Here is a 487,587-nt window from a genome sequence, read left to right as displayed (position 1 = left end):
TTACAGGTGTGTGCCACTGCATCTGACTGTTTTTTAAATTCTTTAGTCTGTTTTAGTGACCAATTTGTCTATGTTTATTCCCTTATCAAATTTAAATTATTATAATTTTATAATATCTCCTAACATCTGATTGATATCTTTATTCTTTTTTTAATAGGTATTGCCATTTTTTTCCAAGTGAGTTTTAATATATCTTTTTTAAAAAATCCTGTTTCGATTTTGGAACTACAGTGATTGATAGATTAATATATAAAGTTTTTGCAGGCATCACTTCTGCTGAGACATCTTTGTCCTTTAGTTCACAACCATTTTCCTCATTTATGCTGATAATTTCACCTTCACTCAGTCTTTCAGGTTGTACATCTAGAGGATCCTAAAAACAGCAGTGTCAGCCTTCCCATGGCTAGTTCCTCTAGCTGAACATAATTCCATTTATGTTCAATTTGAATTTCACTCCCATTGTCTGTTTTCATTTCTCTGAACACTTTCATCTTTATTAGCCAATTTCCATATTCAGTTTTTTAAAATGCCACATGGTTTCATGCCTGGGAGATAGGAGTCAGCACAACGGTGTGCTTTGCTGTCCGGGAATAAACTGAACAGATGTGCACTGCCAGATCACTGACTCAGAAAGAAGGGATGCGATTGTCAATTTCTCATGATGTATACATTACTTTCCAATTGCTACTAAAATGAATCACCGCAAACTTACTGGCTCAAAACAACACAAATTATTGTCTTAAGTTCTAAAGTTCAGAAATCTAAAATGGCCCTAACTGGCTTAATGTCAAGGTGTTAGCAGGGACACCTCCCTTCTGGAAGTTCTGGGGAGAATCCATTTCCTTGTCTTTTCCAGCTTTTAGAGGCCTCTTGCATTCCAATGGCTTATAGCCCATTCTTCCATCTCTAAAGTCAGAAGTACAGTATCTTCAAATCTCTCTCTGACCCACATTGTCCTTCTCTGACTCTGACCATCTGCTTCCCACTTATACGGACTCTTGTGCTTACATTGGAATCACCCAGATAATCCAGAATAGTCTCCTCATCTCGAGATCAACTTCATATCAGCAAGCCCCTTCTCCCAGGTTTCAGAGATTAGACTGGATGTTTGGGGGAAGGGTGAGCATTATTCTGCCTAAAGTAGATTATTTACATAATTTGTGGGCTGAAAAGCCACTGCAAAGTTTGAACATTATGGAATTACAGTTAATATATTCTAATAACTGGAATTTGAATTATGTTATAGAGAGATTCACCTCACTTCAGTAATCTATAGTAACTGGAATATGTTTATATCTGAATCATGTAAAGCCGGGACTGCCTGTTTTAAGTTTAGTTAATAGGTCAAAAAGGACAAGAAAATGCATGTGCTACACATGCAGGGCCAGTGCTGCAAAAAAAAATAAGGTACGATTTTCCCTCCTATCTGAGGAACATTCATGGATAAACAGATTGTTTTCTTTTGCACTGTATCTTAAGCTCACCAGGATATTAACAAAGCTAATAGATTTTCTCTTTCAAAAATGTGGCACAGAGAATATGAATAAAAAAATCCTCAAGAAATAACGATATGTCTTCCCTGATACCTCCACCATCTCTTGCCCACTCCCCTTGCTTGAAAAAAAAAAACCCTGTCTGATCATGTATTATACTTTGCCTATGAAGCAACTGTCTTTTTTCTTTACACCGATTAATAAACATAAAAGAACTCTTCTGACAACTGATTTAGAATATAATAAACACTTCATATATGCTCACTGTTGAACAAGATACAGAAAGAGTAAATAAGGGACATAGGTTTCTGATACTCCTAAACCAAACACCATTTTTAACACACTGAACCACTGAGGTGAATTTTCTCATAAATTCATTTTATGTCAATAGAAAACAAAAAGGATTAGTTCTGTACTTTTGATTGGGATTACAAAGTTCAGTCTTTTCCACAGAAGCATCCTCCTCATGTGACAAACACAGGCAGAGGGACTGGTGAAGGGATGTTTGCCCTACCTGGCCATGTTACATTCAACTGTAATAAATCTAATATTACAGAATAGGACACACCTTTAAAGAGGTATAGCTCATTTTATAATATAGATATAAGCATTCAAAATATTTTCCTTCTATCAACAAGAGAAGAAAAGAGTAAACATTTCATGAAAATTCATTCCTAGACTCCATCTATTCCAAGTCTTACTACTTCATAGAATCCATCATTTATTAGCCAATGCTATTTTAAAATATTATTTCAGAAGTCTTTTAAATTAATATTGGAGGAAAAGCATCACACACAATGCTGAACCCTGGTGGTGTACATGGAACCCAATCCTCATCTGCCTGGTCGTCTGCTGGGTCCATGTCAGGGAGCCTGATTCTAGGACCCATGAAAATGCCTCTAAGGCTGTGGCCCAGTCTTCATATTCAACCAGACAGATAAGGAGCTAAGTGCTAAGTGCATATTTCAAGCTTATGGTCTGAACCTGTTTAAAGCCACAATAAATGAAAGGCTAATTCATAGATATTCTTTCAGGTGAATATAACCATTGAACTTGGTGTTTTACCCCCCTCCCTACCCACAGCATCCTTTTTACTGGTATAGAGAAAAGACCCGGCTATACATTTTGAAACTCTCACTACAGATTATCCTAAATCTATCAAGACCGGAGACTCTGTCTTCATGAAGTAGGTGAAAGGGCACTCTCTGTTCTTTCCAGGTGACAATATCTGCACCAGGCTTCCCTGGGACTCAGTCAACTGCATGATTATATATCAAAGTCCTTCAGCTCTCCCCAGCTGGCACCTATTTTCACTTTCACTTTCAGTTTCACAGAAAGTTTGATGGCACTCTCCATTTCATTCTTGACGATCTGAGCTACCTACAAAAGAAAAGAATTTTATGAGGTTAACAAACTCTGTCCAATCAAAGGCTGTTTCCTAACCCACTGACACGGTGATAAACCAGACTGGAGCTCTTCATCCAGAGGTGCTGAAAACATAATCAGAAAAGGGCCAGAAATTTCAAAAGGCCCTTCACTGATGAGCAGGAGGCCTGACAGCTTTAGCTAGAATAATCAGAGCTTGGAAACACCCAGGGCAAGACTCCAAGTTCTTATCTAGCTTCTCCTAGACAAAATCATCCCAGCATCAGGGATTTCCTTACTTTTAAGATTAAGTATGAAAATGAACACTCTTAGCTCCTTCTCTAGCTGTGAGGACTTACCAAGTACCTAGCCACCCTGCAGCCAGTGAAGGGCTCCCAAAACCTCATGCACAGGAAAAAGCAATTGGCCTGACCCACAGAGGCTTAGCTTCCTAAATACCTGAACGACATCCTCTTCTGCCACTTCATATAAAAGTTCATCGTGGAGTTGAAGGATGAAGAAGGCTCCTCTGTTCGGGCAGAACATCCCTTGCAGTTTTCTCTTTGGTAACAATCCTACCTCATGAAAAAGCCGGAAAAATGAGTAGTGTGTCTGTGCCACTGGAAAATTTTTTTTAGGGATTTTGAGAAACTCCAGGGAGTTTTAATCAAGAGAGACTCACAACTATCAGGAAGAGAACTACTGGTTGGCTGCTACCCCCTCCCTATGGTAAACTCAAACTGGCAATGACTTCCTCTCAGAAAGGGTCTAAAGCAGAAGGCAGCAGTTAAGGTATGAGAGCTCTGCTCCATACCCCACTCCACCTCATTCCTCGTAAACAACCACCATTCTCTTTTCCATGGAGTCTCCTACACTTCGTGAGCAGTAGGCAGCAGGGTGGCATGGGGCCGGGAACGAGAGCTTGTACTGTTGGGCAGTGTTTCAGGAGGGGGCATTCCCTGATGTCTTACTGCTAGAAGTGTCCCAGTGGGTGCTTCCCAAACTTACTGTACACTCCAGACAACTTATTCAAAGCACAGAGTCCACACACAAACCTCAGAGCATTTGCGAATCCTGGAAGCCGTATGTACGGCTCTGTACATTTTTCTGTGGTGATGATCTGTACCTTTCAGTGGATACTGAAAAGAATCTACAGTTCCCAAATGTAAAGAACCACTGTGCTGAACTTATCATCATTTCCTAACTAACTGGGCCTGGCAGTACAGACTATGCCCCTCTGATCACTAAGATGAGGCTCAACATGAGAACTTCAGAGTAACAGCCTCTACTTGGCCCACAGGGTACAGAAGCCCTTGCTTTCTGTCATTCGGATTTCTTACTTAGCCCTCAGGCCCAGCACAAGGATCATCTCCTCCGATGTCTGCTGTTCCCCCTGAGAGACCTTCAACTGTCAGTCTGCAGCCCAAGCTTGCTCAGAGGTGGCTCTCACCACGTCTAAGACAGTGAAGGCATTTGAGGCTGGCAAGTGGCTTCCACAGCAGTACAATAGCTGTGTGTCTTTTTGCCGGTTAGGCTGAGATCTGTTCCTTTGGACCCACTTGTTGCATGCCATTGACTGTCTGGATCCTCTGGCTTTTCTCCTTTCGTAGCGTCATAACTCTGTCCTCTCGATTTCTCCTGACTACTTGACTTCTGACTCAGAATGCTGGGATCCTTTCGTTTGCCCTGCTCTGCTGACTGGGTTAATCTCCTTTTGATGGTCCCAACATGTGGCTACCTTTAACCCAGTATGACACAGTAAGTCATCCTTAATGACACATCCACATTGCCTGCTACTTTAGACCATTATGTTAAGCAAAATAAGCCAAACTCTGAGGAAAAAGGAAGAGAGGCAGGGATGGGGTGGGATCTCATGAAAGGCAAAGGGAGATCCTTGGAGGAAAGGGACCAAGGGGTGGGAGAAGGGGAGGGAGGAGCAAAGAGTTGGGAGTGATGTTGGCTAAATTATACTGTTATATGGTATGCATGTATAAATATGTAATGACAAATCCCATCTTATGTACAGCTATAATGCATCAATAAAAAATGTGGAAAGAGAAAAATAAATTCCCCGCTTTTATTTTTAACACGGTAAACAGTACATATAACCCACATAAACAAAAATTCTTTGGGATCCTTAATAATTTCAAAGAATATAAAGACACTGAGAACTAATGAGAAATAAAATATAAAATACTTCCCTTTTTCTGATACTACTGTTTTCACCATGTTATAGCAGGGCCTTCATCAAGGGACAAACATATTCTACTGATTTGGCACTTACCCTCCCGATGGCCATGGGATTTGAAGGTTGAGTGGAAGGTCTCTAGTTGCTTCTGAATGTTAACTGTGGCTATTTTGACTATATCAGCCGCTGATCCTTGGACTGTAGTGTTGATGGCCTGACGCTCAGCCTATGAAATACAATATCAGAAGCACAAACATGGTTCTCTGCTTGACCTGAATGTCCACAGATCAGTATTCATATTTGCTGCCAGAATGGAAATTAGGACTGAGACATGACCCAGAACATCAACTATTAGGTTGCTTCCTAAGAATAATAACCACAGTGATCCACGACTCTGGATTCTGGACTGTCCACAAAGGAGGTTAGACTAAGTGCAAAAAGTCAGATTGCTTTATTTTAGAAATCTTCAGTACTCAACTAGGACCTCAAATTTGCATAGTATTTAGAATGTATTCAGTAATTCAAAATCATTTCATCTTAGAAAACCACACCATCAGAGTTCTAGCTGTTTTAAGCTCCTCTCTAAAAGATTTATTGCTCAAAATTTATTCCTTTCTTTCTTAAACAGTTCTGAGGATTGAACCGAGTGGCAATCCAGTGAGCTACATTCTAGACCTTTATTTTTTATTTTGGGGTAGGTGTAGCAGGGATTGAACTCAGGGGCACTCGACCACTGAGCCACATCCCCAGCCCTATTTTGTATTTTATTTAGAGACAGGGTCACACCAAGTTGCTTAACACCTTGCTTTTGCTGAGGCCGGCTTTGAACTTGCAATCCTCCTGCCTCAGCCTCTCAAGGTACAGCATTGCACCCAGTTATTCCTCAAAATACTCTTAATCCTAAATAGATGTAAGCAGAACACCATTCTTTGTGCTGCGGGATGGAAGCACAAAGGCCATATCAATGGCCTGTTGGTCCTTAGTTGAGGACTTAGTTAGGCTTAGTTTGGCTCCAGCTTATATGAAATAGAGCTTTTTATGGGCTGGGGCTGCATGGCTACATTAGCTACTAGAGAAAGTGCAGACCTTGGATCCCTGGGTGACACATTAAAACTTTCATAAAATGATTGCTTCCAGGAGCTTCTTGGCTGGCAACTATGGTTACTAAAAATAATTATCCCAGAACAATAGAGGAGGGGACCTGAGTTAATATCCAGGTATAACCTCTCCAAGAATATCACTCCTGGTGCCCCAAAATGTCTCACCAATGGTGTCTACACAATATAACTCAGAGTTCCTCTCAAATTCCCTGCCACCTGGCCTACACCCAACTTCTAGAAGAGTAAATAACTGTTTAGAGGTATACCTTAAAAAAAAAAAAAAGTAACTGTTGCTTGTCAAATGCTAATGAATCCACTGTAAACTCAGTTGTCACTATTTAAAGAATGAAAGAATTTCACTTATACTGACTCCTCCTCCTTGAAACTGGATACTTCCTGTCACTATTCCTTGCTGCCTTTCTATCACATTACAATGCCCCACCCATGCCCATGAAATTTCAGTTGAGAAATTTCAACTATGTCCTATGAAAGGACAGACTATACTAGTTTTGGACAATGAAACATGAGATTGACATACAGCACTACCGCACACAAACAAAGGGGCATATCCCAGGTAGAGACTTCATTCCAGAATGAAGAAAACATGGAGCAAAGCCATGGTCAACATGGAGCCAAACTAACATGAATGCACGATTAACCTTCTTGTTAGAAGCCACTGAAATGTGGGGACTGATTTCACTAAGGAAGCACAAAAAAAACTGATACATACTTTATGACATTGTACTTCTCATTCTCTTCCAAATGAGGGAAACTTGGTAGTTTTGGCTTGTGTCCCACAAAGCTCGGTTCTTTCATTACCAGGATTTTTTAAAAATATTTTTATTTGTAGATGGACACAATACCTTTATTGTGTTTATTTAGTTTTTTTTTAATGTGGTGCTGGGGATCAAACCCAGTGCCTCATGTACGGTAGGCAAGTGCTGTACCACTGAGCCACACCCCCAGCCCCAGGATTTTTTTTATCTATATAAAAAATGTGGTCTTCTGGAAATGAAAGATTTGGCCATTAAGACCAATCCTCTCACTGAAAGTATCTCAACTGAAAAAGGTAGTCAGAAAAAGCCTCTTTGACTGACTCAGGTAAAAAGGAAAAAAAAAAAAAATCTAGAAAATAGAGATTTAAGAGAGAAAGGAAACCAAAGGGAGAGATCCTGGCATTGGAGGCTATCTATCATTTCTCCCAGCAGAACAAAAAGATTGTAGAAACAGCAGCCGAGAAGCAAAAAAGCTGAGCAGATCTGTTACTCTTCAGGGTTTTAGGAAATAAATACTTGAGTTCAGGATCTGACAAGTTTAAAAGGATCTGGTAAATCATCAGGTTGTAACCCAAAACCAAACTTCAAGGAAAAAAGATAAATAGAAATAGTGTGACCCTAAAATTTTGCTTCAAATCATCTCTGTCTCTATGGTAATCCTATATTGTTGCTCTCTCTGGTCCTCCTGCAAGAAGCAAAGGTACATTCTCTCTGAATGAAATAAAAATCATCATACAAGACAAAATTACATCCTCAATCTTCTATATACAATGTTTGACACTCAGTAAAGACTAACCAGGACAAGGAATTAAGACAATTGAACTTTTTATGGAAAACTAAGAAAAACTAAAGGTAAAAGGAACTACATACAGGGATATGAGATTCACCAGATGATCAACTATTATCAAACTTAGCAAACTATAAAATCACATTTAATATATTCAAGGACATAAAAGAAAAAAATGAACTTTTCATCAGAGGGTGTTATACCATAAAATGAACACGAAACAAATTCTAGAACTAAAAAAATTAAAATAACAAACACTCAAGAGGTATTTGAAACAGCACATTGATGGACCAACGAGTAAAGTGAAAAATAAGCTAGAAAGTATTCAGAATAAAGTATGATAAAATGTAAATGTGGAAAATACAGAACAAAGAATATGAAACATAAGGGATTACAAAAATAAGCTTACAATTTATAATAGGAATTCTAGAAAAAAGCGAAAAGATGATGATGAAAAACAATAGTTGAAGTAATATCTAAAAATTTTCCAAAGTCAGCAAAAGATCTCAAGCCACAAATTTAGGAAGTCCTAATACACTCAAGAAGGCTCAATTAACTCACCCCTCAACACACACACACAATTAAAAACCACACACTCTTAGGCACAGGACAGAAAATATGGTAGAAACCAGGCAGAAAGAAAAATATACTGAAAACAACCAGAGGGGAAAAGGCAGATTATAACCTATAACCAGTGAAGCAACAATTTGAAAAATGTCAGCAAACTATTCTGCAGACCAAATCTGGATCACCTCCTATTTCTGCAAGTAAACTTTTCTTGGAACACAGCCTCACTCACTCATTAATGTCTTATCTGTGAACTCTTTTGTGCTACACCAGAGGATTGAAGAGTTGTGACAGATAATCTACAGCTTATTCACATTTCCTTTATCTCATACAGGCACATTAAAAATCTCCATGAAAGTTCTACTTATCAGTAAAACACACTTTTCCCTCTGAGTATGAAAGGAGGCAAAGACGCTTCTTTGTAACACTATCCTACTTCTATTTTACACTGTTCTAGCGAGTAAGTCAAGCAAAGCAATAAAAAGAATAAGGTTTGAAAAGTTCTATAGTTTGGACCTTAATGTCCTTCCAACATCCATATATTGAAAGCATGGTCCCCAGCTTGGCCTTATTGGCAGCTTGCAGAACCTTTAAGAGGTGGGGCCTTGCAGGAGGTCTTAAGGTCACAAGGTATACCTTGGGAGGGACTGTGAGACCCTGGCATCTTCCTCTTCCTACCTTTGACTTCCTCTTCCTCCACCACACACTCCCTGCCATGATATGCTGCCTCTCTACAGGCCCAAAAGCAACAAGGCCAACTGCTCATGGAAGGAAACCTCCAAAACTACGAGAGAAAACAAATCTTATTTATTTATAAGTTGATTATCTCAGATTTGTTAAATAATGCAAAACTGACTATCACAGAAAAGCAATGATAAAACTGTACTTTCTTGCAGATAACTATGTAGATAGAATACGTAAAAGCATCAATAAGTTATTTAATTAGTAAAATAATATTTGCAAGGTTCCTAGACAAACGAACATTAAGGATAAAAACTATATTCCATGGAATAGTAACAAATGATTAGAAAAATATAAAAGAGAAAAAAAAGTGGGGCTGGGGTTGTGGCTCAGTGGTAGAGCACTTGTCTGGCACGTGTGAGGCCCTGGGTTCCATCCTCAGCACCACAAAATAAATAAATAAAATAAAGGTATTAAAAAAAGGTCTTAAAAAAATTAAAAAAGTGGAAGATACCATTTACAATGCTGTTAAAACTTTTCAAATACCTAACTACAAATCTATAAAAGTGATGTATAAGATAGTTTCCCCAAAACCATACAAGGTTATTAAGAAACTTAAGATGACCTACAGACTTAAATAAATGGACAAATACATCATGTTCATGGATTGGAAAACTCACATTTGTAAATATGTCTATTAATCCCATCTTGATTTGTGTATTGAATCCCATCAAGGCAATCTCAACAAAAAGCCCCAAAAGTATTTTGTTTGTGTGGAAACTGATCATGTGATTCTAAAACTGATAAGGAAATGCAAAGAACAAAGCATAGGCAAATGTTTTTGAAAGGAAAAAGCACAAGGTAGAACAGTTCACTCTTCCACGTGCACGGCTTCTTACAATTCTGCCTAACTAAATCAGGGTGGCACCTGCACTGATCTCAACTTGAATGTAAAAAGAGACCCAAGAGTTCTGTGAGGTATGACTGAATATGAATAAAATTCAAGTTCACATAAAAACTAACCTCTAGTTTCATGTGTGTGCAGAGGGACAGAGCTGATTTGGTGGGGGCATAGAGAAACCTAGGAGCTGAAAAAGTTGTACATTATGATCTTGAGGGTATGGTTTAAGCCTCTCTAAAACTTCAAGCTTCCCACTTCAGATCTGTGCCCTTTACAACAGGTATGTTATTTCTTAATAAAAATTTTGAGAATAAACAAAATTAATACTCTCTTCTTATCTAAAATTACTAATAAGAGAAAGAAAAGGCCAAATATAATTTGGGAAAGAATGTTTTCCATACATGCAACCAGTGTCAAGAAAATGGCAGACAACAACAACAACAACAACAACAACAACAACAACGAAGAAAATCTGAGCAGGCATTTTCCCAGGAAAAAAAATGGATGGGTGGTACACAGCCCTACTAGTATTCAAGGAAGTACAAATGAAAAATACAAAATACTACTTTACACCCACCAGAATAGCTAAAATTATATTAGCTTAAAGGCAAGTGTAGACAAGGAAGCAGTGCAAGGAGGAGTCCAGCACCCTCCTGAGAGGAGGACACATCGCTACAACCACCACAGAAACCAACTGTCTCTATCTCTGAAGTTCAAAACATGCATCAGTTTTACAGCTAGGTCTTTACCAAACAGAAATGTAAACACATGTGCACCAAAAACCCTGGACAAGAATGTTCAAAACAGCAAGATCCCAAACAACATCAACCTGGAAACCCAAATGCCCAGTAAGAGAAAAATGAATAAACTGTGGTGTATTCATTTCTAAGAGTATAGCACAGCGGCACTGACATGAAGAAACATGAACAACTTGCCTATTTGAGTCAAAGGAATGAGACACAAAAGAATACACAAACAGGTTGTATAGAAAGCTCAAAAATATGCAAAACAAAACCAGTGTTAGAAGCAGTGAGAGTGGAGGTTCCCGGGAAAGCAGTGGGGAGTGGTGAAGAGACAGGAGGAAGGCTCCTGGGTGCTAAATTTCTTGACCTGGCTGGTAGTCACACAGATGGGACTCTGTGATAATTCAGTGACATTTGTTTTCTGTGCTTTCTCAATGTATGTCTCTCTAGTCCAAAAAAAAAAATAAAAATAAAAAAAGGAAACCAAACCAAAAAATAAATAATCTTATGCTTACTCTATTCTTTATTCAGAGGGCTGGACTATTTTTTTCTCAGAAACAATGTAATGAATGTGTTAGAACTTGGATCCCTAAATAGTTAGCATTCAAACAAACAAAAAACCTTATTCTCATAGCTTTAGGCACAAAAGTGTTAGTTTTCACAAACATATGATTTATTTACAGTAATAACTCCATTTTTCATCATGTAAATCCCAAGAAACAACATTCCTGTTAGATCAAGTCCCAAACTCCTCAACCTGCCATTAAAAGCCTTCTGGCTCTTGAAAAGGGCTTTGGTGCTTTCTAGCTGGCTTCTAACTGGTAGAAAATGACCTACTCCTTACTACAACTCAGATTCTCCATTCTTATCAGCTTGGCTGCTGGTTAGTCCTCACTTAGTCACCCACCTGTCTTTTTCACTCCCAATAATCTAAACTGTAAGGGCCTTCAAGAATCTATTCAAGTCCTACCTCCTCCCTGAAGTCAAATTAAATGAGCACGTAGAATATCGTCATATGTTTTTTGTTTTCTCTCATGGATGATTAAGACTTGTCTCTCCTAGTGCAGTAACTACAGTACCTTGTTTACTTAGAGGCATGTGGTAAAAGTGTGATAGATATCTGAAGTCTGTGTGTGGATACGTGGGAGGCTAGACGGTGAAGAAGGAGAAGCCAACTATTGCTCAGGTGCCTAACAGCATTGGTGCTCTGAAGGCTGAGTGCCATCCAGAAATTCAGCAGTTAGGGGGTGAGGCACTTTCATTATGCACAATGACATTCGAAATTATGAAGGAAGGGCAAAATACAATTGTTTAAAACAGGAAGATGAGAACTAGCAGAGAATTCAATACTAATCCTTACATAAATCCCACTGATTTCAGAAAAAGATTTTAATAATTCAAGCAGATATCATCAATAAATCTTTAAAGTGATGTTTTCAATATTCTTGTTCACTATTTGGGTGTTCTAATAACCTCTAATAAAATAGCACTTTTAAAATAAATAATTAGAATTAGAAAATAACACAATTTAAGGTCTGGCTAATCTCTGAGGAATGTTAGCAATCTCATGATAAGACAAATCAGTATATGGTATCAGAAATGAAGAAAAACCAAAATATCAAAGAAAGTTTACTTAAAGTTAATAAGTTATTAACCAAAGTTAATAAGTAGTTGACTTGCTGAAACAAAATGTCTTTAATTGAAGTATTAAGTGGAACCAAGTTTACATTAGACTCCCAAAGACTTGCCATCACTGCAGAAGTCATTAATAAAATCAGTGATCACCTTTGTTTATACAAAATATTTTAATATGCTAGTATTCCTAAAATGGGACATTAGTAGTGGTTAGCCTTTGCTGAAAAAGCACATGTCATTGAAATATGAAGTTAAAAATCAAAGAAACTTCAACATACATGAGCTTTATGATAAGGGTTGTTGTCTTTGATTCCTGGCAAGTATCTTCGCCTTCCCAAAATGGTCTGAACAAACCCATCTCTTTTACAATTCTTCACTGTCTCTCTCATGAAATGATTAATCCCTACAAAGAAAATATAGAAATAATTAACAACCAAAGTTCATCCTTTATTTAATTCATTGGTTTCAATAGACAGTGAAATATACCAAAATCACACCATGGTTCTTAACACTACTATCACATCATTGAAAGTACACATAAAAACTTTCATTCACTTTTGTAGACTCAGAAAATTAGAAACAAAAGGAAACTTAAAAATGACCTCATCCATCTCTTTGTTTTTCAATCAATAATAACAACAAAAACATGTGAGACTAAATTCTAGAACAGGGCAGGTACCTGGGGTCTTACTCTAGGATGCTGAGACCATTCCACACTACTTTTCAGTACTCTGTTTTATAATCCTGTTGATTTTTCACTCTATAATCTTACCATTTTGAGACTTAAAATATTCTACTAGCTCCTTGTTATTATGGACATTATGATCTCAAGTAGAATCCTGCAGAAATTAATGTATGAGTTGTGCTATTTGTTACTAAGAACATATGACCCTCTTCTTAAAATTTAAAAAGATACTGAAAAACTAAAATAAAATTAAAAAAGACCACATACAGTGTGGTATTCAAATGTATTCACAGTCCAAGACAGCTGTCATCCTTTGCATCCAGGACTGTTATCTTATAAGGATATCAGGGTAAATGCTTTGCTGCAGGTGGGTCAGTTTCATCCCTGCTCATTTCTGTCTCTGAGCTCAAGAGGATCTTCTCTCCTGAAAAACTCTATTTATAATGCCATCAGGTAACAAAAATCAAGCTGCGACCTTGGCTGTCTCCCAGTTCTGCTCATCCTAAGATCATGAGTGTCTCCCAATGGGAAGCCCTCAGTGGAGGCTTTCTGTTGTGTGGCTGGCACAGGAAAGACATTTGGGAAATGAGAAGACGGGTGAGAGGAAGAGGAGAATACCCTGTCAAATGAGGCTGTTGATGAGATCTGACCAATACTAGAGTAATTTCAGAACACAGATCAGGAGCTGTGGCTCATGCCCATCAGCAACTCAAAAGACCAAGGAAAGAGGATCGTGAGTTTGAGGCCAGCCTCGGAAACTTTGCAAGACACTGTCTCAATATAAAAAATGAAAAAGACCGAGAATATAACTAAGTGGTGAAGCACCCCACAGTTCAAACTCCAGAACCAAACAAAAAAAAAACAAACAAACAAACAAAAAATTGATTTTAGAAAGCAATCAGGGTCTCACCTATTTTTTTCTTTTTTTCTTCTTCTTTCCCTGCTAAGGTTGGAACCCAGGGCCTCATGTATGCTGGGCAAGCCCTCTACCACAGAGCTACATCCCCAACCCATCATCCTTTTCCCTTTAAGAATTATTTTGATATTATTGTTTGTTGAAGAACAATGAAAAGGATGAGATTTAAGAGGCTGCACCTCTAAAATTTATATCACCTCATTCCTATAGGAGGACTTCAAAATTCAAATGGTCAGAACTATTTAAAAAAAATTGTGAGGTATAATTTATGTAATATAAAAGGCACTTCAAGTGTAAATTTCACACACTTTTTAAAAAGAAGCATAGGTAGTGGTTTATTTAGGAAAGCAGAGGCACATTCAAGGTAAATGTGGGCTATGGGTAATGAGAAGTAGCCCAGTTTAACACATTTTAATAAATGCATCTACCCTGTAGCTACCACTATGAGACACAAAGCATTTTCATCTCCCTCTGTAGTCAGCCCCCATTATCAGCTTCAGACACTCACTGATCTGCTTAACACTATATCATAGTTTTTCATGTTCTTGAATTTCACTTATTGGATTATACTGTATGTTCTCATTTATGTCTGTCTTTTTTTGCTAAGAGAAACATTTTCAGGAATCATCAGTATTGAAGTGAGGATCAATATTTAATTCCTTTTCCTTGACTGGAAGTATTCTATTGTAGAGACATACTGAAATGTGTTTATCCATTCAGTTGTTAATATACATCTAACCAGTCCTCAATATTTGGCTGTTATGAATAAAATTCTATAACATTCATGTAGAAGTCTTTTCGTGAACATATTTTCATTTTTACTGATAGTAGAATTTCAGTTTCAAATGGTTAAGCATATGTTGAACTTTATATGAAAGCGTCATACTTGATTTTACAATCCTACCAGAAAAGTAAAAGACATACTGTTTTTAATTTTAGACATTCTAGTCTTTTTATGTAATGTTATCTCTTTGCAGTTTTAATGTGCTTCTCCCTGACGACTAATGATGACAACATTTAATGTGGCTATTCATATAATCATATATTTGATAAACTGTTCAATCTTTTTGACCTTAATATTTTGGACTATTTGCCACCTGAACCTAAATAGTAAGAGTTCTTAATGTATTCTGGATATAAGTCCTGTGTTGGACGATAAGTACTGCAAATATTTTTCTCCCAGGGTATAGCTTACTTTTACATTTTCTTAATGGTGACTTTCATCAGTGTTTTTCTAATACAGTTAATAGGACAAAAGATATCTGCTTATCTCAACATCGCAAAGATGATTTTATTATTTTCTTCTAGAATATTTATAACTTAGTTATTAAGTTTCATTCCAAACCAAATTCATTTTTTATACAGTGTGAAAAGTTGAGGTTCATTCTCCCCATACCAGTGTCTGCTATTCCAGCACCAATTGCTGAAAAGTCTATCCTCCACCCATTAAACTGCCATGGGCAACTTTGTTGAACAATCAATTAACTACACAGGTATAAGGCCCATGTCTGGGCTCTCTATTGTGTCTAACTGTTGTGTCTAATTGTTCTCCGTCTACCTTAGGCCTTTCTTGATTATTATGGTTTTATAATAAGTTTTGAAATCAGGGAGTACAAATCCTCAGCATTGTACTTTTCTTCTAAACATAACTGTGGTAATCCTAGGCCCTTTGGCTATTCATATAAATTTACAATTTAGCTCATCAAATTCTACACAAAAGTCTAATGGAATTTTTATTGGAATTGCAAAGAATCTATAACTACTCAGAGAAAACTGTCATCATAACAATATTGTGCCTTCCAACAAATTAACATGGTACTCCCCACATTTATTTAACTACTTTTACTTTTTCTCCAGACTACTTTGGAGTTCTCAATATACAAGTCCTGCATGTGCTCTGTGAAATTCATGCCAAGTATTTCATGATTTTTTTATGGTAACATAAACTATGTGCACGTATTAGACTCCATTCACTAATTGTTCCTTGCTAGTATATGGAAATACAACTGATTTCATAGATTGAACTTACATGGTAGGTCCTTGCAAAATTTAGTTATGTTCTAATAGTAATTTTTATAAAATCCATGCCCATGATTCTAAGTACAAGATCATATCACATATGAATAAAAACAGTTTTCTTTTTCCCTTCAAATCTTTATACTTGTTTCTTGTAGTATCAGCTACTTCAGTACCAATGAGAGTAAGGTCAGAGCTGACTTGAAAAGAGGATCGAAGAAACTTCTTGGGTAAGAGTGATGGTTCGATATCTCGGTTATGAGGTACTTTATATGGCCACAAACATTTTTCAAATTCATAGAACTATACACCAGGAAAGGGTGACTTTTATTGTCTATAAATTATATTTCAATAAACTGTCAAAAGAAGAGATAATTTAAGATAATGATACTCAAACTGCTCTATAACAGTACTTTTCTCTCAGAGTTCCTAGTACATTTAATCCATAGCTTATTGTTTCAAACTAATGTTATCTAAGCCCCCCGTTCAAGTCCCAGAACAATGACACAGTAGCATATACAACAACTGTATTTTGCTATTCTGTATCTGTCCCTTTTATGAAAAAAAAAGCATATCTTAGTAAAAAACCATAAGGTTAATGTTATTTGTCCCTAACAATGTCTGATGAAGATTTCTGATTAAGAAGAGATTTTAATAGAAAAGTCTGCAACTTGAGTCTCTCTTTTTAAGCTAATCTAACAGGCAAGCTGGGTAGCAGAGAATGGCATCAGCATTCAAGCTTCTCACCTGTGTATCTGGACTTGAAGGAGTCTATATAGCAAGCCGCATCTTCTTCTTTAATGCCCATCTGCTCTCCTAAAGATTTCGCTCCCATCCCATAAATAATTCCATAGCAAATCTGAAAGGAAGTCATCACACTTAGAAAGTAAATTTCAGGTCCTAACTACATAAGTGCAAATACAGAGTTCATTAGGATTGAAATTTTGGTAAATTTTTTATTTCATGGTGTATCAAAGTAACGATTAGATCTGTTTCTATGGTTTAAATTAACAGAGGCTAATATTCAATGAATATCTGCGCTGCCTTTTGGCATCACTTTTTGAAGGACTCTGGGGGGTAAAGGAAGAAAGTAAGTGAATTCGAATGTGTGTGTATGTCAACAAAAAAGGAAAGATTTATTTCCATTTGTCATTTATCTGTCAATCTTACAGCAGCTTTTCACTCCTCAGAGTACCTCTAACTTCTGCTCAAAGAATTGCCTAGAAGTCTGGAAAGAAAGTACTACAAACATTCCTCTCTTTAGCTATGGATAAGACTAAAAGAGCAAATGGTTGGACAAAAGAGGAAGAATTCCCTGGAAATAAATACCTACTTCAACTCACAGCCTCCTGAAATCCCACATGCAGAATTCATCTGGGTTAAACACAAACAAAAACTCCTGAGGAAATTTTGGGAGCAGTACAGGAAAATGGTCCAGCTGAGGCCACTTAAAGAAACTGATTGAATAATAACTACTGCCTGGGTTCACACCTACTTCCACCATTCACAAGACATAAATCTTACACTAGCCACCTAACCTCTTCGTATCTTATTTCTTCATCCACAAAATGAAGATAGTGATGTCAGGGGTGTTTTAAGCATTTTGGCAGCAAGTAACTGGAGGTGCAAATGTAAAAAGAACGTAGCAGGCCTTAGAGTTGGGTGGTGGGCCTCTTCTCACCCAGTGAGCCTGCTCTCTGGAGAATGGGTTAAATTCCCCACAGGGCACTTGGTAAGAACCATCAATGTTAATACCGGCTGGGAACGTGTAAATGTGAATAGAAATTCACATGGATCCACTTCAAAGGTATAAGACAGCATGAAGGTTCACAGGCCTCAAAAAGCTAAAAAGTAATCAGTTTTAATTGTAATTCACAGCTCAGCAATATTTTTCTCAACAAATATTTGAGAGCACCTTCTGTACAATATATTTTAGCTCCTTGCCTTGGGAAAGTAAAAACAAAATATGGAACTTTATGTCAGGACATTTACTGACTAGAAAGAGATTTAAAATACATATACAACCATAAACAGCAACCAACACCAACACAATGAAATACATCACTTTTAAATAAGCTTGTACTAAGTCTGAGGTGCTGACTAGCCAGCCATAATATGGTCTTAAATACACATGCCATTCCTAACACTAAGTGGTCTCAGACCCTAGACCATCCAGTTCTTTCTATTGCTTCTACAAAGGAAAGTGTAATGAATACCATGAGATTGGGTCTAATGAATAAGGTTTGAAAGATGAAAAAACAGAAGAATGGTTCTTAAACTGAAAATAATTCAAATAATTTAAAACCTTTCCAACCATTAAATCCTTCTCATTTATATTAAACATGTCCACTAAGATCACCTGCTTTGCTTGCTGCCTCAGATCATCCCCAACAGACTGTAGTTCAATCATCTTCCACTCTGCTGCGATGCTCCTGAAAACATCAGCTCCAGTGTTTAACACTTGAATGAGACGATGATCTTGAGATAAATGAGCCAAGATCCTCAGTTCAAGCTGAGAATAATCAGCAGCCAATATTAAACCACCTGAAATAGAAATGTTCTCAGAAAAACTAGTACAATGTTCTACATGATAAAATCCGACTTCTATATAATTGAGTAGAAAAGATAGAAATTTAGTTCTCATTTAGAACTTTGAGTTCATGTATTCAAAAGTTAAAACTGTTTTCAATATAATGCAGTTCAGTCCTGTATATAAATTAGATCATTTTCTCTGTTTAGTTTTCATATGTGTAATATGTGTGAAGCTCCCCTGACGTCTGTCCCCTCGCCACCAAGCAATGCTTTCCTCAATGCTCCCTCAGCACCTGATATGCACAATGTCTAATATAAAAATGTTTGTGAAAAAAAAAAAAAGACACACAACAGTGTGAATGGAATGCTAATTTTTGCAACAGGGGGAAGAAAGATTACATATTCGTATTTGTTTATATTTACCTAAATAAATATTGGCAAGGTACACAGGGTTCTCTTAGGTGTAGTTATTTACATGAAATAATTGTTCTGAGAGGTTAAACAACAGGCAATGCAAAAGTATTAGCATACAAAGCTCTCAGGTTTCTGAATGGAGACGTTTCCCTAAGGTACTGCAGGGCGTGGGAGCTGAAACAAAGCACAGTTCCTCACTGCTCACGAGGCAGCTATAATTGATGAGAATTTGTAGAGAAAGGAGCTATGCATAAAAAGACCACCAAACCTGCGCATAAGAACTCCTTTGTATATTTTTGGCCAAATATTAAACTGTGCTGGGAACCACGCAAGAAGAAATAATTACTCCTGAAGAATAAGCCATAGCATCACTGCTGGCAAGACTTGCTTGAATAATACACACATTCTGGAATGCTAAGAAATCCAAGCTCTGACCACACTAGATGGAGAGATTTTTTGAACAATTTGAACACCAAGAAGAGGTCCCAGAAAGGTCCTGTCTCATGAACAAGGCTAACGTAAACCTGGAGTCTTTGAAAGACCTTTGAGACTTTGAAAGTCTCAAAATGTTCAAGATTGAAAGTAAATTGCTTGCCAGAACAAAACTTCCTATCCTACTAGTGAAGATACAAAATCCAAAGAGTCAACAAAGTAGAAATTGTAATGCCCAGACACAACTTGAAAAAAAAAATCAGTAGACATACAGAGAACCAGGAAAAAGTAACTGATAAGCAGGGAAGTCAATCAATAGAAAAATGATTCAGAATTTAGAGATGATGGAATTTTTAAGAGCTATTAGGGATTTATTCAGGAATTTAAAGAGCATAATGATGAAATAGTGACTTGCAATAAAGCAATGAAACCTACAAAAGGAATGAAATAAAAATTCTAAAGGTGAAGATACAATATCTGAAATGTAAAATTGACCAGAAAGCAGTGAAAGTGATTAGATACTGTAGAAGAGAAGATCAGAGAACATCATAAAAGTCCAAAGAAGTTATCCCACTGAATCACAGAGAAAAAAATATGGTGGATGGATCAAAATGAAAAGAAAAAAGGCTCATTTCAAATGCTGGAATTAGGGAAATCTTTACAAAGTGGTTACTAAACTTCAAATTCTGAATATGCCTCACGCTGTATTCCTATCATGTAACGACACTTTGAAATCCAGCCACATTTCTTTCCTTGTACTAAAAGACAACAGTCAGGGCTGCATATCTCTATAAAAATTACCAGTCAGCTCAAAGAAAGAGCTCCAAAGACTCCATTGGATAGGTCTGAACTTTGTATGCTGATAGTTCATACTTGAAAAGTAAAACTGAAATTTGTCAAGCAGGTTATGTTATCATAGACCTTGGGTTCACCTTTGGAACATAAGTTTCTAACAGAATTTAAGATAAATTCAGATGGTTCATCACGCTCACGTGGACTTGCCACCTTGCAAAATATCAGGAGTAAACATGCATACTAAGAGCAGGGAGGACTCAGGGGTTCAATCATGACTTCCAAGTGTTTTGATGACAAATAGGTCGGTAGCTAGAGACTGAGGAGAGATCAGGCAGAATAAAGATAGCCTGGGGGGGTCACCCCATGCAACAGGAAGCAGCAGTGGGCAGAAAGGGAGAAGAAACACAGGAGCAATCGAGTGAGAGAAAGAGACCAAAACAATAAAATCTGCGCTCTTAGAAGTCAAAGGAGGACAGAAAGTAAGGAAGGAGAGAGTTGAGGAACAGGGACAAATGCTGTAGGGAAGTGTGAGAGGATGAGGATTGACAAAACCCACTGGATTGTGCAAAGAGTTTTCAGTGGCCTTAGAAACCATGATTTCGGCAGACAGCTGCCCCTGAGCTACACCAAAGAAGTTGCATGGAGGGCAAATCATGAAGACAATGATGAATGACAGCCATAAACCTGGCAAAACAAGGGGAAGATGAGCTCCACTGCAGAGAGGAAGACAAGGGGCGGAGGCATGCCCTGAGGCCCAGACGGCCGCAGTGCTTTGAGAACATTCCCATCGCAACAAGAAGCTCAAAATCCTTTACCTGGAAAAGGGATGAAGGCATGTCTCATGCTCACCGAAAACGGCATCCCTCTGTCTGCAGCTTTCTCGCCCATCTGTGCCTGGTGTCCAGGGTTTGGGACACGACTCTTATTTTGTCCTCTGTGGTGCAAACAACATCATCAACTGAACATGAAGCATCTCAAAAACATGAAACATGATTTTTCAGTAAAGTCAATATTTCTGTTTAAGAAACTTCAAAACAACCAACCTGAACTCACTTTGAGACTTAATAGGTTTTGGCAAACATTCAATTAACATTAACTGTGACATGTCTACAACAGTCCTTTCCACAGACTAATTCTGACTCTACATTAACTCAACAAATCTCTGACCACATCTCATAAATTATCAGTGCTGTTTCTTCCTATCATGTGCATTCAGGAGGGCGGGGCAGGTGCTGCTGGCGTTGCTAACCTCTTCCCTTCAGAATCTGGCTTAAAGTTGGATCAACTGCTGGTTGATTCAGTTAGTGGCCCAGATTTTCAGCCTCCCAACCATCAAGTAGCTTTTCTACAGACTCAGGATTTGAGATGTAGTACCTAGAACAGAATGGGTATGTCTATAACACAAAATTAAACTAATTTCATTATTTTGTATAAGAGGCTATTTTTGCTATTCATATTCACAACAGGGTATTAATATCAAAACAGAGAAACAGACTCTACCTGCCCAAGAGAAGCAGGCCTTTGCCTGGGGCTTGGGAAGGAGGGCTTTCCCCTACTAGTGTTGGCATTTTTATCTCAAAATCTCTTGGTACATTTTGGATATTTGGTTCCGTAAAGGTTATTCGTCCTAAAATCAAGAAGAATAAAGACATAAAATTAGAAAAAAAAATCACCATTTTAACAGCATTGAATTTCTGAATTATCTTTAAAATGCATGTTCTATCAATGATAAACTAAATTTATGTTTAAATGAATTTTTTCATCATTTTCATGCATCTAACAATATAAAATAAGTATAAGACCATTCCAAAATAAATGCCTATATGAATGAGCTATAATACTGTGTTCTATCTATAGTCACTTAGCTCCCTGGAAAGTGATCCCATGCTAAGAGGCAAACCGATACACTGAACTATTCCGGTGCTAAAATGAGTGCCTGATGTCCCACTGCAACAGGTTAGCAGGAATGAGTCCAGGCGACTCAAATGGACCTTGGCAGAAATGAACGTCAGCTCTGTCAAGCCAGGGTGCACAAGCCAGAGAGGAGTGTGGACAGCAGAAGAGCAGCTGAACACGAGAATAACACCACCAGGCAGGGCATTATGCGCACGAGTAGCAGTAAGGGTGACAGGACCTCATTCAGACATCTTCTGTCTGGTTTTTTCTTCAGCACTATCATTCAAGAGAACAATAGATTTGACATGGCTGGAGACTAGAATCAGGTGGTTAGTGAATTTTCTAGTTTCTAATTATTTTTAAGTGCTTATACAGCCTTTATTTCCCCCAAAGTTTTTAATAGTTTATTCGTTGAACTTATTTAAAACATATAAAAAAGTATTTGGGTAATTAATTTTGTTCTTGTGATTTATATGCACATATAGTGACACTAAAATTCTGTTTTATGATTAACTCTTCATTGTAACAGGCTCTCCTAGTAGCTGCTACATATGATTTCATCTTCTTCTGATGGATTGGACATTTTAAGTGCCTTACACATTCTTTTTCTGTATAAAAGCCTGATTTTATATTCTTTTTATTTAGCTTTTAGCACAAAATAAGTGTTCAACTAATGGTGGCTTTAAATATAATTGCTACTATTGAATGTCCCATTCTGTGTTACAAAGCTAGCAAATAGTCAAGGCTCTTTCTACCTTGGCACACTGTCTTCTTTTCTATAATAGTTAATATTTAGCACACTGCCTTGGCCTATTAGTTGAATTAATGAGGTAACACTGGCAGACAAAGAAACTTATAAAAATAAATTACACAGCATGCAAATAGCTTAGTGAAAGTGAATTCTAACCATGAAATGGTTTTGCTGTGCTTAGGTAAGCTTGCATTTCTAAAATATTACTATAAAATTATAAAAAAATTATTAAAATATATTATTTCTAAAATCAATAATAAAAATAGAGTTGAATACCCTTGTACATGCCTTTGAAAACTGTAGGGTGCTTTTGTTTTATCGCCAAGTATTTTAACTGAATTTATATAGCATTAGCAAGTGTTTCAAAGTGAAACTTAAATACCAAAAGGGAAAGAAATTGCTAGAAAGCACCAAGATTTAGCTAAAGGGACATAAAGGAAGAGAGAAAGTTGTTTAGAACAAGGAATAAGGCCAGCGAGGGAAAGCAGCTCCTCTTGGTGCCTCCACATTAAATAGATTAGCAACTGGAAGAGATCCTGTTGAGTGAAATAAGCCAGACACCAAAGACAAGTACCACATCTTCTCCCACATATGCAAGTTTGAAAAGAAGTCAACCTGAATGTAGCATAAATTAGAGACTGGGAAGGGGAAAGGGTAGATAAGGCATCATCACGGTGTACATGTAGTTAAATACCATACTGAACCCATTAATATGTATAATACATGCTAATCAAAAATAAAATAACAAAAAGATTTACAAGTATTAATGATAGAATTAGAGACAGTTTTTACTTTGTTGTATATAAGGTTATGCATTTTAAAACATATTCTATAATTGGACCAAATAATGTGAAAAAAAAAATACCAGAGTAACAGATACCAAGCACTTTCCAGGAGCATGTAGAAGTCTAAGCACTCAGCATGAATTAACCTGTGTAATCCTCAGAATGACGAGTGAGGTAGGACTGCTCTTTCTTTTATACAGGAAAAAACTTAGGCATTGAGGCATTAAGCATCTGTCTAAATATTAACAACACCAGGATTCAAACTGATTTCTGATTCAGAGCCCACATTCCATATCACCAATCTAAACTGCCACCTCTATAAATGAGTGATTTTAAAAATATATATTAGACATTGCTGCAAGTATGATATATATAATAATTAAAAACATTCATGAGCTTGTATGAAAATAATGGGTCACAAAACTAATTTCAAACTTGTTTTCCTTGAAAATATGGTAGGTTAATTTACTTTAAGAATCACATTTTAAAATATTATCAGGCTCATTATTTAAATACCTTTTAAAATAAACATTGTTTTTATTTTTTAATAAACATATTGTTTTATTTTTTAATAAGACATATTATGTCTTGTATTAAGACTAACTGAAGGGCTCTTAAAACTCAGTAATAGAAAACAAAATCCAACTGAGAAAAAAAAAGGCAAAGGATTTGATTAGAAGAGATCACAGGCTTTGTTTCCTGATTCTAAGTCTTGCTAGGCTGGGTGGGGCAGCACTGAGTCTAGAGCTGATCATGGAAGCTAAGATGGAGGTATTCATGAGATTTACCAGTTTTCTGGCTCTAGGCAAACCCAGAAATTAGTTTGTCTGATTCTTTTGGGTGGTTCTCTCCCTGGTTTCTGGCAGATTCCTCACAGGTCTGTCCTGATCCTTGCTCAGCTAAAGACCCAAGGGACCCTATGCAAATCTTCAGAGCTGGCTGCCTGTACAGCTCTGTCTTCTCTAGTACTTTGTCCTGTGAAATCTAGATACCTGGGCCTCCTCCATCAGCTCAATTCCAGGAAACTGGTGAACTCTGTCTGGTGTTGCCCCACCTGCACTGCAACCCATAGTCTCTCATCAGACAGAAAAATGGGGGCAATCTGTGAACGAGTTATAACTGTCCTTTCTTCCATTGCACATCACATTTGGCAAGTAATGTGTTGTATTGCCTAGACAAAGAATACTTTCTTTATCAGCTTATGCTCATACCTACTCCAGGAAGGCCATGAGACACCCACAGGTCTCTACAACTTTCCTTCTTGCTTCAGAAAATAAGACTTATTATACAGATTCCCCAGAGGACTACTGAGCTTCAATGTTTTCCGTCTGTTTTATTAGAGCATCATGGTTATACATGGTCCTTGGATTCATCCTGACAAAATCATACGTGCATGGAATTCAGTTTCAGTTCATGATCTCCCCCTTTTCCCTCCTATCCTCCATGTCCCTATCCCCATTCTCTTTTCTCCTTCCTCAACTATATGACTTCCTTTCATTAATCTATTTATTTATTTTGGATTGGTTCTTTTTACTTTCACATAAAGGTGAATTTCCCTGTGGTATATATTTATGTATCAACATAACATTATTTTTTAAGAATTCATTCTGCATTTCCTCCCCTTTCCCATTCCCTCCACTAGACTTCTTGATCTCTTTCTGCGCTACTGATCTTCCCTATATCCTTTCCTTCCTCCTTCTTTCCTTTATTTTAAAATAGCTTCCACATATGAGAGAAAACATTCATCCCTTGAATTTCTGGGTCTGGCTTATTTCACTTAGCATGATGTTCTCCATTTCCATCCACTTAATAATAAATGCCGTAATTTCATTCTTCTTTATGGCTGACTAGAACTTCATTGTGTACATATACCACATTTTCTGAATCCATTCATCTATTGATAGGTATCTGGGTTGACTCCATAATTTGGCTGTTGTGCATTGTGCTGCTATAAACATTGAGGTGGCTATATCGCTATAGTATGTGTATTTTAGTTCTTTTGGATTGGTATCAAGGAGTGGGATAGCTGCATCATATGGTATTTCCATTCCAAGTTTTCTGAGGAATCTCCATGATGCCTTAAAAAAGAATCTTAAGAGGTTCAGGAAAGGGTTGGCACTAAGGTTAGATAAGATCACTGATGCAAGTATTAGATCCCTGTGTAAAATCTCAGGCAAACCACTGTATCAGACACCAGTTAATCTATATATATATACTTGAAAGTAGGAAGTGTATCTTACTAAAACTCATCTTTATATCTAGGTGGTATCCAGCTATGCTTTGGACAAAGTATAAATTTTATAAATGTTGTGGAACTTCACTGAATCCAATGATCAACACTTAAATTCCTAGACCATCACAAGCAAATGTTACATATGAATTTTTTTATTTCAAAGTTGGACATTATTTATATTTAACATTTCTCATCACCTGTAGCTGTGTGTGATTGTGATACAGGATAGATTCTTTCCATTCCAAGAAAAGGATTCAGACGCTTTTCCCGCTGCAGGGGAAAGACCACTTTGGTAATAGCATTAGTGATTCTTCTCCACTCTAATATCAAGCCTGGTAAAGGATGTAATGCCTTTAATTTATTTAAAACATCCTGCCAAAGAAATATAACAAGGTAAGAGTGAATTCTTATCCAAATTCCATAGCAAAGAAGTTTCTCTTTTAGGTAAGTAACACAGCATCAAAATTTGGTAAGTCCTGTATCTACAACTCAAAATCACTGCTAGGGTTGTTTTAGAAATCACAATAGTGGACTGGGCACTATGTTGTATGCCTGTACTCCCTGAACTTGGGAGCTGAGCAGGAGGATCACAAGTTCATGACCAGCCTGGACAACTTTGCAAGAAACTGCCTCAAAATAAAAAATAAAAAAATAAAGAGGACTAGGGATGTAGCTCAATTGTAGAGCACCCCTGGGTACAATTCCCAGTACTGCCCAAATAAAAAGATGGAAAAAATCATCATAGAGATAAAACTATGGTAAGTACACTATATGAAATGCAAATATAGTAATGCTGAGCACTATCAATTCAGAGGCAGATTAAAAAAATAAAATATCAGTTTACCAATGTAAACTGCTACCCCACACCCGACCAAGAAGTCACATCATCTCTTTTCTTTGCAAATTTGTTTCTCCATTCTTTACATGACTGGAAGTATCCTAGCTTTCTTCCTTCTTATCCTGATACTTACATGGTTTCCAAATCAAGGAAATCAGGAGACATTTATTTTTAAAACTTTGACATTTCCATGCAATATGGACTTTCGATGAACCATTAAGGAATAGAAATTTGTGAGGTGAAAGGGCCAGTGAGACTAATAAAAAGTCATGTAGAGAACAGAGTTGTAGACACCTCCCAAAGGAAGACAAGTCACAGTCAGTGATATAAGGGTCAAAATTCTACAGAATGGCAACATGGACATCTCTCCACAGCTGCTGTGGCTGCATTTTCTATCCTTATTTTTCCATTGAAACTTCAGTAAAAAATAAAATTAAGCCCTCTCTTTCTTCTCTCCCACTAATGCATATAGCTTCCACGGATTATCATTAGCAAATTTCCTTTGAAAACAGCATATTTGATTGTCAAAACAAATTCATAGAAAACTTATTTTGCCATGAAACTGAAAAATTAGTTTTACTTCTTTTATACCATTCTCTATATTCATATGACTATACAAGTTATATTACACTGAAAGTCCCAGAGCAGTAGATGATAACAATTAAATTATGTCTGTAGATCTGAGTGCATAAACCTTCACTCTGCTTTAATGATAGGAGAGATACAATTATAACTCACATTAAGGTCCCAATTTTTTATGTCTCTATTGATTTTGTGGGCTATTAAATCACAAACTTATTTATTTATTTGTATCTGGATAAGTTAAAGTGCTGGTTTACATTTGATCTTAATTTCATCACATTTTTTCGAGACATCAAAAAGCTAAAAGTAGTTCAGATTCTGCCCTGTGACTGCCCCAAAGAGCACCTTACTAGTGCTGAATCTTCTCCCCAGCCTCAACTTGCGTCCATTGTCATGCCCCCTTCTGGTAGAACCCAAAGTTTTCTTGCTGCCTTGGGTTTTCATCTCTCCATTTGGTGGCAACTTCAATTCCAAAAATAAAACCTGAAAGAAATTAATGCTTCTTTAATCAAGAATCTAATTTCAAGTACTGTCATTCAGAAAATTATTTTTTAAGTTATTTAAAAAAACAATCTCTATAGTTTAATATGGGTAAGGAGAACATTTCTTTGGACAATGTGGAATTATCACTTTTAATAAACAATGGCAATGAAAATTTACATATCAGGTAAGCTGTCCATACCCTAATTTGGGCACTTTCAGAAAATACTAACACAAGGTTTTTAAACAGGCACAAGCATATGCTGTGCTGAGCAAATTAGCAAGATCCTGTCACAAAATTAAACAGAGAAGACTAAGGATGCAGCTCAAGAGTAGAGCAAATAAGCTACTGACATTGAGACTTGAGGTTACTGTGGGGACTGTGAACTCTCCTAAATATCTTGTGCAGTGATAACCAGTGTGGTTGCTCAGTCAACATGGGATCTTACATTGCCAATGTGTGATCAAAAAGCAGAGGATGGGCTGGGGTTGTGGCTCAGCAGTAGAGTGATCGCCTAGTGTGTGTGAGGCACTGGGTTCAATCCTCAGTACCACATAAGAATAAATAAAATAAAGATATTTTGTCTAACTACAACTAAAGTATTTTTTTAAAAAATTAGAGGACACTATGGGAAAGTGTCTGAAAGCTATGTAGTCCCGTCACTACAATGCTGGGCCCTAGAAGTCCCTAGGCACATAAAAGTAGAAGACAGTCAATACAATGTAGCAATAATGAAGGGTAGTAAGCCCCCACTGAAGAAACTGGGCCTACACAGAACAGGGATCCAGGCTCTGGGGCAGAGGGAAGATCCCACATAAACCTAACCCTCACTAAGTCAAATTAGAGGGGTTAAGATCCAGGCAATTCAGAGCATTATTTAATATATCTACTCTCACTTATATACCTTGAATGGGTTTAATGAACCTTGGAGAGTTTTCTCAGCAATAATTCTAAAAATTGAAACCATCTGCCTAAGTACAAGAATTTTTTCATACAAGCTGGCACAAGAATGGAAGGAGAGATATGCCTGTGTTTCCCTAGGACAGGAATGCTGATAGAAACGAAGAGTTGGTTCCAGTTCACAGGAGAGGCAATAACTGGGGTCTTAGGAGTGAATGGCACTAAGGTTTACTATGAATGTTGGTAGTCAAAGATCTGCTAGATATGACTAAAAGCATGCATAGGAATTAAGTTTGCAATATTGAACAAATAAAATTACAAGCTGCTAGTTCAATTTTAATTACATGGGCCACAGTTTTATTAAGTATTTTCTTTGTATGTGAATTTCATATTTTAAACTTGGCAGCCTATATTTTATCAAGAAATCCTAGTGCATATATCAAAGGGTAGATGAATGACTGGAGAGGAGAAAAAGATCAAATAATGTGAAGAGGAAAAAAATATGGAGCACTACTCAAGTAACAATAAAGTGATATTCCCAGTAAGACTTATTGTGATTATGACATCAGAAATATTGCACATTATACATCTAGAAGTTCTTTATCTTAAGTGTTTTTCTTTGGTGAAACCTTCAAATTAACTGTGAAATCACCTTTCCAGGTAATTTCCATTTTAACATGAAGATCTAAGGGCCTCCTGCTCTAGCCTGGAATATGGTCTAGGCCTATGAGTCACATGCCTTATACCCCCGAACCCTGCTTATGTCAAAACTCAGAGATTTCATATTTTCAATAAGTTCCCTATGTAATTTATGCATGGTTAACTAAGTATTCACTTGAAGATTTCTAAGTTAAAGAATTCAAAAGAAAACATACACACACACACAAAAGCAAAAAAGGCATCACTGAATTCAATACAGATATACTTAACTTTGTTAAGAGAAACAAAGTTCCTTATTTTCTTTAAAATATGTAACACTGTGGCTGAAAAACAGGCATTTTATAAGGATTATAACTTTTACTAAGCACTTTCTATGTGATGGTCATTCTTCCAAGTATTTTACATTTGTCATTCATACCTCACAACCACCTCCATTTTACTGATGAAGAAAAAACTGAGATGTAAAGAACTGATGTAAATGGAGGAGGCAAGACTCAAACCTGGCTCAAAGTCTGGCTTATAAGCTGTGATCTCCCCCAACATGCTACAACACTGAATTACATCTAGAAGATCCAGCAAGGTTCGTGCTATCAGTTGTGTTTGAGACCCCTCTAAAACAACCCAACCAGCCTTAACCGGGAAGGAGTGTATGGTAAGAGGAGAGAACAAAACACCAAACTATGACAATAAAACAAGTAACTTTTGTCAAAATTCATGTAAGTTGATAAAGATTCTAAACTAAATTCAAAAATGAAAAGTCACAAAAATCCCTATTTTTATTTGCATCTCACAAAAATATCCAATTTTCTACTCTGCAGAAAGATGTGGGCAAGAGTTTTTGAAAGGACTAACTTCATAGAGCAACAGCTATACTTTTACAGGACCCACTACTGATCATTTATTCAGCCTCTGATCCAGGCAAATCTTGTCCTGGATCATGCCTTCTAGAAGTCTCTACCACTTTCCTGTCTCATAAATACAATGTTAATTTGGTGTTGGAATACTTGATTGCTAGTGCATTCTGGTTAGTTGTTTCATTTTACTGATCTTTAGTGTTTAGGTAACCAAATTTAGTAAATACACACACACATACACACACCTCATTTTAACTATAAAAATTATTTTCTAACTTCCCTGTTCCCATGATACCACCTCAGCAATGTCATCAGCACTGGTGAAGGAAAAGCTGTGGCCAACTAGTTGATAAGCCTGAGTCTCAATTGCATCCAGCTTGGCTTGCATGATGTGTTTCTGGCTTTCACATTCTGCAGTACTAAAGCCAATTCCATTTAGTTCCAACAAAGCCAAGCAGTACTGAGAGGGCATTTCTACTTTATGGAAAATATCTGAAAGAAAAAAGATAAAAATTAAATGTTAATTCATCCTTCATGAATATAGCACTGTCTAAACTACATAGAATTGGTCTAGGACAATCCAGAGATGTTACTCAAACATCAAGATGTTACTGTCCTTCACGTTGCAGTCTCCTCAGCAGGTTCTCAAACCAACTATTATCCTTTCCTATCAAAATACAAGAACTGGAATAGTCTGGATTGTAGGAGACTATATTTCTCCTAATACAATATCTCTGCTTCTACTCTTTGCAGGAGTAAGGCAGTCAACCTTCTTTGCTCAACTGACTACAAAGGATTAATTACCTAAAATTATTTCCAATATTTCTGGTCCCAACAGAATACATGCTTACTCAAAGAACTAAATATAAATGTTTTATATTTTCCAGTGCTCTTGCCAAATAGTAAAGAAATAAGTTTCTGAACTAAAAATCAGCATCTTTCTATATGCAGATATTTCTCAACAGAGTAGACATTTTAAATCAGTTTTTCCAGTATGTTTCTTATAATATTAATCACAAAGATGCTCTACAAAAAGGTGGAACAATACTATATATTGTGAGTTTCTGCATCTATATACTGCTCTTAGATATTCATGATGACTACTAATACCTTTAAGGGCTCTGAGAAGACTTGAAGAAAATGAATTTTAACTTGAAGTTACTTAACCATAAAATCCTTTATTTCACATAATGCTTATTAATAGCCTAAAAAGTAAGCATCCATTGAATGCACTGTGGGAAATGCTGTTCTACCTCATTAAGAAAAATCCATTCCAAAGATTTCAGCTTCCATTACTATGGACTTCTAAAATTCGGAGTAACCCCAGGCCACCCTGCCCAGTTCCACATATTCACTTCTTTGAACTTTTGCTGTTCTCAGTCAGCAGGAAAGGATCTCCAGAGACATCTATAATCACCATCAAAATAAGCAAGCAAATGAGAGTTATGGCCTCTAAGAGTCAGGAGCAAGTACTGGGTGGACAGAGCCTGGCTTTTGAGACCTGGCACTAGAACAGAAATGCATGAGGTAGGATCAGTGAAATAAAGAACTTGGGGCAGAATAGGATACCACCCTGGATCCACAAGCAGTTAGAACAGGCCTGTCATGGAGATGGAATACTACAACAAAAAAAGGTAAGGGGCTATAGATCCTTGAAATAGCAACAGGAGGAGGAACTGAGTCTGGGACTCCTACGCTGAAACAAAACTCTCAGGAAAGGCTAATATAGTTTTTGGATGTGATATAATTTGGCAGGAGCAAAACCTTTCTATAGGAAGGCTTCCCCCCAAATTAGTCCTGCAGGGTTCCACTGATAAAATCCTATATGAACTCACAAAGAATATGAAATATACAAGTTAGCAGAGAAGTTAAGAATGGGACTGTTTGGGTTTAGATATGAGGTGTCCCACAAAAAAAGTTTATGTCAGACAATACTGGAATATTCAAAGGTGAAACGATTAGATAATGAGAACTGTAACCTAATCGGTGGAATCCATTGATGGTTTAATAACAGAATGGATTGCTGGGTGGTGACTATAGGCAGGTGTATGGCTTAAGGAAACAGGACACTGGGGCGTGCCCTTCAGAATTATATCTTATCCCCAGGCTGCTCACTTCCTCTCTGCTTCTCAACTACCATGAGCAGAGCAACTTTTCTCTGCCACCCTCGTCTGCCATACCAATGGAGTTGGCTGCCCATGGAATGAACCTCTGAAACCATGAGTCAGAATAAACTTTTCCTTCTCTAAGTTGTTCTTGTCACTATTTTGGTCACAACAACAACAACAATAACAATGACTAATACAGGGAGATTTAGATCCCTAAGAATTACAGATATATACTCCTAAGAATAGAGCACAACTATTAGTGAATCGTTTGCAAATAAAAACTGAACAGAAACAATGTAGAACAGTAGAAAAATAGAGTGCAAATGCATCAATAATCACAAGGAATAGAAATACATCAAAAACGCATTTCTTAACATTTTTAAATGTAAAAATTAGAATTTTTTCACAAAAAGTGGAGATGCAAAAGAGAATTGGTAATAGCTATATGCTAATAAATTTGAAAATCTAGAAGAAACAGATAAACTCTATGGCTTAACAAAATGTAATAAAAAATAATTTAATAGTCTTCCAGTTAAAGAAATTAAAATTACAGCTAAATATCTTCACATAGAGAAATAGTTATAAGGTAAATTTCATCAAACTTTCAAGGAACGCATCATTCCAATAATACATAAACTCCTACAGAATAAAAATAGATTATATTCACAACTCAGTTCATGAAACTAAAATAAATTTGTTATAAAAACTAAAAGATAGCAAAAGAAAGGTTACCATCATTTTATAACCAATTAAATGGCAAAGTTTAGACAATATGAATGAGATTGCCATTACATGTTGCTATTTAGAGAGTGAACTTATACAACCATTCTGGAATATAGTTTAGTAGAATCTTGAAATGTTGATTACTTCTATTCCCATGACAGAGCAATCCCACACCTAAGAGAAATTCTTGCCCATATACACCAGGAAAATGTATGCATAAGAATATTCATATAAAATACTTACTATAACAATATGAAACTAGAAATAATCTAAATGTTCATCATTAGGAAAATGGAGAAATTTGGGTACATTCATACCATGACATAGTACACAGCAGTGAAAATGAATAAAGTATAGAAATGTACAAGAATATGCATGAATCATATCAACACGATGCTAAGTGAGAAAAGTAACCCCCAGTGTGAGATAAATTCAAAAATAAGCAACAATAAACAATATATAATACAGCAATAATTGCAGACATATCTAAAACAAATATGATAAGTTGTTTCCAATTTTGAAATTTAAAACATTTAATAAAAAAAAAGTGAAGGATATACAAATCTTAGGGTGTACAAGAAATGAGGAGCACATATGCAGTACTATTTATTGATGTATTCATATATATTTTCATTAAAATTCATATTTTTATTAAAATAATAATGAATAATAAGAGGACCACACATGGACCAATGATGATTGCACATGTAAAAGAACGTGATTAATACAAATTTGTGTAACAACAGTCCTTTAAAAAGAAGAAAAACCAATTTATTACTTTCTTAGAAAATCATACCATATGTGTTCAAACCCTGTAGAAAGAACCTAAGCAAGCCATACAAGAGAACAGTGATATTTTGCCCTGGATCATATTAAGCAAAGACATATTCTTTAATATTTATTCATACCCATACAAAAAGCAGTTCTCTACTGAGAGAAAGTCAACTGTCAGAATATACTTACCCAAGAGGCAAGAGGATGAGAAGAGAAAAAGATCTGGAGGTCCATTTAAATAAACAAGCAAATCTTGAAATAATTATTTCTAAATAAAATTTAAGGGCTTCCACATTTCTCCAAAAACTTCCCTTTTCTCAATGCACTCAATTCTACAGTTTCTCTAAGAACACCTTTAGATTGAATAAAAGTGTACTTAATACCTCCTCGTCACCCATTTTTTTAAAGTCTGCAGAAATGTGGTATTTTCAAGGCTCATTAAAAAGATGAAATTTTAAAAAAAGAAAACTTAGAGGTTTCTTACACTTTTCTGGAAAGGAAAACTATAGTTTCCTCTTTTCATAGGTTAAAAAAAGTCTTTAAGTCTGGAACAGTCCTCTCAAACAGACTGAACGTTTATGATTCTGATAAGGGTAACAAACATCTAAAAATAAGTTCCAGACCAATTCCTATGAACATCTTCTAAAGTCACTGTCTTTGGGAAAAGCACAGCTAGACTGTCCAGGACACCTACCTAGGGGCTGCCCGGGCACACTGAGGGGAACTGAACTGTGATCCAGCATTATTGAACACAAATGTAGAAGCGGTCCTGCAACATAGAGGCCACATCCCCCCTCCTTAGTCTGCCTTCAAGGGCTAAGAGAAGCTGAGGTTAGAATACAGTGGTGCCTACAGAAGAGCTGCCAGTTAACATCACTTAAGCAGGAACACCTCCCCTGAACACACTGGTAGGTCTGGTCTTTGTTATCCAACCCCACACTGGCAGGAAGGGTTTGTGCTGGAGGTTAAAAACAATCATAATAATCAACTAATATAATGGTAAGCACTTACTTCCCTCATTTAATCCTTAGAACATCTTTATAAAAACCAGACTTGGAGAGATTCAGTAGCTTGCCCAGTAACCCTTAGCTAATAGGTAAGACAGCCCAGATCCAAAACCTGGTCTGTGTAAACTCATTGGTCTGCTGTTTCAAGTATCTACTGCCCAATCAATAAATTCATGGTAAAATCTCCTTAAAATAAAACCAACTTTGTTCCCCTTCACCATGTTTACCATAGCATCTGTTATGTCCTCTGAAGTCAAAGAATCAAAGTCAGCCAGCAGTCTTCTCAGCAAATTTGTGTTATTTATCAAAAGCAGGAAAGAGAAGACATGAATAACCCTTGGTAAAGAAACAACTGTTGAACATGAAGAGAGAGACTATGGAAAGGGAGAAAATCTTTGCTACCTGCACTTCAGATAGAGCATTAACTTCCAGGATATACAAAGAACTCAAAAAACTTAACACCCCCCCCAAAAAAAAACCCCACAAATAACTCAATCAATAAATGGGCAAAGGAACTAAATAGACAAGTCTCAAAAGAAGAAATACAGTCAAAAAATAAATGAAAAAATGTTCAACATCTCTAGCAAGTAAAGAAATGCAAATTAAAACACTGAGATTTTTTCTCAGTCCAGTCAGAATGGCAATTATCAAGAATACAAGTAACAATAAGTGTTGGTAAGGATGTGGGGAAAAGGGTATTCTCATACATTGTTGGTAGGCCTGAAAATTAGTACAACCACTCTGGGAAGCAGTATGGAGAATCATCAGAAAACTAGGAACCACCATATAACCCAGCTATACACTCCTTGATATACATCCAAAGGAGTCAAAATCAGCATTCTACAGTGACACAGCCACATCAATATTTAGAGCAACACAATTGACCATAGCTAACCTAAGATATGGAGTCAACACAGGTGCCCTTCGACAGATGAATGGATAAAGAAAATGTAGTATATTTACATGATGGAGTATTACTCATCCACAAATAAGAATGACTTTATGTCATTTGCCAGTAAGTGGATGGATCTGGAGACTATCATGCTAAGTGAAATGAGTCAATCCCAAGAAACCAAATGTTGAATGTTTTCTCCAGTATGTGGAAGCTAACCTACAATAAGGCAAGGGCTGAGAGGGGGAAGAACAGAAGTTCAGTGGATTAGACAAAGGAGAATAAAGGGAAGGGAGGGGAGAGAAAAAAGAACTTTCCTATGTATGTATGTGAATACACCACAGTGAATCCCACCATCATGTACATCCACAAGACTAGGGTCCTAATTAGAATAAGATATATTCCATGCTTATACAATTATATCGAAATGGACCCTACCGTTACATACAACTAAAAAGAACCAATAAAACAAAAAGAAGAAATAACTGTTAAGAGCTCTAAAAAGAAAACAGATCACTTTAAAAAAAACAAAAACATGAAAAATGTCTTAGGAGCGTGAATAAAAATCCCTTGATAAAATTCAAATATATTCACACACACGTACATACACACTCAGGCCCCAGGCTGTAACAAAAAATCCAGGAACAATTTTACCTTGAAGGTTTTCCTTCTGCAACAAAGAGTTGAGTTGATTCATGGCACTGAAAGTGAGAATGGACTCTACAGAAGCTCTGTACCGCCCAGAATGCTCAGTGCAGACGTTCAGCCCCAGGCTCTGAATTCCTTGACCGGTCTCTAATCCTTCTAGGAGCGGGAGCTCATGAGGAAGAAAACTGGTAACTATGCTATGAAGAGTTGGTTCCTTAGAGTCAGGATCTAGTAGCCAGCATGCCACCTAAATGGGACAGGAATCAGAATGTTTTCCTGATTTTTTCAAAGACATTTTTTGATCCTTTCTATTTCAGAAAGTTCATTTACAATTTCCCTCAATTTCACTTACCACTTATTCCGTGTTCTTCTCAGGAAAGGAGACAGAAAGCATAAACTGTAATAGGACTCATTTTTGGTACCAATAACACCAGTGGCCTTCACAAGCACAGAAAGGAAAAGTTACAACTTTCCCATCACTGTGACACTCTGGGGTGGCTCATTCTGAAGGTTTGAAAATCAAGTGCCTCTCAGCCAACTGAAGCAATGTGTCTGAGAATGAAAATAGAGGCTTCTCCACCAAGGCTGAAGTGAGCTAATGTACTATAATAAACATGGGTTTGTATGGTTTTGGGTTTACTTAGTTCAATATCAGAGTGAGGCATATATATTTTACCCCAGAATTTTAGAACGCCTTTACATTTTCCCTTCAACATGGGAGTCTGTCACCAGGCACATCCAACTGGTCATTTAATTATTTTTAACTTCCCCATGAGATTAGGAAAATTGTCATTTCTAATACTAGACCTAGGAGATCCAGAACTGGATATAGAATAAGGAAATCTAGACACTGTCAATACTTCTGAAAATTATTATATGACTCACTCACTTCTTTTGTAGATTAAGAATAAAGTTTTATAGAGGAATATTGAATGAGAGAATCTTATGTAAAATTGGCTAATGTTTCTTATAAAAATGAGATTTTGTAAATTAATAGTTTATCTGCTTTCATCAAAAATGTCATTAACCCCGGAGTTTTACTCAGCCATAAGGAAGAACAAAATAATGGCACTTGCTGGTATACGGATGGAATTGGAGAAAATCATTCTAAGTGAAATAAGCCAGACTTAGAAAATCAAGGGTCAAATGTTTTCTCTCACATGTAGAAACTAGAGCAAAATAAGGGAAAGAAAGCAGTTCAGGAGGGGACTGGATATCATAAAGATACAAAGAAGATCAGTGGAATAGAAGGAGGAGGAGGAGAATAAAGGAGGGAGGAAGAAAAGGAAATGATAATTAAATGAGTTTAACAGAATCATATTATATTCATATAAGTGTACCAAAGGAAAGTTCACCTTTATGTATATGTAGGAGAATATAATAGAGGAGTGGGAATAGGGAGAAGGAGGAGGGGAGAAGAGAGGAGGCAATAGGGATTGAAATCAAATTCCTTGCATGCATGATTTTGCAAAATGAACCAAATTAGTATGCATAATTACGATTCTCTAATAAATGGCCAATAAAACAACTTATGAAATATTTCAAGTAGTTTATAAAGAAGGTGCTATATAAATCTAGGAGGCTACCATAGTTTTAAAGAGAGGCTCACATAACCCATATTCTTGTTTTGTATTGCTGAACATCAAAATCAAGTGACAATCTTTAATATCTAGTAGAGATCAATTTAAAATCTGCAAAAAAAAAAAAAAGAAAAGAAAAAAGGAAAGAAACCTAAAAAACCGGGGCTGGGGACATAACTTAGTGGCAGAGCAATCAGAGTATATGCAAGGCCCTAGGTTCCCAGTATCATGTGGGGAAAAAAAAAAAAAAAAAAACTAATAAACTAAAACTTATTCTATTATTATTGACTATGTTAGTAGTAACTGTCAAATAGTATAATTTCTCAACTCTAACATTCTGCATGCCTCAGATATCTGTTATCAACAGGTTAGGGGGAAAGGATGTATCTTTAAAGATATTATAGATGATGTCTTCTGAACAAGCACTTTACTGCTCAGTTTAGATCACAATGACATAAGCAACCCCTGATAACTCAGGGTCATCATTATGAAGAATGTGTCACACTCTGCTACCACAAAGGAACATACTCAGAGACAATGTGACCTACCCCGATGGCCCCAATTATACTCTCTTTTGGCATCTTTTATTCATGTACTTTTCCTATTTTCTGCCTCTGCCCTCATGAACATTTGAAAAATCATGTTATCATATACTTAAATCTAACAATTCTCTTTTCACTTAACAAAACTTACAACTTATGACCAAAATTAATTAAAAAAAAAATCTCTAAGCAGTCATGAACTTTAGGGTTTAGGATTTGTGACATCTCTATTTTTATCTACACAGAGACATTTGTATAATGATATTATATTATGTGTGGATGAGATTAGTGGACAGAAAAATGACTTCTCTAAAAGATTTACATTGCATTAATGAAGCTAAATAAACACCACATCACTTAAGAATAATTAACTCTAAACACTAACAATGTTTAAGTATATAAAAATAAAATATAACATAGAACCTTAGGGTCTTCATAACTTTGTTCCAGAGAGATCCCACAGGACAGAAGAAGAATCTTATAGATCTGGATGAAATCATAGATGATGACAGAATGTTCCTTATCAGATTCCTTCTGCAAGCATGACTGAAGATGCCACATCCTTTCTTTCACAGTCAGGCTTGGATCCAGAGAAGGTGGGACCAAACTGGCACTAATTTCTTGAGGAGAAAAAGAAAGTATTAATGCAAAAATTGCATAAATTCATTTGAAGCCATAGTCTCTAGTGGAAAGATTGAAAAAGACTCAGAAGCCTAAGGATGTGATTCCAAGTGATCACAAATACAGTACCTTATGCAGGTCATTTCAACTATGTAGATGAAATGCTTTATAATCTAAAAGTTATGGTTTGGGTTAGAAGATTTATAATGCTCTATTTTACTACATGAGACAAAATTCTAAATATCAAGACTTCTAAAAATAGCTGGACATGGTGGCAGTGCTCTTGAGGTCTGCTCTAATCTCAGCTATTCAAGAGGCTGAGGCAAGAGAATGACAAATTCAAGGTTAGCCTGGGCAACATAGCAAAACTCTAAAGATAAAAAAATAGAAAGGACTAGGGATGTAGCTCAGTGCTACAGAGCACTCCTGGGTTCATTCCCTAGTACAAAATGAAACAAACAAACAAACAAAAACACTTCTAAAAATAAAGCTAACATTTTTCAGAATGAGTTAAACATAGTTATTTTGAAATGAATTTAAATGGAGGTATATAATGTAATGTCATGTCAAAAACAAAAGAAGTTCAAGTAACTACTCAGCCCAACGTATTTTCCTGAAAAACAACTGCAAATATTCCATGATTACTGAAGAAAAGATGCTATCTGACATCCTTATTAATTTTGTTTCTGGTCAAAACCAGCCAAACAGCTGAATATCCAACAACCATAATCAGATCACAAAGATCTATTCTTTCCATTTCAAAGTCTCTCCTAAGGGCTGTGTGATTCAACACTATTAACTATCTCTGTCTAGCTCAACATTGCCTTTGGACATGCTCCAGGCCCAGACAATGTGAGGAGAAACACTAAAAAACTGCTATGGTCCAGGCTTACCAGCCTCAGGTGACAGACAGGGGGCCACCAGGGCAATGCTTCATAGACATTTATTTGGTCTTGGGGTGTTAGTCAGTGATAGAGCACTTGCCTATCAGGTACGAGTCCTGGGTTTGAGCCCCAGCACTGCAGGGGGAAAAATCATTCTAATTAATAAATGCAATTCTGTACACGCAAGCTATTCTCCAAATAAAAATATTTTTTAATTCTAAAAGTAAATCCTAGGTAATGTCAGGAAATTATTCTCAACAAAAGAATACCACACTAACAAATGCTTCATTAATTATACGGTGAGTGAGTCAAATACTGATTACTTACCAGAATGCTTTTGTTCCTTCTGTAATGAAACATAATAGGCATCCCTTCCACCCCAGCATACTGCCAGTCCAATCACTAGGATGTCATCAGAGCCCTGAAGGGGAAATCCGTCATCTCTAATAAGGGGGTCCTGAAGTGAGCTAACTAAGTAAATCAAAAGTGAAATAGTCAAAAAAACTAATATTAAAGACAAGAAGTAAATTGTTAAAACAATGACAATAAGAACTATATTTAATAGGCAAAATCTATGGCTCCTAAAATTCACATTATGTAGTCATTTTTAGGAGTTATGTAAGATCTTTCTAGGTTTCCCATCAGTTAAGATGCTTGTCACCATATTAAATATCCTAAATGTTTCTTAAAATAGGCTATAATTATAAGTAAAGAAGTTTCAACTAAATGAAAAATAAGCTACATTTCAAATTTCTACAGCTTAAACAGATTACTTGCACATGACAAAAACTTTATAGCAAATTCACCAATTCTTAACAACTAAGAAACTTTAGTAAGAGACTTACTCCTTAGTGAAGAATGAAGTATGATTGCTTTTTTAAATCTAGAGTCATCATCATTTTCTAAAAGAGTATATTCTCCATTTTACAAAGGGCAGAAACCAACCCATTTTATTTACAACTACATCCCCAGTAGCTAGAAAAATAACTAACTAAATAACTACAAAACTGGCACATAAGAATTCAATACATATTTATTACATTTAAGTAAACATTTTTAATTCCTCTAGCATACAGTCTGATGCAGAAAATGTGTTCAATTTTGTGCTTAATAGATGAAAAATGAAAAATGCTGTTCAACACTAAAAGTACATCAAACTTGTCATTAACACATGTGTTCCATGAACTGAAGATCAGACAAATACTCAAAACTTTATGAACAAATTCATTCATAAATACAGATTCAAGAAATCTAATCAAACCTGATTTTCCACAACAGGTTGACAAGCTGACTATAGCTAATTACTAAATTTTGAATAGACTGTATCTAACATTCAATACAGAAAAATCTAAAATTCACCTCAGTCCACTAACTAATTAATAGGTAAGAGTGAAAAAAACAAAAACTTTAAAAAATTCTTACCTTGCTTAAATCTGCCACCAATAGTAGCAGTTTTAGAAGATGTCAAACTTCTAATCTTTTCACAAGCCAGTGAGATGGAAAATCGTTTTTTGCACTGCCACTCCTTAATGAATGTTTGAAAGAGAGTTTGGTCACTTGCTACATCTATTATGGCCAGACTTTCTGAGCTGCATGAGGCTGGAGTTAACTGTAACCCATCCTGTGACAACAGCAGTGAAAAACTTGTTTCTGTAACAGGATTGTCCTCCTGGAAACCGCTTCTACGCTCTGAACTTAAATCATGTTTTTTAATACCTAAAGATGAGCCACATGTGTATCCTGCACCATGCTGTAAAGCAGTACTTGTTTTCTGAACTTTTACAGGTACTCCAAGGACTTCCGGAAATGCCAGCTTAGAAGCAGATGCTGGAGTGGGTGTAGGAGGAATGAGACCATTATCATCAGCTATCAAGTTCTCTTTACAAGGCAAGAGGGATGAGATTTCACCATGGTTGGCATCGCTCTCTAATGCCTCAATCTTGCTTTTTACTTCCTTATTAGGGAAAAATGAAATTGCCTGCACTTGATTTGTTTCCAAATTTAAAGTCACTTCTTTCTTCTCATGTAACTCTGTACCTTTGCCTTTTAAACTAGACAAGTTTATAGTCGTTAATTTTGGCTTTTCATTTTCAAAAGGACTAGATACTTTATCTAAAATCCTTTGTAGTCCTGGACTTAGGTCAATTGATGTCCCTGACCAGATGAATGAATTATTTTGCCTTGTCCCTGTTAATTTGGACGTTGGAGCCCTTTCATCTTGATCTCCTCCAATTACTTCTCCATGCAGATGGCCATTACTTAAAATCACTGAATCACTTAGATCTAATGCTTTAAGAGATACCGCAGAATTACTTTTCTCTTGGACAGGAAATATATCTACATTGTCCAAAGCTTCAACCATCTGAACGGAATCCACTTCTGAAAACATAATAGATTCATCATTGAAACAGGTCAATTGCTGCCAAATGCCTTGATGTTCATTCACATTCGATATTTTCATTGGGTCCTCTTGTTGTAGACAAAGAGAATCATTGAAATGGTTTGATGTTATTTCAGAAGGAAGGGGTTCTTTCACTTGTATATCAGGTGGTTGTTCTTTTACCAGGAAGTCTTCACTAAAACTGTCAAACAGTAAACTATCACTCATATTCAAACTTGTCTCAGGACCAGGCTGACATTCTCCTTCCATATCAGTGGGAGTTCTCTTCTGAGGAATTAGAGGTGTGACTGGTTTCACCATCTCTTGGGTTTGATAACCTTGAAGAAAACTATTTAATTGTGAGTCAGTAACAGAAAGTTCATTGCCTTTAAAGCCAGGGCTATTTTCCCCCAACAGTATTGGAGAATGAAAAACCAGGCTTTCTGGAGTTGGTCTATCAATCCCCTGTTCAGTGCTCTGTTTCACAGTTTCAAAGGTCTTAAGGTCCAGACTCTCTTTGTTAGTGATCCCTGGGGAATGCTTTTCACCAAAAACATGAAACTCATTGTGGAAAGGGTTCATATCCTGTTTGTCTATGCTCTTCTGCATTGTCCCTGCTGCCAGGATGGTGGCCTTTACTCCTGGTTTGGCATTTTCAGTTGCCATCTGTTGAATTATTTTCTCTGACTGAGTATCCAGGTAGAAACTATCTTCAAAATCACAGACTAAACCTAAGTCAGAAACATGATTATTTTCAGTTTTCTTTGTTACATAAGCATCTGTTTTTTCTTTTATGCTAGAAGAATTTAGAAAATTCTCATGCTGGCCTCCTGATTTACCAAATGTTCCCGTTGACGGAAATATTCTACTGGTTACCCTAGTTCTGTTTATATTATCTCCTAATGCCTGAAAATGATTTGATTTATTTTCCTCACTATTAAACGTTATACTTTCACATTTGATAGCGGTAACAATTGAGTCTTTGTGCATGTCACTACTGACTACCTCACAGGGCATTTGTCTGTGTATTATTTTTTTCAGTTTGGTGTAAGTGTTTGTCAGCTTATCACATCGCTTTTCCAGGCACTGATTAACTGGATGAGTATCATTTTGTTTCACAGAAACATTCTGATTTTTTGAATCATTTTGTATCAGTACTTCATTTATTTTTTCTGTCTCAACAACAGCTAATTCTCCCCCATTTTTAATAACCACACTGGTGGCTGGACAAGTCACAGTTTTGCTTTGGGATCCTATGACAGAACATTCCTCTAGAACATCATTAGTTATTGTTCTCTTCCTTAAACAATTTTGCTCTGTTTGTAACAGCAATGATGTTTTCTTGTATTTTCCCTTAGCATAAACACATATATTTTTGGCAAATGACTGTCGACTTCTAAATTCCATATTCTTCTCATTCAAGGTAAATCGTTCTTCACAAAGATCAGGACTAAATATAATCTGTCCTTCCAAATCAGTTCCACACTGCTCAGAGTCTTTTACAGGGCTACCGTCCCTGGATTGTTTTTGATCCTTTCTGTGATTCCAAGGATGAAAGCCTGTGTTCATCTCTTCTGAACTGAAATTCAAAGCTGCTTTTTTTGTGTCCTTTAGCGAGAAACTCTGAACAAATTTCCTAGTGCTTGATTTTCCTTTGTTCAGAGAGGTTCTGGGCTTCCTTTTATGTATGCCCAAGGAAGCCCGCTTTCTTGCTCTGGAAATTGAAAGTCTCTGATGTTCCTGATTCCCATCCTGGGAGTTGTAATCAAAGAAACTTGTATGCTCTCTAGTTTTATCTAAATCTTGCACTATATCTGGTGAATGCTTAACATAAGAATCACTAAATCTTGTATTTTTTTTGTTCTCTGATCTTAATCTTTTATGAGAACTTGAAGTTTGGGTTATAAACCTGTGTTCCTTTACTTCGGACTCACTTCTGGACGATGAATTTGTGCCAGAACTTAAAGGGGAGTGAGGATCCCACTGCACTCCCATTTCAACTAAGTCCTGCTGCAGAATCATTCTGGCTTCTTCCACTATAAGGGTTGCTGCTTCCCTTTCAGTTAGACCCTTTCTGCCAGCCACCCAAATAGTGCGCATATTCCGACGTTCTTCAACTGCTTCCTCTTCCTCATCCACTGCTTTTCGGGCACTATGCAAGGAGATTTTTTCAAAAAGAAGGAAATCAATGCACTGATTAATTCATTCATACAACAAATGTTTATTAAACATTCGATATGAGTTGTTCTAGAACTAAAGAAATAACTGTGAAGAGAGAAAGAAAGATCTACTCTTGTGGTACTTTCATTCTAGCTGGGGAAATCAGAAAAAAAAAAAAAAAACCCTAATGTTTAAACTCATATCTATGTTAGCTGGGGCTAAGAGCTGTATACAAAAATAAAGCACCAGAAAGGGCTGGGTGGTTCTGCAATTTTAAAACAGCATAATAAGGAAAAGTTTAATTAAACTTCTTTAAACAAAAGTCAAATAATAAAAACAAAAAAGCAAGGATCATAATGCTTTCATTGAAAACAAATCATCCTACATACTACAAACTCCAGACAAAATATTTGAAGGTATTGGAAAGTGACCAAAAGAAAGTAGAAACTGGATGGGGGTTGAGTGTCGGAAGAAATAAATGGGAGTGGGTGAATTTCTATACATTTCACCAGAAAGCAGGTTCTTGTCAGTACCATGCAGACCCACTAAGTGCTTGGATTAAAACCCGGAGATCACTAACTGAATTCAGAGCAGAGTGAGCTACTGCCCACTACAGAAAGACAAAGTTTACAAATCGAGTTCAGCCTAACTGACTGATAAAATGTCAGTGCTCTTCTGGACAACATAATAGAGTACAGATCCTAAAATGTCAAACATATATATGTAATTGAAATATCAAGAGGAGGAGGAAGACAGGATGGCAGGCAGAGTAGGGGTAAGGATTATGAAATAAATAAATAATGGCTGAGCAACTTCTGCTTCCAGATCTGATTGGGTAATAGGATCCAATTCAGCTGCTCAGGTAAAACAACTAAAACACTAAGGATAAGTTATAAAATCATTATAGCTTCCATTTTGCTCTCTCTTGGATTACTGATTCTGGGAAGGCCAACCATCATCAGAAGTTTTATCTGGATCACGCCTGAAGCATCAAACACCAACTCGCTAGCATGGACATGAGTCCTGCCAAGTCAAGCCTTAAGATGATTACAGTCAGAGCCACCAACTCAGCTGCAACCTCATGAAAGCCCCCAGACCAGATCTACTAGCACCCAAATTCACTGCTTGCAGAAACTTTGAGATAACATATACTTAAACTACTATTCTTAATCCACTGTTTTTAAGCATTTTGATACATAAAATAGATAACTTACATACCTAGTAAAACTATTAAGCTTCAAATATACAGGAAAAGATCCCAAGGTTTACACACGAAAAGATCAAATAACCTACCAGGCAAAAGAATCTTACTACCATAAGACATATCGAAACAACATACAAGACAAAGCAAAAAGGAATGAGTACTTTTTTAAATCTCAATAAAAGAAAGTACAGGCCAAGGATTTTATGTCAAGTTAAGCTGTCCTTCAAACATTTAAGGTTAGAGAAAAAAAGTTTTAAACATATAAGAAACTTCCCAGTGGCTTGGGAGGCTGAGACAGGAGGATCATGAGTTCAAAGTCAGCCTCAGCAAAAGTAAGGCACTAAGCAATTCAGTGAGACCCTGACTCTAAATAAAATACAAAACAGGGCTGGGGATGTGGCTCAGTGTTTGAGTGCCCCTGAGTTCAATGCCCAGTACCACCAAAAAACCCAAACAAACAAACAAAAAAACCCATATAGAAACTTGAAGAATTCTGTGCTCTAAGCCCTTCTCAAGGAAATCTCTACTAGAGGACAAGTTTTAGTCAGTTAATATATGACCTGGACCAGACATGGTACGGGCACTGCTGTAATGCCAGTGACTCAGGAGGCTGAGGCAGAAGGAACATAATTTTGAGGCCAGTTTGAGCAATTTAATGAAACCCTGTCTCAAAATAAAAAATAAAAAGTACTGGGAGTGTAGCTTGGTGTTAGAATGCTCCAGGTTCAAACTCTAGTACTACAAAAAAGAAAAAAAAAACATAAAAATTCAACATAAAAATACACAGATTGCATTATTCTTCCCTCTTCACCCTCCACAAAGGTGGGAACAAGGGTGAACAAATTATTATACAAATGTTGTATTTTGAGACAAAACAGAAAAAAATGTACTTTAAAATAGGAGAGGAAAAAAAGGTAAGATCAATGACTGTCATTCAGAAAACAGGAAGAAGTCATAGAACACCATTAAAATCTTGATGAACCAGATAACAAACATACAAAGATGACTTCTAAAACAAAAATAAATACTTTTCAAAGTTCAAAAGTAAAACAGCAAAGCATACACAATAGGTAGAGGAAGAAACAGAAATATCATAAAATTATACATCATTATAAGATAAAGTGGGATAATGAAGACCAAAAGCATCAGTCTTATCAACAAATGTGAATACTGTTAGGAGACAGACAGATGCAAATGCTGGGAACATGAGGTTAAGAGAACAATTCTATAAAATGGGCCCACTGTGCTGAACCCACATGCTTTCTTTTCCAAGAAGCAAATTTACCTGTTGTCCTGTCTGGCCTAAGTGGACAGGCTATGTCACACCCTTTAGGAAACTACCTGTTATCTGCAAGAGAAATGCAGGCCAGAGATAATGTTCATAAGAGGAGCTCAAGTTACCCTGAAGGGGGAGAATTGTGTGACCCTTTCCATAGACCAGATCCCCAAACTCAGGGAGATAAGGATAATTCATCTTAACCATAAGAACTTATGATTAAGAATTCAATTAGAACCTATCAGCATGGGCTAAGGTGACCTAGAGTTGCCATGACAGTGGGGATTTGAAAGTCTGACGTCATTCTGCTGTCAGTAAAAAGTCAAGAGGTAGACCTGGGGCAGGGCTCTTTGGAAACTTACCTGGAATCCCCAATAAAACTGGAATGTAGGAGAGGTGCACTTATCCCTCTCCTCTCTGAGAGCACCCACTCTCTTGCTTCAATGCCCTTTCTCCATTTTCCTATCCCTTCAATAAACTCATTCCTGTTACTCTGGTGACATGTCTGAAATCTTTCTGACTTGATCACAAGAATCAGAGTTTGGGAGAGACAAGATGGTGCATAATTGGGAAGTGACTTTTCTCACAGCTCTGTGGAAAATTAATACACAAGGTTGGAAAAGATCAAAAAGTGCTGGGAAAATTGTGGTATGGGGAATCCAAGGATCAGAGGGGCAGCCCACCCTGGGCCAACCCAGAGGCTATTTGGACCAATAAACTGGTGCAGGAAAGTCAGGGTCTGCCAATCACGTACAGGGAGCCCAAGCTCCAAACACGTTAATACCGCCATGATAACTGCAGCACAAACTCAGACCCAGAACTTATACCTGTGAGTTCAGGACTGAGAACAACCCATGAATCCTGCAGATGCCAATGGTGAGATCTAAAGTGAGCCTAGCAAATCAGGAGAATCTTTGGCACAGAGAATTTCTCTCTCCTTCCTATCTCCCACTGAACCCGGCAGTGTGCAAGACCACAGCAAAGTACCTAAGCTCAGTGCTCTGAAAGAGTCTTTGAGAAGCCAAAAAGGAGAAGTATCCCCAAACAACCAAACTGTGAAGGACCAACTACCCCTTCCCATGAGTGGTGCCCTGGGGAGAGTAGTGGGGTACAATCCTAGAAGTGAATTGATACATTAACACTGGAAAACTCCCCGCACAATAAAATGCCTGGGGCAATACCAGGCCAAATCCCCACCCCGGGCAGAAACTCATCTCACAGAAACCAGCGGCAACTATACCCTGGAAGTGAAGCCAAAAGCATCTTCCACAACTCCACACATCATGGTGCTGAGAAGGAAGCCGAGAAACACAAAGGCAATTTGGCTCAGACAATGGGCAAGTAGTCTCATGGGCAAGTAACAGACCAATCTGTTACTTTGTTTTCGTTTTTGTTCTGTTTTGTTTTTAAATGTGTACTGATGGATACAGGATGGACCTTTAGACACTAGCACACATACATATTTCTTTATGCTTTTTCAGTTTAAGCCATTCTTAAAGGTAGCTTAAAGGTATTTATTCATGCTGTTTTTTTTTAAATTTATTTTTATTGTAAACAAATGGGATACATTCTGTTTCTGTTTGTACATGGAGTAACAGCATACCATTTGCAAAGTCATACATTTACATATGGTAATGATGTTTGATTCATTCTGTTATTTTTCCTCCCCCCCCCACCCCTCACACCCCTATTTTCCCTCTATACAGTCCCTTCTGCCTCCATTCTTGCCCCACTACCTCCCATTATGTGTCATCACCCGCTTATCAGCGAGATCATTCGACCTATGGTTTTTTGAGATTGGCTTATCTCACGTAGCATGATATTCTCCAATTTCATCCATTTGCCTGCAAATGCCATAATTTTATTATTCTTTATAGCAGAGTAATATTCCATTGTATATATATATACCACAGTTTCTTTATCCATTCATCAATTGAAGGACATCTAGGTTGGTTCCACAATCTGGCTATTGTGAATTGAGCAGCTATGAATATTGATATGGCTGTATCTCTGTAGTATGCTGATTTTAAGTCCTTTGGGTATAGGCCAAGGAGTGGGATAGCTGGGTCAAATGGTGGGTCCATTCCAAGTCTTCTAAGGAATCTCCACACTGCTTTCCAGAGCGGCTGCACTAATTTGCAGCCCCAACAGCAATGTACGAGTGTACCTTTTTCCCCACATCCTCTCCCAACACCTAATTATAGCTTGTATTCTTGATAACCGCCATTCTGATTGGGGTGAGATGGAATATTAGGGTAGTTTTGATTTGCACTTCTCTTATTACTAAAGATGGTGAACATTTTTTCATGTGTTTGTTGATTGCTTGTAGATCTTCTGTGAAGAGTCTGTTCATGTCCTTAGCTCATTTGTTGATTGGGTTATTTGCATTCTTTGTGTAGTTTTTTGAGTTCTTTATATATTCTGGAAATTAGTGCTCTATCTGAAGTACGAGTGGCAAAGATTTTCTCCCACTCTGTAGGCTCTCTCTTCACATTGCTGATAGTTTCCTTTGCTGAGAGAAAGCTATTTAGTTTGAATCTATCCCAGTTATTGATTCTTGCTTTTATTTCTTGTGCTATGGGAGTCCTGTTAAGGAAGTCTGATCCTAAGCCAACAAGTTGAAGTTTGGACCTACTTTTTATTCTATAAGATGCAGGGTCTCTGGTCTGATTTCAAGGTCCTTGATTCATTGTGCATTGATTTTTGTGCAGGGTCAGAGATAGGGGTTTACTTTGATTCTGTCACATATGGATTTCCAGTTTTCACAGCACCATTTGTTGAACAGGCTATCTTTTCTCCATTGCATGTTTTTGGCACCTTTGTCTAGGATGAGAAAATTGTATTTATTTGGGTTTGTGTCCTTGTCCTCTATTCTGTACCATTGATCTACCTGTCTATTTTGGTGCCAATACCATGCTGTTTTTGTTACTTTTGTTTTCTAGTATAGTTGAAGATCTGGTATTGTGATACCCCCTGTTTCATTCTTCCTGCTAAGGATTGCTTTAGCTATTCTGGGTTTTCTTATTCTTCCAGAAGAATTTCATGAGAGCTTGCTCTATTTCTGTAAGGTACGTCATTGGGATTTTAATTGGAATTGCATTGAATCTGTATAGCACTTTTGGTAGTAGGCCATTTTGGCAATATTAATTCTGCCTATCCAAGAACATGGGAGATCTTTCCATCTTCTAACGTCTTCCTCAATTTCTTTCTTCAATGTTTTGTAGTTTTCATTGTAGAGATCTTTTACCTCTTTGGTTAGATTGATTCCCAAGTATTTTATTTTATTTTATTTTATTTGAGGCTATTGCAAATGGAGTTGTTTTCCTCAATTCCCTTTCAGATGTTTCATCACTTGCATATAAAAATGCTTTAGATTTATCCGTGTTGATTTTATAGCCTGCTATTTTGCTGAATTCATTGATGAGGTCTAGAAGTTTTCTTGAGGAGTTTTTTGGATCCTCTAAATATAGAATCATGTCATCCGCAAATAGTGACAGCTTAAGTTCCTCTTTTCCTATTCGTATCCCTTTAATTTCTTTAGTCTGCCTAATTGCTCTGGCTAAAGTTCGAGGACAATGTTGAATAGAAGTGGTGAAAGAGGACATCCCTGTCTTGTTCCCGTTTTTAAAGGGAATGGTTTCAGTTTTTCTCCATTAAGAATGATGTTGGCCATGGGCTTAGCATAAATAGCCTTTACAATGTTCAGGTATGTTCCTACTATCCCTATTTTTTCTAGTGTTTTGAGCATGAAGGGGTGTTATATTTTGTCGAATGCTTTTTCTGCGTCAATTGAAATAACCATATGATTCTTATCCTTAAGACTACTGACACCATGGATTACATTTATTGATTTACAGATGTTAAGCCATCCTGCCATTCCAGGGATGAACCCCACTTGATCGTGGTGCATGATTTTCTGAATATGTTTTTGATACGGTTTGCCAATATTTTGTTAAGGATCTTTGCATCTATATTCATCAAGGATATTGGTCTAAAATTTTCTTTCCTTGATGTGTCTTTGCCTGGTTTGGGTATGAGGGTGATATTAGCTTCATAGAATGAGTTTGGTAGGGTACCCTCCTTTTCTATTTCCTGGAATACTTTGAGAAGTATTGGAATGAGTTCTTCTTTGAAGGTCTTGTAGAACTCAGCTGAGAATTCGTCTGGTCCTGGGCTTTTCTAGGATGGTAGGTTTTTAAAGGCTTCTTCTATTTCATTCCTTGATATTGATGTGTTTAAATTGTGTATGTCCTCCTGGATCAGTTTGGGAGGAGCATATGTCTCTAGAAATTTGTCAAATGTCTTCGGTAGATTCTATTTTGTTGGAATACAGATTTTCGAAGTAGCTTCTCATTATGTTATGTATCTCAGGGGTGTTTGTCGTGATATTTCCTTTTTCATCATGAATTTTAGTAATTTGAGTTTTCTCTCTCCTCTTTGTTAGTGTGGCTAAGGGTTTGTCTATTTTTTTTACTTTTTCAAAGAACCAACTTTTTGTTTTGTGAATTTTTTGAATTGTTTCTTTTGTTTCAATTTCATTGATTTCAGCTCTGATTTTAATTATTTCCTGTCTTCTACTACTTTTACTGTTATTCTGTTCTTCTTTTTCTAGGGCTTTGAGCTGTAATGTTAGGTCATTTAGTTGTTGACTTTTCATTCTTTTCTGGAATGCACTCCATGCAATAAATTTTCCTCTTAGTACCGCTTTCATAGTGTCCCAGAGATTTTGATATGTTGTATCATCGTTCTCATTGACCTCTAAGAATTTTTTTATCTCCTCCCTGATGTCTTCTGTTATCCATGTTCCATTCAATAGCATATTATTTAGTCTCCAGGTGTTGGAGTAATTTCTGTTTTTTATTTTGCCATTGATTTCCACTCTCAGTTCATTATGATCTGACAGAACACAAGGCAGTATCTCTATTTATGTGCATTCCCTAAGGGCTGCTTTGTGCCATAACATATGGTCTATTTTCAAGAAAGTTTCATATGCTGCTGAGAAGAAAGTGAATCTGCTCGTTGATGGATGGAATATTTTATATATGTCTATTAAGTCTAGGTTATTGATTGTGTTATTGAGTTCTATGGTTTCTTTGGTTGAATTTTGTTTGGAAGATCTATCTAGTGGTGATAGTGGTGCGTTAAAGTCACCCAGAATTATTGTGTTGTGGTCTATGTGATTCCTCAAATTGAGAAGGATTTGTTTGATATACAGGGATGCACCATTGTTTGGGGCATAAATATTTACTATCGTTATGTCTTCCTGATTTGTGGTTCCCTTAAGCAGTATGAAATGTCCTTTATCCCCTCTGACTAACTTTGGCTTGAAGTTCACTTTATCTGATATAAGGATGGAAACCCCTGCTTTTTTACTGAGTCCATGTGCGTGGTAGGTTTTTTCCCATCCTTTCAACTTTAGTCTGTGGATGTCTTTTTCTATGAGATGAGTCTCTAGCAGGCAGCATATTGTTGGGTCCTTCTTTTTAATCCACTTTGCCAGTCTATGTCTTTTGATCGATGAGTTTAGGCTATTAACATTCAGGGTTATTATTGAGATATGATTTGTATTTCCAGTCATTTGGGCTTATTTTTGGTTTTTAAGTTGGCTTGGTTTCTCCTTTGAGTGGTTTTTCTCTAAGGTCGTTTCTCCCTTTGCTGACCTACATTGTTGTTTTTCATTTCCTTGTCATGGAATATTTTGTTGAGAACATTCTGTGGCGCAGGCTTTCTATTTGTAAATACTTTTAACTTTTGTTTATCATGGAATGATTTTATTTCATCTTCAAATCTGAAGGTTAGTTTTGCTGGGTATAGGATTCTTGGTTGGCAAACATGTTCTTTCAGAGCTTGAAATATGTTGTTCCAGGTCCTTCTAGCTTTTAGAGTCTGGGTTGAGAAGTCAGCTTGCTATCCGTATTGGTCTCCCCCTATATGTAATCTGATGCTTTTCTCTCGCGGCCCTCAAAATTCTATCTTTATTTTGAATATTAGGCATTTTCATTATAATGTGCCTTGGTGTGGATCTGTTGTGATTTTGTGCATTTGGTGTTCTGTAAGCCTCTTGTATTTGATTTTCCATTTCATTCTTGAGGTTTGGGAAATTTTCTGATATTATTTCATTGAATAGGTTGTTCATTCCTTTGGTTTGTATCTCTGTGCCTTCCTCAATCCCAATAATTCTTAAATTTGTTCTTTTCATGATGTCCCATAGTTCTTGAGATTCTGTTCATGATTTCTCACCATCTTCTCTGTTTTTATTTGGTTTATTGTTCATTCAATTCAAGGATTTCCGTTTGGTTGTTTTTGAGAATCTCTATCTTTGTTGAAATGATCTTTTGCTTCCTGCAGTTGCTCTTTCAACTGATTGGTATTATCATCCATTGCCTGCATTTGCTCTCTTATCTCATCCTTTGCTTCGCGAATCATCTTAATCATGTATAATCTGAAGTCCTTTTCTGGCATTTCTTCTAACATACTGTCATTGGATTCTATTAATATAGAATCTAGATTTGTTTGGATCATTTTCTTCCCTTGTTTTTTCATGTTGTTCATGTATCTTCCCCTATAGCAGTGCAGATCTGGGGTATTACAGATTTCTCCCTATAGGCTTATAGTGGCCCTATAGGATTCCAAAAGCTTTTCTTTAAGGGGAGATCAATATTAGCAGTGCCCAATTCAGACACTATGCAATCCTAGACCAAATAGCCCCTATGAGGACAATAACAAAATTGTCATGATAAACAGAATGAGTTCAAATATTATCTTCAGTAAAACAAACAGATTTGCAATAAGGTCTACAGTTTCTGATAGAGCACAAAGAGGATGCAAAGGGATGCAGAATGTAGCTGTTAATGGGATAAGAAAAGAATATACAGAAGTTCTACATAATAGGGTGAGAGTGTAATCAAAAGAAATTGGATATTAGCATGCAAAAAAGGGAGAGAGAAACTCTGAAGGAACAGGTAAACAAAAGGAAAAGGGAGCAAGAAAAGTAAAGAAATAAAAACTTAAAATTTTTCAATAAGGTGAAAAAGAATATCTACAGTATAATAGTCATATAGTAATGAAACCTTCCAGTCTTCAGTAGCCTGATGCATGAGAGGTACCTGACATTGAGCTTCAAGTCTCCACCAGGTGTCTCAGGATGGGATTTGCCCCACCTAAAGATCGGAACTATGTCTTCCAGGATTATCCATGATGGCCACTCTGGCTTCCAAATGTGTTGGCAAATAGTGAGCTGCAGCTCAGGGTATGGACATGGTCAACTGGAGGTCCTGGAGACAGGGTGTGGTTGGTCAGGTGGGGTCCTGGAGTTCGGGTGTGTTTGGTGTGGTTGGGGGATCCTGGAGGCTGGGTGCAGTTGGTCTGGGGTCCTGGTGATAGGGCGCAGTCAGTTTGTCTGGGGGTCCTGGTGGCAGTGAGCAGTCAGTCGATGTGAGGGTCCCAGAGGCAGGGAGTGATCGGTCGGGCTGAGGGATCCTGGAGACGGGGCTCGGTCAGACCGGCCAGGGGTTCCATGGGGCCTGGCTATTGTCTCAAAATGTCGGCAGCCATGTGTAATCAAACCTGCAGGTACTGTGACAGTGAACTTCCAGGCAACAGCAGGCAGCTGGTGCTCCACTGGCAGTCGGGGATCAGTTTGCTGACTGTTGTCAGACGATTGGGAGGTGAACCTTGTGAGTTGGGTGATGGATAGGTGTAAGGCAGATGATGGACAGGCGAGAGGCAGGCAAATGGCAGATGATAGGTGGATGATAATGAGCAATCTGCACTCAAAAAAGGCGTCGATATGCTGGCAGACTGCACGTGGTCACAGCAGACAAATGGGGTAAACAGTAGGGGATCAGTAAGCAGCAAAAACTGCCTCACCAAGAAAGAGATATCCTCTGCTTGAAACTGGAGTTACGGAGCGACAAGGAATGCAGACTCCCTCTAGTCCGCCATCTTGGATCTCCCCTCATGCTGTTTTTTGAGGGTTAGAGTTTTTGGTGTGTATATTTTGGATTAAGTTTCTATTGTCTCTTTCACAATTCTGTTTTCCTTTGCTAATATCTCTCTCATTTTTCTTGCTACAGCCAAACTCTATTTCTCTCTTTCTCCCTTTAATTCTTTCACCACATTTTGTTGTACTCCCCACTTACAAACACATCCTACATCGTCTCTGCATTTGACCTGTACACCTCTTGAATCTACAAATCCTGTTGTACCATGCCATCATTTCTTCTGTCCTCTTAAAGAATTCTTATCTTTAACTAGATACTTATACATATTCATATATCCTTAGTTTTTCTCATTTCTACCATTTTATTTGAAGGCAGTTATTTTTCATAGATCAATATTTTGAGGACTAAGGTGTTTGATATTTAGTATATATCAATTACATTCTTACAATCTTTTATTACATTTTTGTATTTTATTACATTTTATAGTTTTTATTTATTTTATATTGTTTAATTTTAATTATAATTTTTACTTTTCTACACAGAGCCAGCCACAAGTGCCCGAGCCAATGGAGAGCTTCGACCCGCAAGCAGCCTCTGGGATCAGGGCAGAACAGCCAGAGACTTCTCCAGGTGGCCCTGCCCCCTCCGACTGCAGGCTCTTTCCACGGGGCAATCCAAGATGGTGGACTAGAGGGTGACTGCATCTCCAGTCACTCCAGAACCTGGGATTCAAGAAGGGGAGGCATTGAGAGATTCAGACTAAAATAGAGCCACGGGTGAGTATTGCCCACCATGTAAAGCTCGGCCTGGGCAGCAGGCCTGGATAGAGGTGGCTTATCGGAGCAGGGCAGGGCAGCTAGAGTCTTCCCCAGGCAGCCCTGCGTACTCCAGCAGTGGGCCCCTCCCACATGGCCAGGTTCTCCAGCTTCTCGGAGCAGGCCCCCCAGTGAGAACCTTTCTGATCAGAACCAGCTCCAAGTCCCGGAGCCAGCACGGCGAGCTCCAGCCCGCAAGCAGTTTCAGGGACCAGGACAGGGCAGCCAGGGACTTCCCCAAGCAGCCCGGCCCCCTCCGGCGGGAGGCGCCTTTCAAGGCTAGCTTCTCGGAGCAGACCACCCAGTGAGAGCCTTTCTACACAGAGCCAGCCACAAGTCCCCGAGCCAATGGAGAGCTTTGACCCGCAAGCAGCCTCTGGGATCAGGGCAGGGCAGCCAGAGAATTCTCCAGGCGGCCCTGCCCCCTCCGGCCGCAGGCTATTTCCACAGGGTGATCCAAGATGGCAGACTAGAGGGTGACTGCATCTCCAGTTGCTCCAGAACCCAGGACTCAAGAAGGGGAGGCATTGAGAGACTCGGACTAAAACAGAGCCACGGGGTGAGTCTCCCCCACCGGGTTAAGCTCGGCCTGGGTGGCAGGCACGGATAGGGGCAGCTTATCAGAGCAGGGCAGGGCAGCTAGAGTTTTCCACAGCTAGCCATGCACACTCCGGCGGTGGGCTAATCCCACACGGGCAGCTGCACAGTGCAGGCCCCCCAGTGAAAGCCTTTCCGCACAGAGCCAGCTCCAAGCCCTGGAACCAGTAGTGGACTAGGGGCAGCTTTCTTCGGAAGCAATGCATTATCAAATTCCTCCAAGACTTCAGGCTCCTGAAGGCTGGGAGGTGATACATTGGAAATCTACCGGGACACTATAAGCCAGTAGAGGAAATCTGCAATATCTCAGGGTCCCACTGACAACTCACCAATATGAGAAAACAAGGGAAGAAAGTGTCACAAACAAACCTAGATACTATATCAATAAAACCCAATGAGAGCACAGCAGAAGAAATGTCAGAAAGGGAGTTCAGAATGTACATAATTAAAACAATCAGGGAAGCAAATGAGGAGATGAAAGAGCAAATGCAGGCATTGAAGAAGGAGATGAAAGAGCAAATGCAGGCATTAAATGATTGCACCAATCAACAGTTAAAAGATCAAATACGGGAAGCAAGAAATCATTTCAATAAAGAGTTAGAGATACTGAAAAAAAAAAAAAACAAACAGAAATCCTTGAAATGAAGGAAACAATAAACCAAGTTAAAAACTCCATAGAAAGCATAACCAATAGGATAGAACACCTGGAAGACAGAATCTCAGACATTGAACACAAAATATTTAATCTTGAAAACAAAGTTGGCCAAACAGAGAAGATGGTAAGAAATCATGAACAGAATCTACAAGAATTATGGGATATCAATAAAAGGCCAAATTTAAGAATTATTGGGATTGAGGAAGGCTTAGAGAAACAAACCAAAGGAATGAACAATCTATTCAATGAAATAATATCAGAAAATTTCCCAAATCTGAAGAACGAAATGGAAAACCAAGTACAAGAGGCTTATAGAACTCCAAACATATAAAATTACAACAAACACACACCAAGGCACATTATTATGAAAATATCTAACATACAAAATAAAGACAGAATTTTAAAGGACGCAAGAGAAAAGAATCAAATTACATTCAGAGGGAAACCAATAAGAATATCAGCAGATTTTTCAGTCCAGACCCTAAAAGCTAGAAGGGCCTGGAACAACATTTACCAAGCCCTGAAAGAAAATGGATGCCAACCAAGAATCTTATACCCAGCAAATTTACTTTCAGATTTGACGACGAAATAAGATCCTTCTATGATAAACAAAAGCTAAAGGACTTTATAAAAAGAAAGCCGGCATTACATAACATTCCCAGCAAAATATTCCATGAGGAAGAGATGAAAAACAACGATGCAAATCAGCAACGGGAGGAACTAGCCTAAAGGAATAGCCAAATAAAGGAGAAACCAAATCATGTCAAAAAACAAAAATGAGTCAAATGACTAGGAATACAAATCATATCAAAATAATAACCCTGAATGCTAATGGCCTGAACTCATCAATCAAAAGACATTGACTGGCAGATTGGATTAAAAAGAAAAATCCAACAATATGCTGCCTGCAAGAGACTCATCTCATAGAAAGAGGTACCCATAGACTAAAGGTGAAAGGACGGGAAAAAACATACCATGCACATGGACACAGCAAAAAAGCTGGAGTATCCATCCTCATTTCAGATAATGTGGACTTCAAGCCAAAACTAGTCAGAAGGGATAAAGAAGGACATTGCATGCTACTTAAGGGAAGCATAAATCAGCAAGACATAACAATCATAAATATCTATGCCCCGAACAGTGGCTCATTCACGTACGTCAAACAAATCCTTCTCAATTCCAGAAATCAAATAGACCACAACACAATAATACTAGGCGATTTTAACACACCTCTCTCACCACTGGATAGATCTTCCAAACAAAAATTGAATAAAGAAACCATAGATCTCAAGAGTACAATCAACAATTTAGACTTAACAGACATATATAGAATATACCATCCAACAAAGAATGAATACACTTTCTTCTCAGCAGCACATGGATCCTTCTCTAAAATAGGCCATATTTTATGCCACAAAGCTACTGTTAGCAAATACAAGAAGATAGAGATACTACCTTGTACTCTATCAGATCATAATGGATTGAAATTAGAAATAAATGACAGAATAAAAAACAGAAACTTCTCCAATACCTGGAGACTAAATAATACACTATTATATGATGAATGGATAACAGAAGACATCAGGAGGGAAATAAAAAAATTCTTAGAAGTAAATGAGAACAAAGACACATCATATCAAAATCTCTGGGACACTATGAAAGCAGTACTCAGAGGAAGATTTATTTCATGGGGTATATTCAACAAAAGAAGTAGAAATCAACAAATAAATGACTTAACACTACAGTTCAAAGCCCTAGAAAAAAGAAGAACAGACCAACACCAAAAGTAGTAGAAGACAGGAAAAAGTTAAAATCAGAGCCGAAATCAAGGAAATTGAAACAAAAGAAACAATCGGAAAAATTAACAAAATAAATAGTTGGTTCTTTGAAAAAATAAACAAAATTGATAAACCCTTAGCCACACTAACAAAGAGAAAGAGGGAGAAAACTCAAATTACTAAAATTCGGAATAAACAGGAAATATCACAACAGACACGAGTGAAGTACAAAACATAATTAGAAGCTATTTTGAAAATCTATACTCCAACAAAACAGAAAACCTCGAAGACATCAACAAATTTCTAGAGACATATGAATTACCTAAATTGAACGAGGAGGACATACACAACTTAAATAAATCAATTTCAAGCAATGAAATAGAAGAGGTCATCAAAAGCCTACCAACAAAGAAAAGTCCAGGACCTGATGGGTTCTCAGCTGAGTTCTACAAAACCTTTAAAGAAGAGCTCATTCCAATACTCCTCAAAGTATTCCATGAAATAGAAGAGGAGGGAACCCTCCCAAACTCGTTCTATGAAGCCAATATCACCCTGATTCCTAAACCAGACAGAGACACATCGAGGAAAGAAAATTTCAGACCAATATCCTTAATGAACATCGACGCAAAAATTCTCAACAAAATTTTAGCAAATCGCATACAAAAATATATTAAAAAGATAGTGCACCACGATCAAGTGGGTTTTATCCCAGGGATGCAAGGTTGGTTCAACATCAGGAAATCAATAAATGTCATTCACCATATCAACAGACTTAAAGTTAAGAATCACATGATTATTTCAATAGATGCAGAAAAAGCATTCCATAAAATACAGCATCCCTTCATGCTCAAAACACTAGAAAAAATTGGGGTAGTGGGAACATTCCTTAACATTATAAAGGCCATCTACACTAAGCCCATGGCCAATATCATTCTAAATGGTGAAAAACTGAAAGCATTCCCCCTAAAAACTGGAACAAGGCAGGGATGCCCTCTTTCACCACTTCTATTCAATATCATCCTTGAGATTCTAGCCGGAGCAATTAGACAGACCAAAGAAATTAAAGGGATACGAATTGGAAAAGAAGAACTCAAACTATCCCTGTTCGCTGATGACATGATTATATATTTAGAGGAACCTGGAAATTCCACCAGGAAACTTTTAGAACTCATAAGTGAATTCAGTAAAGTAGCAGGTTACAAGATCAATGCTCACAAATCCAATGCATTTTTATACATAAGTGATGAATCTTCAGAACGAGAAATTAGAAAAATACCCCATTCACGATAGCATCAAATAAAAAAATAAAATACTTGGGAATCAATCTCACAAAAGAGGTGAAAGACCTCTGCAATGAGAACTATAGAACACTAAAGAAAGAAATTAAAGAAAACCTTAGAAGATGGAAAGATCTCCCATGTTCTTGAATAGGCAGAATTAATATTGCCAAAATGGCCATACTACCAAAAGTGCTATATAGATTCAATGCAATTCCAATTAAAATCCCAATGATGTACCTTGCAGAAGTAGAGCAAGCAATTATGAAATTCATCTGGAAGAATTAAAAACCCAGAATATCTAAAGCAATCCTCAGTAGAAAGAGCAAAGCAGGGGGTATCGCAATACCAGATCTTCAACTCTACTACAAAGCAATAGTAACAAAACGGCATGGTATTGGTACCAAAATAGACAGGTAGATTAATGGTACAGAATAGAGGACATGGACACAAACCCAAATAAATACAATTTTCTCATACTGGACAAAGGGGCCAAAAATATGCAATGGAGAAAAGATAGCCTCTTCAACAAATGGTGCTGGGAAAACTGGAAATCCATATGCAACAGAGTGAAAGTAAACCCCTATCTCTGACCCTGCACAAAAATCAACTCACAATGGATCAAGGACCTTGTAATCAGACCAGAGAACCTGCATCTTATAGAATAAAAAGTAGGTCCAAATTTCAACTTGTTGGCTTAGGATCAGACTTCCTTAACAGGACTCCCATAGCACAAGAAATAAAAGCAAGAATCAACAACTGGAATAGATTCAAACTAAATAGCTTTCTCTCAGCAAAGGAAACTCTCAGTAATGTGAAGAGAGAGCCTACAGAGTGGGAGAATATCTTTGCCACTCATACTTCAGATAGAGCGCGAATTTCCAGAATCTATAAAGAACTCAAAGAACTCTACACCAAGAATACAAATAATCCAATCAACAAATGGGCTAAGGAAATGAACAGACACTTCACAGAAGATGTACAAGCAATCAACAGATATATGAAAAAATGTTCAACATCTCTAGTAATAAGAGAAATGCAAATCAAAACTACCCTAAGATTTCATCTCACCCCAATTAGAATGGCGATTATCAAGAACACAAGCAACAATAGGTGTTGGCGAGGATGTGGGGAGAAAGATACACTCGTACATTGCTGGTGGGGTTGCAAATTAGTGCAGCCACTCTGGAAAGCAGTATGGATATTCCTCAGAAAGCTTGGAATGGAACCACCATTTGATCCAGCTATCCCACTCCTTGGCCTATACCCAAAGGACTTAAAATCAGCATACTACAGAGATACAGCCACATCAATGTTCATTGCTGCTCAATTCACCATAGTCAGATTGTGGAACCAACCTAGATGTCCTTCAATTGATGAATGGATAAAGAAACTGTGGTATATATATACAATGGAATATTACTCAGCTATAAAGAATAATAAAATTATGGCATTTGCAGGCAAATGGATGAAATTGGAGACTATCATGTTAAGTGAGATAAGCCAATCCCAAAAAACTAAAGGACGAATGATCTCGCTGATAAGCGGATGAGGAAATATAATGGGGGGTGGGAGGGGCTAGCGTTAGGGTTAGGGTTAGGGATAAAGAAGGTGGTAAGAATGGAGGAAAGAAGGACTGTATAGAGGGAAAAGAGGGGTGGGAGGGGTGGGGGGGTAGGGAAAAATAATGAATCAAACATCATTGCCCTATGTAAATTTATGATTACACAAATGGTATGCCTTGACTCCATGTACAAATAGAGAAACAACATGTATCCCATTTGTATACAATAAAAAATATTTTTATTTTATACATTTTTCCTCTCACTTATCAGTTTCCCTCAACCCTTTTTCTCTCTTTTCCTCTGCTAACAGCCAATCTCTATTGATCTCTCTTTCACTCTTTAATTTTTTTACTTCTATATTCTCTCCTCCTCTCTCATAATCATCACATCCTACATCATTGTTGTTCTATCCCTGGTCACCACTTGAATTTGTAAACGCTTTTGTAAACTTACTTTTATTACATTGGGCAATAACTGATCATATCATTTCTGGTTATTGTGACAATAAACATTATAGATTTCACAGCAAGAGCTATTTGGTCTAATGCTGCAAATTGTTTACATCAGTTGTTGTGGTTATCTGACTCCCCATAAACTGTGAGATACTGGAAACCTTCAGGGATGCTGTAAGTCCACAAGGTAGAAACTCTACTGCCTCAAAACCAACTGTTAGATCAACAGATACGCAAACAACATGAAAAACCCAGGGAACAAGTCACCCAAACAAACAAAAATATTTCACAAAACAGAATCCATGACACCACAGTGGAAGAAATGGCAGAGAATGTTCCTAGTTAAACTGACCTGAGAGGGAAATGATATACGGTAGAAAATACAAGAATCAAAAGATCACTTCAATAAAGAAACAGAGATTCTGGGTGAGAAAAGAAAACATAAGCAGATATCTTTAAAATGAAGGAATGTATAAACAAAATCGAAAATTCACTGGAAAGTATTACCAACAGACCAGACCACTTAGAAGATACAGTTTCAAGCAATGAATACAAAACATATAATCTTGAAAATAAAGTTGACCATGGAGAAAAGATGTTAGAAGAACATGAATTGAACTTCCAAGAAATATGGGAAAACATGAAAAGACCAAACTTAGGATTTATTGGGATAGAAGGTTCAGAGATACAAACAAAAGGAATACATAATCTTTTCAGTGAAATAATACCAGAAAATTTCCTAAACCTTAAGAATGAAATGGAAAATCAAATACAGAAAGCATACAGAACCTCTAATATATAAAATTACAACAGACCTACACCAAGGCACATTATTATGAAAACAACAAAGATACAGAATAAAGATAGAATTCTAAACACTTCCAAAGAAAAACGACAAGTCATAGTTAGAGGGAAACCAATTCTAATCTCAGCTGATTTCACAACCCAGACCATCAAAGCTAGGAGGACTTGGAATAATATAGGCCCTGAGAGAAAATGGATGTCAAGCAAGACTACAATATGCTGCAAAATTAAGAAAATAAAAACCTTCCATGATAAACAAAAATTTTTAAAACTCACAACTAGAATGCCTGCACTACAAAACATTTTTGATAAAATATTTCATGAAGAGGAAATGAAAAACAAAACTGAAAAGGAGCAAAGGGAGGAACTACACTAGAAGACTAGTTAATCAAAGGATAAACTAATTCAAATTAAAAATCAAAAATAATTCAGTTAGCCAAAAAATAATTCAATTAGCCATGAAAAATCAAAAGCAGAAGAATTGGTAAGAAAGAAGCAAAAGATCTCTCTTTACAGAAGAAATGTTAATATATCTGAAAAAAAAAAAAAAACAGAATCAGTGATAAAAAGTAACCCAAACAGTAAAGGAATTCAGAAAGTAGCAGGACAAGAAATTCACAAAAATCAATAACCTTCATATCTCAACTGATAATCATGTATATGATATAGGAGAAACACCAACTAAAATATCAATAAATATTAAATAGGAATAAATTTAACAAGAAATGCACAAAATCTACAAGGGAAACTTAAAAAAAAATCCTGAAAAACATAAAGACTAAATCAAATGCAAAGATATAACCAATCTTTGGATACGTTGACTCAACATTATAGAGATATTAGTTCTCCATAAGTTTGTTGGGACTAATAACATGTTAACTAACTCAGGCTGACTCCTTACTCCCTGGCGAGTGAGCAAGATCAAGGCTCAAAGGCGGTTTCAAAGGTTCATGACGATAAATAAACCGGACCACTGTCAGGGATTGGTTAACGACAGTTCCGCGAACGTGATCAGCTTGTGCTTGCCATATAGTTCAATGGGACTCTTGCCTGTGTGAACCCTCCTGCCTTGCTGACCTTTAAGCTGATTGGTTCCCGCCTAGACCCCACCCTACATAAAAGCTGTGGGATTTCCTCAATAAACGAGTTCCTGCTGTGACGGGTCTCCCTGATGCGTCTGATTGTCCTCCGCCTGGATGGCTGGGAGCGGGCGATCAGTCGGCCCTACCTATCCTGATCTGACCTTGTTGGGGAGTGTCCCCTTCCCTTGTCGCTGGTCAAGAAGGGCAAGGGGGCTTAAGACCCCCATAAAAGTTAAATTTTAATTGATCTCAAACAATCATACCACTAAAGCAATATACAGAGTGAATGCAATCCCCATTAAAATACTAATAACATTCTTCACAGAACTAGAAAAAACAGTTCTTAAATTCATTTGGAAGAGTAAGACACCCAGAGCAGCCAAGGCAATACTGTGCAAGAAGAGCAATGCAGCAGGAATCACAGTATCTGATCTCAAATTATAAGAGAGGGATAATAACAAAAACAGCATGGTACTGGCATTAAAACAGGCAGAAGACCAATGGAACAAAATAGAAGACACAGAGAAAACCCACACACTTACAGTCATCTAATACTTGGCAATGGTGCCAAAAATATTTGTTGGAAAAAAGAAAGCATTTTTAAAAATGATTCTGGGAGAACTGGATAGCCACATATAGAAGAATGAAATAGATCTCTATATTTCAACCTGCACACACACACAAAAAATAGGGTCAACACTCTATCTTACTGGTAGAGAAAGAGAGCCCAGGAATCCCTGTCATTCCCTTCCACAGAGAAAGCCACACAAAATGCACAAAAGGAATTCCTCTGCTATTTGGCCTTCCTTCCTCCAGGATTTCTGAACATCTGCTGTGACTGCCACCCTACAAGCCTAAAGTTGACCAGCTACCTCTGAGCTTCCTCCTTGGGTACACTCTTCCATGACCCTCATTACACCTCTCCACTTCCCAGAATCTCCTGCACATTGCTAGCTTTCAGGCAGCAAGTAGACAGTCTTGTCCCTAGGACCAGGTTGGATAAAAAAATCTTCCATTTCCTGGCTGCAAACAGAGGGCCCCTGCGTCAATCTGGGAAGTGACTTTACTATAGAGGAATTTACCACCCCCAACTTTTTGTTTAGAAAATATTCAAAGATTTTTTTTCTTTTTAAAAAAACTTCTACACTTTTCCTCAACTGGGACCTTCATGAAAATGTGGAACAATCAATATGACAAATGTCACATAATTTTTTTAAAGTTATATATGTCTAAACACTAAGGGAAAGAATATGTCAGATCAGCTCTGGGAGTCCCAGCCCTATGGACATGCCAGAGTTGGAAGATGCCAAAAGCTTCCCATTCTGACTGATGACCTGAGGGTTTCTTACTCTCTAATATGCATGTACTTTGCTTGGCAAAATTCAGTCTGAATAGAATCCAAAAGTAAAAGCAATTTCACATGGGTGTACTTTGCATCCATAAGGCATTTGACATCTGCACTCCAAAATCCCATGTGCTCTCTCTGCTTGACATCAGCAGCAACCAAAAGTAGATATGGAGTAGACAGGCTGTACCGCATGCGGTGAAGCACACAACCACAGCTGCAGGCAGACCCAACCTTGACCTTTGGCCCACCTCTCACTTCCCTACACGTAAAGTTACGGAAATAAAATCATACAACACTTTGATGTTTCCAAGACCTTTCTAGATGTGTCCTTGCCAACAGCTGCCACCCTCTCCACAATCCTCAGGGAGGGGCCTGAAGACTGGAAAAGGGATTCTTTCTGGCCAAAGCAATGAGCTCACCCAGACCCAAGTCTATAGAAACTCAAAGGGAGAATCTCCATCAACACTAGGTCAAAGGAAGCAAGTCCCCGGCAATGAGTCCCCATCTATACTGGTTTAAGGCGCTCAAGTATCTACACTGAACTGGAGAAGGGGGCACAATAGTCCAGGTCTTGGACGAGATGGCTGCTGGGTTCTTGCCTTTGCCTGTCTTCTTCTTTGTTTTCTTTTTGTTTGTTTGCTTGTTTGTTTTCTATTCTATCTTTTCTATCTTGGGAGTATCAATTTTTTATGCAATTTTTGAACAACAGAAATTTATTAAGAACTATCTGTGCTCTCCCAGAAGCACGAGATGAAGGGCAGAGAGGAGAAGAGAGTAGGGCAGGGGGAAGTGTCCCAGGGAAAAGAGTCTCTGATGTCTGTGGCAGGTCAGGACAGAGGAGAGTCCTGGTAGATCCAGACTCACTCTTGGCTGGAATCCACATGGTGAAGCCCAAGCTAGTTGGCACACCTCATTGCGGAAGCTGTTTGAGTCCACTCCTGATTGATGCCTGCTCTATGACGTTGGGATGCTCAGAGCTTGGAGTCTTCTGGCTGTCCATTGGTCTACCTGTCTCATGTGTGCACATTCACTGGAGACACTATTTAGGAACTGAGGGTATCTGTGACCTCCTTCCATTAGAGCAGCCACTCTCCTTCTGAAGGAGGGCCCACGGAAGTCCAGCAGGCAGCAGCACAGTTGTTGAATGCAGGTGGCGATCCTCCTAGTGACCCACTTCCAGCCCCTGCTGCTGTCAAGGGACTTTCCTGAGGAGGTACTCTGGGAGGATGAGCTGTGGCCTTCTGCAACCCACCTACTGAGGATCATCAGGCCTGTGGGCACAGGGTCAGGCTGGGAGACCAGGCTGGGCAGGGGTGTGTCCACATGGAAACAGCAGAGAGGAATGGCAGGAACACTGACACTTGTATCACCCTTTTGCACCAATTGCTTGACCTCCTGAGGCTGCTGCTGCTCATAGGCCAAGGGAAGGACAGGCTTACTGGCACACATGTTGGTGTGGATAATGGAAGGATCCCTGGGACCTGGGCAAGACCCAACCACCCGACTTTGCACAGGCTTCACATGGAGCACGCAGCTGGCACCCTGGGTTCTCTGGTGCCAGAGGATGAGGTAAGTGGCCAGTCTCATCAAATTTCCTAATTTTCAGGGACACCCAGGCATTGTAGGGGTCATAAGCCATGTCAAACATGAAGGTCATGATGGCGGGGTCAAGGTGCTTGGGGAATGGCTTGCTGGAATGACTGGGTGAAGAGTCCTCCCCCTGGCTCAGTCACGGGTGCCCCATTACCTGCTCTAGGGTCGGCCTCTGCATGGGGTCTATCGTCAACATTTGCTGGATAAGGATCTGTGCATCCTCAGGGAGGTGCGAGGGAATGTCAGAGCTTGCCTGTCTGATCAGCTTCTGCATTGCATGGCAGTGCTTGCCTTAAATGGGTGTCTCCCTGTGAGCATAAAATAGAGAGTGACACCTAGGCTCCAGACCTCCATCAGGGGACCATCATATTCTTGCAACTGGATGATTTCAGGGGCATGGTACAGGAGAGTACCCCACACCTGCTCAGCTTCAGGAGTGAACCTGGCACTCAGGCCAAAGTCAATGAGTTTGACGTTGATGCCCCTGGCATCCACCACTACATGCTCGGGCTTCAGGTCAAGGCACACAATGTCCTTGTCATGGCAGTGCCGCAGGCATGCACAATCTGCCAGAACACTCTGTGGGCCTTCTTCTCCTTCAGGCCATCAGCTGCTAGAATACAACAACCATCTGCATGCTCCATGACCATGTAGATATTCTGGATGGTCTTGATGACCTGGAAGAACTGGATAATGTTTTGGTGTTCCAGGGCCATCAACCTATCTCGTTCAGATAGGACAGGCACGTTCCCCTCCGTCTTTGGCACAACTTTCACTGCCCCCTCTGCCCTGGTGAGGAGATGATGGGATAGTACCACCTGGCAGAAGCCCCCCTGCCCAATGTCCTCAGGACCTTATAATGGTCCATCAGGGCTATCTCATAGCAGGAGGTAGGCCCCTGCAGAACTACACTATTCTGTCTACTCTGGCTGTGCATCCTAAGCCAGAACACCAGCTAAGGATGCCTGCTAAAAAATAAAATAACAAACCCAAACAAAAGACCAAAATCTACAACCAAAAAGCAAAAGACAAAACAAACAAAAAACCAAGAGCAAACTACCACAATCACCAACCACCAAACACACTATCTGGGAGTCTGACAGGTAACCACCAGAAGCTTCCTGTACTTATGGACAAAAACCCAGCCACAGCCACCCTCTCTTATAGCATGTATTTAAGCCCCATCACAGTGGCTCTTTTTGAGGTTAGAGCAAGAAATGACAGTCACACCTAGGCATAAGCCCCAGTGTTCATTTCACTTTGAGGCCTGCAGGATCTTTTTGACTTTCATAGTAAGAATAAGAAAGAACCCTGGAGGCTTTCTGTTTCAGTGGGTTATAGAGACTGATATTTACATGTTTAGAGATCAAAACTTGTAGGATACTTCAGTGGTCTTTTCATTTTGACCCTGAAAATCTTCAATAACTTTTGGTTTTCATACCTACACTCAAAACTATTCAGTTCCTATTTCTTCCAAATAGGATGACTAGTGTCAAAGGGATGGTCACGACACCTTGAGCTTTGTATTAACTCCTACTCAGTTGAGAGGAAAGGAGGGTTCATCAGTTCACATAAGGGCCTTGTAAGTTTTCTCACTAAAAAATCTGGAATGCAAAGAACTGTACATTAATATATTCAAAATGATAAATGACAAAATATATAAGTCAAAAATTCAGAAAACTGAAAAAAGTGTCCTTCTCATATAAGGGAAGAATTAGAGATGTTTCCAGATGCCTCAGTTTCTTCATGTAACTGCCAGAAAATACCTTAGACTAGCTAATTTTTTTCTTTCTTATTTCCCCCATCCCCTCTGGATTTATTTATACAAACAGCATAGGAGAATACCAGTCCCCACAAACAGAGGGGCTCCGGGGTCACACCAGTCCTTCTGTCCTCACATTCACAGAGGTTTTCACTATGGAACCTTTGCAGGGACCTGGGCACCCTTGGGAGCAGGAGCAGGGCCGATGCTGATACTGGAGCTGGAGTTGCAGCCTGGGTCTTGGCTTGGGCTTTGGCCTTTGGCCAGGAGAGCCTGTGCTCCCTGGCCATGTGGGCTGGAACACACTTCCCGTGCTTGAGATGGGCAAGGAAGGCAAGGCAATCAAGCTTGCAGCTGGCACCCTTTGGTATCTTGGACTTAATCTCCTTAGGCTTTACCAGGGCCTTGGCAGCCTCAGCATGTGCACTCATGGCCTTGGCATTGTTTGCCTGCATCTTTTTCGGGCCCTTCTTGTGCTTCTTGGCAAAATGCATATTTCTCAGGAACTTGGGGTCCATCCCCTTAAGAGATTCATCTTTGTAATCGGGGTTCCTTGATGCCATTTCTGTGCCATTTTCGGGATTGGTTGTGCATGGCATGGTTCTTGGATTTGGCCATGTCTGCACTGAAAGTCACTCACTGCTCCCAGAGTGGTTAAGACTGGAAGAGCTGGCTAATTTCTTAACAACAGAAATCAACTTGCCACAATCCTGGAGACTGGAAAGTCCAAGGTCAAAGCACCTTGTTGCTGTATTCTCCATGACAAAAGGTGCAAAAGAGTTGAACTCATTCCCTTAAATTCTTTCTTTTATTTTTTTTCTTTTTCTTTCTTTCTTTTTTTTTTTTTCCTTTTGACCCACTTATAACTGAACATAGGTTCTCAGGCATGTAAGCCTATTACTCTACCACTGAGGTACCATCCCCAGTCCTTTTTATTTTGAGACAGGGTCTCACTAAGTTACTCAGGCTGAGCTTAAACATTGATCCTCTAGCCTCAGTTTCCAGAGTAGAGAGGATTAAATCCTGTTATGGTTTGAATACCTGGTGTCCTCCCCAAAAGCCCTTGTGTTAATACAAGACTATTCAGAAATAAAATGATTGGATCGGGAGAACTTTAACTTACTCAGTTCATCTTAGGTTGAATGTGATGATTGTCTGGTAACTATAGGCAAGTGGGGCATTCCTGGAGGAGGTGGGTTACTAGAGTCATCCCTTTGAAGGGTACTTTGTCCCTCTGACTCTTTCTCTGCTTTTCTATGTCTCTCCCTTGTTGCCCTGAGGTGAGCAGCTTTCCAACAATGGGCCCTTCACCTTGAAGGCCGCCTATGAATGGCCGCCTCACCTTGATCTCAGAGCAATAGTGTCAGCCAACTATGAACTGAGACCTTAGAAACTGTGTTCTCCAGATAAAATTTTCTTCCCCTTAAGTTCTTCTTGTCCCATGTCTTGGCCACAGCAATGAAAAAGCTAATTAAAACACAGCCATATGCCATTGAGCCTAGCTTGACAAAGGTACTTTTGCATGTGTGCTGGGATGAAAGTTGAGCTGGCTCCAGGTCCTGGAGCGTTCCATCCACAGGATTGGAGCCTCATGGCCTAACCACCTGCTCAACACCCACCTCTCAATACTGTTACACTGAAGCTGCAATGTCAACAGGAATTTTGGAGAGACACACACTTTCTAAACCACAGCACCTGATAAACACTAGATGTGCTTTCCCCTAGATGTGCCCTGTATCAGTGGAATCCTTCAGATTGAATGAACATTAGACAGGAACTCAGATCTTGATATGGACATAAAGACCTCTGGTAAAGAAAATTCATAAAAATATTAAAAGTAAGTGCTACCTTTGTTTTCTACAAGATAGAGGAGAACCACATAGCAGAAAACCCAATCTGTGACATCATTAACTGAAGGGGTGGGGTTGGAGAGGTAAGGCAGCTGCATTCTGTACAATCCTAGTGGAGAATCACATCAGAGCGGTATACTCTTCTCATGTTAAATGCAATTCCCAGTGGGAACCACAAAGAAATATCTATAGAACATACCCAAATGATAGGTAGGGGAATTTCAATGTTTCACTATAAACATACTAAATAGGAGAGAAGGTAATCACATAATGACAAAAGTCACACTGAATCAAAGCTTGCCCTGCTCTCCCTATAATAATGCAAACCACACAGAACCATGGACTCTCCCCATCCCTTCTCACCCCAGTTTTGACAAGTACATCATCATAATGCCACATCTGGGAGAGTAGGAAATAGGCCTTATTCCTAGTTGCAGAGTCAGAAGCTAAACATATCTGTTGGGGGAAATAATTTAATCTATACACCCTCTAATTCTATTTCTCTGAGTGTTTATCAAAAGGTGTTGAATTTTGTCATATGATTTTTCTTTATCAATCCATACATTCATATGATCATATGATTTCCTTGACTTGTCAATAAAGAACTTCAGGACTTAAAGAGACATTTTAGGCCTTGAAGAGAGAGCATATGAACTTGGATACTCACGGTGTAATAAAGGCAAAAAAAAAGAAAAATAAAAGACCACAATCAGAATATATAGAATCTCTGGGACAGCATCAAGAGAACAAACCAGAGAATCAGTATTACAGAAAAAAATGTGGAGATATAGACTAAAGGCATTAAGAACATATTCAATGAGGTATAATAAGTTTCCCCATATCTAAAATGATACATACAGGAGGTACATAGGATCCTAAAGCAGAAAAGATTAGAAAAAACCTCTCCAAGACATATCATAATTCAAAATGCCTATCACTGAAAATAATGTAAGAATACTCAAAGCTGCCAGAAAAAAAATGTCAAGTCACATTTAGAGACAAGCCAATAAGGCTCATTTCTTACTTCTCAATTCAAACACAAAATCAAAGAGGGCTTGGATTGAGATATTCCCAACTCTATAAGAAAACAATGGCCAGCCAAGACTCCTAAATCAGCAAAGCTCTCTTTCAATATTGATCAGGAAATAAATATTCCCCATAACAAGGATAAATTAAAGAATTCATAGCCACCAGCCTGTACAACAAAATATACTCAATGTTAAACTACACACAGAGGTACCCAAAAATAAATCTCAAAGCTCCCAAATTGATGAGGATCATGAAATCAGCATCCAATTAAATGAAAATTAAGATAATTTAATATAGTAAACAAATAAAACTAGCAGGCAACCACAAACATATCCATAACAACACTGAATGTAAATGGCCTCAACACCCCAATTAAAAGATATAGATAGCAGAATGGATTTGAAAACAAGATCCCATTGTATGCTATTTGCAACAGACTCATCTTCTTGGCAAAGACATTTATACTCCATGTAAGTGTTATCTCAAAACAAGATAAAAAAGCTATTCTATTAATCTCACAAAGCAGGTTTCAAGCAAAAATTAATTCAAAGAGACAAAGAAGGACACTACATCTTTCTAAAGGAACTACTCCAACAAGAAGATATAATGATAGCAAACATATGTGCCCTAAATGTCAGTGTACCTGATTACATTTAAAAATAGTCCTTCATATTAAATCCCCAATAGACCCCATATGATAATACTGGGTGATTTTAACTCGCTCTTATCACTAATAGGTCATCAAAGCATGGAATCAATAAGTATGGACCAAACCTAAATAATACTATAAATCAAATGGATCTCATAGACAAATACAGAATAACTCATTGCAAAACAACTGAATTTACCTTCTCAGTATCTCATGAAACCTTTTCCAAGATAGACCTTATTCTATGTCAGAATTAAAGTCTTATCAAATACTAAAAAACACATATAATCTGGTACATCCAATTAGATCATAATGGAAGGAGACTAGAAATTAACAGAAAAAATTAATAGAACCCACGTAAACATATGCAGACTGACCAATACCCTTTTAAATGAAGAATGGATCCAAGCAGAAATGGGACATGAAATCAAGATAAAAACAAATATAAACAGAGATTCAACATATCAAAATCTCTGAGACAGTATGAAAGCAATTCTAAGAGGAAAATTTATAGCACTGAGTGCCTACACTAAAAAAAAAAAAAAAAAAAAAATTCCAACAAAATAAACTTATGATTTACCTTAAGACAGTAAAAAGGAAGAACTAATTCTGAAAACCATATGAGACAGGAAGTTATAAAGATCAGAGTCACAATTAATGAAATTGAAAATTTGAAAAGATACTCAGGGTCAGTGCAACAAAGACTTGGTTCCTCAAAAAAGTAAATAAGATTGACAAACTCTTAGCCAAATTAATCAAAAAGAAAGAGAGAAAAGACCCAAACTAACAAAATTAGAGATGAAAAAGGAGCTATCACCACAGATACTTTGAAATTCAGAAGATCATTGGAGATTATTTTGAGAACTTATACTCCAACATGGAAAATCTAGAAGACATTGACAAGATTTTAGACACATATGACCTGAGAAAATTGAACCTGGAAGATAAATAAAACCCAGACAGACCATATCAAGTTATGAAATTGAAACAGTAATTAAACCCTTCCAACAAAAAAGTGTCCACGACCAGATGGATTTTCAGTTAAGTTCTACCAGACCATTTGAAAGGGCTAACACCACTCATTCTCAAATTATTCCATAAAAGTAAAAGGGAGGGAACACTCTCAAATACATTCCATGAAGTGAGTATAACCCAAGTACCAAAACCAGGCAAAGATATATCAAGAAAAGTAAATTTCAGGCCAATATCCCCACTGAACAAATATACATAAATACTTAATAAATACTTTCAAAAACACATTAATAGTACAACATGATCAAATGGGTTTCATGTTAGTGATACAAGGTTGGTTCAACATATGTAAAACAAAACATGTAATTCATCACATTAATAGAATTAAGGTCAAGAATCATATGATCATCTAAATAGATGTAGAAATGGCCTTTGATATAATACAGCACCCATTTACAATAACAACCTGGAGAAACTAGGGATGGAAAAAAATTTACCTCAAAATTATAAAGGCTATCAATGAAAAACCCAAAGTCAACATGATACTAAATAGAGAATAACTGAAATTATCTCCTCTAAAATCAGGAAAAAACGCAAGAATATCCATTGCCACCACTTCTAGTCAACGTTGTTCTTGAAACTGTAGCCAGAGCAATGAGGCAAGAGAAGGAAATTAAAGGGATATGAATAGAAAAAACTCAAATTAACTGTTTACTGATCTTTGATCCTATACCTAGAAGACTTAAAAAAAAAAAAAAAAACAACTCTACTGGGATATTAGAACTGATAAACATATATAGCAAAGTACCAGAATAACTGACTAATTTGTAAGTCAATAGCTTTCCTATACTCCAACAGTGATTCTGTTGAGAAGGAAATCAAAAACCTGTCCCATTCATAACACCCTAAAATGTACTTGAAAATAAATCTAATCAAGGATGTGAAAGATCTCTACCATGAAAATTAGAGAACCCCAAAGAAAAAAATTGAAGAAGACATTAGAAGATGAAAAGCCCTCCCATGTGCTTGATAGAAAAATTTACCATTATAAACAGTTGTATTACCAAAAGCAATATACAGATTCAGAGCAATGCCCATCAAAATACTAAGGACATTTTTCATATGATAAGAAAAAAAAAACTGTACTAAAATTCACGAAGCATTAGAGACCCATAATAGCAAAAGGAATCCTAAGCAAAAGGAGCAATGCTAGAGGAATCATAATATCTGATCTCAAATTATACTACACAGCATAAGTAACAAAAACGGCAATGTATTGGTATCAAAAAAGGCATGAATACCAAGGGAATACAAGTCATAGAGACAAAGACAAATACTTATAGTCATCTGAAATTTGACAAAGGTGCCAAAAATGTATGTTGGAGACAAGGTCTTTTTAATGAATGGTGCTGGAAAAACTGGATGTCCATACAGAGAAGAATAAAATTAGACCCCTCTCACCCATCCTGCACAAAAGTCAAATCAAAGTAGATCAAAGACTTACCAATTAGACCAGAAATATTTCAACTGCTAGAAGAAAACATAAGTCAACATTTTATCATGTTGGTGCTGGTGCTTACTTCCTTAATAATACCTCTCTAAAACTCAAGAATAAAACCAAGAATCAGTAAGTGGGAATCCATCAAATTATAAAGCTTCTTCACAGCAAAAGAAATGATTAAGAGCATGAAGAGAGAGCCTACAAAATGGGAGAAAACCTTTGCCTGCTACTTCTCTGACAGGGGATTAATAACCAGAATATATAAAGAACTCACAAAACTTAACACCAAAAAAACCTAAATAACCAAATCAATAAATGGGAAAAGAACTAAGCAGATATTTCTCAAAAGAAGAAACACAAACGCACAACAAATATATGAAAAAATGTTCAACATGTCTAGCTACCAGAGAAATGTAAATCACAACTACACTAAGATTTCATCTCACTTCAGTTAGAATGGCAGCTCTCAAGACCACAAGCCAAGAATAAATGCCCTCAAGGATGTTGGGGAAAACGTTCCACTTGTACATTCCTGATGGAACTGCTGCCTAGTACAACCAGTCTGGAAAGGAGTATGGAGATTCCTCAAAAAACTAGGAATGGAAACACCATAGGACTCAGCTATCCCACTCCTTGGTATTTATCTTAAACAACTAAAACCATCATCCTATGTGATACAGCCACCTCTATGTTTACAGCAACACAATTCACAAGAGCTAAATTATGGAATCAACTCAGATGCCTGTCAACAGATGAATGGATTAAGAAATTGTGGCATATATACACAATGGAACAAAGTAAAACAAGTGAAATCATGGCCTTTGCTGGTAAATGGATAAAAATGGAGAATATCATGCTAAGTAAATAAGTCAGTCTCAGAAAATCAAGGGTTGAAGGTTTTCTCTCACAAGTTGAAACTACAGTAAAATAAAGAAAAGGAGAGGGAAGGATTGAATATCATAAAGATATGGGGAAGATTAGAAGAAGGAGACTGAGAGGCAGAGTAGAGGTGTGACAAAGGGGAGAAAATGCAGAATGAATTTTTTAAAATAATGTTATGTACATATCTAAATGTACCACAAGGAATTTCACCTTTATATATAAGCAGAAAGAACCAATCAAAACTAAATCAATAAAAGAAAGGAAGACCAGTAGAGTAAAGGAAGGAGAATGGGCAAGGGAAGAGGGAAGGAAAAGCAAGGGGACATGAACCAAAATCAAATTTCATGAATACAAATTTGTTCAGATGAACCTGACCACTATGTATAATTATAATGCTCAAAAAATTAATAAAAATCTATAATTCTAAAATTTTAATTGATCTCAATAAAAATAACATCAAGGCATTCTAAACTTCATGCCAACAAACACATAAGAATTGCCAGAAAAATGTTGAAAAACTTTAAAGGGGAATTTGCCCTATCAAACACTAAAACATAGTGTATACAAAGTCTTTCCAATTAAGAGCATGATACTAGCTCATGGATTGACAAAAAGAACAGGGAATTCAGAAACAGACCTAAGTACATATGAATATTTTGTTGTTAGGAAGGCAGTACTTCCAATCACTGGGACAAAGATAAACTTTTTAATAAGTGGGAAAAAGATAAAAATATCTAGACTTCACACAAAACATCTAGACCATACACAAAATTAAATTCTAAATGCATCTAAAATCTAAATGGAAACTTCAAAAAAAAAGTCATTTTCTCTTGAATTTCAGCATACAGATGTAGGGAAAGGCTTTCAAACTATAGCTCAATTCAGAGACAAAAATTGGAAGACTGATAAAAATAAATTGATAAAATATTTAAATTCTGCCTGTCAAAAACACAATAAAAGTCAAAACACAATAAAAGTCAAAAATAATTGATACATTGTGGGAAAACATTTCAAATGCACATATCAAATAAAGGGCTAAAAATATTGATCACTTTGAAAAAAATTCTTTAAGAGGGAGAAGGAAAAACTCAAATCCAGTGGATATATATGGAAAGATCTAATCAGATAATTTGCAAAGATAGTAAAAGGGTCATGAAACATGTGAAAGGATATTTGCCATTACTCACAATCAGATAAATCCAAATTATAATCACATTGAGATACAATTTCTCACCTGGAGACTGGTGGAAATTAACAACTCTAACAAAACATTGATTTAGTTGTTGAGGCTTTGGGTAATTGGCATTCCAGCGGAACACTGCTGGGGAAAATGCCACTTGGTCCTGACCCTTTTGCAGAGCAATTCTGAATATCTAATAAAGCTACCTGCACACTTACCTTTTGGACTTCCATGTCTAATTATCTATTCTGATGAAGAATTTCCAATGATGTGAAAAATATATATGCGCAAGGTAAATTCATTGCAAATTATTGGTGATGATGAAAATATTGGAGATGATTTGAACACCAGTAGGTTTTGTAGATTTTAATGCACTAAGCACTAAAAGAAAAAGGGGGCCATACCACCAGATACATCCATTTCTACTCAGAAAAGTAACATTAATACAATACTATAAGTATCAGACACTTCATTCAATTTCACCAATTGCTCCACTTACGTTCTTTTTCTAGCCCAATCTAGAATCAGGTGGTACATTTAGTTGCCCTATCTCTTTAGTCCATTTTAATTAGAAAGAGCTCCTGAGTCTGTCTTTCATGATCTTGATATTTTAAAAAGGACTTGTGAATTATTTTGGAGAATGCACCCCAATTTGTTTCTTTATGATTAAATTCATTTTCAACATTTTGGGTAAGAATATTCCAGGAGTATTGTAAAATACTGTATTGCATTCTTTAAAAATCACTGAGAGTAGATTTAAGAGTTCTCACCACAGAAAATGTATGTTTAGCCACTCCAAGATATATATGTATTTAAAAACTTCATGTTGTACATAAGTATATACAACTTTATTTGTTGATTAAAAATAAAGTCATTTATTAAAACAATTAAAAAGCAATGCTATGTCTTCATGGTATTACATGAGGCACATAATGTTGGTTTGTCCTGCTAAACAGTATCACTAATTTTGATCAATACAGGTGCTAGCCTTTCAGAAGAGACATAACCTTTGCAGCAACAACCTTACTATAAAATAGAAGCAATGTGCTTACAAATAACACTGTTTTTCAGTGAACTTTTTAAAATGGGTTCTGCCTTTAGATGCCTCCCTAAAAGATTTGGATCATTTGTGGTATGTTGTTACATGTAAAGATTCTTCCATACCTGATTTTCTTTACCTCAGGAACCATCAGTACATATTTCCAAAGGTTCTATGAAAATCAGACCCAGAGGTAACTAGCACTTTTAGAAGTTGGTTTTAAATCACACTCTAGATAGACTTCCAGCTGAAGTCTATCTAATTCTAAACCAGAGACCTCATCCTCAAATAGCTTGGGGTGAACTCTGACAAAAAAAGCTGGAGACCTTTAATCTTCAGCGTTTGTGTCCTAGCGACAGAACTGCGGAAGACTGCTGAAAATAACAGCAATGAGAAATACCAGTTAATCAGCTGGTAGCCTGACACTCAGGAAAATGACAGAAAAACAAAGTTACAAATCACAGAGCACAGCAGCAATGCATGACAGATTGAAAGTCTACACATTTTAATAGCTCTAAAATATACCACTAATGTACAATAAACTAATTACTATTAGAAGAATGACAAAGGACCTAGCTAATTTGACAAAGTTATTAAGAAAAGGTTAAATACATTATTTTAAAAGTAGAAAGCATTGTAATCCCAGCAGCTTGGGAGGCTGAGGCAGGAGGATTGCGAGTTCAAAGCTACCTCAACAAAAGCGAGGCACTAAGCAACTCATCGAGACCCTGTATCTAAATAAAATACAAAATAGGGCAGGGAGTGTGGCTCAGTGGTCAAATGTCCCTGAGTTCAATCCCTGGTACCCCGCCCCCAAAGAAAACATGGAAAAGCATATTCCAAAAATGTTTTCTTTAAATTTGTTAAACTTTTTAAATTACTAAATTATCTGAAATAAGCACAAATGTGTAGTACCCTAATGAAATAAAAATAAGACCAAAAATTTCTACTATGACACCATATGTACCCCTTAAAAACCTCAGGCACTACGAAAATCACACACCAAAACCATATGGGTTTAGGAGAAAAAAAATTGAAACAGACCACTAAAATATAATGAGCTTTACAACCAGAGAACAGATAAAAATAGTAACATGAAAAACGCTATCACAGTTAAAGTTTACAAGTGTTTGCAATTATCACTGACTCTGAGGGGCCTTCTTACTTTTAGATAGACACAGGCCCTTCTGGTAGAAAACACTTTCAAAAAGAGCCGGTGTTTATCAAACTCATAATCCTGACTTTCCTGACACCATTGCATGGACCTCCTTATAACACTCCTCCTTGGATACAGACAGCTTGCAACTTCTTCAGCATTAGGGTTCTCATCAGTGAGGGTGTAGTGAAAAGTCACATCCCAAAACACCACAAAGATATCCCAGGAGAGAAAGAGCCATAATTTGGACACAAGTCAGCATCCAGTCTAACAGAGATACCGAAACAGGTATCTCCATCGAAGATTTTCTGCCTCTTGACCTCGCCTCCTTTCTTCCCACCAAAGAGATTACCAAAGAGAACCAAAGAGATTACCAAAGATTACCAAAGAGAAACAGTACATGGAGGAGGAGATATGTAAGCTCCAAGAGGACAGCAAAAGACTAAGCCCCCATCCCTTCCAACACGTTGCAAGTTTCCACACCCTGGTTAGGACAGAAATGAGTGGGAAGAAAGAAACATTGAACTGGAGAAGAGATTGATGCTTTGATTTATTAAAAAAACATAGGTACCTGAAAATAAAACTATTAGTATCAGAAAGTAACTAAATAGCTATGAATCTGCTTGATTTTCATATTGGAATGAGTTCATATTAGAGCAAGTTCCAACAGTGGCAGTTAAAGTAATTCAGTTATTTCTTGATTATATGCTGAGTCCAGACCATACAATAAATTGGTTAAACCCTACATTCACACAAAAATGTGTCAAGGAATCCTCTTCTCAAAAACTGTTTGGAAGAACTAGTTTTCTGAAGAACATCTGCAAAGAATGCATTTTAAAATGCTCTTGACTGAAGAAAGTGTAAGATGAGCCCTGGATATGTAATGAAAATCAAAAGTCATCAAAGCAGAAAGCATTGGTATCATATTTTCATTCAATCTTTTCAGAATAGAATTATAATCCTTTTAGAAGTGACTTTTCAATCAGGCAATATTTGTAAAATACACAAAATGAAAAGTAACCTTCAAGGAGGAAAAAGTAGCCACATTTTCTTCCATTTATACCAAGTATGTCATGAGATTCAGAGGAAAATACTTTACATCATTATCATTATTTAATTTCATTATCTGTTATGAAGTGACATGACATTTCATAACCTTGTCATTTTACAACCCTATAAGTAAAGGGGCTTTCCTCACCTTTTGAAAGGCACAGCATTTTTCAGAGCCACCTCCACCTCAGCAACATCTGCTCTAGCAAGATCTGCCACAGTAAGGAAGCCAGCAGCATAGAGGAATCTGGCCCGCTGCGCATTGAGTAAGGATACTCGAACCAGGTCACACAGCTCCCTCTGAATGCCGAATGTGAGCCGTTTCTGAAACTGGGAAAGTAGTAGTTCCATGTTGTGCCAGCCCAGACGGTTGGAAAATACTGTTATCATCCCTAGATGATAGAAAAAGTGTTGAATTGATAATGCACTAATAAAAACACCATAATAAAAAAATTCCTTATACACAAATTCTCCATTTCTTTACATATACTTCTTTCATATTGTTTATGCTATTTCCTGCAGAATTGTAAGATTTAACAAGGCCCAAGGGATAAGTTAATGGAGAACAGGACCTAGCAAAATGGACAATAAATGTGCTAAACCAAATAAATGTCTCTCATTAATTCTTAAACCTAAATTTAACATTTGAAAATTAAGGCAGAGCACATAAACACAAAGAAAACAAAAAGTCCTCACACTAATCCATTCCTCTCTGCCTTAATTTTCTCTCTTCTTTCTTGGCAGTACTGGAACTAGAGCCCACTGCACTACATCCTCAGCCCTTTGTTGAGCCAGTCTTTAAGTTGCTAAGGCTGGCCTCAAACTTGTAATCCTGCCTCAGTCTTCCAAATAGCTGATATACAGGCATGCACCATTATGACCAGCTTCTTCCTCAGTTTCTTAAGAAAGAACTCTAAAAAACAGGTGAGGATCTCTTTCCACCTAGAGGAAGAAAGTTGATTTAAATATTCAAATGCTGAGAGAACTACAAAGAGTAAATTCTCTGTTACTCTCTTCAAAGAAGGCTGCCAGTTAAACAGCTATACCCTATGGAAAATAAAGCATCAGAGCAGCCAGGTGCCATGTCATTGAGTCACTTGCCTACGAGAACGTTAATCCTAAAGGCAGTCTTAGGTCTTTGATGCCAGTGAGTTGGAGAGTTCATCCCTCTTACCACCTTCTGCCCCCATCTTCCCCTCAGCATTCCTTTATATACACACACCTTCAATCACAATGAAAACTCCTGCTCATAAAAATATACGCATCTTCTAGTAGCCCAGTGTTTTTTTCCTAAGGGCTTGAAGGCCCCTTGATAAAATCAGACCCAGAATTCCTTGTTTGCCTAGCTTATAGAACATGGGTTTCATATATTGACATACCAGTGCTTCCTAAGCGAAGAGAAAATACTGCAGAAGAAAAAGGGCAATGCTAGGGAATGATATTTATCAAATTATATTACTATATTGTGTGCATGAATGAATATTTAACAACAAATTCCACCATTAAGTATAACCATAATGCACCAATAAAAAATATAGAAAGAAACAAAAAGAGAAGAGATAAATATTTATGACAGGAGTCCAGAAATTGCATTCCGTCTGACATTCTCCTTCTCAACAATATGTGTTGATTCCGTACTTTGAGTAAAGGGAGACCATTGAGAAGTTCACTTCTATTTCTTCTTTCAACAGGAAAAAGGAAGGAAGGAAGGAAGGAAGGAGGAAGGAAGGAAGGAAGGAAGGAAGGAAGGAAGGAAGGAGGAAGGGAGGGAGGGAGGGAGGGGAGGAAGGGAAATAAAAACAAACCAACCAACCAGAAAGCAGAACAATAGTCAGCAGTTTCCTAATGAACAGAGGGGGAATTAGGCCACTGGTCTAGTTAGCAGGATTACTGAGCCCAGAGGAACCATAGTTTTAGATCTCCTGATGATGACAGGGACTACATAAAATTATACCAATAGAGAGAGGCTTATAATAAAATGGAATTTGAAGTAATCTTAGCAACCTCACTCCACATCTTGAATCAATGTAAAGCCTTTAACTGACCTGCATAAACAGCAGCTGACTGTTGCAAAGATTGAATTTGTCCACGATTGCATCCATATTTCTGATTTATTTCCTTTAAAGGAATTTCACTTATTAAGTCTAATAGCACAAGACTGGTGAAAAACCTAAAAATAAATCACCAAAAGTATGGTAAGAGATCACTTATGTCTACTACAAAAGCACAATAGTGGTTGCAAAACAACTAAGAACCAAAAAAAAACATCAGAGGGTTTACACACGTCCAGGAAGATTCCTAATAGGAAATAGGCTAGTGGACAAAGACAGAAATCACTGTTTACAAAGTAAGTGTTGACATGTAGCAGTAATAAAGCAAGGAACTAATGTCAGTATACAAACTCTTTCATGTTTCAATACTGCTAACTAATTTGAAATAAGACTCGGTTCAAGAAATGCAATGGCACAGAAAATTAAAAGAAGATGATACATGGATATATCATCTAATCACATTTCAAATAAAATGAATCTGATTATAACATCTGGTTTTGATTTGAAAGGTACCAATGACACAAGTAATTCAAGTATATAAATCCTTATAAAAATTACACTTGAATGTGTTATAGATTATATTAAAAATAATTTTATTACATTTCGAAGAAGCTAAAAGACTACAAGTTTCCCCATCTGAATCTTTAGTTATCTCTTCCTAGTGGTAATGAATTACTTCAAAGGGTGCTACAAAGCATAATTCCAAGTGAATCCACAGTAATTTGACAGTTCTGATTCATATCTTCCTAAGAAAGGCAAATTGACATTCTAAAAGATCTTCATTCGTAGTGGTTGCTAAACTATAAGGTGCAAGAAGAAACTAAAATATTTATAAATTCAGTAAACACAAGAAACTGAAAATTTACTGTAGTCAGCAAAAGTCTTATTTGTTGACAATAAAATTTATCACAACAAACTGACACCTTCTGTTAGCCAGACACTGTGTTAGGTACACTGAGTCCAGGCTCCTAGATGTTTACCTTTTGTGGATGGCCATTTTGCCGGTGGCTGTCGCTCAGTTCTGGCCTCAATTTTGCCTTTCACACAGCGAGCCAAGAACCCTTCTTCAACTCCTACTAGCTCTGCCACCCTTTTCATAGAAGTTGGCAACTTTTCCCATAAACAAAAAAAATCGATACAATCAATAGTGGTCCAGTCTTCAAACATAGGTGTCACCTGAAGGGAAAAAACATCAGGCATTAGCTAAAAACTAGTGCATTACAGAGGGCTGGGGATGTGCCTCAGTGGCAGAGCACTTGACTCCCATGTGCAAGGTCCTGGGTCCAATCGCCAACACTAGGGGAAGAAACACTACTGCACTACAAAGAAACAAATTATAAATCTACAAGTACGAATTTCATAATAAAGACAAAGGTCTCGGGATTTATAAAATTTTTGATGATACCTTAAATTAAGTGGAAACAACATTTATTCACAACAACTCACCACTGATACAAAAGAAAGACACCACCAAGGATACAAACTGGATTTCATAGGTCCCAGGTCTTTAATCTTATACACATCTAATCTCAATATCACACTCTAGGTACAATCTTAAGTATTCTGCATAATTGCCAAGAAAGAATCAGTGAAAAAGAAAGAAGAGATGAGGGAAGGAGAAAATCAGTATTCAGAGTTGAATATTATCTAAAATGTCCAGGATTCAACAAAAAACTATAACACATGACAGAAAGAGAAAAATGTATTCCAAACACAGGGGGGAAATCAAAGCAAAAGAAATACCAGTGAGAGAGTCCAGATTTTAGGATAAACAAAGACTTCAAAGCAGATGTGGTAAGTATGGTAGAAGAACAGAAGAAAGCCATGCTTACACAAATAAGAGACTGCATGATGGTAATAGATCATCAAGTAGAAAGCATGCGTAAAGAGAACATTATTAAAATAAGGGTCAAATGAAAATTTACAGTTGAAAAAAACAATAACTAAAATGAACAGAGAGCGTCAACATATACCCAAGATGACACAGGAATCAGCAAACACGAAATTAGATTGGTAGAGATGATTCCAAAGAGGAAAGGAAGAATGAACAAAATCTCAGAGAAAAATGGTAAACTTTAAGTTTGCCAACATATGCACAATGAATCCAGGAGACAAAAAGGAATGGAAAAAATACCTGTAGAAATTATGGCTAAAAACATACTAAATTTGATGAAAAACATTAATATACATATCTAACAATTCAGTGAACTCCGAATAGGATAAATGCAGAGATCCATACCAAGATGCATCATAGCCAAAATGTTAAATAACTAAAAGATAAAATATTGAAAGCAGCAAGGGAAAAAAAGCAAGTCATCATATACAGTGGGAACCTAGTAAGATTAAAAGCTAACTTCTGAACAATGAGAAGACACAGTTACACTGCTGAAAGAAAACAAACCCTGTCAACCATGAATTTTACAGAAGGAAAATTGTCTTTCAAAACTGAAGACATAATAGATATTCTTAGATAAACAAAAACACAAAATTTTACTAGCATGCTTGTCTTATATACAAAAGAAAGCTCTTCAGGTTGAAGGAAGATAGCTCCAAACAGTATTTCAATTCCACACTAAAAGCAAAGAGAGTCAATAAAAGTAACTGTGTGCATACATAAAAAAAAATTATCATTGCATAATTCCTTTTTCTTCTATTGATTGATTTTTAAAAGCAACTATATCATCTCAAGAAGTGGAGAAAAGAGATGTTACCAGAACCTAGAAAAAGGCAGTGGGGGAAGGATAAAAATGATGGACCATAATAGGTGCTGGGGTACAATATATTTGACAATAACAGCCTAAAGGAGGCAGGAGGGAGCAAAGCTGCATTGGACTAAAGAAATAATAAGAGATGATAACTGAAATTCATATAAATAAATCAAAAGAAACAGTAAATAGGATGTTAATGTAACAAACTCTATATATTTCTGTCAGCTTCTTTAAAGATGTATAATGATATAAATTACAAATGATGCACTGCTAGGCTTGTAACACTTAGATTTGTAACAAGTTTAACAATAACAACAAAAGAAAAAAGGAATAGGAATAAGAGCTATCACTGATCTTACAGAAATAAACAGAATTATAAGAGAGCACTATGAACAATTCACAGTCAACAAATTGGATAACACAGATAACATGGAAAATTTTCTGGAAATAAACTACCAAAACTGGCTCAAGAAAAAATAAATCTCTATAGACCTTTAACAAGTAAAGATGCTGAATTGATCATCAAAAATTTATTCCAAAGAAAAGCTCAAGCCCAGATGTCTTGACTGGTGGCACTTTAGATAAGAATGCAATCCTTGGTGATTTCTTCTCAAAAATATCAGAAGAGGGGAAAAACATCCTAACTCATTCTGAAAACTAGTATTATCCCCAAGTCACCCAAGACATCAAGAGAAAGAGAACTTGGACCAGCATATCCTATGAATACAGATGTAACATTCTCAACAAAATAGTGCCAAACCAAACCTAGCAACATATAAAAAGGATTATGCAACATGACCAAGTTGGACTTCCCCAGAAAAATTAATTATTAGAGTATCGAGTAATCAAACACCATGTGATGTCAATAATCCAGAAAAAAACTTGACAAAATCTAACACTTCCTTAATTTGATAAAGCCAAACCGCAAAAAAAAACGCCATAGCCACATACTTAATGGTGAAAGACTTTCCCTTTAAGATGAGAACAGACAAGATGCCTGTTCTCATCATCGCTATTCCACATTTTATTGGAGGTACTAGCCAGGTCAAGTAAGCAAGCAAAAGAAATAAAGCACATCTAGATTAAATAGGAAGAAGATTAAATGGAAAAATTTCTGGAAATAAAACTACCAAAACTGGCTTAAGAAAAATAAATATCTACATAAAAATATCTATATTTGCACCTGACATGATCCTGTATACAGAATATTGAAAAATCCCAAGAACCCAACAAAATATTAGAAATAATATTTCAAATTCAATGTGTTATAGGACATAATAGCAATATACAAAAGGAAACATTTTTCTGTAACTTTAATAAATAATACAAAAAAAGAAATTAAGAAAACAATTCCATTTATAATAGATGCAACAAAAAGAAGCCTCAAAACTGTAAAATACCTAGGAACAAATTTAACAAAAGATTATAAAACTTTAAAGAAATTAAAGATTTAAATAAATGGAAAGACAACCCATGCATATGAATACGAAAACTTAATATTGTTAAGATGATAATATTTCCCAAATTGATCTAAAGATCCAAGACAATCTCTATCAAAAGTCAGCTAGCTTCGTTGAAGAAATTAACAAGTTGATCCTAAAATTCATAAGAAATGCAAGAAATCTAGAATATTTTACCATTCTAGGTTGTTAGAAAAAAATCTTGAAAAGGAAAAACAAAGTTGAAGGACAAATACTCCCTTATTTCAAAATTTTCTACCAAGGTACAATAACCAAAACAGGATAGCATAAATATAAGAATAGATACATAGATCAATCAATTAAAACTGAAAGTCCAGAATAAATCCTCATTCAGGTGGCAGGGGTGCTCTAGGGATGAAACTCAGGCCTGCACATGCTAAGCACACACTCTACCATGGAGCTGCCCCACTACACCCCAGCTCAAGCCCTCACTCTTTAGTCAATTGATTTCAACTAGGATAACAAGACAAGTCAATAGAGAAAGAATAGTGTTTTCTTTTTTTTTTTTTTTTTTTTTTTTAGTGTTTTCAACTATGGTGCTGGGATACCAGATATTCCCTACATTGTAAGGAATAAAGTTAGACACCTTCTTTACTCCAATCATAAAAACTAATCAAATGAATCATACAACTAAATGTAAAAGCTGAAACTATCACAACCCTTCAAAGGTACAAATAGGAACAAATCTTTTGACATTGGATTACTCATGAATTCTTAGCTGTCATCAAAAGTGCAAGCAACAATAGAAGACAGTTGATAAAAACTGGACATCATCAAAATTTAAAAAAAAAAAACTTTATGCTTCTAAAGACATAATCAAAAGCAAAAAGAGCTGAGCACAGTGGCACACACTTGTAATTCCAGTGGCTCAGAAGTGTGAGGTAGGAGGATCACAAGTTCAAAGCCAGTCTTAGCAAATTAGCAAGGCCCTAAGCAACCTAGTGAAACCCTGTCTCAAATTTAAAAAAAAATAAATAAAAAGATGTGGCTTAGTGGTTAAGAGCCTCTGGGTTTAAATCTGTCATAATCAAAAAAAAAAAACAAAAAAATTAAGACACTGTGAGCTTTTTAACACTGTAACAAATACCTGGGAAAAAACAACTTGAAGGAGGAAAGATTTATTTTGGTTCAGAGGTTCCAGTCCCTGGATAGCTGGATCCATTGCTTTGGGCCTCAAGTGAAGCAGAACATCATGGCAGAAGGACATGGCAAAGGGAAGCCAAAAGAGAGAGAGAAAGGAAGGAAGGGCTAGTGACGCTGTCCAGCGGAGTCAATTTGGCACGGGGGACAAAAGAGTAGCAAGGCTTGTGAATTCGGAATGGTTTATTGTAGATTCAGGAAACCCGGGGACTGGAACCTCGAACTGGAACCTCCAAGCTCAAACCTGGGGCCTCAAACTTCGAACCCCAGCGATGGAGGAGAGCCGGCTTATATCCCCTCCAGGAGGTGAAGGGTAGGGCTGACGCCAATTATGCAAAGATTAGGCGAGGAGCTAGCTGCCCAATCATGGTAAAGGTCAAAATGAGCAGGCACGATCAGGAACACTCGGGAACACCTGTGCACGCGTTGTGTGAGTGGACTTAACTGGATACTGCCAATGACAAATCACCTGGGTGTGCTCCTCACCACCTGATGTGATCAAAGCAACCTCTGGCTAGCTGCCAGGCACCATCCCTGCGCCGTCCGCATGGCATAGCCCCCAACAGGCTAGGATATAAGATATAGTCCTCCAGGGCATGCCCCCAAGGACCCAATCATTTCTACTAGGTCCTACCTCCTATAGTTCCCAACGTCTCCCAATAGTCCAAATTATTAATTCATCAAATGGATTAATCTGTTAAGATTGGAGCCCTCATGATCCAATCATTTCCTAAAAGCTCCACCTCTGTACACTGGAGACCAAGACTTGCTGGTGAGAATGTAAAATTCTACAGTCATTTAAAAAAAAAAAAAAAAAAAAAAAAACAACCAGTTGGAAGTTTCTCAAAATATTAAAAATAGAATTACCATCTGATTTAGCAATTTTGTTCCTAGGGTTATCCTCAAGAAACATACATCTACCATAAAGATGTTGTATATGAACTGTATCATAATGCAGTTGTTTAAAAAATAAATAAATGTTCAAAATCTGAGAAAATCTTCAAAATATCCTTGTGAGCCCAAAAGACTTAAACAAGTTAGAGGAACATTCATTTCCCCTGAGTAAGGCAACTCGACATGAAAAGGGAAATCCCCTCATGTTCACACACCAATTATTAATACTAACTTCAATTAGTATAATTATAATTTATTACATTATTATATTATTATTATTTATTACTAGTATAATTACTAGTGATAAAAATTTAATGATACCAATAAAAATAAACAACTCTAAATATTATGTTAAAAGGTAAACAAGCATACCTATAAACACTGAAAAAAGAAAGCAAGGAAGGGAAAACAGTTGTACCTCATAAACATATGATAAAAGCTTTTAGTTGAAACAGAGGTACTACCACACAAATCAGTCAAATTGGTTTGTTACCAGACCCCCCTCAAAAAAAAAATATATATATATATACATATATATATATAATTGCAGGTAGAAATTAGCAATACACCCAAATACAAAGGGAAATTAGTATATATAAGATAAAAGTTGTCATCTTGAATCATTGTGAATAAATGAACCTTTTAATAAATGATCCTAGAACTGCAGATAACCATTATGGAAAAAAAGAAAAAAATGAAAGAATCATATTTCAGAATAAACTCCAAATGAAGCACAGTTCAAAATAAAAGGACTACATTTGAAGAAAATATGGGAGAATTCCTTAAGGATTTCAGAGCAAGAAGACTTTCTTTTTAATTCAAAAGCTCTCAGGTTTAGCTATACTTTTTTAGAATAGTTGATACAACACAATGAGCAAAGGCAAAAAAGTGACTAAACAGGAGGAAAATACTTTCCATTTATACCACAAAGCAATCATCTCCCTACTATAAAAAAGTCCAAAAAATGCAATAGAAAAATGAGCAAAATACATAAACAATTCATTGGGAGGAGGAAGCAAACTGCCCTTAAGCATATGAAAAATGTTCAAATTTACTCATAATGTAAATGTATTATGTACATTTTAAATTAAATATAAATTAAAACTACATTCAGAAATTCTATATCTTCACAATATAATCTATTTTTATAAGGCTGTGCAAAAAACAAATACTGTCATATTTCACTGGTAAAATTGGAAAATGATACAGATTCTATGGTGGGCAATCGTGCAAAGCCAAAATCACTTGTCCTTTACTTTAGCCAGCAATCTCATACTTCTGAGAGTTTGTGCCAGAGATAAACCTTTGTAAATAACAAACACTGTGTGATGGCAGCATCGTTTGACCTAACAAAATATTGGATATAATCCAAATGTCCATCAATAGAGAACTGATTGAATAAACAACATACATGCACCCATTCAACAGTAATATAACTAAAACATAAAAAGAAAAAACCTCCATAAATTGATATGGAGTGATTTCCAAGATATATTGTTAAGGAAAACCAAAAAGAGGGTATAGAACAACGTATGTATGATGTCGTCATCTACAAAAGAAAGAAAGTGAAGAATATATATTACTGCTTGTTAATCTTTAAAATATTCAGAAAATAAAACAGAATATGCAAAGTATAAATATTTTTAACCTAAAACATAAATTTTATTTATTTACTAATAGTTTGAGCTAGAGTCAAGACCTTCCTATAAGGTCTACTAGAATTTATCATTGTTTTCTTAGTTAAGCCACACTCACAATTCACTGTCTAAGAAATCTAGTTTCTGCTTTGTAAAGAGAATTTAGAAATTAAAGATAACTGCAAAATAATCTATAAGCAGTATCCTTCTGTTTTTTCCCATGTGAAGCTTTGTAAGTTTTTCTCAGAGCTTTTATAGTTGCCTTACATATTTCATCAGCAATTTTTCTTTTTAGTAACATGCATTCAGCCTAATTTTCACAGACATAAACCCACATGAGCAAGTTTGGGAACAAATGAAACTAACTCTTGAAGGGCATATAACTCAAGCAGCAAGAGAAGTGCACACTGCTCGCCATAAGCATTCAGCATTCCAATGCCTGCCATCAGTCTTTATTTCACAGAGGGAATAGGAGTAATTAGGTGATCTAGCAAATGACTTACATAATTTTTATGGGAGAATTTACTAGGAAAAAAGTAGATAAAATGTATTTAATATTTACTAAGATGTCAAACATTCATCAAAGACTGTCAGCCCTAAGATGGGTATTATTACTATCTCCATTTTATAAATAAGGAAACAGCATCTTGAGAGAGGTTAAGAATCGATTCAAGGTATATGGTTAAGTGATTAGGTCAAAAGTCAAATTATGGCAGTCTGACCCTAAAACTCACAAATTTGGCCACTGTATGATAAATTAGACTTATTTTCAAGACCATGGTAGATTATTGGTAAGATCTTCTAAGAGAATCTTCCCAGTCACATTTTAGAGCACAGAACTTTCAGTCCATTAATTGTCCATAGGCCATTACTGTCCATGTATTACATATGTTTGTGAGAAAGACACTATCTAGACATTTCCCCTCTGCTCACTATATAGTTTTTTATTAAAGTATACTCCCTGATAAGCCTTCTTCATTCTAATGAAAATTTCCATTTTACCTCTCTTGAATTGCTTACCAAAGTGAATGTCTCTGCTCTTAATTGATAAAATTACTATTACTATCAACTCAAGTTCTTGCTAGAAAACATGACCTCAAATACTACTTTACCTAATTCTTATCAAAATTTTATCAAAATGATGTAATATAAACCAACTTTTTAAATTCCTTTTTGCATTTATTATAGAGATTTATCAAGACTATAAATCCCCAACTGTCATTTTAGGAAATAAAATGTCATTTTAGGAAAATGTCATTTTAGGAAATGTCATTTTAGGAAATGTCTCTTAGGAAATAAACATAATGCTTTGTACCTTTTAATATGGTGACTAATAAAGTTTTTCTCTCTCCTTTAGTTGTTGGAAAATTCAGAACCAAAGTTGATAAGAGTAACTGTATATGATGTAACAGCATGCCTCTTTAACTGTTCATGAGCTTTATATTATGATCTTAATCTTTAATTTTCTGATATCCCTTGTCCTTTGCTTTTCTTTTACATATTATAAAATGAGCATTTTTTATAAACGATCTCAATCCCTTTTTAAAAGGTTGGAGAAAATAGACTCAAAGGCCACTGAACATTTAGCTCATTTTAAACAATTCTCTCCTTGCCTTTGCTATTCCCATCACTAATAACCAGGTCAGGGAAAACAGACAAGATGTTCCCTAAGTATGGTTTGAAGCTCCAAGAGTCTATATATGTTTTCTTCCATTTTTCAAAAAAATAAAAGTTAAAAAGGCAGAACTTAGGGCTGGGGAGGTAGCTCAGTTGGTAAAGGCTTGCCTTACAAGCACAGGGCCCTGGGTTCGATCCCCAGCACCGAAAAAAAAAAAAAAAAAAAAAAAAAGGCAGAACTTACCAGATAGACAATATGAAGATCATTTTCTAAAACAAAACCCTTCATTGCTCTCTGGAGGTCAGCAAAAATATCTAAGGTATCAATTGGAGAAAGTGAAGAAGAAAGAGTAGCAGAACCAAGATGTGTTGGATGATACACCTTTCCTGGTTTGGGAGTGGAAAAATATAGGAGCAAAATGTTAAAAATAATATAAAATAAAACAAAACATTGTCTCTCTGTATTCCATATTAACCTTCTCAGTTCTGATAAATTTTACAAACAGAATCTTATGTAACATTGTAGACTTTTATGAACAAGATTTAAGAAAAGTGAGTACAAGAGGAAAAAGTGAGTAAATTTCAACAGAGAACTACTCATATATACCTTCTGTTCCATCACTGGCTTCTGTAATCTGGATGAATTCATTTTCTAGTAGCCACATCACACAGGCCTCGATTGCTCCAAGTTGGACAGAATCTTTATTTCTCTGAAATTCCTGCTTCCCTTCTTTCATACTTGCAGCCAAAAACGTGCAAGAAGCGTAAGTCTGCATATCTTGTGATGTGCTTGCTACACCACCAACTATTACCTGATAGAAAATGTTTAAAAACTTCTGTAAATTTTTTATAAGACATACAGGACTTCATAATATAAGAGAGTTTATTCTCTTTAAATAGTTTCAGAATCTTAGAGACTGTTTATTAACTCTTCCATCACTACACACTGCAAATATAGCTCGTACCTGCTGACAACATGAAAAGTTTTCCTTAAAGGCAGGTAGATATAATATTTGCTTAGAAACAAAAATAAATGAATCATTATCCATCTGAAATTCAGAACTAACAATACACATGAAGGAGGTAGTGATAGTTCAAGGCCATGAACCAAATCAAATGTTTTCATCTTTCCTCTAAAACATGTGGGCATATAGGAGGAATGCTACTATGAATACTTCCCACACAGAAAGGTGGGAATAAGTGCAAGAAGATATAAAGTCACTTGTGCTTTGCAGGTATTCTTTTACCTTATTATACATATGAATTTGTCTCTTGCCTTCTTTTACTTAATGTATCTTGGACACATATCATCACAGAGCTTTTTAAAGACCACACAGCATCTTTTGTCATTAGTATTAATGGTATCCTTGTTTTCCCCAATTTTTTGTTATTAACGAATGGTGCTATTAAAAATATTTTTGTACATTTAATTTAATGTAATTTCACAAATTATTCCTGGATAAAATTCCTAGATGTGAAACTGCTAGACAAATGGGTAAATGTAGTTTCAAAATTTTAGCACATAGGGCCAAGTTGCTCTCCAAAAGTTTCAGCAATGTATCAAAGTGTCTACTTTTGACATCCTTCCTGACCCTTTGTTAGCAAGCATTTTCTTTTTTTTTCCCAAACTGGTAAGGGGAAAAAAGAAAAGAATATAGGCAGAGGTACCAATATCAATAGTTCTAGTGCTGAAACCAATATAAAGGTATGCTGATATAAGCACAAAAAACATTTCTGAATCAAACTTGAAAAGCTAAACAAAGAAAGATTTTATTTTTCTGTATTATTGTACAGAATTTGCTATACAATTGTTAAATATTGTTGAGATTTTTCTGTATCGTTGTAAACTTCTAATCGGGTAGTTGTAACATGATTTTATTTTAATGTAAAAGGTATTATCTGGATGGAGGAACTGAGTACATTTCTGTCACCTTTAAGTTCAAAAAGCAATGAAGAATATCTAAAAAGTGAAAAAGAACCATCTTGCATTTGGTTTTTAATCATTGTCTTGAAGTGAACTGAGAGAGCACAGCTGAAACACCTACAGGTTCAGATTTGGAAAGGCTAAAAATATAATATGATTTAAAAAAAGAGAAAATTTTTCACATATTAGCCTGGAACAGGGGCACATGCCTATAATCGCAGCTATTCAAGAGGCTGAGGCAGGAGGATCACAAGTTCAAGGCCAGCCTCAGCAACTTAGACCCTGTCTTAGAATTTAAAAATTTTTAAAAAGGGTTGAAGATGTAGCTCATTGGTAGAGCATCCCTGAGTTCAGTTCCTCGTACAACAACAACAACACAACAACAAAAGATTTTCACATACTAAAGTCCTACCATGTTAACATAGGTGTAAAAGAGTCAACTGATAATTTATTGAACCCTCTCTTACCTCCAGAATAGCTCGTATCATACTGGCAGTTACTTCTTCGCCTTCTCGTCTTTGCAGACAGCTGCAAACAGGTTTTAGAGATCCCTGAAGTAGAGCTATGCCCTTTGATTTCTCAGAGTTCTTACAAACTAAGATGCTCTCACCTATAATCAAAAACCATATGTTGTCAAAACCCTGACACATTTCCATAAGACACCTGATAAAGAGAACTTAATTGGTCTTAGTTGTTTAAAAGGAGATAAGAGATGATAGTGGTTGTTATGGTCATAGCATTATGTCTAATGCTTTCACTTCTTACACTTTGGATAGAAGGAAACCAGAATATGCAACCCCAAAATTTGGTACTTGGGCATAAAGATTATTTTGAGCTAAAGGCAATCAGAAAACAACAAACAGAGAGAATGCTTTGTCCTCTCCCTGTCTGCCTAAAAGCAAGACATAAATTTTCCTTTGTAAAGATGCTTCTCTCCTCTCCCATACCAAAAGAACAACCCTTATCACAGGAGACAGAATTCCTCACTGAGACATAGGTCTGGACAAACAAATCTTATTTATACAAACTTCTTTCATTAGTTTCCAATATATATAATTTCCTCCTGATTTACTACCCCAAGAGTACCAAATACCTTTTCCTTTGTCTTGTCACTTCTCCACAATTTATGGAGAAATATCATGTAAACTATAAGACCCTAGGTCTAACAGTTTTTAGGGTCTTCATTTCCATGAAAGCCCCTGTGCACATAAAATTTAATTATCAAGTTTCATGCCTTTTCTCCAGGTAATCTATTTGTTATCAATTATTTAGCAGGTCCCAGTTGCAGAACCTAAAGAAAGTACAGGAAAGGCTCTTTTCCTTCCCCTGAAGGACTAACCATTATTGTTAAATGATTAGATAACTAATAGAGATAACTTTGAAAACTATAAAGTAAAATGCAAATACAAATTACTAGTCACAGTGATGACAAAATAAAGTCAAAAATACTTATAAATACCTTAAAAAGTCACATTATAACTTTTGATCTAAATGCTTTGGGTTATTGTGATAATTGAGTAAATAATTATTTTCAAAATAGAATCCAATCATATGGGAAAAGCAGCAGTTAAGTAAAATGTTCAATAAGCAAAATGAAAGACGTGTGTGTGTGGTTTTCTAAAATTTTATAAAACTAAAACTGGCATTGTGATGGTGTATCCTAACTATCCCAGGCAGAAAAAGCACAGATGTACAGATGATGCTTTCCTATCACTGACCGCCAAGTTGAGGATGACGAATAAAATGAAAGGACTATAAATTGGATAATCACTGACTACATATCTGAGATATAATTACAAAAAGACAGGTGCCATTATGAAAAAAGACACAAGATGCTTGCAAGAGGTGGAATAGGAGCTCCCAGGTTTCTTGACCTCCCCCCACTCCCACCAGACAAGGATCCTTTGTGAAGACCTCCAAACTTGAAAATAAACCTGAGGCATCTGCATGGACAACAGAATCCTGCCTCGCCCTCCACCCCTCCCTCCACCCAGCAAACACACACACACACACACACAAGGAACTAAGATAAATGACCTCATTTTGACTACACCAAAGCATTGTCTCCAAAGGTCAACACAGTGCCAAAAGAGAGACAACCCTAGGACTCGTGGCTTCTATAGTAGAAAAAGAGAAGCAGAAGCAGACATGTAGCTTCCCTAGCATTCCAAGACATATCCCAAGAAACCCACCTAGATCATCTAGGGTCAGGAAGAAGCAAAACAGGAGGTGAGCTCACAGTGACCAGCCTGCAAGTCTTGGTGGAAGCTCTGTGTGCCTGCCAGCAGTGATACCTGCCTAGAATACCAGTCGACACCACTACTGTGCTTGACAGCAATGCTACGCTATGAACTGGTCACTCTCAGAAGTGATGGGAAGTTCTGTCTGGCTTGGATCCCTAGATAGCCAGCCTCCAGGCCTAGCCCCATAGCCAGACCCAAAATGTCCAGGCAGAGAAACGACCACACAGCACATGTCAGCAAAGAGCAAGGACTAGTTCTACCATATCTAGAAGTTTTTAACAGTGCTTTGCTCAACCTCAACACACAACTCAAAGTCCTATCTAGGGAGGGAGGCAAACCTTGATTATGCATTTCTACTTAGCATAGCAGCTGGTCCCATCCAGCCTGAGCAGCAGCTCTGCTTAACACCAAGATCCACCCTGCAAGACTGGCCAACTGAAGATCTCAAATGTTGGTATCATCTGGCTAGGAAACATACCCTGGGGCCCATCCCAATCACAGGTGATTGCAATGCCCAGACAGCAACTCTCCCTAATTGCAGAGTTCAGACAGGTTTGACTTAATAGCAGAGAGTTAGTCACTTGAAATCAAAGCAAAGGCAGAAACCCAAAAGTAGGCCCTGACACCCTGGGGTCATTAGCAGCTGGCTCATGCAGAATCACAGGCTACACTGATTAGTGAGGGTCTATCCCCGCTGAAGAACACCTGTAAAGTCCGGAAGAAGGGTCTGTCTCCACATAGGTTTTGAAATCCTAGAGTTGCAGAGCAGCATCTGGGAGGGCTGGAGCACTGGTCCAGGCCACACGGAGCCTGCCACACCCTCTGGGGCCTGAACCAAGGCAAGCCAGGGGTGCTGTCCAACCTGTCACACCTAGCCTGGGCCCACTGCAGATGCCTTCTCCACACGACACCACAGCCAGAACCCCCAAGTATCCACAACCTCAACAATCAGACAACCTCAACCTCCTGCTTGCCAACAAGCTGTAGGAAAACAGAACTTTGGATAGAAGGAAACCAGAATATGTTACCCCAAAATTTCCTACTTTGGCATAAAGATTATTTTGAGCTAAAGACAATCAGAAAACAACAAACACAGAAGTGGAGCAGACTTGAATGGAAGTTCAGGCTCAAGGGTTAATCAATTGTGTTAGTACTTTTCCAAACCCTGATCACCCTAAGTTTGAACCAATAGTATTGGTATTTTCCCAAACCCTGATCAGCACAAGTTTGAATCAATAGTGTGGACCCAAGTGCTACATAAACCCTTAGATTAGCAGGATTAGCCCTCAGGCAGTAACCCCCATGGGGTTTCCCTCTTGCCCCTGCAGGAGTTCTATGTCTATTCACACTTGAATAAATCCTACTCCTTTCACTCTGATCTTCCATTGTCCTGTGAATGTCATTCTTCAGATTTGTAAGATAAGAACCAAGAAAGAAGTTGCCCTTGAGCTTCTAGAGCCTCCCCGCAGCACAGGGGGCATAGCACTCATTTAGAGCTGCAATAACTGAGAGCAGCAACACACCACTAAATGATAGTGGAGTTCCCAACTGCAACACTCAAAGCTAATGCCAATAGGCATTCCCTGTTGTGATTAGCTGCTAAAACTAAAACTGGCTTTCCTGGTTGCAGAGGCCTGAAGCTTACACAGACCCTACCTACCAAAAGAAGTGGAGAATTGAGTTTTATCTCAAATCAGGTATCAGTATGGACACCAAGACAAGAACACAGAATTACAAAGACTCAGAAAACCACACCTCCATAAGAAACTAGTAAAGCTCCAACAATGGACCCTGAAGAAATAGAGAGATATGAAATAATAGACAATAGACAAGGAATTCAAAATATTTTTTAAAATTAAAAATAAAAATTATTGAAATTAAATGAAATTTGGAAAACAGTACATGAACAAAATAAGAAGTTTGACAAAGAAATAGAAAAAAATAGAAATAGAAATTCTAGAGATTAAAACTACAATGACTGAATTGCAGAATACAATAGAAAGCATAGCCCATACACAGACCATATGATTTAGCAATCCCATTCCTAGGTATATATCCAAAAAATTTGAAATCAGTATATCAGAGAGATGCCTGCATCCCTGTGTTTTCTGCAGCACTATTTACAGTAACCAAGTTATTGAATGACCGTAAGTATCCATCAATAGATGAAAAGATAAAGAAAATATAGCATATATACACAATATAATATTATTCAGCCTTAAAAAAGTAGAAAATTATGTCATTTGTGACAACATAGATGAAGCTGAAGGATATTATGCTAGTGAACTAGTCAGGCACAGAAATAAATACCATGTTTTCACTTATATGTGGAATCTAAAATTTGAAAAAATTGAACACATAGGAGGAGAGACCTGAATGGTTGTTACTAGAGGTTGGAAGTGGGAAAAATGAGGAAATGTTGATCAAAGGGTATAATATTTATTTATACAGAAAGTATCAATATTTGAGGTGACAGATATGCTAATTAGTTTGATTCAATCATTCCCCACTATATACATATATCATAGTATCACTTTGTACCCTATAGAGATATATAATTATGCTACATGTGGTGGAACACACCTAAAATCCCAGCAGGAGAATCATAAATTCAAGGTCAGCCTCAACAACATAGGATGCAGTCTCAAACTACAAAATAGAAAGGACTTTGGATGTAGGATGTAACTTAGTGTTAAAGCAACCCTGAGTTCAATTCCCAATACCAAAAAAATAAATAAATAAATAAACATATATTTATTTGATAGATTTTGACAAATTTTAATATACATATATATATAATTTTTTAAAACATGATTAAAATGTCACCTGACTCTTTGAATGCCTACAAAACAACCCAACTGAAGGAAGAAGCACTAGAAAATGGGTTAACTGGTATTAGCAGCAAAATAATAAGTTACTCCGAGTTGATTAAAGATCTATCAGGTTTTGATTCTTCAAAGACATGGACTATCCTTTTGGAGGATGGGCAACATTTTATGAAACTGACCAAATAAATGCTAGTATATATATACAGGTTCCTGTTCTCACTTGTCTGGTTTCATTTATACCACAAGAGCGAACTCGATGTCATTTAGTCATTTAAACATTACTGACCGTTGACCTTGAAAATCATTATTTTGACACAAAGCACCATCATTCCACACCGGAAGGTTCCACATAAACTACACATGATCTAAATAAAACATATATCATCTAAATAAAATGCCATGTACTATCCAGAAAATATTAATAACATCATCTATGAAATACACAGAAGTTACAAAGATGCCACACAGTATGAAAAGCAAAACCAAGCACTTAAATCTTCATGGTGAATATTAAACACTATATTCACACATTCCCTACATGCTTCTGGGCAAGCTATAAGCCATCCTGATAGGAATGCAAGATCAAAAGCTCAAAAGACTTCAAGAATTAAGCAATAAAGTTATTATGGCATTTTAGCTCTGATTTAATGTCATATGACTTAAGGCTTCATCATTAATCCAGGGCACCAATCTTGTGATTTTCTTCCCATGATGAACACAAGCTAAGGTAAATAAGAACTCCTTATCTTCTCTGTTAACTGAAAGGCCCTCTGGACCTAAAGGAAAAATATCTACATAAAACGGACTCACATTCCATTCTCTAGAGTTGTGTATCTACTGAGAAACCAGTTTGGAGAAGAGTAGGATGAGGCAAATAGGAATAGGAGTATCTTACTCTCTTCCCTTTACCCTTTTAAAACATACAATCTGCATATTTTGTAGTAAAATAAAAGAAAAACAGGATGGTATAGCCATTTTCACAATATTAATTCTGCCTATCTAGGAGCCTGGGAGTTCTTTCCATCTTCTAAGGTCTTCTTCAATTTCTTTCTTTAGTCTCCTATAGTTTTCATTGTAGAGTCTTTCACCTCTTTTGTTAGATTGATTCCCCATGTATTTTTTTTTTTTTGAGGCTGCTATGAATAGGGTATTTTTTAAAATTTCTCTTTCAGTAGATTCATTACTGATGTATAGGAATGCGTTTGATTTATGGGTGTGACATTATATCCTACTACTTTGCTGAATTCATTTATTCTAGAAATTTTTGGTGGAATTTTTTGGATCTTCTAAATATAGAATCATGTCATTGGCGAATAGGGATAGTTTGAGTTCTTTACCTATTTGTATGCCTTTAATTTCTTTCTTCTGTCTAATTGCTCTGGCTAGAGCTTCAAGGACAATGTTGAATAAAAGTGCTAAAAGAGGGCATCTTTGTCTTATTCCAGTTTTTAGAGGGAATGCTTAATGTTTTCAATTATTCTCCATTTAGAATTATGTTGGTCTTGGGTTTAGCATATATGGCTTTTAAGATGTTGAGGTATGGTTCAGCTATTCCTGGTTTTTATAGTGTTTTGAATATGAAGGGATTCTGCATTTTATCAAATGCTTCTTCTGCATCTATTGAGATGATCATATGATTCTTGTTTTTAAGTCTATTCATACGATGAATTATGTTTATTAATTTCCATATGTTGAACCAATCCTGCATCCCTGGAATGAACCCCACTTGATCATGGTACACTATCTTTTTAATATGTTCTTGTATGCAATTTATCAGAATTTTTTTGAGGATTTTTGCATCTTAGTTCATCAGGGATTTTGGTCTGAAATTTTCTTTCCTTAATATGTCTTTGTCTGGTTTTGGTATCAAGGTGATATTTGGAAACAATTCCCTCTTTTCTATTTTATGGAATAATTTGAGGATTGGTGTTAATTCTTCCTTGAAGGTCTTGTAGAACTCGGCTGAGAATTCACCCAGGCTTTACTTAATTGGCAGATTTTGATGGCATTTTCTATTTCATTACTTGAATTTGTTCTGTTTAAATCGTGTATGCCCTCCTGATTCAGTTTGGGTAGGTCCTCTGTCTCTAGAAATTCGTCAACGTCTTCAATATTTTCTATTTTATTGGAGTATAAATTTTTAAAAATTTTGAATTATCTTCTTTATTTCAGTTGTGTCCATTGTGATATTTCGTTTACCACCACATATTTTAATAATTTGGGTTTTCTCTTTTTATCTTTGTTAGTGTGGCTAGGGGTTTATCAATTTTATTTATTTTTTCAAAGAATCATGTTTTTGTTTTGTCAATTTTTAAATTTTTTTCTTTTGTTACAATTTCATCGATCTCAGCTCTGATTTTAATTATTTCCTGTCTTCTGTTTTTGGTATTGATTTGTTCTTCTTTTTATAGGACTTTGCAATGTAATATTAGTTCATTTATTTGTTGACTTTTTATTCCTTTAATAAATGAGCTCAGTGCAATCCATTTTCCTCTTACTACTGCCTTCATAGTGTCCCAAAGATTCTGGTATGTTGTATTGGTATTTGCGTTATCTCTAAGTAATTTTTTTTATTTCATCCTTGATTTCTTCTACTATCCATGTGTCATTCAATAGTGTATTATTTATTCTCCATGTATTAGAGTAGCTTTTATTTTTTATCACTGATTTCTAATTTCAGTCCATTATGATCTGATAGAATGCAAAGTATTATCTCCATTTTTTGTATTTACTAAGAGTTGCTTTGTGGTGTAAGATACGGTTTATTTTAGAGAAGGATCCATGTACCGCTGAGAAAAAAGTGTATTTCTTTGATGATGGATGAAATATTCTATATATGTCAGTTAAGTCTAAATTACTGATTGTATTATTTAGTTCTATACTTTCTTTCTTTTTATTTTTTTTATTGTACACAAATGGGATACATGTTGTTTCTCTGTTTGTTCATGGAGTAAAGGCGTACCATTTGTGTAATCATAAATTTACATAGGGTAATGTTGTTTGATTCATTCTGTTATTTTTTCCCTTCCCCCCACCCATCTTTTCCCTCTATACAGTCCTTACTTCCTCCATTCTTGCCCCCCTCCCTAACCCTATCTCTAACCCTAACACTAACCCCTCCCACCCCCCATTATGTGTCATCATCCACTTCTCAGCGAGATCATTGGTCCTTTGGTTTTTTGAGAATGGCTTATCTCACTTAACATGATATTCTCCAATTTCATCCACTTGCCTGCAAATGCCATAATTTTATCATTCTTCATGGCGTAGTAATATTCCATTGTATATATATATACCACAGTTTCTTTATCCATTCATCAATTGAAGGACATCTAGGTTGGTTCCACAATCTGGCTATTGTGAATTGAGCAGTAATGAACATTGATGTGGCTGTATCTCTGCAGTATGCTGATTTTAAGTCCTTTGGGTATAGGCTCAGGAGTGGGATAGCTGGGTCAAATGGTGGTTCCACTCCAAGTTTTCTAAAGAATTTCCACACTGCTTTCCAGAGTGGCTGCACTAATTTGCAGCCCCACCAGCAATGTATGAGTGTACCTTTCTCCCCACATCCTCACCAATACCTGTTGTTGCTTGTATTCTTGATAATCGCCATTCTAATTGGGGTGAGATGGAATCTGAGGGTGGTTTTGATTTGCATTTCTCTTATTACTAGAGATGTTGAACATTTTTTCATATGTTTGTTGATTGCTTGTAGCTCTTCTTCTGTGAAGTGTCTGTTCATTTCCTTAACCCATTTGTCCATTGGGTTATTTGCATTCTTGGTGTAGAGTTTTTTTGAGTTCTTTATAAATTCTGGAGATTAGTGCTATCTGAAGTATGAGTGGTAAAGATTTTCTCCCACTCTGTTGGCTCCTTCTTCGCATTGCTGATAGTTTCCTTTGCTGAGAGAAAGCTTTTTAGTTTGAGTCTATCCCAGTTATTGATGCTTGCTTTTATTTCTTGTGCTATGGGAGTCGTGTTGAGGAATCTGGTCCTAAGCCGACATGTTGAAGATCTGGACCTACTTTTTCTTCTATAATCTGCAGGGTCTCTGGTCTGATTCCGAGGTCCTTAATCCATTTTGAGTTTAGTTTCGTCGCATGGTGAGAGATATGGGTTTAGTTTTTTCTGTTGCATATGGATTTCCAATTCTCCCAGCACCATTTGTTGAAGAGGTTATCTTTTCTCCATTGCATATTTTTGGACCCTTTGTGTAGTATGAGAAAATTGTATTTATTTGGGTTTGTGTCCATGTCCTCTATTCTGTACCATTGATCTACCTGTCTATTTTGGTACCAATACCATGCCGTTTTTGTTACTATTGCTTTGTAGTAGAGTTGAAGATCTGGTATTGCGATGCCCCCTGCTTTGCTCTTTCTCCTAAGGATTGCTTTAGCTATTCTGGGTTTTTTATTCTTCCAGATGAATTTCATAATTGCTTGCTCTATTTCTGTAAGGTACATCATTGGGATTTTAATTGGAATTGCATTGAATCTGTATAGCACTTTTGGTAGTATGGCCATTTTGACAATATTAATTCTGCCTATCCAAGAACATGGGAGATCTTTTCATCTTCTAAGGTTTTCTTTAATTTCTTTCTTTAGTGTTCTGTAGTTCTCATTGTAGAGGTCTTTCACCTCTTTTGTGAGATTGATTCCCAAGTATTTTATTTTTCTCGAGGCTATTGTGAATGAGGTAGTTTTCCTAATTATTCTTTCCAAAGATTCATCACTAATGTATAAAACTGCATTAGATTTATGTGCATTGATCTTATATTCCGCCACTTTACTGAATTCACTTATGAGTTCTAAAAGCTTTCTGGTGGAATTTCCTGGTTCCTCTAAGTATATAAACATATCATCAGCAAATAGGGATAGTTTGAGTTCTTCTTTTCCTATTCGTATCCCTTTAATTTCTTTGGTCTGTCTAATTGCTCTGGTTAGAGTTTCAAGGACAATATTGAATAGAAGTGGTGAAAGAGGGCATTCCTGCCTTGTTCCAGTTTTTAGGGGGAATGCTTTCAGTTTTTCACCATTTAGAATGATATTAGCCACAAGCTTAGCATAGATGGCCTTTACAATGTTAAGGAATGTTCCCACTATCCCTATTTTTTCTAGTGTTTTGAGCATGAAGGGATGCTGTATTTTATCAAATGCTTTTTCTGCATCTATTGAAGTAATCATGTGATTCTTGACTTTAAGTCTATTGATATGGTGAATTACATTTATTGATTTCCTGATGTTGAACCAACCTTGCATCCCTGGGATAAAACCCACTTGATCATGGTGCACTATCTTTTTAATATGTTTTTGGATGCGATTTGCTAAAATTTTGTTGAGAATATTTGCGTCGATGTTCATTAAGGATATTGGTCTGAAATTTTCTTTCCTTGATGTGTCTCTGTCTGGTTTAGGTATCAGGGTAATATTGGCTTCATAGACTGAGTTTGGGAGGGTTCCCTCTTCTTCTATTTCATGGAATACTTTGAGGAGTATTGGAATGAGCTCTTCTTTAAAGGTTTTGTAGAACTCGGCTGAGAACCCATCTGGTCCTGGACTTTTCTTTGTTGGAAGGCTTTTGATGACTTCTTCTATTTCATTACTTGAAATTGGTCTATTTAAATTGTGTATGTCCTCCTCGTTCAGTTTAGGCAATTCATAGGTCTCTAGAAACCTGTTGATGTCTTCGAAGTTTTCTATTTTGTTGGAGTATAGATTTTCAAAATAGCTTCTAATTATGTTTTGTACTTCAACCGTATCTGTTGTGATATTTCCTTGTTCATTCCGAATTTTAGTGATTTGGGTTTGTTCTCGTCTTCTCTTTGTTAGTGTGGCTAAAGGGTTATCAATTTTGTTTATTTTTTCAAAGAACCAACTATTTATTTTGTCAATTTTTTGTATTGTTTCTTTCGTTTCAATTTCGTTGATTTCAGCTCTGAGTTTAACTATTTCCTGTCTTCTACTACTTTTGTTGTTGGTCTGTTCTTCTTTTTCTAGGGCTTTGAGCTATAGTGTTAGGTCATTTATTTGTTGAGTTTTACTTCTTTTATTGAATGCGCTCCATGAAATAAATTTTCCTCTAAGTACTGCTTTCATAGTATCCCAGACATTTTGATATGATGTTTTTTTGTTCTCATTTACCTCTAAGAATTTTTTAATTTCCTTCCTAATATCTTCTGTTATCCATTCATCATATAATAGCATATTGTTTAATCTCCAGGTGTTGGAGTAGTTTCTGTTTTTTACTCTTTCATATATTTCTAACTTCAGTCCATTATGATCTGATAGAATACAAGGTAGTGTCTCTATCTTCTTGTATTTGTTAACATTAGCTTTGGGGCATAATATAAGGTCTATTTTAGAAAAGGATCCATGTGCTGCTGAGAAGAAAGTGTATTCACTCTTGGTTGGATGGTATATTCTATAAATGTCTATTAAGTCTAAATTATTGATTGTGTTATTGAGATCTATGGTTTCTTTGTTCAATTTTTCTTTGGAAGATCTGTCCAGTGGTGAGAGAGGCGTGTTAAAATCACCTAGTATTATTGTGTTATGGTCTATTTGGTTTCTAAAATTGAGAAGGATTTGTTTGACATACATGGATGAGCCACTGTTTGGGGCATAGATGTTAATGATTGTTATATCTTGCTGATTTATGCTTCCCTTAAGCAGTATGAAATGTCTTTCTTTATCCCTTCTGACTAACTTTGGCTTGAAGTCCACATTATCTGAAATGAGGATGAATACCCCAGCTTTTTTGCTGAGTTCATGTGCATGGTATGTTTTTCCCCATCCTTTCAACTTTAGTCTATGGGTATCTCTTTCTATGAGGTGAGTCTCTTGCAGGCAACATATTGTTGGATCTTTCTTTTTAATTCAATCTGCCAATCTATGTCTTTTGATTGATGAGTTCAGGCCATTACCATTCAGGGTTATTATTGAGATATGATTTGTATTCCCGGTCATTTGGTTCATTTATTTTATTTTATTTATTTATATATTTTTGACACAACTTGGTTCCTCCTTTATTTGACAATTCCTTTAGGATAATTCCTCCCTTTGCTGATTTGCTTCTTTGTTTTTCATCTCTTCCTCATGAAATATTTTGCTGAGAATGTTCTGTAATGCTGACTTTCTTTTTGTAAATTCTTTTAGCTTTTGTTTATCATGGAAGGATTTTATTTCATCGTCAAATTTGAAGGTAAGTTTTGTTGAGTATAAGATTCTTGGTTGGCATCCATTTTCTTTCAGAGCTTGAAAAATGTTGTTCCAGGTCCTTCTAGCTTTTAGGGTCTGGATTGAAAAATCTGCTGATATCCATATTGGTTTCCCCATGAATGTAATTTGGTTCTTTTCTCTCACAGCCTTTAAAATTCTGTCTTTATTTTGTATGTTAGGTATTTTCATTATAATGTACCTCGGTGTGGGTCTGTTGTAATTTTGTGTATTTGGAGCCCTATAAGCCTCTTGAACTTGATTTTCCATTTCATTCTTCAGATTTGGGAAATTTTCTGATATTATTTCATTGAATAGATTGTTTATTCCTTTGGTTTGTTTCTCTAAGCCTTCCTCAATCCCAATAATTCTCAAATTTGGCCTTTTCATGATATCCCGTTCATGATTTCTTACCATCTTCTCTGTTTGGTCAACTTTGTTTTCAAGGTTAAATATTTTGTCTTCAATATCTGAGGTTCTGTCTTCCAGGTGTTCTATCCTATTGGTTGTGCTTTCTATGGAGTTCTTAATTTGGTTTATGGTTTCCTTCATTTCAAGGATTTCTGTTTGTTTTTTTTTTTTCAATATCTCTAATTCTTTATTGAAATGATCTCTTGCTTCCCATATTTGGTCTTTTAACTGTCAATTGGTGCTATCATTCAATGCCTGCATTTGCTCTTTCATCTCATCATTCAATGCCTGCATTTGCTCTTTCATCTCATCGTTTGCTTCCCTGATCATTTTAATTATGTACATTCTGAACTCCCTTTCTGTCATTTCTTCTGCCATGCTGTCATTGGATTTTATTGATGTAACATCTAGATTTGTTTGGGGCATTTTCTTCCCTTGTTTTCTCATATTGTTCAGGTATCAGTGGATCATTAAGATATTGCAGATTTCCTCTATTGACTTATAATGTCTCTGAAGATTTCTAGTATATCCACTCTTATCCTTCAGTAGCCTGAAGTCTTGGAGGAAGTTGATAATGCGGTGCTCCACAAGGAAGCTGCCTCTCTAGGGGTGGTGGCCTTCAGGTGGGGTATATTCCCTGCTAGTGGGCAGAGGTGCCTCCACTTGTTGACCAATGGTCATTCAAAGGGGAACTAGGCTGCGGGCTGAGGCAAGGCCTGTTTGTGCCTGTGTCTCTGGTTTTACCGTCCTTGTGGGAAAACCTCACCCGGTGGGGAAGACTCACCCGGTAGGGAGTCTCGCTGGTCAGTTCTCCTCCTAGAGGCTCCCCTTAATCCACAACTACCACCTGGGCTGGGCAGCCTTCCTCTGCAACGTTCCCAGAGGCCCGTACCTACCTCCTGTGCCTGGGAGCTTCACCCTTTGCAGACGAGTCTCCTTAGGCTGCCCCTCCTCAGAGAAGCTGCCCGCAGTCCTGGAACCTTTGCTCTGTCCCTCAGTTTGTCTCTGTGCAGCTCTTCCACCAAGAAGCCACGTAGGTCCCAGGACCGTGCTCTGCACCTTATCGCCTGGCTATGCGGCCCCTCCTCTGAGCAGCCACCTGGAGCCCCATACAGTCGTTCCGAATCCCAGCGACCCATCGCACGCCTCTTCCGCCGGGCAGCCACCCGGTGTTCCAGTACGGTCGCTAGGAGTCCAAGCAACTCACTGAGCACCTCCTCCTCCCGACAGCCACCCGTAGCCCTGGTGCAGTCACTCCGAGTCCAAGTGACCCGCTGCGCTCCTCCTCCTCCTCCGGGCAGCCCCCCGTTGTTCAGGAGCAGTCGCTCTGAATCCAAACAACTCACCGCACGCCTCTTCCTTGGGCAGCTGCCCGTAGCCCTGATGCAGTCACTCCAAGTCCAAGCAACCCGCCGCGCTCCTCCTCCTCCTCCAGGCAGCCCCTGGTGTTCAGGAGCGGTTGCTCTGAGTCCAAACAGCTCGCTGCGCAGCTCCTCCTCTGGGCAGCCGCCCCGAGCCAGGGTGGTTGCTCCGAGTCCAAGCGCTGTGCTGAGTGGCCTTCTCTCCAATGCTCCCAGTTGTCCGAGTTCACTGCTCCAGTGGGGGGAGGGGCGTCTTGCCAGCAGTTCTATTTCACAAAGTTCCCTGCGTTCCAGGACTACCGCCCCCTCCGCGACGCCTCCCCAACAGGAGAGACTCACCCAGAGGCTTTGAGTAAGTCCCAAGTCTCTCAATATCTCCTCTTCTTGAATCCTGAGTCCTGGAGCAACATGGAATGCAGCCACTCTCTAGTCCACCATCTTGAAAACCCCTCTATAGTTTCTTTATTTTGTTTTGTTTGGAAGATCTATCTAATACTGAGAGAGGTGTGTTAAAGTGACCCAGTGTTACTGTGTTGTGGTCTATTTGATTCTTGAAATTGGGATGTGTTTGTTTGATGTACATAGATGCTCCATTGTTTGGGGCATAAATATATACAATTGTTATGTCTTGCTGATATGTAATTCCCTTCAGTAGAATGAAATATCCTTCTTTGTGTCTTCTGATTAACTTTGGCTTAAAGTCCACTTTATCTGATATGTGGAAGGAAACCCCTGCTTCTTTACGCAAACCATATGAGTGATATGTTTTTACCCATCCTTACACCTTCAGTCTGTGGATGTCTTTGCCTATGAGATAAGTTTCTTGGAGACAGCATATTGTTGAGTCTTGTTTTTTAATCCAGTCTGCCAGTCTACATCTTTTGATTGATGAGTTTAGGCCAAGAATATTCAAGGTTATTATTGAGATATGATTTGTATTCCCAGTCATTTTGGTTTATTTCTGGTGTTTAATTCAATTGTTTCTCCTTTTTTTTTTTTTTTTTTGCAGTGCTGGGGATTGAACCCAGGGCCTTGTGCTTGCAAGGTAAGCACTCAACCAACTAAGCTATATCCCCAGACCCTAAGTTTGTTCTTTGATTGACTATTCCTTTAATGTAGTTCACTTTTATTTTTTTTTTCCACTTCATCCACATGGAATATTTTGTTGAGAATGTTTTGTAATGCAGGCTTTCTAGTTGTGAATTCTTTCAACTTTTGTTTATTGTGGAAGATTTCTATTTCATCTTCAAATCTGAAACTTAATCTTGTGGGATATAAAATTCTTGGTTGGCATCCATTTTATTTCAGAGCTTGAAACATGACCTCCTAGTTTTGAGGGTCTGGGTTGAGAAATCAGTTGAGATCCGAATTGATTTCTCCTTATATGTAATTTGATTTTTTTCCTCTCATGGAGTTTTAGATTTGATCCTTATTCTGTATTTTATTCATTCTCATTATAAGATATCTTGGTGTGGGTCTGCTGTAATTTGGCATATTTGGGGTCCTGTAAGCTTTTTGTATTTGATTTTCCATTTCATTCCTTAGGTTTGGGAAATTTTCTGATATTATGTCATTGAAAAGATTGTGCATTCCTTTAGTTTGTATCTCTTATCCTTCATCTATCCTAATAACTCTTAAATCTGGTCTTTTTATGTTATCCCATAATTCTTGGAAGTTCTGTTCATGGATTCTTACCATCTTCTCTGCATGGTCAACTTTATTTTCAAGAGTATATATTTTGTCTTCATTGTCTGAGGTTCTGTCTTCCAAATGTCTGTCTTCCTAATCTGTTTGTGATGCTTTTCATTGAATTTATAATTTGGTTTATTGATTCTTTCATTTGGAGGATTTCTGCTTGATTTTTTTTTCCCACAATCTCTAACTCTTTGTTGAAGTGATCTTTCACTTCCTGTATTTTCTCTTTGATTTCACTCTTTATACCATCCTTTACCTCACAGAGCAGTTTAACTATGTACATTCTAAACTCCTTCTTGGAACTATTCCTGGATAGGCAGAATTAATATTGTCTAAATGGTCATACCACCAAAAGTGCTATACAAATTTAATGCAATTCCTATTAAAATCCCAATGACATTCCTCATAGAACTAGAAAGGCAATCATGAAATTCATTTGGAAAATAAGAGACCCAGAATAGCCAAGGCAATCCTTAGCAAGAAATGTGAAGCAGGAGGCATCATAATACCAGACTTCAAACTATACTACAGAGCTATAGTAATAAAAACAGCATGGTACTGGCACCAAAATGGACACACAGAACAATGGTACAGAATAAGAGACACAGAGACAAACCCACATAAATACAGTTATACTAGACAAGGGCACCAAAAGCATTCACTGGAGAATAGATAGCCTATTCAACAAATGGTGCTGGGAAAAATGGAAAGCCACATGTAACAAAATGAAATTAAACCTTTATCTCTCACCCTGCACAAAACTCAACTTAGAGTGGATCAAAGACTTAGGCAGTAGAACAGAGACCCTATACTTACTAGAAGAAAAAGTAGACCCAAATCTTTGCCATGTCAACCTAGGATCTGACTCCCTTAACAAGACTCCTAAAGTACAAGAAGTTAAACAATAATCAATAAATGGGATGGATTCAAACTAAAAACCCTCTTCTCAGCAAAAGAAACAACCAATAATGTGAAGCAAGAGCCTACAGATTGGGAGAAAATCTTTACCACATATACCTCAGATAAAGCATTAATCTTCAGGATATATAAAGAACTCAAAAAATTTAACACCATAAAAACAAATAACCCAATCAATAAATGGGCTAAGGAACTGAACAGACACTTCATGGAAGAAGATATACAATCGATCAACAATTATATGAAAAAATGTTCAACATCTCTAGTAGTTAGAGAAATGCAAATCAAAACTAGTCTAAGATTTCATCTCACTTTAATCAGAATGGCAATTATCAAGAAAACAAGCAACAATAAATGTTGGTGAAGATGTGGGGAAAAAAAAGGTACACTCATACATTGCTGTTGGGAATGCAAAACGGTACAGCTATTTTGGAAAACAGTATGGAGATTCCTCAGAAAACTTGGAATGGAACCACCATTTGACCCAGCTATCCCACTCCTCAGTTTAGTCTCAAAGGACTTTAAAATCAGCATACTACAGTGACACAGCCACATCAATGCTTATAGCAGCTCAACTCACAATAGCTAAACTATGAAACCAACCTAGGTGTCCTTCAACAGATGCATGGATAAAGAAAATATGGTATGTGTATATGTATACATGATGGAATATTACTCAGCTCTAAAGAAGAATGAAATTATGGCATTTGCTGGTAAACAAATGAAACTGGAGAATATCATGCTAAGCAAAATAAGCCAAACCCCAAAAATCCTAAGGCCAAATGTTTTCTCTGATTTGTGAATTCTAATTCACAATAAGTAGGTGAAGCACTAGGCAAGAATAGAGTTACTTCAGATTAGGTAAAGGGGGGTGAAGGAAGGGTAAGGGCTATGAGGGTAGGAATGATAGTAGAGTGAAATAGACATTATTACCTCATGTGCATATATGACTACATGACTGATGTGATCCTACAACATGTACAATCAGAAAAACAAGAAATTATACTCCATTTATGTATGATTTATCAAAATGCATAAATGCATTCTACTATCATGTATAACTAATTAGAACAAATTAAAAATTAAAATATAAAAAAAACAGGATAAACATCTCCGTTACCTATCATAAGGGAATCTAACAAGTTGGAAGCTTTTTTTAACTGTTGGAAAATTTAGGGCTTAAAAAAGCAGCAAATAAATGATTCTTCAGAGATTAAAATGAGTTATTTGTTGCTGGGGCTGAGAATGACAGTTGTATTCAAATAGTCTTTTTCTCATTCTCCTTTAATAAAACCCTTAAGTTTAGACCGGCACACAGCCACTCAGTTGAAGATTACATTCCCCAGTCTCCTTACAGTTGGGGAATATGACCATGTGAGTAAGTTCTGGTCAACTGTATTGCTGGAAGACAAAATGAAAGACTAGGTGCCTAATACACCGCACCACTATATCAACCGTAGGTGGCAAACAATTATGCTGTTATATGAGAAAAAAATTTTTTCAGGAGGCTGAGACAGGAGGATCCAAAATTTGAGACCAGTCTCAGAAAATTAGCAAGATTCTCAGCAATTTAATGAGACCCTGTCTCAAAATTAAAACATAGAAAAAGGACTGGAAATATGGTTCGATGATAAAGTTGCCCTGGGTTCAAACCCCAGTACCAAAAGAGAAAGAAAAGAAAGAAGGAAGAAAGGGAGGGAGGAAGAAGTTAATTCTATCATGTTTAAATATGTTGACTTTTATTACAACAGTAAATTTATATTCTAACTGATCCAGTCACCAATAAATCATAGTCAGTTCTTGTTATCTGTGGCAGTTACGTTCTATTGAGTCACCAACAATAGTGAATGCAGAATACTAGTGAACACTGCATCACTGCACAGGGGGAGAACAGAGGAATTTCCTGTGAGGCTCTAGTTACAACATTTTCATCAGTGAAGACAAAACCTTGTTTCATATGTTTCTGCTTAAAGACATTTTATTTAAAATATATTATTGGTTTATTAACTGTGCTTACAGTCAACAGTCCTATAGCTCATACCCAAACAAAGCTCATTTGAAATGTTTTTCCAGAAGGCACATCTAGACTTAATGCGGAAAGGAATTACTAGCTAGTAGTTTAGCACTATATCTGGGAGTCATTTAAAACAAAAATCACCATCAAAATACATAAAAATGTGATGTGGCACTAAATAGACCATAAAAGGATGTTTGTTTATAGTAGAAGAGCTGAAGTGTATTTGCAAAAACCCCAGATTTCTGAACAAATTATAATAAATTGACAAACTCACAAATATGGAACCTGTGAATAATGAGGATCAACTATATTTGGGGAGTTTATGTGACAAGTTAGGTGGTCTAAAAGTCACTTCCTCAGTATCCTACTCAACTTTTAGTTACCCAGATTAGCCTACCTCCTTTTCCATTAACACTTTTTGTTTCTCTGCTGGATTTCCTAATTTCTCTTTAGCAGTTGCAGAGCATTTTTTTTAAGCATGTTTACATAACATTCCTAGTAAAGAAAGATGAAGTAACAGAGAATATTCTTCCTAAGTTTCTGTAAAGGCACAAGGTTCATAAAAATTTAGTCAAATACCAAATGATCTCAATGATACAGCAGATTCAAATTAATGTTTTTTCTCTCCTGATATTTAATTGAAACCAGTTACTTCATTGCTTAAGTCAAAACTTTCTTATGAATTGCTGGTAATATCATTACTTGCTAGTACAAGGTAATGATAGCGAAAGGGTACTTTCAGAGCCAGCATTAATTTAGGGGAAAAGAGGCATATAAAATGCCATTCACAAAGTGTGAGGGTACAGCTCAGCTCTTAGAATCCCAGTCTGACTTCTGAGACCAGTCGCCTAAGCAGAATTAATATCCACGAAAATTAATTAGAATTAAAGAGTAGACTATATTTAGAAACTAAAAATCATCTCCCAGCTAATGTAATAAGAAATCATCTTGATTTATGCAACACTGAATCATTTCACTGTATATGATACAAAAGAAAATCTTAATTCTACATTGGTAGAAAATCAATGGTTGACAATACACGAAAACTATAACTGATATTCATCATAAATATTAGGTGAATCCAAAAGGATAACATGTCTAAGTACACTGGATAATGAAGAAACATAGTACAGTGAGAAATGGTAATAGGCAAATTTCAAGTGGATTGACAATGACCTTTTGCAATGGTACTACAATTAAATTCAAACTCACCCATCGTGTCAACTCCTTTCCTGCCAGCACGACCAACCATCTGCTTGTAAGTAAGAATATCTAGAGGTCGACCACTGAAAATAGGAGTCCGAATAATCACACGACGGGCAGGTAAATTCACCCCAGAAGAAAGAGTAGAAGTTGCCGCCAAGACCCGAATGAGACCTTGACGAAAGGCTCCTTCGATGATATCCCTCTCCTCAAAAGTAAGCCCTAAAAAGAAAGGGCGTTCCAAAAAACATATTTATTAGCATATGATGAAAATGTACTTGATAACTTACAAATGGATCTGAGGGTTTGTTACAAGCCTCTAAAGATTTTCTTAATCTATTGTTATGACAACAAAGAAATCATCAGTCTATATATTTAAGTGTATAATCTGCCACCCCTACCATATCTTCTAGATCTAGGGTCAAAAACTTTTCCTATATTTTAGATTTTGCAAAATAGATGATCTCAGTTGTAACTATTCTGCCCTGCCACCATCACATAAAAACAGACATGGAACAAGAAGGCATAATAGTGTTATGATGAAAACTTTTTTAAAGAAACAGATGGCGAGCTAAATTTGGCCAGCATACTATAACTTCCCAATCCCTATTCTTTTGGGTGCTCTTTTAATTTTAAATTTTTAAATTTAAATTTAAATATTGTATCATATATATACACGGGTATATGTATACATATATATCAGGATTAAAAATCACATAATAGCTATCATTTTATATATATAATGATAAATATTTAAAAGAAGTTTAAAAAGTTAAATTCTCAATCATAGAAACTACATATTCTTTATCACATCCTTAGCACACATGATCATGGGTAGAACACTTCCTGAAAAAAAAGTTCTTTAATTCAGTGACTGTCATAATCTATGATTTTTAAACATTCTCCAAATGCACTTTGACAATTTCTAATATAAATTGGATTTTGATATATCGGTGAGAATATTTCAATACTTTTGAGATAAAAAGATACATTCAGAATGGCATAAAAGTAACAAGTACACTCTAACCTAAATTATAAGAAAACAGTACAGAAACATAATAATTTTAGACGGGTTCAAGATGGCGGACTAGAGGGCGACTGCATTCCATGTTGCTCCAGGACTCAAGATTCAAAAGAGGAGATAGTGACTTGGGACCAACTCAAAGCCGCCGGGTGAGTTTCTCCCATAGGGGAGGCGTCCCCGATGGGGCAGTAGCCCCGGAACGCAGAGAACTTTGTGAAGTAGAGTGACTCGGCGGGTCGCCCCTCCCCTGCCAGAGCGGTAAAAACGGACAGCGAAGCGGAGCGAAAAATGGCGGATTGAAGTTTCCAGGACCGCAGGTAGATTCTCTAACCTAAGGAGACTCGTCTGCGAAGGGTGAGGTTCCCAAGCCCAGGAGGGAGGTCCGGGCCCCTGGGAACGTTGCCTGTGAAGGCTGCCCTGCCCAGGCGGCAAGACACACCTCCCCCGCTGGAGCAGTGAACTCAGAAAGCCGGGAACTTTGCAAAGGAGGTTGTGCGACACACCGCTTGGTTTTGAAGCGATCTGCCAGGGCTCCAGCGGCTGCCAGAGAAAGAGTGGGGCGGCGAGTTGTTTGGATCCAGCAACCACCTGAGCAACGGGGAGGGGACGGCCCAGAGGAGGTGGAGGTACGCAGTGAGTGGCTTGGTCTCCAAGCACCCACACAGAGCACCGGGTGACTGCCTGGAGGAAGAGACGAACGACGGGTCACTGGGACTCGGAACATATATACGAGGCTCCAAGTGACTGGTCAGAGGGCGAGTCGCATAGCCAGGCGATTAGGTGCATAGCAAGGTCCGGTCCAGGGACCTAGGCACCTTTTCTTGAATGAACTACACAGAGACAAGCTGAGGGGCGAAGTGAAGGTTCCAGGACTTCGGGCAGCTTCTCTAAGAAGGGACAACCTAAGGAGACTCGTCTACGAAGGGTGAGGCTCCCAGGCCTAGGAGAGCTACACAGAGACCAGCTGAGGGGTGGAGCGAAGGTTCCAGGACTTCGGGCAGCTTCTCTGAGGAGGGGCCACCTAAGGAGACTCGTCTGCAAAGGGCAGGGCTCCCAAGCCCAGGAGGTAGGTCCAGGCCCCTGGAAACGTTGCTTGGGAAGGCTGCCCTGCCCAGGCGGTAGTTGTGGACTGAGGGGAACCTCTAGGAGGGGAACGGACTAGCGAGACCTCCCCACCGGGTGGGTCTTCCCCGCCGAGTGAGGTTTTCCCACAAAGACGGTAAACCAGAGACACAGGCCCAAACAGGTATTGCCTCAGCCCGCAGTCTAGTTCCCCTTTGGATGACCATTGGTCAACAAGCAGAGGCACCTCTGCCCTCTAGCAGGGAATATACCCCACCTGAAGACCACCACCCCTAGAGAGGCAGCTACCTAGGGGAACACCGAAGTATCAACTTCCTCTAAGACTTCAGGCTACTGAAGGATAAGAGGGGATACACTAGCAATCTTCAGGGACATTATAAGTCAATAGAGGAAATCTGCAACATCTCTGCAGTCCACTGATACCTGAACGACATGAGAAAACAAGGGAAGAAAATGCCTCAAACAAATCTGGATGTTATATCAATAAAATCCAATGACAGCATGGCAGAAGAAATGTCAGAAAGGGAGTTCAGAATGTACATAATCAACATGATAAGGGAAGCAAACGATGAAATGAAGGAGCAAATGCAGGCATTGAATAAACGCACCAATAGACAGTTAAAAGAGCAAATACAGGAAGCAAAAGACCATTTCAATAAAGAGTTAGAGATATTGAAAAAAAACCAAACAGAAATCCTTGAAATGAAGGAAACAATAAACCAAATTAAGAACTCCATAGAAAGCACAACCAATAGGATAGAACAGCTGGAAGACAGAACCTCAGATATTGAAGACAAAATATTTAACCTCGAAAACAAAGTCGAACAAACAGAGAAGATGGTAAGAAATCATGAACAGAATCTCCAAGAACTATGGGATATCATGAAAAGGCCAAATTTGAGAATTATTGGGATTGAGGAAGGCTTAGAGAAACAAACCAAAGGAATGAACAACCTATTCAATGAGATAATTTCAGAAAATTTCCCAAACCTGAAGAACGAAATGGAAAATCAAGTTCAAGAGGCTTATAGGACTCCAAATACACAAAATTACAACAGACCCACACCAAGGCACATTATAATGAAAATACCTAACATACAAAATAAAGACAGAATCTTAAAGGCTGTGAGAGAAAAGAACCAAATTACATTCAGGGGGAAGCCAATACGGATATCAGCAGATTTTTCAATCCAGACCCTAAAAGCTAGAAGGGCCTGGAATAACATTTTTCAAGCCCTAAAAGAAAATGGATGCCAACCAAGAATCTTATACCCAGCAAAACTTACCTTCAGATTTGATGACGAAATAAAATCCTTCCATGATAAACAAAAGCTAAAAGAATATACAAAAAGAAAGCCAGCATTACAGAACATTCTCAGCAAAATATTCCATGAAGAAGATATGAAAAACAAAGAAGCAAATCAGCAAAGGGAGGAGATATCCTAAAGGAACTCTCAAATAAAGAGGAACCAAGTTGTGTCAAAAATAAGCAAATAAATGAATAAAATGAGTCAAACGACCGGGAATACAAATCATATCTCAATAATAACCCTGAATATTAACGGCCTGAATTCATCAATCAAAAGACATAGACTGGCAGATTGGATAAAAAAGAAAGATCCAACAATATGTTGCCTGCAAGAGACTCATCTCTTAGAAAGAGATACCCATAGACTAAAGGTGAAAGGATGGGAAAAAACTTACCATGCACATGGACCCAGCAAAAAAGCTGGGGTATCCATCCTCATCTCAGATAAAGTGGACTTCAAGCCAAAGTTAATCAGAAGGGATAAAGAAGGACATTTCATAATGCTTAAGGGAACCATAAATCAGCAAGACATAACAATCATAAATATCTATGCCCCAAACAGTGGCTCACCCATGTATGTCAAACAAATCCTTCTCAATCTCAGAAACCAAATAGACCATAACACAATAATACTAGGTGATTTTAACACGCCTCTCTCACCACTGGACAGATCTTCCAAACAAAAATTGAACAAAGAAACCATAGATCTCAATAACACAATCAATAATTTAGACTTAACAGACATTTATAGAATATACCATCCAACGAAGAGCGAATACACTTTCTTCTCAGCAGCACATGGATCCTTCTCTAAAATAGACCATATATTATGCCACAAAGCTAATGTTAGCAAATACAAGAAGATAGAGACACTTCCTTGTATTTTATCAGACCATAATGGACTGAAACTAGAAATAAATGAAAGAGCAAAAAACAGAAATTACTCCAACACCTGGAGATTAAACAATATGCTATTATATGAGGAATGGATAACAGAAGATATTAGGAAGGAAATTAAAAAATTCTTAGAGGTAAACGAGAACAAAGAAACATCGTATCAAAATCTCTGGGACACTATGAAAGCGGTACTTAGAGGAAGATTTATTTCATGGAGCGCATTTAATAAAAGAAGTAAAACTCAAAAAATAAATGACCTAACACTACAGCTCAAATCCCTAGAAAAAGAAGAACAGACCAACACCAAAAGTAGTAGAAGACAGGAAATAGTTAAACTCAGAGCTGAAATCAACGAAATTGAAACGAAAGAAACAATACAAAAAATTGACAAAATAAATAGTTGGTTCTTCGAAAAAATAAACAAAATTGATAAACCTTTAGCCACACTAACAAAGAGAAGACGAGAGAAAACCCAAATCACCAAAATTCGGAATGAACAAGGAAATATCACAACAGACATGACTGAAATACAAAACATAATTAGAAGCTATTTTGAAAATCTATATTCCAACAAAATAGAAAATTTCGAAGATATCAACAAGTTTCTAGAGACCTATGAATTGCCTAAACTAAACGAGGAGGACATACACAATTTAAATAGACCAATTTCAAGTAATGAAATAGAAGAAGTCATCAAAAGCCTACCAACAAAGAAAAGTCCAGGACCTGATGGTTTTTCAGCCGAGTTCTACAAAACCTTTAAAGAAGAGCTCATTCCAATACTTTTCAAAGTATTCCATGAAATAGAAGAGGAGGGAACCCTCCCAAACTCATTCTACGAAGCCAATATCACCCTGATACCTAAACCAGACAGAGACACATCAAGGAAAGAAAATTTCAGACCAATATCCTTAATGAACATCGACGCAAAAATTCTCAACAAAATTTTAGCAAATCGCATACAAAAATGTATTAAAAAGATAGTGCATCATGATCAAGTGGGTTTCATCCCAGGGATGCAAGGTTGGTTCAACATCAGGAAATCAATAAATGTAATTCACCATATCAACAGACTTAAAGTCAAGAATCACATGATTATTTCAATAGATGCAGAAAAAGCATTTGATAAAATACAGCACCCCTTCATGCTCAAAACACTAGAAAAAATAGGGATAGTGGGAACGTTCCTTAACATTGTAAAGGCCATCTATGCTAAGCCCATGGCTAATATTCTTCTTAATGGTGAAAAACTGAAAGCATTCCCCCTAAAATCTGGAACAAGGCAGGGATGCCCTCTCTCACCACTCCTATTCAATATCGTCCTTGAAACTCTAGCCAGAGCAATTAGACAGACCAAAGAAATTAAAGGGATACGAATTGGAAAAGAAGAACTCAAACTATCCCTATTTGCTGATGATATGATTATATACTTAGAGGAACCAGGAAATTCCACCAGAAAACTCTTAGAACTCATAAGTGAATTCAGTAAAGTAGCAGGATACAAGATCAATGCTCATAAATCCAATGCATTTTTATACATAAGTGATGAATCTTCAGAAAGAGAAGTTAGGAAAGCTACTCCATTCACAATAGCCTCGAAAAAAATAAAATACTTGGGAATCAATCTCACAAAAGAGGTGAAAGACCTCTACAATGAGAACTACAGAACACTAAAGAAAGAAATTAAGGAACACCTTAGAAGATGGAAAGATCTCCCATGTTCCTGGATAGGCAGAATTAATATTGTCAAAATGGCCATACTACCAAAAGTGCTATACAGATTCAATGCAATTCCAATTAAAATCCCAACGATGTACCTTACAGAAGTAGAACAAGCAATCATGAAATTCATCTGGAAGAATAAGAAACCCAGAATTGCTAAAGCAATCCTTCGCAGGAAAAATGAAGCAGGGGGTATTGCAATACCTGAACTTCAACTGTACTACAAAGCAATAGTAACAAAAACGGCATGGTATTGGTACCAAAATAGACAGGTAGATCAATGGTACAGAATAGAGGACACGGACACAAACCCAAACAAATATAATTTCCTCATACTAGACAAAGGGGCCAAAAATATGCAATGGAGAAAAGATAGCCTCTTCAATAAATGGTGCTGGGAAAATTGGAAATCCATATGCAACAAAATGAAAATAAACCCATATCTCTCGCCGTGCACAAAACTAAACTCAAAATGGATTAAGGACCTCGGAATCAGACCAGAGACCCTGCAGATTATAGAAGAAAAAGTAGGTCCAGATCTTCAACATGTTGGCTTAGGACCAGACTTTCTCAACAGGATTCCCATAGCACAAGAAATAAAAGCAAGAATCAACAACTGGGATAGAGTCAAACTAAAAAGCTTTCTCTCAGCAAAGGAAACTATCAGCAATGTGAAGAAAGAGCCTACAGAGTGGGAGAAAATCTTTGCCAATCATACTTCAGATAGAGCACTAATCTCCAGAATCTATAAAGAACTCAAAAAACTCAACACCAAGACTACAAATAATCCAATCGACAAATGGTCTAAGGAAATGAACAGATACTTCACAGAAGAAGACATACAAACAATCAACAAACATACGGAAAAATGTTCAACATCTCTAGTAATAAAAGAAATGCAAATCAAAACCACCCTAAGATTCCATCTCACCCCAATCAGAATGGCGATTATCAAGAATACAAGCAACAACAGGTGTTGGCGAGGATGTGAGGAAAAAGGTACACTCATACATTGCTGGTGGGGTTGCAAATTAGTGCAACCACTCTGGAAGGCAGTATGGAGATTCCTTAAAAAACTTGGAATGGAACTACCATTTGACCCAGCTATCTCACTCCTTGGCCTATACCCAAAGGACTTAAAATCAGCATACTACAGAGATACAGCCACATCAATGTTCATTGCTGCTCAATTCACTATAGCCAGATTGTGGAACCAACCTAGATGCCCTTCAGTTGATGAATGGATAAAGAAACTGTGGCATATATATACAATGGAATATTACTCAGCCATAAAGAATGATAAAATTATGGCATTTGCAAGCAAATGGACGAAATTGGAGAATATCATGCTAAGTGAGATAAGCCAATCTCAAAAAACCAAAGGAAGAATGATCTCGCTGATAAGTGGATGATGATACATAATGGGGCGTGGGAGGGGTTAGTTTTAGGGTTAGAGTGAGGGTTAGGGAGGGGGGCAAGAATGGGGGAAGGAAGGACTGTATAGAGGGAAAAGAGGGATGGGAGGGGTGGGGGGAAGGGGAAAAAATAACAGAATGAATCAACCAACATCACCCTATGTAAACGTATGATTACACAAATGGTATGCCTTTACTCTATGTACAAACAGAGAAAGAACATGTATTCCATTTGTTCACAATAAAAAAAAAAAAAGAAACATAATAATTTTAGAATTTACTTCCCCAATGATTCAAAAAAGACTACATAGTATTTATACACTGCATAGATAAGTAAACTTGAACACATTTGTTTTACTCTTATTTAACTTAATCATGCAATTTCTTAAAATGAAACCTAAGAATATTGAAATTAACAAAATATTTCTTGTTAGTAATAATGAGATAATAAGATATTTCTTGTTAATAAATGAACACAAATATAAAAATGAAGAAATTGAGAATTTTTAGAGAGGGCTTCTTGATAGCAGATTATAAATATGAAATAATACCTGCGTGATGAAATGCTACTCCCCATGGTACAGTGTTTTGTAACACAACGTCCAGTCCTGAAGGTGAACGTTTTAACTGGTCCATTACTTCCAGGAGGCCTTTTTGTTCCAGAATCACTGGTGGAAATTCGGATGGTTTCACCAAACCTGACACATACACAAAAAAACACCTCAACACTGTTACCTCTTAAAGTGTTATTAGTCTACATCATGACAGAGATAAATACGAGGGAATGGTTCAAAAACTGCTGCGTACTGTAAAGACCTAAGGATTTTTAAAACTACTGATACTTGAACACTGTGATGTGATTGGTGTAGGGTGTAACCTGCACATAAGGAATCTTTAATTCTTTCCAGGTTATTTTAAATGGGCACCAAAGTTTAGAAACTCTGCATTAGGATGATACCAAACCCACTGGTGGGGGATCAAAGGTACCTGCTAAAGGAAGGAAAGGATTACAGATACTAATTACCATTCAAAGCCTAAAACCCTTGCTGAAGGTGCGTGTCCAACCAACCAGCAGTACCAGTACCATCTTGTTCTCTATGAAAAGTATTCCAGCCTAATCTGGAATAACCATTCACACAATACCTTCTGGCTGTGTTTCTCTCTGTAACCTTATACCTGAGTAAGACTTTAAATATCTTAAATGCAGAAACTATGGTTTCTTTTTTTTTTTCCCACATTTTTTACTGGTGTATTATAGTAAATATTGGTGGGATTTGTTGTTACATATTCATATGTGCACATAATATGAATATGATTTAGCCAATATCACTCCCCAGTACTCCCCGGTTATGACCCACCCCTTGGTCCTTTTCCTCTACTTATCATCCTTTGATTTTTATGAAATCCACCCCCCACCTTTACTTTCCTTTATCCTCTCATTTTGTTTTGTGTTTTTGTGGTGCTGAGGATTGAATCCAGGGCCTTGTGCTTGCAAGGCAAGCACTCTACCAACTGAGCTATCTCCCCAGCCCTTCCTTTATCCTCTCTAGCTTCTGCATATGAGAGAAAATATATGACCCTTAACCTTCTGAGTTTGACTAATTTTGCTTAACATGATGGTATCTAGTTCTATCCATTTTCTTGCAAATGACATAATTTCATTTTTCTTTATCTGAGTAAAACTCCATTGTTTATATGTACATTTTCTTTAGCCATTCATCTGTTTTGATAAACACCTAGGCTGGTTTCATAGTTTGGATATTGTGAATAGTGCTGCTATAAACATGGGTATGGATGTATCACTGTAGTAAGATGACTTTAATTTTTCAGGATAAATACTAAGAAATGGTTAAAGCTAGGTCACGTGGTGGTTCCATGTCTAGTCTTTTGAAGACTTTCCACACTGATTCCCACAGTGACTGTACTAATATGTAGTCCAACCAACAGTGTAAAAGTGTACATTTCTCTCCACATCCTCTCCAGCATTTATTATTTGTATTCTTGATGACTGCCATTCTGACTGGTATGAGATAAAATCTCAGTATAGTTTTGATTTACATTTCACAAATTGCTAAAGATTTAAACATTTTTTCATGTATTTGTTGATCAATTGTATTTCTTCTTTTGAGAAGTGTCTGTTTAATTCATTTGCCCATTTATTAACTGGGTTATTTGATTTTTTTCAGTGTATTTTTAGTTCATATATATTCTAGATATTAATCCTCTACCAGAAGAGTAGCTAGCAAAGATAATCTCCTATTCTGTGGGTTCTCTCTTCACATTCCTAATTGTTTCCTTTGTTGTGCAGAAGTTTTTAATTTGGTGCTGTCCCATTTATTATCTCTTGGCATTATTTCCTGATCTGTAGGGGTCCTATTGAGAAAGCCATTGCCTGTACCTCAAAGCTGGAGTGTTAACCCTACATTTTCTCCTAGGAATTGTGCATGGTTTCTGGTCTAATTCTGAGGTCTTTGATTCACTTTGAGTTGACTTTTGTGGAAGGTGAGAGATGAGGGTGTAGTTTTGTTCTTCTGCATGTATATAATCAGGTATCCCAACACCATTTGTTTAAAAAGTTGTCTTTTCTCCAATGTATATTTTTGGAACCTTTGTCAAGGATCAGATGACCATGTCCGCGTGAATTTGTCTTTGTGCCTTATATTCTGTACCATTGGCCAATGTATCTGTTTTTATGCCAGTGCCATGCAGTTTTTGTTATTTCAGTTCTGTAGTGTAATTTGAAGTCAGATATTGTGATGCTTCCAGCATTGTTTTTTTGGCTTCGAATTGCTTTGGCTATTCTGGCTCTTTTATTCTTCCAAATAAATTTTAGGACTGTTTTTTCTAGTTCTGTGTAAAATATCACTGGCATTTTGATGAGGGGGTTGTGTCAAATTTGTATATTGCTTTTGATAGTATGACCATTTTAATAATATTAATTCTGCCTATCTGTGAACATGGGAGTCTTTCAATCTGAGATCTTCAATTTCATTGTTCAATGTTCTATAATTTTCATGGTAGAGGTCTTTTACTTCCTTGCTTAGATTTATTCCTAGGAATTTTTTTTTTTTTTTTTTTTTTTTTTTTTAGGCTATCGTGAAGGGAACTGTTTTCCTGATTTCTTCCTCAGGAGATTCATTGTTGGTATATAGGAAAGCTATTGTTTTTTATGTGTTGATTTTATAACTGCTACTTTGTCAAATTTTTTTATTAGCTCTAGCAGTCTTTTGGTGGATTTTTTTTTTTTTTGTATCTTCTAAGTATAGGACCACGTCATCTGCAAACTGTGATAATTTGACTTCGTCCTTTTCTATTTGTATGTCTTTTATTTAATTCTCTTGCCTAATTGCTCTGGCTAGAATTTATAGAACTGTATTAAATAGAAGTGGTGAGAGTGGATATCCTTGTCTTGTCCTAGATTTTAAAGGAGATGCTTTCAGTTTTTCCCCATTTACTTAAGGTTGGCTTTGGGTTTTTAATACATAGCTTTATGATGTTGAGACAGGTTCCTTCTTTCCCTAGTTTCTTCAGTGATTTTATCATGAATGGGTGCAGAATATGTTGAAGGCTTTCTCTGCATCTATTGAGATTACTATATCATTTTTGTCCTTAATTCTGTTAATGTGATGAATTACATTTATTGATTTCCATATCTTAAGCCATCCTTGCATCTCTGAAATAAAACTGACTTGGTTGTGGTGTACAATCTTCTTAATGTGTTGTTAAACACAATTAGATAATATTTTATTAAGTGTTTTTACATCTAAATTCATCAGTGATAATGGTCTATAGTTTTCTTCCCTTGAAGTGTCCTAATCTAATCTGGTTTTGGTATGAGTGTGTAAAATGGCTTCATAAAATGAATTTGAAAGTGTTCCATCACTTTCTATTTCATGGAATAATTTGAGGAGGGTTAGTTCTTCTTTAAAGATATGGTAGAATTCAGCTGAGAATCCATCCAGTCCTGAACTCTTTTGTTGGAAGTCTTTTTATTACTGCTTGTATCTCATTAAAAGTTATTAGCCTCTTTAGATTTTCTATGTCCTCTTGATTAAATTTTGGCAGACAGTTTTTGTCTAGAAATGTATCCATTTCTTCTAGGTTTTCCAATTTATTGGAGTATAAGTTTTCAAAATAGTCCCTAATGATCTGCTGGATTTCTGAGATATCTATGGTGATTTCTGCTTTTTCATCTCATCTCTAATTTTATTAATTTGGTTTTTCTCCCTTTTTCTTTTGTTTAGTTTGGTTAAGGGCTAATTAATCTTGTTTACTTTTTCAAAGAACCACTGTGTTTCATGAATTCTTTGCATTTTCTTTATATTCTCAATTTTACCGATTTTAACTCTGATCTTAAATTATGTCCTTCCTTCTACTGGTTTTGGAATAAGTTTGTTTTTCTTTTTCAAGGGCCTTAAGGTGCATAATTAGGTTGTTTATTTGAGATCTTTCTGATTTTCTTATATATACACTCATAGGTATAAGTGTTCCTCTTAGAACTGCCTTCATAGTGTTCCAGAGGTTGAGGTTCTGGTATCACTATTCTTATTTGAATCTAAGAATTTTTAAATTTCTCCCTTGATTTCTTCTATTACCCATTCATCATTCAAAAGATTACTCTTTAATCTCCATGTGTTTATATAGTTTCTGTAGGGTTTGGTTGTATTAATTTCTAATTTCATTCCATTATAATCTGATCAGGTGCAAGGAATTATACCATATTTTTGTATGTACTAAGAGTTGCATTGTGTCCTAAAATATGGTCTATTTTGGAGAAGGTTCTATGAGCTGCTGAGAACAAAGTGTATTCAGCTGTTGATGGGTGAAAATTTTCATAGCTGTTTTTACAGGTCCATTTGATTTATAGTATTTTACAGGTCCAAAGTCTTTAATGACTTTGTGTCTTAATGATCTATCTAATGGTGACAGAGGTGTTGAAATCACACAGTATTATTGTACCAGGGTCTATCTAGAACTTCAATTTGAGTAGTGTCTCTTTTATGAATTTAGTTGCAACCACATTTGGGGCATAAATATTTATTATTGTTATGTCTTCTTATCAAATTGTTCTCTTTACCAATATAAAGTGACCTTTTATCTCTTCTAATTTTGATGTGAAATCTGCATTGTCAGGCATGACAGTAGCTAATCCTGCTTGTTTTAAAGTTCCATTCACATAGTATTTCAATTTCCATCTTTTCACATTCAGCCTACAGTTGTCTGCCTGTAAACATCTCTTTCAAACTACATGTAGTTGGGTCTTGTTTTTTAATCCAATCTTCCAACTTGTGTGTTTTAATTGGAGAGTGGAGACTATTTACAATCAATGTTATTATACAGAGATGTTAATTAATTCCTGTGATTTTATTTTATTTGTTGTATTTAATATGGTCCTCTTTCTCATTTGCTTAGTTACTCTTCAAATGAGATTTTTTTCTTTTGTGAGCTCTGAAGGGTTATTTTTTTTAAATTTCTTCTGTGTGCAGTATTTCTTTGAGTTCTGTTGTGCCATTTTTGTAGTCATGAATTCTTTTAGTTTCTGCTTATCTTGGAAGTTTTTATTTTATCTTCAATACTGAATGATAGTTTGCTGGATATAGCAGTTTGGTTGACAGTTATTTTCTTTCAGGACTTGGAACATATCTCTCTCTTGCAGAGTTTGTGCTGAGAAAACAGAAGTGATCCTGATTGGCTTGCCTCTAAATTTAATGTGATGCTTTTCTCTTGAGGCTTTTAAAAATCTATCATTGTTCTCTGAGTTCAGCAGTTTAATTATAATGTGTCGTAGAGAGGTTATTTTTTGATCTGTCTACTTGGGGTTCTGAATGCCTCCTGTATCTGGTTGTCCATCTCATTCTGAAGGTTTGGAATGGCAAAATGCTTCCATGCTTTAAAATGTCACTTTGAGACAGATCAGGCTTTCCTTATTAACTTCCAAAAATATATTTAAATTCCTATTCCAGTGCAAAGAGTAGCATAACATTGTATATATAACTTATTGACAACATGTTACTTTATCCAGCTATGAAATGTCAAGTGACATGAGTAAATATCAATCAAATTTGTTATTTATATAGAAATCTGAGACTATTGAAATAATTTTAGTTTGAAGAACACCAACTTGGTAAAGTGTTCTTCCCTAAGCTTTACATTTAACTAAGTTTAACTTTTTTTCTTTTGTACCAGGGACTGAACTCTGGGGCACTTGAGCACTGAACCACATCCCTATCCCTATTTTGCACTTTATTTAGAGACAGGGTCTCACTAAGTTGTTTAGTGCCTCACCATTGATGAGGCTGGCTTTGAACTTGTCATCCTCCTATCTCAGCCTCCTGAGTCTTTGGGATTACAGGCATGCACCACCACACCCATTAAGTTTAATTTCTGTTTGCTTTGACTAAGTCTATTTCTGATCCTTAACACTGTTTTCTAAATGTATAAGAGATTTAAGGCTATCCTTTCATTTTTGCTGCTACTAACCCATGCAGACCTGTGATTACTGTTACCATTTAAAAGTTAAACTCTAAGATTACAATTTAGAACCCCTACTGTATGGTAACAATAATCACAGATCTTCATGGGTTATCAGTACTAGCAAAAATCAAAGGATAGCCTTAAATCTCTTATAAATTTAGGAAACAGTGTTAATGATCGGAAATAAATTTAGTCAACACAAACAGATGTAAGACAGGTCTTCAAATGACAGTGTGGCCCTTCTATGTATACAGTGTATAAAAGAGAGAACTTACTGGTTACCTCCCCAGTAAACCTTGATAAACTTATTATTCTATAAACTGTAACATAACACTTAGACAAGGCTCAGATTGATATAGTTCTCAGATGTATACTTACATCTAGTCACGTATATTTAGGGAGACAACTATATTGTTTTAACCTAAAATAGCTGTTTATCTAACCAGTTACAAAGTGATCACTTACAAACCCTAATTTCCTTTAAGACTGGAGCCTGGCCATTAGTTTGGATTTTTGACTTTTCTATTCTTTGTATTAAAGTATAGCTAAAGATTAACTGTCATTAATTTATGTGTGAAGCAATGTACACTGTCTTTTTGGTGAGTTTAGTTCAGCAGCAGAGTTTCTACCCTGTTAATTTGTAGTGTTGCTGTAGGTTCCCAGCACCTCACAGAACAGGGGGAAACAAACAACAGCAACAACCAATGCAAACAATACACAGCATTAAATTAAATACTTGGTTCTTACTATGATATCTATAGTGTTAACTACCACAAAAAAAAAAAAAAAGCAGAAATGATAGGGTCAGCAATTGCCAACAGCAAAAACAGTAAGTAACCATGAACTTTATCTGGTATTAAAGCAAACAACAGGTGTCAACTGTGTCATCCACAGCAGTAATAATTGCAACAGCATTAATGGTGGGGGTAGGAGTTATATAAGCCAATTAGTACTAAAAAATGGTAAGAATACAATCAACTAAGAGAAAAAATGTGATAGGAAGGCAGAAAAGAGTTCATAATTTAAAAATGTGAACAAAGAACCAGGCATGGTGGTGAATGCCTGTAATCCCAGTGGATCAGTGGTGAGGCTGAGGATGTGGCTCAGTGGTTAAGCATCCCTGAATTTAATTTCCAGCACACACACACAAAAAAAAAAAGTGAACTGAGAATGTAGAAGAGATGTAGCACATGATGGTTATAAGGAAGGAGGAGAAAAAGTAGAAATAACAAAGTAAAGGAGAGTGAAACAGAGAACAATAGAATTTGGCTGTTAGGAGAAGAGAAAAAAACAAACAGACAAATGAAAAACAATATAAAACAAAACAAAAATATACCAATCAAAAACCCTAACTCTCAAAGGACAAGGCAAGGGAAAATAACAACCTTTAAAAAAAATGCTAAAGGGCTGGGGAGATAGCTCAGCTGGTAGAGTGCTTGCCTCACAAGCACAAGGCCCTGATTTCAATCCCCAGTACCAAAAAAAAAAAAAAAAAATGCTAAAAATGAGAAAACAAGAAACAAATATGTATATTTATATTTGCCCAGGACCCAATCAGCACAGCAAAAACACACAAACAGAGAAGAAAGAAAAAAAAAAAAAAGATTCCTAATGAAAAATTAAGGAATACGTTCTACTGAGGTGGTCAAAGCAGTCAACAAGAATAGATGGACACTAGGAGGAAGCAAGATGGCAGGCTAGAGGAAGGCTGTATTTGTTGCTCCATGACCTGGAATCCAAGCAGCAGGAATACTTCTCTGTGAGTAGGTAAAAGAGGGATTTCTCTAAAACTTAATATTGGATAGTCAGAGTGCCTTAGAGACTTAGAAATTTGGGTACATTAAAGAAAAAAGACAACATTGAAGCCAAGCTGACAGTAGTCCCAGCAGTAATACCAATAGCAGCTTGGCCAGCCACAGCACAGAGGGAGGGAAAAACGCTGAGAAATACAATGGACAGACTTAGGGCAGAAAATCCTCAGATCGGTGGGTAGCTTGCCCTGGGCTGATCCAGAAGTTATTCTACCCAGTACACTGGTGCATGAAGGGCACCCCATGTTTCCGACTGTGTGTGGAGAGCCAAAGCAACAGCCATCTTGAGGTGATGGTGCTGGGGCACTAGCTAAGTGAACCAAGAGGTCTGAGGTGGGTCCAATACAGGGTCCTGGCACTCACCACATAACCTAGACTGTGTCTAACAAGTGAGAGCAAAAGCAGGCACAGACAGAACTTTACCCAGGGGAATACAAGACAGAGAGGAGAGCCCAGCTCCCTTCCCACTTTGAGTATGGCAGCTTGCAAGACTGGTTGAAGTGGGTCAGGAATTTGAATGGGTGGGTGTGATTACTCTTCTGGACAAAGCCCAGCAAGCCTGGAAAGGTGTGGTCTGTGGATAGATGAAGGGGTGAAAGACTGGCTCCCCCTTCCCACGAAAGGAAACCTGAGTAGACTCCAGGGATATAGTCTCCAGCAGAGATCAGTAACTGTTGGGTCCTGGAGGTACATTGATCTAATCTCTTCAGAGCAGTCACTACTGGGCAAAGCCCCCATGGCCTGGCTAGACCTAAGCCCTAACTTCAGGAACTCCAATCCCAGAAATCTGCAGCAGACCCACACTGGGAGTGCATCAAACTGGTGGTGCAGACGAACCTCCAGCCAACAATACTTCCCATAGCACCCTACCTCATGATGCCAAGAAGGGAAACTAAGAATTTTTGAAATCCAACTGGCAACTTGGTGAGCAACATGAAAAGAGGAAGGGTTTAACAGTCCATGGTCCTACTCTTGTGTCAGTATATACCTTAGAAGAGATAGAAAGTTTGACATAGATGATGAACATATATTCTGATTGACTATTTTGATCACCTCAATGGAAATGATTACCTAATTTTTCATCAGGAATCAGCAATTTTTTTCTAATATTTTTATGTACATGCTGAATGGTTAAAGGACATTTATACACATAAATATTTGTTTCTTTTTTTTCTAATTTATAGCACCTTTTTGAATGTACTTACTTTTCCTTGCCTTGTCTTTTGAAGGTTAGGATCTTTCATTAGTTTTTGATTAGTATTTTTTGGGTTTGTTTTATATTGTTCTTCATTTGTCTATTTCTTTTGTTTCTCTTTCTATCTATTCTTTTGCTAACAGCCACATTCTATTTTTCTTTCTCTTTCACTCTTCCTATAATTTTTACTTCTATTTTATTTCCTCCCTCATAAACATCACATCCTGTATCTCTTCTACATTATCTCTGTTCACGTTTTGAAATTGTGAACTCTTTTCTACCCACCCATCTCATTTTCTTTCCTCTTAATAAGCTTCTTACTATCTTTTAGCATGAATTAGTTTATATAATGCCTGCTCCCAGCATTAATACTATTACAAGTATTACTGTGGTGGATATCACAGATGACACCTGTTGTTTGATTTAATGCCAGATATAATGAATGATTACTTACTGTTTTTACTGAGGGCAATTGCTGACCCCACCATTTCTGTTTATTGTGCCAATTAACATTGTAGATGTCATAGTAGGAAGTATTTAATGCTATATGTTGCATTTGTTGTTGCTATTATTTCTCTCTCCCTAAATTGTGAGGTACTGGAAATCTAAGGGACACTATAAGTACAAAGAGTACAAACTCTGCTGCTTCTGAAACATATTGATAGATGGGTAGACATACAATCAATATAAAAAAGAATGGGAACAAACCATCCAAAACAACCCCAAATGCCTCAACAACAGACTCCACTGTCACCGCAGTGGAGGAAATGTCAGAGAAGGAATTTAGAAAGTCTACAGTTAAAATACTGTATTTAGTAAAGATGATATAAGGACTGAAATCTGAGAAAATACAAGAAGTGAAAGATCACTTCAATAAGGACATAAAGATTCTGAAAAAGGATCAATTAGAAATCCTCAAAATGAAGGGATCAATAAACCAAATTAAATATTCAGTGGAAAGCATCATCAATAGACCACCTGAAAGACAGATTTTTAAGTATCCAACACAAAATATATAAACTTGAAAATAAAGTTGACCCTAGAGAAATGATACTAAGAGACCATGGACAGAATATTCACAAAATATGGGATAACATGAAAAGGCCAAATTTAAAATTCACTGAAACAGATGAAGGTTCTGAAAAACAAACTAATGGAATGGACAATCTTTTCAATGAAATAATGTCCCCCCAAAATTCAAACCTTAAGAATGAAATGGAAATTCAAATACAGGAGGCATACAGGATTCCAAATAAACAAAATTACAAAATAGCCACACCAAGACATACTATTACAAAAATGCCTAGCATACAGACTATAGATAGAATTTTTAAAGATGCTAGAGAAAAACAACAAATGACATTTAGAAGTAAACCAAACTGCATCTCAACAATTTTTCAACCCAGACCCTAAAAGCTAGGAGGTCTTAGAAGAATTCAAAGCTCTGAAAGAACATGAATGCCAACCAAGAATACTATACTACCAAGAACATTAGGCTTCAGAATTGAACATGAAATAAAAACCATCCACAAGCCAGGTGTGGTGGAGCACGCCTATAATCCAAATGGCTTGGGAGGCTGAGACAGGAAGATCATGAGTTCAAAGCCAGCCTCAGTAACATAGCAAGGCCCTAAGCAACTTAGGGAGAGCATGTCTCTCTAAAGGACATGGACACAAACCCAAATAAATACAATTTTCTCATACTAGACAAAGGGGCCAAAAATATGCAATGGAGAAAAGATAGCCTCTTCAACAAATGGTGCTGGGAGAATTGGAAATCCATATGCAACAGAATGAAACTAAACCCATATCTCTCACCATGAACGAAACTAAACTCAAAATGGATTAAGGATCTCAGAATCAGACCAGAGACCTTGCATCTTATAGAAGAAAAAGTAGGTCCAGAGCTTCAACATGTCGGCTTAGGACCAGACTTCCTCAACAGGACTCCCATAGCACAAGAAATAAAAGCAAGAATTAATAACTGGGATAGATTCAAACTAAAAAGCTTTCTCTCAGCAAAGGAAACTATCAGCAATGCGAAGAAAGAGCCTACAGAGTGGGAGAAAATCTTTGCCAATCATACTTCAGATAGAGCACTAATCTCCAGAATCTATAAAGAACTCAAAAAACTCTACACCAAGAATGCAAATAATCCAATCGACAAATGGGCTAAGGAAATGAACAGATACTTCACAGAAGAAGATCTACAAGCAATCAACAAACATATGGAAAAATGTTCAACATCTCTAGTAATAAGAGAAATGCAAATCAAAACCACCCTAAGATTCCATCTCACCCCAATTAGAATGGCGATTATCAAGAATACAAGCAACAACAAGTGTTGGCGAGGATGTGGGGAGAAAGGTACACTCATACATTGCTGGTGAGGCTGCAAATTAGTGCAGCCACTCTGGAAAGCAGTGTGGAGACTCCTTAGAAAACTTGGAATGGAACCACCATTTGACCCAGCTATCCCACTCCTCAGCCTATACCCAAAGGACTTAAAATCAGCATATTACAGAGATACAGTCACATCAATGTTCATAGCTGCTCAGTTCACAATAGCCAGATTGTGGAACCAACCTAGATGTCCTTCAATTGATGAATGGATAAAGAAAATGTGGTATATACATACAATGGAATATTACTCAGCCATAAAGAATGATAAAATTATGGCATTTGCAGGCAAATGGATGAAACTGGAGAATATCATGCTAAGTGAGATAAGCCAATCTCAAAAAACCAATGGACGAATGATATCGCTAATAAGTGGATGATGACACATAATGGGGGGTGCGAGGGGTTAGTGTTAGGGTTAGAGTTAGGGTTAGGGAGGGAGGCAAGAATGGAGGAAGGAAGGACTATATAGAGGGAAAAGAGGGGTGGGAGGGGTGGGGGGGGAAGGGAAAAAATAACAGAATGAATCAAACAACATTACCCTATGTAAATTTATGATTACACAAATGGTATGCCTTTACGCTATGTACAGAGAAACAACATGTATCCCATTTGTTTACAAAAAAAAAAAAAAAAAAAAGGGACTGGAGATGTGGTTCAGTGGTTAAGTACCCCTGGGTTCAATCACCAGAATCAAAAAACAAAAACAAAAACAAAACCTTCCACAATAAACAAAAGCTAAAAGAATTTATAACTGGAAAGCCTCTACTATAAAATATACTCAATAAAATATTTCAAAACAAAGATAGAAAAATAAAAATGAAAACCAGCATAGGGAGGAAATTCTAGAAGAATAGTCAATCAAAGGAGACTCATTACACTTTAAAAAAGGATTAAATCAAAATAATAGGGAATAAAAATCATCTCTCACTAATAACGTTCAATATAAATGGTCTAGAAGAATGAATCAAAAGACAGGCTGGCAGATTGGATTACAAAACAAGACCAAACAATACGCTGTCTCCAAGAGACTCACCTCTTAAACAAAGACATAAACAACAAATTGGAGAACCTGGGAGAAGTGAATAAATCCTATAAATAAAATCATACCAAGACAAAATCACTAAGAAACAAAATCTAGACACACAAAAAGTGATTGCAAAAGTAATCAAATCCTTTCAAAAAAGTAAAGTCCAGGAACACAAGGTATCACTGCTGAATTCTATATCATGCAGGGGGGAAAAATACTGATAACGAGCCTTCTCAAATCCTGCAAAAACTTGAAAAAGAAACACATTCAGATATATTTTACAAGGTCAGCACTACTCTATAACAAAGCTAGATAAGAATGCCAGGAGAAAATAAAATTAAAGGCCAATATCCCTGATGAATATGGATTCAAAATTCCTCAACAAAATAACTTAGCTAGTAAACTAAATTCATCAGTATATTCAATAATTATAGACCATGATGAATTGGGATTTATCTGTGGGGTCCAGAACTGTTCAACATTTACAAGTCAATAAAGGTAGTCCACCATATCAATAGAATGATGGACAACAATCATTATCATTTCAACACATGCTGAAAGAGCATTTGACATAATTCATCATCCTTTTATGATAAAAACTCACAACGAATTAGGTTTATAAGGAATATATCTCAATATCATAAAAGCCATCTATCACAGATAAGTCCATAGCTAAATTATATTCAAAAGTGAAAAGGTGAAAACTGTACCCAAAGACAAGGATGCCTACTCTCACCACTCAGATTCAACATAATATTTGAAAGTCTTACAGAACTTATGAAAGAAAAAGAAATAAAAGACAAATTGGAAAGAAAGAAATTAAAATGTCTGTCAAGATGGCATGATCTCATTTACACAAAATCCTAAAAGCTATTAGAAAATGTTAGAATAAAAGAATTTAGTAAAGTTTCTGGGTACAAAATCAACATACAAAAATAAGTAGCAGACAGATGTTGGAAGATGGCAGATTGGAGGAACTGAGCACATGTCCTGCTTCTCCACAAGACAAAGCCAAAACAACAGGAGTATAGCTGCTTGTTGAGTTGGGTGGCCTTAGCAGAGCAATGGAAGAGAACAGTAGAGAGAAAGACCTGGAGAAGCCCATAGATTTTGAAAAATAGAAGAGTGGGAGAAAAAGTGCCACACCACTTAACACACGGTATCAAGGCAGAGGGAGGGGAAATAACTCTGGAAGAGGGAGGGTCCCAGAGAACTCCACTAGTGCAGAACTGGGCACCTTGCAGACAAGGTGCAAACAAGTTAAGAGACCTGGGGATTGCATAGCAACCTGGCTCTGGAGAGGTTCTCTAAACTTCCCAGAATATTCTCATGGAACTATCATCAGGAGCTAACTTGAGAAGAGTCCTATTGTCTGAGTTGACGCCTCTGGGGATTAGAGACCCAAGAATTTCCTTATCTCTGGGACTCTGAACTCTATGACAATTTCACTGCACTAACATAGTAATGGCTGCCTCTTGAGACAGTATGGACCAAAGGAGAGACACTGACACAACCCACTGAAAATTCTATGACACAGGAAAACAGACGGTAACACGGAGGAGAGCAGGAGATGCTTACCTTTGAAACTGGTGGTTCAGGAAACCTGCTAACAGTCTTGGGGAGTGAAGAGTCCCAAGTGAATTTTTGTGAGAATCAAGTATGAGGGGACTGATAATGTTGGCAGTGGACAGTATGTATGAAACCTGGTAACCTGCCTCCCAGAAGAGCCATAGCCTCTCACCACCTACGGTGGTGTCCAGGGATGTGCTGCCATTTTCCCTGTCCTTAGAACATGTAGGTCAAAAAGTTACAGACAAAATTTTTACTTAGTGAGCTCAGCATTCTGACTTAGCTTGTCAATGTGCCACAATGACAATATTTGCCCTGCACTATGGAGAGAATCTCTGCATTCCATGCTAGCACATTCTAGTGTCCAAAGCAGATGAGAGGAATTCCAGCTAACTTTGGCAACTGATTCAATCCTATTAATCACCTGAGGAGCAGGACAACAGAAAGAACTAGGGGGTGAATGACAAAAGACTTCACTCTGTCTGCAGGGTACAAAGCTTAAGAAAATCCAAAGAGAGAATTTGATCAGCATAGATTGCAATCATTCACTCTCCCCACCTCATTGAGGTGCCATGATGGGATAACATTGCTATTTAAAAATTTTAGAGTTTTCTTTCTTGTTTTCCCCCTTTTACTTTTATCCTCTTTTCTTGTCTTCAGACAGCCAGGAAACACTTGTCCTGAGGATCTCAGATTCTACTTTTGGCAAAGGAGGCGTATCTGCCTCAGACATTGGCAACATGATAATCTCCAGGCTGACCAGCTTTACCCTACACTGACATTCCCACCCAAACATTCCTCAGGCCATGCAAACAGGCCAAAAACAGAAACAGAAGACATCCCAGCAAACAGGATGGGCAGGAAAGAACACACGTGGGCTCCACAAGTGTGGCAATGGGAACTGCACCCACACAGGCAACACCTCCTCTACAAGATCAGAAAGCAGTGGCTTCCATGTGGGCAGCAGGGACCTTAGGAACCTGGCAGGGGCATTGATGGGCTTCTCACTCTCACCCCTATATAGCATCCTCTGTGCTGACACAACACTATGCCTTGTGCCCTACATACTGTGCTATAATGCACATTACGTTTCAGTTAATAACATTAAAAAAATGCTGAAAGGTCATGAGGGGAGACATAGAGATGCTTAGCACTCGCATCCTGAGTCATGAGGGTGGGGCGGACACTAGGATTCCTTCACGTCCTATGCACAGTAGCACTTGGGCAACACAGGAGTCTCACGCTCACTGTGCCAAGGTCTCACACTCACTGTGTAACTGCTTCTGTTCAGGGTTGTGAAAATGGTTGTCATGTCTGGGTTGCGGGACTCCTGCCCATAAACTCCTGTGCATTTTGAAATTGCACTGACCTAAACATTCATCTTCCCCACCCTACCCCCAGACTGTGCTTGTGACCAGTAGGCAAGAAGAGGTCACAGGAAATTGTGGACCACAGGAGAACGTGGGAAGAACAGGCATTGGGACCAAGAGTAGAAAAGGGATGGTGGCTGTAGGAATGGAGTGCATGGTTTCAGGGCTTCTTGATGGAGGGGCCTCAGCAAGAAGGGGTTCTGCCTTCACCTGCCTGAATAATGTAGCAAAAGAACTCTTTTTAACCTGGAGAGGAATAGTCACCTTGCACACTAGCAGAAAGGTCAGTTATTTCTAGGAACAACAGGGGGCACACCAACCTGACAAGTCCCAATCCTGCTCACTGGCAGGAAGGGGGGAAAAGAGCCCAGGAAGTCCTGTCATTCCACTCCATAGACAAAAATCACACAAAATGCACAAAAGGAATTCCTTGGAGATCCAAGATGGCAGACTAGAGGGAGTTTGCATTCCTTGTTGCTCCATAACTTGGGATTCAAGCAGAGGAAATACTGTTTCTCTACAAGGTCGTTGTTGCTACCCACCAATCCCCGGCTGTTTACCCCATTTATCCACAGTGATCATTCACCATCTGCCAGCATATCGCCTGCCTTTTGAGTGTAGATTGCTCACTAAGTGCCACCTGTTACCCATCATTTGCCCATTTGCCTGCTTCTTGCCTGCTCATCACCCGCCTTTCATCTAGTCATCACCCACTGTTGGACATCCACTAGCGGATTGTCCCCCATTAGCTTGCAGTCCAGCCGCAGATGGCCAGCAGATTGCCTGCTGCCCACTGTTGCCTGGAAGTCCATTGTCACAGTACCCACAGGTTTGGTTTCATGTGGTTGTCGCCATTTTAGGACAACAGCCAGGGCCTGCAGGTTTGCCGCCACCACCTCCACCATCTGAGGGTGCGGCTACCTCATCTGGGGACTCAGGCCAGGTCCTGGAGATACATGGGGTATCTGCAGGGCATGTTGCACCTAAGGTCTTTCTGCTCAGTGTGGTAATGATTGCTATCTGGCTACCTCTTTGCTCCTTGGTGTGAGTGCATCCCTGATGGTCTCTGCAAGTTGAAAGGGCACTGAGATCTTAGGACTGTAGCAAGACAGGCCCTGGGGAAGCTGAAGCCCAGGTCCATCAGATTGCAGCTGGGTTTGCGTGGGCCAATCTGGGTCTACCAAGTCTGTGGAAAGCAGGAGAATAGGGGCAGTTTCCTGGGGGAGCACAGGTTGAAGAAACTGGAGAAAACTGAGCTCTTTCCAGCTCTGTGAGTCCTGATACGTGTAGGGACGGAAGAAGCCAGCTACAGCAGGTGGGAGGACTAACTGTAAGAGGGTATGAAGACATCTTGCCATCAGCTCACCCACCCAACTGGTCTTGCACCCACTGTATTGGAGTTAACTTCAAATTTCAGACAACCCCACCTATCAGTGAAGAATGGCGCTGAGAAAATTTTTGAAAGCCAACAGAAGCAATCATTCAATTTTCCATTGAATCTTTCCATCTTTTTTTTTCTTTTTTCACCCTCTCTCTCACACCTCTACCATCCTTGAGTTCAAATATTTTTCATGCATCTATTTATTGAGGAATGGACTGTCTGAATAGCATATGATAGTTTTGTTGTATATTCTTATATTATTAAGAAAAGCCCAGGACCAGACAAATTCTCAGCCAAGTTCTACAAGACCTTCAAAGAAGAATTAACAACACTCCTCAAATTATTCAATTAAATAGAAAAGGAAGGAACACTTATAAACTCATTCTATGAGGCTAGTATCACCCTGATACCAAAACCGGACAAAGACACATCAAGGAAAGAAAATGTGAAACTAACATCCCTGATGAACATAGATGTAAAAAAAAAAACTCAATAAAATTCTGGCAAATCACATACAAAAACATATAAAAAGATGGTGCACCATGATCAAGTGAGGTTCATCCCTGGAATGCAAGGTTGGTTCAACATATGGAAATCAATAAATGTAATTCATCACATCAATAGGCTTAAAGTTAAGAATCATATAATCATTTCAATAGATGCAGAAAAAGCATTTGATAAAATACAGCACCCCTTCATGTTCAAAACACTAGAAAAAACAGGGATAGTAGGAACTTACCTCAGCATTGTAAAGGCTATCCATGCTAAACCCAAGGCCAGCATCATTCTAAATGGAGAAAAACTGAAAGTATTCCCTCTAAAAAATGGAACAAGACAGGGATGCCCTCTTTCAGCACTTTTATTCAATATTGTCCTGGAAACTCTAACCAGAGCAATTAGAACAAAGAAATTAAAGGGATATAAATAGGAAAAGAAGAACTCAAATTATCACTATTTGCTGATGACATGATTCTACATGTAGAGAATCCAAAAAATTCCACCAGAAAACTAGAACTAATAAATGAATTCAGCAAAGTAGCAGGATACAAAATCAACATACATAAATCTAATGCATTTCTATTCATAAGTGATGAATCCTCTGAAAGAGAAAACTACCCCATTCACAATAACCTCAAAAAAAAATATATATATATATATATACATGGGAATCAATATAACAAAAAAGGTGAAAGACCCCTACAATGAAAACTACAGAACACTAAAGAAAGAAATTAAAGAAAATCTTAGAAGATGGAAAGATCCCATGTTCTTGGGTAAGCAGAATTAATATTGTCAAAAGTGCTATACAGATTCAATGCAATTCCAATTAAATTCCCAATGGCATACCTCATAGAAATAGAGAAAGCAATCATGAAATTCATTTGGAAGAATAAGAGACACACAATAGCCAAAGCAATCCTAAGCAAAAACAATGACGCTGGAAGAATCATAATACCTGATCTCAAATTATTCTACAGAGATAAGTGACAAAAACAGCATTGTATTGGCATCAAAATAGGCATGAAGACCAGTGGAATAGAAAAGAAATCACAGGGACAAAGACACAAAGTCATCTGATATTTGACAAAGGTGCCAAAAATATATGTTGGAGACAAGGACTTTTTAATGAATGGTGTCAGAAAAACTGACTGTCCATACACAAAATAATCAAATTAGATCCCTCTCACCCTATACAAAGGTCTAATCAAAGTGGATCAAAGACTTAGCAATTAGACCAGAAATCTTTCAACTGCTAGAAGAAAACATAAGTCAACATTCTATCATGTTAGTGCTGGCACTGACTTCCTTAATAAGACCTCTCTAAAATTCAAGGAATAAAACCAAGAATAGATAAGTGGGATGCCATCAAATTATAAAGCCTCTGCACAGCAAAGGAAATGATTAGGAATATGAAGAGAGACCCAAGTGAATGGGAGAAAATCTTTGCCAGCTACTCCTCTGACAGGGGATTAATATCCAGAAATATAAAGAATTCAAACAGGTTAACAGCAAAAATAAAATAAAAATAATTCAATCAATAAATGGACAAAATATATTTCTCAAGAAAAAAAAAACACAAATGGCCAAGAAATATATTTTAAAAAGTCAACATCTCTAGCAATCAGAGAAATGCAAATGCAAACTACACTAAACTTTCATCTTACTCCAGTCAGAATGACAATTGCTATAGTAGATCAAAATATATTGCATGCTTTCATAATTATGTCAAAGTGGACTCTACTGTCACATGTAACTAAAAAGAACCAATAGAAAAAGAATACAAATAGTAAATGCTGGCAAGGATGTGGGAGCATAGGTACACTCATATATTGTTGATGGGATTGAAAATTAGTACAACCACACTGGAAGGTGGTATGGATATTCCTCATAAAACTAGGAATAGAATCACCATATGATCCAGCTATCCCACTCCTTGATATTCATCCAAAAGAACTAAAATCATCATTCTATTGTGATACAGCTACATCAATGTTTATAGAGGCACAATTTACAATAGCCAAATTATGGAACCAGTCCAAATTCTCATCAATAGATGAATGGAATAAAAAAAAGTGATAAATATACACAATGGAGTTTTACTCAATCATAAAGAATAAAATTACTGCATTTGCAGGCAAATGAATGGAAATGGAGAGCATTATGCTAAGTGAAATAAGCCAGACTCAGAAAAATCAATTCAATGTTTTCTCTCACATTCAGAAGCTAGAACAAAGTAAGGGGAAGGAAAGTTGGAGGTCAGATATTATAAGTACAGAGGCAAGATCCATGGAATATATGAAGGAGAATGAGGGGGGAGGGTCAGGAAAATAGAGGAAACGTGGAATGAATTCAACAAAATTATGCTTTATGCACGCATACTGAGTCAATGCAATACCCATCAAAATCCAATGATGTTCTTGATAGAAAAAGAAAAAGCAGTTGTGAAATTCATTTGGAAAAATAAGAGACCCAGAATAGCCAAAGCAATCCTTAACAAGAAAAGTGAAGCAGGAGGCATCACAATACCAGAACTCAAAGTATACTACAGAGCTATAGTAACAAAAACATCATGGTAATGGCACCAAGACCAATGGAATAGAAGACACAGAGACAAACCCACATAAACATGGTTATTGCATACTACACAGAGGTGCCAAAAACGTATGTATGTTGGAGAAAAGATAGACTTTTCAACAAATGGTGCAGGGAAAATGGAAATCCATATGCAGTATAATGAAACTTAATCCCTATCTCTCACTCTGCACAAAACTCAACTCAAAATGGATCAAAGACCTAGAAATTAGACCAGAAACCCTGTACACACTAGAAGAAAACATAGGCCCAACACTCCAACATATAAGCTCAGCTACTGACTTCTTTAACAAGACTCCTAAAGTGCAAGAATTAAAACCAATAATCAATAAATGGGATGACATCAAACTAAAAACCTTCTTCAAAGCAATAAAAATGATCAAGAGTGTAAAGAGAAAGCCTATGAAATGAGAGAGAATTTTTGCAACCTGAACTTCAGAGAGGCTATTAATTTCCAGGATATACAAAGAACTTAAAAAGCTTAACACCAAAAACACAAATAACCCAATCAATAAATGGTCAAAGGAACTAAACAGACACTTCTCAAAAAAAGAAATATGAACAGTCATCAAATATATGAAAAGATGTTCTACATCTTTAGCAATTAAAGGAAATTAAAACTACACTGAGATGCCATAACACTCCAGTCAGGATGGCAATTATCAAGAATACAATAAAGGTTTGCAAGGATGCGGGAAAAGGGTATGCTCAAACATTGTTGATGGGACTGTAAACTGGCACAACCACTCTGGAAAGCAGTATGGAGATTCCTCAGAAAAACTAGGAATGGAACCACCACTGACGTGGTCATCTTACTCCTTAGTATATATCCAAAGGAATTTTCAGCATACTACAGAGACTCAGTTTATAGCAGTGCAATTCACAATAGATAAGCTAAGGAGCCAACCTAGGTACCCTTCAACAGATGAATGCATAAAGAAAATGTGGTGTATATACACAATGGAGTATTACTCAGTCATAAAGAAAAATGACTTTATGATATTTGCCTGTAAAAAGATGATCTGGAGACTATCATGCTAAGTGAAATAGGCCAGTTGCAAAAAAAAAAAAAAAAACAAATGTCAAATGTTTTTTGATATGTGGAATCTAACCTACAATGAGGGGTGGAGTGGGGAATAGAACTTTAGTGGATTAGACAAAGGGTAATGAAGGGAAGGGAGGGAGGATAAGAAAAGATAGTGGAATAAATCTGACATAACTCTCCTATGTACGTATATAAATACAACACAGTGAATCTCACCATCATGTACATCCACAGAAATTAATTTAAAAAATAATAACAACTATGGGTAAATGGCAGAAAGATCAATACAGGGAACAGAGCAGGGGTGGGAAAAAGAAGGGGAAGGAGAGGCATTGGGGTCAGAATTATAGTAAGATATATTCCATGCTTGTATAATTATATCAAAATGCATTCTACTGTCATGTATAACTAAAAAGAACTAATTAAAAAAAAGAATGGATAGACAGTGTCTATGCCTGTCTTTCTTTCCATTTCTTCTTATGGAATGTACTGAGAGCAAGAGCAAGGACTGGAGGTCGTTGACCCCTTCCTCTTTTGGTGTTGTTCACCAAGCTGCCAGTTGGAGTGGCCTAGGACTAAAGCTGGTTCAATAATGGCTTCTCTTCTTCCCACAACAATAGGTGTTGGCGAGGATGTGGGGGAAAAGGTACACTCATACATTGCTGGTGGGGTCGCAGCCACTCTGGAAAGCAGTATGGAGCACTCCTTAGAAAACTTGGAATGGAACCACCATTTGACCCAGCTATCCCACTCCTTGGCCTATACCCAAAGGACTTAAAATCAGCATACTACAGAGATACAGCCACATCAATGTTCATTGCTGCTCAATTCACAATAGCCAGATTGTGGAACCAACCTAGATGCCCTTCAACTGATGAATGGATAAAGAAACTGTGGCATATATATATACAATGGAATATTACTCTGCCGTGAAGAATGATAAAATTATGGCATTTGCAAGCAAATGGATGAAATTGGAGAATATCATGCTAAGTGAGATAAGCCAATCTCAAAAAATTAAAGGACGAATGATCTTGCTGATAAGCGGATGAGGACATATAATGGGGGATGGGTTAGCATTAGGGTTAAGGTTAGGTTTAGGGTTAGGGTTAAGGAGGGTGGTAAGAATGGAAGAAGGAAGGACTGTATAGAGGGAAAAGAGGGGTGGGAGGGGTGGGGGGAAAGGGAAAAAAATAACAGAATGAATCAAACAACATTACCCTATGTAAATTTATGATTGCACAAATGGTATGCCTTGGCTCCATGTACAAACAGAGAAACAACATGTATCCCATTTGTTTACAATTTTTAAAAAAGGCAAAAAAAAAAAGTATGATAGGATAGGAAGTATTATCAGCTGAGGCTTTGTCTGCACAGACCAAATTAATACACTCCCCCAGGGTTGGGCAGTTGGAGAGTTTTATGAGTGACATTCCATCGGGTGGGGCTTAGATCTAATCAGGCCTCAGGGGCTTTGCTGGGTAGTTTCTGCTCTGGAGAGATTAGATCAACATACCACTAGTGCCTGGAAGTTGCCAAACTCTGTTGGGAGTCTGGTTCTCAGGAGCCTCCTTAGGACTCTACTTGAAATGGTTTAGATATGAGATGTCCCCCAAAAGCTCCCATGTGAAACAATGCAAGAAAGCTTAGAGGTGAATGATTGCGTTATGAAAACCTTAATCCAATCTGTGAATTAATCCCCTGATAGGGATTAACTGGATGGTAACTGTAGCCAGGTAAAGGGTGGTTAGAGGAGGTGGGTCATATAGGACCTGACTTTGGGGTATATATTTTATATGTGAATGGAGACTCTCTCTGCTTCCTGGTGTGATGTCTTAAGCCACTTCCCTCCACCACACTCTTCTGCCATGATGTTCTGCCTCACCTCAAGCCCTGAGGAATGGAGTTGGCTATCTATGGACTGAGAACTCTGAAAACCTGAGCTCCTAAATAAACTTCTCCTCTTCTAAAACTGTCCTTATCAGATCTTTTAGTCAGAAAAAAAAAAAAAATGACTAAAACACTACTTATGGAGTCAGGGAGTCAATCCTTCACCACCTCTGCTGCCCATGAACATAGCCTTTCCATGTTTCCCAGGCTTAGTTCCTGTATGTATTCCCACCCACCTGTTCAGATTCCAGACATTCTTCAGACTCAAAAGTGGGCTCTCCTTCAGTTTTCCCACTTGAATCCCCCTGGGCAAAATATTCTCTGTGCCTGCTTCTCTCCTGTTCTGCTAGGTACACCCTAATCTACATGGAATGCACTTGCCAGGACATTGTAGCTTTGTTTGCTCTGATCTTCCAGCTCCCACAGCAGGTGCAGCGTGTCTGCTTCGAGATGGCTCCACCTCAGCTCTCAGCCAGTGTGGTGAGTGGAGAAACACCTGGGCACTTTTCAAGCACCAGTGCGCAGTGCAGCTTCAGGATCAGCTAAGGGCAGGCTCCTTTTCTGAGCTCACGTTTTACCATACTAAATCTGTCCCATTGTGTTTCTCTCTGTGTTCCTCCTCCCTCTGTATTAAACCAGTGCCACTACCATAGCTGCCACAACAGGCTTGGCTCCAAGGTAGCCTTTCTTCTTCAATTTACCCAAATTTCTGAGTCTCTAAGATACTCTGACTGTCCAATATACAGTTTTAGTGAAATCTCTCTTTCACCCACCTCACAGAGAAAATATTCCTGCTGCTTGAATCCTGAGCCATGGAGCTACTATGAATGCAGTCTTCTTCTAGCCCACCATCTTGAATTCTTCAAAAACTATGGTTTCTTAAAGAATTTTTCAGACTTTTAGATTTCTGGACTTATAAAACTTTTCATAAACATTTGTATTTTAATATATTTTGTATATTTCATAGAGATAATTTCAAAATTTAAACTTCAGCTTTATGAAAATGTGCTGCTTTATTTTTCTGGTGGAAATTTCATTATAGATCAGATTCTAGTCCAAACACTAGCATTTGGGAACCACTGCTACAGATTAAAAGAATAAAACCTCAAGAAAAGAAAATAACCATGATTCTGGTCATTAAAGAATATAAATTTTCATGGCACAATGTAAGGAATACGAGTTAGCATGGTACAGAAAGCATCAATTAAGAGGTAACTGGCAGAGAATACAATATGTTGGATCAGAGCCTAGACAATATTACCTTTAGGCAAAGTTTACTTGTTGAAGCTAGGCTTGAGATTATCTATTACCTGCCCTCATAATGCCACTGGCTAAGTGAAGTAAGAAAATATACTAATATCCTATGACTAGAACTAGTCTCTGTTCTCCCTACATTTATCTGGGAGCCCAAGGACCATAGGCTAGTAAAAATGTTGAGGCAGCAGTTTTCATCCAAGAATCTGTAAAAATAAATACTAATGTTTATGGCAATGCTCTACATTATCATTCAGCAATTATAATGGAACAAACTGATAAATCAACAACCTGAATGTACCTCAAAAACATTACACTGAGTGAAAGAAGCCATATAAAAAAGACATATACATGCTATATGACTTCATTTATATGAAATTCTTAGAAAAGGCACAAGTAATCTAAAATGGCAGAAAGCACATCAGTGGTTGCCTGGGGCTGGGGACAAAGGGAAGAGATTGACAACAAAAAAGCAGAAGAGAACATTTTTAAATCAAGGAAATGTTTAATGCATTGATTACAGTGGTGGTTAAACAGATGCATATATTTGTTAAAATTCATCAGATTACAAACTTAAAATGGATAAACTATACTTCAATAACGTTGATATTAAAATACATGTGTACAAAGATGTGTATATGTGTACATGTGTTTTATGTATATGTACAAACACACATACATACACACATTTATACATTACACATATGATTCTTTTTAGAGTCACACCTTTGGAAATTCAAAGAAATATACAACCACTCTTCCTAAAAAATATGTTATATGTGTAGTTTTGCATACAACTCAGGGACACCAAAGATCAACCTCTCAAAGCCCATGGATGCCATGAAGAACTTTAGTATATACCTATATAAACCCAGAACTTTAGAAATATGAAGATGATTAGCCTGAGTATGTGTTCACATTTCCTATAATAATGTCAGAAGAGCAGAATCACAAAAGTGCAGTTTTGTAAAGGGTGTCTAGCAAGGAGGCAGTAGCAATGCTGGAGGAGAGTCATAATTTCTTAATATAATCACTAACATTTCATTCAAGCAAATGCTCTAAGTATGTAGGCTTTCATTTCCATTAGTAACTCACCCTCAGCTTGATGGTGTAACTTATAAAACTCTCGGGCAATGATATCTGCCAGTTTCTCACACCATTTCTTTGATGGACAAAAAAGTAATACTGAATGGTTATCACGAACGGTCTCATAACACAAACTAACAACATGGTCTTCATCTCCCTAAAAAAGAAAGGGAAATATCCACTTCAGTGGTACTTTTAAAACATTTTCACCCTAGGTGAGGTGGTACACACCTGCAATCTCAGTGACTAAGGAGATTGAGACAGGAGGATCACAAGTTGGAAGCCAGTCTCAGCATCTTAGCAAAACCTTGCCTCAAAGTAAAAAATAAAAAGGGTCCAGGGATGGAGCTCAGTGGTAGAGCACTCCTCAGTCCAATTCTCAGTACCACAAAAAAAATTTTCCTCACATCAGTTTAAAATCACTCATTTTGCTTCATGGGGAATATTTCACTACTCAAAGACATAATAAAAAATCAGCTACAAAGTCTATAAATGGAAAAAAAAAAAAACAGGCATAGTGGCACATGCCTATAATCATAGCTCCTCAGGAGGCTGAGGCAAGAAGATTAAGTTTGAGGCCAACCTGGGTCACATATAAATGAAGATAGTAGGTTCAGAGAAGTTTTGTGATTCAATTCCTATCTCAGCCTTATCAAGTATCACTATTAAATATCAGAGGTATATCTAACTCCCAGAATGATATTCTTTTCATTTTGCATACTATACGTTACACCTACCATTTAATATAAGGTTAATATTCCACATTAGTGTTTAGATTAAACTAAACCATAAGAAAATCTTTTCCTAGTTATACAGAAAAACCCACAAAACTAAGTATTTTCCTAAAAATGCTCATGTCATATATCAGGAACAATGATCAAGGCACAACCACATTTCCTCCCTCGTCATCACCATCAGTTCTTTAAGGTGAAACTGACTTGCTTAGTTTTAATTCTAGTGGATACATAACATACATTCGACTGTTTTGCAACCTGTCATTATGCTTCAAAAATTGTTAACAACTTGCTGAAAAATGATATTAAACACAAAGATAACAAGAGCTGTGATGTACAAATAATGACCTACCTTCACTTGTAGCATGGGTTGAAATTCCCTCACAAGCTTCATTGAAGAGTCATATATGGAATTTCCAATTTTTACTGACTCCAAAAGTGGTACAGGACGAAAGTCAGTATGATAGAGTTCAGCATTCAACCAGGAAGCCACAAGTTCCAAATTAGGAAGAGTAGCACTCATTCCAACAATCTGAACAGCATTATACAGAGGACTGGCTAGATCTGCCTGGCTGTGAAAAACAAATAAACTCACATTAAAAGATAGTAAATTAACAAGTGGTACTGCTAATAATATTCTTGGTCATGTCCTTTGGTACACATCTGCATGCAATTTTTTAGAGACTAGACCTAGGAATAAAATTAGTGTACAATTGATTACTGGATCACAGACTTTCAATTTTAAGAGATAATGCCAAGCTGTTTTGCAGAGAGACTGAGCCAAAGTAACACTCACCCCAGTGTGTGTATTCTATTAGTTCCACAATCTTGTCATCACTTGGTATTGTTAATCTTTTTAATGTTAGCCATTATGGAGAGTGAGTTGTAAATGTGAAAAAGTAATTTCTGTTTTTCTGATTCCTAATAAGATTGAGCACCATTTCATGTATACAGACCATTTGGATATTATCTTTCAAGTGCCTGTTCAAGTTCTTTACTGATATATTGGGTTATTTATGTCTTTCTTATTAATCTGTAGAACTTTTAAATTTTCTGTATAGTGACTTTCCTTTTTCATTTATTTTTGCCTTTAATTTTATCACCTATTTCCTTTTACTTTCTGTGGCATTATTTTATTATTCTTTTTCAAAGTTTCTTGAAATGGACAATTAAATAACATTTTCGGTCTTCTTCAATAAGATAAACATTTCATACTATCAATTTCCCTTTAAAAACAACTTTTGCTGCATTTCATAAATTTTGTTGAGATGTTTTTCCAGTTCAAAACTATTTTCTGGGAGAACCAAGATGGCGGACTAGAGGGAGGCTGTGCCCCTTGTCACTCCGTAACTCCGGTTTCAAGCAGAGGATATCTGTTTCTTGGTGAGGCAGTTTTTGCTGCTTGTCCATCCTGCTGTTTACCCCATTTGTCTGCTGTGATCACCTGCGGTGTGCCAGCTTATAAATGCCTTTTTTGAGTGCAGATTTCTCACTGTCAGGCGCCTATCATCCACCATTTGCCTGCCTCTCGCCTGTCCATCGCCCCTGCCTTACACCTATCCATCACCCAACGCTCGAGGTTCAACTCCCGATCGTCTGACAACAGTCAGCAAACTGATCACGGACCGCCAGTGGACCACCAGCTGCCTGCTGTTGCCTGGAAGTTCACTGTTACAGTACCTGCAGGTTTGATTACATGTGGCTGCCGCCATTTTGAGACAACAGCCAGGCCCCATAGGACCCCTGGCCAGACTGACTGAGACCTGTCTCCAGGATCCCTCAGCCCGACTGATCACTCCCTGCCTCTGGGGCCCTCACATCGACTGACTGCTCACTGCTGCCAGGAACCCCAGACCAACTGACTGTGCCCTATCACTGGGACCCCAGACCGACTGATTGTACCCGGCCTCCAGGATAACACAACCACACCAAACACACCCGAACTCCAGGACCCCTGCCTGACCAACCACACCCCACCTCCAGGACCTCCAGCTGACCACGTACATTCCCTGAGCTGCAGCTCCCCATTTGCCAACACATTTGGAAGCCAGAGTGGCCATCTTGGATAATACTGGAAGCCGTAGCTCCGATCTTTAGGAGGGGCAAATCCCATCCTGAGACGCCTGCTGGAGACTTGAAGTTCATTGTCAGGTACCTCTCATGCATCAGGCTACTGAAGACTGAAAGGTTTCATTACTATATGACTGTTATACTGTAGATTTTCTTTTTTCTCCATATTGAAAATTTTTAAGTTTTTATTTCTTTACTTTTCTTGCTCTCTTTTCCTTTTGTTTACCTGTTCCCTAAGAGTCTCTTTCTCCCTTTTTTTGCATGCTAACATCCAATTTCTTTTGATTACACTCTCACCCTTTCTATTATCTAGAACTTCTGTATATTCTTTTCTTATCCCATTAACAGCCACATTCTACATGCCTCTGCATCCTCTTTGTCCTCCATCAGAAACTGCAGACCTTATTGCAAATCTGTTTGTTTTACTGAAGATAATATTTGAACTCATTCTGTATATTATGACAATTTTGTTATTGTCCTCATAGGGGCTATTTGGTCTAGGATTGCATAGTGTCTGAATTGGGCACTGCTAATATTGATCTCCCCTTAAAGAAAAGGTTTTGGAAACCTATAGGGCCACTATAAGCCTATAGGGGGAAATCTGCAATACCCCAGATCTGCACTGCTAGAGGGGAAGATACATGAACAACATGAAAAAACAAGGGAAGAAAATGATCCAAACAAATCTAGATTCTACATTAATAGAATCCAATGACAGTATGTTAGAAGAAATGTCAGAAAAGGACTTCAGATTATATATGATTAAGATGATTCACGAAGCAAAGGATGAGATAAGAGAGCAAATGCAGGCAATGAATGATAATACCAATAAGCTGAAAGAGCAACTGCAGGAAGCAAAAGATCTTTCAGCAAAGAGATAGAGATTCTCAAAAAAAAACCAAATGGAAATCCTTGAAATGAAGGAAACAATAAACCAATTAAAAAATTCAATGGAAAGCATCACCAAAAGACTAGACCACTTGGAAGACAGAACCTCAGACAATGAAGACAAAATATTTAATTTTGAAAATAAAGCTGCCCAAACAGAGAAGATGGTGAGAAATCATGAACAGAATCTCAAGAACTATGGGACATCATGAAAAGAACAAATTTAAGAATTATTGGGATTAAGTAAGGCACAGAGATACAAACCAAAGGAATGAATGACCTATTCAATGAAATAATATCAGAAAATTTCCCAAACCTCAAGATTGAAATGGAAAATCAAATACAAGAGGCTTACAGAACACCAAATGCACAAAATCACAACAGATCCACACCAAGGCACATTATAATGAAAATGCCTAACATCAAAATAAAGATAGGATTTTGAAGGCCGCGAGAGAAAAGCATCAGATTACATATAGGGGGAGACCAATACGGATATCAGCCGACTTCTCAACCCAGACTCTAAAAGCTAGAAGGGCCTGGAACAACATATTTCAAGCTCTGAAAGAACATGGTTGCCGACCAAGAATCCTATACCCAGCAAAACTAACCTTCAGATTTGAAGATGAAATAAAATCCTTCCCTGATGAACAAAAGTTAAAAGAATTTACAAATAGAAAGTCTGCACCACAGAATGTTCTCAACAAAATATTCCATGACAAGGAAATGAAAAACAACAATGTAGGTCAGCAAAGGGAGGAAGTACCTTAGAGAAAAACCATGCAAAGGAGAAACCAAGCCAACTTAAAAATCAAAAATAAGCCCAAATGACTGGAAATACAAATCATATCTCAATAATAACCCTGAACATTAATGGTCTAAACACATCAATCAAAAGACATAGACTGGCAGAATGGATTAAAAAGAAGGACCCAACAATATGCTGCCTGCTAGAGACTCATCTCATAGAAAAAGACATCCACAGACTAAAGTTGAAAGGATGGGAAAAAATCTACCATGCTCATGGACTCAGTAAAAAAGCAGGGGCTTCCATCCTTATATCAGATAAAGTGGACATCAAGCCAAAGTTAGTCAGAAGGGATAAGGAAGGACATTTGATACTGCTTAAGGGAACCATAAATCAGGAAGACATAACAATGGTAAATATTTATGCCCCAAACAATGGTGCATCCCTGTACATCAAACAAATCCTTCTCAATTTCAGGAATCACATAGACCACAACACAATAATTCTGGGTGACTTTAATGCAGCGCTGTCACCACTAGATAGATCTTCCAAACAAAAACCAACCAAAGAAACCATAGAACTCAATAACACAATCAATAACCTAGACTTAATAGACATATATAGAACATTCCATTCATCAACGAGCCAATTCACTTTCTTCTCAGCAGCACATGGAAACTTCTCAAAAATAGACCATATGTTATGGCACAAAGCAGCCCTTAAGAAATGCACAAAAATAGAGATACTGCCTTGTGTTCTATCAGATCATAATGGACTGAGAGTGGAAACCAACGACAAAATAAAAAACAGAAATTACTCCAACACCTGGAGACTAAATAATATGCTATTGAATGAAACATGGGTAACATAAAACATCAGGGAGGAGATAAAAAAATTCTTAGAGGTCAATGAGAACGATGATACAACATATCAAAATCTATGAAAGAGGTACTAGGAGGAAAATTCATTGCATGGAGTGCATTCCAGAAAAGAATGAAAACTCAACAACTAAATGACCTAACATTACAGCTCAAAGCCCTAGAAAAAGAAGAAAGCATAACAGCAAAAGTAGTAGAAGACAGGAAATCATTAAAATCAGAGCTGAAATCAATGAAATTAAAACAAAGAAACAATTCAAAAAGTTGACAAAACAAAAAGTTGGTTCTTTGAAAAAGTAAACAAAATAGACAAATCCTTAGCCACACTAACAAAGAGAAGGAGAGAGAAAACTCAAATTACTAAAATTCATGATGAAAAAGGAAATATCACGACAAACACCCCTGAGATACATAACATAATGAGAAGCTACTTCAAAAATCTGTATTCCAACAAAATAGAAACTACTGAAGACATTGACAAATTTCTAGAGACATATGCTCCTCCCAAACTGAACCAGGAGGTCATACACAATTTAAACAGATCAATATCAAGCAATGAAATAGAAAAAGCCATTAAAAACCTACCATACAAGAAAAGCCCAGGACCAGACGGATTCTCAGCCGAGTTCTACAAGACCTTCAAAGAAGAACTCATTTTAATACTTCTCAAAGTATTCCAGGAAATAGAAAAGGAGGGTACCCTACCAAACTCATTCTATGAAGCTAATATCACCCTCATACCCAAACCAGGCAAAGACACATCAAGGAAAGAAAATTTTAGACCAATATCCTTGATGAATATAGATGCAAAGATCCTTAACAAAATATTGGCAAACCGTATCCAAAAACATATTCAGAAAATTGTGCACCACGATCAAGTGGGGTTCATCCCTGGAATGCAAGGATGGTTTAACATCCGTAAATCAATAAACGTAATCCATCATGTCAATAGACTTAAGGATAAGAATCATATGGTTATTTCAATTGACTCAAAAAAAGCATTCAACAAAATACAACACCCCTTCATGCTCAAAATACTAGAAAAAATAGGGATAGTAGGAACATATGTGAACATTGTAAAGGTTATTTATGCTAAGCCCATGGCCAACATCATTCTGAATGGAGAAAAACTGAAACCATTCCCTTTAAAAATGGGAACAAGACAGGGATGTCCTCTTTCACCACTTCTTTTCAACATTGTCCTTGAAACTCTAGCCAGAGCAATTAGGCAGACTAAAGAAATTAAAGGGATATGAATAGGAAAAGAGGAACTTAAGCTGTCACTATTCGCTGATGACATGATTCCATATTTAGAGGATCCAAAAAACTCCTCAAGAAAACTTCTAGACCTCATCAATGAATTCAGCAAAATAGCAGGCAATAAAATCAACACGCATAAATCTAAAGCATTTTTATATGCAAGCAACGAAACATCTGAAAGGGAAATGTGGAAAACAACTCCATTTCCAATAGCCTCAAAAAGAAAACAATATAATTGGGAATCAATCTAACCAAAGAGGTAAAAGATCTCTACAATGAAAACTACGAAACACTGAAGAAAGAAATTGAGGAAGACCTTAGAAGATGGAAAGATCTCCCATGTTTTTGGATAGGCAGAATTAATATTGCCAAAATGGTCATACTACCAAAAGTGCTATACAGATTCAATGCAATTCCAATTAAAATCCCAATGACATTCCTCATAGAAATAGAGCAAGCAATCATGAACTTCATCTGGAAGAATAAAAAACTCAGAATAGCTAAAGCAATCCTTAGCAGGAAGAATGAAACAGGGGGTATCGCAATACCAGAACTTCAACTATACTACAAAGCAATAGTAACAAAAATGGCATGGTATTGGCACCAAAATAGATAGGTAGATCAATGGTACAGAATAGAGGACAAAGACACAAACCCAAATAAATATAATTTTCTCATACTAGACAAAGGTGCCAAAAATATGCAATGGAGAAAACATAGCCTCTTCAACAATGGTGCTGGGAAATCTGGAAATCCATATGCGACAGAACGAAAGTAAACCCCTATCTCTCACCCTGCACAAAAATCAACTCACAATGGATCAAGGACCTCGGAATCAGACCAGAGACCCTGCATCTTATAGAAGAAAAAGTAGGTCCAAATCTTCAACATGTCAGCTTAGGATCAGACTTCCTTAACAGGACTCCCATAGCACAAGAAATAAAAGCAAGAATCAATAACTGGGATAGATTCAAACTAAATAGCTTTCTCTCAGCAGAGGAAACTATCAGCAATGAGAAGAGAGAGCCTACAGAGTGGGAGAATATCTTTGCCACTTATACTTCAGATAGAGCACTAATTTCCAGAATATATAAAGAACTCAAAAAACTCTACATGAAGAATACAAATAACCCAATCAACAAATGGGATAAGGATATAAACAGTCACTTCACAGAAGATCTACAAGCAATCAACAAACATATGAAAAAATGTTCACCATCTTTAGTAATAAGAGAAATGCAAACCAAAACTACACTAAGATTCTATCTCACCCCAATTAGAATGGTGATTATCAAGAATACACAAGCAACAATAGGTGTTGGAGAGGATGTGGGGAGAAAGGTACACTCATACATTGCTGGTGGGGTTGCAAATTAGTGCAGCCACTCTGGAAAGCAGTGTGGAGATTCCTTAGAAAACTTGGAATGGACCCACCATTTGACCCAGCTATCCCACTCCTCAGCCTATACCCAAAGGACTTAAAATCAGCATACTACAGAGATACAGCCACATCAATGTTCATAGCTGCTCAATTCACATTAGCCAGATTGTGGAACCAACCTAGATGTCCTTCAATTGATGAATGGATAAAGAAACTGTGGTATATATATATACAATGGAATATTACTACGCCATGAAGAATAATAAAATTATGGCATTTGCAGGCAAATGGATGAAATTGGAGACTATCATGCTAAGTGAGATAAGCCAATCTCAAAAAACCAAAGGATGAATGATCTCACTGATAAGTGGATGATACATAATGGCGGGTGGGAGGGGGGCAAGAATGGAGGAAGGAGGGACTGTATAGAGGGAAAAGAGGGGTGGGAGGGGTGGGGGGAAGGAAAAAATAACAGAATGAATCAAACATCATTACCCTATGTAAATGTATGATTACGCAAATGGTATGCTGTTACTCCATGTACAAACAGAAACAACATGTATCCCATTTGTTTACAATAAAAATAAATTAAAATTTAAAAAAAACTATTTTCTAATTTCTATTGTTATTACTTTTTTGACCCAAAATGAGTCTAAAATGTATTACTTAATTTCCAAACATGTAGGCATTTTCAACTTTGCTTATCCTTATTTCTAACTTCATTCTCCTGTTGTCAGAGAATATATTTTAAGTGATTTCAGTCCTTTGAAATATATTAAGACTTGCTTTATGACCTAGCATGTGATAAATCTTTTTATAAATGTTTCATGTGAAACTGAAAAGAACATGTACTCTGATTTTTTTTTTTTTTTTTTTGCTAGTTGTTCTGTATGTATCCATTAGGTCAAAATTGTTAATTTCATTAGTTGTACCACTAGATTCCTAAAGATTTGGGATATAAACGGTTATCTGCTTGTTTAATCACATACTGAGAAAGAAGAATGTGCTTAAATCTCCCTAAAATGGAAAGAACCCATTAGTGTCCAGGAAGACACATTGGTATGGAATTTCAAAACATGGGGAAAGAGAGGAGCTCCTAAAACCTCCATGCAGAATTTTTAAAAATTATACAAAGAATGGAGGATCAGCATGGCACTGGATTTCTCAATAAAATGAGAAAGTAAAGCCATGACAATTCTGAAGGAAAAAATATTTCCAGTCTTGACTTTTATGTCTGAACAATTTATGAAAATAATTGCAATACATTTTCAAACATACAAGTTCTCAAAAAAAAAAGATAGCCATAATATGTGTTCACAGAAATAAAGTAGTACCTCCTAGATGACACCTCCACCAAAAAAAGGAAATAAATCAAGGGAAAGATATGTAATCCAAAAAGGGGGCTCTGTCTGAAGCAAAAAAGGAATAGAAATGAGTGATTATGGTGAAGGAGATCCCAAGACGACTGCAGCACAGCACAAGTACTGACTAACCACCTTTCCAAATGGAACAACTCAGAAGGCTTTAGGAGAAAGCCTTCAAGAAGACAACTTTGGTAGAATATCAGATGTGCTGGAATATAATGGAGATTTACACAACTGAGCAAGAGGCTAAGGATCAATTAGCAAACAAACACCTAAGGAAACGAAGTCACTAATAAATAAAAACATTTATTAACTTCAGAGAAAAATAGAAAAGTAAAAGTAATCACAGTTTACAAGAGCTTAGTGGATAATGGCATTCAGTCAGTCTTATTACTATGACAACGAATAATGATCTAAGCAAAATTATGATACTTACATCTGAAGAGTACAAAGAAGATGAAAGGAGAAAGAGAAACTGCAGGAGATAGGGGAGAAGATTGGGTATTGTTGAGCAGAGAAAATAAGAGAACCCAATCTTCATGTTCCATAGTAAGAAGTCAATATAAAAAAAAAACAAAAACCTCAAGTAGCACCATTTAGAGATACTATTGTAATACAAAAGCAAAAACCTAGAAGAGTTGAAAGTAATTGCCACCAAGAAGTAGTTGTAGAAACTCTATTTGACAAAATAAGCCTTGCCTACTTAAATTATATGTATATAAAATTGACAAACAGAAAAACTAGATTTTCAAAAACCTATTGTAAAAATGTGTACACTGAAATAAAGTGGTCAAATCTTAGAAAGTAGTTGTAGAAACTCTATTTGACAAAATAAGCCTTGCCTACTTAAATTATATGTATATAAAATTGACAAACAGAAAAATTAGATTTTCAAAAACCTATTGTAAAAATGTGTACACTGAAATAAAGTGGTCAAATCTTAGAATGTTTACAAAGTAATCTAAAATCAGTTTCTCTAAAGAACTCATTGCAGAACAAAAACAACTACTATACACGAGTTTGTTCTTAAGTACCAAACTCTTTTAGTTTAACACCTACTTTTGCAGACACTTTTTCAACACTGTTTGAAATTTCAGGAATTCATTTATTTCAGCTACTCACCTAGATGCTGATTTCTGAGTAATGTAGCAAATCTTGGTCAGCAAAAGTTCCAGCAGATACCCTCGGTGAGAGTCTCCCAACATATGTAACTCATCCACAACCACCATTCCTAAAAAGATTTTCCAGACATCATGTTTTACAGAATTTCATGATTCTAAGAAAAATTTTAAGAGATTCAATATCTTATATCATATAGTAAGCATTAACCATTATTTATTACAAGTGATGCAGATTTTAAACCATAAATCAAAAAAAAAACCCCAGATTCCACATAATGGGCAATTCTTTTCATGGATGTATTCTGAAGTTGAAATCAATGATTAGCTTACTAAGGCCTAATCAAACCCAAGGAAAACTGCCTGTTACACACTTCTAAATTGGTAACCTTACAGAAATACATGTGCAATGATACACCAAAGACATCTATATCAGTCTGTGTGTCAACTTTATTTTTTTATTTTTTATTTTTTTGGTAGGGAGGTACTGGAGATTGAATTCAGGGCACTCACCCACTGAGCCACATCCTCAGGTCTATTTTGTACTTTACTTAGGGACAGGGCCTCACTGAGTTGCCTAGCGCCTCCCTTTGGCTGAGTCTGGCTTTCAACTCACAATCCTCCTGCCTCATACTCCCCAGCTGCTAGGATTACAGGCGTGCACCACCACGCCCAGCACGCAGTCCACTTGTTTTAGGAGGAAACAACCATATTACATTAGAAAGCTACATAGAAAAAACAGAATCAGATCGAAAAGAAAGAGATGATTTAAGGAACATTTTGAATTGAACCAGTCTATATACTGAAATAATGCTCAAGAATTACTGAAAATTTAGTGTCAACCAATGCCTTCTTCCCTTAAACATTTTTGTAACGTCAATGCTTCACATGCACTAGTATCCCCGAAATGGATTCTCCACACCAAAATCAGGATCTTCAGACACCTTCCTAATAAAACATGATGCTCTTTTTCCTTAGCAGTAAGCTATTCTCAAATCTTACTATTTGATGAGTTATTTCAGAATTTATTCATCATCCAAAAATGTTTAGTCTACCTTTTGTGTCAAGCCCGGCACTAGACACATTGGAAATAACATTTAATAAGATTATTAGAATCCTTAAGATATTTGAAGTCTACCTCAACATTATCATGGTATTTTTGTATATTTTATTTATTATATTGTGAAGAATTGCACTGCTGTTATAAACATACTTTTTATTAGTACATTATAATTATATATAATAGGAGGGTTCATTCTGACATACTCAAAAATGCATATAACATGATTTGCTATATTTCAATCCCCAGTACTTCTCCATCTCCTTCCCTCCCCCCTCCCCAATCTCCTTTTCCTACTCTTCTTCCTTCAATCTTTTGTTAAATTGGTGCAATATAGTTGCACATAAAAGTGGAATTCAATGTGATATATTCATACATACACACAGCATAATTTAGTCAATGTCTTTTCACAGTTCCTCCCCTCTCCCACTCCTATTCCTCCCCCTTGAAACCCTTCCTTTACTCTAATCTCCTCCCTTCTATTTTCATGAGACCCCCTGCTTTAATTTGTTATTTCTCTCTAGCTTCTGCATATGAGAGAAAACATCCAACCATGTTTTCAAGTTTAGCAGGTGCTCATGAGTAGCTGAAATTCTTGCTGCTTTTGCTACCACTATAACCATTTTATTTTAGTGGCCATATCTTAAAGGGCCTTTCTTAGTAGTTAAAAATAAATAAATAAATAAGGTAGAAAACTCTCCAGGGTCCCAAACTCAAATGCAGTTTCTGTGGTTTCCTATCATTGCCTTGTTGAATGGTAGCCTCTGGGTCTAGGCCTAATCAAGATATCATAGCACCAAAGTATAATAACTTATACACATATACACAAATTGTGGAGATGGCAGATCCAATCTCAAATGCTTCTTTCTCTTCCTGGTAAAGTTTAGACAAGAAAGAAGCAATGAGAAAAGACTGAGGCTCTCTGATTTCTAAAGTACAAAAAGTACAAAAATGCAAGTTAGTTGAGTCAATAACAGCAGGACACAAAACTTGTACTTTTTTACAGAGTCAGTTTCTAATATTACAGAGGCCAATTCTTGCCTCCGAAGTAGATGACAGATAATGGAACAACAACATGGGACATACAGAAATCACAACAGCTCCCCTTCATTTCATGAAAAACAGCAACAAAAGTATTTGTTTAATTTTCTAATATGTCGCATAGCATGATGGTGCACGCCTGTAATTCCAGCAAATTGGGAGGTTGAGGTAGGAGGTTCTGTCAAGTTCAAGGCCAGCCTGGGCAACTTAGTGAGACCTTATCTCAAAAAATAAAAGGGTGGGGATATAGTTCAGTGGTTTAGCATTCCTGAGTGCAATCCCTAGTGCTGCCAAAAAAACTTTTTTGTATTTTCTTACCTAATAGATCCATCTTATTCTCCTCTATGAGGCGATTGATGAGACCATTGGCTCTCTCAATTGTGCAGACAGCAATATCCAAGGAAGAGAAATGCCCTGATGGAGAGGTACTGCCCATGTACCCATCTACTTTTATTCCTACTTCCTGAAACAGACTCTGAATTGAGTAAAACAATATGGGTGGAAAAAAATAAAAATGTATCAGTTATAAATAGGTTCTATCCCAGAAAATAGACCTAAGTATCTGAAGACATTTATCAGATCACTCTCAGTTGCTCCTGGCCAGGACACCCTGATTCTTTTTTAGAATCACATACTAGAAATATTAAGTTTAGAATTGGCAAAGCTTAGTACTGGAATTTCTATTAAGACAAAGTCAAATAAAATTAAGTATATCATTTTAATGATAGTATTTAATAACCTAGGAAGTTCTAAGAGCTATTTATAGAAATTAAAATTGGAGAAAATTTACCAATGGTTCTTTGTTTTATGCAATAATTTTTAAAGCATTTTTAATTTAATAAATTTAATAAATAGCAACAAACTAGCTAATTTTAACACTAACTTAACATTTTAAGGAATAAATTTGTACTTTACAAGGAATATAGTCTTATTATTCTACTAAAGACCAGTTTTTTTATGCAATGGAAGAAAAGTTTTTAAAAGTTTAATTCAGTGGGACTTTGATATTAATTTTTTTTTTTTTTTAGTTTAGCTTTTAACTAACATACCTTCTCAATAAAAAGGATCCTTTCATCATTTTGTTACTTTGGGTCTAAGTTGAGAGGTTGTTACCATGTAGGACCAGCTTTGTTGGCTATTTGGCCTCTGAAATAACTGTTAAAAAGATTTATAGAACCATAGAACTTTAGAGCTGTTCATTCAATAAATTTCCTCTGAGCATATATTGAGTTAACCAATAACTGCAAAGGGTTAACATCCTCATTTTTCAAAATGAAAACCACTGAAGCCCAGCAGATTGTATGTCTAGGCTGAAGACACACCAGCAAAACTGGAACTAAAACCCAGATTTTTTTGTCCTAATAGTACAATGATCTTTCCATTCCAATAACACATTTTTTTTTCCACTGCAAATCACAATAGTAAGTTTATTCTATTTTATCAAACACTGTATTTGTGAAAATGCCTTAAAAACAGTTAGTATCATATCAGTATGAACTACTACTCATTTTTTCAGAATAGAGGAACAGGTCACAGACCTGAAGCTTTACCTAAGTTCCAATGGATCTTGTTCTTCAGCCCCTAATGTTCCTAGTGACCCTCACTCAGGATGGGATATGCGTCCTTAAACACTCACTCCTTTCTACACTTCAGTCTAGTTCTACCATTTAGTTATAACCCTGATTCTTAATTTGCATGGTTATAGGCCAATTGAAGTATTGTTTACTTCCTAAGAAAACATTTTCAAATTTTTACACAATGGCTCTTTCTGTTTTATGCAATAATAATTTTTTCAAAAGTTTTCCTCTGTTAGCTTTTAATGCTTTAATGGTAAACATTTAAATATAGATAGGATGCAACAAGAGACTATTTTTCATTTGCTTGTATAATTCAATTTCAAATCAATAAACCAAGGTTGCCAATAATGAGTCTTGGCTACTTCAAACTTAGTACAAGAACATTACCTGGAGATAGTATTTCTTCTCTTTAGCCACAGACACAAAGGGAAGAATAAACAAAGCTTTCTTTCGCATTTCCAAAACTCGCTTCAAAATAAGCAATTCTGCAACAAGAGTCTTCCCCGCACTTGTAGGAGCTAAAACATGATTATCCCACAAAGTTATGACAAAAATAAGTACTATTTTGTACACCACTTTAGTGTTTTAAGCCACATCTAATACTACAGAGCTGAAGATAACAGTATCAAGAAAGTCTCATCTAGTACTTGAAACTCTTATTTTTTTTAAATATTTTGTTTTAGTTGTAGGTGGCACAATGCCCTTATTTTATTTTTATGTGGTGCTGAGGATCAAACCCAGGGCCTCACGCATGATAGGTGAGCACTCTACCACTGAGCCACAACCCCAGCCCTAGTATTTGAAACTCTTACATCCTGAAAATCCCTAACTTTAAACCAGCTTTCTAAATAGTCTCACACTAAAAATAGAGAGTAAAAAAGCTTTATATCAGCAATAAATGATGAATATTAGCAAGTACCTAGCTTATACCTAAACTTTAAATATTAAATGTTTTAAAAGCCCTGCTTGAGGAAGAAAATGAACACTTTTAACTTGTGATAAGAGATAGAAGATGAGGAAGAAGGAACTACAAGGAAGCTTAAGGAAAGGAAACAGAACTTATGAGAAGGAAAGAGGAAAAGAATGGCAAGCATAATAAACAGCATGTGCAAAGGCCTGGAAGAAAGCCTGGCATGCTCAGGAGGCAGTGAGCCATTTAGTAAGCCTGGAATATGAAGTAATCCAGGGGAGCAGAAAAAAAAAAAAAAAAAAAAAGATTTGAAAGCGTCACATGACAGTTTTATAATCCCACCACGTAAAGAGGTTAAACTATCCTGAAAGTAATGCAGAATGACAGATGAGTTCTTTGTAAGGGAGTAACAAGATCATATTTGTATTTTATAAAGCTCTCTTTGACTGAAAGAGTGGGGCAAGAACAGAGGAAAAAGTTAAACTCATTAGAAGATTATCCCATTACCTAGAAAAAAGACAAGGAGTTGTACCAGGCAATGGAGTTAAGACCACAAGTAATCAAAAGTAGTCAGAACCAAGAGATATTTAAGATAAGAGACAACAGGGCTTTGTGATTAATTGTGTAAATTGGTGAACAGCATTACAAATGATATGCAAGTTTTGGTTTAAGCAACTGAAGTGAATAGGCCATTCTACCACTAATCAGCATTTAGGAGTACTTTCTAAGTGCCAAAAACTATTTTACACTCTGATACATGTGAAATAACTTAATGCTTCCTAAGTACTACCAAGTATCTCCTTCCACCCCACCTCTAAGTAAGTTGCAAAGTTATACGTCAGTAAGTGATAACAGTTTTTAAACCCAACCCAGTCCAACTGCTCAGACTGAACTTATGTCTACTAATAAATTAATTATCTTATTTTGTTTTGTAGCCATAATGAAAAATCTGGGGGATTCACAATTTCAGAGAAAACTGACACAAGGAATTACATCTTACCATATGATTAAATTCTAAAGTCAGAGTAGTAAGCACAAGTTAAAAATTATACAAGTCAAAGTGGCCCTTCCAAATCCCTGTATATTTTCTACAAAACATATTACAGAGTTTAGTACATATAACTGTATACAAACAAGTCAATATACAAACATATAATACCCAAACTCTGAAAAGCAACTGAGATCAAAGGAGGGAAGAGCAGATTTACATCTTCCATCTTAAAAATAGAGATAATGTATATAAATTTGAATACCTGAATAAACTAAATTCTTTCCTTCCAAGACTTGTCCAAGCAAAAGGCACTCTGCCTGCCATTCAAACATTTTTTTTACACCAAAACTGTGATATTTCTCCAGAACTGCTTTAGGAAGTCCCCAATTTGCCAATAGCAGCTTGTCTATTTGGTCAGCAGGAACTGTTTGCTTGCATACCCCTTTCAGAAAAAAAAAAAAAATAGTTTAATTTAGTTCTAACATATAACCTTAGCAATTAGTCCTCCACAGAATGCTAGAATTCCTGTGTGTTGGAATGAAGCCATTTAAAGCACATCCTGACTTCAAGAAGCTTATGAGATATTGGTCATGTAAAGAAAGGTAAGAGTAAGCTGTTATTTGTTATTTACTGGCTATAATTTTTTAAAATTTTTTTCTTAAAAGCCCTAAACAAAAAATTGTGTTAGGTACAATGGATAAGGCGAGTTGGAATTATTGGTGCTCCTCGCCAGCGATACGTAAGCATTACAAAGCTAAGTTAAAGAAGTTTCTATTAAGTGTTAATATTATAACGGCTGCACAACCAACGATGAAGAATTGGGTTAACGTTGGCCGGGCCCCAACCCAATCTCAGAACTCTACAAATCCCTTCCAGCCTTCCCCTGGACTCCAAACTGCCCGCGCCATACCCCAGACTTGACAGGATGGTACAAGACCTGTGAGAAGTGAGCACGCCTAGGAGCAAATCCTCCTTCAGCTGAAGGGGTTTAAACGGCCTACCAGGAGACCGTTCTGCAATGAGGGAAAGACCCTGAAGCCACTTGAATATTAGTACCACGCGGTCAGTGAAAGCATGCCTATGTCTGAACAGAAAGTGACCCGCCGCACCAGGCCCGAGGCACAAACAGGGGAGCTGAATTCCAGTGGGTTGTGCCAACAAGCAAGCTTCGCACAGTGAGGACACCGGCCGGCGCGCTGTCTGGTGGAACTAGCCACCTCGCCCACGGCCCCCAGGGTGCAGAGGAGTACCTGCACCTGCGGCCTTCAGGCTGCGTCCCAGGCCCGGGGGTGGACTCAGCACCGGCCCAGAGAGGAGCTGCGGGTTGACACCGCTGTCGCCGCCGCTTCCCGAGAATGAGTCTGAGTCTGATCGCTGCCGTTTTCCACTCCGATGCGGAAGATTCATTGCAGAGTTTTCTTGGTTGTTCAGGACAAGGCATCGTCCCACCGCCGTATCAAATGGGAGAACTCGGGTCTGGTGACAGGTGTGGCGACCATCTTCCCGCCACGGTCTTCAAACTCAGACCTCCCAGCCCTACCCGGAACCATAGAGTTTTCCGTGGAGAGAGTAACCCGAGAACCATAGAACCATGGGGAAGGAGAGAGTGGCCTTAGAATCAGACTTCCGGCTTCCTGCCTCTGTGCAAGGTTAACGTGATAGAACCAGGCTCGAAGTAAGAGTGAAGGAGGAAAACACCGAGTCTACGCGCAAACTGTGCGTTTATAATCATACTGGCCTAAAATTGTTCATCCTCTTTTCGTCCATTTTTGCTTTGAATAATGACGGCTATGCTAACTTCATAAAATGTGTTGTCCCGAACAGGTTAGGAAAGTAGCTCTTCTTAACTTATTGGTACTCTTGAACATTTTACGAAACATTATGCAAGAAAACCTAGAATTTCTTTTTTTTTTTTTTTTTTTTTGGGATGCTGGGGATCAAACCCAGGGCCTTGTGCTTGCAAGGCAAGCACTCTACCAACTGAGCTATCTCCCCAGCCCCTAGAATTTCTAATGGAACACAATTTTCCCTTCCTTTTTATGTGTGACAGGAGGACAGGGAGTAAGTCTGTACACAATTTCTATTTTAGCCCTCATACAGTGAGGAATATGGAATCCGGAATTGGGGATTGCTGGAATACAGACCCCTTTGATACCTGTGTGAACGCTGCAGGGAGGGGGCTCTAAATGTACCTAAGGGATCATTCTGAGCCAAGAGCTTATTAAGGGATCTGTGCTCTTTCCTTATAACAAGGTGGAAGCAAATGAGTACTGGACGTAAAGTGATGCCTGTTAATTACCTAGTTGCATAGTTCACTTCACCAAGCAAACCTAGTAGGTCACAGACCTGCTCTAAAAAAGCCTGGGCTCTTCCAGAGCACCAAAAAAATCTCAAAAGGGTAAGCCAAATTAAGAAAAAGAGAAACTCAAATGCAACTCAGTAATCGCGCACCTGACCTTCAGTTCTCTCAGGAAAACCTACCTTGTTTTTAAAAAATTGCACTGTGAGACAATTCCACAAGGTGGAGACAATACTCCATGAAAGAACACTTTTTAAGCCATGGATTCGTTTCACCCAACTTTTTTTGTGTGTGTGTTTTGTTTGTTTTTGTACCGGAAATTGAACTCAGAGGCTCTCGGCCCCTGAGCCACATCCCCAGCCCTATTTTGTATTTTTTTAGCGACAGCGTCTCACTGAATTGCTTAGCGCCTCACTTTTGCTGAGGCTGGCTTTGAACTCGCTGTCCTCCTGTTTCAGTCTCCAGAGCTGCTGGTTACAGGCGCGTGCCACCGCGCCCGGCTCATTTAACCCAACTATTAATTAAGCATCATCTACTGTATGCTAGGCACTGGGTATATGGCAGTGAACTGGTGTGAAATGCTTTTCGCTCGCAGAATGAAAGAGTAAAGGAGACAGACGTTGAATAAATTAATAATTTAAAATTGTGACTAGTGCTCAGGGAGAAGTTAATAGAATTCTATCGAAGAAAAAAATTTCTTTGATAAAAATGTCAAAGGAATTCTTAGATTATAGTCATGATAGAGATTAGCAGGACAGCTCTGGAGCCAGTCATTCTAGGTTTGAAGACTTAATAACTGTGATTTGGGATTGTTTTCTTAACCCCTTTATGCCTGTTTCCTCATCTATTTGATGGGAGTAATTATAATAACAACCTGTTTGGTTCTTGTGAGGACTGAATGAGTTAATACCTGTTAAGGACTTAGAACAGGAACAGCATTATGATAAGTCCTATTCAGAGAAAATGATATTTAAGTGTTCCAATACAGCTTTCAATATATATAGCTGGGAAGACTGGAGTAGAGAGTTGCCTTTAATTTTCCTTCTATCCTTTTCCTTTGTCTTTGTGAAACTTCATCTCTTAAGAAGTTTGCATGAATAATCAAGAGTGCTTTTTCCATTGAAATTTCAGAGGTTATACGGAAAAATTAAAATTCACATAAACTACATTTGTGATTGACTAAAACAGTATTATCTGTCAACACTGAATATACTGCTCATATGAGCAGCACTGATTCTCAGAAAGGCAAAAAAAAAAAAAAGAAAGCTGGAAAATAAATGCAGTGAGAGTGGTGCTGGTTAGTCTTATGTGTTCAGGGCAAAGGAAATGCTCATTAAGAGGATTTTGTGTTTAAAGTCCAGTGATTCTCAACTGGAAGAGGTACAATGGCTAAAAATTAGAATACCCTAAAGAGCTTTTAAAATATTCTACTCCTAGAGATTCTGACTTAATTGGTCTGGGATAGAGCCCAGGTGTTCGAATGTTTTAAAAGCTCCCCTCGTTTTATAACATGCTTCTAGAATTTAGATGAGGCTGACTTGAATTCAGGTGACCTCAGTGAGAAAGTTTAATCAGTGGCTTAAATCTACAAGGGACACTGAAAAAAAAGACCCATTTCTCCACAATGACTCAAAGAAGTAGTAAAAATAGCTTACAGATGCTCCTCAATGTATGATGGGGGGTGGGGGTCTGATAAACTCAAATTTTTAAGTTGAAAATAAGTCAAAAACATTTAATGCACCTGACCTACCCACCATCATAGCTCAGCAACACAGCACACTGGAGGGCATCAATTGCTTCTGCCTGGTGATTGCATGACTGAAAAGAAGCTGAAGCTCACTGAGGCTGTCCAGCATCGCATCGCAAAGGAGTATCTTACCAATTATTGCAGGCCCCAGATAAGATCAAAATTCAAAAGTTGAAATATGGCCTCTATTGATGCATATTACTTTCATTCTGTTATAAAACAAAAATGATAATTTGGGACCATATGTAACTTGAGAATTTTCTCTATGTTCATGGAAAGTCACACTGAAGACTGTTAGAATTTTTGCTTCAAGTATCAATGTAGAAAACCTTTACAAAAAGATGAGTAGGGAAGTCTACTGTATTTATTCCTATTTTTGCCTTTCTAGGGTCTGTTCTTTCTTGATGTTCCAAGATTCCTTCTTCTATCATTTCCTTTTTGTTTAGTAAACTTCAGTTAGCCTTTGGTTTTTTAGTAGTTGTTGTTTGTTTTTTGTTGTTGTTGTTTTAGGTTAGATCTCCTGGCAATAAATGATGACTATGAGCCAAATAAGCTTTTCTTTATTTAAATATGTAAATGATCAGGTCTAGAAGGTTTTTATTTGCTTACTCTTCTTTTTATTTTATTTTATTATTTATTTATTTATTTATTTATTTTTGTCACTGGGGATGGAACCCAGGGGTGCTCTACCACTGAACTATATCCTCAGCACTTTTTATTTTTATTCTGAGATAGGGTTCACTGAGTTTCCCAGGGGCCCTCAAACTTGCCATCCTCTGACCTAAGTGTCCTGAGTAGATGGAATTACAGACATGCACCACCATGCCTGGCTGAGGTATTTTGTTATAATAAGGGACTGATAACCTCTTTATAAATTCTTCTCTGCCTCTGATTTTCTCTTTCAACATCTGTAAATTCCATTGAATTATTTCTTTCACCTACATTCCTGATTCTTGTGACTCACCTCTACAGAGTGGGGTTTGTGAACCAGATCTTTGAAGTCAGGAAAATTTTGAAATAGAGCCTAGCTCTTCTTACCTCTTGAGTATAATATTTTTGGCTTCTGGTTTTGTTTTTTGTTTGTTTGAGTTGAAGATGCTAGAAATTGAACCCAGGACTTCATATACACCAACTGGGTATAATCTTGGATACACAGTGGTACCATATAAGCCCCAGTTTCCTTCCTTCCTTATAAAATAGTGCACACTTTCCCTCTCCATGTTTGAACAAGGACCATGGCAGGCAGGATTTGGGGAGGAGCCTTGCCCCCTGCTAAGCCTCAGAGGAGGTAAAGCTGGAGAAGAGCCAAATGGGGGTGAAGAAGAACTGGCCAGACTTTCAGAAACAGGACCAGCTCCTGGAATAAGTGCTGTGTCCCTGAGGCACCAGCTTCCCAGAATGAATAAATAGATTCATGGGAATGAAGGCATAAACTCCCCCAAACTATGCCACATAACTGGCACAGGATCTTCCCTCAGGGTGAGAGTAGACATCAGCCCTGGGAAGTCCCTGGTTTCCTTCTAGATCAGTGCCCTTCCAGCTCAACACATGCAATGGATTTTACCCCTGCTGGCAACTTCTTGCACACTTCTAAAGCTGGGAACCATTGTCTTCCCTTTGATTCTAAGGAGCAAACCTGTAACCCTGCCTTTCCATAGACAGGCCTTTATCTAAAGGGAGGAGTCTGTCTTTCCCATCCAGTGAAAAAAGGCTGGCAGAGAAATAGAAGCAGCTGTTGAGGGCAGAGCTGCCTGGCCACTGCTCCTCTTAATTCCCATCACAGAACCAGGCAGACTGGAAATGAAAGAGAGATGGAGAAAAGGTTCAGCAATTTTTTTTCTTAAGTCTTTCTTATTCTTGTAAAAAATTAAATAGAGAAAATTTAATTTCCCTGTGTCCTACTTGGATGCCTGTGGCAGCAGCACAGCACAGCCAAGCCCCCTGCCTCTGCCTTGATGGCAGTGCTCCACCCACCCCACCCCCTGCATGTTCCTGTGGGACAAGGAGAGGATCCAGGAGGAGGAGCTGCCGAGATCCATTAATGAGATGAAATGGTTGGAGGAAGCATCGAATGTATTTCAGAACTCAGGTGTCATACACCACAGAATCAAAATCCCAAACAGAAGGGAATGAAGATTGGAAGGACAAGGAACAGCCATGGGAGATGGTGATGAATAAGAAACACTTCAAGCTCTGGTGGCGCCCAATTGAAAGCAGCCATTTTTACCAGTTCCGAGTTGTTTGGAACTACATGTGTGACACCCCGGCAATTCTTCAGTGTTCAGCTAGACACAGAGTATAGGAAGAAGTGGCATGCCCTGGTGGTCAAGCTGGAGTTGATCAAGAGGGATGTGGTTAGTGGTTCTGAGGTTCTTCACTGGGTAGGCCATTTTCCTTACCCAATGTACTCTGTACTTTCAGGGGTACAGTGTGGATCAGGAGAACAATGTGACGGTGTTGGTGCCACTGCTGTGGAGCCCCCAGCATGCCAGAGTCTCCAGCATTCATCAGAGTCAGATCCTATGAACCCCAAATAGTTACCCATCCCTACAAGTTATTTAATGAGAATGTTTTTCACTACTTGCTGACGTACAGTGACAATCCCCAGACTGTGTTTCCTAGCTACTGTGTTAGCTGGATGGTTTCCAGTGGCATGCCAGATTTCTTGGAGAAGATGCACATGGCCACTCTGAAAGCCAAGAACGTGGAAATCAAAGTGAAGGACTATATCCCAGCTAAGACTCTGAAGATGAGCAGTGAGGCCAAGGCCACCACCCAAGTCATCGGAGCAGAAGAACAAGGGCAGTTGTAGCCCTGCTGAGATGGCTATGCCTAAAGGGCCTTGGAATAAGAGACGTACTTCCAGCCTTGTCTCAGCTTTCCCCCACTCTGCTACAGTCGCATGTGTGTGCTATAACATCAGTGCAGGATCATTCAAGAACTAGTTTCTGATTTGGTTCAGAGCCCTTGTTGCTCTTGATCAGAGAGAAAGTGGTATCCATGGAGGCATTGTCATGTCCTCAGGCTGACCATTTTGAAATTTAGTATTTGACTGAGCTGCTCTGGAACAAACCCCTCGCCTCAGGTTGGAAGGGATTGACTTCCTTTTGCTTCCTCTGAGTGGTTGTTGAGTGGTTCCTTCCATTCCAGATCCCACCATGGGTTGTGCAGTGCTTTGGATTTCCTTCAGTCCTGCAGGTCATCCGGAAAGTGTGGTCGACCAGTTATTTCTCAAGGAGGGCCATTGGGAGTACTCTTGGTAACAGTCTTCCTTTGAATGGGTGTGAACAGCTCTTGGCCATGTTAAGTACCTTGTCCTCACCTTGCTTTTATCTTTAGGGGCATGAAGATTGTACCAAGAAATTTCTCTCTCTCTACAAAATACTTCCCCACCAGCTCACCTTATCCAAGACATTTTCGTGGGAACTGGCCAGCTCCATGCTCACAGGCTTTGGTCACTGAATCCTTTCCTCCTTCCTAGCCTTCGTCATTTGTCAGGAGCACTGGAGAAGGGCTTCCTGTATATTCAGTGTTTTGACCATGTCAGTGGAAAGGCTCAAACATCACATTTAAATTTATTTTGGGTTTTTTTAACCTTTGTGTCAAAAAGGAGTTGGGGGTGATTTCTCCACAGCAACTTGGTATAGAAAACACAGTTCTTTGGTTCAGGCATTATTTTCCTCACTTGAGGTTTGGCTTGTCTTGCTCAGAAGGCAGAGGAGTTGTGGCTGGGCCTCTCCCTTGGAACACTCAGCACTGTAGACCAGCTACTGTCCTGACAAGTAGATGTAATCTTATCCCAAATACTAATATAGTGGGGGTGTGGTTTATGTGACCCTCTTGTTCCTCTAAAAAGTTCTTCCTCCTCTCTCCAGAGCTGAAATGAAGGCAAACCAGTTTTGCTAATGGTCCTGTTTCAGTGTTTTGGGAGACCAGGTTTTTAAAATTCCCTACTCTCCCTTTTTTTCTGGAGTTCAAATTGCTGAATTTTTACCTTTTCTCCTGCTTGCTACCTGTTGTGGTGTTGAAAAGTGACTCGAGTCTGGAACTAACCTAAAACCCTCCTGACCTTCTTGTTGGCCATTCAGTTTTGTGCCACGGAAGTAACTGCCCCCATTCATGTCTCCTGAGTCGCTGGCAGAGCAGAGATGCCCTGGGTGCTCCCAACATCTTTGCATTGAGAATTTCTCTCCTTCCCCAGAACCAGAGGAGCCAGGAATGAATCTCGGGGTTATTAACCTATGAACTTAGGACCTGCAGGTGTGAGAGGGTGTGTGCAAGAGAGCAAGAGCGTGACTGTGTGTGCACAGGTGCTAAGCAGCTGTGGTTGCCCCATGTTCTGACTTAACAGCAATTTGACTCTGTAGAATTACTTATGTCATTGTAATGATTCCATTCCTAACAGTGACATGTTTATCAAATACATATAATTATAGAGATTAGTTTAAAAAAAAAGAAGGAAGAAAGAAAATGTAGAAAATGCATATTCGGTAGAATCCCAATCCCTAAGAATCTCTATTAACAGTATGCTTCCTTCTAATTTTTTAGTGTTTTTGCTTAAAAATAGTGTATATTCTTATTTAAAAACATTCCAACGAAATCTTCCCAAGTTACTAGTATCCATTAACTACTTATTCATCTATCATCCATCCATATTATTCATTTAAGAAACAACTGGTTTTTTAATTGTCTTAAATTAATGTTTGGCTCTTTTTATAGCAGTAAACAATTACTATATACAAAGTTTCTGACTTCAAGAGGCCTGAATTCTTTTGAAGGAGATAAACATAAATATTGATTTATTGTTTTAAAATGGGTTTCCAAACTTATTGTTATTTCAGAATAACTCATAATCAATGTATTATAATGTATTTACTTAATCTCTATTGATAGACATTTAGGTACTCAAAAATTTTGATAATAAAACAATTGCTATTGGGGCTGAGGTTGTGACTCAGTGGTAGAGCATTGGTCTCCCATGTGTGAGACACTGGGTTTGATCCCCAGCACCACATAAAAATAAATAAATAAATAAATAAAGGTATGGTGTCCATCTACAATTTTAAAAAAATATTAAAAAATCCTTGGCCAAAGGACTCAAAATCAGCATACCACAGTGATGCAGCCACATCAATGTTTATAGCAGCTCAATTCACAATAGCTAGATTGTGGAACCAATCTAGATGCCCTTCAATAGATGAATGGATAAAGAAACTGGTATATATATACAACAGAATATTACTCAGCCATAAAGAAGAATAAAATTATGGCATTTGCAGGTAAATGGATGGAGTTGGAGAAAATCATGCTAAATGAGATAAGACAATCCCAAAAAACCAAAGGCCAAATGTGTTCTCTGATAAGTGGATGATGATACATGAAGAGGGGGTTGGTAAGGGAAGAATGGAGGAACTTTGGATTTTGTAGAGGGAAATGAGGTGAGGGGAGGGAGCAGGGGGAAGGAAGATGGTGGAATGAAACAAACATCATTACCCTATGTACAATTACACGAATGGTGTGACTCTACATCTGTACAACCAGAAAAATGAAAAGTTATGCTCCATTTGTGTACAATGAGTCAAAATGCATTCTGCTGTCATGTATAACTAAATAGAACAATTTTCAAAATGCTACAATGATTATTATTGCATAGTTATCTTTTTACATCATCTTTTATATCATTTAATTGTTTTAAATACAAATAATGGGTCAAATGTTTATATAAATACTTAAAATTTTAATGCTGGCACCTGAAGTAATTTCCAAATGATCAAAGAAATTAACATTCTCCCCTAATGAATGAGAGCACCAGTGCTTTTCCCTGCACCAGATTTTCCACAAAAGGAGGCAGGAGGAAAAAGGAAAGAAAATTGAATTTCTGGATTAAATGAGATTTCCTTACAATTGTGTTTATTAGCCAAGCAGATTGCTAGATTACAAGTTCCTTGTGGGTAGAAACCTTTTTATTCTTGTGTGTCACTAAACCTAGCACTTAGCACATTCCTTGCAAATACAGGGTATGATATTTATAGAAATATAGAGAGAGAATATATAGAAAATAAATGATAATAAATGTTAATTATAGAACAATGGAGTAGATCCATTTCTGGGAGACTAGATTCAAATGAACCAAGCTTGAAAGAGTGATATGACAAGTCATTCTGTTCATCCTTTAATACTTGACATCCAATTGCAAACTCTGGAGGAATGGAGTGTATATTGATTGTTGTGGGTGAGCCAGGGCAGAAGCAGCCAAAAAAGATGCAGGAAGCCCAGTGAGAAGCTATTATGCCTGTAGTCATCCAGGACAGAGAAGATGGCTTGAATCAGGATGTTTGCTTTTAGCTTTATGGTATCTATTGTATTTGATAAGTTTTGGTTTTGAGATTCTGTGTTAATACATCAATATTTCTGATCATGCTTTTTATAATTTTTTGTATTTTTTGTGAAAGATAAAAAGGGAGAGATTGAGTAAGAGTTCAATGAAGCTATTTTGAAAAAACTTCTTGAGAAAAACTGAGAAAAATTAAGGGACTTGAGATATCAAAAGAAAAATTCGAAAAGAAACAAATTCCAAGAAAGAGAGAAAGCATATGTTTGTCAAAAAAGAAATCATATGGGTACAATGAGTAAAAGAGGTCATGATAAAGAGATAAGACTAAGCTAAATGAGCCGAGATAGATGTATATTTTGACAAAAACGTTGAGAACCTGAGATTTGAGAGATTGAGACATTATCCAAGAGAGACAGACACAGAGAGAAATTAAGACAGACAGATGGAGGGGTTTGGGGTGGAGCTCAGTGATAGAGCACTTGCCTTACACAGGTTCCTTCCTAGCACCAAAAATAAAGAAAAGAGAGAAATAAATAGTGGGTCACTATGAGAGAAAGAGAAATGAGAAATTGAGTTTTGAAATAGCTTCAGAGGGAGGAAGGGAGACAAAAGACTAATAGAGGAGAGAGGGAGGGAAAGAAAAAGGAGGAGACAGGTAGAGGAATATAACAGGTTGACAGGTGAAACAGAAGTCAGTGGGCACAGACAACCAAGAGACACTAAAAAAGAGAGTGAGATACTGAGAGGAAAGAGAGATTTTAAGAGAGATGTTGAAATATGGTGTGAGATTTCTCTGTACTTTGTTTACTCTAGAATGCCTGACAATCATCATCCCATTTCCTGGACTGAGTCTTTAATGCCTACATCTTTTCTTTAATATTATCCATAGCTTTTCATTCTGCTTTACTTTGGGTTCATTTCTCACTCTTGACACATGATGAATATCTGTCGTCTTTTTTTTTTTTTTTTTTTTTTTTTGGCAGGATGCAGAGCATGACCTCTGGTCTTTTGTTTCTAGATCTCATAGATTAGTGTAAGACTTGTGTCCTCTGGGCTAGGAAAGGCCTGGGTCAGAGTCCCCTCCCTAGTCCAAACAGACCTTGGCTGGAAAGTCAATGTTGTTATCATAGTTTGAAGCCAGAGTCAAGTCCATTAGTCAATTTAGACAATTGACTGCCCCCGCTTCAGCACTGTAATAGTGTTTGATACTCAGTAAATAATTGTGTCAATGTTCAATAAGAAAGAATGAATCAGTGCCTAAACCAGCTGTTCCACCTACTAAACCTACACAATGGAAAAGCCAAACTAAAGAAAATAAGTTTGGGACTTCTTTCCCTCATGAATCTACAAAGGGTGTTGGCAACTTTAATGCTTTTAAATCAACTTTCAAGAATTATAGTCCATCAAACAAATTCAGTGAAAGAGTGTAATCGTTCAAATTCCTCTTCACCTGCTGACAAACTTAATCAGCAGCCTCATCTAACAAACTGACACAAATGCACACCGATAAGTTACGTGAATTTTTGAAAGCATCGTAAAGGAACAGAGTAGAAGAAGAACATGAAGATGAAAACCATGCTGGCTCGGAGAAGGATGAAGACCCACCTCATTTGCATAACAGCAATAGTACTCACCAAGAAAGGGATACAAACAGAAACTCTGATGAAAATGAAATTCCACAAGAGAATGGCAATGCCTCCGTGATTTCCCAGCAGATCATCTGGTCTTCAACCTGTCCACAAACTGATGTTCTTTCCAGTTCACTTGAGGCAAAACACAGATTGTTAAAGGGGATGGACTGGCAGGAAGACAGTGAGAATAATGAAACGTGTGCTTCCTTATCTGAGGATGAAATGAGAGAATTCCAAGTTATTAGTGAACAGTTGCAGAAGATGATCTGAGAAAAAATGGTATTTTGAAAAATGGCCTCATCTGTGACTTCAAGTTTGGGCCCTGGAAAAACAGCACTTTCAAACCCGCCATTGAGAATGATGGCACAGAGACTCGTAGCAGTGACACATCAGATGATGATGATGTGTGAAGGATTTCCTAACAGCTTTAGAACTTTTAGTGTGATACCTCTCTCATGCAGTTTGAGGTAAATTGTAAAAATGAAGATCTATAATTTATGTAGTGAATTAACCCATTAGAAGATGATTTTGTGGGGGGGACTTCAATATGAAGAAAACAAGAATGTTGTGTTGGGCTATGTTGAACATTATTTCTTTGTAAATGAATGTTGCAGAAATGAGGACTTTGGTTGATCCAATATTGACTCTCTTCATCACCTCAGCATTTCTCTGACTAGCAATGTGACGATGTAGCAAATGAGATTTTCTCATTTAACAATAAAAATTGTGTAATGTTTTGCAAAAAGGAAAAAGAATGAATCCATGAATGAGTAATAGTGTTTGATACTCAGTAAATAATTGTGTCAATGTTCAATAAGAAAGAATGAATCAGTGCCTAAACCAGCTGTTCCACCTACTAAACCTACACAATGGAAAAGCCAAACTAAAGAAAATAAGTTTGGGACTTCTTTCCCTCATGAATTCAGTCAGCTTGAATGCTCAACATCTCTAGCAATTAGAGAAATGCAAATTAAAACTACACTGAGATTCTCTCACTCCGGTCAAAATGGCAATTATCAACAACACAAGTAACCATAAACATTGGTGAGGATGTGGGGATAAAGGTACACTTATACTTTGCTGATGGGACTGTAAATTGGTGCATCCACTCTAGAAAGCAGTATGGCGATTTCTAAGAAAACCTGGAATGGAACCACCATTTGACCCAGCTATCCCACTCCTCTGTTTATATCCAAAGGACTTAAAATCAGCATAATACAGTGACACAGCCACACCAATGTTTATATCAGCTCAGTTCACAATAGCTAAGCTATGGAACCAACCTAGGTACCCTTCAAGAGATGATAGATAAACAGACGAAGCTGGGTGCAGTGGTACCTGTAATCCCAGCAGCTCTGGAGGCTGAAACGGGAGGATCACAAGTTCAAAGCCAGTCTCAGCAAAAACAAGGCCCTAGGGCTGGAGATATAGCTCAGTTGGTAGAGTGCTTGCCTTGCAAGCACAAAGCCCTGGGTTCAATCCCCAGCACCACAAAAAAAAAAAAAAAAAAAAAAAAAAAACAAGGCCCTAAGCAATTCAGTGAGACCCTGTCTCTAAATAAAATACAAAATAGGGCTGGGGATATGTCTCAGTGGCTAAGTGTCCCTGAGTTCAATCCCAGGTACCAAAAAAAAAAAAAAAAAAAAAAGGAAAAGAAAATGTAGTACATATACACAATGGAATATTATTCAATCATAAAAAAGAATGACTTTATGATTTCTGCTGGTAAATGGATGGATCTGGAGACTACCATGCTAAGTGAAATAAGCCAATCCCAGAAAGTCAAAGGTCAGATGTTCTCTCTGATATGTGGATGCTAACACACAACAAGGTGGGGCAGATAGAAGTTCAGTGGGTTAGACAACAGGGAATGAAGGGGAGGAATGGGGATAGGAAAGACAGAATAAATCACACATAACTTTCCTATGTCCATATATGAATACATGACCAGTGAAACTCTACATCATGTATTCTACATCCCTCAAGAATGGGATCCTAATGAGAATAAGTTATACTCCATGTATGTATAATATGTTGAAATATACTATTCTGTCATGTATACCTAAAAACAAATTTAAGCATTAAAAACAAAGATTTCAGTCAATTTGAGAAATGTGTTGGCAAGGATGGGTAGGCAAAGAACTACAAATAAAATAAAATTAAAGATTTTTTTTAAAAAATGCATCAGTCAATGATAAAATGTACATACCAGACTCTCAACATTATGACTAAACAAGTTGCAATTGAGAAAGTTAAGGAGATGATAGCAGTTGAGAAATATGAAGAATAGAATAAGTAGGTCTGCTATAAATCTAATACAAATCCCCGAAGTCATTAGAATGGAAAAAACTCACAACATTCAAGAAAAACATGGCTTAGAAATGTCCATAACTGGGGCCTGGGCTTGTGGCTCCATGGTGGAGAGCCTGCCCAGCACATGTAAGGCGCTGGGTTCCACGCTCAGCACTACCTAAAAATAAATAAATTAAATGAAAGCATTGTGTGGGGTTGGGGTGGTGGCTCCGTGGTAGAGCGCTTACCTGGCATGTGTGAGGCACTAGGTTCGATTCTCAGCACCACATATAAATAAGTGAATTTAAAAAAGGTCTATCAACATCTAAAAATAAATTTTTTAATGGTATTGTGTCAGTCTACAACTAAAAAAAAAAAAAAAATGTCCATAACTGAAGAAATTCAAAAGTATTTAGAATGAAGGTTTAAAATGAAACACAGAGAAGAAAAATGAAGACAAATATTACCTGGACCTTTTTTGGGTAAAAAATAAAGACTGTGGAAAGCATAAAACTTTAAAAACACCTGGAATGTAAAGAAAGATTACCTACAAAGAAATAAAAGTTCAACTGTTAGCAGACTTCTAAAATAAATGAATTCTACATTCACCTAACCCATTAAGCAAAAATGACAATGTAATAAAGAAATTTTTAGGAAAAGAAAGTTTGAAAATATTTATAATTAAGAGACCAACTCTAGCTGTGGTAGGGCACTTGCCTAGCACTTGTGTGAGGCACTGGGTTTGATCCTCAGCACCACACAAAAATAAGACAATAAAGGTATTGTTTTCATCTATGACTAAAAATATTTTTTTAAAAAAGAGATCAACTGTAAAATAACTACTTAAGAATCTACAGGAAAAAGAATAAAACAGGAAAAAGGAAAAAGGGGGATGAAAGAATAGATGATGACGTGGAACTTGAAAAACATGATTAAATCTAAATAAATATTTATGACAATAATAACAACTACTTTTAGGAACATAAAAGTACTTTTGATCTAAAATAGTTGGCAAAAATAGCCAACTATTTGAAGACTGAATTTTAACAAAAATTTGTTGTCAAAAAATACAAAGACATTTTATTGTTTGGTAGAAATATAAAGAAACTGATTTTTTAATTTTAAAAATCAAAGCTGGGTATGGTAGTACGCACCTATAATCCTAAGGACTTGGGAGCTGGAGGCAAGAGGGTTACAAGTTTGAGGCCAGCCTGGGCAATTTGGCAAGATCCTATCTCAAAATTTTAGAATTTAAAAAAGCTGGGGATGTAACTCAGTAGTAAAACACCCCTGGGTTCAATCCCCAGTACCACGATAAATAAATTAATATACAAACAACAAACTCAAGTATGTATGTTTAAATAAAATGTAACTTTAAATCTTGCATTTAACTTACATACTACTGTGCAGGAAAGAGAAAATAAAGTACAACCATCCCAAGAGAAGACTAGAAAAGCTAAAATGAACACATACACAGAGAGGAAGAAGAATGTACAAATTTAGCAGGTAGAAATAAACACAAATATATCACTAATTATTATCCTATCAAACACTGATGGGTTAAATCCATGTTAAAATTTTCTAACTGGATTGCTGCCTTCCAGAGACACACCTAAAACTTTAAACAGCATGAGTCTAAAAGTGAAGAGGTTGTACGGAAAGAACACAGGCGCCTGATTGGAGAGGTGCTCAAAGGTAGGAAGCATGAGTACAAGAAGAATAATGACTGTTATTTCCGCCACGGTTGCACTCGACTCTAAGCACACTGTATTAAATGAGTAAATGAAGGAAGGGAAATCAAGAGGGATGGAGGCAGGGACATCAGGTGTGTCTGGGTGGTGGTGGTAGCAGTCTGATGGTGTCAAAAATTACATTCCAATACATGGTCTCTCACCATGAGGACACACTAAAGAACACGCGTTTCCAGACACACCACGCAGGACTGAACATGGGCACTCCAGGGGGATTCGTGTTAAGACAGCAGGGGGAGATGGGAGGCAGAGCAGAAGAGGGGAGGGGACCAGAAAGTGGGGCTTACTGGTCAATAGGATTCCCAAGTCCAAGGAGCAAGATTAAAGGATGCAAATCAGCTCCATTCACTCTAAAGGGAAAAGAGAGAGAGAGGGTAGGGTGGTAGGCTGAGGACAGAAGGAAGAACAGGTCCGATCATGTTGTGAAAATTGTGTAGTGAACGAGAGAGTCCTGCTGCTGCGGCTACGGTTCAGGGCTCCCCAGCGTTCCCAGTCTGTGTGAGTGTGGCCTTCTCACCATCCTGGCACTGTCTGTTCTGTTCATTGCAGAATTACCTGACTTAGAGGAGCGCCCACTTGTGGGAGGCGGCAAAAAGTATTTGCTGAATAAATGTGGACTCTGGCTGGCATTTCTGTCTTGTTGCTCTCCAGAGCCCTGATGGGAAAACACTCTTGTCCACATGAATCAGAGGTCTTTTCTTAATATGCTGGTTTGAGCTGCATACTCTCAATGCCCTTCCTGGGAAAGTGGGCAGGCCATTCACTTGTGTATTCAGGAGGCAGTAAGACCTGATTCATTCCTTATTCCGCTGTTCCAAATTTGAAGAATTTACATCTTGCTGGGCACAGTGGCACACACCTGTAATCCCAGCAACTCAGGAGCCTGAGGTAGGAGAATCTCGAGTTCAAAGTCATCCTCAGCAAATTAGTGAGGACTTAAGCAACTCTAAATAAAATACAAAATAGGGCTGGGGATGTGTCTCAGTGGTTAAGTGCCCCTGAGATCAACCCCAGTACCAAATAAATAAATAAATAAATGAAAAAAGAACTTAACATCTCTTCATCTATAAGAGGTTGATAACAATTGTGTTTTACTTTGTATGATTGTCAAGGACCAAACAAATCATGTATGTGAAGCATTTGGATATCTGAGACTTCCAATAATTCTAATGTTGTCATTGTTACTGAGTTACTGTACTCCTACATTTGCTCTAAGAATTATAGTGAAAAACAGATGCTTAATTAAGCTTAATTTCTTTTCAATTAAATGAGAGGCCCTGGTTCATCCCCCACTTTTCAAACTTTGGGGTCTCTGAAGTTCTTCACATTCCTAAAAATTAAAGACCCCCAAAATTTTCTTTCGGTAGGTTATATCTTCAGATATTTACCACTATCAAAATCAAAATTGAGAAATTAAAATATGCTAACTTTATTTTCTACACCTATCCCGACAAACAGTAGATAATAAAAGCACTGTTTTACATTATAGCAACTTTGGTTTATAGAAGAGAGTGGAATTCTCTTCTTCTTTTATATTCATCTGTTGCGATTTTTTTGTTTTGTTTTGTTTTGTTTTGTTTTTAAAGCATAGAAGAAATCTGACCTTTTGCAGATATGGTGTTAGAAAAGGAAGAATTCCAATTGTCTTTGAGAAAGGTGCAGATATTCTTTGAAACCACAACCCAAACTCATCAAGTGGTAGTTTCTTAAGAGATTAGTTGCAATGAAACTTGGAATTATATCAATTGCCTTTTCATACTCTGTCACATTAAAAGACATTGATCTATGTTGAACTTTGAATTTTTTATGTATAATTTTATAATATTGCACACTGGTCATTGGAAAAATTTTTGCTTGCTGAGTAATAAAAAACTCTTCTAAACATATTCTGCTATTCATTTGTGGTAAAATGAAAGTTAGAAAGTAAAATAACCTCTTATTATTATTATCATGAAAACAACTGGCCTCAGGAACCCCAAGAAAGTTCTCAGGTATCCACAAGGGCCTAGGAAACTCACTTTGAAATTTGCTGCCCAAGGTCACCCAAACTTTCCTAGCACTTACCTCTCCCAATCTCTCCCTCCCCCTTTCCCTCTCTCTCCCTCTGTTGTTAACTCTTCCCAAGCAAGAATGAAAATAATCCATATTCCCTTTCCACTGACACATCTCCTTCTCAAAGCCAATTGTTTTCAAAGGTGAGATTAAAAAAAGAACAATGAAGATGGTTCAACTTTAAAATGGTGCAAAAATAATATGCAGTTAGTAAAAACCATACTTTGAATTTCCCCACCTAGCACTAGTTGGTACCAATACTCTGTCATGATGCTTGGCAGGGCAACCAGTCATAGCACTTAGTCAGTCACACAATCACAAGGGGAAACAACTCATTCTTTAAAGTGTGCTGTGCTGCTAAGCTATGACATTTGGTCAGTGTATTCAATGTGTTTTCAATTTAGGATATTTTCAGTTTACAATGGGTTTATTGGGGCATGATCCCATTATAGTCCAGGAGGATGTATAAACAGGTTAAAAAGATATTGTATTTTGGTGCCAATACCATGCCGTTTTTGTTACTATTGCTCTGTAGTATAGTTTAATGTCTAGTATTGTGATACCTTCTATTTCACTTTTTCTACTCAGGATTGTTTTGGCTATTTGAGGTTTCTTGTTCTTCCAGATGAAGTTCATGATTGCTTTCTCTATTTCTATGAGGAATGTCATTGGGATTTTAATTGGAATTGCATTGAATCTGTATAGTGCCTTTGGTAGAATGGTCATTTTGTCAATGTTAATTCTGCCTATCCAAGAACATGGGAGATCTTTTCATCTTCTAAGGTTTTCTTCAATTTCTTTCTTTAATTTTCTGTAGTTTTCATTGTAGAGGCCTTTCACCTCTTTTGTTAGATTAATTCTCAAGTTTTTTTTTTTTTTGAGGCTATTGTGAATGGAGTGGTTTTCCTAATTTCTCTTTTAGAGGATTCATCAATTATGAATAGAAATGCATTATATTTATACATATTGATTTTATATCCTGCTACTGTGCTGAATTCATTTATTAGTTCTAAAAGTTTTCTAGCAGAGTTTCATGGTATTGGCACCAAAATAGACAGGCAGGCCAATAGTACAGAATAGAAGACACAGAGACAAAACCACATAAATACAGTCCCCTCATACTAGACAAAGGAGCCAAAAACATACAATGGAGAAGAGATAGCCTGTTCATCAATTGGTGCTGGCAAAACTGGAAATCCATATGCAGTAAAATGAAATTAAACCTCTATCTCTCACCCTGCACAAAACTCAACTCAAAATGGATCAAGGACATAGGAATTAGACCAGAGACCCTGCACCTAATAGAAGACAAAGTAGGCCCGAATCTTCATCATGTTGGCTTAGGATCAGACTTCCTCAACAAGACTCCCAAAGCACAAGAAATCAAAGCAAGAATCAATAAATGGGATGGACTCAAACTAAAAAGCTTTTTCTCAGCAAAGGATACAATCAAGAACATAAAGAGAGAGCCTACAGAGTGAGAGAAAATCTTTTCCACACACACTTCAGATAGATCATTTATCTCCAAAATTTATAAAGAACTTGCAAAACTCTACACCAAAAATACAAAAAACCCAATCAATAAGTGGAACAAGGAACTGGACAGACACTTTACAGAAGAAGACATACAGGCAATTAATCAATATATGAAAAAGTGTTCAACATTTCTAGTAACTAGAAAAATGCAAATTAAAACAACTCTAAGATTTCATCTTACTCCAATTAGAATGGCTATTGTCAAGAACACAAACAATAATAGATGTTGGCGTGGATGTGGGGAGAAAGGCACACTTTTACATTGCTGGTGGAGTTTCAAATTGGTGCAGGCACTCTGGAAAGCAGTGTGGAGAATCATTAGAAAACTTGGAATGGACCTACCTTTTGACCCAGTTATCCCACTCCTCGTTTTATACCCAAAGGACTTAAAATCAGCATACTACAGAGATACAGCCACATCAATGTTTATAGCAGCTCAGTTCACAATAGCTGGATTGTGGAACCAACCTAGATGCCCTTCACAGATGAATGGATAAAGAAATTGTGGTATATATACACAATGGAATATTATTCAGTCATAAAGAAGAATAATATTATGGCATTTGCAAATAAATGGATGGAATTGGAGAATATCATGCTAAGTGAAATAAGCCAATCCCAAAAAACCAAAGGCCAAATGTTTTCCCTGATAAGTGAAGAATAATATATAAGGGGGGTGAGGATGTGGGGAGTGAGAGAAGAATGGGGGAACTTTAGATTATGTAGAAGGAAATGAGGGGGGTATGAAAAATGGTGGAATGAGACAGACATCATTACCCTATGTACATGTATGATTACACAAATGGTATGAATCTACATCATGTACAACCATAGAAACGGAATGATGTACCCCATTTGTGTACCATGAATAAAAATGCAGTCTGTAAAAAATTAAAAAATAAATGAATAATTTAAAAAAAGAAACAAAACTCTAGACTCTAACATGTATTTTATCTCAAATATTCTATTTTTCTAGAACAGCAAGAATTTACCATTCTATTTCTGAATTGACATGTTTTCAATTTTTGATGTCAGTTAAACCAAGCTTTCATTGTCAAGTTTATGAGAAAAATTTAGGCTTTGCAAATTTTCTTATCTGTAAAAGATCAAGTAATGATGTCAAAGAGAGAGGAATATTAAAATAATTAGGAAATGGAAAAAAAATATTGAAATTGCCTGTAGAAGGAAAAGCACTCAGGGCTAAGAAAGAGTTAAGTAGACTATGTGCAGTGGTTAGGGAAGATCAGAAGCATATTCTGCAAGTCGGTATTGTTTAAAATGAGAAACGACAGATGAGTAGGAGTTGGCCAGGTATTAAGTGGAAGAGAACATGGGGAAGAGGATATGCAAATACCTAAAAAAAGAGGGTCATGATTTGTTCAAAGAATGCAGGAAGTTCAGGGCCTAGGAGACAAGGGGAGAGTTCAGTTAGTGCCTAATATTTACAAGACCAAGTCAATACAAAGGGAGGCCCACATGCCATATATCTATTTACAAGTTGTAATCAAGCTAGCAAACTATTAAGTAAAATATGTTCTCTCTGATAAATATCTTTCTGAAAGTCAAGATTCAGATTTTGAATTCTTGGGACACAAAAACGTCAATGGGGGAAACACTGATGTCAGCCCTTCTCCTCATTCTCACTCCTGTCTGAATGAGGGCTAATTCAGAGAAGATACTGTGTAGACACAGGGTTGTTTGACCAAAAAACAAAAACAAAAACAAAACACTATGGTCTCTTTTGTACATGGAATATGATTTAGAAGTGGCAAGTGTTCCAGATCATAACACATTTGTCCAGCAGACTCCACGTGCAGTGGGTAGGCGCATACTGAGAGCATTCTTTTAATGCCTTGCTACTCTAAGTCTTATCTACCAACAAGTTCTGTCAGTATCACTTGGGAGCTTGTTAGGAATGCAGAATCTCAAGTCCTCCCCCAGATCTACTGAATCGGAATCTGTATTTAGCAAGATTTACAGGTGGTGTGTATGCCTATTAAAGTTTGAGATATGGAACTTAGTGAAGAGACTCAAGACAAGGGTTGCTCTTGGCCAGGTAAGTGAACAAGAATGTTTGGTTCTATAAGGCTCTCTAGGCCAGGGTCAGTGAGGATGTTTAATAGATTCCACTTCTGCTGGGTGTCTTGGAAGTGTCTGAGCAGAACAGTTACATAATTTGAATTACTTTTCTAAGCAACAGTAGATCCCATCCATTGAGCATTATGTTGCATCAGACTTTGTGATTTACAGACAGGCTCTCAGCGAAACCTCATTTTCCTGGTTTTGATAGTGTGCTAGTTATGTCAATGTTATCATTGGAGGAGTCTGGGTAAAGAGGGTGCAGGACTTCCCTATGCTTTATTTTTTTTTTCTTCTAACTTTCTGTGAATCTGTATCTATTTCAAAATTAAAGGTAAACTAAACCATTGGATCATGTGACTGGATCATGTGGATTTTTGCTTTCAGTACTCATAAACATTTCAAATAAATAAAGAAGGGAAAACAAATTTATTTCACCAGATATTTATATATGCAGCCCTTTCTTCAGTCTTGAAGTTATAATTTTCTCTCTTATATAATATTGTCTTTAGCCTGAAGAACTTCCTTTAATATTCTATAGTATAGAACTAGTGACCATGAATTCTTATAGTTCTGAGAATGTCTTCATTTTACCTTCTTCCTTTTTCCTTTTTTTTTTTTTTTGTTTGTTGTTATTGTTACTGATGATTGAACCCAGAAATGCTCTACCACTGAGCTTCATCCCCAGCACATTTTTATTTTGACACAGGGTCTTGCTAAGTTGCTGAGGCTGGCCTTGAGCTTAAGGGCCACTTGTCTCCAAAGTCACTGAGATTACAGGCGTACATTACCGCACCTGTTTTTACCTTCATTCTTGGAAGATACTGTCCCTGGATATAGAATTCTGAGTTGACAGCTCTCTTTCTTCAGTACTTCAAAGATTTTGTTGCACTATCTGTCTTTGTTTCTGATGAGAAATACATGGTCATTGGTTCTCATCTCACTTTTCTTCTTTTCATTATTAGGTTGTATTTCAACAATCTCTGAGCCATAAAGATAATTCATATACAATTCCTTTTAATATTGCCAATGTTTTATTTTTGACATACATCTGGAGTATTTCTCTGAAAATAAAATATGAATCAGTTTCCAGCTGAGGTGGAGGCATTAAAAATAATGTCCCTTGCCTGAGGTTATAGAGAAAACCCAGACCAATGAAAACATTGCTTTCCAGGGAGAGAACAACCTCATTGGTATCCCCTTTCTCATTTAATCCTTTTGCCTCAGATTTTAGAAACCTCAATGAACAGAATGGCCCAGATCATCAGAATGACCCTGATGAATAGACTGACCAGAATGGCCAGAAGTTTATCAATATAAATGATTCCAGCGTGAACTTGATACCACAGTTTCCAGCTAATGTGAGTATACTTGACCTTCGACCTCCTTCTCCCTCCTTCCCCTTCCCATGGGGCCCTAGAATGGTATTTTGCATTTTCTTTAAAGCAGTTATAAATTGTGTCTTATTTTCAAAAATCTATTCAAAATCTTCCCATCATAAAAGAAGAAATTTCAAATTTCGAATCAGCATTAGCCCATGATTGATTCAATTGTCAGATAAGCTGAGAATACAAAATATAGAGCAAGTGGGAATGTTTTTCTGGGTGAGAAGGTCAAAGCATAGGGAGGCAGTTATAGAAATAGCTCCCTTTCCAAGGCAAGAATACTGTAAAGAAAATAGTGGGAAATGGCAAAAAGGAAGCTCATTATTTATAGTACTAGTGTCTACTTGTATATAGACATTTATTTGCAAAAGTTAGATGCTACTGAATTATTCTGAAATATGTATTCATTATTAAATAATGCATGGCTGGAGATTTATGTGTGTTTTATGTGTTTTCTTCCAAGAGTTTTACAGTTTTAACACTTACATTTAGTTCTTTAACACATCTTGAGTTAAATTTTAGATATGGTAAGGTAAAGATCCAACTTCATTCTTTTGATGTAGATATGGTCAAATGATTTTATACAAGGGTGCCAGGACCATTTGATGGAAAGGGTAGTCTCTTCAACAAATGATTCTGGGAAAACTGAATATCCACATGCAAAAGAATGAAGTTGGATCTTCACCTTTACTATATATAAAAATTAGCTCAAGATGTGTTAAGTGACCAGCATAACCCCACATCACGTACAACCACAAGAATGGGACGTTATACTCCATGTATGCATAATATGTCAAAATACAGTCTACTGTCACATATTACTAAAAAGAACAAGTAAAATAATTTTAAAAAGAAAATGAAAAAAAAATGTGTTAAGGTTAAAGACCTAAATGTAAGTGCTAAAACTATAAAACTCTTGAAGAAAACACGAGGGAAGAGATTTATGACATTGGATTTGACAATGATTTCTTGGGATATGACACCAAAAAACAGAAAAAAGAGTAAAAATAGATAAATTGGACTATGTTAAAATTTAAAATTTCTGTGCATCAAAGGATAAAATCAGCAGAGTGAAATGGTAATTTATGAAATATGAGAAAAATATTTGCAAATCGTATCTGCTAAGAGGTTGATATCCACAATATATAAAGGACTCCTGCAAACTCAACAATGGACAAAGGACTTGAGTAGGTATTTTACCAGAGAAAATATACAAATGGACAACAAATACATGGAAAGATGCTCAACCTCATTAATCAAATTAGGAAAATGTAGATTAAAACCATAATGAGGCTGGCTGGTCCAGGATCAGTGGCTGCAGCGGCAACGGCTCGGGGACCGGCCCAGGGACCAGGCCCGGGGTAGCCGGCGGTTCCCGGCGTCCAGCACTTGTATGAAGTACCGCCCTGCTTCTACAAAGTGATGGACGCCGTGGAACCCGCCTACTGGTGTCAACTCATGACCCTGATCCCAGGTGACCAGACAAGTTGCCGAGCTGCGACTGTGCGAGCGCTGAGAGCCATGCACAGCCAGGGTCCTGTGGCTCTAGTTCAACCTCCAGGCGCGGCGGACTTCGTACACAGCCTCACACACCTGCAGCTACAGCTCGCGTGGTTCATCACCGCGTCTTGGCACCAGACCACCTTACTTCCACCCCCAGCGCCATTACCCGGATGTCCAGCAACGACTCTAAACCCTTTAAGGCTCAGGCCTGGAGTCCCCGGAATTTGAGTCCTCAGCCTCCACCCTACGCTCCCAGCTTTTCCAGGCTCCCAGATTCTTTCAGGTCCTGAGCTCTGACCGTTCCAAACTCTGCTACTGCCCTGTCACCACTGCCATTTCTAGCCCCTTCCTCTACCAAGTCGAAAAGAGCCTAGGGTCCTTACTGCGTGGGGCCCACCCCTCCCCATTCTGCTGGCCCCTCTGAGATTTCCCAGGGCACCTACAACTTCTGCGAGGGGCTCGGGAGGGCAGCTTTGGGTATGTGGACCAGGCAGTTATGAGGAATACCGTGATGTATGCCGTGAAGAAGCTGAAGGAGGAGGCTGACCTAAAGTGTATTGTGGTGAAGCAGCTATGGAGATTCTGTCACCCAAATATTGTGGACTTTGCTGGCTACTGTGCTGACAGAGGTTTCTACTGCCTTGTCTACAGGTTCCTGCCCAGTGGCTCCCTAGAAGACAGTCTCCACTTCCAGACTGAGGCCTGCCCTCCTCTCTCCTGGCCTCAGCGACTAGATATCCTTCAGGGCACAGATTGGGCCGTTCAGTTTTTACATGAGGAAAGCCCAGCCTCATCCACAGAGACATCAAGAGTTCTAATGTCCTTCTGGATGAGAGACTTATGCCCAAGCTGGGAGACTGGCCTGGCCCCTTTCAGCAGATTTGCAGGGCCAACCCTGGCCAGAGCACAGCGTGGCCTGGACACACACTGTGTGGGGCACCTGGCTTACCTGCCTGAGGAGTACATCAAGGTGGCCAGCTGACTGTGGACACTGAAACCTTCAGCTTTGTGGTGATAGTGCTGGAGACCCTAGCTGGCCAGAGGAATGTGAGGATGCATGGAGCCAGGACCAAGTATCTGAAAGACCTAGATGAAGACAAGACTGAGGAGGCCAGAGTGGCCCTGAAAGGCACCCAGACCACTCTCGAAGGAGGTGTGGCCACAGATGCCTGGGCTGCTCCCATCACTGCCCAGGTTAGTAAGAAGCACCTGGACCCCAGGCCTGGGCCATTACTGCCCCAGCTGGACCTGGCCCTAGGTCAGTTGGCTTGCTGCTGCCTACAATACCAGGCCAAGGGGAGCCCCCCTCCCCCATGACCCAGGGACACAAGAGGCTGGAGAAGCTATAGGCAGCAGTGGCAGGGCCTCTTTGGGAGCCAGAAGCTGCCAACCCTAGCTCTCTTTCCCCTCAGGAGAATTCCTATGTGTCCACCACTGGCGGTGCCCACAGTGGGGGTGTCCCACAGCAGCCCCTGGAATGCCCTCAGAAGCCCCAGCCCAGGCTGCCCAGTAACTCCTGAAAAACCCCAACCAGCTTGTGGAGAATGTTGGGAGTGTATCCAGCCTATCTGCGACCCTGCACTGCTGGCACTTGACCCCAAGCTCCCCTCAGGCCCAGCACCCCTCAGAGAGGCTGGTTGTACTCTGGGACACCTGTGGAGAATCAAGCTGGGGGAGTGGCCCAGGCCTTTGGCCCACATCCATGGAAGGATTGCCCCTGGGCAACTGCCTCATCATCATCATCGTGGTCAGAGCCACCACAGATCATCATCAACGCAGCCTGACAAAATGGTGCAGAAACTGGCCCTGTATGAGGAGGGGGTCCTGGACAGCCTGCAGCTGCTGTCATCAAGCTTTGTCCCAGGCTTGGACCTGGAACACAAAAACAGACAGGGACCTGAAGAGAGTGGTGAATTTCAGAGCTGATTTGTTCATGTAAGCAGATCCCCGAGACCCAGAAGTCAAAGTTCTCATGGTTGGAAGTGTTCATTGCACATGACCCTCTCAGCAGCCTGCAGACAGCAGGGGTGGGGGCCCGTCCTGGCAGGCAGGAGTGGGTGGTGGCCCTTGCAGCTTGAGGGGTGTGGGCACAGGCAGAGCCAGCCAGAAGGGCTGTGGGAAGCCACTGATAGGGCATGACATCTCAGAGGCCTTCCTTCAGTTCATCGCTTGGGGGCAAGGCAAGCAGATACCATCTAAGGGGTGGGCTGGTGCATGTTAGAAGGCTGCCAGCTGAACAGGCTAGTGGCAGGAGTCAAGTGGGGCTGCTGGTGCAGTGGGAGCTGGCTCCCCTGAGAGCTAGGCAAGGCATCCACAGCCCAGACCTGCAGCAACCCTTAACTCATCATGGACTTCCCTAAAACTCTGAGGAAAAGCAGCCAGTCTGCACAACAGAGCAGGTGAGGCCTGGGGCCCTCCCAGCCACTTGTAATTTGGAAAGCGAAGTATGGCTATCTTGTGGTTCAGTCCACTATCAAGAGACAGTTCTAAAATCCCAGGTGGTCCAGCAGCACCCCCTGCCCTGGGCTGGTGTTTGCAGGTTTCACCTGAGACCCATGAGCTAGCCTAAGGTGAGTTCCCATTAGCCAAACTACCCCTAGGCACAGCAGATGGGCCCCAGGCCCAACCAGACTCCAGAGGTCAAAGGTTCAGCCTCAGGCCCAGGCAGTGGTCCTGGCAGAGGGGCTGCTACCCAAAGTCTGACCCAGACAGTGAGAAGCCCCAAGTAAGCAGGAAGTTGGGGGCAAGCCAGAAAGGGAAGAGCAAGATTTTGGGGAAAATGAAAAATGTGACTCACATTTTTAAAAGCAAGTCAGGTTTTGTGTAACTAAGTGTCCTCTTGAGAATCTTCAAAAGTAGTCCAGGGCTGTAGCGCAGGCTTCCAGTGACTTTGTGTTCACCATCATGAGTCACACTACATGTTCCCATGAAGCTGGCCATCAGTGAAGGCCAAGTTGTCCTTGAGTAATAAAAACTTGCCTTTCAGAAAAGTAAAAAACAAACCACAATAGATACCACTTCATACCCATTAAGTTGGCAATTATCAAAGAAACAGAAAATAACAAGTGTTGGGGAAGATGTGGAGAAACCGGAACACCTGTGGGAATGTTAAATGGTGCAGCTGCTGTAGAAAACAATATGTTAGTTCCTCACAAATTAAAAATAAAATTACCACATGATCCTGCAATTCCACTTCCAAGCATGCATTCAAAAGAAATATAGACGGGGTCTCAAAGAGTTAGTATAGACCCCATAGTTCATAGTGGCATAAGTGTCCTTTGACATAAACAAATGTGATATATACATATAAGATAATATTATTCACTCTTTGGAAGGAAATTTTGACACATGCTACAATGTAGAGGAACCATGGGAACATAAAAATAAGCCGACCATAAAAAGGACAAGCATTGTTTATCAAGGGCTTTGAGGAGAAAGGAGTGGAGAGTTGTTGTTTAATGGGTAAAGAGTTTCAGTTTTATAAGACGAAGAATTCTGAAAATTGGTTGCACAATCAATGGGAATGTAGTTAACACTAACGAACAGTAAGCTAACAATTGGGTAAGATGGCTCATTTATGTATATTTTACAGCATTTAAAGACTATTAATATATAAGATTATATACTATTCCAGGCTACAAATGAGTGAAAGATTATTTCACAGTCTTCTGTTGGTGAACACTTACAATTCCTAGAAATAAATATTCTGGGTTAAATGGTAGGAAGTATATTAAAATAAAAGATATTAAATGTCTCTGAAAACTTGAACTACTTTACATCCCCAGTAATAGTAAATGCTGGTATTCTCTCCCCCACATTCAGTAAATCTTGATATGTAACTAAAAGCTTTGGCCAGCCTTTTGGGAGAAAAATTAACTCATTCTAAAATTAATTTACATATTATGAATTACTAGTAAAGTTGAATGTGTTTTGCTATTTTGAAAATTTTTTTTTCTCTTCTAGACTTTACTTTTTCATATCCTTAATGACATTTTATGTTGGAATTCTTATTTTCTTATTTTTTCTATACAAATTCCTTAAAACAACAAAGTACTGTTGCAGTAGTTTCTCTACTCTGATGCAACTTATTTTATCTAAGGTTTTTTTCTTTCATTATGTCAATAAAAACTTTAAAAATTAGCTGTTGAATCCATCTGTAATTGCTTTTGCATGTTGTTAGAATAATTTCTCGTACATAAATGACTATTTGTTCTGTTCCTATTGATTGTAAATGTCTATGTCTTTCTGTGCTAGTGTTTGTTTATTTTCTATTCTCTACTCAATTCTAATGTTAAATTAGCATTTTTGTCACCAATACTGCAGTATTCCATATCTCACCTATTTACCTCTTTAGGATATGTTTCGTTAGGTATTCTGGCCCATTCAGCTTCATTTTAAAAAAAAATAGTTTTGGGCTTTCCTCTAGAAGAGGACAGATAAATTCTTTTTATTTTCTTTAGCACAAAGTTTTAAGTATCTGGAACACTGTGATGCCTGGTGCTAACTTGGCATGCTGTTTCATGCTTTTTTTGTTTTGTTTTGTTTTCTTTCCTTTTTGCAGTGCTGGGACCTCTGCCCTAGGCAAGCACTCTACTACTGAGCCAATCCCTGTCAGTCATGCTATATGACTTAGTATACAGTGGGTGTTGAATAGATATTTACTAAAAGAAATGAAAAACCCTTTCCAGAAGCATTTAGGGGATATTGAAGAATATGTGACATACCAAACAGAAGACTGTTATTCACTATACCTCACAGCGTACATGGTTAAGAATTTTGCAGAAAATTTCCAGCAGAATGGTAATATGGAGATATAGACTGCGGGAACATGACAAGAACTGAATGAACAGAACCAAATCCAGAAAAATTGAACACATAATGAAGATTGAGTATGTTTCAGTCAGCCACTGCTGTTTAATACAACCTCAGTGGTTTAAAATAATAAGCATTTGTTATTGTTCATGAATTTACAAGACAGCCAGGCAGCTCTTGTCTTGGCTGGATTTTTGCATGTTTGAGGGTTGGCTGGCTATAAAGTCGTTTAAAATAACCCAGGGTTTGGAATGTGAGCTCTTCTCTATATGGTCTCTTATGTTCTAACCAACTAATCCAGGCTTGCTGAGAGAGAGCAGAAGCATGCAGTCTCTTGAGCACACACCACTTCAGATTATCACTCTCTCTGCTCAAGAAGGTGTGGTTGGAAATAAAAGGAGGACACAGATAGGAAAAAAAAATAGGAAAAATAGGGTCTTGTACTACAAAATGGGTCAATAAGGTAAAGTTGTTCTTTTTCATTTTATAAGTGTGAAAACTGAGTCTGTTATATGAGCAGATGTTTACATTTTGCCAAGTTTTCTAATAAGTAGAAATAGTGTTCCCTGAGATCAGAGCAGTCTGGATTGTCCAGTAGCTGAAGTGTGTTCTGTTTTTAAACTCAAATTTATATTCTCACCCCTTTACCCATGGTATACAATGAAGTCACACCCAACTGTACTGTATCTCACTTTATGTATTAATATTGCAGCATGCCATGTGAGGTTTAATTAGATAATAAAGCTCTTTGAAACTCTTCCCAAATAAAATAATCTTTTAAAACAATTTTTAAATTTAAAAAAAGAAAGTTTTTCAAATATTCTTAATTTCTTAATTATGGGAATCATCTCACCCAGCTTCATAAAAATTTCAGTTGAGATGTTGATTAGGATTAAATTGAATCCTAATAATGGTGGCGGACTGACATTTTTCCAATATTTAGCCATTTGTTTCAAGAATATAACATGCTTTTCTATTTCTGCTAAAGATCATTAATGCCTTTTAGCATTACTTTTATATAGTCTTGCACATTTCATTTAGATATATTCTTATATATTCTATATATTTTGAGGCTATTGTACATTGGATCTTTTGGAACGTAATGTTGACATTACATTTTATATTTGCTTTAAATCAACTATTCACGGTTGCATCTTATTCTTTTCAATGTTTTGAACTGCTTTATACAACATTTTTTCGGTGTATTTTTCAGAGATGAAGCCTTTTTTCCTTCAAATAACACTTTTGTCTGTTATATTGCTGGTTTCTCATTCATATATTTTTGCATTTGCTCTACGTAGGATGCAGGACATTTTTGTCATCTGTTTACTTTGATGATCACACTTTTGTTGTTTTGTTTTTTGGAGGCTTTTTTGTTTTGTTTTGTTTTGTTTGTACTGGGGATTGAACCCATGGATGTTTTAGTACAGAGCTATATTCCTGCCCTTTTTTTAAATTTTGAAATAGTTTCACTAAGTTGCTGGTCTTTCTACATTGCTAAAGCAGGCCTTGAACTTGTGATCCTCCTGCCTCAGCCTCCCCAGTTTCTGGGATTACAGGTGTGTATAATGCTTTTAATGTTTCTTTTTTAAGTATTCTTTTCATGTAGAGCCTTTTTTTGTTGTTGTTCTTGAGGAAATAGCTTCTATCATACCTTGCCTGAATTTGCATTAAAAATGAGTATTGAATTTCTAACTATTCTGTCATTTTTATATAAGCATGAATATTCTCTTCAACTGTCAATACAGTTGACTGTCTTAATACATTTTTACTTATTGAAATACAGAAAAGAACAATAAATACTATAACAAATACCCATTAACTACCATCAAAAAATATGTTCATGGAATCCATATGCAACGGAATGACACTAAACCCCTATCTCTCACCCTGCACAAAAATCAACTCACAATGGATCAAGGACCTTGAAATCAGACCAGAGACCCTGCATCTTATAGAAGAAAAAGTAGATCCAAATCTTCAACTTGTTGGCTTAGGATCAGACTTCCTTAACAGGACTCCCATAGCACAAGAAATAAAAACAAGAATCAATAACTGGGATAGATTCAAACTAAATAGCTTTCTCTCAGCAAAGGAAACTATCAGCAATGCGAAGAGAGAGTCTACAGAGTGGGAGAATATCTTTGCTAATCATACTTCAGATAGAGCACTAATTTGCAGTATATAAAGAACTCAAAAAACTCTACACAAAGAATACAAATAACCCAATCAACAATTGGGCTAAGGATATGAACAGACACTTCACAGAAGAAGATCTACAAGCAATCAACAAACATATGAAAAAATGTTCACCATCTTTAGTAATAAGAGAAATGCAAATCAAAACTACACTAAGATTCCATCTCACCCCCATTAGAATGGCGATTATCAAGAATACAAGCAACAACAGGTGTTGGAGAGGATGTGGGGAAAAAGGTACACTCATACATTGCTGGTGGGGTTGCAAATTAGTGCAGCCACTCTGGAAAGCAGTGTGGAGATTCCTTAGAAAACTTGGAATGGAACCACCATTTGACCCAGCTATCTCACTCCTCGGCCTATACCCAAAGGACTTAAAATCAGCATACTACAGTGATGCAACCACATCAATGTTCATAGCTGCTGAATTCACAATAGTCAGATTGTGGAACCAACCTAGATGTCCTTCAATTGATGAATGGATAAAGAAACTGTGGTATATATACACAATGGAATATTACTCAGCCATAAAGAATAATAAAATTATGGCATTTGCAGGCAAATGGATGAAATTGGAGACTATCATGCTAAGTGAGATAAGCCAATCTCAAAAATCCAAAAGACGAATGATCTCACTGATAAGTGGATGATGACACATAATAGGGGTTGGGAGGGAGGCAAGAATGGAGGAAGAAGGGACTGTATAGAGGGAAAAGAGGGGTAGGAGGGGTGGAGGGAAGGAAAAAATAACAGAATGAATCAAACATCATTACCCTATGTAAATGTATGATTACGCAAATGGCATGCTGTTACTCCATGTACAAACAGAAACAACATGTATCCCATTTGTTTACAATAAAAATAAATTTAAAAAAAAAAAAAAAGAAGTCCCCTGTTCCTGCTGATGGGCAGAATCATAGCCTCTGGGACAGGAGTCCCTGTATTTCTCCTTTGCTAGCAAAGCAAAGCAATAAACCTTCTTTTTCCTTTGTTCTCAAAAAAAAAAAAATGTTCATCGGCTGGGGTTGTGGCTCAGTAGTAGAGCACTCGCCTGGCAGCGTGAGGTTCTGGGTTTGATCCTCGGCCCCACTTAAAAATAATATAAAAGTATTGTGTCTACTACAATTAAAACAAAATAATTTAAAAATGTTACCATATAACAGATATAACATTTTTCATCAGCTGCTTCTGACTTTATACTCTCTATGTAAATCAAATATAATTTATTCTAATTTATTAAAGAAAAATAATGAGGGCTAAGGTTGTGACTCAGTGGTAGAACATTTGCCTTGTGTGTGTGAGGCACTGGGTTCGATTCTCAGCACCACAACTAAAGAAATGAATAAAATAAAGGCCATCAACAACTAAAAGAACTAAAATAAAAGATAAGATAATGACGATGAGGCTGAAGTATTTGATCACTCCTATCACTTTGATTCCACCTCTTATCTTTGAGGTATTTACTAAAATGCATTTGGAATAATTTTTGTAGTCTACTTTTTATTCATTATATGTACATATACTATAATTTTGCAAATTTTAAAGAAAAATATGTTTCCTATATTACATTATATAGGAAAACAGAATTAGTAATGTAGCTTTTTCTTCTTACTTTAATTCTTTAATAATGTGATTTTCAAATTTTGTTTTCTATAAAGTCATTTACACATTTCATTTGGCAATATTTTCCAACTTACAGTTGATACGCTGAGGAAGTTAACTACTATAAGTAGGGTCATAAGCAGTAAGTTAATGATCAGAAGTTACCACACATCCTATGTTCAACATAGCCAGTAACTTTAAAAAAAAGACTTCATTTCATAATAAATAATATAAAATAATAAAATTAGTAAAAGAAAGCATTTATGTTGTACATACGATGTGCCACACATTATTCTGTCATTTTGTATATATCAATATCCTACATTGAGACAGTCATGATATATGTACACTCCCTGTTAGAAAGGAGATGTCTTAACATTCCTTTTCTATGCTTGATTAAACTGAGGTAGAGTTTCAACAACTTGTTCATGATCATACACCTAGAAAGGGACAGTTTAAAGGTGATATTTCTAATATTAAGCACATATGACTCAGATTACTGGTTAAAACTTTTACACTCTCTTTTTTGTTTTGTTTGTTTTTTGTACTGGGGATTGAACCCAGGAACACTTTGCCACTGAATTGCCTCCTCAGCTCTTTTTTAAAAATGTTTATTTTGAGACAGGATCTCACTAAGCTTGTTGCCAAAGCTGTCCTCAAACTTGGGATCCTCCTTCCTCAGCCTCCCAAGTCACTGGAATTACAGGCATGTACCATTATGCCTGACCTAAAATTTCTAGAAAGCAACTTTCATATTATTGACCCTAAGCCTATTGAATAGAAAATGGGTTTAGTTTACAGAAGACACAGCATGCATACCATTAAATTTCAGGAAGAAATTTCCCACATGGAGTTTCCTGTATACAATTGGTAGTTATCCATATATGACTAATAATAATATATGGACACTATATTGATAAACACATCAATATACTAAATCTTCCTATCACATTGCCCTGAAAAATAATTTGGGTCCTCATTTAGAATTATTAACCTGTAACTCAATGTCTGTCCTGTCTACAGGATTTTCATTTTTCCTTATTTAATACCACATTGATTTACAGTTTCTTTAATTTCCCTTTAGCCAAAGCTAACTGAAAATATTTTTGAGCATATAATTTTTATTTCCAAAGTCTCCCTCATGAACGAAAACTCCTGTGACTTCTTTAATCAACATGAGTGATCCAGCTTGCACTGCCACCACAGGACCAAACCAAGTCCAACAAATACCCTTCTCCAGGTCCTTTTTAATCTGTCCCTCTTCCCCTGGGAGCCCCTCTGACATTCCCCTCAAAAGAGGGGTGGTTCCAAGGTTCAGTGAAAATAGACCAACTAGAAGGAACTAAATACCTGGTGTGTTTGTCATGTTTGATTAAAACAGATTTTCCTGGAAGAAAATCAGTTCAGTGGAAAGGCCAGGCCAATGTACTCTCCATTCTAAGTAGCTCAATGTCTCACTCTTCTATTGCTGCAGTGTAGTTACTTCTTTGGATTTCAGAGTCCAGGTGTGACTTCTGCCCCTAGCTATGTTTGCCAACAACTTTATGGTCTTTGCCTTCCAAGATGATGATGGACTCAATTTTTTGCTTTTTAAGCTTATTTTAAAAACTCATTTTAAAAAATTAGAAATCAATAATTTAAAAAGTTGTATCCAACACCCATACCCACCAATCAGTTTTAACTATTATTACTATTTATAATGCATTAAGGGGTGGGGATATAGCTAAGTTGGTAGGCTGCTTGCCTTCCATGCATAAGGCCCTGGGTTTAATCCCAGCACCGCAAAAAAAAAAAAAAAAAAAAAAAAAACAAACTTCCTATAATGCATTACATTTTAAATGATCTATTTGTTGTCTTATGAACTTTGCTAGCCCTGGAAACTCAGGTCCATAAAAACCTTTCTCCAATTCTTCTGGTTTTGGTGGACCCAGTGCCTCCACATAACAGTTCTATCCCTCTCCTTTGAAAAAATAATTGCTAAAGATTACATTTTATTTTATGGAACATTTCAAATATAAAGAACAACAGAAACAATAACAAAATGAATTTCCATGAATCCAGCACCCACTCTTAGCAAACATATTCTCCATTTAGCATAGAAGTATTTTTGAAGTTCATCCATGATGTAAAATGTATCAGTAATTCATTCCTTTTTCTTGCTGAATAGCATTTCATTGTGTGGATGTACTACATTTTGTGTAGTCATTGTACAAGGACATGTGCATTGTCATCAGGTTTTGGCTCTCATGAACATTGCTGCTATGAATAATTGTGTAAGTATCTTTTTGTGAATACATGCTCTCATTTCTCTTGGGTAGATTCCAAGGAGTGGAATTGCTGAGTCATGTGGTAAGTTTATGTTAAACTTTTAATGAAACTGCCAAATTGTTTTCCAAAGTATCTCGCCATTTATGTTCTCACCAGCCATGCATAAGGGTTCTAAATCTCCACATCCCTCCACATGCCTATTAATATCCTACTCTGAGGAAATGTTTATTCAAATCTTTTTTGTAAAATATTTTTAGTTGTAGATGGACACAATACCTTTATTTTATTCATTTATTTTTATGTGGTACTGGGGATCCACCCCTCTGCCTCACAAGTGCCAGGCAAGCACTCTCCCACCAGCCCTTATTCAAATCTTTTAATTGTGATGTCTATCTTCTTTTGAGTTGTAAGAGTTTGTTATATGTTCCAAATGCAAGATCTCTGTAGATATTTACCTTCTCTGTGGAGAAGTCCTTTAATACATCCTATCCTTTAACAAGTCTGCTAGTGATGGATTTTTTCCAAAAGCATCTTTATTTTGCTTTCTTTTTTGAAACATATTTAGTTTCATATAAGACTCTAAGTTGACAATTTCTTGGGTTTGGTTTGGTTTTGTTCTTGTGTTTGTCGGTTTTGTCTCCCGCCACCCCGCCTTGCTGCAGTGATGTTGAGGCAGCTTTCTGCACCTTTCCCGGAGCAGAGCGTGCTGCAGGTTTAGAGTCTAGGTCCCCAGCGTTAGCTGGCTTCCGAGCACACCCTTTTTAGCTGACTCCTCATCATGCTTCCCTTCTCAATATTCCAGGCACTTCCCAAATATGGTACTTTTTCATTTGAATCTCTGTATCAGGATCTGCTTCAGGGGGAATCTAAATTAAGACTATGCCCTTCCATTTGCGGTCCCAGATGTTTTTGCTTGAGGAAAGTTTCTTAAATTAGTTTGTAGTCCTTATTCGGTGCCATTATTTTGGATTTTTTCTTATTTTCCTATTACAGGTACGTTGGTTCTTATTTTTATTGTTTATTTCTCCTAATTCCTTATCTCTTTCCTTCATTTCTTTATGATTTAAAAATCTTTCCTTCCTTTTGCCTTTTTTGTCTTTTAGGCATCATTTTAATATTCCATTTAGTTTAATCTTTTTTAAAATTTTTAAAAATTGTAATCATTTAACTTAATCCTTCTGAAATAACTTTCCCCTTTTTTCTGTTTCTTCAGTGAGAATGTCAGTGAGTGTTGCCACTCTTTTAAGCCTTTTTCTCCGAGCACTTCATTTCTTATTTTTAAAATTCTTGTGCTGTTTTTCATATCACTGTCTTGATTTCTTCTATCTACCTTATTTTGAAATTTAGGCTAGAGTTTTCATGTATTTTGTGGGTATATCTGGCATGATTTCACGGTCCCATAGGGATTTTATTCTGCTTTTTATTTTCCCTTTTAATAATGGATCCTTTTTGTTGTGCATTTTTTGTGTGAAATGAATTCTGTGCTCTCATAAGTGAAGAAGGGCAGGCCAGGAAGATTTTCTGTTGTATGGTTTCCCTTTTTGTTGCTTTTTGCAGTTATTGGAAATCTGCCTTCTCCAAGCCAGTCCTTCTATTGGAAGCTTCCTCCCCCAAGTCTTCTCTTTTTTGCAGGATGGTGATAAGAGGGGCTGTATGGGTTGTTTGTGTTCAGCGATCCCTGCCAGCAGATGCCCACACTTTGGTTCCCTATTGCAGGGTTTTGTTTGGAAAGGGAGCTTTGGTTTAGTTTCATGAGCTCATGGGGCCTCGATATCTCACCCTTTTTAGATGTAGGTTCTTGGAGCTCACTTACAAATCGAAGCCTGTAGAAGTGCTGTCCATTTTGAACCTTTTCTCAGAATGTCTGCTGAACTTTACAGGGTGTGGCTGTTGGTGTTTGAGGGGTTCTTTTCTTCTCTATTCTCTAGCTCAGAGGATGTTGCACTATCTCCCTCTGCATCTTTGTGTGCAGATGACAGGGAAGTCAGAACCAAGGAAAAACTCCAAGACCCATTTGAAAAGAAAAAAAAGAGTTGTCAGAAAAAACTGGTTATTACATCAAGAAATAAGTGTAAAGTTTAGGTGTAGAAAGTTACAGTCCTGCTCGAAGGGATGATATTTTAAACAAAGAATCAGGCTAATCATGATTTGAAACAAAAAGCTGTAAACATGTATAAAAGAACATTTTTTCCTTTATTATCTATAAGCTTATTTATTTTATGTCATTTAGATACAAACAATTAGAAAATAAGTTTAAAGCTTTTTACTTTTTTCCTTAACAGACTAAATATAGTCCAATGACATAGTTTACATTCTTCTGCTTATATTGATTTGTAATCCAAAAACTACTTTCCACTTAACAGCATATCTCAGTCTACATGCTGAATTTTTATCAGAAATACTTGATCTGTCTTTGGGTTTCATAAAATTTACAGTTGAAAAAGTAAATTCACATACTCAAGTTGTTGCAAGCATACTAAAATTTTTCCCAACTGAATTGAGAATGACTTCTCAAATTTAAATTAATTAAAATTTACTAAAATTAGAAGAAATTCAGTACCTGAGTGGAATTAACCACATTTGATATGTTTAACAGTGATTTAGAGTAACAGCCACTAAATTGAACAGAACAGCTGTAGGGAGTAATTGCAAGGCTGGAGAACACAGATTATTTCAATTTTGTACTATTTGCACATATTGCTTATCTACATAAATGAATAAATTGATTTCATTGTTTAAAAGAAACAAACAGTGAGTTTTAAAGCAATAAACAGTATGTAGTTAGGTTGTGGAAATCACAAAAACACCCCTACAGGATATATGGGGAGAGGGAGCAGTTATCTTAACATTATATAAGTAAGTTTCTCATGGCTTAGAATGAAATTCCCAGAGATAACATTCCATAAACACATTTCAAAAGTACTATATCATGAACAACTTATTTGAAAATAAATATTATGTGCTTGGCAAATCTGTTATTTAACTAAAAGAATAGGATCAGACTGTTAAACGAGATGTAGGTACTAAGGTGAAAACAGTTGGAGTAGAATAATTTTATAAAATGTTAAGGATATGGTAAATAACATCCCCCAAGAAAAGGGGAATAACAGCCTCCAGGGAGGAGGGAGGACAACGAATCCCTGGAGAGAGAAGGTAAACATTAGGCTCTGAACTCTGGTCTTTCATCCTTTCCCAGTAACACTGAGTCCTGGAGGAGAAGGCAAACTATCCCAGTATAAGGAGTTTCAAACTTTTACAACTATTTCCCTGAGTTAGAATGAGTTTTAAGCTTTTATAGCTGTTTTCCTGAGCTAGATTTTTAACCTGCACAGCTAGTTTCCTGACTGCCCAGCAGGCACATCCCAAGTCTCTAATGATTAAGTCACACTAAACATTCTGCTGTGATTAACTCTCATTAAAACATAAAAACAGACCCCTCTTGTAACCAGTTGCCATTTTCTCCCCTGAAAATGTGCCGCTCCACTGCTGCTTATTAAAGCCAGCTTGCTGATCCAAGGTCTGCTCCTGTTTTTAGTTATTTTTACTTGCAAAATGTGAACAGAAAAAAATCAAATATTTCTGAATTCATAGTTTATATATATATATATAAACATATATATGGACATATACATATATAAATATAAACATATACATATACATATAAACATATATATGGATATATACATATATATGGACTTCAAAAATTAGATACTATAAATTTAAGAATATGCACTTTTAAAATGTGCTTAAATATGTTTTATTTAAGTTATTTCCATCTATGTTTATAAGTGGAATCAGCTTATATTTTTTCTAGTGTTTATTCTTACCTGGTTTTAGTATTGGTTTTATAGACTTTAGGTACAGGAAGTAGGGCCCAAATAAAAGTCCTTCCTTTTTATTGAAATGGGGTGTGTTATAAGAGAATTAGCACAGCTTTGTCTTGAATTCTACAACTCACTTGTGTTTGGCAAAGGGAGGGAAATTGAGGTTCAGAGGCAAATGAGTGGGTCACAGAGGTAACCAGTAGTGTAACTAATTGAAACTTCAAAAGTCTTTTCTTTTTCTTTCTTTTTTATTTTCCTTTCTCTCTTTCTCTTGAGAGAAATGGTCTTACTATGCTGCTCGGTATGATCTTGAGCTCATGGGACCAAGGGATCCGCCTGCCTTCCTGTCTCAAGTAACTGGGACTACAGGCATGTGCCCCCACACCCACACCAGCTTCACTCTTAACCCTTGCACCACAGAACTCAACTTGAAGAAGCTATCCAGACTGACTCCTTAGGGACAGTCTTCTCCACAATACCTGTAGTCTGCTTATTCATAGCACTATCAACAGACAACCTCCAACCTTGGAGTCTGCCAAGGCCCATAGCATTTTTGTCAAGTCTTCCTTATAATGGAGACTTCCTAAAATAATCCTTGAAAATCCCTCAGTTAAAATTCCCCACTTCTCCCTTGATCTCTGAGTTCTTCTTTAGAGTTTAGGGCCCTTCCTCTGAACCCTATCACAATCTCTGAGGCACACCCTCTTTCTTCCCTCCTCCTCCTCTGAGGTCCCCATCCTGAACCTCATTGTCCTCACTTATACCCACCTCTGTTGTCTCTGAACCTGGTGTCAATAGCGAGTTGGAGAAACATGAGGGTTATAATGCAGCTGTTTTCCCCCAGGAGAAGCTTCAAACACCTTCATTAAAACACCATATGTCCTCCTCTTCCCACGCTCTACATTTGGTTCACAAACGGGAGGTTCGAATTAAGGAAGCAGCAGCATCAACAGCAATCACTAAAGCCACAGTAATGTAGGGCAAATGAGGCTGAACACCCGAGAAATTTTTAGGAAGCAGGTTTGTTTCAGCTGTGGTGGTTCAGAGGGGCTAATGCCTAAAAATCTCTGGATGGACCCTGAGTCTGGAAATTATTTTAGTTTTATACTCAGTAGATGGTTACATGATAGTAAGAGGGAACATACATTTTGTCCCATATTCTTAGGCTAGACAGAGGTTTTACAGGTTTTTACCAAGAAAACAAATAGTATCTTTTGCATAGCAAAAGCTCTTTTTGCGACAGACAAACTCTCTTTGAGATAGACTCCATCACACATTTTATCTGCAAACCTGGCACTTACAAGAAAGAGAAAACTTCAAACTACAATGCCTTCTGCAGAAACCCTGATGACATTCTTTGTAAAACTCTTTCTGACAAGAGGAGAAGCTTAATTATGGCAAGGGTCTTTTGGGTGGGGGTACCTGGTCTGCTTCAACCAAACAGATCTTTGCAGCCAAGAAAAAAGTGCCCACCTCAAGGAGTACTTCATCAGTCCTTACTCTTTCTCTCCTGTGACTCCAGTATTCTAGAGCCCCCTTCCACCTCAGCCTGCAGGTCCTTCCAGTTGGTCAGAGAACTATCTTTACGGAGTCCAACAAGAGATTCCCAAATGCAAGACCCTCAGTTGGAATGGCTGGTGGCCTCAGTTCCTATTTTGTACTCTGATGCCTGTGACAGCCCAAATCACAGAACTGTACGGTTTTCCTGACAAGGGTGAGATATCCAACTCTTCCATCCGCTGTCTGGATGGGTATCTTTCACCCACAAGATTCCAGTTAGAAGGACAGGATTGCTCCCTCAGGACATTTGCTGGTTCAGCTGTAGGTCTATCTCCTGAGCAAACCTGGTCCAATAGGACAAGTCCGCCCAGGGTTCCAGAAGCCCTCCAGTGGGGTAGACCTTGCATTTCTCTGACCAAAGTACTAACAAATATCATACCATTTAGAAAAGACATCTTCTTGCTTCTTACATATGCCTGTTTTCTTTCCTTTATCTGCTTTTTACTCCAAGTATCTGAGTCAGAGTTACTTTGATTTCAATGAAAATACTGTAAAAACTAGAGGATATTTTTCCAAGTGTATCTCAGCAGTACACAATCAGCCCCACAGCTTTTCTTGGAGAGAAGCCTCCTAGTTGCTTAGGACGACAATGAGACTCCAGAATTCCTGCATCCTGAAACTACCTTAAACATTTTAGAGAGGAACAGTGGATTTAGGTGTCATTTACTTTTAATAAAAGAGGGTTATAAACATATTTTATTTCCAATATTTAGTTTGGGGGCTTTCTAGAGGGGATTTTCAGTTAAAATGTGAGGTAAAAAATCAACATTGCCATTAGGGGATTTTTGTTTGTTTTGTGTATGTGTGTGTGTCTGTGTGTTTTGTTGTGCTTTATCACTGAGCCACATCACCAGACCTTTTTATTTTATTTTTTATTTTGAGATGGGGTCTGGCTAGTTGCTTAGGACCTTGCTAAATTGCTGGGGCTAGCCTCCTGTCCCCGACTCCCAGGTTGTTGGAATTACAGGTGTGCATCACAATGTCCAGCATTAGTTTTAATACATAACAAGAGTCTAGACATAGTAAGAAATGTCAAAGCTGTCATTCTCTTTCTCAATGATAGGAAAACTGACAATATCAAAGTCAAACTTCGAGAGCAACATTTCAGCACATTTTCCAGCTGCACGATCAACCCACACAATCAGTAGCATGTCTCAACACTAGTAATAAGGAGACAAATAATAAAATAAGAACCTTTCAATAAATGATATATTTAGGAACTAAGAAAAGTAAACTCTCTGGAGAAAACTTTAAAAAATTGAAAAAGGGAAATAGAAAATGTTTTGAATAAAGGGCATTGGAAGTCATAAAATAATAAATTTAAGAGAACTGAAAACATTCAGAGGATGTTCTCCAGACACAATGGAATGAAATTAGAAATCAATAGCAGAAGAAAATTGAGAAACTCATGAATATGTAGATATTAAAGAACACACTCCTAAATAACCAGTGGGTAAAGAAGAAGTCACAAGGAAAATTAAAAAACGCTTTGAAATGAATGAAAACAAAAGCACAATATGCCAAAACTTATGGGTTAAAGTAAATCATCACTTAGAAGTAAACTTATAGCTGCAAATACCTATAGATAGAAAAGGAGCTGGTCTAATTATATTAATGCCTGTCAAATGAAACAGTAAGACAAAACACTTTAGTAGAAATAAAATATAATAGACATTAACAAAATGAACATTTAGGCTGAAAAATATAATTCTGAACTTGTGTATATTTAATAACATATCTAAAATATGTGAAGCAAAAGTTAACAAATTCTTGGAGAAATTTGAAAAAATACAAACCATAATATAAAGTTATCATATAAAACTCAATAACTGATAGGTCAAGTAGATAAAAATGTTAGGGTAAAAAAGATTTAACTACACAGTTAATAAGTTTAATCTAATGGAAGTATACAGAATTTACATGGCGATTTCTATATACACATTCTTTTCAAGCACAAACTAGATCACAAAACAAATCTTAACAAACTCAAATGAATCAATAACAAGCTGCATCCTTTGATTACAAAGGATAAATAAAATTAGGAGAAACCTCTCTAGCAATTAAAATCAATCAAAGGAGAAATTATAATTTGAATAGCCAAATAGCACACGTGATACTCATCTGGAGCAGCATGTATTGGGAGAAATAGCAGCAACAGTAGCAAAAGTGTTCAGGTTTCTGTTACCTGTCACATTCTGGATTATTACAGGGACCTTGCAGGGCTAGACTGTAGGCCTGGGACAGGTCATTGGTCCTTAGACTACAAAAAGATTTTTTTGGTTTGGTTTGGTTTGGTTTTTCACTTTTGACTTTTTTAATATACTTTATGTTTTAGAGCAGTTTTAGGTTCACAGCAAAATTGAGCAGAAGGTTCAGAGAATTTCTATATACCACCTACTCTTATTTGCACAGCCTCCCAGACTATCAACCTCTCCCACTAAGGTGGCATATTTGTTACAATGAATGTACCTTGACACATCATTATCACTCAATATCCGTCATTTACATTAGGTTTCTCTCTTGGAGTTGTATATCTATGGGTTTGACAAATGCATAGTAACATGTATCCACCATTATAGTATCATATAGAATACTTTCGCTGCCAAAAAATTCTTTCCTCCACCTATTCATCCCTCTCTGCCCAACTCCTGGTAACCACTAATCCTTTTACCATCCTCATAGTTTTGCCTTCAAATCAATACATTTTCACCTTTAAAAAACAGAAAAGAAGATTCAATCAAGTCCAAAGAAAGTAGGAAGAAGAAAATCAAGCCAAAAGCAGAAATAAATGAAACGAATAGAAAAAGCAATAGAGAAAAAAACAGTGAACCCAAAAGCTGGCTATTTGACAAGATCAACAAAAGGACAAACCTCTAGCTAGCCTGACCAAAGGAGAAGAAGGAGGAGAAGGCGGAGGAACAGAGGAGGACAATGATACAAATTATTAGAATCAAAAATGAAAGAGGATTTTGTATATGTATTATAGAAATAAAAAGCCAATATAAAGGAAAACTATGAACAATAATATACTAACAGATTAATGAGTATAGATGAAACAAATTCCTCAGAAGACAAAATATCAAATATAATTCAACAAGAAATAAAAACACTAAGGCCATAACAAGCAGAGAAACTGAATTAATAATCAAAAAACTTCCCACAAAGAGCAGCCCAGGTCCAGATGGCTTCACTGCTAAATTCTACCAAACGCTTAAAGAAGAATTAACAACAATCTTTCTTCAACTCTTCCAAAAACCAAAAGAGAATACTTCCTAACTTGTCCAGTAGCACCCCAACACCAAAACTGAACAGACACTGCAAGAAAATTATCTCTTCTGAATATACATGCAAAAATCCTCAGTAAAATGTTAACAAACCAAATCCAGCAGCATATAAAAAAGATTAGATACTATGACCATAACCAAATGGAAGTTTGGTTTAACATATAAAAGTTGATCTATACAATATTGATAGAGTAAAGCACAAAAGAACACATAATCATCTCAAGAGGTACAGAAAAAGTATCTGACAAAATCCCATACCCTTTCATGATAAAGACACTCAACAGACTAGGACAATCAAAATCTTCTCCTTCAACCTGATAAAGGCCATCTTTAAAAATCCACAGGTGACATCATACTAATCAGTGAAAGACTGAATGCTTTCCTCCAAAGGTCAGGGACAAATCAGGGATGGCCCCTTTCACCCCTCTTGTTCAACATAGTGTTAACCATTCAAGGAAGGCAAAAATCATCCAGAAGGTAAAGAAAATAAAGATACCTTTGTTTACCAATGACACTGTCTTATATGTTGAACTTCATAAGGAATCCACAAGAATATAATAGAACTAATAAACACATTCATCAAAGTTTCAGCATACAAAATCCATCTTGGAAATTTTTACAATGTTCAGCTGCTAGTTGCTCACACCAGGTAAGCTTTCCTAGGTGCACATACCTGCATGGAAGAATCCAGTGAAGAGGAGAATACAGGGACTGTTAATTTCAGTAGAATTTAACAAGACTGTTTTTAGTTAAAATACTTTTAAATAAGAGCTAGCATTGTTGAGCGCTTAGTATGTAGTAGACATTATTCACGTGATTTATTATATGTCTTAATGCTTTGCTACACATGGTCCCACCAAATACCATCATGCTCATTTCACAATTGACAAAAGTGAGGTAGAGAGTGGTAAGTAATTTGGTCAAAGTCACATACCTAGAAATTAGCAAAGCTTCTTTCTTCAGAACATGGCTGAATGTGTTTATTTGAAGAGGATCAAATAACACTAGACTGGGAGTTAGAAGAATGAACTGGGTCTTTCCTCTGGCTCCTCCACTAGAAAGTCACATGAACTTGCACAAGCAATTTACCTTCTCTGAACCTGTCTCCTCATCTGTAAAAAGAGGGAGTTGGAGTAAATGACAGCCTTTACTACCCCTTGTTCTCTACTTTAGACTTACTCTACGCCTGATTTCTGAATTGCAAACTGCCTTTTCCAGCCACCTGGGAAAGGCAAGGGCCAGGAGAGAACAGCTGCTGACTTGTCATGACAAGAAATAGGAGAAACAGAAACAGAACCACATGTCACTTGCACAAGTCGCTGTTTCAGCCAGCGATTGGGTTTAGGTGAGAAGTGTGGTTATAATTAGAGCAGCAGCCAGTGCTGAATGCTCCCCCAGTCTCCTGAGGCACAGCTGGACCTGCCCACTGCACACACAGGACTCCGAGGCTGCTCTGGCCTTGAAATAATCCTTCAAAGGGTTTTTCTCCTTCCTTGATGGAAAGAAAACCTACTGAAATAAAACCCATTTCCCATCAGGTTTTTCCCTGCTAATGCCATTCCAGTAGAGACCAAGTGTTGATACATAGAGGGGGAAGGAAAACGTCATTAGCTGAGCCTGGTCACATTGCCCCTTGTGATATAGTTTTATTTTTAACTTTGAAACACTTGAACTATTTCTGTTTAAGTTTTCTCCCCTTCCCTGCCTTCCCAGCAGAACTCTGTCCTCTGCTGCTGCTGATACACCCAGGCACCTCCCTGCGATCTGCTTGCTCACCATCAAGGGACACAGGAGCAGCAGATGCTGACTCAGCCTGCGCTGCTAAGGTAAGCTCTTCAATCAGGGGCAGGTGTTCCACGGGGACATTCAGATATTGAAATGCAGATGGAGGCTTGCTGTGCATCACCTTTGTGCCCTGAGGAAGTGGGTTGTTGAGCAGATTCATATGTGTGGGGGTTAGCCCTGAGAATAAGACCCAACCATGTATAAGCTGCTGTTTCAAATTAAAAATCTTAGAGCAGCTTAGAATCTACACTGCTGACAGTTTAGGTTCTTTGTTCCACAATTAACCAGAAAAGTTATGTGATAGGAGGAACAGGTTGGTGAGGAAATAGGTGGAAGGCCCAGAACCCAGAATTCCTATTTTCTAAAGTCCAAACACAATGATCTTTTCTCCAATCAACACTGTGTTCATTGCAAGTCATTCTCATGCAGTTTAAATTCTATCTACTGTATGACGCTACCAGTTAATTGAATAGTTATACTTACTGCATGTACTATTTAAACTCTGTCTGCAGTTAAGACCTGTTTTTCTCTTAACAATATTCCCTAAATGGGACTCTCTCCTCCCCAGGTCTCTTGAATCCAAAATGCATCCATGGAATATAAGTGAAAGTAGTGTTCAAGTTGAAACTTTATATAGGTTTTAGCATCCAAACCAAAAATTGTTACAAACCTGAAACTTACACATCCAGAGGGATAACAGCAAAATGATTAACGATACTGGAGGTACTGAAAGCTACAAAATGCAGGTAGATTATTCCTGACTTCTGGAATAACTGCATAGTGTTGCAAACAAATACACACACACACACACACACACACACACACACACACACACACAATTGGCAAGGGTAATGGAGCACTGTTTATTTTCTTGTATTTCTCTGGTTCAAAGTTCAGCTAAGGACATCCTGGGGAGTAGCCTATGCAGCAAAAGGGATTCTGTATACTAAACTTGGAAGCAATGCCAACTAGAAGGAGGTCTAAAGCAACCACTCAGATACCCTAACTTCTGGTTCCTTCTTGCCGGTCTCTGTAACCTCCAGATGTACCCATGACTCTGCAGTAAGTGTCTGTGTTAAAATTATGCCTGTTTGCTGGGTACAGTCAAATTCACTGTGTATAACTGCTTAACTTCATTTAATTTTTCCAGGGTTTCGATGGCACTGAGTCTCCAAAATGTATGTGGGGTGCCATCCCAGTGAGACTAGGTTGCATTAGTTTAGCAGACAGGCTCACTCATAGCCAACCCTAGATTATAGCTTTAAATTAAACAACTAAAGAGTTTAAAGGTAGAGAGATTGCTGGTGTAGGTGGAAAACTGCAGATTGCAAAGTTGTATAGATCTGGGGGAGGGTGGCTATATTTTTAGGGTATGGTGAAGTTACTGGAAGCCTGAGATTATGGAACCGGATGTGAGAATCATCCTCAGTCAACTGGTTGTATAAAAATCTCAAGATGCAAAGGGACAACTTCAATGGCTAACTTTAAACATTCTCTTTCCCTAAAATTAAATATCTCCATAGCCAGGAAATAGGTTAATAATATATAATTAGAGTAACTACTTGGCTGGTAGGTTAAGAGGTAAAGTATATATCTTTGACCTTTAACTTTTAACCTTGTCACTTTCACTGAAGTTGAAATTCAGAAATAAATCATTAGTGCTAGGGCTAGCCACATGAGGACGCAGAATAGTTAGTCACTGACATCATGTGAGGGGTGCTGAGAGGGCCCTTTGCCTAAAAATATCTCCCTGACATCAACCCTGTTTGCTACTAACCTTAAAATTATAGTAAAGAATGTTAAAACTATTATCTGTTAATCCCATTCTCTCTTGCTTCAGTCAGTGATTTAAATACACCCACTATACCTGCTATGATGACCTTGTCAACAAGTGACACTTGGTCAGCACCTTTGCCTCATTCTTCCAGGTTCTGTCCTACTCTGCCCTCGGTACTGTCTAGGCTGCCCTTAGCCACCACCAGGCAGGTAGCTCTGGGTGGTACTGTGGTTTCTACAAACTCAATAAAACATTAAAGTACAGTGGAAAAGAAGCCTGTGATTAAACTCCAGGAGCAAGATACTTTCTTTCTCTGAGTCTCTGATTCTCCTCTTAAAAATGTGGTGAAACTAGATCCTTTCCTTTCAAAGTGATTTTCTTGCATCATCAGCGTTATCTCAAGCTGATTACAGGGGAGAGTCTCAGGCTTCACCCCAGTTCCATTGAATAAAAATCTGCACTTTTAAAAGATGGCACCAGTGATTCCTATGAGCTTTGAAGTGGGAGAAGCCCTGGAACAGAGGATTTCTTGTTATCTGCCTGGTCCATACTCCTGATGGTATGGCTGAAGTAGTTAAAAGAACAAGGTCTGGTAATCCCATGGAAACAAGCCTGGCAGTGCTCAGTGTGCCTATTAATTCCAATCCACTGAAGCCTCTTCCACTTAACCTAGTAAATTCCATCTTTTTTTAAAAGCACCCCCAATTAGTATCACCACAGTTTCTTCCTAAATTTGTTTCCAGTTGCTCTCAAAAAACTACTTTGTTTAAGGTTCTATTTAATTCAACTCCATCCTATTCTATGAGCACCTATTGAGCACTGGGAGCCATTTTAGCAGCACCCACTCTCCGCCCTTCAGAGCTCATTCGGTAGTTCCTAGAGAGGCAGTTTGTGCCTGCCATTGAAGTTCCAGTCAGAGCGCCTTCCACGCCCTGATGCGCCTGCCAGTCTTGCACTTTGGCCGCATGAACCTCTCCCCGCTCCCAGCTTCAGGAAACCTCCATCAGTTTCTGCTGCTCCTGCAGTTAATTACAAGAGAGAAGCCCAGTCTGACTGGCACTTCCTTTATTCTTAATGAGCAGGAGAATGTAGGTAAACATTTAAAATTATACAAACTTGGGCCTAGGAAAGAAAGATGCCTTCAACTTGTCTTTGTGACATCTAAAAAGTTCCAGGCCTTCTGATGACAACGGCCCTCCTGGGGGAGGGGGCAGTGTCCCAGGCCTGAGCATACTATCTGAAATCATGAGCGCTTAAGGAATGCTTTGGGGGTGATTAAAGGAGCCCTGAGGATTATGGGGATTTACATTCTTAAAAGACCAAGGTAAGGTTATTTTCTTTTAATGGGGTTTAAAGATGATTAAACTGGCAGTGTTATAGAGGGTACCTTGGAGTGAGGGGCAACTGAAAATTGAAAGACCAGCCAAGGGCTACAGGAGTGATATAATGTGAAGAAATAAAGGCCTGGAAGAGGGAGGCGACCACGAGACTGGCCTAAAAATTGAATGACTTTGTTTGTCTTTGATGCTCATCCAATCCTGTGGGTTATTATGAGCCCTATTTTAGTGATGAATAAATTAGCTTTGGGGAGATTAAATAAGTTGTCAAAAAGTACTTGACTAATTCATGAGAGTATTGATTGATATACTTTACATTGGAGGTATCATAAAAGCCTCTTTGTGGAAGTAATATGTAAGGTGATATCTAAATAGCAAGAAAAAGCTCATAATGCAAATAAGGAACAAGAGGAGAATTCTCCTGATAGAAAGAACAAGTGCACAGTTTTCATGCTGGAGTAAGTCACAAGGTGGAGCCAAGTGTATAAGGGCAAGAGGTGAGGTCAAAGGGCAGGAGACAGCTCTTGCATGGCCTTGTGAGCCATGGCAAGGACTTCATACTTTATTTCTTGTGATGGAATTGGCTGGAGATTTTAAGCAGGAAAGTAATGACTTACCTTTATATGTTGTGGAATCACACTTTCTGCTGGCAAATATGAATTATGGGGTACAAATTAGGGGGCTAAGACTGATTATAAACTCATTATACTGGACTGAATGAGAGATCATGGTGCTTGGACTTGGGCCGTGGTGGTGGAGGATATGGAAAATATAGATAGAATTACCCACTGACCTTCCACACTAACTAGTAGTAATTCCTTTGTACATGGAAGCATAATACCAAGCTGCTTGTAGCTCAGTGGTTCTCAAACTTGAGCTTCCATAGAATCAGTTAGATTCAGTAAGTTAGGGTAGGACCTCCAACCAGCTTCTAGGTGATGCTGATGCTGGTTGCCTGGGAACCATACTTTAAGAACACTGTCCTTTTTGCCTTGCCTTTTCTTGTCAATTTACTACTTTCTACACAAATGGTATACCTCTACTTCATGTACAAACAGAGAAACAAGATGTATCCTATTTGTTTACAATAAAAATGAAAAAAAAATTTACTACTTTCTGAGTGGTCCACACAGCACTATGATCAGCATCACATCAAACTGTTCCCCACTTGCCAGCTTCTAAATGCTCCCCTATTTCTTTAATGAAATAGTCATTCCTTAAACTCACATAGCTGGTCCTTCCACAATTCCACTTCAGCCTCATCCAAAACACAGTAAAATCTAGTTCCATGTAGGTCTTTGAACTATTTAAGTCTAAATTATATTATTTTGACTGCTGTCCCTTTAGACAGGGGAACTTTAAAATTTGTTTTTTGGGAAAAGCACGTTGGTCTTGTGCTTGACTGAAGTTCATTCATAAAAAGGGTGAGATGCATTGCCTTTTCAGACTGGAAATGAGAATTCAAAGGTGAATATAAAAGCACAGAACTTGAAGGGCTCAGGCTTAGATTTTGGTCAACTTTTTGGCAGTGAAGTTTCTATAATTTGTATTTAGTAGGTGTTTCATTTTAAATTTTAGAATCCATATTTTAGTGAAGATTTTTAATACCAAACCCCCTTCCCTTTCACATCTGTATTCCATGTAATGCAAAGTTATCAGACCTAGATCCTTCTCTTGTTTCCTCTATTCAGAGGGGACATGATATGGGATATGGTTCAGAGACATATCAAAACATCTACAGAGATGAAGGTGGTTCTTAATGAAGAACACCTGGCTCCTTTACAATATGAATAGATCATATACATGGCCACTATGCTGGCCATGGACTTGCATTCTTCCCCAAACCAGTAAAATGGACCACACGTCTCTCTGGGTCTCTGAACACGTGTGATATAGCAAAGAGTGTTGGGTTTGAAGCTTAACAAACCTAGACTTCTTCTTGCATCAGTATCCTTGTCTATAAACTGGAAATGGTAATACCCACCTCGACTGGTTGTTGTGAGGAGTGAATGAGATGTTATATAAAAGCACACGATAAGCACCAAATTTTATTTCTCTTCCTCCACAACACCCAAAACACAGAGAAATATCTCAGTTTAGAAAAGTCAGACAGACTCCACAGAGGAGAAGTATTTAGTCTCTGCACAATGAAACAGAAGATTAAGAGAACAGGCATCTTATGTCACAAGGCAACCAATGATATATATAATTTGGTTAATTTGGGGCAACACTGATTGGCTCCATCTTAAGATGACCAATCAACTGTCCAAATCCTGGGATGTGTAACTTTTAAAGGCTGAAGCTGGGGAGTCCCAGGCAAACCAGAGTCATTGGTCTCTCTAATCACTCAGCAATAATTAGACTATTAATTTCCAGATTGGGGGGCTGGTGTGTGGCTCAGTGGTAGAGCACTTGCCTAGCAAATGTGAGGCACTGGGTTCCATCCTCAGCAACACATAAAATTAAAATAAATGCATTCCGTCCAGCTACAATTTCAAAAAATATTTTTTTTTAAATTTCAGATTGGCCTTTATCTCAGTGAGAATAATTTCCCCCAGATACAGAATGATTTTTATGAGCTTAGGCTTCATTTCTCTCCTTCCTTCTACTGTCAAACTTCTCCAGAGTAGCCTCCACTCACCGTGTCTTTCTGCTCAGCACATGTCTTCCCTCAAAGTCACTCATCTGATACAGATTTGGAACCTGAAAGGATCTTTAAATAGCAGCATTAAAAGCAGTGGGGAGGGTCATTTTCTGTTGCCAGCATGCATTGTTTTCTCTTAAAGGGATATTTTCAAATAACTTCACAGGAATGGAGAGCAATAAACCTATCCCATAAATGTTCCCACTTTAATAACACTGTCCCCACGAACAATGCTCCATAACACTGGAGGGTAAAAAGGGATTGTGTCCCTCCAGCCAGACACATCCCTACTGCCAAGGGCAGAGTATGCATATGTAACCCATTGAACTAGCCAAGCCCTTCTTTTCTCTTCCCAGGAGCTGAGCTCAACTTGATTACACTAAAAGCTGGCAAATATGAAGCTGACGTTGGTGCTGGGAGTTTTTTTCACATACTCCTGTTCTACTTGTGGTCTACCTCTTCTTTCCCACCTGAAAGCCCAAAGGAGCCTCTGAATTTTCCAGATTCCTTCTTTTATTCACAAATTGCTTTTCTGCATAGAAAACAGATGGTCACATTCCCTAGCCAGGTCTCAGGCCTGCCTGCCTTGCACTCTGTGCTTAACACTTTCCCCTCGCTCTGAGCAAACACCACATTTCAAATGACTCAGGGTCCCACATTTGCTCTGGCAAAAGCTCTTTGGGGATCTCCCATAAGCAGTGGCAGTGTAGTTGTTGTTCCTAATTTTGCAGTAGCATTTGAGGCATCCCCACCCCTTCCTTTATGTCTGTGACAATATAGTTCTGAATTGCTGAGCTCTCTGCTCTCTTCTCTGGCTCTACTTCTTCCTAATGTGCCCCAAAGTGGTTCCATGTGGCCATGTACATCATGGCTCATGTGTCTATTCTGGTGTTTCTCTTCCTTAGGCAGTGCTTCCCCTCTCGATTTTAAGTGGATAAGTTCTCAAATCTGCATCACTACATTCCAGTCCTTCATCATCCCATCCACATGATCTAGCATCATCTCAAGCAACTTGTATTAAAGTTACTGGATCCATCTTTCCTCCAAAGATGGTTCTCTTAAACCCTATTTTTCTCAAAATTATAGCCAATATTCTCTTTCTGGTTCAAAAACTTGGTGTCAACTTTGACTCTTCTTTCCTTATCTCTAGCCTGGAACAAAAATATGATTCTCCCTTTGTAATATTTCCTGTCTGCCTGTTTTCAATCTCACCCATAAAAGCTTCCATCACATTCTCTAAGTAGTACTTTCAAACTGCAGGTCCTCCTACTTCACTCATCCCTCCGCTGCTCTTAATCAACACCAAATTATTTTAGGCTCCCTATTGAGCATCAAGTAAGTCCAAATTTTTATGTCTAATATTTAAGAATTTCCAAAATAAGTCCACAATGAACTTTTCCCCTAGAAGTGAACTGGGGTATGGCAGTAGTCGCCTCCTACTCATTAAACTGTTAAATGATCAGCAGCTAGACTCCTGCATCCAAAATATGTGCTCCTTGCTTCAACATATTCTACTCCATCTCAGGCTATCTTAGATTATTCTGATTGCCATAACAAAATACCATAGGCCAGATGGCTTATAAACAACAGAAGTTTATCTCTCACAGTTCTAGAGACTCGAAAGTCCAAGACAAAAAGATGTTGATAGTTTCCATGTGTGATGAAGATCTGCATGCTGATTCATAATCTTCTTGTTCCATGTTCTTAATGGCAGAAAAGACAAGGAACCTCTGTCAGGTTTCTTTTATGAGGGCACTAATTCTATTCATGAAGTCTCTGCCCTCCTACTTAATCACCTCGGGGAAACCACACCTCCAAATACCCTCACATTACAGATAAGATGTCAACATACAAATTTGGAGGACACAAACATTCAGACTATAGTATAGTTCAATTCCCTTAACTTTCCCACTCTGACTCTCAAACCATGGTCTACCTTCCATTGGGTCCTGAACCTTTTTGAAGATCTGTCCTGTGGCTTCTCACCTGCACTCTCACAGGTTGACTAGGTGGAGAGAGCACTCTGGAATAGTCCCTCTTTCATGATCACTCAATGGGCCTAGTGGGGTCCAGCCTCAGCAACTTAGAGAGGCCCTAAGAAACATAGAGAGACCCTATCTCAAAATAAAAAATAAAAAAGGGCTGGTGATGTGACTCAGTGGTTAAGTGCCCCTGGGTTCAATCCCTGGTACCAAAATCATCATCATCATCATCATCATCATCATCACATGGACAGGGTGTTAAGATTGTAAATTCCAATACACACCCTGCATGGGAAGACCAGAATCCATAGCAGGACTATCCAGTAGCATTTTCTGTGTTATCCAGAAGAGTAGTTATCAGCCAGATGTGGATAGTAAACACTTGAAATATGACTAGCATGAACTGAATCATTCATTTTATTTTATTTAAATTCATTTTATTTTATTTAAATTAAATAGCCACATCTGGTTGACAGTATTGAACAGTGCAGGTCTATATGAGTTAACACACATCACAACTGATTCTAATGAAAAATAGCATTTAAGGTTCACTTTGTCAAGAAGTCCAGGTAATTCATGCTCCTTACTGGCACATGGTGGGTAATCAACAAATGTTTGTTGAATGGATAGATGAACAAGTGAATAAAAAAATTAACCAGACTACAGTTTCCTTGAGATTTAAGACTGTCTCTCCTGAAAAAGAAAACCTGAGGGACAGTTTCAAACTAAAGAGGCTAAAAAGACTTAACCAAATGCAAGAAACTGGCCTTGAAAGGATTCTTGTTCAAAATTGAACATTAGAAAAATTAAAAATTATGGAAAACATTTTTGTAACAACTAGGGAATTAGAAATATAAACAACATGTAACATAACATTAATAAATAATTTTTAGTTTTCTTAGATGAAATAATGTTGTAATTACCAAAGAAAATGTCTTTATTCTTGGAAATGCATGCTGAAGTACTTAGAAATGAAGTGTCATGATACTTATTTTCAGTCAGAAACATGTGTAAGAGAGAGAAAAAGAGAAGAGAAAAGAAGGGGGCATAAAAATGACAAAATGTTAACAGTTGTGGAATCTAGGTAGAGTGTTTTTGGATGCTTGTTTTTTTTTTTTTTTTTTTAGCTCCCTTAAACTTTTAAATATATTTTAAAATTTTCAAAAAAAATATTGGAAGAAAACTCACCCACAATGAATTGACAAGATAAGCACTGTTCTGAGTTTCGAGCATTTTTAGCTACGGTGCTATAAGGTAGGTACTATTATCATCCTCCCTTTACAGACTGAGAATCTGATGAACAATAAGTGGAGTGTCTTTCCCAAAGTCTTATGACTGCTGACCTGTAGCACCAGGGTTGAGGCCTGTGTAGTCTGTCTCCAACCTGTGCATTGTGCACTCACAAACTCTGCATCTCCACTTTCGCTGGAAAAATCAGAAGACCTGGCAACACATTTCCACATGGAACCAATTGTCCAGAGCTGGGTAGCTTCATTCCCCTGAAGGCAGGGAATCTATTTCCTATTTAGCCTGCAACTGAGGCCTTTGGGGTTTTGACCCCTGCTGAGCACAACACAGTGGAAGACACTAAGGTGATGGCACATGACAGATATGTCACAGGTACTTTGACACTTCCCAGGCTGACTTGGCTATCAGGCTGACCTCTCATTAGTCATGAAGTTCCAGTAAGAGAAAACGTGAGGGGGTAACTTGAACAGATTGGGAAGCTATAGGAGAGGGAAGTAGGAATACTAGAATAATTTTCAATAGAAAATGGAGGAAAGTTGCAGGAAACGAGTTGTGTGTCCCATGGGTGTAGGTAATGTGCTGCATCAGAGGGCAGCAGGGGTCAGTGCAGGAGCATGGGCCAGCATGACCCTGGTTGGAAACCTGACTCCATCACTTAGCAGTGTGTGACCTGGCTAAGTTACTTAACTTCTTTAAGCTTCCATTTCTTTGACCATAAAATGGGAGCACCACCTCCAGGATGGTGAGAGGAATTAAATGAGAGAATATGTGGAGTCTCTATGACTCCTGTTAATATAAATAACCATAATATTTTTCTTACTAATCATTAATATTCACATCTTCATATTTTCCCCTAGAGTTAAGAAGCAAGAAGAAATTGGGAAGCTATGGTAAGTGCTAGATGCTTGTTGGAGCTTCACCTTTCAGTTGAAGTCTTGATTTATTTAGCCTATAGCCCAAGCAGCTGGCAGACTTGTCCTTATGATTTGATGATATTTATTGGCAAGAAATTAACAAAGAGTAGGGGGAAAGCAGAGAGTTGAAAACAATTTGTGGGCAGTTTTAATGAAAATATTTAAATAAGGTTCCCACCACATAGGAATGTAAATGTTTGAGAAGATGAAAATGTTTATTGCCCTGTGATTATTGCACATTATCTATGTGAATTGAATTATCATATAGTACCCCACAAATACGTACAAATATTATCAAGTAAAAATTAAAAAAATAAGACAGTGAAAAGTCAACAATACCCTAATTGATTAACAATTCCTTCAGAAAATACTATCAAGTATCTACCATGATCCAGGTCCTGTACCAGGAGCTAGGAATTCAAGTGTGAGCAAAACCAGACACGGCCCCTTTTCCTCCCAGCATACCTCTGGAGATGATTGAATGAATGACAGCACACCATTTTCTGGAAGGTTACATTGCCAGTATAAAGAAAGATTGCAAAGAATAAATACCAATCTACTCTTATGTTATAATAGAAGTTCAAAAAGCAGGATTCAAAATTGTATTCTTAGTATTAACTATATAAATCATCTCTAAGCCACAACTCAATAATAACAACTGTCAACGTCATAGATCATTACATTCAGCTTTTTTTTTGTTCTTTTCTAAACGTATCTATTATATAGGAGGATGAACATTGGAAAAAATTTTAAGAGTGTTGATAGTTGTTATTCCTAGCTTGTGGGACTTAGATGAATTTTTTTTCTCTCTTCAATCATCCCTATCTTACAAGGTTCCTACAAAAATCATGTGTAGGTCTGGGGCTGTGGCTCAGTGGCAGAGTGCTTGCCTACCAAGTGTGGGGCACTGGGTTCGATCCTCAGTATCACATAAAAATAAATAAATAAATAAAATAAAGGTGGGTTGTCCATCTACAACACACAAAAAAAATTTTAAATCATGTATAGACAGAAAAGAAGCAAATTAAAACACTGTCTCAGACATGCATTGAGCTTCTCTTACAGCATTCATTTTTTCTCTCTTTTCCCTTGCCCTTGGTGTGTCCAGGGCAGGGTACACAGGCCCCCACCTGGGCCACACAGGCATTGTGAGGGATGTATCAACCGCCACTGCCACGTTCCTGTGGAGCCCAACGTCTCCTGCCTGGTGATAAACTGCCACCTGCTCTGTGGTGCTACCTTCCACATGTGCAAAGAGGCAGAGCACAAGCTCCTCTGTCCCTTAGAGCAGGTTCCATGCCTCAACTCTGAATATGGCTGCCCCCTTTTAATGTCCCGCCACAAGCTGGCCAAGCACCTGCAGGCATGCCCTGCCAGCGTGGTCTGCTGCTCCATGGAATGGAACCGCTGGCCAAATGTGGACTCAGAAACAGTCCTTCATGAGAATATCATGAAAGAGACCCCCAGTGAGGAGTGTTTGGACACAGCCCTGGCCCTCCAGGATCAGAAGATTCTCTTCAGATCCTTGAACATGGTAGAGCTTTTCCCAGAAACTAGAGATGCCACGGAGGAGGAGCCAACTAAGAATGGTGACGCCAGCTGGGAGGAAATGGGAGGCGCAGTGGGAGGAGCGGATGCCAGTTTGGTACCACACAACTGTTTGTCAGCAGCTAACGGGGAGATGAAAGAGTTGAGTCAAGAAGAACGAGAGGCATTAGCCAAAACCAAAGAAGGGATGGACCTGGCCAACTTCAGCAAGTGGGAAAACATGTTCAGCAAAGAACACACAGCCTCTGCTTTAACAAGTTCATCAGCAAATTGTGAGAGCAAGAGCGGGGAGGGTGCAGGGACAGAACAGAGTTCCAGTGGCAATGACATGGTAGATGGAGAGGCTGCTGCCAAAGGCAAAGAACCACAGCAAGACCAGAAGCAGCAGAACTTTCCTGCAGTAATGGAAAAGACAGGGCTTGCTCCCTGGCAGGATGGTGTTCTGGAAAGACTGAAAACCGCTGTGGATGCAAAGGACTATAATATGTACCTAGTGCACAATGGGCGGATGCTCATTCACTTTGGTCAGATGCCTGCTTGCACACCCAAGGAGAGAGACTTTGTTTATGGCAACCTTGAGGCTCAAGAAGTTAAGACCGTTTACACCTTCAAAGTTCCTGTGAGCTACTGTGGGAAGCGGGCACGAATTGGGGATGCCATGTTGAGTTGCAGGCCAAGTGAACACAAGGCCGTAGATACTTCCGATTTGGGAATCACTGTGGAGGACCTGCCAAAATCAGATCTCATTAAAACCACCCTCCAGTGTGCTTTGGAAAGAGAACTCAAGGGTCACGTCATCTCTGAATCCAGGAGCATTGATGGGCTGTTCATGGATTTTGCCACACAAACGTACAACTTTGAGCCAGGACCATTTTCCTCAGGGACAGTGCTGGCTGATCTCCTGACTACTGCGAACCCAGAGGGACTTCATGTGGAGCTCCACAGTGAGTGTGTGACCAGGAGACACAACAAGAGTAGCTCAGCCTTTACTTTCACCTGCAACAAATTCTTCAGGAGGGATGAATTCCCCCTGCACTTTAAGAATGTCCACACAGACATTCAGTCATGTCTCAATGGCTGGTTCCAGCATCGATGCCCCCTTGCCTACCTGGGCTGTACGTTTGTTCAAAACCATTTCCGTCCCCCAGGACAAAAGTCCAAAGTGATCTACAGTCAGAAGCTCAAGACCTTTGCCATCAAGCCAGAGGTTGCTCCAGAGCTGAATGAGAGCAGGAAAAACAACCATCTTGTAAGCCATGAAGGAAAAAGCCAGAATTCTCTAACCAGTCTGCCCCTGGAAATTTTGCAGTACATTGCTGGGTTCTTGGACAGCATCAGCCTGTCCCAGCTCTCCCAGGTATCTGTGCTGATGAGGAATATCTGTGCCACGCTCTTACAAGAGAGAGGGATGGTCCTCTTACAATGGAAGAAGAAGAAATATTCCCATGGAGGCACCTCCTGGAAAGTCCACAGAGAGGCAAGTTAATATTCATTCATTCAACAAATATTTGTACAGAGCTTTTGATGTCTCAAGCATTGCACTAGGCATTAGGACAGTTGTTGGAAGTAAGACTGATCAAGGAAATCGGTCTATAAGGGGAGACAGACCCTTCTCCACCCTGGTGTGTCCCTAGAAGCTGATCTCTGCAGATTGCTCAACTGGCTCCCTTGCCCTCCCGCTTCCAGTGGGGCTAATCCTATGGCAGGGAGGGAGGGAGGAAGAATGGGATTTAAGGATCCACTCTTCTGGTTCTTCCTTCATGACCCCTGGAACTGGCTAAGTTCCCCCACTAAAGGTGGCTGTATCAGGTGGCTCTCCCCACACAGTTACTCATTCTGGGTTCCAGTGACAGCCTTCTTCCCCTTCAGGCTTCCTTCAAGGGAGTAAATCTATACTGTTACTCTATTCTGGGTTCTTGGACAGCATCAGCATCAGTATCTAGTTTTGGAGACTGCACTGTATCTCCTGATTTTCCTGATTTTCCTTACCCACTTATTTATAAATCATTCCTTTTAAAAATTATCTCAATGTGACCTCATTTGTGTGTGCCATCTGTTTTCTGCTTGAACTCTGATTAATACAGTAGAACAACAAATTCTTCTCAGTCCCATGTCATATGATTTTTCATTGTTGTTTGTTTTGTAGTGCTGGGCATTGAACCCAGAGCCTTAAGCATGCATGTTTGGCAAACACTATCCCTGAACTATGCCCCCAGCCCTTGATGTTTCTTTTAAGAATAGTTTTTGGGGTTGATAAAGGCATTTTGAAATTCTAAATGAATTCAATCCACTAATCTTTCCTGGTCCAAATGCTTAATTTTTCAGAAAACTTTATTGTATCAAAGCATCTTTCCCTTCAGCAAAATTTTCTTTCTTTTTCTCCATTGAGTCATATTCGCTTAGCTGTATTATGATTTCTACAGAAGTGAGACTCCTAATTCATCATATCTAAGTGCCTGTAATGTTAATGTCCTTTTTATGGGGGGGTGGGTAGTGGGGATTAAATCCAGGGATACTTCACCACTGAACTGAGCTACATCTCCAGCTCTTTTCATTTTTTATTTTGAAATAGGTTCCCCTACACATTGCTCAGGCTGGTCTTAAACTTGTGTTCTTCCTCCCTCAGCCTCCCAAGGAGCTGGGATTACAAGGGTGTGCCACCACACCTGGCCTGTAATATTCTTTCTCAGAGTAAATATGTTGGTAATATGAACCAAGAATGAATAATATCTATTTAGGTGAATAATTGTATAACATCACTGTTGCATTTTTCCTAATAGGTGGGTGTTTAAGTGCTGCACTGGGGAATTAGAGTTGTTTCCATCTAATTTTATTGGCTATATCTAAAATGTCTTGTATATTTCCATTATTTATCACCTAGGCAGTCTTCTTCAAAGAATTATTATAAGATTCTCCCTTGTGTATCCATTCCTGCATCCATGTGTTAAACCCTGCCTGTCAACCACATGCTAAGGATAAACAGTGAACAAGATGCTGCCTTTTGGAAAAGTGTTATCTAAAACTACCTATTATCTTCTTCTATAAAACAGATGCAAATAATTTAATTTACATTCTAGAAATCACATTCTTCTTTTTTATTTTTATTTTTCCTTTTTTGGGGGAATGGAGTGGGTGGGTTTCAAGTTTGTTCCTAATTCAATGATTGCTGACCACTCCTGGATATCATTTAGGACAAACTAATTTCCTTGCAGAAAAGAATAAAGAGAATTTTATTTGGGGCTAAAAGATATTCACAATAAAATGGCTTTTTAGGTAAAAGGGAAATAGTTCCAAGATCCCAAGAAATACTTTTCTTGCACAGGAACAAGACAAAGCACTGAGGGTGAAGTAGTCAGGTTGAAAGGGTATCAGATTATGCCATGCCTCACAGCCATATTTTAATACTAGTAACTTTGCCACCACATCCCAGGTGGAAAGAACAGAGAACAGAGAGTGTTTTATTGAGTACTAGACTCATAGAATTCTCCACTGGGGTAAGACCCTAATTAGTTAGAATACTTTTAATTTCAAGCAGTAGAAAACCAACTAAAAGTACCATAAACAATAAGTGGAATTTATTAGCTTATATAACTCATGGTTTCAGGTAAGGCTTGATTTAGCAAGTCAAAAAATTCCCCCAAATGTTCTTTTAACTTCCCTTTTTTGTGGTGCTGGGGACTGAACCCAGGGACTTGTGTTTGCAAGACAAGCACTCTACTAACTGAGTTATCTCCCCAGCCCTACTCTCTGTTTATTATCTCTGTTTCCTCACTATTGACTCCATTCTAAGACAATTCTTTGGTGGTCCCTGGTGACTGATAGCAGCTCCTAGGACTACAGTTCCCAGTTCAAGTACAGAAGGAGAAAGATAATCTGCTTTTTGAAATCTCAAACCAAAGTGCTGGGGTAGGACCCATTGGTGCTAACTGTCCTGATTTGAACTATGTCTACTCTCGAACTAATCACAGTTGCTAGTGGAAGGACAGGGGAAGGTAGGTGTATGTCAGTATGCTGATTGGTGTCCGTCATTCCCACACAACTGCAAGGCTGTCTGGGAAGATTATTAATTGGAAGGGGGAACCAGGAATTGGACACTGGGGAAGAAACTAACAAAAGTAAAATGCCACTGATAAAATGCCAGCCTGAGGGCATTGCCCAGTGGTTACCTTTAAGCTTTTCTCTTTCCCCACAGATCTGGCAGTTCAGCAGCCTCTTCTCCCAAATCAAGAGCTGGGAATTTAATGAAGTCACCTCCATGTCCGAGCACCTAAAGGCCTGTCCTTTCAACATTAGAGAGCACAAGACTGACCCGATTCGTTTGACCAGCATGTGTCAGCCCCGCGAGCAGGCCCAAGAGAGCTTAGTCTCCACCTTTAGAACTAGACCACGTGGAAGACACACCTAGAGATTCAGATGTCATCACTCTTGAATTTTTCCTTGGAGTGATTGAAAGTAGGACTGAGAATGGTTTAAGAAATGCCGGCTGTAAACTACATATCTGCTTCATTGCATGTATTGGAACATATAATGTCCTTCAAAACCTCAGCAATTGTACTAGATCTAAGAATTTCCTAAGCGATGACTTATATGATAGTGCCACATTGTGACTCCTTTCCTTTCTTTTTCTTTTTTTCTAAAATAGATAAATCCGAGGAGAGAATAAGTAACTGAGGCCATCTGGAAAAGGAATACGAGTCTTTAGGAGGTGAGAGAGCAATGAAATTCCATAACCAACACAAATCTATGATTTTACACGGGGCTTTTTAGTGTATGAAACTTGCATATGGCAGGGCAGACAGTGCAGGGACAGCTACTAGGTACAGAGTTACCTTCCAGGGTGCCTGGGAGGAGGGCACCCAGCTCCAGGGTTCTGCAGCTGGGCCTGTCTTTAATTGTCAAGTCCAGCGTGTCTTTTGGTTCCCCTGATGCCTCTAACCTCAAGTAGTCCCAACTCAGTTGGACAGAACAGAACCCCTGGCTGAGCACAGCAGCTGGGAGGACACTGCAGGCCAAAGGGTGAGGACAGTAAAGAAGTCAGAGTCTCTTGTGTACATTCTTAGCAACCTATAGAAGGAAAGTCTTAAAAAATGAGGAAAAGTTCAGAGGAGACTGTATTTGTGGAGAAAGTTAGGACAAAAATCACAGCCTACTGTTTAATGTTTTTGATAATGACTCAAAAGTCAAGGTTTTTTTTTTTTTTTTTTCTTTTTTTTTTTTTTTGAGACACATAGTGTAGGTCTGGGTTAGGGAGAGCATAGGCATAGCCCACTGCCACCTCGTGTTTGAAATGACCTCAATTCATGATGCCAACCTCAGTGTCATGCCAGGACACACAGGGGAGCCGAGAGACCACACAATGGGTAAAGTCTAGACAAGACCCACCATAGTTCCTGTGGTGTTGGTCCATAGGTACTACACACCACTTGGATAGTCCACTGGGAGTCTTGGAGAGAAAGACACATGAACACAATGGTTCCCTGAATTGCTCCAAGTTTGCTGGTCATCCCTCTGGCCTGTCAAAAAGGCTATTTTTGGTAACACTCCATGAATATTCACAAAACATAAGTTGAGGGAAAAGTCCACAATAAACCTGTATCTCCTAAAGCAGGGTTTCCCAACCTTGGAACTCCTGGCCACTTGGAACCCTGACTAGCTTCACCACTGAGCCACATCCCCAGTCCCTTTTCATTTTTTATTTGAGACAGGGTCTCACTAAGTTGCTGAGACTGACCTTGAACTTGTGATCCTCCTGCCTCAGCCTCCCGAGATGCTAGGATTACAGGTGTGCACCACTGCGCCTGGCTGGAACTACTGACATTTGAATTGGATAATTCTTTGTCATAATGGACTGTCCTATGTATTATAGAATATTTAGCAATATCCTTGGCCTCTATTTATTAAATACCCCACAGTAGCGCTTACACAGTGAACACCAAAAATGTCTCCAGATATTGCAGAATGTCCTCTGGGAGCAAAGTGTCTCCAGTTGAGAACCACTATCCTAAGGAATATCATCGCAGTCACAGTAATTTAAAATATGCTTATTTTTTAGTATAACAAAATCTTGTTTCATATAGCCATCCACAATGGCCGTGATTTAATGCAGCCTTTATGTATTTACTAAATAGGTTTTAGATGCCAGGTGATATTAAATTGGAAACCAGATTAATCCAATTGCTTATGGCTTCATGGCCCTGGGCCACATGTAAGAATATGTGCTTTCTGCTCTGTCCAGGTATAGCCAGTCAGAAAAGTTACTTGTCTTTTGTTTATGTCCCTCCTACCTTAATCAGTGCCATTTTCCAAGCAGTTCTAGCTGTTCTCAAGCAAGTGAGAAATATGGAAAAGGGAGGACAGAACAAAAGGGAAGCAGAGGAAGAACTCACCCAACAAAAGAAATTGTCTCACATCCGGGCGCTTGTTTTGACTGGGTCTCCTCAGTTCAGAGCTGTTGTAGATCACACCTCTGAGAAGTCAAGATGGCATAGAGCAAGCCCCAGACCAGAAATATGCTCATCTTTCATTATTATGTGCCACTTGGTACTATTTGGTAATGTAATTTTACTTTTTCTAATGCTTATTGTTTGATTTATATTTTACATTTATATATGCCATTGTTTTCTAAAAATACAACTAGAATGTGATCTAAGGTTTTATTCAGTGAAGATGAATAACTAGAAGCCAACACTGGACTACAAGGTGGGAAAGAAGGAATGGAGTTTTCTGGGTATCAGTTCCATGTGTTTGGAATCTGGGCCTTCCTATGTAGAGGAATAAAGCTCCCAAAGTCCACTCTGGATTTCTAATTAGAAAAAGAGAGAAAGGGGAACAGATGACAAAGAGTCAGGGGTGTTGGAGGAATGAGGAGCAAAGGGCCATAGAGACCAGAAGAAGGCAGAGGGCTTTCCCTCCACAGGGTCGGTGGGCGGGGCACCGGTTCAGGACACGCCCCACTGCTTTGTCGGGCAATCTCCTCACTTGCTTGCTCCTTTCAGAACAGTACTGATTTGGTCAACATCATCAAGCACATTTATACGATGATTGTCTATATTACAGGAAAACGGGGTACTGCAGGTATCCCCTGGTTCCTAGAATCAAACATGTTTTGGGGGGAGAGGGCATAGAGAGCAGAAGGGGACATTTTAAGAGGGGTTGTGGGGAGAAAAATGATTTGATTAGTGAGGTGAAACTATAGGGAGTAGCAGGAGCAGCGAGTGTCATCAGAAGAGGCAAGACAGCTAGACATGGCTTCAGAATAAGAAGCACTGAGGTGAGTGAAGAGGGCTGTGTCCCAGGAATAGAGCCTGGACAGGGAGCCGTCTGAGCAGAAACCATGATGAGCATCACAGCTCCCCCAAAGGCGGACCAGAGCAGAGACCAGCTGAACACGGAGGTTGAGGTCTGTAGAACTGGGCCAGAAAGGACTCTCTTTCTTAGCAGCATAGAGATCTGGAAAAGAACTTTCTCTTCTTCTGAAGGGAAGAGTGAAAATGCAAGGTGGAACTTGGAGCTGTAGCAGGAAATTGCTGTAAAAATCTGACTTTTGTGTGAAATCAAATCAAACTGAAATGAAGAATGATATTGTGTATGTGGTGACTTACTGCTATATACTGGAAATCCTCTCGTCTCTACAGGAGGAAATAAAAGCTGCTTTGCACTCTGAAAGGCTGTGAATCTTGTGATTTATGTCTAGAGACAGTTTTGTGATTCACTGGCATAGAACTCATTATCAAAACTAAGAATTGTGTGTCTTGAAGGAAAGTCAAGAACAAGCTTGAGGTGTGCAGCTCTCTAGGTGCCTGAGCAGCTCACTAATTCTAATGAAGTCCTAGAGCAACGGTGGATCTCAGCCACTGATCCTACCTCCTCCTTGACCCCAATGCCTTCTCCATCTTTGAAAGCTGTACTCAACTTGGATGCTGGTAACAGCATAGATTCTATGTTCTATCAACCAAAGATCACCTACACCAAACCCCCAACTTTGTGCACTCATATCTTCTCTCTCTGACCTTGCTGAGGCTGAGCACAATCGTCCGGGACTGAGGAAAAGCCACCTTGCCCTGGCCTCTCAATTTCCCTCATCCCCATGTTTTGCTTGGTGATTCACTTTTTGCCCACAATGACCTGTCCACATGTCCTCACCTCCTTTCATATCTGCCTCAGCTCTGAGCCATTCAGAAGTTTCATGTGCTTCGCCCGTTAGCCTCTTTCCTGGACACTAATTTCAGTCACCCAGCTACAAGGAGGTCACTGGCTCTGGCTCTAAATCCTCTTCAGCCTCACTAGAATTTGCTTTCCTTTCCCTTTTCCTGCTTTCTATCCTCTAAATTATGCTTCTTCGTCTAGAATCACCACATAGAAAGAGTGTGTCATTACTCCCAGGCAGTAGCTGGTTTAAGTTGAACTGCCTTAATGTGGATACCACCTGGCCCCCTGTCATCCCACCTTACTACCATTCTCAGAATCACCTGTTTTGGACTGGGTGTAAGGTGTAGCCATAGGAAAATGCCTTGTCCTTGACATCTAGGGTACAAGGGGATGGGTAGTGGCAAGAGTGAATCATCTGGATGTGCCTGGAAGCAGGTGGGAAATTTAGAGCCAGGAGAGTCAGGACCATTGAGAGCTGCACAAAATGTACTATTTACCTCAGCACACTTTATAGTCCCTCTTTATTTCCAATTTTTCTGAACAGAAAGGAGGTTCAGAGATATCTCTGAAGGAAAGAAAAGTGGGCAAAAGCACAACCAGGTAGAATAGACCTACCTCCTCAGTAAGCAAACCAGGAAGTCCAGTGCTCACAAGGGAATAGAGCAGAGCTGGGGTGTCACTATAGTGGGCATTATTGGGGAAGAAGGCAGGACCACAATGTAAACATCCATGAGTTAATCCAGGATATAGAAGACACCAAAGGGAAGGAGATCCCCTTCCTCATGCTGTCTCTGCCTGAAGCCCCAGTGAAACAGGAGAGGGAAGTGTGTCCAGAACCTCAGGTAACCCACTTGCAGCAGTAATGGGGATGGGATGGAGGCAGAGCCATTTGGACATGGGAAGTCACAGTTGCAGTGAGGGTCAGTCACTGGAGGAGCTTGACATAATTTGCAGGGAAGAGTCCAAAGTGGCCACGGCAACGTCCCCGCCACCAGCCCTCATCCACCATCTCGATGTCAGTAATGATGTCATCTGGATCAAAGGAAAGCTCATCACTGCCCTCTGGGGAGGGAATGGAGAGGATATTAGGATGGTCAAACAGGAATCCTACCATCTTTCCCTGAGCCTACTCCAAGGAAACAGGCCTGGCCTTTGTCTTGATGCAAGACCGGGCCTTTCCCTGATCCCCAGAATCCATCCCCTTCCTGTGTATCAGAGGTCTCCAGGCATCAGGTCCCTCAGGCCACTCCCAACCTACCTCCTTGGTAGTCATACAGGGCAACAGCAGAGATCCCCATAGCCCCAGCTGGGCTGCCTGATGGTCCTACATTGTGAGAAATATACACATGGTCTCATCAACAAGGAGAAGGCAGAGACAGCTCCTGGTGGGCAATGGGGAAACTCCTCCTCTTCTCCTAGACTTGACAAAATTGCTTCTCCCCTATTCATGCCCCACTCACCAGCCATGGTGGAGGGAACAGGGGGATCCTCAGGCTCCAACACAACCTCATAGTCCCCCTCGGGATCATTATCCTGCTCCTGCCCCTCCCCAACATCCTCATAGTCATTCTCAGGCTCAGGTTCAGCTTCATACACTGGCTCTTCCTTCAACTGGAAGCCTTCTGGAGTTCTAGGAGGCAGAGCTGGAGGTTCTTCACTGTCCTGAGAAAAGATAGTGTGGAGCAGGTGACTTCCATTCACCAGGAGGAGTCAGCAGAGGCTTGGTGGAGGACTCAGACTCCACCTTTACCATCTGACCACTCATGCCCTCCATCTAACAGCCTCTTATCAGGAACACAGTCTGTCATCCATCTTCATTCTGCAACCTCCTCCCATGCCCACTCACTCAGAACACCTACCTAGGAATAAGGGCAGGAAAGTGGAAAGCAATTCCCTGGAAGCCCAGGGAAACACTGAAGCAAAAGCATATCATTGGGATTGCACAGCTAAGATAAGCAGTTGTCCTAGTTTGTCCAGGACTGGGGAGTTTTCCAGAATGCAGGACCATTCACTGCTAAAACCAGAACAGTCCCAGGTAAAGCAGGATGTTTGGCCACCCTATACAACTTACCTTCCTAAGACAGGAGGAAGTGGAATGGGGGCAGAGAGTCTTGGGGCTCTGCTTACCTCTGGGGCATTCTGCCTCATGGGCAGGGAGGGCACTTGGCACTCTCTGCTAGTTCTCACAGGCTCAGGCTCTCGTGGTGGAAGACTCTCTGCTGGAGGCCAGGTCTAGGGAGAACAAGCACCCACCACCTTCACCCACAATTACTAGGTACATTCCTCCTGCTCTCTGCCAATCCCAGTGGAACTCATCCCTCAAGATGGCCCCCAGCCTGAACTGATAGCTCCTTCCTCTTGGATCTTGCAGGAATGACTGGTTGTAGTGGCTGGTGACCTGCCTTCCATTGTACTACATATAGCTTAGTGTTCGCTTGTTTGTTTTCTGATGTTGATGGTATATGAGTCCCAGCTACACAGATGACTGAATCTTCCTGAGGTCAGGGACAGCTGACTCTGCCTAAAACAGGAAGGCCCATCATTTTCTGCCCATCATTTAAACCCCTCTGGTTCTGTATAGGAAAAAGATACTAGGTGAGGATCCTGGAGGGCCAGGCTCACCTCTGATGAGATTTTCTTGGGCAATGGGGCTGGCACTGCTGGCTCTACCACAGGCATCACTGGCTGCTGAGCCTCTTGGCTCATCTTCACCACAGCCTTTCTCTCCTGTTGCTGCCTGGCCATCTGCTGTGCCTTCTCCTCTTCCTCTCGCTTCCTCTTCTCCTCGGCCATGGACTCAAATTTTGCCTTCAGTCCACGGGCACCACTGGAAGCTGTAGACACAGGCAAGAATTAGGATTGACTTGGATTGGGAGTGGAGGAAAGGGTGGCACTTGAAAGAAGAAGAGGAATCAGTTAAATATCCAGAAGAGAAGATGGGGAGGGGACTCATGGAGGAAGAAAGAAAGAGGTAGTGTTGGAGGAACCAAGAGGTTATAGGAGGATGTTTTGGACCCTAGATTTCCATCTAGCCATTTGGTGTGACCTCAGACTTTTGCCTTTCTAAATTATAAACCTTGGTTCCCTAAGTAGCCCACTTTCCTTAAATATGTATGCCCTCTAGCCATCTGCATCCTCGGCCCATCCCAAGCTCCTACCCCTGCATACCCTTCCCAAGTAGTTCTCCATCCCTCCCTCCTGCATTCTCTATCCTCAGCTCCCTCCCTAATGCCACTCTATCACTTGACCAGATTTTTCTAGGAGACAGATCTGGTAATATGAGGCCAGGGATCAAGTCTCTCTCAGATAATCTATGCAATTAAAGGCAGGCAGGAGATAGACTCAGAAGGAGAAAGTGGAAGTCGAAGATCATAGAGAAAACAGATTCACCAGCTTCTATGGGTGTCGTCTTCTTATAAGCTGTGGTTGGGGCCTCCATCTCACTAAAGCCGACAGCACTCTGCAAATTGGGAGAACAGTATGTGTAGTATGGGGAGGGACAGGGTGGCAGTGACTTAGAAGGCAGTAGTGGGGGTTGGGACCACAGTAGGAAGTAACCCTTAACCATGTAGGTCTTAACAGTTGTACAAGGTCCCATTATTCTTTTGTGGCAGAGAGAGGTAAATAAGTTTTATACAGGTAGGTTTGATGGTTCCTTTTGAAAGCTCAGTGTACTTTGAAACACATGTCTTGAGCCTAGAATGCAGCAGGCCCCTGGCCAATGCAGGAGGAGCTTGGGTCAACAGTGACATGGACTGGGAAGAGACTGAGGATGTTAAGCAATACCAAACAATCCACAAAATTGCACAACACCACCTTTCCCTGGGGTTTATTTCTCTTCTCTGTCTCTCCCTGCTGCACTCCACTTTCCTCACTTAAAGCTCAGGTTGTCAGGTTGTGGAATTCATGTCCATCAGACACTGAAGGCAGTCCATGGGGACGATCACAGAAGGACAGGCTCAGCGCACCCAGCATCACTGTCCTGCCCTTCTCCCGCTTTGTTTCTCACTCTTCTGTGTACTTTCCTAAACATAGGGGACCCTTCTCAAGACACTAGTGTTCTGGTGCATTACCTTATCCACTCGGTCCTTCTGGATTCCATACTGGCCACCAAAGCCCTTGGCATAATCTGTGGAACAGGAAGTTCTGAGAGTCAAACCAGGAGATTAAAATACTGGGGATGGGTGGGGAAATGGAGCAATGAGAAGAAGGACTGGAAGACAAGAATGTGGAAGACAGAGATACAGGAGGAAATGTGAGAATCAGAGGATATAGAGAGAGGCATGGATGGAAAAGGGGAAAGGATGGGGGCAGGGAATTGGGAGAGAATGGAGAAGAGAGAAATGGAAACAGGGAAACAAAACAAAAGTTAAAAAATAATGGGAAATGTAACAAAATGAAACGAACCAAAACAAAAAAGAGGGAAAAATAAGGTGAGTTCTCCAGCTACCCCTCTACATTCCAGGGAAGAGGTAAACTGTTTTGTCCCCTGTGAGGCAGAAGGGACGGTAAGACTCATAACCAAGCCACTGTGTGGCCATCACCCAGCCTGTCTCCATTCCTCCCCCAGTAACCACTTCTTTTGGCCTCCTCCTCTGCTCTGCTCCTAATCCTGCTGTTGTCTTCTTCACCCCTCCACGTCTCCCCTCACCCACCCACTTACCCTCCACTCCACCCCACCTGCCTTTACTGCACATCTGCCCGTAGATCAGCTTCCAGACAGGATGGAAGGAGGAACCTGTGCTACTCTGTGACCTCCCTCCTCTCAACCCCAACTCACCTCTCTGGGACTCGTGTTTCTCCGTCTCTCCCTTATAGTCATATCCCAGAGCTGCTTTGTCCCGTTTATCGGTCTCCACCCCATAACGGCCACCAAAGCCTCGAGAGTAGTCTGGGGTTGAAAGGGTAGTCTGTTAAATCTTAAGAGACTGTTATTAACTCTCTAGAATAGAGGAATAGAACATTTTAGTTTCAGTTCATTACAAGAAAAAAGAATTAAATAAAACTTTATCTGTCTCATGGAAAGCAATAAAGGGAACAGAGAGAAGCAAGCACACACTAGGATTAGAGTGGATAAAGTAGTGGTAGGGAGAGGCAGGTCCTGGAGCAGGGACACAGGTGGCAGCTGTTGGAAGGTGAAGTCAGTGGAGGATCCAGGCAGGCAGGTAGGCAAAGTGGAACTGCAGGTTCTTGCCTCTCTGAGATGTGTGTTTCTCCACTTCTCCTTTGTAGTCAAAGCCCACTGCTGACTGCAGAGAAATGGACAGAGAACTGGTTAGAGTCAGAGCTGTCAGTCCCCCACCACCCTCGGCACTGACTTTCCCTTACTCCAGGTTCAGCCCCAAAGTTAGCTCACAGGGGCTCAGGGATGGGGTGGGACTTTAACATAGAAACAGGTAGAATCCTGTCAGGCCAGTGTTCGGTGGTGTGCTACAGAGCAGTGAACATTACTCTGCACACAGCTCTGGATCACATCCTGCCTCCCCTGTTCCTAGTTGGTTAGTTTTAGACACTGATCCTTACTATGACTGAGCACCAGTCTCTAATATGACATGAAGAGTGGCATACCTGCTGCACCTCTCTTCACCATAAAATGCAAGAAAAACTCCCTCTTCATTTAGAGTAATAGGACAATAAAATGGAACAAGGCATGTATATGAGTCTGCATTGAGTCACTCACTAAATCAGTGTGTTTCCTGAGAAATCCTCACAAAATCAGATAATAGGTATAAAAGTGCCTTGCAAACCATTTTGCACATGAAAGAAATATTTATCCTATTCCTGGTTGGTTATATGCTGTCTCTCTTCTTTCATAACTCAGCAATGAGACATGAAGATGCAGATTTTGATGGGATTGGAGAAACCATGAGAATCTGGATCCTAGCTGACCCCAGAACTAGGTGAATTGGCCAGGGGACCTAACATCACCTGGGGGCTGCATCTCCATTGGCACAGTAACTAGGAGCCATGAAGTAAGTCTAAGTTTTGCATCTCAAGAACTAATTAGTAAAGTGTCCTTTCTTGATTTACATGACACACACATTGTTCAGGTGATTCCCTTGTGACTTGTAAAGCAGATATGTAACAATAAGAGATTAGGCAGAGACCAGCAGAAGGCAAGCCAAGATGGAACAGGAAATTCCATCCTGTTTATAGAACATTACAAGTTCCCTGTGCCCTTATTGCCTTAAAAATCACCTTCTGCATTTTTCCCCTTCTTTATAGCATGCTTTGAACTTCACAGGTTTTATGTCAGCTTCCCCCTGACCCTCTCCACCATATAAACAATTAACATTCTAGTACTTAGTTTTATGGATTCAGTATCACATAATTAACAACTGCTAGAAAATAAAACAACAAAACTGAGTTAGCTGTGAAGATGTCCTCTCTCTGTGCAGCTGTGGGGAAGAGAGACCAGCCTGCATCATAAAATATGAGTTCAAAGAATCTCATTAAAGAAGGCATGGAACAGAGAGCTTCAATGAATTAGCAATTTTCCTCTCCTGTCCACCTTTGACATCCTGTAATTGTACTGTATGGGTATAAATATTTTTTTCTTTTAAACTACTCTTCGGTACAAAGGAGTCTTTGTAAACACCCAGACTTCAGAGATTAAAGCTAAATCCTGTGAAAAGTACCCTTAGCCTCTGAAAATCATTGGGATCCTAAGTAATTGTTTTACTAGATTATGGTAAAATAATTATGCTATGGTAGTAATATTTAAGTTGACATCTCTGTTTTCCTGAAATGCATAAATTTTTATCAGGTTTTGATGTTAGGCCAAAAGAGGAGCTTTGGAAAAAATTTCTCTTCGTGAGTACAGGTATAATAAAAACCAGTGATTTGCCCCATGCAGTGGCGCATGCCTATAAAATTCCAGTGTCTCAGGAGGCTGAGGCAGGAGGATCAAAAGTTCAAAGCCAGCCTCAGCAACTTAGTGAGGCCCTAAACAAATTAGCAAGACCCTGTCTCAAAATAAAAAATAAAAAGGGCTGGGGATGTGGCTCAATGGTAGAGCACCCCTGGGTTCAATCCCCAGTACCAAAACACAAACAAACAAACAAACAAACAAAAATGAAACCATGACTTGAGGAAATCTTACTCAGAGAGCTGGAGTCTTTGCCTCAATTTTTTATTTTCTGCAGTGATAGAACGGAAATGCGGGCCTCACACAGGCTAGGCAAGTGCCATACTACTGAGCTACACCCAAGCCCCTGTTCCATTTAAATGAATGCCTTGGAGTTCAGCATGTGGCCTCCAAGATTGGCACCAAGGAACTTGGTGGACTTCATGGGGACTAGCCCTGTGATGGTGCCACACCTAAATAGTATCCACTGTCTCCAACTCACATTCAGGGTGAGTGCTGCAGGTCCCCCATGATTTAAGGAGGATGGCTCCGGGAGCAAGTCATCACTTACCTTGTCTGCCCTGTCCCTCTCTACTCCAAATTTGCCCCCAAAGCCTTTGGCAGCATCTGTCTGTGAAGAGTGCTTCTCTACCTCAGCAACGTACTCATGACCCACGGCACTCTGAGAACAATTAAGAATGAAGGAGTGAAAGGGTTAAAATGACCTTGAAACCATAGAGAGATGCAACGGGATGTCAGAACCCAAAAAAAGTCCACACTGGATCAGGCCTGCAGCCTCTGAGAGTGGTACCGAGGAGTACGGGATGAGAGGAGGACTTTTTCTGACCGTGCACATCCCTGATTCTTGAGGACAGAGCTGGGTAGGAGGAGCAATGTTCAAACCAGAAATAAAGAGCATTAAAACAAGGGCCTTGTGCATCAAAACAGAAATGAAGTAAATTCTGAACTTTTCTCCAATATTTAATGTGTAATATATATATACAAAAAGATCACTAAATACACAGTAAAGAAAATGAGATGTTGAACAAAGACATAATATATAGGCATTTAAAAGCAATAAATGATTCTAAAACCTATCTTTCTCTTCTCCACTTGTGTACTCCCTCTTGTTGGTGTAGGATTTACAGTATGCCTCAGGCTTCCTCTATTCTAATATTTGTCCTCTATTTTCTGCCATCTATATCTTAGGTGTTAAGATTAGAAAAAAAATTGATAAAAACTACATGCAGACATTCTATTTGTAAAGCCCAAATGCATACTGTACTTTTAAATAAGTTTTAAACCATAAAAGCAATAAACAAGTCTATTTTTTTTTTTAAGCAAATCTCTCCTTTGCAACTCACCTTGTCCATTCGGTCTCTTTCCACTCCAAACCGACCTCCATAGCCATGGGATGCTTTGGGCCCTGATTCCATCTCTTTCTTCTTAAGAACATCATGTTCCTCTGACACTTTGTTCCTCAACTGGTGGATGCTGGAAATAACCACATGATCAAGACTCACCTAGCACAATGAACCCATTCTCCCAGAAAAATGGAAATCTTGAGGTCTGTTTATTGGTAGCAATGACCTGAGTCCCCAAAATATGCTAGTGATGAGTCTGGGAGTAAGAGAGAGCAGTATGACCTGTATACCATACACTGATTTAAACTCTCCAGAAGCCAATAGTATTTCCTCTAGTTTGTTATTTTGCTCACTAAAATAACCTTCTGATCTTTAGTACCTTTTTTTCATGATCTTGAGTCTTAGAGGACAACTGTACCTATATTATAATAACCGAGACATCATCTTCCTCTCTGAATGGACCTGCTTTCTATCAGTTAAGTGATCAGTCTCAAGAAGCATAAAGATATTCACATACCCTCAGGCACACACATTCTAATCCTAGGAGTCTACCCTAGAGAAATAATTTTAAGTATAGTAAAGCTTAATGTCTAATGACTCATTGAAATGTTGTACATAACAGCAAAAAACAAGAAACTACAAGTCCAGTAAATAAAAAATAGTTTAGAAAATTGAAAGGTTAACCTTCAATAGCATACTGGAAATCATTAAAAATGATGCTTATAAAAGTGCAGCATTAGGGAAATTTATTTATGCATTAGTATTTTGTGAACATTTCTGTCAAGAATCAATATCTTCTGACTCTCTCCTACCCAAGACAGATCATTCCTGAGAGAACCAATAATAAACAAAAACTAATAATATCCACTTATCCTTAACTGTTATAACAGTTTGAGGTTCATATAACAGATTTGGGATATTCCTATCCCTAAGAGCAAGTGGCACCCAGGGAGCCATCCTCTCTCACTGCACACTCACTTCCGTCTTTACCATGAACGTGACTGCAGCACTTAAGAAGGTGGACAGTCACCTTGGTCAGTGGGTTTGGCCTGAGGATATGAAGTCATAGATCAATCAGCACCAGCACCATCAGGTGACAATGAGGACTGAAATATACCTGGGGGCACATACAGAGACCCTGGGGATTTTTAGAAACATTTGGGCAAGAGAACCCTAAGTAAGAAATTTGACCTTTTGCAGCAAGTAATGAAGATTTCAGGTACTGAGACAGTGATGTCCCTGGTACTTCATGAGCTCAGGACAAGCAGACACATTGGCTACAGGTAGAATGGCCATCTCACAGTGGAAATGTTCTTCTTTCGTGGAAGAATAGATCCATCTGGTGGCCTTGTGGGATAATCCCACTGAAGGTCTTTTTAAAAAGCCTTTTTAGCTTTAGCCACAGTTAATTTTAGAAGGTTGGCTACAAACCAGATGAAATTAATCTAAGTGTTGGAAGAACCCTCTGTTCCCATGCCTCCTCTAAACCCTCTGGCAGCAGCGAAAGCAGAGGTCCTGTGTTGCTAGTTCAACAACACCAACACTTCAGAACGACTGTGTCAGAAAAGTTGTGGGAACCAAGAACAAGTAAATCACTCTCCCATGTTTCCCAACTGAAAGATTCAGATGAAGAATGAAGAAAATGAGGCCAATCATTTCTTTCAATTAAGAAATATCCACTGAGTTTTAATGAGCTTAGTGATTATTAAACAGATCATAACTATATTATGTTGAAACAAGTTTTTAAAAAGGGATTAGAAAAATGATATTCAGAAATACCCACTTAATGAATGTCAGAGGCTAGCCAGAGGATTATGCCAATCAATAGACCATATCATTTGAATGAAAATGCAGTCAGAGGAAAATAACAACTTTTCACTAACTTCTTTAAGATATAGCTGAATCCATTCTGAAAAAGATCTTAATATAGCATTAATTTATTCAATAAATATTAAACTTTTTTGAGTTGAGGCACTGTAGGCTCTGAGGACACAAAGATGATTAATCTATTGAAGTATAGTGGTCAGGTGAGAGTAGAGAGGAAAACCAAAAATTATGATTCAATATGCCAAGTACACCTAAGAAACTTTTGACACATTAACTCTCAGATGTCTATTTAAATTTGTTGAATATTTTAGATTAATAAAGTAATGAAGAACATGGGAACCAAGCAAAATCCAGGACTTCAAGATGAACCAAGAGAAAAGACAGAGATTTGATTTTTTTAAATTCGTTCTGAAGGTGAGTGGGTTCTGACTGTGTATAATATATATACTGTGATCACATATGTGGAAAGATCCACAAACAAAAATCTACAAGAACTATTTAGCCAGATCACAGAATACAAGGAAACTATGCCAAAATCAATTTATTTCTATATACTAGCCATGGACACTTGAAAATTGAAACCTAAAAATAAATGTAAGCTACAGTCACATAAAATAATATGAAATATTTTAGGGTAAATTTAACAATAAAGTGGGGCACAGTGGTGCATACCTGCAATCCCAGTGACTCAGGAGGCTAAGTCAGGAAGATCCCAAGTTTGAGGACAGCCTCACCAACTCAGTGAGATGCTGTCTCAAAATATTTAATGGCTAGGGATGTTGCTTAGAGGTAAAGCACCTTAGGTTCAATCCCTAGTACCACCACCAAAGGAAAAAAAAAGTATAAGACCTGGTCACCAAAAAACACTTGTAAAAATTTAAAGAAGATCTAAATAAATGAATAGATAGCCCAGGTTCATGGATTGGAAAACCAAATATCATTAAGATGTCAATTCTCCCCTCAAATGATCTACAGATTCACTGCAATCCCAATGAAAAGCTCAACAGGCAAATTTTCTTTTTGTTTTCTAGAAAAACACCCCTCTTCCACTGAGTTATACCCCTAAACCTAATTCCAATTTCTAGAGGTTGCCAGGATCAGGGGAGCAAATAGACAGACACATGATCTCCAGTCTATTCTAAGAATAAACCTTATATCATATAAAAAATACAGTGTGCTAAGTGGGGATCCAGAGCAGGGACAGGCTAGAAGCTGAGAAGGGATGAGGGGGAATGAGGCTGATCAAGTGGGAAAACAACGCTGTGGGCAGAGGGTCAGCAGGAGGGAGGAAGGTGGGAGGGAAGTTGGCAGATGCCTGGCATGTTTGTAGGAACTTGAAGAGATTCCTTGTGGGTTGGGATCTTTGAGATCCATGTGGATATCTGGGGTTATGTGCAGAGAAAATAGGTAAGAAAGTGAGGGTCAGTATTAAGAGAAGTGGAGGGAAAGATGTGTGGGGAGAAATGACAGGTGGGGCAGTATGGGGAGGTAGGGGAAAGTGGAAGGGTCAGAACAGGGCAGGTGGGTCAGGATGAAGCAAGGGATCCTTGTCCTCCTGCATTGAAGAGTCAGGAAGAACCCTGAGCAGGAGAAGACCACAGTTAGATTGGGTTTTGGAAGGTTTTTCTGGCTGAATCTGAGGATAATGAAAGCAGAGCCTCCAGCAGAGGCAGGCCCTACAGCCTCCACGCTGCACACCACTGCTGTTCTGTGGGAGGAAATATTCGGAACACCAAGGACCAAGAAGACAAGAGGGAAGTGCAGGCTAGGGGCTGGCATCTCACTCTCATGCTGATAGAAGGCAGGGGACCTCGACCCTCCAAGAGGCATTTTTGTAAGAATTGACTAGCTGATCCTAAAATGTATGTTACTATAATGTCCTAGAATAGTAAAAAGTTGTTTTGTGTTTTTGTTTTTAAACAGGAAAGCAAAGATGGTGAACTATTTGATTTCATGACTTCTTAAAAGCCACAATAATCACTACAGTATAGGATGCTGTCACCATGGACATATAGCTCAATGAAATAGTATAGGCCAGAAATAGACCCACATGTATATAGTCAAAGATGCCAGCTAGTCAATGGGCAAAGGATAGACTTTTGATGGTACATGACAACTGAATATCCACGTGGAAAAAAATTAACCTCAATATTGACTCATTATATATACTAACTCAAAATTGGATCATAGACTTAAATGTGAAAGCTAAAATTATATGCCAATTAAAAGAAAACACAGGAGAAAAACCTCACGACTTTGGAGTAGGTGAAATTTTCTTAGACACAAAAAAATGCTAACCATATAATTTGTTTTGATAAATTAGATTTCTTCAGAATTAAAATCTTTTGTTCTTCAAACAATACCATTAATAAAATGAAAAGGTAAATGACACTCTGGTAGAAAATATTTGTAAAACATATATCTCACAAAACACCTAGACCCAAAATATGTTGACAACTTGGTAACAAGACAAATAATCCACTTTAAAAGGGAGACAAAGATTTAAACAGACACTTCAAAGACAGACAAAGATACATGAAAATCACATGAAAATATGCCCAATGAAAAAATTTCACTGAAGAAATACAAATTAAAATCACCACATATCCACAAGAGAGGTTAAAATTAAAACTACTGACAAGGATGTGAAGCAACTGAAACCCATACATTGCTGGTAGAAATGAAAAATGGTAAATTCCTTTTGATAATAGTTTGATAGTTTCTCAGAAAGTTAAACATATACTAACTATGACTCAGCAATTCTGTTCCTAAATATTTCCCAAGAGAAATATAAATATACGTAAACAAAAATATTTGTACCTAAATGTTCATGTCATCCTTTGTGATAGACTCAAATGTATATCAATGAGATGGTCATACAAGGGGTCCTATTTGACAATAAAAAGGAACAAGAGTCACATACATAATACCATAGCTAGATCTCAAAAAACATGCTGAGTGAAAGAAGACAAAAGCAAAAGAGTACAATCTATATAATTTTATTTATGTGAAATTCTAGGAGAGGTAAAACTATCTTATTTTAACAAAAAGCAAATTAGTGTTCTGACTGGGCAGGGGGTGGGGAAGGGGCATTGACTACAAAAAGGCACAGGGGAGCTTTTTATGGTAGTGGGAATATTCCATATCTTGATGGTTTGGGTGGTTATCAGTATGTATTATTAAAATTCACGGGACTGTTAGCTTATAATTATTATACATCAATAAAGTTGATTTTTTTTAAAAATAAGAAAGTGAAAAGAATATTAAATGAAAGATAGTCTTTAGGCACGCCTAAAGAGATTGATGCTTATGAATGTGACTATGGTATGTTCCGTTTAGGTACTTAATACAAGGTACTTAGTCATCCTAAACAAACAGCAGGCTTGGGGAAAGGTAATATCCTAGCTCATTGGAATTTGCATTCCATTTCAACAAGAGGATTATGGACATGATACTATTATGTTCATTAGACAGAAACAATACAATATAGTGGTTAAGAATTCAGCCTGCAGTCAAGCGCAGTGGTGCACACCAATAATCCCAGAGACTCAGGAAGCCCAGGCAGAAGGATTACAAATTCAAGGCCAGCTTCAGTGATTTAGTGAGGCCCTAAGCAACTTAGCAGACACTGTCTCAAAAAAATAAAATAAAAATAAAAAGGACTGAAGATGTATCTTAGTGGTAAAGTGCCCCTTGTTCAATCCCCAGTACAAAAAAAATGAATAATTCAACCTACAGAGTCAGACTGAACTGAATTCAAATTATTACCTGACAAATTGCTTAATTACTCAAATTATTCAAATTATTATTGGACAAATTGAGAAACATCTAAATATCTCTGTTTACTTTTCTGTGAAATCAGGATAACAATAGGATCTATGATATAGGGTTGTTTTGGAAAAACACTGCATTTTGTATGACAGGTAACAGTTCAATAAATGTTACCATTATTCTTGTAGTATAGCCATGGCTCTTCATAGTACTCCTGTGAGGTAAACAGGGCTGGTCTATTATTCCCTGTCACAAGGGGAAATAGAGTCAGAGTGGTGACATAATTCTCTTCAATGCCCTGAGTCCCTTCATAGCAGAGCTCCTTAGATCTTCAGAATGCTCCTTCAGTACTCTTGGTTCTATGGCATTCTCCATTGCTGCTTGGTTTAAAATGTCAGGGTGCAAGCAAGTGGACAGTACTCCTGAGGCATGAGGATGTAACCTAATGGCCAGACGGGGTTCAGGAAACTCTGGGAGCCTCGTCTAGTGTCTTGCTGCTCAGAGTGTAGCCCACAAGCTCAACAACTTTTCTTCCACAATGAAATAAGAATAAAAATTGAGAATAAGTATTTATAAACTTTCACAGCAATTTAACATAGTAATCATATCTGTCAAATGTAAAAATAAAAATTGTGCTTGTATTTTCCATGTCATTTTTTTCATTTACTTTTCCAATGATGCAATTTTACAGAAATATCAGTCTGTGACAAATTTGAAAACAAATGAGCAGACCAAAAACCTGGTTCTTTCCCAAAAGATAGTCTAAGAAACTATCTGAGAGTAGTAAGAGTCCTTACTGGTCAAGGGAAAAGTCACCGAAGAAGACGAGTGGGCAAAAGTGGAGAGAATGGTGGAGGGAAGGGCCGCAGCCTTTGGAGATCAGGCAGAATCTTTATACAAAAGATGGAGGACAGAGAGGAGCATTTGATCTATTTTCTGAATTACCAAACCACTCCTCAAACTGAAGTTATTTAAGACAGACCTGAAAAAAACCCCTGTGGTGTGGGAGAAGGTGGTGAGATTAGTAAGAACAAGTCACTTCCTTTTCCTGCTTTGAGTCATGTCACCTCACAGCTACTGTTATCTCCGACTGCATCCCCCCGCCACCCCCAGCTCCAAAGACCTCAGTGCTTCCCATCAGACCAGTGATTCCCATCAGACCATGAAGGTTGGCTTACAGCACATCAGCCAGAGAGAACCAGAGGATTAGGCACTGAATACTGGAATGTCCTCTAGAGGTCTTTTTGACCCAAATGACAAAACCGACTATCAGAGAGGATAAGAGACAGACACTGGGCCTGTTACCAACAAAAATCAGACTTCTTACACCTTGGTAGCCTGGATAAATGGAAGGTGAGTAAACTTTGTAGAACTATCTCTAACATTTATTCCATCAGATATAGATCCAGCTAGGTTAACAAGGATTTGTGCATGGTTACCACATCGTATGACTTCAAGTGACATCAGTCAAAGTGCTGTATACAGTGAAGCTATGTAACACCACAGTCTGGGTAAGAATGGTTTAGAAAGAGGGAAACCTGTCATGTTTTCATGTTTATGTTAGGTTTTTTAGGGAGGAAATCTGATTAAACTAATCTATATTAATAGGAAAGAGAAATTACATCAATGACCTGCTAAGAAGTGCTGAAGACCACAGGAGACACTGACATATGCTATCCCTTTGAATTCTAATCATACTTATTGTCATTCCCATTGATAAATAAGCTAAGATGTAAAGAGTTTATGTCTCTAAGTTCAAACAGCTAGTATTGGCAGAGCTGTGAATTGAATCTAAAGCTATCTGATACCCTAAAGCAAACTCTTTCCATAGAGTCATGACAGGATTTATTAATTTAGATACCAGGGATTAAATCCAGGGTGCTTTACCACTGAGTCACATCCTCAGCCCTTTTCATTTTTCTCTGAGAGAGTGTCTCGCTAAGTTGCTTAGGGCTCACTGAGTTGCTGAGGTTGACCTGAACAACTTGTGATCCTGCCTCAGCCTCTCAAGTCACTGGGATTACAGGCATGCACCACCAAGCCCAGCCTTATGGCAGGATTTAGAAGTCTTCCTGAAAATGTTCTCCTCCTACCAAGTAAGAGACAGGCACTGAGAGGCGAAGGATACACAGAGAATGTGTATCCTCATCCTGACAGTTCCCAGGATACTGGGGCTGAGTGGCACCTCCTCAGAAAGGGAAAGGGACCTCTACTATTTTGGATCTATGAGCCTACAGAGGAGGGAGCATCAAATAAGCTTCTTGAAAGGTGTCCCTCCTGACTTTTTAGGTCACTCCAACTTCTTCCAGAATTGCCTGGTCAGTTAAGAATGACATTGGTGATAGTTTTATAACTCAAACCATTTATGTCTGATTGTGCATAGCACTGAATATTCTCAAACTACATAAGTGCCAAGTTTTCTTAGTGCATTGGTTGTGTAACATGGTCATTCACCAACACCTTTTTTTTTTTTTTTTTTTTTTTTAGTACTGGGAATTGAACCCTGGGCCTTTGCATGCTAGACAAATGTTCTACCCAAGATTAAACCTTTGCTACTAGGGTTGGGGAGACAGTTCAGTTGGTAGAGTACTTTACTTGTTAGTACAAGGCCCTGAGTTCAATCCCCAGCACCACAAAAAATAAACAAACAAACAAACAAAAAAAAACTTTGCTACTAAATTGGGAGGGTATTAAAAAGGAGCTTAAAAAATTAATTTTGCCATTTTGTATATAGTTGTGGGTTCTTTTTATTTTTGCTCTTGTTATGCTATTTATTATGTTTATTTTGCTACTGGTCTTTGACACTCTATTTCTACCCAAAGCAGACAGTCCTGGTTAGATGGATCTGAATAATGCATGAAAAGAGAAGATCTCTCAATCCCAATACACAATACATCCCACAAGAGCCTCCAGGTATGTCCCCAAGTTCCTTCTCTCTTCTGGTATCAGAGGATATTTCTTGCAAGTAAAAATGAATATTAGGCTATGATCTTAACAACCTCTAAAGGTCATTGCTAAAATAGTTTTAATCATCATGTTTCTAAGTGTCACATTTCCACATGTTGCCATAAACAAGACTTCTCACTTGTGTCAGGTAGACAAGTACAAATGTGTATTTTAAGTCATTTGGACCAACTATGGAAGCTCATATTGTCCTTTTTACAGCATTTATTCTTAACATTGACATTTTACTGAATCCTTCTTAGCCCATCTGAAGTCACCCTATATTCTAAGTACACGTTTAGATTTATGTGAAGAGATAGATGGGCGATGATAATGGTTGGATAGAGACAGGTAGACCCTCAGCATTGGAGACACCTTCTCTCTGAATCCTTTATGCCTGACTGAAGGAAGGCCACTACTACAGGAGACTCCCCTGGGGGGAAATAACAGGGTCTTAGATATAAAAGATCGATAATAAGGTCAGGGGGACAGGAGGGGAAAAAATGAAATGGAAATACACAATAGGGACACAAAAAGACAGACTACAAAAATACAAACATATACAGATTGGAGCAGTAGTGCATTACTGTAATCCTAGCTGTTGGGAGGCTGATGCAGGAGGATCACAAGTTCGAGACCAACCTTGGACACTTGGCAAGAACTTGTCTCAAAATTAAAAAAGGGTTGGGGTGAGGGTCAGTGGTAGAGCTCTTGCCTAGCATATGCAAAGCCCTGGGTTCTAATCCCCACTATTGCAAAAATAAATAAATAAACAAAATCAACGACCATATACACAGACATCAACTACTTTTTCCCTCCCACATATTCCCCTGTGTGTCTGAGATTGCTTTGAGCTTTTCACATAATTCTCTTCCCTCTCCCAGTCCTTTTGGCACCTACTTGATGTGCTCTTTGCGTCCAGAGCCCTCGATGGTCTTGGCTCCCCACCGTTGCTCCTTCTCGGAGATATCATTCTACAAAAGCATTGGACAGAAGTGTTGGCAGGAAATGCTCCATGCTGAGAGGGGACACACACTGCTACACAGACCCTTCAGGTTCCCTGTATCAGCTGCCTTCTTTGGTCAGGGTCTTTACTGGCATTCCCACTATGTTTGACTCCATGTAAAATCTAAACTGGTGAGCTCTGAAACCTTAATTCCTACTCTGCATCCTTTGCCTGTTCCTCTTCAGGTCTCCTGCAACATCTCAACCCACCCGTATCACACAGGTCTAGCCAAATCCTGGATCATAGGTCAAAGGAGACCAAGGTTCACCTGCTCCTCAACTTTAGCATGGCCTATCAACCACACTGCCAAACTCATTCACCCCCTCTCCTTCCCCTGTCACCTCACATCAGCTATCAAACATGTCCTCCTCATACACTAACCACCCTCTTGATCTATCCCACATGAGGACTCAGTCCCACGTGGTCTTCTTCTAAGTCCCCTCAAAAGTTGGAGAGTGACCTAGATGCACCCTCACCCCTCACCCTCCTCATTGTTCAAGAAAAACTACTTCCAAACTCACCACAAAGTCAGGGTCTGTGTCCCAGTCATCACCCTGGGTTTCCACGGAAACAGATACATCATGCCCCACTACAGACTTCCACATCTGAAGGTGACAGAAGATAGGAATAATTGGAAACAAAAAAGAATCAGGAGGAGGGAAGACAAAAAGTCATTAAACAGCCCACCAACTCAGGGTGCCCTACAACAGATGGATAAAGAAAATGTAGTATGTATGCCCAATGGAATATTACTCCGCCATAAAGAATGAAAATATGGCATTTGCCACAAAATGGATGGAACTGGAGAATATCATGCTAAGTGAAATAAGCCAGTCCCCCCAAAACAAAGGCAGAATGTTCTCTCTGATATGTGGATGCTAACCCACAACAAGGGAGGGGAAGATTAGAAGTTCTTTGTACTACACAAAGGGGAATGAAGAGATGGGAGGGGGATGGGAATAGAAAAGGCAATAGAACGAATTGGACATATCTTTCCTATCCTTTTATATGAATACATATAATGTAACTCCACATCATATATAATCACAATAATGGGATCCTAACTGGAACAAATCATACTTATTCTACGTATGTGTAATATGTCAAAACATACCCTACTGTCATATATATCTAGAAAGAACAAATAAAAAAATAAAAAATAAATTTTAAAAAATCCTAATGTTTCCTGCCTTTTTTTCCTAGAAGAAAACTGGAGCTGAGACAAAGCAGATGTAAGTTTCAGGAAGGTACTTCCACTCAGTTAGAGGAGATGGGATTTATTTAAGACAAGCTGATTTGACCTGGGCTCACCTTCTCTGGAGAGCAATTCTCAAAGTTTAGGTAACATTAAATGTCCTGGGTGTGAAAACAGCTGGGATTCTTCACTTGTTGTCCGAGGTCAGCCAGGCAGTGGTTTACAGTGGTAATCAGTGATAGATGCTATAACATCCATCAAATTATGGTGCCGCTTCACTCAGATATCTATGACTCCTTCCATACCACCAAAATATAAATTGGTCCAGCCTCTGGAAAAATGAAAATCTTCTACTGTCTACAACCTGATTAATTAACTATTTTGGGAATATATTTCTACCATCAATGAGAGAGTTGTCTTATGTCCACTCCGAGACTGGTCCCTGCACAGCTGTGGGTGGTCAGAAGGGACAAGTAGCTAAAATTCCTATATTGAACAATGCATGGGGAAGCACTATTTACTGGGAAATAGTCTTTATTACTCAGTTTTTAAAAAGTTTGATTATATTTCTAAAGAAGATACATGTTTCAAAATTGGCATGCAATAAATCCTTTATGTTAACTGTTAGGAGATATTTGATTTTTATCAACTAAATAAACATTAAAAAGATGTTTGGAGAACACTAATTTGAAAGGATTCCAAGTTGTTATTCTGCTGGGGCAGTCCCAGTGCCCTTTCAGCCTTGCCAGCTGTGCTGAGGAAGAGCTGCAGGGTTACTCTGCATCTGTGTGCTCCTGGATCTTGGTGTAGAGGTAACAATGGGCAACATCCATATGCTCTGGTGGCCACTGAGGGTTCTTGACCCAGGCACCACTTGCTAGCTGGCAACCTCCCTGCCCATCCTTCCTTTCTCAGACACCTCCTCCCACTGGAGGCCTCTTCCGCTGCTCTTCACTGTCTCTCAAAGGAGACTCTTTATAGCCAACCACTCCTAGGGCTCTCTTGTCTCTCCACCTCCACCCTCAGACTCTCCAGGTTGTTTCCACTTGGAAACTCCATCCTTCTCTGTGCTTTTTGAACAACGCTTTGAAAACCTGCTCAGGGAAAATTCCAGGTAGTTTGGCTAAAGAAATGCCACAGGGGACACTAGAGAAGTGCGAATGAGCCATTTGAGCTGTGGGATGAGTCACTGTCAAGAGCAGCTCTGCCTTCCTGCTGGGGCAACAGTTGTGGATGAGGGATGGTGACCGGTAACAAGACCTGTCATCCTGCATCCTTATGATCCCTGTTTCTGGCTCCTGGGCTGCTCTGCAACAAAAGGACCTCACATAAAAAACTGGAAGGAGAAGTCTCTGAAATATTCATGAGAAATAAGGAAGTAATGAGGACTGAGAGTCTCCTCTTTCCAGCTGTTCCTCTGAGGCTTCAGCCTGACTCTCATCACCCTCCCACCTCTACCCATTTTTGAAAATAAAGTTTCTGATACAGAGACAACTTAATATCCTTTCCCTACTGCCAAGAAATCAGGAAGATAGGAGTTGTTATATGGAAGTGGGAGAGTAGAGTGAGCTGGTGAGACATGGAGCCAGGCACAGCCTTAGTTTCTCCTTGAGGCTCTTACAGCATCAGAAAAGGACACGAATGATGTGCAAGGGAATCAATATAGAGTAAGTCAGGGGACTGGACTAGGAAATTCACAAACATGAACTTAAATAATCTGGCAAACAACTGATTATTTCTGACTTCTGCCAGAGGAAAATAAACTAAGGGGTTAACCTAGCTAATCTATAAAGTCCCCTCTGTGTCTGACACTCTGGGGTTCTGGGATCACAATCATAGAAATCCACCCCAGCTGATCAGTCACACCTGCACTTGGCCCGATCAGCACTTGGTTCTCAGCACTAGTGTGCATTAGTGACTACTTCCGGATCTGTTACATTTCCTCTGTGGGTTTTGTCTCCCTGCTAGACCATTGGCTCTTCAAGTACAGTCTTTGTCCCATCTCCTGTGGTCCTCCTCCCAACTCCTAGAGGAGCTGCAGCCCTTAGAGTGGCTGTGGATTGTCAGCAGAAATCAGGCAACACTTTGCTGGGTCTGGGTCTTAGAGGACTCCTAAAATCTGCTTCCTGGGTTGAAGCCCTTTCCTTCTCTTTTCACGCCCAGGTGCTCATTCTCCACCACCACTGCATAGGCTTTCTGGCCATCAAAGGTTAGCAGTGACCCTCACCAAGGACTAAACACCAGGTAGGTTCCTCTTCCATTCTTGCCCTGTGTTCCCCAAGTCTCCCACCGCTCGCTTAGAATACCCACCTCCACTAGTGTGAGCGTTTGTTCTGAGGTCCCGGCTCCTCACGTCCACACCCGGCACCCTCTCTGGCTGCTACCACTTCAGAGTAAGAAACTGAGTGGCTGCTTCAGTTCCGTATTCAGGTTTTCTGTCATTTCCTGTCACCCTGTCCTTACAGCTACTTCCTGAAGTTTAAGTCAGTTCCTTCTGCTTTAGGCACTGAAAAGGGTTAAATGCTTTAGTCTTTTGCAAGGTTTTAAGGGTCATGAGGCAATCACAAAAAAATGCCATTTTCATTCTGAGTTTGTAATCTTATCAGAGAAACAGACAATGAGCCAGAAGACACATCAGGGAATGCTGTAGAACAGCATTTGTGTCCTGAATAGGTGGGCAGCTCCATTAGCAGTAGTAAAAGAATTCAGAGCATTTGATATAGGCTGTAGTAATCAAGAAAACCTTAATGGGAAAAGTGATTTATATGTAGATTTTAGAGTAAGAGCTAAAAACAACTTACTTCTGCATTACCCACAGCACCTCAAAGTGAGATTTGCATATAGTTGATGTCTAAATAAGAATTCATCTATTGATTGATGGGAGAGAATAACTAACAAGGGGCAAGGCAAAGCATGGAGAAAGATTACTGGTTTGTTTGGGGGCTGTGTGGAGTCCGAGCTCACCAGGAGGATTTAGCTCCAGAGAGAATTCTGAAATAACCAGGCGGTATCATCTGTTGGTAGGACTTTGTGGTCCTTCTCTTTCCTCTTGAAGACAGACTTGCTCAGGCGACTTGATTTGGCTAATGAAGTGTATCTTTCTCTATTTCAAGACCACTGCAAGTTTTGCTATGCTTTTTCACTCACTGTCTGTCCAGGCAACCTACAATACTCCAGAATGACTCCTCTGGCAGTCTGGGGCCGAGTGACAATGACAACATGAGTAGAGCCCCAATCATTGTGTGTGGGACTTGGAGTCTTTGAAAAATAACCCTTTGTTGTTTTAGCTACCAAGAATTTGGGGGGTATTTATTGTATCCAACCTAGCCCCTCCTAAACTTGCTCACAGTTCATGAACTCCCCAAGGGACCCAAACAGGACTGGAACTGGTCCACCAGAGAGAAGAGGGCATTTCTGAATAAGGAGCAGAAAAGCTTCTAAAGTCACTTCCAAATCTGAGGATTCTATGCCTGAGCAATTTTATCTATTTGTTCTCTACTACTTCATGACCTATTTATCATGGTGGCACAAAAGCTATTTTAAGTAAGTTTGTAAAAAGGGGAAAACCTTTCATTTCATTTGGAATCCTAATCCAGTGTCATTCATTGGAACTATCAGACCAGATATTGTGACACAGCATATAGAAAGATAGTTCTCTAGAGAAACCACAAAACTTAGAGATAATCCAAGAAAACCCATCCCCCCTCTGCAAATATCCCAAGTTCATTCCTGATGAATAGAGAGATGCAGCATGCAAAATTTGCATGGCCTTTGAAACCAGATACACTAGGTTCCAATAACCCAGTCAGAAAGAGGTCTAGCTTTCCCAAGCAGCAACTTCATATAAAAACATAATGCCCATCTAACCTGATATGTGCTATTAAATTTTTGTTCCCCTACTCCCACTGAGGCATCTCTAGGCACCTACTGCTTTCAAGAGTCCTCCTAGGACTGTATAGAACATAAACACCCTGCATGAAATCCATATCCCAAGACCCAGCTCGTTTGGTTCAGTATTAGAATGGGACTGCCTCACTATACTTCATATCACTGGTCCAGGGCTAAGGCTAAAAGGAGCTTGCAGCCATTACTGATGCTGGTCAGTGAGGAGGAAGCCTGAGTATGTAGAACTTTCTAGCCTTGAAACCATTCCTGTGCATCCCATTCCTTCTTCCCCTCCCTTCCCTCTCCACCCCAATGTGCAAACACAGGTATGTAAATAACCGTACACACACATTCACATGCCCAGACACAACTCCTCATTCTGAAAATAATTTTATTTTACAGTTATTTGGAAAGTTCCTGGGATGCTGTGACCAAGATTTAATCACCACAGAGCAAAGATTGTGAACAGATCAGTGATTTCTCCAGTCTCCTCTCTTTTGTAGGTGGGGAGAGCAGGCAGGGGACATATCTTGAATGTAATAAGAAAACCACCAACTGGGGGTGTGGGAGGAGAGAGAGGGAGGTGGTAGGGAACAGGCACGGATGGAATTTCCTCCTGGCTGTCGTTCTTAGGTCTGGTTTAAAATATCTTGTCTTCTCTATATTCTCTTTCCTCTTGCCTCAGTCCTCTGGTACCACAGAGGTAGGTGAGTATGGGGCTGGGAAACTGGAATAACTGTGGCCAACAGCACAGGAGCTGAGTGCTTCAAGAGGTGCAGTGCAGGCATCACGCTAGTCTCATCCTGCACTGGCTTCTGCTGACCCCTGGGCATGTCTCAGGGTCCACAATTGAAGCATATACAAAAGTAACAGGAATGATAAGAATCTGAACCCTGCTGTCCACAGTCAGTTCTTCCTGCCTTTCAGTGAAGGAAAAGGCATCAGCCACTTAAAACGTTAGTCTACACTGATCAAGGGCATAGGCAAAAGGGTGTTGTCCTTACAGTCCAGGACCACAACTTTCCCTCCAATGGTGAGAACAGCCAGGGAAAAAGATGCTGTCCTTCCCTTAATCCAACAGTTAGGTCCCTGAGGAGTTCTTCAGCTTCTGTCCTATTCAGCAAGACAGCTAATCACATGTTTATGAGGCTATGTGTTTATTCCCTAGAACTCTTTTTACCTTCCCCTTGAAGAAGGAGAAAATATAGACAAATGAGGCAAAAATGTTATCAATCAAAATGATACTGAACTTCAGATTATTAGGTTTATTAGGACCATCCTCTTGGCTTGGCTGAAAGACATGTCTCAGTATTTTATAGGACCATAAAAGATCAGAACCTGCAAAAATCTGAACAAATACTGGGCTCAACAAACCATCCATGAGGTGTCTCAGATTAAGCAGAAGTGTCTGAGCCCTGGGTAGTAGAAGAAAGCAGACTCTGGTCCCTGAAGTTTCAACCTGTCCTCATTCCACCTCTGATTTTGCAGGCACTTTCCTTGGAAAGGTGGAGAGATGATCTGTAAATGGGAAGACTGTTCCATTGGAATAGATAATTCTGGCATTAGAGGAGAGAGACTTCCAAGTTCTAAGGGGTGTGGTCCAAAAAGTGACAACTAAGTTTATAGATGTCCCGTGAAACACAGAATGAGTAGGACATGAACCATCAGAAAGTAGATGGCTGCTAACAGTGGCACTCGGGTCCGGGAATGACAGAGTGACCGCAGGACCCGCTTCCATCCAGCACCACTCCGGGTCTGAAAGAAAAATCTGAAAGTCAGAGAGTTTCATCATACAGTACTACATTCTTTTCCCTGCCCCAGTAATCCTGCAAGTTGGTAAATTCCACCAGGTTCCTCTAAGTCTTCTTCTTTTTTTTTTTCTTTAAATTTTAGATGTCGATTGACATTTATTTTATTCATTTATTCATCTGTGGTGCTGAGAATTGAACCCAGTGCCTCACAAATGCCAGGCAAGTACTCTACCGCTGAGCCACAACCTCAGCCCTCCTCTAAGTCTTCTGCACTATGAAGTCTGAGACCCATCACCTGCTCAGTAGCTAGACTTCTATACACGCTCTGCTTGACTCTGTGCCCTCAACACAGGCAGCCCTAAGAGTACACCCTCTCTGTGTTGTCCCTTCTTACCCTTCGACAGCTGCTGCCCGTGAGATCTATTAACAGTGACTGCTCCTGAGTGCCACAGGCGCCAATGATAGGAGATCGGGAAGAATCCCATTCGTTGTGCTCCAACCTGTGTTAAGGAAAAAGAGGCACAGCATGGGTTTACAGCATGAGAGGCTGGTCAGAGGCAGTACAGGGGACTTGGAGCAAAGGCTGCTCTGCAGTGCCTGGCCCCATACAGTAGTAAAGATGACATTAACTACCAGGAGCCGACTGCTATGTATCAGGTGCTGGCTCCTGTACTTTGGAGCTGGTGCAGTGACTTGCCCCTGGAGACACAACCAGCAAGCAGTGGAACCAGAATCCAATATCCAGTGTGTCATTAAACCTCATGTTCTCTTTTTTCCCCTACATCACATCCGACTCAGAGAAACTCATCGTATTTTTCCTCTTCTATTATTAAAGGCTAATAGGCACAAGGGTAAAAAAAAATTTCTGTGGAGTTCTTCAAATTAAATTGAACTGGCAGCATCTGCTTTCTGCTTCATTTTTGCTGATTTGCTTAATTATTTCATACTGGAACTTCTCCATTTAAGGAAGAAGCTGTCATCATTCATCCATGGTCTCTGAGGAAAACGAGAACTGTGGTGACAGCACATCTGATCAAGCATCTGCCTGTTAACTGGAGTGGGCAGATGGAAAGCTCTTCTCATGCTTCCTCCTCCTGGGGGATAGCTATCAGCCTAACATGCTGGCTTCTCTTCAGAGGTCACACTCTTCTCCAGGAGAGAAGGAATACCTGAATCTAATCGGTGAATTAACCTGAGCATGTGCAGCCTTGCCCCCCCTGCTTTCCTCTCAAGTGCCAGGCTGACTGCAGAGTACACCTTCTGTATGTTTGTTTCTCCACAAGAACATTTCTCAGAGGCAGCCCTGACCTGGAACTGCATGGTCTATTACTATGGAGGCCAGTCAGCTAGGCTGAGGGAGGATGGGATGTCTGTAGGTACTGCTGAGTCAACAGGATGGGTTGCTTTTCCACTGCAAGGCCACTGAGTTCCTCATCCACTACAAGTACGAGTGTGGTCCTAGCACTTCATGGTACTTGGCCATGGTGATGAGAACTTAATTAGTTATCCCCATTTCCATTCTGCATCACAGTCAATTATGGATTATGTGGCTCATCCACAGGCTCAGGAGTCACCCAGTGCTATGCAGTCTCAAGTTGGCTTGGGCAGGTAAATTACACATGGGGGGATCCACTCCCACATGGGACAGGTCTCACAGGTATAAGCAATTCCACAGAAAGTAGAAGAGAAACAGCTATAGGTGCACAGGCCTGAAAATGCTCAGCAGAGGCAGTAAAACATAACACAAGGTTGTGCTATGCCTCCACAGAGCCACCTTCAAAGCTGCACACCAAGGCCCACATGGGTGCTGAGAATTAACAAGCTCTGAATATGCAGAGTGGGAAAAAAAAGGGATTTCAAATATGATCTGCTCCCTGAGCTGCCACTTCTGACACCTAATCTTTTCAAGAAGGCATCTGAGTATAAATGGTGAGAATTCTCTGAGGGAAGAGACAAGATACCATGGATATCTCCTCCTCAGATAAAACAGAAGGGTTGGCTTTTAATGTTTCTTTTCACATAAAGGAACTTCCAGTGACAAACACCTGTAGCCACTCCACCATCTCATGCATAGTGATTCTTTCGACTAGTGAGTTGAGAATAAGGAATATGGGATGTGTAGTCCCACCCTTCCCAATCACATTTTAGGCAAATTGTTCACAAGAAGCACAATCCACTCTGTGACTCTAGTGTTTTGAGTTTGGCAAGAGCAGAATCTTCTGCAGAGAAAGTTTACCATGCCCCAAAGCAGCCTGTGACTGGGAGAGGAAGTTCAGGCTTAGGAAGTGGTATTTGCTAATAAACAGAAAGTTACTTTGTTTCAAAAACCAGTTTTATAAAGTGACCTTTTCATCTCCCATTATGTATTAGTCTTAAAAAAAAAAAAAAAGATTTCAATTGCTTCAGATCTCAGATAGGGGTTGTTATTGATTTGGCCCTCTGAAGAACCCAATACCTACTTTATATAGTTATTGTGGGGATGCAATAAAATACTTTTTTCAAAAGCTTATTTCATGGGCTGGGGATATAGCTCAGTTGGTAGAATGCTTGCCTTGCAAACATAAGGCCCTGGGTTCAATCCCCAGCACCGCAAAAAAAAAAAAAAAAAAAAGCTTATTTCATATCATAGGAATGGTAGATATTGTTGTTATTATTATTCTCTAAGAACTGCATCTTTGGAAAGCATGGCCCTCCCAGACTCCAAAGTAGTGTTCTGTTGGGTGACCACAATGACTCTACACTCACTGTAGCACCCATCTCCTGGTGAGAGTAAGACCATAATGAATCCTGAACCTGGTCATGCAAATGCTCACAAGTGCAACAAGAAAGGGTGCAAAGAGGACAGAGGCTGCCCCGTTCCACCTTTACCTCCTAATCTGTTCCTCAGCCACAGAGAGGGCATTCTCTGCAGCTATTCTTTGGTCTCGTTCTTCTTCCAGCAGCTTTCTTAATTCATTCACTTCCTGTTTGGTGTTGCACAGCTGCTGCTGGGTTTCAGAAAAGCTTCAGGATAAAAGTGAAACAAAGAGCATCGTTAGATGATGGAGAACACAGTGGTGGACACCAGTCTTCATTAGGTTATAAAGCAGGAAAGCTTACAGAAGCTTCTCTGAATACACACACACACAACACACACACACACACACACACACACACACACACACACACACACACACATATCTTAAAAACATAGCTGCTGAGAGAAAAATGAAACTGCAGAAATACCTTTGAATATCTTAATATCTCTCATTGCAATGCCACAGTGTTTGTTACTGGGGGTGTGTGTATTAGTGTGTGTTACTGTTTGGCTTTATAAACTTTTCATACATACCATTTGTTAGCTATTATTGTTACTATTTAATCCTTACATCATTTCTCTGAGGCCATAAGATAATAAGGCACATAATGGGCTGAGGTATAGATCAGTGGTAGAGTGCTTGCCTTGCGTGTTAGGTCCTGGGTTTGATCCCAGAAACACTAAATAAATAAATAAGGCATATTAAACTCATATGGCGGATCCCAGTTCAATCTAGATTACTGTCTGATTTCTGTGTATGCCCGGGGGAGAGTCCTGTTCCCCTACCTTTGCTGTGGCTCCCTTGCTTCCTCAGGATCACTCTTTCTGTGAACTCCATTCTTTTCCTGGGGAGCTCCTGGAGCAACATCTATATGCAGTGGTCCCTAGTAGAAGAATAAGCTTAATAATTCAGTAATAAAAGCACTTATGAGTCTCTACTTGTAAAAAATGAGAACTTGTTTAACATGGGAGAGAATGAGAAATCCTGGACAGGAATATCCTCACTTACAATTCTCAAGTGCAGATTTAGAAGTGAGAATTTGCTCTGGTAGATTAGTCACCTCCCTAAAGCCCTTGTCTTCCTTAGCTTTTTCCTCCTATTTTCATTTTTAATTTCTCCTCTTGCAAGTTTAAACCTCACCATGAATGTCTGTTTTCATCTAGCGGGGCCATGGATTTCCAGGAGCAACTCTGATCCTTCCCTTGCTGTGAACTCTCCAGGCCCCTTCTGTGGGTCCAATGTAACTCGTATGATTCTCAGTCTCCACCAGCTTCAAAATCACACTCCACAGCCTCCACAGTTCTACTTGTTTTTTTTATCAGGTCCAAATCCTCCTACAGTTTTCATATTTCTTGAAGCAAAATCCACACTTTCTCAGTTTCAGAGTGCCCAAAGCCGGTCATCACTGTTTCCCACTCACATTTTGATTTCTATTTCACTGATCTTTTTTCTTCTAATTCTTTTCTTTTCTTGTAATTCTGTAATTTTTCTTAGACTTTCTTCCCATTTCCTTAATACACTTCTCTTTTGTCCACTGCCTTACATCACTCCTAACTGTGTAAGCCTCTTTGAGGCTTCTCTTTATGCTTTATCACTTGTCCTCAATTTCTTAACACTCCTCCCAGCTTCTCAGATCTTACTCACCGCCTGCAGTTCTTGGACCTGCTTCTCCAAGACTGCACAGTGATTAAAAAGGTCACTGTAGTGCTGCTGGTTCTCACGAAGACTCTGACTGGTATCGCAGAGCTGAATAGAGAGGGTGTTTTTCTCTTCAAGGAGCTGAGAGAACTGAAACACAGGTGAGGATAAGTGCCCTTCCACAGAACCCTTTCACCATAAGCACTGCTTAGTTTTAAGGATCAAATTTTTATATGCATGATCTTAGAATAATAGCACTATGTATTTCTTCAAAGTGAGAAAATGTATAGTTGTTTCAACCAAAAAAGGAAAACTATTCTGGAGGAATAGCAGGAAACTTTTTTATTGTTTTAATGGTGCCTACTACATTGACTGAAGAACCATGAAACAGAAACCCAAAAATCTACTAGGATAAGCTATCCAGGAATATAAGAGGAAGAAGGAGGGCAATAGGTTGGGTCCAAGTTAAATTAGTAATAAATGACTACAATCCCAAGTTCAATACAGCTAGAGAGAGCACTGTCACCTAAAAATTTATACCCCAATACTACTGGACAGATTCTTCTATGCCACAGTACCAAGAGAGCAGAGTAAAATATTATAAGCTGGGAGTGATGGCACATGCCTGTAGTGGCAGAAGGATCAAATAACTGAAGCCAGCCTTGTCAACTTACGAGACCCTGTTTCAAAACAACAACTACAAACCAAAAAAATGGACTGGGAATGTAGCTCAGTGGTAGAGTATCCCTGGGTTTAAACCCTGGTACAGTCAAAAAGAATAAATAATTATAACGTGTGTTAGGTTAAGAAGCAAAAACAGAATAAATCCTAACACATTTAAATACATGCAAGGAACTATACAAGGAGCATAGATTCTCACAGATTCAACAGTCAAATCAAACAATGCTGTAGAGAAAATAAACTTGTTTTCTAGAGATACTCCAAGGGGGACATTTGATGCACACATAAAATTAAAATAAAAGAATCACATATACTTATAAAATTACTTTATAAGCTAAAATTTCCTCTTTATAAGGTTACTTTTTGTGGTTCTGAAGAGCAAATTTCATATTTACTACCTGATGGATTAAATCAGAGGGTCCAGCAAGGGAAGTTAAGTCATGAGTATCTGTAGGTGTGGGGTGGTGTTAGTAAACAAAAGGATGTAAATATGTGAGAGGCAATAAGGATTTGAACACAAGGTGACTGAGAACAATGACAACTATAGACAGAGGGAGTAATGCAATCTTCTAACACAGGAGAAGGGAAATGTCCCCAGCCACAATGAACAGTCCAAACCATACAAAACATATACACAAACGAGACAAAAACAAAAACAGAAAACCCCTTCATTTTGAAAAAAATCCTCATACTTTTTCCTTAGCTGATCTAGAGTAGAAGGAACAGATCCACAAAACTCAATAGAAGCAAAAACTCCCACAACTTGAGAAGCAAAATTATTTATCAGTTAGAAGCCCCCCTTCACCTGCCACCTCTTAATGTTTGCACTACTTGGTCTAGGATAAAGACAGATGCTTTAGTTTAAGGCTGGCAAACTATGATCCGGGGACTGGAGCCCTTTTATTGTAAATAAGGTTTTATTGGAATACAGTTAACCTCATTCATTTATGTATTGCTGCTTTTGGGCTACCACTACAGAGATACATAGTTGTGACAGACTGTCAGGTCTACAAATCTCAAATATTTACTGTTCTAAGTTGTTAAGGAACAATTTGCTGGCATTTGCTCACAAGCTACTATATTTCATCATTTCCACACTTGAGGGAACAATCTAGACTAACATTATACCATTATTCATCCCTCTCACATTTTTAAGTGTCTGGCATAGTTTTACAGTACATACAAATACCCAACCACGCTAGCAGAAATGTCTAAGGAAAGAATGAGGGCAGTGAATTTAGAGAGAGACCATTTTATGCTGACCACCCATCTATGCCATCCCATTCTAGGGCCCCAGAAGCAATTCTCCTGGTTAGTTGGGACCCATTTAAGAGTGAGCTAAACTCAAGGGATTGTAAGCTTCAAGAGAAGCTTATGCGCACCCTCAATACCTAACACATGGCCAGGCTCATAGCAGGCAAATAATAATTCCTTGTTTAATGAATTGAGGGCTAGATAGCAAGGTGCCTTCTCATAGCTGAGTTTTAAAAAAAGAGCTGTTTCTCACCCAGAATGACAATGACCCACAGCAGTGTTTTTCACATTTTAAGTGGAATTATATCTCAATAAATCTGTCCAAAAAATACAACTTTAATTATAACCCATAACCTAGTACATAAATATAACAAACTTAAGTTCATCTATATTATAAATAAATATTTTTATTGCTTTTCTCTCAAAGAACTCTAGCTACACTACTTGTCATAGCTCCAAACTAGAAAAATTCAAATGTCTTTCAACAGTAGAATAGAGGAATTGTGGTACAACACAATACTATACAGCATAAGAATGAAAAAAACCACATGATATGCAACAAAGTGGATGAATCTCACAAAAAAATAAATGAAGCCCTATAAAAGAGAAGCTAGGACTCCACTCATATGTAGTTCTAAGGTGGGTGGTAGGGAATAGAAGAGGGTCCAAGGGACTTCTGGTGTTCTAGCACATTCTGATTCTTGATCTGGATGCTGATCACACAGCAGTCTTCACTTTGTAATAACATATCACACTACACCTATGATCTGAGTGCTTTTCTATATGTTTTACTTTAATCAAACATTTAGAATTGTTTTAGTTTCTATCTACCAAAATGATTTCAAATACTCCTGAATTCCCGTTTAAAACACTGTCCTAGTAAAATAAATGCTCAGAGAGAGTCATGGTCAAATATTTAGAGAGCAAATGGAAGGGCTGAGATGGGAACTAGCTCACTGCAAGAAGAGGGGGTACAGAGGTATAAAGGGTGGAACTTCTGGAATAGCTAACTAGCTGAATGGGAAACTGGGTGGCAGTTGCTCTGAGTCCCCCTAAAAACTCCCATATAAGTTCTCCAACAAAAGGGGATTTGCAATTTTACCAGTCTGTCTGGATCCACAAACTTTAAAAAATGCAATTTTCTCTGCCTAAGTTAATAATATTAGTTTCTGACACTTCAGTATCAATTAGTTGAATTTAACATCATCTAATGAGTATTCTACTCATGGCATGCACTGTGCTTTTTCACATACATGATCACACTTGATTCATAATGACCTCTTTCTAACATCTTAGGCAGGTTGGTTAATACCCCTGAGCCTTTTTCCACATTTGTGAAAAGAGCCTACCATTTTTATAATTTCTGGATCACAGACTTGCTGAACTGGCGAGTTCTTGTGATAAGAAACCTACTATACCCCACTGTGCGTACATTTTGAGGCGTATACAACTCTCCTGGAAGCCAATCTCTTGGCTCGGGTCTGGTCTCTTAAAGCATTCCTATTTTTAACACAGACTCCTAATTGGGTACCTCTGAAGAAGGCAGGTAGGGGTTGAGCCAACGGAGAACATTTTGTCTAGTTAGAAAGCAACAGAAGGACAATGATTCATAAATGGTGAGGTAGGGAATTAACCCAATGTTACTAACAAGTGATATGGGTGAGGAGATGGTGCTAGGAGGAAAACTTCCTAAAGTAGTCAAATTCTTTACTCTTACTGTATGGATTTCTCCAAATTCTTCCCAAGGACTCTCCTCTCCAAGGGCACAGAAAAGAAAATGGTCCTGTGTTCAGTGCTTTGGAATAAGCAACTCAGGTTCTGAGAAAGGTAAAATTTTTGTACCCCAAGTTGTGCTAGAGTTGGAAGCCTATGATAAATCAGCTTCTACTTATCGTCTTTCTTCTAGTCATGGAAAAACAAATCAAATTCCAAATAGCAGCAAACACTTACCTTGCTGTTCAACTGCTGAATTCTTAATTCCTTTTGGTGAATTTCCTTTAAGCTATCATTGAGCTGGGTCCTAAGAAGTTCTGTCTCATAAACTAGGTTTTGTGATCCATCTAGGGAAGCTGATGTCTCTGGGGATGCCTGCCAGGATACAAACACTGATGACATTTTCTTCTAAGATTGCTCATGCTTAATTCCTTCCCTCTAGAAACCCTACCCAGCCCACAGAAAGTCCTAAGGTAGCTTGCCTAACAGTGGCAGATGGGTACTTAACTTGTATGAAGCTGATGCTTTCTGGTAGTGGTAATTTCAATCAACACTGATTCCTCACCTGTCTTTGGTACTGTGCTTTGAGGGTTTGAGTATGGGAAGGAGACCTGAATTCCCTCAGAAGATTCTGCAGATGACTGAGCTGCTGATCTTTATCTGAGATAGCTATAAGGTACTGCTCCTTCATTCTCCTCTCATGTATTTCCCAGGAACTCTTCTCCATCCTAGGGAAAAAAAAAATAAGAAACATGCATAGTTTTATAAAAACATACTCATGAGTAATTACTTGTAAATAATTCTATATTCAAAACTGTTATGAGCTCTTAGACATGTAATAAAGAAAATACATAATCAGAGTGAAATTTATGTCATAAACATAACCATGCAGCAAGTTGATTCAGTAATAAAAAAAGGAATTCCAATTGGCAGGATGGGAGTAAATTCACAGAGAAGTTGGCATTTGGTATGGAACCTGTACAATGAATTGGGTTTCCAAAATGGGAAAAGCATTCCAAGTGCAGGAAAGACTCAGCAAAAGGCACAAGTAGGAATTATAGAATGAATTTTAGAATTGTAGGATATGGTACTAAAGTATGTGTGTAAGAAACAAGAAGGGAGAGAAAAGAGGTCAGATCATGCAGAGCATAGGAAACCACTACAACTAATAAGCAGAGTAGGACCATGATAACATCATGGTTATAAGAATGCCACTGTGGGAGAGCATGTGGATAAAATGGAACACTTTTACACTGTTGGTGGAACTGTAAATTACTACAGTCACTATGGAAATCAGTATGGAGGTTTCTCAAAAGGTTAGGCATGGAACCACCACACGACCCAGCTATACCACTCCCTGACCTTTTTCCTGAAGAATTAAAGTCATTGTACTACAATGATACATGTATAACCATGTTTTTAGCAGCACAATTCACAATAGCCAAACCACAGAACCAGCATAAGTGTCTATCAACAGTCGAATGGATAAAGAAAATGTGGTATATAAACACAGGAGTTTTTACACAGGAGTTTTATTCAGTCATAAATAAAAATGAAATCACATCATTTGCAGGAAAATGGATGGAACTAGAAATTATTGTGTTAAGTGAAATAAGTCAAACTCAGAAGGTTAAGGGTCGTATGTTTTCTCCTATTTGTGGAAGCTAGAGGGGAAAAGAAAAAGAAAGATGGGGCAGTCCTCATGGAAATCAAAGGGAGATCAATAGAGGGAAGGGACCAAGGGATGGGAGGTGGTGAAGGATGAGGGAATGCTGGGGAGTGATATTGGCCAAATTATATTGTTATATTGTCTATTGTGTGCATGTATGAATATTTAACAACAAATTCCATCAACTATAATCTACCAATAAAAAATGTGGAAAAAAAAAAGGAATGCAGCTGTAGACTCTGAAGGACTTGGGATCAACTGCTGGTTCTACAATATACTTGGTATAGACTCAGTGAATTACTTAATCTCTGTGGGCCTCTTCAAAAAAATAGAATAAACTATCGACTCCTTAGGATTATCATAAGGACTAAATGAGATACAGAGCTTGGTACATAGTAAACACTCGATAAATATTAGCTGCTGTCATTTCTGTTCCCTGAATTTGGCCAAGAGTGGGTTTGACCCCAGCTATTTTCCTTTAGTTTTTGTAAAAACAGCCTCTCCATTGTTATTTTTTTATTCCTACTACTTCTCTATATATTCTGCCCAGAAAAAAAAACCCACTGGGAATGCAATCTCTTCACAGAGAACTATTTTCCCCAATAATTACAAGACTTGGCTATTCCAATAACCTCTGCTGTTTTTGTCTTTCTCCCCAGAGATAAGGGAAAATGGTTCTTTCTTTTCTAATTGACATATAACTGTTATGAAATTATCTTGTTTTGCTAAAAGGTGGCTTGGATGAGTCAAATTTCTTTCAAAATGGCAGAATTATCAGCAGCTCAGGAGACTGAGGCAGAAGGATCACAAGTTCAAAGCCAGTTTCTGTAAAAGTGAGGTGCTAAGCAACTCAATGAGACCCTGTCTCTAAATAAAATACAAAATAGGGCTGGGGAGTAGTTCAGTGGTAGAGCACCTCTGGGTTCAATTCCCCAGTCAAAAAATAAATAAATAAATAAATAAATAAAGGCAGAACTAAAAGTTAAAAACTAAAAATAAATTTTTATTACAAGACTACAATATGAGAAAGGCATAAGAATGTTTCTAAAATAATTTTTCTGTGAAAAGTTAGAAAAACAGGTCAAAGATCTATACAGGGTGAGAGTATATGAGAAAAACCACAATCTTCCATAAAAAGCTTGAAGTGGTCTTTTTTTTTTTTTTTTTAAGGATAGACAAGTGGTTAAGGAGTATGAAGAGGCCGAGGGTAGAAAATGGGAACTAAAAGACAAGACCACCTAAAGCAAGTCGATTATATAGCAAGTCAATTATATAGACAGGTATATACCTCACTTACCCTTTTAAGTTTGAAAATACAGCAATCAGAGCAAATAAGCAAACTAGCAGCCACAAGTGGAAGCCAAAGATTATGATGGAAATGTAGGCTCTCTTGACCAGTCAACCTCAAAGTCATCAGAAATCTGAACAAGGTTTAAAAAGTTCATTTCTCCCAAGAATTTCATACAAAAGGCAGGGTGTGTCTTGAATCTACTTAGCTAAAGAAGCTGGTCCTGCACTCAGTGAATCAAATTAGTGTCCTTGGCTGCTTCTTCCTTTTAAAAACAATATAAAATGCCCCTCCTCCTTTCCTTCTCCTAATTTATTCCCAGCCACTTGATATATAATTACATGTTTCTTCAATATTACTCAAATATGAGAGGTAAAGAGGAAAGGGCCAAGTAAAAGTGGGAAAGGGAGAAAATGAGGAGGAAATTTCTAAAAATCAGAAATCCCCCCCCCTTCTTTCTCTTCTCTAAAGGTTAATTTTAAAAGAAAGTGATCTTTTAGATTACTGGTACAGGGATTTTGAAGAGGAAAGACTGCATAAAACATGCTGTTAGTGCTTGCAGTTCTCAGATTTAAACTCACAGTTGACCACTTAATATTTTCATAGTTCTAGGTGAGTGGAGATAATAATGAGAGACCATCAAGGGGATTCTCTGATATAGTTCCAATCACTTATGGAAGGTCTTAAATTCAATGGTCAGCATTAAAGTGCATCCGATGGAGGACACATTGAAGGCTCCTGATTTTTTGATGGTGAATGGAAAGTCACAGAATAAAACTGAGAAGCTACTCCACCAAACAAAAACCAAAACACAACCAAAAAAAAAAAAAGGAAAAAAAACGAGGAAATGGAGCAATTTATTTTTTCTCTTGAGATTCAATTTCAAAAGAAGAAACAGATGAAATTTGAATTTCCAAAGTACAAAACTAAGTTTTTTTTCTGTTTTCACCTTCTCTGCAATCATCACCATTTGGTCAAAAAATATGTGTTATCTGGGGAGGCTACCAACTCTGTGCAATGAGCTTGATATCTTTTCACTTATACAAGTCCAAAAAATTTTAAATATGAAAATCTTGAAAATTTTTTGGGTGTAATCTTACTCCATGTAATTTAAATCATGAATTCTAAAAAGCTTTCATTTTTTTCCTATATAACCTCTGCTTAAGATTTATTCTGTGGCTGGGGCTGTAGCTTAGTGGTAGAGCTCTTGTCTAGCACATGTGAGGCACTGGGTTCAATTCTTAGCACCAATAAAAATAAACAAATAAAATAAAGGCATTCTGTTCATCTGTAATGACAAAAAAAAATTTTTTTTAAAGATTTATTCTGATCTACCATTGTTAATAAGGTACATACCTGTGAAGAAACAAATCCCCTGTGACTGTACATTAAGGGTTCTGAATGGATGTTATGGTACTAATTATTCTAGAATCCCTTTGTATTGCTGGATAGGAACTGAGATACACCTCACATTCTCTGTATTCATTTGCCTCTTTTCCTCTAGTATTTGGAGACAAAGCAAGTGCTACTTGATCACAGTTTTCCAACATGGAGATTCTCCTTTTTAGTACCAAATCTTGAAAGCTTTGAGTTTGGTTTTACTAAAGTGGTATGTACCATCTTAAGTCAAAGAATAATAAAGGCCCAATAAGGAGGGTGCAACAATTGGCCCTGTCTTGATATACTGCTGTGTATTTATTCTTTATCTTTATTCTTTGAATTAAATTTGTTAGAAACACTGAATTTTAAAAAAGAAACAGAATTGCAGTCCCTGTTTTTTTTGCCACTGAGCACATTGTTATTGCTTTTTTTTTTTTTTTTTTTAAACAAAGAAGAATATCAAGATTTCTGGTTCAAGACAAGATGGAATAGACACATTTGTCCTTATTCCTCCCACCAAATATAAATATAACCCCTCTGTAATTTAAAAAAAATATAAAAAGACTTAGAAAGATGGAAAGAAGGTAATGGACTAACTAGAGACTCCAGGACTTAAGGAATAAGATGGCAGCAAATTCCTTGGTTTTGCCTTTTTTTTTTTTTTCTTTGTAGTCTGTATATTCTATATATTTCAAAGAGGGGACTGGTGAATTCTACAATGCAGAATCATCAATGAGTGCCAAGAAAAGCTCACTCTCTCTTGCCAAAGGACAAGGAAGGGGCAGTTAGCTAGAAATGCTAATGATAATCACCCAATTCTAGGCAAATACCATGGAAAAAACACAGTTATCTTCTCTTTCTACTCCTATGAACAAAACAGGCTAGGTTATATTTTGCTTTGTGGTAACAAGGAATAACTCACCCTTTCTGCTGGAACAGTGTTAGAAGAAGCGAAGTGTGGAGCCTGGACTGTCATCACCACCCAGTTGTATGGAGTATTGTCTCTCCCTCACCATCCCAACACCACCACAAGAGTCAATGGAGGCAGCATGTAGGGCCTGGATACTCACCACTTCCCATAACAAGGTTAGCAAGGTGCCCTTCCCTGTCCCTGCAGAGGCGGTATCAGAAGAGACCAAATGGAGATGCCTGCTCTATCTCACCATGTGATGCCCTCTGTCATTTATGATGCAGCAAACAGGTCCTTAACAGATGCCAGCACCATGTTCGTGGAGTTGCCAGCTTCCTGATTTATGGCTAAATGTCTATATTTTTATAAATTAAAAAACAAAAAAAGGCAGCCAGGCAGGAAGGAAGGAGGGAAGAGGGAAAAAAGAAGGAAAGCAGGGGAAGGAAAGGGAAAAGGAAAAGGAAAAGAAAAGGAAAGGAACCAAATGGCAGTGGAGGCCAAGTGAGAACCTGCATTTTCACCACTGCCCAGCAATAACGAGGAGCTCATCTCCATACCCACAGCAGACCATGGGGGCCATCAGGGAGCCTGGACTTCCACTGCCCTCTGGTAGTATCAGAACACCCTTTCCTTCCATGGCTATCACGGGGGCTGAGTAGGATACCTGGACTCAACATTCCATCTGGTAATAAAGTAGCAGTACCTCCCCATCCCCTGCTGGTGTGGTGTCAATGGAAGCCTGCTAGAGCAGAAGATTTAAATAAGATTGAGTCTTAAAATTTCTAAAATGTCCAGAATACAAAGGAATGTTAATCATTATACCAAGAACCAGGAAAATCACAACTTGATTGAGGGGACAAGGATTTTATAGCAGCCATCATAGAAATGCTTCAATAAGCAATTACTAAAAAACACTGGGAGAAAATACAGACCATCTCAGCAAAGAAAAAGAAATAAAAAAGAATCCCATGGAAATTTTAGAAGTAAAAAATACAATATTCAAAATAAAATGCTAACTCAATGAGTTCAAAAGCAGAATTGAGGTGATGGAGAAAAGAATCAGAGAACCTGAAGAGAGAAAAATAGAAAATACTAAATCTAAACAATAAGGAGAAAAACTGGAAAGTAACAGGATTTCATCAAAGTTAAAAAGACCTTATTGAAGAAGATGAAAAGATAAGTTACAGACTGGGAGAAATATTTGCAAACCACATTTCTCTCTCTCACGTCTAAAAGAGCTCACATCTAAAATGTATTATTAAGACCTCTAAAAACTCAAAAGTAAAAAACTCAAAAACAACCACCTAGAAAATGTACAAAACATATGAACAGACATTTCCTCAAAAAGGAAAGAATGATGTCAAATAAGCACATAAAAAGATGTTCAGCATCACAGCCACTATGCAAATTAAAAGCACAATGCAAAACTATTACATACCAGTAAAAAACAACTGGTTAAAAAGTTACAATATCAAATTCTCCTGAGAATGTATATAAATGGATCAATTTTTTAAGAAAAAATTTTTAGTTGTAGATGGACACAATACTTTTATTTATTTTTACGTGGTGCTGAAAATCAAACACAGTGCTTCACACCTGCCAAGCAAGCACTTCAACACTGAGATACAACCCCAGCCCTATAAACGGATCCATTTTATACTGCTGGTGGAACTATAAAATAGTATAAACATTCTAGACAGCAGTTTTGCAGTTTCTCAAAAGCTGAAACATACTGACCATACAACCTAGAGTTTGCACTCCTGGGCAACTCTCCTGGAGAAATGAAAACTTATGTTCACACAATAACCTATATAAATATTCACAGCAGCTTTACAGCTAAAAAATCAGAAACAACATATATGTCCTTCAGTGAGTAAGTGGTTAAAATGGTACACCCATGCTACGGAATAGTATTAATTGATAAAAAGAATGAACTCTTGATACATACAATGTTACAGATCTAAAGGCATTATTATGCACAGAAAAGAGCTGATTTCAAAAGGTTACAATCAATAAATCAGCAAAAGAAGAAATGTAAATGGCCAACAAATATATGAAAAAATGTTCAATATCTCTAGTAATCAGAGAAATACAAATAAATACTACACTGAAATTCCGCCTCATTCCAACTATAATGGCAATCATCAAGAATACAAGAAACAATAAATGTTGGTAAGGATATGGGGAAAAAGGTATACTATATACTGTTGGTGAAACTGCAAATTAGTACAACAACTCTGGAAAGCAGTTTTCCTCAAAAACTAGGAATGGAACCACCATTTGACCCAGTTATCCTACTCCTCAGTATATATCCAAAAGATCAAAATCAACATACTATAGTGATGCCACCACATCAATGCTCATAGCTGCACAAGTCACAATAGCTAAGCTATTGAGCCAACTTAGATGCCCAACAGATGAATGGATAAAGAAATTGTGGTATATATACACAATGGAATATTAGAAAGAAGAATGACTTTATGACATTTGCCAGTAAACGGATGGATCTGGATATCATGCTAAGTTAAATAAGCCAATCCCAAAAAACCAAAGGGTGAAAGTTTTCTCTGATATGTGAAAGCTAACTCACAATAAGGGATGGGTGAGGAGGAGAATAGTAGTTCAGTGTATTAGACAAAAGGGAATGAAGGGAAGGGAGGGGGGGAATAGGAATAGGAAAGGCAGTATAAAGAATGACATAACTTTCTTACGTACATATATGAATATGACATGGGGAATCCTACCATTGTGTACATCCACAAGACCGGTGCTCTATAATTGGAATGAGATATATTTCATGCATGTATAATTTTAACAAAATGGACTCTTATTGTCATGTATAACTAAAAAAAAAAAAAAAAAACAATAAAAATTTTTAAAAAGTGTATGCTCTGGAGAGGGGAAAAAAGGATACATATTATAGCAAGACTCCAATTACAAAACATTCTCAAAATGACAAAATTATAGGGACGGACAACAAATTAGTGGTTGCCAGAGATTAGGAATTCAGTGCAAGAGGGTGGAAGGGAAAAGGGGAATGTGACTATAAACTTACAGCACTAAGGATACATTTGTAGTAATGTAGCAGTTCTATTATCTTGGTTGTGGTGGTGTTTACATGGTTTCTCTACATATGTGACAGAACTGCATAGAACTAAACATACATATACTCAAATAAGTACACATAAAATTGGTGAAGTCTGAAGAAGACCTGTAAATGGTACCAATGTCAATTTCCTAGTTTTGATATTGTACTACAGTTATCTAAGTTTGCTCTCTGAACTATTTTTGCAACTTTCTATAAATCTATTACTATTTCAAAGTTAAAAGTTAAAAGGAAGTGAAATAAAAAGGGTCAAAATGCAGGGGTCATCATACCTGAGCTGATGTAGCTCATGCTGCCAGGAGAGGTTTTCCTGCCTGAGCTCTTCTTGCATAAGCTGGAAAGTTTTTGTCTTATCTTGATACTCCTGAAGTTGAGCCTTCAGAGGACGCAAGTCAGTGATCTCTTGATTAATCTGTAAGTATTGCTGCTGCAGATTCTTCAATTCCTTCAGCTTTAACCAAAGGGAAAATTAAAGGGTGACTCATCACATCCCATTTACCCAGCTGTAAGTCATCAGTAGCTCTCCTATTAGCTCGCTAAGTTAGACACTGCAACAGACTATCAGCACTGAAATATCACCCACTAACATAAAACTGCAGCATGAGTCTCTAAAATGGTGAAACACACATAACCACACTGTTGGAAATCACCCATGGAGCAGCCATCAAGGCTGCAGACCATTTCAGCAACTTCCTCTCCATACCCCTGCTCCCAGGATTCCAAGCTGATTCCAGTTACAACTCTGACATGGGATAGACTTAAGGGACCTACATTTCCCTATGGGTGGTAACACCCTAGAACAAGAAGTGTAAAGACTAATTGGTTTTCCATTTAGTCGTGTGTCCTGGTTAAGCTTCCTATCTTTCTTACATGGACATCAATCTTCACTTGAGCTTAGCTAATGTTGATCATGAAGAAGGCAGTGCAGTCCAGTGGTTAGAACCCTTAGGCTCTACAGTTAGATAACCTACTCTTTCTTGGGTGTGTGAATATATATGTGCTCCTCATACCCTCTAAGTCTTCATTTGTCTCATTAGTTAAATGGGGGTAATTACAGTACCTTTTTCCTAAGGATTGAGAAGTGAAAAAATTAATGCACTTCACATGTAAAGTTAGTGATGATGATAATGATGAAGGACTTGGTTTTAGCAAATTGCATAATATACACTCCAGGTGTTTTTACATCCCCAATATCATTAAGTCTTGATAGAAAGAAATAATGTCAGGACATCTAAGTAAAGACAGGTGCCTTGAACACAGACTTCTTTCATCCCCTCAGGAATGTGATTAACATTACAATACAGGCATTTTTAATTTTTTAAAAAGCATACAAAACAAGAACAGGAAGACATCAAAAAAGTCAGCAGCAACACATTTTGGAAGCTGAAAAGCAGATGAATAAGTGGTAACTGACTTAGATCTGAGAAAGTCGAATTTTAAGCTGGCAGTAAGAAAAGCCAAGAACCAATACAACTTACTCTGAAGAATCTCCAAAGGCTCAGGAATTAACAGCACCAGGTACCTCTGGAAAAAATGGTGATGGGGGTGGGAAGGAGGAGGTAGCTGAGATAAGGAGGATTAGAAATGAAAGTTGCTTAAGAAACAATTTCATCTCTAGATCCCCTCTCCTCAGTACCACTTTTTGTACTCCAACTGACAAATTGAGTTTTATTCTCTGGAGAAGGTAAAGGAAGTACCTCCAGAGGTACTATGCCTATGGAACATCAGGCAAAGTTACAAGTAAGAACACTATTCCAAAACAAGAATGATTAAATGTATGTTTTCTGAATGCTTATATCCTTTCACTAGCTCAGCTTGCAGAGTGCTGGCTTACTTCCATACAGGAAATGAGAAGCCCTCTCTCAAAAATCTGAGAAGGTTGCCAGATACCAACTTAGGGGACTACCACCAATAAGCTCAACAAGATCACCCAAGCAATGAAACTCACTGGTGATAAGCCCCACCTACAAGCTTTTTAGCCCCTACACTTACACATGAAAACCAAAGTTTAACCTTCACCTATAGAATAGCTAACATTAAGCCATTAAGTCATAAAATACAATGGAAGTTAATTTGGAAGAGATTAGCAGGGGAAAAAAATGTAAGGTACTGAAAGACTTAAGAAAGAATATTGAAGAAACATTAGAGCAGAAATTTAAAACTATAAAGAAAAGCTCATTATACGAAAATGCCAAACAAAACAAAACAAACAAACAAACCTATCACCATTATCATTGGAGAGATATAATCAGAAACTCTATGAGAGAAGGACAAACATTCCTTATAAATTAAGAACATATTGGCAAAAATGAAAATTTCAATCCTGAGGTCAAGTGATAAAGATGATAAAAATCTCCCCAAAGTACAGCCAAAAGACTGTTAAGTATAAAGTCTTTGACTGAAAGGACTAGTCAGCTGATAAAGGAAAACATACCCACCAAATCACATTATCATAAAAATTCATAATAGGGGAGCAAGGGATAAGGGAAAGGAGAGAAAAAGGGATAAAGAGGAAGGGGAGGGAGAAATAGATCACACACAAAAGGCTGGGAATTTGAATACCTTTAGACTTGCAAACCATAGGCAATACACCAAAATTTTCATGATTCTGAAGGGAAATTATTGTCAATATAGAATTCTACACTCATCCAAACTATCAGGTATGGGGAAAAGAAAAGACATATTCAATAAATTTACCTCCCACATATCTTTTCTTAGGGAGCTACTGAATAATTTCACAAAAACAATGGCATAAAACCAAGCAGAAGAAATTTAGAATATAAGAAACAGGAGATTTCAACAAGTGAATCACTTTGATAAGTACAAAGAAAACTAAGTAACAACAAAAACAAAAACACAGTTATTAACCCTATGAAAGACAGAAAGATGAGGAGGAAAATGTAAGTAATGCATCTTAATTCTAACAGAATTTGTAGTTATAAAAATGTAAACACTGAATTGATTTAACAGAAGTTAAAATTAAATTACAACAGGAAAGTAGATAAGGGGTTATATATTGAAAGTGTATACATATACTGTGAAAACAGAGGGAATAAAGAAAGTTAAAACCTGTTAGCATGAAAAAGTCAACAGTTAATGCAAAAAATAAAAAGTCAAAATGCAAGATAAGCACAATATTCAGACACTAAGGAAATGCCAAAGAAATATGCTTAAAGGGTTGAAAGCACATTGCCTCAGGAGCCAAAGAAATAAGATTGGAGGTGCTACTCTTAGCTTTTCCTACCAAAAACATTATATAACTTAGAGAACTTATAATTAATTAAATATGTCCATGTATAACTTTATTTTAAACCCATAATGAAAAACATATTTTTGTTTTGATTTAAAGCAAAAATATATTACTCATGCAATCCATTCACACCTCCAGTCTAGCTACTTACAATGTTATCCCCAGAATAGATCAAATCATCAGAAAGTTGCATGTCTCAGACTGGGTGTCTGGGACAAAATTCAAGAGACAGCTAACTAAAAACCCTATAAAACACATTTTATATTTATCATAGAAAAGTAAAGGATATTTTGCAATTATATAGTGTTCTCTTTATAGGAACACATGGTATATTTCTTCAATACTTAAAGAATAACTATAAATATCTACAGCAGGTAAGTTTTCTTTCTTCCTTTCTCCTAAAAGAGGGACACTGCAATTTATGCATATGACCTTGAGTCTATCATTCTCACCACTGCCAGAAGGCTCAGAGCAAATTAGCAGCCCATCTTTCTAAGAAAGGGGTCAGGACATTGTGACTTCTTAGAGCACTGATCCAAGTTTAGTGGGTTTAATTCTGTTTTAATCTTTCACTGTCCTATATTTTCTCTTACTTCTCAATCCCTTTTATCCCATTTTATCTTTTAAAAAACCTGTTTATATCTTTCTACGCTTCCTCATGTCATTTTTGGAATGAGGTGAACAGAGATAACAGATACAGGAACCCCAAAGATAATCTCTCCTTCCTTTGGGTGGAGACTAAGTGCTTCATTAGAATATGGGAAAGCTTAAGGAAGTGTGGATAGTGATGAAAATGATAGGATTTTTCAGTTTGTTTATAATGCCTTAGTAGAATCCCTAGGGTTAATCTCTCACCATTTGAATCCTCAGACTTCATTTGGGAAAACATCCCCCGACTGTCTAACAAAGTAAATGAAGGAACCAAAGTAACTCAAGCTTCTCTCAGTCCTAAATCATCTCTGGGTGGTCCTGACGTTGAGTGTGGGCAGAGGGGATAAACTGCTGACCTATGCTGAATATTTAAACTACACTGATTCAAATGAGATATCTTGAGCTGGGGATATGGCTCAGTGGTACAGTGTGTGCTTAGCAAGCATGAGGTCCCAGGTTTACTCACCAGCATTACCCTGCCCCCAGAATTCTATATTTATTGCACATACAGTGATTGAGACAGACTAAGAAGAAGATATTTGAAAGAGAAGAGCTGATGGACAGTTAGTTAATACACTCTGAAAGTATACAGCAAGCCTGCCAGACTGCAGCTGACCATGTATGAAGTGTCATTAAGTCAGACTGTCAAGACCTTTATGTAATTTATAAACCTGCCTGGGCTTTATGATTCTCTCATGGCAGATGTAAAGGTCCAAGTTCTCAAAACTTTCCCTAACTTCCCCAAATAAGAATTTACACAATGGAGAAAACAATGGTAATGTTTTCAGTAAGAAGCACAAATAGAGAGGATGACTATTAATTGGTGATTATCCTCTATTTGCTCAGACCTATGCTAAACACTATAAGACGTACAAACATGTATAAGACGTGACATTTATCAAGAGTTTGTGACCTAATTGAATAATACTATACCTAAATTAAACACATACACATGAAAACCAAGGTAATAAAGGACAAATGATAAGAAAAGTACTTGGAAGGTACAAAGGAAGTAATAATCACACAATTGAAAAATGTAACTGGAGAATTTGAGCTCAATGGAAAGTACTCACCCAAAAAAAGGAAAGAAACCAGGATAATTTGGCTGAGAGGATGATAATATGGGTAGTAGGACATACCAGATATAATTATTGTATACTGAGAAGGTCATTTTGGCTAGGATGAACAGTATGAGTAGGGACCAGTAAAAGGAAGACTGGAAAGAAAGACACAAATTATAAGATCTCAAATGCCAGATTCAGGTGTTTGAATCCGAAACCTATTCTAGAGATGGTATAACTTTTAAAGGTTTTTAAGTAGGGCATTAACAAGATAGTAAAGTTTCAGAAGGATTTATTCAGCAATGGTATTTGCCCATGGTACATTTATCACCTACTAGAGCTGTGACAAACCAAAAGCAGGATTATTATAATAGTTTAAGGGTATGATAATATTATCCTAGAATATTAAAGATGAAAATGAAAGACATTTGGGGGCACATTCTGAATAAAGAAATGATAGACTTTGATAGTTAAATGAAATAAAATCATAGACAGTGTTAAGTCTGAGAGAACAGAAGAATATGACTTTGAGTTTTAGAAACAAGGAAATAACCATGTTTTAAATTGGCTTGGCTTATCAATAACCAGCAAACAAAAATGTGGAGCTGGGATTAAGATAAAGTTTAGTACTTAGTATTTACAATAGATAAGACTACTAGAATAATTCACTGAATGAAACATGGTTAATTCGGACTCTGTCCTAACAGTTTCAGGAAAAAGGTTCTGACTTAGAAGATAAATCAATACTGGCACAGCTTTGAGGTATATACCACTGTCCTGGTGAAGAGAAGCTTTTGCATTTGTGTTCTGAAAAGACTCATAAAATGCCAAGTTCCTAGGACAAAGCAGCTGAGTATTTTCAAAATGCAAACAAGAAAAAACTGCTGATGTCAAAGCCAGACCTGAAAAAGGGTGCTTTGTTCAAATTATAATAGGGAAAAGGTTATTTATAAAACATTGGATATTAAATATAATAGGAATGAATACATTACTTACACAGGAAGGGAAAAATTTGTGTAAGACTACAGTTAGGGTAAAATATCTGAAATTTTCACTAGGGCCAATTTAAAAACTATAATTTTCAGATTCTGGGCATGGGTCACATTTGAAAATTGAAAATCTGAACCTTTAAAGGACTATTTTCCTGGAAGCACATGGCCTTAATCAAGTTAAAAGACTGTCATGAAACTGAAAATAGTAATGCCACAAAGTAGAATTCCCTGACAACCTGATTGGCCTCTGAATCTTGATGACCTAAAAGTTTTCAGGAAAAATACACACACACACACACACACACACACACACACCTGGATAAACTCCTGGCTTTTAAGAAAAGGAGCAAAATTTCAACATTAGAATTTCTCCTTGACTTTATCACTGAAAAAAGCTGAGTATTAAAAGAAAACGTTTGGGCTGGGGTCGTGGCTCAGTGGTAGAGCGTTTGCCTAGCACGTGCAAGGCACATTCAATCCCCAGCACCACATAAAACTAAATAAACCAAATAAAAGTATTGTGTCCATCTGCAACTAAAAAAAAAAAAAAAAAAAAAAAAAAAAAGCTAATGGTTCAGCTTACAAACAATCCCCCCCAAAAAAAATCCTTAAACTAATTTTTTATATTTAACTTTTTCCTTGATGAATTTGTTGGTTTCTTATCTTCTCTTTTTATACTGGGGATTAAACCCATGGGTACTTTACCATTAAGCTACATCCCCTGCCCTTTTTATAAAAATTTTTGTGACAGGGTCTCACTAAATTGATGAAGCTGGCCTAGAACTTGAAATCCTCTTGTCTCACATTCCCAGTCACTGGGATTACAGACATGCTCTGCCATGCCTGGCTGGTTTACATTTTTGGGATGAGCTGAGTCCTTTTTACCCCAAATGTTACCAGATAATCTATTTTTAAATGTCACTGTTAAGAAGGCACTAAGTGATCCATATACTTTCTTTCAATTAAATTAGGACAAATTCTGGAAACATTTTGTTTCTGCATGTGTTTATGAAATATGTAAAACAACTCTCCATTCTCATGGTCCTTTTAAAACCAATAGAGAGTTTTGTGCAAATAATTTTTTGATTTTTTTAAAAGGTAATGGAAATGTATAATATTTTTGCATTTCTCTAAGACCAAACAGAAATGTGGGATATATAACACTGTCTTTCTTTGAGTGTCTAGATAATACATATAAAAATGTTTATCCTTTCCTATAGAAATAAAATCAGGGGCTGGGATTGTGACTCCATGGTAGAGCACTTGCCTAGCATGTGTGAGACACTGGGTTTGATTCTCAGTACTGCATATAAATAAATAAATAAATAAGGTCCACCAACAACTAAAAAATATTTTTTAAAATGAAAAATAAAAATCAATTTAAAGAAAGATTCAGAAACTCTCACACATAGATCTGAAAGAGGAAACTAGACACTCACTAGTCGATCTCTGTCATTTTGGAGTGAAGACATTGCTTTTTTCAAACTCTGAACTTCAGCAGGGCTGGAGACAGGCTGGGCTGCAGACCTCTGCTTCCCTTCCTCTGACTTTCGGAATTTCTCCAGCTCATTCCACAGGTGATCTCTCTCATTCTGTAGACTGGCCATAGCCTTGGAAAAGGACTGCACCTGGTTGAAAGAATCTTCTAGTTGTGAGGATAATTGAAGCAGTTGCTCATCTTTGGATATGAGCTGTTGGTTAAGTTTCTCAAGGCGAGACAGATTGTTCTCCTCAGTGCCATTCAATGGAAAAGCAGTTTGAGAAAGAACAGCATCGCTCTCTCTGGGTAAGAGGCCCTTCTGTTCTCTTAGTTGGGCTAATTCCTTCAGACTGGCATCATATTTCCTTTTCAGTTCATCAAGTTCCTCATTGGCATGATCTCTACTATTTTGTAAGGAATTCATAGACTTTCCAAAAGACTGAATTTGTGCTGTGAGATCTTTATTTTCTTTGGTGACCACAAGTAATTTCTGTTCCATCTCCACCAGATCTCTTGCTAACTCTGCCACCCTCTCTTCTGCTGTTTCAGTTTCATTTCGCATTATCCCCGCATCATGATGAAGGTGCTTTAATTCCTTCTTTAGTTTATCTTCAATTTCACCTACTTTCCTGGTGGCTTCTTTTTGAACATGAACCAATTCCTCTTCCAATTCTGTAATTCTCTTCTGAGAGGAGGAAAGCATTGTACTTAACCTCTGAACCTCCTCTTCTTTTACTTTTAATTGGGCATGGTACACACCTAAAGTACCTTCTTCTTGCAAGGTTGTCACTTGCCTATTTAGTTGGGATATGGATACTTTCAAGCTCTCAATCTCCTTAGATAAACCTTGTTTCTCCTCTTGGAGGACATCAGAGGACTTCTGTAGATACTCCTTTGCTTCCTCGGACTCCTTTAGTTTTTCTTCTAACTTAGCACATTCATTTTTCAGCTCCTTATTTTGCTGAAGTTGAGCTTCAAGGAGTTGCTTTTGCTGACAGTCCTTTATTGATATTACTTGGTTCAGGTCTTCCCTATATTGGATCAGTTCTGCATCCAACTTGGCATTCTCAGAATTGAGATCATCCATATGACTTCTCAAGCCTCGAATTTCTTCCTTAAGCTTATTATTCTCAGCAGCAGCTTCTTGGATGAGTTGGTCTTTTTCCAGGATTATAGAGACATGTCGCTCTTCCAGCTGTTGATAGTCACTTACTATGCGGTCTCGGTCATTCTGGAGAGAAGACATGGATTTAACAAAGGAATCCAACTGTGCCTTCTGCTGAATGTTTTCTTTTTTGATGGTTTTCAGTGATTCCATAAGCTGATTGGTTTTGTCAACAGCTTTTTTGTTTTCTTCTTCTAAAACAATATTCTCCTCTTCCTCCTGGGACAGCAGGTTTTCCAGTTCTTTAATTTCTTTATCATGCTGCTGATGCAATTCAGCAACAGCTACCTGGACTGCCTCTTCCTTGTCAGAAAGCAGGCTTATAATCTTCTGCTCCTTCATATTTATTTCTTCATGCAGCCTGCCGGTCAGTTCTTGGGAGGCCTGAAGATCAGTTTCTAGTTGTTCATACCTGAACTTACAATTTTGGATATCAGCTTCTTGTTGCTTTATGATCCCTTCAAGAGTTTCTTTATGTTCCTTACATTTTTCTAAAGAGTTATTTAAATCAGTTGATTGGTCTCTGAGAATCTTAAGTTCTGATTCCAACTTAGTTAATTCATTCTGAGAATTGTAGTATAGGTGTCGAGTCTCTTCCAGCTGGGACAAAAGTTCTTTGTTTTCCCCCTGGAGAGCATCACAGACCTTTTGTTGATGCTGGACCTCAGTTTGGACCTTGGATTCCCAAATCTGCTTATCATGTTCAAGCCTTAAAAAAGAGATGGGAGTGGGGGGAGTAATTAACTAGAGTTCAAGGAATATTATACCTATGGAATAAATATTGCATTGCAACTTATGCTGAACAGATCTACAAATAAATCAATATTCATAAATGACAGCATTAAATTTTTAATGAGATATTACTTTTCTCTGTATCTGTACACTCGTCTACTCAATGTATTAAAGATATATCATACCTAAGGATTCACAGATTTAAATCATAAACTCCAAAATATATTACTTCTTTCAGTGACATGGTTTTGGACACTGAGAAAAGTAACATTTTCTCCCTGTATTTTTTAAAACTTTGTTCCAACAAGCCAATGTTTGGTCTCTTTAAGAAATAATCTTGTTATAAGAGGTAGAAAACAGAAGGATCCTATTAGAAGTGGAAGAGTACAAACAGTGGTGGACATTGTAAGTTCTTGAGCTTGAAAAGTGATCATAAATTTGGAGGTTGAGGAAAATAATTCTAATGGGCATATGCAGTATAAATTAATGTGGACTATAAGGGAGAGAAAAAAAATAATTTGGGAGTCAACTGTGGTAGAAACCCAGAGAAGGGTAGTTTGGTGGTCAAGAAATCCAGAAATGGAAATGAAAAGAAAGAGAAACCTAAGAGATCCCTTATTAGAGAGGAAAAAAAGATATGTTTTCATGTTGTAGTAGGAAGCTCCTTGCAAACAAACAAAAGTCAGAAGTGAAAGAGATGTATCTTCTAAGGGAATTTAATCCAAAAGTAGTCCCATAATCCTAAAGGGAATAGGAATAATTTATTGTTTTCAATTACCTCGGAAGGAAAAAAATTATTAAGCATTTACCTGGAAATGTTGATCTTCAATTCCTCCATATGGATGGACATCTGTCTAAGTTGGTCTTTTAGAACACTGCAATTTTCCTCTTTGAGTCGAATTTCTTCTTCTTTAGTTTGAATAGCATCGCCAAATTTCCTCTCCCATTTCTTGGCTTCATCTATCACCCTGTCCCGATCATCCTGGAGGGAAGACATACTCTTAGTGAAGGCGGCAAGCTGGGCCACAGTACTGTCCAAGTTCTCCTGCAGTTGCTTCATTTCCTTGTCTTTCTTGTTCAAAGTAACCTGAATCTCTCCAAGCATCTCTTCCAAGTGAACTTTTTCTCTATGCAAAGTGTCCAGTTTCTCTTGCATATTTTTCTTCTCTTTCAGGTGTTTCTCTTCGGCCTGCTCCAGTCTTCGCTCCAGATCTTCATCCTTTTGTTTCATTTGGCTTTTAACTGATTCCTTATTTGACTGAAGTTCCTTTTTCAACTTGAGATTGTCTGCTAGGACTCTTGCTGCTTCGCTTTGTGTGTCATCCAGCAGCACTTTGAAGCTAGCTAATTCTGCTTGTGCCTTTTTGCGGTGTTCAACTGCTTGGGCCAGATTTTCTTTGGTTATTTCCAAATCCTTTTGAGATTCAGTTTGAACAAATTCTAGAGCCTTAACAGTCCTCTCCAGAGCACTAATCTTCTCTTGATACCTGATGCAGTCCTTCTGCAGCTGCTTTACTTCTTGTTGTTTTTCTTTCAACAACTCCTGAAGTTCCTTTGCATGGCTTTTATTAACAGGTCCTTTCTGAGCACCTTGTATTTTCTCCAAATATTCCTTTCGTATTTCTGATTCTACCTTAGTTTTCTCCTTGACTAATTGTTGTTTTTCTTCTTCTAATTCACTCACACACCTTTTAAGGTTCTGCATTTCAGATTCCAGTAGCTCATTTTTTATTTGGGCATCTGTAACATCCTGATAGTAATTCCCAATGCTTCCATTAAGTTCTGCCAATTGATTCATGAGCCTCTCTTCCAAGTCGTCTTTCTCTTCTTCGGCTGTCTCCTTTAATTTGGTAACTCTGGAGAGTTCTTCTTGGATTTGCTGATTTAACACGTTTACTTTGGCTACTTCTTCCTGAAGCAATTTTAGTTCGCTATCCCTTGCCGATATTTGATTCAGTAAGGCATTTTTCTCATTTTCCAGAGATTGGCTAAATTCTTTGTCTTTCTGCTTCTCCTCCTCTAATTCAGCAATTCTTTCTTTAAACTGATCAAGCTGCTGTAGGTAGTTATTAATTTCATCATGGGAACTAAAATTCTCACTAATGTCCGGTTTGGCACTGTTCTCTGATAGAACAGCTTCAGCACCTTCAGGCTTTGTGCTCATGCTTGCAGAGTCTTGCCCTTGACCCTCACCCAGTACAGGCTGTGTTGGCCCTTCAGTGATATCCTGTTGGTTTCCAGGTTTCTCAGTGGCCTCTAAGCTAGCTTGTTTAGAAACATTATCTTCTACCTGATGTTTCAAATCTTGAACCTCTACATTTAAAATGTCCTTCTCGGTCTTTAAAGCCTCAAACTCCTTTGAAAGGGTTTTATACTCTGTTTTGATCCTTTCTAGTTCCTCCTTCATGTTGGAATTAGAAGCAAGAAGTGCTTCCATGCATTCTTTTGCTGTATCTCCCTCAGGGTGTGTTTCTGTTCGAAGCCGGTCATTCTCTTCTTCTAGCTCTAGGATTTTCTGTTGTTTAGATTTAGCAAACTTTCTCATTTTTTCTTTCATTTCCTCCATTTCTTGTTCAGTTTCTTGCAACTGCTTTTCTATCTCTTTCTTGTTTGCCTCTGTGCTTCTTAACTTGCCATATAGCTCTTGCTTTTCTTGTCTCACAGTTTCCACCACATGCTGGATTCTTTCTGCTTCATTACTAACATTCTCATAGGACTGCAGAAGAATCTCATACTCTTTCTGTAATTCTTTGTGTTTTTCTTGCCATTCCGTGCTTTCTGCAATCTTAGAGCATCTCAAAGATTCAATTTCCTTCACTAACTTTTCCTTGTCTTCAGTAAGACCCTCTAGAGCTAGTTTCAGACTTTCACAAGAGCCACTGAGATTTTGATTTTCTAGTAAAGATCTATCCACTTCTGTAATGAGTCTGTCTCTTTCTTCCTGAAGAAGAGTTAACCTTCCTAAAAGTGTATCTTTTTCTTTATTTTGAGTAGAAGCTTGGCTTTCCATATCTGCCAGAGACTTGGTGAGGCGTTCGATGGTACCTCTAGCCAAAGACAACTCCTCTTGGAGACTTTTATTTTCTTTGAGTGCTTCTTTTCGGGAAATAAGTGCAGCTTGTAGTTTCCTCTGTATTTGTTGCTTTGCTCTGCTTTCTTCTGCAATCTCTTCTGGCTTCTGCTTCATTTCACAAATTTCTACCTGTAACTGCTTTATCCTCCCGTCATGCTCTTTGGCCTGCATTTCCAGCTGTGTGTGGAGAGCCTTAATTAAATCCTCCTGTTCTATTACTTCTGTCTGTACTTTAGTAAGGGTTTTTTCTTTCTCACTGAGCTGTCCAGATAGGTGGCTAACCTCTTCTTCCTTTTGGCTTATGAGATTTTGGAGTTCATCTAGTTTGGGTTGTAATGCTCTAAAGTGTTCTAGGCCAGCAACTTCTAGTTGACTGCTTTCCAATTTCTGCTTCAGGCTCTCTATGTGAGCTTCAGTTTCATGGGATGCTGCCTTCAGACTCTGGATTTCTAAACCCTGATTATTTATCTGCTCTTGTAACTGAAATACCTCTTCTGACTTTTTAGTAAGCTCCCTTGTTGTAGAACTAACTTTCAATTTTAACTCTTCTTTCTCAGCTTCTATTTCTTTCAGATAGGCCTTAATTTGGGCAATAGAGGTATGGTCCTGTAGAGTATTTTCACCTCCACATTGAGAAAGCAAGCGTGTGCACAAGTCAGAATCTAAAGTAGGCTGAGTGGGATGCTGTTCAGTGGCTTTGAATAAACCTTGAGCAGGAGAGTCTGGTTCCTGCTGGTCAGTACCTGGAAGTTTTCTGTCTATGGACTCCCTTAGTTGAATCTGGAGTTGCATTAGCTGGTCTTCAATGTCCTTATTTTCCTTGCTTTCCTTATCAAACTGTTCTTGCAAGCGATTATAATCATCTTTCTGTTGCTTTAGCTCCTCCCTAAGATGTCTTTCCTTCTCCTGTGCCTTTTTAAGAATTGCCTTACGTGAGGTTAAGGCTTCCTGAAGCTTCTTTTGCAGTTGCTCCTTTTCTTTTTCAAGTTCCAGGATCTTTTCTTCCAGTTCTGGTTTCCAGTGTTCTCCACTACCTGCAGCATGTGGGCTGCTCACCACTGTTTCTTTTATAGGTGTGGTAGAGTCTCCATCACCTGCATCCTTGGCCCCTATGGTTAGCTTCTGGATAACTGCTTGGTTTTCAATAATTTCTGCTTGGAGCAAATCTATTTGGTTTGCTTTATCTTGCAAATTTTGATTCATCTGTTGGACTACAGCCTGTAATTGTTCCTCTGCTGCCATCTTTTCTTCCAAATCCTTCCTTACATGCTGTAGTTCCATTTCTTTTTCAGAAATTGTCTGTTTTAAAGAAATTTCTATTTCTTGGCATTTAGAAGTCACACATTTTTCCGAGTCTTCTTTGTTTTCCTTATCTTCCTCCATTTCCCTTCTCTCAGTCTCATTGAGTGGAATCTCTTTCCTAGATTCATCTCTTACTTTGGCCAACTCCTCTTCTAATGTACTGACTCTTTGTAGAAGTTCCTTTCTGTTAATAAGAGCTGCCTGGAGCTTTCTCTTTCTCTGCTCACTTTCTTTCTTTAGACGGTCTAATTCATGCTGTAGTTCTTCTTTACTTATTATCCCCGCTGGGCTTGACTCATCATAATTATGTTTAAGGCCAGAAATAACTTCATTATCTTCTTCTACTTGTTCTTTTTTTGCTTCTTCAGCTCTGGATAATAAATTCAACTGTTCTTTGAGAGTCTTAATTTCAACCCCCAGAGAAAACTTCTCTTCATTCAGTTGAACCATTTTCTCTGTCATACTGAAGCTGATTTCTGTCACTTGCTGATCCTTCTCCTCTATAGTTTGCTGGAGGGTTTCCACGTCTCTCTTTTTCTCCAGTAAGAGTTGATCCATTTTTGCTATTTCAAGTTCCTTCTGTGAAAGAGCTTGTGAAAGTTCTTCCATCTTACTGGAGATGCCCCTCACACGTTCTGCCCCCTCCAGCACCTCATTTTCCTTCTTCTGCAGCTGGCTTTGCAGGTTTTTTATTAGTGTGCTCTGCTCAGAACACTGAAGCTGCACATCATCCAGTTCTTTCTGCAAAGCTTCAATTTTCACATCTTTAGATTTGGCTTCCATGCTAAGACTGTGAATCTGTTCATTGAGCAGGTTGTGCTGAGTTGTTTGGCTTTCATAGTCAAGTCTTCTTTGCCTTTCTGCTTCTGCGAGGTTAGCTTCCAGTTGTTTTACCTGAGCCCTCAGCTCTGCTAAGACATTAAGTTCCTTTATTTGAGAAAGAAGTCTGTCTCTTTCTTCTGACAAAGTAGTGAGTGCACTGCTGGTGTCCTCAGCATTCTTCTTAAACTCCTCGATCACTTGGGTTAGGCTGCTAATTTCCTGAGCTTTCTCATCTAAACTTTTCTCATAGATTTCTTCTGCTTTATGAAAGCTTGTCTCAAGCTCCAAAATTTGACTTTTTAGCCTTTCTACCTCATCCTGATGACACTGACCAGCAACTGGCACAGTAGAAGGGAATTTATCAATATCACCCTGCCCTGATGATTTCAATACTATTCCAGTGTCATTTAAAGATACTTCCTCAGATGTTGTATTTTGAAGTTCAGTGCTTGCCTGTTCCTCTTTTTCAACTATTGGAACAGTGTTCTCTTTATCTGGCACTAAGGGAAAATCTTGGGCTGTATCTTCAAGAGGTATTCCCTTACCCTCCATCTGTTGCACTTCTTTCTGGTTAAGGATCTCATGGTCCCCCTCAGGCCTTTTGTCCTGGAGCTGAGATTTAAGAAATACTATTTCCTCTTGAGTTTCCTTCATTTCCAACAATAAAACTGATAATTCTTTATGTTTCTGAGAAAATGTGTTCTCTAGAACATCTTGTCCACTTTCCTTGGTAGAAGAGCTGTTCTTCTTGGGTATGGTAGTATCAACCACACTGATCTATTAAAAATAAGAAAAAGAAAGATTAGGAAAGAAAAGACCTTAATCAAATGTTTAAAATATTTTTTAAATAGCATAAGTAAAACATTGATATTTTGTGCATCTTCCCAAACTTAAAATTTTTTGATCCCAACTGCCTTTGTACCATAAAACTGCTAAATCTTTTAAAAACAAGTTTGTATCTCCCAAATTGAACCCCTAGGGGGATTCTGTTAATCCTATACTGAGGTCAACCTAGTCATAAGACCTAAGGAAACTTGGAATTCATTTTCTAGATATTCCTTCCATGGGAAAGTTTTTTCTTTAGATTAAAACTCCTGATTATTTTTCCTTAAAACTGCTTAAAAATGAAAAGGGAAGTGGAAATGAATTAAATCTTCATTTTCATCCTATACCACAGAAGTAGTTACGGGACTCCTTTGCCTAAATTAGTCACTGAAATATGGAAAACACAGGTTTAGATGAATTAGCTATTAACTGACAGATTATCAAACAAGTAGATTCAGATAAACTGCCAGAATCAAATAATCAAAAAGGAACTCTATTAGTACTTGGGCATGAAATTATGGACTTACTGTGCAAATAACCAAATTTTACAAAGATTACTGTGTTAGGCTGTTCAATCCATAAATGTTAGCTCTATAACTGTTTTGTTGAGAAAGAAAAACCAGTGAATCTCATGACAGACTTAATCAGCATTTTATTAAAAGGGCTTGGGTGCAAGACACACAGTAATATCTCCTCCTCTGCCAATAACAACATTTTTCCCCTCAGGAAAATTATGCCAACTTGTTGGGAAAACAAACAAACAAAAAATGAAAGAACAGAACTGTCAAATAATGCAATGGCCACCAAGCTCTGCAGCCCAACTGACTGGGTTTACATCTTAGCTCTGCCACTTACTAATAGAAGCTGGCAAATATGAATGAATCAATAAATATTAACTATCATCTTGACATCATTCTCAGTCATTGAGTAAGAAAAAAGGATTCATGTTTCGAATTATTCATTAGTTTAAAAGGATTATATCATTATTTTTTCATAAACACTATTTTAGTCATTAAAATCTATTTTTGCTTTTTGCATTACCTATACCATACTTAAATTTCTAGAGACCAAACCTGTACACAGTATTTAGCACAGAGGAAAAGTTTCTCTAAACAAACAGAATGATATTAAGCAGCCATATATTTCTTATAATAATTTTCAGTTTATAAAAAACTCCATTTTCCAAAGACACCCTTTTTATATTATCCTAAGTAAAATTGCTCACTGGGGGAGGGATGGGTCACCTAAGAGATTTTATTTAATCTCCATTGAGAAACTTTGAGATTGACAAAGCAATGGCTACTACATTTGCATTGCTTTAGGACAAAGAATTCCAATTCTTCAGACTCAAGTACATGAGAAATTCTAACCATTATGAATCTCTGAAATAGATCTCACCTCCATGTAATTCTCTGTCAACACCACAAAGATTTGAAGTCACCTCCTCTTAACCTACTTCCTATTCTGATTATACTAAGAATGCACCACTTACCTTGCAGACTTCACTATTTGCCTCCTCGGTTCTATTTTGACCCCTCAGAAGAGTAATCTGAGAAGATAGTCTTTCTGCAAGTCACAAAATAAAATTTTTAGAAAATATTGGAGTGTTTAAGAAAACAGACATGATTGCATTTGAGATGCATGAAATGATTAAATAGAATAAGAAGAAAAAATAGGCAAAATAGTTCTGGGGAGATGAATGATTTACTTTATTAAAATAAAAAAGTAGCAAAAGAATATAAAAGATAACAGAGAGAATAGAGTTGGGTGATGATAATGAGCCTGCATGAAGAATGCTAAGTAGTGGAAGACTTGAAAGAAGGAGGGCACCAGGACATGGAAGATGAAGCAGTTACTTCTGTAGCACAATCTGGAGTGCCTAGGCAATACATTTGTCTTAATTTATCCATAATTCTATTGTGTTCATAATATATATTTTGCATTAATACAACACTTACCATGTCCTCAATGTACTTTTATATACATTCATCAAGACATTAAATTTTTGCACTAAATGGAAGCTATCCAATCTCCTCAATGATCAAATGAGGAAACAAAGAAATGGCATGAAGTGAAGAGGTTAAATGGCTAGCTCACAGAAAGCTGGGATCAGAATCTGGGTCTTAGTAATGTATACATCTTAACAAGGGTAGTAATAACTTGGAAGAAAAACATATTGAGCACTGATATTAATAACCTCAAGAAGCTTACATTCTTTCTGATAAACACTAAGGGAGAAAAAAAAGCATACTTTTACACAACATCCAAATATTTTAACGAAGTATATGGGGTGCTCATCATTTGACTCCACTTATTCTCCAACCTTCTCTTGCACTGTCCATTTTTTGTTCACTCTACTTCGAAAATACTGGCCTTCTTTCTGTTCTGCAAACATGTCAGGTTCATTCATAACTCAGGGCATTTGCACTGCTCTTTTTCTGCTAGAAATGCTCTTTAGCCTCCTTGTGTAGTTGACCCCCCTTCATTATTCAGGTTTCAAGTTCCCAGAGAGGCAGACCATGATCTCTCTAATTCTGCCCTCTTCTTGCCCCAGAGAAGCTTGCAGTGTCCTGTTTATTCTAATAATTATTACTCTCTGAAATTATTTTATTCTAATACTTATTATTAAGTATATTAATACTTATTACTCTCTGATATTTTCTCAAACACATTTATGACCATCTTCTCCTCTAATATGTTCACAGCTATATCCTTAGCAACTAGAATAGTTCCTGGCACATAGGAAAGATACCATAGACATTTGCTATATGAATGAAGGAAACAATATTTATGTAGCAAATGAATTCAAGACAGTACCTACAGTATGTTCAGACACTTCACAAGATTATTTGAGTAAGGGGTACAATGGTAGAAATGGCAGTGCAAAAGTGAATTGAATAGAACATGACACATAAAGCAAAGATAACCTATGAGAGCGGACAGAAAAGTCACTACAGAACATCTTAAGGGCAATGATCCCTGCAGGATAGAGAATGGAACTCACACAATACCTCCAAACCATGGGGAAGACACAAGTACAGAGTAGGGACTCTTAGCAAAACTGTAAAATAAGCATCATGAATAAAGTCTCAAAGAAGTGCTTTGAGAGGGTTAAATAATGAGCTGACTGTAGCTTTCTTTACTTATGGCAGGAATAGTTTAATCAGGGAGCATAATCTTTAGAGCAAAGTAGAAAATACAAAATAGTTATATTGAAAATATTGGCTCTAGAGTTTAATACAAGTTTTACAAACTTTTCTTGGTATTCATTCTCACTCCTAGAAGATAAAGCCTAGTAGTCAGTTAATCCAGGATAAATTAGATCAGCAAAGCATTGATATTTATATGCTACTGATCCCATAAGGTCCTTGTGAAGTAGACAAGTGGAAGGAGATAAGTCTTCATTTTTACTAACTGTTCACATACAGTTCAATATAATAAAGTGCTAACAAGTTCAGTTCAACCCAAGAACACTATTCAGCAGCCACTGTTTGCCAGGTACTATACTGGTTCTGGGTAAAGAAAAGATTTTTAAAAAATTTAAGAATGGCCTCTTCGATTAAACTGCTCATACTCCATACTTTGAAGAGCTGACAATATAGTAAAAAAGACATACATATAAACAAATAATTCTAATACAACATTAAAAGTATGCAAAGATGTTATGGAAGCACAAAACACATTAAACCCAGGAACAGGGCTGAACTGCTGAAAAACAATGTTCTGGTCAAGGCCTGAAGTTAACCAGATAAAGAAAGGAGTCAAATTCTAAGCAGAATACAACATGAGCAAAAATCAAAATGGAATCTATCTTTAAACTTTTATTTATAATAATTTTTGCTACCTTGTTCCATAAATTACTATGAATGTCCTTCCTTTCCTCATTTTGCCTATTTGAAAATTCCTTATCTTATTAAGGTTCCCTTCAGTTCATACATCCTAGAAGATACTTTGGCTATTCCCAAATGAATATAAATTACATAGGAATTCTGCAGTATTTATGGCTCATAGTATAAACTTGTGCAAATACTAGTACTATGCTCTATTTAGTGTGTATTCATTTTATTTTTGACAACTATCAGCTGTGCTAAGATCTTTATAATCACAGAATCAGAAAATCTACATGTTACACATGTACAGTGGCAAGAGTAGAGGCATTTGAGGGATAAGAGGAGAGAGAATTATGATTTTTATTTATACATACCATTCTCAGCTTTCAGTTCCTCCAGCTCTATAGAACTAAGGAGCAAGGCTCCCTTTTCATTCTCTAGCTCTACCACTCTCTTCTGCAAAGAAGCAATATTCTCCTCAGTGACTGCCTAAATTATGGAAAGACAACAAATTAATGATTCTCCAAAGAAAAACTCTCACACTAATGCCCAGATAGCTTCCAGCAATTTTGTCTTCTAAAAGTTCTCCAGCCATGAAAATGTTTTAAAAATAGCATCTACTCTGGTAGGTAATCTTTGAAGAAATGTTATCTACCTGAAGATAGAGAAGTAAAATATTTCACACCAACTTCCAGTTCATTAGTTTTTTTGAATGTAAGACTGAGGTGTGAATTACAAATACAGAAATCCCAAGTCTATTGCGTATGAAAGAATATTTTTAGGTTCACAAGTAACAATATAAGTAGATTAATGTCACCAAGCAACAAGGTCTCTCTCCTGGAGGAGAATGAACAGGAAGAGGGAATCCTCAAAGAGGAACAGAGGCAAAAGGAACATATGTTTCTTAAGAAAAGAAGAAGAACCTTCATTCCTTTTTTTGTTCTGTTTTTAATATACAATAAAATTCTCTTGTGCTTAAGTTATGTATCCAGAATGTTAGGTTTTCCTAATGACAGGCATATAACTAATTATGTTACATCTTTAGCTTTATATCTCTAAGGGGATTATTCTACTCAATTTTTTTTCATGGAATTGTAGAATTTTTAAGCCATAAGGGTTTTTATGGCTTACCTGACTACAAACCTTCATTTGATGACTAAAGAGATAGCAAGAAATGAGCTTAGGGTTTTTATGGCTTTAGCACAGACCAAAGTTCCCAGTTTGTATTATACAAGGCTTAAAACTCAGTAGAAACCATGGGTATTTATAGTTTGAAAAATAATAAAAAATACTTTGGTGTCAGAATGTTTCTGACATTATCAGGGAAATTGGAGAGAAGAGAAAGAGTATCAGCAAGACGGAGCTCTATATTCTATGTATAAATTTAGTCCAAATTTCTGACTGAACAATGAACTACATATTTTCAGGACTGACTCAAAGCAGCCAGCTAAGGCAAAAATAACTACACAGAGTTTTTAGTGGCTTTTTATCACAGATCAGAGCTTGTAATTTGAGTCCAGATTGCTGGAGGATAAAAAATAATCAAAGCTCTTCAGAATGTTATACATAACGGAAAAAACTCTTAAGAACAAAACACATGTACAACATCCAGGATTCAACATAAAATCACTCACCAGAAAAAAAAAAAAAAAAAGGAAAATGTGACTCATTCTCCAGAAAAAACAGTTAATAGAGACCAAACACAAAATAATGGAGATTTGTAGTTATCGGATAAGAATTTTAAAGAAGCCAGGCTTAGGTCATAAATTAATATATTCATAATGAATGAAAAGATATGAAATCTAAGTGTGGACAAAGAAACTATAAATGAATCAATTTGAAATTCTAGAACAAAAAACCCCCAGAATACCTCAAATGAAAAATTCAAGGGATAGGGTTTAATGCTAGAAGAAAGATGGCACAAGTGAACTTGAAGATAGATTAACAGAAATTATCAAATCTGAAAATTAAAAAAAATGAACACAACCTCAGGGATAGCTGGGAAAATAGTAACAGGTTCAAGATAACTGTAAATGGAATGCCAGAAGAGAACAACAAATGGGTAGAAAAAAATATTTCAAGAAATGGCTAAAATTTTCCCAAACATAAGGTTACATGAAAGAAACTCAAGAAAAGCAAGAATATCATAAATAAAACTGCAACTAAGTACATCACAGAAAAGGATAAAGAGAAAAGTCTTAAAATCTTAATGGAAAAATGATACTTTCCATACAGAGGATCAATAATTTGAAAGTCTATGATCAATTGTTGGAGGGGGAAAAAATTGGTCAGAAGACAGGGGTATTCTTTAATGTCCTGAGAGAAAAACCATCACTAGAGAAATTATTCAGTAACAAATATCATTTATCAAGAATAAATGCAAAATAAACACATTTTTACATAAGAGAAAACTAAGATATTTTATTACCAACAGAGCTGACTGCAAGAATATTACACACTATTCTAGAGGGCAAAGAAAAATTATATCAGATGGATACAATGAACTATCTACAGCAAATGCTGGAGTTCAGAGAATACCAGATAGGAGATCTATAGAGTGTTCCAATACCTATTCAGCATAAGAGAGGAAAAAACAATGCAAATGATAACTATGCAGGTAAGTATTAAGGATAAAATTTTCCTTTTAATGTTGAAATGTTAAACTTGAGTGCTGGGGCTTATGGCTTTTAATATAATATATACAGAAACTATGGCATGAAGAATAGGGTAAAATTTTCTACATTTTAAGTGAAGTGGTACAGTATTAATTCTAAGGCTGAAAGGCTAAGGATATATATCGTACTTTATGGAACAACTTCAAAATTCTTTTGAAGACATATATTACTAAAAATCCAAATAGAAGTTTTTTGCTTCCACTGAAGCAAAACCTAGAACAGATTTATCCTGCCATTTGAAACAACCAAAACAATACGAAAAGAAATAATGAAACAATAGTTTTTAAAATACTGGGTATCAGGCAATGAAAGTCAGTGATCCTTTAGAGGCTAGAAACAAATAAGGTAAACCCTACAAACTTAATGCCATAAATGAGTTTCCAGGCTATCTGCTCCAAAAGGGGAAAACCGGTCTCCTGAGTTGTGGTGACACAGCTACAAGTCAAGGAAGAGAAAGATGGCCAGAGGTCACAGAATATTACACAGGAGATACACTGAGGGTTCCCAACAAGCATTTAGTACATGAGCAGTACATGAACATGAGTAAACTGTCCCAGGCTACCTGAACTACTTGAAGAGATCAAAGAACAGAACATAATGCTCATAGAGGGCCTCTTAAGAGTGCTACTTCCCACAGTCAAATGTGAAAAAACTGACTCTTCACAGAGAATTAAATCGAATGCTCAACCAGGATCTTGCTTCAGTAATAAGAAATGATGGAGCACTGAGTCAAATCCTTCCAACAAATCAAAGCAGCAAGATCTGAAAGGATCAAACTTTTTTCCCAAGTCACTTAACGGATTTCATTAAAAAGCTTCAAAATATCTAAGTGAATACAAAGATATTTAGCATACAGAATGTCTGATAACTACCCTAAGATTATCAAGCACACAGGAAGCAAGAAAATATAAGCCATAATGATAAAAATAAGCAATTGAAGGAGACCCAGTATTCACCCTGAGGTTAGAATTTAAAAATAAGAACATTAAAACAGTTGTTAAAATTTCATTCTTATATGTGCAAAAAATCTAAAAACATTTAAAATTTTTTTTAAAGCCCAAATCAGACTTCTAGAGAAGAAAATGTTTGAAACTGAAAAAACTACATGAGATGAGATTAACGACAGCTTAAAGATTGCACACAGAAAAGATGTGTGAATTTAAAGATACAGAAACAGAAACTAACATAAGGAAACAAAAAAAATTTAAAAACAGCATCAATGAGTTCTGGAATAACTACAAGTAAACTAATTTATGTGTAACCTGGGGCTCCCAAATGAGGGGAGAGGTCAGAAAAAAAACAACTGACTAATTAATGGCAGACAAGTTTCCAAATTGATGAAAACTTCAAACCCAAAGATTCAAAAGGCTCAATGAATCCCAAGAACAAGAAGTATGAGACTAAGACTATGCCAAAGCACATAATAATCCGAAAGCTCAAAACCAGTGATAAAATCCTAAAGCAGCGAGGGGAAAGGAGGGAGAAGGATAATAGAATTTTTGTCAAAAACAAAATGCAAAAAAGACAGTGGACTAATATCCCTAAAGTATCAAAAGAAAAAAAAATCTGTAAATTAGAATTCTACAGTTTGCAATATATTTTTAGTAAGGTCAAGATAAAGATGACTTCAATCATACAAGAGTTTTAAGAACCAGTTATAATATACATACACATATATACAAACACATAAACACACACCCATAACACACCACACACATAAAAGTCAAAGAAAGTTCATTAGGCAAAAGAGACCAGATAGAAATTTGAAGTCAGGATATGGCAAATTTTATAGGCCTTCCACACTTGTTTCAGTAAATAAAATTCAATTGGAGCACAGCTACAACCCTTGCTCTGCAACAGCAGGATTTAACTGCAACCAAGACTATTCTCCACAAAGCCTAAAACATTTAGTATTTGACCTTTCACTGAAAAGACTGCCAACCACTGATTTACCCTCAAAGAATGAAAAATGCCAGAAATGGTAACTGCAATAGTAGTTAAGATTTATTTTCTTGTTATCTGAATTGCCTTAAAAGATAAACAGTAGCCAAAAACTAGTTTGCAGTAGCCAAAAACTGGCAACAACTCAAAACTGTCCATCAGTGAGTAACTGGCATGTACAATGTACTCAACAATACAATGGAATGATTTTCAAATGGAATAGACTGAATCTCAAAATAAGTATGCGGAGTAAAAGAAGCCAAAAATAAATAAATAAGAAAGAAAAATTCTAAAAAATGAAAGCTATAATGACAGAAAGCAGATCAGAGGTTGCCTGGGTTGGGTGAGACGTGAGGGAGAGATTAGTAGGGGGCATAAGGAAACATTTGGAGATGACGAGTATGTTCATTTTCTTCACAGGTGATGGCTTTGTGTGCTATATATGTGTTAAAACTTATCAAATTGTATATTTTAAAGGTGTACAGACTACTGTATATAAAATGTGCCTCTAACAGAGCTCCTTAAAGGGAGAAAAGTCAATAAATGAAAATAAAATTTTAAAATTTCACATCATCAAATAGAAGGTATAAAACAAGCCTGTAGTTCAAAGGACTGACCTATAGAACACATTCATTAATCACAGTGAGAATTAAATCTGAAACCAATAAGATAAAAAAAAACAAACATCTGGATATCAAAGAATACATCTGTAAATAATTCATGGTCAAAGAAGTTACAAGGAAGATTATAAAAATCTTCGAAATTAAGTAATATTTTTTTAAAAAAATCACAATATATCAAACTGTATGCTTAAAGGGAACTGTGTAATTTTAAATGCTTATATGAGAAAAGGAGACCTGAAATCTTTAATATAAAGTTTCATCTTAAGAAGCTGTAAAAAGAAGAGCAACATAAATCCAAGGAACTAGAAAAAAATACTAACAAGCACAAACCAATAAAAGTGAAAACAGATCAACAACAGAGAAATAACAAAGCTCAAAACTGGTTCTTTTAAGAAAGCTAAAAACGAATATTCTTCATGAATATGGGATAAAAATTCTTCTGAAAATGTTAGTCAATCAAATGCAATATATATAAGAAGGATAGAGCTTCATGAACAAGGAGGATTTATTCCAATGATGCAACATTGTCTTAATATTTAAAAATTGAAGTACTAAGTGAATAAAGAAGAAAATCTATATGGTCATTTCAATAAAGGCAGGAAAAGCATTTGACAAGACTAAATACCAATTCTCACTGAACTAAGAACAGAAGAGAATATGCCCTCCAATTAATAAAAGACATTTATGAAAAACCTAAAACTAGCTGGTAAATGGATAAAAATGGGAGAACATCATTCTCAGCCAGATTCAAAAAGTAAGGGTTGAGTTTTCTTTTTTTTCTTTTTTTTTTTGAGGGGGGAGGGGTGGTTTACTGAGAATTTAACTCAGAGGCACTAAGCCACTGAGCCACATCCCCAGCACTATTTTGTATTTTATTTAGAGACAGGGTCTTACTGAGTTGCTTAGGCCTTGCTTTTGCTAAGGCTGGCTTTAAATTCTCAATCCTCCTGCCTTAGCCTCCTGAGCCGCTGGGATTACAGGTGCATGCCAGGTTTGAATGTGGAAGCCACAGCAAAATAAGAGGGGAAGAAGGGAGGGAAATCCCATGAACATAGAGGGGAGTTCATTGGAAGAAGACAGGGGGAAGAAGGGACAGAAAAAGGAGTACAGAGGAATGAAATTGACCAAATTATGCTATATACATATATGAATATACCACAGTGAATTTCAACTTTACATATATCTATAAAGCACCTATTGGAAAAAACTATAAATAAACAGAAGGAAGATCAGTAGAGTAGAGGAAAGGAAACAGGTAGAGGGAGGAGGAGAGAGGAAATAGTGGGAACTGAAGTGGAGCAAATTATATTGCAGGCATATGATTATGTCAAAAATGAATCCCATTATTATGTGTAACTATAATGCACTAATAAAAATATTTTTTAAATATTGGGAGCAATGGAAAAAGGTCTAGTCTTGTTACTTCTATTAAATAATGAATGAAGGTATAAAGAGTAGAAAGAAGTAAAATTTGTCTTTATATGCAAATGTCATGATTATTTATGTAGAAAATTGTAGAGAAGTACAAAAAGGTACCAGAACTAATATAATAAACTTACAAATTCACAGACTGAAAGGCTAATAAAATTCAATTGTATACTGACATAATTGCAGCATACAGTTGGAAAATGAAATTAAAATAATTTCATCTAGGGCTGGGATTGTAGCTCAGTGGTAGAGTGCTTGCCTGTGTGTGTGAGGAACTGGGTTTGAGTCTCAGCACTGTATGTAAATAAATAAATAAATAAAATAAAATAAAAATCCATCGACAACTAAAATACGTTTTAAAAATTCCATCTAAAATAACATCAAAAATATGAACTATTTTAAAATAAATTTTGAAATGTGTACAACTTCTCCAATGAAAACTATAAAACACTGCTAAAACAAAGTAAAGATCTAAATAGTGAAGAGATACAGTAATTCATTAAATTAAGAAGTTCAGTAGTGATAAGATGTCAATTCTCAAACTGATCAATAGATAATACAATGCTAATTCAAAATTCCATCTGGATTTTTAAAAACACAGGATTTGAGAAGCTGAGTGTATAATTTATGTGCAAATGTAAAGGACCTGGAATAATCCAATCAATCCTGAAAGAACAAAATTGGAGGACTTATACTATCTGACTTTAAGACAAACTATAATAAGAGTGTGACACTGGCTTAAGGATTGACAAATCAGTGAAACAGAACAGAAAGTTCAAAAAATGAACCTAGTAGTCTTTAATTTTCATTAAAGTTACCAAAATAATACAAAGAGGAAAGCCTCTTATGGTACTGTAATAATTGGGTATCCACATGAAGAAAAACAAAACAAAGCCAAAAAACATCTTAACACCATACATAAGAATTTAAATAAGGTTCAGACACTAAACTGAAAGCTAGAACCATAAAGTGGTGGAAGAAAATGTAAGAGATATCTTTATGACTTAGAGCTAAGAAAAGGTTTCATAGAACACAGAAAACCAAAATCATAAAATATTGATAACAGACTATAAAATTTTAAAATGCACGTTAGTTCAAAGTCATTGCTATGAAATGAACAGACAAGACACAATATGGGCCAAACTATTTACCAAACATATTGATAACTGATTAATATTTGGAATATATAAATTATTCCTACAACTGGAGAATAAAAAGACAAATAACTTGATTTTAAAAATGGGGTCATTACTTGAACAGACACTTTACCAAAAGAAGATATACAAAAAGGCCAAGAATCTCAAGAACAAAAAAATTCAACATCATTTAGAAATATAAACTCATAAATGGCTAAAATTTTTATAAATTACACTATCAAATCTGGAAAAAAATAGGGAGAACTGGAACTTTTATATATTTAAAATGGGAATATAAAATGGTACAATCACTTTGGGAAAAGATCTGGGAGTTCTTTATAAATTCAAATACATATGTAATCTATGGCCCAACAAATCTTCAATTAGTACTTACTGGAGGATAAATGAAAACATATGTCTATACCAACAGTGTGAGAATGATCACAGTAGCATAATTTATAATAGTCACAGCATGAAAAAGCCCAAGTGTCCATCAAAATGAAAGTGCAGCACAATCACACAAAAGGAAAACATATTATATTCATAAGATAGAATATTTCTCAGCAATATAAAATAAATTATGACACATACAACAATATGGATCTCAAAATGTTGTGAAAGTTTTATACAAAAAAGCATATATTATATGATTATATAATGTAAAATAGGCAAACTTAATCTATGGTAAAAAAAACAAAATAGTAGTTGACTCTGGAGAAGGGTGAAGTTGACTACAAAAGAGTATGAAGATTCCTTGTAGGGTGATGGTAACATGATATAGCTTAGTAGGGTTCTGAGATGTATGCATTTGACATAATTCAATGGCACACTTAAGGTTTATGAATATAATAGCTTGTAAATCTTACCTCAAAAGAAAAAGAATTTTCTCAACTAGTTTACCTCAATTATAAATAAATACTGAAATCTAGTCAATGATATGCATGCTGAAATATTTAAAGTACAGGTACTGATTTTTGGTACTACAAAATGTATAAAAATTAAGATGAACTGATAGATGGGTAGGATGGATAAATGGACAGAAGATAAAGCAAATACATAGAGAATCTAGAGGTGGGTATACAGATGTTTCCTACAAAACCTTTTCAATTTAAATGAGTGGTTGGAAAATGTCTTAACAAAACACTGGAGGAAAAAGTTGAAAATGGAATAATGGAAGAGATTGGAAAGCATAGATGCCAGAAACTAAGAGGCAAAAATTTTTATCAGTGCACAGTATTGCCCAGGGAACACAGAACTCAGTCACCATATAGGTCTGTCAGTTTGAAAGGGTATAATCTTATAATGGAGGTGGGTGAACCCGTTATCCCAGCTTGGCACTAGTCAATTAGGATTATCAAACTAATTTGCCTTGTGGTTATATTTATACTCAATAAGCAGCCTTCTGGTGATTATAATCTGGCTTTCTACATAGACTTCTGTAAAAGGAAGGGAAAATATATCAGTCAATCTGCAGTCATTTGGCAAATAACTTTTTTCTGATAAATTTAATGGGAGCAATATAATTTCTATAAAAGACATAAGTGTGATTATGCTTATTTGTATACATTAACCCCAATAAAAACTCAGTCTACCAAAACAAAGCTGACTTCTGAATTGGGAAAACTGATTATAAAAGTAAAAGTAATGATTCATCCCCAATACAGATTTTTAAGGCCTTAGAATCAGAGGCTCCTGAGACCATGGAGTTTGTTATCTATGTTCTTATCATTCATTGTTGAGACACTGCATTAATGATTCATTTCAAATAGAATCATCTCCCAAAAAATCATCTTATAAGGCAGAAAAAAACAGGTTTATACTATTTGTCCCCAAGTAGAGATACAACAAAAACAAATAGCTCATATTCATAAGAAATTCACATTTAATTACCTGTGTGCCCTCATCAGAAACATCTGGGAAAGAAGTCTGTGATGCAGTTTCATGTTTTTGAAAGGTTGGTTTATTTAGAAATTGGTTAATTTCTTCAGATTTTTGCTGGAGTTGATCTATGGAAAAGAAAAAACAAATAAATAGAAGTGCTATCTGCTTCAAGTCTGAGATTTAGAATTTAAAGTTATTATCTTCTAAGGATACATCATATGCTGTTTACTAGTTCAGTGTCCTTGATTACGATGCCAAGGACATTTTTTTAAACTGTGTTTATGTTCTCAAGGACCAAAAGGTAGTAAACTACCTCTTTCAAAGGTGAAATAAAATAGGCCTGGGCATTGTTTTTTAAAGTTCATTTTTCCTTTCCATGTGAAAATGGTTTTTGTGGTTCATATTTTATCTCCTTCACTCTCCACTTAAGTGTTATTGGTTCCCTCATGATTCCATAGGAAGGTTTTAAACATGAACCTGGTTCAGTTAAGAGAACAACATGCTCATGTAACACCATGTTACCATGTAATGCTTTCTGGCTGATACTCAGCTCTTCAATACAAATTGTCAGCTTAGACAATCTAAAATCTTTCCTTTAACTATTTGTTAACCAATCAGTAGAGGTTACAATTTGGGGAAAAGGACCAGTGAGATAGACTACTGGTGTTGAGGGAGTTTCACTTTTTAATTTATAAACTTTAAAATGTTCAAAATTTTAGAAACATGTATTTGTTTTTTACTTTTTCAATTTATTTTTATTGGTACATTATAATTATACATAATGATGGGATTCATTATGTCATTATGTTCATGTCATGATGTACATTATGTGCATAATTGTACATGCACATAACAATTTGCTCAAATGTATAACAAGATATTTAAAAAGTTTTCTTTGTACTTTTTGAAAGGCTAAAAGTTTTTTCTTTAAAAGAAAATTTTACCTATAAGAAAAGTATTGAGATTCACATTTGAAATTAATGACTCTATGCAATTCAGTTCCCCTACTTATGTATATAGATCTGGCCTGAGTTTCCCACAAATGAATTCAAATGATACTCATTTCAACGATAACCCTTTTAGATCAGAGTCATGTTTCACACAGCATTCTGTTTATTACCTGAAACATCACTATCACCAGTTATTAGTACTGGAGAGATAATTATAATATTAAGACAGATTATTACTTTAGTCAGAGCAGGAAAAAATGCAATAAACAGTTCAAAAGTGACTTTTTAATCCTATGGACTCAAATGGTTTGAGCAAATGATATCATTAATAGATACCTGAATATAAGAAGTATAAGTCACTAAAGTGCTAGAGGTGAGGACTTTAAAAGCAAGAAAATACTGACCTTCCAGCTGCTGAATGGCCTGGGCTGACTTAACTGCCTGCTCATTCTTATCTTGGAGAAGCTTTGAATTTTCATCCTTTAGAGTATCACAGGCAGATTGCAGCTCTCGCTCAGTCTTTTGAAGATTCAAAATGTAAGCAGTCTTCTCTTCTATTTCTGCTTTGTGCTTCTGCTCCAAAGCACTATATCGAGACTCCAGCTCAGCCTGGGTTTGGCCTGCTTGTTCAAACTGTCTCATAAGGTGTTGCATCTCTTCCTGCAGGTTATGGAAGGATAATTTTCTCTCTGCCACTTCAAGTTCCATCTTCTCCATCAGAACCTTGGACTCTTGTCTTTCTGTTTCCATAGTGTTCCTTAAAATATTATGTTCAGCTTCCATTTGCTGTAACTGCTGAGAGAGACTCTAAGAAAAAAGATAAAGCGTCATGAGCCACAAATATATTCTTTCATTTCAATGAGCATAGTCAAGTGCTTCTTCAAGGTGAAGAATGGCTAGGTGCTTAGGACCAAACCTACTACTGAAGATCCTATATTTTTGCTTCTAGATACTTTTGACATTTGTACTCACATATACTTATTTGTATCATTATTTTATATTTTCTGTCTCTCCCATAAGAAAATAAGTTTCATAGGGAAGGAACTTTGTTTTAGTCTTAATGATCTCTGGCACCTAGCACAGTATATACATAGAGTGGTACCTGATAAGTACTGAATGAATCAATGAATCCAGTCCCTGCCCTCAAGAAACTCAGAGTTCAAGGACACTGAAACAGATAAGTATAATACAAAAGATTAAAGGCCATGAGAGGGATACTTACAAGGTATTAATATAAGCAGAGAAGAAGAATGGGTTAGGGTAAAGATAGTCACCTAATCTAAGATTTAAATAATGAGGACTCAACCAAGCAAGTTGGCACTAAAAGACAGTACTTTAGAGAAACAGAACAAAAAAGCAGAGAGGTAAAGAAAAAACAGGGTTATCAATGAAGTTTGAAGTTGGTAGCAGGTAAAGCTCTAGTAAGAAAAGGTAGGGGACGATGGGGCTGGGGAGAGAGCTCACTTGTTAGAGTGCTTGCCTCACAAGCACAAGGCCCTGGGTTCAATCCCAGTACCGCAAAAAAAAAAAAAAAAAAAAAAAAGACTGGCAAGAAAAGGTAGGGGATGATGCTAGAAAAATAATCACAAGTCAAATCATAAGGCTCTTTACACACCATATTGTTAAGGGACTTGGAATTTGTTCTTCTAATTAATAAGGAACTCTGGTCAGACATGATTTTTGGAGACATCCCCCTGATTGCCAAACAGATGATACACTGGGGGGTGGGAGAAGAACAGAAGCAGAGAAAAACCTGTCATGCAAAAATGTTTTTCATGCAAAATTGTTCTTGAGCCAGAACTAGTCTACCGATATTACTAATGAAGAGAATTCAAGAATTATTTAAGAGATGAAAAATCAGTAAACTTGATAATGACTTTTTATTTTTATTTTTTGGTATTTGGGAATGAACCCAGGAGCATTTTACCACTAAGCTCCAACCCCAGTCCTTTTTATTTTTAACTTTTGAGACAGAGTATTACTAAGTTGCTGAGGCTGGCCCTGAACTTGTAATCCTCCTGCCTCAGCCTCCTAAGTTACTGGGATAACAGGTGTGCACCACAGTACTCAGCACTTGCTAATTAGTTCTAATTAGTTAATTGTAGGAATTAATAAACAAAAAGAAAAAAAAGTCTAATGAGTTTTATTCTTTTAGGTAAATAGCCCATTAAAAGAGGAAATATGATAAAAAATACAAGGTTTTCTTTGTTTTTTGTTTAATATATTTTTAATTGACATAGTAAATATATATAGATATAGGATGCAGTGTGACAATTCAATATTTGTGTATAATATGTAATGATCAGATCAAGGTAACTAGCATATCTATCACCTTGGGGATCACCAAAGGATTCATGGGATACCCATATATTGGCAGGGAACTGGACATATATCAGATGCACTGGGAAGATAAATATTTTGAAGATGTTAGTGGCACTGGGGATGTAGACTCACCATCTACCACAAGAGGAAAAGTGAGAAGAATGCATACAGTGACAATACGGACTTAGTCTGCAATACTGGGAAACATGGTTAAATGGGCAGGAAAAGAAGTCTATGAAGTAAAAACAAACAGAAAAGCTCCAGAGATGCAGAAAGAGAACCAAGATAATGCCATGTTCTAATAGTCAAGGGAATGCAAAACTTCAAGGAATGAGTAATCAATAGTAACAAATATTGCAGAAAGGTATAGTAAAGTGAAACTTAGAACGTATCCATCGGATCTGACAATTCAGAAGTGTTTAATGATTCTAGAGTGATTTTAGTAGAATGTAAGTATGTGCCAAACACTGTCCTAAGTACTTTTACTATTTCAGGTGATCCTGTTTTTTGCTCATGATATGTATGCTATTATCTTTCTTTTACCAATCTGAAGCCTACCAAATTGATCTGGGGTATGTATGAGTTCTCCATGATTGAATTTTTTCATTTATAAAATATGAATGATAATAGCATCTATTACATAGGGTTGATATAAGGATTCATAGTACTACTAATATGTAATTTACCAAAAGGTATTTAGATGTAATTATCTGTGTGTGATAACTAATAAGTGGCAAAACTGGTATTTCAATCTCATTGGCAGTCTGAGGGGCATTTGGGGTCACAGTATGGGTTTTATGAGGATGAAAGAAAGGGTAACATGTTTCTAAGCAAGATAGAAAGCTTGCCTCAAGGAGAATTGAAGACTAATGAGAGAGGATTGGTTGACTTTCTCCAGCAGCATGCAGCACACAGATGAACAAGCAGAGAATGTGGGCTGTAGCACCAATTCTGCATTACAATTTGACTACTTATATGACAAGGAATCAATCTAAGGGCTATAAAGTAGTCCAAATGGTCAAGCATGGGTCCAAACAGGACAGAGAGAGGCCAAAGTAGCAGCCACTAGAGGAACAAAGTGGAAAGATCCATATTTCTTTAATAAGAATGAAGATCAGGACAGTATGAGAAAAGGGAATGACAGGATACATAAGAATCAGGGAACAGGATATTTGAATTTTTAAGGTTTTAGAACAACAAAATCCCTGATCACCTTTAGATTCAAGGGCATATAATGGGATTACTTCAATCCAACAGAAAGTTAACTGACAAAAACAGGCAAAGAGACCAAACATAATGCATAAGAATCATTTAAGACAGCAAAGGGGTAAGGTGATGAAAAAGAAACTCACTACAGGAAAATAGGAATTCTAGAGAAAGTAGGACTCCAGACCTAAAATGAAAAGAGCAACAAAAAAGATGTGAAATGTAAGCTCCACAAGGAAGAGAACTGTATTTTTTGTTCATCACCACCACTTAATCAGAGATATCTGTTGAAAGAATGAACAAATGGTACTCATTCTCTAAAGGCTTATAGTAGGCTTGGTTTTTTTCTTCTTCTTTTTGGTACTAGAGATTGAACTCAGAGGTACTTTACCACTGAGCTACATCCTAATTTATTTCTTTATTTTATTATAAGGTAGGGTCTCACCAAGTTGGTTAGGGCTATAATAGGTTTTTAGACCTGCTGCTTAGCAAATTGAAGTGGAAATGAACAGCCTCCTGATAGGCAGTAAAGATCACATAAGGCAGTACCTGATTTCTCTGCTCAGCAGCATTCAGCTCCTGCTGCAGTAAGTCCACCACCTGAGCACGGCCCGACAGGGCTTCTTCATGTTCTTCAAGCTTCCTCTGCAGCATCCTCAATTTCTGAAAAAAAAAAACATTTTAGATACAATGTGCTAACAAATGAGCACTATTATTTTTCTACCTTTCAAAATGTCATGTAGATTTGTGTATTTCGATTTTTGGATTGAAAGATGATCAACTAAAGATGGGGGCACCAGCATGCCATGCTTCCCATCTAGTAGCAACAAAGAATCTCCAAAATGTCTTTCCCAGAGCTCAGACAACCACCGAAGTCAGAAAAGGGCAAGTCCCTGAATTACAGAGTCTTCTAAAAATTATTGAAAAATGACACATTTAAAGCACCTTTCAGAATTACATAATTCATGTCTTGTACCTAAATAACATTGGTAACATGTATATCTCACCCACCAAAAAGAATATTCTCTGCAGGCAAGAACCATTTCTCTTCTGCTAGTATCAAGCACAGGGTGGACACTTAAAAAACGCATGTTGAATAAATAAATCAATGATAAGTGTATGCAAATAATGTTCTACTTAAATAAGTATTATATTCTGAAACTTGACTTAGTGGTACATTCTGAAAGACTGCTTAGAACTTAGAAGAAGTTGCACTCAAAAACAATTAAGCAGATCAAACAACAAGTGCCACTGGAGTGCCTTTCAGTAACACACTATACTACCCACTAAGTGAAAACAAACACCTTTGAGTTAGTAGACGGTGAATTCAAATACAATGAAGTCAATTTTCAAAATTTACTGAATGAACATTTTTAAAAATTACTGATTTAATAAATGACTTCATAGCTTCAAAAGCATTCCTTTTTGTCTCCAATTTTTTCAAAGTTTAAAACTGACTTCATTGATGTAAAGCTGTGAATCAGGTTTTCAATGCATGAAGGCAGCTACAACCAGCAAACCAAGGAAAAACCAAATTCTGACTACCACACACATTCCCCAATTAAACTCCACTTTGGAGCTCTAACAACCTTATTAGAGGGATAAAAGGCAAGATAATGGTAGGGAAAATAAATAATGTGCAACAGGAGAAAAAGACACCAAAAAGAAGCCAATAAGGAGCACACCAGGTCCAAGTGGAGAGCAGCGGGGAGGGGGGATGTTTGAAAAGCGGCCATGATGTTGTGATTAAATGTTAACTGAAATGACAGACATTCTACTGAGTTTGAGCAACACACCTGTTGCATCTCTGTTTCCACATCTGCCTGGGTTACTAACTGAAGAAGCTCATCTTCGTGAAGACGAACTTGTGTTTCAAAGCGGGCATCTTTCTCTCGGACCACCTGCTGCATGGAACTCAACTGAAGATACACACCAGAGAAACTATACACGTTACACTTCCTGAGTATTTCACAAACAAATCTTACAGACTACTCTCCAAAGACAGACACTAAGTATTTACAGACAGCACTTTTTAAAGATTCAATTTTGAATGTCAAAGATGAGAATACTGGAGGAGAGAAGGGACTGGTCATACTTTCAAATGTGAGAGGAAGCCTAGTATCAAATTCAGAAATCAGTCTAAATGAACTGTTAGAAATTATATTTTCATGGGTAGTAGAAATGTTTTAAACATACAAACATATTTTTGATAAGTTCTCAAAGATTAGAACATTAAATATAAAGTTAGACTTCTCTTAAACTCTGGATACTTCTTTCAACATCACATTCATGCTCAAAAATATTCAATGGCATTCTCATGTCGAATAAGTGAAAATTCAAACTAATGTATCATTTATTCAAGAGTCTCTAAATTGGAAATACAAATTTATCTTTCTAGTCTTATATTCAAAGACTTGCTTCTACCAAAGAACTCAGTGTGCTTCCAAACCCAAACCACCTTCCCAGACAGTTATTTTCAACTGTCATTACTTATAGGCTGTAACTGGTCTTTAACAGGATGGAATGTAAATAAATGGTTGATTGTGAGCTGCTGGGTTATCAGTGTTTTTGTTTGGCTTTAGGCTGTGATGCCTGCCAATTCATTCCTTGAGAGCTATAGTTGAGCATGCTGACCAGCTTTTAGTTTCCTTATTTTGCATTGGTCCTTAACCTATCACTGATTTCTTAGTTGTAACACCTTAAATTAACATTGGCTCACCTTCTTGGTAGTTTCACAAAAAACCCTTATGATTTCTGATTATCGGAATTCTGACCTCATTATGAATTTGGAATCCTGTGTTTTAAGCATGCAGGCCCTGGAGTCTCCCTAGCCAAACATATCTAACATTCTTTTCCTTAAATGCACTGGATATATTTCTTCTCTGAGACTACTCACACCCTTCTCCATGACTAGAATGCCTTCCTTCAGCCCTTATAGAATATTGTCTATTCTAATCCCAACTTTTCTATATAACTTTCTATAACTGTCATGCTCACAATAACATCTTTCACCTGTCAAAATACTTTTCTGTAATGTTGCTTGCTTTGGCATTTATTTAGAATTTCTTACATTATCATGGATCTGTTAATATAGTTATATATCTTGGCCTTCCACATTTTAAGCAAATTGTAGGTAAAAACCATCTACTGTATATCTCCATCCTATACTGTACGAGGCGCTACATAAAAAGGACATAATGAAAGCTAGAAGGATAAAATTAAGGATTCCAGTATACATAATTTTAACTATTTATATAGCAATAGGCCATTCACAGATGAGAAGGCACCACTAATAACAAGTTACCAATATATCTGATGGATAAGATTAGCTATGTGAAAAAGTACTTCATGGATAAAATGTGTTGTGATTCAAAAGCATTCCCAAAGGAAAAATATGGGTGTAGGTGGTCAACTAGGAAATTTAGAAAAATAGGAAGTTAAGGATGTCAGTCTAAGCAGTCAGGTTCTGGTGGCAGAAATAAATATGAAGAATAATGTTAAGTAACACATATTAGTGTTACTTAACAAGGAATCATATAACCTACACCACTTTCTTATTACATGCTCACTAAGTAACCTTCTGATTATAATTTATCTTCCCACTAACATTTTATTTTAGGGAAAGAATAAACCTAATTATTTGTATTTCTTTTGGCTTCTCTTTATCAGTCTTTTTCGAACTTAGTATGAACCCAGTTTCATAAACAGTAATAAACAGTCACAATTAGGCTATGGCAAACATACCAAGGTAAAAAACACTTTTTGAGGATTTCTAGTGTTCCCTAATGACATACTTACCTACTTACCTAATTTCTTCTATTACCCTTCTAATTTCTACTTTAACACTCCCGGCAACTATTCTTTCATGTACTAAAATTTTAAAAGTAACTGTCTGAATTGACTTGCCATATAAGAAATGGCAATGGATTTGAATTTTGTAAACTTTTATTCTAATAAAGGTGACTTCCGCCCCTACCTGTGCAGCTTGCTCTGCCTGTGTCTGGCTGAGCTGGGCTTGCAAAGTGCTAATGAGTTCCTCCTTATCCTGAAGCTGTTGCTTCATCATTACAAATTCTTCCATCTCTATAGAACTTTTATCAAACTGAAAATATAGAAGAAAAAAAGTATTTATTTAAGCAAAAGGTTTAGCATTCTTAATTCTTTGACCTTCTTTTCTCATTATCCTAAATGCCCACCATATTTCCTTCTAATTTCCACTTAACACAAAAGGGAATTGCATTGTGATTTTAAAAAAGGAATTATCAAAAATTATTTGTCTGAGGAAGAAAGAAGTGAGAGCAATTTTTTTCAATTTCTCTGAATCCTCACATAGAAAAAGACAGTAAACTAGACAGTAAAATTTAAAAAACATGGATAATATTTTCAATAAAATTAGGAAGATAGTCATACAAACTTTAAAACATAAGCAAGTAAGGATAAACCACCAAAATTCACAAGACCTGCACAGTATTAGAGTCTGCATAACAGGAAGATGGTGAAGGCAGAGTGACATCTGATGGCTCTAAAAACAGAAAAACTTCAAAATAGCCAAAAAGTATTGTTGGAATGGACAGCTGCAAACTTCAGAATAGCAGCAGGGCTTTTCTACTCTTCGATACTGAGTAAATGCAAGGGGTCCACAGTATGGAGGACTAAAAGGGCTAGAGCAATTTAGCCCCTCTGGTCTCTCAAAACTGATTCATCAGGGCTCCCTTCTAAGACTTGAACATGTACTCTGAAGAAAGTGCTCACTAGTGAAATAAAAATTAAGCAAGGCTGGAGAATGCAGCTCAGTGGCAGAGTGCTTGCCTAGCATGTGTGAGGCCCTGGGTTCAATCCCCAGCACTTGACAAAAAAAAAAGGGCTGGGGAGATAGCTCAGCTGGTAGAGTGCTTGCCTTGCAAGCACAAGGCCCTGAGTTTGATCCCCAGTACCGCCAAAAAAAAAAAAAAAAAATGTAAGCAGAATAGGGATAATAGAAACAGAAGAAAGAGACACTCTATACACATGTGGCATAATTTAGCATCAACTAGCCTCATAAGGCTATACAGGATTAAATAAAACTAATGTGAAAAAAATTTCCTTCTTCATTTAAAAAAATTTTTTTTAGTTGTCGATGGACACAATACCTTTTATTTTATTTTATTTATTTATTTTTATGTGGTGCTGAGGATCGAACCCAGTGCCTCACACATGCTAGGCAAGCGCTCTACCACTGAGCCACATACCCAGTCCTTAATATTTCGTTTTAACTAAATTTAAAACTGAAGTATAAATTATTTTTCCATCAAATACAGCTTTGTTTTGGTATGATTATATTTACTTATCAGTTGCCTTGAGTAGGATACTGTTCAAGTGACAAGCATACACATAGTTGATATCATGGAATGATGCAGAATAGTTTTCTATACACCCATATAGTAATGTGAAACTACATAGGTGATAATTTGAATACTTAATGCAGATAGTTTGAGTAGTAGTTGATACCAATATAAATCACAATTGGTAACTGAATTGAAATATAAACATTTACTATTACTTTAATTATAACTGAATTATTTTTTCTAGCTCAAAAATCAGTATAGTTTAAAATGAAGGCAGACTACTGATGTTTATATAATTCATTCCTTTTTTTATTTCTAACTAGTATTCCAATGTTTGGATATATTATAGTTTGGACATATTCACCTGCTGAGGGAAAAGTGAATTGCCTCCAATGTTTTATATTACTAGTAAACCTATTCATATTGTATAGTGCTGGTATAGACCAAAGTGACAGGGGAAAGAAAGTCACAAATCTGAGAAATCTAGCTCTCATATGTTTGAACATGACTCAAAAAGAACATACAAGGGAAAACTATTACATAAGAAAAGTTTTCCTAAAAAGACTCCTCCTAAAGGTTCAGGAAAACTAATTTCACACAAAAATAAGGAAATAAGGATCAAGGCCCAAATGCCATATGAAATTAGTATTAAAAAAAAAAAAGGCTAAGAAGCAGAATAACATAGGTGATTAAAAAACATACAAGAAGCATGCTCAAAAAACAAGAAGAAATTGCTACCTATTTCAAAAGGAATTCAAAATTAATAAAATTATAAGGGACATGAAAGAAAAACATAAATCAGAATTAGAGGAGCTAGGGATATAGCTCAGTGATAAGCTCTTCCTTCGCATGCTCAAAGCCCTGGGTTTGAACCCCAGAATCAAAAAACAACAACAAAAAAGAATTAGAAAAACTAAAAAATTAGGCAATCGAACTCATGAAGTTGATATAAAAGAAAAAAATAATTTCAGAATAGAAGAAAAAACCAGAAACACAAAATAGATTGCCTTGTGTGAAATAAAAAAAAAAAAAAGAAAGAAACTGGAGAAATTATAAGGAAGGAAGAGATAAAAAGGACTTGAGGAAAGTGGTAAATATTGTAGATAATCAAAGATCAAACACACAAATAACAGAAGTTCCCCCAAAAGAAAATCAAATAAGGGAATATATCTAATACTTCAAACTATATAATTCAAGAAAACTTCTGAAATAAAAATATGTGAACCACATATTCAAATAACATACTAGGTAGATACAAATATCAACTAAAAATGATAAACACCCAAGCATATACTAATAAAATTATTAGAATGGAAAGGAAGGAAGGAAGGAGGGAAGTAGGGAGGGAAGGAAGGAAGGAAGGAGATAGTAAAGCAGATAGGGAGGGGTTGATAGACATATAGATAAATATGTCATATGATAATCCAACCCTTGGATTTTAGTAATTCATTAACCTTGTGATCATGAGGTAACTCACACCCCCTACCTGGGTAGTTTGCTCTGCCTGGGTAAGCTGGGCTTGCAAACTGCTAATTAGTTTTTCCTTCTCCTGAAGTTCATGTTTTATCTTTTCTATTTCCATTTCTTCTTCTGTAGAACTCTTGTCATGCTGAAAATGCAACAGATAAAGTCATTCAAAAGCATTACAATTAATATACATTTGATCTTTTGTTCTATTTGCTCTTTACAACCACTTAATTATAGTTTTATTAAACTGATGGAAACAAGAAAAATCTCAAGGAGTCTTAGGGTTTTCCAGTTTAGTATGGCCAAGTGGTTTCTACTAGATCTATTCTCCCTCAGAGAATAGTTGTAAACTCTGGAAAATAGAGAAAACATTATAAGGCAGCCAAAAGCAGGAAAAAACCAGAAGGGAGTTAGTTATACTTAGAAGAAGTAGCACCAAGCTTCCCATTCTGATGGCTTAAGACTGAGGCAGAACAAGTCAGTGCCATTCAGGAATAAAATTTAACAAAAAATTCGGTCTTGCTGCCTTGAAAAATCAAGGCTAGAGTTCAGAAAACTACAGCTGCTATTAACTGAGGGTTAAAACATCAGAAAAGGGCCAGTGAGGGGAAATTCAAATCTTTCTTTTTTTTGGGTGCTGGGGATCGAACCCAGGGTCTTGTGCTTACAAGACAAGCACTCTACCAACTGAGCTATCTCCCTAGCCCTTCAAATCTTTCAACAGTCTTTCTTTTAAAAAAAAAAAAAAAAAAAAGCTCTTCCTTAGACCCAGATTTTGTCTCTCTATTGAATCTCCAAATGAAACTAATTCTGCTTACTTCAAGTACAAAAAATAATTTTACATTTTCTTTCACGTAATAGTCTACCATCTGAGGATTGCTATCATTTCTTCAACTATACTCCCTCAGATTACCTGGCTTTGTGTTGAATCTGTTATAGTTTTACTATATAAATGTATACACTGACTGCTGGCGCTGACTGGGACTGCTGGAAATCATTTACTTAACCGGGAAAGAAAATGAGACTGTAAGATGTTGGATGTTTAAGGTCTCAGAGCTAAAAATAAAGTTAGTTAAAAACCAAAGTGTAAAATAATTTAAAAATCTAAGAGCATGGCTGAGGGAAATTTGAAGGAACAAATAACATGAAAGAGAGGTTGGTGCTACCAGACAAGGGAGGGGAACTGTTGAAGGAAAAACCAAAAAGTAAGAAAAGAAGGAATTCATATGAAGAAGTTATTTGAGAAGACTAATAAAAGCTTTAAAATAAGTTTTTGAGAAGTTAAACAAGGTTATCATTTCAGGAAAAGTAATGTCCTCAACTGACCAAGGTAATAGGGAACTAGCTAGTTTCCCTAAAGGTTATGCCTAGAAAACTGATGAAAACATTTTTTCCCCAGAACTGAGAACAATGAGAATACGAATTTAGCTGGTCAATGAGTACAACAGACAGAACTTAAGAAAATAAGATTTCTCAAATAGGGTGAAGTCTGACTGACTCTACAACTACAATGTGCACATGTGACATTCCTGCCTCCATAGAATATCCACTGAACCCTGCACAAAACTGAAGTTTCTTGTTGTCCACAGAGCTGTCTAAATAGGAATATAATGAAGGAAACATAATAAGTACTGGAACAATACTCTATTCCTCAAAATAGCACCTTTCCTCAGTCCTCTCTGTAAATTGTTTTACTGGTGGCAGCCATAGCCATAGGGAGCTTCCCTTACAGGGAGTCCAAGGTAATCTGACTGATTCAGTCCAAAATCTGTAAAACATTAATCTACCACTATGTGGCCATATGAGGACACAGAATTTTTCTTTATTAAGTCACTGAATAAAGGATTTCAGAGTGCAAGAAAAAAAAGTTAGAGGTCATCTAGTTTAATGTTCTAACTCCTCCAAGTTGAAACTCCTCCAAAAAAGTATGTGTCTCCTCTCCAAACGTCTCACTTTAGTAGTTAATTCTTGTTAGCCTTTTTAATTCTCTGAAAGTCTAGGCCACAACTGACATTTCATGTCCATGTTTTCTGTAGGCCTTTCATTCTCTATGTGTGGGCTATAGATAGTCCACTCAAATTATAAGTCTTGTCCTACAAAAAGGACAGTATTTAGTGCTTTATTATCTTACCACTATAAATGTTTGTGCTTAGTGAAGTATTTCCATATTGGGAGACTTTTTAGACTCAGAAAAGACATTTATAGCCAGTACCCATACCTTGGAGAATGACTCCCCTGACTGAGGTTCTGTAGGCAGAACAGTTCCTCCCTGTGCCTTCATTTCTTCTATGTGCTTATTCAAAGAAGTTAATTTTGCCTTTGCATGAAGTTTTATTTTTTTTATTTTGCTATCAGCAGCTTTTCTTTCCTCCTGCCAGAGAACAATAATGACAAATACATGAATGCTTATCCACCATAAATATTTATCTAGCACAAAACAAAAGTCCCTCTTAGTAGACATTACATTATAGTATTAATAAGAATCAGATTCTCTAATAATCTAAGTGAAGAAAAAAATCTTAAGTGAATGGTGTATCTGTCCTTTAGCAAATGCTCTCTAAGAAAGAACAAAAGCAGTAGTACCTGTAGAGCTTCATCCTTCTGTTGCAGTTGAACATCCTTCTGTCTAATAATTTCTTTTAGCTCTACCACCAACTGTTCTGAATAAGCCAGGCGCTCCAAAACATCCTCTTGTGTTCTATTATTAAATTCCATGTCTGATTCCTGAGGTACTTCCTAATGTTTAGAAAAAAGTTGCCAATACGCCAGGGAAAAGGTTATTAACTTCCAAACAGGAGTTCCTTCATTCCAACAATTTCATCTTATTCTTTGCCCAACTCATACCCTTTGAAATTCAAGACTCTTTATAACTGAGCCAACAGTACTTACAGCCATTACAATATATTGAGCATTTTACTGAATATTAATCTAATATTACTGCTATGGTTTGGATGAGGTGTTCTCCCACAAGCTCCTGTGTTAAAGCAGGAATGTTTGGGGATGAAATGATTGAATCATGAGAGCTATGACCTTCATCCTAGTTTGAATGGACTAACTGAGTGGTAACTAGAGGCAGGTGGGGCAGAGCTGGAGGAGAGGAGTCACTAGGTGTGCATGACCTGGAAGGATTTATCTACCCTGCAGCCACTTCTCTTTTTGTCTTTCTCTGCTTCCTGGATGCCATGAATTGAGCAGAGCCTCTCTGCCACGGTGTTCTGCCTCACCTTTGTGCCAGAGCAAGGGAGCTGGCCCACCATAGCCTAAACCTCTGAAATCATGAGCCAAAATAAACTTTCCCTCCTTTACAAAGTTCTTGTTGGATAGTTTTGTCACAGTGATGAAAAGTTGACTAATCCGATTACCAAAGAGAACAACAAAAGAAAGTAAAGATCACAAACTATAAAGTGGAGGAGCCCATAATTTTAAATTAAGAGACTTAGTTGAATAAAACTCTCTTAACCACTAGGCATTATTCCTTGTCTTTTCAGAAAACTAATAGACCTCTCTTTTGGTTCCTTCAGAAAATAAATACAAAATATAGGAAAAGTGGTAGATCAATGTAAACAAACAAACAGATATTCTCAAACCCAAACCTTTTACCATTTAAACCTTTTCTATGGAATAGACATATGTACCCAAGGAGGAGGAAGCCTTAAAACAATCTGGCACTGAACAGGTCCAGAGGAACAAATGAGAAAGATCTTTCAAATCTCATCCAGGATGTGGTTTCCATCCCTGCCCCTCTTAAGCCATAAATTTTAGGAGAAGGATCATTTACAAAGTTTTAACATTTTCCTTAATCCTTGTTTCCATCTTGCATGAGGAAGGATAGTCACACACTTCTATCTTAAATTATTTTCCTTAGAAGAGCATGGAACATGTCTCATCAGTTTAATTTAGAACAGAGCTACTCACAGGGTCTAAGGGAGCTGTCATATTCTGATCAGTGTCATCTCCTGACAATTCATGCAAAACAACATTTGCTAATCCTGATAATCGGCTCAGCATTTCTGTAGAAAAAGGAAAACATACGAATCAACAAAATGGACAAGGCTGCACATATATTGGTAAACATATCACCAATAAGAAAACTATGCAGGTGATATATAGATATGTATTAGACAGAGAATGCAGCCTGATGATTTCTTCAAAAGGGCATTTGAGTGTGTACAGTATAGTCACACAGTTGCAACAGCACAGATTAGAATCACTATCCTAATATCATTTTTAAAAATAAAATACAAGGTCACAATCTTTAAATAATTGTACATAATTGTTAAGTATATCTTAAAGGTTATCTTTAATGCCCTTCCTCTCACCACAGTTTCAATCACAAAAATGAATTTTTTAATCTTCCTTCCTCTTCCAGAATGTAATCCTCCCCTACTTTTTAAAGAAAGCCCTGTGATTCAGCAAACTTTTGCTTTTTTTGTGCCCCCAGGTACCCCATTCTTTCATTAAGCCTTCCTGATGAACCATGTAATTTCACTAAAAGTTAAATATAACCATTGTTCAAAATGTATGTATTATTAAATGCATATATTAGAAAAGGAAGGAAGGACTGAAACCAGTAACCTATGCTTCTTCTCAAGTAAATTAGAAAAAGAAGAATAAATTAAAACCAATATAAGTAGGAAATGGGAATTAAAAAATAAAGATTAAAGTAGAAATTAATAAAATGGAAAATAGAAAAATAGAGAAAACCAATAAAATCAAAAAGATGGTTCTTTGAAAAGATCAACAAAGATGATAAAGTTCTAGTCAATCTGATTAAGAAAAAAATAAATTATTAACATCATAAATGAAGACAAAATACCACTAGTGATCTAAGATACATTCAAAGAGAACAGCATTCATAAATTCAAAGAGATGAAATGAGTCAACTGTTTGAAAGACACAAGCTACCAAAATCTAAGAACAGAGAACCTGAACACACATAGGTGGATATGTGTATATATGTAAACATACATATTTACACTTATATATGTATACATTAAAGACTTCTAAAAAAGAAAATTCCAGATCACATGGCTTCATCAGGAGTCACAACAAATATTTAAGGAAGAAAGAATACCAATTTTATATAATCTCTTCCATAAGATAGAAGAGGTGGAAACACTTTATAACTTCTTTTATGAGATCAACATTATCTACTAATATCAGATAAAGATTTTATAAGACAATAATGAACCGATATGCCTCAGGGACACACTCAACAAAATTCTCAAAATCCTCTACAGAATATTAGCCAATTAAATTCAACAATATATAAAAAGCTAATATAGCACAACTAAGAGGAATTTAAGAAATGCAAGGCTGGCTTGATATATGAAAATCAATGTAATTAACTATATTAATAGACTCAGAAAGAAAAGCTATATCATAGTAATAAATTTATTACAAGCATTTAACAAATTTCAACATCCATTCATAATAAAAACTTTCAGCACACTAAGAACAGAAGTAAATGTCCTTAACTAATAAAGAGTATCTATAAAACATCCTACTGCCAACATCATATTTAATGTTGACTAACTGCTCTTACCATAAGATCAGAAACAAAGCAAAGATGTCACCTCTTACTATATCTATTCAACATCATATTGGAAGTACTAGCCAGTGCAATGAGGAAGAAAGGGACACAGAAGGCATACAAATTGGAACAGCAAAAGACATGATGGTCCAACAGAATTTCCTAAAACAAACAATCAAATGACCACAAATTAGCTCCTGAACTGATAAGTGAATCTGGCAAGGTTGTAGGATACAAGGTCAATATGTAAAAGTCAACTGAATTTCTATTACAAGGCTTGAGCAAGTGGAATTTGAAATTAATAGAATAATATTTACAACAGCATTGAGAAAAAAAAAGGAAAGGATTTGGGAAGAGATTTAATAAAATATGTGCAAGACTGATATGCTGAAAACTATTTAAAAATGGAAGAAAAAAATAAATAAAAATGGAGAGAAGAAATTAAAAAATCTAAACAAATGAAGAAAACCCACATACATGGATTTGGAGACTTTACACTGTGTTAAGATATCAATTCTCCCCATTTTTGATCTATAAAGTTATTGCAATTCCAATCTAAATGCCAGCAAGCTTTTAGAAAACATCAATAAACTGACTCTAAGCTTATTTACAAAATAAATTTACATGAAAATGCAAGAAAAGTAGAACTTATAAAGAATTACAGGATAGTATAGCACTGGTGAAAACACAGAAACATAATTCAACAGAAGAGTAGAAAACCTAGGGGAAAAAAAAACAAATGAGTCGACTAATCTTTAAGAAGGGTACAAACTTTAATTTAATTGAAGAAAAATCTTTTCAACAAATACTAGTAGAATAATTGAACAGCTTCAAAAAAGTAATCATTGACACATAATTCGCACCTTATATAAAAAATAGATCAGAATTTCAACTTACACTGTAAAATTTTAAATTTCTGGGAAAAAAAACAGAGAAAATCTGAGTGACCTTGGATTCAGCAATGAGTTTTCAGACACAACAAAAGGCGCAACATATAATAGGAAAAAACTGACAAAACAGGAATTTATCTAAATTTAAAATTTTTGCTCTATGAACACAATATTAAAAGAATAAAGACAAACTCCAGAGTGGGAGAAAATATTTGCAAATAACACATCTAGGAAAGAACTATCCAGAATTTTTAAAAGAAAATAAAACCTTCTTAAAATTCAATAAGAAAGCAAAGAACCTGATAGAGAAAAGTAAAAGAGATAACAACAAAAACTTCATCAAATAAGACATATGGATGATAAGTATATGAAAGTATGCTTAACCTTATTTGTCTAGGAAAATATCTATTGAAAGCACAAAGAAACCACTATACAACTATAAGAATTGCTAAATTAATTATTTTTTCAAGATGCTAGCTAGGACTTAAAGCAACAGGAACTTTCCTTCATGACAGAAAAGAATGAAAAATGGTACAGCTACTCTGGAAAATTTACCAGCCCTGCTCCTAGTATTTAACCCAATGAAATGAAAACAAGTTTATCACAAAAACTGAAAACCATCAAAATATTCAATTAGTGAATGTATGTGTGGTTACATCTGAACAATGCCATTACTATTCAACATTAAAAAGGAATGAGCTAACAAAAATAGAAGGGAGAATAGCCAGGTAGAGGAAGGGGACTGGGCAGGGAGGAAAGGGAATAGGGAGGTACTGATGAATGAAATTGACCAAATTATGCTATGTACATGTATGAAACCACCACAATGAATCCCACTTGTATGTATAACTATAATGCATCAATAAAAAATAAATAAATAAAAGGGAGACCAGTAGAGTGGGGTAAGGGGATCAGGGGGAAGAGGGAAAGAAAGTGAACATACTGGGGGACAAAATGGAGCAAATTATGTTATGTGCATCTATGAATGTCACAGTGAATCCCACTATTAAGTGTAATTATAATGCAGTAATAGAACATTTTAAAAAGGACTGAGTTATTGATTCATACGACACAAAATGGAAAAATTTAAAATGCCTTTTGCTAAGTGGAAGAAGGTAAATGTAGTAACTTACATATTATATTATTCTATTTATAACATAATGGAAAATAGAAAAAGAGCTATGCCAATATAGTTGTCAGGATTTGAGGGAAGGGGGAGTGGTTGACAATAAAAAGGCCACATAAGGGAGGCACTGGGGATGTAGATCAGTGGTATAGCGTGTGCTTAGCCGTATACAAGTCCTAATCCCCAGCCCCAAAGTGGAGAGAAAAAATCCACACAAGGAAGATTTTAAGGTAAAGGAACTATTCTGTATGGTGCTGGGGTAGTAGATTCATAACTACAGGCATCTGTCAAAGCTCATAGAACTGTGCATCTCCCAAAGTAAACTTAAATATAACTTTTTAAAAAATTAACTAGTATGTCAGTGAGATCTAAGTTTCTCACTATCAGTGAAGGAAGTTACAAATAACCAAATAAAGAAGCCTAGGATAAACCCTGTAGTACTGGATTAGAGTCAAAGATATCAATAGGAATTCATGTCTCTTCTAATATATATTAGTAGACATAGAAATATAGATATCTATGTACTACATATAATAAGTTATTATACAAGAATATATATCCTAGCTGTACCTACTGAAAAGTCCTAAAAACAGTAACACATCAGTAGCGGTAAGCACATCCAGCAATCAGATCTTGATTTCTAATACCAATCTCCAATAAAATGAACCAGGTCCCCTTAAAGAAATGGCTGGTTATTCAGAGTTCGGGCAGAAAGGACACCAGATAAGCTTGAAGGATCTTATCTTGTAGCACCAGAAAGTAAGAAAGTGCTATAAAATGAAATAAAATGAAATGGGGACATGTGACAAGAAGTCAACCTGAAGGAGCTCCCAATGGCCAAAGGTATGACAAGTCACAAAACAAATAATAGTTTAGGATTATAACTCAAATAAAAAATAAATACCTATCACTCTAACACTCAGGTAGATAGTAGACAATAAATAAAAATTTGATACAAAAGAAACAAATCTTTCTTAAGAAAGAGTTCCAAATAATCTATGTAGACACTTGCCCTTCCAGAAACTAGATCTTAATTCTACTATCCTTGAGCATGGGATAGACTTAGGGACTCACTTCCAAAGAATTTAATGCGAAAAGGGAAAAACAGCAACTTCAGAGTAGAGGGACCTGGTAGTCACCATCTCAACAAAGAGATCAAGGTTAAAATCACCACTGATAATTCATCATAATAACATGTATCCTCTAATGATGTGGTAAGAAGAATACCTTACCTCTCTTTCTTCCCCCAAACCTATAGCCCCAGGCTAATTATGAGAAAACAACAGGTAAAGCCAAATACAGGACACTCTAAAAAATACCTGACCGATATTCTTCAAAACTTTCAAAGTAATGAAAGATGGCAAAAGACTAAGAAACAGGTATAGATCAGAGGAAACAAGGAGACCTGCTGATTAAATGACTGGATCCTGAATCAGAAGAAAGACATTAGTAGGAAAAAATGGTGAAATCTGAATGAAGTCTATCTGTAGTTTACCTAATGTTTACATACCAATGTAATTCAAACTTACCATGGTTATGTAACATGTTAACATTAGGTAAACTAGATGAAGAATATACAGTAGTAACGCTCTATACCAATCTCTGCAAGTTTTAAGTAAATCCAAAGCTATTCGAAAATTAACTCACTGTTGTAACCACTACTGTGTTATTTATTCAGGTGAATGTCAACTTCATAAACTCTATAAAAGTAAGAACCATATGAATGCTTTGACAGGAAAAAAAAAAAGAACTGAACAGTGCTTATTGCTCATTTAAATGATTATGCTGAATTTTATATTCTGTCATAAATTATTATTTGGCTTTGAAAACCCTCAGCAGGGAGAAATATAAACAGTTTTGTACAAAATTAGTACTTAATTAAAATTAGTCTCTGCTTCAGAGACTATGCAGAGTAGTAAGTTAATACTGTTTAGGGCAGTCATGGTTCTTAAGAAAGAAGTAACGAGAACTGTTTCTATAACAAATTGTTTTGGATGACTTAAGAAGCACACAGCAATTTGAAAAAGATGCCTGAGACAGGAAAGGAAAAGAACTACCTCCTAGGAGGGCAATATAGGACCAAGCATAAATACATACAACCATGTGAAACATCATGTATAACTAGTAGAGGGCAACACAGGGTCATACATTAGTATATATAATTATGTGAGTAATTATATAGAGTAATTATATATACTAATGACTATATATAATTACTTATTCAAACTATAAGACTCACAGCTACAGTCAACTTTAAAGCCACAACTCATCAAAACAGATTCTAAAACTTTCTTTTCAATAGTGGTTTCTAAATTTGGTACATTGCTAATGTAACATGTTAACATTACAGAAGACTGGGTGAAAGGTATACTGGAACTATGTACGATCTTCGCAAAATTTCTAAACAATCTATAATTATTCCTAATAATTTATTAAATTTAAAAAAGAGTTAAATAAGATGCAAGGAAAAGTGATATTGAAGATAATAATCTGGATTCCCTGAAGAAAACAAAAGAAAGGAACAACACAAATATGAAAAACCCTAACCCAAAAATGCTTATCTGAAATTTTAAAAAAGATTTAAAAGTACATATGGAAAGAGCCCTCCATGTACCTGAGAGCATCAATCTCTGAATGACCCAACAAGATAGTCTAGTAAAATTATAAAAAAAAAATCCTTAAGGATTTAGGCCAGAAGATCATATGACTTGTAAGTTAAGATTATAATCAGACTTTTCATCAGCAATGTTTTGCCCAAAAAGAAATGAGTTACAGATTTAAGATATTCAAGAAAAAAGGTTAAAAAAAATGAAGTTCAGATATAAAGAGTACACACAAAATGTTATGAACAAGCAAAAAAAATCATGAAACATTTTCCCTTCAACCTTTCCAAAGGAATTCATTAAAGAAAAAACTTGAGAATACCATTATTTCTTTATTCACTTAAACTGATAGTGAACATTAAATATATACTTACTAGTAGAACCAAGACCAAGACTGGGAGGGAAATCATAGTATGTAATGACTATATACTCTAGCCAAATACAGGAAAACAATGAGAAAAATTGGGAAGATTGTAAACAGCAAATGCAAAACAAAGAAGGAAAAGGAAAAACTCTGAAACTTTTTAATAATCAAAGGTGGTGGTGGCTGTATTAGCATTGTTATTCCCAGATTATTTCATGTGGAATGTGGGATTCAACCAAATAGTAATTACAGGCACACAAATTCTATTATCATATTTTTGGTATGAAAAAAGAAGATACAGAAGTACAGAAGAAATTAAAGTCCCAGAATACTGATTTTGAATTTCAAGTATCAGTATGAATTTATAAGGTATTTATTTAATCTTTATAGCTTCCCAGTTCTGACCACTTAGAAGACTTACAGTGACCAAATGAGAATACCATTATCATTACAAAAAAAAAAATGTTTTGTGTTTCTTTTAATAGGAGGGCTTCTTAGAGAAATGGCTGATTCCTGTTCTAAATTAGGAAATACACAGAATGAGTCTGAAACATCTTGTCACAAGTTAGCAAGGCAGCTACCAAAGACTACTAGAGTCAGGTTAAAAAGATTAAGGAGCTAAAAGGCCCAGGTTCCCACTGGCTAAAAGAACAATCTGAATTTATTTAAGAATAAGAATTGCTGGGCTACCAATATAATTCAGTGGTAGAGCACTTGCTTGGCAAGCACAAGGTCCTGGGGTTCGATCCCCAGCACCACCAAATAAATAAGTTAAGCAACTCACAAAAAAAGAAAAAAAAAAGAATTAACAATAGATTGAACCCACAAAGTCTTTAAATTTATAAATTCAAATGGGAATAAACTAACAATCTGAACCAATTATCTTCAAAATAATATAAAGATTTATTTTGCCTTTCCTATTTGAACTTTAACATTCGGAAGGAAACAGCAGATGTGAGGATACATTTCCTCATTTCCTTATAAATCCTTTCCTTATTCCATCTAATAAAAGAAAATAATCCATTCTAACATTTACACACCCGAATGAACTCATGGATTTAAACAGGATCAACAGATTGGTACCAATCTGCAGGAAAGGCAGAGGACAGAGAACAGGCTGAACTGCGGAATGAATGTGCAATTTCTAGACTGGAAAACTCAAGTCAAAAGGCCTAAGTTCTTCAGCAATAATTATAAGGAAAAGACTTAAGTGATATAGCAAGTTTATAAAGATGACATTCACATTTTGGTAAAGAAACTGAAAAGAAATCACAAGGAAGTGAATACTTTTGGAAGGAAGCAAGTGGGATGGGACACATGAGTCAAGTCTCTGGGATGATGGGCAAAGTTATATTTCTTTACCTGGTAGTTATAACAAGAACATTCACATACTCATTATGCCATAGATATTTTGTGGTGTGGCTTTCCCTATCTGTTTTATTTTTAAATGAAAAGGTTTTCTAAAAAATTAATTATTAAGCAATTATGTGCAGAGGCATCACAGGGAGTTTCTTTTGTTTTTATTTTTGATTGACATAATATTTGTACAATTTATGAGATATAATGTAATGTTTTGATTCAGTAATGATCAATTCAAGCAACTCAGCATATTCATAAGGGAGTTTCTAGACTTAACCCCAGGCTTTTTGTTACATGTTCTAACCTATATATAACTAAGTGACTGGCTGCTTTCCATCACTTTCATTTCAGATTCCCTGACAATCCCTCTACCATCCCCTCTATCACAGCCCTACTCTGTTCACACCCACACTTTCTTCTCTACATAGCCTGGACCCTACTGCTATCACTACTACTTTTAGAACTAAACAGCAAAGTAGTGAAATTTCAGACAGTGGTTTCCACACCCACACTTCAGAGAATTGTAAAAATATCATGTTTGCAAATGTGTGCACATACTCACCCACCCAAGGTGACAGGCCTTAAGATCGAAACTTGTGAAATTAGAAAATTTGTGACATATCTTGTTTTATGTAATGTCTATTGTGGATATATGATTTTAAAATTTTTCCATTATGCAGAAATCCTGAAATTTTTTCAAACTATAATTTTCCTCCTCTCTCCCCTATACCACACATGATATTCTGATTCATCTTTCCTCAGAGGCTATGCTTTTATTGGCATCCTACTGAAAATCATTACATGCAAAGGATACATACACATGAACACAGGATAACAATAATATTGAGAAATATTTAATTTAATTGCAAAGCGAATACACCATATACTTTACATATACTCCTTCCTTATCTTAATAAAATCTTCAAGTTAAGCATTATCATCATCTCCATTTTATAGATGGGGAAAGCTGACACTCAAAGAAAACATTTCAAGGTCACTCAGCTAAACAAGCATCAGAAAAAGATAAAAAAAAGTTTATTAAAAGCTTATTTACCATTTAAAAATAATAAGCAAAGAAAGACCAGTATTTAATGAGATAAAATCTGAGAGGATGCTAGAGATATACCATTTCAGACAGGATAAAAGGAGTCTCTCAGAGATTGACTAAACAATGAGAAATTCAGGGAAAGAGGCTGACATCATGGAAAGAGCACCAAACTGGGAGCCAGGGAACTGAGCAAGGCTCAACAAGAAGTTTTATCACACTGTCTCTATACCTTTTCAATTTCAGTTTCCTCACCTTAAAATACTGACAAGGACCATCCTAAATTCCACTAATATGACTTCTTAAGAACTCAAGAGTGAGTTTTATACCCGTTAATATTAACATGCTACACAAACATTCTACCGTTAAGCTACATTCCCAGCCCTTTTAATTTTAAGACTAATAGGTGATTTTTTTTTTAGCATGATATATGATTCCTAATAGTATGGTCCCCAAAATTCCACATTGTTTATACCACAGACAGGCACATTTAAGGACACTACAAACACACAAAGATGCTCACTAGAGTAGTGTTCGATGGCTAATGACTGAAAACAATCTAAATCTCCATTACCAGGACAGTTGTTTCTACAAGGGAAAGCCACTTGAAAGATTAAGTATTTTTATACTCAGGTATACTGAAAATGTCTAATACAGGCTAAGTACCCTTTATCCAAAAATACTTGAGACCAGAAATGTTTCAGATTTTGAATGGTTTTGAATTTTGGAATATTTGCATATACATAATGAGATATCTTGGGGATAGAACTCAAGTGTAAACACAATGTTCATTTTGGCATATATGCCTTATATACTGAGCTTGAAGATAATATTACATAATATTTTTAATAATTTTGTGCATGAAATGAAGTTGCATGGTGTAGAGTTTTCCACTTGTGGCTTCATGTCCTGGTGCTCACAGTTTTAGATTTTGGATCATTTGTGATTTTTCAGATTAGGAATACTCAAACTGAGTATGGTATTAAGTGACAAAGAAAGGATGTAGAATAGCATGTGCATTAAGGTTCACATGAAGTGAGGTATATATTATATGTATGCTTCACTATGATCAGAAAATTTCTTAAGGATTCAATCAAGAAACTGTTTCTGGTTAGTGGGGAATGGAGAAGAAAATCAATAGATAATAGAGAGGTTTGTTTGACATTATATCCTTTGGTACTGAAGTTCATAAAACTGATTTTAAAATATCTTAATTAAAAACAGTATGGTAAAGCTTAATCACTTACATAAAGGTTCTTAACAACAGACTAGTATGTAATGATGGGTAGTGAGATGTACCCATCCCCAAATACTTTATTCCTAATTGTAGTTAACCTAGAGAAGTTAATGATTTATTTTATAAACAAGGTAATATCAATATCCCCAAATCAACCCATTAACCTAAAGGGGAAAAAAGAGCAGGGGGCATTAAACATCAAGCATAGATAATAAGATCTAAAGATGATTATTTTTAGAAAGGGACTCATCACAGAAGAATGGAGGTTCCCCTCACTCTGGAGATCCTCAGATGTTCTACCATTTTAAAAAATTTCTTCTTTTAAATTTAATTTTTGTATATTTTATAACAGACATGATATATTTACAGAAGTAGTCATATGTTAGCCACAATAAATATACAATATTTGGGGGGAAACACATGCTCAAAATTGGCAAGAGCTCTACCACTGGGCTACAAACCAGTCCTGCAATTTTAAAGTACTCTTTAACAGTTTCCTGTATCTATTTCATGAGTAAATCCTCCCATTTTTCTAACAAAGTATTTCCTGGAGTTAATCCTTCATAGTCATTCTGACAGCCCAATGTTATTAATTTATGGCTTCTGGAAAGGCTGCCAGCAATTCTGTTAAGTTCTCCACTGCCATCTTGCATAGAACTGTAAACGGGTCCCTTTAATGTTTGAAGAGTTCCAACTACCTCCAAAAGTGAAAGTGCTTGTCCAAGATTTTAAATATCTCCGTCCCGTTCTTAAACTGCTCTCTCCCCATAGGCCAACTGGAGCTCTTTAAATAAGTCAGATAAATATATTCACCATTCTTCAGAGGCCTCAACCCTCGAGTTCAAACTCCTGTTACGCACAATAAACACAGTCCATGCAACCAAATCAAGTCTTTTCCTCCAGAATTCTCTTCTAAGTCCCCTTTCCTTCAACTACCTGCCCACCTGATTCCTGGGGTTTTAGTATTGCTGGGATCACAGGGATCTCTTTAGTCTCATCTTTCCAGCAACCCTTTAGCATTAGAAGGATCGTTCGACCGTGTTTCGTTAGTTCCAATGTTTCTTTGACCTCAGTCCTTACGACCTGTCTCCCCTTCGGGACACTAAGTTTATTCAGGGCCAGGGTGCGGGGCCCGGCGGGTTCTCTCCGACGTCAGTTGCTGCGTACCGAGGCCGACCAAAGCAGGCCGCTCAGGAAAGAGGGCTCTGAGGACAGGACTGACCCGGGAGCCTTTCCCTGTCGCTCCGGGGGGGGAGAAATGTGCTGGGTAAGGGGCACACCGCTTGTACGTGCTGCGAAGCCGAGCAGGGCGACGCCAAAACCCTCCGGCTGGGCCAACAGGGATGAGGGCTGCTAGAACTAGGCCGGGTAGGTGAAGGGAGGCGGGTGAAGAGCTGGACCCTGACTGAATCCGGGAGAGGCGGGGCAGAGAGGGTACTCGACTGTGGCTGCTCCGAAAGTGCCTGCGGCCCGGGTGGCGGGGGTGACCGTTACAGCACTCACGGAGGGGAGGTGTTGGGGAGCGTCACCCACTCACCTAGAAGCGACTGCGGCGGGAGGCTCCAGCAGCCCCCCTCCCAATCTAAGCCACGTCAGCTCGGGAACACCATACACGACACCTACCACCGCCGCGCCCCGCTGGGGGACTCAGCCACTCGCAGTCCGGACGGAAAATGGGATTAGGATGTCGACCAATCACAACTGTCTTCACAATGTTACCAGGGAGACCAGGCACGCCTTGTTTGTAACTAAACCCATCAACAATGACAGAAGCCAATCAATGCCTGAGAAGTCCGCCGCTTCCTCAAAGAAACAGCCAATGGACTTTAAGGACTGGGCGAAGGGCGGGATCAAATGCGAACGAGTGTCCCGGAAGAAGATGGGGAAAGACCGGAAAGGCCGAGAGGGAGGGCGTTCTGGAAAGGTCAGATGTTACCGGTGTTAGGTGGATTTTCCGGTTGCCTCTCATTCCTCCGCCAGGTTGGTTGTGACTGACCCAGAATAAGCTTAGGTTTCATTGGAGACTTTGGACTGAGGTCACCAGCTGCGTCAGATGGTTGAATGAACAATGTAAAAGGGAGCGGGGAAATGGGATTTGCTCCTATCATAAAAACACTAAAGTCGGAAAGTTGATCTTTGACCTTTTCATTTTGCAATGAAAAATGAGAACCAGAGAAGTGACATGTCCAAAGACAAACGGCGACAAGGACCTGGTGTTAATGTGAAAGAAGATTGGCGATATCTCTAAGGACATAAGTGTGAGAAGTGAGGAATAGTGAACAGTAGGAAAGTGCCTCTTAGTAAGTGGTGCTTCAACAGTTCTTTAAGCAAACGGTGATATTTGAGGGCGCAGACTCTGGAATGTGAATTAATGAGGAGCTCCAGCAGGAGACCGAAATCACAGGCTCTGTTTTAAGCCCCTCAGTAAAGCGGGTGGGGGAGACCAACCAGCTCCCAGTGAGCTGTCATTTTAGGCACTTTCTTCGCAGTAAGAATAATATTAGGTTGAATTTTTTGAATTTTACTGTGTACCAGGTATTTAGCTAGCCCATTTATATGCATCCTCATCCCTTTGAGGTTCAAACATAAGTCAAGTAAGTCCTTCCTGGTCACCCATCTAATGTTGTCCACTACAGTGATATACCTTTTTTTTTTTTTTTTTTTTTTTTGGCTGCTTTTTTTCTAAGCATTTTATCAAACATACAGTATATTTTATTAATCTTATTTTCTCCTCACTAGATGATTAGTTCCAAGAAAGTAGCTTTTTCTCTCTTTTGATCTCAACTGTATCTCCAGTTTCCAGAATAATACAGAGGCAGGCACTCAGTAAAGTATACATGATTCTCATTTTAGACCTGATACAATAAAAACTTCAGAAGGTTAAGTAAATTGTGCAGGGTCATACAGTGAGGGGCAGAACCAGAATCTGAAGTAGTTACCCAATGCCAGAACACTGGAGCATTTCTTTTTTATTATTATTATTATTGTAAACAAATGGGATACATGTTGTTTCTCTGTTTGTACATGGCGTAAAGGTATACCATTTGTGTAATCATAAATTTACATAGGGTAATGTTTGATTCATTCTGTTATTTTTCCCTTCCCCCCACCCCTCCCACCCTTTTCCCTCTATACAATCCTTCCTTCCTCCATTCTTGCCCCCCTCCCTAACCCTAACTCTAACCTTAACACTAACCCCTCCCACCCCCCATTATGTGTCATCATCCACTTATTAGCGAGATCATTCCTCCTTTGGTTTTTTGAGATTGGCTTATCTTACTTAGCATGATATTCTCCAATTTCATCCATTTGCCTGCAAATGCCATAATTTTATCATTCTTTATGGCTGAGTAATATTCCATTGTGTGTGTGTGTGTGTGTGTGTGTGTGTGTGTATATATATATATATATATCTCACAGTTTCTTTATCCATTCATCAATTGAAGGACATCTAGGTTGGTTCCACAATCTGGCTATTGTGAACTGAGCAGCTATGAACATTGATGTGGCTGTATCTCTGTAATATGCTGATTTTAAGTCCTTTGGGTATAGGCCAAGGAGTGGGATAGCTGGGTCAAATGGTGGTTCCATTCCAAGTTTTCTAAGGAGTCTCCACATTGCTGTCCAGAGTGGCTGCATTAATTTGCAGCCCCACCAGCAATGACACTGGAGCATTTCTATCAATATGATATATTCTCAAATTCCTGATTTTATCCACCTAGTAAAGCCTTGTCCTGGATGGGTTCAACCACCTTTGGAATGCTGTATGCTACTGGGACATCAGAACCACGGCAGCTTTAGGAACATCAGTGTCATGACCCTCACTACACATTCCAACTTCACTCCATCCTTAGGACACCACCCAATCCTTGGTGTGTCTTCTACTCTCCCATTTCTCATAGCATTTAATTGAAACTTTAATATCCTTGTCAAATCTCAACCCCATATCTACTCCTCACTCTCCCAGAAGATGAACTTTATTCTACCTTAGAAAGCAGAAGACATCACATGAGAGTCCTATTAACCACTCCCTTACACAAAATTTACCTCTCTGTTTACCTACTTACTTGATTCCACAGTTAGCTTCAGAATTGATCTTTCAGTTTTAAGAGAATGAAAATTCCTCACAGGACAAGAGATTAGAAAATTGTGTCTGGTAGGTCTTCTTTTGGCCCTATCTTTTATTCTTGAGTGAGCACTGACTGGTCACTCAGAATTACAGTAGACTCTGGGAAATGGAGGATGATGGGATGAAAAATTAAAGAGCTGAGGTTTTTTTTCAAGGAGCACGGGATGATTGGAAATAATTTATAATGAAATTTAACTGAAGACTATAGGCTCTGAGAGGTTGACTGAGATGATGGAAGACAATAGGTGTTGATCCAGAGAAAATAAGAGGGTAAAGAATAGTGAAGGCATAAGGAGCAGCATGTGCACAGACTGATTAAGAAACATGATATGAGTGATATGAATGAGCTGATATATAAAGAGCAGGTCAGAAAATGGTGTGTGCCATTTTATGCTAAGAGTTTGTATATTATTCTGAAATCACAAAATTCTGCAGTCACTTATGTTTCCCTTGGAGAGTGACCATTCCCTAATTTGGTGTACAGTTGGACTTTTGGTTTCAGTAGCCCTGTGCTACAGCTTGGATCTGGAATGTCCCCCAAAGGCCCATGGGTTAAAGGAGGTTGCAGAAACTTTCAGAGGTAGGATCTGATGGGAGGTCTTCAGGTCATTGGGGGTGTGCCTTGAAGAGGAAAGTGGGACACCCTTTCCACTTCCTTTCCTCTTTTTTGAGATGAGTGACTTTGCTCTGTCACATCTCCCCATGATATGCTTTCTCCCAGCAGGTCTAGAAGCAATGAGGCCAACAGACCATGAACTGAAATTTTAAAAATTGTGAACTGAAATAAACCTTTCTCCTTAATAAGTTTATGTCAGATATTTGTTTAGTGATGAAAAGGTAACTAATACACCCTGCCATGGAACCACCACTCGATTTCCAACCTTGGCTTTGCTCCTCTTTGTCTTCATAAGGCCCTATCAGGTTCCCAGAAAAAGCAAATACCTGTCCTTTGGAAGTCTGTTTTAGTATGGGATTCTATAACAGAATATCACAGTCTACATGGGTTATAAACAACAAAAATTTATTTCCCAGTTGAGGAGGCTGGGGAATCCAAGACCAAGGCACTGGAAATTGTGTCTGGTGAGGGACCACTTCCTGGTTCACAGATGTTGTCTTCTCACTGCATCTTCTGTGGTTAAAGAGACAAGGGAGCACTCTGAGGCTCTTTTATAAAAGCATTAATCGCATTCATAAAGGATATAACTTCATGACATGAACATTTCCCAAAAGCCCCAACTCATATGAATTTCATGGGGACACCAACTTTCCATCTAAAAACAAAGCCCCAAAAGTAGTTGCCTATAAAATAGTCTGGTTTATACACTTTTCTTCAGAGATATTAATAATTTCTAAATATTTTCTCTATAGTTAATAGCCAGTCAGATTTTTCTACCTTTTCATGAGTAAAATTTGTAAATATATATGTATATACACTTACACATTTTTACTTTCTGATACTGTTTCAGATTGACAGAAACATTGAGCAGTAATCCATATGAAAGTGTTTCTGAGGTTGGGGTTGTATCTCGTTGATAGAGCACTTTCCTAGCTTGTGTGAGACACTGGGTTTGATTCTCAGCACCACATACAAATAAATAAATAAAATAAATGTTCATTGACAACTAAATTTTTTTTAAAATTTCTGTATTCTTGACCTTCAGAGCTCTGGATCCTTATCTCCTTTATTTCCCTACATCAGTAAAAATCCCATTATATATCCATAGTGTATTAAACATTCTGTAGTCAAAGCCTGAAAAAGAAAATAATTCTTCAGAAATCCCAGGCCCAAATTGGCTGGGCATCCCCAAACCTGGCACAACTTAAATGGCAGTATTTAAGGTCCACTCACATGCTTACACTATAGACTTTCCAGTATAATAGGGGCACGTGCTAGACAGAGCTGTAGGAGGGGCCAGAGATCATTGCTCTTTACAATACACAGGAAAATTATTTTCAGGAAGAGGACAGGGAGGTAATGACTAGAGAAACAAGTACCTGAATCTCCTCTAACCCAGGCTTCTGCACATGTTGGCATGCATGTAGCAGTTTTCAGATGCATTTTTTCTTTCTGACTGACTTCTGTGAGTGCTAAGCCATGTCAGTAGTGCTTAATATGACATCTCTCTCAAGTGCCAGAGTACCAGAGAGAAACCCAGGGCTGGTTTGGAGTACATAACTGGAGCTATAAAAGAAAGCAGGGGCAACACAGGGTACAGGAAAGGGGAACCCATGGCAGCTAGAAGAGTTTTGGGGGAGGATATGTGAACCATGATAGAGATAAGTACAGGGAAATTAGGGAGAAAGAAAAGGGGATCATGGGTCTTAGTTAGAGGGCTCTAGGACCCAGGGATAAAGACAGGGAGTACAGGGTAAGAGGAATGAACCTGTGGTGAAATAACATCAGTCACATGAGAATAGAACCTGAATTGCCACACAGACCCTGGACTCCCTAGGTGTCCCTGAATGTTATCTCTGTATCTCCCTTAAATTCCTGTGTCCTTAAACTCATCTCTATTTTTTTTTTCAGTTTCCAGAAGTAGAATTCAATAGTTTTATTCTTGTCCCTGGGGTTATCAGGTTATTACTGACCACCTTGGAATGCTGGCTACCTCTAGCCAGAGCAGCTGTCTATATTCTTGAGTTCAGGAGAGCACCTGAAAGATGGACAGTGGGCCACCCTCACAACCACAACCCTTTCCATGATCCAACACAAATGCCCAAATGCATGTTAGACATCATATTTAGATAACACTATTTAGACATCACTATTTGGCCTTTTCACCTAGAAACATTGCTTTATAAAGCAGTATATAAGCTTTAGAGACGCTTATGCAATGTTAACCTGATGCTACTAAGCATTCTATCAATCACTTTTATGTAGATTATGCCCTTTATCCTCATTAACAACCCAACTCCATGTGGTTTGTTACAAATATACTGACATCTAATGAAGCTGAATATCTTGCCCAAGGTCGCACAGGACATAACTGGTAGAGCCAGGATTCAAGTTCATACATTATGATATGTAATACTACATCGTGACTGACTCATGTTCTGGTCACTACTCATCAGGGTGACCTTTCCTCTCCAGTCATTTGAGTGCCCTCTATGATCTTCTCTTATTTCCAGTGAACTGTTCAGAGAAGGATTCCTATTGCCTAGGGCAGCAAGATCAGCATTCTGGGAGCTGAATGATTCAGATACACACTTAGGAACAGACTTAGGACTGTAGCTATATGAAGCAATGGTACAACTCTCTCCATGGTGAATTGACTCTGGAAACTGGGAGAAAGTTTATTGGTAAGCCATTGTTGGAACACTATGGTCACTGAGCACATAACTTGCACTCTTTTGGACATAATAAAGTAGAAAATTTTTCCTTGCCCTCAAGATGTTTGCAATCCAGTTATACAATACCATATATGTGTGTGTGTGTGTGTATGTATATATATATATAAATGCCTTGAATAATAACTAAGCAGTGTACAGACAAGTTAAAAGGAATTAAAAGTATCATGCATAGGCTGAAGGTGTCACATGCTGAAGGATTCATCAGAGTATTATGTGCTTGAAAGCAATGCCTTTTAGAATTTACTTTGGAGAAAATGTTGGAAGAGAGGAAACATGGGTGGGAAAAATGAGGCAGGTATGGCACCAAATGGATTATACAAGGGAGTTAGACTTTTGCCTTTCCAGCAAAAATTTCAGGTTCTTTTTGATCATTTGGCCTTGTCTTAAGGTGGTGTATTTTCATATTAGATATGTCCTCACCCACCTCTAATTGTAACTGGTTAGAGATGACTCAGCTTCAGTATTGTGGTTCTAAGCTGGCTAAGACCTGAGATGTTTACTAAGTTCTGACCCAAACCCAGCTCAGAAGTCCTTTGAGAGACTTGTTCAAAATTGAGGAAGCTCAAGTATATTTTAAGGATTTTGTCAGAGACAAATCAAAGTTCCCAGCCTGCTCAAACATAGACTTACAAGGACCTCCAAAAGTAGGTGATGGAACCATTTACTCAAACATCCTCCTACAGAATCTGGCACTCTCAGCTCCGTCGTTTTTCTACCTCTTTCTAATCAGGTCCAGAACTGAACAACTGAAGCTGCCATTTATCCTTTGGAGATAGCCTCTGAAGTTGGAAAAGTTAGGTGCTTTAAGCAAGGTGTTGGGCAGCATGATTGTGTTAACTCAAAATCACTATCTTTACAATATATCAGTGTCAGATTAACTCAGTTATTAAGGATTTTTTTTGTGGGATCCAACATCATAGTCTTCTCTGAATCCTCTTGTGTTGTTTTATCTCTTAACAAGTTTCTTTCCCTAGCATTTTCAGGTCTCAATTTTTAACTAATGTCAGACATCATGTGTAGAAGTACAGAAACAGAATGAGGTAGATGTTACTTATGCTAATCTTTATTTTTTTCTGTTTATATATACATGACAGTAGAATGTATTTTAACATTATACATACACAAAGTGTAACTTCCCAGTTTTGTGGTTAAACATGTGGAGTTACCCTGGTCATGTATTCTTATGTGAACATAAGAAAGTTATGTTTCATTTATTCTTTTTTTTTTTTTTTTGAGATTTTTTTTTATTGTTATTATTTTTTTTTATTGTAAACAAATGGGATACATGTTGTTTCTCTGTACATGGCGTAAAGGCATACCATTTGTGTAATCATAAATTTACATAGGGTAATGTTGTTTGATTCATTCTGCCATTTTTTCCCTTCCCCCCCTCCCCTCCCACCCTTCCCCTCCATGTATACATTCCTTCCTTCCTCCATTCCTGCCCCCCTCCCTAAACCCAACTCCAACCCCAACACTAACACTTCCCACCCCCCATTATGTGTCATCATCCACTTATTAGCGATATCATTCTTCCTTTGGTTTTTTGAGATTGGCTTATCTCACTTAGCATGATATTCTCCAGTTTCATCCATTTGCCTGCAAATGCCATAATTTTATCGTTCTTTATGGCTGAGTAATATTCCATTGTATATATATATATATACCACATTTTCTTTATCCATTCATCAATTGAAGGACATCTAGGTTGGTTCCACAATCTGGCTATTGTGAACTGAGCAGCTATGAACATTGATGTGGCTGTATCTCTGTAATATGCTGATTTTAAGTCCTTTGGGTATAGGCCAAGGAGTGGGATAGCTGGGTCAAATGGTGTTTCCATTCCAAGTTTTCTAAGGAGTCTCCACACTGCTTTCCAGAGTGGCTGCACTAATTTGCAGCCCCACCAGCAATGTAAGAGTGTACCTTTCTCCCCACATCCTCGCCAACACCTGTTGTTGCTTGTATTCTTGAAAATTGCCATTCTAATTGGGGTGAGATGGAATCTTAGGGTGGTTTTGATTTGCATTTCTCTTATTACTAGAGATGTTGAACATTTTTCCATATGTTTGTTGATTGCTTGTAGATCTTCTTCTGTGAAGTGTCTATTCATTTCCTTAGCCCATTTGTCAGTTGGATTATTTACATTCTTGGTGTAGAGTTTTTTGAGTTCTTTATAGATTCTGGAGATTAGCGCTCTATCTGAAGTATGATTGGCAAAGATTTTCTCCCACTCTGTAGGCTCTCTCTTCACATTGCTGATAGATTCCTTTGCTGAGAGAAAGCTTTTTAGTTTGAATCTACAGAACACTAAAGATAGAAATTCAAGAAAACCTTAGAAGATGGAAAGATCTCCCATGTTCTTGGATAGGAAGAATTAATATTGTCAAAATGGCCATACTACCAAAAGTGCTATACAGATTCAATGCAATTCCAATTAAAATCCCAATGATGTACCTTACAGAAATAGAGCAAGAAATTATGAAATTCATCTGGAAGAATAAAAAACCCAGAATAGCTAAAGCAATCCTTGGCAGAAAGAGTGAAGCAGGGGGTATCGCAATACCAGATCTTCAACTCTACTACAAAGCAATAGTAACAAAAACGGCATGGTATTGGTACCAAAATAGAAAGGTGGATCAATGGTACAGAATAGAGGACACGGACACAAACCCAAATAAATACAATTTTCTCATACTAGACAAAGGGGCCAAAAATATGCAATGGAGAAAAGATAGCCTCTTCAACAAATGGTGCTGGAAGAATTGGAAATCCATATGCAACAGAATGAAACTAAACCCATATCTCTCACCATGCACGAAACTAAACTCAAAATGGATTAAGGATCTCGGAATCAGACCAGAGACCTTGCATCTCATAGAAGAAAAAGTAGGTCCAGAGCTTCAACATGTCGGCTTAGGACCAGACTTCCTCAACAGGACTCCCATAGCACAAGAAATAAAAGCAAGAATCAACAACTGGGATAGATTCAAACTTAAAAGCTTTCTCTCAGCAAAGGAATCTATCAGCAATGTTTCATTTATTCTACTGTCTTTCCCATTCCCATCCTCCTCCTTCCCCCCACACCCCATTGTCCAATTCATTGAACCTCCCCCCCACCCCTAACCCCCCTGCACCCCGCCTCACCTATTGTGTCAGCATCTGCATATCAGAGAGAACATTTGGCCTTTGTTTTTTTGGGACTGGTTTATTTCACCTAGCTTGATATTCTCCAGTTCCATCCATTTCCTGGCAAATGCCATAATTTTCATTCTTCTTTATCGTTGAGTAATATTCCATTGTGTGTATATACCACATTTTTAAAATTCATTCATCTATTGGTTCCATAGTTTAGCTACTGTGAATTAAGCTGCTATGAACATTGATGTGGCCACATCACTGTAGTACACTGATTTTAAGACCTTTGGGTATAAGCTGAGGAGTGGGATAACTGGGTCAAATTTCGGTTCCATTCCAAGTTTTCTGAGGAATCTCCATACTGCTTTCAAGAGTGGCTGCACCATTTGCAGCCCCACCAGTGGTTTATGAGTGCACCTTTTTCCTTACACCCTTACCAACATTTATTGTTACTTGTATTCTTGATAACTGCCATTCTGACTGGAGTGAAATAGAATCTCAGTGTAGTTTTAATTTGCATTTCTCTAATTGCTAGTGATGTTGAACATTTTTTCGTGTATTTGTTGACCATTTCTTCTTCTGTGAAGTACCTATTCAGTTCCTTTGTCCATTTACTGACTGGGTTATTTGTTGTTTTGGTGTTGAGTTATTTATATAACCTAAAGATTAATTCTCTGAGGTGCAGGTGGTAAAATTTTTCTCCCATTCTGAAGATTCTCTCTTCATGCTCTTGTTTCCTTTGCTGTGAAGATTTTTAGATTGATACAATCCCATTTATTTATTTTTTTGAAAGATGTTGATTGACCTTTATTTTATTCACTTATTTATATGTGGTGCTGAGAATTGAACCCAGTGCCTCATATATGCTAGGCAAGCACTCCACCACTGAACCACAATCCCAGCCCTGACACAATCCCATTTGTTGAGTCTTGATTTTACTTCTTTCTTTAGGAGTCTTATTGAGGAATCTGGTTCCTAAGCTGACATGATGGAAGTTCGGGTCTACTTTTTCTTCTAGTAGGCACAGGGTCTCTGATCCTTGATCCACTTAGAGTTGAATTTTGTGCAGGGTGAGAAAGAGGGGTCTAATTTCATTTTATTACATATGGTTTATAGTGGATCTGATTTCTGTCCCTAATAAAACCATAATCATAAATATAGTGCTTTCTCAACTTCTGTTAGTGAATTGTCAAACCTGAAAAGATTGTGCTTTTCCCAATTAGATTCCTAAACCTCTGGCTGGTACCTGAACTGGGAATTTTTGTTGGGGATATGCTGTTAACTTTTGGAGTCTGTTAAATCCAGGGAGATATCTTCACAATTGCACCGCCGTATTGCAGGTGCTTTGAGTCTAACTTGTCAGTTTAGCTGGGTTTTATCTGTGGTACACCATTGTTTTAGTCAGCTCTTTGTTGCTGTCAGCAAAAGACCTGATAAGTACAAATTTAGAGGAGGAAAAGTTTATTTTGGGGCCCACAGTTTGAGAAGTCTAAGTCCACACACCACCAGATCTTCCTTGGAGTGTGAGGTGAGGCAGAATATCAAGACAGAAGAGTGTGGTGGAGGAAAGCAGCTAGCAACATGGCACCAGGAAGCAGAGAAAGAACTCTGCTCAATCAGGACAAAATATAAACTGCAAAGGCACACCCCTAGGGACCCACCTCCTCCAGTCACATACTACCTGTGCACATTTACCCATCAAATTAATCCCTGTCAGGAGATTGATACACTGATTGGATCAAGCCTATAACCCAATCATTTCATCTCTAAACTTTCTTGCATTGTCTCCCACGAGTTATATGTAAATCATAATAACCATACATTGTCTAATTCATTTATTTTTTAGCTGCTCTTACTGTGTGCCTAGGGTGAGGTCTGGGAAGCCTGGTGTTTTCAGTGTTATCTCACCCTGCTTTCACTCATTTCTGTATGCCTGTTACCATAGACATCTCTCTCCATGTACTTTCTCCTACCCTAGGGATAAACTGCTATTGCTTATTACTTTGTGCTAGGCTAATTGCTGGGACAGGTGTGTTCTGTTGTCTTGATCCAGCCTAAATCTTGGTCCTGGTCTCTTCTGCTTGGCTTAGAAGTAGGGTTTCTCAGAGTTCCTATTCTACCCAATGGCAGCCTAGCTGCTGGATATCTGTGTAGTTTTGGGCAGGAGTTTCCTCCCCAGCATCAACAGACTCTGCTTTGTATTGCCATAGAATTTTTGGGACCAAGATGATTTCTTGTCACTCCCTCAGGGGTCGAGTGTTTTTGTTTCTGTCCCTTCTTCAGCAATACTAGTTCTCTGATTGTGTCGAGGGCTGGTGTTTCTATCCCTCTCACATTTTTTCTCACATGCAATGGAATTTTGCCTGAGTCTGGGAGGTAAGAAAGCTTGCTTTTCCTGCTCTAGCAAGTTAAAACTTTCAAGAGAAAAGATGGGGGAAGTGAGTGGAGCTTTGAGAGGTTTATGTTGTCCTATAGCAGCCTATCACCTCATGTTTGCCTGTGTCACTAAGGTTTCTTCAGGCTTCCTGCTTTGCCTTTAGCCTTTCTTGTGAGCATTTGGTAGAGTCCTAATTCTCCTTCTTTCTGGGAATCCTAGATATTCTGAGTGGACATCCTAGCCCACATTGGCCTTTAAGAATTTGTTAAAATTTTAGTTGATTTCTTCTCACCTAATCACCTTTTTCCTTCCCTCTACTAAAGATGAAATACTTTATTTTATATCTACTGAGTTCCATATTGGTATACTTGGTTGGCTTGAGACTAGCTATCTGATAGGTTCACGAAAAATTGTTGTAGATCATCTGGCATTCTTTCATTAAGGTGGGAGCAACATTTTCATTTAGCTTTCTACATTTTAAGTAAAACCATAATTCTCATGTTTCTTCTTTAATAATTTTTTTTTTAGTTGTAGATGGACAGCATGATTTTATTTTATTTATTTATTTTTATGTGATGCTGAGGATCCATCCCAGTGCCTCACAAAGGAGAGGCAGGTACTCTAACACTGAGCTACAACCCCAGCCCTCATCTATTTATTTTTATAGGTGAATTATAGACATTTTTTCCAATTATGAATGAAAAGTACATTAGGATTTTGACTAAAATTTTACTAAAAGTAATTTTGGGAGAATAGACAGAATACATTTGGTCTTCCCATCCAGAAATTCTGATATTTTCACTCATTTACACAAAGAGAACCCTCTGGGTTCTTTATGATAGAGTCATGATTTGTTACCTGTTTTTACTTAAATTCTGTATTGTTACAACACAAACTGAGATGGCTTTAGGTTTTAAAATATAATTAAATGTAAATACATAAATCAGGGAATATTAGGTTAGAGCGAAATAACTGTACATATATCTAGGATCACAATTAAAACTGGACATTATATTTAGCTCTAAGATTCCGATGAGACTAAAAGAAAACAGTAGTTATATAGTTGCCATAGTTCAATACAAACAATGCAATTTTATCTGGAGGAATTTTTCCTGCATAGACTCCTAATTGGACGTGTATATGTATATACAGTTCCTTTTAGAAATAGGAAAATAGAAGTTTCTTATGGAAATAGTTGAAATGGAGTTCAACCATTGCTTTATAGAAGAGTGAAATGTCTTTCAATTGATCACTTCTTTTCCTCACCTTTTCATAAAGGCCAAGAACATGTATCCTCTATAATAATGATGATAATGATAATAATAATTCTAAATAACAAATGTAAAAGCTGAAATAATTCTGACAAGTTTTTCAGAACTGTTGAAAATATTTATTTAGAAAAAACATTTAGTTGTCAAATACAGAAACAAAAGACATTTCACATTTTAATCAACAATATAATGCCATGCCAAGTTTAGTTCCACAATGAAAGTCACACAAATATGTATGTGTGACTATATATAGGGGTGTAGAAAAAAGAAAAGGAAAATTGAAAGAGAGGTAGATGATAACTCTTTGCTTACTGCCTGCAAGTCTTGGAGAAAAACCTCTGGAAAACCACATTACAATAGCCTTAGTCTAACAGTATGTGCCAGAGGCAAAAGTAATACAATTTCCTGAAATATAAAATTTGTGTCAATTTTCATAGCAATTCCCTAAGGGGGTTTGGTTCCACCAATGAATAATGTTCCTAATTCTATATTAAGCTCATCCTTTGGAACATCAATCTCATCACCTGGTTCTTCCCCAAGCTTCTTCCACCAGGGTGCTTGTATGTGTTTCAGTGTAGTGAGATGGGCCTGCTTGGCCTTGGCTGCCACAGGCCTGGATCTACTTAGGAATAGCTCTGGTTCTTTCCCTTCTGCCTCCTTCAGACTTGGTGCCTCTGTAGTAAACAGAAAATAAACAGGTCAGTAGAAGAGTCCAATGCCAAACAAGTAGGAACTTGAAACTATAGAGCTGGAATTCTGCTACAGCAGGCAGGGACAGGAACTCTAAATCTGTTTTTATTGCTAACTTTGGATGGTATGTGAATATTCAAAAGCTGCAGCTATAGATGGTAGAAACACTCACAGTCATTAAAAACAGAAACTTTTGTGAAAGCACTTCATTAAAAAATGACAAAATACTTTACAATTGAGTTTTTGGCACATTAATTATTATCATCATCTTCAAAAATATGACCAAAAGCTTTTGGGATTACATAATAGAATCTGGCTAGTAGGGTTCAGTGTATTTGAAATTAATAACTTTGTCTGGGCTGACACACATGAATGCTAGCAAGGCTGAGAGAAGTCCACAAGAAAGAAAGTTATAGAATCTGCATCATTTGAAATCACTGCGTGCCGACAGGATCTAGAAATTTCTTGAAGATAGGAGTTGGGCTAAAAGACCATTAACAATGGTTTCCTTTGTGAAGATTTTGGATGCTACATATATTGCACAGGCTATTTATTTTATGAAACAAATATGGAAGGAGTACATACTCATTAACTGTTCAATATTGGTGCTGATCTGAGCCATAAGAGCTTCTCTGTGCTGCTGAGCTCTTTCTTCCAGGGTCCTACCCATAAAGTAGTGCTGTAGTTGTTCCTGAGCTTGGGCATGGAGCTCCTTGCTGGCTACACCTGACATCTGAGAACCCTGGAAAAACAAGACAGAAAAACTTGTCACAAGAAGGACGTTTCAGTGTGTTTTGCTCAATGACTAAGAGTGCCAGAATACTTAGCTGTATCTCATGGATGACTGATGTTTACTTTATATTCTTGTGCCAGTATTATTAAATGATTTCAAAACAGCTTTAGATAAAAATGCAGGTGGGGAAATTTATTTTTGATGAATTACCATATATCACTTCTTCAGACACTGTGGTATTATGGGTGAAGAGATAAGATTGAGAGATCACAGTAAAATTTACAAATGGTTTGGTAAAGACACTGTCTGAGAAGAGAAGTAACAAGGCCACTTCCTTTAGTTCTGAATCTCATTTGAAATACAATCTTACTTCTGAACTCATTCTTACTCCCAAACTTATCTAAGGCATAATGTTATAACTGCTTCTGGTTTCACAGAATGAACGACACAAATCAGGGATAAGATCATATTTCTTTGGTTAGTCACCTAATTTAAGGGAAACTTAAATGATTACTTTGGTTAAGGATGAAATAATCTTAGCTTTGAAGCTGATAAAGTTTCTGACACCACAGCTTTCTCTGTAACCCTGTTCTAGTCAATACCTTACTTTTCAGCCAAAGAATCTTAAAAATACATGAGTATGGTCAAAGCAGCATTGTTTTAAAAGACAGGAGTATGTACAAGAATTAGTCATTCCTCCAAATCAACAGCAAATTTGATTTAACTGACTACAATACTTAAAGTATTAGGGAAAAAAAATGGCATCTGTACTGATCATGAACTCATGAATTTTTGGGGGGTCATTATTTCCTGAACAATACAGAATAACAACAATTCATATAGCATTTACAATAGAGATGATTTAAAGTATATAGAAGAGGTGTACAGGTTACATGGAATACTATCCCAATTGAGCATCTGATAATTTTGGTATCCATGAGGATCCTACAACCAATCCCCCAAGGATATATAAGTGGGGGTCGAGGGGGAGATAGGTAGATATCAAAAACTTAAACATATGAGCTGAAACTGTAAAACTCTTGGGAAAAAAAATAAGGGAAGCATCACAATACAGGTTTTGGCAGTGATTTCTTGCACCAGAGGTTTAGGCAACAACAATTAAAAAAACAGAACTTCATTGAAATGAAGAACTTTCGTATATCAAGGACACTAATGATAAAGTAAAATGGTGGCTCACAGAATGGCACAAAATAACTGCAAATCATATATCTGATAAAGGACTAATCTACAGGGAACTCCTACAACTCAACTACAAGAAAACCCTAACTTAAAGATGGGCAGACATTTCTGTAAAGAAGATATATAAAAGGTTAATAAACACGTGAAAAGATACTCAAAATCCCTTATCATTACAGAAATCACATCTAAATTACAATGAGATAAAACTTCACACCTATTATCTATTAAAAAAAAAACAAAATGAATGCTGGTAAGACTGGAGAGACTGGAACCCTGTGTACTACTGTTAAATGGATAAACAAAAAGTGGTACAAACATACCATGGAATATTATTCAGACTTTACAAGGAAGGAAATTCTGACTTACAAGCTACAACATGAATTAACCTTGAAGTCATTATACAAAATAAAATATATCAGGCACCAATGGACATTTTATGAAGCTAGTACTACCTGGTACTTAGAGAAATCAAACTCAGAGACAAAATGGTAAACAGTGGTTCAGGTGGAAAGGGAAGGGGGAGTTCATGTTTAATGGATACAGTTTCAGTTCTCTAAGATAAAAACCTTTTGAAGATAAACAGTGATGATGATTGCACAACAATATAAATGTTTTTAATGACATGAACTATGTACTAAAACGTGTTTAAAATGATAATTTTTGTGTTTTGCAGATTTTTACATTTAAAACAAATTTTAAAAATTTAAAAATATAGATAAATGAGCCTATACCAAATTTACTAAATTAGAATTTGGTGAGGGGGAGGGCGGTGCACGTGGCTTGGGTATGTTATTTTTATAAAGGTAATTAAATTTGTAAATGATTAAAACTGTTAAAAGCAAATCAGTACACTCTACAGAGTTCAGGAACCTATGATATATTTGGTGGAGAGGAAAGATGCTTCTATCTCCTTTCATTCTACCTCTGTGCACAAAGAACTGTGAGTTGTGCTTCTGTCCTGCTCTCCAATTCAGTTCTGTTTCTTGGCTAAGGAAGGAGTTGTTAATATGACTGACCAGAACCTGAGATTGGTTATATTTTTTAGTCTTTTTTTTTTTTTTTTTTTTTTTTTTTCCAGTACTGGGGATTAAACCAAGGGCCTCACATAAGCTCTACCAGTGAGCTACATTCCAAACCTTCTTAAATTTTATTTTGAGACAGCGTCTTACTAAGTTGTCCAGGCTGGCCTTGAACTTGAAATCCTCCTATATCCACCTCCTGAATAGCTGGGAATAAGGCATAAACTGCTGTGCCTGGTTCATTGGTCATATTTTATGAATGGTCAGTCTGATTGTGCTTTAAAAGTTCAGGACCCCTAATTCTAACTTAAAAAAAGAAACAGCATTTAAGTCAAATTTGTTTTTTAAAAAATATGCAGCTTTATTGCAGTAAAAATGAATATAATCACTAGCAAATATTGAAAGGGTAGAATTTGCTAAGCGTTGACATAGGTATATGTCTGGGAAGCTATCACCATAAGGAGGATAATAAATATTTATCACCACCAAATTTCCTTGTATCCTTTGATATTCCCTTACCCTCACCTTTCCCATCTTCCCATCTCACACAACCATGGACTTACTTTTTTGTTACTGTAGTTCCTATTTTTAAAATTTATATAAATGGGAGCCATACAGCATGCATTCTAACTTGTCTGGCCTCTTTCATTTAGCATAATCATGAATTGTAATGAACAATTCATACCCTTACAATGCTGATTAGTACTCTATTGTATAGAATACACCACTGTTTATATTCATCTGTTGTTGGCTATTTGGATTGTTTCTGGTTTTTGGTTACAAACATTCATGTGTAATGTATGGACATATTACAATTTTCCTTGGGTAAATATCTAGGACTGGAATGGCCGAATCATGTGGTAGATATGTTTAACTTTTTAAGAAATTATTGAACTATTTTCCAAAGTAGTTTATACCATTTTACATTCCTATGAACAGTCCATCAAACATCGTTCCTCCACATGCTTGCCAACATTTTTGGTATGTTAAATCTTTTAAATTTTAGTCATTCTAACAGGTGGGAATTATCTTATTGTGCTTTTTATTTTTTTAAATGACTAATGATGCGTCTTTTCATTTGCTATCTGTGTATTTTCTTCAGATGAAGGCTCTGGTGGACTCTTTGATCTATTTAAAAAATTGGTCATATACTTTTTTATATTATTGTGCTTTTTATTTTTTTAAATGACTAATGATGCGTCTTTTCATTTGCTATCTGTGTATTTTCTTCAGATGAAGGCTCTGGTGGACTCTTTGATCTATTTAAAAAATTGGTCATATACTTTTTTATTGTTGAGTTTTGAAAGTTCTTTCACTGTTCTAGATAAAGGACCTTTCTGTATTCTGGATAGGCTTGGCAAAAATATTCTCCCAATCTGTCTTCTTTTTTTATTCTCTTAAGTATCTTCTGAAGAACAGCAGTTTTAAATTTTGATTTAGTCAATTTATCATTTTTTTTTTCTTTTTGCTTCTGGTATTATATTTAAGAAATCTCTGCCTAACTCAAGGTCACAATTTTTCTCCAATGTTTTCTTCTAGAAATTTTATAGTTTTAAGTTCTGCATTCAGGTTTATTATTCATTTTGAGTTAAATTTTGTAAATGATGTGATATATGATTCCAACCAAGTTTAATTTAACATGATATCCAATTGCTTCAGTGCTCTACTGCATTAACTTTGGAAGAGTGAAAGAGTAAATGACAGAAGTATCTATGCACTTCTGTCAAGAAACAACCGGTCATATATATGAGTTTATTTCTAGATAAGATTCTCTAACTTCTAGTTCCTGGAGAGTATGATTTAACTTTCTATTTCTAGCAAGTTGAATATACTAACTCAGATAAATGGAATGGTCCTTTTGTGTCTGAATTATTTCACTTAGCATTTTTTCAAGGTTCATCCATGTTGGCTTCTTGTGATTTGAAACTGTCATCAGATACTCAAACATTTAAAATTTTTAATTTTATCTTGATTAAAAATAATCCTTTACCATTAAACTTTGTTCCATTTTATATTTTCATATTTAAAATGTTTCTATATTCGGGCTTTACTTTTTCACTTAATCTGAAAATACATTTACATTTATTGTAATATGGTCATGCTTGAGTATATCAATTTGATATTTTTCTATTTGTTCCATCACTTTCTTTAATGCTTCCCCTTTTTGTCTTCTCTTTGATTAATCAAGTATGTTTTATGATTCATTTTAATTTCCTTTATAGGCTAATTAACTATAACTCTTTTGCTGTTTAATTTTAGTAGTTAATTTGGGATTCATAGTACACCTCTTTAATTTCTCAATCTACCTTTGAGTGATATCATACAACTTTATACATAAAAGCCTTTCAACCACATATATCTCTTTCTCCCCTCCTTGTTTTAATGCATTTTACTTTTAGATCTTCTAGACACTATTATAAATTGCTATAATTTTTGATCAAAACAAAGACCTTACCATAGGGTTGTTAGGTTTGTTTTTACCCTTTCAAAGAGTTTAGAACAGAATTATGTTTGTTTTTTTTTTTTAAATCCTTGGGCCAGCAAAAAATGTTATTTGGACTATAAAATAAAATATTCTTTGTTCCCACAAGTCCTACAAGTCCTTCTCCTTCTTCAGCTTCCTGCACAAAGGGCTAGGACACCAATATCTACCTGAAGCAAAACCACATATATTTCAACCAAAAGAAAAAGAAAAAAAGGTCAGCAAACTAAAACAAATAGTCTTTGAAAATAATGTTTTACTGAAGCACAATCACACTATTCATTTACATATATTCTTTGGCTACTTTAATGCTATAACAGCAGAGATGAATAGCTCCCATAGAGGCTATATGGCCTGCAAAACTAAAAATATTTGCTATGTGGTGTACACTGTAAGAGTCAGTTATGTTTTATAAAAAATTATATAATAAAAGCCTTCTATAAGCAGGAGGCCTTAACTTATATCACTGGATAATTAGTTTTATCCAAATTAGTTTTTATCATTTCTGTGTTCCAAAGGTTACACTTAGTCACTAACATATTTGTATTCTGTATATATATATTTTTAAGGAGCAGGAATCTTTGGTAGAATGTAAGGGTAAATGACAGAAGTACTTAAATATCACATCAAACCTCTAAAATTAGTTACCTAGAATCTTTAGGTTCCAGAAGTATATGTTTATGTGTGTGGGAAGAAGGAGTGAGAAAGGCAAGGAGAGAGGGAGGGAGGGAAGGAGGTAGGGAGGAAGGGAAAGAAAAAAAGAGAGAGAAAGAACCAAAACACAAATAATATCACAAATCATAACAAAATTAATGTGAATAGTGTCAAGATAGACTATGAATGGTTGGTTCAAATGAGGGAAATAAGAATTCTAGTTGATTGAAATGTATAAACTGTCAAATTTTTCTATGAACTTGAAGAAGTGTATAAGCATGAGAGAAGAGAGAAGAAAGTGGTGGAAGCACTTGATTTGCAGTACTGTGTTCACAGAAAGTCAAAGATATGGATCTTTCTGTTGGGGAAAAATTGTTAGCAGTATTATAGTAATAAAATCATGAAAGGCAGATAGTCAAATGCTCTATCTTATCAGCTCCTGGAGGTTCATTAACAGTCTAGCAAATATAAGTTCTCATGTTAGTTTGAGTGTATATATGTAAGAATGAATATTCATTGATAGCTACATATACTCTTATTGGAAGACTGTTGGTGTGATATGAGATATAACTGATTTGAAGCAAAGTACATTTTGCCACTGACTATATACCTCTGTGGCTAAATTATTATATATTATTATAAATAAAATCTTCAAATCCATTAACACTGTGGTTAAGTCAATGAATCACCTTATATCAACAAAAATGTACAGATACATACAAAACCTGCTTTATTGTTGAATACCATGCAATGGAATAATTTAACATGGACATTATGGCCTAGAAGCTACGTACTGGATGTCTTCTGATATAATCATCAACTTGTTGCTTCAGTTCAAGTCTGCGTGCATCAGTGAGTTCCTGGAGTCTTTGCCAAGGAGCAAGTTGTTTCTTTCTCTTACGGCACTTTGCTAGGAACTTAAGTACCTGGGGAGAAAAAAGGTTTGACATTTTTCTCCCCTTATAGTATCTTCTCCCTACAACATAGAGTAATAACACCAATGTAACAATGAGGAGGGAGATAGTTCTGTGAGATAGTAAGGAAGGACAGTGACTTTTTAACCATACAGATGCTCATTGACATATGACAGGGTTATGTCCTAAAAACCCACTGTTTAAGTTGAAAATACTGTAAGTCAAAAATGCATTAACCTACTGAACACCATAGTATAATTTCTACTGAATGAATATCACTTTTGCTTTACTATAAGGCAAAGACCAACTATTCTGCAGTGCTTTAAAATTTATAAGGCTATATTCAGTTATTATTTTTGCAGTAAACAATGGAGATAAAAAAGGAAATAAATATTGATTTCTAGTCTTAATTCTAATTCCTTATAAGCTACATGATTCTGAGCAAGTGATCTGATCTTTATAGGACAGGTTCTATGTCTACAGAAAACAGGAACCCTGATTCTACATGTCCTATAGGATTGTAAACACCAAAGAGATAATACAAAAGAAAACATTTGGTAAATGAGAAAATATTATAAAATTCTAAGGTATGAAGTTGCTGACAAAAGCATTTTCTGAATGTCTTTTGTCATGTTCTTGAGAATGGCCTTCTGGTAAAATAAGTAATTTGTAATAGGGCTGGAAATGTAGCTTAGTAGTACAGCAGTTGCCTAACAAGCATGAGGTCCTGGGTTCAATCCCCAGCACCACAAAACAAAGGATAACAAATCTTGTAACAGGCATGAATTGAGACAAATTTGAAATTATTCTTCCCACCTTTTTTTTTTTTTTATTCTTTTCTGTTCTTTGTAGTTCTTATTTTCATCAAGGTTACAAGTTCATACTGTTTTAAAAAGTAGTTATCCAGTCTATTTCCAGTTTTTTTTTTTGGACTTGGGATTGAACCTAGGGGTACTTTACACTGAGCTACACCTTCATCCTTTCTTATTTATTTAGTCTTATTTCAAGACAGGATCTCACTAAGCTGCCCAGGCTGACCTTAAACTTGGGATTTTCCTGTCTCAGCCTTCTGAGTCATTGGGAATGTAGGTATGCACCACCATGTCCTGCTGCTGTCGGTTTGATATGGCCTGAGAGCTAAAAATGTTTTTGTACATTTTATGGTTAAAAAACTCAAAAAGAAAATATTTTGTGACATGTAAAACTAGGTGAAATTCAAAAATCAGTGTCTGCAAATAGTTTTCTTGGAACACAGTTATGCTCATTTGTTTACTATTGTCTATGGCTGCCTTTGTACTACAACTGTTGAGTTTAGGAGCTACAACAGACTGCATGTCCAGCAAAGCCTAAAATGTTTTCCTATCTGGCTCTTTCCAGAGAAAGTTTGATGGTATAATTCTTGTTTAAAGTGTCAGTGTTACGCTAATTATTATCCAAACAACTACAGTTCTCTGCCCTACTCTGTTCTCAATCCCAAAGGCAACAACTTTATCAGGTTTTTATTTTGATAGTGAGCTCCATCTACTTTTCTGTTTTATTTTTTCGAATATCTGTATCATCTACTGAGATTCTTGAATGTAAAATAGATTAAAATTTCTTTCACTGTTTATACTCTCACATACTTTACATATACCATCCATCCAATATTATTGTCAAAATTTTAGTTAAATCAGTGTTCAGTATTTATATATTACTACTACATAAAAGCTATTTACCTTTTAAAATGTTACTGTATTTACATATTTATTTATTAATTTATTTTTATGTAGTGCTGAAGACCCCCCAGTCTCCAAAACTATTCACTTTTGAAGCATACATTATGATTATTTTTCCTTTCTTAACACATTAATTTTCTCTGGGACTAAAACTTTTTTTGTTTTTGTGCTTCATTTTCTATATAGTTATTACCAATTATATAAACTCTTGCTCTAATTGTCCAGACATTACAACACATTAGACAATCTGCCATATTCAAATTAATTTTTTCTTTTTTTAATATATGTATATTTTTTCAGTTGTTGATGGACCTTTATTTTTATTTATTTATATTCAGTGCTGAGAATCAAACCCAGTGCCTCACATGTTAGGTGAGTACTCTACCACTGAGTCACAACCCCAGTCCCCCAAATTCATTTTCTTGGACACATACTTTCTGGAGTTTTCTTACTTGACTATCTATGCCTAAGGCATAGCTATTATCCTGTGGTCCCCATTCACCCTGGGTTACTCCCTTTCATCATTCCCTTGCATTTCTCAGATTCCACATTGTCTTCTTTCATGGATTACTCCTTTGTTCCAGAGATTTTATGATGCTTATAAATGCCTTTGGGAAGGCAGGGGCAGTACTATGTGCCTGTAATTATAAATATTCAGGAGGCTGATGTGGGAGGATCACGAGTTTGGGGCCAGTCTAGGTAACTTAGCAAGACCCCATCTCAAAAAATAAAATAAAACTAAATTAAAATGTCTTTGTCCTACCCTTAATTGATATTTGGTTAAGTATGTGCTATTGAGAATTCCATTTGATCCTAGTATATTTCTGGGTAATGTGAAACAAATGTGTGTTTCTGTCATTGTCTTAGATATTTAGTTGGTCCTTTTAGTTTAAAGGTCATAAAATTCAGTTTGTGAAATCTTAAGTGATTTGGTTTCCTCTCCTGTTTTTCTCGGCATTATACATCCTGGATTGATAATCTTTTTTGTCCCGCCTTGCTAAGAAGTTTCATTAACTTTCCCGTTGGGTCTTTATGGCTTTCAACATTTCTGTCAAGAATTATCTTCTTTTTAAAAAAATATTTTTGGCTGTAGATGGGCACAGTACCTTTATTTTATTTGTTTATTTATTTTTATGTGGTGCTGAGGATCAAACCCAGTGCCTCACACCTGCCAGGCAAGCACTCTAACACTGAGCTACAAACCCAGCCCCTAATTATCTTCTTTTATCTGAAAAAATAATATGTGAAGATAAATTTTATTTTAGAATTCCTGCAATGTCTCTTTCTACCAAATAGCATTACTCAATTTGTTTTGGCCATGGCTTTTCCTCAGATATTCAGCAACACTTACCTTTTCAGCTGATATTTAAGGGTGGGCACCAAAGAGCTATTTTGAAATTCTGAGCAGCTGGGTAGGGATTATCTGCTATATACTTCAATATAGGGTTAATGAACCATATTGTTTCACTGGGGGTACTTCAATGTGAACACACTTATGACTTTTCCCTTGGGCTGTTCAGATTTTCCAGAGAAAATGCTTCTAATCTACAGTCTATAGGATATAAGCCTGGCTGACAGTACTCTGAGAACTGAGAAGAAAAAAACAATGGAGGTCTTGATATAAGTATATAAAATGTCTTTGTACCCCTGTTTTTAGTATGGTACTAGAGCCTTTACTGTTCTTGTGCACCCTGCCACCCTTTCCTTTCCTTCTATTCTTCCCTTTCCTTTTCATTTTTGCCTCTTTCTATCTGTTTTCTACCCCATGCTTCTGGTACCACCCTGGGCCTATGATGTAATCGTGGGAACTTCTCTCTACTTCTAGATCAGAAAAGCTTCCTTTTCTCTCTCTCATCTCTTTTCTTTAATCTTTGTCATTTCAATACTCTTTGATATTTTATTTATCTCCCAGAGTTTATTTGCTTAATTGCCATTGGTTTGTTTCACTAAATCCTTTTATGCTTTATCAGTGATGCACATGTATGATAATGTTATAGTATTTTTCTGCTACAAGCATATAGCAATTGATAGGCCATTATCCTGGCTCTAGGGATCAGGATACATCACCTTTCTCAGCTTTTTAATTTCAAGAGATGAAAGCAAGAGAAAAGCATCCTAGAGTATTCAAAAGGAAAAGGCAGCTAACTCTTCAAATTTAATTCCAGCACTGTAATCCTACTGAAACTTGTCTATGTGAGTAAGGCTGTGGAATTTGAAACTGGCCAGTTTTCATAGTGTTCCATCAATTTTTAATACTGGATAAGCAATGTCTTTTTTTGTATAATGTAAGCAAAGAAGAGAAGGGGGATAACTGTTCTGGCCTTTCTTTTCCTGCCCAAGACGCTAATAAACCAGTCTCCTCCTGAAGGACAAGTTGATTGAAAGGATAAACTTATTCCCTTCTATTACTTTCAAGGAAACTGATGAATTGTCTCCCTTTCTTACTTTCCAAGGTCAATAGTGGTGCAAAAGAAATATAATGCAAGTACACATGTAATTTTAAATTTCCTAGTAGTAATCTAGTACAAACAGGTGAGATAATACTTTATGTATAGTAAATCTTAAAAAAATTATAAGAATATACACAAAATATTAGCATTTCAACATGTAATCAACATAAAAAAGGATTAATGAAATACTTTACACTCTTCATACCAAGTTTTCAAAATATCTGGTATGTATTTTACACTTAGAGCACATTTTAATTTGGTCTAGTTATACAATAAGTGCTCCACAGCCACGTGTGCTCAATAGCTATTGTAGTGGATAATACAGGTCTTAGGAAATGAGACTTTAAAACTACAGCAAAATGTATCCTTTACTGACCACTGTCCTAATATTCTCTACTACCCTTTCTTCTCTCTGTACTTTGCCATTTTTTTCCTCTTTTCTTGCTTTGAAACTAATCTTAGCATTGGGGATGTGGCTCAGTAATAAGAGCGTTTACCTAGCAAAGGTTCAATTCCCAGCACCTCCCACCCCCACATGCAAACAAAACCAAAAACAAATACAAAACGAAAAACTCAATCTTCTTATTTCCTTTTTCAGTTTGCTAGCTTTGCTTTGACTTCACTGTTATTTTGGTAGTGAGATGCAAAGACTATAGACATGATTTTGACGCATCCCTTTATGTTCTTATTCAGCAGAGACTCATATTCCTTTATTCTGTTGGGCAGACATGAGGCAAATGTGACTAATCTTTTCCCTCAGATGCTATGGAAAGTATGAAAACCAAAACAAGTTGACCTTCACAGATTTCAGATACACTCCCATGATGACCACTGCTCTCTAGGGAATGATTAACAAACTGGTGTTATCTCAGAGGGCCTCTTTATGAAGTTCTGGGCTCCACATTCCCTTAAATGTGTATCTGTTTTCCTAAACAAATCTGTCAGTGTCTCTTAAAAACAAAACAAAACAAAAAACAAAGTACTGGGTTCACTTAAATCAGGTAAGGTAGTAAGTCAACCTCATAAGGGCCCAGTTAATTCTTTGGCAGGGAAGACTTTAAAAAGGAGATAGCCCTTAGGTAAAAGTATTATAAAGAAGCAAAAGGTTCTTCCAAACGTCTCCAACCTTGGCTATCAATGGGTTAATCCTGAGACATTCTTGTTTAGCAGGGAGTAAATATCAGGAGTGTGTGTGATTTAGTGATAGTGTAGGAGTATATGTTATGTTTATAACCTGAGATCCCCAAAAGAGCCTGTAGGAGGAGGAGGAGAAAAGTATTTCTTCCTACTTCTCTAGTACTACTTACTCTACTGTGCTTCTGGATAGTTTAAAAATATCTTCATAAAATGTTAATACACAAAAATGTTCAATATCTATCATGGTAAAAAACTGAAAATTGATTTTAAAATTCAACAATAAAGGATTGTTAAATTAAATGTATTAAGACCTGAAATCCTAATGTGAAGTTCAACTCTGTATAAGAGAACACATGGCTATTAGGTAAACAGATTATTAAATGAAAAAAAGAAAAAAAACACAGCCTTATGTTATGCTTTTCCAAGGAAATAAAACATTCTGTTCTAGAAAATTTTCAGTAAAAATATCATTTAAGAACACCATTCTACGATTCAAGGGTTCTAGTGACATAGTTATACCTAATACATCATCTGTACATTTAAATGAGTCACATCTGATAATGATGTACTTGCACAGAACTTTTCAACTTAGAGAATACATCTGACCTATATAACAACCAAGTGGAAAAGGTAAGATAAAAATATGGGTTCATGCAACATGCACATGCTGAGAGTTGACAAGAATAAAGAAGAGTTCCTTATCCTCAAGGAACTTGCAGTCCAAGGAAGAAAGAAAATACATTAACAAGAGTATCACTGCAGTATGGTATGGTTCCAATGGTTCTAAGGCAGTATTAAGGACTGAATGTCTAAATGAGTTTGTCCAGAGGCAAAGAGGTTCTTATTTTATAAAGGCAGAAACAGGCTCAGGAAAGCTGAGTAACCTGATGAACGTTTTCAAGCAGGTAAATAGAAGAGTCAGGTGTGAACACATTTTTGCCTTCTTATTCAGAGCTGCTTTTACTACATCAGACTCACTGCTCTTTGAAGTGTGACAGCTGCTTTATACTCTGTAAGAGATGGCCTCTGTTGGTAAAATTTTTTCCTTTCTCTGTACCCTCTCCAGTGTTTCTGGATAATTAGTGCTGATTTCTCTTCCATTTCCCGATTGTATTTCTCCAACTGACCTAAAAAGATGACAGATGCTATTACAACATACTTACTGCTATTTTTTTTTAAGTTTTGGAATGAGGACAGTGGTAATAATAACACTTTTACAGTCCTCTTTTAAGAATATTATTCACCAATTTTCCCAATTCTATTATTTTACATAGTTTTCAGAATATAGAAATAAAAACTTTCTCAGTTTATACAGCTTCTTTAGAGAAAGGACACAATATGTTTTGTGGCAGGGTAATAACAAAAGGGTTGAAAATTTAATGGTAAGAACATTAAAAAAATAATCATGAGTACATGGTTAGGAAATCACTTGGTACTATCAGATGGAAAAGGCAAAATATGTCTATGGTTGGTTATCTGCTTTACTTTGTGATTCTAAATTTCCAATTGGTTTACACAGATTACTTTTTTTTTTTTTAACTTTCTGGGAGTTGGTAAGCATACAGCCAAGGGTTCATAGTAGCAAAGTGACAGAAAAAAGCAATAGAAGGTAGTGTCGGTGAGTATATTTGGCCAGGTGTGGTGGTGCACACCTGTAATCCTGGTGGTTTGGGAGCCTAAGGCAGGAGGATGGTAAGTTCGAAGCCAGACTCAGCAATAGCAAGGCGCTAAGCAACTAGGTAAGATCCTGTCTCTAAATAAAATACAAAATAGGGCTGGAGGGTGTGGTTCAGTGGTTGAGTGCCCCCAACTTCAATTCCTGGTACCAAAAAAAAAGGGAGTATATTTGAGAGACTGTATAAAAAACTGATAGGATTTAATGACTCATAAAATATGGAGGTGAGAAAGGGATGGAACTCTAGGATGTATCAGATAGGAAATGAAGTAGATTGTTGGCACCATCACTGAAATGGAGAATCAAGGAAAAGGAAATCGGGGAGACAATATAAATGGCATCTGTTTTGGGGATGCCTATGGATAAATAAGAAAAGCTATCCAATAGGTAGCTTGCTACAGAGCTGTGTTGTCTCAAATAGTAGATATTAGACATAAGTATTTACTTAGGTTACAATAAAATAAAAATTAAAAATTAGGTCCTTGAAAGCATTAGATACATTTCAAATACTCAACATCTCCTCTGGTCATTAGCTACTGTTTTAGATGGTGCAGACATATAACCATTTATTTATTTAACACATTCTACTGGACAGTACTGCTTTAGAACTTAGGACAGAGGGTGAGCCCTAATATGAGTGCCAAACATTCAACTGAGAGTTGAAGCTAAGGTTATGGATGGGACACACTAGGCAGAGCAACACGAGAGTAAGTGGGTAAGGCTGGAACTCTGGACACTATCTACATTTAAGGGAAAAGAAGAGAAATAAGGTGCTAGTGAAGAATCCTGGGAATGAATGAGTAATAAAAAAAAGGAAAAATGAGAAAAAAAATCTTGTACCCAACAGCCTCCCAGATCACACTTACACTAATTTCAGCTTAATTTCTCACAGGTGGCAAGAAAATAACACAAGGTGTGTACTAGGGAATGAGTAAAGTTCTAATGGCACAAGGTAGCAATATTCTAACTCCTTACTTAAGTTCAACAAGTTTATGTTTTTGACAGCTATCTTTAAATACAAATTTTTATATTTCACTAATTTATCTGAAAGATAAAAAAAAACAAAACTGGGGGGGCATAGCTCATCATCAATCAGAAAAAATTCAACTTTTTTTGACTCAAGAGATTTAGTAAGGTAAATGTGAAAAAAACAGCAAAGATAGATATAAAAAAGAAATCAGGTTAGCTAATTAAAAGATACTCTAAACATTCTTAGATTTATGAAGTTGATAATGTCACTCACCTGGATGAACTATTTCAAGCATACTCAGTTGTAATTCTCGAGAAAGTCTCATGGCTCTATGTCTTTGAAGCTGCAATTGTAATCTGAGATCATCTTCCTCCTTCTGCCTATTTAGTTTCAACAGTGTCTTTGTTCGTTTAGATCTGTGATAGAAAAAGTAAGTGCCTTACATGCAATTTATAAATCATATGTCTATTCAAGAAAGGTATGAAATGCTTCAAGTCCTAAGTAATCAAATAAATGCAGATAAAGTTTCTTAAGGAAAATCCTTAGTGTTGTTAGGGTATGATGATTATACTGTCATGTGCTTCTGCTGTACTTTTCTGGAGAAATATTTGGATACACTTATCAAAAGTATGAAGAAATATTTGAAATACATATCAAAAGTATTAAAAATGTTGACTAAAAAATTCCATTTCTAATAATTTTCTTAAGGAAATAATCAAATATATAAATATGTTCAAAGATGTGCTTAACATAATATTACAACAGTAACAAGATGAAAACAAATGATATATACCACAATAGAGACTGGATAAAGAAATACTGGTTCATTCATTTGAGATGGGATTCTATGAACTATGAAAAAATATAATTTTCAAAGAATATTTGAAAGAATATTTCAAAGAATACATGTAATGCAGTATCAGGTAAAAATTAAATCAGATATATAAGAATGTGATCCAGATTGGGCTAAAATTTATATATAGTTATATAGAAAACTAAATGATAAAAACCATTAAAATTTCAGGAGTAATTTTTACTACATGCTATGATTATGGCCGATTTTTCCCCTTAGGTTTACCTATTCTCAATTAATTGACTACAAAACATTATTTTATAACTGGTTATAAATTTTTTCATGTATTAGAAGCAATTTTATCATTTATTTTTTATCTGATTTTATTTATCAACTTTCTTCTTAGCCATTCCAACCCAGTTTTTATCGCTTCTTACCTTCATCACTATGTAAGAAGACCATGAATATTAGTTTATAGTAAATACACTTAAAATGCTTTCAGATGCCCATAGAAAAAGAAAGCCAGGAGGATACAGAGGAAAGGTAAACAGAATACACTACTTATTTTACTTCTATAGAATTAATTTACATGTCTCCTTCAAGAGCATGTTTTTCCTTAGATTCTTTTCCTAAAATTAAACTGCTAACAACTCTGGTACCTTGGCTTCAGGTTTGCAGTATTAAGCTAGAATTCAAAATGGTGTAGTTAAAGGTTTTCTTTTGAAAAAGAAAAACAATTAATTGTTAACATTTTAGTAACAATTTTAATTTTTAAAGAAACCTTTTTAGGTAAAGAAGGAAAACTCACGTAATTGTTTTAGAAACATTTTCTTATGTGGTTGTTTTTCACAATTTTAAACTTCCATCAATAATAACTTAAGTTTTCTCTGGCCTTCTATTTCGGTCAGAGTTGAGAGTTTGTTTCAAAACTTTTTTCTTATTCTATTATTGAAGGTAAAAAGACCTAATTCTGTGTGTGTGTGTGACAAAAGCAGGAGGAGTTCTAGAGACAATGTAGGGCTAGTTGAATAGATGTGAAGTGTCTCCTTTTACCTGTAAATTGGAAATCAAGTAGGTAGAATGAGGGCCTCTCCCTTCCCAAAGAGCAATTGATAGGAACCTCTCCAGAAGAATTTTCCCCGCACCCTACCCCAAAATTTCTGAGTGATACAGCACGTAGATTTTGACATTTTGTCTTTTCCTCATGGAGGATGAAAGAGAGCAGGCCTTAATTAGTGTCCTTTCAAATTAATTTTAAAAAATATCTACCTCTTTCTAACTTCTAATTGGTTATAGATAGTGATGTTTAATATGGCATTATCAATATTTAAAACATACCAATAATGTAAGACACATGGTAATCATTAAAACTACATTGCTAACACATTTAATTTGTCAGAAAACCAGGTTTGGAAAATAGTTCAGGCAGGCAGGTTATGAAATAAGGTAAAAATGAAAAGATCATGGAACATGAAAATGAAGTAAAATACAAACCAGGAAGAGAGCAGAAAAGAGGGATGCAGTGATTGAAATGCCAACCATAAATTGTAAATATATGTGCTTCTTGGATTTATGAGTTTTAATTTCATGTTTGAAAACATTTATCAGGGACTGATGTGATTTTGAATGTTCCTTCCCCCATTTAGTTACACTGTAGTTATTTTGCTATGAGTGTCTATAATCTCTCAAAAATTTAAAAAGATTATTCGTCCAACTGACATTTTTGCAAGATCGAGTAAGAATCTGACCACAGGGCATGTGTATTGCACTTTTGAAAGGGAAGTGACTGATGAGATAGATATTAATGCAGTAAACACTCATCCAAGTAGTTGCTGCCTGTTCAGTACTGTGCCTCAGGTAAACGGAGAAATGGCACTATTCAAAGGGAAATCAAATAAATATAACTAAAATACCTAATCGTAGATAAAGGTAGATAAGTTATGAGGTTTTCTTAAGATAATGGAGCAGCTGTTAGCTGTTTCACAAAACCTTGCTGAGAAAAAGGATGCTTAATAGAAAATAAAGTTTTTGGCCATGAAAAACAATGAAATAAAAAAGAACTTCCTATGAAAGTGCTTTAGCAAGGATGTGACTATAAAGGAGTATCTCTTGCTGAATCTAAAGAACCCAGATGAATTTGGACCCAAACTACAAATAATAGTTTCTCTCCCAGAAAAAAACATGGGGAGGCGGGAAAACTATGGCACCGATGACCTAAATACCATGAGGCAGAAACCCAGCTACAATAGCTACAAGGGAAATGAGATATATTTGCATAAACTGTAAAAATTAATAGAAGAGGAAAGGTGCTAAAGTGTGGAGTACACTTGAAAGTAAAAATGTAAATAAAAAATAGGCCAATTCCAAAAAACTGAAAGCCAAATGTTTTCCCTGATAAGTAGAAGATGATATACAATGGGGTAGGGGGTGAGAGAAGAATAGAGGAACTTTACATTACATAGAGGGAAATGAGAGGGAAGAGGAGGCATGGATATGAACAATGGTGGACTGAGACAGACATCATTACCCTATATACATGTATGATTACATAAATGGTATGAATCTACATCTTGCACAACCACAGAAACAAAAGTTTTACCCCAATTGTGTACAATGAATCAAAATGCAGTCTGTAAAATAAAAAAATAAAAAAAATAAAAATTTGACCTACCATCTAAACTATCCATTTTACTCCCAGGAGTTTGCCTAAGAAGATTGAAGGCAGCTATCCAAACATGAAAAACAAAAAAACCAAAACGTAAATAAAGCCTAAGAGCTAAAACTGAACTTCTGTATAATCCAGAACCTCAAACTCAAAATACTGAAAAGGAAATAAACACATAATATGAAATAAATCATCATGGCTTACAGTTTATCTTTTTAAAGAATCATACTGGTCTGGTTTTGTTACATAAAGTAATGGAATTTCTATTTTAAATAGTGGAATGTTAAACTAGATTCCACAAATATACTTTTAATTGGACAAAATTTGTAATCCTGTGATACTATTTTTGGTGCTGGTGACTAAATGAAGAACCTGATAGATGCTAAATACGCATTCTATCACTGGGCTACACCCCAGCCACCTGGGATACTTTTGAATGTTATAAAAGAGGACAGACAGCTAAGGATGATCACAGGAAGAATTCATAAGTAGTAACCAATCTGACTTCACCACAGAAGAAAATAATAACAGCATCTCAAAAGTATTGTTTTGCTCAAACTTATTTGACCACAAAAATGTTATTTCTTTTCCCATTTTTTAAGAAAAGAGATAGCCTGTACGATAGGCAATACATCAGAAGAAATACTGGATGGATAATACCTGTTTCTCATGAGACTATTTGATGTGTCTGTCTAGATTTGTAAATCTTCAAGGGCAGAAGTATGTGCCAGGTAGTATGATAAAAGACTTTATATCTCAGTCTTGTGAGTTGTTATGTTGAAGACTCATATGTTGAAGGTTTGGTTGCCAAGGTAGCAGTGTTCAGATGAGGGTCTTAGGAAGGTGACTGGATCGTGTGAAAATAAACCTTTTCTCCTTTTAAGTTAATTTATCTCAGGTATTTTGTCACAGTGAAAGAAAGTTGACTAATGCATGAGGGAATAGATTACTCCCATTGAACAGATTGGAAATTTGAGGTTGAGAGAGGTGAGGCAATGTATGTAAGATCACTCAGCCAATTAAGTGGCTAAAGTAGGATAAAAACTCAAGTCTACTATATTCTCTATCTCTCTAGATAAATACAGATATATGTCTCCATCAATCCATCTTCTAGCATATAGGCACTTAATTCATGCTTTAAAAATTAATGCTTTCTTTGCTACCAACAATATTCATGCTTATCTTTAAATTTTTCCTGAAGACAACTACCATAAGAGAATAGGACATCCATTAAGAGAAACAGAATAACTTTAATGTCCTTAATTTTGTGGAAATAAAGCACTTTGAACCCCATGGCTATTTTTAAATTTTCTTTTATAACTGAGAAATGCAGGTGCACTTATTGAGAGAAGAGTTTCAGTTTTCTTAAAACAGTTTACGTTTGTAATATGCTAGTTTCATTTTAGTGAGCTAAAACCTGTCTTTAAGTTAGGCTGCATGGAAAAGCATTTCTGAGATGGCTTTCCTTTAACATAAATGACCTAAAAGTTAAATCCTTTTTGCTGTTTTTGTAACCTCCAAGAATCTAGATGGGTTAGTCATAACACAAGTGGGCCATATTTTCAGTATTTCATTTCAGTATTTCAGTCCACTTGAAACAGAGATAAATGACAAACTGTCAGATCTTAAGGATCATATTCATTCATGCCATTTAATCAGAAAAACTGGGTTAACACATTTAATTTTTATATATTCATACCTGTTTAATCACAATTAGATATGAATACTTATACGAACTGTTGATTTTGAGGGTTTAATATAAATATCATTGGCTCCCTCTGTAGGCTTGGCCCATAAACAAATCTTACTAAGTAGATAGGACTATATATTTGACACACCAGAATCCTCTTATGTTATGCCCTTTGCTTTGAAATTGCACCTAGTTACTGGAGTGTTGAAACTCAGTATCATATGGAACAGAATGAAAGCAAGAAAGAAAGGAAACATATTAAGAAATTGAAAAAATAAACAAAACAACAACAACAACAAAACCTCCTTACGTTTTCATTCACATGTACTCTTAATAAGACTGTGAGATCATCACTCCTATCACTGAGTGTTTTTACCTGAAACTCCTTTGCAAAGTAATCACAGCAGATGGAAGTTTCTTTATTCTTTTTCTAGTCTGGAAACCCTTCCAATAAGCTTGAATCAAGCAAGCAGCTTGATGTAGTTTCTGAAATTATATGCCAGAAATAATTTAAAAGACATCTCTAGAAAAGTTTTTTAAAAAGCATATTTCTTAAAATATCAAGCCAGGGCAAGAATTAATTCCCTTCTCTAACAAGGTGGGTAAGAAGCAACACTAAATCCACAGGCCCAGAAGAGGGAAGGCCTAAGAATAACACTATACCTTAACTCCAAAAGGAAGTTTTTTAAGCTCAGTCAGGCATTATCTAGAACATATTCAAAATATAATCTAGTTAGCTCCAAATTCTCTCTAACTTCTCTTTTTTAAAGACCTCACAGTAATGCCTAGTCTTTCATAATCTTTTTTGAGCTACCTTGTCATTATTTTTATTTAATAGACAATCAACCTGGTTAGGTTCTGACTGTAAGCTCTGTTGACCTTTTGTGGGTGGTCGTTCAAAACTGCATAGTTCTGGAAGTTTTTGGTATGCTTATGCTGTTTTATATCTGTCTAGCACATGCATAGTCTCATGATTAGTTTAAGACATGTGAAGGTTCACACAAAGCAGCAAGAAATTCTCCTTTGCTCTCTTCCTTTCAGATTCTCCCCTTCATCCTCCTGCCTAACTGGACTCTTCATGGGTCCTGCTTATAATTTTAAATGTATTACCTTTTTGGCTCAGAATTTTAGATCTATAGTATACTTATTGACTTTTAAATTAAAAAATAATTTATTATTTTATATTTAAGTCTATTTTCCATATTTATTTTAAATCTTCACCTAGAAATATTTTTTCCTATTGGAATGAGATATTTGGAGGCATCATTTCAAATATACTAGAGGCAGTATGATAAAGTAATATATGATAAATAATCAATGATTTGTTGCCTCAAACTTCTAATTTTTATTAATACAATTTTTTCATGTAGAGGCAAAAAAAATTGTTATATCTCAAAGACTAAGAAAGTCAGTTTTAGGGGCTGGGGAGATAGCTCAGTCGGTAGAGTGCTTGCCATGCAAGCACAAGGGCCTGGGTTCGATCCCCAGCACCCAAAAAAAAAAAAAAAAAAAAAAAAAAAGAAAGTCAGTTTTAGGTAACTGTAAACAGTTTGCTATAATTAGATTCTTTTAAAGAAAAAAGAAAAAAGTTTAAATAGCTTACATATAAAAGATGATAAATATCAGAGAAAAGAATTTCATAAGAATTCCTGAAAAAACAAAAAATCTGATGTGGCAGCATCTATAAACACGTGTGGCACAAGTGTAAAAGCAAGATTGAGATAATATTTATGGGTAGGCTGCATGAAAAAGATACTCTTAAAGATATTTCTATTTCCAGGGAAGCATTTTGCTTAAAATGTTAAGAGAAAAAAAGTGAGACACATTTAAGGAAAACTGCAATTCAATAGAGTCAGTTAACAAATATCCCAAATATTCTTATAATTTAATACCTGGTCTTCTTCTTGATATATCTGAGGGCTTAAAAGACCAACAAGTTGTGTAAGTTCTTGACTAAATTCTGTTCCAGTTTCCTGTTTATTTAGTAGACTTCTGAGTCCTGAAATGGAAAAACAAAAGATATAATTATTAACAATAAAATATGATTTTATTATATAATCAGTATTATTTATTTATTTTTTATTTATCTTTTAATTTTTTACAGACTGCATTTTGATTCGTTGTACACAAATGGGGTACATCATTTTGCTTCTATGGTTGTACACAATGTAGATTCATACTATTCATGTAATCATAAATGTATATAGGGTAATGATGTCTGTCTCATTCCACCATTTTTCATAGCCCCTCCCTCTCATTTCCTTCTACATAATCTAAAGTTCCCCCATTCTTCTCTTACTCCCCATGCTGTTTTGTATCTATCTAGCACATGCATAGTTTCATTATATATCATTCTCCACTTATCAGGGAAAACATTAGGCCTTTGGTTTTTGGGGATTGGCTTATTTCACTTAGCATGATATTCTTCAATTTCATCCATTTATTTGCAAATGCCATAATATTATTCTTCTTTATGGCTAAATAATATTCCATTATGTATATATACCAGAGTTTCTTTATCCATTCATTTGTTGAAGGTCATCTAGGTTGGTTCCACAATCTAGCTATTGTGAACTGAGCTGCTATAAACATTGATGTGGCTGTGTTAACTATATTTTGATGATTTTAAGTCCTTTGGAGTGGGATAACTGGGTCAAAAGGTGGGTCCATTCTAAATTTGGGTCCATTCCAAATTTTCTGAGGATTCTCTACACTGCTTTCCAGAGTGGCTGCACCAATTTGCAACTCCACCAGCAATGTAAAAGTGTGTCTTTTTCCCCACATTCATGCCAACATCTATTATTTATTTTTTGTAGTACTGGTGGGGCACTTTTCCTCTGCGCTACATACTTGCTTACTACCCCCTCTTTTTAAATTTTGATAAAGGTCTCACTATTCCTGAGGCTGGCCTAGAACTTGGAATCTTCTTGTCTCAGCCTCTGCGTTGTTGGAATTACAGGCACTACCACACCTGGCTATTAATTTAAAGTTAAAAAGTCTGGTTTAGAAATAAGTGAATATAATAAGGTTAATCACATATTTTTTCTTTTTCCTTTCCTCAGAGACTTCTAGGTTAAGGTCTTTAGGATAATCCTCTGTACTGAGAATTCTTGCTGCTCACTTGTGAGATATGATACAAGAATATGTCTAGATAGCCAGGCAAGATAGTATATGCTTATAATCCCAGTGACTTGGGAGGCCGTGGCAGGAAAATCACAAGTTCAAGGCCAACCTCAACAATTCAGGAAGACCCTCTTTCAAAATTAAAAGACCATAGGTTGGGGAAGTAGTTCAATGGTAAAATGTCCTTGGGTTCAATATTAAAAAAAAAAAAAAGGTCTTTAGACAATCTCTTTAATAAAAAGCAATAGAATCAGTGAACTCAAAGAGTAGAGAGAATATTTTTTCTTGTTTGAAAATAGACACCTATCAAAACGTTTTTAAAGATTATTCTTAATACTCAGAATATGCCTACCTGTAGAAACACTTAAGTAGATTACTATGAGTCATTACTAATTAAGGGAAGTTATTATTAAATAAATTAAAAAAAACCCCTAACATCTAACACTGGACAAGTTAACAAATTCCTGAACAAACATGGAAGTGCTATAACATTAGGCTACTGCATTTCATCCTCAAATAATAGAGTAGTAGTAAAAGGTAAAAAGTAGGTACTGATTTCAGAGTATGTTGGAATGATGTATTATAATGTATGTATTCAATATAAATAAAGTAAATAAAATGGCCTTGTAGTGCACAATTGCAGAAGCCATGGTATGGATATTCCTATGCCTCAGAGTATCTTTAAGATCCAACTTCTCAGCAGTACTGATAATTATAAAATATCATGAAAAAAAGGAATAAATTGTGCTGTTGAGATATCAGTCAAAAGTAAATCCTTTGTAATGAATTCTGCTGGACATTCACATTTATAATTGCAAAACTGAGAAAGATACATCTGGCACAATTCAACTAGAGTTGAACTACAGGTACTTTCTCTCCCTACTTTTTCCTACAATTCATAAAATAATTAAAATGTCCACAGCAGTGACTAATCCATGATATATGGCTAAAGTGTCTTCTAAATCATCAAGAATGATTAAAAGCCCATTCTAGTTGTTTAGGTATTAAATGCATCATATAGTCCATAAAAAGTCATATAGGATAATCCTATATTAAGTATATTTAAAGAAACAGAAATCCATTTCCTAATTATGTTGAATAAAAAATATATATCATAATTCATGGCTCTGGTCAGTAAAGAAATAAAATAAACTAACATATAACTTTGCTTGGTAACTGGAAAAAGTACATGATCTGTGTGAACTTGGATAAATTAACTACTTTTCCCATTCTTCTTATTCCATATCTATAAAATGAGGATAAAAGAATTCCAAAGGGTCAATATAAAGATTAAAAATCTTAATGCATGTAAAGCATGTAGAACAGTGTCTTATACATAGTAAATGCTCAATTAAACAAAAGCTATTATGTGAGACTGGTATACACTGAGTTCCTTGACCCCTCAAAGGGGAGGTGTGTCTTTTTGTTGTTGAGGATTGAACCCAGGACCTTACGCATGTGCGGCAAGCATTCTACCAACTGAGCTATACCCCAGCCCAAAAGGGGTCTTTTTAGGCATATGTGTTTGATTTTTGAGGCAAGGCAGATTTTATTGTTTCTGAAGAAAGTCAGTGAAGTAGTTAAGGAATAATTAATTAACTGATATAAATGCCAAAAGGGTTATCAACCTCTCCAGCACAGTTCTATTTTTTCCAATAAAGCTAGCTGCTGATTTCTTTGGTCATTATTTTATTATACTACATAGTATATTCAACATAGAACCTTTTGGTCAGAGAGGGAGTAAATAGTGTTTGTAACCTCATCTATGAACTATCACAGGCCACTGTTGAGACATTAAAAGATAGCTCAATTATATAAAGATTCTTTTCTGTATTTAATAAATTTTTAAATGACTTTTTATTTTACTTAGTTTTGTATGTGGTGCTGAGGATGGAACCTAGTGCCTCATGCATAGTAGGGAAGCAGTTCACCACTGAGCCATACTCTCAGCCCTATGATAAGGTTTTATATGCATAACTCAATAGATAAGAATTTTGTCTTTCATAAACCATCAATAAACATTCTTTTTGAGAATCCCAAGAAAAGAAAGTATGTTTGTACTACCTTTGTAGCAGGAACTTAGTCTCAGTAAAATCAAAATTTCCTGATGGGATTCAGCCATCAACAGTAGGAGCTTTGTAGAAGTACTTCTTATGACTGGACTAGGAGTTGATAAAATCTTGAAAATAACTTCATCTAAAATAGAATGCAGGATTTTTCCTTCTATTCTGAGTAAATCACCACTAATAGAACAAAAACATTTAAAAGCATTATTATTAATTGATGCACAGTTATAACAATAAATTTAAAATAAAATATGCAGTAACTTGTTTAAAATATATAATTTGTCTCTAAGACTACATTTTATTAAGTGCATTAATATTTATTAAATTTTTGTTGTGTACAAGGTACCATGCTAGATATAATAGAAAATACAAAGTAGTCACAAAAGTCCTTTCCTCAGAGAAACTTGCAATCAAATTGAGAAGAAAAATTCACAAAATATTAAATAATAAACATTTCAAAAGTTTCAAGAGAACAATACGAGCAAAATCATAAGACAGTTCAAGGTTAACTGCTAAGTAAAATACAAAGATTATGTATTTAATTTAGGAGGAATTTTATTTTTCCTAGATATTTCCTTCATCATACTGACAACTTCATTTTGCATTACAGATGTCATGAAAAATATTTACAACTTAGAAAAAGTCAAAAGGGGTAACTGATTGTTCTTTCACTAAGTCCCTTAAGGAGCATGTGATTTTGTAGGGACATACACCTTTGTCTGACCACTTATTATTAAGGTATTTTAAGTTTGATGGTAGAAATTGAATATTGTTAATGATGTTTAGTTGAGAGCAAGGCAAATAAGACTCTTAGACAACAGCAACAAAAATGATTTCTGTCCTGCACAAAAAGTAATTCTAAAAGCTACTATATATTGCTTTATAAGACAGTGGTCCTTTTTTTTATTTGCAAGTTCATTTCTATATTCCTTTGACAAACTAACTCTATAAATCTCCCTCCATTTCTCCTTTGAGCCTCTATAAACATTTTACTCATTAGTGAGCTGAATAAAATTTCTGATCACATAAATTTTATATTTGCTTATGTCATGTTTTTAGTCTTTTGAAAATTATACTTCAACAGTGATCAAAGTGATTTTAAGAGACTCCAATAGCCTATCCCAAATTTAAAAATCTCAGAGTTGAAAGACTTTAAAGGTCATTCAATCAAAATACATGGGAATCTTGGTGATACCTGTTTCTATGCTGCCTTCATTTTTAAGTTATTTCTTATGCCAGGGATGCTCACTCCATTCCCCTGCATCTTTCATTATCATTACACCATTCAAAACTCAAGTAAAAAAATACGTTCATTTCAAAATGCCTTCAATAGATAAACCTATCCCAGTCTGATTACTTCTTTACTCCACATTCCAAAAGGAGTTAAGATATTATAACACATTAGTTCAAATGCATTTAAATGTTCTTTAATTTACTAATCCTAAAACTATTCTCTCCAGGCCACTAACCACCATCTTATTTTTCTGCTTCTCTTCTAGTCAAACTTGCCTGTTTCTATTTCTTCACTTCTCATTCATTTCCCAAATGACTACATTTGGCATTTTTCCTCACTACTTCACTATACTTTGCCAAAGTACATTTAATTAATATAACTTCACAAATACCATGTCACATATATATCACTAAGAACTTATTTTCCTAGTCCTGATGTTCTCCATCCACACAGGTTTTTTGATACATTGTTCCTTCTGTTCTCTTTCACCCTCCACCCATATGTTACTAATTTATTTCGTGGTCTCACTTCCCCAATATACCCCTTAAGGTTATTCCCCAGGATTCCATTTTCAACCCATTTATTTTCTTCAATCTATTCATATTTCTCACTAATCTCATCTTTTCTCATGTTCAGTTTTATTACCATTTATAAGTTGCTAGTTTTGTAAATCTGTAACTCTAGTCCAGATGTCCTCATAAAAGTCAATTATTGATGGGACACTGGAGTAATTTTCAGTCCTGGCTCTTAGAAATAAAACAAAAATTGAGATTTGTGTACAAAGATTTGTACAGACACTTATCTTTTTTTAAAATTTGTTTTAGTTGTCGATAGACCCTTTATTTTATTTGTATGTGGTGCTGAGAATAGAACCCAGCACCTCACACATGCTAGATAAGCTTTCTATCACTGAGCTCTGACCCCACCCCATAGATCCTTATTTTACTGCCATGCTAAACCAGCCTATCCATCACTGACTTCATTACCTATCTCACAGAGCCAGCTCCTTATATATTTCACATACTGCAGTTCAATTACCCAAAATAGACAACTTGGTGTCATACCTATCTGCACCTTTCATCTTATTTCTATCAAAACTCACCACATACTGAGGATTTTTATTTTTAATAGGCTTATTAAAGTATAATTGATATACAAGAAACTACACAATTTAAAGCATACAATTTGATCAGTTTGATGTTTGACCAACACACACAAGAAAATGAATATATTCACAACTCCCTAAGCTTCCTTGTGTTTCATTATAGTTTCTCCCTCTTTAGCCTCACTGACACACCCCAGGCAATCAGTTACCCGCTTTCTGTCACCACAAATTAGTTTACATTGTCTAGAATTTTCCATAAATGGAATTACACAGTATATATTTCTTGTCTGGTTTCTTTCATGCAGCATTATTTTTATATTCATCAGTGTTATTATGTGAACAGTTTATTCCTGTTTATTGCTGAGTAGAGTGTTATTGGATAGATACACCACCATTTATTTACCTGTTGATGAACATCTAAGTTGTTTTTAGTCTTTGGCTATTACAAATGATGTTGCTATGATCTGTGTACAAGTCTTTGTATGGAAACTTTCATTTTTCTTAGGCAAATACCTAAGAGTATTTGGAGTAGAATGGATATATAATGTGGTAGGTGTATGTTTAACTTGTTAAAAATTACCAAACTATTTTCCACAGTGACTGTACTAGCTTACATTCCCACCAGCAATGTACAACAGATCTAGCTCCTCCTTCATATCATTGTCAACACTTTAGTATTTTAAATTTTCATCATTTAATGGCTGTGTAGTAGTATCTCCTACTGACAAGGGTGTTGAACAAAAATATTTTCATTTGCTTATTTGTCATTCATTCATCCCATACATCTTTCATGAAGCATCCAATTATTTTTCACATTTTTCAAATTGTTTTTTGTTGTTAAAATTTGAGAGTTCTTTATGTGTTCTAGGTACAAGTATTTAATAAGATATATACTTGGCTTATATTTTCTCCCAGTCTGTGAACTGTCTTATTTCATTAAAAGTATCTTTCCAGTAGACTTCTCAATTTTTGATGAAGTCTAATTTAAGTCTGATTAATTTCTTATTTTGTAGATTTTACATTTGCTCAACTTAAGATCATATAGGTTTTATACTAATTTTCTCCAAGAAGTTTTAAATTTTAGGTTTACATGTAGTTCTTTGCATATTGACAGCCAACAATTCCAATTTTATTTTAAAAGGATACCTTTCACCAATGAATGACCTTATACTTCTCTTACTACCATATCTGTGTGAGTCTATTTCTGACTCTACTCTGTTTCATTGATATGTCTGTGACTTATTACAGAAGTAACACCACCAGGATATTGTCTTACTTATGGTAGTTTTATAAAAAAGTTTTTAGATTAGGTATAATTCTCTAACTTTGCAGTTCATTTTCAAAGCTGGTTAGGCTACTTTAAATCCTCTGCTTTCATATGAATTGTAGAATCAGTTTGTTGCTTTCTACAAAAATAAGATTTTTATTGGGATTGTGTTTAAGATATACAATGTGCCATCTTTCCTTTTATTTTCACATTCTTTAATTCTTCTTAGTAATACTTAGTTTTACATGTTTTGTTGGATTTAATATTTTATGCTATTATATATAAGCTGTAATTCTTAAAAATTTCAATTTCTGAGTGTTAATTGGATATAAAATTTCAATTTATATTTTATATCAATTTTGTGTTCTACTACTTTAACTCATTTACTTTAGAAGTGTTTTTAATTATGAGGAATAGATGTAAGATTTTATCAAAGGTTTTTTCTGTATCTACTGACAAGATGATGTGGTTTTTCTTTTTTGGTTTGTTAACATATGTTACACTGACTTTAGGATATTAAAACAGTAGTAAATTCCTGGAGTAAATTCAACTTATTCATGATGAATTAACTTTTTAATGTAGTGTTGGATTTCATATGCTAAAATTTTATTCAGAATGCTTACATATATGTACATAAGTATATTGATTAGTAATTTTTCTGAAGAGTGTCTTTGTCTGGTTTTGATGTCAAGGTAACGCTAACCTCATAGAATGAATTGGAAAATATTTTATTATCTTCAATTTTCTTGATGAGTTTACTTAAGATAATTTCTTCCTGAAGTGTTTGGTAGAATTTACCGGTGAAGAAGACCTGGCGTATTCTTGGTGAGGAGGTTTTTAGCTATTAATTGAATTTACTTTATAGTTACCTAAGGCTTAAGTGAATTTTGGTAGTTTGTGTCTTTCAAATCTTTTTATTTCATGCTTGTTCTTGGTATAGGTTTATTAATTTCATTGATCTTCTCAAAGAACCAGTTTATGGTTTCATTTATTTTCTCTATTACTTACAACTTTGCTGATTTTTGTTTCAATCATTATCATTTTCTTTTGTCAGCTTAAAGTTTAATTTTCCTTTCTTCTAGTTTCTTAAACTACAAACTGAGGTTAATCATTTAAGATTTTTCTTTTCTAATATAGGCATGAACGATACAATATCTCCCCTAAGTACTATTTAAATTGAGATCCATCTGAGAAATTCTCATGTTGGTTTCATAACAATTCATCTAAAAATAATTTCTTTTTTTTTATTTTTTATTTTTTTACATTTACATAGGGTAATGATGTTTATTTTATTTTTCCCCTCCCCCCACCCTTCCCACCCCTCTTTTCCCTCTACACAGTCCTTCTTTCCTTCATTCTTGCCGCTCTCCTTAGCCTAACTCTAAACCTAACCCTAAACCTAATGCTAGCCCCTCCCACCCCCCATTATATGTCCTCATCCGCTTATCAGCGAGATCATTCGTCCTTTAGTTTTTTGAGATTGGCTTATCTCACTTAGCATGATATTCTCCAATTTCGACCATTTGCCTACAAATACCATAATTTTATCATTCTTCATTGCGGAGTAATATTCCATTGTATAAATATGCCACAGTTTCTTTATCCATTCATCAACTGAAGGGCATCTAGGTTGGTTCCACAATCTGGCTATGGTGAACTGAGCAGCAATGAACATTGATGTGGCTGTATCTCTGTAGTATGCTGATTTTAAGTCCTTTGGGTATAGGCCAAAGAGTGGGATAGCTGGGTCAAATGGTGTTTCCATTCCAAGCTTTCTGAGGAATCTCCACACTGCTTTCCAGAGTGGCTGCACTAATTTGCAACCCCACCAGCAATGTACGAGTGTTCCTTTTTCACCACATCCTCGCCAACACCTATTGTTGCTTGTATTCTTGATAATCGCCATTCTAATTGGGGTGAGATGAAATCTTAGGGTAGTTTTGATTTGCATTTCCCTTATTACTAGGGATGTTGAACATTTTTTCATATATCTGGTGATTACTTGTACATCTTCTTCTGTGAAGTGTCTGTTCATTTCCTTAGCCCATTTGTTGATTGGATTATTTGTATTCTTCGTGTAGAGTTTTTTGAGTTCTTTATAGATTCTGGAAATTAGCGCTCTATCTGAGGTATGGTTGGCAAAGATATTCTCCCACTCTGTAGGCTCTCTCTTCACATTTCTGATAGTTTCCTTTGCTGAGAGAAAGCTTTTAGTTTGAATCTATCCCAGTTGTTGATTCTTGCTTTTATTTCTTGTGCTATGGGAGTCCTGTTAAGGAAATCTGATCCTGAGCCAACAAGTTGAAGATTTGGACCTACTTTTTCTTCTATAAGATGCAGGGTCTCTGGTCTGATTGCGAGGTCCTTGATCCATTTTGAGTTGAGTTTTGTGTAGGGTGAGAGATAGGGGTTTAATTTCATTCTATTGCATATGGTTTTCCAGTTTTCCCAGCACCATTTGTTGAAGAGGCTATCTTTTCTCCATTGCATATTGTTGGAACCTTTGTCTAGTATGAGAAAATTGTATTTATTTGGGTTTGTGTCCATGTCCTCTATTCTGTACCATTGATCTACCTGTCTATTTTGGTACCAATACCATGCTGTTTTTGTTACTATTGCTTTGTAGTAGAGTTGAAGATCTGGTATTGCGATACCCCCTGCTTCGCTCTTGCTACTGAGGATTGCTTTAGCTATTCTAGGTTTTTTATTCTTCCAGATGAATTTCATAATTGCTTGCTCTATTTCTGCAAGGTACATCATTGGGATTTTAATTGGAATTGCATTGAATCTGTATAGCACTTTAGGTAGTATAGCCATTTTGACAATATTAATTCTGCCTATCCAGGAACATGGGAGATCTTTCCATCTTCTAAGGTTTTCTTGAATTTCTTTCTTTAGTGTTCTGTAGTTCTCATTGGAGAGGTCTTTCACCTCTTTTGTGAGATTGATTCCCAAGTATTTTATTTTTTTCGATGCTATTGTGAATGGGGTAGTTTTCCTAATTTCTCTTTCTGAAGATTCATCACTTATGTATAAAAATGCATTGGATTTATGAGCATTGATCTTGTAACCTGCTACTTTACTGAATTCACTTATGAGTTCTAAAAGTTTTCTGGTGGAATTTCCAGGTTCCTCTAAATATATAATCATGTCATCAGCGAACAGGGATAGTTTGAGTTCTTCTTTTCCTATTCGTATCCCTTTAATTTCTTTGGTTTGTCTGATTGCTCTGGCTAGAGTCTCAAGGACGATGTTGAATAGAAGCGGTGAAAGAGGGCATCCCTGCCTTGTTCCAGATTTTAGGGGGAACGCTTTCAGTTTTTCACCATTTAGAATGATATTAGCCATGGGCTTAGCGTAGATTGCCTTTATAATGTTTAGGAATGTTCCCACTACCCCAATTTTTTCTAGTGTTTTGAGCATGAAGGGATGCTGTATTTTATCAAATGCTTTTTCTGCATGTATTGAAATAATCATGTGATTCTTAACTTTAAGTCTGTTGATATGGTGAATGACATTTATTGATTTCCGAATGTTGAACCAACCTTGCATCCCTGGGATAAAACCCACTTGATCGTGGTGCACTATCTTTTTAATATATATTTGTATGCGATTTGCTAAAATTTTGTTGAGAATTTTTGCATCGATATTCATTAAGGATATTGGTCTGAAATTTTCTTTCCTCGATGTGTCTCTGTCTGGTTTAGGTATCAGGGTGATATTGGCTTCATAGAACGAGTTTGGTAGGGTTCCCTCCTCTTCTATTTCATGGAATAGTTTGAGAAGTATTGGAATGAGCTCTTCTTTAAAGGTTTTGTAGAACTCGGCTGAGAACCCATCTGGTCCTGGACTTTTCTTTGTTGGTAGGCTTTTGATGACCTCTTCTATTTCATTGCTTGAAATTGGTTTATTTAAGTTGTGTATGTGCTCCTCGTTCAGTTTAGGTAGTTCATATGTCTCTAGAAATTTGTTGATGTCTTCGAGGTTTCCTGTTTTGTTGGAGTATAGATTTTCGAAATAGCTTCTAATTATGTTTTGTATTTCACTCGTGTCTGTTGTGATGTTTAAAAATAATTTCTAATTAATTAATTTATAATTTATTCCCCATTGTCTTGTGAGTTATTTAGATATGTTATTATTTCCCTCATATTTGGGGAATTTCAGAGATAGACTGGGTACTAATTTCTAACTTAATTCCACTGAAGCCAGAGAACATACTTTGAATTACTTAAATTCTTTTAAGTTAATTGAGACTTGTTTTATGTTCTAGAATGGCCTTTTTTGGGGAGGTGGGGGGTAAATGCTCCATTGCATTTGAAACGAGTATGCATTCCACTATTGTTTGATAGAATGTTCTATCAGTGTCAATTAGGTCAAGTTGGTTAATGTTGTTCAAATCTTCTATGGTCTTACCAGTTTTCTGCCTACTTATTATATCAATTATTGAGAAGGGCATACTGATATCTTTTACTCTAACTGAGGATTTATTTCTCCTTATAGTTCTATTAATTTTGGCTCATATATTTTGAAATTCAGCCATTAGGTCAATAAACATCTTTTTGATGAACTGATTTCCTTATGATTGCATAAGTATTCTTTTGACTAGCATTAGCATGGTGTATCTTTTTTCACTCTTTTATTTTGAATTACTTTTGTCTTTAAGTGCCTTTCTGCTAATGGTGAAATAGTTCCCATTTAAAAAATCCAAACTGTCAATCTCTGTCTTTTAATTTGGGGTTTACAAACATTTACATCTAGTATAGGCAGGTTTAAATCTGCTGCATGATTTTTACCTGTCACATCTGTCCTTTTATTCACTTTCTCCTTTTTTTTTTCCAACTGCCTTCTTTTGGATTACAATTTTTTTTGTGTGATTTGTTTTTATTGCTTTTGTTAGCTTTTTAGCTATAATCCTTTGTTATTTTATTGGTTGCTTCAAAGCTCACAGTGTATTTCAACTACTGAGTCTACCCTCAAAGGACATTTATGACTGTCATAGTATATGAGACTTATGATAAAATACTGCTCTAAGCCTTTATGCTACTGTTGTAATACATTCTTCTGAAACATATGTTACAACCCCAAAAAACATTATTATTATTGTTTAGGCAAATATATTATGATAATATTATTGGAATGCAATAAGAAAAGTAATTTTATATGTTTACCTACGTAATCACCATTTCTGATACTCTTCATTCCTTTGTGTAGAGCATTTCCTTAAACATTTCTTTTAGTGTGGGTCTACTGGTGACCCACACTATTATTTTGCCTTGTTTTTGAAATATCTTCCTGCTGTGTATAAAGTTCTAGTTTGATAGGGTTTTTTTCCCCTTTCAATACTTTAAAATGTTGCCCAACTATCTTTTAGTTTGTATTGTTTCTGAAGAGAAAGTGGCTGTCATTGTCATTGTTCTATGTAATATTTTTTTCCTTCTGGTTGCTTTTTAAGATTTTCTTTTTCCTTTGAATGAGTCCTTTGATGATGATATGCTTTGATGTGGAACTTTTTTCCACAGCTTATCACTGAGTTGTGGAACAACTTCAAGTAGCACCAAATAGGTGAATACTGAAAGGAGATAGTAGAGATAGTAGGGTCAAAAACATATTTGAAGAAATAATGGCTGAAATTTTTCTTTGATGAAAATTTGTAAACTTGCAAGATTCAAAAAGCTCACCAAACATAATGATAATAAAAAAGTGATGTGGGGAAAAGTTTGCAGAAAATGCAAGAAATGATCACTTTATAGAACTAAAGAGAAAAAAAAGAGTGATCAAAACAAATATTCTATGATGACACATGTGGAATTTACTAATGCTTTTAAAGTTAAATTTAAGTGATCATGATCACTTCTGTTATATTTCCTACATCTGTATGCCTTCCAATGGGGAAAAAAAGATTTTACACTGCATAACAGTTTCAATAGTCATGTGTAGTTAAGATACTTTGAGACAGTTTGATCTTTTTAGGCTTTGATTTTATGATTGATTTGAATGGTCTGGAATAGTGCTCAGTTTGGTGCCACTTCATGCTACCTGGGTGAAACCTTGGATACCCTACCTAATGCTCCAGTATTTATGAGGTTTTCCAGTTTGGCTTTTGGTAATAGGCACTATTCCCAGATCTGTGAAGCTCCTAGAACTGTTCCTTTTAATCCTTTTGAATTATTGCTTTCCCTGACATTGGGTAGTTTCTTTCTTTCTCTTTACACATATGTGACTAGTATTTCTACCTCACGCTTGACTTGAAAGGAACTCTGCCAATCTCTGGTAGCTTTCTTTTCTGATATTCTGTCTTATGAACTCTAGTTATCTTGTTCTTCTTGTATTCTCAGCTCTGTCTGTTGTCACCTGAGTCTGGATAGGATACCCTTCCCTATCCCACTGCCTAGAAACTGTCTCAATACTATGTCTTGAATGTCCCTGAAAGGTTCATGTATTAAAGGCTCAGTCTCCATGTTGGCATTATTAGAAGGTGCTAGAACTTTTGAGAGATGATGCCTACTGGCAGGTCCTTAGGTCTTTAGGGACACCTTCTTGAAAAGTTGTGGGTCCCTGGCCCTTTCCTCTCTCTCTTACTTTTTGGCCATGATGTGCTCTCTCCATGACGTGCTGCCTCACCACAGGCTCAAAGTCATGGGGTCAAGTGATCAAAAAGTGGAGCCTTCAAAACTGTAAGCAAAAATCATCCTTTTCTTTCTATAAGTTGATTGTCTCAGGTATTTTGTTAAAGTGACAGAAATCTGCCTAATACAACCTCATTTTTTTCTCTGAGCTCACCTTAACTAATTAGTTGACTGATGTTCAGTTTCTTGAAAACTGATGTCTTTTTTTTTTTTTTTTTTTTTTTACTGAGAAGGTAAATCCATTCCTATTATTCCATCTTAATAAAAAGTGGATGTGAAGCCTTGATGAGTTTAATCCATTATTTTCTAAAATCCATTCCCCAGGTATCAGTGTCCAAGACCAAGATTTCATTACTTCACCTGCATTTTTGAGATTGTTTCCTCTAGTTGCCATCTTTGTCTAGAGTTTTGTTCCACTTATTTTTCTTCCAATAGCAACCAGAGTAACACAACTAAGATGTAATCTGACTATTTTCATCTACTTAAAAAATCTTCAATGATCCCAACTACCTCTAGGTTAAGACTTAATTTACTTACCACAGGATATAAATTTTTCAAGCCTTAACCCTTTGCTATCCACCTCTGATACTGAACTTTTAAGTCCCAACAATGATTTGTCCTACTTTTCACTCTCAGTGTGTTTCTTATCTCTATGCTTTTGCATGTTATAACATAACTTCTACATAAGCACTGCTTTCTCCTCGTCTTCCCTGACCAATTTATCATCCTTAAATTTTCACCTTAGGTGTTATCTTCTTTAGGAGGCATCCCCTCTCAGTATGGGTCAGAAGCTCCTCTAACATTTGTGCATAAATTTAATATTGCAACACAACACATTACAATGTAATTAGGTTCATGTGTCTACTATCTCTTCCACTCTACTATCAGCTCTTTGGAAGTAAGTTCTGAGTCTTAATCAACTTTATAATGCAAAGACAGACATAGTACTTGGCACATATTAGCTGCTTAATTCACACTTAACTGAAAGAATGATTTCAACTGTGTATATTCTGCCTTTTCATTTTTATTTGAGGAACTAGTACTTTTTTATATGTTTCTTTAGTACTTATCACAATACTGAGCTTGTTGCTTTTTAAATAAGCATTTTTTTTATTGTGATCCTAATATTTTTCTTTTAGATATCACTCTAATTTTCTTCTCTAAGCCTGAGATTTGGGTAAGATCTTCTTAAGCTCTGATAGCAATTTGATAATAAATTTCTAATTTTTTATAATATTTTACATTAATTTTTTTCTGGAAGACAATGGTAATAGAGCTTAAGTATCACATACAAGTCAAATGCAATTGATTTTAGCAAAACTGGAATAAAATTGGTAGTGCTTCTGATCAAAAAATGAAAAAAATCAGTAACATTATATAAAATCAAGTCACCTGTTGATCTGTAGTATATTCTGTAGCAGAGTCATGACTATAGATCCTATTTGAACATTGTCAGTTTGCAGTAAGTGTAAGAAATGGTCACTTTGTAGTACTAAAAGAAGAAAAGAAAGAATGATTAAAGATTCTATAATAACACAAGTGGGATTTTGTCTTTTTAAAATCAAATCAAAGCATGAAAAGTTTTGCTGAATTTCCTGGCTTTTTGTCCTCTACAATAAAGATTTTAAGATGCAGGCAGATGTACTTAAATAGTCATAAATAAAGTCATTCTATTTTCATGAACAATTATTATACTCAAGATAGCATCTATAAATAGTAATGACTTTATTAGTACCTCTCTTTAAACTGAACATAAAATAATATGTTCTAAATTTGAAAACCTTTTTCTAGCAATGAATTTCAGTGAATTAATTTAAATACAAAAATGTTTTCACTGCTTTATAATTTTTAAGTCTGAGGAGCAATTATGAAGAGTTGGCACTGGATGCTTATGCAAGTTGCTTAACCTCTCAGAACCTCCATTTCTTCATCTATAAAACTAGAAATAAGTAGCTTTCACAAAGGCTAATACAAAATGTCCTAGAAAAGGACATTCCCAGTAAATGTCATCTATCTATCTATCTATCTATCTATCTATCTATCTATCTATCTATCTATCTTTCCTCCCCTTCTCCACAGCTGAGCAGAAAAGTAAAATAAAATCAGGTATGTTAGCAAGCTGGCTCTATGGAACATAACCTTAGCTTCTAAATAAAACAACTTAACTCCCCTTTCTATCTTCTGAGGGAAGAGATTTGAATTCTTTCCCATACTAATTCCTGTTTTATATGGTTCAATATTTCACTACACACCAGTTTTTCAAATATTTAACAACTTAAAAATAATTCTACTAGTATTACATATTTCTATGGTTTTTTTATGTTCTGTCAAGTTAAAAAATTCTTTGTGGTTATAATAAGTATATTTTCCATTTTTATTTATTTAAAGGGTTTATTAATAACTCTAAAATTAACTTTGAATTAACTAAAATCACATAGTATGCAGTATGTATACGATTCTTTTTTCTCCACTGGAAAAATTTGTTATTTAGCTATTTATTTTAACTCACTAAACAGTGATTCCATTTTATTTTTATAATATTTACCTTATAATATATCATTATATAACTTATTTTTGGAGCTCCTATTCTGTTTTTCAATAGTCAGAAAACTATTTGGTAGAATAAGTCCTACCTTACTGCCACTTCTGTTCCAAATAAAAACTGACACTGTGCCCATTTATTTACTTAAACTTTTTACAATGGAAGTTTCAAACATACATAAAAGCATAAAAGAGAGTATAACATACCCACAAACGAGTCAATCAGCTTTAACAATGATCAACTCATGGTGAAACTTATTTTACCTACTCAACCATCCACTCCCATTTTATTTTGAAACAAATCTAAGACATCAAATTATTTTATCCACCAACATTTCAATATAAGTTCCCAAAAGATATTAATTGCTAAGCAATAAAACATAACCATTATCTCACCTATTATCTCTTAATTTCATGAAATAGCCAGTCAAGTATCTCAACTTCTAGTTATTTTGTGAATTTTTAAGTTTGTTTCAATGTTCAAATGAGATTCATGAATTGTGACTGGCTATCTTTCAAATTTATTTCAACCTATGATTCTTCTTTTTTATTTTCCTTGCAATTTATTTGTTGAATAAACTGTGTCAATTGTTCTATGAACTTCTCCGTCTAGTTTTGTTGAATACATTCCAAAGCTATAACTTATTTCTTACTTTTTGTACATTAATAGTTGGAGTTAGAGGACTGAAATGACTCAGGTTTGAATTTCTGGCACATACACTTTATGTGTGATGCTATCATCCATTAGGAGGCACTAAATGACAACCATAGCTATCAACCTCCAAATCTATTTAATCACAAAGGACTGCAAAATGGGTGCTATCCTATCACACATTTTCACTTATTACTTTGACTACTTCTAGACAAGACTGGACATGTTCAGGGGTGGGATGGCCATAGACTGGAATACTTTTAGATAGAGAAATTTTTCCTCATCTTTATGTAAGATAGCTATAAAAAATGAGTTAGTTCCCTAGCAGACTCCAATGGTGATTTTTAAAAAAGTTTTGTTAATGAATTTGGTGTGTTTCAATCAATTGTTGTTATTATCTTTATTACTGTTCAAATTTCCTTTATGTTGGCTCCTGAGTACTTTTCACAAAATTCTAATTGATTTTGACAGTTTCCTTTCCATTTGGTATTTTAGAGCCTTGTGGGTTTATCTTTGTATATTTCCTACCCCAGACCTATAGTCAGTCATTTCTCCAGGTTATTCCATTTAGAGTAAAAAGGTTGTAGGAAACCCCATTTTCAAAGTACTCATTTGTTTTTGCATATGAATTTACAATCATTTAATTGGGTTCCAAACCTAGTTTCAAAATGGAATATGGCCTATTTCTAAAATTATTCAAGTATTCTCTCAATTTTTATTAGATCGTTATACCACAGTCCTAAGTACTTTATATTTTTGGTTAAATAGTTCTTTAAACTGGGAACTTATAATGATATTTGTTCCATACTGGAAAATAATGCTAAAAATTATTTAGGCATGTTACTCAGTTATATACATATAACTACCCAAAGTATTAGTTATACTTTATTAAAGTAGATACCTTTGGGAAATAGAATAGGATTATGTTTTTCTTAACAATACTTATAGAACTGTATGACTCAATGTGTACTATAGTCTGAAGGAAAAAAGCCAATTAAAAAAAGATTTCAGTTCAAGTATTACTTCCTAAAACAAAACAAAAAAATGAAAAAACAATGTATCCTTATAGTGTCACATTTGTTAAATGAAATTTTTCAAGAGTAGGAACTGTGCCATGATTAGCACTTAAGAAATACTTTCTTAGTCTTAAGAAAACAACATAAAACTAGCCCATATTTATAGTTCTCAAAGTAAACAGGAATATCATATAACTTTGAAGTTTAGTAAAATATCATTATATAAGTTTACTCTCACTTAGGCTGTGAGTTAAATCACAGATTACTCTGTACATAGGGATTTGTCTTACAGTAGATCTAAAATACTAACAGTAATCTTTAAAATAACTTCTTTTTCCTTGATTAATCCTTATGTCAGATTTGCTAAATAGAAAAAAAAAAACTAAGGAGAAAGTTATATTTTAGCAATACTACCTTGAGTATAATATTCACATTGTCAATTTGAACTATTTAAAGCTGGAATATCCAAATGACTTTAAATTATGGGATTATTTCAACATGGTGTCACTTCACTATGGTTATCTGTATTATTTATGAGGTATTTATTTTTAGAAAAGATACAGATAAAACTGTTAGTAACTGACTCTACAATTGCTGTCAGTTACATTAAAATCTTTTCTCTTACCATTCTGTATGAGTTGAACATGGCCTCCTAATAGCCAGAAGAGAGAATCAGTCACAATTTGGAAAAAGTGCAGTATTTCATCTTTCTCTTCACCCTTCATACAAAAGACAAACCCAGCTTTCAATTTTGTAATTAGTTTCATTTTTTAAAAAATGACTTCTTTGGGGAGTTAGAAGACTCAGTTTTTGGATCTAAGAATTACATGGTATTGTAGTCCTTAATTTCTTAACTATAAAATTTGTGGTTACAGTATGTTACAGTAATCCTTATTCTACCTACTATAAATGTCTGTTATCTAGATAAAATAAGTAGTACAAAAGTACAAGTTGATACACAACAATTGTTATGCATCAGAATCACCTGTGAACTTTTTAAATACAACCATACATAGGCTTAAGCCCAAATATACTTGAATCACCAAAAATAAAGTCTGGACATCTGTACCTTTTACAGTTAGGTGGATGAATTGGTGGTTATGCAGACAGGTTGAAAACCACTGCAATATGCAAATAAAGATGTCAGTATGTAAGGCATTATTAATAGTGCTTTTCAGTTCCAGTTTTTATGAGGGCAGAGACAGAGTCATTTAGTTCCCTGTTATAACTCAATGTTCCAATACATAGTGAATGTTCAATCAATATTTATTCAATGAACAAATAACAATGTTTTTGTTTGTTTTTCCATTCTGGAAAGTAAGGTGAGATATTAGTCTAGATCAGCATTTTACAATGGAAAAATAAGAAACACTGACTCCACTGAAAATTTTTGTCATTTATTGGCCCTGCAACTTTTTTTTTTTTTTTTTTTTTTTGTAGGACTGGGGATTGACCTCAGAGTCTCACAGAGTGGATGCTCTTTAATACCTCCAGACAGAATGCATTGGAATTGTTTTCCCCATTCCCCCTGGGTTTTTTATTACTGAGCTACATTCTCTGGCCATTTTTCGTTTTGAAACAGGCTGGCCTTGAACTTGTGACCTTCCTGCCTCAGCACCCCAATTAGCTGGGATTACGTGTGTGTCACCATGTGTGGCTTGGCCATGTAACTTTCAAGGAAAGTCTTACAAAGGGCATTAACTTTAAACATATTCTGAATGTTTGTACTATATCAAAAAAGTGATGACAAGAGTAAAAATTTATGATAGCCATGATTATTCTCTGTAATAATGTTAAGTATTATCTTCTCATTATTCTAGGACAAAGTTAGATAAGTGCTCAGTAAACAAGCATGTGCTAACATAAATAGAACAACAAACCTCCCTCTTTAAAAAAAACAGTAAAACATAAGAAATGTTACATTAGATCTAAGAATTCCTTTGGTTCAGTAAACTGCCTTTGCCATTTTCACCCAGACACATCATAAAAGACATAGTAATTCTCAAGTGTTGTCAATCTCAAAAGGTAGGATAGCTGCATTTCCAGATTTCCTGCTTTCCTTAAAAAGCCCATTAGTTAGCTCAAATCAATTTGCAGCTTAGGTCACAGGTTTCTATACATGTCCAAGTCATCTACTACCTACGAAGTATCAAGTTTTTAAAAAATATGGTTGGGAAAGCTCCTAGGTAGACAGAATTAATAAAGAAATTTTCAAGTTTTCACTATGTCCTTTTTAACACCCTGTTTTAATTGTGCTTTATAGTCAAGTGGCCATATTTTTTCTGTAGCTGAGTTAATGCCTTTGATGAACTTATTAATGCACCTTTTATCTCTATACAAATTCAATAATAAACAGGAAATATTAATATTAAAGGACTATAAGTGAGAAGAATCAGAAATATATAGTTATAATGGAAGGAAATAACATAAAAAATAATGTCTATTACAGGTTGAGCAAACCGACTCTAAAAATCTGAAATCTGAAACTTTGAGCATCAAAGATTTTTAGATTTTGAATTTTTAGATTAGGGATGCTCAATCAGTGAATACTATGTGAATACTTCAAAATTCAAAAAATCCAAAATATGAAACTCTTCTGGTCCTATGTATTTCATGTAAGGAGATACATAATAATTATATCATATATTAATATGTAATGTTATTTATGAATGTATAATTATTAATGCCTTTAAATGGAAATATTAAATAAAAGTGCTTGGAAGAAAAGATAAAACATACGTAATGGTTTGAACTATTCATCAGACAGTAACCATCTTACAAGTGAGAAAAATAAGGTTCAATGAAATAAATAAGTTTGCTTAAAGTAACCAAAGTTAGTTTGTAGCACAACCCTAAAAGGAAATCAAGTCCAACAAAATTTCTCATAGCTTATGTTGCTTCAACTCACCCAAACTCAATTAAATCTAGCAAATATGTAAATATTTATTTAGTGGAAGTATTCCTCAAAATGCCAGTAGAGATGTCAGAAATGGAATCTGTGACCACTGAGTTGAATTCTCTGCCAACATTTCTCACACACAACCAGCATGTTATCCATGTTGCTTATTTCCTACTCTATTCTACTCGTGTAAATTTTTACTTAGTGCTTTTTAAAAATTCAAATACACCTGCCTTAGATTTTGTATATGAAATACCTAAGATGTTACCTACATTATTAGCCTGGGAATTTCTTGGGTATAAGACACGTTTATTCTTCATATAATCAAATCAAAATGCAACCTAATATAACATGTTGACTATTACAGACTGTGTTCCCCAAAATTCATATGTTGAAGCCCTAACCCCCAGTATGATGATAACCGGAAGGGGATGAAGTTCTGAGTGTGGTGCCCTCTTGATGGATTTAGTGCCCTTGTAAGAGGAGGAAGAGACATGAGACTCTCTCTAAACACACACACACACACACCCACACAAAGTCAGAAGAACATAGAGAGAGATGGTGACCATCTGAAAGCCAGGAAGTGGGTCCCACTAGTAAATGAATCTGTCGGTACCTTGGTCTTGGACTCCCTGAACTCTAGAACTGTGAGAAATAAATGTCTTGTTTTTTAAAGCCACTGAGTCTATTTGTTATAACAACCTAGCTAACTAAGATAATGGCTAAGTTCTCTCTCTCCATAATTCACAAAAGTAGTGAATTTTCTCAAACTTTGATGCAGCAAGAGTCCCAAAGGTATATAGAGCCAAACATGTAGACTTTGAGGCTGGAAGCAAACAGCAACTTTTATAAGAAGGGCTTTACAATGAGGAAAACTCACTTAAAGCAAGAGAATTATATTTAAAACTTGATAATGAATAATGGAATAAGTACCACAGAGAATCAAGTTACTCATATCTTCTCTGATGCTCATTTATGATGTCCATATTAAATGATAATGCTTATTAATTATATTTTTCTTTTAAAAGAAAGAATATAACTGAAAGGACTATCATGCCAAAATTTTCAGTTATGATTTACTTATAATCCAGATCTACACAGCTCATTGTTGTCCAACAGAAATATGTGAGTCATCTAGATAATTTAAAAAAGTTCTAAAAAATTTCTATTAGCAAAACTTTTAAAAAGTAAAAACAGGTGGATAAATGGTAACAATGTTTTATTTAGCCAAATTTAAAATATTAGCATTTTAGCATGAAATCAATATAAAGATTTATTTTTGCCATTAAGTTCTTAAAATCTGTATTTTAAACTTATAGCAGATCTCATTCTGGATGCTAAATTCCCATTGGAAACACAATGTGTATTAAAAGATTTTTTAAAATTTAAAAACTGGAAAAAGTAGATATGGTTTTCAGATGTTCCAAACCTAAGCTTACTAATTAATCACAACTTTTAAAATTTAAAATAATTAAAATCAATAAAATAAAAACTAGGTTCCTCAACAAAGGTGCATTAAGTGCTTAATTAGTAGAGGGTTAGTGGCTACCAAATCAGACTGTGCAGGGACAGACTATAAAGCCATAAAAATAGATGTTGCTACTTAAATTATTTAAATTTTGGGCAGAGCACCTAAAAAAATCATATCTTTAAGGTGACAAATATATGAGGAAATAAAAAACAGCCTTCTTAACTTCTGATTTGTGGATTTTCTCCACCCATCTAGCACACAGAGCCAAGGTTCCTCTCTTTGCACAAATAAACTCCATCTATCTCAGGCATCCCTAAGGCTCTGGACATGGCCACCGGATATTAACTCTAAAATGTCTAAGAGAGTTCATCCTCTATTGCTCTCTTTTTCAGAGTTTTAACAAGCATTCAAGCCTTTTCCAAACTATAGACACAGTCCTGACATGTCCTTTCAATCAAACCTTGATTTCATATTTTTAACTTGGACATTTCCACTTGAAAAATTCAACTAACTTCAAAGGAATTATGTTGTTTTTTTCACGTACTTTCTTTTCTTTTTTGGGGGTGGGTACCAAAGATTGAACTCAGGGGCACTCAATCACTGAGCCACATCCCCAGTTCTATTTTGTATTTTATTTAGAGACAGGGTCTCACTGAATTGCTTAGTGCCTCACTTTTGCTGAAGCTGGCTTTGAACTACAGATCCTCCTGCCACAGCCTCCTGAGGTGATGTGATTATGAGCATGTGCCACTGCACCCAGTTTCTCATGTTGTTTCTATATCTGGTTTCCTATTTCTGTTAAACATCTATGAGGCCTTAAAACCGTGAAGTCAGCTTAGATTTATCTCTAAAATGATATACATGATCCATTTAAAACCAGTGTCTGATATTATATCTTTTATATTCTTTCAATGTTTTTTTCATAATACCTCATTTAATTCTCTTTGTCCAAAGAATCAAGGCATTATCACCTTAGTTCTAACTTACTGAAATAGTCCAAAAATGCTTTCTTATCCAGCACACTCATGCCTTCTCAAAAGTCTTTTCTACTGTTTGTAGATTCAAGTTCAAACTCTTCTCTCTGAAATTCTATGCCCTTTGCAATCTTGTCCAACTTTACCTTTTAACCTTACAGAAAGATCAAAGTAATAAATTTAAGTCTGTAAGTATCTGTACAGGAATTCAAATATAGCCATACTTAATTTTTCTGTTCTGGTCTTGTCTCTTTCTCCTATGTTCTCATACTTCCAAACCTTATTCATTCTTTCCAGATATATTGGTCAAATACCATTGGTTCCTTAAGCTTTATTTCTAAACAATCTTCTTCACATTTGCTACTCCTCTTTCCCTTTATAAAACTTTTCTATTAGGTATAGGCCAGATAATATTTTAGGTGTTGCATTCAGTGTTGCAAACAACTGAAATTTACTGTTGTAGAGTGAACACAGTCATGGGTAATATATAAACAAATGGATGGAGTTGTGTTTCAATAAAGTTTATTTTATAAAAACGGAGTAGATTTGGCTTACAGACCATAATTTGCTAGCCCATGCTTTTGTTGACCAAAATGATAAATTATGGAAAAAATGTAAAAAGCAATATTCTGAAGATCCTAAAGAGAAAACAAAGACACATAGATATAACCTGAAAGAAAACATATTGGCTAAGATACAGATTTATCTTGTGTGATGGTTAATTTATGTTTCATCTTCACTGGTCATGGGGTGCCCAGATATTTCACCAAAACACTATTCTGGGGGGGCTGGGGAGATAGCTCAGTTGGTAGAGTGCTTGCCTTACAAGCACAAGGCCCTGGGTTTGATCCCCAGTACCTCCAAAAACAAACAAAAAAAACACTATTCTGGGTGTGTTTGCAAGAGTACTTTTGGATAAGTTTCATATTTAATGTTTTAGACTAAGTAATATCAGTGAGCTTTGCCCAATCAGTTCAGGGCCTAAAAAGAACAAAAAAACTAATTCTCCTTCAAATAACAGGAAATTTCTCTTGCCTGGCTTCTTATGAGCCAGCCAGACTTAAAGGGAAACACTGTTTCTTCCTGAGTCTCGAGACTGCTAGCCTTTAGATTGGCACTAGGCCATCAGCTCTATTGGTTCTCAGGCTTTTGAACTCAGACTGGAACTATGCCACCACCCAACTACAGATACTGGGACTTGTCAGCTTCCCCATTTGCCAATTCCCACTGCCTCTGCTCTCCCACCCCCCAAGAAGAAAGGGAAGGAGAGTGGAAGGATTCAGAAGGTGGCTCCTATTTGTCCTGTTTCTCAGGAGAACCCTAAAAGATCTGGCTTTTCTGTTAAGAGTACTTACCAGTGTTTGTGTAACAAAGGGAAATGACTGTAAACAAAATCACAAGGAAAGGGGTTCAAAAGAGCTATAATCTAACACCGTCATTCTTCACAGAACTAAAAAAAATCAATTCACACACACACACACACACTACCCTCAAATTACCAAAGCAATCCTGAGTAAAAATGAACAAAGCTGACCTCAAATATGTAAGAGGATAGTAACCAAAGCAGCATGGAATAGGTATAAAGTCATATAGACCAACAAAACAGAATAGGTATCCCAGAATAAATCCATAGTTGACTGATTTAAAACAAAATTGTCAAGAATGCACAGTGGAGAAAGGACAGATTCTTCAATAAAGGGTACCAGGAAATCTAAGTATCTGCATGCAGAAGAATTAAGAAACCTGTATCTCATCATATACAAAAATCACCTTGAAATGGATATAAAAGACTTAAATGTTAAGACCTGAAGCTATGAAACTACTAGAAGACAAAATAGAGAAATGCTTTAGGACACTGGAATGGGTAAGAATTTTTTGGCTAAGACTTCAAAAGATTAACAAATAACAAGCAAAAATTGACAAACAGGACTACATCAAACTAAAAACCCTCTGCCCAGCAAAGGAAACTATCAATAGAGTTAAAAGACAACCTACAGAATGGGGAAAATATTTGCAAGCTATACGTCTGACAAGGGGTTAATCCAGAATACATAAGGAACTCAAAATATTTAATGGCAAAAAAACAAAACAAAACCAACTAACTACAAACAAACAAAAACTGATTACAAAATGAGCAATGGACTAACAGGACATTTCTCAAAGGAAGACATACAAATGGCCAACAGGTACATGAAATGCTCAACATCACTAATCATTAGGGAAATGCCAATCAAAACCACAAGGACTTACTGCCTGGCTAGCTAGAATGGCTGTTATCTAGAAGATGAAAGTGCTGGCAAGAATGTGGTAAAAAGGGAACCCTTAAACATTGTGGGTGGGAATGTAAATTAGTACAACTATTATGGAAAAGAGTATGAAGGTTCCTCAAAAAATTAAAAATATAACTACCATATGATCCAATAACTCCACTAATAGATATTTATACAAAGGAAATGAAATCAGGAGGTCAATTAGAAATCAGTATTCCCATTAATTCATTGTAGCACTATTCACAATAGCCAATAAATGGAAACAGACTACAAGTCTATCAACTCTTGAATGAATAACTTGGTGCAGTGTGCATGCCTGTAAGCCCAGCAACTTGGGAGGCTATGGCAGAAGAAGCACAAGTTTAAGGCTAAGCTTCACCAACTTAGCAAAACCCTGTCTCTACAAACAAACAACGAACAAAAAAGGGATGGGATGTAGTTCAATGGTAAAGTGCCCATGAGTTCAATCCCTACTATCAAGAAACAAAAATCGAATCTGATGAATGAATAAAAAATGTGGTTCATATATAGAATGGAATACTATTCAGTCATAAAAAAGGAAAATATTCTGTCATTTGCAACAATATGGCTAGAACTCAATGTCATCATGTTAAGTGAAGTAAGCCTGGCACAGAAAGACAAACACTGCATGATCTCACTCATGTGGAATCTTAAAAAAAAATCTCAGAGAAGTTGAGTGGAAAAGTGGTTGCCAGAATCTGGGAAGCATAGCAAGAGGAGAGAAATGGGGGGAAAGTTGTTATATTTAGATAAGAGAAATAAGTTCTGGTGTTCTATGACACAATATGGTGACTATAGATAATGATAATGTGCTATGTATTTCAAAAAGCTAGAAAACTGAATTTTGAATGTTATCACCATAAAGAAATAATGAATGTTTGAGTAGACAGATATGCATACCCTGATTTAAACATTGCACAACACATAGGTGTATTAAAACATCACATGGCACCTCATAAATATATAAATTTTGTGTCAATTAAAAAAAAAATCAACTACTGTAGAATTAGGCTGAAGAATCAGAAGTTGGAGTTTGGGGCTGCCAGAACATCTTGGAATCAAGTGAGCCACAAAATAGGGAGTTCTAAAATCTATTTATAAATTTCCATTGAATTCTTGATTTCTATACTGTACACGTGTGAGAAGAAACTCCCAGGAGTCCAGGGGAAGTTTGAAACAAATTAACAGCAATTTCATAATCCACTCAGTGTTGGGCATACAGAGTTTGGAGTTCAACTTCTTCCTAGTTAGATAATCTGAATTAACAACTTTTAAACTAAAGGAGCAGATCTAAGAAGTAAGTACTATAAACCAGACTAAAGGCAATACTCTAATCACAAAACTAGAGTAACTCTACCCTGAGAAAAGCTAAAACCAAGGGTCTATAAACTCAACCAATCTGCCAGAATTTAGTTGCTCTCAAGAATTTTCACAAGAAAATAGCATTTCTATAATGTATCAGTCACAGTGTTCACTATAAAACAAAAAATAATTACACAAGAGAAGCAGAAAAATCTGAACCAGCATAAAGAGAAAAGACAGTTAATAGAAACACTCTCAAGTGATCTAGGTATTAGATTTGTAAACAAGAACTTTTCAATAAATATGGTAAAGAATCTTTAAGAAAAGTTGGGTATGATAAGTGAAGAAACAGAGAATTCCACCCATTATGAAAACTCTAAAAGAGAAACAAAAAGAAATCACAGAACTAAACAATATAATACATGAAACAAAAATTCATTAGGCAGGAATTTTAACAGATTAGACATCTCAGAATACAGAGTCAGTGAACTTGAAGGAAGACCAACAGAAATCCAAACTGAAGTAAACAACAGTAATAAGATGAACAGAGCCTTAACAAGCTGGAATCCCCAAGAGAAAGGAAAGAGAATAGGGAGAAAAAAAAATTTGAAAAAACATTGGCTGAAAATTTTCTTAATGTGAATAAATATATATGAAGTTCAGTAAGCCCCAAGCAAGATAAATATATATAAAGAAATTCACATTAATGTTCATCAAAAAAAACCTGCTGAAAACCAAAGAAAATAGGAATGTCTGAAAGGCAGCCACAAATAAAAAGGGCATATTATATAAAGGGGAGTGACAACAGTAATGAAGGTTGAATGTATAACAGAAACAGGAGATACTAGAAGACAATGGTACAAAATCTTTAAAGTGCAAAAAGGAAAAACAAGCCAATATAAAGCATACAAAGAGTCACAAAAGAAGTCTGAAAATAATCCAATGAATTAAAATTATATAATGTTATCTGACCACAATAAAATTATATTAACAATTGGTAACAATAAATTATCCAGAAAATCTTCAAATATTTAGAATTAAGCAATATATTTCTAAATTTATGGGTCAAAGAAGAGTTCATTTAGCATCTAGCACAATGTACAAAAAAAAAAAAACAAAAAACAAAAAAAACTTGTTAAACTGAAAAGATTCCTAAGCTTGAAGTGAAATGTCTTGATTAGAGAAGAGATTTGAAAGGTCATTTTTATTATTCTTCACCATTGGAGCTACTGAGAAAAGTTCTAGGCCTAGAGAACAAACTTTCTTCCATATATAGAGTGGAATGACAAGATAATTGAAGTAGAAAGTGTTTTAGGAAGACACTATAGATATAAGTGTCTATGAGTTATGCCCAAAATTGAGCAAAAGTCATACAGTATTGCCTTAGCTAGCATATAAAAAATTTCAGAAGTAGAGATAATTTTTTATTGTGATTTTAAAAAATGTTTAAATCTTCTACCCTAATTGCACTTTCAGTCAAATATTGCACACTTGAAACATAACATGGACACAGTCTCAGGAATTAAAATGATTTGGCAATAAACACAAAACACTTTTAAACACATACTTTAGCTGCATTGATGAAACACGTTTGCAATCGTCTCCCCAAAACGAGAAAATTTTCTGCAGCTGATGGAAGTAATTCCTTGTAAAATTCCTCTGCATCTTCTCCGGGGTCTAAGTCCACACAGCAATGGCTTAAATAATAATGTGAGTTTATGTTAATCATAAATATTAATTGAATGCTCTTTTATAGACATTGTGCCTTAATGAGTATCTCTGCTTTTGTTGCCAAGTCAATAAAAAAACTTATTGGAAAACTAGTCTAACAACTTTCTAGAAAAGTATGTCACAGTGTGGGTCTTGTCTGTATTTAGGGCCAGGATTCATAGATCCTAAAAACCAACATGTCAGTCATTCAGGAAATGAAAGACACTTGGCTCACAATAAAAAGAAATGAGCTGAGTTTTTGGTGAACTGGCCTCAGTCACTCTAAAAGTCATAAAATACCTTAATTCATGAATTGTTTCTGTTAATTGAAGCATTTTAGACATCCAACAGCTGAAAAATATCCAAGACAGGATTAATTTTGGGGGGACAGATAAGGAAATCAAATACTCTTAATTTTATACCAGTTTTGCTTTCCAACAGATCAACGTTTCTAAAATCTGCCAATTATCTGCCTGCATATTCCTTATATTAGAAGGAAAAACAAGCAAAACTCTAACTCTAGGAGGAACACGTTACAATACACATTAAAGGAGAGAAAATCCTCTTCTTCAAATTTCACATAAAAGTCACTCTCTGGATATGAGTTGAACACTCAGAAGTCTCAAAAAAGTTATCTGTGGATAGACTAATATCAAAAAGAGTCCCCAGACCAAGACTGGGTTGAGGTTAATGAGTGAGCACTACTGTTTGGGTCTTTCCAACAAAACGTACTATAAGAAGTAATAAAAAGTACATCCTGAGCCCGCTATAAGCCTAACTGGCAAATGCTCACATGTATCAGTTTTTATTTTCTCTTCAGTTGTTAAAATTAATTACTTAAGAGTGTATACTTTGATAGAGAGCATTAGTAAATGTAATTATGCTCAATTAGTACTATCATGAGCTAGCATATCTAATCAAAACATAAAGTAATTAAAGATTACTTAAGAAAATCATTAATCTCAAGAATAGAGTATTATATACATTTTTAAAATTTTCAACTGTATACTTTGAATTTGGCCTTTATCTAGTAATAAAGTAGGAGTAAGCAGTTTAGAAAGTTAGGCTCCAAAATACATACAAAGTGAAATGAATAGTTTCTGCATCTGTTCTCCTATAGTACTTTGCTCATGAACTTTCATTTTGGCACCAATTTCATTCTGCTTGTGTCATACATTTACATGACTGCCAGCCAATCTCTATTGTAAATTTCTCAAGAACAGATGCAGTCCTTTCTATTTCTTCATTTCTTCAAATATTCCTGAGTCCATAAAGCACAGATTAGCCACTTGTGATTTAGTGGTAAGCCTAAGAAATGATCACCAGCTTCCTGAAACTTAGAAGGGAAGTTTTAGAAAATCCCAAGTATAATAAACAAACAATAACATATAGTATAAAAGTATAATCAAAATCTATCTAGGATATTCCAATTCCTGTAATGAAAATAAATAAAAAAGAAGTAAATGTTGAAAAACATAATCAAAATACTAAATTCCCTAAGAACAAGTTGATTCACTGCTTCATTTTACCTTAATATCTGTGTAAGCTGGGAAACTGTAGTCCATCCACCCTGGATTCGAGAACAATCCTGACCAAGGACCAGGAGGCAATATTGAATGAGGTCATAACAATATATATCTTGTTTGATTTTCTTCAACTCTGAGCTTCCTAAAGGTGTGTTGTTTATTATTTCTAAGGCAAAAGAAAATACGATATGCTTATTTTAGCTCAATACATCCAAGAGCTATTTATATTTTTATATGTTGAACAATCACTAAAAATACATCATAAAGGAAAAATCACTGCCATATCATAGTGTTAAGATTTCTCTGGACAATTCAGAAACAAATGCTAAAACTGAACCAATGATAGAACTGATTTTATTTAAAAGTCTTAAAAATCACAAGGTCCTTTTCTTACCTTTTAATTTCAACAGTATAACAGGGACATTCTGTTCAGGGCTTTTTGCAACCTCAGCAGCTAGAGATAAGATCCTCGGGTCTGTACCTGTTGGCTTCATTTCACATATCACCTGTATTTTAACAGAATTAGAAAATAAAGGTCGAAAAGCCATACGAAATTCATTCCCTAAATAATGTTTGAGATTTAAGATTAATATACATAAAAACATTTTTCTTGCCTTATTGTAGAAGTGTAGATATTTTTCATTTCTTCCTTTATAGGAAACTAGTTCTTCTAACTGATGTACATCTATCTAAAAGAGTTCTAGATCCCTATAACTTACATGTAACAGTTATAGTAGGTATTTTTATTATAATCTCCCTGAGTCAGAAACAGTGCCTGGAGCTTTACATTTACTCTCTCTAATATAAATAATAGTTCTGGAGTAGAATTTACACATGAGAAACTGAGTGTGCAGTAAAGAGCTCATATGGCAGACCTAAGACAGCTACTCTTTCAAAGGTCTGCTTATAACGTTGTCCCTTGGCTGGCATCTTGAATGTGGATATCAGAAGGGTTTCTACTATTCTATGTGAAGAGTAGCTCACTGTGCCTAAACTGTTTATAAAAACAACGTGGTTTATGCTGAACACCTGATTTCCTTCTGGAGTCCTGGAATTCTGGCACATGCTAGCGAGGGTATCTACATGACTTCTTTTTCCATCTTCTATTACTCTAATGAACTATCTGAGCCTGAATACTTAATAAAGAGGTTTACTTAACTCACAGTTCTGGAAATTCAAGGGCATGCTGCTATGCATTGGCTTGGCAGTGGCGAATTCCCCCCCACCCCAATCCCATCACTGTGGCTGTGTCACATGACAGATTTAAAAAAAAATTATTTTTTACAGACTGCATTTTGATTCATTTTACACAAATGGGGTACATCATTTCGTTTCTATGGTTGTGCATGATGTAGATGTTTAACATTGCATAAGTGTGTGTGAAAAGGAGAGATCACATGGAGACGGAGATAGACTGGAGACGGGTCAGGCTGGCTCTTTTATAATAAACCTCTCTCAAGGACCAACCAGGGTCTCAAGAGATCTACATCAATTCCTTCTGAGGACAGAGACCCCAATGACCTAATTACTTCCCACTAGGTCAATCTCTTAAAAGTTCCCACCACCTACTAACATTACTATAGAGGACCCACCTTTCAACACATGAACCCTTGGGGGACAAACATCTAAAACTTAGCAGTGATCACCTTCCAATAAAAAATTGGTACATGAGTGTTTAGTGAGCTTCCCTGGTAGACAATACTTCAAGATATTGTCACAATTTTACTAGAAGAATTATATTTTAAGTAACTGCATCAGGAAAGGATTCCTGGAAGTTTGTAGCCGATTTCCTCCAGATTTCACCCTATGTTCTTTTCCCCTTTGCTGAATTAGCTCTATATCCCTCCCCTAGAGTCAATCATAGCTGTGAATATGACTAAAGATCGAGTGCCTTGCTAGCTATCACAGAATCTCCATCACACTAAGACTCAGAATGTTGTGTAATAAGAAAACCAAAAATTATTTCTAGATTATAGTGAATAAAGTCAATTCTTCTAAAAATTTTTAAAGTCCTCATCTCAAATTGTTGCTAAAAGTTTTTTATGTAAAAATCAAGTATCTGAAGTTCAACATAATATGTCATCATTTAATAAAAAGTATCTTTCCTTACCAGTTTTTTTTTTTTTTTTTTTTTATTGGGGATTGAACCCAGGGATCCTTTAAACTGAGCTACATCCTCAGCCCTTTTATTTATTTATTTTTTTTGAGACAGGGTCTCATTAAATTGCTTGGGACCATGCAAAATTGCTGAGGTTGGCCTTGAACTTGTAATCCTCCTGCCTCAGCCTCACAAGTTGCTGGTATACAGGTATGCACCCCCATACCCAGCCTTCCCTTACTTTTAATTAATAAAAACTAACATATTAAGTATTTACTGAGTCACATCCCATACCCTAAGCACTATGCTAAGTGCTTTTAAATGCATTATCTTATTTAATTCTCACAATGAGACTGAGATAGACCCTGTAATCATTTCCATTTTACAAATAAGAAAAATAAAACTTGAAAGTTGAGAAACTTGTCATGGTTTCACCAATACATGGTGGCATCAGACATCAGATCAGTCTGATTGCAAAGCCTACAGTGTTATTTACAATGTTGATTATATTCCCTTCCTTGTAAAACAGTAAAAAATACAAAATAAAGTCCCAGATAACCTACTTCTAACTCAGTTTTTTAGCTAGTATTCTTCATAACTGGTGCTATGGTCTATCCTTTATATGGAAGAGTTGACCATAATATAGGCATCAAAATCATCCCTTATTAGGCAAAATACAAATCGTTAAAATATTTTACTTAATTTTATATCCAAATGGTATACTCTTTTAATTTGCATTTCTTTGAGTATAAGGGAGGTCAGGCATATTTCATATTCACTGGTCAGTTTTTTCTTTTATATATTTTCTACTCATGTGTTTATGATGACACATATGGGGCAGACTACCTGCTAATATTCTGGCTGGGAAAGAAAAGTGTGTATGTGTACATACATACACAGACATAAAAATAAACATAAAACTTCTTAAGCATACAAAATATGTTAAGTGCTAAATAGCACTTTTTAAGAATTCAGACAATAAGTCAAAGGAGTAAGCTTCTCTTAACCAGTGTTCTTATCTGAAAGTAAAATAAACAGCAATTCCTACCTCCTAGAAAAATCCAAAATTTAGAAGAGAAGGCAGCCAACAATGATAGTCTTAAAATATGATAATACAGCTGAGCCTTAATAACCACTTGGAGAGTTTACTATGTGCTATGAAATGTTCACTTGCTTTCATGTTTTTAACTCAATCATGCCAAGGATCATAAGGAACAGGTATTCTTTTCCCCTAATTTTAAAAATAAGCATACTCATAATTTTTTTCTTTTCAGTGCTGCCCGTGGTACCCAGGGCCTTGCACAGGTTAGGCAAGTCCTGTATCACTGAGTCACATCCCTTACCCTAAGCTTACTTAATTAGGGACAGTTTGGTTAGTATGAAGCTGGAGTTCAAACCCAGAGATTCTGGCTCTAAAACCTGAGCACTTAACTACCATATGAAACAGTCTTAGTTCACCTTAAAAGGGTAGAAGTTGGACAAACAGACGGAGGGAGACACATTCACCTACCCATCTGGAACAATAAATGGACAAATCTGACTAAGGAAGAAGGTACGTAAGGGAGTATAGTTTGATTACATAATTACCCTGAAAATCAACCACCTGCTATAGCAACCATTTGTAAACGATCGAGTGCTTCTCCTCTAATACATGCTTTTCCCATCTTTACAATAAATTCATGAACACTAACAGAGAAAAAGAATGCCAATTATTGATCAATTATTAATGCTGTTACCCAGTTACCAGAACCACCAGCTCGAGCTTCAGCCTTGATCCTTTGGAAATCACTTCTCCCTAGTCGTGTCCTTTTACTCCCTCCATGAATCACTGTGATGGAAATAAATGAAAGAAAGAAATCCACTGCAATCCAGTTACAACTGATCCTAAATGCCTTCAGTTTCTAACTTCGAATCCTCTTTTTTCTTACTACATATCCTTCTAGCCTTAATACTAATGGGAACTTCCTCTGGTACTTAAAAAGGTCAAAGAAAGAGATTGCCAAGGTAACGGCGTCGCTTCCAGTCACGAACAAGCATTTTCGCTCCTTTCCTCCAGATTCCAGACACGGCTTTGGCGCTACCAGTCCTCTGGCAAGTCGCCAGGCCTTGTACCCTGACACCGCCCTCCTCAGGCCTCAGTTTCCACACCAAATCTCCAGGGAGGGCGTGGAGCTGCCCGATTCTCCCGTTAAGAGGTCCTACAAGCAGGTTCACTGGGTCCAGGGGGCTGACGTCCGGACATCCCGGTATCCCTGGGCCCTCTCGCTTCCCAGCCACCACCTCCGGTCAGTTACCTCAACCTGGTTTCGCGTTCCTGCACCAGAGATTCCTACTTCCACCACGCACCACGGCGTGCTGGCCCTAGCCAGGCGGCGTGCGTCCCTACGCGGGAAGAGGTCCAGGGGCGGGACCAGAAGTCTCCGAGCCAAGGGGCGGGGCGTTCGTCACTAGGCAGCCAATCAGAGCTCCAGGGGCGGCCGCGGGGTGGTGCACGTTGGGCGCGGGGCGGAGTCTGTGGTGGCGGTGCTGAGGGCCGGCCGTAAGGGTTGCAGCTTCTGGCTGAGGTGGCAGATGGTAGGGGTGGCAAAGTCGGAGCCAGTGGACAAGGATGAATGGACCAGCGGGACTCTCGCGTATTGACCGTCACGAGCGAGTTCTCCAGTTGGGCGAGAGTTTCGAGAAGCAGCCGCGCTGCGCCTTCCACACTATTCGCTGTGAGTGAGGACTGTCCGGGGGATAAAAGGGGCACCTCCTTCTTGGCTGGGCTTGTGAAGACACAAACCCCTGGGTTCCGTTCCCACAGCCTCCCCGCCCCCACGCTCTTCTGGCGGTGGAAGTGGAGCGGGTACGGCGTGATCCGCTACCCTGTCTGGAGTGGGTAAACCTTGGGCGCATTTAAGGGTGACCAACAGGCGGGAAGGGAGACTTTGTGGAGATCTGCAGGGGTGACTGTGGAGACTACCATGACAAATGAATGAGGGAAAAATGGAAAGGAAAATAATAAGGTGACAGAGAACAAAGGACCAAATGCAGGGCAAAGGGAATGAATGCCTTAAAGCTGTTGGGACAGTCTTTCTTTTCTGCATTTTTCTCACTTCTGTCTGATGAGGGTTTTTATTTACTACTTTCTTGGTGGGAAAAAATTCTTAACTATCTCAGTCTCTCTTTTTGGGAACCCAGAGTTCTTTGTTAAGTTATTAAATACTGATTATCGAAGTATTTGAAGGTGTGTTACTAATTTCTTTATTGGGGAGATTTTTATCTTGCCATGATCTCTACCCTTTGGTTTTCTTTATGTCCTCTGGAACTAATTATGTTAAGTTATCGTTTTATATTTACATTGAAATGTGGGTAAAAAGGAGCTGTTGTTTTAATAGTTGACTGATATGACAGGAAGGAAAAAATAGCATATATGATTTCGTATGTAAAACATTCTTTTTTTTGCATAATAGCCCTCAGAATTCTGGAGCAGGAAGGAAATTTTTAGATCATTGAATCATAACCTCTTATTTTTTTATGCAAAGTAGTAAAGCAGGTATTTTTTCACTTCCTTTCTCCAGCTCAGTTCAGCCCTTCTTTACTGTTTCATAGTTCCACCTTTTGCAGTTATTCTCTCAGGCTGGCCATAAAGAGACCTTTATAAGCTTTACTCTGAAACGTCTATGGTTCAATTTAAACACCCAGTTAAAATTCAGTCTCCAAAGTTTACTTTAGATTGTAGACAATCTAGTTATACTAGCTCAGAGTAAATGTAAGATGAATCAATGTTTTTAACCTTCCAAGGATATGCTTACATTTTATGAAACGGTTTTCTTAAGCCAAATTAACATCCATTTTGTAGAACAATTGGGGAGAAACATGACAAGATCTTCAGAGCTGTTCCTGTTTATTCTTTATTGGATGGCCATGCTCAGTCATCTAAAGCTCCTGTAGTGAAACAGTGCTGTGCGGGCTCTGTAGTTTCTCTTTCTCTTCAGTTCCATTTCCAAAGCAAGATATGGTTTTTATCTGTTTTCTGCATTCCTCTTTCTCATAGTATCTCCTCTCTTCTTCTTTCTCAAGTATGCAGTAATTTTTAACTTTTATTAAGAAGTATTCATTTTTAACTTTTCAAGTGATAAGGTTTAAGATTATAAAATTGCTCTAGAATATATTTTTATATAACTTGGGTATACTGTCTCTTCTTAAGGGCATAAACCCCAAATTAATTAATAAAAAAAGTGGCCTTTGACAAGTTCCTTGCTAGTGCTTCAAAGTGTTTCATTTATGAAGGTTCTTAATATCCCAGAATCAAATCTTCAAAGTCAGAGTTAGATAATTCAGATATAAGAATGACAAATAGTAGTTGAGTACTTAGGGGGGTAGTTGATTCAATGGGTAAAAGTCTGAATAACAGAATAAAATAAACAAAACAACAATAGTGACAATAATAAACCTAGATATTTGAACACACACATTTATGTAGAACACATTAAAAATGTTTTCAGTCTTTTCCCCCCTTTCTTGTTGAAGCAAGCATAGTAATGCCACAGAATTATTTTAGATTTATTTAAATAAAACCTGTCATTTTCCTTGAGAATGGGTGTTCTCCTAGGTGATCCTTACTCCTAAGAACGTAGAGTGAGGGAATGGAAACTATAGAATAGAGAATCTGACACATACACAGGGTAGGTGTCTCTAATTTATAACTAACACCCAAGCTAATGTAATTTGAGAGAAAATAGTATTCTGTCTTTATGTTCAGGGGAGATTTTGCTAGTCTAATAAACTAAGGCTTCAGAAAAACCTGATTGGGAATACTGGCCTCTACTTTCCTTTCCCCCTACATAAAAAAATATATGTATAGATGGACACATCAACCCATGTACACATAGGTGCACACACACATACATATGTACACACACATACACTTTGGCAGCATTTTCTAAACTCTCAGACCAAGTTTTCTTATGTGTAAAATGGTAATAATAATAGCTACATTTCATAATTTTTGTAAGGATTAACTAAGATAACATGAACAAAGCACAGAATTAGGTGCCTGGCAAAAAATAAACTGTAGTTATGATTAGTTTTGAAGAGTTATATTAATGTATATATAGGAAGTGCCAGTGAATGTAATTACTATAAACTTTCAGAAAGGATTTATCACACCTTGACAATTAGACTTATTAAAAAGATAGTCTGGTATGTGATAGGGAGGGTATAGAATGTTCTTAGAATGGTAAACTAAATGATTAGGAGTAGTTGATTCAATGGATAAAAGTCTGAATAACAGAATTCACTAGAATTAATTTTGGATTTGGACTAGTACTAGTTTTACAGTTTATATTCAGATAAAGGTTAATGAATTATAAAATTTCCAAGTTTTCAGTGGCACCACTTTTTGCTGTCATGGAATGATGATGAGCAATAACTACAGAAAAATTGTCTTTAAGTGGACCTGCCCCTCAAAAAGTAGTAAATAAAGCATTAGTGTGAGCACATGTCAGAAATTACACTAATGAAAAATAGATTAAAATTATATTTATAGTTAAGGTTCTTTGATCAAGATGGCATTAGGTCGAATTGTAGGAAATAAATTGACAATAGTAATTGTGGGTTCTTTTATAAAGATGTTGACATTGTTTGATGCTATAGACAAAACAATTGAGAAGTGGTAAAACACAACAGTAGAAAATGTTTTCCTATTCTTCATGAATTTAGTAATTATATTTGAAACCTGAAGAAATTAACATAGATGAAGGAAATCCAGAGAGAATAATCAATGGTAGAATTGATGATAGGAATCTCAAAGTAAGAACTAAAAAATAAATTATCTAATCAATTCAGAGAACACATTTGACATTTAGAGAATATGGAAAGCAGGAATATGAAATTCTTCAACAAATTCTTTAATTATAGAACTATATATATAACCCCTTGAAACTCAAAAGTATATTTTAAAAAAATAACGTGTTTGAAGGCAAAGAAAAATCTGTACTTATTGATATAATAAGTAATAAAAAGTGGAACATTTAATTCTCTAACTACTAGATAATTAGCCTTGCAAATAGGTCCAGAATAGTTATGGTACACTTATTGATAATACATTCATGCTTATTGTTAAGTAAAGCTAAAGATCTTTTGAGTACATTTCTGTCTTTTGCAGTTAATCTCATGTACAGTAGGTATCTATATAGGCTGCAGGAGGCTATGAACTCTTTGAAAATTTACCATCTTTGATAGGTATGTTCTCACATGTATTTTTATGTGAAAGGGAACAGTAACTGATCTATAATTTTTGTTAAGTTCTCATATGGATTTATGACTATCTCTTAACCCCTAACACCCTTTTCACAAATCTGGATATAAGACAAAGAGGCTATGTCATATGAATAGATAGACTAGGGATTTGAGTTCCTGACTTGATCATTTATTGACTTCATTATTTTAAAGGGGTTTCCCATTAATAAAGTGTGGTGAAAATATTTCATTCAAAGATTTGTTGTGAAAATCAAAAGTGATAATATGTTAAAAAGAAAAAAAATACTTTTTAAACCCTAAAAGAGAGGTTAAGATTAACAGATTATAGTTTGAGGTTAGAGATGCTTTGTTTGGTCCTTGTAATTATTGTTTTATCTTGAATTAAGTACTTGCAAATGCCTAAAAATCAGGGTCTTTTATATAAAAATCTCGATTTCCAGTTTTTTTTCCCCATAGGATGTTATTGTGTTCCTGATTTCCTCCTTGACCCGATTGCTATTTGGCAAAGGGATTAAAATGTAAAAGAGGAAATATTGTTAAAATTGTACCTCTTTAAGTCACTCTACTCTGAGATTGTGATCTAAAAGCATGGAGACCATATTTGTACATCTATACCACTAAATATGCTGATTTTAGAATGTGTACAGATTTTTATCATGTTTAAATAAATATTTTTCAAGTGTTTCATTTAAATAATAATATCATCAAATTGGGGATATAGCTCAATTGATAGACTGCTTGCCTCGCATGCACAAGGCCTTGGGTTCAATCACCAACATCACAAAAAATAAATAAAATAATATCTTGATGCAAAACTCAAAATTTTTCTATTTAATTATCCTTGTTTATTATGTCTTTTATGTCTTCTTTTTATTAAGTGAATAGGTTCTTGATCATTTTTCTTCTGCTTTTAAATATTTTAAAAATGATTTTACTGCATAGCTAAACATTAATCTTCTGTTCATTTCAAATAAAGCCATTTTGGCAGTTTTTTTTTTTTTTTTAAATCTAGATTTCTACCTTATCTAAAAAAATCAGGAAGTTACCTGCAACCATCAAGCCCATATCTCCTCTTGGCAGCAGTTGGCTGGAGCAGAGTGTGGTTACCTTCCTAAGACTGGGCTTATTTATTTTTTAAGTCATTGTGGTTCCTATGGTTCTGCTGTACCATCTGGGTTACCTAACTGGCTTCTCCTCTACAGCATCATTTAGCTGCAGTTAAATGACAGTCATCTCTCTTTGTATTTCCCTTTTGTCATTTCAGAAAAATATCAGAGGTCAGAGGGCCATGGTTTTACTCTAGGATGCCATAACTAATGTCTTAGTAATTATCATAGACAAATCTTTGTCAGACATTAAGTAGTGTTTGCACTGTGTGAGAACAGAAGTGTACTAGTGAAAAGAATAGTAGGAATACAGCAGTATCTACACTGAAACAATTAACTGTTTAAGTAGACATGAATATAATCCATAGGAAATAATGAGAAAACAAATATTTTACACATAATTTAGCATCTTAGATATACTTTTAAAAAATTATTTTTTATTTTTTACAGACTGCATTTTGCCTTATATATATTTAAAATAAGTTTAGATGTTTTTTAGAGAAGTGTGAGCAATATAAACCCAAGTCAGCTACAAGGATCTTTCATACAGCTATTCGTTAAAGATACGGTGCAAAAACCACATTTCTGTGTTTTAAAAAAATTACAGTCCAATAGGACATGTTCACAAAGAAGTAAATAATACCAGGTAGTTTATGTTAAGTTTTGGTGAATGTCATTGTAAATGCTTCAGGAGGGAAAAAGAATTTGGGATCCTAGAGAATAGGGAAATGACTTCCAGCAAGAAGGATTCTGAAATAGAACTCTAATTCTAAGAGCACAAAAGTGCAGCGAAAAGCAGGACAGGCTGTAGTAGTTTGAAAATTAGTTTGTCTTCAAACAGCAGCACGAAGAATGGAAGGAGATGACTCTGAATGACATTATGAAAGAAGATATAGTGACCAGATATCAGTGGTGAAGGAGGTAGAGGAATACTTAGGTTGATGAGCAGAACTTGAAGGAGAGTTAAAATTAGAAAATTGAAGACCAACAAAGTTCATTACTATGGTTTCTCACATAGGACATGATGGTATTTTTTTTTTAAATTTTTATTAGCTGTAGATGAACACCTTACCTTTATTTTGTTTATTTTTTTATGAAGTGCTAATGATCAAACCCAGTGTTTCACACATCCTAAGAAAGCACTCTGCCCCTGAGCTACAGCCCCCACCCTATGTGATGATATTTATAAATAAGGAAAGATATTTATAAATTGTGAAAGATTTGAGTGGCATCTCCATTGTATATATCTTTATCAAAGAACTTCAGCTCTCACTTTAGTTCAGAAATAATATCTGCAAGCTCAAAATTGAAGTTTTCTTATCTACCTATTGATGTTCATATATCTTAGCCAACCTCTCATCTTTTTATTTTAACTGGTTTTGTGCTTCCATATTCTACCTTTGGTTCACAGTAGTTGCCTCATTACGGGCAGGGACTTCATTTCTTGTACCCCCCATTTCCTTTATCTGTTATATAGGGTTATTCGCTACTTTACAGAATTGTTGGGAAGCTGAAAGATCAAAGTGATTAGGAAAAACTTAAAATTGATTTATACCTAATAGCTGTTGTCGTTGTTTTGTTTTACATTTTTATTCATTTTCTTAGGTTTTTATGACTTCTGCTTTCTACTTTCTCCTCTCTCTCATACTCAAGTTCCATTCTAATTTTTCTTCACTATCACTGTCTTTTCATCAGTTGACATTAACATTTATTTCTCTCTGTCCAAACCCTCATTCAAGCATCTAAAACTTAACACCTTCATTCTGTCTTTCATCTTTTTCACTTAGCTTGATACTACTAACAAACTCTCATTTTTTTTTCCGTTTAATCTTTGTCCTTTGATTTTTCAGGGATACATTATAAACCAACCTTACATTTTTCATATTGCTTATGTTGTTTCTATATCTGTTTCTTAAAATATGGGAATAAGCGTTGAGATTTTAAAAATTGTTTTGCATGTATTCAGTTTTGAATTAAAGCAGCACGAATATGTTATAAAGACTGTGAATTTTTTATGTTCATTTACATCAGTTTGTTTAAGGAATAGAAGAATGGATTTCATTTCTTTTCAGAGTAATCACTTCATATTTAAAAAGTTAAATACGAAGCATTAAGCATGATGCCTGGCTCATAGCAAATGTTTCATAAGCATTGGCCACTGTAATTGTCATTGTAAAGCAGAGCCAGTCTTTCCTTTATCGGCAGTGCTGATTTTATGAATATTAAGGGTACTCCTTTCCCAAGATCTGCCCACTACATTAATGCATATCCATAACTTTGGATTTAGACTTCTTCCTTTCAAACTTTGTTGTGTAACATTAACATAAAGATAAATCTATTTAACATAAAGATAAATCTAGGGGCTGGCTGGTCATGTTCTTTGGATGCTATATCACTGAGCTGCGTTCCCATATTCTATTTTTTGATCTCGTCACTAGTTTTATACTTGTCATTTTGTAAAAGTTCATCAAGTTTATGGTTTGTGTTCTATTTTGTATGTATGGTATATTTTAATAAAGTGTTAAACACTTATTGTAACCTGAGAAATTACATATCAAAATTATTACAGTCATTGATGTATTTTGGTATAATTTTTAATGACTTTCATATCTGAGAAGTTTTTAAACTTGTTTTAGCTTGTGATAGTCAACATCCTGAATTCCTTCTAAGTGATAGATTTTAATGGCATCATTTGAACTATGATTTAATTCACATTTAAAATTTATTTTACTCTTGTTTTGTTTGTTCATTTATTTATTTTGTGGTACTGAGGATTGAACCCAGGGCCTTGTGTTTGTGAGGCAAGCACTCTACCAACTGAGCTATATCCTCAACCCCTGTTTTAGAATCTTCTCAAGTGGAAGGTTTCTACATCCTTTAATGATGTACTTATCCATGAAAAATTCAAACTACTAAACTAAAAAGATTGCTTTTTCTGAAGTTTCCCCATTAATACTTTACTGTGTATTCATTCATTTTATTCTGCTATACAAATGGTAGTAGGCACCAAAGGTAGTTTAAGAAAAATTTGAGAGAAAAAGACTGAAAATTAAAAATATTCTACTTACATAAGTTTGTCAGCAACACTGAAATTATTTGGCTTTTAGCAGAAAATCTTAGACTAGTTTATTTGAGTCTAAACAAGTTTCTATCATTGATGAATACTATTTTTAGAGTAGAGCTCTTTCTTTTTTTCTCAGAATTAAGCATATAGAAATAAACTTGGTTATAGTTTATTTGTAATATGAATACTTTTTAAAGCCATTTAAATTACTGACTTTTAAAAACTGATTTACCACATTGGGACATGCTCATATTTTTTATATCAAGGTATTGCTCTATCTTATAAAAATCAAAATTTGTATCTAATTTTAGATGATTTCAAACCTGCTTCTATTGACACTTCTTGCGAAGGAGACCTTGAGGTTGGCAAAGGTGAACAGGTGACAATAACTCTGCCAAATATAGAAGTAAGTATTTTTTTAGATTAAGACTAAAAGGATCTTTTTTGCAGAATTTTCAGTGAATTTAAATGAAAATAATTGCACGTGCATGTAACAATGGTTGGTTAAAGTAGTTAATAAGCACAGCAAGGCAACAAAAGCTATTTTAAACTATCTGGGGTGAAATAATCTTAAAATATTAATCCAATTAATAGTTTTAAGAGTAAATGATGTGAAAAAATTGGAGGTCTAAATAAATACTTATTTAATTCCTATTATGAGCCATAGTTTATATTCTTAGCTAGGGATAACACCTTGCTTTTTTTTTTTTTTTTTTTGCCTTCTAGTCCTAATTTGTTATAGCAGACAGACACAAAAACATCTAGATTTGGTCAAGGTGTGGTGGTGCACACCTGTAATCCCAGAGACTCAAGAGGCTGAGGCAGGAGGATTGTGAGTTCAAAGCCAGCCTCAGCAATTTAGCAAGGTCCTAAGCAACTTCACGAGACCCTATCTCTAAATAAAATACAAAAAAGGGCTGGGGATATTAAGCACCCCTGGGTTCATTCCCTGTGCAAGCATGTAGGTAGAATCAAATATTTTCTCTTATAAACTCTTTAAAGACTTCACAAAGAAAATATTTAAAGGACATGGGATTTTAATAGGTAGATAGGGAATATAATTACTCAAACAGAACAACATGTGAAAGGCTCTAATGCTGAAAGAACAAGGAATTTATGGAATTTGTGGACAATATGCAGTAAAACACAGTATAATGCAAAGTGCAAGAATAGAAACTGGAAAGATACGTTGCAATCAGATTGTGAGTATCTTTTATGTTGTAATGTAGAATTTGAACTTTATCCCATAGCCATTAGGGAAATGAGAGGTTTTTAAGCTAAATAATATGATTAGATTTGTAGTTTTGGAGGGCTTTTAACAGTACAGGGAATATCCCTTACCTGAATTGCTTGGGACCAGAATTGTTTCAGATTTCTGATTTTTTAAATTTTAGAATATTTGCATATACATAATGAAATATCCTAGGAATGGGACCCATGTCTAAATGTGAAATCTATCCGTCTTCTGTATGTACCTACACACATAGCCAAGGGTAATTTTATACAATATCTGTGATAATTTTGTGAATAAAACAAAATTTCATGGTGTAGAATTTTCCACTTATGGTGTCATGTTGGCACTTAAAATTTTTTTATTTTGGAGCATTTTGGATTTTGAATTTTTAGATTAGGGGCACTCAACCTGTAATATGGGGAAAAGGTTGAAATAAAAAGACTAGGTCAGGGAAACCTTAAGCAAAAGTTTTGCCTATTTTAAAATTTCTAGATATATCCAGGTAACACTATCAAATACTATTTGTATAAAAATATAAATCCTTTGTGGTATGGTCTATTTTTCATAGTCCTTGAGTTAGAAATGTCATTTTTTCTTACTTTTCTTTTTTTTTAATTAATTTCTAATTAGTTATACATGACAGTAAAATGCATTTTGACACATTGTACACAAGTGGAACATAACTTCTCATTACTCTGGTTGTACATGGTGTTGGGTCTCCCCAGTAGTGTAGTCATACACGTATGTAGGATAATGATGTCTGTCTCATTCTACTGTCCTTTCCATCCCCGCTGCTCCACCCCTCCCCTCATTCCCCTCTGCACAATCCATAGTTCCTTCATTCTTCCCTACCCCTCACACCCCACTATGGATCAGCATTCGCTTATCAGAGAAAACCTTTGACCTTTGATTATTTGGGATTGGTTTGTTTCACTTAGCATGATATTCTCTAATTCCATCCTTTTATCTGCAAATGCCATAATTTCATTCTTCTTTAAGGCTGAGGAATATTCCTTTGTGTGTATGTACCACATTTTAAAAAATCCATTCATCTGTTGAACGGCATCTAGGTTGGTTTCACAGGTTTAGCTATTGTGAATTGAGCTGCCCTAATCATTGATAGTATGTAGTATGTTGATTTTAAGTCCTTTGGGTATAAACCAAGGAATGGGATAGCTGGGTCAAATGGTGGTTCTATTCCAAGTTTTTTGAGGAATTGTCCATACTGCTTTCCAGAGTGGTTGCACAAATTTGCAGTCCCAGTAGCAATGTATGAATGTACCTTTTCCCCCACATGCTTGCCAACATTTATTGTTGCTTGTATTCTTGATAATTTGCCATTCTGACTGATAGAGATTTTGAATATTTTTTCATATATTTGTTGATTGTATTTCTTCTGTGAAGTGTCTGTTCATTTTCTTCACCTATTTATTGATTGTGTTATTTGTTTTTTTGGTGTTAAGTTTTTGAGTTCTTTATATATTCTGGAGATTAGTGCTCTATCTGATGTGCATGTGGAAAGATTTTCTCCCACTCTGTAGGCTCTCTCTTCACGTTGTTGATTGTTTCCTTTGCTGACAAAAAGCTTTTTAGTTTGAATCAATCCCATTTGTTGATTCTTGATTTTATTCCTTGTGCTTTAGGAGTCTTGCTAAGGAAGTAAGGTCCTGAGCCAATATGATAAAGATTTGGGCCTGCTTTTTCTTTCATAAGGTGCAGGGTCTCTGGTCTAAGTCCTAGGTCCTTGATCCACTTTGAGTTGAGTTTTGAGCACAGTGAGAGATAGGGATTAAATTTCATTGTGCTGCATATAGATTTCCAGTTTTCTAAGTACCACTTGTTGAGGAAGCTGTCTTTTCTGCAATGAATGTTTTTGGCACCTTTGTCTAATATGAGATAACTGTATTTATGTGGGTTTGTCTCTGTGTCTTCTATTCTGTACCATTGGTCTACATGTCTGTTTTGGTGCCAAATACCATGCCATTTTTGTTACTATGGTTCTGTAGTATATTTTAAAGTCTGGTATTGTGATGCCTCCTGCTTCACTCTTATCATACATACAGTATATAATGATTAAAACAAGGTTAAATATGTTTATCTCCTGATATAATTTCTTTCTGGCAAAAACTTTCAAAATCCTCTCTTCTAGCTTGCTAAAATGTATAGCACATTATTGTTATCTGTAGTCCTCATACTGTGCAGTGGTATACCAGAGCTTCTTCCTCATAGCTAATGTAACTTAGTACCCATTGATTATCTTTAGCCACCCCCAGCGTTGGATTATCATCTTTCTACTGTCAACTTCTTTGAGATCAACATTTTTAGCTTCCAAATATGAATGAGATGATATGATATTTGTCTTCTGTGCCTGACTGACTTCACTTAATTCCATCTGTATTTTCACAAATGATGGAATTTAATTTTTTTTTGATTGACTGATATTCCATTGTGGATATGTACCACGTTTTCTTTATCCATTCATCACTTGTTGAACACTTACTGTTCTGTTTTTTGGCTATTGTAGATAGTGCTGCAATAATCATGAGATTGCACATGTCTTTTTGGTACAAGGTTTATTCCCTTGAGATAAGTACATAGTGGTGGGATTGCTAGATTATATGGTAGTTCTTTTTTTAAATATTTTAGGCAATTCCATAATGGCTGTACTAATTTACACAACATCAATAGTATGCAAGGGTTCCCTTTTCTTCACATCCTTGCCAGAATTTGTTGTCTTTAATGTTTTTAATTATACCCATTCTTTGGGTATAATCTGTTTAAGTCTCTTGCTCATTTTTAATCTGGTTACTTGTTTTTGTAGTTTTGTTTTTTGCTATTGAGTTTTTGGAGTTCCTTTATATTCTAGAAATCAGCCTCTTATCAGAAAATAGTTCTGTTATTTTTTAAGTTGTCTCTGCACTCTGTTGAGTGTTTCCTTTCCTCTGTAGAAGCTATTTAGATTGACATAATACAGTTGGTCTACTTTTGCTTTTGTTTCCTATCTTTTGGGGTCTTGTCCAAAAAGTCCCTGTCCATTCCAATGTCCTGAAGCATTTTTTCTCTGTTTGTTTTTTTTTTTTCCCCATCTAGTAGTTTCGTAGTAATTTAGGTCTTTAATTCATTTTCAGTTATCTTTGTAACTGATGAGAAATAGGGGTCTGGTTTCATTTTTCTGCATCTATATATCCAGTTTTCCCAGCACCACTTATTTAAAAGACTGTACTTTCTCCAATGAGTATTCTTAGTATATTTGTTGAAAATTAGTTGACTGTGAATGTGCGGGTTTACTTCTAGCTTCTCTCTTTTGTTGCATTGGTCTGAATGTCTTTTTCTTTACACCAGTACCATGCTGTTTTGATTACTATAGCTTTGTAGTATGCTTTGAAGTCAGTTAGGGGTTTGTTCTTTTTACTCAAGATAGCTTTGACTTTTTTTAGTGGTTCTGTACAAATTTTAAAAACAATTCTAGTTCTGAGATGAAGTCATCTCAGATGAATCCATAAATTACTTTGGGTAATATGGGCATTTTAACAATATTGATGCTTCTCATCCATGAACACCAGTTGTCTTTCCACTTTTTTGTGTCCACTTCAATTTCTTTCATTAGTGTTTTATAATTTTCATTTTAGAGATCTTTGACCTTTTTGCTATTTTACTTTTATGTTCTGTAACTATTGCAAACAGGATTGCATTCTTTATTTCTATTTCAAATAATTCACTATTGACATACAGCCTTGGTATTTATTTATTTTTAATTTTTTTATTTTTAGTTGTAGATGGACACAATACCTTTATTTTGTTTATTTAGTGCTTTTATGTGATGCTGGGGAATCAAATGCAGGGCCTCACGCTTGCTAGGTAAGCGCTCTACCACTGAGCCACAACCCCAGTCCCAATGCTATTTATTTTTGCATGCTGATATTATATCCTATAGCTTTGCTAAACTCATTTATTAGTTTTAATAGTTCTTTTTGGTGGATTTTTGGGATTTTCTACATATAAAATTATGTCATCCAGAAACAGTGACTATTTAACTTACTGTGTTCCAGTTCCTATGCCCTTTATTTCTTTCTCTTGCTTGATTGCTCTGACAAGGACTTCCAAAACTAGTGAAAGTGGGCATCCTTGTCTTGTTCCAGATCTTAGAAATATTTTTTGCCCATTCAGTATAATGCTAGCTATTGATTTATTATAAATGCCCCGTATTATGTTGAGGAACATTCCCTGTATATCTTGTTTGTTCAGAACTTTTTTTTTTTTTTTTTTTTTTTTTGCTACTGGGGATTGAACTCAGGGGCACTCGACCATTGAGCCACACCCCCAGCCCTATTTTGTATTTTATTTAGAGACAGTCTTACTGAGTTGCTTAGTGCCTTGCTTTTGCTGAGGCTGGCTTTGAACTCACCATCCTCCTGCCTCGGCCTCCTAAGCCACTGGGATTACAGGCGTGTGCCACCATGCCCAACTTCAGCACTTTTATCATGAAGAGATGTTGAATTTTATCAAATGTCTTTTCTGCATCAGTTGAGATGACCTTCAGATTTTTGTCCTTCATTCTGTTGATATGGTGTATCATGTTTATTGATTTGAATATATTGAACCATTCTTGCATCCCTGGGATAATCCCATGAGATCATGGTAAATAATCTTTTAAATGTATTGTTAGATTTGGTTTGCTAGTATTTTGTTGAGGATTTTTGCATCTGACTGTTGACTTTATTAGCATGTAGTTGTTCATAATAATCTTTAATGTTTTTTATTTCTGTCATATCAGTTGTAATGTCTTTCTTTTCATCTCTGCTTTTATTTGAGTTTCCTCTTTTCCTCGTTGATCTAGCTAAGGATTTGTCTATTTTATTTATCTGTTTGAAGAAACAGCTTCTGTTTTGTTGACCTTTTATTTATATTTTGTTAATCTCCATTTATTTCTGCTTTGTACTTTATTTTTCTTCTACTATTTTTAGGTTTAGTTCCTTTCGTTTGTTTTGTTTTGTTTTAGTTCCTTGAGGTGCAGTGATATGTTGTTTAGTATTTTTTTAATGTGGACATTAATTGCTCTAAATTCACCTCTTAGTATATTGCTTTTGCTGTAGTCCATAGATATTGACATGTTATTTCTTTATTTTCATTTGTTTCAAGAACTTTTTAACATGTTTATTTCTTCATGACCCTTTGGCTGTTCAAAAGTAAGTTGTTTGATTTCCATATATTTTAAAGTTTTTCTTGTTAAAAACTAGCTTTATTGCATCATAGTCAGAAAAGATACTTGATACAATTTAAATTTTTAAAACTTTGTTGATTTGTTGGGAATTGTTTTGTGACCTATCATATGATCTGTCCTGTAGAATCTTCTATGTGCTGTTGATAAAAACATGTATTCTGCAGCTGTTGGATGGGATGTTATGTAGATGTATTAGGTCAGTTTGGTCTAGGGTGTATTTTATCTGATGTTTCTTCTTTGATTTTCTGACAGGAAGATCTGTCCATTGCTAAAAGTGGGGTATTAGAGTCTCCATCTCTTATTGGAGTCTGTCTCTCTCCCTTTATGTCTATGAATACTTGTTTTATATATTTGGGAGCTTTAATATTGGGTATATATAAATTTAGAATTGTTATTTTATCTTGCTTAATTGACCCCCTTTGCCATTTTATAATGACCTGCTTTTGACTTGAAAAAAGTGTGTCTTACCTAACGTTAGTGCAACTTCTGTTTACGTGGAATGCTACTTTCAGTTCATGTGTATTCTTAGCTGGAAAGTAGTTCTTATAAGCACCATGTACTTGGGTTCTATTTTTTAATCTATTTAACCACTGTATGTCCTTTAATTGGAGAATTTAATCCATTTATATTCATGATAATAATTGATATGTAAGGTCTTATAGCTGCATCTATATAGCTTGTTTTCTAGTGTTTTTTTTTTTTAAATTTTTTGGTAGTTCCTTCATTCCTTAGTGATTAAGTGAATTCCTCTAGTAGTATGTTTTGATTCTTATCATTTTTGGTTTGTCCATTATAGATTTTGCTTTATGGTTTCCATAAAGCTTACATAAAGCACCTTCTGATTATATAACAAGTTATTATGAAATATTAACAAATTAACATGATAGTGAAGAACAGAAAAGAACAAGAGAAAATATAGTAATAAGAAAACTCAATTGCATTCTATTCTTCCCTCTGTTTTGGTGTTTCATTTTATGTCTTTCTATATTGCCTATTGCTTAACACGTTAATGTAATTATTATTTTTAATTGTTTTTGTTGTTTAGTCTTCACACTAAAAATATCATGTATTGTGCTTACAATATTAGAACATTTGTATAATTACACTTACCAGTGAGTTTTATATCTTCCTATTTTCTTCTTACCATTAACCTTTCTTTCAGTTTAAAGAACTTCCTTCTGCAGTTCTTGTAAGACAAGTCAGTTGGAGATATATTCTCTTAACTTTTGTTTGCCTGGGATTGTCTTAATCCCTCTTTCATTTCTGAAGGATATTTTTGCTGAATACAATATTCTTGGTTGACAGCTTTTTTCTTTCAGTACTGTGAAAAGCTCATGCTATTCTCTTCTGTCCTGTAAAGTTTCTGCTGAGAAGTCTGCTTTCAGATGATTTGGGGCACCTCTGTATGTTATTTGTTTCTTTTTTCTTGCAGTCTTGAGAATCTTCTGTATATTGCTTGCTGGAAAGAGCTTGATTTTAAGATAAGACCTTAGGATAGATTTGGTTGAATTAAATTTGATTGGTGATCTTTGACTTCCTGGACCTGGATATTTGTGTTCTTTAAGTTTGGAAAGTTTTCTGTTATTTCTTTGGGCAAACTTTCTACCTTTTTTTTGAACCTCAGTAACCTATTTTGCTCTTTTAATGTAGTCCTAAAATTCCCATAAGCTTATTTCTTTTCTCTTCCTTCTCCAATTCTTTTCAAGCTGATTCTTTTCTTCTGTTTGATATATCCTGCTATTGATGCCTTCTACAGCATTTTTACTTTTACTGATATTTTTCAGCTCAAGAATTTGCTTAATTGTTTAACAAATTGCTTCTACCTCTTCATTAAGTTTCTCTGTTAGAGCATTGAAATATTGTCTGCTTTCTTCAAGCTCATTGAGCTTCCTTAAAACAGCCATTTTAAGTGTTTTAAATTCTGTCAGTTTTCCCATACTGATTACTGTCTGGTCAGTTTTTGTCACCTTATTATGACTTCTAAGTGTGGTCATGTTTTATTGAAAGCTCTTGATACTTGTTGGTATATGATGTCATCTGGGCATTGAAGTATCAGTTATTTATTCCACTTTTCCTAACCTGACTTGTTTGTGCCTATCTTTTCAAAAATTCTAAGCAGGTTGCTTCCTTTCTTTGCACATGTATTCATTTCCACTATTTCAGCACTAGATGGCACTCAGGTCCAGATTTTCAGGGAATACAAGAGGGCAATCTAAATCCAGTTTTGTCCCAAATACGATATTGGTATGTTGTTCAGAAAGAAGCAGGAAGAGTACCTAGAAGAAGTAGGTTTGGTCCATAAGCCTCAGCCTGGGGCCAGGGTAGGCCTCAATGCCTTGTTCACAGTTACTGGCCTGTGGTCAACTGTGCAGCATTCTACCCAGCTGTATAAAGTGTCACCATGATGGACCAGCCCCAGGCTCCTGTCACACCCGTGGACACCAGAGCTGCCAAACTGTATCACATCCTGAGCCCACACTCTGCCAAGACCAGTGCAGTGCTGGGTCCACACTGTTGTGGGCTCCTTGTTGCTAAGGTTGATTTGTGACCCAAGACAGCAACCACCTCCACAGGTGATGCTAGCTGGAGTAGAAGTCCTGTAGACTGGGGCATGTTTTCCTTTGGCACTGGGGCTGTTCCACAGGCCTTTAGAATAATGGGGTCATGGAATCTTCCACTGATTTAAAGGAAAGCTTGGGGGTCCACGCTGTGTGTGGCCATGAGGCCACTCTTCTTAAAGATTCTACCACGTTCCAGAAGTACCACTCTAGGGAATAAACCTAAATTAACACATGGGCCTTTGGTGGACATTCTAGTTCCAAACTGTAGCACATACAAATCAATTATATGTAGTTCTCTATTGTTTGCAAAGAGTGAGTAGCAAGTTGAGAATGTTGCAGAGGGCTTGAGAAGATCCTGAAGAACCCCATGTATAGGTTTATGGAGTTTGGTTTTAATCCTGAGAAGCATAAGATTTTTAAAGTACATGAAGATTTTTAATCATGGGAACAATATGATTAGATTTTCTTGTCAGTATAATGGAGAGCAAAATTAGAGCAAGAGAGAAAGATAACAGTAATTTAGATGAAATAATGATTGGGTTCTGAAGTTGGATAATAGTAGTGAACCTGGAAATAATAGGAGGTATTCAATAGTTTTTTTAAAGATGGTTCACATGTTTATTAGTTACTTGGTACTTTAAGGGAATGGGAAGGAATTAAGGCTTAAAGGTTAGGAATGGTGTTCATTTTAATGAGGAAGAAAGTTGAGATTTACAAAACTTGTTTAAACCATAGAAAGCAAATACAGAGATTATGAAAACTTGTGATCTATGATGAAAAATTGTCCGTGGTGTTTGTATTTAACATTCATTGTGCATTTGTAAAGGTCCTGGTACTTCTATAGGCACTAGAAACAATTTTTAAAATTAATGATCCAGTTCTTATTCTTCAGGAGCTCAATGTACAATAATACATTGTCATTTTAAAATGTTTTCCATTCTAGGTAATAATAAAAACATCTTTAAGAAAAAACATTGCACAAATCTCTTATTATCTGTAATTTGAGAGTCTTATTAGGTTGCTATTTTGGTATATCTTACTCACTTGTTTTCAGCCAAGACATCTCAAGAGTTAACTTGCCAGCCAAGTAGACCCAGTTTGTTTTTTCATGATCGTGCTTCTGTCTTCAGCTAAGTACTCCACGTCTAACCCTTTTAGATCCAACCCAGATATGTCTTCATCTGGGTGCTCTGAATTCTTGATTTCCTTAGATCACTTTAGTCTTAGGGAAAGGTAAAAACAAACAACAAAACAAAAACCCTCCTTTTTTTTTTTTTTTTTTTTTACTTTAATCATTTTTACTCTACTTTCCACACTCATCTACCCCCTCTCCCTGCATTTATGGCATTCTGTCTCTAAACTTATTTCATACTCCTCCTAGTTGCCATTTAGTAAATATCTAGTGATTAAGTTCTTTAATATGATAGGTCTTTAGACTTTTTAGAAATCATCTTTTTCTCACCTGATCTAATAGTACTATTTTATTTGATAAAATCATAATCAATCTTTTAAAAATTTAGTAGACTTCTTATAAAGTTCAAAAATAAGCTGTGTACTACTTAGAAGTGCAGATATGTGGAATAAAGCAAGAAAATGATAAACATAAAATTCCTTCAGGTTTTGGAGGTGGCAAGACAAAAGACAGGGAAGAACACAAAAGTATATATAGGTTACTGGTAATAATCTAGGTTTCTTTCATTTTTTATTTTGGAAGACAGAATAGTATAATGAACTTCCATGTACTTATCACTACTATTTATTCCCTTACCACTGTTTTTCCCCTGGCATATTTTAAAGCAGATTCTGGACATTATGCCATTTCTTATATTGATTTTTTTTTAATGTATTTCCAACTGAGAAGACATTCTTATCTTTCCCTAAGTACCATGATATTATCACACCCAACAATAATACTTGGTCTATATTCACAGTTACACCATACCCTTGAAAATGCCTTTTTTAGACACTTGTCTTTAAAATATCTTAACTAGATTCCAAATAAGATTCCCATGTTGATTTTGATATTACATTTCTTACCTCTTTTATTCTATAAGCGTCCCTTCCCCTTTTTATTCCATTGATTGATTGAGAATCTGGTTAAAATTACTCCCATCTAGTATTATTTAACTTATTTCTCTCTTCACCATATTTATTATAAATGATAGTTATATAACTAAAGGCTTAATGAGAGTTAGAGTCTTTGAAGTTTGATAAGAGTTAAAGTCTTTGGATTTTTTGTTTGTTGGAAAAAGTATTCTGTGTAATGCTGTGCACTTTCTCTTATATCACATCATGAAGCACATAATATCTTGTTATCACTCTTAAGGATGCTACAGTTAATCAGTGGGTTTAGTGTTAACAGTTATACCTATAATGTTTATTTTCCTTAGTATGCACAGGGGAAAATATCAGATTTTAAAAATTAAATTTAGGAAGCAATAAGGAAGAAGAGGTATAGGAAATAGAATTCAAGGCTTATCTCCTTACCTGTAAAATATATGTTATATTGAATTGAATTCCAATTGCCCATCATAGACCAGTGAAACAGATCTTTAGGTTTAGGGTAAATACCTCTTCTTTTCCCTTTCTGCAATTTTAGCAGCATTGAGATCTTAGCCTATTTTTAAATCATCTCTTTTTAAACCATACTTTTTGATTCCAGGGTAGTAAATTTAAGTAGTTTATAAGTTGCTTAAAGTATATGGATTAAGAAATACAGTTGAATACAGAAATACCAGAATAATTCAATGTCCATCCCATTCGAATTTCTATTACACATTTCCCAATAATGATAATTTACTTTTTAAACAGGGTTCAACAACACCTGTAACTGTTTTCAAAGGTTCAAAGAAACCTTACTTAAAAGAATGCATTTTGATTATTAACCATGATACTGGAGAATGTCGACTAGAGAAACTCAGCAGCAACATTACTGTAAAAAAAACAAGGTAGGTGATTCAGTGAAAAAAATATTTTAACAATATATGCATTTCTAAGGAAATGTCAGCAAAATGTCAGATTAAGTCAGAGTATTATATAAAGTTATTTTGGGGTACTAAGAAATCTTTGATTATTTTTCTGATTTTTAATTGGGTGGAGATTCTTGATCAAACTATATTACCTCATCGCCCTGTGGATATATAAGAGCTTGTTTCACTTCTGAATGCTTTCTATATGGGCGAGCATACCTCTTTTTTTCTTGTAGATGCTTTCATCGGATGAACTGGAAGAAGCCATTATACACTCTCCAAAAATAATTTTATTTCCATTAGTAAAAACTTATTGAGCATCTAGAATATGTAATGCACTAGAAAAAGTAAAGTTTGCTATATAAACACTAACCTCGGAACTTCAGCATTCAAATCAGATTAACATATCATTTAAGTTTTAAAATGAACAAGAGAATATAGCTATCTTAAATCATTTTTTGGAAATAAATAGTGCATTATTTACTGTGTAATTTAAGGGCCCTTGCTCTAAAATATATACAGATAGTATAGATAAACAATAAATAGTATAGATAAAATATATACAAATAGTATAGATATACAAATAGTATAGATAAAAATAGCTCTAGGAATTAAGGTAAGGTAAAGGTCATTTTGATTAGAGCATTCATGGAAGCTTTATTGATAATGTACTTTGAAAGGAGGGAAGATCATACGAATTACCTTGAGTGCTTGTTAAAAAATAGAGGAGTTTTTAATCGAACGTTAGCTCAGAGAAGGAGTCTGGAGTCTAGCATGGTGGCATACACCTGTAATCCCTGTGTCTCAGGAGGCTGATCTAGAGAATCACAAGTTCAAGACTAGCCTCAGCAATTTAGTGAGACCCTTGAACAATTTAGCAAGACCTTGACTCCAAATAAAAAAATAAAAAGGACCAAGGATGTTGCTTAGTGGTAAAGCACCACTGGGCTCAAAAAAAAAAAAAAAAAAAAAAAAAGACTGAGGAGCTCTATTTGTTAATATCTATTCACCTTCACCTTTTCCTTCCACCCCCGCTTAATTCTTACAAGTAGGAAAGTTTGGAAAATATTAATTTATATTGATCAGAAAGAATACAAAGACATAAGCAAGGTTCGAAGGCAGGGTATTTTTTTTTACTTTTTCAGGATCAATGAATCAGACCTCTTCAAACAGAGCAGAAATTTTCTCTGTATCTGTATATAAGTATTGGAAAATGGGGTAGGGGTGATACCAGTAGCTGGTTAGAGGTAAGGTGGTAAAGGTAAGGTTGAGGTTAATTCCTTTAACAAGAAATTAAGATATTTTCTTAATGCCAGTTGTTACATATTAAAATCTTTGCAATCAGGAACTGGCATGTTTTAAGTTCTGTTTTGAAATCTTAATCCCAGCAGGGAAACAGCAAATAATGTGGGAAACAGAAAAATATATAAACCAGGATTTTTGAGAGAAGGAATGAAGAAGAAAGTGAGGTGCAAAATACTTTGTAAAGGAAAAACTGACAAGATTTGATGACTAGGAATGGGAGAGGCAGAGATCAAGCTCTTTTCTTAAAGAGGTTGAAAGGAAAGCATATGAATCTCCTTTATTAACATCTTAAAGTTATGAATGGAAATGTAGAAATGTTTTAGTTTTAATAGAAATAGAATTTAGTACTTGGAGAATACTTTCAACCTGTTATAAACTTGTGTTTTTCTTTTATTTCAGTCATTTGTGAATGTCCTATCTGCAGAATTTGAGCAGTTTTGTTTTTGTTCATGTTTGTACCCCTAAACAGACCTATGTGCTTGCCATGCAGATGGCAGACACTGGATAAATACTTGTGAAATAATGAATTAAACTAATCTTTTAATTTTTGAATTTCATTTTAAAGATTTCTAAGGAAAAGAAGTGGTCAAGTTTGGTAATTTTGTAAGTCAAAATTATTATTTTAGTATTACACCTGTTTTTGTGAGTGTTTTTGGTTTTTGCTGTGCTTAGAGGTTGAACTCACAGTCTCCCACATGCTAGGCAAGCACTCTACCACTGAGTGGAATCCCCAGCCCTTACATTCCTGTTTTGATCATTAATATTCTTAATTGCAGAGTTGAAGGAAGCAGTAAAATTCAGTATCGTAAGGAGCAACAACAGCAGCAAATGCAGAACTCGACTAGGCTTCCCAATCTTGTAAAACATTCTCCATCTGAAGATAAGATGTCCCCAACATCTCTAATGGATGATATTGAAAGAGGTAAAATTTAAGTATACATAGTTTCCCTTTGTATGATATAATTAAGAAATATTAAGTAAAATTTTTTCATTTAAATTAACAGTGGTACTGTAAGCCTTTTAATGAGAGCAAAGTATTTTTTGTAATTACGCATTTTTCTGGGGTGAAAATGTAGCTTATGATCTAGGATAATATATACATTAGACTATTACATTAAAATAATTTGTATCTTTTTATTATTATTTAGGGCAAAAAGAATGGCTGTTTATGTGTAACTATAGTTTTCTTCTTTTTTGGCAGCTGTGATGATTCATATTCAGTTCTTTACAGCATCTTCCTGTCAAGGTTCTTTATGTATAGCCAGGCTGTAGATGTCTAAGATGCCACCAGATCAACAGGGAAATGAGGAGATGTAGTAAACAGAAGCAGCAGGCAAGTTTTCTGAATTGCTGTGTACTTCTCAGTAGGAAGGCATTTCTAGGAAGGTACCATCCTTTTGGAAGTAAGAAATTTTAAATCTCCATTGTTTTAAAGCTACAGTTAGGATGTTGATGATATAGTAATTGTGGCAGCAGTGAGACCCCAGTCGCCAAAGTATATTGCTTCTACAGTTTACCTTCATAATTTGTGTGTAGCTGTCCAATTTTAATTCCCTTTTCTAAGTTCAATACAATATTCATTCCCTAATGAATTAGTAGCCCCTAAACTAATAGAAAGACATAAAGAAAGAATCCTTGTTGTTACAAAAGATCATTGTTTTATTTTTATATTATGACTACTTCCAAAATGGATTTGAATCATGATGTCATCCTATATGTGTATACAATACAAAACTGGAATAGAAAATCAAGAGATTGAAGAGGAAGTTAAAGCAAACTTGCTAATTTTTTTTTTGGGGTACTGGGAATTTGAACCCAGGGCCTTGTGCTTGCAAGGCAAGCACTCAACCAACTGAGCTATATCGCCAGCCCTAAACTTGCTAATTATTAAGATATTAAATATAGCTCTGAGCTTCCTGGCTATCAAGACAAAAATGAAGACACAAGTAGCATATTTTACATTATATGAGACAGGTTTCAAAGAATCAGACTCTTCCTTGCTACTAAATCCTAAAAGGAATTTATTGTGTGGAACCTATTCTCGAGAGCATTAAACTGCATAATGTCCTCAGCAGTAATTTCCAGTACAAGTAATTCCTTCTTGTGGCACTTTTGTAGCAAAGACCTTAAGTATTGATTGCAGTATAACTCACGGAAAAGAGTTGTGGAGATTGAAATAGTTTTCTTGTTCTAACTTTGTGTAAGAATAGAGCATCGTTTACCTTGAAATGTTTGTATAGCATGTTCCTTAGACTGTATCCTATAAAATACATTCTTGACCTTCCTGTGCAATTGAGTATTGCCATGATGGTTTGAATCATCTTCTCAAAATAATGTCTAGTAGTTGTACTAGAATTTTGTACCCTAATTTTTACATTCATGTCTTTGATTTATCTGGAATTTGAGTTTAAAAAATAAGGTAAGGCCCAGGATTCCCTTCCCCAATCCAGAGACCACATGACTGAGGTACCAGCATAGGGAATAATGCTACAATGAGTGGTTGCTACCCTGGATGTGCTCTCCTATTCCTGACTTAAAACTCCCTGCCCCATCAGAGACATTGTATCACCAAAAAGCATCTTTAAGTGGAATCCCACAATGACAGATACTCAGCCTGGGAATACTATTCATTCCCTTTCTACCTCTCAGACCCATCCCCTTCTCTCACATCCCTCTCTCCTATGGAAAGACATCTTGAGACTGTGTGGCACTGATGAGGGTGATTCTACCATAACAAGCACCTCACTGTGAATCACTTTCCATTCTTCTTCCCTATAAACAGGAGAGCCAACCACCAGAAAGAAAAAAAAAAAAAAATCTGACTCAGGAAGCAGTCTTCATTCTGTCAGGCCAGACTTTCTTTCCCCTCTGCCTGGTAAATTCCTCCTTTCCTTCAAGTTCACCAGCAGGGACCAGTGGAAACTCTTAACTGTGGGAGATTTATTAAGAAAACCAAAAAACAGTTCTGAAAAAGTTCTGCAAATTAGATTATCATTTGAATGACAACCCAAAAATGTGGGCAAGGATCTGCATGCTAAACCTAAACAGGGTGACTACCTATTAAAATAAAGGGTTTAAATAGATCTTTTCTAGCATAATCACCAAAATAGAAAATTACTTCTCATACCATAAATCAGGAAAATCAGTACTTGAATAAGACAGTTAACAAAAACCAACACCAAAATGTATCAGATGTTAATTACCTGATAATGATCTGAAAACAGCTGTCACAAATACAACCTAATTACAAATTCTCTTGATGCAAGTGAAAAAATTCATGTAAAAGAAATAGAAGTTTTAAATAAGAATCAAATGAAAATTATAGAATTAACAAATACAATTACAACAGTAACAATAAAAATTTCACTGGATAGGCACAATTACTAGAGAGAAAATAGAATCAGTGAACTTAAGGATTTATAGAATTTATCCCAAATGAAAACAGAAATAGACTGAAACAAAATTAGCAGAGTCTCAAGGATTTGTGAAAGAATGACAAAAGATCCAACATTGTGGTCCTGGAGCCTCAGAGGAGAGGGAAAGAAAGGCTAAAAAAGTTTTTAAATAAATAATGCATGTAAACCACTCAGGTTTGATTAAAGACATAAATCCCAAGACTCAAGAAGCCGAACAAACCTAGATAGAATAAAGTCAAAAAAATACGTTCAAGAAACATCATAATTAAACTTACAGAAAATAAAGACAGAGGGAAAAGTTCTGAATGCAAGAGTGAGATGACACATTATCTTAAAAAAAAAAAAATACAAATATCAGATTTCCCACCAAACCCAGACGATCAGAAGAAACTGACATAATATTTTCCAAGTGTGAAAAGAAATGTCAATTGTGAGTTCTGTCTGCCAAAATGATTCCTTACTAGTGAGGAAGAAATAGCCTTTCTCAAAAAGGAAAACTGAAAGAATTTGTTGCTAGGAGATTACTGTTAAATTTTGATCAGAAGAAGTTTTTCAAACAGAAAAGAATTGATAAAAGAAGGAATCAGGAAAGGAATAAAACAACAGAAAGATAAAAGTACAGTAGATTATGGTTTCCACTTGACTTCTAAATTATATGTGATGATTAAAATAAAAATTATAGTATCTTCTGATACTTGTAACAATGAGATTTAAGAGGAAAAAAAAGAGGAACCCAAATGGACATGAACTCACCACATCTTACTCAGAATGGTAAAACATTGAAAGGACATGTATGTATAATGCAAATTCAAACCTTTACTAAGAAAAAATATACAGTGACACCTTCTAAAACTCTATGAATAAATTAAGATGGAATTCTAAAATGATTCAAGTGACCCACAGAAGTGGAAGAAAATATAGAAGAATGAAATTCAGAGGAGATAAGTAGAAAATAAATAATAAAATGACACATTTAAACCTGCATTAATAATTACTTCAAATATGAATAATCTAAGTAAACCAGTTGAAAGGAAAAATTGTCAGAGTGTACAAAAAACATAAAGCTGTGTGCTTTTAAAAGAGAAATAATGAAATAGGTGACTTGAAAGTAAAAGGATGGAAAAATATACCATGTAAACATTAATTTTAAGTAGCATGTGTAACTATGTTAATATCAGATAAGTAGACAAGAGCAAAACAAATTACTACAAAGAGGTACATTAATAATAATTAAAGGATTAATCCACTGGAAAGATAAATGTGTTTTATATCCAACAAAAGAATAGAAAAATTATGAGGTAAAAACTGATAGAGTTGAAAGGAAGAAATATAAAAATTCATTTATGCTTGAGTTACTTCTCAGTCTGCACTCAGCAACTGATAATAATAGAACTACTAGATAAGAAATCATTAAGGATATAGAAAATATGAACAACACAATCAATCTACGAGATCTAACTGACACACATACATATACAACAATATGCACAACAGCAGAATGCACCTTTTTTTTCCAAGTGTCTATTAAGTATTCACCAAGATAAACCATATCCCGAGTCATAAAACAAACATCAATATGTATAAAAACCAAAATCATACAGACTATGTTTCCCTGACTATGAGGGAATTAAACTAAAAATTGGTAAGAGACAATAGGAAAAATGTCTATGAACACTTGGAACTTAGCATACTTCTAAATGATTCATGAATTAAAGAAAAATAAAAGATTAGAAATGTTTGTAACTGAATGTATAAATACGGCATGCCAGAATATGTGGAATACAGCAAAAGCAGTTTGGAAGGAAGAATTTGTGGCACTAAATGCTTACATTAGAAAAGAGTAAAGGTGTTTTGATAATTTAAATTCCTACCTCAGGAAAACTAGAATAGAAAAAGCAGATTAAAACCCAAAGAAAGAATAAAGAAACAAATAATAAAAATGAGATGTGAAATCAATGAGATTAACAACCTGAAGGTAGAAAAAAATCAGTGAGGCAAGAGCAGCTCATCAAAAATTAATGCTATTGATAAACCTCTAGTGAGAGACAAAATAAAAACAAATTACTAATATCAGAAATGTACATTTCTATAATTAGGAGAGTAATGAGTTCATTATGGAATGCAATTACCAAAGGATTATAGAAGAATATTACAACTTTATACTCAGAAATGCAACAATTTAGAAGAAATAGACCAATTTTTAAAAAGTTAAAAACTGCAAAACTCAACCAAGATAAAGTAGACAATCTATACTTGTTATGGTTTGGATATAAGGTGACCCCCAAAAGCTTATAGGTTAACCAGTGTAGCAGTGTTCAGAAGTGAAATGATTATGAGAGCTGCAACCTACCCGATCAGTGGACTAGTCCATTTGATAGGTTAATAATTTGAATGGATTACTAAGTGGTAACTAGGCAGGAGGTGTGTGGCTAGAGGAAGTAGGTCACTAGAGATGTACTTTTGGGAATTATGTGTCTTGTCCCTGGCTTCACCCACTCTCTCTCCTTCCTGACCTTCATGAGCTCAGCAGCTTTCCTCTACTACATCCTTCTACCATGATGTTCTGCCTCACCTCAGGCCCAGAACGATGGAGTCAGCAGACCATGGACACAGCCTCTGAAACTGTGAACCCCAAATAAACTTATCTTCCTCTAAGTTGTTCTTATCAGGTATTTTGGTCATAGTGACATAAAACTGACTAACACAGCTTTAAAAGAAGTTGTATTAGCAATTAAAAAACACCCCCAAAATAAAAATGCTCAGCTTCATAAAATGAGGTTATTTATGTTCGCTCCCATGTTAGCTTTCTATTACTGTAACAAATACCTAAAGTAATCAACTTATAAAATCAAAAGGTTTATTTTGGCTCACGGTTTAAAAAATTTTAATCCATGATGAGGCAGACCCACTGCTTTTAGGCCTCTGGTTGGGGTGTCAGATGGTAGTGGCAAGGAGCATGTGGCAGAGCAAACAGTTTGCCCCAATAATTGGAAGACCTCTGACTAGGTCCTGCCTTGTAAAGGTTCAATGTTGCCATGGGTGCAGGACCAAGCCCTTAAACACATGACCAAAATTCATGACAAGAACAACTTTGAGGAGAAAATGTTTATTTGAGGCTCACAGTTTCAGAGGTTCAGTCCATGACTGACTGACTCCAATACTTTGAGCCTGAGATGAGGCAGAACTTCACAGTGGAAAGATGTAGCAGAGGAGAACTACTCAGCTCTCCTAACTTTCTACCCAAGAGTATTGAATGCATATATTCACAAAAAGGGTTACAGAAAAATTCTTATAACAGATTTATTCATAATAGCTAAAAACTGAAAAAAAACCCAAATATCCAGTTATAGAAAAGAATAACTTATGGTATATTTACATAATGGAATATCCTAACAGTAGAGAAGAATGAGGAAATTCATCAGCAGTGTCATATTGCATTATATGTAAGAGAATAAGAAAAGAATTGGAAGATAATTTCTTCCAAAATAAGTATCAAATCAAATTTTAGTCTTAAATTTCACATTATTTGTATATCTTGAGTTACTTGAATGTTTAAATACAGTGGTATAAAGAAATGTAGAATTTAGATTTAGATATTGTGTATGTCTTTTAATTCTCATAGTCCCACCATTGAAGTATAACTTAATGGTAGAGGAGGTTGGTTGGTTTTTTTTTTTTTTTTTTTTAAGTAAAATGCTCCATTCCTTTTATTTATTTATGTATTTATTTTGGTACCAGGGATTGAACCCAGGGCACTTAACAACTGAGCCACATCCTCAACCCTTTTGAATATTTTGTTTAGAGACAGTCTCTTGCTGAGTTGCTTAGGGTCTTGCTAAATTGGTGAGGCTGGCTTTGAACTTGTGATCCTCTTGCCTCAGTTGCCTGAGCCACTGGGATTACAAATGTGTGTCACTGTGCCCAGCTAAGTAGAATGCTTTAGATGATGTATGTTTGGCTTTATTGATTCCTCATCAATGGTTTCTTAGAAACTAGTACATTCTAATTTTATTATATTTATTCAGTATTATTTATTTGACCTACTTATTTATGTCTGTTTTATTTTCAGAACTGAAAGCAGAAGCTAGTCTAATGGACCAGATGAGTAGTTGTGATAGTTCATCAGATTCTGAAAGTTCTTCATCTTCGAGTAGTGAGGATAGTTCTAGTGACTCAGAAGATGAAGGAGACAGATCCTCTCCTTCTGACCCAGGGAATTATATCTCAGGGCATCCTACCATGTCTGCCGTACCACAGTATAGAACTTCTGATGTAGATACTAGTCATAATATATTTCATGACAACAGTGGCCTTCTGATGAATACTTTACGTAAGTATACATAAACATGAATAATTAGAAAAGTAAGAATTCACAGAGGAGCCATGTTGATTGTAATCTAAAATTTGGTTAAAGAGGAAGAAGACTTCTGTTTTATGTATTCAACACTCTTAACCATGACCTTCTTATTGAATTATTCATTTTCTTTTGACTGTAATATAATGCCTTCTTGACTTTTATCCTGTCTAGATACTTTTGTTTCTCCTTAGCAGGTTTATAAACTTCTATTCAATCATTTTAGTTGGAGTTCCTCAAGGTTTACTCCTGAATCATTTTTTCTTTTCACTCTATCTTCTTTCCCTAGATAATCCCTTTTATGTTTCTGTTTCAGTCAATACTTACATGTAGGTAACTTGCAAATTTATCTCTCTAACCCAGACCTCTGAGGTCTAGACACATGTTCCAGCATCTCCTAGTAAACATCAATCTAAACTCACTTTGTCCCAACCCAACTCATATCCTTGGCTCATATTTCCTCCTAGCAAAAGGCAGCATTAATCTAATTATGCAGACCAGAATCCTGATTACATTCAAGGGTTGGGTGTCTGTGTCTCTTTACAGTGTAGCTAATCCTTCACCAAGTTCTTTTGACCTTTCCTCCCAAATATTTTTCAAATTAATCTACTCTTTCATCTCTACCACTGCCATTCCAGTTCAGCTTTCATTTTTTTCTTGCTTTAACTACTACAATTATTTCTTAACCAATTTACCTCTTATCTACTCAAAGCCATTTTTGATCCATTATATACATTGTAGCTATATTGATCTTTTCACAACTCAGATACAATTTGTTACTTCACTGGCTTTAAACTTTTCAGTTCAATAACATGATTTCTTTGAAAAGAGAGACACAGTGCTTTAACATAATGGTCTTGCTTTTCTTGCCTTCTTTTTATTACGTATCAAATACTTTTACTTGTCTCAGTGCCCTTATGCATGTTATTCATATAACCAGAAACTTTTTCTTCTTTTCATGTGGTTAAAATTTTCTTTAGATTGCAGTTCAGTGTTTACTTTCTCAAAGAAGTCTTCCTTCCCCTTCTGATAGTCTGATTATCCTTCTTATAACCCCATAAGATATCAGATATATCTTTTTATAGCAGTTGTAAAAATTGTAAATTAACATTTGGGTGATTTACTCTCTTTCTCTGGGATTTTGTTGTGTTTTTCTTATCATTGAATACTAGCACCTAGCATAGTATGTGATGCATAGTATATGCTCAGTAAATACTTTTTAATCAAGGCATGCAGGTTGGTACTCCCTGGAGGAAAGGACTCTGTTTACTTAAAACTGAACTGATTGCTAATCCTAATGAAAAAAGTTGCATCTAGAAAAAATTCAACTAGCCCAGTAACTGAACACTCAATTTAATTGGCTAAGGGAACATGGAGAAAACTTAGGTTGGTTGGACTGAATGAGAAGCTGAGTAGACATTAGGAAATTTTTCTGAGAAATAATAATTCATTTGACTTTTCTGAAGCTTCAGTTTCCTCTTGTAGTATTTTGGAAGAGTTCAAGAGAGATTATCTCTTAGAATTATTATTTTTTAACTGTAGGATAGTTTTCTGGTACTACATGGCACAGTGAATTTATATTTTAAAAATTCTCTTTGTGCCAAATACTATAACAGTTGGATAAAATATAAAAAGATAAAGCCAGACATGACCAGGATCAAATATAAGATAAACACATCCATAGACAGGAACTAGAATACAAACACAAAACAACAAACTTGATTGGGCTCCTGAGTTCAAAAGGAGGTGGTATCAGTAAAAAGCTTGGTCACCTTCAGGGAAGGATTAAAAGTGCTTGATATGATTCAGGGAACCTGAGTCATGTTTTCTATTTGAAGCTATAGTATTTTGGAGAGGATGGGAGGATGGGAAGTGTTGGTACAGGTGGGGATACTCTTTGGTTAATAAATGAGCAAACATAATTCTAAAACATAAAGAAAAAAATCTAATGCTTAGAAAGCCAACAAAATTAACAATTGGAACATGAATTCTTTCCAAATGAAAATTTGTTATAGAACATTTTAAGACAAAGACATTTAAAGAAGTGTGCTGAAAATGTTCAAAAGAGGCACAAAGACTAACTTTAAAAACCAGAATTATTCAACAAAGCCAAGCAGAAATGAATCAAAATCTAATAGATTGTTAAAAAGATTCAGAGACTCGGGATGTAGCCCAGTAGCAGATAATTTATCACCAGCACCACAAAAAACAAAAAAATAGTTAGAAAGATTGGTCATTGAAATATTTGAAAAAAATCAATAAATGGGAAAAATTGTAGACTGGACACAGTTAAAGAATGAATTATTGAAATAGAAGATAATACTATAGAACTATTCCAGAACACAGCACAAGATAAAAATATACAATGAGAGAGAAGTTCAGAGATAAGGTAGATACAGAAAGTCAACATTGTGCAGTAGGAATTCCAGAAAGAATGAAAGGGAGAGTATAAAAACTCAATTCTGAGAATTTTCCAAACTTGAAGAAAACTATGAATCTACTTCAGCTAATAAGCTGGATAAATACAAATATAGACCTCAACACACAGTAGTGAGTCTGCTGAATATCAAAGATGAAAGGGTGACCTTCAGCACTTCAGTCAAAGCATTATTTCTTATGTGATAAACTGCAATAGATGCAATCCCTTTCCCTGCTTCATGTTTCTTCCACACCATTGTTGTGTGTTCACTGATGTACAGTCTCATTTAAGTCATTTGCCTGCCTAAAATTTTTGCATTAACCCTCATTATTTTTCAAACAAAATCCAGAGTTTTTACCTTGACCTTCTGGATGTCTTTCTGACCTCATTTTCCACCACTCTCTTCCTCATTCATTCCACTGTAGCCACAGTGGCTTCTTGCAAGTCAAATAACACAACAAGCATACTCCCCACTTGGGCCATTTCTGCTTACTGTTCCTTTGGTTTGGACATCTGCATACCCCCACCTCATTTTTTTTTTATCACTTTCTCTCTACATGAGCATTTCCCAGCTACCCTGTCTAAAGCACCTTCCATCACTATTTCTATACCCAGCTCTTTTCTCATAGCACTTATCCATACTGGCCATTATGTTACATGTTTGTTCATTTCTGTCTTTCTCCACTGAAATGTAAGCTCCATGACCAAACCACAAATGAGTTACAAAAGCAATCGATAATGATGTATTGTTGAAATGTATTCTTTAATGATCTTGACTGCATTTTAAGTAAAAAAATCATGTAACATTTTTTTCACTCTCCAAAATGATGGTCTGATCTAAACCATGTGTAATAAATTGATGGTATAAAAAGAAAGGTAATGTTGGTATGTGAAAGAAGACTAAAGCAGATGCCAGGTGATGCTAAAATTATGACAAATACAGGCAGTATTATTTGAGTTACTAATTATGTGACTAAATTACAAGATAAGCAGTATGATTATAAATGACAAAATGCTATCAACAGAATCACTTGTGGTATTACGTTTTGCATAATATTTATGTTATGCAAAGTAAGTTAATGTTAATATTTAGATATTTAATTACTATATTTTTGTAATAAGTTTTAATATTTAAATATTTAATTACTAACATTTTGTTATTCTCTTTGATTTCAGGAAATGATTTGCAGCTGAGTGAATCAGGAAGTGACAGTGATGACTGAAGAAATTTTTAGCTATAAATATAACATTTTTAAGGCATATGATAATTTATTTTGTATTAAGAATAAAGACTAGTATGATAGGAAAATATGTCTTAACTTTTGATGATAAAGGAAATTAAATTCATAATTTTAAGCTTTTTGTTGAATACTGGCATTTTCACGTGTTGTCTTCATTTAATCGAAACAAAAATTTTTACGAAGTTTGATAGATGAGGAAGCAAACTCAGAGGTTGGAACTTGCCCAGGTATTATTAGTTAACAAGTGACAAGTCAAGATTCCTAGTCTTAAGTTCAATGTTCCATTTTTTCTCACTGCTGTCTCCAATTGTGAAATACCAGAATTACTGATGTTTAATAAATTTCTGTGATTTAAATTATATATCTGAGCCTTTCCTATCTGATATTCCTTAAATTTTAGGTGAAAATCATTTGATTCTTGAGATGGACATCCAGATACAGGAAGCATTTAGAATCCCAAACAGACAATATCAAAAAAGAACCTCTCCATGACACATTATAATTGAAATGTCTAACATACAGAATAAGGATAAAAATTTCAAAAGCCTCAAGAGAAAAATGTCAGGTCACATTTAGAGCCAAGGCAATCAGAATTATTTCCAATGTATCAGCACAAATTCTAAAATCCAGCAGGACTTGAAATGATGTGTTCTAAGTCCTGAAGGAATGTAACTGTCAACCAATATTGCTATATCCAGCAGTGATATCCTTCAGAATCCAAGAAGAAATAAAAACTTTCCAAGATAAGCAGAAAATAAAAAGAATTCCTATTAATCTGGCACTACAGAAAATACTTAACAGAAATATTTCACACAGGAGAAATCAAAACCCAGCCTCAGCTTACAAATGAACAAATCTCATTTGAAAAGTAGCTTAAAGTGAGAAACAGTACCAAATTAAACATAAGAAATAAATGAAAATGACGGGAATTAATAAACATCTTTCTATAATAATATTGAATGTAAATGGTCCCAACTCTCCAATGGTCTCAACTTTCTAAAAGACATAGACTGCCAGAATGAATTAAAAAACAAGACCCAACTGTATGTTCTTTCAAGACACCTTATAAGCAGATAGTCACAGGCTGAAAGTGAAAGGATGGACTAATATACCATGAAAATGGAGCTCCAAAACAAACAGGTGTAGCTACTGTCATACTTAACAAAGTAGACTTTAATCCAAAATTAATCCAAAGAAACAGAAAGGTCACTTCACACTGATAAAGGGAAACTATTTGACAATAATATGTAATTATAGTAAATATTTATGCTCCAAATATTATGCCTACTTACATAATACAAATCATACTCAAAGACTCAGACTCCAGTACAATATTGGTTTCAACACATCTCACTCATGAATAGATAGGTCCTCCAGACATAGACTCAGTAAAAACTCTTTGGACCTGAAAAATGCAGATCAAAGGAACTTTACATACATAGAGTATTTCATCCAATGACAGCCAAATATATTTTTTAGCAGCTCATGGAACCCTCTCCAAAATAGACCATATTTTAGGCTGCAGAGCAATTCACAGCAAATAAAAAAAATAGTAATTCCTTGAATCTTATCAGATCATAATGGAATGAAATTAGAAGTCAGCATTAAAAACTTCAGAAATTACATAGACACATGGAGATTGAAAAATACATATTTGAATGATGCATGGATAATAGAACAAGAAAAATTTTAAAAATTCTTAGAATCAAAAATAGTGATACAACATATCAGAACCTCTGGGATACTATGAAGGTAGTTCTAATAATAAAGTTTATAGCTATGAGTGCCTACATAAGAAAATCAGATCCCAAATAAACAACCCAACAATTCATCTTAGGGCCCTTGAAAAACAAGAACCACCCAATTCCAAAACTGGTAGAAGGAAGGAAAAAATTTAAGAGCAGAGTCAAAACCAATGAAATTGAGAAGAAAATACAAAGGATCCATGAAACAGTGGTTCTTTGAAAATATAAACAAGATTAATAAGCCCTTAACCAAACCAACCAAAAAAAAAAGAGAAGACCCAAATTAATAAAATTAGAGATGAAAACAGAAATCACCACATATATCACAGAAATCCAGAGGATCATTAGGGACTATTTTGAAAACTTGCACTTCAATAAATTGGAAATCTAGAAGAAATGGATACATTTCTAGACACAAATTACATACCAAAATTGAATCAAAAGGACACAGGAAACCTAAAAAGAACAGTAACTAGCAATGAGATAGAAGCAGTTATTAAAGCCTTCCAAGATTGTACATCACGACCAACTTGGTTTTATTCCAGGGATGAAAGGATGGTTTAACATACACAAGTCAATAAGTGTAATGCATCACATATATAGAATTAAGGACAAAAATTACTTAGTCACCTCAATAGATGCAGATGAAGCCTTTGACTAAATTTAGCACCCATTCATGGTAAAAAACACTGAAGAAACTAGGGATAGAAGGAACTTGCTTCAGCATCATAAAGGTTATATATGAAAACCCAAAGCCATCCTCATAGTAAATGGGGAAAAACTTAAAGCACTTCCTTTAAAATCTGGAACAAGTCAAAGATGTCCACTAACCACGTCTTTCAAGTAGTACTAGAAATTCTAACCAGAGAAAGAAGGAAATAGAATGCATAAAAGAGGAAAGGAAGATGTCAAGTTATCAATGTTTGCAGATATGATCCTATACTTAGAAGATCCAAAAAAATACCACCAGAAGAGTTCTAGAACTAATAAGTTTCAGCAAAGTAGCAGGTTACAAAATCAATAGCTTTCCTATATACTAATAATGAATCTTCTGAGAAGGAAATCAGGAAAGCAATCTCATTCACAATAGCCTAAAAAATTACCTATGAATAAATATAAGGATGTGAAAGATCTCTACAATGAAGATTATGTAGCATTGAAGAAAAAAACTAGAAGACAAGAAGATGGAAAGATCCACCATGCTCATGGATAGGTAAAATTAATATTGTTAAAATGGCCATACTGCCAAAATCAATATACAATATACAGATTCAATGCAATCCCTATCAAAATAGCAATGACATTCTTCACAGAACTAGCAAAAATCATCCTAAAATTCATATGGAAGAATAAAAGACCCAGAATAGCCAAAGTAATTCTAAGAGAGAGAGAGAGAGAGAGAGAGAGAGAGAACAAACATAATGCTGGAGACATCACAATATCTGACTTCAAATTAAACTACAGAGCTACGGTAACAGAAACTGCATGGTACTGACATAAAAAGGCATGTGGACCAATAGTATAGAATAGTAGATACTTTTTAAGACTGATAATATTCCATGTCTGAATGTACCATCTTATTTATCCATTCACCTACTGAAGAACATCTGAATTACTTCAAGTTTGGGCAATTAGGAAATAAAATTTTATTCCATTTCACCTCTAACCATTGGAATTTCTGTAGTTGTTTTGAAAAATTCTCAAGTTTTGGTTTTACTCTCTCTTTTCTCTCTTCTTCACTTTCTCTAGCATACCTTCAGTTAATCTGTCTTCATTTTTGTTTTACTCATCAATATTTAGCTTCTTGAGAACTAAAACTGTATCATTTATTACACAACTAAAGCAAGTTCATACAAAGTAACTAGAAAAACATGCTTTTCATTTTAATATATAAATGCAAATTATAAATAGTTTTTACTGAAAATTGTTAGAATGAGAATCTTTTTATTATCATTGACTCTATAAGAAATGAGTATATGGTGATATAAGCTGGAATGCTGGCTAAACACACCACCATGTTCTCAAAATTTATTTTCTGCAATCCAAACAGTTTATCTTCTTCTGCCCTTGATATTTCCCCCATAAATGAAGAATTCTTAAAGATCATTTTTATGGATTCAATACCTAGTACATCATCATTCTGTATATCCTCAAGAGTGTGTATATGTGCATGTACATACACATACACACACATAGAGGAATAAAATAATATTTCCTGTGCTTCTGTATCTCTTTTTTTGATGCACATATTGAAAGCTTGTACATTATACAAGACCTAATACATACATACGAAGTCCTCTGCCAGAAACAGCCGATGATCCTGATATGATTTTAAGCACATACTCCTTTAGTTTAACCTGTTCTGAATGGTTTGATTAAATTCATAAGCATGCAACCAGGAAAAGTAAGTTGGTTGCTGAAGAACAAAAATCAAAGGGCTTTGAACTACTCTGCAGCACTAAAAGTATAAATATAATAATGCTTCATCTGCACATGGACATGAGTGTGATCTATAAATTATGTATTCATGAAATGCCATTGGTAGTTTGGTAAGGAGACACTCTTAGACATGTCAGAATTCAGGAATTAGACTGCACATACACCATTCCTATAAAGATTAATTTAGGAATTTTCAGTTTATTAAGAAATGAATCAAAATGAAGAATTAAAGAATGGGTAAAAGGCATAATTTTAAAAGTCAATAACTTCAAAATTTCAACAACTGACACCTTCTCTCTCCCCTGAAGGCTACTCATTCAATTTGAAGGAGTAGGTGACACCCATACCCAGGAACATTTTAAGCAGAATGACATCTTTGATGCTGTCCAGAGCATAGTCTGAGTATTCTGAGGTAGCAATCCTAGTTGGATAACCACATTTTGAGCTAAAGCTATATACGCAGCAGAATTCATAGATAAATCACACACTTCTGACCAACCCTGAGACTACATGCATGTGCTTAGGACAGTGAGTCGGAAAAAAAAAAAAAAAAAAAAAAAAAAAGTTCTGTTTTTTCCTCTACTCTCACGCCATGACAATTGGTATGGAAGACTTCTGTGATTCCAAAATGTGTGGTGATTTTTTCCCCTTGCCGGCAAGCAAGCAATTCTGCAGAAGACACCAGCTTGGTGTCTTCTAATTCCATTCAATTCTGACACTACCTGGAGATAGAATCAATCCCATGACTGCCCCACCACACACACTTCGGATGCTAATCAAAGTCACCTTGTGAAGCACCAGTGCTTCTGACCAATGGGCTATAGGCTGGGCTTCCTATTACCTTCTCCTGAAGTTTGATTAATTTGCTCAAATGGCTCAGAGGACTAAAAAACATATGCCCTAGCTTGTTATAAAGAATATTATAAATGGTACAGAGGACAAGATGAATAAGAATGGGTATGGGGGCTGGGGATATAGCTCAGTTGGTTGAGTGCTTGCCTTGCAAGCACAAGGCCCTGGGTTCAAAATCCCCAGCACCGCAAAAAAAAAAAAAAAAAAAAGAATGGGTATGGGAGAAGAACAGGCACGGAGCTTCCACACCTTCTCTAGGACACCACCTTCTAGGAACTTTCACACGCCATCAAGAAACTCACTAAAGCCTGTCTTTTTAGTTGTTTTTTTTTTTTTTTTTTTTTTTTGACTTCATTGCATAGATACAATTGCTAATACAGTGGATGAGGAAACCCAGCAAGGCCTGTCTGTTCAGATTCTTCAGCATTCCTTCCTCAGGGGCATGAGGTAAGAACCTTCTAGAATTAGGAGGGTTTAATGACTGACTATCAGACAAGGTACAACACAGAATTTTATGGCCAGTTTTAAGATAACAGTGGGGGAAGATTAGAGCATATGTTTAGTTTCTATGATCCCATCTTAGGAAAAAGAAATTCTGATTTCTATGACTTGCCTTGGGAAGAAAAAGAGCAGGTGAAAGGAGGGCAGGAGAAGTTCAAAGAGGAAAAGGGAGAGAGAAAGACTTTGCTTTCTGAGGCCTGCATCGGAGGCCTAAAGTGCCCCAACATTATTCTATCACTTAGAAAATAACAAGGGTTATAAGCATGAGTCAGAAACCGTTGATGAAAAAATATAGGGCAGGGCACTCCTTTGCCTGATATCAGGTTGCTAAGAAACCAACCCCTAGACCCTGCTTGAGGGTCCTTCCTCTGAAGACATCGCCAGTATGTGGAGGCCACCCACCCACTACCCAACCACAGCCTTAACCTGCGTGTTTCCTATGTTACCCATCCTGTGGTATGCCTCACAGGCTGACCCAGAGTTCAACCCTCTTTCATCAGCGCCAGAGGTGAAGGTGAGAAGATTCAAAAGTTTCCAGGCATATCTGCTGTCCTGCTACACGATCTACAGCTGCACTCACTGCACAGCTCACAAGGCCAATCACGATGAACCGATTTCCAAGCCATTCCAAAGAAGTCAAAGATGAGCATACCTCTTTAACTCAGTAGATAATTCGGGCTGTGGGCCTGCAGAAAAGCAAGTGTCACAAACAGGACTGCATGCAGTTGCAGACATTTACTGTGAAAATTGCAAAATCATTCTGGGCTGGAAATATGGACATACTTTCAAAAACAGTCAGAAATATAAAGAAGACAAATACATCATTCAACTAGCACACATGATCAAGGACAATGGCTGAGTCTGATCAGACAACATCTACCCAACCATCCAACGGAAAATCTACCCAAGTGTGAGACAGTGACTGAAAAGTTGGTGACATCCAGTTAGGGGACTTGTCATCTGGGGCATCTTCCCACACTGATGCCATCTTTCTAGTGGCCTGACCTCTAAATTGCTGTCTGTCTGCCTCTTTGCTTTATGTCTGTTTTCGAGTTCATCCTGGTTTCTCTATTCCAGAGTTGGTTGAACACAAAGCAATGAAAGGAAGAGATTTTGACTGCAGGACTGGTGGCAATCCACCTTGAAAAAGGTTCCAGGGCCCAGTATAAGCTGCCCAATGGCCTTTGGTCAGGAAAGCAGTGGCACTGGCATGAGGAAGAGGAAAAAGGGAGAACTCTGAGGGTCTCGGGGTGGGCAGGGGACAAGAGAGTGGAGGTAGGAACAAAATTGCACTGCTCCTGGAGACCTGGTAACTTAGGCTTGAAATAATCAACTTTATTAAAAGGACAAAGAGGAAAAGAAAAAAAAAAAAAAACCTCAAAATCTCATGACTGCATTCTTTCTGATCAGAAGTTTCTGTTTCTGATACCAAATGTGCCAGGATAACAAATGAGCCCAAAAAGTGACCCTAATTCTAGTTGACAGGACGAGGGCCTGGTTCTCTCAGGCTGAGTTGGGGAACGTCCTGGCAGCAGTGAGTGAGGTGGGTGAAGCCCTGATGAGTTTTGAACACTGTGATTCCTCATTCAGCCTCTGGCAATCATCGACTTTGCTTAATGGCCACTGTAGGTCAGAGCAGAGGGGACTGCTATTTGCAATGACTGCAAGATGCAAATATCCCAAAGGTTTGACCAGCAACCAAGTAAAATCCAATATATTTTTTAAAAGATCTTGATCACTTTAATCTTGACCGAGTCTTTAAAATAATTCTGCTCTGTACTTTTCCCTCAATGGAATTGACTGCAATAAATTACCAGGTTGAGAACTGAAAAATTTTCTTGCACTACTATTGGCTAGAAAAGAAAATAAATAAAATCAAGTAAATTTTAGTATTAAAAATAAATCAAAATATACATACCATAATATCACAGAAACTCAAAAGACCCTGATGAAAAATAAAACCTGGGAAGATTTGAAAACAGCATGAACTTTGAAGCATTCCCCTACACATATGGATCCATCATCTGAGGACAAGGTCTTACTGGCACAAAGTGTTGGAGCACAACCTCCGTTCAGTCTTTGATCACTAAGGGTAACATCCAATGCTTCATTCCTACTTCCTAAATCTCACACAAGTTTTTCTGGTCTAGAATCTTACAAAGAAGGTGATTCCAAGAAGCAAAGTTTCCAGTAAAAACTAAATTGACAATAGTTAATACTAAAACTAGAAATACCCAAGTATCCATCAACAGAAGAAAGGTTGGATGAATTGTGGCACGTTCAGTGAATCTACCAAACATGGGTGGGGGGAATCTTGTTACAAGCAACAACACTGATGAATCTCACAGACGTAGTATTGTGTAAAGTAAATCAAATACAAAAAATACAGACAGTGGGCTGGGGAGATAGCTCAGTCGGTAGAGTGCTTGCCTTGCAAACACAAAGTCCTGGGTTCGATTCCCTGCACCGCAAAAAAAAAAAAAAAAAAAATACAGACAGTATTATTCCATTTACATGAAGCATGAAGTGCAGGATGGGCAAGACATATCTACGGTGATGAAAATAAGAATAGTGGTTACCTTTGGAGAAGATGGATTGACAGGGAGGTAGAAAAGAAGCAGTGGCTATTATTCTCTGCAGGAGTTACAGCATTGAAAGATTTCATTTTCTTTCTTTTTTTTTTTTTAATATCTTATCTGGGTGGTGGTTGTGTGAGTTGCCTGCTGTTGCCTGGAAGTTCACTGTCACAGTACCTGCAGGTTTGATTACACGTGGCTGCCGCCATTTTGAGACAACAGCCAGACCCCATAGGGCCAATGGCTGGACTGACTGAGCCTCGTCTCCAGGATCCCTCAGCCCAACCGATCACTCCCTGCCTCCGGGGACTCACATCAACTGACTGCTCCCTGCCACCTGTACCCCCAGACTGACTGCACCCTATCACTGGGACCCCAGACCGACTGATTGCACCCTGCCTCCAGGATTCCACAACCACACGAAACACACCCAGCCTCCAGGACTCCTGCCTGACAAACCGCACCCCGCCTCCAGGACCTCCAACTGACCACGTCCACAACCTGAGCTGCAGCTTCCCGTTTACCAACACATTTGGAACCCAGAGCAGCCATCTTGGATAATCCTGGAAGCCGTAGCTCCGATCTTTAGGTGGGGCAAATCCCATCCTGAGATGCCTACTGGAGGCTTGAAGCTCATTGTCAGGTACCTCTCATGCATCAGGCTACTGAACACTGGGAGGTTTGAATACTATATGACTGTTAGAGTGTAGATTTTCTTTTTTCTCCTTATTGAACAATTTTAAGTTTTTATTTCTTTACTTTTCTTGCTCTCTTTTCCTTTTGTTTACCTGTTCCCTCAGAGTCTCTTTCTCCCTTTTTTGCATGCTAACATCCAATTTCTTTTGATTATACTCTCACCCTTTCTATTATCTAGAACTTCTGTATATTCTTTTCTTATCCCAATAACAGCTACATTCTACATCCCTCTGCATCCTCTTTGTCCTCCATTAGAAACAACAGACCTTATTGAAAACCTGTTTGTTATACTGAAGATAATAATTGAACTCATTCTGTTTATTATGACAATATTGTTAATGTCCTCATAGGGGCTATTTGGTCTAGGATTGCACAGTGTCTGAATTGGGCACTGCTAATATTAATCTCCCCTTAAAGAAAAGGTTTTGGAAACCTATAGGGTCACTATAAGCCTATAAGGGGGAATCTGCAATACCCCAGATCTGCACTGCTAGAGGGGAAGATACAAGAACAACATGAAAAAACAAGGGAAGAAAATGATGCAAACAAATCTAGATACTATATTAATAGAATCCAATGACAGTATGGTAGAAGAAATGTCAGAAAAGGACTTCAGATTATACAAGATTAAGATGATTCACGAAGCAAAGGATGAGATAAGAGAGCAAATGCAATGAATGATAATACCAATAAGCAGTTGAAAGAGCAAGTGCAGGAAGCAAAAGATTATTTCAACAAAGAGATAGAGATTCTCAAAAAACAAACAAACAAACAAACAAATGGAAATCCTTGAAATGAAGGAAACAATAAACCAAATACAAAACTCAATGGAAAGCATCACCAACAGACTAGACCACTTGGAAGACAGAACCTCAGACAATGAAGACAAAATATTTAATCTTGAAAATAATGTTGCCCAAATAGAGAAGATGGTGAGAAATCATGAACAGAATCTCCAAGAACTATGGGACATCATGAAAAGACCAAATTTAAGAATTATTGGGATTGAGGAAGGCACAGAGATACAAACCAAAGGAATGAACAACCTGTTCAATGAAATAATATCAGAAAATTTCCCAAACCTCAAGAATGAAATGGAAAAATCAAATACAAGAGGATTACAGAACACCAAATGCACACAATCACAACAGATCCACACCAAAGCACATTATAATGAAAATGCCTAATATTCAAAATAAAGATAGGATTTTGAAGGTTGCAAGAGAAAAGCATTAGATTATATATAGGGGGAGACCAATATGGATAGCAACCGACTTCTCAATCCAGACTCTAAAAGCTAGAAGGACCTGGACCAACATATTTCAAGCTCTGAAAGAACATGGTTGCCAACCAAGAATCCTATACCCAGCAAAACTAACCTTCAGATTTGATGATGAAATAAAATCCTTCCATGATAAACAAAAGTTAAAAGAATTTACAAATACAAAGCCAGTGCCACAGAATTCTCAACAAAATATTCAGGAGGAGGAAATGAAAAACAACAATGGAGGTCAGCAAAGGGAGGAACTACCTTAGAGAAAAATCCACTCAAAGGAGGAACCAAGCCAACTTTAAAACCAAAAATAAGCCCAAATGACTGGGAATACAAATCATATCTCAATAATAACCCTGAATGTTAATGGCCTAAACTCATCAATCAAAAGACATAGACTGGCAGAATGGATTAAAAAGAAAGACCCAACAATATGCTGCCTGCAAGAGACTCATCTCATAGAAAAAGACATCCACAGACTAAAGGTGAAAGGATGGGAAAAAACCTACCACACACACGGACTCAGTAAAAAAACGGGGGTTTCCATACTTATATCAGATAAAGTGGACTTCAAGCCAAGTTTAGAAGGGATAAAGAAGGACATTTCATACTACTTAAGGGAAGCATAAATCAGGAAGACATAATGATAGTAAATATTTATGCCCCCAAACAATGGTGCATCCCTGTACATCAAACAAATTCTTCTTAATTTCAGGAATCAAATAGACCACAACACAATAATTCTGGGTGACTTTAACACAGCGCTTTCACCACTGGATAGATCTTCCAAACAAAAACCAAACAAAGAAACCATAGAACTCAATAACACAATCAATAACCTAGACCTAATAGACATATATAGAATATCCCATCCATCAATGAGCAGATTCACTTTCTTTTCAGCAGCACATGGAACCTTCTCGAAAACAGACTGTGTGTTATGCCACAAAGCAGCCCTTAGGAAATGCAAAAAAGTAGAGATACTGCCTTGTGTTCTATCAGATCATAATGGACTGAGAGGAGAAATTCATGACAAAATAAAAAAGGGAAATTACTCCAACACTTGGAGACTAAGTAATATGCTATTGAATGAAACAAGGATAACAGAAAACATCAGGGAGGAGATAAAAAAAAAATTCTTAGAGGTCAATGAGAACGACAATACAACATATCAAAATCTCTGGGACACTATGAAAGCAGTACTAAGAGGAAAATTCATTGCGTGGAGCACGTCCAAGAAAAGAAAGAAAAGTCAACAACTAAATGACCTAACATTACAGCTCAAAGCCCTAGAAAAAGAAGAACAGAATAACAGCAAAAGTAGTAGAAGACAGGAAATAATTAAAATCACAGTCGAAATAAATGAAACTGAAACAAAAGAAACAATTCAAAAATTGACAAAACAAAAAGTTGGTTCTTTGAAAAAGTAAACAAAATAGACAAACCCTTAGCCACACTAACAAAGAGAAGAAGAGAGAAAACTCAAATTACTAAAATTTGTGATGAAAAAGGAAATATCACGACAGACACCACTGAGATACAGAACATAATGAGAAGTTACTTTGAAAATCTGTATTCCAACAAAATAGAAACTATCGAAGACATTGACGAATTTCTAGAGACATACGCTCCTCCCAAACTGAATCAGGAGGACATACACGATTTAAACAGATCAATATCAAGCAATGAAATAGAAGAAGCCATTAAAAACCTACCATCCAAGAAAAGCCCAGGACCAGACAAATTCTCAGCCGAGTTCTACAAGACCTTCAAAGAAGATCTCATTCCAATACTTCTCAAAGTATTCCAGGAAATAGAAAAGGAGGGCACCCTACCAAACTCATTCTATGAAGCTAATATCACCCTCAGACCCAAACCAGGCAAAGACACATCAAGGAAAAAAAATTTTAGACCAATATCCTTGATGAATATAGATGCAAAGATCCTTAACAAAATAGTGGCAAACTGTATCCAAAAACATATTAGGAAAATTGTGAACCATGATCAAATGGGATTCATCCCTGGAATGCAAGGATGGTTTAACATCCATAAATCAATAAACGTAATCCATCATGTCAATAGACTTAAGGATAAGAATCATATGGTTATTTCAATTGACACAGAAAAAGCATTCAACAAAATACAACACCGTTTCATGCTCAAAACACTAGAAAAAATAGGGATAGTAGGAACATACCTGAACATTGTAAAGGCTATTTATGCTAAGCCCATGGCCAACATCATTCTTAATGGAGAAAAACTGAAACCATTCCCTTTAAAAACGGGAACAAAACAGGGATATCCTCTTTCACCACTTCTATTCAACATTGTCCTCGAAACTCTAACCAGAGCAATTAGGCAGATTAAAGAAATTAAAGGGATACGAATAGGAAAAGAGGAACTTAAGCTGTCACTATTTGCGGATGACATGATTCTATATTTAGAGGATCCAAAAACCTCTTCCAGAAAACTTCTAGACCTCATCAATGAATTCAGCAAAATAGCAGGCTATAAAATCAACACAGATAAATCTGAAGCATTTTTATACACAAGCGACAAAACAGCTGAAAGGGAAATGAGGAAAACAACTCCATTTGCAATAGCCTTTAAAAAAATAAAATACTTGGGCATCAATCTAACCAAAGAGGTAAAAGATCTCTACAATGAAAACTACAAAACATTGAAGAAAGAAATTGAGGAAGACCTTAGAAGATGGAAAGATCTCCCATGTTCTTGGATAGGTAGAATTAATATTGTCAAAATGGCCATACTAACAAAAGTGCTATACAGATTCAATGCAATTCCAATTAAAATCCCAATGATGTACCTTACAGAAATAGAGCAAGCAATCATGAAATTCATCTGGAAGAATAAGAAACCCAGAATAACTAAAGCAATCCTTAGCAGGAAGAGTGAAGCAGGTGTATCACAATACCAGAATTTCAACTATACTACAAAACAATAGTAACAAAACCAGCATGGTATTGGCACCAAAATAGACAGGTAGATCAATGGTACAGAATAGAGGACAAGGACACAAACCCAAATAAATACAATTTTCTCATCCTAGACAAAGGTGCCAAAAATATGCAATGGAGAAAAGATAGCCTCTTCAACAAACGATGCTGAGAAAACTGGAAATCCATATGCAACAGAATAAAACTAAACCTCTATCTCTCACCCTGCACAAAACTCAACTCAAAATGGATCAAAAACCTTGGAATCAGACCAGAAACCCTTCACCTTATAGAAGAAAAAGTAGGTCCAAATCTTCAACTTGTTGGCTTAGGATCAGACTTCCTTAACAGGATTCCCATAGCACAAGAAATAAAAGCAAGAATCAATAATTGGGATAGATTCAAACTAAAAAGTTTTCTCTCAGCAAAGGAAACTATGAGCAATGCGAAGAGAGAACCTACAGAGTGGGAGAAAATCTTTTCCCCTCATGCTTCAGATAGAGCAGTAATTTCCAGAATATATAAAGAACTCAAAAAACTACACCAAGAATAGAAATAATCCAATCAACAACTGGGCCAAGGAAATGAACTTTACAGAAGAAGATCTACAAGCAATCAACAAACATATGAAAAAATGTTCAACATCTCTAGAAATAAGAGAAATGCGAATCAAAACTAAACTAAGATTCCATTTCACCCCAATTAGAATGGTGATTATCAAGAATACAAGCAACAATAGGGGTTGGCGAGGATGTGGGGAAAAAGGTACACTCATACATTGCTGGTGGGGTTGCAAATTAGTGCAGCTGCTCTGGAAAGCAATGTGGCGATTCCTCAGAAAGCTTGGAATGAAACCACCATTTGACCCAGCTATCCCACTCCTTGGCCTATACCCAAAGGACTTAAAATCAGCGTACTACAGAGATACAGCCACGTCAATCTTCAAAGCTGCTCAATTCACAATAGCCAGATTGTGGAACCAACCTAGATGTCCTTCAATTGATGAATGGATAAAGAAACTGTGGTATATATATAAAATGGAATATTACTCAGTCATAAAGAATAATAAAATATGGCATTTGCAGGCAAATGAATGAAATTGGAGAATATCATGCTAAGTGAGATAAGCCAATCTCAAAAAACCAAGGACGAATGATCTCGCTGATAAGTGGATGATGACACATAATGGGGAGTGGGAGTGGGCAAGAATGAAGGAAGGAGGGACTGTATAGAGGGAAAAGAGGGGTGGGAGGTGTAGGGGAAGGAAAAAATAACAGAATGAATCAAACACCATTACCCTATGTAAATGAATGATTATACAAATGGTATGTCTCTACTTCATGTACAAACAGAAACAACATGTATCCTATTTGTTTACAATAAAAATAAATTTAAAAAAGTCAAATTACCATTTTCTACACGCACAGATCTTGTAATTTTGTATGAAAATCATAAGTTGATTCAGGGAATACAACATCTTTACAATTTGAGTCTTCCAAATCATGAGAATGGTTTGTCTTCACTTATTTAGAAATCTTTAATTTTCAATAACATTTTATTGTATTTAGTATTAAGGTATTGAACATCTTTTGTTACACTTATTCCTAGATATTTTTATGCTCTTATAACTGAATCATTTTCTACATTCCTTTTTCTATTTCTTTGTTGCTGATATTTAAATACAATTTTGTGTGTGCCAATTTTATACCCCAGGACCTTGTTAAACACATGTTCTCTTTTCACTTCTTATTTGCCTCTTCTCTCCAACTATGTTGATATCTATCATGTAAGAGCTTCAATCTCCTTTCTACATATAACTATAAAACTTCATTCTGATATCACAATCACTGAGGCCATAGATATTCTTTACTTTTATCACAGATATTTAATTCTAATATTTAGATGCTTCCACTTTTATTGTCTTTTGTGTCATTGAAGAGTAATACTGCCATCTGGGAGGTGCTATCTCTTTGATCTTTCCTTCTTTATTCTTCTATTTTACTGCAACTTAGCAAAAACAATAAGGTCTAAGAGGCACCCTGATATGATATAAAGGGTTTTAGACTATGCTTTGGGAGCCTGAGGCTCTAATCCATCTTCCTTTTCTTGAGAGCTCCTCTGAAATACTCTTCAGGCTAGAATAAGAGACTAGTTTAAAACCAGGGTGTCCCAAATTCCTAGCTTGAGAATCAGTAGAGGTGTTTATTAAAAACATTAGTTAGATCCCTACTGAGATCTACTGAATTAGAATTTTCAAGGCAAAGCAAATATGAAATGTTACCCTAACTGATCTCATCATGGAGGTTTTAGTTTGCATAGGACAAAGTTAAGATTCCATTCATTTCTAATATTTGATTCTATGAATACTATCATTCTATTGCCATAATCAAAAGAATTTCACCTAAACAGAGGAGTGTCAGAAAACCAATGTTCACACTCTGAAGTTTGGTATTGGGGTACCGCTGAGCACAAATGAATTGGTTTGCATACAGGTGCCATTCCATCTACTCTGCAGGATCAAATGTTGTAGTAGAGGTTCAAGACTAGTGCAAGAGAAGCCATGGACAGAACATAAGGCATCTGCTATTTTTACTTGTCACTTGACTAATAACTTCTGACTGCTTATTTATTTTGCAAAGTAGGGCTATTCTTCCTAAAAGAATAACCAAGATTAATCATTAATGCTACAGTCAGAAATGAAGTTGGTCTATTCATGGGTAAAGGTTGGTGGGAGAGAGAGGAAATGGAGTATAAAAGAAGCTATAAAACGTGGTCAAAGTCTGAGTTAAAGTTTAGGGAAGAAAATAACTTTTTGGTTGATAAAGTATTCAAATAGATATTTTAAGAATTTTTCAAGGGATAGAGTCATAAGTTTTCTCTCTCATATTCTCAAATAAAATAATTCACTCTGATGTTGCTTGATCTTCACAATTTATTCCTCATGGATTTACCTTGTGGTTTGCATTTTCTGATTCTTTTTATAGCTCTTGGCCATTCTCTCCCCTTTTCATTTGACTGTGAATTAGAGCAGTACCATGTTCTTTTGTTCTATTCATGCCTCTTTGATTTAACAAAAATAATATGTAGAAAATGCACCTATTGTCATCATGCTGGTTCTGTTTCTCTTCTGATAAGGACAAATATGATATTCTGGAATCATTAGAGAGTGTATCCACTGAAAATTCAGGAAAGTAATGCTTGCAATAACACCTGGAAAGTTACCAGTTCACAATTTTTACCCAAATTTAATTTTTTTAAATAAAAGGATAGATTCAACTTGAAGTGAGAAAATAAAATTGCAAGGGATGACATTAGCAATGGAGAGGAATGATTCCCAGATGTGCATCACCAACCCTTTTCTCTGATCTTCTTTAGCCCTATCTTTTAAATTTATGTTTGTAGGATTTTTTTTAGCTGGATTTTATGATGTTGAAACCAAAATCAACATCTTTCTTGACTGCAAAGTTAGTTTTGTGATGACTTTTCTTCTTCAAAGCCCTTCAATTTTCCTACATTCTTATATTTCCATTTACATAACTTCCATACCTGAATAGTGACTAAAGGATTACTGATACTAATCTCTACCTTTCCTATCTGTCTGTTATGGTGTAGTAAAAATTCCAGTTCTGCCACTTACTGGCCATGTGATTTTGGATAAGTTCCAATGTTATTTCTGGAACATTAGTTTCAGTAAAATAGAAATAGTAGTGAGAATAAATCAATAAATATATGTATATACATATATGACATATATATAGTAATATATATATTACCCTTGCACATGATGGGATCTAGTAAAAGGCAGTTGTAATCCTGAAATCAGTTTTTTGATCTGTGCTCAAGATGTTGTATTCTTAACTATACTCTAATTATTTGCAAAGAGAGTTCTTAACAGACACCCATATTAATGCTCTAGCATTGTTTTATCTCCTTGTGACCTGTGACATGCCATTTTCACTTCCCTGTGCTTTACTTTGTGTACAATCATTCTTTTGAACTGGTGCACGGATCCCTTTCTTTTCCCATAGCTTCCAGCTTTGCCCTGAGTCAGGCAGCTACTGAAACTGACACCTACAGGGTTAAACCTAGTTGCTGTAGCCTCCCCTCCTCCCCGCAGTCCCCCTTTTCACTGTAGGCTGGCAGCTGTCCTAACTGCCTACTGAAGCCAAATGCTGGAGGAGAGAGAGAGAAAAGAGCCAGCTATGAATCCTTTCCAGAAAAATGAGTCCAAGGAAACTCTTTTTTCACCTGTCTCCACTGAAGAGGTACCACCCAGGCCTCCCAGCCCTCCAAAGAAGTCATCTCCGGTGAGTTCCCAAATTCAGTTCTGCCTCTGACAGTAGTAGCCTTGTTCTTTTGGCTTTCCTCCTTGGCTTCTAGAACTTCATGCTGCACTGTATTAGGGTATAAAACTATTCTCTCTCTCTCTTTCTCTCTCTCTCTCTCAGAGTTAGAATTACCTGAAAACCAAATCAATATAGAAATTTCTTTTGCTTATGAGAAGAAGCAGGAGGAAGAGGTAGTCAGAGTTTTTTTAGTTGGAATCCCAAGTTTTGCTGTGGATTTCATTGCATATTCTGAGTTTCTCTGGGGGGAAAAAGCAATTTGAATGTCCAGGGAAACTTGGCAAGCATTCCTGTCTGGGGAACTGTGTGTGATTGTTCTTTCTTTACCAATATGAAAACTTAGCCCTTAGTTACCCCTGTGTGCAGAGCCTTCTGAAAACCAAAAGAAGTTTTAGAATAGGTCCAATTTCTGTTACTAAGTTCCCTCAGTTTACAGTGGGAGATAGGATAGAGAAACAAAGAATACATTATGTACTTGTTAAAACACTTCCCAATTTATTATCTCATTCAAGACTTATACTGAGAGATTATAGAAAGATTTTAGTGATAATAGTTAATATTTGATGAGTTCTTACCATAGACCAAGAGATAGTATTATTCTCATTTCTTTGGATTGACAAGTGGATACTAAGGCAGGAGTAATGAGATGGCCAAGTTCAGTATGTTAATACAGTCAGTAACCATGTTATGTAGCTAGTGAAAACAGGTTAACTGAACTCCAGGTTACATAGTTCTCAATCTGTGGGCTGGAAAGATAAGAAACCCAGTTCAACACATCTTTCAAGCAAGTTATTATCATACAGTAACAAATTTTTATATTTAGAAGGTGTGTGTGTGGTGTAATCTCTATAGATTAAAGAATAAGTATATTGATTTACTATATCTATTTCTTTATCTACTAATCTCTTCTGGTTCCAAAGAATTTAAAGACTTACAAAGATGTATATACTTCTTATGAGAGATAAAAGGTGATATAAATCTCTTGATAAGTTTGGCTCTCCCAGCCAGGCAATGTGGAGCATGCCATAATCCCAACATTTTGGGAGGCTAAGGCAGAAGGATCGCAAGTTCAAAGCCTGCCTCAGCAAACACGGGGTGCTAAACAATTCAGTGAGACCCTGTCTTTAAATAAAATACAAAATAGGGCTGGGGATGTGACTCAGTGGTCTAGTGTGCCTGAGTTCAATCCCTGGTTACCCCCCCTACCAAAAAAAAAAAAAGATTTGACTCTCCCAAGGACAGATGAATCTCCATCCTCCAACCTCACATTAGTTGAGCTATTTTAATGGGTAAGGATTTGAAATAAAACATGATGGTCTTGATATTCTGGTTAATATAGTGCATGAAATAACATTGTCCTTTGAATTTCCAGTAGCATTATCATGGAAATGCTATAGAATCACTTTAGTAAGAAAAGCAGACATTTAATTCCACAGAATTTCAGAACTCTTCACCCAAAGTCAAGGTGACCAATCAGTTTACCTTTAGCAATCTCTGCCCTCCATATTGAGCTCTTTGCCTGACTCTAGTCACCTCTGAAGGGGAAGCCATCATACTGCCAGGATTTCTTCCAGACGGTGAATAAGGTAGGTGGGGACTAGAGGAGTGAGTCCCTACTGTGAAGTTAAGCAGGATACTGGCATCTAAATCTAACTGCCTGGATATCAGTTATTTTATAGGCCATCTCCTCATTTCTATTCTAGCCATAAGTATGATCATTCTCTTGCCCAGAGCTCCCAAATTTCCATTTAGTAGTGTGGGGAGGTGAGCAGGTCCTGATCAAGAAATATCTGAGTAGTTTCATATTCAATGAAGAATAAAGTAATATTCAGATTAGCTTCTTTTACTCCTAGGTCAGCAATGTAAGCTCTTTTAGTATGACAAGAGCTCTTTCATGAAAAACAGACATTGATCCATATTACCTACAATTGTGATTTAAAATAAATAAAACTTTCAGTTGTGGAAAAATTAAGCAGTTTAACCAGAGAAAAACAGCTCATGCCTGAACTATTGTTTCTCTGTTGCACAGAAAATCTGTGGCTCCAGCTATCCACTGAGCATTGCATTCATTGTGGTGAATGAATTCTGCGAGCGCTTTTCCTATTATGGCATGAAAGGTAATTTTGTGTCCCAGAGTCTTCTCCACTCACCCTCGCCGTTTTAGCAGCCTGATCTTGAATGTACTTGTTTCCCTTATCCATTACTTCTGCCTTGATGCAAATTGGTCCTTTCCTTTGACCACGACCTTCAATAAGTGCCACTTGGAAGTTCATTTAATAACTCATGCTGGCCAAGATCAGAAAGGCCTGATGGAAACCAGAACACAGCCTAGGAGGACACTAGTGGAAAATCCCTCATCATGTGAATTCCGTTCTCCTCAGCTCTGTGAACTATACTGTTGCTGGGAAGGAGAAGGAATGGATATTGCAAGCACCATGTTATCTTGATCTTTGGCCTAAATGATGCTGTGGGTGCCCTTAGGCTGCAGGGAAGAGTATTGCGTTAGTTTGGTTGTCACAGCCCATTCACTCTCTCATGAGCCCAGCGTCTACTCCTTGGCAGTCATTCCTTGGTTACTTCAGTGATAGAAGTGCTGAAAACCAAAATTACTTTCAAAGACCAGAGATCAAATATATTTCTCCCTAGTTGGGTGCATTGGTGCACGCCTGTAATTCCCCAGCAGCTTGGGAGGCTGAGGCAGGAGGATCTTGAGTTCAAGACCAGTTCAGCAAAGGTGAGGCACTAAGCAACTCAGTTGAGACCCTGTCGATAAATAAAATACAAAAATAGGACTGAGGATATGACTCAGTGGTTGAGTGCCCCTGAGTTTAATCCCTGGTACCAAAAAAAAAAAAAAAAAAATACACACATACACATATATCTCTCTCATTTTTAATGCATCTATCCTTTTTGTCTCTTATTTTTGGTTTTGTCTTGTTTTCTTCTTAGCTGTGCTGACTCTGTATTTCCTGTATTTCCTGCATTGGAATGAAGACACCTCCACATCTGTGTACCATGCCTTCAGCAGCCTCTGTTATTTCACTCCCATCCTGGGAGCCGCCATTGCTGACTCGTGGTTGGGAAAATTCAAGTAAGAAAGATGGGAGGTCACTTTTCCCAGAAGTTTCAAAGATACATTGTGCAGAAGCATCTTTCCTCTGTTCATGCTTATGTCATAATAACAAATAAGAATCTCTTTAAGACAATACAGAAAAGCTATTTCATTCCATTATCAGGTTTTCCAATGTTTTCACTTCCTTTTCAGAGTTTTTTTCTTTCTGAAATCTAATCTTAATATTCCATTCTATTCTACTAAACTAAATCTAATTTGATCTCATTGAGGATTGAGATTGCTACCTATCAGCAATTTATAATTTTAGAGATCTTGATGTGGTGATTTGATACTTTCTTCATCTCTCCTCTAGATTGAGTCATTGTGACTCCTTTGGTATCTTCTTATGAGTTCCTCTTTTAAACTCTTTTACCACATGTTTCTCTTCTTAACCTCTCTCTGTAGACTCCTTAAGAATCTACTAACTGTTTTCATGAGTTAGAATAATTGTCCATTCAGTATCTTTTAAGTCCATGAAACTAGCAACAAGAGACATACATGGTATAATGTTATAGTTGTCCTTTATAACATTGTCCTCTTAGGCTAGAGATGGATCTTGGATATCCATTGCCCATTTATTTTATGTGGATTCATTATTCATAGATTTATCTAAATTAGCATTTCTCAAAGTACATGCTGTTGAAAACCTGGTTGTATAGCATATAATAAGTTAGATGGGAAAATTAAGTTTGACCATATTGGATCATAAAGGTCAAATAAGGAGATTCCATGAAGTAGAAAACAGTGCACTGGAAACATGGAAAAGAGACATCACTTCATGGAATCCCCTCTTCCACATCCTTTGATGGCTAACCCTTTCAGGTTCACCTTGAATACCATCTATACTCTGGAGTGTTCTCTGGCTCCCCACTTTTCACTACTAGCTAGAAGTAATCTAGTCTCCTTGAACTCCTTTTTTTTTAACCCTCATTGACATTTGTCAAACTCTATTTTATTATAATTGTTTGTATACACATCTTAGTCTTCTTCCAAAAACTTGAAGGACAAAGTCATTTATTATATATATATATATATATATATATATATATATATATATATATATATTAAACAGAAGTATATATATATTCTTTTTTCTTTTTATCTACATCACCTAGAACAGTACCTGGTACATAGCTAGCCCACAACAAATACTTGAATTAATACACTTTGCACTTATTTACTTTCAGATCCTCAAACAGGCACCAGAGTAAGTATAGATGTAGAAAAGCATGAAGACATCTTTTATTTTGTTGTGGATATTGTGGTTGTTTTTTTTTTTTTAAATAACAAAACTCTTTTGGTACTGACTTGATATCTCTTTCACAAAAAGTGAGTTAGAGGAAACAGGAATAATGTTTGTGTGTGTGTGTGTGAGAGAGAGAGAGAAAGAGAGAGACAGACACACCACATATACAAATAGAATAATAGCATCCATCCAAAGAAATAAGCCCTTAATACTATCTTCCCACCATATTTAATGTCTGATTTTTTTTTCAAGTTGAAAAGTCAGGAAAAGAAAGTTTCTCCTTCACCTTTTAAAATTTGAATCTGAAGTCTTGTTTTCTTTACCAGCGAGAGGAACATGAGACAAATTTATACTTTTTAAACTGTAAGTTCTTCCCTACCTCCCCTTCCCCCTTCTTTCTCTGTCTGTCTGTCTGTCTGTCTGTCTGTCTTTCTCCCCCTTCCCCCTCCTCCTCCTCCACTCCAGTTTACTTTTTTTCAGGTTTTATCTTGGGGATAAAAAACCTTTTATAACATTAGAAATATTGTTCAAGGGACAATTTTCTGAATATGGTAAACAACTGCTAAAAACCCTTCTTCTGTTTACTATTCTGAAATTCGAACTGGTGAAGAGGAATTGGGCACCAGAATCCTTGACTCTTGTATAAGGAAGTCCCTGTGTGAGAAGAAATGAGGCTTCCTTTAGGGCTACAAAGAAGAAAACTAGCCGATGGCTATACGGTGGAAAACAAAAATTATTAAACATATCGTCTCATTGTGATTTCTATAAACTTTTACTGAGAGGGTATTTACATGTTAGAGGATGCTATTTTAGTGTCAAGTTGCTTTTAAAAGAGAAAAGTATTCGTAGTCATAGTGCCTACTTTTTATATCCTATGACCCATGCCTATCAGACTGGGTTCTTGACCTTGTACATCTCTAGAACCACTCTCTTCAGTGTGTTTATTATGCTCCTGGATGTCCTTTCCACGTTTTCCTTTTGTCTGACCTTGGCTTCATGCAGGGTCTCTTCCTTGGCCACCACTGCGCATACTCCTTCTCACTCTGCACCTACACCTCAGTTTCTAAGTCTAACCATTAAAAATGGTTTTGACTTTTGATATCCTTATGGTGAAGTAAAATTTGTAACTTCTTCCTCTTTTCTTTTTCCACACCAGCTTGTTTGTGATAAAACTGAAGGAATGCTGTGCTATGAGTAAGAAAGCAGAAGTTCCAGACCTACCCCCAATACTGATGAAAATAGCACTTAAGGAAGATCATTTGACCTCTTTGAATTTTAGTGTTCTGATTTGTACAGTTGGGGTATTGATCAATTCTGCCTAAAATAGTTCTGCATCCTGTGGATGATCCTATTCCAAATGCAGATTTTTAAAGACTTTCTTGACCTCTTTCTCCTTATGATAAAGTTTAATGCCATTAGTTTCCTTTCTTATAGTTTCATATTTTTAAGTCTTTCATCGAAAAGTTGCCTATTTTCCTCCTAGACCACTTACACTTTTCTCATTCATTCAATTCAACAATTGGATAAAGATTTGAACTTCCTCTCAGACTCCATCACTCCAGCTCATACTCTCTTGGTTTGTTTGCTTCTCTCTGATGATCGCTAGCATAGATCATCTTTTTTGGGTTCTTAATAGGTAGACTTTATTTGGTTTCTTTTTATTCAATTTCTCTCTACACATTTTTTTTTTTTTTATTCCAACAGATAACTTTTCTCGAGAAGATCACAGAAGGCCTTTGGGAAAGCCTGTCCTCTCCCCTGATATGAATGGGTCCTGGATTAACCATCCAAATTCTTATTTTCCCACCTGCCATTAAATACCCTTTAGAGTCCCTTCCCTAGAAAACCAATCTAGGAAGATTAGGTATTTAGAATAAGGAACCACATCCTAAAATCTCTGGCATCTTTAATCTCTTTCTAATACTTTCATTCCATTCTTTACATTTCATATTAACATAAAACATTTTTTAAATCATCATAGATATATAGTATATAATTCCTAATGTTTACTATAGTGTTAACATTCTACTTACCTATCAAGAGAATGCTGGTATGGTGGTAACCATAAGAAGTCTAGGTGATAAGTGGCATATTTCAATGTGTGTATCTCTGTATATGCTCTTACTAGAACTCCTTGCTCTTCTACTTTCTATTTGCCATTTGAATTCTTTGGAAAAACAACACAAAGTTTCTATGAAACACTGTGATTTTATCACTGGATGGTCTACCTCCCTGGTCCTTTCTTACCTTTGGCAATTGTCCACGAGGAAACTGGTGGCGATAACAATTAATCCAAGTGTCCAAACTACCTAGACTGAACTTGGAAGCCCTTTACCTGTCTACATATACAGTGTTGGTTTAGAGAAAGTCCTTTATTTTAGCCACTCCTGTTAACTTGGTGTTCATCTTTGATACCTCTTACTTTTTAGAGCAAAAGACATTCCTTGGGGAAAACATCTTAGATCAAGGTATCCTGTTCTATTGGTTTTCCTAATTTGACACGTCATCGTTCTCACTACAGTTCCTGTACTTGTTACATCTGTACAAATGTGGGGGTGTTTGTGTATGTGTGGAGGTGGGTGGAATGGGTGTAGGAGGATAAATATGAGATGGGAACTTGAAGGGAACCTCTGTACTCTAAGTAAACACTACAGGGTGAAGAATTGTAGTCCCCTTTCCTAGTCTGCTTACTTCATTGGCCATCATTTCTATTCGTTCTTCTTAGTTAATTCTTTACTCCTACACTCCTTTCTCCTCCTCCTCTGCTTATTGAGAACAGCGTGACTCCTGTGTCTGTATTACTCAAGCCTCTGAGTAATGCAGGATTGACTGGTTCATTTAACTTTCTCCGCAGGACAATCATCTATCTCTCCCTGGTGTATGTGCTTGGCCATGTGCTCAAGTCCTTGGGTGCGATACCAGTCCTGGGGGGAAAAGTGGTACACACGTGAGTAGCATCATCTGAGCTACTTTTCTTCTGTTAGACAGGCATATGTCTCAGGAATTCATTACAGATGATTTTCTATTTTCTTACCAGAGGCTTCCCTTTATTTCCCACTCCACAGTTTTATTACCAAATTAGTGAAGAAAAGTTTTATCAGCAATTGAACTCTTTGCTCTGTCGTCTGATCTAATTTACTTTTATTAATTAAGCATTTGAGAATGTAGAATACCTAGTTACTATCCTCTTCATAAAATCCCTTCATATGCTTGAAAATAATTAAAACTTTCTCCCTTATCTACTCATTCATCCATGCATCTATATTTCACTTGGGATAAAAAAATGGTATTTCCTTAAAATATATAGTAGAACTCATATTTAAAGTTAGAGATATTTTTATTATGTATTGTTCCCATTGCTCTGTCCCTTTTTACTTAAGGTATTGATGTTTATGGCGTCAGAGGCATTTGGTAGATTCTGATGCTTTTGTCTCAGTCAGTAGAGAGGATTGTATTTAAGAATCAGGTCATATTTATTCTTGCTCTAATATGCCTATACATGTTTTTATCTTGTAAGTTAGGGATTTTGTTTAAAATTTAATAAATTTTATTTATTATAAAATTTAATATATCAGATACCTCCCTTATTGGTGTTTCATAAAAAAAAAATTGATGCTGCTCTTATTTCTTATGCTGAATTTTAACTTTTATTTTGTGATGAGTAAGGGTATGTGGTATTAGGATCCATAGATCTTTCTATTGAAGTGTCTCTTTGACTAAAACAAGACTGAGAACCAATGTGTTAACTTCAGTATCTGCTTCCATCTGATGTATGCAAAGGGTAAACGGAACTACCCAGAACAAAAATCTTCCCATGCAGTGCATAGTTTCTAGCACTGGCTCAAGCATCAAAAAGATGGTAAGTACCCTTGAGTATTTCTTAGAGTAAAGGCAAATGGAAAGTTCTCACAGGGTAGAAATGTGAAGGGGGTCTTTGTCCCTGTATGCATTTCTCCCTGCCTTTAGCTCTCTAGTCCATCTCTGCAGTTTTATTAAGTAACAAAATGATTAGCATCCTAAACTTTCCGTTTCAGAATCCTATCATTGGTTGGTCTGAGTCTAATAGCTTTGGGAACAGGAGGTATCAAACCCTGTGTGGCAGCTTTTGGTGGAGACCAGTTTGAAGAAAAACATGTAAGAATCCTGTTTTTGTTTTTTTCTTTCTCTATTTTCAAGACTATAGATCCACTATTAAAAGGGGGTACCTGGAAGGTAGCCATTTGCCAAGATTAAAGTAATTCACTGATTAGATCCTATCTGAGAAATTATGTCCAATGCTGGATACTGGTCACTAATAGAAAAATGGAAACACATTCAAAGAAAAGTAACTGAGGGGAAGATGGAGTAAAATACATATGAAAAAAAGTTGAAGAAAATGAGGATATTTACCTTGGATAACAATAAAGGGGAATATTATATAGTAGTTGTTTGTAGACATTGAAAGGATGTTAGTGTATAAACCTGAGACCAGTGGGTGAAAGCTAAAAGAAGTGAGCTGTTTCCTTGATGAAAGGAGAGATTTCAAGCAGTAGGAGTTGGGGGTAAATGAGTTGACCTCTCTCGCGGTATTTAAGAAACAATGTAAAACCTTTGAGAATGGGAGGTATTGAGTGGTATAGAGATGATGTAATCATGTCTAATTTTTGAGATTTTTGTGCAAAGGAAAAAAATGACTAAAGGGGATGAAATAGAATGACTTTCCATAGAGGAATTTGCCTGGCTAATTGTTCCCTCTTTTCTTAAATGCTTCCCATTGTCAATGGGGGAAAAACAGCAATATGACCAAGGTAAAATGAACCCGTATGAGGAAGCAGTGAGGTAAAGGGAAGGGTCTATTCTTAACCAACGTTTCCGTCTTTCTATCTTTTACTCTTAGTTTTCATTTTTGTCTTCATGTATCTGTTCCTTTTTTTGTAGCTATTTATCACGTTTCCCTTTCTCTCTCTTCCCTCCTCCCCTATCTCCCTCTCTCTCCCACTCTCCTTCCTCCCCCAGCCTCTCTCTGACATAGTGCCTTCTGTCTCTTTCTGTCTGTTTTCTGTGTCTCCTGTCTTCTTGTGTTTCTCTTACTATTCAGACCATTTGGATAATTTTATACTTTTTATCTGTTCAAGGGTTCATAGATCATCGCTACTTGCTGACTTGGGGAAAAATTAACAACTTTGGCAAATGGGATTCTATCTGCAAATACAAATTAGATAAGTGGAAAAGGTTTAAATGGAAACCAGAAAAGAAAGCAAAACACATCATAAATTAAACATGAGGAAAGACTGATTGTGCTTCTGTGTCAGGAAAAGATGTGAGGTGCCACAAAGAAGCACAGCAATGTATAATGAATCATTCATAAGTAACTTTCCTTGAAAGTTGTTTTATTAAGTAGCTGGTCCACAAATGTATATCATTTAATAGGACAAATCCAGTTCCAAACTTTTGCAAGCCACTTCTAAGTTCACTATTGTCTTTTTGTATTCTCTTGCAAATCTCCCTCAAGCACTAGTTGAACCATCCTGCTTCATCAACGGTTTACAGCCCTGTCCTGTGTGTTGGTTCGTTCTATTCCTATCACACATTCCACAAAACCTATTGTTTAACTCAATTAGTTATTCATTTAACTAATACAGTTGATAAACATTTATTAAGTTTTCAATATATGTCAAATGCTGTACTGGGAACTAGGGAGTGCAGGAATGAGTAAGATACCATTGCTGCTCTAGAGGAATGCAAAGCCAGCAGAAACAGACTTTCAATGCAAAGAAATGAATATTAGAGTAGATATGTACAGGCATTGAGGGCAGAATGATTTTTGCTCTAGTAAAGGGGTATAAGAAAGTTAAAGACTGCTCATACTGGAGTTTAAAAGATGAGTAAATGTGTTTCTGGGGTTACTAAATATCTACTGTGATGTTCAGATACCATGGAGGCAGTATCTGAACCTGTCTCTTTGTATGTACTTCCACCTAAGTCTGAACATGTGGTGGGGATGAAGCTAGAGGCGCTTTACACTGATGATTTATCCTATTTGTTTTAGGCAGAGGAACGGACTAGATACTTCTCAGTCTTCTATCTCTCCATCAATGCAGGGAGCTTGATTTCTACGTTTATCACACCCATGCTTAGAGGTTAGGATCCTCTCTTGAAAGGATGCGGAGGTTGGGGGGTTGTATAAGGCTTTACTCTGGCCAGCCAAAAAGCCATTTGAAGCTTCCTGAAGTCCATCTTCTCTTTTTATAATGGCTTGGAAATCTGTGAGAATTTCTTTTTTGTTGGATCCAATAAAAGGGTGATGGGAGGAAAGGGCATGGTGAAGTCTACATCAAGAATGAAATAGAATAAAATATAAAAGAGTCAAGATCCAGTTACTTTTTAATTTTTCCCCCTATTGTCTTCAGGAGATGTGCAATGTTTTGGGGACGACTGCTATGCCTTGGCTTTTGGAGTTCCAGGATTGCTCATGGTCATAGCACTTGGTAAGTACAGCAGGCAAAGGAAATTAATAATCACTGATGTCTTCAATAGGAAGAGCATCATGTAAGCACTTTACACAACCTACTTCATTCACTCTTCACACTAATATTCTAGGTAAGTGTTATTGGAGGAGTTTCCCTTGACTTTGAGATAAATTATGAATGAAGTCAGAATCCTTTAAAAAAAGAGGTGTTCACTGTTACACACTGATAGGAAGTTTTTAAGGACCCTTAAAAAAGACCAATCCCTGGATCGCATGTAGGACCAATAAGAGGCCTGATAATCTATAATTTTTAAAGTATCTCAAGTGGTTTTAATGTGCAGTTAAGGCTGAGATATACATGTAAGGAAGGAAAGAGATAATTCATCCTCTCACAAACTATATCAGTTGATACTCATTTATCTGGTAAATAGAAGGCATTTTCAGTTCTCTAGGCCTTTTAAAGCAGTATCTAGGTTTAACTGTTTTTGCCCTATTCTGCAATGCTCCCAAGGAGTTTGCCCTTGAAACAAAGAGAATAAGAGAAGTTGGATAAGCAGTGGAAAAGTAATGCAACTTACTCAAGTGGTGTCGTTTTTAACATAGAGAACCCAGTCCTGGAGTATATGTGGGCTGTTTAGTTTAGGCAGCCTACAGGGAAACTTGGGCAAGATTGTTTCTAATCATTGACCTGGAAACCTGTTCTCACTCTGAGACTCAGGGTGACACCTCCTTGGAAGATAGCCAGTCCCAACACATGAAGAGCTCAAGAGAGGACAAGGAACCCAGAGACTCAATGTTCAGTCTAATTATTTTATACTGGGTGAAAGCAGGGCTGGTAATGATTCTCAGAGTTCTCAATTCCAAGAAAATGTATTCCAGGAGAGTTATGACCATACACTCTCTGCTTCCTTTTGCCTTCAATGCCAAATATTTTCTCAAGTATTTTCTTGATTTTCCACTATAACTCCTTCTCTGTGTGATTGCACAATGATGACATTTACATATCAAAGTAATTGTGAAGCTCAAAAGAAATACTGCAAGTGAAATGTTTTATAAATTGAAATGTTAAATAAGAACTGTCATTATGAGTTGGTTGCTTTAGTTTTCTAAGTGCTATTAATAACTGTTATGTGACAGACTCTGTGTTAGGTATTGGGACCACCTTGATGAATTAGTCAGCTATACAGTTCATTCCCTGCAGGAACTTATATTGTCTAGTAGGGAGTGGAAGACAAACAAGGAAACAAATTTATAATGTGGTATGGTCAGTGTCATACCAAAGGAGTAAAGAGAGTTCATAGAGGGGATATTTGATTAAGACTGAGGGTTATAAAAGGTTTGCCTAAAGAAATTACTTCTAAAGGCCTCAGGGATGAGCAGCAATTAATTAAAGAAGGGAATGTAAGTGATTCAGAAAGAGAACATGGTACTTGTAAGACCAGGAGGTGGAAGATAGTATGATACATTCAAAGATCTCAAAGGAATTCAGATTACCTGCAGCATTAATGAGAAAGATAAAAAGGAGAAATTGGCAGAAACCAGACAATGAAGGTTACTTTAAGCAAATGGGAATCTATAAAAAAGTTTTTAACAGAAGAAGGATTGTTTGATTTTTATTTTGCAAAGGTATTTCTGTAATGTGGAGAAAGGCTGGGTTTAGGGTGAGGCAAAGATAGTGTTTATCTTGATTACTGCACTTTTGGCACTCCCTTAAATTTTGTGCTCAAGGCAAGTGCCTTACACAACTTACCAAGGAGGCTCTGGTAGAATGAACAAGACTTGGAATTATTAAAGCTATTAAATAAGGGAGAAGATAAATCAATATTGAAGGCAGAGTTCTGGCTCAAACAGCTGGGTAGAGTGAGGTTGTTAAATGAGATAGGGAGAACAGGCTTAGGGCAATGTTGATGAATTGGGTTTTAGACATGTTGCATTTTAGATGTTCTTGGAACATTTAATTATAACCAACAAATAGATATTTGGAAATAACTGCTTTAGGGCTCAGAGAAATTGTATGGGCTATAGATACAGACCTGGAGTAGTGAGCATATAGATAGCAATTAAATCTTGAGTGTAAATAGGAGATAAATACATTAAGATAAAAGGAAGTCCTTGGACCAAACTCAAGGCATATGAGCATTTAAAGGACAGGCAAAGAGGAAATTTTTACAAATGAAATTTAGAAGGGATGGCCAAAGTGGTAATAGTGTCATATTGAATACCAGGAGGATTTCGAGAAGGGACTCATTCAGACTGACAGGTGTTACTGGGTGAGCAGCTAGGAGTGAAAATGTCCATAGAGCAACAAGGATGTCATTGATATGGTGCTATCAGACTGATCAGAGTAGATTTGGAAGTGAATAAGAGGTTTAAAAAGTGAAAGCAGTAAGTATTTGTGCTGGAAGGTGATATAAATTCAAGAGATGAGATATTGAACCCAAATATTATTAGGAAGAATCCAGTATAGAAAGAAGTTGAAGATGGAAAAAGAAAGAAAGAAAGAAAGAAAGAAAGAAAGAAAGAAAAAAAGAAAGAAAGAAAGAAAGAAAGAAAGGGAATATAGTTGGTATGAAAGCGCACATGGAAGAATGAGCTTTAGACAGAGGAGGAACATTGCCTTCACCTAAATGGAGGAAGGAAAGGATGTGTGTGGATACAGGAATTAATGGATGTGGTGGCAGAAAAGAGAGGGAGTTTCCATTGAAGACTTCCATTTTCTTAGTGCAGTAAGAAGCAACATCATCTACTAGAGGGAGGAGATAGTACAGAAATACATTTCTACTCCTTCAGATAAATGACCTTAAAATTTAAGTGTGACATTATCAAGTTGATTACATGCCCTTATCACTCCATTGTCGTTGTTACCACAGTGACAGGGGTCAAGGCCCATCCTAGGATCATTCTTAGTTTCAGAAGCAGTTTATTTCCCATGGAAAATCTTTCTTTTGTATCTCTTTGTCCACTCCATTCTCAGTATTATTGTTCTTGCCTTGAACTTTATTTCAACAATAAGAAGGCTATTATAGATAATGAGCACTGTTTAAAGAAACTTTGGGGAAATTGAGAGGATATGGTGGAGTGAATCTGATTGAGGATGAAGAAATTATAAAGTAAAGGGAAAAAAGTAAGGTGATTCATGAATTCAGTTATGTAGGCATCTTTAGCAGAGACTCTATGAGAGAGGCATCTTTTAGGAGATGAGAAATTTGTTAAAGGGCAAAATACATGCAGTGGGAAGAATCAAGCTGGAGTCTTCCCACTGATTTTAATTTAAACTTAGTAAACTTGAAAAATACAGCACTTACTATTTTATAATCATAAAAGTCATACTAGCACATTGCCAATAATTTGAAAAATAAAAAGGAAATAAGAAATAAAGATGTAGGTTATGGGAAACAATGAGCTTAGAATAGAAACGGTGGGCTGGGGCTGTAGCTCAGTGGTAGAGCGCTTGCCTCCCCTGTGTTCGATCATCAGCACCACATAAGAATAAATAAATAAAGATGTTTATTTATTCCATCTACGCCTAAGCAATATTTAAAAAAAAGAATAGAAATGGTACAGAATACAATTTTGTGTAAGAATGATGAATAGTGTTTAGAGCATAATGTACCTAAAGAAGAGTAATGAAACAGAGAGAAGTGGTAGTTTGAGGAAAAAAATCTTTGCCAGTTACTCTTCTGACAGATAATGAGAATATATAAAGAATTTAAAAAACACACTATAAAACTAATAACTTAATAAATGGGCAAAAGATCTAAATAGAATTTTCTCAAAAGAAGAAATATAGTTGACCAACAAATATATGGGGAAAAAAAGTTCAAATCCTTAGCAATTAGGGAGATGCAAATTAGAAATACACTGAGATTTTATCTCACTGCAGTTAGAATGGCAGTCATCAAGAATACAAGGAATGTTAATTGCTGGTGAGGATGTGTGGGGGCAGCAGGGGGAGGTCACTCATATGCTGTTGGTGGAACTGCAAATTAGTACAGTCACTTAAGAAAGCAGTAGAGAGATTCCTCAAAATACTAAGAATGGAACCATCATATGACTCAGCTATCCTATTCTTTGGTATTTATTCAAAAGAAATAAAATCAGCTTGCTATAGTGATACATGCATACCAGTGTTTATAGCACACAATTCACAATAGCCGAGTTATGGAACCGTCTAGATGCCTATCGATAGATGACTGGATAAAGAAAATGTAGTATGCATGTACAATAGAGTTCAACTCAGCCATAAAAAAGAATTAAATCATGTCATTTGTTGGTAAATGGATAGAACTAGAGAACATGGTGCTAAGAGAAATAAGCCAGACTCAGTAAGTCAAGGGTTGAATGTTTTCCCCCATATGTGGAAGCTAAAGAGAAAAAAGGAAAAAAAAAAAGGAACCTTGCAAAAATGGAAGGAAGATCAGTAGGGCAGAGGCAGGGAATAAAGGGTAAGGGAAGAGGAGAGGGAAAGTAGAAGAACTAGGGATATGAAGTTGATCAAATTATGATATATGCATGTATGAATATATCACAGTGCTTTCAAATTTTGTATATAGCTATAATGCACTAATTAAAATTAATAAATAAGTAGAAGTAAGACCAATTATGTACAGGGAGGTGATCAGGTGGAAGGAGGAGGGAGGGAAAGAGGAAGTACTGGGAACTGAAATGGACCCAACTATGTGATATGCATTTATGAATATGTCAAAATGAACTCCACTATTATGTATAAATTTAATGCACTAATACAAACTTTAAAACAATAGTAGGCTGAGGTGTCCTTTGAGCCATGTCCTTCACCTGTATTCCCCATAGTATCTAGTATAGTGTATGATGCAAGGATTAGTGAATGAGATATTTAATGGTGGATTTTTGAATCAGAAAGGTATCTGGTGAAAAAAATTCCTGACAGTTTCTAGTTATATAATCTCGTACATGGTACTTTTTTTGTTTGGTTTGGTTTGGTTTGGTTTAGTGATACTAGGGATCAAACCCAAGGCTTTACACATGCTTGGCAAGTGCACTATCTCTGAGCTACATTCATAGTCCAAGTTGCTTAATTTCTTTAATCTTTGATTTTTTTGTGTATAAGTGAAGATAATAACATGTATATTTTGTCAGGTTAAATCAGTTGATGTATGTGAAATGCTCAATAATTTACAGATACAAATAACCTTCAATAGGGTATGTTAATAATGAATTTGAGAAGAACTTTCCTGATAGGAATTTGGGTTTATTAGGTAGACTCTGGAAAGAAAGTTTTAATTTGGCATCAGATTAAAGGAAGAGAGCAGAGGATGATCAACAAGTTGGTGGCCATTTTATAGTCAAGGGTAGAAGTTGTAAAGTCTGAACAAGAGTGGTAACAATGTAAAGAGGGACCAAAGGACAATACACTGAAGAAAAAGGATCTATGAAAGTTGGTAACATCAGATATGGAGATGAGAAAGAAGAATGAGAAGCCAAAGATGACTTCCATCTCTGTGATTACATGAAAGTCTTAACAGATATCAATTGACCATTTTATCTTTTCTCGGCTGCCATAGTTTTTATGACATCAAAGTCAGGAAGCATAATCTCTTTATGAGATTCACCTGTCACTCCTACAGTTCAGCAATCTGTCCTTAGCATTGATGCATGGTGTGTACCAAATGAGAAGCTAAGAACCTTGTTTGTGTATTGATTGCAGTTGTGTTTGCGATGGGAAGCAAAATGTACAAAAAACCACCTCCTGAAGGAAACATAGTGGCTCAAGTTATCAAATGTATCTGGGTAAGTCCATGAATTGCTTACTTACCTTTTGCAGTCAAAAGCATGAAGAGATGCTATGCTGAGTGTATGCATCTTTGACTATGACCTTTTATTTTTCTCAGTGATCTCTGTTCTACATGCATGCTTTTTGACAAGCTGAAATTAATTGATTTTCCTCCATACCTCTACTTAACGATTAAGCAAAAAAAGCATAATCATTTTTTAAATTAGGAAAAATATTCTGATGTGTAATTATATATGATACTAACAGGAAATAAAGATGAAATTATATATTAAGTATTCTGAAATTCAATGTCTAATGAGATCAAAGAGTTGGAGTAGGTCACAAAAGGTGTATGTGTGTTTGAAGGAAGAGGAAATGAATTGGAAAAAGCAGGGAATGGTTTCTCTTTTTCTCTCACCCGATGTCTATGCTCTGCCCTAGTTTGCTATTTCCAACCGCTTCAAGAACCGTTCTGGGGATATTCCAAAGCGACAGCACTGGCTGGACTGGGCCTCTGAGAAGTACCCAGTAAGTTCACACAGCAGAAGTCTGCTTGCTCCAGGGAGTCTTTCAAACCAGTTTTCTCCTGTGTATTTGACTCTTCTCTTCCTGTTTTTGGTCACTGCTGTTCCAAGTGGAACTTTTGGCAATTCTGCCCATTCTTTCTTCCTCCCTGCAGAAGCATCTCATTATGGATGTGAAGGCACTGACTAGGATACTGTTCCTTTATATTCCATTGCCCATGTTCTGGGCTCTTTTGGATCAGCAGGTAAGAATAGTCCTATTGAAAGCTACCCCTTCTTCCACTACTTTACTCTCACAGAATAGAAATTTAACTTATTAACATCTGTCTGCTTCAGGGCTCACGATGGACCCTACAAGCCACCAAGATGAATGGGAATTTGGTGAGTAGAAGAGATTTTCCAGAGAAGTTTATTATTTTTTCATCTTCCATATTGAAGAAAATTTATTTGTGCTTTTGCCTGAAAATCGACATAGTATCATTTGAGAGGTACATTTAGCCTGAGGCACTAAGTAGATGAAGATAATGAAATAAAGACCAGAGCTTTATTTTTAGAAATCAGGAACATAAGGTTGAGGAATAAGTGTACCAGGATGTAGTGACGGGATATCAAATGAAGTGATAGAGACCTGGGGTGGAGATTTTCTTCTAGGTAATCCTAGAATGTAGCAGGAACAGGTTTGAATGGTGCTACTGCACAATTGGTTCCATCTCTCAGGCATGACACAGCAAGGGACCTGTGGGAGGTGGGACATTTTGTATATGGATATGGAAAGAATGGCAAGGTTCTAAATATTCTTTTCTCTTTTTCCATCTGCTACTCTTAATTGTTCTGTTTCCTAGATTATGATATTATAGTTCTGAAGAAAACAGGCTTGGTCATATTAACCCGTCTGTTTGAAGTCAGCCTGCCAAATATAATTTTACCTCTCCCTTCCTCTAGTTGTCCATGATTAACCATGGTGGTCTCTTGTTGACCCTCTAGAGAACATATTTGGAAGCACTATGTGTCAGTGGGAGTCCTCACCCCAAGAACAATGTCTTTTCCTTTTCATCATTACCACTTACAACTGCAGTTGCTGAGATTAACAAAAACACACCAACTCTATTTTCTCCAAAGTTTAAGGAAATTGTAGTATAAGTTGAGTAGCCCTAATCCAAAAGTACATAATATAAATCCCTTCAAACTTCTGGACTTTTTGAGTGTTGACATGATGCCATGAGTGGAAAATTCTACACCATGAAACTTAGTTTCACGCATACAATTATTATACACATTGTATAAAATTATCTTAGGCCATGTGAATGAGAAGAATATAAAACATAAATGAATTTCATATTTAGACTTGGGTCTCATCCCCAAGATATCTCATTATATATATGCAAATGTTCCAAAATGCAAAACATTTGTGATCTCAAGCATTTCAGGTGTATTCAACATGTACACAGAAAAAAATATTCTCCCTTAGGCTCATCAGCCCTCAGCAAAAGTAGCCAGAAGTCTTTCCAAGTTGACTCTCAGCCCCCAAATACTTTAATAGGCAAGCTAGTGGTACTCAACCAAAGATTTGATGAATTTTCTTTTATATGCTTCTTCCCTGCTAATTACCAAGATTATTCATCTAGACTTTTCTTGCCTTCTGCTACCATCTCACTACAATTTATTATAATGTTTCAGGGATTTTTTGTGCTTCAGCCGGACCAGATGCAGGTAGGAGACTTCGCTGTAGGCATGGGGATGTGTTTGTTTCCTCATTTATAGCTCTACTTGCAATATTAGGATTAATAGCTTTAATCTGATGAGTTTCTTCTTATATACTGAGGAGGGCCAACTGTATAGATGATAGCATTCTTTTTAAACCTCAAATGTTAGGGAACTAGCTCCCTCCCAATTCCAGGGAAAGTGAGCTTGTCCCCCCAAAGTATAATCATTGGATTTTTTTTCTTGTCAAGGCAGTATAATGGAAATATTGCCAAAGAAAGTATAAGCCTTTGTTGTGTGAGCAATGAAGTCAGAATCTGTTGGTGACTCCCAGTTCCCTTTTTAGCCTCTTGTTCAAAAATACCTACTTCTTTCTTCTCTCCTTCTTTTCCCCTGACTATGTCATATTCCCTTTGGGCTATGAAACTAGAGAAAATAAGCAACAAGGGCTGTGGCTTAGTGGTAGAGCACTTTCCTAGCATGTGTGAGGCACTGGGTTTGATCCTCAGCACCACATAACAATAAATAAATAAATAAATAAATAAAATAAAGGTATTGTGTCTATCTACAACTAAAAATGTTTTTTTAAAAATTAAAAAAAATAACAGTGAGAGAGGAGAACTCTGAATATGATTGACAGAAAAACACACTAAGAGAGAAAGCAAGCCCTTGGGTATTTGGAAGGTGCTGTGCAAGGGAAATAGACTCTTGGGTGTAAAGGGCTGAGAAATGTTGACTCATTTTCTGTATGTACCAAGGTGAAGTATGCATGGATGAGAGTGCAAGCGAGCAAATACCAGCATGTGCTCACGTTCATGAGAGAACACTTGTAGTTAATCCTTTTTACCATGCATTACAGGTACTAAATCCCTTTCTGGTTCTTATCTTCATCCCATTGTTTGACCTTGTCATTTATCGTCTGATTGCCAAGTGTGGAATTAGCTTCTCGTAAGTGCTCACTATATCTGGTATTACTGCAAACCGATTCAATCTTTGTTCACTTTGATACAGATTCAATACCTGTATGTTTCTACTTCATTATGTTTGAATTTGGTTCATCATTTTTCTGCTTCTATTTTTCCACATTGGACTATGTGCCTATGAATACTGAAGAGTGGGAATTAGATGTAAGCATTGAGAGTCAGAACCATTACTATGGACATCAGCGTGTGATGTGGAAGGGGTAGATCATGGAAAGTCAAAAGTATGTAAAAGTAGGCTCTTAAACCAACTTGTTGCTTTGTCCTTGAATGTTGCCTCTTCAAAGAAGTCCAAAGTTTTTGATGATTTAATTCCTTTAAATCTACTATTGTCCTTATGAAACAAGTGGGAACCTGGTAGGCAGAGGATAGAATTGTTCCCAATTACTCCTTTCTTCCTATTCTAGAAGTTATTCTTTGTAATATTTTCCAGAGGAGGTTTTCAAGTCTCCTTTCATTTCTGATTTCATAGCAACTTAGTTGTGATGGTAAAGTGGTCATCACTTGACCACAATCAAATGGCCTTCCATCATTTCCTCACTCACTGAACAGACAGATATCAGGGAGTTCAGGACAAAGTGCCATGCAAATGTAAATCAAGCACAGATCTTTCTATCAAGGAGTTTACTAGTAAGTAGGGAAGCTAGAGCATAAGTGAGAATAACAGTTACACAGGTAAAATATGTTAAGTGCCCTAGGAAGGGAAGATGGAAATTCTAGGAAGATGTAGAAAAGGGAGAGAGTCCTTCCTGCCCCTGGGGTCAAAAAAGGTTTCTGAAGAGGAAAATGAGTGCACACATGTTCAAATGGTACATGTTCAACACATCTGGTTGTATTGCTATTATTTTTGGTATTGTGACATAATGGATGTGAAAATCATAAGCCAAGGTAGAGGTGGGAAAAGGTGGTACAATTACAGAGAGAAGTTTGATGTCCCTCAAGTAAAAGGAGGAAGAAAAAAGTTGTATGGAGGTGAGTTCTAAGAAATGCTTTGAAAAGTAACTGGGACTAAATCAGGAAAGGTCTTTAATGATGGGCTAAGGAGCATGGATTTTATACTGCAGAGTCTAAAGGATAGAACAATTGTCTCTCCCTTTCATCTGCAGATCACTCAGGAAAATGGCAATTGGTATGATCCTAGCATGCCTGGCATTTGCAGTTGCAGCAGTTATAGAAATAAAAATAAATGTGAGTTCAATAAATCTAAGTTCTAAGAGGGCAGGACCATATCTGCCTTGTTCACTCTCGATTCCCTGGGACTTAGCCCAGTGTTTGTTCTATAGGAGGTGCATAGTAACTATGCGTGATAAATAAATAGATACAAATGCAAAATGAGGCCCAACTTTTGCATGAATGATTCAGTGTTTATTTTCAGGGAATTCCCAAACACTAATATCCAAGATACCTAGCCATCTCTTTAGGGAACACAGGCTTATGTGATGCCTTTCCAAATACTTAATAAATTATTGTTGGCAGTCAAATGGCCACTAATGGGGAGTGAAGTATAAGGCCATGACTGAATCAAAAAGCATGGAGTTTGTTTCCTGGCATCAGTGCCTGCTTCATTGAGTTGTTTTCCCCACCAAACTACCTTTAGGGTTTTTTAAACCAAACACTCTTTTTTTTGTGGGGGTGGGGGGTATTGGGGATTGAACCTAGGGGCACTTAACCAGTGAGTCACATCCCCAGCCAATTTGCATTTTTTTTTTTTTTTTGGAGACAGGATCTCCCTGCGTTGCTTAGGGCCTTGCTAAGTTCCTGAGGCTGACTTTTAACTAACTCACAGTTCTCCTGCCTCAGCCTCCAGAGCTGCTGGGATTACAGGTGCCAAACACTCTCCAGAGGGAGAAAACTATGTCCTTTTGACTATATGGGTTAGGTTGTCAGAGGTAGGACCATGTTATGTTATCATTGTACCTGAAGAGTTATTTGTTGGTGATTGTAATATACATGATTTGTCCTAAGGAAATGGCTCCGCCCCAGCCAGGTTCACAAGAAATCTACCTACAAATCTTGAACCTGGCAGATGATGAAGTGAACGTGACAGTGCTGGGAAATGGCAATCATTCTCTGTTGACAGAGTCCATCAAATCCTTTCAGGTGAGTTATGAGCATGAATGAATGAGAGAGTTTATGTGCTGTATTGACCTTGATTTATTTTCTTAACATTAATTGTATCATAAACATTTCCTGTGTTTTTAGATAATTTTTGATAACATGATTTTAATGGGCACATAATATTCCATCATATATAAATTTAAACATTTTCCTATAGACATTCAAGTTTTTATTATTATGTATAATCCTATAATAAACATCCTTACTCTTGAATCTTTATGCATGCTTCTATATCCTGTGGTATATTCCTAGAACTAACTAATTTAAAGAAAGAAATTATTAGTATCTGATGAAGTCATCCACCCTGTGATGCTATAAAACTGTGATATCCAAACTGGGTTATGAGGCTAGGGATGGAACTCAGTGGTAGATAGCTTAATTTCCTAGTGCTGCCCCAAACGAAAAGTAAAGCAAATGAAAACACTTCCACACTGGGGTAGAAGGTGAGAGTAACAGGTATTTCATTCTACAGAAAACAACAAATTACTCTAAATTGCACCTGAAGACAAAAAGCCAGGATTTTCAGTTCCATCTGAAGTATCACAATTTGTCTGTCCGTACTGAGCATTCTGTAGAGGAGAAGAACTGGTACAGTCTGATCATTCATGAGAATGGGAAAGGCATCTCCAGCATGATGGTAAGCTGAGGAATTGCCAGTGTTCCACGTTGTCATCTGATGACTGGCTCGTCAATATCTTACCAAGCGTCTGTCTGCTGATCAAATGTTTTGATCATAGGTTCCCTTTGTCAGCTGTTACTGATTTTTTACTTTCCTCTTTTCTAGGTAAAGGACATAGAAAACAAAACAATGAATGGGATGACAGCCATCAGGTTTGGATATCCCGCAGACCCCAGGCCACACCATTCTCTTGAATCTTGGGTCTCTCCTGATCTTTGGGACTTTAGTGGAAGAGGCCTCGCATTTTACTTGTTCTGAACAAGATTGTCTATCCTAGAATGTCAGGGACACTGGTGTCCGAAAGCATTTTCCAGGGCAGTGAGAGGGATCTGGGCTTGCTTTCTTATGTGGGATTCAAAGATAACATATCTACAAATGCCTGCTTTGCTGCACTGCAAATATTTTTCTCCTGTATTTTATCCATTCATCTTGCCCTCAGGAAAACAACTAAGTACTTTCTCTCTGTGATCGCAAGAGAGAAACTTAGAAGTAAGCAAGTAATCTTCCCTTCATTGTTGGTAATTTGCTATCTATTTTTTAAAGTACAATTTTTATTGTAGATCTATAGTGGCGTCATGGTGCAGGTCACATTTTAAGTCAAAAGATTTGATTTTGAATCTAGACAAAGGGGAAGCAAGGAATAGATACAGAGATGGAGCACCAAAGAGGTCACCTGCTCTCTGTGGCAGGAATTAGACATGAGATAGATACACATGCCCACAATCAGGTAGTTGTTTTTGAGAGCATGGTAGAGAACTTTTAATGAAAAGTCTGAATTTCGCCGGAGGATGGAACAATCATAATAACTTGCTTTTGAAATTTATGCTTCAAAAAAAGCAAACAGCTCAAAATAACTAAGACAAGAATGAGGCCAGAAAGCCAGAGTGCTAAGATCTACTAGGGGGTGGGTATTTTTTAGATCAGCACAGGAGGATCTAAAGTCCAGGAGTCAACCTTTAGGACTCTAGAGGAAACTGCCCTTCTTTTCCCTTGGTAGAGACCAAGACAAAAGCTATCAAAACAGAAATGTATCAAAAACCCATCCTGAGGAATTAATCTAGTTTCAGAAGACTAGAAAGATGATTCTGGAAGGGTCTAACATTTCTGGAGACCTGAAAACAATAACAAACTACTACACACTAGGGTCTAAGTTTTTCATGAGTCAAATTGGACTTCATTCATAAGAGGATGCCACTTTTATGTAAATACTTTTATATATAAATAATTGTTTTTTTAGTAAAGTCTCAGCTGGGGAATTCCATCACTAAGAGGAAAATACATTGGATATACCTAAGCTCTATTAGAAAGAAAACTCAGATTGCAACTGGGTGTTCATGATAGCGTCCACCCAGCTAGAGATCTGGTGAGGATGTTAATACCCCAAGAAGAAGTTAGAGAAAGTTAAGAATATGAATTACTTCTTACATGTGACTTCATTCTGTATAACAGTATGTATCATGTCCCTTTATGTACCAGCCACTACTCTTGGCACTGGGGATATAGTGATAACTAAAACAGAAAGGCCCCTACCCTCTTTTATCAGGTTTCCTGTTTGTATTTGTCTGATGTGTAAATAATTTCTCTACCCTCAGGTTTATTAACACTTTGCATGAAGATGTCAACATCTCCTTGGGTACAGATATCCCCCTCAATGTTGGTGAAGACTATGGTGTGTCTCCTTACAGAACTGTGCAAAGAGGAGAGTAAGAGCACTGCCCTGTGGACATTTCACTTTTATCAATAATCATTTTTTAAATGCTATCTTTGTCTATAGATGGGGAACTTAGGTATATCTGTATATCTGCTTTTCAACTCTTGTCTCCTTCTCTCAGTCTCACCATTTCTCTGCACAGATAGGTGGGGATCGTGGTGGTTGTGACGGGCATACTATGTAGTTAACATCTCTGTGAGGTTCACTAAGTTTATTGTTGGTTGTGGCCCCTACTCTTTGGGAACTCCCATTGGCATCTCCTTACTTAGAAATTTACCCACTCAGGTTCACTGTCTTGTAACTGTTCTACCAGGTCATAAGATTTGCATCAGAAAAGTTCACCTGGGCCTGAAACCTACAAAAGGTGATTTGAACCTTCTTTATTCAGGTTTAGGATTTAAAAACAAAAACAAAACCCTGACAGGCAATAAGGAGCTCAGGTCAGGGGCAAATACCTGGCATGAAAAGAATTGTTCCTAGAAGCATCTCTCTCTAAAGAGGTGACTCCGTTGCTTTCCTTGTCATCAGTAGAGAGTTGAGATCACTCTTTTCCCTGGAGTTGGGTGTGCTAAGCCATGCTGCATATCCTAACCTAAACTCGTCCTTTTGCAGATACACTGCAGTGCGCTGTAAAACAGAAGATAAGGAATTTTCTCTGAATTTGGGTCTACTAGACTTTGGTGCATCGTATCTATTTGTTATTACTAATGTAAGTAGCTCACAGCCACTTCCCCTTTGCCCCCTCCCACCACATCCTGGGATCCTTTAGGCAGGGAGAAAGGGCAAAGGAGAAGACTCTGGCAAGACAGGATCACATACTTATTTCTAATGTAAGTTTCTAATGACAGTTTCTACAGTGGTTTTAGAAAACCCACTGTCTATAGAGGGAATTTAAGAAGAAATAACATCAGCAATAGGCCAATAGTATTGAGTATTGGAGACATAAGTTATCTTGAGCCCTCACAAAGAGGTCACATGATTTACTCCAGTCTCATTATAGCCCTAACAAACCAAAGCTTATTAATGCAAAATTATTAATATCTTCTTATCTGGCTCCATATACAGGTCTCCTAGCTCCCTGGAAATTTAATCTGCTAACTCATCTCAGTCTGAAATACCAACACCAATAGTAAATGTCAATCTCCACACAGAGTTTGGGGACCAGTTAATTGGCCATTTTTTTTTTTTTTTTTTTTTTTTTTTTGGGTGGTGCTGGGGATTGAACCCAGGGCCTTATGCTTGCAAGGCAAGCACTCTACCAACTGAGTTATCTCCCCAGTCTGGGACCAGTTAACTGTAGTTAAGTAAAAACAATTGTCTCAGCAATCAGGGCAGTGTACTTCCATGTTTTAATTTTGGTTCCAATCTTGAATTAAATTTTGTTATTTAATTACTTTTGACACTGTTAAAGATAAAAAGAATGAGTAAGAGGGAACATTTCTAGAGTTGTGATGGGAATCCCATGTATAAAATTTTATATATTTTATTGATTAATTTAACTTGATTCCTTTGGTTATATATTTTTATAACAAGATGGTTGATATATAATTAATATGCCACATAATTACCCATTTAAAGTATACAATGGCTTTTACTATAATAATGTATTCAAGATATGTTGATATGCATTCAATATATATAGAGAAAGAATATTCAATAGTATGTATTCAGTGGTTCCTAATATAACCACAGAGGTGTACAGTTTTGGAACATTTTTGATCACATCATAAAGAAACCTCATATGTTGGGCATTGTGGCACATACCTGTAATCCTAATGGCTCGGGAGACTGAGGCAAGAGAATTTTAAGTTCAAAGCCAGCCTCAGCAACTTAGTAAGGCCCTAAGCAACTTAGTGAGATCTGGTCTCAAAAAATAAAATGGGTGGGGGATGTGGCTCAGTAGTTAAACACACATGGGTTAAATACCCAATACACACAAAAGAAAAAGAAAGAAAAGAAAAGAAACCTCATATACCCATTAGAAGTCACTCCCCATTTCCTCCAAAACCACTAGTCCTAGGCAACCACTATTCTACTTTCTGTCTATAATTTTTTTCTAACCTGGACATTTCATGTAAACAAGTTCATATGCTGGTCATGGTGGGACATACCTGTAATCCCAACAATTTGGGAAACTGAGGCAGGAGGATCAAAAGTTAGAGGCCAGCCTCAGCAACTTAGCCAGCCCCTGTTTCAAAATAAAAAAAATGAAAAGGGCTGGGGATGTAGTTCAGTGATAGAATGCCTCTGGGTTCAATGTCCAGTACCCAAAGAGGTAAATAAGTGACTAAAAATAAAAATAAATCAAATCATAGAATATGTTTTTGTGTCTGTTTCTTTCAGGTAGCATAAGGTCAAGGCTCACCCATGTTGTCACATGTATCAGTGGTTCATTTATTTTTATTGTATGAATATACTTTTTATTATTTACCCATCAGTTGATGTACATTTGTTTCCACTTTTTGAAGCTTATAAACAACACTGCTGTGAACCTTCGTATGCAGGTTTTTGTGTGGACATATGTTTTCATTTCTTTGGCTATATACCTAGGAGTAGAATTCCTGGGTCACGTGGTAACTCTATTTAACCATTCATAGAGCTTTCAGGCTTTTCCAAAGCAACTGCACTATCTCACATTCCCACTAATAAATAGTGTATGTAGGTTGCAATTTCTCTACATCTTCACCAAGACAGGATTCCTTTTTGGTTAGAGTCACTTTGGTGGTGTGAAATGGTATCTCATTATGGTTTTGACCTGCGTTTCTCTGATGGTTAATGATATTGAATATCTTTTCATGGGCTTTTTGTCCATTTGTCTATCATTGGTGAAATGTCCATTTTGATCCTTTGCCCATTTTCTAATTGGGTTATTTACCTTTTTATTATTGACTTGTAAACATACTTTATATATTTTAGATATGTCTATTATCAGGTAGATAATTTGCAAATTCTTCCATTTAATAATTTGGTTGTCTTTTGACTTTCCTGATGGTGTTGGTTGAAGCACAAAAGTTTTTAACTTTGTTCAACTTGTTTACTTTTTCTTTGGTTATTTGTGATTTCAGTGTCATACCTAAGAAATCACTGCCTAAGCCAGAGTCATAGGGATTCATGTCTATGGTTTCCTCGAAGAATTTTATAGTTTTAGCACTTATGTTTAGGTCTTTAATCTATTTCAAGTGATAGCTAATGTGAGCTAAGGGGTTCATTATCATTATTTTATGTGTGTATATCCAGTTGTCCCAGAACAATTGATTGAAAAGATTTTCTTTACCTCATTAAATAGTCTTGGGGCTCTTGTTGAAAATCACTTGACCATAGGTATGAGGTCTTATTTTTGGTCTCTCAATTCTATCCCATGATCTACATGTCTATCTTCTGCAGTGCCACACTATTTTGTTTCCTGTTGCTTTGTAGTAAATTTTGTATTCAGAAAGTGTGAGTTTCCAACCTTGTTTTTCTTTTTCATGAAGATTTTGGTTTTTTGGGGCCAACAAATTGCCATGTAAACTTCAGGATCAACTTAGGACCAGAAACCAACTGGGATTTTGCTAGAAACTGCTTTGATAATTTTTGGGAAGTTCTGCATCTTAACACTATTAAGTTTCTGTTCTGTAAATATGAGATGTCTTTCCATTTATTTAGATCTTCTTTTTTTTCTAAGAATATTTTGTAGTTTTCAGAGTGTAATAACTTTTATATTTACTTTGTTAAATGTATTCCTATGTATCAACATTTTTAAAGTTGTTGTTAGTGGAATAATTTTCTTTTTTTAAATTTTTTTTTAGTTGCTGATGGGCCTTTATTTTTATTTATATATTTATTTGTATGTGGTGCTGAGAATCGAACCCAGGGCCTCACACATGCCAGGCAAGCACTCTACCATGGAACCACAGCCTCAGCCCCTGGAATAATTTTCTTAATTTCGTTTTCAGATTGTTCATTGCAAGTTATAGAAATACAATTGATGTTTTATATTAATCTTTCTATATTATCCTGCAACCATGCTGAACTTATTTGTTAGTTCAATAAAAATTATTGAATTTTTTTTTAGTGAATCCTTCAGACTTTCTATCTACAAGATCATTTCATTTGCAAATAGAGATAACTTTCTTTTCAATCTCGATGTCTTTATTTCTTTTCCTTGCCTGGTTGTTCTGGTACAATGTTGAATAGAAGTGGTTAGAGCAGACGTTCCCTGGGGTGGGGCAGGGGAGCATTCAGTCTTTTATCATTAAGTAGATTACCTGTGGGTTTTTCTTTTCTTTTTTCTTTTGTTTTATTTTGAAGCTTTCAATATTTAATATCATTTTTAAAAATTTTAAGGTCTACATGAGCAAAATTTGTCTGCAATAAATCTTTTTTTAATTTTTTTTTATTTTTACAGACTGCATTTTAATTCATTGTATACAAATTTGGTACATTTTTTCATTTCTATGGTTGTACATGATATAGATTCATACCATTCGTTTTTCATAGACCCTATCTATGAAATTGAAGTTTCCATTTATTCCTAGATTTTTGAGATTTTATTTGATTTGTCTTCTGCTTGTTTTATCATAAATGGGGTGGAATTTTGTCAAATTCAAATGAAAATTTCTGCACTTATTTAGATGACAATGTAGTTTTTGTCTTTCATCCTGTTAATATGGCATATGGCATTAACTGATTTTCAGATATTAAACCAACCCAGGCCTATTAATTTTCTAGAACTGCTATAGCAAAGTATCACAGCTGAGTAGCTTATGCTGTGGAAATTTATTGTCTCATAGTTATGAAAGTTAGAAGTCTGAGATCAAGATGTTTGGTAAGGTTGGTTCGTTCTGAGGGCTGTGGGGTGGAAGCTGTTCCATGCCTCCCCTGTACCTTTTGGTGGTTTGCTGGAAATTTTGTGTTAGTTGGGTGTGTGGTACAATCATCTCAGTGTCTGCCTTTATCTTTACATGGCCTTTTTCCTATTGGCTTCTCTTTGTCCAAATTTCCTTTTTTAATTATAAGGATACCTTTTGTATTGGATTAGGCCCCTCCTAATGACCTCATTTCAATTTGTCTAATTGCATCTATAAATAACCTTATTTCCAAATAAGGTCGCATTTTCAGGTACTGATGTTAGAACTTCAACACACAAGTTTTGAGGGACACAATTCAACTTGTATCAGTTGAATTTCTGGTGTTATTTCATTTTTTGTTTGTTCTGTCTCTTATATGCTATTCAAGATAGAGGACATAGATATTTATAAATGCCAAAATCTAATAGGTTTTTAGACTAGAAGTCATAAATTGGGGGCCTAGAGACCCAATTCTTTCCATAGTCCTGTCTTGTTTGACTTGCATGATGTTGACAAAAAAATAAAAATAATTAATTGCCATTATTTAAAATTCAAGAGATTTTTACCTAAGAACTTGGATTGCTAGCATGTCTTGGAATAAAGTCAGAAGATTCCATAACAGATATCACTGTGTCAGTTGGCTGTTGTAGTGGCTGTGCCCTTTTGATGGAACCTGTGCTATCCGGTTCACCATAGTTCTTCCCATTCTCATTCAATATGTTTTATTTACTTAATGACTTACCTTGGAGCATTTGAGTATCTGACCTTGATTTAGAAGCTCTGTTCATGCTCTTCTTTTATTCTGAGAAAGTACAAACAGCTGCCTAGATATTATTTGTACTCTCAATAGAAGCAAACCAGGACACCTTTACCATACTATTTTGAACCCAATGGCCTTTTAACTCAGAGAATCAAGGGTATTTGAACATCAAAGATTTTTTTTTAGCTCACACGAACTTTTAATGTAACTGATTGAAGTCTAGCAAGTGAGTATAGTGTTACTATTTCCAAAAGTTGGAATTGTGTGGAAATGCTCAATCTACTGAAAGTAACAAAAAGATGAAAATTTTAAAAGGGGATGGATATAGATCATAGAATGCTATAATTAGTCATATTTTCTTGAGACTACAGATAAGACCATTTCCTCTTTCTTTCACTAAGATCACCAATCAGGGTCTTCAGGCCTGGAAGATGGAAGACATTCCGGTCAATGAAATGTCCATTGCATGGCAACTACCACAGTATATTCTGGTTACAGCTGCTGAAGTCATGTTCTCTGTCACAGGACTTGAATTTTCTTATTCTCAGGTAAGATTTTCCAAGTGAAAGATAAAAATGGAGACATTGCTTGAGGGATAGTAAGTTTTAATTCTGGCACTGCCTTACATAGGTGTGTAATCCTGGCCAAGTGAATTATCATCTCTTAAATGCTGTTTTTCTTTTAAGAATATGAATATAACTTATCTCTTAGGGTTGTATAAAGATTGTATGACATAATGAATTAAAATATTCAAGAATTCTAATCCATTCTTAATTTTAGCATTATTACCATCCCTAGAATCAATGGGATAGTTGAACTTAGTGGGGGAAATTGAAATATAGAATCTTTCGTAGGAGAAGTTTACTGATTGACTTCTGGGGTAAAGGGGTGGTATAGGTAGTTTGTTTACTTATGAACTTGGTCTTCCCTAGGCTCCATCTAGCATGAAATCTGTTCTTCAGGTAGCCTGGTTGTTGACTGTTGCAGTTGGGAATATCATTGTGCTTGTTGTGGCCCAGTTCAGTGGCCTGGTACAGGTATGGATCTGACGGAAACAGGAGTTCATGTCTACTCAAAGTTTTCCCTCCAACTTCCTCTTATTCCTTTTCCCTATCTCTCTGTTTTCCACCTTCCCCACTCAGTACTGTGATGTGAGACAGATTAGATACATAGAGTTCATCAAGAAATAGACATGTGGGTGACAATAATGACCACTATATGCCTATGTGAGGAGAGGCCAGTGAACCCAGTGTTCTCCCAGGAAAAGTTTATCTGAATTGAAGAACCTCAGTCAATCTTCTCCTCAGTCTCCACCTCATGAAGATCACTTTAGTTTCAGGTTTCTCCATATTCTTCTCTAATGTTTGTTTCTCCTTGCAGTGGGCTGAATTCGTTTTGTTTTCCTGCCTCCTCCTGGTGGTCTGCTTGATCTTCTCCATCATGGGCTACTACTATGTTCCTGTAAAGTCAGAGGATATTCACAGACCAGCAGATAAGCAGATTCTCAATTTCCAAGGGAACATGATCAACCTAGAGACCAAGAATACAAAGCTCTGATGATTCCCTGGACTGACACAAGTTCCTGTTCCTGATCTTAGTCATCACCCATCTTCAAGCATTTATTATCTCCTATTGGTTTAGGAGAAAGATAACATCATATCTGAGCTGATCTCTTGTACCTTTCTCCCATGATAGAGGTAATTTCAGAACTGAGTTTTCTAGTGCATCTTTCAACAAGGCCCTAAGATATTATGTCTTCCTGTCTATCAGTGAACTCAGTAAACATTCTGTAGTGTTGCTCAATCTGGCCTCATTTCTCCAAAAGGGCAAAAAATGTATAATAGAAATAAGTCTCTTTAGAAATCAGTTATGAACTGATGACCCCACTTTTTGAGGTGCTGGTTTAGAAGCAATAATACAGAATAATAGAGACATGGTTTTTCAGGTTACGTATCAACAATGTAATTGTGTTCTTCACAAGGACCTCAAGAATGGTTTTTATGGTATGATCTGGTCCAAGGAGTGGCTGGCTTGTCAGTTATCCATGTTTAATAAGATCTTAAATGGCAGGAGACAATATGCCATTTTGTTAACACATAGAAGATATATCTTTCTGATTACTATAGTACTTTATATACTCACCTACATATCCCATTTCTCGATACTTATAGATCCTGGAAACCAAGTTAAAGATAGTGAACATTAGTAAACATGGTCCTGGGAAATAGAAACAAGTATAAATTGCAGAAATCCTGATGAACTATTCAGTCTTTTAAAGTGCACATTCCTCTTAGGAACTATTTGAACCCTTGGACTATATGCCCTTCTGTGGATAGCTGTATAGACATTAACTATAATTTTGCAACCTAGCTTTTAAGTATTGCCAGGACAGTTTTTTCTTATTATTACATCTTGTTTTTCTTATTGCAACAGATCTTTAATAACAAAATGCTTTTATCAGCCAACTTCCTTTTTAAATGTTTTTTCATTTAGCCTCAAAGCAGTAGTTTTGTTTTGAGATTTTTCCTGGCTTACTTTCTCCAAAAATACCCAAATGATATTTCTTCCTTTAGTCTTGGAAATTTCCTGCTTATTCACAAAAGGTAATATTACTTCTCAGATTTGAGGTTCTAAACGATAATACTCAATAAAGGGGGATGGTCCTGCATGAGGTTTCTATCAAAATCTATGTGTGAGAGGGACAAAAGCAGGGTTTTTGCTTGTATGCATGAAAAAAGTTGAGAAACTTACCTTGCACACAATGAATTAATGATGGGATAGACCTGGGAATATGACTATGCAGTGTATTTCTTTTTTCTTTAATTTTTTACTGGTCTTTTTAGTTAAACATAATACTAGGACTCATTTTGACATAAGTATAAAAGTATGGAATATAATTTGGTCTAATTTGGTCGTGGTATTTCCCCTTTCTCTCCCCTCCACCCTCCCCTGCTTCCTTCCCTGGACTCTACTGACCTTTCTATGCAGTGTATTTGTAGGGGGAAACTTTTGTACCTGAGGGCCTTTTTCCATTCATTTAACTTTGTTATTCTCATCTAGAACACTGCTGTGTCTCACATTATTAAAAATGTAATAGGTAAGAGAATTTTCCCTATTCCCCAAGTTTTATATACTTCAGTGATCATAACTAAGGTTTCAGAAGTACAAAACTGGCAGCAGCACCATCCAGTTTTTCCAGGTATCTTGATGTGAATCTGACTGTACTCATTTTTAAGCTGCTTTAAACCAAACTGTGTTGTAAATTTTGTTTCCAGACATGTTAACACTGTTCTGTGAATAAAGGTGTCTATGAACACATACATTTGGGAAATGAGGCATACTATTTGCTTCTTATTTATGTGCATATTAAAAATTGAGAAATCCTGTGGTAAAGTCATGAGGCATTATTAACCTAATGTGCTATAGTGTTCTGCAGAACACTAGTTTCCACAAAAGTGTTAGGCAATTCTTCCTTATGCTGAACAAAGAGCTTCCTACTTCTGACTATTGGTTCTTTTCTTTATAGCAAACAAAAACAAGCATAACCCCTTTCCAGTGGCAGACTTTTAGCTCTTTAGGAGTGCTTTCCTTTACTGTGAATTCCTTTAGTATTCATAAAACTAAAGATTCTCAGTTCCTGTAATGGTTTCTCACAAGGCACACTTCTGTTCTTTCACCACTGGATTTTTCTTTTCCAAAGAAATATACTTTACCTGAAATACAGTAATTAAGATTAAATTATCTTAATAAGTGATACCTGGGACCAAATACAACATTCCAAAAGTTGTCTGACCAGAAGAGCTAGCACCTGCCATTCTCTGAACAAAGCACTTCTGTTAAATCAGGTAAGGCAACTTTAGATGCTTTTGGAAACTACATGGCAGGGTAGGCCTACCTCAGTTTTAAAATAGAGGCATTACTTACCCACATACATCTTTGAGTTCAACTATATGCCATTGATTGAATTAGCTGTTGGAGATATGATGATAAATAACCCACTCTTCTGTCCTCAAGGTCACCTTTTTTGTCTTAACTGACTTGTGAAGATCCTGGAGAATTCAAAGTCCTTGAGATAGTCATGGTATAATGAGGAAGAGCAATTATAAGGCTAGTATGACAATTTAGCAAAACCCTGTCTCAAAACAAAAAATATAAAAGGATGGGGATGTAGTTTGGGGTAGAGTGCTGCTAGCTTCAATTCCCAGCACCCACCCCTCTACACGCACATGGAAGATGTTCATGAATTGAACAAGGTTCTGGGAATAGAACTGGGGAGAAGTGGTTTGACTTGGAACTACTTGGAACTAAACTCTAAGGTAGAAATGACACAATCTGAACATGACTGGAATATGCATTTTTTAAAAGAAGAAATCAATGCTGACTCCTAGATTTGGATTTGAATAATGAGAATGAATCACAGTATAATTTTATGGGACTAGAAAAATTAAAGCAAGAACAGGTTTGGGGTGTAAAACTTATTTTGGACACGTTGAGTTTCAGATGCCAATGAACAGTATCTAACTGGAAACATTAAGCTGGAAGTTTCACATCTGAGTTTGAAGTTCAAGCAAAAGAAAATACAAACTTGAGAATCATCAACATATAAGTGCTATTTAAAGTCATGAAATGGGATGAGCGTTCCTAGAAGTGAACGTATGTAGCGAAATGGTTCAGGAACTGAGTCCTGGAATCCTCCAACAATGGAGGTCTAGGGGACGAGGAGGATGCAGCAAAGACAAAGAGGTAGGTGACCTATGAAGTAAGAGGAAACCCAGGAGAATGGGATTCAGTATTAAAGGCACATTTGTCATTACAATTAAGTAAACCCAGCATGAAACAATAATCTTTGGCTTAAAGTAAGCACTTGTACCTGTTAGCAAACCTGGGTTCTGGTAATTTCTACATGTTTACCTGATTCCTTTTTCCTCCACAATTTAGGTCAATTTAATGGTCTTACTTCTTCAGGGCATTATGTTGGGAATTATGGGGTAAATAAATGGTTATAAATAAAGAATCTTAAGGAAGATAAGAAATATACCAATATCATATAAATTCATAGTAATATCATAATTTTTGTTTAGCTTCTTATTTTTCATGTGCACTATATCAAACCTGTTTAATGAAGATAGAATGTGACCTGTACCAAAGAAATTTTCTAAATGCAGTGGAGTACATAGAAAGGAGAGATAACTTCTGGCCATGGGAAGTAGGAAAGGACTCATGAAGCAGACAATATTTTAGGCTTGACCTTGAAAATTATTGGAGTCTGTATATAAGGTAAAGGACAAGAAAGCTTTCCAGACAGAGATTTCCTCACCAACAAAGATGAAATGATGGACAAGAAAACATGAGTGTGTTTGGGGAAATGATAAATAGATTTGTGTGCAGAGTAATAATGGGAGATAAGGCTGGAAAGGAAGAAGTCTAACAATATGTTAATGCCATAGATTCAGGTAAAAGGTCCGATTTTGATCCATTCCTTAATGACCACTCTCCAAGATTTTTCATCTCAAGCAGAATAAAATTCAAGTTACTTAACCTGATCTGTAAGGCCCTCCATGATCTGGATTTGTCTAGCCTGGTCTTTCTCATTCTCTGCTCCTTTGACCTCTGAGCTACATTAGTCATCTATGCTTCTCACACTTGTTCCTGGCCGGGACCTTTGCATTGCCTGTGATGTTCTTTCCCCTGATTTTCTTGGTTGACTGTTTTTGCCACTAGTTTGTGGGTTACTTCTTAATCTCCTAATCTCTCAATTTGAAATAGTCATCTAGACATAGCATATATAATATGAATTTCTGAGGAAAGAAGGGCAGTCAGTTCAATCAATAAATATTTGTTGAGCACTTGATATGCTCCAGGTGTGCTGTATACACAAAAGACAAATATGAATGAAACACTATTTTTTTTCTGCGTCTGGATCTATTTGTACAAACAGCACAGGAGGACACCAGTCCCCTGTAGACAGGAGCCCGGGGGTCACACCAGTCCTTCTGTCCTCACGTTCACAGACAGAGGCTTTTACTATGGAACCTTCACAGGGACCTGGACACCTCTGGGGACTTGGGCACCTTTGGGAGCAGGATCTGGAGCAGGAGCTGATACTGGAGCTGGAGTTGCAGCCTGGGCCTTGGCTTGGGTTTGGGCTTGGCCTCTGACTCGCAGGGCCTACAACCCCTAGCCACGTGAGCATGAGCACGCTTCTCAAGCTTGGGGTGGGCAAGGCGATCAAGTTTGTGGCTGGCACCCTTTGGCACCCTTTGGCATCTCGGGCTTAACCTCCTTGGGCTTTGTCAGGGCCTTGAGAGCCTCGGCACTTGCACTTACGGCCTTGGTGTCGTTTGCCTGCATCTTTTTCAGGCCCTTCTTGTTTGTGCATCTTGCAAAACACATATTTCTCAGGAACAAGGGGTCTACCCCTTTAAGAGATTCCTATCTTTGTGATTGGGGTTTCTTGATGCCATTTCTGTGCCGTTTTTGGAACTGATTGTGAATGGTATGGTTCTTGGACTTGGCCACATCTACACTCTAAGCCTCTGCTCCTGAAGCTGTTGAGACTGGAAGAGGAAGAGCTGAAATGTAATTCGTAATGTTAATGCGTTCAAAACTTTTTTCTGTCTTCAAAATTGTTTTCAGATGATTGTGTTTTCCTAACTGTAGTATCTGGCTCACAGTTCTTTTGTAATCTATCTTCTGCAACCACTTTTTTATTTATTTATTTATTTAATTTTTATTTTTTAATTTATTTTTATTGTAAACAAATGGGATACATCTTGTTTCTCTGTTTGTTCGTGAAGTAGAGGCATAAAATTTGTGTAATAGCTTTTGGTTCATTGTTATTTTTTCTTCCCCCCACCCCTCCCACCCCTCTTTTCCCTCTATACAGTCCCTCCTTCCTCCATTCCTGCCCCCCTTCAACCTCTCATTATGTGTCATCATCCGCTTATCAGCGAGATCATTCGTCCTTTGTTTTTTTGAGATTGGCTTATCTCACTTAGCATGATATTCTCCAATTTCATCCATTTGCCTGCAAATGCCATAATTTTATCATTCTTTATGGCTGAGTAATAGTCCATTGTATATATAACCACAGTTTCTTTATCCATTCATCAATTGAAGGACATCTAGGTTGGTTCCACAATCTGGCTATTGTGAATTGAGCAGCTATGAACATTGATGTGGCTGTATCTCTGTAATATGCTGATTTTAAGTCCTTTGGGTATAGGCCAAGGAGTGGGATAGCTGGGTCAAATGGTGGTTCCATTCCAAGTTTTCTAAGGAGTCTCCACACTGCTTTCCAGAGTGGCTGCACTAATTTGCAGCCCCACCAGCAATGTATGAGTGTACCTTTCTCCCCACATCCTCGCCAACACCTGCTGTTGCTTGTATTCTTGATAATCGCCATTCTAATTGGGGTGAGATGGAATCTTAGGGTGGTTTTGATTTGCATTTCTCTTATTACTAGAGATGTTGAACATTTTTCCATATGTTTGTTGATTGCTTGTAGATCTTCTTCTGTGAAGTGTCTATTCATTTCCTTAGCCCATTTATCGATTGGATTATTTGCATTCTTGGTGAAGAGTTGTTTGAGTTCTTTATAGATTCTGGAGATTAGTGCTCTATCTGAAGTATGATTGGCAAAGATTTTCTCCCACTCTGTAGGCTCTTTTTTTGCATTGCTGATAGTTTCCTTTGCTGAGAGAAAGCTTTTTAGTTTGAATCTATCCCAGTTATTGATTCTTGCTTTTATTTCTTGTGCTATGGGAGTCCTGTTGAGGAAGTCTGGTCCTAAGCCGACATGTTGAAGCTCTGGACCTACTTTTTCTTCTATAAGATGCACGGTCTCTGCTCTGATTCCGAGGTCCTTAATCCATTTTGAGTTTAGTTTCGTGCATGGTGAGAGATATGGGTTTAGTTTCATTCTGTTGCATATGGATTTCCAATTCTCCCAGCACCATTTGTTGAAGAGGCTATCTTTTCTCCATTGCATATTTTTGGAACCTTTGTCTAGTATGAGAAAATTGTATTTATTTAGGTTTGTGTCCATGTCCTCTATTCTGTACCATTGATCCACCTTTCTATTTTGGTACCAATACCATGCCATTTTTGTTACTATTGCTTTGTAGTATAGTTGAAGATCTGGTATTGCGATACCCCCTGCTTCACTCTTTCTACTGAGGATTGCTTTAGATATTCTGGGTTTTTTATTCTTCCAGATGAATTTCATAATTTCTTGCTCTATTTCTGTAAGGTACATCATTGGGATTTTAATTGGAATTGCATTGAATTTGTATAGCACTTTTGGTAGTATGGCCATTTTGACAATATTAATTCTTCCTAACCAAGAACATGGGAGATCTTTCCATCTTCTGAGGTTTTCTTTAATTTCTTTCTTTAGTGTTCTGTAGTTCTCACTGTAGAGGTCTTTCACCTCTTTTGTGAGATTGATTCCCAAGTATTTTATTTTTTTCGATGCTATTGTGAATGGGGTAGTTTTCCTAATTTCTCTTTCTGAAGATTCATCACTTATGTATAAAAATGCCTTAGATTTATGTGCATTAATCTTATATCCCACTACTTTACTGAATTCGCTTATGAGATCTAAAAGTTTTCTGGTGGAATTTCCTGGTTCCTCTAAGTATATAATCATATCATCAGCAAACAGGGATAGTTTGAGTTCTTCTTTTCCTATTCGTATCCCTTTAATTTCTTTGGTCTGTCTAATTGCTCTGGCTAGAGTTTCAAGGACAATATTGAAAAGAAGTGGTGAAAGAGGGCATCCCTGCCTTGTTCCAGTTTTAAGGGGGAATGCTTTCAGTTTTTCACCATTTAGAATGATATTAGCCATGGGCTTAGCATAGATGGCCTTTACAATGTTAAGGAATGTTCCCACTATCCCTATTTTTTCTAGTGTTTTCAGCATGAAGGGGTGCTGTATTTTATCAAATGCTTTTTCTGCATCTATCGAAATAATCATGTGATTCTTGACTTTAAGTCTATTGATATGGTGAATTACATTTATTGATTTCCTGATGTTGAACCAACCTTGCATCCCTGGGATGAAACCCACTTGATCATGGTGCACTATCTTTTAAATATGTTTTTGTATGCGATTTGCTAAAATTTTGTTGAGAATTTTTGCGTCGATGTTCATTAAGGATATTGGTCTGAAAGTTTCTTTCCTTGATGTGTCTCTGTCTGGTTTAGGTATGAGGGTGATGTTAGCTTCATAGAATGAGTTTGGGAGGGTTCCCTCCTCTTCTATTTTATGGAATACTTTAAGAAGTATTGGAATGAGCTCTTCTTTAAAGGTTTTGTAGAACTCGGCTGAAAACCCATCTGGTCCTGGACTTTTCTTTGTTGGTAGGTTTTTGATGACTTCATCTATTTCATTACTTGAAATTGGTCTATTTAAATTGTGTATGTCCTCCTCGTTCAGTTTAGGCAATTCATATGTCTCTAGAAACCTGTTGATGTCTTCGAAATTTTCTATTTTGTTGGAGTATAGATTTTCAAAATAGCTTCTAATTATGTTTTGTATTTCAGTCGTGTCTGTTGTGATATTTCCTTGTTCATTCTGAATTTTAGTAATTTGGGTTTTCTCTCTCCTTCTCTTTGTTAGTGTGGCTAAAGGTTTATCAATTTTGTTTATTTTTTCGAAGAACCAACTATTTATTTTGTCAATTTTTTGTATTTTTTTTTTGTTTCAATTTCGTTGAATTCGGCTCTGAGTTTAACTATTTCCTGTCTTCTACTACTTTTGGTGTTGGTCTGTTCTTCTTTTTCTAGAGTTTTGAGCTGTAGTGTTAGGTTGTTTATTTGTTGAGTTTTCCTTCTTTTATTGAATGCGCTCCATGAAATAAATTTTCCTCTAAGTACTGCTTTCCTAGTGTCCCAGAGATTTTGATATGATGTTTCTTTGTTCTCATTTACCTCTAAGAATTTTTTAATTTCCTTCCTAATATCTTCTGTTATCCATTCATCATATAATAGCATATTGTTTAATCTCCAGGTGTTGGAGTAGTTTCTGTTTTTTACTCTTTCATTTATTTCTAACTTCAATCCATTATGATCTGATAGACTACAAGGTTGTGTCTCTATCTTCTTGTATTTGCTAACATTAGCTTGTGGCATAATATATGGTCTATTTTAGAGAAGGATCCATGTGCTGCTGAGAAGAAAGTGTATTCGCTCTTGGTTGGATGGTATATTCTATAGATGTCTGTTAAGTCTAAATTATTGATTGTGTTATTGAGATCTATGGTTTCTTTGTTCAATTTTTGTTTGGAAGATCTGTCCGGTGGTGAGAGAGGCATGTTAAAATCACCTAGTATTATTGTGTTACGGTCTATTTGGTTTCTAAAATTGAGAAGGATTTGTTTGACATACATGAATGAGCCACTGTTTGGGGCATAGATGTTTATGATTGTTATATCTTGCTGATTTATGCTTCCCTCAAGCAGTATGAAATGTCCTTCTTTATCCCTTCTGACTAACTTTGGCTTGAAGTCCACATTATCTGAAATGAGAATCGATACTCCAACTTTTTTGCTGAGTCCATGTGCATGGTATGTTTTTCCCCATCCTTTCACCTTTGGTCTATGGGTATCTCTTTCTATGAGGTGAGTCTCTTGCAGGCAACATATTGTTGGATCTTTCTTTTTAATCCAATCTGCCAGTCTATGTCTTTTGATTGATGAATTCAGGCCATTAACATTCAGAGTTATTATTGAGATATGATTTGTATTCCCGGTCATTTGGTTCATTTTTTAAATTTTATTTATTTATTTATTTTTTTGACACAACTTGGTTCCTCCTTTATTTGACAGTTCCTTTAGGATAATTCCTGCCTTTGCTGATTTGCTTCTTTGTGTTTTATCTCTTCCTCATGGAATATTTTGCTGAGAATGTTCTGTAATGCTGGCTTTCTTTTTCTAAATTCTTTTAGCTTTTGTTTATCATGGAATGATTTTATTTCATCATCAAATTTGAAGGTAAGTTTTGCTGGGTATAAGATTCTTGGTTGGCATCCATTTTCTTTCAGAGCTTGAAAAATGTTATTCCTTCTAGCTTTTAGGGTCTGGATTGAAAAATCTGCTGATATCCGTATTGGTTTCCCCCTGAATGTAATTTGGTTCTTTTCTCTCACAGCCTTTAAAATTCTGTCTTTATTTTGTATGTTCGGTATTTTCATTATAATGTGCCTTGGTGTGGGTCTGTTGTAATTTTGTGTATTTGGAGTCCTATAAGCCTCTTGAACTTGATTTTCCATTTCATTCTTCAGACTTGGGAAGTTTTCTGATATTATTTCATTGAATAGATTATTCATTCCTTTGGTTTGTTTCTCTAAGCCTTCCTCAATCCCAATAATTCTCAAATTTGGCCTTTTCATGATATCCCATAGTTCTTGGAGATTCTGTTCATGATTTCTTACCATCTTCTCTGTTTGTTCAACTTTGTTTTCAAGGTTAAATATTTTTCTTCAATATCTGAAGTTCTGTCTTCCAGGTGTTCTATCCTATTGGTTGTGCTTTCTATGGAGTTCTTAATTTGGTTTATTGTTTCCTTCATTTCAAGGATTTCTGTTTGTTTTTTTTTTTCAATATCTCTAACTCTTTATTGAAATAATCTTTTGCTTCCTGTATTTGCTCTTTTAACTGTCGATTGGTGCTATCATTCAATGCCTGCATTTGCTGTTTCATCTCATCATTCAATGCCTGCATTTGCTCTTTCATCTCATCGTTTGCTTCCCTGATCATTTTAATTATGTACATTCTGAACTCCCTTTCTGTCATTTCTTCTGCCATGCTGTCGTTGGATTTTATTGATGTAACATCTAGATTTGTTTGGGACATTTTCTTCCCTTGTTTTCTCATATTGTTCAGGAATCAGTGGGTCATTAAGATATTGCAGATTTCCTCTATTGACTTATAATGTCCCTGAAGATTGCTAGTATATCCCCTCTTATCCTTCAGTAGCCTGCAGTCTTGGAGGAAGTTGATAATGCGGTGCTCCACAAGGAAGCTGCCTCTCTAGGGATGGTGACCCTCAGGTGGGGTATATTCCCTGATAGTGGGCAGAGGTGCCTCCACTTGTTGACCAATGGTCATCCAATGGGGAACTAGGCTGCAGGCTGAGTCAAGGCCTGTTTGTACCTGTGTCTCTGGTTTTACCGTCCCTGTGGGAAAACCTCACCCAGCAGAGAAGTCTCACCCAGTGGGGAGGTCTCGCTGGTCAGTTCCCCTCCTAGAGGTTCCCCTCAATCTACAACTACTGCCTGCGCTGGGCTGTCTTCCTCTGCAACGTTCCCAGGGGCCCGAACCTACCTCCTGGGCCTGGGAGCCTCACCCTTCGCAGGTGAGTCTCCTTAGGCTGCTTCTCCTCAGAGAATCTGCCCGCAGTCCTGGAAACTTCGCTCCGCCCCTAGGCGTGTCTCTGTGCGGCTCTTCCAGCAAGAAGCCGGTCCTAGGACCGTGCTCTGCACCTAATCGCCTAGCTATGTGGCCCCTCCTCTGAGCCGCCACCTGGAACCCCGTACAATAGCTCCGAGACCCAGAGACCCGTCACACACCTCCTCCTCTGGAGAGCCGCCCGGTTTCCGACACAGTCACTAGGAGTCCAAGCAACTCACTTCGCGTCTCCTCCTCCCACCAACCTCCCGTAGCCCTAGGCAGTCACTCCAAGTCCAAGTGACCCACCCTGTTCCTCCTCCTCCTCGGGGAAGCCCCCCGCGTGTTCAGGAGTGGTTGCTTTGAGTCCAAACAACTCACCACTCGCCTCCTCCTGTGGCAACCGCCTGTGGCTCTGATGCAGTCACTCCTAGACCAAGCAACCCACCGTGCTTCTCCTCTTCCTCCGGGCAACCCCCGGTGTTCAGAAGCGGTCGTTCAGAGTCCAAGCAGCTCTCCACGCAGCTCCTCCTCAGGCAGCCACCTGTAGTTCTGATGCAGTCACTCCTAGACCAAGCGACCCGCTGCGCTTCTCCTCTTCCTCTGGGCAACCCCCCGGTGTTCGGAAGCGGTCGTTCTGGGTCCAAACAACTCACCACTCGCCTCCTCCTCTGGCAACCGCCTGTGGCTCTGATGCAGTCACTCCTAGACCAAGTGACCCGCTGCGCTTCTACTCTTCCTCCGGGCAACCCCCCGGTGTTCAGAAGCGATTGCTCTGAGTCTAAACAGCTCGCCACGCAGTTCCTCCTCAG

The 487,587-nt window shown here is 36.8% G+C and overlaps 8 protein-coding genes, 1 non-coding gene and 5 pseudogenes across 20 annotated transcripts; 9 read left to right on the top strand and 5 right to left on the bottom strand.

Moving 5' to 3' along the window:
- Positions 1-1,690: 1,690 nt before the first annotated feature.
- Polq (DNA polymerase theta) lies at positions 1,691-163,719 on the bottom strand. Its single transcript, XM_047563134.1, is given in 31 exon segments — positions 1,691-2,873; positions 3,318-3,433; positions 5,143-5,272; positions 12,515-12,639; positions 16,601-16,712; positions 18,213-18,397; positions 20,842-20,960; positions 21,527-21,653; positions 25,889-26,063; positions 27,457-27,594; positions 30,305-30,498; positions 36,165-36,405; positions 38,704-38,900; positions 40,113-40,256; positions 41,208-44,317; positions 79,933-80,176; positions 81,830-81,954; positions 82,816-82,841; positions 82,844-83,011; positions 91,557-91,699; positions 91,920-92,124; positions 93,704-93,846; positions 113,136-113,348; positions 121,128-121,274; positions 146,184-146,331; positions 147,261-147,480; positions 156,620-156,728; positions 159,035-159,191; positions 160,681-160,811; positions 162,457-162,636; positions 163,445-163,719. Coding segments are annotated over 31 exon segments (7,743 nt in total). The 5' UTR covers positions 163,602-163,719; the 3' UTR covers positions 1,691-2,759.
- On the bottom strand, positions 68,630-69,094 carry LOC124992405 (60S ribosomal protein L29-like; annotated as a pseudogene).
- Positions 163,720-168,226: 4,507 nt separating the features above from the next.
- On the top strand, positions 168,227-169,185 carry LOC124993657 (stAR-related lipid transfer protein 7, mitochondrial-like; annotated as a pseudogene).
- A 213-nt stretch (positions 169,186-169,398) lies between these two features.
- LOC124993656 (vasculin-like) lies at positions 169,399-174,836 on the top strand (annotated as a pseudogene).
- A 12,478-nt stretch (positions 174,837-187,314) lies between these two features.
- LOC124993655 (interleukin-1 receptor-associated kinase 1-like) lies at positions 187,315-188,729 on the top strand (annotated as a pseudogene).
- Positions 188,730-202,398: 13,669 nt separating this feature from the next.
- On the top strand, positions 202,399-211,713 carry Argfx (arginine-fifty homeobox; the record flags this gene model as incomplete). Its single annotated transcript, XM_053743447.1, is given in 8 exon segments — positions 202,399-202,478; positions 202,674-202,693; positions 202,888-202,995; positions 202,998-203,093; positions 203,096-203,183; positions 203,185-203,402; positions 208,066-208,178; positions 211,627-211,713. Coding segments are annotated over 8 exon segments (810 nt in total), but the record flags the coding sequence as incomplete, so codon positions are not given.
- Fbxo40 (F-box protein 40) lies at positions 207,760-227,252 on the top strand. Of its 4 annotated transcripts, XM_047563137.1 has the most exons (6): positions 207,760-208,178; positions 214,252-215,230; positions 217,005-217,131; positions 217,983-218,015; positions 219,148-221,064; positions 223,780-227,252. In XM_047563137.1, the coding sequence occupies exons 4-6, from the start codon at positions 218,013-218,015 to the stop codon at positions 223,990-223,992; spliced, it is 2,133 nt and encodes a 710-aa protein (XP_047419093.1). In that variant the 5' UTR covers positions 207,760-208,178; positions 214,252-215,230; positions 217,005-217,131; positions 217,983-218,012; the 3' UTR covers positions 223,993-227,252. The 4 variants fall into 4 exon arrangements, with proteins under 4 accessions (XP_047419093.1, XP_047419094.1, XP_047419092.1 ...); XM_047563138.1 differs by lacking the exon at positions 217,005-217,131; XM_047563136.1 differs by lacking the exons at positions 214,252-215,230; positions 217,005-217,131.
- A 987-nt stretch (positions 227,253-228,239) lies between these two features.
- Hcls1 (hematopoietic cell-specific Lyn substrate 1) lies at positions 228,240-249,136 on the bottom strand. Its single transcript, XM_047564216.1, has 14 exons — positions 248,999-249,136; positions 246,015-246,098; positions 245,388-245,461; positions 235,947-236,076; positions 235,154-235,264; positions 232,930-232,984; positions 232,516-232,626; positions 231,809-231,864; positions 231,126-231,195; positions 230,358-230,569; positions 229,863-229,967; positions 229,196-229,397; positions 228,994-229,059; positions 228,240-228,797 (listed from the first exon to the last, which is right to left on the bottom strand). Exons 2-14 carry the CDS (start codon positions 246,096-246,098, stop codon positions 228,661-228,663), a joined length of 1,413 nt encoding a protein of 470 aa, XP_047420172.1. The 5' UTR covers positions 248,999-249,136; the 3' UTR covers positions 228,240-228,660.
- A 1,815-nt stretch (positions 249,137-250,951) lies between these two features.
- Golgb1 (golgin B1) lies at positions 250,952-324,722 on the bottom strand. Of its 6 annotated transcripts, none has more exons than XM_047563401.1 (22): positions 324,592-324,722; positions 312,813-312,907; positions 311,481-311,633; positions 311,116-311,268; positions 308,917-309,039; positions 306,083-306,208; positions 303,903-304,025; positions 302,656-302,769; positions 298,983-299,385; positions 297,638-297,753; positions 288,319-288,433; positions 285,607-285,680; positions 278,902-284,066; positions 276,155-278,069; positions 269,034-269,212; positions 260,974-261,136; positions 260,646-260,783; positions 256,767-256,910; positions 255,908-256,005; positions 255,193-255,327; positions 252,719-252,824; positions 250,952-252,328 (listed from the first exon to the last, which is right to left on the bottom strand). In XM_047563401.1, the coding sequence occupies exons 2-22, from the start codon at positions 312,903-312,905 to the stop codon at positions 252,194-252,196; spliced, it is 9,771 nt and encodes a 3,256-aa protein (XP_047419357.1). In that variant the 5' UTR covers positions 312,906-312,907; positions 324,592-324,722; the 3' UTR covers positions 250,952-252,193. The 6 variants fall into 6 exon arrangements, with proteins under 6 accessions (XP_047419357.1, XP_047419358.1, XP_047419359.1 ...); XM_047563402.1 differs by having other exon boundaries at positions 303,903-304,010; XM_047563403.1 differs by having other exon boundaries at positions 303,903-304,007.
- A 12,701-nt stretch (positions 324,723-337,423) lies between these two features.
- Iqcb1 (IQ motif containing B1) lies at positions 337,424-394,398 on the bottom strand. 3 transcript variants are annotated; one of them, XM_047564701.1, is made up of 15 exons: positions 394,303-394,393; positions 393,745-393,836; positions 390,305-390,416; positions 389,914-390,076; positions 388,242-388,371; positions 378,363-378,456; positions 374,921-375,020; positions 363,295-363,473; positions 360,000-360,106; positions 358,484-358,593; positions 353,233-353,375; positions 351,293-351,441; positions 344,893-345,024; positions 338,596-338,752; positions 337,424-337,994 (listed from the first exon to the last, which is right to left on the bottom strand). In XM_047564701.1, exons 3-15 carry the CDS (start codon positions 390,402-390,404, stop codon positions 337,765-337,767), a joined length of 1,794 nt encoding a protein of 597 aa, XP_047420657.1. In that variant the 5' UTR covers positions 390,405-390,416; positions 393,745-393,836; positions 394,303-394,393; the 3' UTR covers positions 337,424-337,764. The 3 variants fall into 3 exon arrangements, with proteins under 3 accessions (XP_047420657.1, XP_047420658.1, XP_047420659.1); XM_047564702.1 differs by having other exon boundaries at positions 393,753-393,836; XM_047564703.1 differs by lacking the exon at positions 393,745-393,836 and having other exon boundaries at positions 394,303-394,398.
- Trnav-uac (transfer RNA valine (anticodon UAC)) lies at positions 383,872-383,944 on the top strand. Its single transcript has one exon. It is a non-coding gene; the product is annotated as a tRNA-Val (tRNA).
- A 148-nt stretch (positions 394,399-394,546) lies between the features above and the next one.
- On the top strand, positions 394,547-427,491 carry Eaf2 (ELL associated factor 2). Of its 2 annotated transcripts, XM_047565398.1 has the most exons (6): positions 394,547-394,722; positions 402,733-402,827; positions 414,249-414,385; positions 416,488-416,633; positions 423,197-423,457; positions 427,077-427,491. In XM_047565398.1, the coding sequence occupies exons 1-6, from the start codon at positions 394,617-394,619 to the stop codon at positions 427,121-427,123; spliced, it is 792 nt and encodes a 263-aa protein (XP_047421354.1). In that variant the 5' UTR covers positions 394,547-394,616; the 3' UTR covers positions 427,124-427,491. The 2 variants fall into 2 exon arrangements, with proteins under 2 accessions (XP_047421354.1, XP_047421355.1); XM_047565399.1 differs by lacking the exon at positions 402,733-402,827.
- A 5,572-nt stretch (positions 427,492-433,063) lies between these two features.
- On the top strand, positions 433,064-433,537 carry LOC124993653 (protein yippee-like 2; annotated as a pseudogene).
- Positions 433,538-444,308: 10,771 nt separating this feature from the next.
- On the top strand, positions 444,309-477,718 carry Slc15a2 (solute carrier family 15 member 2). Its single transcript, XM_047565210.1, has 22 exons — positions 444,309-444,487; positions 446,556-446,643; positions 447,476-447,617; positions 451,739-451,831; positions 452,919-453,018; positions 454,913-455,003; positions 455,274-455,351; positions 461,019-461,101; positions 461,526-461,612; positions 461,764-461,853; positions 461,945-461,989; positions 463,286-463,318; positions 464,169-464,257; positions 465,396-465,477; positions 466,255-466,389; positions 466,880-467,044; positions 467,192-467,238; positions 468,679-468,789; positions 469,410-469,506; positions 474,788-474,934; positions 475,319-475,423; positions 475,767-477,718. Exons 1-22 carry the CDS (start codon positions 444,350-444,352, stop codon positions 475,941-475,943), a joined length of 2,223 nt encoding a protein of 740 aa, XP_047421166.1. The 5' UTR covers positions 444,309-444,349; the 3' UTR covers positions 475,944-477,718.
- Positions 477,719-487,587: the final 9,869 nt, after the last annotated feature.

The sequence above is a fragment of the Sciurus carolinensis genome, chromosome 9 (genome assembly GCF_902686445.1).
Source record: "Sciurus carolinensis chromosome 9, mSciCar1.2, whole genome shotgun sequence".
NCBI classification, from domain to species: domain Eukaryota; kingdom Metazoa; phylum Chordata; class Mammalia; order Rodentia; family Sciuridae; genus Sciurus; species Sciurus carolinensis.
Note: the sequence above shows the minus strand (reverse complement) of the source record. Positions and strands in the feature narration are given on the sequence as shown.

Bases quoted from the DNA above. Each gene is read 5' to 3' on its own strand.
- Fbxo40 (XM_047563136.1), top strand. The intron at 221,065-223,779 runs GCAAGTTAATAT...CTTTCCCCACAG, and splicing joins CCTGGAAAGTCCACAGAGAG to ATCTGGCAGTTCAGCAGCCT.
- Hcls1 (XM_047564216.1), bottom strand. From the start codon at position 246,098: ATGTGGAAGTCTGTAGTGGGGCATGATGTATCTGTTTCCGTGGAAACC. The intron at 236,077-245,387 runs GTAGGTGCCAAA...GGTTATTTCCAG, and splicing joins GGACGCAAAGAGCACATCAA to CATCCACCAGTTGAGGAACA. The intron at 232,627-232,929 runs GCAAGAACCTGC...TTTCAACCCCAG, and splicing joins GAAACACACATCTCAGAGAG to ACTACTCTCGAGGCTTTGGT.
- Golgb1 (XM_047563401.1), bottom strand. From the start codon at position 312,905: ATGCTGAGCCGATTATCAGGATTAGCAAATGTTGTTTTGCATGAATTG. The intron at 302,770-303,902 runs GTGTGTTGCTCA...TTTTTTTTTCAG, and splicing joins TGGAAACAGAGATGCAACAG to AAATTGAGGATGCTGCAGAG. The intron at 252,825-255,192 runs GTAAAGGTGGAA...TCCTTAACACAG, and splicing joins GCTGAGGAACAGATTAGGAG to GTTGGAGCACAACGAATGGG.
- Iqcb1 (XM_047564703.1), bottom strand. From the start codon at position 390,404: ATGAAGCCAACAGGTACAGACCCGAGGATCTTATCTCTAGCTGCTGAG. The intron at 353,376-358,483 runs GTAAAAACACTC...TTTCTATCACAG, and splicing joins ACTTTGCAAAGGAGTTTCAG to ATCTAAACGAACAAAGACAC. The intron at 338,753-344,892 runs GTACGTAGCTTC...TTGTTTTTCCAG, and splicing joins ATTATATCAGAAGACATCCA to GGTTCTCAGATGTCAGGTGT.
- Eaf2 (XM_047565398.1), top strand. From the start codon at position 394,617: ATGAATGGACCAGCGGGACTCTCGCGTATTGACCGTCACGAGCGAGTT. The intron at 394,723-402,732 runs GTGAGTGAGGAC...ATCTAATTTTAG, and splicing joins CGCCTTCCACACTATTCGCT to ATGATTTCAAACCTGCTTCT. The intron at 416,634-423,196 runs GTAAAATTTAAG...TTTTATTTTCAG, and splicing joins AATGGATGATATTGAAAGAG to AACTGAAAGCAGAAGCTAGT.
- Slc15a2 (XM_047565210.1), top strand. From the start codon at position 444,350: ATGCTGGAGGAGAGAGAGAGAAAAGAGCCAGCTATGAATCCTTTCCAG. The intron at 461,854-461,944 runs GTAAGAATAGTC...TGTCTGCTTCAG, and splicing joins GGGCTCTTTTGGATCAGCAG to GGCTCACGATGGACCCTACA. The intron at 466,390-466,879 runs GTGAGTTATGAG...TTCATTCTACAG, and splicing joins AGTCCATCAAATCCTTTCAG to AAAACAACAAATTACTCTAA.